The following is a 510,000-nucleotide window of genomic DNA, read 5'->3' as shown; positions in this document are numbered from 1 at the left end:
CTTCTCGATGTTTTATTTCTGCAATAATGAGGTGGAACAGCGGGTAGCAACGTGATAAAATCTAAAACATTCTGCTTCTGCTCTTTCCCAGTCTTGTTATGTGGAACATGCTTACCTCTCGGATCTATTTTGGAAAATGAGGCTGACGTAGAGTTTTCTTTCGTATATCTCAAAGTCATTTGTGAAATATCCGAGGTTTTCAATAAAAATTGTTGGCACACCTCGTGTTCTACATCATTCCACCTAATTATATACTTGTACGAACATTGTCTTCTGCTTCTTCCAGCCTCTTGTTTTCGACGTTTTATTATCTTTTATATCCTAAAGCAAAAGTAAAAACCATAAATAATTACCGAAAAAATTATTTTGTGGTACTTACGTTCTGATTCTGCGGCTATACACAGTGCACTAATAGATCGTAACGCACGTCGTTGCATCGTAAGTAGCAATTTTTGTACCACGTGACTTGCACCTTACGATGTTTTGGTGACCATGCGATGTTTTCACAACTACAAAATAGATTTGTTCACATTTTTATGTGACTTACGTTACAGCAAATTCGGTTTTTTCTCCAAGACTATGCTATTATACCTTACGATAATTTTGCTGGGAGGTGCCTGGCGGCTTGATAGATACGATTCTTCAATAAAACTGTTTTCCCTAATTTTGTCACTTACGATGTTATGGCAAAAAGGTATCGATATATATATATATATATATATATATATATAATATATATATATATATATATATATATATAATATATATATATATATATATATATATATATATATATATATATATATATATATATATATATATATATATATATATATATATATATATATATATATATATATAATATATATATATATATAATATATATATATATATATATATATATATATATATATATATATATATATATATATATATCTTCTTCTTAGCCTTCTGTCGTCCATGTTTGGACATAGGCCTCTCCCAACTCCTTCCATCGGTCTCTATCCTGAGAGACATATTTTCAATTTCTTCCGGCTATTCTTTTAATATTATCAACCCATCTCATCTGTGGTCTTCTTCTTGGTCGTTTACTTTAGTAAGGTCTCCAATGTTGTATTGTAGTATTCCAACGCTGGTCTTTTTGTCTAGCAGTGTGGCCCGCGAAGCTCCATTTAATTTTGGCAATTTTTGAAGATTTCAGATCACCCTCTATAAAGACGAAAAGTCTGGCAAACGTGTGTTATATAAAGTAAGCAATATTTTTATAATTCGCAAATTTTATTTAAAAAAGAATAAATATTCTATAACCTATAAGTTTTTTCAGTTTTCTAAGTATGTGTTGTTATAAAAATTTTAACTAAAACTTAAAATTATTACCGTATAATAACCTCATAAAAACATTTTTATAAGGTTTTACAAGTTTTAGTAGGTTATATTATATAAATTTAGACCTGGCGTGAAACATGATTTTTTAATATATAATTTAAAGACATAACTAATACTAGTTTGAAATGTTGCATAAATATAGTTTTTATATTTTTTCACTTCATTCTGCTATTTTTCTTAGTTAATTTAGGCTTATTAATTAATTTTCTATATACAGCCCCACCTGTTCATGTTCGCTTGAATAACCTCACTTTGTTTAATTATTGTCGAGTAAACAGCGCCTTTTACTTTTGCAGCAAAACTTCTTCGATATTATTCCGTTAGTATAAAAACAAGGTAATTGTAACAACAAAGACTGCTAAATGTATACTAATAATAATGGTTTGTTATGTATTGTTACAAGATATAATAAATACTCCATTATAAACCAAACATCCATTTTAAACTACATATTTTGTTTAAATAAAATTGAAATAAATGATTAGAATTTCAGTCATATAAGCTTATCGTTTCATTTTTTATTTATTATTTTTTTTCTAAATGTGGTATCCACTAGAAGTTTCAAATTTTAACTTAATTAGCAATCAAAATTCAACGGTTTGCAGTTCTTAGTTTTTTGAAAGTCCTTTAAAATGCCTAGAGTACGAAGACGCGCAAATTTCGCCTAAGATCTTAGGTCGCCGTTGACCTAAGAAAATTCGGACTTTCTTTTCGGCAAAATGCGAATGTGGTTAACAAAAATTAGGATACAGGATTATTATGTTATCGGGAATGGTATCTATCAAGAATGCTGAACACTAAGATTAAAGAGAAAGGCGGCGCCAAATTAGAGCAGGGCGTCAAGGTCGTTGCTTATGGTTGATGACTCTAACATACCGCTTTTCCATTACAATGTCTCTTACAAATCAGTAGTTTGCAAAATATAGAAAGACCAATTATTAAGATGCGAACATTTTATCATTTTTCATTTCAACCAGACTAGGTGCTACTTCTTATGCTACTACTGCTACTTTCAAAGGTGCAAAAAATGATTTGCTTGGGACCAGGAATGGAATAATATTATCTTTAGTAAGGGATCATAATTCTGTTTAAGGATGCAAAAGGTCGAGTCAAGGTCAAAAGAAGGCGTGGTAAAAGACAAAATCAACAGTTTTTTGTCAAACGGCACATCCACCGCACTGTTGGGCTTATCGTGTGATATACTATCGCTTATTGTGCAAAGTCCCCTGTAATCTTCGTTAAAGGGAACATAACAGAACTTAATTTATCTCATACCCTATCGTTATATGCTTAAAACTTCAATTTTTTAGCAGAATCATGCAAGGTAAAACATTTCGAAAGTCACCATTGACTTCTTTGTACAGCCTGGAGTCAATATTTTGCCCTAGTCCACAAGATCCGCTGATTTATTAATACTTGACTAATAAATGAATACGTATAAAAAATAATGGATCGGTGACTTTTTTATTTATAGCATCCTTCTTAAACTTTGGGAGCAATTTGGGAAGAGGTAATTAAAGCATGAAAGTAGATACCCCAGGAGGATATTGACGACTTAATCAGTCGTAATATAACTAAATCAAAAATTTATTATCGAGTGTGAGATCGATAATTTATAGACCCGAAAAACGTTCATAATATTACCTGGATTAACAGAAGGCAAAATACTGTGAGTCAAATTTCTCGGTAAAAAGTCTAGTTTCTACTGATTTTAGGTTCGATAGAGATATAACTAAACAAAATACACCGCGCTGAGAAGAAACATATAATGCTTTAAAGGATATTACCCAAATATGGAATTGGTAAGATTCCTAAGAAAAGAATTCAAGAAACTTAAAAGGTTAAGAGCACCCACTCATTTAATAAAATACGAAATAAAATTAAAGAAAGCACGCAACTCCGTTAAAAAGTCGTATTGACATCATAACTCCGAAATGTTACAAATCATCAACCAAGAAGTGGACAATATTTAAAAGAAGGAATTATTAAACTTTCGACAAGTAGAACCATTTATAATATTGAACAATCTCTAATCTCTACAAGGGGTTTGAGTTCGTCGATACCACAGAAAAAAAAACAACTAGTACATCTGGTATCGACTTTGGACAAAATCAACGACAAAAGTCAAGGAGCTATCAGATTAGAACGCATATCCATTACTCAGGTTATCGGAAATTCTGTATAGACTTGAAAAAGCTAACTTTATTTTAACTCTTAATGTAAAACAAGTTTATTTCCAAATATCCCTGGAAAAGGCAAACCACCCCGAAACAATATTTCGCGTACCCAGAAAACGGAAAAAACCACTCCATTTAGTCTGCACTCTCACGCAAATACCATCTCTTAATATATAGTTTCATATGCTCATTTAGACAATGTGGTAATTGCCTAAGAGCATTTTAATTAACTACAAGAAATATTACTAAGACTGAGAGAGGCTAGATTACAATTCAATTTCGAAAAATGTACATTTTGCCAGCCAGAGCCGAGACTCGTGGGACATATTGTTGAAACAGAAGTTTAAAATATACATAAACCTAGCGCTATAACCGAACTTGCGCACCAAAAAATTGTGCGTCAGCTCCGCCGTTTTCTAGAAATAAATTCATGGTACCGCCGATACTCAATAATAGCAGGACTACTAAACACATTTCTGAAAAAAAAAGAGTAAAATGAAAATTTACCAATAAAAAGAAAGACTCTTTTAAAGAACTTAAATTAAAACTTACATTGGTCCCAGTGGTAGCGTGCTTCGATTTTTAAAAAACGTTTTACCTGTCAACAAATAATGCTTTAAACAGTGGGCTTATTTTTGAAGACCAGAAAAAACAATATAATCTAAGGCGAAGGGACTGGCATCAGCACCTAAATCACATCATAAAAAAGAAACACCATTTACCCTCGGCTGGCGAAGCTTTTACCAGCAAGCTGGGGCTGAAATATTCTATACCCTACACAGTAACATCAGTTATATCATCGGTAATGGCAAAACTGAAACCGTTCGGTAGAGACAATCGCAAACAAGTGACGGCGCACGTCAAAGACTTAAAACCATGCGAGGGGAAAGCATCTCCGAAGAGCCCCTATCCCCATCTAAAACAAACTAAAAATTTCAGAAGAAATATGCCCACTGGAAACGCCAGAGAGGCTAAGCAGTTTTTCGGTATACCATCTTTACTAAGGAAGCGCCACGGGTCGAACAAAACATACATACCAAAAGGACCCGAAGCCATCTCCATGACGAGCCCGGGGGAGCCATGGTCTGGACAGGATTCCAACTTGGTAGAGATCGTACCAAACAAACTGGTCACAAAGGGGACAAAAAAGTTCTGTAAATGTATGCTACATTTTTCTCCCCAGAGAGATAGGGGTGTAACGAAGTCGCCATCAGTGCTTGCCAACAACACTGACTCTCTCTCTCTCTCTCTCTTTCTCTCTCTCTCTCTCTCTCTATGTGTACGCGCATTCCTACTAAGCACTACCGAAAGACCGGCAAAAATATAAAACGCCGTAAACAACCAAGACAGAACTAGTAAGAGCTTCCACCTCTACATTTCTGAGTTCTGATCAGAGGCCATCGTCCTTTTTTCCATACCTGCGATTGAGTATTAATCGTTTGCTTTCTTTCCTCGCCTGGGTTGAATATGGATCGACTGTCCGTCACACCTTTTGCCTAGGCTGAGTAATTATCAGCCGATTCCACAGTTTTTGGGTATTGACTGAAAATTGTCCTTTGTTTTACTCATCGAAACGCCACTTATTTTTCATTTACCGGCATTGACGTCGACCGCAACCATGCGAATTTATTTACGAGGATTCGTAAATTTTTATTTATTTTTATTGTACATATTGTATAGAAGTCAATTCTAGTAAAGTGTGGCCTCTAGTAGAGCTGCATGTCAAGGGGTGGATTATTAGTTGATTTTTCTGTGTAAGTTGTTTTATTCATATTGAAATTTTGATTGTTTGTGTATTTTGCCACCCTATATAATTCTACAAAATATTTTGTAATGGTATAAATGCCACACATTTGTTATTTTTCTTTTAATATATATTTTGTTTCAATTTATTTTAATTTTATTTATCTATTAATTTTACCTTTTATTTTACTATTTTTACTTTGAAAATAGTTGGCGCTTAATGCTTCAATCAAGTAAATATTCTTCATTTTATTTTAATTTTTCATTTTCAATGTTCATTTATTTTAGTTATATATCTTGTATTTGACTCCAGTCTGTTCTATGAAATGATAGAACATGTATTGATTTTTATGCCTCACTTCAGTAGACAGTGTTGTTAGTTGGCAACTCTGCTGTGTCATATCACTTCTCATCGGCACAATTCTGTACAAGTGGCATACATTTTATAAATATCATTCATCTATAAAGAGGCATGCTTAGATTTAAAATTAATTTATAATATTAAGTCTTCTCTGGGTTAAGTTAATATTTAACTAATATATGTCCTTTAAAATTTTATTTTTATACATACATACATAACCTCCTCCGCACATGTTTCTTTTAACTTTATAATTCGTGTCATATGCAGTTAGTATCTTTAATATAATTTAACTAATATATTTATTAATAATTACATTAATTTTATCATTGCTAATTTGCTACTTGTTATTTAATATTAAAATTATTTTCAATCTTCATATGATAAGAAAATATTTTAAAATATATGATGTTAACACTAGGTTAATTTTTCTAGATTTTTTTTTAAATTTTTGTCCAACTTTTTGGGTGAAGAATTCAGCAGCCCATGGTCGGCCATGAAATATTAACTTCAGTAGTTGCTATTTAGAACTCAATAGCCACCAGAAGATACAAACATGAAAGTATCAAAATTCAACTACATCAGAAATTAATTACTACATTCTGAAATCCTGTCCAGCTACTTGAAGACATCAGCTGCCATAAGTATTGTTTAAAAATCTTTTTATGTAAAGCTATAGGTAAGATTTCATTTGTTAAATTTTAATTTAATATCAAAATTTCCTTTTTGATATTGATTTATGTATAATAGATATGATTAGTTAATATCTTAGTTTATTTGTCTTAGTTAAACTCATTTTTCACATTTACTTCTAAAGTTGACTTTACATTATGCAATTTTTATGCTAAGCAAGACCTATGCAAGACAGATTATGCAGCTGTGCATGCCCACACGATATTTCCAAGCAGTATCTATGCTAGAAAAAAAATTAGAATTAATTTATATTTAAAATTAATTTTGCCAACAAAATTTATGGTTTAGAATAAAACTTAACTACATTGCGTTGTTGTAAATGTTATTTATTGAATGCAATAATTTATATTTGAATATATTTAATTCTGGACTGAAATTTCCAAGTGAAATATTTAAAGTTAATGTTTTGATATGTTTCTTCTGTTAGCAACAGTGAAAGTGGTATATCATATTCAAAAATTGCACAGAAATAGCTCTGATGTAAACAGATCAGGCTAGGCAAGAGATATGTCATGCAAGACATACTTGCACAGCATAAAACTTACATGGCCTAAATAAAAAGCTATATTAAGATAAGACGTTCTCACACTTGAAAAACTGAGCTAAACAAGGCCTAACAATTGGCTTCCAAAGAAAGTTGTGAGTTTTATTGTTCTACATCGGCTTTCAACTTTCGAAGATAGTATATTGCTATCAAAAAGAGTAACACAGATTGGACGAAAGTCAATGAAATAACAAAAAATAAACTAAAAACCACACGTAAGATAAGAAAAATATAAAAGCTGAAGCGATAGATAGGTTAAAACAAAGTTAATCAGATATGTAGCAAAATAAAAAATCTCAGACCCTCTCTCTAAGTCATCAAAATCAAAAGGGCAAGAGAACAGCCATATAAACTACCAAGGCCTTAATTTGCTAAATACCGTATATAAAAATTCTAAGGAGTTCGGCCCTGATAGCGATCAAATCTACAACGTTATTAGCTGTCCCGAAATATAGTCATTTTAAATGGTAAAAACAAATCATAATTTAATATTTTCTCAGTATCTCATATCAGTTTTTTGGACCGGCCACAGGACCGGCTCAACTTCTGATCAAGAAAATTAATAAAATGACTTTATACAGCAATAATACTACACACAACTTTGTTAAACGCAATTACTCAGATGTCGTAAATTATTTTAAACATCCCACAAAACAACAAGCAATAGTCATTTCCAGCATTGAAGGCACAAAAATCCATGATTACGTCGTAGCTGTTGGATCACTAGTGCGCCCAATTAATGTACTTTTTGCCTCAAGAATTGCTAACAATAGGATGTGCATATATCTCTCTTCAAAAACACTGTTGATGCTCTTCTTCATTCTTATAAATATATCGAAATAAATGGATGTCAAGTCGAAGTAAGAAGATTCATTTCTCCAGCCCAGAGACTTCTAATATCTAATGCATGTCCTACAATCCCGAACGAAATAATTGAACAAGAATTACAAAAACTTGGTATTCACACTGTATCTAAAATGACTTTTCTTCGAGTAGGTATGTCTGAAAGTGAGTACAGTCATGTTCTGAGCTTTAGAAGGCAATCATTCATTACACCCCTGGAAAATATGTCTATTCCTGACTCTTTTACCATAACTCATGATAATACTTCCTACCGAGTATTTCTCTTCATAGACGTATTCAGTTGCTCCAAATGTAAAACCATTGATCATCAAGAATCAGAATGCGCTAACATTTCAAACCAAACTAATTCAACTACCCTCTTAGATTCAACTCAAACCACATCAAAATTATCTAAACATCATCAACCTAATGATACCCCTTCAACTCCCCTCTCAAATTCAACTCTAACCACATCGTCATTATCTAAACCTAATGAACCTAATGATAAAATATATCAATCTACGGAAACCGACCTCATCCAAAACATATCTAAAAATAATCCAAACACTTCGTCTTCTTCTTCCAAAACATCACCAGCTGTAAATAGCATTGAAAATACTACGGAAACCGACATCATCCAAAACATATCTAAAGATAATCCAAACACGTTGTCTTCTTCTTCCAAAACAACAGCACCAGCTGTAAATAACACTGAAAATACTACGACACCAGAAACATCAACAACTTTAAATAATGCAGTCAATTCTAAACAGCTAAAAAGACATAGCATATCATCTCCTGAAATAAACGATGACAACCCAAAAACCGACTCATCCGTTTTTAATACCCCTAAACAAAATAAACCAAAAAAGAAACCCAAAACTTCTTCCAAAACCCCCCGCGAAGATGTCATTCACTCCCTAGAATCCATCAAAGACAAAATCGAAAATAGATCACCTCCATTTATACTAAATTTTAATGAAATATGTGATTTTATGGAAAATGTTTGAAACTCTCATAACCCTGAATTAACTTCTAAAGATTACTCCAATGAACCAGAGGAACTAATTCAAATCCTTAATTTTGTTTATTGTTACACCCAAAATTCTAGGTTAAGAAATAATATCACCCGACTAAAGAAAAAAATAAACCCTAACCCTTCTTCAGCTGACGAAACTGACGAATCGTCACTAGTTGAAGGATAATTAAGGGATGACTAATTCATTTATAGTGCAATGGAACATAAATGGGTTTTATACCCATTATGAACAGTTAAAACTACTAATTGGCGAGATTTCCCCTTTAATTCTTTGTCTTCAAGAAACCCACTTTAAACAAAAAAACATAAATTTAAAAAATTTTCAATGTTTTAAAAAAAATTGAATAGCTCAACAAGCTAGTGGTGGAGTAGCTATTTTCACCAGAACTGATTTGGAAGCTAAACCGATCGCGCTAAGTACTAATCTTGAAGCTGTAGCAGTCTCTATTACCTATCATAAAAAGATTAACATATATAACATTTATTTACCACACCCTAGTAATCTAGATATGCACGAATTAAATAATCTTATAGACCAAATTCCACATCCTAAATTAATTTTAGGAGATATGAACTGCCACCACCCGGCATGGGGAAGTCACAAAGCTGATAAATACGGTAACTTATTGAAAAACCTAATTGATTGTTCTGATTTATTGTTACTTAATACAGGGAATCCAACTAGATTTAATTCTTATAACGGTTTATTTTCCGCCATTGATATATCCTTATGCAGTCAATCACTCTCAACTACATTGTCATGGAACACTTTGAACTCATTATATAATAGTGACCACTTTCCAATTTCTATAACATCAGATCACATTCATCCCCTTGATTTCCCAATATATCAGTCCTGGAAATTAAAAAATGCAAATTGGGCATCCTATCAATCCTATATTAATAATAAACTTGAAAACTTCCATTTAAGCAATGATATAAACTATGATATCACCTCTTTAAATAATATTATTATAGAAGCAGCTTTAGAAAATATAGAAAAGACAAAACCCTGTAAAAGGCAACCCGTACCTTGGTGGAATAGTGAAATTGCAAAAGCACTCTCATCTTGTAAACATGCCTTTAATAAACTTAAAAAACATAATACAGACGAAAACTTACTTAATTTTAAAAAACTCAGAGCTGAATCAAGACATCTTATGAAAAAAAGCAAAAAAGATACTTGGAAAGACTACGTATCGTCCATAAATTCATCAACACCTTCACAGGTTATTTGGTCTAAAATTCGGAAACTTAAAGGTACCAACTCCTTTAGGCATATCAATGCACTAACATATAATAATGAGATCATCACCTGTAAAAAAGCTATTGGTGAAACTTTAGCCGAAGTTTACCAAGAAAATTCTAGCGACCAAAATATAACGCCGCAATTATTTCATAAGCAAAATATAGAATCATTCGAAATCGTTGATAAGGAATCTGGTGATCCATTAAATGCTACCATAACTCTTCAAGAATTAGAATACTCTATTGTAAACTCCAAAAATACATCCCCAGGACATGATGATATTCCACCAATATTCATAAAACACCTACCTTTCAGAGCAAAAATAATATTGTTAGATTTATTCAATACCTGTTTTTTAAATTATAAATTTCCAAAACTCTGGTCTCAGTCAATAACTATTCCCACTATTAAACCCAATAAGCCCAAAGATATACCCTCATCGTACCGTCCTATTTCTCTCACATGCAGCATGTGCAAAATACTGGAAAAAATTCTAAATCTCCGTCTAACATGGTATTTAGAAACAAAAGATCTCCTTACCCCATTTCAGAGTGGTTTTTGCAAGGGACGGTCTACATTAGATAATCATATTTCACTGCAAACCTCAATCAATGAAGCCTTTGCAAACAATCAGAAGTTGATTGCAATATTCTTTGACATAACCCAGGCTTTTGATAGGACATGGAAACACTCTATATTAGCAACACTTAATAATTATGTAATTCAAGGTAACATGCTTGCTTTTAAAAAAAATTCTTAAGTAATCGTTCTATACAAGTTAGAATAAATGGAATCATAAGTTCTCCAAAAATGCTAGATAATGGAATCCCTCAAGGATCCATTTTAAGTCCAACCCTATTTTTAGTGGCTTTTAATAGCATCATAAGACAAGTTAAAAGAGTGTGGGACGCCAAACCAATAGGGAAGAACAGAAGAGGAAGACCCATTAAAGAATGGAACAGTGACATCTCGCAGATACTACAGAGTAAGGGTAAGACTTGGCAGGAAGCAACACAGATGGCATCCAATAGGAAGGAATGGAGAAAGTTCGTTAAGAGCTAGAACACCTCAGAAGACTGTCAAATAGTGTAATGTAATGAATTGTATTTTAAACGGCCCAACACCGAAAGGTACAAATGGGTCTACTGATTAAGTAAAGTAAAGTAATAGCATCATAAATGTAATCAGAGCTCCTATTAAAGCTAGCATTTACGCGGATGATATTGTTATTTACACCAAATCTAATAACCTAGTTTCAGCAACAAATATATTACAACTTATGTTAAATCGACTTCAAAATTTACATAATTTACATAATCGGGCATTACAAACCGGATTCAATTTTTCTGCAGAAAAAACTCAATACGTAATTTTTAGTAAAAATAACACTCACCATACAATTAATTTAAGATTAAATGATTTACCTATAAAACAGTCAACAGAAGTAAGTTTTTTAGGCCTAACTTTCGATAAAAAATTAAATTGGAATGTGCATATTAATAAATTACAACAAGCATGCCAAAACCGGTTAAACATACTTAAAATATTATCTAATAAATTTTGGGGTGCCGACTGTAAAACATTAATTAACCTTTACAAATCACTTATTAGAAGTAAATTAGATTACGGTTGCATATCTTACGGTGCTGCAAGCAAAACTGCTTTAAAAAAACTAAACAGCATACAATCTACAGCTTTGAGATTAGCACTGGGTGTGAACAAATTCCCTTCGTTGGCTCAGTGAAGATGTTCGTTCTGTTGTAATGGAAACACCAAATAATAGTAGCAGAGTTTATTGTTGAGACGTACACTATGGGTGTAGACCCGGGATTACTTTGAGTAGAGACTGATGAAGTTGATCGTTGAAGACTGTATGTTCGTTGAGTGAATATTGATTGAATGCTTCTCTAGTCAAGAGATATTTGTTTTATATAAATTCTATTTGGGTCAATATTTTTCGCGTACCTAGCGTGATATGTGTATTTAATTTATGTAAATTGTTTAACTTTGTCAGTACTTTTTACTGATGTCCAAATTATTATTTATAATTGACCAAATGTGTATGTAACCTAATTAACTACGTGTGTGTATTTAATAACAAATAGATTCATTCGGTCTACTGGGTGATAAAATTATACTGTCCAATTTCGGATATGAATTATGAAGATTTGATATTGGACATACTGCGGAATCGGGCAATCTGGCCCAAGTGTCAATACTCAAAGTTTACATATAAGTATTACATAACATAGTAAAATTCAAACATGATAAATTATAAATAGTTTAAGAATAATCAATAATCTTCCAACCGTACCCTAGCTATCAATGTCCGACTCTATCTCTAGATTAAAATTAGGGCAATTGGATGAAAATGTGGAAAGTGGGATGTCAACTTGGGAAGTCGACCGTACATTGTTGTGCCGATTACTAACTAATACAGGTACTTCCTGTTCGTTAGTCTGAGTTTGTGGATTCCCTGAACGACATAGTCGTGCAACAGGACGGTACTTCCATAACGTGAGTATCCCAATTATTACCATTATAGTAATGATCCCGGTGGCCACAAAATAATGCCAATTAGATTCGTGAATCGATCGCCACTGCGTATGCGTCATTTCTTGTTCCAGACTCTCCTCCTCAAGTAACACATGACGTAGCTCTCCTCCTGGTATGTCAAGGTAGGTGTTTAGAGGCGTGTTAAACTTGCGGGGTGTCCTCGCCACCAGTTGGGCCACGGGAGTGATTGGCGACTTCAGGTAACTCGTCACTGCTCTGTCCACCCCACTGCTAGTGGGGAGTAATGTAATATTTTTCGTTTGGGCGATACATTTGGGTGAAAGCTTCAGGAATGTGACTCGTTCCAGTACTCTTTCGCTCCGATTTCCATCGCAAATAATGGATATGTGTATCGTGACTGGCGTGATAACTAGCCAGAGGTTGGGAGTACCCATCTTACTCCATTGAGCTGTCTGTATTGTCCTGGCTACCACTGGACATGTGCTATTCTTAGATCGCTCATAAATTTCTTCTAGTATGCAGTTTGGTTGGGTATCCATGTTTCTTATAGCCGTTGGTGAGCACGCTATCTGCGCCTTTGTCAACAGTAAGCACCTTTCTCTATCTTCCGTGGTCAATTCGAAGTAGTGCAGTGTGTTATAATCTACGACCAGTAGATTCCTTGGGGCGACAAATGTGCGCAACACCGACCCCTCAACGTTAAGTGGTATGGCCGTGACTTTGAGCATGCTGTACTTATTTTTCCCTGTCACTATGAAGTAGCCGATGACTGTTATATATCTGTCGTCATGACTGACTTCTGTTTCTATAATGGGTTGTCGTCGTATTTCGACCCCTTGAGGCAGTATCTGCCCTGCTTTCCCTATTAATTTGGTTATTTCTCCCGGTTTCACTATATCAATGAAGTGTCCGTGGTTATAGTGAAGGTTTAACATTCCCTCGTAAAATTGAGTATATTCGTTTATGAAGTCCATAACTTGTAATGCTATCGTTTGTATTCGTAACGTGCTATATTCGGTTTCTAGTTTTTGTGCTTTGTCTTCTACTTCGTTAAGTCCTTTAGATATTTCTTGTAGACCTGTGATTAGTGCTTTGTTAAACTTGTTCATTTGCTCGTTTATCCTGTTCTCTGTGTGATTGATTGATGTTATTGTTTCTAACATTATCTTCGCCTGGTGCTGTGATCCCTTTATTAGCTTCTTTTGGTTATTATCTAATGCTTCAATGTTACTGTAGGCTTCGTCATTGACTCCAAATACTGAGGTTAATATTGTTCCTAATATTCCTCTTCTTTCCCTTCCTTTTATTTCTACTGTCAGCCCCTCGTTTACTGACTCCGCCTTTCTTTGTCCTTCCTCCAATTTCTCTATTATATCCTTACAATTCACGATTTTTATCTCATGACACAGTTCTCGTACGCCTTGTATCATATTTCCTATTAGTTGGTGCTCTGTTCGAATTCTTCCTTTTTCGAGTAACACCTTTATTCGAAATGTTCCCCGGTCTATGACGACCTCTCCAAGGTCTTCTGTGAAAAATCCTGGTACCGGATTATATATTTTATACGGTTCTGCCTTTATGGGTTTTAACATCGTTAAAAACATTATAGCTACTAGTATTTTCTTCCATCTTAGTGCTGCTGCCTTTTTCGGCTTTTCCTGTTTCTCTTCTTCCAGTCGTATTAGCTTATGTATGGGTCTTTTAGTCAGTTTCCCGTTTGCCTTTCTCACTGTTACTACTCTGGTTAATCCCTCCGCTCCAGGGTGTGTTTCTGTTACCCTCGCTAATGGCCATCTGCCTGGAGGTGTATCCTCTTCTTTAATTATAACTATTTCTTCTTCTTTTATGTTAGGGTGCGCCTTATGCCATCTATTTCTCTGTTGTAATTGGTGCAGGTATTCCTGTTTCCAAATTTTCCAGAAGTCTCTTTTTATTTTCTCCACTAATCTCCACCTCGTCGGCATCTTCAAATAAGTCGTAAGCTCTTCTTCCCGATTTGGTGATATAATTTCTCTCCCTATAAGGAAGTGAGCTGGTGTCAGGGCTATTTTCCCTTCAGGGTCTTCTTCTGCCATTCTGATTTGTCTAAACATTTTTTCCAGATCCGCTGAGTATGCTACCTTATTGGATCTCCATCGTAATAGTATATTTGTCAAGTCTTGTTGTAATTTCGGCCCTGTGTGCATAATATCATTCAGGCTTACTGCCGATGAGCTTTTGCTTGATGCGTCAAACACGGCTCTTATTTTCGTTGTAGTACTGTCCTCTTTTCTCACTGGATGATGAGGTAAGTAGTACCCATCTCCCTGGTTTTCTGCTATTACCATATGACCTTGGTTTTCATAATCTTCCATGAATTGTCTGTAATTCGCTTCTAACTGTTTGTCTTTTGCAAACTTCCTTTCTAGTTGCATCAATCTGGCGAATGCTTGCTGTTTAGATTCTCCTAACTTTGCGACGTCTTCCCTAAACGGAATTTTTACTTCGTATCTCCCTTCTTCATTCCTTTTTACACATTCATTACAGTTCTTCACATTCTTGTTCTTCCACTGAGAAACTTGTATCCTGATTTACTTCTTCTAATTCCCAGAAGTTCTTTATTTGTACGTCCATTTCTTGTCTTGATATCATACAGCATACTTCTGCTTTTATATTCTCCCTTTCTCGTGCTATTCCCGAAACTATCCATCCTAGTTTGGTGTTTTGACTCAGGAGTCCATTACTTATTCTGTGCATCCCTTCTGTCAATATGTAACTGTATTCTTTTACTCCTAGTAGTAAGTCTATCTTCCCTACCTTGTAATATCTTGGATCTGCCAGTATTGCATTTTTCTCGTTATAGTCCGGTAGAATTATATCCTTTTCCGGTAAATTCCTTGTTATCTTCGGTAGTACTAGTGCTTCTATTTCCATCTCGAAGTCACTTTCGTAATGAGTTTCGATTAAAAGTTTCATACTCCAGTTGGCTGTTTTTGGCTATCCCGGATATGGTCGCCTGTATGGGCTTCCTTGTTGTTCCTAGCGTCGTCGCAGCTTGTTCCGTTATAAATGCGCATTGTGACCCTTGGTCGATTAGTGCTCTCATTATGTGTGAATCTCCTTTCGCATCTCTTATGCGTACCACAGCTGTCGCTAGTAATGCTTCACCTTCCTTATGGCTTGCACAGTTTACTGAATTCTGCCCTTTTTGCTGGTCGTTGCTATTCCTAGGCCCATTGGTATCTTGTGTATTTTCTCGCCTTCCGTTATTTTGTTCTCTGGCGTTGTATGGATTATTATTTCCTCCTCTGTACCTATCAGCTTGGTACCCGTTTCTTCTATTGTTTGAATCTCTTCCATTTCTTTCTTGTGTTTGTTCTCGTTTCGTTTCATTGGAGTTTCTTTTGTTGCTTGTGTTTCCTTTTTCATAATGCAACATATGGTGGTGGTCTCCGCCACAGTGTCTGCACCTATATTGTGAATAACATTGTTTTTCTTTTTTATGTGCTAGGCAGTTTGTACACAATCCTTTTTCTTTTATCATCCTGTTCCGGTCTCTTACCTTGAGTTCCTGAAATTCTCTGCAGTTCGGTACTCCGTGATCTCCGTTGCATATCACGCAATGTGTTCTTGGTTTCCTAAGAGATCCTCCTTGCTTCTCTTGTCTTTTTTCTGACTCCAGCAGTTCCAGTGTCTGAAATCTTCGCTGTAAGAATGTTTGTGTCGATTTGTACGTCGGTATCTCTCTACTGTCTCCAATGTGGTTTTCGTACAGCCTCCTAGTTTCATTGTCCCATTTCGTTATGATAATTCGGGCTATCAATGGGCTCCACGCTTCCGTGTCTGTTCCTAACCCTCCTATGGCTTCCAGACTTTCGTGGAAGGTGTCATGTAGTGATTTCAATGCTCTAGCAGAAGATTCCTTTACTTCCTGCGCTAGTAGCATCCTGTCTATTAATTTAAACAATATCATCCTTGGGTTCTCATACCTATCTTTTAGCATGTTCCAGGCCACTTCGTAGTTGGCCTCGGATATGTTTAAGTGTTGTATCATTCTGTTGGCTTCCCCTCTTACTTGAGTTTTTAGGTACTGCATTTTTTCTGCGTTTGATAACTGGTCGTTTTCATGTATTACTTTAGTAAACAGATCGTGGAAAGTTCTCCACGTTTCATATCTGCCTTCATACACAGGGATTTTTACCTGCGGCAATGTCATACCGTCCCTCCTCTGTGTGCTTTCTGGCCGTTGCATTCCTGGCCTTATTTTCTTTAAAACTTCCCTGACTTTCCTCTTTAGATGATTTATTCTCTCTACTTCTCCAATATCTGTAACGTCCAGTTCCTCATTTACTGCTGCTTCAATCATTAGTGTATTCACCTTTTCCATGTATTCTCTTAACTCTGACTGCAATTCTTCATCCTCCTGCAAGTCTTGTTCATTTTCTGGCCGTAATAATTCCTCGATTCTTTGTTTTCTTATCTGTATCTCCTTTACTTTCGGTGCTTTTCCTCTTTTCAGCACCCTTCCATATTCTTCCAACAGGGTTTTCCCCTCAATGTATGTCTTAAATACCTGATCATAGTATTTTGTTTCAAAATATTTTTCTTTCGTTATACCCCCTTCTAGCAGCTTTTCGTGGTTATTTAAAAATTTTGCCCAATATTCTTCTAATTTTTCCTGTCTATCCCGGATGTATTGTTGATTTTTCCGAGATTGGGAATCCTTTTTTGTATTTGAAACGAGTTTCACTATTTCTGTTCCTATTTCCGCTTGCTTAACGTATAGACTCTCCATGATTATTTTAAAAAATTTTTACATTCAGCGGTAAATATATTAGACAATACTAAATGTACGTTATGTATTAAATAAGTATACCTGTATTATAACACTTTCTTTTCTATCGGAATGTGCAATTTAGCGAAATATGAGTTTGACCTTGCCTGCTGTGCTATTCTTTGCATTGAGGTAGGTCAAGATGTAATCCACACACTCTTATAATGATATATATACATATATATATATATATTGTTATCAAAATAAATGAAATTATTTGCTACGTAATTATTTTAATTTTTCGAAATAAAATATTTAATTGTAATTAAAGCAAGCTATACGTATGAACGTTTCTTTTTTCAAATTGTCATACAAAATTACTGTTTAGTTAATTATAGTTGTGAATGACGTTTATTTTTGTTTTATCAATTCTCTGTATTATTTAAATGGTATGCATTCTAAAGTACATTATTATACGATTGATAGAGTGGAGATTGTTGTTCTAAATTGTTAAATTGTAATAAAAAAAAAAAACTTGTTAAATTGTAAGATTGTAAAAGTTGGAAGATTTTGTAATTATTCAAAAACTTACGGTTTTTTGTGTTCTTAGACGTTGAGGATCCCTCGCTTCTGGTGGGTTCTGCAATCGGTCCTGTCCTTTGGCTGCTCTGCGGCTCTAGTATGGCTCTCGGCTTTGGTACTGCTCTCGGCTCTAGTATGGCTCTCGGCTTTGGTACTGCTCTCGGCTCTAGTATGGCTCTCGGCTTTGGTACTGCTCTCGGCTCTAGTCTGGCTCTCGGCTTTGGTACTGCTCTCGGCTCTGGTACCGCTCTCGGCTCTAGTATGGCTCTCGGCTTTGGTACCGCTCTCGGCTCTAGTACCGCTCTCGGCTCTAGTATGGCTCTCGGCTTTGGTACTGCTCTCGGCTCTAGTATGGCTCTCGGCTTTGGTACTGCTCTCGGCTCTGGTACCGCTCTCGGCTCTAGTATGGCTCTCGGCTTTGGTACCGCTCTCGGCTCTAGTATGTCTCTCGGCTTTGGTATTGCTCTCGGCTCTGGTACTGCTCTCGGCTCTAGTATGGCTCTTGGCTTTGGTACTGCTCTCGTTCTCCCGGGTCTAGTGGTCTCTCTCTGCTACTGAGGGTGTTGCTGGCGTGGACTGTATAGGCTCTCTCAAACTTCCTTGAAGTATTCTGTTTCTCGATAGGACCATGAACAAATTCCCTTCGTTGGCTCAGTGAAGATGTTCGTTCTGTTGTAATGGAAACACCAAATAATAGTAGCAGAGTTTATTGTTGAGACGTACACTATGGGTGTAGACCCGGGATTACTTTGAGTAGAGACTGATGAAGTTGATCGTTGAAGACTGTATGTTCGTTGAGTGAATATTGATTGAATGCTTCTCTAGTCAAGAGATATTTGTTTTATATAAATTCTATTTGGGTCAATATTTTTCGCGTACCTAGCGTGATATGTGTATTTAATTTATGTAAATTGTTTAATTTTGTCAGTACTTTTTACTGATGTCCAAATTATTATTTATAATTGACCAAATGTGTATGTAACCTAATTAACTACGTGTGTGTATTTAATAACAAATAGATTCATTCGGTCTACTGGGTGATAAAATTATACTGTCCAATTTCGGATATGAATTATGAAGATTTGATATTGGACAGGGTGCCTTCAGAACTAGTCCTATTAGTAGCTTACAAGTTTTAGCGAGAGAACCATCTCTATATATTAGACGCCAACAATTATCCCTAAACTATATAGGGAAAATATCAGCACAGAAACAACATATAGTATTCTCCCAAATTTGTCATCCGAATATTGGTTCTACAAAACCAACTAAAAATAGTACTCCCCTTATAGAACGAATAAAATCTTCTAACTTTGATATGGATAAGCTAAATCGATCTCTACAAGTCAGTGTAAATTTTCCTCCATGGATAATCCAACCACTTACCATTGATTTAACCCTCACAAAATACCCCAAATCAACTACAAATCCGATTTTCATTAAACACTTGTACTCCGAAGTGATATCTCATTATCCCAATCATCTCAAAATTTTCAGTGATGCCTCTAAAGCTCATGACGGACATGCTGCTGCATACTACTGTAAATACACTACGCACACTATATCCATACCTACAAACTGCTGCATCCTCACAGGCGAGACCACAGCCATTTTGGAAGCCTTAATTTTCTTCAAAACGCGTAGTGAGAATAAATGTGTCATTATCACTGACTCATTAAATGCTCTATTAGGTGTAAAACAAATATACCTTACAAATCCAATATTTCGGGCTATAAAAAATGAGATAAATGTAATTCAATCAACTCGAAAAGAAGAAGCATTTATCTGGGTACCGTCGCATGTAGGAATAGCTGGAAATGAGAAAGTGGACAACCTAGCAAACACAAGTCGCACGTTAAACTCACAATACACAACCAAAACAATAAATTACCCATATTCCGATCTCAAAAACCTAATTAAAGACCACTGTATGAACATATGGCAAGACTTCTGGAAAGATTCAGGAACCAAACTATTTTTTATCCCCTTGTGAAGACCATCTTGAATAATCCATCCAATAGAAGGGATCAAGTAATAATTAATCGACTAAGAATTGGACACACTGCACTGACCCATAGATTCTTAATCAACAAAGAACCTTCTCCAACCTGCAGAAACTGTTCTCTCCCATTGTCGGTGAAGCATATTCTGATTGACTGCCAGTACCACGAAGAAACAAGAAGAAAATATGGAATCTCAGATGACATCAAAACCACTTTAACCATAAACACTGACCATGTAATAAATTATTTAAAAGATTTACGTTTATATACATTTATTTATTGTAAATAAAATGAACTTTTGTGTACGTTACTCCACTAATAACCCTTCGTGGTTGATGTGGATTATATGTTTTTTTTTCTAAATAAAAAAAGAAAAAAATTCTGAATCTGTTCTAGACTGAATCTGGAGTCTGCTTTACTAATTACATTTCTACATAAGTTTCTATTTTCAGTCATACCAATATCAATCGCCTTGACAAACATATCCTGGTTTGTTTCTAAAAATTTTTTGGAATCCTAGGTATTCAACATCATTAGCATACATTAGAAGTACCAGTGTATGCCATATATTTTCTCTGTTATCTAATTTAACACTAATGAGGAAAAAAATAATAAATATTATTAAGCTATAAAAAAGGAATAGCGCTGAACCCTCATCCAATTCCACTTTCACATAAAATTATTATTTATATATATATATATATATATATATATATATATATATATATATATATATATATAAATATATATATATATATATATATATATATATATATATATATATATATATATTTATATATATATATTTATATATATATCAGAATGACGGTATTAGATTTTTGTTTTGATACAGTGCAGCAACAACCGTTGATACGTATTTCGACCTCCTTAAGTCTCTTCAGAACGGTATAGTCACTGCTCTGAACCAAAACAAAAATCTTTCCCGTCCTAGACAATAGTTATTAAAATAACTATATACGGACGTAACTACGCCATCTAAAAACAAAAAGAGAAATCAAACGATTTCTACTTAGCGAAACCGAATTCAAATCTTAACCACTGTGTTTCCTAAAATTTGCGAAACAAACAGCTGGATGAATTACTCGGCAAGGGAATCTAAAATTGCATTCCACAAGCCGTTCATCCTAGTCAAAATTCGTAGTGAATTCAGTTTCTCGTACTTCCAACGAAGTAAATAACAAAACAGAATGACGGTATTAGATTTTTGTTTTGATACAGTGCAGCAACAACCGTTGATACGTATTTCGACCTCCTTAAGTCTCTTCAGAACGGTATAGTCACTGCTCTGAACCAAAACAAAAATCTTTCCCGTCCTAGACAATAGTTATTAAAATAACTATTCGGTTTCGCTAAGTAGAAATCGTTTGATTTCTCTTTTTGTTTTTAGATGGCGTAGTTACGTCCGTATATAGTTATTTTAATAACTATTGTCTAGGACGGGAAAGATTTTTGTTTTGGTTCAGAGCAGTGACTATACCGTTCTGAAGAGACTTAAGGAGGTCGAAATACGTATCAACGGTTGTTGCTGCACTGTATCAAAACAAAAATCTAATACCGTCATTCTGTTTTGTTATTTACTTCGTTGGAAGTACGAGAAACTGAATTCACTACGAATTTTGACTAGGATGAACGGCTTGTGGAATGCAATTTTAGATTCCCTTGCCGAGTAATTCATCCAGCTGTTTGTTTCGCAAATTTTAGGAAACACAGTGGTTAAGATTTGAATTCGGTTTCGCTAAGTAGAAATCGTTTGATTTCTCTTTTTGTTATATATATATATATATATATATATATATATATATATATATATATATATATATATATATAAATTGTTATGATGTGTTTTTTTGTTTGAATGATGAGCAATGAGTATTTTAATAATAATATAGGGTTTTTATCGCGGTTCTCAAAGAATTAGCTTGTAAGTACTTTTTTAAATTATCTTTATTATAACTATTATGAAACACACATATATATCTAACTTAGCCAATGTAAATTTAAAATAAACTATCTTTAAATTGATATTCTTATAAAACTAATTAAATTCTATAGACAATCTACAATTTAAACAAAACTATCTTCAAAATTGAAATTGTTATGACACTAACTAAATTATATTAACAAAATTTTGTACCTTTCTTTCACTGAATGCCTAAATGAACTGTTTTCTACTATATAGATTCTAATCACCACTGAATGTCTTCGTACTTCAGTTATCCTTGTTTTTTGTGAAATTACTTTTTCCAATTATCAGCTTCTACCAATTTAAGATATAGTTTTCTTCACCAGCATTTATACACCACCAACCAAACCAGCAAACAGCATTTATATTTATTCTTCTTTTCAATATACCAATATCCAATTATTATAAGTTGATTTATACTAATCTCCAACCACAATATAATTTAATTTCTTCCAATATACTTTTATAATCTTCAATAATTATTTGTGTATAATTATAAATGTGCATTAATTATATGCATAATTTTTAATCTTCATTTAACTCACTATATTAAACAATTTGACTATTTGTACCTGATTCTCTGACTCCAAATAATCTTTCATATTTCTTACTAAACTTTTCTGACTGACTTCTTGAAAATTCTGAACAATTTACTTCACTAAATGTGTCTAATAACTTTCATAATAAACTGGCCTGACTTCTGACTAAAAACTTCCAAAAACTGCTTGACTTCAGACTAAAAACTTCTAAAAACTTCCCTTCTGATTAAAAACTGCCAAAAACTGCCCTCTTGAATCCAAATCACGGGTATTTATATGTTTTTGGATTTCTAGAACCATCTCGTAAGATATCATGTTCTAATTTGTTCTATCAAATACTTGTCTGAATTTTCTGGAACAAACCATTTCGCAAACATGGCCATCTCCGGAGATCCAGAGAATTCCATTCTTTTCTATTAATAATTTTGTTTACATTTAGGCTTTTCAGATCAGAATATATAATTAAATTAGTAACTAACACTCTAATTTAATAAAATACACATTTCAAACAATATATTATATAACCCCACTTTATATTCCCTTATGATTAATTTCTATCTGTCAAATTACTCCGAGAGTATTTTTGGTTGCCTATGCACATGGCTCACTTATATATATTTACAATATTAAAATACAACTTTTTACAATTATTATATGCTAATTTCTTAAAATGCCCTCACATAAATATATTTTTATAAAATTCTCTAGTATATAACTTATTTAAAATAATCAAATACTTTTTTATATCTAATATTATGTAGTATATAACTTATAAATTATTTTCTATAAACCCCAATCGTTACAATACCCCAAAAATAATATTTAAAATAAATAATTTACTTATTATTTTTTTAAATATTAATTTTCCCATACCTTATTAAATTTAATAAATCAATTTTTTTTTTATTTAAAATGTGTTAAATACATCCCTGTTCGCTGTCTATGTCAAAACAGAGGACAACGGAGTACAGTTCGGCTATTCTATGGTCAAACTGTCATGTCAAATGGAGCAATGAATGCTATGTATATATCAGAGAATAAAATATAACCTTAATTAAAAACATAATCTATATTGTGTTATGTTTATTTATAGACAAACTCTAGGAATTATTTCCATTCAAAATAACTTTCATCAATATAAATTGGTAAGTTTTACACTTTTTATAAAGACATTTACACAATCAATTCTGTATCTAACCCCAAATTATGATTTTTAGGGTACCAAACAATTTCCATATGTACAAAATTCAACAAGTATGATGTCAAATTTATTTCCAACAAAGAATTCTATCATCTATCTATGAAATGGATCTATCAGTAAGTTTTTTTTTTTTTTAAATTCTTTTCTTTGTTTAGTTGACATATTGGGCATTGGGTAGTAATTTCTTTTGCTATACTTATGTCATTCTTTGCAAAATAATTGTCCCTAAATAGCATCCATAGCTTTCTTGAACCAATATGCATATAATTGTTATGTAAATTTTTCAATATTTTCTTTGCTAAAGTTCTAGTTATTACATATACTTCTATGCCATTTATTATTTTATAATATACCCCATCTTTCCTAAGGACTTTTTGTTTTTCACTCAAATTGATCTGATCTCTTATAATTTCTTCTTTAGAATATAATCCTGTACTTTCTACTAATTGATTTAATCCAATTTTTATTGTGCGCTGCCCTTTTTGTGGTGTATTTTCTAACCTTGATAAAGCATCTGCCACTATATTGGATTTTCCAGAAATGTATTTGATTTCAAAGCAGTATTCACTAAGTATTAGACTCCACCGATGTATTCTACTGTTTCCATATTTGTTATTTAATATAGACGTTAAAGCTTGGTGATCTGTTTCTATTGTAAATTCATTACCCAACAAATAAAATCTTAATTTTGTGACACAGTGTATTATACTTGCTAGTTCTAATTCTGAAACTGAGTAACCCTTTTCATGTGGCTTTGTGATTCTTGAAATGAATTGTATTGGGTATTCGACCCCATCATGTATTTGTAATAATACCCCTGATAATCTCTCTATTGATGCATCTGTTCTTAGTATGAATGGCTGTGTATAGTCAGGATAGTATATTTTCAAATTTGACAGAAAAATGTTTTTAATTTCTTGGAATGCTAGTTCTCTTCTCTGATCCCATCTCCATTTTACACCTTTTTTCAGTAGTTCAAGTAATGGAATTTCTTTTATACTTAGATCTGGTATCATCCTTTTATAATAATTAATTATTCCAATAAATCCTCTTAAAGTTCTTAAATTGTGTGGTGTTTTATATTCCTGAATGACTTGTGTCCGTTCTGGATCCATTTCGATTCCCTTAGTGTTAAGTTTATAACCTAGATATATGACTTCTTTTTGAAAAAATGTACATTTGTCTTGATTTATTTTTAGTCCCACTTTGTCTAATCTATTTATTATAATTTTTAGGTGTTTCTCATGATCTTCAGCCGTTTTAGAAAAAATTAAGATATCATCAATGTAGTGAATTACAAAATGTTTATATTGATCCAAAATATCATGAAGACATCTACATAGAGCACTGCAAGATGATTGAAGTCCAAATGGTACTACTTTGAATTGATATACTACTCCATCTATCTGAAATCCTGTATACTGTCTACTTTTTCTTTCTAGAGGTATTAACCAGAAACTATGCTGTAAATCGATTTTAGTGAAAAATGACATTCCTGTAATTCTTCCTAATATTCCATCTATACTCATTGGTGCTTCAAATTGCTTTTCAGTAATCTTGTTAATATTCCTTGCATCCAAACATAACCTGATTTCACCTGATCTTTTTCGTACTACTACTATGGGGTTAATAAAACGTGTGTCTGCCTTCTCAATGATCCCATCTTCTAACATATTATTAATTGTTTTGTTTACTTCTTCTCTGTATTTATATGGTATTGGGTATGATTTTGTTTTAAAATCTTTTTCTTCTTTAACTTTTATACTATGGATATAATTTTGTGCAATTCTATTTTCTTTATTGACAAGTCCCTTGTGTTGCTGCAATATGGAAATGACTATTGATTTATATTCTTCAGGGCAATTTAAAACTTTCATCATATCTTCTTCTTTACAAATCACATTATTCTTCAATATGTACTCATTATTCCTTGCTTCCAATTTTACGCACTCCGCCTCGTAGGCATCCATCTGCTTAAAATTTCCATTCCTTAAATATTCACTACCATTATTCTTTACATTCTTTTGGGACATTTCCCTATCATCAAAATACATTTCTTCTTCATAAACATCATTATTTTCTTTTAATAATATCCTATCAACTCTTTTTCCTTCTTCCACCTCATCTTTCTGCATAAATTTAATTATTTGCCCTTCCAAAGTTACCATTTTTTTTTCAAAATCTATCTTTACTTTCTTCTTTTCCAATTCATCATTTCCCATTAATATATCAACACATAAATCCTTGACAATAAATCCTTGCATATTAATTTCTTTATTAAGAATATTAATTTTAAAATTGGCTAGTTTATCAATTTCACCCAACTTCTTATTATTTGCACCAATAATTTTAATTTTTGGAATCTTTATTATATCTGATAGTTTTAATGTATTAAAAATAAAATTCTCCGAGACTAATGTACTTTCTGAACCAGTATCTATCATAATCTTAATCATTTTATTTTTGGCCAAAGCATTTATATAAATTAAATTAATAGATTCAATAATTTTATCTTCATCTAAAGAAATAAATTCAGAAGGTTTTTCATAATAGCAATGGCCTAACTTGTAATTCAGAAAGTTTACTGCACAAAATTTTGATTATTAGAATTGTCAGATTGTATCTGACCACTTGGATCTGATGTACTATGTCTTTCCCTACTATGACTTCTACTCACATTTTCCTGCCTTGTAGTACTTCGTTCCCTGTCTTCGCAGCTTCTATTCCTTCGAACACAATTTACCTGTCTGTTATAGTTAGGTCGTTCTGTATTTCTTCTATTGTTAAAATCTTGTCTATTATTATTAGTACTGTTATTAAAATGTTGTCTATTATAATTAGTATTATTATTAAAATTTTGTCTATTATAACTAGTATTATTATTAAAGTTCTGTCTATTTGGATTAGTGTTAGTATTATTAAAATTTTGTAAATTATCACCATACCTAGTATTATTGTTATATGATTGTCTATATTGTTGATTATCATTTTTATTATATTGAAAAGTATTGTTGTTTTTTCTGTTGTTATTATTACTTGTCATATTGCCTCTTTGTATTCTTTGAATAAAATTAATAAAACTATCTATTGTTTGAATATTTTGTACAGTTACGGTTTGCACAACATCAGCATCAAAATGTCTAGATACATTTAAGACTGTTTCATCCTCTCTAAGTGGTGGTTCTAAATATTTTGCAACTGTTATCAATTTCAATGCATAATCTACCAAATTTGATTTTAAATTTTGATTATACTTTCCAAAATATAGAATTTCTCTAAACTTGGCTTGCTCTAATTCACCCCAATAATAATTTAAAAATTTATTTTCAAATGTTTGAAAGTTATCTAAATCATTTTCAATACTAGCAAACCAAGTTGCTGCATTGTCATTTAATGTCATTCTAATATAATCTTTAATATCATTAATATTATTCACAAATCTTAATTTATGTTTTAAACTATTTATGTATACTCTAGGATGCAAATTTTTTATATTACCAGAGAATTTAATCCCAGTCTCATTTGTTAAATTTAAGTAAGGTCTCCCTATGTCTCTCATTTGTGAAATATCATCTATTCTCTGTTCCACATTTCTTATTTGATTACTATTTATTTGGATATTTTGTTGTATATCGTCTAATTTTTCTTCTGTGTTTCTCCTGTCTTCGTTAATTTTTACTTCTAAGTTACATTTCTGTAACTCTATTTTCTGTTCTATATCTATTTTATTATCTTGAATAATCCTCTTAACTTCTGTCCTCTCATTGTCTATCCTTTTCTTGTAGTCATTCCGTATACTTTTTATTTCATTTGCAACTTTTTTCTCTGCAGCTTCAAGTTTTTTATCCATTTGTTTTTCCATTTGTTTTACAATTTTATTATTATTATCTTCTATTTTCTTTTCTAATTTTCTATAATTCTCTTCCAATTTCTGTTCCATTTTTTTCATGTCCTCTTTGACTTCTTTTGAATTCTCTTCCATTTTTTTCGTATTCTCTTCCATTTTCTGTTCTATTTTTTTATGTCTTCTTTGACTTCTTTTGAATTCTCTTCCATTTTTTTCATATTCTCTTCCATTGTCTTGTTCATCTGCATCATTAATGACATCAAAGCTGCCATATTGACATTTTCCTCTCTTTCTGGATTCATTTCTGCAGTATCTTGTGGAACTTGAACTAAACTCTCCTCTTGTATAGGTTGTGTTTCTACTTCCACATCTTCTTCATTCTTTTTGCTTCTTGTACCTTTCTTTCCTTGAGACATTTTGAGACTTTACTTGTTCAAATATAATTAAAAATAAAACCTATAATTTTTCCTTTCTACTGATAATTAATTTAATTATATGAGAGCACTTATCTTTCCAAACTAATTCTTTTAAATAGAGAGCCACCGCGTTGGGTGCCAAATTGTTATGATGTGTTTTTTTGTTTGAATGATGAGCAATGAGTATTTTAATAATAATATAGGGTTTTTATCGCGGTTCTCAAAGAATTAGCTTGTAAGTACTTTTTTAAATTATCTTTATTATAACTATTATGAAACACACATATATATCTAACTTAGCCAATGTAAATTTAAAATAAACTATCTTTAAATTGATATTCTTATAAAACTAATTAAATTCTATAGACAATCTACAATTTAAACAAAACTATCTTCAAAATTGAAATTGTTATGACACTAACTAAATTATATTAACAAAATTTTGTACCTTTCTTTCACTGAATGCCTAAATGAACTGTTTTCTACTATATAGATTCTAATCACCACTGAATGTCTTCGTACTTCAGTTATCCTTGTTTTTTGTGAAATTACTTTTTCCAATTATCAGCTTCTACCAATTTAAGATATAGTTTTCTTCACCAGCATTTATACACCACCAACCAAACCAGCAAACAGCATTTATATTTATTCTTCTTTTCAATATACCAATATCCAATTATTATAAGTTGATTTATACTAATCTCCAACCACAATATAATTTAATTTCTTCCAATATACTTTTATAATCTTCAATAATTATTTGTGTATAATTATAAATGTGCATTAATTATATGCATAATTTTTAATCTTCATTTAACTCACTATATTAAACAATTTGACTATTTGTACCTGATTCTCTGACTCCAAATAATCTTTCATATTTCTTACTAAACTTTTCTGACTGACTTCTTGAAAATTCTGAACAATTTACTTCACTAAATGTGTCTAATAACTTTCATAATAAACTGGCCTGACTTCTGACTAAAAACTTCCAAAAACTGCTTGACTTCAGACTAAAAACTTCTAAAAACTTCCCTTCTGATTAAAAACTGCCAAAAACTGCCCTCTTGAATCCAAATCACGGGTATTTATATGTTTTTGGATTTCTAGAACCATCTCGTAAGATATCATGTTCTAATTTGTTCTATCAAATACTTGTCTGAATTTTCTGGAACAAACCATTTCGCAAACATGGCCATCTCCGGAGATCCAGAGAATTCCATTCTTTTCTATTAATAATTTTGTTTACATTTAGGCTTTTCAGATCAGAATATATAATTAAATTAGTAACTAACACTCTAATTTAATAAAATACACATTTCAAACAATATATTATATAACCCCACTTTATATTCCCTTATGATTAATTTCTATCTGTCAAATTACTCCGAGAGTATTTTTGGTTGCCTATGCACATGGCTCACTTATATATATTTACAATATTAAAATACAACTTTTTACAATTATTATATGCTAATTTCTTAAAATGCCCTCACATAAATATATTTTTATAAAATTCTCTAGTATATAACTTATTTAAAATAATCAAATACTTTTTTATATCTAATATTATGTAGTATATAACTTATAAATTATTTTCTATAAACCCCAATCGTTACAATATATATATATATATATATATATATATATATATATATATATATATATATATATATATATATATATATATATATATTTATATATATATATATATATATATATATATATATATATCCCTTTCAGGTCTGATTTCTTATTTTTTAAAATCAAGATTTTTGACTAATGTAGATCTTTTATTACTGTATATGGTACTCAACAAAAAAAATCCCCCTCGCCTCCCTTAGCGGGGAGGGTCACTGCACGATCGTGACGTTCAGGCTTAAATTACTTTAATGCACGATCGTGACGGTTTTAGACGTTCAGTGTAAAATAATACACACAAGGAAATATTTTTCGTAGAACCATGTTTTTATTGATTATTAATATTGGTAGGAACTAAAACAATAATGTATCTTAAATTTAAAAATCGGAAACCGTAAAAAAAAATAAAAAAAACGTAAAATACAAAAGCGCTAAAAAATTATTTCTACTTTGTATGATAAGCCGAAAAACAGTTTTGTTTCCTAGACAAACAAAGATAAACCCCACATTTCGTACATAAAATCTTTGATCTACTTTTACAACCTTCTATCCTGCATGCTCTTGGGCTGTCTATTTCATCGAATGACGGAAGATGGTCATATACATCATACCTTTTGACCGCGGAAGGTTGATTAGCTCGACGGAATTTAGATGTATTAGTGCATATACTATCATCTTCATCAGTATCTATTCTTCTTTTACGTTGTGGTGTGTTGATTAGACCATCTGCCACTTGCATTGGAAATTCCAGTAAATCCATTATTTTGCATTTGGGTATTCCCATTTATGTTGAATCTAATACGTACAATCGCTAAGCATTTGTCATCGACAGGTCAAAAAAATGAAGAATGACTTTTAGAGTCCATTTTTTCGTTTTTATGATGGTTCTGTTTTATTCTATGGACTGATCAAGAATATCCACTCCTCCCATATTCTTATTCTAATTTGCAATGACCTTTGGACAAGTGACGTTAGTAAATGCTGCCAGATTTTTATTGCATCGCTTTATGAGATAAGAGTCATCTCCAGATGTCCTAGTACATCTCCAGATGTACTAGGACAGATTTATTATCCATCCATTTTACAACAACACTTTCATTGCTAACAAATTGTTGGCACTCGCCACGTTTCATTTTGCTGTCTTGCTTGAAGTCCATACTTTTTCTCTCTGGAATTCGATTCATCATAATTGTGCCGGTCCCATGAAGTCCTATAGCACTTAATCTTTCAAGTAAAGGTATAGATGTGAAAAACCGGTCGAAATGTACACAACTGCCACGTGGAATAGATTTAGAGAGGTCAAGAATGACAGAAGCTCCAACACCTGGCGATCTGTCTCCTAAGTTTGTTTTAGCACCCTGGTTAACTTCGACGTCGATCATCAAACCTTTGTGTGTAGTAGCAATGAAAGCTTTTGGCCCTTGTGGACGTGATTTTGTTTTTATAACTTGTCTCAAACCACGTGGACAAGCCCCACAGAACGGAATCATTTGCTCGTCTATGGAATAAAATTCTTCTTGGCGTTCCAATCTGTCGCAAGCATTCTTGACTTGATTAAGTACAGGTTGTACCTTCCAGAGTAAATTCTGGTTTCCTGTAGGAGCCTCGTCACTGTCGACAACATGGAAAGCCATACGCAGCACTTTGAAACGATCTCTAGAAATCTGGTAGCAACTAGAACTAATCGCATTTCTGTCCGCCAGTACATGTGAATGCGTGGATCTTGAATACATCCCATAATGAAATGAATTCCAACAAATTTTTTCAACTCTGTTGCTTTGGTGTTTAGCACGTTTCCCGTTTTTTACATGTAATAATTATTGGTGCAAACTGAAGCATGTTCAAAAAACTTATCGTCAAAATAGTCCTGAAAGTAGGCCAATGGGGACTTTACTACTGCTTGTGGTCGCTGTGGATAGGAGTGTTCCTTCTGATTGAATGGTATCTGCTTCCATATTCTTCTGCGAGTATCTGGGCATTTGGTCGACTTCTCACGAGCTCTCGATGCACTTGAAGAAGATGGACCTGGAGTCGGAGGTAATTCAGGCTCATCAGCGTATATCAAAGGCAAAACCGAGTCTTCTAAATCCCCTTCGTCATCTTCCACAACTTTAATCTCGGAATCATTACCATTACCAATTAACTGAAGTACCAATTCACTCGACAGTTCCGTTCCTTGACAAAAAAAAGAACATTTTTAATTAAAAATAAAATAAACTTATTTTAAACTTTATTGTGGCTTATTTTCCACTAAAATAATAATTGCATTTTTAATTAAAAGCGAAAGAAAGAATGCTTCATTCTCACAAAGTGAGACACCGAAAGTTGAGTTTGAGTCTGAACGTCACGATCGTCCAAACAAATTTTTGGGAGCTTATAGCGTCTAATATACAGTAAATAACACTAAAAATATTTTTTGCTGAACTAAATTATTCACCATACAGAATATTGAGCAAAGAATTACAGGAAAATACTCAAAAAATAACAAATTATCAAATACTTACGCCTACCGCTCGGATCAACAAAATAGGTCGCCGTCTTTCAAGGAAGTTCCACCAACACTGAGTGATATAATTACTCACTCCTATGCGCGTAATTTATAATTTATAATTTGCTACCGTCCTGGGCCCGAAAAGTTAAGTTAAAAAAGCGCGGGAATTATTTGAAATAAAGTGCACGTTCGTGATCGGCCGTTTCGAAAGGGATATATACATAAATATGTTTTGGATGGGTTGGAGTCAATAAAAGGGGTTATTATGTAACTATTTTCTATTTTGAACTTTCAATTGTGTTTACAATTCTTTTCAAGAACTGCTAAAACATACAAGATATCTTATAAAGTGGAACTAGCAAAAAAATATTAACTCACCAAATAAAATTAGTTTGGTCAACGTCAACACACAATCTCTTCTGTATCGTTCAATACAGGTTTTATTCATTGATTTTCATAGCAAAACTGTTTTTTTTTTTTTAGAAAGTAAATCTCCAAAAAGTAACTCGGCCAAGTGAGCAAAATGTGTACATTGTCCAAATTCGTGCTTTCAATTTTCTTATTGTTATTAGCATTAAGATTTTTTTAATATCATGCGTTGTTTCTTTAAAATATATGTACCGAAATAAATTATTGACTAACTCGTAATTAAAAAAGACCTTCCACTACAACCTTACGGCAATGACTTATGGTCTTGACGGTAACCCTTAGCCTTTAGTTAAAGATTTGCTTTTATTTGTAATGAGCTGGCAGTTGAAACAAATAGACTTTAAACAAATCGGTTAGCAAACTTATTCTTGTCTCTCCTAAAGCTGTCTACACTTTCCTAGGAATATCATATGCTTCAACTAGTTTACCTACTTACATTATTATTATTATCTATTACATTCTCTGTTTACTAAACTGCCAAATTATTTTATTTATTCAATTGCTTTCTCGTCAAATACACTTCATTTGATTACAATTTTTTGACTTCGTTGCTTTATGTTTAGATATTTTATATATCTTCTTTTCATCCTACATGGTATTACTTTGGTCGTATAGGTTTTAATGCGCTTTCTTAATGTCTTCTAACGTTACTCAACACCTTAGTCGTGGCCGATGTTAAGTCAGCTAAATCGAGGGGTTTAGTTTTATGTACAATATTTTTTACATATCTCCATAAAAAGTCTTAAGACGTCAGATCAGAAGCTCGTGCTAACCATTCCATCCATCCTCGCATCTCTATCCACCGATTTGGAAATATTCGGTTGATGTACTGCCGAACATTGATTTGGTAATGGGGTTTGCTGGATCAGGATATAGGTTTTTTAAAGTTGGTATGATATTATTCTTGAGAAGTGTTAAAAATTCATTTAAATGGCCATTAATGAAAAATGGTCCTACGATATGATCTCCTACAATTCCTGCCCATACGTTAACCTTTTCATGGTATTTTGCCTGTTTTTCTCTCACTCAGTGAGGATTTTTCCTAGACCAATAGCGGCAATTCTGACGATTGGCATGCTTGTGAACTGTAAAGGTACACTTATTCGAAAACAAAACATGTTCTAATAATATTATTGTTATCTAATATTGCCATCATTTGTTCACATAAATACGTTCTCCTATCAAAGTCGTTTTCCATGAGTTCCTGAGTTAGTATGATTTTATAGGAATGCATTTTATTATAACCGATGAATGGCTTACATTAAACATTAAGGCTGTTTTTCGTGTGTTTTACATTAAGTGTGTGAGTTTTCCTTAAACCCAAACAAAATATTTAATTTGACATCATTATCTATTGCATTGGCAGCTGGTTTTTATCTGAGTAATAATATTTCATTGTGTTTAATACATTTATTTAAACATACTTTTTAACAAAGTCTCCAAGAATCAACAATATCTCAAAACCCATGTTCTAACAATCATCTTGACTAGTAGCCAATCAACGCAAGTAGTCACAACTGACAAAGAGTCTCCATACATTGTGCCTATAGCCCCGTGACCGTAATCATAACCTACTGATATGACAATCTGCCGTACATGTCTTAGCTTTTCTATCTTACTTATCCTTGATCCTTGAGATATAGGTGGTTAATTTGGAAATATTTCATAAAATAAGCGAGCAACGCACATTTGTGTTTGTGTCGTGTCTCCATAATCAATTATCTATAGAATTGTTATTTGAACCATTGTTTTCATATACAAATTTACGAAATTCAAACGACTGTCATGTTCAAACGAATATATGTCTAAATAACTGTCAAACTTAATCTGAATTTTGGGATTCTTCTCGAAAAATATTAATTTTTGGCGGTTTTCTGAAGATAATTGTAATTGTGCTAACTAATTATTAATCTTCTCGAAATTTGGTATATTTAAATTGAGTATTGGTAAATAAATAAATTTTTATTTATCCAGTCAATGTGAAATAAAAGTGAGAAGTAAAGAGAAAATGTTTCCAACAGGGAACGGACCAGGATCAAATGATTTCCAGTACCCTACAGTGATGTTTCCAATTGTAATGCAGAACAAGCCTACAAATCTAATACATCCGTATTACCAAGTAATTCAAATAAATACTCAAGATCCACCATTTTGCTCAAATCAACCAACAGTCAACCAAATGATACCTTTTGATAATTATCAACAACACTATACGAGCAACATTTGCTTTAAACTCTTACAAATTTTTACTTGTTCGTTGAATTCTACTTCTTAGTTCTGCTTTGTAGACTTGCTGTAAATGGGCATCTCCGTAACGTTTGTTTAGTCGAGTGAACAAGGTCTGGTAACATTTTTATTAACCCTCAGGAATCGATCTTAGGATATTTGCAGCATCACCTCGTAAAGCAGCAGTCAAGGAAACAGCCTTTCTTGTTATGACCAATTATTAACTGTCGCAATAGCTTCAAATTGTCTAAGGTATATGGACCAAGAAGATTTTTATCAAATGGTGGCAATTTGAATCTAATATGATGTGTCGTTTCGCCTCTAGGTGAATCTTCTTTTACTACAGGATCTAAAAGGACTGAATTAACTTGTGGTAGCACTTTCGTATTACTTATCATGCTATCTAGATGTTTGATCTTCTTTTCTACCTTATCGAATGTTCTAAAAACATTTTCTAATTTCTCGTCATTTTTTCTAGCTGCTTCTTTAATAATTCGAGACGTTTCATCAAATCTTTAATCATTCTTTCTAGAAGTTTTGTCAATCATTTGAGAGACATTTTTAAATTTCTCATTCATTTTTGTTAAAACTGTTTCTTCTGCTGATAGAAACTGGAATGTCTCCGGGGCATCTCCATTTTTATTTTGGAGGATCTTCTTGGACCTGCTGCAGTCTTCATCGCGTTCTTCTAGCTGCTCACGCAACTGTTTTACTGAAAGTTCTGCAAGCTGCATCTTTGGTCAGGCACACACCTACTTTTTAGATGATCTTTTTTTACAAAGATCACTACCGAACTACGCGAATGTTCCCGACGAACAATACTTTTCAAAAGTTTAAAAGTATTTTTCAAAAGTCACTGCTGAATTTATTTTTTAATCTCACACCGTGATACTAACTATAGCATTTTTAAATAAAACGAGTGGTTCTAAATTATATAAATATATTTATTTATAAGTTCGATAACAGCACGATCATATCTTATCAACTGGCTTAGCCAATATCGGCGCTAATTATATAGACAAGTTATTATGTACTGTACTAGAATATTCTGGAATAGTCTACCTCTATTCACTTGCATTAGCGCTTTGGTTTCATCCCGATCGATACAACCGGAAGGTTCTCGAACACAGATCATCGTCGTCTCGAGATGCAACCGTTATATGGGCTACGACGAAATAAGCAAGTTTGGTACAATATATTAATACATAATGTTATATATTAAAAGTTTGTAACAGCTTATTTTAAAAGTTAATAAAAATTTTAAGTCTATAAATACCATTGGTCATTAAGGTCATGTGGTCGATAAACCGAGCCCATTAGAAAGAAATGCAGGGATTGCTTTGCGTCAGTTTTCTCAGTCGCACTGCGAGAATGGGCCTATATTGCAAAAGTCAGTCTATTTGTATTATGTCTATGGTTTTGAATTTTAATTTCTTGTGTGGGAGTGGTTAATTATATAAAGAGGGAAGCTTTACTCGTAATCACTGGCCTATCTCAACCACGATTTTTTTCCGATGACTAGTTATTTATCCTATATATGTATATATTTTTTTAACCGTCCCGTTGTTGTATAAACTTTTATTTATCTATTATATTTTTTCCTGTACTAAATCTTCTCCTTTGTTTTCTTACTTGGTGCCACACAGTCTAATAATTACGTTAAACAGTATCTATGGAATGTGCAAAATTTTATCATTTATTATAGTAATCAGTGTGTCATTCACACATTATGTTAGCAATCATTAACATTTTTATATTACATTATCATATTTATATCATAACATTTAAAGCATCATTGAGGTAAGGAATATTGTACTGACTATTGTATATTGCATTGAGTATTCAAGAGCTATTTAAAGACGAACGGACTGAGATAGTACTAGAGCAGGAAAAGTTCGACAACAGCCTAGACATAACAGAAGATGAGGTATTAGAGGCGATAAAGCGAATAAAGAACAACAAGGCAACAGGTCCTGAAGAAATAATTGTAGACATAATACGGATAATAGAAGAACAGCAAATTGGAATATTGGTCGACTTATTCAATACAATATACAGTACAGGAATCATTCCCAGAGATTCGCTGATGTCAACATTCATAACACTACCAAAAAACCAAATGCAAAAGAATGCCAAGACTACCGAATAATAAGTGTAATGAGTCATACGCTCATAATATTTTTAAAAATTATACACTGGAGAATACACAAAAAACTTAAGCAGGACATAAGTGACACACAATTTGGATTTAGAAATGCACTGGGAACGAGGGAAACCCTGTTCGCTGTGAATGTTATTGTGCAAAGGTGCATGGATGTTAATCAGCCAGTTTATATGTATTTCTTGGATTACAACAAAGCCTTTGATAAGGTCAGTCATAACCGTCTTATCGAATTACTTGAAAAGAAAAACTTAGATATGAGAGACATCAGGATCATTAGCGCTATCTATTATAATCAGATCGCTGTAGTAAAAGAGAACAACGTCTTTTCAAATGAAATACAGATTGAGAGGGGCGTCAGGCAGGGCTGTGTCCTGCTAGTTTGTTTAATTTGTATTCAGAGGAAATAATCCAGGAAGCACTAGAAGAACTAACTATGGGAATAAAAGTAAATGGCCGACCAATAAATAATATACGGTTTGCCGACGACAATATTTTATTAGCGGAATGTCTTGAGGATCTACAACAAATGGTTGACAGAGTGGTAGAAGTCAGTGAAGAAAACGGACTGTCCCCAAACACAAAAAAGACACAATTTATGGTAATTAAAAAAGCCCAACAGCGCCAAGAAAACATAACAATACATGAAGAACAAATTAAAAGTTTAAAAATATAAAAATCTGGGTACAATAATTAACGAAAATAATAAGTACACAGAAGAGATTAAGGCTCTTAATACGACAGGCAAGAGATTCTTTCAACAAACTGAAAAAAGTACTCTGCAGCAGGGACATTTCAATATCTTTAAAGATAAGACTTCTGAGATGCTACGTGTTCTCCGTATTATTTTATGGGTTGGAGGCTTAGACTTTAAAAGAAAGATGTTTCGGACAGATTGGAAGCCTTCAAGTTATGTGCCTACAGAAGGATATTAAGAATAAGTTGGGTGTATAGAGTCACGAATGTCGAGGTGTTGAGAAGAATGCGAAAAGATAAAGAGGTAATACAATTAAAGTCAAAAAACTGCAATATCTGGGACATGCCATGAGAGGCGAGCGGTATAACTTGTTGCAATTAATAATGCAAGAAAGAATACAAAGTAGAAGGAGTCACGGAAGAAGACGCATCTCCTGGTTGAATAATTTGAGAGCTTGGTTTAACTGCACTTCTGCTGACCTCTTTAGAGCAGCGGCGTCGAAAGTGCGAATTGCCATGATGGTTGCCAACCTTCTTAGAGGAGATGGTACGTGAAGAAGAAGAATATTGTACGCTTAAATCAGGGCGAGTTGTGAATTTTGAGTGAAATTTGTCATAACTTATTTACCACCCAGCGGACAGACGAAATAAAACTACCCAAACAAAAGGGTGGCGTCTCATAAGCCAAAATAAAAAATTTCGAAAAAAAATAAAAATTAAATAAATTTTCTTAAACTATTTATTCGTTGTGTATTTCTATAATAGTAGCGTTTACTGGTTCAATATAATTAGTATATTCAAGATTTTTTAGAAATAAACATTGAAAAATTGTCAACATTTTTCGCATTTCGATTTGATTTTTAGTTTACAACGAAATAAGAAAAGGTAACCCAAAAGTAAATATTCCATCTTAAAGAAAAAAATACCATTGTAATAATTTAACAAAAAATAATGTTTAAAAAAAGTCCATACAGAAAATATCGCTAGTAAATTTCGGGCAGCGCATTTCTGCTAATTTATTAAAATAAAATGTATTGTTATTTTACCGATAAATATATAGAAAACCTCAACAGAGGGAAATAATTCAGAGCATTCTATAAGAAAGTTAACATCAACAGAAAATAAGTCATTTCAACCACAAGACAATGCAGAAGTCAGAATGGCGACCTATAAAAAACAAGGAAAGATATATTGAATAGATATGTGGAATACTTTAACCAGGCACTTAATATAGAGGTAGAAGAAGAAAACCTGGAAGACGAAAGAGATGAGGTAAGGGGAACAGTCGGGAGGGAAGAGGAACCACCAACGATTCTTGAAGTTAAAGATGCAGTTAAAAAACTAGCCAGAAACAAATTACCCGGAATAGATAATCTCCCAGCTAAACTATATGAAGAAGGTGGCCATGATACCATAATGGCATTACAGCAGCTTATAAAAGAAATATGGACACAGAAATTCCTCCCCAATGATTGGAATATTGAATTAATTTGCACCATATACAAAAAAGGAGATAATTTTGATTTGAATACTCTAACCACAGAGGAATTACGTTTCTAAATGAAGCGTATAAAATATGTTCCACAGTACTATGTCATCGTATGGCATCATATGCAGAACGGATAGTAGGAAAATACCAGGCTGGTTTCAGAGGTGGTAAATCGACAATTTATCAGATTGCAACCCTGAAACAAATTTTGGAAAAACACTTGAATCTGGTTCAATCTGGCTCTGGAAAAGTAATACGTATGCCACAAATCACAACCAATGGTTCAATATATAATAAATGAGTGCAAATCCTGGCCTATGCTGATGATATCAATATTGTTGGAAGAACGTAAAACGGTGTACGAGAGACGTATGTAGCATTAAAAGAAGCAGCTACAAAAATGGGTTTATTAATAAAAACCAACAAAACGAAATATATGAAAATAAGTACGCAACCACAAATACTGCGACCACTTGTTATAGAAAACGACGTCATCGAAGCAGTGAACAAATTTGTATACCTGGGAGCGCTCCTTAACACTGAAAATAATACTACCGCAGAGATAAACCGCAGAATTTTCACGGCCAATAGATGCTATTTTGGGCTTAACCTCCTCCTTAAATCCACAATTATAGCGCGAAATACAAAAATAAAACTCTACAAAACAATAATATGCCCAAACATATGGTTCAGAGACCTGGACCCTAACAAAAAATAATGAAAACATGTTAGGATGTTTCGAAAGAAAAGTACTAAGGCGAATTAATGGAGCAGTGAATGACAACGGAGTGGGGAGAAGACGATACAACGTCGAACTTTATAGAATGTACCAGGAACCTGATATCGTAAAACATATTAAGATAGGACGTCTGAGGTGGATAGGGCATATAATGCGGATGAAACAAAATGACCCAACTAGAAGAACTCCTTGATAGACCCATTGGTCAGAGAAGAAGAGGAAGACCTAGAACAAGGTTACTTGATAATATCGATGTAGACATGAGAAATATGCGAATACAAGCTTGGCGGAGAAAGGCGATGGATAGGGACGACTGAAGAGAAATTCTTGAGGAGGCTAGGACCCACGTAAGGTTGTAAAGCCAGAATAATGATGATGATCAAGATTACCGAGAGAATAATAAAAGGGATTGTACACACACAAGGGACATTTTTGTACTAGAATACTAGGTAGAATCAATAAAATCAACGATATGCACTCATATCTAACAGTTATTTTGTGTATAAAAACAACGGTTCGTATCCATCTTTCAACTAAACGCTAAAAATATATGATTTAACATACTGTACTAAATTTAGAGCAACTACAAAGGTAATTTTCTATGAACATTATCGTATATAAAATATGACGCATAAAAAAATTACATTCTGTTGGGTGTGAACAATTGCTGGGAAGTAGAGGAAATTTTTAATTAATGTCATATTATATATGATATATGGCGCATAAAAGTATTTAAAAAACTTACACTTCGATCGGGTGAGTCCTGTGAGGCTCATTAGCGATATATTTTGAGTTCCGCGTATAATCGTTTTCATCGTTCTTGGCGTGTGCGTGTAAAAACACTTGCAATAAGTTGTGTCATCTGTCTTTCCTTGTCTAAGCTCGATTCGTTTACCTCCTCCAGTGGCGGAGCAAAATGTAGCATGTCAAACGAAATAATAGTTATAAAAGAAAATTATAAATTATTTTTCATTAAATTTCTAATAACGGAATATACGTATAAATCGCGAAGAAGTATTTTTCTAGCTTGCAGTACAATAGGACAGGATATAACGAAAAGTACATTTTAAAAGGATTTTGAAATATACCCAAAAAAGTGTTAATTATTTAACCCACTTTAATTAAAAAATGATACAGATTTTTTAAGTTTTAAGCACTGTAGCGAATTCTGAACTGTTACAACGTACTGACCTTGATTAATTAGCTAATCAGTCAGAGTCTTTACTGGAACTGTCTTCATCATTGGAATCTTCCGCCAAATCGATGATAATCCTACTTCCATTTTCATCATATGTGACCATTTTTGCCCAGTCGTCCTGAATTAATTTTTCAGTATGGTTAACACAACTCGCCCACACTGCAGGTGTTGCCTCAGCTAATGCATCGCCCCAAACTTTTTTCACTGTTTCATCTCCACGTCCATGTTCTCCAATATGACGATCATAGTATTGTTTAGAAATGCCCCAGACCAACTCAATCGGATTATATTGACAGTGATATGGAGGCAATCTCAAAACCTGATGCCCATGTTCTTGGAGTAGCTCGTCTATAACGTACCTGGTATTTTGTGGTTTATTCTGGCGACAAAGACTCAATAGCTCTGTCTTGCCTGAATCGTCGTCAAAAATTATTTTTTTCGCTCGTAACCATTCTTGTAAGTCCGGTTTTTTCCAACTGGCATTCGGTAACTTTTGTATTAAAGAGCATGAGGCATTATCCATAATAATTAGAGATGGTTCGTCCAACATTGGTATCAGCTTTTCGGAGACCCACTTTTTAAAAGACTCTTCATCCATAGAATCATGATAGTCTGCACTCTTCGATTTCATAGAAAACAGTAATCCAGCATCTTTAACAAATCCTTGCCTACTTCCGGCATGTAAAACAACAAAGCGTTTACCTGTATTTTCGTGTCCTTTTCTGATGCTTTTCACACAGTCATCTTGCCAAGTACGTTTATATGCCCCTTTTAGGAATATCCATGTTTCATCTAAAAAAACGAACTGAAGTGGGTGGACTTAAAAAATTTCTCATATAATGCCTCAAAAAATACAGTCGTTTGGAAACAATACATGGTTTCTCACATAGCACTCGCCTACTATTTTCTAGTTTGTATGAAAACCCACAATTTTTCATAAGACGCCACAAACTTGTATCAGAACCGTCATAGAGATGCTTTTTTCTTAATTGTGTATTTAGAACTTTAATTATAACGTGCTCTCCTTTTGCTTTTATGCCATACAGTACATTTCTAATCTCTCCTTTTATAGTATCGCTGACATCATTAGTCTTTTTTTTGCACATTACGTGACTCTCCTGGTGTAGTAAGAGCTGCCCCTGTCTTGTATTCACTCTTTATTCTTGTCACTGTGCGAAGACTGATTTTCAAAGCGTCCGCTACTCGTTCATGTACCGATGATAACGAAAGCAAAGGTCCGTTGTTTTCTTTTTCTTTTTTAAAATACTCCAATAAATGAACTACACATTGTCGCATTTCTCCTGTTATCGTTTTCTCGGCATTTTTTTTATTAAATAGAACAGTTAGTTATTCACAACAAAAAATAATAAGTAAAACTGTTCGGAACAAATTCCAACAATGACTGACTAAAATCGACTAAAACAACATAAAATATCAATGGTAATTGCTACAATTATAAACCTATTAGCCAGCTCATTCAAAAACAATGCCACAAGTCATTATTGCAATGGGTATCGGAAGAAAGAGAGTTATATATATATATATATATATATATATATATATATATATATATATATATATATATATATATTTTAAAATATATATATATATATATATATATATATATATATATATATATATATATATATAATCGAACACCTCTCTACCCTAAGGTGTGAGGTAAATACAAATACTGGTTACAGTTATACATTACATCTCAAATCCAATGAAAATACAGAATTTTTTTTTTTTTATTCTGTTCTGTGCACGAATTTTGTCCATTCTTTCTTGTTTTTTGCCTTATTTTGAGCTTCTGACCATTCCATTCCCCTACTTTTCAAAATCTGCCCTACTTCGTCATCCCAGGTTTTCCGTGGTATGCCTCTGGTTTTAAACTTTTTCACTTTAGCCTTCCAGACTTGCTTAACGGGTCGGTTGTCGCTCATTCGGCACAGATGACCAAACCATTTTATTTGTTGTGTTTCAATAGCGTGTAGTACAGATTCTATGCCCAGTTCTTCTCTAACATCTTCATTTCTTATTTTGTCTACTACTACTACTAAGGATTTCCACAGTTTTCACTGTCTTCCTTCACTCAACCGTTTTCTCCAATTTTCCCTGTCATTCCAGTCTTCATCTCGCAGGGTTCTTTTCTCCATAGCCTCGTCGATTTCATCTCTGAATGACCTTCGGGGTCTTCCTCTCTTTCTTCTTCCAATTGGGCTCCATTCTGTGATTTTGTTTATCCAGCGTCCTCTGTCCGCTCTTCTGACGTGGCCGTACCAGGATAGTCTCTTCTTCTCTATATAGTCGATTATGTCTGATTGCACTCCCATTCTCCGCTTAATCTCTGCGTTTTCAATTCTGTCTCTTTTTGTAAGTCTACAGCTTCTCCTCAGGAACTCCATTTCTACTGCTCTTATTCTACCTCTATTTATCTTGTTTATTGTCCAGTTTTCGGACCCATATGTCAGGATACTTCTTGTCAGGGTATTATATATTCTCTTTTTTGTCTTTATCGTAATGTTCTTATCCCACAACACTGAGTTTAGTTGTCTTATACAGTTTCGTGTTTGTCTCAGTCTGTTGTTTATATCTTTTTCTGTTGTTCTCTGGTTCGATATTATGGTTCCTAAATACTTGAATTTATCTGTTCCATTTATTTGTCTTCCCTCGTCTATCTCTAGGTTTCTCATATCCTTGTTTTCTGTTGTTAGGTATTTGGTTTTCTCTAAGTTTATTTCCATTCCGTTGTTTTTATATTCTTCTTCTAGTTTTCTGAGCATAAAGCTGAGATCTTCTTCATCTTGTGCGATGATCTTATTTTGTCTCGTCGTGTTATTCCTTTGACTCGTCTTAGATATTTCATATCAATGGCTTTTTAATTGCTTTGTTAAAACCCAGCTCTCGCTTCCATATATCAAGATTGGTCGGAATACTGTCTTATAAACTGTCATTTTGGTTCTTCTGCTGATTTCAGGTTTACCTATGAATGCTCTACTAAGATTATGGTACACTTTTGAAGCACTACTTATTCTTTCTGTTATTTCATTCCGCATGGCACCTTCTCTGTCTATTGTAACCCCTAGGTATTTGAATGCATTTACTTGTTCTATGAGTTGTTGGTTAATTTCTATGTTCACATTTCGGTTAGTTTTCGCTATTAGCATCACCTTGGTTTTCTTAACATTAATCTTCATGTTTCTAATTGCCAGCTCATTATTCCATCTATCTATATTTTTCTGGAGGTCCCTCTTGTTGGAAGCGCATAACATGAGATCATCTGCGAATGCACACTCAGCTATACCAACCGGTCGTAGTTTACTATATCCGATATGTACTTTGTGTATACTTGCTTTTGTTTCCTTAATTATGTTGTCAATAATCAATATGAACAGTGTGGGGCTCATAATACCTCCTTGTCTTAGACCGTCGCTTATTGCAAACATCTCTGATTCCAAGTTATCCTTACGTACATAACACTTGTTATTTTGATACAGACTTTTGATAGCACCTGTTAGTTGATGGTCAATATTTCTATTTTGCAGACTTTTCCAAACTGCTTCCTGGAACACTCTGTCAAATGCTTTCTCAATATCTAGAAATGCCATATATATTTCTGTGTTCTTTATTCTAGCTTTCTCAATTATTTGTTTCAACGTAAATATATGGTCTTGCGTACTGTGTTTCTTCCTAAACCCACTTTGTACTTCATCCAGATGTGGTTCAACGATGTGTCTTAATTTTTTTTATAGGATGCTTTCATATATTTTGGAGACGATACTGAGTAGATTAATTCCTCTATAATTTTCACAAGAACTGGGGTCTCCTTTCTTAAAGATTGGTAGTATTATGCCAATTCTGCAAACTTCGGGGACTGTACATCGGTTCCAAGCCATGTTCATAATTTTGGTTAAAAATTCAACTCCCTTCGGTCCCATTGTCTTTAACATTTCAGCAGTGATTTTGTCATGACCAGCTGATTTACCTCTCTTTGTATTATTAATTGCTTCTTTGACTTCTTCTATTTGAATATCATTTTCTTGTCCATGTTCTTCTACTACTTCTATCATTACAGTTTTCTCTTTCGGTTGTCTTGGTGTTAGGAGTTCGCTGAAGTATTGTCTCCATCTTTCCATAATCTCATTTGGTCTGATAATCAGTGTGCCGTCTTTACGTTTCACCTGTTTCATCGTTGTTTCTTTACCTTTTCTTAGCGTCTTTAGTGCCTTGTAACACAATTTTTGGTTATCTGCCTTCATCTTCATTCCAAACTCATCCCAGGCTTTCTTCTTCTTCTTCAGTACCATTTCTTTCACCACCTTTCTTTGTCGTTTATATTCTTCGTAACTATTTTCTGTTTTCTTGTTTAAGTATATTTTCCATTTCTGTTTTTTATATTTTATTTGGGCTTTTAATTCATCGTCCCACCATCGTGTTTGCTTCTTATTTCTGTTTACATGGTTTATTCCACACGTTTCTTTTGCTGTCGTCACGATGGTTTCTTTAAATTGTTTCCAAGTTTCCTGTAAGTTGTCAGTACTATGTGCATTAGTTAATTTGGCTAGTTTTTCTTCTATTTTACTATTGGCCGCGACTTTTTGGTCATTTGGTCAGAAAAGAGTTAATTTATAATAAACTGGAATTTTTAAGGTGTCGAGAGTATTATTTTATGTAATGGAATTCCACACAGTAAGAGCTCAAACTATTAATTAATTAAAAACTGTTTACTTATAAAAACTATTTCATCAGCTACTTCAAACTGCACAGATCAGGGTAACATGTTAAAAAAAAGACGTCACTGCCAGCTATCTGTATTCGTAAAGAGACCGAACTTATCACCGACACAGTATCGGCCAAACGCATCGGTGTTATTGCTACAATACTGGGAGACGTGAGTGGTCTCTTCATTCCCTTCTCATCGCACTTTACCATGACGAACGTGACTCGCACAATTGAATTACGCATCTGTGTATCAGAGAGAGACGAATATTAAAAATTCCGTAGTAGCTTATTTCAGGCACACGCCAAGAACAATGAAAACCAGTTTATCTTTTTTTCATTTACAAAGAAATTCTTTTTATGAGTAGAAAAGGTATACAGTTTAAATGTTATCACAAAAAAATTACAGAGTTTGTGTTTTACTTTCATATGGTAATGCTGGAGGGTTAACGGTAAGTTCGATGTGTCTTATGTTTTTGTCTAACTTTACACTACCACCACCCAATCAACTAGTTTATTCAAACTAGTTGATTGGGTGGCTCGGAAAAAAATCAGGTCCGGTTTTAAAAATTCAATTCGTTTTGCTCATAGAAAAAATTTTAACTCTGTATAGTGTTTTTGAAAACGCATAATAGGAATTTTACAGGTTAGGCAAGTAGGCAATTAAAATAGCATAAGTATTTTTTGGCTCACACGATTACTTAATTTTTCATAAAAGAATTTTTATTATAAATTAAAAATTTGGCAAAGTGAACCGTAGATTTAAAAAATGTAACTTTTACTTAACTCGCACTGTATATTATTTAACATTGGAAGCAGACAATTTTAACGGTCATTTGTTACTTCTCATAGGGACTTCCATACGAATTGGGAGTATGTAGAGTGGCCTATAACTCACCCTGTACCGTTGTTCCGTTGCAGTTTTAATAAAATTTTCTATTACCTTTTATCTTTAATAAGTACGACAAAAAATTATTTTAATTGGTATATGTATATAACTCTATACATTTAATCAGGTAAATAGCGAATTCAACACGAACATACCAATCGACAAGACAAATTGTATTACAATAGCCAATAAGATGTAAACCAATAGGCAGCAAAAAAATTGTATATTAGATATCACAGTTAAACTATCCAGGAACTAGTCTATTAAGTGAACATAATCATGAGAAGACCTAAAAAGCCATATTAATTAAGCAGCAAGTTTGTGTTAGAATGTCCAAAAGATGTAATTTGGGAAACATAAGCAGATTATATCTACAAACTGTATATCATAAAATCCATTTTTTAGAAAAATCTTTTTAAAGGAAATTAACTTACAGAAGCTAAAGAAGAAGCGAAACGAATTTTAAGACGTTTTAATGTAACCGCTATAATAAAGGAAATACATAAGCAAGAATTGTCTTCTCTTCGTGTAGTTTAACTTGATTCTTAATTCTCAACAAGTGGAGCATTACGGCATATTCATTTAATTAAAAAAATCGACAAAATAAATTCTGATCACGATATTCAACTATGATAGCATAATATGTTAAAAAATTACCGTAGATGTTAGGTGCACATTAAGGAAGCGTTAAAAGTGCATGAATCCACTTGTCGTGATCGCCATGATTATGTTTGATAATAAATTAGTGTTATCTTGGTGGATACATCCAGTTTTATGAGAATCGAGTGTTCAGATAAAGATACTCGTATTTGGTATTAGTTGACCGGGCGAACTTCGTACCGTCTTAGAATTAAATAATATGTCTAAAAAATTAACAGAAAGAAACCGAAAAAAATACTTAAACATATGTATGGAAAAAGTTGACTTAGTTTAATGCTTTTTGATAACCAATATTTTAATTTTTTTTGTACGCTGTACGCCTTCGTGATTTTTTTATTGTCATTGCAAAGGCCAAACGCACGGAAAATTGTAAGCGTTTAAAATCAAATAGTACGTTCGTTGGAATTATCGGAACACGCGGGATCAAAACATCCACTTCTTTGTATTTTTCCCTGATGAACTTAACTCAATGATATTATTTATTAGCCTTTTCACGGTCAGTTTCGTTCCATTGCATAGTCGAGGTTGATTAATGCTACGCAGCATAATGACAACTGATCCTACTTTTAATTGTAAATTGTTAGGTGAAAGTCCAGGCAATTTCAATGAATTCAAATATTTGTAGGATAGTTGATTACATTATCCTACATTATATCTGTGTCAATTGTTTTAAACGAAAACAACTTTTCTGGAAGAAAATTTATAGTTATCGCATTTAGATAATCGACATGTATATTTTTTGCTGCCAATAATCTTCGTTAAAATTATGGTTTTTGACCTAGTGAGTTTTGTCCGGAAAACAGGCTGAATAAGCTGGACCCCGCAAATTAATAATAAATTTACTTGAGAATGTAAAATAATAATTGTAAACGCCAATTTTACGCTTCATGCATAAACAAAAATAATTGCCATTCTAAGTAAAAAAGGCTTATTGTATGAAAGAAACAGGAGAGCGGCTATGTTCTCATTGCTACTCTGTGCTATTTACTGGATGAGAAGTGACTTTCGCCTTGCGAAAATAACTGATCCAGTGATAACTTATCGACAAAAGTGTAAATAAATAAATTCGTAATATGGCTATTAAAACAAATTTATTAAAACTATAAAAAAGTTTTAATCTTTGCAGATTAGTTACAAAGTAAAGTTTTAAATACTGGGGGATCTGCAATAAAAGTCTCAATGTATATCAATTATACGCACGCACGCACGCACGCACGCACGCACGCACGCACGCACGCACACACACACACACACACACACACAAACACACACACACACACGCACACACACACACACACACACACACACACACACACACACACACACACACACATACACACACACATACGCACACACGCACGCACGCACGCACGCACGCATACACACACACACACACACGCACGCACACACACACACACGCGCACACTTGCACGCACGCACACACGCACGCACACACGCACGCACGCACGCACACACGCACACACACACGCACACACACACACACACACACACACACACACACACACACACACACACACACACACACACACACACATATATATATATATATATATATATATATATATATATATATATATATATATATATATATATATATATATATATATATATATATATATATATATATATATATATATAGTAAGTGGATAAAATATATAATATATATTATCCACTTCAATACCATTCAAGTTCAACCGTATACAATAGTTCTGATTTTATGTATAAGGAAGGATTTGTATTCTTTCTAACAAGTCAGCATTTGCTGGTCTAATTTCCCAAACGGGAACACAGTTTATAACAAGCCTTTGAACTAACGAATCGAAAAGTTGCACATGTGTCCAAGAATTCATTTTGGTTTTAGCCATTGCCAATTGCATGTTTTGCTCGTTCCGCTGTTGTATTGGCCATTGCTTTAAAAAGTGATGTTAAGGTTAAAGTAATTTCTAGGTATACAAAGTTGTTGACAACCTCAATTATTTCATTCTTATATAGAAATCTAACACCCCTACTGCCGATTTAACCGTTTTGAGTAAATGGAAGAAGTTTGGTTTTGCCTACATTTACCGTTCAACTTTCGAGTCAGAAATAATGACCAAATCATCAGCAAACAGTAGCATTAATATTTGATTTTTACTATCAATAGAGATACTTTTTGACTCTTGGCTGATAAAAAATTGCTCTATAGCCACAATAAATAAACTAAATAATAGTGGACTCAAAAGTTTTCTCTGTATGACTGGTGTTGTAATATAAAATGGTCTTGTGCAGCCGTTTGTAATTTTGATGTACATTTTAGCATTATCATATATCTTTTCAAATTAGCTTTTATTTTAGAACTATGGATAATGATCTGAGCAAATGAGAGTTTTTTCAGTCGTATTTGTACTTGTATAGCAGAAGTGAAGGTGAATTATCAATGCAACCCCTTGATCTCTTAAACCCTTACTGACACTCGAAGAGATCATTATTTTCTTCAACCCAATCTCTGATTCTATGTTCCTATGTTAACTTCAGCGTTCCTGTTTGAGTTCTAAAAAAGCTTTGCTTTTTAATAGTGCGAAAAGATATAACAGTAGCAAAAGGAAATAAACTAAATGTCCACAAGGAAACTAAATTCCTGTTAGTTTTGAGAACGATTTCCGAAGTGGAAATTGAAACGTCAATAAACGTATTTTAACCTTTAATTGTGGCTTATTCCCATTTAAATAGTAATTAAATTCCTGTAGTTGTCTGTATACCATGTATGACAAAAATTTTTATTTAAAAAATTTCCTTTATAAAAGGTATTAGGTATTTTTTATAAAGGTATCCTTTATAAAAGGTAAAACAAGTTGCTATCAACAGTTCCCCACAGACACTTCGTCTAAGGACTAGCAACCCCAGTGGAGTCCTACGTTGCTATGTGATTAATTCCTTTTATAACTTAAACATTAGTTTTTAAATATCAAAGATGTAAATTAAAGTTAATCTAACTACATTTAAAGGATTTTTACCCACATATTTAGTGTCAAACATGTAAATTTAGACAGCACTTGAAACCGCTATACTTCGGGAATATTGGATTTTAGGAAGCGTATAGCTTACAAATTTCAGAAGCACTGGAAGAGAGGTGATGCAAAATACTAAAAATATGGCTAAGCTCGCAGGAACAAATTTAAATAGCCAAAGAGACACTAAATCTCAAGTGAGGATTCGGGCTAGCTTCAATGCACTGAATCGTGGCTTTATAGATGATAGGAACTGATAGGACAAGAAACGAAATGAGACCTGTTAATATCAAACGTGATACAACTAAAGAAGGTCACTGGGAATAGATCTATGTAAAGAGGACGACAAGTAGAAAAGAAGAAGGGCGCCAACTCAACAATAGTTGAGATTTTGAAGTAACGAATGACTGGAAATAATAATACTGGAGATAATCACCTGACATACAAAATACTAAAGACTAATCTTATCTTGCTATATTATATACTGGTTAGTAGAAACTGAAATAAAACGCAAAATACCAATGATAAATATATTGATAGCAATATGTATATAGATATAGATATATTAACAATAGACATATAGTGTAAAAACTAAATAACAAAATTGTATTATATCAAAAGTGAGTTTGGTCAGTACTCCTTATATCCTCTTAAAAAAAACCACTTTAAATGTATTTCCCTCCCCTAATATATCATAATTATATAGTTTCTATTTACCCAGACCTGATTTAAAAAAAAACAAAAGCCCACTATTTATATTGATTGAAACTCTATATACTATATATATATATATATATATATATATATATATATATATATATATATATATATATATATATATATATATATATATATAAAGAAAATATGTATCTACTTGATCATATGCATATGAGAAGTGTACAGTCGTAAATAGAAAGTAACAAACAATAAATAACAGTTAAACAACTTATCTTTCACAGCACTAAAGTCCATAGGAAATTCCTCTTGGCACGTCTACACTAATTTGTTGCTGTGATGACAAATCCAATAGGGGTAAGAGGGTGGTCAAATCAGGCACAGGTCTATTGGTATATAAATATATATATATATATATATATATATATATATATATATATATATATATATATATATATATATATATATATATATATATTAGTGACTAACTAATATATATATATATATATATATATATATATATATATATATATTAGTGACTAACTAAACAGAGGAATATTCCCAAGTGAATATTCTCAAGGAAATATTCTCAAGTAACTATTCTCAAGTGACGGAATCTAAAAGTTAAGTATTAGATTTAGTTATTATATACTTTAATAAATGTAGCAGCATAGATTGACTGCACCAAAACAAAAACATCAAACATCAGGTTAGGTATTAGATATGTCAAAATTTCTGAAGCTACTTTCAATGTAGACATGACACGCGTGCGCCATGAAATGAACAGGCGCAGAATACTGAAGGCTGTTCAATATCTGTGGAACGTTTTTATATTCAACCAAAAAAAGTTAAAGAAAAAAGAAAACAAAAACCTGATGATAAGACATGGAATAAATCGGAATTTAAGTTTGACTATAGAAAAAAAATGACCTTATATTCTTTGCAAGTCAATCAAGGAAATTTTAAATTTAAATTATTTCGGAACCCAAAAATTAATCTCTAAAGAAATACTTAACTGCAATGATAAATTTAATTGTATGATAAAGAGATGATACGTGTTAAATGGTTTACTTACGTGGAGCAGCAGCACGCCGAAAAAGATCTTTTTTTTTTTATGTGGAACTCTTGTTATATTGAATATTGATTTCTTTTTTAAAAAAAAAATTACTTGATTATTATTATCTCTGGGTTATGTATTGTTTTATTCTCGCCCTAGATTGTGTTCTTTCCTCCAACTCCGTCACTTTAAACGTGAAAAAACTCACCGGCGTGTCTGCTAATACGAGTTCTGACCAAAACTGATCCCTCGATCGTAAAACTCCGATTTCCGATTTCTCTTTTCCAAAGCGATCCTCGCGCTTGTGCAGAAAAATTTCGTTTTAAAATCGATCGCGGGCGTGTCACAAGAAATTTATTTGAGGTTTTATTAATATAATTTTTAAACTGAATTAATATTATCAGTAGCGTAAACGCTACACACTGATGATGGAATAGTAATAATGAAAACATTCTGTGTTGTATCCTGATGGGGTTTTTTAATAATATACCTTTTATAAAGAAAATTTTTTAAATAAAAATAAATATAAACCGATATCAACTGTGTAACTGTTGACAAAACTGTTTTATCAATGTATCAAATATATTAATAAAACACCTTGACAACTGTTATAACACAATATAAAACAAACCAAATATAAATCGCTCCGTCCCTATCTTGGCAATTGAAAGTTGCGCAGCCAATATTGATTCGCTTTACTAAATAACCTATATATTTTACAAAAACTTACAACAAAAACGAATTTATAAATTTAATTAATTACTGTTTCGTTTCAAAACTTTATATCTCTGGACTATGTTCATAAATTTTAATAAACCGCTTACCTTTTAATTTCATTCAATGCTAAAATTTACCTAGATATTCTTTTGTCAATTCGCTAGCTAAACTACCTTCTTTGGATTTGCTCCCAAAAACGAATCTCAATCTCACGTCCCAACCAAAATTCCTATATCCTCATGGATACTCACTTCTCCTAGCCTAAGCTTCTCTCAAAGCATATTGGTAGTACTTACAAATATTAACTTCTGCACTGCTACCATTCAGTGTACATGTATTCGCCACTGCTCAGTATCTCTTTTTCAAACACTTTCGAAAACAAAATTACGTTTTTGTACACACCCAACAGTATAATCTGCATAAATTAAATGTATAAATTTTCCATTTTAGTATTTCAAACAATTGCTGAATACTGTAGCGAGATTAAATAAAACGAGCGGTTCGAATTTATATAAATATATAAGTTTACAGTTCGGTAGTCTCTTATCAACTAAACTAAACTCATAACATCGTTACATATATATACTAAAGTTACTATGTTCGAGAACATTCTGGCGTAGTCCCATCTCTAATTCTAAGAATTATGACGTATCGGAGATGGGCTATTTCATTACACTGCTCCCCTCTTAGATCTGAGCGTCCCGATCAGTAACTCCAGATGTAGGCCCAGGATGGCGAAATCTACAGAGCTCTCCAGCTCTGCATGAACATCTTCTTTGTCTTCATGAAACGGCAACTCTTCACCACCGATCTCGAGAACTCCATCTTTGACATTCAATACAGCCCCATCTGTCTGTATCGGTAGAGTAGGGAGGGCGAGTTAAGTTTCACAGCACTTAGGCCACAATTGACCCATTGTGCATCCTTCCAGGGAGCTGTCACCCTTAGCTCATTGTCCATCCTGCCAATTCTAGGAAGGTGGACAAGTCACCAGGAGACATCTCTCTTATGTGGGCAGGTGTTGGCCAGGACTCGCCGAACGCGTACTCTCGTATTAACGATAACTCTGGGCATTCACATAGGACATGCTCAACAGTTTCGTCTTCTCGTTCACACTTCCTACATAGAGGTGTGTCTGCTAGCCCCAGTGTATGGAGGTGTTTGCTTAGTTGACAATGACCAGTTAAAAAACCAACTGCCAAACGTAGGTTTTTCCTGGTCATTCCCAAGTACTTCTTAGATGTTGACTCTTCAAGGTTACTTAGTGTTACCCTGGCAAGTTTATATCCTTTCCCTTCTTCCCATCTTTTTACGGTTTGCGCATGGGAGTGACATTTGACAATTTCCGCGATTGTTGTAGTTGACCAACCAAAAAGATCCCCAGGTCCTAAGTGTCTTAGGCCTGCCGCCTTCCTAGCTAATTGGTCAGCAATGCGGTTGCCTTTATTCCTATTGTGTCCTTTAACCCACCTCAGGATGATGGTATTACCATCCGAAGCTTGGGTTAGTGACTTGTGACACTCCATTACTAAACCTGATGTGACACGTGGTCTATTCAAGGTTAGTAGCGCTTGTCTGCTATCTGTGCAGATGATTATAGTTTTACCTGCTATACCTTTTTGGGTTATCTCTTTTGCGGCTATGGAGATACCAGTCAGTTCTGTCTGAACTACGCTGACATTTTTGCCCATACCCCACTTTATTCTTAGGTTCAGTGATCTGGAGTATATCCCGCATCCTGAGCCTTCTTTCATTTTGGAGCCATCGGTGTATATGCAATAGGCATTTGCCACGTTTGTCTCCATATACTGTCCTGTTTCAATTTTGTAGGGTTTGTTGAAGACAAACTTAGGTTCAATTGAGTCGCAGCCTGCCTGTAGAAGTGGTAACGCATCCAACTCTTCTCGCCAGAAACGAGTTCTCAATTGTCCCATTCCTACATCAAGGTGTGCACCAGCTGAGCGCAGTCGCATCATTGTCACTAGCGCCATCTCTTTGACATATATATCTAGAGGCGTGATGCCAATGATCAACTCCATTGCAGCAGTTGGTGTTGTTTTCATGGCACCTGTTATATTTATGCAAGCCATCCGCTGAATATGGTTTAGTTTGTTAATCGCTGTTGCCTGTAGCACTTTTGGTACCCAAGCAATAGCTCCGTAAGTTAGCATTGGCCTAATGACAGCGGTGTAGACCCAGGCGATCACCCTGGGCGTGAGGCCCCAGGTGCGTCCGACCGTTCGTCGACATGCTCATAGGCAATATATGCTCTTTTAGCTCTACCATCTAAGTGTGAGTTCCATGTTAACTTCTTGTCAAGGGTAATACCAAGGTACTTCACCTCGTCAGAAAAATTTAGACTGTAGTTTAGAATCCTTGGGGGTATTAAGCCCGTGATTCTTCTTTTCCTGGTAAAGAGGACCATCTCAGTTTTCTTTGGATTTATAGATAGTGAGTGTTCCTTGCCCCATGTTTCTATTAGTCGGAGAGCAACTTGTGATCTCTCACATAGTGTGCTCTCAAACTTACCGCTTTGCAGGACAGCAATATCGTCTGCATAGGCTATTGTGTAGAAACTGTGTGGACAGCCCCTCGTAACCATGCCTCTAACAGAAACGTCTTCTACATTTATGCTTATTGCTCTATTAGAGAGCATACTGAATATCCATTCGCTTATGGCCAGGGGAACATTCCTGACGTTGAGCTGTTGGGTGATATTTGGGAATGTGGTTTTATCAAACGCTCACTCAATGTCTATGAATATACCTAGGGTGGATTCTTTATTATCCAGCGATCTTTCAATTCTTCCCACTACATGATGCAGTGCAGAATCGGTAGATCTTCCCGAAGTATATGCATGTTGATTTGGGTGAAGTGGGTTATGGACCAGAACTTCATCCCTTATGTACCTCTCGCATAGCCTTTCCATCGTTTTCAACAGAAAGGATGTTAGGCTAATTGGTCGGAAAGCCTTTGGTAGGGTGTAGTCCATTCTACCTGGTTTTGGTATGAAGACCACACGTACCTCTCTCCACTTCCTAGGAATATATCTCAGAACCAAAGAGGCTCTGAATATTTCCACGAGGTGCAGCAGAAGGATATCCAGTCCCCACCGTAGTAGGGCTGGATATATGCCGTCAGGCCCTGGTGATTTGAAAGGCCCATTTTACCTTTTCCTCATTAATCATTGTTCTGGCGAGATGCCAGTCGTTTGTTGACGGTATGATTGCTTCTTCCATCCGGTTTGGTGCTGTTGAGACACTAGAACCGGGAAAGTGTGTTTTCATCAGGACCTCAGCACTTTCGCGAAGGTTGGAAGTTTTATTCCCATCTTCCTTCGTTAGTATGCCGACATACCGATGTGGGTCCTTTGAGAGCGCTTTTTGTAACCTGGAAGCCTGCGGGAAATCTTCGATTTCCTCACAGAAGGTTCTCCAAGCAGCTCTTTGTCTTTGTCTGCAGACTTTTTTAAACTCTCTGAGATTTGATTGGTAAGAATCCCAATCCTTTTTGAGTTTGGTGCGTTTTGCTCTATTAAAAGCTGTTCTTGCTGTCTTCCTAAGGTGTTCCAATTCAGTGCACCACCAAGAGTTGGTTTTGCGACTTTCCTGGACCATCCTTATTGAACAGGATTTTTTATAAGCATAGCTTATTTTGTTTTGGATAGATACCGCATACCTTTCCAATTCTGTATTAGTTCCTGGAGTTGAAGCCCTTTCATTCCGCAGAGCATCTTCTAAGAGTCGGTTGTAGAGTTCTACATCCGTCCTCTTAGGGTCGCGCGATTTGATAAGGCTTTTTTCCAGACTAATATTATAGGTTAGCCAGCGGTGGTCGGACATAGAAATATCCTCCGATACCTGCCAGTTCTGAATTTTATTCGATATTTCAGCTGTTGCCAGCGTGATATCGATGACTGTTACATTACGTTGGCTACGAACATTAATAAAGGTAGGTTCGGTGCCCTTATTTAAGATATACAAATCTTTTATAGTAATATAGTTATAAAGAGACTTACCTCGAGCGTTGTTATCTCTGCTGTCCCAGCCTAAATGGTGAGACTTCGAATCGCAGCCGATAATAAGTTCTACCTTCTGACTGAGACAATGGTCTACCAGATCTTCCATTTCCCTTGTTGGTGGTAGGGTGGCTGCATCTGAGGGTAGGTAGACTGATGCTAGTATCAACTCTCTATTTTTGCCCTTTCCCCATGGGCACTTTACTTTAACCGCAGTTACGTCTGAGGTTAAAAACTGCGCCATGGGGGAGGCTTTGATTTTTCTGGGAACATATATTGCTGTTCTCGGTTGTTGATTGCTTGGTAAGCTGAAAATTTGACCGTTTAGGCTGCTAAGACCAGTTATTTTGGTCTTATTTATCCAAGGTTCTTGGATTAGTGCTATTGCATCCTCCGTTACATCCAGGCGGCGACATAGTGTTGCCGTTGCCACCTTTTTGTGTTGGAGGTTGCATTGAATAATAGTAACCTTATTTTTTTCGACATCCTGGCCCATGGCTTAGGTATCGTTTCGGCTCTTTTTAGGTGTCCATTTTCTCCTCGGTTGAGGAGGGGGCAGCCTCAGTTATTTCGGAACTTCCTCCGCAGAGTTCGTCAACCATCATCTGATGATCTTCTCCCTGCTGTGGGACCAGGGTTGTCTCAGTCTCAGCAACCGCAGTCGGTTGCCGCGTGTCTGAGGTTCCTGGTTCCGAGGAGGTGTCCTGCACTTTGCTTGTGCTTGTTTTTAGATGCAATGAGGTGAACGTGCAGCTCAGCCTCATTGCCCTTTTCCTAAGGACAACCATGTCATCGTCTCCGATTCCGAAGATAAACAGGTGTCCTTTAGGATCCTTTTTTACCTCATGGTGGAAGGTGCACCATCTCGCGACTGCCATGTCTGAATTTTGCGCCGCTAACCTCCGCAGCACTCTTTCTGGGTCATCAGAGGTGCTAATAGCATCCTCCGGGATCCATAGAGAGGCTTTGGTAAGTTTTGGGAGCTTATCCTGACTGACAACAGCCAGTGATGCTTCCTCCCACGGTTTGAGGTCAGATGTAGCCTTTTCCAGCCATGCAAGCGCCTCATCGTCATCACAGACTACTCTGATGATCTCACCTGAGTAAGTCCACGACTTGAACGTGAGTGCTTTTACCTGGCTGCTCGAGGGTGACAAGATTGTTCTGTCCAATTCCTCGATTAGGCTTTGTTTAATAAGGTTTGCCCGGTCGGCGGTGACCTTTCCATACGGGTTTAACTTATCTATAATAGCAACCTTAAGATGTCTTAAGGTAGCTTCAGCGAAGCTTTGGGAAGGCGCAGCGGTGTTTCCACCACCGCGTGACTTCTTATGCTTCCTCGGCGTGCCCTCCGTGGAGGTACTTGGGCGAAGGCGCTTCACACCGGGGGCTGTTGGTTCCTGTCCTCTTTTGGAGGTGGAACCGTTGTCAGCCTCCGATGTGGGCATCTTCACCTTTGTTTTGGGAGGGGCTGGAGAGGGATGAGCTGCTCCCGTGGGTGCTTTTCCCATCGCCTCTCTGGCCTTCTTCCTTCTTTTTGCCTCGGCGCCGCTAATTCTGTGGCGTTTTGGCCGGTTTTCCCGAGGTGGTCCTTGTCCATCCTCCGCTTGGGCCGAAGCTTGAGGTGAACATTGCTGTTCATCCTTAGCTCCGGCTTCAGGCTGAGGTGAACGTTTTGGTCCAGCCTCCGGTTTGGCCGAGATTAAAGGTGAACATTGCTGTCCATCCTTATCTGCGGCTTCAGACTGAGGTGAACGTTTTGGTCCAACCTCGGAATTTGGTTTTGGTTTTTTGTTTTTCGTGTTCATGTTGTTCCCACGAGTAGCTAGGGAAAGCTTGGTCACCCCTGGCAGAGCCCCGCATTACCAGGGGAAGGCTTTATACAGTGGGGTTTGCCTGGTTCCCCAGGGGGATCGTTCACGACCACATAAAACCCTGTGGCCATACAGCCATCGGCACGATTACCTCACACCTTAGCTTGGGTAGGCTGCTTCTTGGTCGCGAACAGTTCTTCCCTTCCTAGTCTCTCGAATACCTGGGAAAGATTCCCAGATACCCCAGAGGGCTATGTGGTGACAGGAACTGTTCTAGCGTGGTCGTTTCACACCTTTCTATACTTCCCATTCACTAGGCCTCAATACAGACCCAACTTTCCTTAGTAAATCCATCCCCAATATGAACTCGTCGGAGATATCTGCAATTAATACTCTATGTTTCACTGTGGTCTGGCCAATGGATACTGACATATTAGCCTCGCCATATGTATTAATTATCTCACCAGTTGCTGTTCTAAGCTTTACTGTTGCAGGCGATAATTTAAGATGGCCTCGTACTACTTCTGGCCGTGCAATAGTTCTCGTTGCACCTGTATCTACCAAAAACGATCTACATTTATTATTGATACGACCCTCGATGTACAAGCTATGAATTTTACCGGAGGACGTAATGTTCACAGTTAAGTAGATAGGCTACGTATATCTGGGCTCATCCCCTAATTCGCATCCCCTAAAATCGCAACCCCCGGTCGTAAGTTCCAAACGGCTTAACGTAGGATGACGTACGAGGGCTCGTTGGAAAGGGGATGAAAAATGGGGTTGAACGCTGTATGTGCCGTGCGCATCGGAGCATGCCAAAAGGTCATTACGTCATATCTTTGTTTCTATTGGTCCGATCGTGACGTATGAGGGCTCGTTGGAACGGGGAGGAGACGGGGACACAAAAAACAAAGATGGCAGCATTGCCAAATAAGCGCTAGAATGTATCTTTGTTGCTATTGGCATGATTTTGACGTATGAGGTGTCAAATGAAAGCGTTGGTGACACACAGAAGCCATGTCAACGATCAGTATGAACATTCTTCTTCTTCTTCTTCTTTTCCGTACAGTGCCTAATAGAACGTGACATTCGATGTAGATCCGATCGTGACGTACGAGGAATCGTTGGAACGGTGAGGAGACAGGGAATACTTTGACACAAAAAACAAAGATGACAGCATTGCCAAATGGGCGCTAAAACGTATCTTCGTTTCTATTGGTCCGATCGTGACGTACGAGGGCTCGTTGGAACGGGGACGAAAAATGGGGTTGAACTCAGTATGTGCCGTGCGCATCGGAGCATGCCAAAAGGGCATTATTAGGTATCTTTGTTTCTATTGGTCCGATCGTGACGTACGAGGGCTCGTTGGAACGGGGAGGAGACGGGGAATACTTTGACACAAAAACAAAGATGGCAGCATTGCCAAATGGGCGCTAGAACGTATCTTCGTTGCTATTGGCATAATTTTGACGTATGAGGTGTCAAATGAAAGCGTTAGTGACACAGAAGCCATGCCAACGATCAGTATGAACATTCTTCTTCTTCTTCTTTTCCGTACAGTGCCTAAGAGAACGTGACATCCGACGTAGAACGTGACATTCGACGCAGAACGTGAAATGTCGCGTGAAATGACGTGACATTCGACGCAGAACGTGACATTCGACGCAGGACGTGAAATGTCACGTGACATTCGACGTAGAACGTGACATTCGACGTAGAAGGTGAAATGTCATGCGATATGATGTGACATTCGACGCAGGACGTGACATTCGACGCAGGACGTGACATTCGACATAGAACGTGAAATGACGTGACATTCGATGCAGAATGTAACAGGGTGTCAAAGAGATCTTATACATAGAATTTTATTAAATCAGACATCACAATGTAACTTATAATTCAAAATCCTTTAATTTGATGGGTCATACGTTGATTTCCGCTTATCCGTTTAAAAGATATATGGTAAGGTGTCATAACGGCCGTTGTGATAACTTGGTAGAACAATAAATGCTTATTTATTGTTATTAACATTAAAACAAAACCATTGGCATAGAAAAATCTCTTATCGCAGTTTGATCTCTAGCAAACCCTAACTCGCTCAATTTTGCACCAAGTGCTCCGAATGTCTTTTCATGTATATTACGAAAATTACCGACCAAGTACGATACGATCATTATTTATGGCTAAAAACATCATAAAACGAACCAACGTCAAATTCCCAATTCTCTTGTACTAATACAAATTATATCTTTATAAAATTTATCTAGAAACTTGACATATAAAACGTGACATTCTATCTAGAACATATTCAGTAGTAATGCGTAGGAGAAATAAACATATCTTTCATTAAAATATCTTTTATTATTGAGTTACATATAGATACAAGTTATATACAACACTGAAACTTTTATATTAAAAAAAAAGACATAGACATGTACAAGTATTGTTTATTTACATTACATTAGTACCAAAAGCACTTCTTTATAATCTTCCTCCATCTTTAGTAAGCGATTGGGATATGCCAGCCAAAATCGTCCCTTTTTCACAAAACCTAGTAGTTCAAGTAGCGTTTTACTCAGGTAACCTCTATTCAAATATCGTATAAGGGTATTTCGTCGATCAGTATTTTTAATTATGTGATGTAATTTAATTTGAACGTCGTCTGTTAATGCCTCAATTTGTGTTTTTATGTGTAAAAGTCGTTCTTCTCTAAGTATTCGTTCTGCTTCCAATTTCCTTTGATCTTCATTTCGCAGGTTTGTCAATTGTTCTTTACATGTTTCACATAATATGTACCGTTCGCGTCATAAAAAACTGGTACAACTCTTATAACCAAAAATCGTGTTTTTTAAGTTGTGTACGTTGATCTTGTTACATGTGTCATTCTAATTTCTAGGGCACCGTTGCCAGTTCAACGAAAATATTATATGAAACCATCTAAAATCAGGGCTGTGCGACAGACCGCCAGTTTTGAGTGTACTAAAAACTAAAACCTCGAGCATTCTCGATGAGTCAATCACATTAAATTTGTTTAAACATGCATCCTAAAAAATTCAAATATTAATTTTGTAATTTTCCATGATCTCAATTAAGTACCCATACACTGATTTGTGTCTTATTATAATTTATGAAAATATTTCGATTCAAAAATAATGATAGATAATCAATCTAGACATAACTTTAAATTATTATAATAAAACATTACAGTCGCATATTAGATTGTAACTGTCACGTTTTGAAAAGCGTTTTTTCGCCCCGGATATTTTATAGTTTATAATACGTAGGATAAAGTATAATATTTTTTTTTCACATTTATCGTTCTTATACTCAATAATAAATTAATTTTGGTAGTTTGCCTGTTACTAAACTTATTAACACAAAATACAGTTGGTGTTCGGTAGGCAATTGAAGTATAAAATTACAGTAGACACATTCCAATGTTCCCTGTGCCAATACAGATCCTTCAAATATTTTGGATATTAACTCAACCCTATCTCTGGTTATTAAATTAATTAGATACAGTTTTTTGTTGTTAATGATAAAAATAATACCTATCTACATTACAATACAATTACAATAATACATTTTTGGACGTTTTTTTTTATTTAGATTTAGTGCAATTACGTTATCTGTGATGGCAACAACGAATTGATTCACGAACCATTGTGTCCAGTCTGAACACAGGTTTACATTGGGAAAAAAAAGTGTACCAGTTTTATATGACGGGAAGTGTACCTAGTCCTAGTATCGATCCAATCGTTCATTTCGAATATTTCTATACAACTGCAAGGTTTTATAGTTTCACTTATTGTCTCATAAGGCATTGTGTCTCCTAACCAGAGGAATAAATGTAAGAGACTTCTGAAGAGGTATCCGAAACGTTGAAAAAAAGAACTAGCATATTCCACAGTGCTATTCTCTGCACACCCAGATACAGAGAGCAACAATAAGGCATGTAAACAGACCAGCACCTTGATTTATACTAATTTCCAAAAAATTGTTAATACAGTTATTTATACAAAAATCCAAACACACACATCTTCTGACTGAAGAAGTTATTGTGTAATATTAACCGTATTTTTATAAAGCATATATTATATGGATAAAATTATGTAGTATTAATCAAAGAATTGAAATTATATACAGAAGGCAGTTTGGGCAATATTATGTTTTGTAGGTTTGTCTTGTGCTTCGGATCTCTGGTAAGAAATAGTTACATAGACTGTACTCGTAAAATATGTTTGCAAGTTAAATGGTCTCGTCCAACAGTACTTGATCCTAACCTTAAATATGATTGGCTATATGTATATGGTTTTTCCGATGACTAAACGATCTTTCTAACTATTCTTTAAAGGTGTATTTTTCGCTACTTATTATTTAACATTTTAAGTCGTAAATGTATTGCAGTTTCGCTAAAAAACTTTTTATTCTTTACAATTCTAACATAATATTTCTTAAAAACATATCTTTTAGACTTTTAATTATATACAGATACAAGTTTAGATATTAGAGTTTTTAATTGTTGTAAGATATTTTCGTTTGAACAAGGCACTTCAAATAGATTCCAATTAAATGATCTTGCTGCAATAACTTTTCTCCAAAAATTGTTAATACAGTTCATCATCATCATCATAAGTGGCTCGACAATCCGTTGTGGATCTTGGCCTGCTCACAAAGAAGTCGCCACTCCTGTCGATTCCTGGCAACTTCCCTCCATCTTCTAACCCCTAGAATCTGTAGGTCTTCTTCCACATCATCAATCCATCTCATTCGTGGTCGTCCTCTGCTTCTTGTGCCCTCTGGTTGTGAAAATGTTAATCTCTTCGTGTATTCGTGATCTGACATCCTAGCAATGTGTCCAGCCCATCTAAGTCTCTGCACTTTAACGAATTTCACAATATCTGGATCGGTGTATAACTGATACAGTTCAAAGTTGTATCTTCGACGCCATAGCCCATTTTCATTTACGGCCCCAAAAATCTTTCTAAGAATTTTTCTCTCAAAAATACCAAGAAGTCTTTTATCATTTTGAGATAAGATCCACGTTTCAGCCCCATATATCAAAACTGGTCTTATTAACCCATTAACGCCGAGAAAAAAAAATTTCTTAAAATTTTAGAAATTTACAATAATAATGACTAAAATAAGACCCTACAACATACTTTTGACCATATTTTTTTATTAGGAACAACAAGATGCTTTAAAATAGCTGTTCCCATATGGGCTCGTTAGGCGCAACCTATATTATACACAAAAAAAAATTATTTTTATAAAAATTAACTATTGATTATGAAACATTCGAAAACAATCTATACAAAGTCCAATATTGCATTTGCATCACATTGTTCGTCCCCTACTATTGCAATTGTCACCCCCACATCTTCGCCTTTTACCTTCGGGGACTGTAATAATGTAATGATGCATTCCATCATATCATATCTAATATCATTGCTAACTCGAAAATCACTCGCTGCTGCTTTCGGTGCTCGTCCAGTAGCTTTCGGTTGTACCCTGTATCTTGTTAAATACGTCTGAAATAAAGAAAAGAAACACAAGAGTACTACTGAATAGCTTCCTTCTACCTGTTTATTTACCTGGTAAATACTTCGTCTAAAATCTAGTTGACTAATTTTTCGGCCACTTTTTCTGTACAAAATCCATGCATTCTGTAATGCAGCATCAATTAGATAAGTAAATATGGGCCAGTATCATTTCTTTGATCTAATACCAATGCGATAACTACAATCAGATAAAAAATTATATTCTAAAGGCAGACAAAGAGACAAACTTACCAAGATATGTTGTCCATTTGGTCAGTTCCACCCATATTTTTATTGTATTCCGCTATAAGATTAGGCCTTGGTATGGGAAGTATTTTCTTTTCTTTTCTGTTAAACCTGTCTACTGCCTTCACTGGCTCAATACCATAACTCGTACTAGCAAGGGTGACAACATTATTGTCCATCCATCTAACATACACTATTCCCGTTTCCCTGTCTAAAATGTATGAAAAGTATCCTCTTCTTTGTTTTTCAACCTCCTTTTTTGAAGGAAGAGGGCAGTCCTTTGGCAAGCGGTTTTCCCTTATAGTGCCGGTTCCAGTATAACCATTAGCTTTTAGAGTACATAATAAATTTGGATTTGTAAACAAGTTATCGAAAAAAAAAATGTACGGAAAGTTTCCTTTTTCCTTTAGTTCCTCAATCATTTGCAGTAGAGGAGCCGTTGGTTTTCCAAAAATTGATTCATAATTAGAATTTGATCGGATTTTTTCCTTGGTATACTTCAAAATTCACCAAGTAACCATTCGGAGTATTCAACTACCAAACTTTGTATCCAAATCTTACTGGTTTGCCACGGATGAATTGTTTACATCCATGGCGACCAAAATACCGAATCATCGATTCATCGTAGGAAAGATTTGGTTCAGGTATAAAGTGTTTAAGAAAACTATCACGGCGCATGGCTTCTGATATCATAATATTTTTCATATTATCTGAGTTTTCCCAATAACTTCTTTTCGATGGCAAAACATTAATTCCACTGAGGATCAGAATACCAATAAAAACTTTTAATTCTTCTATGGTCAGATTAGGATTAGGACAATTTTGAAATAAAGCATAGTTTACTGTTTCATGTAAAATTATTTGAAGCAAATCGTCGGAGAAAAAACATTCAAATATCTCTGAACAGCTCAACGATTGGTATTTAGAGTAGTCCCCTGGTGGAAATGTACGACTACCGGTTTGCAAATCTCCTTCAACAAAATTGGTGACTGCTGGTTTGATGGCTATATTCAGTGAATAACTGTCCTTATTTGGAACATGTACATGAGTTGATGCAGATAAAATATCAATATTATCAAGGTTGAGTCCCAGTCTGTCTTTGTTCGCAAATACAATCTCAGCTGGAGCACTCAGTTGTCCTGCCGACAAATTGTCTGCTAAACCACTCTCATCTTCATCTGCAGAGTCTTCATCAGTTAAGATGTTACTATCAGGAGGCTCAATATATATATCTACGGCATTTCCTTCATCATAAGCTATATCTAGAGCTTCTTGAAGCGTAATTCCCCTAAAATAAAACACATTATTCTTAAATGGCATTAACGCCTAACGAGCCCATATGGGCACACCTATGTTTAGAGGCAAATTTTATAGCCATAATAATTTAGACAAAAACAGTTTTTACATACTAACATTCCTTCACATGTTATTGATAATATACGTATAAATGCAATTAGCTAGATAATATTTTCAGAGTTAAATAATACTTACACAAATTTGATGTCCATATTTTTCACGAATATTACTATCACATGTATTCAAATATCCAAAACAAACGAAACCTTTTACCACTGGTTCGCACAAACTCTCCTAGGTATGTATCGACATGTACTAAACTTGTCTGACCACTCAAACCGCTTCGGAGTCCCCACTACAAAAAATTCTTCACGTTTTAAAAACCTCCTTCTAACGAGCCCATATGGTACCGTTAGGCGCTAATGGGTTAAGGTCCTGTATATATTAAGCTTTAGTGCACGTTTTATATTTTTATTTTTTAAATGTCTCTGGAGGCCGTGAACAGTTCTGTTTGCTATTGCTATGAGTCTTTTTATTTCGTCGCTTGTCGCTTCGCGGGTCGCTTGTCGGGTCGCTTCGCGGCACCACCTAACCTAATAAATTAACCATCGCTCAACCGTCGCTAACTTTACTCAAGAGACGAAAAGACGCTTTACTCTCATGTTATCCATATGTAAGGTGTGACGTGTTGACTTTAAAACGTGACGTTTTTGACGTGATGCGTGACGTTTTGACGTGACGCGTGACGTCTTCATGTAAAAATGTGACGTTTATAACGTGGCATTTGACGTTTACATGAATCACGTGACATTCGACGCAGGACGTGACATTTCACGTGAAATGTCACGTGAAATGACATGAATGAAGTGATATTCGACGCAGAGACACACAGAGCCATCTGTGATACGTAGACAGAGGTACGCAGAGACATGCAGAGGCACACAGAACCATCTGTAACACGTAGACAGAGGTACGCAGAGACCATCTAACCTAATACATTTACCATCTATTTAGATGGTAAATGATTACGAAGAGTCACCAAGAGAATGGTATCATTTAATCTTAAATGAGAGTGACTTTGCTCTTCTAGTATATGCTCCTAACGTAAAATGGTATTCTATTTGTCGATGTCATTTAGTAGCAGATTGTTGTACGTTGAGTCATTTGGAATTTACAAGCTTAGTACCGTTTTTTCAATATCTTTGCGTTTTATTTTTATCTTAACATATTCGTTACCACCTCCCCGTTCCATCGATACCTTGCACGTTATTGGGTGTTGAGCCGTTTGGACGTTTCAAGCTTAGTGCCGTTTTGGCATTGTCCTTGCGTTTGCTTGTCACAGACCCTATCGATCACTATTGGTTTTTTTGATCGATAATATCGGTTTTTTGGTCTTTCGGTGGTTCTATTACACATATTTTTTGTGTTTTGTCAAAGCAGTCGATTCGGTTGATTTTTTTTTGCCAATAAAAATAACATATTATTGGATCTATCGAACGACAGGCCTTATTGGCTATTTGGCATATTTAGGTAATTGTTATTTCCTAATTTCATTTAAAACTATAGATGATAAATTTAATTGTTTTTGTGTAGTACATTACTAGTTATCGTTTTCTTACAGTCTCGTGGTTAGATCGAAAACCGCAATTCCTGAAAGAATATTGTCATAATCATCATCATCATTTGGCTCTACAACTCTATGTGAGTCTTGGCCGCGTTTACTATTTCCCTCCATTGTTGTCGGTCCTGAGTAGCTATTTCCCATTGCTGTATTCCCATTTTGCGTAGATCACTGGCTACTCCATCTCTTTCTTGGGCGACCAACTGACCTTCTGCCATCGGGCCTTTCCCAGAATGTGGCGTTCAGGAGTCTTTCGTCACTCGATCTTAGTACATAGCCCGCCCATCTTATTCGGTTTACTTTAATGTAGCGTACTATATTTTCATCTCCACAAACTGTCTGGAATTCATCATTGTGTCTTCTTCTCCATTCTCCTGTTGTCTCTTCTCTGCAAGGCCCATAGATAGTCCGCAGTATCTTTCTTTCCAGTACCAGTAATTTTGTCGTTTCCCGCTGGTTCAGAGTCCATGTCTCGCTTCCATACGTTATTGTGGGACGAATTATTATTATTTTATACACTCTTATTTTTGCTTGTATTGAGACTATTTTTGATTTAGATTAAAAGAATATTGTGTGATCCATTATTTGTTCATAATCCCAGCCTAGAAAATTCGCCAAAATAGTAAACATGTTTATGTGTTTTTTCAAGTTATCGGTTTTTTGTTATCAATGCATGGGCTGGAAGCACTTGGTTGTACAGTTTTCAAATCAGTATGTAAGTGTTCAGTCATCAAAATTAAACGTCGTATCCTTCAGAAACTATATTGTTACACACCGCTAGTATTTTGTGATATTTAACGGTACAAACGGCGTGTGACACTACAGTGACAGAGTCTGTAGCATCTGCAACATACATCCACTGTTAGTGTGTCTACTGTTTCTGTGTTATTTTCTGAGAACACTGGGGTCGATGTGTTCTGTACATAGACAATATCCAAGCTTCTGCAGCCGTAGTGTGAGTGTTTTCGCAAATAGTGTTTTGTGACTGTATTTTAAATATTTTTATTATATTTCAAAATTTTTTTTTTTCACTTTAGATTTTGCTTCTTTTCTTTGCAGGTGTTTATTTTTGACAATAATTTACATGTAGTTTTTTTATATCACCCCTGTATATTTGTTTATTTCTTTGCAGTTCTTTATTTGCGACAGCAGTTTACATAAGTTTATTGTATTTGAGCATAGTTCACAGATTTTCGTTCGGTTGTCTCATTTTTTCCAAAGAACGTCTAGTTCTACTCTAGTATTTTGGCACTGTTTTTATCTTTACCCTTAGCAGTATTTTGGTAGATATTTCTGTGTTTTTACTGTATTTCGACGACTTATGCACTAATTTCTTTTGCCGTCGGATGGTGACAAGTAATTTTTGTTTATGTATAACACCTCTTGTCCTTTTTGATGTTTTTATTGCTACAATTAGGGGAAGAGGGGGCACAGTGTTACATAAATGTTTTTATTTGATGTCATTTTGACAGGATTTCATTAAAAATAAAATTTTTAATAATTTAGAACTCGTTTGGATTTGACGCATACTATTATATAATCAACTATAGGAAAAACTTACATGACTAGTCGGTAAAAACGATTTTGTAGAGAAAATACAATTGTAACATTGTGCCCCACTAGTGGGGAACAGTGTTATATACTATGGGGTACACTGTTACACAAGGAATACTGAAGTGATTAATGAGAATTTTATATTAAATACCATTTATTTGTCGTAACTCTACATACAAATAATATAAAATTTATTTTAATACATTATAATAATTTTGAAAATCTACGGGAAACACCAGCATTTCACTTCTGCGTGCTGTCTGGCCTGAAGGTTTGGGAGTTGGTAATTTTAAAACAACTTGGGAGACATTAAATACGTAGTTTTCATTGGAGGAAATAAATGTGAACTTGGGAAATAAACGACGGATATAGGTAACTTTCACTGTAGTTTCAGTTTTGCCAATAATATGTCCTATAGACAATATTTCTATGCCTTTTGAGATACCTTCTTTAATGAGAACATAATCGCCAACGTTTATTTCTTTATTATCGTCGTAATCCATTTGGGATATCTCTTCGTCTATGACTTATAAACGATCCCATACTTGATTCACTATCAGCACAAGAGAAAGATTCTTCCGATTTCTCTGAGTCAGAAGAATCTTCCATATCTTGAAGTTTACGTGTATTTGATTGAAAAACGTTTCTTTTTACAACTTCTTTTCGCTTTCTGTCATTTTCATCTTTATTAGGCGACTCTTCGTCTTCTGACGCTGATGTCTGTTTCTGAATCCTTTTATGTAAGACAGACATTTTTGTTTTACCACATTTTTTTGACGTGTTTATTTCACCGCGTTTTCTAGTTGCGTTCTTCTCATGCCTTACGTTTAGATCAGCAATTAGTGCGTCTTTAATAGGTGTATTTGTTAATATTTGACTTTTACGTTTTCGGTTCTTTCCTCTTCCTTCTTTTCTATCTTCTGCTCGAGGAAAAGGGCGAACTTGTTCTGGAGAGACTAGCGATGACAACCATGATGAAGTTGACGGAACTTCTGAGGATATTGCCGAACATGAAGGCAGCTGAAATGATGCAGTTGCCACAGGCATTATCTCAGGTATTTGATGTGTTTTTATCTCAGCAGTTTCATTATTGACTAGCTGTGGTGCCATATCAGGCGTTTCAGTAACGACTTGTTTTATTGGTAACGTAGCTGTTTCATTTGTCATCTGCTCTACGGGAAACGGTCGGTCAGTTACTGCAGATGCTAGAAAATCGTCTTCAGAGAAGATCTGCCGATTCAATGGCCAAATTCCAGTTGACTTAAATCCACTAATAATGTTGTTTGGAATAAACGCAAGTGGATATGCTTTGCCCAAGAGTTCAGCTATTTCATAGATAGTTATTGTTTTGCCAGGATTAGTTATCATCCAATCATTGCAGGCTTTATTAAAGTGAGTTTTTAATGACTTATATAATGCTTTATCTAAAGGTTGAAGTTTTCCGCTTGTGTGTGGGGGTAAAGTTAAAAGTATAATTCCGTTAGACTTACAAAATTCCAATGAAGCAATTGTAATGTGCGACTCATGGTTATCCAAAATTAGTAGTATGGGAGATTCTGAAGATGATTTTGTAAAATGATGGAGATGTCTCAATATGTCGATGAAGACTTCTCCGTTGACCCAACCTGTTTTTACTGCTGCTCCTGCAGATCCAGGAGGTGCTCCCTTCAACATTCTGTCCTTAAAATGAACTCTGGGAAATACAAGGAAGGGCGGTACAGAATTACCTATTGCATTAATAAAACAGCATACCGTCACCAATACCCCTCTTTCACCTGAAGTTACTTGTCCAATTTGTTTTAAGCCTTTCGGACCTACTACATTTGGAGGATTGTGAACAGTGGTAAGTGCTGTCTCATCCAAATTGTAGATATTTTCTGGACTTGGACCATTGCGAAATTTTTTAAAAGCACTTACCAAATTGTCAAAAAATTCGTTAATATTTGTTTTGTTGAAACTGGTTGCACGACTCAGACTAGTCGCCTCAGGTTTTCTTATGGATAGCTGGGAGTATCGTTTCATATAACCGTACAACCAGTCTACTCCAGCCTGTTTATTTTCGTTCCATAAATTTGGATACTTAAGATTATTTTTCACAGCCAATTCATATGCAAACTGCATTACATTCTTTCTGGTTAAGCCATGGTGCATTTTACAAGCTATAATCAAATAATCTCTTAGTTGATCTTCTAGCTCTTTCGAGAAAACTTGATTTATTTCATAGTTTGGCGTAAATCTGAAATTTACTCGCTCTTCTTCAGACAAAGCTTTGTATTTATCAACATATCTTTTTAGAGTCATATGAATTATATTAGCTTGAATGGCTGCTGCCCTTACTGACCATCCGTTATTAACTACATTATGAACGGCCGTTTTCATTGTATCATGGGTAAATGAGGCTATTTTTCTGATGGATTATCTGTTACGAACCATTTTGATTCTGAAATAAAAATACAAAAGTAAATAAAACATCTTACTACTACCATATGCAATTTAGTACAAAATTAGTATTGTACATCATGCATATTTTCATTGTTTTTCTAGCAAAAAATGAAATATCACACTGTTCCCCACGCCTAAGTAGTGTAACACTGTACCCCTTCATAAGTTGTAACTCTGTGCCCCGAACGACGTTTTTACATTCAAATAATATTTTTGCCGAGTCACGAATTTTTGGGGTTATGTTAGTCCTACGAGTGTGTAGCTACAAGACGCATTTATAGTAATATATATCAATACAATGTGTAATATTTATTTACTAAGAGTTAAAACAGTTTTTAATACGTATCATTTACTTACTTTGGTGGTACAAAAACAGAAAAACACTTATATTTTCACTCAAATGTACAGTGACGGTCTACAAACACACCTACTGTTAACAAATAACGGAAAGTAACTACGACGACGACGGTACGGTTTTAAGTTCAACTTTAAGAAGATGGCGGAGAATTTAACATTGTACCCCGTGTAACACTGTGCCCCCTCTTCCCCTACATGTTAAATGCTAGATTGCTTTTTTCTATTTTTTTACATTTTGTGTGTATGTTTTTGATGTTTTTCATGTATTTTTCACGGTATTTCGTTGACTTTATGCATTATTTCTTTTTACGGCTGCTAGAAATAATTATTTTTAATAATTTATTTTATTGTTATTGTGTTTAGGCGGCTTGCCCTTTGCTTTTTTTATTAGACGGTATTTTGCCGTGAGATTGTAACCCCTCTTATTTTACATATTAGCACCTCTTCTGTTTTAAGATATGTTTGTTCGTTATATATATTTTTTTCGTTTATTTCTTTGTAGGTAATTATTTTTTAACTGTAGTTTATATAGTTTGAGTGTATTTACATCTATCGGATATGTACTCAGGTATTTGTAAACGTTTTTTGATGTTCTTTGCTATTTGTCGCTAATTGTCTGTCTCATGTCTCGTTTTTAGCATAATTCAATATGTTTTATTGTATTAACTGTATTTTATTACCTTTCCGACGGGTAGGTGTTTATTACTGTTTTGTATGTTTCCTCTTATAATTTTGATATTTTTTAATGTATTTTCATTGATCATTTCATGCTTTGATCATTATTTCCTATTAGTCGATTGGTGCTTATTACTTTTTGCGTGTCGCCTCTTATAAGTTTGATGTTTTTCAAATGTATTTTTTATTGTATGTCGACTGCTTTGATCATTAGTTCCTATCCATCGATATTACTTTATTGTATGTCGATTTTAGTTGAACATTATTTGCTAGCCCTCAGTACGTGTTTATTACTTTTTTTTAATTGTTGTACACACTAGTACCTCTTCTGTTATGTTTTATGTTATTTTTTTTGCTTCTTCTTTCTTTGTAGGGTGTTTTTTTTTACTGTAGTTTACATAGTTTATTATATTTTACCATTGTTCACGCTATACTTTGTTCATTTTTCTTTGCAGGTATTTATTTTGACAGTATTTAACATAGTTTTGTTGTATTTGAGCATATTTCACAAATTTTTGTTTGGTTGTCTCTCGTTTTTTTTTTTTCAAAGATTACGCCTGTCTGGGTATGTACTCGCTACGTTTTTACAATTCTGTGTTGTTAATTTACAGGTTCATGTCTCGTTTGCATAATTGAGTATGTATTTTAACCGTATTTTCTTTGATGTGTACTGCTTGTGAATATTATTTTCTTGGCTGTATGTGTTTATTACTTTTTGCGTGTTGCCTTTCATGATTTTTGATGTTTTTTAAAATATTTTTATTACGTGTTGCCGCTCATGATTTTCGATGTTTTTTAATGTTTGCATGTAGACTGCTTTGATTATTATTTTCTATATCCGATTAGTAGCAACAAAGATCCTATATAGTGCCGTTTTGACAATGTCTTTGTCTTTTGTTTTTTGTGTTTACGTATTAAATATCGCTCCTCTTTCAGTTAACGTAGTAATCTGACTAATAACTAATAACAGAGATTTGCTGTAGTGTAGTTTTGGCAATGTTTATGCATTTGTGTTTTGTTTTAGCATGTTCGTGACCACCCCCTTTTCTATCGATATTTGCATTTCTACCCCTTGCACGCAATTGTACGTTGAGCCGTTTAGACTTACAAGCTTAGTGTCCTTTTGACAATACCGTCATCTTTGTTTTTTTTTTTTTTTGTTAACGTATTCATTACCACCTCCCCTTTCCATAGATACTTTACATGTTGTCGTACGTTAAGTTGTTTAGATGTTTTAAGCTTAGTGTCTTTTTGACAATGTCTTTGCGTTTTATTTTTATCTTAACATATTCATTACCACCTCCCCTTTCCATCGATACCTTCCACGTTGTTGTACGTTGAGTTGTTTAGACGTTTCAAGCTTATTGCCGTTTTGGCATTGTTTTTGCGTTTGCTTTTTATCTTAACATATTTAATAACACCTACCCTTTCCATCGATACCTTGCACATTATCGTACGTTGAGTTGTTTAGACGTTTCAAGCTTAGTACCGTTGTCTTTGCGTTTGCTTTTTATCTTAACATATTCGTTCTCACCTTCCCTTTCCATCGATACCTTACACGTTGACGTACGTTAAGTTGTTTAGACGTTTCAAGCTTAGTGTCCTTTGGGCAATGTCTTTACGCTTTATTTTTATCTTAACATATTCGTTACAACCTCCCTTATCCATCAATACCTTGCACGTTGAACCGTTTGAACGTTTCAAGCTTAATGCAGTTTTGGCATTGTGTTTGCCTTTTTTTTTATTTTTACACATTCATTACCACCTACCATTTCCATCGATATCTTGCACGTTGTCTTACGTTGAGTTGTTTAGACGTTTTAAGCTTAGTGTCCTTTTAGCAATGTCTTTTCGTTTGATTTTTATCTTAACATAATCATTACCACCTCCCCTTTCCATCGATACCTTGCACGTTGTCGTATGTTGAGTTGTTTGGACGTTTCAGGCTTAGTGTCCTTTTAGCAATGTCTTTTGGTTTGATTTTTATCTTAACATAATCATTACCACCTCCCCTTTCCATCGATAAAATGGGCTATGGCGTCGAAGATACAACTTTGAACTGTATCAGTTATACACCGATCCAGATATTGTGAAATTCGTTAAAGTGCAGAGACTTAGATGGGCTGGACACATTGCTAGGATGTCAGATCACGAATACACGAAGAGGTTTTTCACAACCAGAGGGCACAAGAAGCAGAGGACGACCACGAATGAGATGGATTGATGATGTGGAAGAAGACCTACAGATTCTAGGGGTTAGAAGATGGAGGGAAGTTGCCAGGAATCGACAGGAGTGGCGACTTCTTTGTGAGCAGGCCAAGATCCACAACGGATTGTCGAGCCACTTATGATGATGATGATGAACTGTATTAACAATTTTTGGAGAAAAGTTATTGCAGCAAGATCATTTAATTGGAATCTATTTGAAGTGCCTTGTTCAAACGAAAATATCTTACAACAATTAAAAACTCTAATATCTAAACTTGTATCTGTATATAATTAAAAGTCTAAAAGATATGTTTTTAAGAAATATTATGTTAGAATTGTAAAGAATAAAAAGTTTTTTAGCGAAACTGCAATACATTTACGACTTAAAATGTTAAATAATAAGTAGCGAAAAATACACCTTTAAAGAATAGTTAGAAAGATCGTTTAGTCATCGGAAAAACCATATACATATAGCCAATCATATTTAAGGTTAGGATCAAGTACTGTTGGACGAGACCATTTAACTTGCAAACATATTTTACGAGTACAGTCTATGTAACTATTTCTTACCAGAGATCCGAAGCACAAGACAAACCTACAAAACATAATATTGCCCAAACTGCCTTCTGTATATAATTTCAATTCTTTGATTAATACTACATAATTTTATCCATATAATATATGCTTTATAAAAATACGGTTAATATTACACAATAACTTCTTCAGTCAGAAGATGTGTGTGTTCGGATTTTTGTATAAATAACTGTATTAACAATTTTTTGGAAATTAGTATAAATCAAGGTGCTGGTCTGTTTACATGCCTTATTGTTGCTCTCTGTATCTGGGTGTGCAGAGAATAGCACTCTGGAGTATGCTAGTTCTTTTTTTCAACGTTTCGGATACCTCTTCAGAAGTCTCTTACATTTATTCCTCTGGTTAGGAGACACAATGCCTTATGAGACAATAAGTGAAACTATAAAACCTTGCGGTTGTATAGAAATATTCGAAATGAACGATTGGATCGATACTAGGACTAGGTACATATTATGTGAAACATGTAAAGAACAATTGACAAACCTGCGAAATGAATATCAAAGGAGATTGGAAGCAGAACGAATACTTAGAGAAGAACGACTTTTACACATAAAAACACAAATTGAGGCATTAACAGACGACGTTCAAATTAAATTACATCACATAATTAAAAATACTGATCGACGAAATACCCTTATACGATATTTGAATAGAGGTTATCTGAGTAAAACGCTACTTGAACTACTAGGTTTTGTGAAAAAGGGACGATTTTGGCTGGCATATCCCAATCGCTTACTAAAGATGGAGGAAGATTATAAAGAAGTGCTTTTGGTACTAATGTAATGTAAATAAACAATACTTGTACATGTCTATGTCTTTTTTTTTAATATAAAAGTTTCAGTGTTGTATATAACTTGTATCTATATGTAACTCAATAATAAAAGATATTTTAATGAAAGATATGTTTATTTCTCCTACGCATTACTACTGAATATGTTCTAGATAGAATGTCACGTTTTATATGTCAAGTTTCTAGATAAATTTTATAAAGATATAATTTGTATTAGTACAAGAGAATTGGGAATTTGACGTTGGTTCGTTTTATGATGTTTTTAGCCATAAATAATGATCGTATCGCACTTGGTCGGTAATTTTCGTAATATACATGAAAAGACCTTTCTAATGGTATATTGCACGGAGCACTTGGTGCAAAATTGAGCGAGTTAGGGTTTGCTAGAGATCAAACTGCGATAAGAGATTTTTCTATGCCAATGGTTTTGTTTTAATGTTAATAACAATAAATAAGCATTTATTGTTCTACCAAGTTATCACAACGGCCGGTGTCATAACTACCAAGTTATGACACCTTACCATATATCTTTTAAACGGATAAGCGGAAATCAACGTATGATCCATCAAATTAAAGGATTTTGAATTATGAGTTACATTGTGATGTCTGATTTAATAAAATTCTATGTATAAGATCTCTTTGAAACCCTGTTACATTCTGCATCGAATGTCACGTCATTTCACGTTCTATATCGAATGTCACGTCCTGCGTCGAATGTCACGTCCTGCGTCGAATGTCACGTCATTTCGCCTGACATTTCACCTTCTACGTCGAATGTCACGTTCTACGTCGAATGTCACGTGACATTTCACGTCCTGCGTCGAATGTCACGTTCTGCGTCGAATGTCACGTCATTTCACGCGACATTTCACGTTCTGCGTCGAATGTCACGTTCTACGTCGGATGTCACGTTCTCTTAGGCACTGTACGGAAAAGAAGAAGAAGAAGAATGTTCATACTGATCGTTGACATAGCTTCTGTGTCACTAACGCTTTCATTTGACACCTCATACGTCAAAATCATGCCAATAGCAACGAAGATACGTTCTAGCGCCCATTTGGCAATGCTGCCATCTTTGTTTTTTGTGTCCCCGTCTCCTCCCCGTTCCAACGAGCCCTCATACGTCACGATCGGACCAATAGAAACAAAGATATGACGTAATGACCTTTTGGCATGCTCCGATGCGCACGGCACATACTGCGTTCAACCCCATTTTTCATCCCCTTTCCAACGAGCTCTCGTACGTCATCCTACGTTAAGCCGTTTGGAACTTACGACCGGATGTTGCGATTTTAGGGGATGCGAATTAGGGGATGAGCCCAGATATACGTAGCCTATCTACTCAGTTACTATGGGGGCTGCGTTTCTCAAGGTCGGCAGTTGCCCCTTGGTGTCGACCCGTTCTAGTTTTCCGACTGTTGTATCATCTTCTTGCAATTACGGCAAATGTGGCCTACGTCAGCACAATTCCAACATCTGGGCTCGCGTCTCTTCGGCATCGTGTTACGAACTACTTTTCGTACCATTTCTTCCAGACGTTCATCTTTTGGTTCGTCGCCTTCTTCAATGGTTCTTACTCGATGGGTCCATGAAGTTTGACTAGCACTTTCATGTTCCAAGGCTTTCTGTAAATTAGCTTCCAAGGCGTAAAGCTTTCTGTAATTCATTGTCTTTTAACCCATTGACGAAGATATCTACAGCAATTTCTTCCAACATGTTGTCTGGTGCCTCTGGATAAGCTAACCGCACTATACGACCAACATCTGCTTCAAACTCTTGCAAATTTTCACTTGCTCGTTGAATTCTACTTCTTAGTTGCGCCTTGTAGACTTGTTGTAGATGGGCATCTCCGTAACGTTTATTTAACGTTAAAGGTTTTATATTTCGTCACTTTCCTAGCTAAAAGGGTACCGTTATTTTCGATGTCGTTAGAACCTTTTACCTTCCTAGAAATACATACAGGCTGGCCTGTCATTTTTAAGTGAGGGATATCACACCTTATTTTTGTGAAGCTTGTAAATTTAGAGGAAGAACTTTACTTCTGGCAAGGCAATCTTTGAGTAAAGACGCTTGCCTATATTACCGTCTCTCTGTTGTTTTACCGTCTTTGTGATTTTTTTCTTTAAGTATGTATACACTTTTCTTTAAATGTTTCAGTTTCTTAATCTAATACCATATTCGATTAAAGATTAGTATAAACTACCTTTAATTTAATTAACTTCATTGTTAAATAGAAGTAAAGTATTTAGCTTCAATGAAGAGTGCAGCAGTCATCAAGGTTTATCGTAAGTTGTCATATTCATATTATCTTCAACTATCTGGGCGAATCTCCGTCGACTATTTCTTCTCCTGTAGCACAGCCACCTTAACTTCCAAGCCATGAAGTAAAAATGGCAACACCGCATTCTATGACGTCGGTAGTCCGATAGTCAGCTGTAAGGTCTACTAGAAAATCAAACTAATTTGAATTTTAGGAAACTGATATTTTGAAAACTTCAACTCATTAAAGAAATATTTTTAGGGAAATAAAATTAATAAAACCTTATATATACCTAATAAATATATATAAAGTTTTATTATTATTAAGGTTATATTATAAATAAAATAATCAGTAGAGTAAAATTTATTGCACTTAAAATATAGTTTCAAACAGTTAGTCTTACAATCAAATGCAGTCATCAAGTCAAGAATCACTAGAAATTTTAAATATTAAGTACTTAAGCATATAAATAACACAATTAACATTAACACAACATTTTAAAAAATTATTAAAAATACAAAAGATATAAAATTTGTTAAGTAAAAACTTACTGTATTATTATCAAAAAATTCATCCTAAGAAATCAGATACAATATAAATATGGTTCTAAATTAATCTAATAATTCTAAACTAAGAATAATTAAATAGAAAATTAAAAAATGTTTTACTATTTACTTAAACTATTGTTGAATTTTCATACTTAGGTATATGCAAGTAGCAATTTTAAATATGAATGGGTTTTTTGTCATACAGACCAAATACATATGTTTAGAGGTATACATGAAAAATGTGTTGAATGTAACATACCATTTAACAACTTGTATATCAATTTCAAATAGGTGTTTGATGGAGTAGATCGACAAAAGATGTTAAAGCAACTATCTATGTTAGGGATGCCCAATAAGTTAGTTAAACTTATACAAATGACTTTGGAGAGTTCCAAAGCTATGGTGAGAATAGATGGAGATATGACAGAGGCATTTATATTGAAAATGGAGTTGGGCAAGGTGATGCCTTATCAACAATACTTTTTAATTTAACTTTAGAAACTGTTGTTAGAAAATTGGATATAAATGTACTGTATCTAGACAATATATAAAAAAAGTTTTGTAATTTAGGTGATTTATATTTGTTATAAATCATGGGCATGAAATCGTGAAGGCATGGGAGTACCGGTACGGAACGAATACCTATATACATTAAGTTTTGCAGACGATCAAGTAGTGATTGCACAAGACCAAGACGACCTCAGCTACATGATGAAGAAACTACAAGAAGAATATACCAAGGCTGGCCTAGATATTAACCTCGCGAAAACAGAGTACCTATCTACAAGTGAAGAAGACATAGAAGATCTACAGATTGATGACAACGTAACAATCAAAGGAAAGGATAAATTCAAATACCTGGGGTTTATAATCACGAAAAAGGCAACAACAGAGGAAGAAATTACACAAAGATTAGGACAAACAAGAACAGCAATCCGACAACTTAACTCAGTATGGTGGGATAGACACCTAAATATGAAGACAAAAACGCAGATTTATAAAACATTAGTGCGAAGTATTATGACATATGGGGCTGAAAATTGGATCATAAACAAGAAAATCAGCAGTAAGATAGTAGCAACAGAGATGGAATGCCTGCGAAGATGCTGCAGAGTAACAAGAATGGATAGGAGAAGTAATGACGAAATAAAGCAAAGAACATCAATAGAAACAGACATACTAACATATATAGAACAAAAAAGACTAAAGTGGTATGGACACGTAAGAAGAACTAGCGACAGCAGATGGATAAAGAAAATAACCGAATGGAGCCCCATAGGAAGGAGGAAAAGAGGACGACCCCGAAAATCCTGGAGGAACGAAGTAGACGACGCCATGAGTAAGAGAGGACTAAACGATGGAGAATGGAACAACAGAGAGAGATGGAAACGGTTGAGCGAGGGAAGGCAGTGAATACTGTAGAATCCCTAAATATATATATATATATATATATATATATATATATATATATATATATATATATATATATATATATATATATATATATATTTATATATATATTTGTTATGTATTTTATCTTCGATTATATGAAAATCGTAATATTATCTGGTTTGGTGACTTAGAAAGAATGCCAGATAATCGAGCTGTAAATGTAATCCAGAGATAGAAGCCCTAAGAAAATAGAACAACAGGAAGGCCCCATAAAATATGGACAGACGTAGATGGGGATCTTAAAAACAAGAACATCCGGAAGTGGCGAAGGAAAGTATCTGACAGGGCAGAATGGAAGCACATTGTTAAGCAGGCCAAGACTCACAAAGGGTTGTAGCTCCATTAGACGAAGAAGAAAAGTTTTTTTGTCAAAGTTGTGGTAACTACATAAAGGCATTACTTGTACTAAAATAAGTATTTTAAAAGTGATTACAAACATACTTAGATTTATGTTATAAATGTAGATAATTTTCTTTTCTTCCGATCTTTATTATTTTCTAATGTATTTTTTTGTTTTGCACGTTTAAGTGCCTGATTATTACTATTTATATTTTTTGTGTAATTATTTAAAACAATATTACTCATTATTTTTAAAGCCTCAGAATAAACTCAAAGGGATTTTTCTCCACATACACATACTTCATCAAAATATACACAAAAACCATGTTGTAAACTCTGTAAGGTTAAAAATGTTAATATATTTTGGTGACAATTTTGTTGTAAGAATAGTGCTTCAAGTTGTGCAGAGTTGATTATAAATTCAAAAATGGCACACAAGTGGAAATAAATAAATTTTATGGCATCTTTAGCCAAACATAAACCTCCTCTCTGAAAGTAATTAAAATACTCTTCATTATTTGTGTTTCCTTTACTCTCAAATGCCAAGTCTTTACACTGCTCACAAAAATGTGTAGTTTTATTAATTTGATGAGCAACATAACCATATATATATATGATTGTGTTGGTTCATCTAATTTGTAACATTCAAGATAATTTGATTCAAGTACTTCTAATAATTTGTCTGGAACATTTATAACCACTTCATCTGAGGTGTCGTTCGATAGTAATTTTTTAAAATTATTACCATCAGCTAGACAATTTTTTAAAATATGGTGTATTCTGATTTTCTTTTCAGATTCAATTATTTGGCAAAATGAAACATTATAGTTGCATCCAGACAAATTACGGTACTGACCAAAACGTTTTTCCAAGTAGTCACTTTGAAATTTTCCTAATAAAATATAATCTATTTCACACTTCGAAAAACAATACAAAACAAGTTCTATTAATGCATTGGTACTTCTTCGAAGGGCCTTATATGTGTCCTTAGTTCTTCTTCTTCTTCGTCTAGCCATTCACGTCCACATCTGAACATAAGCCTCTTTAAGTCTTCCTTTCCATTGTTTTTTATTGTACGCTACTTGTAGCCAATTTTTCCCGGCCGTCCTTTTCAGATCATCTGTCCATCTCATAGGAGGTCTGCCTCTGGGTCTTTTGTGTTGGTATGGTCTCCAGGTTAAAATTGATCTGTGCCATTTGTTTAGATCGCTCCTAGCTACATGTCCAGCATATTCCCATTTCAACTTTAATGATTTTTGCACCACATCGGTGATTTTGGTTTTCTGTCTTATCCATGTGTTTGTTTTCTTGTCCTTAAGTGATATACCCAGCATTGCTCTTTCCATCGCGTGTTGAGTGACTCTAAGTATATTCATATTCTTTTTTGTGATTGTCCATGTTTGTGCCGCATAAGTTAATATCGGAATAATGCATGCATCAAAAACTTTAGATCTAAGATGTAATTGAATTTGTTGATTTCTGAGTATATAGTTTAGTTTACCGAATGCTGCCCAAGCTAACTTTCTTCTTCTTTTTATTTCTTCAGTTTGAATTTCCCTATTTAGTATTATTTTTTGTCCTAAGTATATATATTCTTTAACTTTTTCTATAACTTTGTCCTTAGTTAACCCAATTAAATTAGTGTCTTGATGCCAAGAATCAAGCCAAGCAACAAACTTTTGTAAAAACTTAACACTTTCTGAGTCTATAGAAAATATTGGCATGGACCAGTCATTCCTTTTCTGAAAACCTTTGAATTTATTTTTTGTATTTACAATATCCCACCAAGTTTTTATTAGTTTTAGAAAAGTATGAAGGTCTTCTGAAACACATTGCATTGCACTTATAGTAGAGTCATGAAATAAATTATAGACTAATTTAATATTTTGACGTTCCAACTTGTTTGGGTAAACTGTCTTATAATTTAATTTAAAAGCTCTTTTTGTTATTTTATTCTGCTCCAATTTAAAAAAATTTCTAATTTCTAGAAAAGAGGCCCTACGAATAGCATTGGTGTTTATATCTGGATATACAAACGTTTTTGTGACCTCATGCAAATTCAACCAATTGTTTCTTATATTTTTAAAAATGTGCACTACATCATATAACAAAACAATATTTTCACTTTCAAAATTGGGATTTTCAATAAAAATATTTTCTGAAAGCTGCTGAAACATTCTTTTGGTCGATTCGATTATTATCTGTGATAATACATAAAACTTTAAAGCCAATACCTTGAATTTGTTTGATAATTTCTAAAACATAATCTTTTAGTTCAGTGCCTTTCATGTTATTAACAGGGAGTAATTTTACAACCCCTTTGAAATTTACAAACACAGATGAAATCATGAAAATTTGAACAGTACGACTTAATTTAGTAGGGTTATTCTGGGCATAACCAGTTATTGATTGTGACTTGTATTGGAAATTTTGTTTTAAATATATTTCATCAACAAAAAGTGCAACTATCTTCTCCCTCATTGAGAGAGTTGAAGATATATGTTTTAAATAATGATTGTTACTTGTATCATTATCAGGAGAAATGAACATATTTGTTGAAATTTGCTGTAAATGTCATTTAGATGGAAGTAATAAATATTCTCTCATATGCTATAGGTGATTTGTTATAAATATCCAGTGCAAATAACATAGATTCAATGCTGTACTGTTTTCTATGTTGTGACATATTTTTTAATTGATCAAAAATTAATTTTAAAGCATCCATTTGTTTTTTGTATTCATCACAACTGTCTATAGCCCCTTGAATATTCTCAGAAGATTTTTGAATGTAATACTCAAAATTGTTATCGCTTATCTCAAAAGCAGAACTATATCGAGAAAGTAAGTTCTCTAATTGTGACCATCTTGTTAATTTACTATCTTGTAAAATCCATTTCAAATCATTACTACTTAATCTATTCTTACCTACATTGACGATTACACTAAAATTACTGCTAACTATTACACTACTTATTACACTAATATCATTGTTTAAATAGGACTAGTTAGCCAACGCAATGTATAAATTTGTTTGATTCTAATTGAGACAGTCACTAGATGTCACCACTCTTTCTGTCTCAATAGATTTTAATATACCATTGTTTGTTTGATATACATTATACTAGATGGTGCTAAGTGAAAAAGTTAAATACTAAACTAAACGTCCATTTTTGATCCACTGAATTAAATTAACCAGCGTTGCAATATTTCACTGACATAGTAGCAACAGGTTTACTTACAAATAAAAATATTACAAAAACAGACCATGAATCACAACGTATTCATTTAAAATAGAGTTATTACTATCAACTAGTAAATATCGTGGCAACTAAAATTGTACATAAACGTACTGTGGCTTCTAAATCTTCCTATATCTAAATAAGTTTAAAGAATTTAAATATTTTATTTTATTTGGAAGTGTATTACAAAAATTTGGTCCGAGGTAAGTAAAACATTTTAATTATATGTGTTTAAAACATAAAAAAACATTGTATGAGAAATGAACAAATTAGTTATTCAGAAATAAATTTTACCGGATAATACATACATTCGATAATATTTGAAAAAAGTGATTTTAAATTAAAATAATGTTACTTCCATAATAAATAAATGGTTTTTTTACAGATGGCCGGAAATATTTGTTGTTATTACAAATGTGGTTTATCACCATACAAAATTCATGGATTAAGAATGTTCAGATTTCCGACAAAAATCCTTCGGCTTGTCAAAGATGGATATTACACTCTGGTAAGTAAATAGAAACTTTTTTTATATTCTTTTATTTTACACCGTTTCCGTTACGCAATTAACTTGAAAATATGTTTATTTTTTTTTTCATTCATCATTTTTTATTATCGCCAGGGTGCACGCGTTATATTCGAGATGCATTAATTTGAATTTTACGTTTTCGTTGGTATTATAATTATGATATAATAAACTTCGGAAAAACAAATTAGTGAATAAATATCAAGTTAATAAACATAAACAAAGTATTAGATATTTAAATATGTATTTCTTTAGCTATTTTTAGTTATTGTATTGAAAAGTAGAAAATTGTAGATTCAAAAATTTCTTCCATTTGTGAGTTTCCATAATGGTATGTAATGTAACCAATAAAAATAGTGACGATTTGTTTATCGTAGAAAGCGATAATGTAAACAACTTTTTGTTGAGCTATCCCAGTTTAAAAAAAATTTATGTTTTACGTGCCACAGAAGCCAAGATATTGCAAATTTTGCAATCGCGCTTCATTTTGAAAAAGTTCAAATCTAAAAAAAAAAAACGAGCTCAAATGGTTCTCCATTCTACTTTTCCGAAACGGTATTTTACGAATACCATCATTTTAACGAGTTATAAATTTTTACTTCTTTACCGCATATGCCATATGTAAGTTGGAACGCACAATTCAGATCTTCATTTAGTGTCCCTTCAATTTTCAGCTCTTACTGTTGATAGACAATGGAAGTATTTTTTTAAAAATAAAATGCTTTGGTTTTAAATATAAAATGCTCTCTTGCCTAGTAATGGTCATAGAAGATTCTGTTTTTTTTTAGAAAGTGTGTTTTTCACCAGTTTTTCATAAGCCTCTAAATAAGTTTGTGGCATAAACGATATCAACGTTATTATAAATGTTTATAAACAGATTAAATAACCTATAAACTATTTGCTCTGATTGATATTTAGCGTACTTTAATAACTTATTCATTTACATAATTTCAAGGAGCTATGTTACATGTCTGCGCAAAAAAAGAGTTATTATAATTTATAAATAACTGCAAAAATAAGGTTTTTTTGCAACTCTTTCGGTTAATAGTTTCATGTATTTTAATTTGGATACTCTTAAAAATTACGTAACTTTTTATGATCTACAACTCTAAAAAAGCTGAAAAAATCTTAAACAGATATTTAAAGTCTCTAAAAGGTATATGAGGGGTAGCTGATGACAATTATGTAAAGACTACAGCTAATTTTGCTTTGCTTTTTTATTAAACAATCGTAAAAAGTGAACAAAGGTTATGCGCATAAAACGTTACTTATTCATGTTAGAGATATATGATTAAAATAAAAGTTATAGATCATAAAATGTTCTCTAATATTGAGATTTTTATAATTAAAATACATAAAGAATTGACCGAGATAATTTAAAAACCCTTATTTTTAAAGTAAAATTTATAAATGTTAATATAAATATAAATAATATAAATATAAATAACTTTCTTTTTTGCATAACGATATGTAATACAACTATTTAAAATTATGGCAGTTAATGAGTTTTTAAAGTGTGCTAAATATCATACAGAACGACCATACAGTTTATGAGTTATTCTGGAGTTATGGAAATTTCTGTTTTTTTTTTAATTGTGCTTTTACACCAGCTTTTCATTGAGCCTACGTACAGCCGTATGACATAAAAAATATCAAAAGTAGTAGAAGCTAAAAAGCACTTTTTCAAACTGTTTTTTTAATAAAATGTTGAAGTTTACAAATAAAGCTTCAAATAATCGATTCAAAAAACGTCAAATAACTGTCAAAGGTTAAACATCCTTTTTAAAGTTCCTCACGGATTTTAAAGATTTAAACAGTGTTAAACAGATAAAGTAATTCATCGACGAGTTAACAATACGAAGCGAAGTTCTTTAATCAAAATGTGATAAGAAAATGAGTATCAATGTTGGTTTTATATTTCAATAGTCGAATTTTATTGCGGCTATATTGGTGTAATTAAAGAAAACCAGTGAAAATCCCAAGAAATAGGTGAGATCCTTTTTTCTTTCTTTCCAGTTTGGGAGAGGGTCTATTAGGTACTCACATTTAGGTATTGTGTTACGGTCTGGGTAACCAGGACTACACATCATGAACAGCAATTAAATATTTACATTTACACAAAACAACTTCAACTCCAACCCAAAATCATATGTCGTTGCCGCAGTCTCTAGACCTCCTCCTCGTTCGTTTTCTAAAAGGGAACAAGTTATTGTCATGCACTCCATTTTGAATACGTTTTATTTAAATATATTAAAGAAATTGGTGAAATAGTTTAACAAAAAAATATTACTTTTACATCTCGCATTTCGAATAATCGAATCTGCGTTTTTCTCACTTCTACCGACATCGTTGATCAACTAATACACCGAACGTCATAATTAATTCCACCGTCATCTTTATCTGCAGGCTTCTTTCTGCGACCAAAAGAATCCTTATTTCAAATGTATCTCCTTCCATCCCGCATTCACTAATCGAGCCGTCCCTAAAAAATACGGAACATCAGATGATCAATAGGCATATATCAGGAGTTTTCCTAGGGTAACATTTGTAATCGCTGACAAGGTGAACTTTGAAGTGCAATCTTCTCTGTTAATTAACCATAAAAATACATCCTTTAAAATATTTTTATTCTCTGACAGACTATAGTGTTTTCTTTGTAAGCTTACGGGTCTTACCGTGGGGTCTGATTCCAAAGTCTCCAGTTGACCAGATCACACACTCATTGCAGCTAATGCTCCTCCCTCTTCTTCATTTTTAGCTGACTCTAAGGAGTCCTTAATCCTAAATCCTTAACTTCATCAAAAGAATTTCTATCTTCGGAAATTGAGTCCATCTCCGTTAACTACATACCCATCCTGGCTGCCATTATGGATTTATCCATCCCTCGTCGTACTAATTTAAAGCCCATGTTGGCAGTAGGACAAAAAAGGGGACACTTCAATGACAGTCCTCCTGATACTCCTACCATTCTATCTTCATCCGGTATTCTTGCTCTATTAAGTTCTTTTCCTCCTTCGGCATTTTCGATGCCACCCAAACCAGCCAAAAAATGTCCAAATCTAATCTTTGATTGGATTACTCGATGAAACCTTATTATATTTCCGCTATAGAAATGATTTACAAAGATAATCTGACTAATTTTACACTCAATTCCACGCAACTTATTACACTTCTTGAGAACTCTTTTGTATGTATCACCCCACTACAAGAAGCTTAAAAATCCTCCAACATAGATGGTATTCAAAAGGACTTATTGCAGCTCTACATAGGTACAAGGAAAAGATCACTAAAAAATCGTATCACTAGAATCTTAAAAAAGTTAAAAGAACAGCCTACCTCCGACTTACAAGAGTATATATAAGTGCATCCTCTGATAAATCTTCTGATGTCAAATCTAATCACAGCATACATGATGAATAGAATTTCTCTCTTTCTCTCGTATTTATTCATTTTTTCTGCTCTCTGAATATTTTTACTTCATCTTTTGCCAAATTTAGACACGATATTTAATTAAGTAAGAAAACTTTATGTACTTCAAATACTAGCCCAAGTCCAGTGTGGAAAAAAATTGTTAATAAAAAATAACCTTAAAATATCCAATCTCTTTTTTAATCGAAAGGTTATCCTTGACAATTAAGAGACAGCCAAGATTCTGGCAGAAAATTTAAAATAAAAGTTTTGCAACAAATCTGGACCTAACCATATATACTCTTTTCTTCCTTCGCCCTTTCATTATTCATCCTCAGTTTCACAAGATACCAATTATCCGAACTCTCGTATAAACTATTTCGAACTAAAAGCTGCACTCAAATCCTATATAAACACAAAAATTAGAGTTTTCTAGAATGATCTTGAAAAATTTCTCGAAAATTCCTTAGGCACCAACGACCCTCTAAATGAAGCCAGTAAATTTACCACTGACATACCGCTGACAATCGTTAATGAAAGATCTTGCCCTAATCTATACTAAGATAAAAGAAAGATCATTACAAAAAACAAACGAACACAAACGGGTTATGTCATGAAGACAAATCGTTTTCGGAATCCATATTCCATCATCAGGTGTACATTATTTGAGCCACTAAATATCTGGGTAAAAACCCGTTAAAAGTTATATGTTACAATTTAGTTTACATTATTTAGTCTTATATATTAGGATGTTAAAGTTACCTGTGGATATGATAACTCCACTCTCATTTATAAAAAAACTGTTTCACAAATCCAAGGCAATAAAATTAACCTTCATCGTATGAATTTAGTCATCCTTCATTCCTATATCCTAACTATTTCTCCTATCATCTTCAACAACACAGTTATCTCTGACAGTCAATTCATTTTCGACACACTCGCTAATGGGGTTGAAGACAGATTCAATAAAAGTAATATGGCTTTTACTCCCAGTTCTTTACGCGCTTAATCTTTCTCCACCATCTCGTCAACTCCACACGATGTCACGTTTATGAACGCCTTGTTTACTCTAAATAAACTAAAATTTACCTTGTTTTCATGTACAAAATCTGCTGATGATCCCGATGATATATTTTATATATTTTTAAAAAATCTCTCTAATACATCTCTCTCCAAACTTCTCGAAATTTTTATAACCTTATCTAGAACACACAAAAATTCCCAGATGTTTGACGCAATTCTATAATCATTCCAATTAAAAAACCTGACCAACCATCTATAACTCCAATATCTTTCGTCTGATTTCTCTTACTTGTATTACCTGCAAACTTCTTGAAACAATGATCAATGAAATACTCACTTGGTTCGTTAAACAGTATAATATTATTCCCGACGCTCAATCCGGCTTCCGACGTTGATAACTTTTTTATTTTTCAAACACACATTTCTTAAGCAATCTATAATTATTAACAAGTTGTCGTAGCAACTGTACTTTGAACGTTGAAGGGGCATTTTATTCAATCTCCTGAAAAGCAATCATTGACAAAATCTCCCACTATAATTTAAATGGTAATATTTTCTCATTTGTAAAAAAATATCTAATTGAAAGAATCTTTAAAGTCCTTGCCAAGGGTAAACTTTTTAATCTCTTCCTCAAAATTAAGGTGTCCCTTTAGAATCTGCATTAAGTTTAACTTTATTCATTCTTGCCATCAACGAAATTTGCCTCCCATCAAATATGTTCAATATGCTGATGACCTAATCATTTACTGCCATGTTAAATCTGTCCCAACCTCATATAAACTTATACAAAGCCAAATTAATAAAATTTTTCATAGGGATTTCCACTCCCTTACTCCAAATTTTATTTAACAATTCTCTACTTTCTGTTGTTAATTATTGTAAAATTCTCGGTTTTATGTTTGACTCCAGATTAAATTGAAAAAATCAAATCTCTGAACTTAAAATCAATTGTTTTAAAAGGTTAAACATTTTTAAAACCCTCAGTCATCTTCTATGGGGTGCCAATAAAACTACTTCTCGGTCTGAGCGCTTTTCGCTTTAGTCCTATTGAGAGTATATACCATATCACTTCTACTTTCGTATGCTGCATCAACATCCGCAAATCCATTTAATCCCGTTCATTCCCTAATTGCCACAATGCCGTCTTCTTCCACTAACAATAACCAACACCTTATCATAAAACCTCTACCTCAATTAATTTGTCCACTACTTAAAAATATTGACCTTTTTCTGACTAGTTCATTTCCTCTACCTTTACTTCCCCTCTGGGCTAAAGATCTCCTTTCAATATATACCTCACTCACTATTTTTAACAAACTTGAATCTTCTAACCTTTTTATAAAGAAAGCATTTTTAGAATTTAATTCTCTATACAGATGCTTCTAAAACTACCACTGGTATTGGTTGTGCAGTAGCCTCTAAACATGAACTTGTAAGATCATCTCGGTTACCCTTAATATGCAACGTTTGCACAGGTGAACTATATAGTATTGTGTTGGCTTTTAAATGCATCTCACATCAAAACAGACATATTGCCATTTGTTCAGATTAACTCTCATATATCCATTTAGTCAATAGAATTTTCACTGAGTACCTATTAGTTCAAAACATTCATGACATAATACCAAAATCTCTCTGCTTACGATGTAACAGTCTCTCTCATATGGCTGCCTTCTCACACCGGAATTACTGGTAATAAAACAGCAGATCATTTTGCCAAAGACCTACCAACCATGGGGTGACTGAAGTCACTCCAATTCAACTAGCGAACGAATCTCGAAATTAGTTTTTAAAAAGTTGGTAGAGCATACTTGACAAAACTTAGAACAAAAGAGCAAAACAACTTTTCATAAACTTCAATCTTTTATTGGTCATCTCTCCCTAGACTTCATAACTAGAAGAGAAGCATCGAGTATTACAAGACTACGAATCAACCATACCAAACTTACCAACTGCAAACAATTCACCAACCTGTATAAAGCACTGGACTTGAAACCTACTCTAAGGAACTAGAGAATTGTCTACCTCTTTCTCAACTGTAAATTGTATATGTTGATTATGATACTTGAAAATGTTGACTATTTCAATAATTTTGTGTTTAGAAAGTGCCAAAACTAAATCATCTACATATCTTTAAAAAAAAGGAATGAAAAAAGTGCAATTGTTGATACAATCACTGATAACATCATCCATGACATAGCTACTTAGAATGGGTGAAAGACTAGATCCCATAGGACTACCAAAAATTTGTTTCTGGTAGTCCTATGGGATCTTTTTTTTCCTATCTAAAAAATTTCTTTTTTCTTACTCTTATATATATATATATATATATATATATATATATATATATATATATATATTGAAAAAGTTGTATTTTATTAATTTTACCAAATTTACTTTAGACCTTTGATAAATTAACCCAAATGAAGCACTTTATTTATTAATATTGAACAAATTTAATATAAACAATAAAATTCGTCTGCAACTTGGGTTGCCTTTAAAAATTTACAAAAATAGGAATCGTATAAATCTTAATGTGGTTTAGAGTCGTGACAATAAAAATTTATTACAAAATGTGGAGACTCTATACAAGTACCTAAAAACTAAATAAATATTGCAACTTTATAAAGTGTTTAAATGAACTATAAAGAAAAGAAAATGAACACTTTATTCCGCTGACTTTTAACTTGCATTCAAATATAATCAAAATTTCAAATGATCCCCAAAATTATTATCCAACCTTACTTTAAAACAGTTCTGATTTATTTAAAGAAAACTAACTACTCGCAAAATAATTGGTGAAACTGGAATATCAATCCTCTCTTCGGAAGTTAAGGTACGTACTATTCTATTTTTAATTTAATGATCATTAATATTTTCAATTTTTTTAAGGCCTATCGCAGTTATGTTAATTCATGAATTTTAATTTTCTCAATTTAAATGACATTTTTGTACTCCAATAATAATTTATAAGTTAAATTGTTTCTCTTACTCTCTGGAACAAATTCTGGATATCTCTGCTGTGGAAACTGTGGAAAAACTAAAATTCTCTTTAGACGAGTTAAAAAAAACACTCCCGACCTATTCCACAATTTCAGGAACTCTCCTTTCAAAATTTCTTGTCGGCCTCGCAAAAAAATTATCATTCGTTGGTAACAGCAACCAACGTTCTTTTTTCTTTTCGTCTTCTATTTTTTTTAAACCATAAAACTGTCCTGTTCTGACACATTTGTCAATCCACATTAATTTCTCATAATCACTTTAATCACATCTAATTTGGGAATTTATAAAAAAAATGTTCAGATATAAAACTTATTCTATTACAATGCTAATACAATTTATTCTTTTCATCTCCACATCATTGTAATTTCTTATTTAACAAAACCCCTATTAATTTAGCTCCCATAGACTTGCTTGACAGTTTATTTTCTGACGTTTTCAATATTTCTATGTTTAAATATTTTTTTAAGAATTCTTCTTTTTTTGTTCTTTTTAAGGTTTAGACGATTCACCTATACACTAGGCAACTATACTATTCAGAAATTATTAACACCATACCAGGTAAGTCAAAATTAATTTATTTAACAATTTACTAATCTTTTTCTCTCTTTTATTTCAGAGTCGAACCCACATTGTGATGGCTTCATGAAATTCATGAACAACAAACTCATATAAAAATCCATTTAAGTTGTATCCTTTTTAACATATTGAAATCATTTCAACTTCCCCCCAATTTGGATTTTGTTCAGTGCTAACTATCAGCACTTACTAAATCTAAATTCTTACCGGTAAACTTAAATATTTTATTAATATTAACATAACAATAAACTGACTTTTATTAATAAGCATATCTCTTAAATATTTTTTTTTTATAATTTACTCTATGACAAATACAGAATTCTCCAAACAAAATCTACAAATCTTTCACTAATTATATCAACTTCAGAATCAAATTTCCAAGTACTTTCCCAATTTCTTTACTTCTTTTCCTGTACTATTTATTTCTTGTACTATTTTCGTAGAAATTTTTATAATTGTTCCCCTATATACTATTTCATATACTATTTCAGTATCTTTATTCATTGCCGCATTATTATTTATTCTTTTTATATCCGCATATAATATTCATTTCATCATCTCTACATATAACTCTCTATATTTCATATTTCAATATTTCTTATAATTTTATTTTTCATCTTATTTCCGCATATACTATTTATCATTATAATATTCCCTATTTCCCAATTTCTACAAAATATCGATTTGTCCATAGTGCTTTGCTCATTTATTTATACTTGTAACTCCTATAAATCTATTTGAAAATAAATCAACCTTTTTTGTTTATATAAATTCATCATTATTCTGTACATCTGTTCCTAATAAATTATTTAATTATCAAATTTATCTCAAGATATGCTTATTTATTAATTATCCTTCTATTTACAAAACTTATATCTTATAATACCAAATTCGTGTCATAATATTGCCTACCCTTGTATGTTTATTCATAATACTTATAAATTCCCTCTATATTAAATATCCCTCTAATTTTATTAGTTTCTGGATGTCTTAGTTCATAACTGTTTACCCCATGTTCAGTACTAATGACATAAGGTCCTTCAAATGGCAAAAGTAATTTTCCACAGAGATTTTCATCCCTTTTAGGCACCTGTAGTGACCTGATAAGTACCTTCTCCCCTTTTTCAAAAATAACTCTTTTCTTTCTCTTCTTATTGATTCTATTTACATAACGATTAGCATTTCTTATTAAATTTTGGTTCACCTTCTTCATTACTTCTTGAATGTCCCCTGTATCTAATAATAACTTGTATACTGAATCTTGTATGTACCCTTCAATAAACTTTAAAGTATTAGTGTTATTATTTTTATTTAATTCCCCAGTATCTCTAATAAACTCCCTTGGATGTTCATACTTTGATAAGTAGACAATATTATGCACATAGGAGCGGTCTAAACAAAATTTCACCCTTCTGCATCAACACTTGCTTCCCCCCTATTCTCCTCTGTTCTAACTACATTCACCTGTCTTCTCTCCTCATTTTTCCCCCTATTATATCTTGGATTCCCTTCTCTGTAAGCTTCCCTATTTCTCGTCTCCTGTGGATAATTTCCCTGGTTCTGTCTCCAATTATTGCCTCTGTCATTTCCTTGTCTCCAGTTATTCCCTCTATCATTGTTTGGATTCCCTTGTCTACGTTCCCAGTTATATCTTCCGATATCTCTCCTGGCATTGTTCATATTCTCTCCCCTATTTGTAAAATCCCTGCTTCTATTTTGTCTCTCAAATTCTCTTTCCCTATAATTATTCCCTCGATTCACATATCCCTGTCTATTTGCTGTGTTATTCCTATATGTCCCTTGCTCTTGTCCATTTCGATTCTGCGTTCCTACACTCCTCTCAATCCTCTGAAGATATCCTGTCAGACTTTCCATCGTCTTTATATTGTGAAGAGCTATTGTTTCCGCCATGTTATGGTTATATTGCCTGGCGATGTATAGGACAATCTCCTCTTCTCGCATAGCCGGTTCTAAGTATTGTGCTGTCTGGAATAACTGCATTGCGTACAGATTGTAGTTGGTACTTTTTTCATAATTGAATTTCCCAAAATACAACCGTTCCCTGAAACTAGCCTGTTGGTTTTCTCCCCAAAAATAGTTAATAAACTTGGCCTTAAATTCCTGCACATTATTTATGAAATTTTCATTATTGCAAAACCATAATAATGGCATGCCCACTAACATGTTTCGAATATTCAATTTCATTTCTATCGGATCCCTTACATTCTTTACCTTATTTTTGATGATATCTACAAATATTCTAGGATGTAAGTGATTCAGGTTTCCGTCAAACTTAATTCCCCCATCATTATAACTCGGCATCACAGTACTCACTCCCCTTGTTTGTCCTAGATTTGATTCCAAACGCTGAATCTCCTCACTTGCATTTTTAAATTTCTCTTTCAATTCCTCAACTTGTCCCTGTAATACTCTATCTCCCTTTTCCGCCTGATTTGCATGCCTACCAATTTCCAGTTCCAAATTCTGCAATCCCATCTTTATATTGTTTTTGATAATGGTAAGTTTTTCCTCATGATCCTGAGTTTGCCTTTTAACACTTTCTACCTCCCTAACAATCTCTTTATTCTGCTTATTAACTTCTTTGTTTATTTCCCTTGGTAAATTCTCTTGAATAGATGTTCCCAACTCTACAAATCTGCTCCCAATTTCCTGTCCTATTTCCGCTCTAATTATGGCCTTTTCTCTGGATATCTCCTCCTGTACATTCCTCTTAAAATCCTCACTTTCTCCTCTAACCTGTTCTACTTTCTCTTCTAAACCTTGGGTAATGTGTAGCATCTCTTCCCTGACTATCTTCACTTCTTCTTTGATTTCTTCCCTCATTTTAATTAACTCTCCCCTAAGTTCTCCTTTAATATTATTTTCCATTTTGTTCATATCCCCCCTAATATTGTTAATATTACTATCCATTTTGTGCATATCCCCCCTAATATTATGATCCATCTGTTGTAGCATCCGCATTATTTGCCTCATATCCATCTGTGTCATCCCTGACTCTCCAACATCTCCTTCCCTGCGTCTCTCCTCCTGCACTCTACTTTCATCCTCACTTTCATCACGTCTATCTCTCACTGTCTCATCCAACTCCTCTCTCAAACTATCTGTTAGACTTCCCTCTCTATCACCTTGTCCTGCTTCTTGTATGCATTGCTCTAAATATACTACAACTTCTTCTGACCTTCCTCTGCTTTCTTCATCTACCTGTATATCCTGTTCCTGTTCTAAAACCTGTTCTCCTTTACTCTCTTTCGGTACGACTTCTTTTCCATTTCTTAAAGTCATTCGGTCTGCCATTTTATCCTAATATCTATTTATTCTCAAATTTAACTTTAACTGCCCCAGAATCTCTGCAACACTAATCACACCAATTTATTTTTACTCTAATCTGTGTAATATTAATAAATCTGCTTAAAAACACCCTTATTTCTGTTTTCTGAGAGGCCCCACGTTGTTAGCGTCAATTGAAAAAGTTGTATTTTATTAATTTTATTTTTATTTATAATAAATGTTGTAATTTTAAAAATCTGTGGTTCGTTGTTTAATTTAATATATACCTCAGCTAGCTCAATTATGTGTTCTAAGCAATCTGTCACTGTGTGACGTCGACTCTGTAGTCTCCTGGTAGAGTTCAAAAAGAAATTAAACCAAAATTTACTTTAGACCTTTGATAAATTAACCCAAATGAAGCACTTTATTTATTAATATTGAACAAATTTAATATAAACAATAAAATTCGTCTGCAACTTGGGTTGCCTTTAAAAATTTACAAAAATAGGAATCGTATAAATCTTAATGTGGTTTAGAGTCGTGACAATAAAAATTTATTACAAAATGTGGAGACTCTATACAAGTACCTAAAAACTAAATAAATATTGCAACTTTATAAAGTGTTTAAATGAACTATAAAGAAAAGAAAATGAACACTTTATTCCGCTGACTTTTAACTTGCATTCAAATATAATCAAAATTTCAAATGATCCCCAAAATTATTATCCAACCTTACTTTAAAACAGTTCTGATTTATTTAAAGAAAACTAACTACTCGCAAAATAATTGGTGAAACTGGAATATCAATCCTCTCTTCGGAAGTTAAGGTACGTACTATTCTATTTTTAATTTAATGATCATTAATATTTTCAATTTTTTTAAGGCCTATCGCAATTATGTTAATTCATGAATTTTAATTTTCTCAATTTAAATGACATTTTTGTACTCCAATAATAATTTATAAGTTAAATTGTTTCTCTTACTCTCTGGAACAAATTCTGGATATCTCTGCTGTGGAAACTGTGGAAAAACTAAAATTCTCTTTAGACGAGTTAAAAAAAACACTCCCGACCTATTCCACAATTTCAGGAACTCTCCTTTCAAAATTTCTTGTCGGCCTCGCAAAAAAATTATCATTCGTTGCTAACAGCAACCAACGTTCTTTTTTCTTTTCGTCTTCTATTTTTTTTTTAAACCATAAAACTGTCCTGTTCTGACACATTTGTCAATCCACATTAATTTCTCATAATCACTTTAATCACATCTAATTTGGGAATTTATAAAAAAAAATATTCAGATATAAAACTTATTCTATTACAATGCTAATACAATTTATTCTTTTCATCTCCACATCATTGTAATTTCTTATTTAACAAAACCCCTATTAATTTAGCTCCCATAGACTTGCTTGACAGTTTATTTTCTGACGTTTTCAATATTTCTATGTTTAAATATTTTTTTAAGAATTCTTCTTTTTTTGTTCTTTTTAAGGTTTAGACGATTCACCTATACACTAGGCAACTATACTATTCAGAAATTATTAACACCATACCAGGTAAGTCAAAATTAATTTATTTAACAATTTACTAATCTTTTTCTCTCTTTTATTTCAGAGTCGAACCCACTTCATGAAATTCATGAACAACAAACTCATATAAAAATCCATTTAAGTTGTATCCTTTTTAACATATTGAAATCATTTCAATATATATATATATATATATATATATAAACATATATTGGCATAACTGCCAAGTTCTTTATATTTTGAATACAGAACTTAAATTGTTTTTTTACGTTATTGTGCAGAAAGTTGCTTTTTTTCAGTTGTGTTAATAATAATATTGTTGTAGGTAATGCTGCATTGAAAAGTCTGGAGCTACCCGATTTAAAAAAAATTTCTATGCAGTAAGCATTTTGTCCAAAAATATCTAAATGCAAACCAAAAAAATATAGTGAGGTAGAAGAGGAAGGTTTGTTAACGACACCACGCGTTTTTAATACGTATTCGATAGCAAAACAACCTCAACCAGTGCCAATAGTGTTTCGCACTACATACATTGCTTATTTTAGTTCATGAAAACAATGTTACAATCAATTTCTATAATTATTAATGTAAACAATTTTGTTTTGTTTTTTTACCTTGAATTATTATTTCGTTAATATTGTCTATGTGTAGATATTAGAATTTTGATAAGTGGTATATAACTATTAAAATAATCGAATTTAATTTTTGCAATATCTATCACTTTGTCATTTCAAATTATTTCATTAATAAACAGCTCAAATCGAGCGAGTTGATTGAAAAAAACATTCTCAGTTATGTAAACAGAAATACAAAAATGGTGTTTATATTATAAAATACATAAATAAATAAAATAAAGGATACTATTTATTAAAGTGTTGTTAATTATTATTCCTTTTATCCCAACACATAGATTAATTTTTCCCTAAATATGTGTTGCCTCTTGTTGTGGCATATCGATGTGTTTATTTGTTTCAACAGCATTATCAAAAAACCATACCCATAAATTTACTATATTTTCAAACGTCATTTTAAAGATTAAAAGATTGAAAATTTAATTTTCTCAAAACATACATAAAACCATAGTTTAAAAAGATTTTTTTTAAACAATGATAAAACTTAAGTCTTGACTAAAAAATAAACCTCCTCATTAGTATTCTAAGACGATAGCAATCGAGTCTATTTCAATTAAATATTCAATTAAGTCTCAAAGTATAAAAACAATTTGAAATATTTGCTCGAAATAGTCAAGTTATCTTTCACTAGACGCATACAACGATAATAACAATAAGCATTTTATTAAAGTCTTATATTTTCTTCACAATCTGGCATCCGTGTACAGGTTTGCATTAATTATGAGACAGGTAAAAATATACTCGAATAGAATCCTGCAGAGAATTAAGTTTCTGTTAATAGTTTTTTAAATTTATGACTAGAGGCCGCCACATGACGGCAGACTAAAAGTCAAACGTTTGTTCCATAAGGATTGTCTAACTAGTCCTATTTAAACAATGCTAATATTATCAAACTCATGTCATAACTGATTAATGTTTAATACATAGAAATATACACAGTCACTTGTAATTTTACTCGTCCAGTTTTTCAATGGGATATTATTGTCCAAGTCTCTTAAAAATTATTCAAATGAATCTATTAAATCATTGTCTAAGAATTCTGTTATCTCTTGTTCCCTCTTCTTATGCAAAAAGTTTCTTCTGTCTTCAGGATTCCTTCTTGCCTTAGTACGACGAACAGTTAGATATGATGGTAGTTCAGGAAATATATTAGGAACTGCATTGTCTTTTAATTTGGGAAATCGTAACTTTTCAATGCATACTTTTCCATCTTTATCTTCCCATTGTTCAGTCCGCTGAATATCATCTTCATGAAAATGTTTGGCACATACTACGGAAGATTTGGTAATTGTATAGCCTTCTCTATGAATAGAGCGTAACCAAGTATACCTTCTTTGGGGATCTTTTGGAAACGAAAACGTACTTTCTGCCTGTTTCGTTTTTAAAGTACTGGCATAATTGGTTTTACAACCAGGTACACAACAATGCCGGGGCATCTGTAACAAAAAACAAAAGTATTATTATTGTTTTCAGTTTATTTTGTAACAAAAAGCAAAAGTATTATTATCGTTTTCAGTTTATTTTGTAGGTTATATTAATACTTGCCTTTTAAATTGTCGTTAAGAATCTTCTAAAAGTTCTAAACTTAATGAAATTTCACTTATGTTAATATTTTCTAATTGATTTAAACACAATTTACAAATAAAGCATTCAAATAAAGATAATAAAACACTAAATTCAACAAACTTCACAAGCCATCTTATGAACACAACAAACGACGGTCCGACTACCACGCCTTGTTGCCAAATTTCTACTTCATGGCTTGGAAGTAAAGGTGGCTGTGCCTGTAGTTAAGGTTAACTACTGAGTTAGCATTCAATTAAGGAACATTTAATATTTTCATACGAACTTTCAATCAGCTATTAAGAATTTCTAAATTACGAACATTTAGTTCTCAGTTAATCATTAAATAACAGTGCGAGACAGATAATTATCTTAATACCAAGTGCGGGTTGGTTTAACTTTTATAATACAGAATTCTTGAAACCTTTTTGTATTCTTTAGACTTTAAATTTAATCAATTTGTTATTTGCTATAATTGTTATACATTTTTAACCCGTTATTTTGAGTTAAGCCCATAAACAGCAAAGAGAGTTTTTCTTTAATTACCTTTAGTTAAATATTTCTAAATACTATTAGGCTCTCTTCGCTGATAATTTAAACTGTGCATGATTTTATTATATTATTGTATTTCTAAAGGTATTTTCTTATTATAATACTGTTTATTGTTATATGTATACCACCATTTAATAATTGATGGTGCATTTTTTTTACATGTGTGTACATTCAGCTGCCTGTATCATAGTGGCGTTGAATATATTGTTTTGTTTTACCATTGAATTTTATTTCTCGACTCCCAATAAGTTTCCTGATATAACAATACCTCTAAATGTTTATTTATTATATTAAATAATTATTATACCTTCGACCAGAAGAAAGATCAGGCTGATTAAGTTTCGTAGGTAAGTAGGTGAAAGGAGTCCACCTAATATATTTATTATTTGTTTATAAAGTGTGTTGACCAAATTTATTTAATAATTAACTGTTGATATCTTTCCATGGATTTGGTCTCAGAACCTAAATATCTTTCCTTACCTCTTTTCTTTTCTATAGTTTCTTAATTTTCTCCTTCAACCCAAAAAGTCAAGTGGCGCGCTGTTTCTATCTTATCTTATTTTTGGTAATTTTACCCGTCTATCTTTTTGTTTATTTCTATATCCTTTCTAGTATCTCTTATCCTGTTCTACCTTTGCTTATTTCGTCCGTTGGACCCATTCCCGGTTCCAAAAGCTAGTTTCGAACCCACAACTCGCTCTCCTCCAACCATCTGACTGCCGTCCGCAGTGTCTCCATTGGTGACCTTTCTATGGTGACCATCCAAAAAAGGTTTCCGAGGTTACAGCTCGACTATTTATTTTAAATCCATTTTAAAAATATCAACTGTATTATTATAGATACCACTAATAGCTTAACTTTTTATCTGAGGCAATATTCAAGTTACCGGTTAGGTAGGTTTTTGAAATGCAAATTGTATTTCTTGTTTAAAAATTAAGTTTTTCTGATTACAATTATGTTTACAGTAAAAACCGTTTAACTTTTAACCTATATTGTTTAAGTTCACAAGCCACTATTAAACTATTTTAACTCTAAGGCTAAAATTAGTCTACGATTTCATTTCTATAAGGTTCAAGTCTGGATGATATGGCGGAAGTTTTAAAGGAATATGTCCACATTGTTTGTGTCGTTTGATGATTCCATACAATTGCGGTCTTAACATTGACGTTTCAAATGCTAATTTTTTTTTGTCAACCAAGATATCATATCCATTTTTTTAGAATTACTGATGGGTGCTTTATTAATAAGTACATTATGATATAAATCATTATCAGTAACAACTACGAATCCAACAGGAAAATTGGGGATTACTTGTCTCATGTCTTAGATCCTGACTTAAAAATCAAAAGGGTATTCTGTATGAATGCCATCTCCCCACCACCATGTACGATAACCAACCTACTTTCTTTTGAAATGTTTTTGAACAATCCTTTGCCACTGTCATCTGTCCAGCTATTTGGGGTAGTCTGTCCTGCATGTACATAGGTTTCATCAAAATATACAATTGACTTACCTTCGCTTCTGTAATATTTAATTTTGTCCAAATATTTAATGCGTAGAGCACGAATATCATTCTGTTCAATTAATAAACGTGGATTATCTTTCGTTTTCTTCCATTTAAATCCCAAATCTTTAGCAATTCTGTAGAGAGAACTCACACTTCCAGTCCACTGGTACACCTCTTCAAGCCTTTTCTGCAAAAGCTTCAATGATACCCGACAACGTTCAGTCTCATGAAAACGATGAATGGTATTTCTAATGAACTGTTTGTCATCCTCCCTCAAGCCTACCACGGTTGCTTTTCTTTTAGTAAGTGTTGTAGCTGGAAATTTTAGTGTATTATTTGACTTTGAGGTTGTTAACATACTGGCTTTTTGAATGATCCTTTATATATATATATATATATATATATATATATATATATATATATATATATATATATATATTGGTTTAGAACGTCTTTCGACGTTGTCCGATACCTAAACACCATCTCTTCCTATCTTCGCAGTCGTTTGTTGTTAAATTTCTTTCGCTCATGGACTTGTTTACGCCGTGTTGCCATTCTAATCTGGGTCTTCCTCTTTTCCGTCGACCTATCGGTTGCCATTCTATTATTTTTTTGGGGAGTCTTGATGCTGGCAGCCGTTGAACATGCCCATACCACCTTAATTGTTTCTTCTCTATATCTTGAGTTATATTTCCTTCTATTCTGTTTTATTACATCATTTCTGATTCGGTCTCGTCTGGAAATACCTAAAGATCTTCTCATTGCATTCATCTCTACTGCTTCTATTCGTTTTTTGTTCTTTTCACTAATTCTCCATGTTTCAGCGCCATAAAGAAGAGTAGTTTTAATCATGGTCTCATATATATTTTATTTTTATATATCCTTTTGATGATCCTTTAATGATCCTTTTTACTGTACGTAAAGATACTCCAGTAGCTTCCCTCATAAGTTGTTTAATATTGGTTCGATTATCTTTAAAAAACAGTATTTGCAGATATTTAAATACATTGTATTCTTTGGATTCTGGTGTCAATCTGATCTGTTCACTCGTACTACACTTAACCATCTCCATTCTACAAAATAGTTCTAATACGCGTGGTAGCACCTTTCTTGTTGAGACTCGACAACTAATTGAGACTAAATTACGAACTCGTTTGAAATCCAGTGACTAGAAATTCTCGGAAATAATTCTTATCAGTTCTTTGTATGTCCTTAACCAGTCGTTTATAAGGAGTCATTAATAATGACTTTATAATTACGGTTTTAAGGTTACTGATACTAAACTAGAAATTAATTTTCACCAAACTATATGGAGTATCAAAAAGTTTGGTATATACAAAACAATCTGTATACAATCAAACTCCATTTATTATTCAAGTGAGTAATAATTTTGTAATTAGTGCGATTTCAAATAATTTAATTTGTTTAATATTGCAACGCAACTGCATGGGTCTGGTCATAGATATTCTATTGTCAGCCCGATTAACTATTTCGTGGAAGGGCTCGCCACTCAATTTGAAATAAGCTGTTGCTTTGTAACAAAATACTGGGGTGTGTAGGAGGAGAGAGGTATAAGAAGAGTGGTCTATATATATGGGATAAAATAGATAACAATTACGTAAAGAAGTATGAAAAAAAAATATAGAACGGAATGTGGCTAGGCTAGCAATGTAGGCAAGAGAATGACCACTAGAAACTCAAGGATGGATACGGCCAATTTGCATGCCTTTTAAAGACAGTAAATCAGGAAAATATGTATGATGGATAGAAAAGAAGATATGAAAAATAAATAGATATAATGAAAATTAACCAAGAAAACAAATTGAGGGCGCCAGAAGAGGGATACTACTCTAAAAAGAGTAACGGTCACTCTTCCAGGTATCGTATACTGCTAAAATTAATTAAAGTTGATCTAATAAACAAAAATGCTGTAAATGTAAAAAGGTAAGGAAATATTAATAAAAAAAATTATATGCAAAACAAATTCAAGTTTATTAAATATAACTTCTTAGATTCTGACAATCTCTAAGTTACCAAAAGTATATGAAAATTTCACAATATAATATTTAAAAAAAAAGAATGTTGAAAACAACTATAATAAAAAGTTGAAAACTAGACAGAATAACTCTGATATAGAGTGTACAACCTACATCTAGGTTAAAAACAACCTTAAAAAAAATAATGCTAACGTTGGAAGAACGTATAGCCAAGTAAATATATCAAACTTACCTACAATATGACCAACAATATTGTTAAACAACTCTAAATACACATACAAACAAAATAATATATATAAATGGGAACAAGCCAAGTTAAACAATTGAAACGGTATATTATCCTGAAGGGATAATAACCGGAATTAATAACGCAAGATGAAATATAAAAAATTAGTTAAGTAGACAAATAATGAAATAATTACAGTTAATAATGAAATAATTAAAGTTAATAAAGAAATAAATGGTTAATACAAAAAACAATGGAAGATAATCTCTGGGTAGAATTTGAGCTCAAACTTACCGATACCTTACACCAAGGGGAGTTATATTAATTAATATATATATTTATGTTATAAAAAAAAACTAGAACTAGTGAAACAAGATATATATATATAGTTCTGAATCAAAAACCAACTGTCCTCCTACAGCTGTCTGGAAGGATACTCCCGAATGGTTTCGGTGTCCCAGCGAAGTCCTCCTTGAGGTCCGAAATTAGCACGGAGCTGGTGCTAATTGGCTCAGTTCCGATGATGACTGTCCTGCCCTACCTCTAGGTGCAGGCTGGAGAAAAAATGAGGGTGGAGTAGATAATACTCCCTGTGGCTTGTCCCAATGACCCTGATTCTAATAGAGTTGAAGTGGTACTCTCCCTCGGATGTTCTGAGGGAAATTTATAATTCCATGGTAGGTGGCTGAAAACAATTCCCCGTTACTTCTAATCTCAACATTCATAAAAAGAAATCAAAGAAGAAGTGAGGAAAGTTTCTTTCAGCATAAGAAACCGGAGCAAAAAGATAATTATGGTAGATAAAAAAACCATCCAATCGGATGTAGCGTGACCTTGCTTCACATAGAGTAAAAATATAATGGCCTTGGACAAAATACTATATTAAAATATGAAATAATGAATCTGAATAATAGGATATAGATAAAATACTCTAATGTTTATAATATAAAAAATTATTATTTACCAGATAGCTAATCAATTCCGTGCTAGAAATCTCACTTCACCTCCCGAGTTTGCGAAAACACCGTCAATTAAATCGTTATGGTATGCTTAGAATATTTAACTTCTTGAAGTGAAGGAAATTCTATGCATTAATTGGATTTTCTTTCGCTAACTGCCACTTGTACCACTCCAAACTCTCGATCAAAAGTGAATTTTAATTCACAGTTAATCAACCAAGAAGAGCCATTTTTCCACTTCCCCTAGTCTCCTGTCATCTCTTTAGTTCACAAGGGTACCAAATTAGAACAGAGTGACAACTTAAATTATTAAAAATACACACTTAATGGGCAAATGAACACTTAAAGTTAGGCAACCCATACTACATCTCTGAAATTATTTTTATATCAATACAGTATAAGTAACGACTGTTACAGCTTTTACTAAATTTTATCAACAAATCAAAAAACCTAGAAGGTCAAGAAAATCAACGTAACTTTTCTGCTATAATACAAATAAACATAATGGTTATAATAGTGACAGTAATTAGTAAATAACAAACATCCTTTTTAAGAGAGACATATTATTGTCTAATTAAAAAAATAATATTAGATTTTTTAATTACAAAACACATGGATATTGTACTCATATTTTGTTTCTACTTTGCTTATAAACTAATTGTTTTAATGTTTTTTGGAACATCCTTTTTAATACCGTATAATTTATGTATTGTAGAAAAAGTGAACCGTGGTTATTGTTTTTCTGCTATTTGCTTCTAATTAAATTTTTACAATAAGCAAAGGGCAAAAAAAGAATTACAATCTCAATCAAACTATCTATTCTGGCGTTAGATTATATTTCAAGTACGTAGACTATAATATAGGATAATAAAAATGGTTAGACATAAACAGCGATATTTCGCGAGCAATTTCCCCAACAACCTAAGCAATATTGCAAAATTGACTGTACGTGAGCAAAATAGTAAAGTTTTAAGATATCTAGGGAGATAAAATTCCTAAGTTGCCATAGAATATAACAGTGCACAGAGAATCTTCCCACTACATAATTAACGTGAGAGCTCCAAGACAAATTAGAATCCAGGTAAACACCTAACAACTTAGTGGAGTGGCTATTTACCACTGACCCATTGTCAAGTTTTACTAATGGACTCATCTGCGTAGTAGAAGGTAAAAAGGTTACCATATTGGTCTTTGATCCATTTAAGATGAGGGCATTATTTAAACAGTAATGAGTCATACTTTTTACAAGACAGTTTGCTTTTTGTACTACATGAAAAAAATTATTGGAACTGTGCAACTGTGGTATCGTCAGCAAATTGAGTGACATAACAGCCTGATTGCTGTTCCACGTTTTCTACTCGAACACTTGCATCAGAAAATTTATCTAATGGATTCCGAACCAAACATATTGAGCTATCGTTTATCAGTTGATTTAAATCATTGACGAAAATCAAAAATAAAAAAAGGCCAATAATACTTCTCTGTGGAACTCCGGAGAGGACACTTTCTTCTGAAGAAAATATTATATTCCCATTTACATTGACCTTCATTTTTTGAAACCTTTTCGATAAAAAGGTGTGGATCCACTTTAACGCAGTTCCTCTAACACCACTATGATAAAGTTTTTCCAGCAGTATTGGATGATTTACAGTTTCAAAAGCTCGTGCTAAGTCAAAAAACAAACAGATAACTTTATAACCCTTATCAAAGTTCGATAAAATATGATTGCAAAGCGTTTATAGTAGTGCATCTTGCACACTTATACCTTCACGGAAACCAAATTGAGACTTTTCTATAATGTTGTTCTTGTTAATATACGAGAGGAGACGTATATGAAATGCCTTCTCATATATTTTTGAAAACACAGATAAAAGTGATAGGCCTCGATAGTTACCAAATTTTGATTTGTCGCCTTTTTTATGTATTGGCACAACTAAAGCAGTATTTAGAATTTGAGGAAAAATCCCTTCCTGAAATGAAAGATTTACTAGAAATGTGAATTGTTTATATATGTTATGAGATACATGTGTTAACATAGAATACGGGATCTCATCCAGTCCAGCCGAGGATTTTTTTGAGATATCTTTATTTATACTTTTTATTTCTTCATCACTAACAGGATAAAGGAAAAGGGAGTGTATAGACGAAGAAAGATTCTTAGGATTATAGTCAGGTGAAGTTTGACTAATTAAATTTTTTACGGAATTCGAAAAATGTTGACTGAAAAATTCTACTATATCATGAGGCTCATCCACAGAAATTCCCAAATTATTTTTAAATTTACTTGGGTATTTAGAAGAGTTTCGATTTTTACCTCCGACAGTGTTTCGATTTATGATGCGCCAAGCCTCAGCCATACTATTCTGCGCATTTATCATTTTATTATTAAAATAAGTTTGCTTGGCTAATTTAACTTTGTATTCATAAGTTTTTTTTTAGAATGTTATACCGTATTCTGAGCTCATGACTCTGAATATTTTATAGATGTGAAAATGTCTCTAATAAAATTTCCCTCATTTATTAAATTAGAAGTCAACCAGCCCTTATTTTTAGACTGTTTAGAAAATCGTCTAGTATCCACCGTTTGCAAAGGAAATGCTTTATCGAAGAGTTCCATAATTTTTTCATTAAATATGCAAAACTTGTTATCCGAAGATAAATGTGAGTCTAGAAAGCACCAAGATTCCCTAAAGAGCAATTGATTAAAATAATTAATATTAAGAGTGCTATTAAAATCACGCGTATAAACAATATTATCTCCCGAAAAAGAAGCATTCAAGTTGTATTCAACTTTCTGTAAAAAATGATCACTCACATCGGTATATACAACACAACAAGATAAAAACTTAACATTTACATTGCAGAAAATATTATCAATCACAGTTTACGAGTCATTGTGTATTCTAGTATATTAAAAAATACATTGATTTAAACCATAAGAGGTAAAAACATTTTTTAATCTTAATGCATCTATATTGTGCACCTTTGGATCAAAATTATTATTGAAGTCACCACAGATGAAAATAATATTATTTTTGTTCAATATTTCCTCCATTTTATTTATGAAAGTTTGTGTATCTTTTGATGATCTGTAAAAACAGACAACAATTATAATGTTATTTTGATATTCCAAATCAATCAAGGCATACTCAAATATTTTATCAATCTTAGCAAGCGAACAGTTTTTAATAGTAAAAGCACAACTTACATTTACAAATATTGCGACCCCTCCCCCACCTGAGTCTGAACGATGGAAGAAATCGCTTAATACATAAGAGTCGAAGAACAAATTTAAAATTTCATGTTTATCACACCACACTTCACTAACACAAAATACTTCTGGGTAATTTAGGGACACCGTCAATTCCTCCAAATATTGAATTTTGTACTTCAAACTTCTAAAATTTAAGTGACAAACCGTCAACTTTTGAGATTGATTTATACTATTTGAAGTAAAGGCATCTTCTTCACTAAAAAACGCCGCACATATGCACCTTGGGGCCATATGCTAAGGTCCATAGCTTTCTCAAAATGTTGGTTATAAATACTCACTTTAAACGATGAATACTGGTCTGGAAACTTTGACTTCAGAGGGCTACTCATAGCCTCGGGAAAATGGTTCTGTATTAGTTTCCATAAATTTTCATTAAAAATTGATCGGTCTAGCCTATAAACATGCAAGTCCGTATATTTAGGAACACCTTTAAATTGTACACCATTTATTTTTATATCTTCATTATTTCCAATCGTGACTTTTCTCTGGGCTTTTTCCGAGAAACAATTTGCCAATAACTTTCTTTCGACTCAGGTATTATATCTTGGTTTAAACTAATATACTTATTACATTTTGAAGCCGTTTCAGCTTCTAAAATAGCACTGGAAGTTTGTTTTATAGTAATTTGAGATTTTTGAGAACCTTTGGCAACGCTGTTATGGTTTTCTGTATGAATATTTTGTAATTTGTTGCTTTGGGCAAATACTTGTTTATCCTCAGGTTTTTTATCTTCATTGATAAACATCGGATTTCTTTTTTTATTGGGATATAAAAAGTTGATTTGGTCTGTTAATACCTTTATTTGTTGATGCAGATCATTAATAATAAGGTCTTTTTGTTTAATAATATAATTAAATATTTTTATATCCACCTTATTGTCATAAGGTTAGACATATCCTCTAGTTCACAGCAAACAATGTCACTTTTATTTATGTATTTCACATGATTTAAAGATTTTGCACAACCAGGATGTTAAAAACTATTGCATTTTATACAAGTTAAAGCACTTACAACTTTTTTGAACACTTCAGACACATTTTATTTAATGCAGCATTTTCAACATGTGTGCTGTATTCCGCCATGTTGCCAAGCATAGCAACCTGTAGAAGAATATGTTCTCTGAGGATAACCTTCCAGATCAAATAAAAGTAACCAAATCAGAGAAATAAACATAAATATTAAAATTGAATGGCCGGTATTTATAAAATCATCGTACATTAATAAAATCAAAACAAAAATATCTTTGAAATTAAGATCAAAGTTATAGTAATAATGTAGTGTATGGGGACCAGACATGGATATATAATAAAAACAACTTTGAAAGAATGAGAAAGATAGTATGAGAAAAAAATGAATACATACAAAATCAAAACAACAAAAACCGTTAAATATGCTTGAAAAATAAAATAGAGATAAACTGGATATGACGAAAGATATGAAAATGAAACAAACAGATTAGATGATTAAGATCTCCTACTACAAAAATATCTAGAAGTCGACCGCAAATGAAATAAAGCTATGATATTAAGCAAACTGAAGATGTGTAAAAGACAAACAAAGAAACGGTCCATATAGTCTGGCAGATAAAATTAATGAAACTATAAATCACAAAGCACTCGTCGTAAGTGGTCAAAAGTAGCCGAAATCACGTATCTGTCATGCATTCTCGGAAATTTTGAATTAGATCATTGGCGACGCGTAAGAAAATATGTTTTCTTGCTGGTCACTTTACATTGTAACAATAGAATATTATATTTCTGCTTATAATATTAAAAATAATACGATAGATCTAGTTTGTAAAATAAGTTTTCATTCACAATAATAATGTGTAGACTGAGCGGATGTGCGGAAGTTGACTATGTACCTAAAGATATAAAATACTTAAATTAGTATATTCTTTTTATTTCAGAACAATATTCGATTATTTAGTTTGTCAATAGAAAGAGAGCGAGTAACCGCAGATGCTTGTTTGGTTTGTATGTACATAATGTCTTTTAAAAATATGCCAACACTGGTTTATTTGAAAGAAGGTATACATCGAGCCATGCATGACATGAATCATATTGTTACAAATACAATACTCCCCGCAATTAATTCTACGTATTTCGTTTAGGGCAGTAAACAGAACGAAACGTAATTATCAAGATTTGAAGTTTATGTCTGAGAAAAATGTCTCTTAAGTGTCAAATAACCGAGAAGTCTATTTAATAACGGAATTAATCAATGTCCTGACATTATGTCGAAATGTGTTTACACAGCAAATGAAGACACAATAGATTAATCAAAAACTGAATCAGCAGATTCCCTCAATTACACAACGAAACAAATACTCTAATTATATAAGCGTTATAAAAAAACTAAAAATTCCGTCAAAGGAAGAACTGGAATATAAAGTAAACGTTTAGCTTGCATGGTATGAAACAGGAATGATACCACAGCTCAACAAAATAAAAAAAAATGGTCCTTGAGAAATAACGAATTTTAAATATTTTTAATGCTCTGATTTCAAAAGCGGCTTCCTTTTCATATTAATCTTTTTTTTTTTTGGAATCGATGGAATAATTTTAACTTCGCTTGAAAAGATATACACAAAGACACCTGGAAATCACCAGACGGACTAAACAGTAAATATGATAGATCATTCTATTGTAGACTCAAGACACCAATCCAATATAATAAACGTTCGCACCAGAAGAGAAGCAAATGCGGAATGCAGAATTTTAAAAGTTTAAAAAAGACAATAAGTTCTAAACATAAACAATTTAATGTAAAAGGCCTTAAAAATATAAAGAAAAATAAAGAATATAAACAAAATATAAATATCAAACTATAAAACAGACTTAGACATGAAAAAAGAGTGGGAAGGGTGTAGAAACAATCATGAAAGAAGCAGCTGAAGAATTACTAGGCATGAAAGGTAAACAAAGAAGAACAAGACCGAATGACTGTTTTGACAAAGAATATCAGATTATAATAAAAAAAAACAAAGCTTATTATTGGTGCAACAGGAGTACAGAATGCAACAACCAAAAGAGAAATATACATAAGTATGCAAGGAAGAAAAGAAAAACCACCGCAGAAAAAAGAGAGAAACTATAAACAAAGAACTTCAAGAACTACAAGATCTAAGTAAACCAATAGAGGCAAGAAAATTTTACCAAAAACTGAGCAAAAGCAAAAAGGAATTCAAACAAAAGAAGTAAAGAGATTAGAAGGGTAATATATTGCCAGAATAGCAAGAAAAACTAAGAAGATGGAATTCCTGAATGAGACCGATAATGTTCTAGATTATATTGATATATTAGATGTTCGTTTCAATTACTCCATTTAACGTTTTTTATAAAAATATTGCTTTAATTATGTGTTTTTAATATGCCATAGGCTAAATAAAAAGTAAATTTTACGCTACTGTTACGCTTCTTGGTAAATACGTTTCTATAAAGTTCTGACAAATATGGAAGGCTAAATATTAAAATAGTTAAAGAAAACATCGTCAGCAAAATTTTTCAGAGGGTGAAAATTTAGAAAGGAATATTGTGGACTCCAAGAAAGGAATGAAAATATGTTGACCAATGATGTTGTAACTATATAGAGTGATTTGACTAAAGCATTTACGATAAGTGTTCACAGAATTCTAAAATAATTCAAACAACGTGAAGTTAACGGATACATCTGTTGAAAAATTGAAACCATACCAAAAAAACGTATTCAGCTTGAAGAGGGTATTAACTATGCTATTTGGAGAAAATTCCAATCTTCAAAAAAGTCTCGGTCAAAATAGACTACAATTTGATTACCAATATAACACGACGTATATTATTACTTATCTGAAAATAAGTAGAAACAGTATTTTTATATAAAGAAAAGATATTATTTTGTGGCGGAGACATTACCTGAAGTAAATCTACTATTTTCACGAAGCTTTCCTAAATTAAAGCTATACGGTCTCAAAGGTGTGGCAAGATTTTGAAATTAGGAACCGTCCGCAAGCCTTAATTGAAGGGTTATCATCAGCTCTAAAAACATTAGTGGAAAAAGGAAACTCATTTAAATAAACATAGGTAGTGATTCGGATTTTCTGGACAACGGCTTGTTACTCTTTGAATCCATAGGAACCAATGACTATCGTGAAGAAATAGATACCCAAAAATTTAAACGTGGGTTTTCCCAGGTTTCATTGTACTTTAAATTAAATTCTGTAGTCATTATGGACAATGCATCTTACCATAGATGATCACTCAAGCCTCAAGCCGTCACCAACAACGGTCTAGCGAAAAGCTGACATGATGAACTGGCTCTCTCAACGAAATATATCATTCGAGGACAATATATGTAATGTAGACTTATTAAATATTGCAAGGAGACATGTACATGAATACAAGGAATATATTGTCGAGAAAATGGCGTGTGACAGGAACATAATTGTTCTGCACCTCCCTCCTTATCGTTGTGAGCTGAATCCTATCAAACTTTAATAAAAAAATCCAGTAGCAAAGGAAAACTTAACTTTTAAAATGAATGATGTGAAAGGTCTGCTAGCTATTGCTATAGAAAACGTCGGGCCTGACTCATGCAAAAATGGCATTACACATACTATGCAAGAAGAAAACATAATGTGGGATCTAGACACTAAAGGGGATGTTTCCATTGGATCTTTAATTATCAATGAAACTAATCGTGATTGCAATAGTTTTTGTTCATCCAATGAGTTTTCTTCATACGATAATTAATATTTTGACCTTTTATGGATGTGGAACTACTTTATTAATATTGCCTTATATAATAGGTAAGTTAATTTTGTTTACATGTATGCCAAATTAAAATACTTATATCTTCTCTAAGACCTATATACATTACTAATTTTTAAAAGCGAAATAAGCTTCACGTAAGTATGTTTCAAATACACACAAAAACAAAAATTTGGTAAACATGTTTTTTTAGTATATATAAATTTTCAAAATACACTTAACAACGTAAACGATACGCTACTATGTGTGCAGTAAACATCCACACTAAGTGATAATCTCTCTATAACTTGCGACTTCGATTATCTACTCTCCTTTCCTCGGTCAGCGGTGTCATGTTTTATGAAAATACTAACAAGTTCGTTATCCTATGACTATTTGACTGTATGTTATAATAATTAATAATATAGAACTGGATAAATTATCTATAATCACAACCTGACAACAGTGTTGTCGTTAAAATTCAAGTATCGTTTCTCAGAATTTAGTGCCTACAATTTTAACACCTTGACTGGGGCGGTCTGCCCCCGGAGATACGTTATGGTCTATTCTGTCTGTGGGTCACGTCCCCTATGGCATGTATGTACATGTAAGTACTTCATCCCTCTAGTACACAGAAGTATAACTGTTACATATATTACATACAGAAAACTATTATAGAAGTATTAATCTACTTTCCTCTCAAACATGACATGCCGCCAACATCCGGTGTAGCCAAGTCTACTTATCAATATGATATTTTAGAAGAATCCATAAACAAGAAAATGCCCCGAATAACTGATAATATGTGATAGAGGTGTTACTTTTAATGAGGTTTCAAATTTAAGAAAAAGGAGAAACTTAAGAATTCTAGTTTTGGTTAACAGTATTCCTTGGATCATTGCCCCATATTGATATTCCTTTATGGTGTGTTATGTGGAGCCAGACTTAAATGGAGAATTAGTGATATTTTCGAGTTAGGATTTAAAAAAATATAATTGCTGCTCAGAATGTATTATTCTATCAGTTTAAAATATTTATGAAAGCTATAAAATTGTTTAAAGGTGCTGACAAAAAATCCATTTATGATACTAGAGTCAAACGTTTTTCAGATGTTAAGGATCCAGAAAACATTTTAAGAAACAGTAGACTCGGTAACTTATGCTGATAACCTTTCTATGTTGTCAATTAACAGGAACTATCCATTATGCAATAAAAAAATTTAATGAGAAAAATATAGATAAATTTCTGTCTCTAACTGATCAAAGGATCATTTTTCTTTTTAAAATTTACAGCAATAATTTATTGTTTACTCTTCAGAAATGGCTCAAGCTCTGCCATAGTACATTTCACGAATTTGCGACAATTTTGGATTATTCATGAAAGCTTTGACTTAAACGTTTCGCTGTACTAAGAAAATTGAGAGTAAACTGAAAATTCGCCCAATATATGAATTGCTGTCGAGGACAAGCAAACAGTCGATTTTAACTGATAATGTATTTTTCATTCTATTGTTCAATTCTATTGTTTTTAAATTGTAGTGGTAAGTATTTACTAATAAAATAATAACCATAATACTAAACATATTTCTTAATGAAAAAATGAATAGTAGGTATATTACATAACGAGAGTTATAAGAAGCTTATTACATGCGAGTAAAAAAGTTTCGCGCGAGCCGCGTAGCGGTGAACGCAGTAATTATACAAGCATGTAATAAGCTTACAACTCAAGTTGTGTACCATACTTTTTCTATGATTATTTTCATTTATAAAAATAAAAAGTATAACAAGTAACTCTTATTTATTTAACAAAATTCGGGAACAATTTAAATTAAACATTTATTTATAATAATTAATTGTAAAATTTTGGCAATTATTTATAACTATGCCCTTATCCGAGTTTGGCGGGTATTCAATAATACGTGGAGAATGGTGAGTACAGATAAACTGTACCGTGTGTTCTTTTTGAACATTGGTATTTTCAGTGTATGTAAAGGTCTGTAAATTACTTTCAACTGAATTTATAATTCTATTGGCTGTTGATGTCTTATTATTTATTGACTCATCGACATATCCTTCGGCCGTTGTTGAAGATTTCCATCCGCCATGTCGTTTAAGAGCTATTAAATCACCACCGGCATCTACCAAAATAGTGGCAGAAGTTCGTCTGAAACAGTGACCTGTGTACATTTTGGGATCTGGTAACTTTAAATATTCGGCTATTTGTTTAGGAACATCGCCTATTTTGTTTAATCCTACCACCTATTTCGTACATTTACCTCTTTGATAATTAAGAAAAAATTGATTTATTTGCGGATCGCTAATCTGTAGTAGAATTTCTATATATTGTTTGCAGATTTTATAGAAATTTTCGGAAATAACGAAAGATCTACATATTTTTGTGTTCGTATCAGGAATTTTAATCAATAACATGGTACTTAAATCATCAATGTCACAAATTATATATATAAATATATACATATATATATATATATATATATATATATATATATATATAAATATATATATATATATATATATATATATATATATATATATATATATATATATATATATATATATATATCACAAAAGGAATCTTTGGAGCGACTATTTACAGAAGCTCTGAATGTGATAACAATATTTCCTGTCGAAAAGGAAGCAACGCTAAAATGGCTTCGGTATGGACGCAATAGCGACATCTGATAATAAATTACGAAACTAGAAATTCGAAGATTTCCAACACGAAACCAAAATCCAGATTTTTGCTTTAATCTGTGCCTAACAAGAATTTCAAGGCAAAACAGACGTTGATCTCTCTGTATATTTGCTTATACGTATTTCATCCTAAAAGGAATCTTTAAAGCTACTATTTACAGAAGCTCTGAACGTAAAAACCATCTTTCCTGTCAAAAAGGAAGCAATAAATTGGCTTCGGTATGGACGTAATAGCGACATCTAATAATAAATCACGAAACTAAAAATCCGAAGATTTCTAATTGATCAAACCAAAATCCAGATGTTTGCTCTAATCTGTGCCTTCTGAAAATTGCAAGACAAAACATACGTTAATAAAGATGTAAATAGAAAAAGGGGGAATCTAAAATTGCATTCCACATCATATCTCCCCAACTAAGCAAAAATCCTTGGCGAATCCTTGATTTCACGTATAGTGCCTCTGTATATTCGCTTATACCTATTTCATCCTAAAAGGAATCTTTGGAGCAACTATTTACAGAAGCTCTGAACGCGAAAGCGATCTTCCTGTCGAAAAGGAAGTAACGCTAAAATGGCTTCGGTATGGACCCAATAGCGATATCTGAGAATAAATCACGAAACTAGAAATCCGATGATTACCAATTGACGAAACCAAAATCCAGATTTCTACTTTAATCTGTGCCTTCTAAGAACTGTAAGGCAAAACAGACGTTGATAAATAGAGACGACGTAAATAGTGTAACGGAGAATCTAAAATTGCATTTCACAACATATCTACTCAACTTAGCAAAAATCCTTGGCGAATTGGTTTCTAGTACTAATAAAGAGTATATCAAAATAAAAGGAAAGACAGTAAAGATTTGATTTCATGTATAGTGCCTTTGTTTATTCGCTTATAGGTATTTCATTCTAAAGGGAACCTTCGGAGCAACTAATTACAGCAGCTCTGAACGCGAAGCGATCTTCCTGTCGAAAAGGAAGCAACGCTAAAATGGCTTCATTATGAACGCAATACATCTAAGAATAAATCACGAAACTGGAAATCCGAAGATTTCTAATTGACGAAACCAAAATCCAGGTTTTTGCTTTAATCTGTGCCTTCTAAGAATTGCAAGGCAAAATAAACGTTGATAAAGATGTAAATAGAAAAACGGGGAATCTAAAATTGCATTCCACAACATATCTCCCCAACCAAGTACAAATTCTTGGCGAATTGGTTTCTCGTACTCATAAAAAGTATATCGAAATAAAAGGAAAGACAGTTATGATTTAATTTCATGTATAGTGCCTCTGCATATTCGCTTATACGTATCTCATCCTAAAGTGAATCTTCCAATCGACCATTTAAAGAAGCATTGAACGTGAAAACGGTTTTTTCTTTCGAAAAGGAAGCAATTAAATGCTTCGGTATGGACGTAGTAGGGACATCTGATAATAAATCACGAAACTAGAAATCGACAACTTTAATAGAGTAACGGGGAATCTAAAATTGTATTCCACAACATATCTCTTCAATTATAAGCAAAAATCCTTGGCGAATTGGTTTCTCGTACTCATAAAGAGTGTATCGAAATAGAAGGAAAGACAGTTAATTAGTTTATGAATCCTTTTCAAATAAAAACTTTATTTTTTGTAAAATTTATTTTTAATGGATATTATTTATAACTATAATACCTAAATATTTAAGTCATCTATATTTTTATAACCTTTTTGACTGCTAATAATAAGTAAACAGTGAAATTTTGCAAAATAAATATTTATTTTAAATTGTTTAAACAATTCACAAATTCTAATAGAATTTTTATAATCTATGCTAGGAGGTACCTTAAGTAAAAAAACATCAATTTTCGTTTATTAGAACCAGAGATATTGCTACTCTTATTTTGAATTTATAAATTCAGTTTTTGAAATAGTAAAATCGAGAAATAAAAAAGATAGTGCTGACTTAAGTTCTAAGGATTGTAGGACATTGAATTTTGTTTTAAAATTCGTGTAAAATGTCGAAATTTTTAATAAAAAATTAGCTTCCTAATATGTTGATGCATCTTAGTTATTTTAAATGTTTATATGCTCAAAATATCAGTTCTTTTTTAAACCTATTTTACAATATTTAACATAAATTATTTACTCATTAAATGCTTTAGTTTGATAAAATAAGGCTTTCTCTTCAATTTGATGCTTTTAGAATTTATACAGACCTAATGGTTTACTCATAATAACGTTGTAGATAAAAGCTTTCTGGGATAAACAATTTCAATTTTGCAATAACTGTTGAGTGGAACTTTTATAGCTGAATACACGTAATATTGTCCCTATTCCCACGCAAAATTAAAGTTTTTTGTGCACCCTTATCAGAGTTATTAAGAATTTTTTAAAAATCGACTTTTGTAACTATTTTTACAATAATTAAGCAACAATATAACAAAAATAATTTTATAAACTTTTATTTTAAAGGATTTTGTATGCCCTTTCAGTAAAATTGTGTCATTCCATATAATTTGCCGGTCTCCACCTTTAGTATTTAAAACCAAATAGCGATATTATATTGTTTATAAGTAAAAAAATACTTATTTATATTTTGCATATTTTGTTTATTACATATTATTATCACCAATTTTATCAACAGCTGTTGTTGGATACCTGTATCAAAGAGTGTCATGAAAAAGGCTTTTTATTTGCTAATTTCTCTGGTCTGTATAGAAATAATAAAAAATAAACTGCAACATGTAACTTGTTATTGTATTTATTTGAGTCATTCAGTGATATGAAAGGAAGCAGGTGACCAACAAATGAAACATAAATAGTTAACAAACTGTGTTATAAACAATTACTGACATTGGCCTAATTAATCAATATGATTTCATCGGATAAACAAACATTCTTTGTTTATCAGCTTATTTATATCAAAACCGTACCATTGTTTTTATTGGTCTTAAATTAGCTTACCGTTACTTGGTTTAAAAGAACTATTAAACTCTTTTTATCATCGTCATAAATTATGTAGGGATTTACAGACTACGTTTAACATGCCATTGAGTATTTAAATTAATAATCACAACTATGTTAATGATTTATAAAAGAAAGGAAATTGAGTGAGATAATGGTTAATTGTATTTTTAACCTTCAATGTGCATACATAAAATAATTTTATAAAAAGTATTACTAAACAGATAGTCGAAAAAAAAATTTTATTAATGCAATAGGTACTAAAAAATAAATTAATGACGTTGTAATATTTGACTGATGTAGAAATAATATTACATAAATATTCCCTTGTACCTATGTCACCTCGGGGGGACAATTAAGGGTCTAACCACCTTCTGATATCCCCGGGTGCTCTGTAGAGGGCTTCGAAGATACTGTCGAGAGCTCCTCTACTTAAGTCCATTTTCGGGTTATGGACTTGGAAAATATTTATCTTCAGTGTCTTGCCTTGAAAAAGGCAAGATATTTCTTACATGACAATTTCTTCGTCGAAATAAAACACCAAGTTAAGTTGAAACAATTCTCAGCCTCAGAGTATGGAAAATAAATGCAGGAAGCAGAGCCCCGAGAGCACTAAGCTCTGGGAGAGCCCGTGAGGGACTGCCCTGGCTGACCTGAAAATCGCCAATATTTATATGCAGTGTCCGAGCGATAAATAGGGATTTCCAGGTCAAGAGCCAATGGGAAAATTCGAGGCGGGGCGATGCGCATCGAAATGCGCACTAGTCCACAGACTATGGCATTCGATGACACCATTATCGGTCTCGAAATAGTGCTTTTGTTGTCTATTTTGTTGCAGTAAATTTCTGAAAACCGTAACTCCCTCAGATCCGCTTATTCTCGAAGCTTTTGAAGATAATACATAATTACTAGTAAGTGTCAGCTAGGCCAAATCAACGCCATATATCTATTATATTTCAGAAGGTTCCCGAAAAACCGTTGATAACTAATATTTTTAACCAAATGTAGTGTCGTGAACAAGTTCGGGTTGGAGCAGTTCAAAAACGAAAATTTGCTCTGATTTTTCTTAACTAATATTCCAATATAGTCCCATCTTTTTAAGCATACATTCTAAGCAATTGTGAGAGGTGTATTTTTATCTCTTTTTCTAACACCAAATTTTGTTGTTCTCCATCAATACTTACGTATTCGATCCACTCCATATAAAAATTTTCATCCCTTTCATTCTCTCCCTCATTATATTATTTTATTAAATTAAATTTCATTAAAATCGATTTAACAGATTTCCTAAATTAAAAAAAAACAAAAAAAATTATAAAATCTTAGTCCTGTCATTAGAGATTTGACATCTAAAAATAATACGAACAAGCTGAATTTTGCTAAGAAAACCAAAAAAGTTTACCAATTTCAACCCAAAGCTTCCTCCTAAAACACCCGCTCGTAGGGGAGTACGGAAAAAATTTATTTACCAAGAATCTGTATGACATAGAAAAAATATTTTAAATAAAAAAATGTGTCTGAGATAATTTTAAACAAAAATGTTAATTAGCACTTTTTGTGTAGAATAAATTGTTCTCTCAGAAACAACGCTTGAAGCGATCGTTGATTTTTAGTGTCAGGTAATCAATTTTAAATAAAATTTGTATCAACTAGGCCGTAAAAATTCAATATCTTTTGATAAGATTGCCTTATTGATAAAAATCAAAATGCGTTTTAAAGTTAAAAAGTGCAGCTTTCTTATAAAGTTTTTGTATATTGTCGCAAATAACGTCAGATTCTACTAATGTGTTAAACAATTAAACGTTTAGCGATTTTTACCATTCTTTACGATTCTATTAAGATCGATAAAATTTATTAAACTCATTCATCGATCACTAAATTTTCATTAGTAGAGTCTTCTTCAAAGCATATAGCTCAAAATTTCAGTTTTTAGTTTTTGTAACAAATATGAGGCATTTGAAATATACCGAAATTTAAGGCTATATGTTTTAAGGACTGGCCTCATAATAAAAATTTCATAGTGACCATTTAATGGAAGTGATCTATGTTATTGATCTCAAATGAATCTTAAAAAATGGTAAAAATTGCCAAACGTTTATTTGTTTAACATCTTTGTAGAAACTGACTTAATTTGCGACAAAAGCAGAAGTTGCGTACGAAACCTACCCCTTTTACCTTTCAAGGGCATTTTGATTTTTGTCGATACGACACTCCGATCAAAAGATATCAAAATTTTACAGTCGAGTTGATATATAAATTTCATTTAAAATTGATTTCGCGCACGTACCTAACATTGAAAATCAGCGGTGGCTTTAAGCGTTGTTTCTAAGAGAACGGTTCATTCTACACAAAAAGTGCTAATAAATGTTTTTATTTAAAATTATCTCAGCTACATTTTTTATTAAAAATTCGAAATTCAAAAAATTAAAAAACTTACAAATATTTTAGAAATTAAAAGCATAGGTAGAAATCGCATCAAGGTTTTGTTAAAGTCTTTACTGGAAGCAAATAATTTAGTAAATAATTAAGCATTAAAATTGGAAAATCTTAAGGCGTACATACCTAATCATTTGTTGGAAATCAAGGGTTTAGTACGGAACGTAGATACTCAGTAGGACGTAGATTATTTAATAAATACTATAGACTCATCTTCTAAAGGTATTAATATATATATATATATATATATATATATATATATATATATACATATATATATATATATATATATATACATATATATATATATATATATATATATATATATATATATATATATATATAGAACTAAACGTAAAGTTGTTAATGATAATAAAGTTGAATTCATAGATAAAAAGACATAATAATTATCACATTTGAAGGCAATGTTCTGCCGAATTATGTTTCTTTTAATAAGGTATTTTGTCCTGTTGAACAGTATATTGAAAAAGTACAGTGTTATAAATATCTTAGATTTGGACATGTATCCAAATAGTGTAAAAGTACACAAGAACGGTGTATTCAATGTAGTGAAATTAAAAAAAAAGATCCTAATTGTAATAGAGATGTTATATTTTGTATTCATTGTAAAAGTAGGAACCATTTATCGATATCTAATAAATGTTCATAATATGAAAAACAGAAAAAAATTAAAAATATAAAAAATATAATGGCTGAACATAACATATCTTTTGTAGAAGCTCGTAATTACTGTAAAAAATCCTTTTCAAATTTTGTAAGTAACAATTCCTTTGAATATTAACAGAATATGAAAGGGATTTTTGCTAGTTTGCCTACAACTAGTAAAAATATTCCGGTATCTAAACAAGTTTCAAACAAGCCAAATTCTGTTTTTACTCACACTGATTTAAATATTACGAAATCTTAAACGAATAAAAAAGTCAATTCACCAACTACACAGTCGTCTACTGAGAAACCAATGTTTCCTTTTGTTTTTGGATTTCATAAACCTTTACCTGTTAATCGAATTATACCAAATTATAAAAACATTGAAATTAAAAGAAATGTAACTGAAAGTCTTTCTACTTTTCTATATCAGCTTTATATCATGCTATAACACATACAGACGAGAAAATACAAAGATGGGCAGAATATATCGATGAATTGTTCGATGATGAAAGAGGAGATCTGGAGCACATAGAACTTACGTCAGAAGAAATAGGTCCATATATTACAAAAGAAGAAATATTGCACGCATTAAAAACAATGAAGAGCGGGAAAAGCCCTGGACCTTCACTTAATATACTAATACAAAGATGCCTGGACGTCAATCAAGATATATACGCATGTTTTATTGACTATAATAAAGCATTCGATAAAGAACGACATAAACATTTACTGAATGTCCTGAAATCAAAGAAGATTGACTACAACGACCTCAGGATCATATCAAATTTATACTATAAACAGCGAGCAAAAGTACGTGTTAACGAACAGCTGTCAGAAAAAATTGAAATTAGATGTGGAGTAAGACAGGGATGCGTATTGTCGCCAATTCTTTTCAATGCCAACTCCAAAGAGGTCCTAAAAAAAGCTCTTGAGGGTGAAACAGCTGGAATAAAGGTAAATGGAGTTCCCATTAACAACATTAGATATGCGGACGACACTGTGATCTTAGCCGAAAACATTGAAGATCTTCAGAGACTGGTGACCAGAATAGCAGAGTATGGAAAAGAGTATGGTCTAACAATGAATGTCAAGAAGACGAAATTTATGAGAATATCGAAAACTCAAAGAAATAACGAGAATCTTCTAATAAACGAAACCAACGTCGAACAAGTGGACAAATATGCATACCTGGGAACAATGAATAACTCCACAAATGATTACAATCAGGAGATAAAAATAAGAATAGAAAAGGCTAGAGCAAATTTCAACAAAATGAGAAGAGTTCTATGTACCAGGGATTTAAAACTGGAACTAAGAGTTAGGTTGGCGAGGTGCTATGTTTTTTCGACTTTATTTTATGGAATGGAATCTTGGACCTCGAATGCGACATCAATGAAAAAACTGGAATCATTTGAGCTGTGGGTGTACAGAAGAATTCTGAAAATATCATGGACAGAACACGTCACAAACAAAGAGGTTCTGGGAAGGATGAACAAAGAAATGGAAATTTTAAATTCAATAAAAACAAGAAAATTAGAATATCTCGGACATATTACACGTGGAGAGAAATACACCTTGCTCCAACTGATTATGCAGGGAAAGATCCAAGGAAAGAGAAGCATAGGGAGGCGTAGAATGTCATGGCTGCGCAACCTGAGAGAGTGGTACGGATGTACATCAAATGAACTTTTCAGAGCAGCCGTCTCAAAAGTCCGAATAGCTATGATGATTGCCGACCTCCGCCGCGGAGATGGCACTTGAAGAATAAGAAGAAGATATCAGTTTTTACAAAGTATACAAACTTTTGATGATATACGATCTATAGATAAACAATTAATAGTCAATAATATTGAACAGGTATTGGAGGGTACTCTGATTAATACCAAATAAAAAAATGTCTTGTCAACCTAAGTTAAAAATAATGCAGTGGAATGCTCGTTCTGCTGTCTCAAATAAAAATATCATGATGCATTATTTAGTAACTAACAAAATATACATAGATCTTATTAGTGAAACATGGTTTAAAAAAAATGTATTATATGATTTTAATGGGTATAATCTTGTTTATAATGATAGGTTGGATGGTTATGGTGGAGTTGCTATACTTATAAATAAATCAATTTGTTTTACTAAACTTAAAATTGAAAATAATAATTACAATAATAAAATACAGTTATGTGCTTTAAAAATTAAATATGGAAATAGTCAAATTAGTTTTATGTCACTATATAGAGCCCCGAAAATAAGATGCACAATAAATGATTGGATCAATATATTTTCCCAGTTACAAAAACCAATTATAATAGGAGGTGATTTTAATGCCCATGATACTATTTGGGGTTCAAGTACAAATGATGGAATCGGAATGGCAGATGATCTTGAATTTACAGTTTTAAATAATGGACAACCAACAATACTAACTCAACCTAACCAGAATTACTCAATGATTGATGTTACTTTCTGCAGTCTTGATCTTGTTAGTAAGACTGAATGGTCTATCTCTTCAGACACGCTAGGATTAAATCATTTTGTTATACAGTTGGATATGAAAAAATATTACCAAAACATAAATGGTACATCAAACAAGCTAATTGGCCTTTATATACTTCTTTAGTACAAAAGTTTTGTCACCAAAATACTGAAATTCCAAATAACACGTCAAGCAAGTAGTATAAATTATGCTGCTCACATTGCAATACAACAATATAAACCTTTTAAGCCAAAAACTCGAAACCCGCCACCATGGTGTAATTCTGAATGTGACACTATTATTAAAAACCGGCAATATTCACTCATGAATTATAAAAAAGGACGTAATTTTGGGAACTATATAAAATGTCAATCAAACATGGCAAGTACAAAAAAACAACTAAAAAGTATTGCGAAACAAAGCTGGGTCAATTGGGTTTCTTCTCTTAATAAATTAATACCATCATCAGTACTTTTTACTTAAGCTAGAAAGTTATACAGAAAATCACCAACAAAAAAATCTTTTGAAGATATTTGGATAGAAGACTTTTTGACATAATTGCTCCTCCAACAGTGATATCCATGCCTAATAAACCTAAGAAAATAGTAACCGACAAAAACCACTTTTTACTTCAACCGATTAGACAGACAGAACTAAGCTATGTTTTAAATAATCGTCCTAGCACAAGTCCTGGTTATGGCCACATTAAGTATTCCTATGCTTGATCTGCTTACTCCAATCGCTAAAGATCTTTTATTGGAAATATTTAACGAATTTATGTCTGCAGGTACGGATGAATTTAAAGAAGTTATTGTCATCCCAATTTTAAAGCCAATGAAGGATCCGAATCTGGCAAAATCATACAGACCAATTTCACTTATGTCTTGTGTTCTCAAAGTATTAGAAAGGATACTAAAAGTAAGACTTGAATGGTGGTTAAGTGAGAAAAAACTACTTCCAGATTCTCAGTTCGGTTACAGATAAGGATGTGGTACTTTGGATGCACTCGCTACCGTAGTAACTCACATTCAAAATGCATATTCTCCCAATACGTATGTTCCACTATTATGTTTGGATATTTAAGGTGCATATGACAGTGTTAATTTAGATATGCTAAAAGAAAAAATGATTCAACAATTCCAAATACCTTCCCTGCTTGCACAAAATATTGTCAATTTCTACTTAAACAGGAAAATATATATTAGGATGGAAAACAATCAACTCATTGAACCACGTTTTAATAGTTCGGGTCTTCCACAGAGGTCACTTTTTAAGTCCACTTCTATTTAATCTTTACACAGCCGATTTTCATAAAATTAGTATCGAAAAAATTTCATTTAATACAATCAGATGACTTCTGTATCTATACTGAATCTAAAAAATACAATAATGGCTTAAACACATTGGAAAGTGTTCATAAACATTGTTGTAGGTGGTTTAGAATTGGCAAACAAGTCTAACATTTATATATTCACTTGACATAACTTGTCTCAAAGAGAACAAATAATATTAAATGATAATTATTTTCCCCTCTGTAAGTCGATAAAATATTTGGTTATGATTAGACTTCGGCAAATATGCATATTGCATATTTTGCATACTGTGCATATTTTATGCAAATATTTCATATGTTGGCATATTTGTATAAAAGTTTGCATAAAGTGCATAAAAGTTCAGATTTTTATACTGTATTTGAAAATTTTTAAACATACCAATTTATTTCAATTCTTGTATAAAATTTTGTAGTCATTTTAATCAAGAAATGATCTAAGTACGTAATCTCTACAGGTACAAAACATTTACAATTTCAAAGAAGATCAATTTAAGTAGCCCTCAACATTCTTAGAAAGTCTCGGTCACTGAGGCATTCAGTTATTGGATAATCGCTAAGGGTTCGCTCATTTGCATTTTATGATCTAATCCCCAAATCTATCTACAATTTATTGTATCTTAACAGCAGGTAAACGGCTAATAGTTTTGTTCCTAATTTAGGGATTTTCCAAAATCTCCCAGTTTATTGAATTAGGTACCTAAACATTTCTAATTTGATGCTCAGATTTGTAAATCATTTTTGTTTTGATATTCAAAGCGTAAACACTCGTTGTGCGTAACAAAAAGGAAGATTGTGATTTTATAATGCCTAAAACAACCAGTGCTTCAACTTGGATTAAACCTTATAAAGAGCTGTCTATGGATATGGGAAAAATCTACTGTTCAGTCTGTGGCAAAATTGTAAGTATCTAATATTTTCTATTAAATATCTAATATTTCATACATACAGGGTGTTTCCAAATGACACTTACAACGTTTGACTGTAGATACTTCTCGAAAAATTGAACAAAACGATATAGTTAATGAGGGATCAAACTTATTTACTTTTCGAGATACAGGGTGTTAAAATTAAAACGAATTAAATTCTTTTAGTTAATAACAACAATAACTTTAAAACCAATAAACGTATTTACTTGAAATTTAGTACTCGTAGGTTGTTTTTAAATGAAAAATAGCTTCCTTTAGTGAGAAAAAATTGTCCATGGTACAATACAATGGTGTGTATTTAGAAAAATTTTTCACCTTTACTTTTTTTTATGAAGTCAGCTATTCTAAAACACAATTATTTTTATTGTAATTGAATTAACAAAAAAAAAACTTTTGTTGAATTTTAAAATAAGTTATATGATGTACTAATGGTTAGTAACAAAAACTAATTTGTGGATTAATACTGCATTTAAAACACTTAGCGAGTGTTTTTTTTTCAAACCAGTTATTTGATTAACCAAAAACACCTTGTATATTTTTATATTTTAAAGGTTGGGTTAAAATAAAGGTTTTCATTTTTATTTATAGATAGCATGTGAGAAGAAATTTCAGATAGACCAACATGTGAGAACTGCTTCACACATTGCAAAAAAAGGAAAAATAGGAGGAAAACATCAAACTTCAATGGCTAAATGTTTCCAATCTACTTTAAAAAAATTAGATGAGCAAGAAACTTTTAATGAAGACTTGTGTCGCGCATTAGTGTCTGCAAACATACCGCTTTCAAAATTAGCAAATGTAAATTTTAGTTCGTTTCTAAAAAAATATTGCAAACTTAATGTTCCAAGTGATCGGTCTCTAAGAAGAAATAATGTGAACGGGCTATACTCGTCGGTGTTAATTAATATTAAGGAAGAAATTGCAGATAATTATTTTTACATATCTGTAGACGAAACCACTGATTCCTCAGGAAAGTATATTGCTCATTTATTGATTGGTGTTCTTAAAGAAGATACCTTACCAAAATCTCATCTTATTTCATGCCAGCAACTTGAGAAAACAAATGCTTTAACAATTTCGCGTTTTATACAAGAAACATTAGCAACTTTTTTTCTTCCGACAACTATTCCTTCTAATAAATTACTGCTTATTTTATCGGATGCTGCTCCTTATATGGTGAAAGCAGGACAAAATTTAAAAATATTTTTCCCAGATTTAATACATGTTACTTGTGTAGCGCATGGATTAAACAGAGTTGCAGAGGAAATACGAAAAAAGTTTCCTCTTGTAAATACCATGATATCCAGTGTCAAAAAAGTATTTCTTAAATCTCCTATAAGAATTCAACTTTATAAAGAAATGATACCTAACATTCCTCTTCCACCACAACCTATTTTAACGCGATGGGGAACATGGTTAGAAGCAGCTAATTTTATGCAGATCATTTTGTTAAAATAAAGAACATAATTGATACGTTAACAGATGAAAGTTCCCAATCTCTTTTGGATTCTAAACAAACTTTTCAGAGTAACTTGCTTCAACAAGAACTTTCATTTATAAAATCAAATTTTAGTTTTGTTCAAAAAACAATTACTCAGTTAGAATCACCAAAACTGTCATTGTTCGAAAGTACAGCATTAATAAAAGAATTTGCGTCATGTTGTCGAAACGTTAGAGGTAATATTGGAAAAGCTATTTTAAAAAATAAAGGTTACTATATTCTTTCTGAAGTAGTCAGTGTTCTAGCTGGAAATATTTCGGAAACAATTAATTTAGAACCAAATGTTTTGGTTAGTTTGAAAAATGCTCCCGTTACATCAGTTGATGTTGAACGAAGTTTTTCCATATATAAATATATGTACTCAGACAGAAGCCACAAGTTTTTGTTAGAAAATTTTGAACACCACTTGGTCATTTATTGTTACCATAATTCTAAATAAGTTTATTTATACTTAAAAATGATGTAGTTACTTAAAATAAATGTAAATCTTAATGAATAGTAGGAAATATTTAGTTATGTACACTTTTTTTTTTAAATAAAATTGTTACTATTTTACGATTTTTTTATTTATTTGTATGCATATTTTGTAAAATATTTGCATATTTTCGGGTAAACACGTGCATATTTATGCGCATATTTTCTACATTTTTATTTGCATATTTGCCGAAGTCTAGTTATGATTTTGGATACAAAACTGACTTGGAAACTGCATGTTGATTTTATGCTTGATAGGTGTAATAAAGCACTAAACTTTCTCAAATAAATTACAAAGACTTGGTGGGGTGCTGATGTTAAAACATGTCTTCTATTTTATCGTTCTTATATCAGGTCCATTATAAATTATGACTCTGTACTTTACGGATCCGCTAGTAACAATATTTTAGGTCGTATAGATGTTTTTATAAACACACTTTTGCGGTGTTGCATGGGTGCTATGATATCTACCCCTATTGAAACACTTTATGTTGAGACAATGGAACCGCCCAGTAAATTTAGAAGAGAATATCTGTCAAAAATTTCCTTTTAAAGTTTGTTGTTACACCACTTGTTTATATAAAGATATTAGTAGTTTAAATTATTTCGACTTAACAAATAAATACTGGACTCACAAGAATTCTCCACCCCTATGCGAAGCCTTTCGAAATACTGCAAATAAAGATACTGAACTTACATTTGCAAATAAAGTGGTACATTTTAAAGATTTCTTTGAGTTACTGGATCAAGTACATATAATACAACCTATTTATCATGAGAACCCTTTAATAAGTCGTACATATGCATCTAAAAGTTCAAAGGGTACATGTTGTGACTTTTATATTCCAGATAAATTTATAGAAAAAATGTTTAAGCTGCCCACAAATTGCTCTATTTTTAGTGCCGAGGCTGCGGCCATATAGGAAGCATTAATTTATTTTAAATTGGCATCATATAGTTCAGCAGTATTATCTGATTCATTATCTGTACTTACAGCTATTCAAAAATCGCAACTACCATGTAGTACTTCTAATCCATACATTTTTTAAATTAAAAAATGCTTATTTGAAATTAATAAATACACCCAAAAAATACAATTGATGTGGATCAAAGCATATTCAGGACTTACATATAATGAACACGTAGACCAGTTAGCTAAAGATTCCGTCATTCATGGAACACTAACCAACCATCAGCCTTGCATTATAGATGCTTTTGCTTGTTCAAGAACTGAACAAATGAACAACTGTAAAGCACACTGGGAAAAGTACTGTAGTATTTCAACAATACAATATAGTTTGATACAACCAAATATTCCAAAAAAACCTTGGTATAAAAATTTCATCCTCCCTCGCAAATATATAACTACCATTACTAGACTTAGATTTGGCCATGCATGTTATCCTGCACAATTAGTTATAATGTCTTTACTAATTTATTATATTGTTCCTACTTTAATTTATTAAAAAGCACGATAATTTATATAAGTTTATTAACCACTAAAAATTACATAATTTATTTCAGGCGAACGTAACAATTAAAATCGCGGCCGCGGGTCTTCAGATATTAACTGTCCCTCCATATAAAAATGTTTTATTTATATACATAAATCGCCGTTATCTCGAAAAGTCTAAAACCTTCTTGAGTAGACTGGACGGCGAAAACGGTAAGGGCAAACTGGATTTCCCAACGACTCGCCTCGAACTTTGTTTTTATAGCAGCATGTGTCAGGTAGAAATGACCTAGAAAAGACTCGAATGAATAGCATATCAGTAATAAACATATTTACCGTTTTTGGGTCAGAATTTATCGTAACATTGCCCCCCTCTTAAAAGATGGTTCCTCCTGGAACCTTGTCGGGACTGGAACCGGAACTGTATGCTGGTATCGGCAACTGGACCCTCTTTTACAACTTCCAGTTGTATAAAAATGACAAGGGACGGTTTTCTCTCCGCACCAGTAACTATGCGGATTGCAACAGACTAACACCTGGACTTCGGTGTCTTTGAAGATCTCCTCCACCATATTTCGGATAACCCTCCAATCTAATTGGCGGCACTCCAACTTTGGCATGGCTAACTTTTGCACGTCGGACTCTAGTACTTGCTCTCTCAATTGAAGTAAGGCTTCCCATACATCTCGGTAGGTAGGTTGGTCACGGGCAGTGTCTTTTGTTACCAGGTAGAAAAGGTAACGTGATGCATCTTGGAGTTTCAAGGTTTTACCGGGAGCTGGCACGGCATTGAAGTTCTGCAACTCGACCAAACTTCCTTCGAAAGACGGATGCCAACCCTGGTGCGTCTTTGATACTGGCCGGGATGGTAAGGGCCAGCGAGTGGTCATCGGGGAGCGCGAGTAGATCTTGCTTTTCTTCAGTGGTAACACCATGTCTTGCTTTACCGGTACCTCCATAGGCACCCATGAATTCCTCAAACGTGAGGTCAGACACATCTTGGACTTGGTTTACTTCCACTTCTTCATCTACGTCGTGGTCACCTTCGAAAGACGCCAGCCGGTTATGGTGTACTACCATCGGCTTTCCCCTCGGAATCTTGCTTATTCGGTAGATGACATCGTTGATCTTCTCCATGATGAGGTATGGACCTTGCCAAAACTGCTGCAATTTGGGAGAACAACCTTTTCGTTTCTTGGGATTATACAGAAATACTTTGTCGTTCTTCTTAAAGCAACCCTTTTCGGCTTGTGTATCGTACCGTTTCTTCATTCTGTCGCTAGCGATCTGAAGGTGGGAACGGACCAACTCATGTACATCGTCCATTCTTCTTCGTAATTCGATCACATAATCTTCACCTGCTACATCTTCTCCAGGTCGACACCCAAACTCTAGATCACAAGGTAGTCGCATTTCGCGTCCGAATAGGACTCTGGCTGGTGTCTGGCCTGTTGATTCGTTAACAGCAGATCTGTAGGCCATTGTGAAGAACGGAAGATATTGGTCCCAGTCTCGCTGATGATCGGACACCATCTTTGTCAAATACTTGCCGACTGTCCTATTCATCCGTTCTACCATACCATCAGATTGCGGATGATACGCGGTAGTTCTTGTTTTCTTCATGCCTAGTCTATCACATATTCCTTGGAATAGATCGCTTTCGAAGTTCCTGCCTTGGTCACTATGTATCTCCAAAGGCACTCCAAATCGGCTGATATATTCTTGGATCAACTTATCTGCAACGGTGGCGGCCTTCTGGTCTGGAAGTGCGTAAATCTCGACCCACTTAGTAAAGTAATCCATTACTACCAACATGTACTTGCCTCCATTTTCACTTTCTGGAAATGGCCCAGCAATATCCAAAGCTATTCTTTCAAACGGGCTTCCAACATTATATTGTCTCATAGGAGCTCTCCTTTTTCGGTAAGGCCCGTTACTCGTAGCACAAATAGTACATTTCTTACACCATTCTTTTACGTCGTCGGAACTGTTCATCCAATAAAACCGTTCCCGAATTCGCTGAAGGGTTTTCTTTACACCAAAATGCCCTCCTGGTGGACTGTCGTGTAACTGACGAAATACTTCGGCTATTCTGCTCTTTGGGATCACCAACTGTCTTCTCTTCTCTGAACCGTCATCATTTTCCAGGACTCGTTTGAGCAAGCCATCTTCCATGATAAATGAGTCCTACTGGGCCCAATACGTCTTAACTACTGAGCATAGGTTTGATATTTCTTGCCAAGGTGGTCGACGGTTTTCCTTTTTCCATTTTCGAATTTTCTTTATAACTGGATCTCTTTCTTGTTCTTCTCCGATCTTAGTAGGCGCCCAGTCGTCGTTGACTATCGTTGTTCTTAGCACTGCTGCTTCCTTGGATTCCGTTTTGTTGCAGTATGAACACTCTGCTGGGCATGGCCTTCTAGAAAGAGAATCAGCGTTTCTGTGGCTAACTCCGGCCCGGTGCTCAATCTTGAAATCGTATTCTTGGAGTCGTTCAATCCATCTGGCTATCTGACCCTCTGGATTCTTAAACTGCATCAACCACTTAAGGGCGGCATGGTCGGTTCGGATTAAAAACTTCCTTCCATAGAGGTATTGATAGAAGTGCTCTACTGATTTCACTACTGCCAGAAGTTCTCTTCTCGTGACGCAATAATTCCGCTCAGGTTTTGAAAGAACTTTACTAAAATATCCGAGGACTCGTTCCTGTCCTCCTTGAATCTGGGACAGCACTCCTCCAATTTCCACATTACTTGCATCCGTATCTAAGATGAACTCTCCTTCTGGCAGTGGATACCCTAAAATTGGTGCTGTTATTAAATGCTTTTTCAACGTCTCAAAGGCATTTTGGCAGTCTGTATCTCAGCGGTAATCTCTTGCTTCCTCTGTAAATCGCGTTAATGGCTTAGCGATATCTGCAAACTTTTTAATAAACCTCCGGTAGTAAGTACATAGTCCAAGAAAACTTCTCACTTGATGTTTGTCAGTTGGTTTTGGCCATTCCTTAATGGAATCGATTTTTTCCTTATCCACGGCCACTCCTTCTTTACTGACTATATGACCCAGATAATTGACTCTACCTTGAAATAATTGGCACTTCTTGGGGTTTAGCATCAATTGGGCAGCTTTAAGTCGATTAAAAACGTTTTCTAAATTGCTCAAATGATCTTCGAATGTCTCCCCCAAGACGATTATGTCATCTAAATAGACCAGGCATGTTTTCCAAGATAACCCTCTCAACACATTTTCCATAAGCCTCTCAAATGTCGCAGGAGCATTACAGAGTCCAAATGGCATAACGTTGAATTGCCACAATCCAGATCCTGTGGTGAAGGCTGTCTTTTCTTTATCTACTGGGTCCATTTCTACCTGCCAGTATCCAGACTTCAAATCCAAAGTAGAAAACAATTTACTTCCAGCCAATGTGTTCAATGTGTCATCGATCCGAGGCAGAGGATAACTATCTTTCTTGGTAACGTTGTTCAGCAAACGGTAATCCACACAGAACCTCGTCGTTCCGTCTTTCTTCTTAACCAGGACCACCGGAGAGACCCATGGGCTTGTAGAAGGTTCTATCACCCCGTCTTTCTTCATTTCCTGAACAATCGTTTCAGCTTCCTCTCTTTTCGCCTGTGGTAATCGTCGAGCTGTTTGACGAATTGGCTTACCGTCTTTCCTCCTTTCGGTACGAAAATATCACGAAACTGCCGAAGAAATTCCCTTAATATCCTTTTCTCCATCTGATTTAGAGACTGTCCTGCAACTGCAACCATTTGGTCGAATTTGTCGTTGGAATTATCAGATGTTGTCGCCTGACGGATTATGGATGTCACAGGTACACAAGTTTCTACCTTTGTCTCTTTCTTGATGGTCACTGGGTAGTCGTTGACATTGATAAGTCTCACAGGAATTTCTTTAGCCGAAGTCACCAATTCCTTTCCAATTATGATTCCACGGCCAACCTCATCGTCGTGGTTCCAAGGCTCCATCATAACAGGTGTCCCTTCGTCTACAATTCCTTGTAGTCGCGCTACTATGATCGTTTCGCTTCTCGCAGGCACGACTATATCTTCTGTAATGGCTGCTTGCACAGTGTTGTCATTATGTGGATGAAGAAATACCTCCTCGTTGCCAACTTTGATTACCTTATTCTTAAAATCCAATTGGAATCCATGCATATTCATTACGTCCATTCCTAATATAACATCCTCTTCGATGTCAGCAACTATAACAGTATGGACGAACTTTTCTGCTCCAATTCCCAATTGTACCTGGATTTCTCCATGAATGTTGGCATTTTCACCTGTAGCGGTCCGAAGTCGCAACCTCGTTGGTAACAGTTTCTTACGGCTGTTTATAACTGTTGGACGTATAATGGTTCTGGTCGCTCCGGTATCCACCAACAACGTATGTCTTTTACCATTTATGTCTCCATCTACATATACACTATCTTCACGACATTTCAAAGAAGCTATTAGTATAAGAGGGTCTTTGGAAGAGTTTCGGGTCGGAGCTGCCCCCCTAAGGCTGCCTCGTTCTGGTTTTCCTGATGGTGAGTTTCTTGATTTTATGGTCTTCTTTTTCTTGCATGTCATGCTTTTCATCATATTAACGAGCTGGTCAAGTTTATCTTCATCTCCTTCCTCTTTTACAGTCCTAACTTTACTGTACCCTCCAGAGGCCTGCGTAGCTAACTCGTATTCGAGGGCGGCGGATAAGACATCAACCAGCGTCTTGTGACGAGCTAATCGTAGTGTTCTCTGCATTTCATGATCACGAAGACCATCAATAAACGTTTGAACGGCCAACTTTTCCATCATGTCTTCGAGAGCTGTTGGATAAGCATATCGTACTAATCTGGCAATATCTACCTCATATTCTTGAAAAGCCTCATCTTTCTTTTGTCTTCGCTTTTTAAGCTGCGACTGATATACATGCTCCAAATGTTCGTGGCCATATCGCATATTTAACCTCTTCTTCAGTTGTTCGAAATCATCCGTCTCCTCTACGGCTATGGTCTGAAGCACATCTAAGGCATCTCCTCGAAGAGCGATAGTCAGGTTTACAGCCTTTTCTTTTTCAGACCATCCATTCGCTCTTGCAGCTGATTCGAACTGTTTCATGTAGTTGTTCCATGACGATTTTCCGTCGAAAGTTGGGACTTTGACATGCACAGAACTTCCACTTCCTTCAAATTTCGGCCGTGTTTCCAACTTACATTTCGTCTCGTCTTCTTTTGTCTCTACTCTAATTGGATTCTTTCCTCTCTCTGCTGTCCCTGTTTCTTCCATCTTCCTTTCCATCTCTTTCCATATCTTTTCTTCGAAGGCCAACATATCGGCAGCAACTTGGTCTTTTACCGAAGACATTCTATCGTCGAGGGCAGACATCTCAGAAGTGACTTTAGAGATGTTAGCAGAAACTTTACTTTCTAGGGAAGAAATCTCGTTAGAAATTTTGTTTTCTAATGATGCGATGTCACCAGAAACTTTCGAAATATCGCCAGAAACTTTGTTCTCCAGTGACGCGATGTCACCAGAAACTTTCGAAATCGACGAGAGGACAGCATCTTCAAATATATAAGTCTCTGGATCTAGTCCTTCTTCTAGCAAAGCGTTCTTTATTCGTTGGACTAACTCAGCCTTTTTTCCGGTAGAAGCTAATTCTCTGTCTTCAAGATGTCTTCTTAAATTAGTCACTGTCAGCTCATAAATCGTAGCCATTTTCACAATTTATTTTATATCCCACTTCTGTCACCAATGAAATGTCTTTTATTTATTTATAATTAGTTATAATGTCTTTACTAATTTATTATATTGTTCCTACTTTAATTTATTAAAAAGCACGATAATTTATATAAGTTTATTAACCACTAAAAATTGCATAATTTATTTCAGGCGAACGTAACAATTAAAATCGCGGCCGCGGGTCTTCAGATATTAACTGTCCCTCCATATAAAAATGTTTTATTTATATACATAACGACTCGCCTCGAACTTTGTTTTTATAGCATCATGTGTCAGGTAGAAATGACCTAGAAAAGACTCGAATGAATAGCATATCAGTAATAAACATATTTACCGTTTTTGGGTCAGAATTTATCGTAACAATATATTAGATTCCGATATTTGTCAAGAATGTCAGATAAAAAGTGACTTAAATCACATATTTTTTGAATGTCAAAAGTATAAACAATCCACCAACAACCTAATTAAAAGAATGATGGACAAAAACATCCCACTTCCTGTTAATATTCTCTTTCTACTATCAATTAATAAAAAGAAAATGTTTGACTGCTTGATAATCTTTTTGTCTGATAGTAAAGTATGCCTGTAATTAGATTTGTAACCTATGTTAAGAAAGAAATTAATAAAAAAAAATTAAAAAAAGATTAAAAAAAGGAATATAAAAAAAATTTAAAAAAAATAGATAAAAAAAGGATTACAAAAAATATATTAAAAAAAAAATAAGAAAAAAAAAATAAAAATATAGTAAAATAATCACTAAGAGGATCTAAAGCTCCGAGGTGTTAAATCGGGTTTATGTCCTAACGCAGTGAAAAAAAACTATATTACATATCATAGTTGTATTTATTAACATAGTAAGTAGGTAGATATTTTTATTTGTAAGATGTATACCACATGTATACACTATGTATTTCACATGACGTTTGTCAATAACTGAATTATAATAAAGGTATAATATAGTATTTATTAACATAGTATGTACATTAGCTAAGTACGTAATAATTATATTATTATTATTATATTAATCATGTTTCACTAACGCTTTAATTATATGCATATCTAAATTCGATATATAATGTAGTAAGTTGTGATTTATTTTGTATTATTTATGTTCATTTTGTATTATTTTGTATTAATTGTTTTATTAAAATTCTTTCTGATTCGTTGTGTATCAGCAAGATGTTAGAGATCAACATGACTTTCCTTACTGGCAGCGATTCAGAATAGTCCAGTTGTAGACGCGTTGATAAATTTTCTTAGATTTTGAGGCCAAGAAATTCTTCTTCTTCCTGGTCCACTTTTTCCGTATACCTTGACCTAAATAACGAGTTGCAAGAAGCATCTTTGCTCATTTCTGATAATATAAAACAGACATTCGAATTTACGCTCTTTGACTAGATGACTAATTTCACATTCTTTTTCCATTATATGTATCACCCAGTACACATTTTAAGACCCACCTATAACATCACATCTCATAGGCCTCAAGCTTTTTTTAATCAAGTTTCAGAAAATGTCCAAGCCTCTATTTTATACAATATCTTAAAAATATATAACATTTGAGGATGTAGACTTTGGATCTGAATGGTAAGTCATAACCCCTGAAAATTGGCTAGTGGTTAATCAAAAGCTTTTTATTTAAAATTTCGCGCTTACCATTTGTTTTTTTTGTACTAAGATACAGAAAATACTTTTTAGTGACATTATTGTTTGTAAATCTTTTAAACTATCTTCAAAAACTACTTCAGCATGTCTAATAATATTTAGAGGCAATACATTTTTCTCTTGTTCTATGTATGTTCACATTATATATTAATATACTATTAATATACTCTATATACCGAGATTGCCTCCATTAATTGGACATTCACATATTGGCAGTTTGGTTATAGTAGATAATATAAATAATTCCTAGGTCTCTATCATCTAAGCTCCCTTCTTTCAGGATTGTTATGAACTTATCATGTTCATTTTCTCAAACGCCTTCCTGTAATCGACAAATCAAATATACGTTGAAGTTGACATCTTAGAAGAATATTATTATTTTACTTTTAGAAATTAATACTTTGTCATATCAATTTACTATTTTAGTTGGGACTAAGCCACAAGATTAGCTTATTCCCAACTAGAATAGAAAATTTATATGACAAATTAAATTATTATTAAGTATTAGGTTAAAAAATAATAAAAATAAAAAACCATAGATTAGTCGTTCATTTTTCTTTATTGCAATACTTATAAACTTTTTTAATTATACAGTGATCATTACACACATTTCTACTGCATATTTCACAAATTTGTTTTTGTTTTCTGTCCTTTTTTGTTGGACACATGTTACACCTTTTCCTTTTTTTATTTGGTAGAAAGAATTAGTGAATTTGCCAGTAATTTATCTGCAAGAGCAAGATCAGTGAAATTGTTATCGCAAGTCACATTCCTCTTGGATTTATAATAAGACTCAACGAGTTTCTTTACAACTTGGGATGCAAGGCCTTTGGCTACTATATTTCCTTTTTTTCCTGTATATGGTGTTCCACCTAAAGGGTAATATGTTTCTGAGTCACAGACCCACCATATTTTCATGACATACTTATCTGGCTTTGAAGGCATATACTGCTTGAAAGAACACCTACCTCGATACGGAACAAGTTGCCCATCTACGGTTATGTTTTTTCCTGGTGAATAGTATATCTGAAACTTTTGGTTGACTTGATTTCACACATCACGTATTACTGCTAATTTGTCGTTTCTTCTTCGTTCAGACCTCGTGTGCTTATCGACAAATCGAACAAATCTTAGCAAATTTTTGAATCGTTTTAACCCCATGGCAGCTTTAATTAAGAATTTGCTATTCTAGTTGGGAATAAGCTAATCTTGTGGCTTAGTCCCAACTAAAATAGTAAATTGATATGACAAAGTATTAATTTCTAAAAGTAAAATAATAATATTCTTCTAAGATGTCAACTTCAACGTATATTTGATTTGTCGATTACAGGAAGGCGTTTGAGGAAATGAACATGATAAGTTCATAACAATCCTGGAAGAAGAGATCTTAGAATGATAGAGACCTAGGAATTATTTATAATATCTCCTATAACCAAACTGCCAATAAGTGAATGTCCGATTAATGGAGGCAATCTCGGTAGATAGAGGACTGGTATTACATAGGTATTACATAGGATACATAGAACAAGAGAAAAATGTATTGCCTCTAAATATTATTAGACTGAAGTAGTTTTTGAAGATAGTTTAAAAGATTTACAAACAGTAATGTCACTAAAAGTATTTTCTGTATCTTAGTACAAAAAAAACAAACGGTAAGCACGAATTTCTAAATATTTTTAAGATATTGTATAAAATAGAGGCTTGGACATTTTCTGAAACTTGATTAAAAAAAGCTTGAGGCCTACGAGATGTGATGTTAGGTGAATCTTAAAATGTGTACTGGGTGATACATATAATGGAGAAAGAATGTGAAATTAGTCATATAGTCAAAGAGCGTAAATTCGAATGTCTGTTTTATATTATAAGAAATGAGCAGAGATGCTTCTTGCAACTCGTTATTTAGGTCAAGGTATACGGAAAAAGTGGACCAGGAAGAAGAAGAATTTCTTGGCCTCAAAACCTAAGAAAATTTATCAATGCGTCTACAACTGGACTATTCTGAATCGCTGACAGAAAGGAAAGTCATGTTGATCTCTAACATCGGTAACGGATAGACATCGTAAGAAGAAGAACAAGTCACAAGTTGCAGAATATTTAATTTCTTTACACTAATAAATCAATTTAAAACCAATTTACTACTTCCTAATTAGGTAAAATGATTTTAATTTTTTATTGGAAAATTCAGAAAAAGTAACAGTAAACAGTAAACATCAAATTTTTCTTATCAACGACAAGCAAAAAGGCTGTCTTTGTTAATGGATGGTACTAAAATACATTTAATTTATACGTACTACTAAAATATCAACTTCATTATATTAGCGATTAACAGTTTTACAATAAATATAATTATTTTAATTATAGTTTACATTTTTATTTTTATATCCGTTCATTATCAGCTATAACAATGAAGCAAATATCACCTTTGATACGTGTATATCAATTGTTATATAAACACCTGAAAATAGAAATTACGGCAATTTTGATCAAAATAAACATGTAAAGGATATTAATAACTTTATTTCAAGTACAATAGTATAAGGGGAGAAAATAATCTTCATCGGTGCGAAAATAATTTTTCTGTAAAAAAATTTTTTTTTGCATTATCTTTAAGCATTTTGCCTTAAAGAAAAGGTGTGTCGAGCTTTTAAGGAAAAGATAAAAATAAGCCGGAAGTCAACAAAAATGTTTTTAGACGTATTTGTATCGTCATTTTCAAGTAATACTGCTCTTTATTAATTTTCGCGAAACCGGAAGTGAGTATTTTCGTTTAGACGACTTTTAATAATACCTATAAGCGATAAATTGAAATCTGTCGTCAGTTCCTCTCTATCAAAGTTTTTTTAATCTAAGACTGTACAGACGGACAGACGAATGCACGGACGGATCCAATGTGTTATACTATTTATTTAACCCAAAGAAATATTCTAAGTAGGGTGATTGATAAATTTTACTAAACTGCTTGATACAGGTATGATGTACGGTATTGAATCATCCCTGCCCTTCTCAAATTCCAGGAGCTTCTTGAACCGGAAAGCTAGCACCTGTTAAGGGTCTATTGTCCAGGGTCAACTACTACATATAGTTAAAGACTAAAGAACTATACACAAGTCAAAGAGAAGACTAAATAAACTTGGAAGCCACCGCATCACGTAAAATCATCAACTAGGGTTCAGAGCTCATGCCAGAGATCACACTAAGCTAAATCCAAGACGCAATGAAAAATATGAAAAACAATAAAGAGCCAGAAGAAGATGGAGTCGTAATAGAAGCTATAAAGATAGCCGGACGTGCCCTTCTCAACCAAATAAAAATTTTTTTTAACCTTTGTCTAACAGATTGTTGCATACCGGAAACATATAATAATGCAGTAACAATTTTACTACAAAAGAAAGGAGACAAGGCGTACCTAGAAAACTATAGACAAATTAGCTTATTGAACCACATCTATAAAATGTTTACCTGAATAATTACGATAAGACTAGAAAAAAAGTTGGATTTCTACCAGCCCCGAGAACAAGCTGGCTTCCGCTCAAAATTCAGAAGAAAAGATCACCTACAAACAGTAAGAACCTTAATAGAAAAATCGATAGAATATAACAGATCATCTTCTATAAGTGCCATCTCTGCGGCGGAGGTCGGCAATCATCATAGATATTCGGAGTTTTGAGACAGCTGCTCTGAGAAGTTCATTTGATGTACATCCGTACCACTCTCTCAGGTTGCGCAGCCATGACATTCTACGCCTCCTTATGCTTCTCTTTCCTTGGATCTTTCCATGCATAATCAATTGGAGCAAGGTGTATTTCTCTCCACGTGTAATATGTCCGAGATATTCCAATTTTCTTGTTTTAATTGTATTTAAAATTTCTATTTCTTTATTCATCCTTCTCAGAACCTCTTTGTTTGTGACGTGCTCTGTCCACGATATTTTCAGACTTCTTCTATATACCCACAGCTCGAATGATTTTAGTTTTTTCATTAATGTCGCATTCAAGGTCCAAGATTCCATTCCATAAAACAAAGTCGAAAAAACATAGCACCTCGCCAACCTAACTCTTAGTTCCAATTTTAAATCCCTTGTACATGGCACTCTTCTTATTTTGTTGAAATTTGCTCTAGCCTTTTCTATTCTGATTTTGATCTCCTGAATGTAATCATTTGTGGAGTTAACCAATGTTCCCAGATATGCATATTTGTCCACTTGTTCGACGTTGGTTCCGTTTATTAGAAGATTCTCGGGTTTTCTTTGAGTTTTCGATATTCTCATAAATTTCTTCTTGACATTCATTGTTAGACCGTACTCTTTTCCATACTCCACTATTCTGGTCACCAGCCTCTGAAGATCTTCAATATTTTCGGCTAAGATCACAGTGTCGTCCGCGTATCTAATGTTGTTAATGGGAACTCCATTTACCTTTGTTCCAGCTGTTTCACCCTCAAGAGCGTTTTTCAGGATCTCTTCGGAGTACGCATTAAAATGAATTGGCGACAATACGCATCCCTGTCTCACTCCAAGTATATTATTTCATGCTGTTTATAGTATAAATTTGATATGTTCCTGAGGTCGCTGTAGTCAATCTTCTTTGATTTCAGCTCATTCATTAATTGTTTATGTCGTACTTTATCGAATGCTTTGTTAAAGTCAATAAAATATATATCTTGATTGACGTCCAGGCATCTTTGTATCAGTATATTAAGTGAAAAAAGAGCTTCACGCGTTCCTAGGCCTTTGCGAAAACCAAATTGTCCAATTTGTGATATATTTGATTATGTATGACTTTTAGTAGTAACTTCAGCACATGAGACATCAAGCTAATGGTGCGGTAATCGCTATAATAATAAATGATAATGTAAATAAAACTATTTAAATTTTGCTTAAACGTTTTGGCAAATTTTCCATTTTTAATAAGCACTTTAAACTCCATAAGGTTTGTCCAATATAATATAAACACACCAATACCTACATAGAAGAATTGTTGCACACAAACGTAGTGTACAAACCAAGAGCATTAAACACAACAGCCCTAGCCAAACATTCTCTAGAAATAGCCATTCTTTTGATTTTGAAAATGTACAGATTTTGGAAAAAGAACAAAATTACAACACAAGATGCATATTGGAGATGATTGACATAAAAAAAGATCCAAATTCCATTAATAATCTTCCCAATATGTATCATAATTTAATAAATTGAGTTGTTTTTTTTTAAATGCACTATGGCAGATATTTAAGATAAGATATCTGCCAGATGTCATCTGTCAATGTCAGATACCAATTTTTACTCCATGTTAAACTTTTTAAACAAGTGTAAACATGAAATTTAATTATAAAATGTAATGTTTAAAGTTTAATAAAGTGCTTATTGAAAATGGCAAATTTGCCGAAACGTTTAAGCAAAATTTAAATAGTTTTATCTACATCAGATCGACAAACCCAGGAAATAAAACAGTTTCTATTTAAATATTCACGGTCAGGAAATAACAAACTATATATATATATATATATATATATATATATATATATATATATATATATATATATATATATATATATATATATATATTGTATGCGTAGGTACATAAGGCATAAAATGATTAGGATATGATAATTCTACTGGTTCCATATGAAAGATGAAGACTTTTACTTTTAATATGCACCAAAAAAGTTAAAAAAATTAATTTTTATAACAAAAAATCATTTCGAAAAAATACTATTATTTTTACTATAAACATGAGTATAAGTTTTAAACTCTTACTCGCCGACGATTTTTTTTTTTTTTTTTCATATTTGAAAAGCTGATAATTTTCATATAAATTTACATAAAAATTCCGGGACGGTTCCGTTTTAAAGATAATGACTTATAGTCACAATATACAAATTTTAAGAAAGAATATACTTAAACTAAAATAAATGCCAGACCGTCTGGTAGGAAAACGAAAAACAACTTTAAAATACTGTAACTTTCTGTATCTTCGTTTCTAGTTGATTTTATTCTTTTTTTTTTATTTGTATGTACTTATGGCATACATTGCAAATATGCAATGTTTTAATAATATTATTAATTTAAAAGTTTAAAAGTTAGGCTAATTGAGCTTTGCTAAAAGTTTAAAATAACAATAACTTAGATAAAAATGATTTTTTTATTTCTTATCTTATATTATTACAAAAAAATGCCCTCTTGGTTAAACAATTTAAGTAAATTATTAGAAATTATTTAATGGATCATGCTGAAATTTTAAGGGTTTGTTAAGCACTATTATACGACCCTCTTTAAGAGTAATCACAAAATGTTGAATTAATTTTTACACAAGTTACAAAATTAAAGACTGCCTTAGTTTGCTGCTTTTGGGGCAACAATTAAATTTAAAAATTTTAAAGTATAAAAAAGTATAAATAAATACATTTTTAATGCTAAGCGAAAATTCGAAAGAATCGCATTTTTCGCAGTAACTTTTTAATAATTAAAAATAACGCCGAAATTTCTGAAGAAAACGGATAGTTTTTCTTATCACAGTTATTTTATACTACTATTGAGATGTCCTGAATACAATTAAATTTTGAGTACAAAAATTCCTGGAGTACATGAGAATAACATTAAAATAACAAAAACACATTAAAATTATTCAAATATGATAATATACTGATAAACATGCTGATAAAATAATATACATAAAGGTGAACTATTTGAGGAAAATCTATAAAGTTAGGAAGTAAAAAACAATTAGCAAAAACTCATAAACCTAATCCTGCAGCGGTGGCACCAAGTCTCTCAGACCCAAGCGTCTTATTAGACGGTATAAAAAGAGTGGGGTTTAAACTATGAACTTCGTGCTCTTGGTACCTTACTATTACTAATATTTATTTTTGCATCGACCGTTGAGCCAAGAACTTTTGCTAGATTTTTATCTTTATTGTTATAGCCTATTTGGGTTCATTAGACTTGGCGCCACCACTTAAGTAACTCAAGTGACTGTTGTTTTATTTTCGTTTCTTGTAATTTATTTTACAAGTGGTGAGTAATTTTGCTGATATTATGTATTCTATTATGTAAAAAGGTATTATTTTATATTTTGCTTGGTCAAATTTATTATTTTTAGCATAATGAGTTATGAAAAGGAGCAAAGTCGTCTACTTCAATTGCTTGAGGAAGTAGAAACTGACACAGAACAACATTTTGATGACAGTGAATCAGAGGATGAAGTAGATAACATAGAGGAACATATTTCAGATTCAGATACTGAACAATAGGGTGATGGCAATGATTGCGAAATGGATGTAATACCAGCAAAAGTTTCACGGATTGCTACTTTTATAGGCAAAGATGGAGCAGTCTGGAAAAAATACTGCCCGGTGCAAACGGTAAAAACTCTCCAATTTAATAAAGTTTTTCACTTACGGGCTGTAGAAGCATATGAAAAGAATGCCAAATCCATAATTGTTGGAATTTGTTTTTCTCCGTCGATATTAACATTATTTTTGAAAAGTACGAACAAAAATATAGATCAAATGAAAGAGATGTATAACAGAGCCCGTTCTGCTAAAAATACTAATGTAATCAAAATAAGAGCTTTACTAGGATTGCTCTATTTAGCTGGGTGTTTGAAAAGTAATTGGTTATGCACAGAAGAGTTGTGTGAGCGAAATGGCAGCGGGATTAAAATGTTTTGGTTAACCATGTCGCAGCAACGTTTTATATTTGTTAAGACATTTTAAATTTGATGATTTAGAAACTCGAGACGAAAGAAAATTGTCTGGCAACAGCGCCTTTAAGACAACTGTACAAGTTTTGTAAAAAATTGCAAAAATGCCTACACAATTACCGAGTATGGTACTATAGATGAAAAACTTGAGGCATTTCGGGAAAGACGCGGTTTTAAACAGTATATTCCTTCCAAACCTAACAAATATGGATTTAAAATCTTTGCCTTAGTTGATGCAAAAACTAGAATATTAAAACATTAAATCTAGAACAATATGTTGGTTTACAACCAGAGGGACCTTTCCTTTAAAAAATGATCCAGTTAGTATTGTCGAGAGGTTAATCGATTTAATATCGGGTACTGGAAGAAACCTTACGTGTGATAATTGGTTTACTAGCTTTTGAGCTTATTACAAAACTTCGTCGTGATCACAATCTGACAATATTCGCAATAATTGGTCGCGTTTGGCAACACCAAACATCGACCTGTTTATTCAAGTATGTTTGGATCCCAAGAAAATACTACAATAGTATCTTATGTACCCAAGAAGGGAAAAAATGTCATACTGGCCTCAAGTATGCTCAATAATGATCAAATAGACGAATCAACAAATAATCAACAGAAGCCAGAGATTATAACATTGTATAACTCAACTAAAGGTGGGATCGACACCGTTGACCATTTTTGTGCCACGTATAATGTAGCTAGAAATACCCGGAGATGACCAATGGTGATGTTTTGTTCACTTATAAATAAAGCTCGGATTTATAGGCAACAAAAATTGAAGAAAAAAGCGCCTATATAGGCAAAGATTTTTATTAAAAAAGGCAGGAATATTAACATTTAGGCAAAATATAGGCAATAAAGGAATATAACTTATTATTTATTGTACAAAGTGAATTAACGTAATATTAACTTAAGGCGGGTATATTTACACATCATAATCATAACATTAGTATAAATAAACTAGTAACTAAATAACTGTAAATGAATAATTAAACATTGTAACCACTTAAAATTATATCATTAATAGAAACAACTAAATGTTTTTCAATATTTTCGGTCTTAAAACTATGTCTTCGATCACTTAAAATTAATTTGTACATTGAAAACGAACGTTCGGCATCGACAGATGTAATTGAAGCATATTTCAGAGCGGATAATAAATCTGGCATAATTTGAAATTCCTCGGAAAATGTCCCATTCAAAACTTTAGAAACATTAGATAAAAACGAAAAACCTTCATTCTTGTCGAAAACATATTTCATTTTTTTTTAAGTAATTGACCGTTACTTCCATGTGCCGATTTAATTTTCGTCTTTAAATTATCTATTAATTTTACTGACTCACATAAATTTATCTCTTGTTTTTCTAATAAGGTAATTGTGGTAACTATTAATTTATAATTGTCATTGATATAAGCGAGTTCCTGTTTCAATTTTGGATTTTTTAATATTTTTTTTGCTTCTCGAATGGCTTCGGAAATATCATCATCAAATTCTGACATAACTAATTCTATTTCATTGCAGTATTCAAAGTAAAAAAAACTGTTTCTAGGCAGGTTCCCCACCTTGTAATTACTGGTTTAGGTGGCAAAGGGACACCGGGAAGTCTTTCTTTATATATTTGCACCCTTAACGGAGCCTTCACAAAAACTTTTTTCATAAAATTTATAAAATTATTTACCAACGGAAACAGATTTCTTATTCCTTCAGCAATTCTATTTACCCCGTGGGCTACACAAGTGCAATGAATTAAATTAGGATAAAAAATCTGTAAATTAACAGCAGCTTTTAACATATATGCCGCAGCATCTGAAAGCATTAAAACTATTTTATTCACTGGTATAGCGTTGGGAATTCAGAACATTCTATAAGAAAGTTAACATCAACAGAAAAGAATTTAAGGCAAACACAAATCAATGTAGAAGTTTAAATGGCGATCTCTTAACAACAAGAACAGACGTACTAAACCGATGGACGGAATATTTTAACCAGATACTTAATATAGAGGAAGAAGAAAACCCGGAAGACGAAAGCTGCGAGGTAAGCGGAGCAGACGAGAGGGAGGAGGATCCACCAACGATCCTGGAAGTTAAAGACGCTGTAAACAAACTAGCCAGAAACAAATCACCCGGAATAGATAATCTCCCAGCGGAATTATATAAAGAAGGTGGCCACGATATCATAATAGCCCTACAGCAGCTTATAAAAGAAATATGGATACAGAAGTCCCTTCCCAATGATTGGAATATTGGAATACTTTGCACCATACACAAAAAGGGTGATATCTTTGAATGCTCTAACTATCGAGGAATTACGCTCCTAAATGCAGCGTATAAAATATTCTCCAATATACTATGCCATCGTATGGCACCATATGCAGAGCGAATAATAGGACAATACCAGGCTGGTTTCAGAGGTGGTAAATCAACAATTCATCAGATTTCAACCCTAAGACAAATTCTAGAGAAAACACTGGAATACGGTGTAGACACGCACCACATATTTATAGACTACAAGGCAGCCTACGACTCTGTAAATAGAAGAGAATTGTTTAGAGCAATGATAGACCTAGGAGTACCAAATCAGTTGGTAAGTTTAACCAAACTAACCCTTGAAAAAGTTGAATGCAAAGTACGAATTCAGGGGGAACTCTCTGAACCTTTTAAAACAAATAACGGACTACGTCAGGGAGACCCACTCTCCTGTATACTATTCAATCTAGCTTTGGAAAAAGTAATACGTACGTCACAAATCACAACTACCGGTTCAATATATAACAAATCTGTGCAAATCTTAGCATATGCTGATGATATCAATATTGTTGGGAGAACGGAAAACGCAGCACGAGAGGCGTACGTAGCATTAAAGGAAGCGGCTACAAAAATGGGTTTAATAATAAACACCAACAAAACAAAATACATGAAAATAGGTACGCAACCACAAACACTACGGCCACTTGTTATAGAAAATGACGTCATCGAAGCAGTTAACGAATTTGTATACCTGGGAACGCTCGTCAATACTGAAAATGACACTACCGCAGAGATAAACCGCAGAATTTGCACGGCTAATAGATGCTATTTTGGGCTTAATCTCCTTTTTAAATCTACAGTTATATCAAGAAATACAAAAGTAAAACTCTACAAAACAATAATACGCCCAGTCCTAACATATGGTTCAGAAACCTGGACTTTAACAAAAAGTAATGAAAACATGTTAGGATGTTTCGAAAGAAAAATACTAAGGCGCATCTATGGAGCGGTAAATGAAAATGGTGTCTGGAGAAGACGATACAACTTCGAACTCTATAGGATATACCAGGAACCAGATATCGTAAAACACATAAAGATAGGACGTCTAAGGTGGGTAGGCCATGTTATGCGGATGGAGCAAACCGACCCAGCTAGAAAAACGCTCCTTGATAGACCTATTGGTCAAAGAAGAAGAGGAAGACCCAGAACAAGATTCCTAGATAACATCGATGAAGACATGAGAAATATGGAAATACGTGCTTGGCGGAGGAAGGCGATGGATAGGGACGACTGGAGAAAAATTCTTGGGGAGGCTAGGACCCACACAGGGTTGTAAAGCCAAAATGATGATGATAGCGTTGGGTAAAAAGAGGTTTGTTAAACTATCTTGTATAAATCGACTTATTGTTAAATTGTTTGTTGTTTCCAATTCTTTAACGGCAACTAAATAAGGTTTTCTCGCAAAGTTTTCGTTCAAAATTCCAATCATTAAATTAGCTATATACCTGCCGCATACATCTGTCGTTTCATCCACGATAATATACAAAAAAGACAGGTGTGGCAGTCCAGTGGGACTGCCGATAAAAGTTACACTTCTATACACGCATTCGCCGTTACAAATTTATTTGGGATTCAATCTGCACAATCATTACATATGTAATGCTATAGGTAAGACATAGCAGAAAGAGAAACAGAATTAATAACAACTTACTAACAATTAATAAACAACATTTGACCTGTAATAGGAGTATAGTAAATGAAGGATTGAATCAATATTTTGATGAAAATGTATATTTTTATTTTCATATATGTATGAAAGGAGTTGAATGCAAAAATTTTTGCCGTAAATTCATTGTTTATTTTGTTATTAATATAAAAATACAATACACTGCAACATAATTCAATATAATAATACAATACAAATTAAAATGCAATATTCATAAGTATCTAAAAATGACAATAATACACATAAAAAAATACACTACAATACAGTGCAGCCTAATTTAATATAATAATACAATACAAATTAAAATGCTATATTCATAAGTATTTAAAAATGACAATAATATACATAACTTTTCTACTTACGCATATGTTTAATTTACCATGTAATAATATTAATAAAAAAGTCCTCCCCGACTGGGAATCGAACCCCGGTCTCCCGCATGACAGGCGGGGATACTGACTACTATACTTCCGAGGACATGACACAAACCTATTTCAAAATTGACAGTTCTGGGTCATACAGTGATTTATTGAGATTATTATTGTGAAATACAAAAGACTAATATAATTATGAACATTTAATAAATAATACAAAACATATCACATAAATAATACTATTAATAAATATTTTATTATATATATGTATATATATAATATATATAATATTAAATATATATACAAAAGGAACATTTTTATATTCGAGAGAGGAAGAGAGAGAAAATATATCTTCTGTCTCTCTTTTACTCATTATCTTACATATGTAATGATTTTACAGATTCACTCCCATACAAATTTCCAACGTGGAGCGCGCGTATAGAAGTATAACTTCAAAAAATTGCCCTCTAACTCCCGCTTAATTTTTGAAATACATTCCACATAACATTTTTCCACAGTATGTTTTCTCAATGTACTCTCGTCCGGTAAGAATTTATCAAGATATTTTTCGAAAAAGCGTTTAAAACTAGGGTTATTAATTTTATATAGAGGAATGTTGGATGCAGTCATCATCAGTCAATTTAAATGCGTCTTCCTCCTTTTTTTTTGAACTGCTTAAACTATTCCGCAGAGATATTTGGAGTAACTTTAATTTTTCCATATTACGTTTATGAAGTGGGGTTCCACAATGCTGGTCAATAAAGTACTTTTTTCTACTTAAAATCTGAGAATTAAAAAAAATAATTAGAATTCTAAAACCGCTTTGGAATTTAGTTATGTTGTGGGACGAGAAAAAAAAAAGAGAAAAAATATAACTTCCGAAAGTTCCGAATAAGGTGCGATCCATAGTCTTAATTTAGATGTCATCTTTTCACACAAATGTCTAAAACGTGTTCTTTGCTTTTCGGTATACGCAACAAAACTAAACTAGGATATAGCAATTTGTGACTAAACTCTGATACAGTAACCGATTGTACAACTGATAATAAACTAATAAAGCTTAGGGATTTCCAAATAGTTAACCCTCAAGTCTCGATCAGGTACATTTTCCTAGAAATCTGTTATATAAACAAACCATTGATATTTTATTGTTGACCCAAAATTTTATTATAGAATGGTTTAGTAATAGAATAATATCATGGGTAGTATAATGAAATTTTAAAAAAGGCAAAAAGTGCAAAAAACAATTATAATAGGCAAAATAGGCAAAAAAGGCATTTTGCCTATAATCCGAGCTTTACTTATAAATGTGGCTGGAATAAACTTCCAAATTATATATCTGGCCAATAATTAAAAGAATAATTTGCTTCGTAGAATATACATAAAACATTTGGCCGCAGAGCTAATCGACCAGCATCTAAGGCGTCGCTCAATGGTGAAAACTATCTTTCCGGCTAAAATTTAAATATTAAAAAACGATGTAGTTTTTGGGTTAAAGACAGTAGGACTCGTTATTTTTGTCAAATGTGCAAAAAATTTATTTGTTTAACACATGCCCAGTTTCAGTGCCCTGATTGTATATTGCACCCACAAAATGTTTAAAAGTGCAACTCATAAGATCAAGTTTAACAAATAAATCTTATATTTTAAGGTTTTGTACCCTTAATAAAATAGAAGTTAATTTGCATGAACCCTTGTTTTATTTTTCACAATTCATGAACATCCATCATTTATTAATTATTTTGGAAGGTTATATTATTTATTGGGCCCAAATTACATTTTATTGTTTAAATGATATTCATAAAAAGTAAAGCTAGCTAATACACCAGTATTGTTTTGATTTTCTAATTAATAAATTATTGAATTTTGGGTCTGTCAGACTTGGCTCCACTACTAGTGTTTGATATGGGGTGCCACCAGTGCAGGGTTAAGAAGCCACATAAATTCATGACAAATTCACCAAAATATCTACTCCAGTTATGTTAAAAATCTGGATGTTAGCATAACAAGAGAGCACCTATGACAAAATAAATAAGGCTCTATCGTGTAATAAAAGATATTTTTAATATAGCTTCTCTCTAATATTGGTAAATGCGGATAAATCAATGACAAACAAATATGGATTAACAAAGAATAATGGAAAGAACTCGTACATTGAATCGAACCAAAGAATGGTATTATATATATATAAAAAAACTATTTAGACGTATGGATATTGAAGTATTGTTAATAAAAATTACAAAAAAAAACCACAAAGGTATTCAGGATCAGGAACAAGACAGCTTTTTAAAATTGGAAAATTATTGAACCAACGATAAGAATTAAAAAAATCTCGAAATAAAATTACTGGCACTAATTTAAAAATATAAGATAATTAATAATAAGAACATTTATTTGTACACCAGTAAATAGATAAAAATTCGTTTTAAACAAAAATATTGTCATACATTTTTTTTTGTTTTTTACACATATCTATTATTAACATTACAATATTATGTTTATATACAAAAAATATGACTTACCACTCACTATACAAGGACCACACTTAAAACCAGTAACAAATTTGCTAAGTTCAAAACAGATACTACAACAAATTTTATCCCGAAAAAAGTATAAAACCCCAATTGACAGAAGCAAGAACAAGAACTCACTGATATAAGTACCGGTGAGGTAGTAATAGTACCAGCCGTTCTACATCCACCCGACCAACTGGATACAATCGCGCGCTCACTAGATAGCTACGATCAAAATATCGATTGTCATTGCATAAATAATAAAAAGAGTATGATTACAACACTAAATCTATGCAATTGTTTTTATGCAGTTTGTAGACCGCCAATGTGCGTTAAGAGAAGTGGTCAGTGTTGCACCATCTAATTGTTGTAGAAGTTTTGTAGAAGAAAGTTTGTTAAATATCAGCTATTAAATACTACAGGGTAAAATATAGAATTCAAATAATAAAGTTACTATAAAGTTTATTTAAGTATTAGCTCTATTTAAAAAACTTTTTTTTTGTTAATGTGCCCTATTTATTAACGAATATTCGCAAATCTATTAATCGCTTCTTATACTGTACTTAGTATATACTACGCAAATGGGCATCAACAGTAAAGATGAACCAATTAAAATCACTGTGTAAAAGGAAAAAAACAACTCACTTCCTTCTCTGGACTTGCTAATCACAAAAGAAGAGCCAGGATATGCAACCAAAGTTTAAAGGAAACTAATCCATTCTATATATTTAAATTATCATTTAAACTACAACACAAACATCAAAAAGGGAATTACCAAATCATTATATGTTTGAGTTCAAAACAACTGCCCTAATAAAAATGCATTTCAGTGAGAGAAAAATCTGCTAACTAAGGCTTTAACAAAAAAATGATTACGTGTTGTCATTTATAAACAAGTAATTTCACAAGATTAACGAAAGCAAACATCAATAAACCGTGATTAATCCAAAAACGCAAAAAGGAATTTAAAGATGGCAACAATACCATATATAAATCAGAAAAATTAAAAAGGATAAAAAATAAGTACTACATCGTAACAACATTCAAAACATCCAATACAATCAGATCTATCCTATGTAAAATCAAACCTAACAACTTAAAATGGAGATCAAAAAACTGTATTTATAACATACTAAATGCTATAGTTTTTACATGAAAGAGACCGTAAGTATCAGCATGAAACACATGAAAACAGAAACAGAGCCAAATCACAGTATGTAAAAATGCCTGAGACAATGAACATAAAATAAAAGGAAACATGCATCAATTGTTATGAAAGAAACAGACATGAAAACACGAAAAATCAAAGAAGCATCACTCATCTTACTTAATGAAGAAAAATGTAGCAGGATCTAGTTCAATACTAAAAAACTCAGCAACGAGAATATACCAGCATTAGCAGAGTAATCGAAAGTCAGAAATGCATCATTTACAATTACCTACATAAATACACAAAAACCAAAATTTGATATTAACCCGAATGTACAACCTCACCCTCAGAATTTCAACTCATAATATGGCTATTGCCTACAAGACTGAGAAAAATTAAGTCACCTGTCAAATTAGGTGGTAATACATCTACAACACAAAATACATGAACATATATTATATAAACATATAATATACAAACACATAATACATTAACACACAAAACAATCAGACTTTAATATTATCCTGAGGATATAAACACCACCCTCAGAATTTTCAACTAGAAGTGTAGCTGTGTGCTTACAAGTTCAAGAACAAGAAAGTAACTTATCAAATTATTGTAACTGTAAGTAACAGCATACTATTTTAAAATAATTTTTTCTAGAGTAGAAACCAAAATCGAAATGAAAAAATACCAATTATAAAATGTAATTTTCATTACAATAAATTGTGGCTTAATCCCATATACGAGTAAACCTAATATTTATACCTGTAACACACTAGTTACACTTAAAATCTATATTACTTCGATTGCGTACGGTAATATGAAATAAATATAAGTTTTTACAAAACGAGATCGAACATCTGGTGATAGGTTATAGTTTGTGAGAGGCTTTTATTCTTTAAAATGCTGATCTGACATTTTCTAGTAGCGTTTTACGCTGCAATTTTCTATTAGCGCTCATACGAGCCCTGGTGAAGATCGATGAATATTTAGCAGCCAATGTTCTGAAAATTTTGTCACACTCTATTTGCTTGTTTTTACAGAAATATCAACCTAGTATTTAGATTGCGTGTTTTAGACGAATTTTTCTTTTCTCTGTATTTGTTTTTGTTTTTAGTCCGTTTCGGTCGCCTTCCTTTTTTATAGCGTTCCTTACTTCTTTCAAGTTGCAAATACTTTCTGCAGCAATATAATCTTCTTTAGCCTTTTGGTTAAGTGTCGTAAATATTATACGGATTTTAAATTTACCTTTTCCTTGCTTGTATTTTTATTCTTACTCTACAGGTTTTGATTTTGTGTTCTTCTTCTTCTGCAGTAAGTTGCCGTTCCATCGTTTTCGTGGTCTTCCTACGGATCGTCTTCTTATTGGGGAACCGTCTCTTGCCGTCGTTAATACTCTATTTGTTGTCATTCGACTTATATGATCGTTCCATTTTCCTATTCTATTTTTTACCCAGTTTTTGATATTCTCGACCTTGCATATACGTCATATATTTGTACTTCTAGCTTTATCCCAGAGTGTCTTACCATCAAGTGTTTTTATCTTTGCTATTTCTAACATCCTTTTTGTCCTTTTTGTGTCAGGTTGTGTTTCTGCCGCGTATGTCATTATTGGTCTGATGACTGTTTTGTAAATTCTATCTGTTATTTCTTGTCCGATACTTTAATTCCATGTTGTTTCATTCAGGCAGCCTGCGTCTCTGTTTGCTCTAATCACATGATCTTCTACTTCGGTTTCGAGCTTTTCGTAGCTAGATAATGTGATGCCTAGATATTTAAACTCCATCACTTGTTATATTATCTGACCTTCTAGCTCCAATTTACACCTTAGTTAATTTGCTGTTGTAACCATGCATTTTGTCTTTTTTGGGGAAATTAACATTTTAAATTTTCTGGCGGTTATATTAAATTGGTGCAGCATATGTTGTAAATCATCTTCACTTTTGTAAATCATCTTTTATTACGTCATCTGCATAGCAGATTATTTTAAGTTATTTTTCTCCCATTTGGTATTGTTTTTTAGTTTTTAGTTTTTTACTATTTTATCCATAACCAAGTTAAACAATAGATGACTCAAAAAATCTCCCTGTATTATCCCGTTGCCAGCTTTAATAGGGTAGGTTAGTTCTTCTTCTACTTTTACTTTTATTTTGTTGTTTTGATAAATATTTTCAATCCTTTTGATTGTTACTAGATGTATCTTTCTTGCGTACAGTAAGTGTATAACGTTATTTAATTTGACGTGGTCAAATTATTTCTTAAGGTCCAGGAAAAATAGAAATTTGTTGTATTCTAATGATTTCTCTTGCACTTGCGTTATTATAAATATAGCGTCGGTGCATAATCTTCCCGACCTAAAACTTTGTTGTTCTTCTGCTAGTGTTAAAATTTCACTGAATTTATTTGTTATCACTTTGGTTGTTAATTTTTTTGCTGTGCTTAATTAATTAATTCCTCTATAATTTTCCGGGTTCGATTTATCTCCCTTTTTGAATAGAGGTGTTACAATGCTTGACGTCCATTCTTGAGGAATTCTGTTTTGTTCTATTATTTTTGGGGCTAATTTTAATAGTTGTTTCGTCAGATCTAATCCTCGGTACTTTAGGAGTTCGTTCGGTATACCTTCCTTTCCTGGTGATTTTTTATTTTTTAAAGTAATGCATCCTTTTTCCATTCCCTTTCCATTTTCCATCCATTTCCTTTTTAAAGGAATGCATCCTTTACCTTTTCCTCCTTAATATATTTCCTTCGTAGTCTATCCATGTTTCCTTCTGAATGTGTTTCGGTTCGATTTTGTGTTGTTTCTCTTAATTTTTTAAATGTGTAAAATCTCGTGGCTGCGTAATCTCCATGAATGGTTTAAATGCAGTTCAATTGAACTATTCAGGCTCGTAACAAACAAAATTATAATTTAAAGAATGATTTCCAATTTCCCATAGGAGCGGAATTTGAAGAAGAAGAATGTTGCAGTTTCGCAACTGTGTATAAACATTTATTTAATATTAAGACGTTTTCTGGTAGTTTTGATTCTCCCCGTATATCAAGATTCTATGTACAAGGGTGCATCTGTGTTAAAAACTACTAATTTGCAAGACCAGCCATCTGCGAGATATCACCATAGGAGCTGCATTTCATACACAATCATAGTCGAGTTTTATCTCTCAAACCACACACATGTGTATGGGCGTTTTGGGTTAAAGGTACCGGAGGTACTTGGCATCGGTCCTTTGACCGAGAAAGTCGGTTTATGCAGAAAAGTTGCAATATGAATTTTGTGGTTCCTGGTGTACGTCGATGAAGATGTCCTTGGTAATAGCGGTTGGTGCTATGATTTATGGGGTAAAGTACAAATTATACTATTTGTTGCCAAAATTACATTGCTGCATATATCAAGTACGTTTACTTGGTATATAGATGTCATATTTGCTTGGAACTTTTTATCAGTTGTGCCGCGATCGCGATTGAACTTTTTGAGAACATTTTATTACCTTTACGTAGATTTGGTTATTTTTTATATTGTAATAATTTCATTTTTTTGTTTTGTATGTATATCACAGCTTTTAGATGAGTTTATTAATTGCATTAATTTTATTAATAATTTAATGTGTATTTTATTACCGAGTATACTTTTGAATTACCGAGTATATTTTTGAGTTTATTAATATTTGTATTACGTTATTATATATTTCATTGAATTGTTTTGGATTGCATTTTGTGTTATCTTTATCTTTATTAACAAGGTTTGTTCATTTTACCACCGATTATTTATATGTATCGATGTTTTTCTTTTACCAGTTCTGAGATTTTAGTCTTTTGAGTTATTGTCGCCTGTACACTTTTCTTATGTAAATTTATTCTTGGCTACAAAAAAATATTGATTTTAACATATTTGTCACGTCGCAATTAATTTGTAGCTCTTTATAGTTTTATTATATTTTAACGTATGTATATTTGTCTTTGGCTTTTATTAAATTGCAAATAGAGTTTTATATAGTCCTCTAGCTTTCATTTTTTTTTCTATTTTAATATACATACCTAATGCGAAAGGGGGAAACCAGCGAGTTCTGGATTGAACATAATATCTTCTCTCTCTTTCTGATGGCCCAATTGTTATATTGAGGTCATCGTATGTGCAGAACGCAACAAAGAAGATTAAAAGTTAAAAATAATATATATATATATATATATATATATATATATATATATATATATATATATATATATATATATATTAGTTTATGAGTAAATACTTTTAAATAGGTAAAAAGGAATAAGAATAAGAATAAGACTTACTCACAATCAATTTTTCTACCATCAAAGACCACTTTCGCATACTATAATTTGCTATGCATCTTCAGGCCAACAGTAAATGGTAAACTCAATGCTGAAAATATAATAAACCGTATTAGGGTTCTGTCTACTACAGAATACATAGCAATTATGCCAATAATATATCTGTGTAATTATTAAATATAAATTTAAATTGATTAAATAAAAAATTAAGTAAAAATGATTTGGTAAAATTAAAATTAAATAAATATTACTTACATTCCGATACAAGGATTATTATTAAATGTTTGAGAAAACATAGTTTGAAAATCCGTTATCGTAAACTGGGGACAGGGGATCATCGGTTGTACTGCAACTATTTAACGTATAAAGAGATAGTTCTTGAGAGGAAAAGATATTAACAACTAGACTAGGAATGTAGGTATTGTGTAAATTGTTTGTTGAAAATTGATTGTGATGTTATATTATTTAAAAGTTATTTACATTTGTTGAAGTGGTATATTTTGAAAGTTTATGTTATTTATTGAATTTATTTAATTAGAACAGATAGCACTGTGACAAGTTAAAATAATATAGATGTTCTATTTTTGATGTAAGTTTGGAAGTGCAATTACTACAACTTGTAATTATCAAGTTAATGAAGATCCAATTTTGGTCTGTATTTGGACAGAAAAGAAATTATTGTGATATCAATTTCCAAAATTAAAATTAAAAACACAACAGAACACATTCAAAGGAAAAGAGAGGCAGTTAATTTAAAAGTGGGGTACTTTGTAGCACTACATCACTGGCACAGTAACTGGCAAACAGGAATCATTGTTTGTTGTCTAATAAATTTTAAGAGGTAAAATTTAGATTGTTGATGTAGTTGTAGGTTAAAGTGGGACAGTTCTTCTTCTCTTTTATTATTACTGTAAATACGGTTAACCAATTATATGATGTGAAGTAAACATAAATAACTTTGATATAGTGAATAAATATTTAATTAGATATTGTAATCTAATTTATGAAAAATATTGGCATACTTTTCACAAAGACTAAATGAATTTAATATCACAATTAAAAAGGATTGTATCAGAAACTAAAAAGATCAGATTTACAATTTCAATCTTATAAGTCAACATTTAGTGAAGAAATAATACGCAAAATAAATATTAAATACAACAATGGAAAACCAACTGTCGGTGTGTATGAACCATCTGTAATGGTATATGTAAAAATTTTAAAATTAAAATATTTTATTGTGAGAAGGGAGAAAGAGTTTGATCCTTGTAAATATCTAAATTCTTTAAAAAGGTTCCTTATAAGCAAATGCTTTAAACAGTAAAATGTACACTGAAAAGACGTCAATAAAGAACAATAAATGCAACAAAGCTGGGGTATAGTATTAGCAGTTATAGCAGAACAGGACGTAGAAGAACAAATTCCATACGAAATTAGCCATGTAGTAAAGTCGACATCATTGTCTTTACAAAGAGTTGCTTATCACATCCGAACGACTGCGATATTTCGGGTAAGTAATGATCCGATAAGAAAGGGATTTATTTGTCAATAAACATGCTCACACCTGCTAGATTTGAACTCACCACTCAGTAAGTTATTGCTTTTACCATGTCGTCACTAAGACGTTACCAAGAGTTGTAATTTAATAAAGTTGGCATCATATGTATCAAATAATTAATATTACCTTTCCTGGGACCCCTTATTACTAATAGTGATTAGGTGTAGTGAATAATTCAATGCCTCTCATAAAGGAACTTAAAAGGAACCCTAAAAATATATGGCAATAATTTTAATCTAAAAACCAGCTAATAGCATAAACGATAGGATATTTGCCTATCACTAACTTCAAATCTGTCGATTTGACCCAAAAAAAAAGAAAAGTCTAGTCTTTGAAAAAAATATCTAAAAACCTCAGATCCACTATGAGTAAAGAATTAAGTAAAGTAAAAACGTTAAATAAAACTAGGATTATGAACACCCTGTTATACTTTCTTCTAGATTTTACAGATGAACAAATAGCAACATGAAAAAGATGTGTGGAGTGGCTGATTATATACCATCTAAGACAGTTTTGTTCAAGGAAAACTATTACCTAAATCTAGGAAATGATATACTTGATCACACCATAATAAAATAAAAACAATAGACCCAACCATAACACATGCAAATTTATTGACAATAAAAAGTATCATAAAACGAATTCACACAAACCATATTAAAGGAAACAAACCACTCGAAAACAATGTTATCAGTATAGATTAAACACGAACCTAATGGTAATAGTTAGTCGCACCTTAGATTTTTATAGAAATGTTTCTGCAAGGTTGTTTATATCCATATTTTAAATATGTACCCGCTAAAAGAGTTTGGGAAACATCCAAAAAAAATTTTATAATGAAAAATTGAAGGTTTTCACCATTTTATCTTAAATATCTCGAAAAGTATAATATAATATTAACGATAAAAATAGATAATACTAAAATTGTTTGCAATTAAATTTCCTGCCAATTTTTATTTAAACGATTATTTCTGTATCTGTATAATAAATTTATGCGATGCAGTTGTGTCTAGAAAAATGGACCATATTATTGTTATATTGTTATATAAAGCGCTAATTTTTAACTTATAATTATTGGTAGGTACTGAAACTGTTTTCTGGTGGCATGTCTAAGATAAATATGATTTGATGAAATTTGTATGAGGTTACGCCACAATTGATTGTAATGAACATTAGATTGTTAATAACGTTTGACGTCGGAACGCCGAAAATAGTTTAAAAAAAAATATTAAAAAAAATGTGCGAAAAGTATAACTAATAAATTTTTAAGTTGGGTTATGTTTTTCATAACTGACTGTGGATTTATTTGGCCTCGATCTTATAGGCAATAGCCTTCTTTTGGTTGACAAAAAATCTGAGGGTACTGTTTTCACCCTCGAAATATCAGAAATATCAGTATCTTGTAAAACAGTTTTACATTTTCTTTACTATTTTCTTTCATTTTTCTCTGTACCTGTCCCAACTTTTCTTTTTTCCTTTCTTGAATATTTCTTAAGCTTTTATTCTCTGTACTTTGTAACTTTTATGTCTTAATTGTGTTGTGTCTTGTAGGTATTCTCTTCACAGTTTCTTATTTTCTTTTATTTCGATTTTTACCTTCTTATTCCCCCATGGTGTCCGTTTCTCTTTCCTATTATTTCTTGTGGTCCTACATACTAAATTTGCTGTATTTATCTTAGCATTTCTAAATTTTTCCCATATCTCTAACATATTTTCTAACTATTCCTTATATCTGATTTTCGTTTTTTCTTACCTTAGTTTTTTCTTCTTCTTCGCGTGCCATATCAGAATTAACCGACGTTGGTGATCACCATTGCGAAGTCTTCTCTATCTTCTGTCACATGGAATAATTGGCCTGCTTGATATCTGAGTCCATTCACAAACGTCTTTTTATAACAAACCTGTTCTTCCTACACCTCTACGGCCTTCTATTTTGCCTTTGTGGACCTAAGTTTATGTATTTTAATTATTTAATTGTATTTCTTATTCTGGCCTATTCTGCTTTTTATTTCTGTTATTAGACATGCTTTGTGTGAGAAATTTCTGTACTGTTAAATGTAGTTTCCAGTGGCTAGTGATTACTGTCTATTTCATAGCTTCTTCTCGCCCTTACGTCTCTTATCCATCTCCTCTCTATTTTTTGCACTATATATATATATATATATATATATATATATATATATATATATATATATATATATATATATATATATATATATATGTATATATATTAATGTGATAGTAAAAGTCAGAGGTACGCCAAGCAATTAATTAGCTAATTAATTAATTAATTAAACTTTTTTAAATGATGCAATTATGATTTTATCACACTATTTAATTCTCTTATCTCAGGGTTATATTCGTGCTTCAATATCTATGCTTTACATATGATAGGTAAGGTCTATTTGAATACCGGAATAATAAACATATATGATACAAAATTATATATTGAAATAAAATTCACACTCAAATATTTTAAACAAAAAATATCTCATACAATTATTTTAAAAATTTTGTTCTACGTACGTGAACCTTCAAAAATTAATGTTATATACTATATAAATTAAAATTTCAAATCAAAATTTTTGTTCTATATCTCTTGATAAATATTTATATCTGTTCTGAAGCAATTAAAAAAAAACTCTGTTGATAAAGAAAAACTGACGAATGGTAAAAAAAACTATCTCTCTGATAATGAGTTGTCCAAATCCTTGTTCCTTGTATCCTACACTATCTATTCTTAGCCGTTCCCTATGTAATCAGCAATCTTACAACAAATTATTGCGAGCCTCTCGTCTTCAATGATCTCCTTCAGATGCACGTATCGTTCAAAAGATGCTCTCGATAAACTAAATCTCTCGTTCCGGCCTGAACAGTGACTCTTGGAATATATAAGTAGAAAAGTATGACTTACAATATTTTACTGGATCAGCTTCCGTCAGGATACACTTAGTCCACGAAAACTCACAAACATTTACTTTTAATGGTTACTATCACTTGGGAACCGCCAAAGAACCACGATTGTTTGCCTTGCACCCTTGGAAAACCACTCCTTATCTTTTTTCCCTCTCAAATCTAGCTAAACTCTCCTTCCTACATAAATATCCCACTTTTTTTAATCTCCTCCAATCAGGTTTCTGCTTTCAAAACTGTTAAATTCTCTTCAAATGTTTTAAATTCAATTACAAACATCATATTATTAATTTTTTTAGACTGGTTATTTCATAAGAATTGAATCTATAAGAATATAAAAATATCTTTTAAATATAAATTTTAGTTAAATTTAATTGGGAAGGTACCAATACTGGCAGGTAATCTTCTTACTTACTTCGTGGCGTTACACTCCTCCGTGTAGTCGACTTGACATGTTTTCATTCTCTGTCTTGAGCAATATTGATTTAATTCTTCACGCCATTAAAGTCTCCTATCTCACCACCGAAGTCGAAGTCCACCACGTGATCTTCTTCCAGTTGCAACTACTTCCCATACCAGCCTTAGTATTCTTTTATCAGAATGTATTTTGAGGTGTGTGTCTTGCTCACTGAAATCATTTAGACTTTATTTCTTTTATTATTTTAGCGTCTGAATATAGTTATTTAAGCTCTTTGTTAGTTTTTATCCCATATTGTCCTGCTGCTTCGTCGAGCACAGAACCAAAGATCTTCCTTAACTTTTTTTCCCAAAAACGTAGTCGCTCTAGGTTTGCCATTGTTATCGTATGCGTTTCGCTACCATATATCACTACGGGTCATATGACTGATTTTATAAGGGTTTGAAGGGTATAAAGGCATCTGTTGTCAGCTTATATCCTATCGTTTATTTCTTGCTATCCTTTATTGTCTTCATTTATTGTTGTTCCAAGATACTAGGTAATTAGATAGACATATTGCAAATCTTTACTTCTGAAATAAATAGATGTATAGCCTCTCAGCGACTTTTGTACACAAATCTGAGGTACAATTCGATACAACCAAACTAAATTATTTGGTTCAAATCCCGACTGACTATTTTGTAAAGATGTCAACTAGACTATATCAGAAGTGAAAAATTTTTTTCTGTTATTGGTTTATTTTATAAGCTTTAAATTTAAAAAATAGTTTTCTCATTGTTGGAAAGTCTCCTAAATCGTCAAAATGTTACTTGTTTGTGATCAATACATATCTCCTACGGCCATTGAAGCTGGTTTTGTGCACACTAGCTGATTTGTGTTGATGCGTCATATGTATGTAATTATAGGATGTAAAGTAAAAAATTCAGGATCGGAGAATTCCTGGATGTTGGCTTATTTTGCACCGATGTCATTTTTCATATAACAAAAGCATTACGATGAACAACATTTTACGTTTCATTTCTTAGAACTGAAAGTATGTGATGAATTTATATACGGATGAGATATAAAACTTCTAAATAGAGGAAGTAAGAGCAACAGCTTAAATTGTTAAACTAAATTTAATTACAGTTTCTTATACATTATAATTTCTCAAAACAATCATAATATGTTTTAGAAGAACATAATGTAAATAAACTAGAACAAAGATTTTAATAAATTTCGTCGTAAACTGTAGTCAAATTATAGTTAGGTACACTGAGAAACGAAGTAATCATTTTGTTAAGTAGAATCTGTTTTGTATGAATGAATATATATCAATTCTGTACTGATAATTAATTAAAAAGGTCGTAAGTCAGAAATATCGATTGGTTTTTTTTAACAAACAAATTAACGTACTAAAAGTATTTTAGTATGTTAAAAAACGGATAAAAAGTGATTTCTATTACTTTTTATCGTTTTTTTAAGGTGAATAAAAAACTTCATCACTCAAAATCTATATTTTTGACTCAAGACTTTTTTACTTATCAATACAGAATTATACTTTTGAAATTTCTATTAGTTAAGTTGCTGACTTTTTTTTGTTTCTTTTTGAGGAATTTCTTTGAATGTGAATATCTATTAACCTCTAACACCGCGATATTTTCGCTGCGCGTAAAAACTCTGCAGCTGCGGCTAGAATGACTGTATACCCCTTCGATTTCTTTCTGTGCATATGTGATCTTTGAAACTTCTGGTTGCACTTGTACTAAATTCAATTCACCAGGACATATCAAATTTATGGTAGGAAAGGGTAAACAGTTGTAATAAAACAGAATAATAATAGAAATTTATTGTAATTAATATACACGTATACCCCTTTGATTTCTCTTTCTGTGCATCTGGGGTCTCTGAAACTTGTGGTTGTACAGTACTACATTCAATTTGCCTGGATATATCACATGTGTGGTAGGGAAAGGTAAAAAGTTGTAATAAAACACAATAATAATAGAAATTTATTGTAATTAATACTAATAATAATGTTTATTTAGGAAGCTTACATTATAATATAGATTTACAAGAAACAAGGATACTGAATACTAAATAAACATGAAAAATCACTGAATAGAGCTACCATAAAAGTAGCACCCCTTGTGCGTGAGACTTCAAAAATATATTTACAAACTAACAAATATTTAACAAAAATATATAAATATAAACAGTTACATATGCGCACTTACAAAAATACATTCATTTTAATATAGCATGTGACATAAATATGTCAATAAATTCAAGAAATGTAGCTGGTAAACAAAGTCTATTTAGATATTTTTTATTTATTACTATTATCAATTAATCAGTTCTTCACAGAATTGTGTTGTTTTGTTTCCAATCCATTGTTTAGTTTCATACTTATATCTATGTTTTTTATAACCCTTAATTTGATTTAAATTCTCCGGTAAAGGAAGAATTAAATTTTAAATTTGTTAGGATTATTCTTATTAGTAAAATTTAAAATATCAAACAAATTATTAAATTTTTTAATAATTTCTATTGTTCCCAATGCATCTGATGGAAGAATACCAAGAGAAATATATTTATACATAGAACTTCCAACAGTGTTACTTAAAATCTGAGATGTTAGTTTTACTCGTATGGGAGTGTGTTAGTTTTGGTGCACACTTATAAAACTGCTTTTTATCTTCATGATAAAAAGTTAATTGATTGGTTGACTTACCTGTTAAGGAAGGACAATCATAATTGTCCTATCTTACATTTCGAACATTTGTACTAATGGTAGTGGTATTTTCTGGAGGTTGACCACAGTTTAAAGAAGAAGAAGAAAAAAGAAGATATCCAGCTTCTTGACAGGTGACTAGGCGTTTTCACTGTTTTTTTTTTCTTTTTTTTTGATGGCACAATAAATGGGTGGTTTCTAAAGGATCAATGGGGGGGAGCGTACAAATGTTCGAAATGTAAGATAGGACAATTATGATTGTCCTTCCTTAACAGGTAAGTCAACCAATCAATTAATTGTCCATCACATTACATTTCGAACATTTGTACTAATGGTAGGCTGTTGAAAGATTAGACAATATTGTGCGATATAAATAAACAAAATTATATTGTTATCCCCAAAAAATTAATATTTCACACATTTTATTTATTTATTTTTTTTTATTAGGAACTACAAAAGTGGATAACATATTACAACAATTAGGGGTAATGTTTATATTTTAAGTACATAATATGTGTACCTTTAACCAGGTACGAAAAAATAATAAGAAAATTAATGTTATGTCATAACCGTAACCTACACATATAAATACAAAATTCATAACAGAATTAAACAAAACCAAAATGTATATACAATTACATGGACTAACCAGATAATATAGTTTTTGCAAGATCTTTTGCTAAAGGTTTATTATAAAAAACATTGAATACTTGAGAATTTTCTGTCCATCCTGCCGTCTCCCTAATAGTTTCTATATTTAATCCAACCCTAGCCCCTGCTGAGGTAGATGCATGCCGAACACTATACCCTTTAAAAATATTGGTGTCTATATTACATAATTTTAAAATATCTTTTAGCCATCTACTCAATGTCTGTGTAGATGCTGCTTTATATGGTTTTTTTATAGTTATAAACATCTTGTCTTCCAATTGAGGACGAATGTTTTTAGAAATCTCTAAATACTGGCATAAAGTCGATGCTACACACAACTGTGGTTTTTCCTTAAAATAGGGAAATCTTAAAACAGGTTCAATCAGAATCTCAATCTCATCTTGATCAATGAGAATATTTTGAATTTTTATTAGGGATATGGTTTGCAACCTGTGTGCTGAAGTAAGAGCAATTAATATTACAAGTTTGTAAGTAAGTTCCTTAATGGAAAGGCTTGTGAGAGGAAATAATGTTTCTAAATAAACTAATACTGGTTGAGGGTCCCAAGTAAATTGATATTTGGGCAATGAAGGTTTGAGGTTATAATATATACCTTTGTTAAAATTTTTAAAAATGTTTTTATGATTTTCTGGAATATCTATTATCAACGCCAATGCAGCTCTGTGAATGTTTATAGAACTATAAGTGTAATCCTGATCTACTAAAAATTTAATAAAATTAATAATATTTGATAATTCATAAGCAAAAGGGTCTATATTTTTTTCTATACTATACCTCCACCACCTCTTGAAAACAGTATTATACAAATTTAGTGTTTTTGTTGTAATAGATGCAGTCATAATTGGGATGGAATCCTCAGGAATGCCTTTTCTTAAAAAGACTTGCCTGATAAACATGCGGCAGCCAGGGTAAGATGTTGGTGTCCCGGATATGGAAGGGCCTAAAAGAGTTCAAGATTAAATTTTTATCAGGTCCTAAAAGTATCTTTTTGCCTGATACCAGCTTATTAAAGGTTGGGTACCAAGGCTGACTTGGCCATTCTGGTACTACCACAATTCCTATGGCTTTGTCACATATTATTTTTTCTAAAACTCGTGGAATAATAGCAAAAGGTGGAAAAGAATAAAATTTTAATCCTTGTCAATTTAGAGTGAATGCATCAACCTTTTCCGATCCGGGATCAGGTTTCCAAGACACATACCTTGCACATTTTTTGTTAAGATATGTGGCAAACAAATCTATATCTGGAATATGAAGCTGCTCAAAAATTATATTAACACAATTATCACTTAAAGAATACTCTGTTTCTATTTTTAAAGATCTTGACTCTCAATCAGCAATAATATTTTCTTTTGTACTGATATAAGATGCAAATATTCTTAAACTTCTGTTTTCACAATATTGCCAAATTTCTCTAGAAATGCTATTTAGATTAGAGTACTGCACACTCCCCATCTTGTTAATACAAGACACCGCTGTTGTATTATCTATTCTTAACAAAATGTTACAATTCCTATATCCCTTGGAAAAGGATTTCAAGCCATTATATGCTGCCAGTAATTCAAGTGCATTTATATGTAGTTTCTGCTGTTCATAACTCCAAGAACCATGAGTTTTGTTATCATTACAGCATGCCCCCCAGGCTAAAATAGATGCATCACAAAATATTTTAAGTACATAATTTGATTCTTTTATATTTTGCTTACTAATTGGTATGTTATTTAACCACCAATTGAAATCGTTTTCCAAGTATTTAGGTATGGTCATTTTAGTGTTATAAATCTTAGTTTTAGAAAGAGCAAGCCACTTTTCTCTTTCTAAATTTTTTAAGTATAATTTACCATATTTAACTTAAGGACAAATCGCTACCAACTGACCGATTAAAGTGATTAAAGCTGCAAATGATCTTATCCTACATGTACTTTTATTTTTGATTGTCTGAATTCTATTAACAATCTTTTCTTTTTTGTCAGCAGGTGCAAAATATATCATTTCTCTGGAATCAAACGTAAAACTAAGAAAAGTTATACTTTGCATGGGTGAAAGTATGCTTTTTTCTTTATGTATAGTAAAGCCCAAGCGGGAAAACATAGAACATGTTTCAGCAATATTTTCTTTACATTCTAAATATGATTTTGAAATTAGTAAAGTGTCATCTAAAAAAATGACAGAAGTAAAACCTCTTGTTCTTAGATTATTTAGAGCTGGTTTCAAAGTCTTTGTAAATATAAAAGGCGAGATATTCAAACCGAATGGTAAGCAGTTAAAATGATACAGAATATTTTTGTACTCAAATTTTAAATATTTTTTAGAATTTTCATGAACAGGTATAGCAAAATAGGCATCTTTTAAATCTACCTTTGCCATAAAACAACCCTTGAAAATGAGCTTAAGAACTGACCTATAGTCTTCCAGCTTAAAATGTGGGACTTCTATAAAGCAGTTTAATTGTTTCAAATTCAAAACAAATCTGTGACTCCCATCCTTTTTGGGCACTAGAAAATATGAAGAAAGAAATTGCTCTTGTGTATATGAAGAGGGAGAAATAGCTCCTTTCTCAAGTAATTGTTTTATAGCTAAGTCATATGACTCATTTGAGTCTATCAAAACTTTTGGTGCTCTCTCTTGAGAGGGCGTTGTTTTAAATAAAATATTAAAACCTAGGACCCAACTTAAAACTTTGTTGTCCGCAGTAATCTTTTTCCAGTTTTCAATATAGTTAGCAAATTACCTGCTTATTTCTTATTTACCTTTAATATGACCTCTTGGTTATTCTGCTCTGGTCCTGGTACTGCTGCCTGTTCAACTGCTTGTATCTTGATGTTGGTTGCGACGGAATTGGGTACTGGCTTTGTCGAAATCTCGGTCTGTTAACAGCCAACTCTTGTTGGCTGTTGAGCTAAAATAGCAGCTTGGCGTTGAGGAGCAATCCTAGGGTAAAAATTTGATGTTTGTGGCTTCATAATAGAGCTCACCTGAAAGGCTGCTGATTTTGTGTCTTTGTTCTCTTTCAACCTTACAACCAAATTTTCTCCATATAAATATTTATCTATAGGTTGCTCATCTAATAATTTCTTAAATTTTGAATTTAATGAAGCACTGAGCAAAAACCTTCTGTTCAAGGACATCTTATAAAACACCTCTATATTGAGGTTTATGGAGTTGGCACTTGTTTCGATACTCCTATTTTCATTTAATCCCAATTCGACCTCTTTATAAAGAGCCATAACTCTTGCCGCTAAAATTGTTTGCATGGATTGCAAGTACTTATCTTCCCTAATTTTAATTTATCTTTTATTGCAGATAAGATCTCAGGATTTAACTGAGGTGGGCAAAGTCTCTCGCAGTTTGTAGCAGGTGGGAATTTTTCTATAAGCTTACCCACAATGCTTATGTCTAAGCCTTTGGAGAGAAAATGATTTAGCCTCTTTGCTATATCTGGTAACATTTCATAAGCATTAAGGTTAGTTTTTGATGGGTCCTCCCCAATTAAGTTAATCGTATCTAGAGAAATATTTTCTTTTTGGGTAGATACCTCTCTAATGAAAAAGTCTTCTACCTGCTGTTGCGGCTCCTCAATAGGTACTGCCTGTTGAAGCTCTTCACTTGCCCCCAAATCTTCGATTATGGTCAAATTGCATAGCATATCATTTTCTGTATTATTTAGCAAGGCTGGAGGGCTATGCACCTCCACAATGGTTTCTATAATATTATTTTGACCTTCAGTTTGCCTCTCCTCATCTAAAATTCAATGAATAAAAAGGACTTTAATATTTTTGACAATACCAAACAAAAAATTTAGTATTGAAGGTAAAAAAGTATGTAAACTTGTTATGGTTGTAAAGTAAAAACCAGGTAAAATGTACAAAAGTAATTAAATAAAATCTATTTCTTTTCTAAACTTTTGGGCTACTGTAAAGTACCTATGAGAAATGGGAGCAGGTCAAATAATCATAAAGATTTACTGGGCTACTAAAAAGTACCCGCTGCTCTAGTTTTTGTTAAGGCGTTAATTATTTATTCTGCCTTACTTTGGGCTACCTAAAGGCACCCTAATTGAGACAACCAATATAATATCTTTTTTCCAAAATGCGTGTAGAATGTATAACATAACCTATATTGAGGGGTCACTTTCTTCCAAATCCTCCCTTAACTTTGCCAATTTCTGTTGTAACTTTTCATATTTACGCCTCGTCCGGGATACACTATCCTTCTCTGATAACCTTTTTGGCATTTTGAACACTTTTTATAACAATATTCGGAAAACACTTGTGATCAACACCGCACAGAAAAAAACCGTGATTCGCGCCTAGTCACCTGTCAAGAAGCTGGATATCTTCTTTTTTCTTCTTCTTCTTTAAACTGTGGTCAACCTCCAGAAAATACCACTACCATTAGTACAAATGTTCGAAATGTAATGTGATGGACAATTTCTATAAATGACTAAGATGTTTTTTTGTTATCAAAATAAAAAAACATTATTAATTAAGTTATTTCTAGTGGCTTTAATTAAATGACATAAATCAAAAATATATAAACAATTTTTCGTCCATTGACATCAAATTCTGAGTTAGTTGGAGAAATCCCCAATAATTTACTCAATTTTAGAAAATTCGATCCCATATCAGTAACAACAAGACAATTCACATATAAACCTGATTGAAACAATTTAGAAATACATTCTTTTATAATAGAAAGAAGGTGATTTGTTTCAAAGGTAGTGTTCATAAAGAAATATGCTAGTTGTTGTTTCCAATTTGAATATAAGCCTCAAACCATTATCACAAGTACATTTTGTGCAATTATTGGTTCCTTTTTCCCATTTTCTTTATCATATAGACCAATAATCTAATCATGACCTCTATCAAAAAAGAAATTACTTTTAATAGACTTTTCATCAATACAAATAATACAGGGCTTGTCCTGATCTAATATTGTGTTCACTTTTAACTTTAGGGCATCAAATATTTGGTCTCTGGACCATCATCAATACAAATACTACAGGGCTTGTCCTGATCTAATATTGTGTTCACTTTTAACTTTAGGGCATCAAATATTTGGTCTCTGGAGTCTGATCTGATCGTGCTACCAGCAACTGGTTTCACAAACAGCTCTGAAATATTAAAGTAAAAACCGATAATTAACAAGTTAAAATTTTTACAAAAGTTATTATAGTGATTGTTTAAGTGCAGGAAATCATACGTGAGTAAAGAAAACTTTGATTTTGTTTGATTGAATGATAATAAACTGAATAAATTATTGTCCTAACTAACCTAACAATTTTGTTACAATAAAAAGAGCAATTATCAAAATCTGGTTGCTCGTCAACTTTTAAATAAAACAGATCCGTACTCAGCCGAATTGATGAAACCGAAAAATCGAAAACGACCAAAATGAATAGTAATAACGGCAATGTTATTATTGAGACTGAGAACTCACCAAACACTAAAAAATACTCCACAGCATTGATTCACTCACCAACAACTTTTCCTAGTAAAGATCAGGCAATTATCTTTTCTGCAATAGAGGGCCTCAAATTACAAGATTATTTATTAAAACTCGGACAAAATAGGTCCAAAAACATAATTTTTTCATCCAGAATTTCAAACAACCGTGTTTGTGTATACTTATCAAGTAAATCAGCTGTAGACAAATTTTTAAAAGAACATAATTCTATTAAGATTAATAACACAGTAATACCAGTAAGAAAGCTAGTTACCACGTCACAAAGACTTGATCTATCCAAGGTAAGTCCAACAATTCCATATAATTTATTGGAAACCGAGTTAAAAACTATTGGATTACAGCTAATGTCACCTCTTACATTCTTACTAATTGGAGCAACCGATCCAGCGTATAGTCACATACTTAGTTTTCGAAGGCAGGTGTACATATCTCCTCCAGAAGATAGTTTCCAAATTCCCGATACATTAGAAATTAATCATGATGACTTAAAATATCGCATATTTCTTACAACAGATTCATTATGCTATAAGTGCAAGCAACCAGGTCATTTTGCATCTCAATGTGCCGGCATCCAACTCCAAACTTCAACTTCTTCATATACTAGATCACAACAACAAAGTTCCTCTCTAAACAATTCCTTAGACAGCAATAATGTAAGTGAGTCTATATCAAATACTACTAACCCTGAAATGATATGTGAACAAACACGAATTACTCCTACATTTAATGAGCCCAATCCCGACATACCCGCTTCTTTTGAAGTTCAAACAACTCCGATAACTAAACCTACTACCTCCAAACGAAATTTATCTAAAATTGCAACACCTAGCCTAGAAGATACACCAGATATTACTAATTCCTCAGAACCAAAATCTTACTTTTCAACACCTGTTCCAAAAGTTCCAAAGAAAAAATTAAAGTCGAAAGACAAACCCTCATTAGAATTTCGAGAATTGCCCTAAAAGATAACCAATTTTATTGACAATCACTATCCCAAGTTTCCACTCGATAGTCAACAATTCACTGATCTGTTAGATAACACTCACGGTAGTAATGATGCATTAAGCATTGCTAAAGACTATACCCTACATATTCCATCTCTTATAGAAACGATAAATGAAATATATAGGTACCCAGACTGAAGATCGAAATATGAAAATTAAATGTACTAGACTAAGTAAAAAATTAACTAAACAACTGCTCGAACATGGTGGTTTATCTGACTTAGACAGTGATATGTCTTAAAACTAATTATTTAAATAAAAATATAATTCATGTAAAATAATATTTTACAGTGAAATTTACAGAGTTTTCACACCCGCCTACCCTTATTTCAGGTACTTATTAGGAAATATTCACCTGATATTATAAGTCTTCAAGAAACTAATTTTAAAGGCAACAATGCGTATAACTTGAAGTCATATAATGTTTACTATCAAAATAGACAGACAAATCATCCTAGTGGCGGTGTTGCGATATATGCTAAAACCGATTTACAAGTAAACAGAATCACAATTAATACAAACTTAGAGCAATTGCAGTAACAGTAACAATAGGTACTAATCAAAAAATGAACATATGTAACATTTATATTCCCCCGAGCCAAAATATCCAAGGAAATGAACTTTGACTTAATTATGCAAATTCCATCAGCAAAATTAATTCTTGGGGACTCTAACAGCCATAATCTTCTATGGGGATTCGAAAAAACAAGTAAAAATGGAAAGTTATTAACAAAAGTAATCAATAGCATGAATTTAACAACAATGAACGACGGAGCTAAAACTCGTTTTGACGCAGCTACTGGAAATTTTTCAGCTATTGACTTGTCTATTTCTGACTCATTGACGTTACTAAATCACACATGGCAAACCGTAGACGATTTATATGGAAGTGATCATTATCCAATAATAGTAACAAAAATTTCCAACCCCACAATAAAAACCAATCCTTTGCAAAAGTGGAAAATGTTTAACCAATGTTTAAATGTTTAAAATGTTGGCCAACTGAAACATGTTTAAAACAAAAATTACTGAAGAAATATCGAATATACCTATAATTGAAGAAGACATAAACTTAACTTTAAAATTGTTACTTAATCACTGAAGCTGCCACAATTGCAATGGGAAAAACAAAGTATACAACAAAAAACAAAGTTGTTCCCTGGTGGAATGAAGAGTGTAAATTGGCAATAAAACAAAGTAAAAAAGCTTTAAATACTTTCAAAAGACATAAAACCAATGAGAACTTAATAGAGCTAAAGAAAAAAAGGGCATAGGCTAAATTAATTAAAACCAGATCTAAAAAAAAGTCTTGGAAAAAATACGTTCAAAGTATTAACAGGAGTACAAACATGTCATCAGCATGGAAAAAAGTTAAGAAGATATCTGGCGTCAATACACAAAACGAAATAAAATACCTAGAACGAAATGGAAACCTAATTAATGAAAACAAAAAAATTGTAGAAAAATTAGCTGAAATATACAGACAATAATCTACAAATTAAAATTACAGCAATACTATTTTACGATATCGGGAAGAAGAAGAAGCAAATCCAAAAGAAATTATAGCCAATAACGATGATATAACTACTTCAATTAATAAAACAGAACTATTAGAAACAATCCAAATGTTAAAAGACACATCACCAGGTCCAGATGAGATACCCGCAATATTCTTAAAACAGTTACCTAACGAAGCTTTAGACTTTCTATTGAATCTTTTTAATACAATTTGGTGTAAACAAAAGTTTCCTGACTTATGGAGACAAGCTATTGTCATCCCTATACTAAAACCTAACAAACCGGCTACAGCAGCAGAATCATATAGGCCAATTATACTTACATGTTCTACTTGCAAACTGCTAGAGAAAATAATAAATAATAGACTTATGCGGCATTTGGAACATCACAATTTACTTATACCGGAACAAGCTGAATTTCGTCCTTTGAGATCTACTATAGACAATGTTTTACATTTAGAAAGTCAAATTAATGAAGCCTTCTGTAACAAACAGAAATGCATAGCTGTTTACTTTGACATCCACAAAGCATTTGACTTAGCATGGCGACACAGAATATTAACAAAGCTGCAGACTTGGGGAATTCAAGGAAACATGTTGGCATTTTTGAATAACTTTCTAAATAAACCTAAATTTTCAGTACGTAGTAATGGAGAACTTTCTAGTATTAAGGCTCAAGACAATTGAACACCACAAGGATCTGTAATTAGCCCTACACTTTTTTTAATAGCAATGAATGATGTTATAAAAAATCTCAAGAGACCTGCACAGGCTAGATTATATGCTGATGATTATGATAATGTTTATGAAAGGAAAAAATATTAACTCGATGGTCAAAATTTTAGAAGAAGAACTAAATAAAATCGAAAGTTCGCCTAATAGGAGTGGATTCTATTTTTCAGCTGACAAGACACAATATATTATTGTTTCCAAAAAGCCTATTCACACTAACATACCTGCCTTAAAATTCGGCACAAAGTTTTTAAAACGAAGTACAGAGATAAAATATTTAGGCATAACATTGTTAAGTGACATAACAATGTTTAGCCAACAAACAATGGGGTGCTGACGGAGATACATTATTACTGTTGTATAGAAGCCTAATCCGATTAAAATTGGACTACGTATGCATTGCATATTCTTCAGCGTCGAAGTCAAATTTAAAAATCTTACACATTATACACAACAATGCATTACACATAATCTATGGAACTTATAGAACAACTCCTGTTGCAAGCCTCGAGTGGGAACTTGGAGAGCCATCATTACATGAACGACGGAAATTACTTAGTCTTACTTACGCTTCAAAACAATCATCACTACAACCTGACAACCATTTTCTTACTCAGTCATCGTTATCAAATATCAATATAAGAACACATTTACCATTTCAATTAAGGATCAAAAACATTTTAAACTCTATTGAAATTTTTAACTTTCCCTCAACACATTCAGCAAACGTAAACACGCCACCTCCCTGGTTAATACCTTTGCCTACTTAAATTAAGAACTATCATTATATCATAAATCTGAAACTAATCCACAAATATTTATAAGCAATTATAATAGAATACTTTCTTCTTTCCCTGAATATATCCAAGTTTACACAGATGCATCTAAAACAACTTCTGGTGTAGGATCATCATTTGTTATAAGAGACATAATAAAAAGTTTCAAATTGCCCATAGAATCCACTGTGATAACTGGAGAATTTTATGCAATATACAGAGCTCTAATTCACATACAAACAGTCAAACCAGATAAATTCCTTATTATTACTGACTCAATCAATTCCGTCCATATACTGTCAAAAATGTACACTTGCAACCCGATTGCTAAATTAATTAAAAACAAGATGCAGCAGCTGGAAAACAAAACATTAGTCTTCGTGTGGGTACCATCACATATGGGCATTAAAGGAAACGAACTAGCTGATAAAAATGCTCGAGAAATAGCAAATTAGCCACATATAAGACCGATAATAAAATCATTAGCAGAAGATCTCAATCCGTACTTTAAACAAAAGCTAATATGTAATTGGACTAAATGTCGGGAAGAAAAATCCTCAAAGTTAAAAGAAATTAAACCAAATTTTGGACGATGGACTAACAACGTCCTTAGCCGTTTTCTTCAGGTTGTATTAACCAGACTCCTATTAGGACACAGCAAACTCACACATGAATATCTCATGAAGAAGGAACCTCAACCAAAATGTACGAGTTGTGACGTGCCGTTAACAGTGAAACACGTATTAACGGAGTGTCCCAAATATAGTGCTGAAAGACTAACTAATAAAATTCCATCAGTTATAAGAGATATTTTTAGTGAGTGTACCAGTGAAAATATTGTGAAATTTTTAAGAGACTGTAACGTATTGAACCACATATAAGTATGTTATTTATTTGTTTTTTGTAATCATTATTGTTTGCATTAAATTCATCCGCTAATAACCAATATGGTTGATGCGGCTGCCTTTAAATAAAAAAAAATATATTTGGTCATTATTCAAATCAGGTTTACCGACCAAATTTTCAGTAATTTTTGAATACTTCGTTTTGAGGACAAATACAATAGTCTTTCCATAAAAGCATAGGCTCTTGGGTCCAAAAAATATAATGTTAATGCAAATTGTTTATATTCATCAGAATACCTTCTACTTTTTGGAGGTTTAGTTTTTAAAATTGCTTGAGCTTTTACTATTTGTGCTACAGGCTTGTTTAATAACTTTTTTTTAACTCCTTTTTTTTTTGGAGGAGGTACATGCTTTTTTACATTCGCACGTAAAATTTTTATTTTTAACCTCATTTTGCATTTTCGTGGTGTACCACCAGATAACTTTGAAGAAGTTTGCGTTGCAGCTGATTGTGCATATGGAGTGAAGCATTGTGGAGTATGGGGCCTGGTAGACACTTTCTGCCTATTAACATCAACATTTGAAATATAAAAATATATTTAGTGACCAAATAAAATATGTTAATGCTTATTAGTGATTAGTTGAATGCATAATACAGTTGTAGAAGCAATAAATAAAATTACCTGTTAACAGAAACTCTTCCATCAAAGTATCAGTTATACTATGGTTATCATCAATTGGATTTTTAATGGCAACTGGCTGCACAATATCTATTTCTGTTATACCTAAAACCACAACATAAATATTACTCAGTATGTAACCATAAAATATATTATGTTCTTAATAAGGCTGATAAAAGATCATTAAATTTCACAATTCCAGATCCTGTTTATATTACGAAAAACAACAACTTATATAAGTAGATACTGATTTTTGTATGACTTTTATAATGAGGCACTACAATTGTGAATAAATAAAAAGTATCTACCTCTACCTTCCAGCCTTATGACTTTCTTTAATGGTTTGTCTGTGTGTTGTAAATATTGGCTGTGCGAGAAAATCATAGGATGTGCTTGTCCAAATAAGGTCTTCCTTTTGTTTCCTTTGGACATGTATACCGGTTCAAAATGTTTCTCGCACATTTTATAATTATTATGTAATTCAGCATGCTTAGAAAGCAGATCTTCCCTGTTTGCTGCTTTCAGCCATAATTCAGCTCTAAAAATAGTGTATTTAACTAAAATATAAACGTAACGCGTTTGAATTTCAAATTCAATTTGTTTACCTGCTACAATTACTCGGTATTGAAAAGAGACTAATTTCCTCACCAGATTTAGATGAGCACCCACGAACAACACAATAAAATCCTCCCTTTCGTGCAGTCATCACAAGTTTATTACAAATATATATATATATATATATATATATATATATATATATATATATATATATATATATATATATATATATAATATATATTAACACTCTAACACTCTTTTCAACTATTAAAAAACAAACACCAAACACTTCTCAATACGTAAACAAACTTCAGTTTTGATTTTGAGGTTGACAACTAAACTAATTAGAACATGGCGGATTCACACTTGCGCAAAAAAATTTGGATTGCGAAAAAGCCCTTCGTTTCGCTTCTTGTTGGGTTGATGTATTCTGTGATATTACACTCAACAGTCTTCCAAGTTGAACCGCTTCGAGTATCATCCTCTTCGATGCCTTCTTCAGAGCTTCCGAGGTCTTAGTCTTTCGAACCCCCAGAACCTAGTACACTGATTACTTATCAATGCGTAACTGAGTATATATATATATATATATATATATATATATATATATATATATATATATATATATATATATATATATATATATATTGTTATGATGTGTTTTTTGTTTGAATGATGAGCAATGAGTATTTTTAATAATATAATATATAGGGTTTTTATCGCGGTTCTCAAAGAATTAGCTTGTAAGTACTTTTTTAAATTATCTTTATTATAACTATTATGAAACACACATATATATCTAACCTAGCCAATGTAAATTTAAAATAAACTATCTTTAAATTGATGTCCTTATAAAACTAATTAAATTCTATAGACAATGTTAAATTTAAACAAACTATCTTCAAAATTGAAATTGTTATAACACTAACTAAATTATATTAACAAAATTTTGTACCTTTCTTTCACTGAATGCCTAAATGAACTGTTTTCCACTATATATATTCTAATCACCACTGAAAGTCTTCGTACTTCGGTTATCCTTGTTTTTGTGAAATTTCTTTTTCCAATTATCAGCTTCTACCAATTTAAGATATATTTTTCTTCACCAGCATTTATATACCACCAAGCAAACCAGCAAACAGCATTTATATTTATTCTTCTTTTCAATATACCAATATCCAATTATTATAAGTTGATTTATACTAATCTCCAACCATAACATAATTTAATTTCTTCCAATATACCTTTTTTAATTATATTAAACAATTGGACTATTTGTACTTGATTCACTGACTCCAACTAACTTTCATATTTCTTACTAAACTTTTCTGACTGACTTCTTGAAAATTCTGAACAATTTACTACACTAACTAAATGTGTCTACTAACTTTCATAATGAACTGGCCTGACTTCTGACTAAAAACTTCCATCTTGAATCCAAATCACGGGTATTTATATCTTTTTGGATATTCTAGAACCATCTGGTAAGATATCATGTTCCAATTTGTTCTATTTCTTCGATATGGATGTTCTCGAAAAAATATCTGTTCCATCCACCGACATAATCATTATTCCAGAATATTCGACCGTAAACAATGGTCACACTCTGCACTCTGGAGAATTCGTTAATGTTCCATTGATAATTTTGATGACATTTAGGCTTTTCAGATCAGAATAAACATTTAAATCATTAAATATATATAAATTAAACATTTTAAACTAACATTATTATTATAACCCCACTTATATTCGTATTATGATTAATTTCTATTGTTATTCTATTGTCTGTCAATTTTTGTATAGTTGGTTGCCTATGCACATGGCTCACTTAAACATATTTACAACATTAAAATACAACTTTTTACACTTATTATATGCTAATTTATTAAAAATGCCCTCACATAAATATATTTTTATTAAATTCTCTAGTATATAACTTATTCAAAATAAACAAATACTTTTTTATATCTAATATTATGTAGTATATAACTTATAAATTAATTTTTTTAAACAATATCATTTCAATATATATATATATATATATATATATATATATATATATATATATATATATATATATATATATTTATATATATATATATATATATAAATATATATCAGACCAAAACAAAATATATGCAGGTAAGAAAAAACGCAGAAATAAGGCAGCCACAAAATATAACAATGGGAGAATACAACATAGAGGAGGTAAAAAACTTTATATACTTGGGATCCCTAGTCACGTCTGATAATAACGTTACGGAGGAAGTGAAGAGGCGAATATTTATTGCAAATAAATGTTACCATGGCTTAATTAGACACCTAAGATCAGATAACGTCGCAAGAAAGACAAAATGCCAAATATATAAAACCCTAATAAGACCGGTACTCACATATGGCTCAGAAACCTGGACACTTACTAAAAGAGAGGAAACGTTGTTAGCCACCTTCGAAAGAAAAATCTTGCGGCACATATATAAGGGCACAAAAGAAAACGGAATATGGCGAAGACGATACAACTCTGAACTATACAAAATATACCAGGATCCGGATATTATAACATTCATCAAAATAGGACGGCTGCGTTGGATAGGACATGTAGAAAGAATGGAAGAAGGCGAAATACCAAACAAAATATTCAAACAGATGCCAGTAGGAAAAAGAACAAGAGGAAGACCGAAACTGAGATACTTAGAACAAATAGAAAATGATATAACAACCTTAAAAATAAAAAACTGGAGAAAAAAAGCACGAAATAGATCGGAATGGAGAAGAATCATAGAACAGGCCAAGACCCAAAAAGGGTTGTCGAGCCAGTGATGATGATGATATAAATATATATATATATTGATACGATTAGGGTTTATAGAAAATAATTTATAAGTTATATACTACATAATATTAGATATTTGGTTGTTTTAAATAAGTTATATACTAGAGAATTTTATAAAAATTATTTATGTGAGGGCATTTTAAGAAATTAGCATATAATAATTGTAAAAAGTTGTATTTTAGTAGTTATGATTTTGTAGATATTTTTAAGTGAGCCATGTGACTAGGCAACACACTATACCCTCCATTCCTAAGTGTCATTTTAAGAATTTTACGAATATAAGTGGGGTTATATTGTTTGAAATGTGTATTTTATTAAATTAGAGTGTTAGTTACTAATTTGAATGTTTATTCTGATCTAAAAAGCCTAAATGTCAACAAAATTATTAATAGAAAAGAATGGAATTCTCTGGATCACCGGAGATGGCCATGTTTGCGAAATGGTTTGTTCCAGAAAATTCAGACATGTATTAAATAGAACTAAATAGAACATGATATCTTACGAGATGGTTCTAGAATATCCAAAAGATATAAATACCCGTGATTTGGATTCAAGATGGCAGTTTTTAGTCAGAAGTCAAGCAGTTTATTATGAAAGTTAGTTAGTGAAGTCAATTGTTCACAGTTTTAGTAAGTCAGTCAAGCAGTTTAATAAGAAATATGAAAGTTAGTTGGAGATAGTCCAATTGTTTAATATAGTGAGTTAAAAGAAGATTAAAAATTATGCATATATTTAATGCACATTTATAATTATACACAAATAATTATTGAAGATTATAAAAGTATATTAGAAGAATATTGGATGGACATTGGAAGGAATTAAAATTATATTATGATTGGAGATTAGTATAAATCAACTTATAATAATTGGATATTGGTATATTGAAAAGAAGAATAAATATAAATGGTGTTTGCTGGTTTGCTTGGTGGTGTATAGATGCTGGTAAAAAAAAAAATATATCTTAAATTGGTAGAAGCTGATAATTGGAAAAAGTAATTTCACAAAAAACAAGGATAACTGAAGTACGAAGACATTCAGTGGTGATTAGAATCTATATAGTGGAAAACAGTTCATTTAGGCATTCAGTGAAAGAAAGGTACAAAATTTTGTTAATATAATTTAGTTAGTGTTATAACAATTTCAATTTTGAAGATAGTTTGTTTAAATTTAACATTGTCTATAGAATTTAATTAGTTTTATAAGAACATCAATTTAAAGATAGTTTATTTTAAATTTACATTGGCTAGGTTAGATATATATGTGTGTTTCATAATAGTTATAATAAAGATAATTTAAAAAAGTACTTACAAGCTAATTCTTTGAGAACCGCGATAAAAACCCTATATATATTGTTATGATATGTAAAATCGAGAAAAATATTGGTTTGTTTAAAAATATTTCAAAATTAAAAAAAACATTAAAATAATTCAGATAAGTAGGATAATATCCAACAAACATTTCGAAGAAGGAGAGTTATTAATTTCTTGAATTACCTGTACTAAACAAAATGTAAGCTTTACATCAATCATTTCTTTGTTATACTTGAGTGACCCGCATAAGTTTAAGTGAAAGCCAAAGAATTGAACGGGGTTTTTCAAAATCCATTAATGCAGTGATTAGAGACAAATAGAAGAGATTTTAGAAAGTGGTTTTTGTTAGTTTTAAGAATTATAGAAAATATTATTTGTAAATAAGTTTTAGGAAATTTATAAGTATAGGTAAAAATTTGTTTGTTATCGAAATGAAAAAATGGGGGAATTGTGACGAGTTGTGATTGGCGGAGATTGAAAAAGGCGGGATAAGTATGTAGAAAAAAGTTTAGCGAGATTGAGGAGAGAGAAAAGATATAAGCAGTTGGTTTCCAAGTCTGTAAGAGGAACGGTGATTGTTCTCTGGCGGTTCCTGAAATGTAGCAAGCAGTAGTGTTGAATGTTAGTGAGTTTTTGTGGAGTTAGTGTATTTGACAGAGGCTGAAGCAGCAAAATATTGTAAGTCATATTTCTCTACTTATATTCCAAGAGTCACTGTTCAGGCCAACGAGAGATTCAGTTTATCGTAAAGAGAAGATATTCCAAGAGTCATTTTTCACTCGGGCCAACGAGAGATTCAGTTTATCGAGAGGAGAAAGGCTATCATAATTTGAATGATTTGTGCTTTTGAAGGAGATCATTAAGGACGATATACTTGCAACAATCTGTGTAAGATTGCTCATTACATAGGGAGCGGTTGAGAGGAGATAATACAGTCTACAAGGAACAAGGATTTGGACCACTCATCATCAGAGAGAGATATTTTTGTTTTCTGCATTTTTTTCTTTTATTGATAACACAATTTCTACACGTAATTTAGAAAGGATATAAATATTTTGATTAGAAGAGTTAGAATAGTTTGGGATTTTGAGATTTCAATTAATATTGTTTGTACCCTAAATTTTGATTGTTCACGTACGGAGAACAAAATTTTGAGAATCCTTATATGAGGTTTGTTTATTGAAAACGTTTGAGTGTGAATTATTTCATTATTTTTATTTCAATATATAGTGTTAGACCATATGTGTTTTTTATTATTCCGGTAGTCTCTGGACCTTACCTTTCACATGTAATAGCATAGATATTGAAGCACGAATTTAACCCTGAGATAAAAGAATTAATAATTGTGATAAACTCATAATCATATCATTTAAATAATTTTAATTAATCAAAAAAATTAATTAGCTAATTATTGCTTGGCGCACCAAGACTTAAAATATCACAATAACTGGCTTCCAAAAACGTGGGGCTTGAAAGTATCGCAGCGTTACATTTGAAGGAAGGGAAAGAGATCTGGAATAAGTACAGGTGATCCAGAGATAAAAACATATAACATTGAGGGAATTTGAATTTGAAAGTATTTTGACAATTTTTCCAGGGAATATAAATTTGATTTATTGATTGATCGTAGTTAGTGGATATTTACTGCTATTGAATTATTTGATTTTATTTTCTTTACCAATCGTACATTTGATATTTATTTTGAATTATTTGAATTTTACTGATTGCATATTTGATATTTGTCGTGAAAATTTAATACATTTGGGGAGAAATATTATTGTGTTCTGAAACATATAGAGTGTTGTAAAATTTCACATTTGGCGGGGACAAAAACAATAACAAAAAGTAACAACATGTCTGTCACAAGGAGACAAAGTAAAATTCAGGAAAGGAAGGAGGATAACAGAGAAGATGAAACAATTTTGGAAGAAGTATCGGATAATGAAGGAAATGTGACAATAGTTGAGGAGAGAAAAGAACTATCAGGAATAGATAAAATATTACAACTAATGCAACTCCAGTCACAAAAAATGGATGAAACAAAACAAACAATAGAGAAAAACCAAAATGAAACATCAAAGAAAATGGATAAAATGGATAGAAATCAACAAGAAACATCACTAAAAATGGAAGAAAACCAACGGGAAACAAAACAAACAATGAGCAATATAGAGCAGCGTCTGGAAAACTATGAACAGGAAATTAGAGGATGTGTTGAGGGGATAAAGAAAGAACTGATACAACAAATAGAAGAGATTAATGAAATTAAAAATGATATGAAAGAACAAGAAATGAGAATTAAAGATAATTTGGAGGAATTAGAAAGCAAACTTGAAAATGTAATGAAAGATAGTAAGACGATCCAGAAAAAGGAATTAGAACAGTTAGAAGAAAAATTTGAAATGGCGCTACAAGAAGACAGGAAGGACGTAGAAAGAAGATTAAAGCAAAATGAAAAACAAATGGCAGAAATTGAACTAAGAGGGGTAGAGAGAAAAGAAGTTATCATCCATGGAACAAGCGAGGCGAAAATACAATTTGGCGGGGATATTCGGAAAACACACCCAGTACCGTTTGTTAAAAATCTGAAAACTAAATTACAACATATTAGATATTTTGACGATTGCAAAGAAACAATTAGAAACCATTTGAAAGAAGGAGCAGCGTTATGGTATGAAAGCAAGGAAGATGAGTTTGAAAATTGGACAGATTTTGAAAATAAATTTCTCAACTATTTCTGGGGGAAAAATAAACAGAGAGAAATCAACCAAGAGCTACAGAATGGAAAATATCACGAAAAAATGGGAATATCTGAAGAAAGATATGCTTTGCAGATATATAACAATTCAAAATATCTAGAATACAAATATTCTACCGAACAGCTGGTAGAAATGATCAGCAGACATTTTGAGGAAACGTTGGAAGATCACGTGATTTTGAGAAACTATCAAGATATTGATAGTTTGTGCCAATTCCTTCAATTAAAAGAAGCGAAAAGAAAAGAAATGAGAAATAGAAGACAACATGACCAATATAATGGACCGGAAAGAAGGTATTCATCAAATTATGACCAGAGAAACCGACATCCCAGATCAACAAACGAATATAGGCCGAGAAATTACAATAATTACAATAGACAACAAAATTACGATAACAGGAATGACACACAACAGAGAACATATGAAAATCACAACAGGAATAGAGATGCACAAAATCCTCCGAATAGGAATACTAACGAACAAAGGGACGATAGAAATAACCAGAGCTTCCAACAACAAAATAGAAGGGAGATGAATCATGTAGCAATAGGAAACGACAGACAAATTTCTAATTCTAATCTAATATTTTTAGATGCATTTATAAAACATAAAGCGATTAAAATTGTGATTGATTCTGGATCGGAGATATCGTTAATCAATAAAAAACTAGTAAAAGAATTAAATTTGGACAGATTTGTGTATAAGATTCCTAGGGTTGATTTAGTGGGTGCAAACAATAAAAATTTGACGACAGTAAACGAAGGCTTGGGAGTACAGATAAGAGTGGGAAACAAATTCCATATTATGAAATGTGTGGTGATTGAAGATTTAAATCATGATATGATAGAGGGAATTGATGAATTGAGGAAAAAAGATATCACCATAAATTTTTCGGAAAATAAACTGGAAATCAGAGCAGAACCAGACAACACAGGAGAAGAAAAGCAAACAGATAGGAAAACAAATTCTGGAAGGATCAATGCACAGCAAAAACGCAAAGAAATCGATATGACCGTAGAGGATAAACCGAAAGTACAAGAACAAGATCTAACAGAAAAGAAAAAGAGAAGGAAGAAAAAGAAGAAGAGTTCGAAAAGAAAGCAGGAAAATAAGATGGAGACCAGAGAAAAACAGGAAATAGAAGGTACAGAAGAATTGTTGGCAACCGACGATAAAACAGAATGGAAGCAGGAAGAAAAAGAAGGTATCATCAGAGAAATGAAAGGAATAGAAACATGGTGCTCGGAATACCAAAGGGAATTAGAGGATAAAAAGAAAACAGAAGAAAAAATGGCATTGATGGACGAGAATCCAGAATTTTGTGAAGAAGTATTATGGACAGTGAACACATGTGAACAAAAGGTGGATGAAAGAAAAATAAATTGTGGAAAAAACATGGAGAAGGAAATAGAGAAGATTTTAGGAAACCATGGAGATTTTGTTAATAAAGTAAATCAAGTGGTTAAAAATTGTGAACTTTCTTTTAAGGGAAAATACTTGGAAAAATGTAAAACGAAAATATATCCAATTCCGTATAAAGACAGGCAATATACGGGGTATTTTAACATTCACGACATTTGTCAGTATCATAAGTAGATTTTAATAACATAGTGAAATAATTTGATCCTAGAAAACTTTTGTCATTTTAAAATTTAACAAAGAGTTTTCGGCAGATCAAATGGCGGGGATTTGTTATGATATGTAAAATCGAGAAAAATATTGGTTTGTTTAAAAATATTTCAAAATTAAAAAAAACATTAAAATAATTCAGATAAGTAGGATAATATCCAACAAACATTTCGAAGAAGGAGAGTTATTAATTTCTTGAATTACCTGTACTAAACAAAATGTAAGCTTTACATCAATCATTTCTTTGTTATACTTGAGTGACCCGCATAAGTTTAAGTGAAAGCCAAAGAATTGAACGGGGTTTTTCAAAATCCATTAATGCAGTGATTAGAGACAAATAGAAGAGATTTTAGAAAGTGGTTTTTGTTAGTTTTAAGAATTATAGAAAATATTATTTGTAAATAAGTTTTAGGAAATTTATAAGTATAGGTAAAAATTTGTTTGTTATCGAAATGAAAAAATGGGGGAATTGTGACGAGTTGTGATTGGCGGAGATTGAAAAAGGCGGGATAAGTATGTAGAAAAAAGTTTAGCGAGATTGAGGAGAGAGAAAAGATATAAGCAGTTGGTTTCCAAGTCTGTAAGAGGAACGGTGATTGTTCTCTGGCGGTTCCTGAAATGTAGCAAGCAGTAGTGTTGAATGTTAGTGAGTTTTTGTGGAGTTAGTGTATCTGACAGAGGCTGAAGCAGCAAAATATTGTAAGTCATATTTCTCTACTTATATTCCAAGAGTCACTGTTCAGGCCAACGAGAGATTCAGTTTATCGTAAAGAGAAGATATTCCAAGAGTCATTTTTCACTCGGGCCAACGAGAGATTCAGTTTATCGAGAGGAGAAAGGCTATCATAATTTGAATGATTTGTGCTTTTGAAGGAGATCATTAAGGACGATATACTTGCAACAATCTGTGTAAGATTGCTCATTACATAGGGAGCGGTTGAGAGGAGATAATACAGTCTACAAGGAACAAGGATTTGGACCACTCATCATCAGAGAGATATTTTTGTTTTCTGCATTTTTTTCTTTTATTGATAACACAATTTCTACACGTAATTTAGAAAGGATATAAATATTTTGATTAGAAGAGTTAGAATAGTTTGGGATTTTGAGATTTCAATTAATATTGTTTGTACCCTAAATTTTGATTGTTCACGTACGGAGAACAAAATTTTGAGAATCCTTATATGAGGTTTGTTTATTGAAAACGTTTGAGTGTGAATTATTTCATTATTTTTATTTCAATATATAGTGTTAGACCATATGTGTTTTTTATTATTCCGGTATTCTCTGGACCTTACCTTTCACATGTAATAGCATAGATATTGAAGCACGAATTTAACCCTGAGATAAAAGAATTAATAATTGTGATAAACTCATAATCATATCATTTAAATAATTTTAATTAATCAAAAAAATTAATTAGCTAATTATTGCTTGGCGCACCAAGACTTAAAATATCACAATAATATATATTATTAAAAATACTCATTGCTCATCATTCAAACAAAAAACACATCATAACAATTTGGCGCCCAACGTGGGGCTCTCTATTTTAAAGAATTAGTTTGGGAAGATAAGTGCTCTCATATAATTAAATTAATTTTCATTAGAAAGAAAAAATTATAGATTTTAATTTTAATTATATTTGAACAAGTAAAGTCTCAAAATGTCTCAAGGAAAGAAAGGTACAAGAAGCAAAAAGAATGAAGAAGATGTGGAAGTAGAAACACAACCTATACAAGAGGAGAGTTTAGTTCAAGCTCCACAAGATACTGCAGAAATGAATCCAGAAAGAGAGGAAAATGTCAATATGGCAGCTTTGATGTCATTAATGATGCAGATGAACAAAACAATGAAAGAGAATACAAAAAAAATGGAAGAGAATTCAAAAGAAATCAAAGAAGACATAAAAAAATTGGAAGAGAATTCAAAAGAAGTCAAAGAAGACATAAAAAAATTGGAAGAGAATTCAAAACAAGTCAAAGAAGACATAAAAAAATTGGAAGAGAATTCAAAAGAAGTCAAAGAAGACATGAAAAAAATGGAACAGAAATTAGAAGAGAATTATAGAAAATTAGAAAAGAAAATAGAAGATAATAATAATAAAATTGTAAAACAAATAGAAAAACAAATGGATAAAAAACTTGAAGCTGCAGAGAAAAAAGTAGCAAATGAAATAAAAATTATACGGAATGACTACAAGAAAAGGATAGAAAATGAGAGGACAGAAGTAAAGAGGATTATTCAAGATAATAAGATAGATATAGAACAGAAAATAGAGTTACAGAAATGTAACTTAGAAGTAAAAATTAACGAAGACAGGAGAAACACAGAAGAAAAATTAGATGATATACAACAAAATATCCAAATAAATAATAATCAAATAAGAAATGTGGAACAGAGAATAGATGATATTTCACAAATGAGAGACATAGGGAGACCTTACTTAAATTTAACAAATGAGACTGGGATTAAATTCTCTGGTAATATAAAAAATTTGCATCCTAGAGTATACATAAATAGTTTAAAACATAAATTAAGATTTGTGAATAATATTAATGATATTAAAGATTATATTAGAATGACATTAAATGACAATGCAGCAACTTGGTTTGCTAGCATTGAGAATGATTTAGATAATTTTCAAACATTTGAAAATAAATTTTTAAATTATTATTGGGGTGAATTAGAGCAAGCCAAGTTTAGAGAAATTCTATATTTTGGAAAGTATAATCACAATTTAAAATCAAATATGGTAGATTATGCATTAAAACTGATAACAGTTGCAAAATATTTAGAACCACCACTTAGAGAGGATGAAACAGTCTTAAATGTATCTAGACATTTTGATGCTGATGTTGTGCAAACCGTAACTATACAAAATATTCAAACAATAGATAGTTTTATTAATTTTATTCAAAGAATACAAAGAGGCAATATGACAAGTAATAATAACAACAGAAAAAACAATAATAACTTTCAATATAATAAAAATGATAATCAACAATATAGACAATCATATAATAATTATAGATATGGTAATAATTTACAAAATTTTAATAATAATAACAGTAATTATAATAGACAACATTTTAATAACAGTACTAATAATAATAGACAAGATTTTAATAATCGAAGAAATACAGAACGACCTAACTATAACAGACAGGTAAATTGTGTACAAAGGAATAGGAGCTGCGAAGACAGGGAACGAAATAGTACAAGGCAAGAAAATGTGAGTAGAAGTCATAGTAGGGAAAGACATAGGACATCAGATCCAAGTGGTCAGATACAATCTGACAATTCTAATAATCAAAATTTTGTGCAGTAAACTTTCTGAATTACAAGTTAGGCCATTGCTATTATGAAAAACCTTCTGAATTTATTTCTTTAGATGAAGAGAAAATTATTGAATCTATTAATTTAATTTATATAAATGCTTTGGCCAAAAATAAAATGATTAAAATTATGATAGATACTGGTTCAGAAAGTACATTAGTCTCGGAGAATTTTATTTTTAATACATTAAAACTATCAGATATAATAAAGATTCCAAAAATTAAAATTATTGGTGTAAATAATAAGAAGTTGGGTGAAATTGATAAACTAGCCAATTTTAAAATTAATATTCTTAATAAAGAAATTAATATGCAAGGATTTATTGTCAAGGATTTATGTGTTGATATATTAATGGGAAATGATGAATTGGAAAAGAAGAAAGTAAAGATAGATTTTGAAGAAAAAATGGTAACTTTGGAAGGGCAAATAATTAAATTTATGCAGAAAGATGAGTTGGAAGAAGGAATAAGAGTTGATAGGATATTATTAAAAGAAAATAATGATGTTTATGAAGAAGAAATGTATTTTGATGATAGGGAAATGTCCCAAAAGAATGTAAAGAATAATTATTGTAGTGAATATTTAAGGAATGGAAATTTTAAGCAGATGGATGCCTACGAGGCGGAGTGCGTAAAATTGGAAGCAAGGAATAATGAGTACATAATGAAGAATAATTTTATTTGTAAAGAAGAAGATATGATAAAAGTTTTAAATTGCCCTGAAGAATATAAATCAATAGTCATTTCCATATTGCAGCAACACAAGGGACTTGTCAATAAAGAAAATAGAATTGCACAAAATTATATCCATAGTATAAAAGTTAAAGAAGAAAAAGATTTTAAAACAAAATCATACCCAATACCATATAAATACAGAGAAGAAGTACACAAAACAATTAATAATATGTTAGAAGATGGGATCATTGAGAAGGCAGACACACGTTTTATTAACCCCATAGTAGTAGTACGAAAAAGATCAGGTGAAATCAGGTTATGTTTGGATGCAAGGAATATTAACAAGGTTACTGAAAAGCAATTTGAAGCACCAATGAGTATAGATGGAATATTAGGAAGAATTACAGGAATGTCATTTTTCACTAAAATCGATTTACAGCATAGTTTCTGGTTAATACCTCTAGAAAGAAAAAGTAGACAGTATACAGGATTTCAGATAGATGGAGTAGTATATCAATTCAAAGTAGTACCATTTGGACTTCAATCATCTTGCAGTGCTCTATGTAGATGTCTTCATGATATTTTGGATCAATATGAACATTTTGTAATTCACTACATTGATGATATATTAATTTTTTCTAAAACGGCTGAAGATCATGAGAAACACCTAAAAACTATAATAAATAGATTAGACAAAGTTGGACTAAAAATAAATCAAGAAAAATGTACATTTTTTCAAAAAGAAGTCATATATTTAGGTTATAAACTTAACACTAAGGGAATCGAAATGGATCCAGAACGGACACAAGTCATTCAGGAATATAAAACACCACACAATTTAAGAACTTTAAGAGGATTTATTGGAATAATTAATTATTATAAAAGGATGATACCAGATCTAAGTATAAAAGAAATTCCATTACTTGAACTACTGAGAAAAGGTGTAAAATGGAGATGGGATCAGAGAAGAGAACTAGCATTCCAAGAAATTAAAAACATTTTTCTGTCAAATTTGAAAATATACTATCCTGACTACACACAGCCATTCATATTAAGAACAGATGCATCAATAGAGAGATTATCAGGGGTATTATTACAAATACATGATGGGGTCGAATACCCAATACAATTCATTTCAAGAATTACAAAGCCACATGAAAAGGGTTACTCAGTTTCAGAATTAGAACTAGCAAGTATAATACACTGTGTCACAAAATTAAGATTTTATTTGTTGGGTAATGAATTTACAATAGAAACAGATCACCAAGCTTTAACGTCTATATTGAGTAACAAATATGGAAACAGTAGAATACATCGGTGGAGTCTAATACTTAGTGAATACTGCTTTGAAATCAAATACATTTCTGGAAAATCCAATATAGTGGCAGATGCTTTATCAAGGTTAGAAAATACATCACAAAAAGGGCAGCGAACAATAAAAATTGGATTAAATCAATTAGTAGAAAGTACTGGATTATATTCTAAAGAAGAAATTATAAGAGATCAGATCAATTTGAGTGAAAAACAAAAAGTCCTTAGGAAAGATGGAGTATATTATAAAATAATAAATGACATAGAAGTATATGTAATAACTAGAACTTTAGCAAAGAAAATATTGAAAAATTTACATAACAATTATATGCATATTGGTTCAAGAAAGCTAGGGATGCTATTTAGGAACAATTATTTTGCAAAGAATGACATAAGTATAGCAAAAGAAATTACTACCCAATGCCCAATATGTCAACTAAACAAAGAAAAGAATTTCAAAAACCAGAACACATATAAATCTAATGTTGTATATGAAAAACTCAATACAGTTTCCATGGATTTTATTTCAAATTTAGTTCTCAGTCCAACAGGAAAAAAGCATATACTAGTGATAGTTGATTTATATACAAAATTTATTAAACTATATCCCTGCTCTAGAACAAATGTTAAAACATTAAAATTATATATTAATCAATTTTTCGAAGAAATAGGACCATTTAGAAATTGCATAATAGATAATGCTACATATTTTAACAACCAAAAATTTCGGACATTTTGTGAGAAAAAGGGAATCAACATTCATTTTACAAGTATCAGACATCCTCAGGCAAATCCTGCAGAAAGATATATTAAAGAAGTTATAAAATATTTAAGGATACTGTGCCAAAACCAACATGAAACTTGGCAGCAACATATACCACAAGTAGAATATTTTTTAAATAATACACATAATTTGAATACAGAGGAAGTACCAGAATATTTAATGTTTGGCCATATAGGAAACAGAAAGTGGATTAGTGAATATAATCAGGATATGTTAGAACAAGTAATGCAGAAAGTGAATAACCGAATTAGGAGGAAAGCTGAAAAATATATCAGAAGACAAAATCGAAATATAAAAAAACCAATCACATTTCAAAAAGGAGACCTAGTGTTAATTCGTTCACTTAGAAAAAGTAATGTTAAAGAAAACCGTTGTAAGAAATTACAACCAATGTTTGAAGGTCCATATACAATTGAAAATCAGAATGGACTAAATAGTTATGTGTTAATAGATGCAGAGAACAGACTAAGAGGCATATTTCATATCAACGACATTTTTCAATATCATGAAGAGATTGAATAATGATTTCTATACCTTTAACACAAATATAATAACACTAATAACTTACTGATAGATCCATTTCATAGATAGATGGTAGATTTCTTTGTTGTGAATAAATTTGACATCATACTTGTTGAATTTTGTACATATGGAAATTGTTTGGTACCCTAAAAATCATAATTTGGGGTTAGATACTATAATTGCTATAAAAATGTCTTTCTAATATAATAAAGTGGAAAAACTTACCAATTTATATTGATGAAGTTATTTTGAATGGAAATAATTCCTAGATTTTGTCTATAAATAAACAGAACACCATATCTATTATATTTTTAATTAAGGTTATATTTTATTCTCTGATATCGCATCCATTGCTCCATTTGACATGACAGTTTGACCATAGAATAGCCGAACTGTGCTCCGTTGTTCTCTGTTTTGACATAGACAGCGAACAGGGATGTATTTAACACATTTTAAATAAAAAAAAATTGATTTATTAAATTTAATAAGGTATGAGAAAATTAATATTTAAAAAAATAATAAGTAAATTATTTATTTTAAATATTATTTTGGGGTATTGATACGATTAGGGTTTATAGAAAATAATTTATAAGTTATATACTACATAATATTAGATATTTGGTTGTTTTAAATAAGTTATATACTAGAGAATTTTATAAAAATTATTTATGTGAGGGCATTTTAAGAAATTAGCATATAATAATTGTAAAAAGTTGTATTTTAGTAGTTATGATTTTGTAGATATTTTTAAGTGAGCCATGTGACTAGGCAACACACTATACCCTCCATTCCTAAGTGTCATTTTAAGAATTTTACGAATATAAGTGGGGTTATATTGTTTGAAATGTGTATTTTATTAAATTAGAGTGTTAGTTACTAATTTGAATGTTTATTCTGATCTGAAAAGCCTAAATGTCAACAAAATTATTAATAGAAAAGAATGGAATTCTCTGGATCACCGGAGATGGCCATGTTTGCGAAATGGTTTGTTCCAGAAAATTCAGACATGTATTAAATAGAACTAAATAGAACATGATATCTTACGAGATGGTTCTAGAATATCCAAAAGATATAAATACCCGTGATTTGGATTCAAGATGGCAGTTTTTAGTCAGAAGTCAAGCAGTTTATTATGAAAGTTAGTTAGTGAAGTCAATTGTTCACAGTTTTAGTAAGTCAGTCAAGCAGTTTAATAAGAAATATGAAAGTTAGTTGGAGATAGTCCAATTGTTTAATATAGTGAGTTAAAAGAAGATTAAAAATTATGCATATATTTAATGCACATTTATAATTATACACAAATAATTATTGAAGATTATAAAAGTATATTAGAAGAATATTGGATGGACATTAGAAGGAATTAAAATTATATTATGATTGGAGATTAGTATAAATCAACTTATAATAATTGGATATTGGTATATTGAAAAGAAGAATAAATATAAATGGTGTTTGCTGGTTTGCTTGGTGGTGTATAGATGCTGGTAAAAAAAAAATATATCTTAAATTGGTAGAAGCTGATAATTGGAAAAAGTAATTTCACAAAAAACAAGGATAACTGAAGTACGAAGACATTCAGTGGTGATTAGAATCTATATAGTGGAAAACAGTTCATTTAGGCATTCAGTGAAAGAAAGGTACAAAATTTTGTTAATATAATTTAGTTAGTGTTATAACAATTTCAATTTTGAAGATAGTTTGTTTAAATTTAACATTGTCTATAGAATTTAATTAGTTTTATAAGAACATCAATTTAAAGATAGTTTATTTTAAATTTACATTGGCTAGGTTAGATATATATGTGTGTTTCATAATAGTTATAATAAAGATAATTTAAAAAAGTACTTACAAGCTAATTCTTTGAGAACCGCGATAAAAACCCTATATATATATATATATATATATATTATTAAAAATACTCATTGCTCATCATTCAAACAAAAAACACATCATAACAATATATATATATATATATATATATATATATATATATATATAAAATCATGAGCGACTACATCCCATCGTTCTAATCTACTACTCTGCCAACGGAACTTATTGTCACTCTCACTCTGTTCCAGTTTCGGCCTTGTAGAGCCTGATTTTTACTTCGGGTCACGTGAAAGGCAATTTGATGATTATTTTGTACGACATATTTACTCGAAACCCCAAGTTGATCCGGCATTAGGTATATATAGCTGACTATCGTATTTTTACTAATTCCTCCAGTTCCTTCCTGTATTTCTGCACCACCAGGGCCTTTAGGGATACCTAACTATTGAAACATACATATAAAATTATCCTGGTCCATCACCAGGTCTTGCCTAGACACTACTGAGTGGGTGGCAAACAGGTGTGTGGAAGAAAATATAATTCTTTAAGTGATGAAGGGCCACAATAATGCATCACCTCCATCAAAAATAGCGATAGATTTTGATAAATTTTACATCAGAAATAAAAAGCAAAATATGATACATTGGTATTTATATTTTTACAATACATATCAAAAATATGGTCCCACACTGAATCTCATAAAAAAAATTAAAATTTTAAATTACATTAGTTTTTTTATTATTAATTTATTTTAATTTTGGATCGTTTTCATCGTTCTCATTTTTTACGTTTTCGTTTTTAGGATTTTTACTATTGGATTTGGGCTCCAATATTGTCTTAGTTTCTTTTAAACTTGTATTACTGCCTTTTTCGGAAAAACTTCGTTCTGTAATATATAATAAATGATTACACCTTTTCAATGATTCTTTGATTTAGAAATTTTGGGCGTGAATACTTTTTTTACACATAGACAGTTACGGTATAAAAGAGTAGAACGTGAATTTGACCATAAACATTATAATCCTATATAAATATGTAATACGAGAAATATAATTAAAATAAATTTGGTTTTAGATACAGAAACTGCATTTCTGGATGGAGAAACTTCTGCATGGTACATCTCAATAAAGTCAGTCACCACTATGTTGACAATACAGATTCGAACGATTAGTTAATATTAGCAGAGTTGTTTCCCGATACAGACAGTCTCCTACTAGTTAAACCAAAAAACTCTATTATAAATATGTCCCTATTTTGCACACGGACTAACTAGTGGATATGGTACACCGTATGTGAACAAACAAAATAAACAAATAACGCTCATTAATGTGTCCATAGATATCAAAAACAGTCTACACTGAGAAAATCACCAAATATATAGATCTTGAGATATAAATATACAGATATTGTCTGTATATATAGAAATTTCTGTTGTTTTTAAATCTATCTGTACGTCAGTTTTTTATGTTAAAATTGTTTTTTACAAAATACTTCTCGAGGAAGCCATTTAATAAATGGAGAAATAATAAAGTTTTAGAAAAAAAACAAAGATTTTTATTATAGAACAGATACCGGATATTTCCTACTTAATTATAATTTTTTTAAGAGGGCAAACACCGGACCAACTAAAAAAACAGTATTGATTTTCTTTGGACTTGGGACAACTCCTCTCATATTTTGTATACTTTTTATGTGCCTTTTATATATGTGATTTTTCTTTGATTGATATTAGATATATATAGCACTTACATTCTCAATGTCGCTATTTTGTTTAAGATGTTCTGTGTAGCTGTTATTAGACACATTTCTAAAAATATTCTTTTGTAGTGATTTTTTCCCTTGCCAATATTTTTACTTCATCATAGTTTGGAGTGTGATCCATCATGACTGAATGTTCACTTAATAAGCAGGCTTGTACTTTGTTCAGATTAATGTCACTCTTGTGTGATATTAATCTTCCCGACATGTTCCTGGATGTTTCTCCAATATAAACTTTTGTAGCGTGATTAAATAAAACGAGCGGTTCGAATTTATATACATATATTTATTTATAACTTTACGTGTCGTTCTGGTCTTATTGACACCAATCAATTTACAAACGTTTTGGAAAAGAGTTGACTCGAAATTTCGCCCTTGGTCGGAGTGGATCTCCAAGGGAACACCAAATCGGCTAAAGAATTCTTTAACAAGTACCTCTGCAACGGTAGCAGCTTCTTGATTTGGTATCGCATAAGCCTCAGTCCATTTCGTAAAATAATCCATGGCTACCAGGATATATTTATTTCCATCATTTGTCTCTGGAAGTGGACCTGCAATGTCGATTGCTACTCTTTCCATAGGACTACCAACATTGTACTGTCTCATGGGTGCCCTCTTTTTACCAGCTGGACCATTACTGGTTGCACACAGTTCACATTTCCGGCACCATCTTACATCATCTTTACAGTTCACCCAATAGAACCGTTCTCGAACCTTTTGCAGAGTCTTCGTGATACCAAAGTGTCCACCTGATGCACCGTCATGCAACTGACGCAATACTTCTGACACTTTACTTTTAGGTACAATTAACTGAAGCTTAGTTTCTGTACCATCATCGTTCTCAAAGGTTCTATACATAAGATCATCTTTCAGCACTAGGCAATTCCATTGGCTCCAGTAACACTTGACTTCTGGACTACATGCACTAATGTCTTGCCAAGAAGGTCTTTCACTTCGACGCCTCCAATCCAATACTCTTTTTATACATGGATCATCTGCTTGAGCGTCTTGTAGCTGTTGAGGCTGCCATTGCTCATTAATGACGGCGGTTCGTCTCACGGGGCAAAGTCGTTCTTCTAATTCAAGACAATGATTAATGGCCGTCTTGACTGAGCATTAGCATTTGAATGACTTTTTCCAGCCCTGTGTTCGATTTGTTCTAGCTTTCTGACTGTTGTATTATTTTCTTGCAATTTACGACGAATGTGACCTACGTCGTTACCATTCCAACATCTGGGTTCACGTCTCTTCGGCATCATGTCACGAACTACTTTCCGTACGATTTCCTCCAGACGTTTTTCGTTTTGTTCGTCGCTCTCTTCAGAGGTTCGTACTCGATAGCTCCGTGAAGCTTGACTAGCTGTTTCATGTTCTAAGGCAATAGCGAGCGCTTCATCTAAAACTTTCGGTCTTGCTAGTCGTAAAGCTTTCTGTAGTTCAATGTCTCTTAACCCATTGACGAAGGCATCTACAGCAATTTCTTCCAAAATGTTGTCTGGTGCCTCTGGATAGGCCAACAGCGCTATACGAGCAATATTTGCTTCAAATTCTTGCAAACTCTCACTTGCTCGTTGGATTCTACTTCTTATTTGTACTTTGTAGACTGGTTGTAGATGGGCATCTCCGTAACGTTTATCTAGTCGAGTGAACAAGGTCTGGTAACATTTTTCTTGACCCTTAGGAATTGATCTTAGGATATCCGCAGCATCACCTCGTAAAGCAGCAGTCAAGGAAACAGCTTTTTCTTGTTCTGTCCAATGATTGGCTGTCGCAATAGCTTCAAATTGTCTAAGGTATATGGACCAAGAAGACTTTCCATCAAATGGTGGCAATTTGAATCTCATATTATGTGTCGTTTCGTCTCTAGGTGATTCTTCTTTCACTACCGGATCTAAGGCTATTGTATTAACTGGTGGTAGTACTTTTGTATTAGTTATCACGGTCTCTAATTGTTTGATCTTCTCTTCTACGTCTTCTATCTTGTCGTTTACATTTTTCTGTATCTTATCGAATGTTCTTGAGACTTCTTCAAATTTCCCATTGTTTTGATTACATACTTCTTTAATTATTTGAGAAGTCTCATCGAATCTTCTAGACACATTTTCAAATTTCTCGTCATTTTGTCTAGCTATTTCTTTAATAATTTGAGACGTTTCGTTGAATCTTTCATCATTCTTTCGAGAAGATTCTTCTATCATTTGAGACGTTTCATCGAATCTTTTGGAAACAGTCTCGAATTTATCATCAGTTTTTTTAGAAGTTGTTTCTATCATTCGAGACGTTTCATCGAATCTTTTGGAAACATTCTCGAATTTTCCATCAATTATTTTAGTTAAAACGGCTTCGCCTGCTGACTGGAACTGGAATGTCTCTGGGTCTTCTCCATTCTTGTTGAGAACAGTCTTCAGTCGTTCTTGGAGTATCTTCTTGGACCCACTGCAGTCTTCATCGCGTTCTTCTAGCTGCTCACGCAACTGTTTTGCTGAAAGTTCTACTAGCAGCATCTTTGGTCAGGTACACACGTACTTTTTAAATGTTCTTTTATACAAAGATCACAACCGAACTACGCGGATGTTCCCGACGAATAATACTTTTTGTTGTAAAAAGTCTTTTTCAAAAGTCACTGTTGAATTTATAGTTTCTTTTACTCACACCGTAACACCAACTGTAGCGTGATTAAATAAAACGAGCGGTTCGAATTTATATACATATATTTATTTATAACTTTACAGTTCGGTAGTATCTTAACAACTAACTCTACTTCTAACATTGTTACCTATATATACTACAGTTACTAGGTTCGAGAATATTCTGGCGTTGTCCCACCTCTAATTCGCCTTCGTGACCGGTTATTCTCTCTCGCACTCGATACGCCGCGAAATTTCGAGAGTATTAGAGATGCAATGCAACCGTTACCTGGGCCATGCCAAAAGTATGTTCGTAACACTTTGTTACAATTATTATAGAGTAGAGTGTACAAACATTGGATCTTTCTTTAATGTTTAAGGGTGTTTTTAGTTTAGTGTGTAACGTAGTTACCATTTTTATATTTCTAGTTCCAATTTTGATATTAGATACCTCTCTAAACGGTTCTAAAAGTCTTTTCATGTATATCTTTAAAAAAGGAACATGAAACGGCACCCTACTACTGTCCTCGACGCATCAAGGAATTTGGATATCGGTTAAAATACTTGGGAATTCCAAGGTTGGCCAAATCCAAATTTCTAATTGATTCGATGCAGGGAAATTCCACTTTCGCTAAGTAAAACAAAGGATTTGTTTTACATAAAAGCAGGTAGATTTTCTCTCATCGGTCAGTCGAGCTTGCCTCTTCTACTGTAGACCTAGTCGGTGCTATTACTGTTCCAACTAAGTTATTGTTTTATTTCTGATTTTCTGTATACCTTTTTATTTTAGCATTATTGTATATTCAGACCTTTTCAGGTTAGAATAATACATTGATCTATATTTGTTCATGTACTGATTGTTTGATATTTTATTTGATTATTTTGATTGTTTATTTTTCTTGTATTTTGTATCTAAGTTGTTCTTCCGTAAGTTAAGAACACTTAGAAATATTTATCTTGCTTTTTCTATTTTATATTTTGATTTGTACTTTGTCTAAGTAGTTCTTTCCGGTAAGTCAAAGAACTCTTAGAAATATTTCTCTGAATATTTGACTTGTTATTTTAATTGTGCGTTTAAGCCGTTCTTTTCCGGTAAGTCAAAAGAACACTTAGAAATATTTTCATAATCGTTGTTGAATTATTATTTCCGATATTTTATCTAAGATATTTTCTTCCTTAAGTTAAGAAAATACTTAATACATTTGTCTCTTTCATTTTCTATTTTATGCTAAGTTGTTTCTTCCGTAAGTCAAGAAACACTTAGCAATATTTTTACATCTTTTCTGTATTTGATTTTTCGTATTTGTAAGTCGCTTCTTCCGTAAGTCAAGAAACACTTATAAGTATTTGTATTCTTATTTTTCCATATTTGATTCTCTTGTTTGTTTTCACTCTAAGTTGTTTCTTCCGTAAGTCAAGAAACACTTAGAAATATTTCCATACCTTGTTTCATATTTACATATTTCATTTATCTGTATTTCTGTCCTAAGTTGTTTCTCCCGTAAGACAAGAAACACTTAGGAATATTTCTGCACTTTTCTATTCTTTTATCTTGTGTATTTTACTTTTCATTCTAAGTTGTTTCTTCCGTAAGTCAAGAAACACTTAGAAACATTTTCTTTGCATTGTACTTTTATACCATTTTATTTTTCTTGTTTACTAAGTTATTCCTTCCGTAAGTCAAGGAATACTTAGACTATTTTACCTGTTCTGTTTTCTATTTTTGATCTGTTATTTTGTAACTGCTCCTTGGAACTGTTACCTATAACAGATACTTGTCACGGTAACCGTTATTTTATACCAGTAGAAGTATTAAACCATTTTATCAGTGACAAGTAAAGATGGTCAATACCCGGTCTAATTCCGAGGACAGGAAGAAGTCCGCAGAGCCGGCGATGGGTCCTACAGGCCCAAATGCCCCCTCTCGGCAACATGGCGCCCAACCCACTAAAACCGAATCCACGACCCCAGGACCGTCTTCAAGCCAGCCTTCCACAGCTGACTTCATCTCTGCCCTAATGCAAGCGATGACGGCCCTATCCACTACTCAAGGCACTACACCCCAGATGCCTCAACCTGAGCCACCGAAGCCTAGGATTACATATGTGAAGCCCCCTCAATTCTCAGGCCGGGACACTGAAAACCCTCTCAACTTTTTGACAAAAGCTGAAAATTTCTTAACCAAATACGATGTAGACGAGGACAACTGGATAGACTATCTCATCGACAACTCACTCCACAGCGACGCGAAGAAATGGGCCCAGAAGTTTTCACACACGGACCTGCCGTACGACACATTCCGAGACCGTCTCCTAAGGAAATACAACGACCCTGCCGTGATTTCAGCCTTGACGTCAAAACTTCATGGAGAGCATCAACGGAAGGATGAACCCACGGAGGACTTTATCAACGGTAAAGCAGCCTTATTCAGACGTCTCGCACCTTACACCCCTGAGGAGCAGAGGTGTATCACCATCGTAAATTTACTGAGACCCGACATCGCGGTCTGCCTGAGAGCGAACATCCCCAGGACCGAGGAAGACCTTCTGACAATCGCCCAGGGCATGGAATCTGACATCCGCCGGACCGGCAAACCCCAGCAGCAGCAGCAGCAACAGCAGCCGTACCGTCCCCCACGTCAGGATAACGCTCCACGACACCCTGAGGCGATAGACGAATGGAGGAACCCCTGTGGACAGTACAGGATGCCATCAATGAACCAACCACCACCTCCAACCCCACAGAACCAGGGAAACGCCAATCGGGGCGCCAACTGAACCCTGTTGTGACGATGGTGCCCCAACTGAATCCTATTCAGGTACAACCCTCGACAGCAGGCCTCCCCCAACTCTATGGAAGGATCAACGGGCAGCAAGTGAAGATTTTGATCGACACCGGTGCCTCCGGGAACTTCGTTCACCAGAGGTTGATCCAGAGACGGGACCTGCACCGAGGACCAGGACTTGTTCAGCTGGCATGCACGGGCAGCACATCCCGCACCCTAGGGACTGCTGCAGTCAATATGAACATTGACACTCTGGACACGACTGTAAACTGCATAGTTATGGAGGATTTGAACCACGACGTTGTGTTAGGGATGCCTTGGTTGGAGCAGGAAGAAGCCAATGTAGACATACCCCGAAAATGTCTACACGCTGGTACTGCCTGCCGAACCACCATCTACTGGGCGACCCCAGCAGAAAGGCAAGCCAAACCACAACAGCTGGAATTCCATCAAATCCCATCCCAACAAGCAGAGCAGTCAACCCAAGAGGACAATGAAGTATTAGACAACCGTCCACGTCAGCCGACCACTGAAGAAACCGAAACAGCGGACATCAGTACAGGCACACCTGAAGAAGAAGAAGCCTACGGCGTTCCATTACTAGAGACGATGGAGGACGTCGACGAGGAGGAAGAACCTAGCCTGACAGCAGATGACATGCCAGACGCCGAATGCCTTCTATTAATAGAGACAATGGAGCACGGCGACGAGGAGGAGGACACCGACCCCATCCTCGACGGTCCGGTCGACATACCACTCCGAGAGGAAATCCGGAGAAGTCACCGGACACACAAGAGAAAGAAACGACTTCGGAGACGCGAGCAGCAAATCTCCGAAGAAGTACCCAGGAGCGAGATTGAAGAGAATCTCCTCCAAGAGTTCACGATGATCGACGATGCTGACCATAGGACCCTGACCCCTCCGAACGGACGGGATGAGGGAACCACAGCGCAGCCGACCGCCAAAGATGAACAAGGATAAGGTCCCATTACGACACGTGGAGATATCAAGGTGAATTGAGTAGCCTTATATCTTCACGACGTCGTAGGACCTCCTCAGGGTGAATAAAGTAGCCCTGACGGAAGCAGACGAGCCACCCGGAACACCTGGACCACCTGGGCCTACTGGACCGTATACAATTAAGTTCAAATATCTTAAGTACAATATCTTAGTTTTTTTTATCTTAAGTCTTTTACATTATATTCTTTTAGGGTAAAAATTTTATTATTGTATTTTTTTTTTTATTCTTAAATTGTATTTTTCTATTGTTTTAATAAATTTTCTTAGCACCGTTAGGTCTTTCAGAGGAGGGGGGATGTCCTCGACGCATCAAGGAATTTGGATATCGGTTAAAATACTTGGGAATTCCAAGGTTGGCCAAATCCAAATTTCTAATTGATTCGATGCAGGGAAATTCCACTTTCGCTAAGTAAAACAAAGGATTTGTTTTACATAAAAGCAGGTAGATTTTCTCTCATCGGTCAGTCGAGCTTGCCTCTTCTACTGTAGACCTAGTCGGTGCTATTACTGTTCCAACTAAGTTATTGTTTTATTTCTGATTTTCTGTATACCTTTTTATTTTAGCATTATTGTATATTCAGACCTTTTCAGGTTAGAATAATACATTGATCTATATTTGTTCATGTACTGATTGTTTGATATTTTATTTGATTATTTTGATTGTTTATTTTTCTTGTATTTTGTATCTAAGTTGTTCTTCCGTAAGTTAAGAACACTTAGAAATATTTATCTTGCTTTTTCTATTTTATATTTTGATTTGTACTTTGTCTAAGTAGTTCTTTCGGTAAGTCAAAGAACTCTTAGAAATATTTCTCTGAATATTTGACTTGTTATTTTAATTGTGCGTTTAAGCCGTTCTTTTCCGGTAAGTCAAAAGAACACTTAGAAATATTTTCATAATCGTTGTTGAATTATTATTTCCGATATTTTATCTAAGATATTTTCTTCCTTAAGTTAAGAAAATACTTAATACATTTGTCTCTTTCATTTTCTATTTTATGCTAAGTTGTTTCTTCCGTAAGTCAAGAAACACTTAGCAATATTTTTACATCTTTTCTGTATTTGATTTTTCGTATTTGTAAGTCGCTTCTTCCGTAAGTCAAGAAACACTTATAAGTATTTGTATTCTTATTTTTCCATATTTGATTCTCTTGTTTGTTTTCACTCTAAGTTGTTTCTTCCGTAAGTCAAGAAACACTTAGAAATATTTCCATACCTTGTTTCATATTTACATATTTCATTTATCTGTATTTCTGTCCTAAGTTGTTTCTCCCGTAAGACAAGAAACACTTAGGAATATTTCTGCACTTTTCTATTCTTTTATCTTGTGTATTTTACTTTTCATTCTAAGTTGTTTCTTCCGTAAGTCAAGAAACACTTAGAAACATTTTCTTTGCATTGTACTTTTATACCATTTTATTTTTCTTGTTTACTAAGTTATTCCTTCCGTAAGTCAAGGAATACTTAGACTATTTTACCTGTTCTGTTTTCTATTTTTGATCTGTTATTTTGTAACTGCTCCTTGGAACTGTTACCTATAACAGATACTTGTCACGGTAACCGTTATTTTATACCAGTAGAAGTATTAAACCATTTTATCAGTGACAAGTAAAGATGGTCAATACCCGGTCTAATTCCGAGGACAGGAAGAAGTCCGCAGAGCCGGCGATGGGTCCTACAGGCCCAAATGCCCCCTCTCGGCAACACTACTACAGCTTTCAATTAAGTCATCTATATAGCAACACAGTGGCATAAAATTGGTGATATTTCGTTTCCCATGGATGTACCTTGTACTTGTTTTAAATACACCTCGTTGAAGACCAGTATATTTGAGTCAAATATGAAGGATAATATTGTTACAAATGAATTAAAATATATTGAACTGTATTGTGAGATGTGTGTCCACTGTTTTTCTATAGTATTCACGCTGAAACTAAATGAATCTTTTATATAGTAATCATAATTTGTGTTGTATGCATTTAATATTTCTGTTAGGAATTGGAATAATTTACTGTTTGGAAAATCAATAAATGCAACAATAATTGGTCTGATTGCTAAGATCGGTTTATGTATTTCGGTAGAGAGTAGAATCTTAGTGCTATTGAGTTGTAAATTCAAAGCTTTTTTGAGGGAATATGATTATATTATAATATATATATATATATATATATATATATATATATATATATATATATATATATATATATATGTTTTGTATAAAACTTAATGAGGTCGCTGGTTAAATGATATTGCTGGTTTGCTTGCTTGTGTTCTTGACGAGAGGTTGGTGTAGAGTGGCCGATCATACGAAACAAAATATGTATGTACGCGAATCCATTGGGGTGGTTCTTCTGTTCTTAGGACCTCCGTGAATACCGTAAATTAAGCTTAAAGTGGCATTTTAAACTTTCTACACAAAGAATGGGTACGTTTCCTTAAGGACTCTGAAGTGTTTGGGTTGATAAATGTTTCCCAAAAACATGTTTTCAGACAAGTGAATTCTCAGAACTTGACAATAATTAATCAGGCAATTTGAGTTCGAGAATTTAAAGGATGAACTAAAGCCATATTATACTTAGCTAATATACTATGATTGAATAAAAGATTTAAAACTAAATAAGGTCATATTCTGAATATTAAAAATAAAATATTTAAATGAGTCTTGACACTTTTCCAAACAATATATATATATATATATATATATATATATATATATATATATATATATATATATATATATATATATATATATATATATATATATATATATATATATATATATATATATATAAGTAGTTAGGTATATATATTATGATATAATCATATTCTCTAGAAATATGAATTATATTGTAAAGTATACAAGGTGAAATTGTAAAAGATTACTTATACCGGAGCTTTTTAGATTCTCAGATCGCAACCCTTTGGGTTTTTTTCCTGGAGGAATTAAATTAAATTAAATATTGCATTTGTATTTTTTTACCCACTTGTGGCATTAATAGGTGAAAATATGTTACAAAACCTATTGTTTTTTGGCGGTAAAAATTTTAAAAATAATTTAACAAATTTAAATAATTAACATCTCAAACCTACGTTCACTTGTTAGAGAAGAAGCGTTGTCTTTGCATTTTTGTCTACTTGTTGGCTCCTGTAAAATAGGTTCCGTATCGTTAACCATATTTTTAATTATTTCGTTTTGAATCATTTGCATATCTTGTAAATATTTTAAAATCGTAGCTTTTACATTTTCATCATTAATTTGGTTAATATCAAGCGTGTTGCTTCTTGTTGTCTTCATTGAAGATGCTTGGTAAGGGAATTCTGGAACTAGATAAAATATATTATTGATTAATATTTGTTGTTGTAAAATAAAGAAATGTAAAGAATACAATAAAAGTAAAAAAGCATTTAATTAGTTTTATTAAACTCTGTACTAGGGTGCTCTAAAACGTTTTAGTCCACCCAGGTAATTGTCTACTATTTTAAAATGTAAATAAAGGGGGTCATTTCACTCCATAGAGATATACTTATAACAACTGTCGAATAATCTTCAACTGCTGCTGAGTATCGTTTTTTGTCGAAACCTAGCTTCAGCAAATGACTAAAACTTTCTCTTACTGTGCTTACACTCACTCTCTGGATATTCTTCAATTCTTGTTAAAAAAAACCTATTATGTTTAGATTATCTCTTACAGCATCTACATTCTTCACCTCTGTGCTGAATATTTTTTAAAAAACATGCAGCTCTTTATTTTCTTCTATTTTTACTTCACCAAATATTTTTTTAGTAGCAGACTTTTAATTTATTCTATTCCGTCTTTTTATCCCCTAATATCCACTGCTTTAAATCAATGTAATTTATCTTTAAAATAGTTTATCTTTTTCTTAGCATTGGTTGATTTTTGATGTATTTGCTTTCAATACATTTTGCAAAGTATTAATCGTTCTTCTTTCATTCGCAAAAATTTTCTCTGGAATTTTGGATATAAAAAACCTGTTTACTGATTATTGTACTAATTTAATAATAAGTAGTAATTTACAGTGATTGTGTATTTTCTAACTTTTATAAGATAAGTGTGCTATAATCGTACAATAGCAAATATGTCTAGCAGAGATTAAGCAGATGAACTGACGAATATATGTAAAAACCTTAGTCCACCCAGAAAACAGTCCAAAGAAAGTGGTTTTTACGTTTATATTAAAGAGATAATAAATTTTTATAAAGTACAAATCCAGGAGAACGCATCAATTACTTTATAGAAGAAGCTGCTAGGAGCATCGCAAATAAAATAGGAACAATAAAACAGGAACATGAAATCGCGACAAAAAAAATGTTTAAAAAATTTAAAAATAATAGAACGCTATCTATACCGAAACATATGAAACTTAGGAAGACCAATTTATATTAAATTTGCAATTTCGCTCAACGAGAGGTGGCAAATATAGATTTCTACACAATATTATGTAAGGGAAAATAGCAGGAAAACGCAGTCCAGGACAAAGAAAGACTTCATGGTTAAGGAACGTGCATGATTGGTATGAGTTGTGATACGAACATGCTATTTAGTGTATCAGTAAATGAAATTAAGATCGCTCTGATGGTAACCAACGTTCTGAAACGACATGATACATAAAGAAGAAGAATTTTTGCGATTAAAATGATTAATTAGTTCAGAATACTTTAAATTCAATAATATTTTTTTAGTTTTCACAGAATATAAAAAAATATATATAAAAACTATCTACGTCCATAAAAAAAATAACGTAATTACAGTATGTCAAAGACAAATCAGAATTTATAATAGGAGTTCTACAAAATCCAAATAAAACCTTAGGAACACAGCCCAAGAATATCCTAACCGTCATAATATGAGACTTAAAAGATGCATGTTCAAAATTCGTAACGAACAGCGTGAAGAGTATGTAGGATTGTTTGATCTCGGGAAGCGTCGATAGGGTTGATCAATTTGACGAATTCATAACCAGAGAAAAGTTTGTAGTTACAAATACCTTTTTTAAATTAACTCCCAGAAGAATAAATACATAGAAATTGACATAATATAGCCAAACACTTCCTCTTCCTTCTCTATTTTACGCGAATCTCGTTTTTAAAATTCATCCATCTGCATTAACGCCCAGATTGTCGCTTCACCTTTTTTGGGATCGGCCTACTTCTCCCTCTCATTGGCGATTTATCTGTAGCTATTATCACCATTCTTTCTTTCATTCTACTAATTATTCATTTATTCCTTTTCCTGTTTAATACTCAACCATTAATATCGTTTACCCCCATATATTTTACGTTTTCACTGTGTTCTTTGTTTAGAAGAGTCCTTTCAGCTATGCACAAAGTACCTTTATTTCTGTTGTTTCAACAATCTTTTGGTTTTTGTTGTTTTTGGTCTAGTTTGTTTGGTGTATGTCATTATATGCCAAATAGCAGCTTTGTAGCTGCTATTATATAATAAACATATTATATATGTAATAAACATATTATATATTTAGTCTCAATGCCAATTTTTTTATTATAACATATTGTATTGATTGGACAGCCATCTATTTTTGTTGTTCGTTCTCGGTACGTATTTGCACTTTTAGTTGTTCGTTTACTTCTCTGTCGCCTTAGCCTAATAGTTCTAAGCCAGAGTATATAAACTTTATCTCTTGCTGAATAATTGATCGATTTACCAAAACTTTACACCTTACAGGGGTCTTTGATGTTGTCATACAGTTTGTTTTAGCGGCTGATATCCTAAAACATAGGGGTTAGTCATAAAAGGGTGAAAATTAAGAGTTGCATTGTTTAACGCAACATAGAAAGTGTATCCAAAAAATAAAAAACAAATGTTTGGACTGAACTATGCTTACGATTTAAATAGGGGTATGAAAAATAGAGTACGACCGATTCTCAGACCGACGAAATAAACATATAACATTTAATAAACATCAGATGAGCCGTTTTGGAGGAGTATGGCAACTAACTATGTGACAGTAATATGGCTACTGAAAATAGGGGTTAACGATAGAAGGGTTAAAATTGAGAATTGTTTGAATTGTTTAACGCCACATCATAAAAAAAATAAGAAAATTTGTCCAAAAAATAAAAAAAATGGGATGACCCTAACAACTTAGAGATATGAAAAATAGATTACAACCTATTCTTAGGCCTACAGAATACATAATATGTAAAATTTCATAAAAATCGGTCCAGCTGTATCAGAAGAGTATGGCGACTAACACTGTGACAGAAGAATATATATGTATATATAAAAAAAAATATATATATATATATATATATATATATATATACATATATATATATATATATATATATATATATATATATATATATATATATATATATATGTATATATAAAAATATATATATATATATATATATATATATATATATATATATATATAAGGGCCTGCGTAGCGCAAGCGGTAGGATGCTTGACTCGCAAGCCGGTGGTCCGGGGTTCGAATCCCACCGCCGGCAAGAACATCTAGACATTTTAAAAATGTCTATAGGCCCCAGGTCGACTCAGCCTGAATAAAAATGAGTACCTTGGGTAAAACCAGGGGTAATAATAGACGGTTGAAGCGTAGCACTGGCCATGTTACCTTCCTTGTATACCGTAGGCCCTAGATATAGCAGACTACCCTGCTATACTCCCAAAGCCGCGACAGCGGTATAAAACGGGAGACTATTACTATTATATATATATATATATATATATATATATATATATATATATATATATATATATATATATATAAATATATATATATATATATATAAATATATATATATATATATATATATATATATATGTATATATATATATATATACATATATATATATATATATATATTGTTGTGATCTGTTTTATGATGTTTTATTATTAATTAACACTTTATTTAATTTAATTTTAATTTAATTTAATTTTAATTTTAATTTTAATTTAATTAATCCAATCATTTAATTAATTGATTCACTAATTTATGCAGAGTCATACAATTCAATTACTATTAAAAATTCTCAGGGTGCCTTTTTAATTTTACTTTAATCAGTTTACTTTATATATCTCTTCTAGTGGGTTCAGTATCTCCTAGTTGCTCATAATCGGGATAGAACAGATAAAATCCTAACTTATTTACACAGAAAAGTACGCTAGCAAACTCTAGTTCAGTCACACTGTATTTTCTTTCGTGTGTTTTTGTCACCCGGGAAATAAAACAAATCGGCACTTCTTGATTGTTTTGTATTTGCGACAAAACTCCCGCAAATTTTTGTATGGATGCATCAGTTCGTAGTATGAAAGGCAAATTGTACATGGGATGATATATTTTCGTTCCTTTCGAGAATTCCTCTTTTAAAATTTGAAAAGCTTTCTCTTGTTCTTCTTTCCAACTCCATTTAACACCCTTCTATAACAATTTGATCAGAGGAATTTCCTTCTGGCTTAAATCAGGAATTAGTTTTTTAAAATAGTTGATCGTCCCGAGAAAACCTCTCAATGTTTTTAAATTCGTTGGTCTTGGGTATTCATCTATGAGTTTTACCCGGTCCTCGGCTAAACTAACTGTTTGTGTGTCCAATTTAAATCCCAAATATATCACTTCTTTTTGAAAAAATTGACATTTTTCAATATTTAGTTTTAATCCGGCCTTGTCCAATTCTCCCAAAATAATATTTATGTGTTCCAAATGACTTGATGTATCTGGTGAAAAAATGAGTAAGTCGTCGATGTAGTGCACTATGAAATCTTCATATTTATTTAAGATTGTATGGAGAGCTCTTACCAATGCTGCACACGCACTTTGTAATCCAAAAGGTACTACTTTAAATCGGTATACAATACCATCGATTGAGAAAGCGGTGTAATTTCTACATCTTTCTGCTAACGGTATTAACCAAAAACTATGTTTCAAATCAATTTTAGAAAACATGTGTGTTCCCGTAATTCTCCCAAAAATAGCTTCGATGTTGAGAGGTGATTCATATTGAGATACCGTGTGTTGATTTATATTCCGGGCATCCAAACAGAGCCTCAATTCTCCACTGCTTTTTTTCACAATCACAATGCTCAAAAAGAGGTATTAATCTTCTCAATTTTGATCTGCTCTCAGCTTCCACCTTTTTCACTAACAAACGAAAACACTGGTACTCAGATTGACTACACGAAAAACACGTCTTCTCTTCTGGTCTGCCGGTAACATAATAATCTTTTTCAATCTCCCCAGACAAACTTCTCAACTCTCTCATTCCCCATCATTCCTTTTTTAACCAATCATAAGCATTCATCTTTCCCACTTATTTTAGATTTAGAAAATTTCCAACATAATATTTAAAACAAATAAACTACTTTCACTCAAATTACTTTTCAGAAACCATTAACAATTTTGCCTTTTTCAACAGAAATAAGTTTCCAAATTCTTGTTATCTCATATCTAAATCTAATTCTTATTTACTTTCGAAAAATGCCCACCGCAAAATACAATTACAAGTTTATTCTTAAATCTATAAATTATACGGGTTCCATTGTCCTTTCACTATTCACTCAGTCTTTCAAGGAAAAACTGTTCCGTCACGGAACAATGTCTTCTATTATTCTAACTATTACAAATAAGTACAGGGTTGTATTTTAACTTATATGCCCGCGGTATATTAAAATAATAAAAAAATTCTTTATTCTATTTCTGATCGATAAACTGATCCATAACAATATATATATATATATATATATATATATATATATATATATATATATATATATATATATATATATATATATATATATATATATATATGTATATATAAAAATATATATATATATATATAAATATATATATAAAAATATATATATACACTTCTCCAAGAAATTAACGCACCACTTTGAAATATTAAAATATTTTATTAGCGTTTATAAAAATTTCCATTGTAATGTTATATTTTGCAAGCCCCTTGTATATGCTATTCGTACACTCTATATTTATTGACTGTGTTTAATCGCTATAGTTTTTTTTTGCAACAAAACAAAAGGAAGCAAAAAATGTACTAATTCTATAAATATACTAATTTCCAAGTGTTCACGAATTTTATTCGGCTACTGTTTAATTGTTGATTATTGTTAATTGTGTTTATTATGGAGCGTCAATCACGTCATTTAACCCGAGATGAATGTGCCCAAGCAGTGATACTGTCGGAAGAAGGTTGGAGCACAATTGCTTATATACTGTGGTTGGAGTTACCGAAGAATTGGTCGTCGGTTTAGTGTGTCCGACAGATCCGTCTCACGAGTGTTAGAAAGATTCCTCGAAACAGGGGATCATACTCGCAGACCAGGGCAAGGACGAAACCGGGTAACTACCCCTATTCAAGATCGGTTTTTAAGAATTTCTGCTCTTCGACAACGTTTTGTAACAGATCGAAGTTAGCTTCACACCAATTTCAAGCTTCGAGATGTACATGCTATACAAATTAGTACTGAAACTGTTCGCCAGCGACTTAGGGAATACAACTTAACACCTAGGATTGCCGCCCGAGGTCCTCTATTAACTGCAGAGCATCGAAGGGGGAGACTACATTTTGCCAGAGAACACGTTAATTGGTTAGAGGCTGACTGGAAACGAGTGCTATTTACTGATCAATCCCGATTTTGTTTGTACAATAACGATAGACGTGTTCGTGTGTTGCGACGACCCAACGAATGATATGCTCAGTGTAACTTCTCACACACCACATTTTTTGGTGGTGGATCCGTTATGGTGTGGGGTGGTATTTCTTTGACCGCACGTACGGACCTAGCGGTCATACAAAATGGAACTGTTACAGCTGAAAGGTACATATTGGAGATCCTGGAGCGACATGTAGTAGCATTTGCTCCTTATATCGGTGAAAATTGCTTACTAATGCAAGATAATGCCAGACCTCACGCTGCACAGATCGTCAGAAATTATCTAGAAGAGGTAGAAATTAACACTATGGAATGACCAGCACATAGTCCGAATTTAAATCCGATTTAAAATCTCTGGGATATCCTTGGTAGGCGATTAAGAGCGACACCGATCCAATCAAACAACTTACAGGAAGTGGAAGAGAGGCTGATCCAGATTTGGAGAGAACTAGACCAAAATGAAATACGGCAATTAATTTTAAGTATGGGCCAATGATGCGAGGCTATTATACGTAGTAGAGGTGGAAACACTCGTTATTAAGACTTTTTTCATATTTTAGTTTACTTTTCTTATCATTATTTTTTTAGAATTTTCCGTTTTATTTTTTTTTCTCCTGTACTTCAACATTTTCTGATGATTAGACAAATTGTTATAATTACTAATAAAATGTAGAATAAATCTGGTGAAGTTTTATTTTTTATTCTTTGCCTGTTTACAAATAAAATTGATTTATTGAAGTGGTGCGTTAATTTCTTGGAGAAGTGTATATATGTATATATATATATATATATATATATATATATATATATATATATATATATATATATATAAATATATATATATATATATATATATATATATATATATATATATATATATATATATATATAATATATATATATATATATATATATATATATATATATATATATATATATATATATATATATATATATTGTTTATAGTAGGTATCAGCAATCGGTCTGTAGAAAATAAAACTCAAACTAAATATTTCAAAAAATTTATTTAAAAATTCTTTATAAAAGGTATATAATTAAAACACTCAATCGGGCTACATCACAAAACATTTTCGGAATCTATATTCCATCATCAGTGTGTCTAAGTGTACATGTTTTGAGCCACTAAATATTTAGGTAAAAACCCGTTAAATGTTATTAATTTGAATTTACGTTACATTATTGGATCTTATATGTTATGATATTAAAGTTACAATTGGAATTGATAACATGGCAACGTTTGCTATCGACAAGTCCTCGTAGACACTTTGTCTCGGGACCAGCAACCTCCTGCAGAGTCTTACGATGCCATCGATGATAAAGTTCAAGGGACGAAGTATTTTACGCCAATATATGCCGATGAAGCCCATAAAAAGGGGATATAAGGTATGGGTACGTGCTAATCAGTCAGGATATGTTTTACAATTCCAAATATACACCGAAAAAGTAAACGATGTAAGGGAACAACAGCTCGGGTAAGAGTAATAAAAGATCTTACAAGAGATTTAGTTGTAAAAAATTATGAAGTTTATTTCGATAACTATTTCAATTCTGTTGCATTATAACGCGACTTGATAAAAGACAATATCTACGCATGTGGAACAACTCGAAAAGATAGAAAAGGTTTTCCAACTGAACTTAAAACAAATAAAAAAATGACAAGGGGTGATTCAAACTGGAGAATGAGTAAAGACGGCGTGCTAGCTTTGCAATGGATGAATAAAAAACCCATTCATTTTCTAAGCAATTTTCACAAACCTGAAGAAAATGTTACTGTGAAGAGGAAAGAAAAGGATGGGACATCATTAGAAATTAACTGCAAACAATTAATACAAGATTACAACAAATATATGGGCTATGTAGATAAGTCTGATATGTTAGTATCTTGCTACGAATTGGATAGAAAATCCAAAAAGTGGTGGCATAGAATTTTTTTCCATTTTGTTGACCTAATATTACAAAACTCACATATAATTTTCAAACAATCAACAACTGGTAAGAGTATGTCTTTACAAGAATTTAAAATTGCTGTGGCCACCGGATTGATTGGAACAGACCCCCAAATGCCTAAATTTGGAAGAAAAAGCATGGACAAACCAAGCACCAGTAACAGGTTCAAAAAACAAGTTCCTCTAGAAATAAGAACTGACAAAGTAGTCCATATGCCTCAGCATGGAGCCAAAGTACGTTGTACTCAGTGCAGTACCGAGGCAACTCCTCGTCGTACAAGATGGCACTGTACTACATGTTAAGTAGGTTTATGTCTATCTGAAGAAAAAAAATTGTTTTATTCCATTTCACACCAAATAAGTTTTTATAGTGTGGCCTAGTGGTTCTACATGGAACTACATTTTTTTTTACTAATTACAAAAATTTAATATAAAAAACCTTTGATTTGTCTATTTTTTGCCCTATGTCCTAAAAACAAATTATTTACCATTAAATATAAACAAAAAAAGTCCGTCTACAAAGGGTAAACATAATCCTGATTCTTTCTCATTCTTTACTTTAACTTAATCCTTAAAAATTGTCCAATATAAGACTTCACTCACTTATAAAAAGACTTTATAAGACTTAACTTTATAAAAATATAATGTATTGCGCTTACCATAACTCCCAAACAAATTGAAATCAAACAATAATTGGAGATATTTTACTTCCCATGAGGATACCAAACTTTTGAATGTAGAATTGGCCATCAAAAACAAAAAATTTAGATTCAAAAGTAAAGTTAAAAATAAAAAAAAATGAAAGAAATAAAGAATTTATTCCAACAAAATCAAATTAGGAAAATTTATAATAAAAAGATAATAATTTTACGGACAAAGCTATTTAATAATGCCTTTTTCAATAAGGTAAAACCGGGTGAGATGCCGCGGCGGGTGAGATGCCGCACCCCTCTCTAGACGAACCTTGAAATGTCATCAACGAAATGTGCCTCTACAGTACATTAGTCACTAGCAAAGCTGTATGTTGTGCGGATGTGTGGTTAGAGTTACTGAATCAGTGTATTCGAAAATTTCATTTTACTATATTGTAAGTATCTAAACATTTTATTGATTTTTACTTAAAGATCTAAAACTAAAGAAATGTAAATAATAGATAGCTGCAAGATTATTATGTATCTAGTACTTGTCCTGTAGAATAACTTCGTTAAGTTACGACAGTAATAAGCAATTTTGAAACACAAAAATAGCGTGCGGCATCTCTCCCATTGTTGTGGGGAGAGATGCCGCTAGTAAGCCTGGGTGAAATGCTGCATATCTTTTTTGAATGTTTTTGGTTAATACCAAACTATAATTATTTTAAAAAGCAGCAGCAGCTAAAAATAATTAAATTAATTTATTACACAGTTTTAAATACCATTAATATATATTATATATATTTGTTTTGTTGCAGAAAATGCCAACTAATTATAAAAGAGTATCAAATAGAGGTTCGTGGACCCAAACTAATTTGGATGCTGCCATAAATCTTATACAGAACCAAAATGTCAGTATCCGATCAGCTGCAAAGTCGACCGATGTTCCCGAAAAAACCTTAAGAAGCAGAATAACAAAAAACAATTTTTTAAAGCAAGCAATGGGTCCTGCACCATTGCTTGGTTATGACGCTGAGCGAAAATTGGTCCAACACATTAATGCATTACAAATTCGTGGATTTGCGCCTACAAGAAGAGCTGTAAGGAAAATAGCCTTTAACCTTGCTGAGGCGATGGGTATAAAGCACAACTTTAATAAAGCAAAAATGATTGCTGGTGCAGATTGGTTTAAGTCGTTTATAAGAAGGAATGGTACTCTTTCGGTTCGCAAAGCTCAAGGATTATCCAATGCTCGAGCAGAAGGCATGAACAAGAAGGAATGCAAGGAATACTTCGAGCTCTTACATGAAACGTTAACTGAACACTACCTCATCAACAAACCTGGTAGCATCTGAAACGTAGACGAATCAGGCCTACAACTAAATAATGAACCTGGCATTGTTGTGGCTAAAAAAGGCAGCGATGTACATGTCAGACAATCAACGAAAAGAGGAGAGACGGTAACAGTGGTAGCTTGCGCGAATGCTGAAGGTGCCTTTTTACCTCCTTTCTGTATTTTTAAATATATAGGTGTCAAAAAACAACAAATTTGGCAAGAATTAATGCCCGCAGGAGCGGCTATCGAAATGAGAAAGGAATCAGCCTATATTGATGAAAATATATTCATGTAGTGGTTTCGAGATCACTTTTTACCACGAAAACCACCGGACAAGTGTTTGTTACTTTTAGATGGTCATGGCTCACATACGAACTCTCACGATATTTTGACATGTGCTTCCAATAATGATGTTGTACTTCTATATCTACCAAGCCACACTACGCAATATTTACAACCACTCGACAGGTCCTTTTTTAAGCCCTTAAAGGCCCACTACAGACACGCAGCAAGCGAGTGGGGAAAAGCTAATCCTGAAAAGAAATTGGAGAGGCGTCATTTCGGAGAACTGCTTGCTCAAGCTTGGTCAAAATCTGCAACTGTGCAGACAGGTATTTCAGGATTCAGGGCATGTGGAGTCTACCCTTTTAAACCTTCAGCTATTTCCGAAGACGCATTTCTCGCAAGGACAGACTATGATTCCGCACCATCTGACCAAGAATCAAATGATGAAGACGAAATTCCTGTCCCATCAACCAGTTCTGATCCTTCTCCTGTCACTGATCCTTCCACTGTCACTGATCCTTCCGCTGTCACTGATGCAACACTTGAAGAAGCATTTGCAAACCAAGACGTAGCCACTGAGAATTTTTTAATGGGTAAAGAAGATTTGACCACACCATCGACCTCTAAAGAAGTCACTACAATCATCGTCACGCCCATAAAAGATAACTTGCCGTGTTTGCGGGGGAAGTCAACTCCGACAAAACTCCTTCTCGAGGTTTTCCCAATTCTCACACCTATTTCAAGGAAGCCATCTTTAAGAAAACAGTCAGCTCAGGTGTTAACCTCGCCAGAAGTAATAGCTGACAAAACCAAGAAACGCTTGGCTCTTGTTGAGAGAAAAAAACAGATAAAGAAAAGAAATTAACTAAAGGGAAGAAAACTGAAAATGGTAATAAAAAAAAGAATGCAAATGTAAGAAGCTATGAAAAGAAAAAAAAATATGCTCGAAAAGAAGACAGTTCTTCATCTGAGTCTGATTTTGTTTTAAGTTCAAGTGAGGACGAGTCGGTGCACGACAGTAATGTTTGTGTAGAGTGTTATGAAAATTATAACACAACAACATCTAACGCAGATTGGCTTGAGTGCATCAAGTGTGCTAGATGGATGAATGAAACCTGCACATTGTATGAAGTAAGGTGTAATATGTGTGACCGTGCAGAATTGAAAAAACAAATTAAAACTAACAAATAAATTGTAAGTGTTTTATTTTTATAAAAATTTACGTGTAGACTGTTTTTTTATGTTAATTTCCATAAGCCATCTCTCCCTACCCTTGTGCGGCATCTTACCCACCCAGGTGGGTAAGATGGCCAAAGTAAGTTTCTTTAGTTTTCCGATAATACACAAAAAACCCTTTTACACAACATTTATTAATATGGGATATACGTTGAAGTAATGATCAACGAATAACCTGAAGATTAGAATTTTTTTTTAGGTTAAACCTATGTTCATTTTTTTAATGTGAGAAGAAAGGTGCGGCATCTCACCCGGTTTTACCTTATCATATTCTATAAAATAACCTTTAAAATCCAGTTTTTACCCCGGCTATGTTATATTAATTAGATCTACATAAAAAACAGTATAATTATGTTGACTCTACTTTTGTAAAACAAATCAGTCAATATTAGATCTTTTGCAACACTCAAAATAAACTTTGAATTATATTTTTTTAAATTTACTGACTGTTTATTTGACTTATATCAAATTATGTTTTATTATGTTTAATTTTTTTATTCTATTTCAGTTTAATGCGGCTTGTGAACTATTCTAATCTCAACATTTAATACAAGAGTCTACATATTTATATGTATTACATACGTACATATATGTATTTTAATAAGTAGGCCTTTTGACCGCAACCTCACGAATCTTTGGAAGTTCGTTCCAATAGTTTTTTGGTTATTGTGGTTACACAACGCATTTGATCCCATTTGAGACTAGAAATTTTGGATAAAGCACTTTTTGAATCCACAAAGATAACCGCTTTCATGATCTCCTTCTCAATGCACACATAGATAGCCTTATATATAGCTATCATTTCAGTTGTACAGATTTGTGTGTAATTATGGAGTCTTGATGAAAATTTATAATTATTAATGCATGATATATAAATTTCAAATCCAGATTGGTTAGTTTGTGGGTCGATAGATCTATCTGTATAGATACATACATAAGTATGATTATTATATATTCCATCATATTTTGCTTAAAACATTTCATTAGATTTAATTTCGGATTTTTCACATTCTAGGCTTTTAATTGTAATAGGATATAAAAGAATTTTTGTTTCCACTTCATATATGGAATAATTTTATATCTGTATTTGCTAATGAGTAGTCTGGTACAGCTTTATTCTTCCAAAACTGGTTATTTGCATTTATAGCTTCATTTAACTTATAAACTTCTTATTACTACGTTATTTTTTTCATACATTTGTTTCAATATGTATTTATGAGCCAATATTTCTCTTTATTGGCATTTCTGCTGTCATACGATTGTCTATTTTAATCGACGACATTTGATCCCAATATAGGTTTTTAATAAGGGCCACAGTGTTATGGTCTATACCATGTTGTGTTAGGGTTTCTATGATTTCTGTGTGTTTTATTCGATCAAACGCTTTTTCGTAGTCGATAAAACAGAAAAACACGTCTTTTCGTTGATTTCGGCATTTTTGTAGTAATATCTGGAGGCCAAAGAATGCCTCCCTCGTACCAAGCCCTATACGAAATCCAAATTGATTGTCGCTCATATTTATGTCGCATTCTCTGTATTGATACGTTGATGTACAAGTTTGAGTCAAATTTTCAAAAAATAAGTTTTATCATCTCTACATAAATATTTCATCTGGACCTGAGACCTTTCGTGACTTTGCCGTATTGATTGTTTTTGTAACTTCCGATGTTAATATATCAAGTATTGTGTCTGCTACTATATTCATTTCTGGTTTTGTATTCATCTCTGGTCATCAAACAGATCTTTGATGTATTTTTCCCATATATTTCCTACATTTTCTGGACTAGATACTATTTGGTTGGTATAATCTATTAGAGTTGTTGTAGTAAATTTTTCCTTCATATTTGTGATTTTCTTAATTTTTTTGTATGCATTGAAGTAGTCATGTTCTTTTTAGTAATTCCCTCAGTTCCACACATCTGTTGTTCATCCATTCTTTTTTGGCTTTCCTGATTTTGTTTCGGATGGTTCTCTGGGTTTCTTTATATTTTACGTCACTGCGGTTTTTGTAAGATCTTCTTACGTCCATAAGTTCTAGGATTTCTTCTGTCATCCATGTATTCTTTGTTTTTCTTGTGTTGTCTTGTAGTTGTTTTTTTTTGTATAGTTGTGATTGTTGTTTTAAAGGTGTGCCAAATACTTTCCACTGATTCTTCTGTTAGCGCGGGTGCTTCACTGAATTTTGCTTTGAGTGTATGATTAAGTATTTTCTCTATCTCTGTCTGTACTGCTGGTTCTTTAAGTTTTTCAAGGCTAGGTTTCATCTTCTCTCTGTGTTTGATTTTCTTCAGTTTAATTGAGATTTTACCGATAACAGGATTGTAGTCGGAACGGATGTCCGTCCCGGAATGTGTTTTAACTACCCTGATTCCATTTCTATAACGCTTGTTAATTAATATATAATCAATCTGCTTTCTTATTATGTGGTTTTAATTATCTCCAGTTGCTTTCCATGTATATAATCTTCTTTTCGGTAATTTAAACCAGGTGTTTGTGATCATTAGATTTTCTTCTTGGCAAAATTGAACCAGTATTTCCCCTCTATCATTTATTTGGCCGACACCAATGTTTCTGACTACGTCTTCGGTCGGCCCTTCACCTACTTTGGCATTAAAATCTCACATAATAATGTTTATAACATTTTTTTTGCTATCTTAGCTGTTTGATCTCTTGGTAGAATTCTCGTATTTCTCTTTCTGGTTCTTCTCCTGTAGGAGCATATACTTAAATAAAGTTAATATGTCGAGGAGTGGTATTAATTTGTAGCATAACTACTCTATTAGATATAGGTATAAAGTTCTTTAGACATTTACTGCTTTTCTCGTCAACTATAAATGCAACTCCGTTATATTGATGAGGATCGTCATTACCAGCATAGTATATCACATGGTTATCGATGTTTATCTGTCCAGATCCAGACCACCTAACTTCACTGACTCCGAGAATGTTGACTCCTATTCTTTTCATTTTTCTCAAGATGTTATGAGATTTTCCTGTCAAAAATAGAGATTTTGCATTCCAATTGTCAATGTGTCATTTTTGTTTTCCACTTTCGGGTGGTTCCTAGCATTTAACGTGGAGATTCTTAGCACACCTTGACCATTTAAGATCTGTAACTGATAGAGCAACTGAGAAGAGAGTGCGTGGCCCTTCGCCGGAACTTGACAAGGGCGAGAATACGTTATAGCACGGAAGACGTAGAACGTGTGGATACGTCTTACCGTGCGAAGAAGAAGGAGTTGAATAGGAGGATCCGAGCCGAGAAGAAGAGGCACTGGAGGGTAAAGTGACAAGCTGGACGAGGACATCTGGGGTAAAGGGTATAAGATCGCAATGAAGCATTTCGACGCCTGTGCTCCGTATGACATGCCATTAGACCAGAAGCTGGAGATAGTCGACGAAATTTTTCCACAAGGACGGTGGCATGGTGTGCGGAGAGACGTCGAGGCTGAGTGTGGGATTTCCTTTACTTTGGATGAACTAGCTGTGGCGGTGAGTTCCCTTGAGTCTGGTTGGGCTCCCGGTCTAGATGGTGTCTCACCTGAGGCGTTTATACGTCTGGGCCGTTTGGAGCCCACGTGGCTGCTGGAGCACATGAATACTCTTCTTGCCGCGCAGTCTTTTCAAGATCCCTGGAAAATCTCGAGGCTCGTGCTCCTACCTAAATTCAAGGCTGGAAAATATCGTCCTATTTGCCTTCTTCCTTGTATCGGAAAGCTGTATAAGAAAATGCTACGTTCGCGTATCGAGGAGGTGATTGTGATGTCTGGAGGATTGTCTCTGAGACAATATGCTTTCTGCCAGGGTAAAAGTACAGTGGATGCGGTGAACCACCGCATCCACTGTACCCTTTCGGGAGTGTGAGCGTTGGGCGGATAAAAGAGAGAAGTTTGTAAGAGAGTGTAACTGCAGAATGTTTGATTCCGTGAGAGAAATGGTGGAGAAAATTATGAGAGATGAGTGGTGGTGGACACGGAATTTATCAGGGAGCTGCTCTCTTCAAAAGAACGAGAGGAGAGGCAACTCGCAACAGAATTTTAAAACAAGCAAGTAGCACCTTGGTGAGGTTCGGACTGTCGCAGGCCGAAATAAGAGTAAATGAGAGACAGACGACGCGAGAGAGATGGCAGCCTCGCTAAGGCAGGGGGTTGAACGTCCTTGGTGGTTCGTGTGAGTGTAGTTTCCTCGGTGAATGTATCGGAGAAAGAATGGGAATCGGGCGATAGCAGGGCATCAGGAGAGATGTTTGCCTTAACCGGCCCTTCCATCCTGATATCTGGTGTGACAGAGGAGAGGTTTTTAGTTGAACGCCGACCGTCTCGGAGTGGTGATGGGACGAGGTGTCAAAGGTCTAAATTCCTTGGGCATCTCGCTCTGGTACGGCTTCGCTAGGATATTAGGAACCCAACACTACCTGTGTGAGTCACAGGTGTCTGTATGCAGATTTTCCTTCTTCTCTTTAAAGATGTAAAAAAAAAGTATTACAACCGATTAAACCATAGTCTGATTGTCGCCTACAAGTATCTGATTCCAAGCCTATTGAGAAGTCATTATTCTCTAGCCTTGGAGTTAGTAATGGCATAGCTGCTGCCCTATACCATGCCCTATACCATGTCTTCAGTTGTTCTACGGGTGCTTATTTGGCGAACCTTATTCGCACCTATCCTGTATAATATACAGAACGTCCTCTGTTAGTCATATGGGACGCGCCGTGTCGGTGTTGAGGATTCCCGCCTAATCTGTCTTATGTGAAGTACTGAAGAATCCCTACTTAGTTCAGAACTCTTCCTCCACAAAAGCTGAGACCGACCGCAGCTGACCAGATCAGCTAGTTGTCCAAAATTAGTTAGCAACTGCTTACAAAAATGGTTAATGCAATAATAACTAAAATAGCATACTCCAGAAATATATCTCAACGCTAATTCGTGGAACACCTCTGGAAATGGAAACTATGTTCCAAACTAAACAGGATAAAGCCTGATATTAATAAATTGGTTATCTTTGGTTCAATTCTTGGTTTTCAATGTTAATGTTTAATTGTTAGTTGTTTCATAATTACCTTTCATATGTTATTCGAAATTCATACCTTTATTTGAAAATTCATAATTTTGAAGTGAATCAAGATGTTTATAAAAACAACACAAATCAAGCTTGCATACACAATAGTTTTGAGTGATATCCAAAAACGTTGCTTTGCACCAAGTTTCTTAATTATAGATTATAGAAACATGATTTTACTTTTTCCAGTATCATATGTATAAATCTGATTTTATTGGGAAATCTGTAGAATGTGAATTAATCTAGGACACTTGTCCTTCTGTATGTCTAAAAATTGGTAAAGTTTTAATTAAAATAAAAACTTATTTAAAATCAAAATTTGTTATTATGTTAAAGCAGTTCTTTTTATATACCTTGAAAGTATTTTCTAGATATGTTTTAACCTATCCTATTCTAACTTTTTCGTCTAAATATTATTTAATCTTTTTATGCTTACCTGTTTCTGATTTGTTTACAGCCATGTACGTGATCTTAGGTCCATAATACCTCGGTAACTCTGTTTTCTGCTCAAACAGTGGTTTTTCCTCATGTTTATTCAGCAATGTTAAAACGTCATTATTCTTTATCGAATTTAAAAAACGACGCAAATCTCTAGGTGGAATTAGAATACTGACGCATTCTTTTTTCTGGAACTCCGGCCACATTTCTGTCCGTTTGATATCACTGAATGTTTTTAATTCCTTTTCTATAGTAACTGGAACTTTTAAAACGTAAGGGGATGTTTTCGAAGATACTTTAAAATGATCATACAACTTCTTATTAAAATTTTTATTAAATTTCCACAATGTCTTATTGGTATCCATAATTTCTTCGACTTTTGCCACCAAATTCATCTGTTTATTAACATTTGGAGGTCCATTTTCAAAAATATTATTAAGTTCCTCCCTTATTACTTCTCTAAATTCGCGTTCCTTTGTTTTTTCTGAAGATTTTGAAGAATTTGTTGGCTTTTCAGATATTTCTGCTGTATCATTTAAACTAGCTTTAGGTGACTCTTTGTCGTTTTCTTTCCCTTTAGCGTTTTTTTTATTATTATCAGATTTTGTGTTGTTGTCTCTCTCAGTATTGGTCTTTTCTGAATGTTTGTTTAATGCAACGGCGTTTTCTTTAGATGAAAGATCTACTGTTTGATAGGTGGAATGTTCAGTCTGCTTTTTTGATAAATTTTTGGAGGAAGGGGCTTTTGTAGGTATTATATTTTTTGTTTTAATTTCATTAGAAGTTTTGCTTTGTTTATCTACATCTAAAAGATGTACTGGACTTAAGATGTTGTTTTGAATATTTTTGTTTTTAGTTACTTCATTTCCTGCCATATCCACAGGAAATTTTTTTAATGAGGAACTTGTGGTTGGAGCAACTGACCTAGTTCCAGTTTTACCAGTGTATTGTACAGTCTTTGCTTTTTGTAATAAATCAGACATTTTTTTTCTGAAATCTCTATACATTTTATCTCGCGATTTTTTTCGGTTATAAAGTTCTTTTTCAACTGCGGAAACTGTATAAAAATCAGAATCTTTTACTTGATTGGGATTTATTTTTAGCTTTTCCACTATTTTATCTAAGTCTTCTTTTCCGATTAGTCTCAATAACTTTAGTTTATCTAGGTCACTAATAAGCTGATTTTGAAGCAAAAATGTTATATCGTTACGCCTATTATGGTTTTTCGGTTCTCCTTTTGCCTGATTTTTCTCAGCTTTGCCTTTTTGGATATTTTTTGAACGTCCAGCAGAAAAATTTGGTGGTTTTGACAATTTGTTATATCGTCTACCGCCCCTAAAATAACTTGGTGCTTTAACTATCTTAGTTTCGCTCTTATTTAAAGATTTATTAACTTCTTTATCAAGAGCCTTCTTCTGTTTCTCAGATTTGTTAGCTTTTTTATCCACTTTTTCCTTGTGTTTGTCCTCTATTGGTTCATCAGGATCCTTGCTATACATGTTTATTGAATTTTTGTTAGCACCACTACGTTTAGATTTATCTCTGACTTTTTTAGTAAAAGTATTGCGGTTTGTATTAGAAATATTTTCTGTGACTTCGTTAGAAAGTAATGAAAAGTTTCTCATAGATTCATTATTACTATATTCATTTATACTAACCGAGGAGGTAGTATTTTTTATTTCAGAAATCTTATCGTTAGACTCTTGCTCGGATCTGTTTTGAACCTTTTTTTCCTCGTTACTTAAATGAGACTTAAAGCAGTATTCGCCATTGTTGCCATACTTCATATCTTTTTTCTTCTTTTGCGCTAGTCTATTTATATAGCTATAATCAAAGTCTGAAAAATAATTCTTACGTTGTTTGTTTAGATTTTCTAAAGATTTTGAAGATTTTTTAGATAAAATTTTTTGAGAAGATGATTTACCTATATCGTTTTTGGTGGAGATATCTAAAAATTTAACTTCACTGGTATTACTTCTAAGATCAATCATAACTAAAGTTTCAGGGTGTTTAGTTTCTTCTATCCTAGTGTCCTTTAATATATCCTCTATTGTTTCTTCGAATGATGTTTTTAAATTACAGTTAAAGTAATTTTTTGATGCAGCATTTAAGTGCAAATCAGACTGTAAGATATTATTGCACTTAAAAAAAGAAACATTAGTATCTGTTTCTGATGTATTCTTTTGACTTGCTTTTCCTGTCGGTTTCACAGATGTAGATGTTTGTAAATCTGAAAGAGGTTCCTTTTTTTCAGCTACATCTACTACAATTCTTACTAAATTGTCTTTGGAAAGTAGAATTTTGTCTTTCTTATTCGTCTTTTCATTGTTAGCTTTCTTTTCCTCTTTAGAAGAAACTTTGACAGTATTTTTATTGTTGAACTTCTTGTCAGTTTTAATTTCTTCGTTCAGATGTACCCCAGATCTAATATTTTCTATTAGACGATTAGTTTTTTTAATTTCTGTTATAGTTTTACTATTTTTTTCAGCTTCTTTAAAATGATTAAATGTAGAGTTTTGTGTAACTTGAGTTGTATCCATTTTATCAATATTATTTACCCCACTGTTATTTCTTTCATTTTTAGATTTATTACATGATTCTTTACTAACAAATTTAGTCTTGTTGGTTGTATTTTCGTTATTTATAACTACGGCTACCAAACTTCTACTTTTACTTTTAACAACTGCTTTATTTTTTTGTAATTCTACCCTATGACTCATTTTATTTAATTTATTATTCTTTATTTTTAACAAAACATTAGACTTTTTTAAACCAGATCTATTTTTTGCTACATGTTCACTAATATTACATATTTCTCTTGTGTTGAAACTTTTTTTAGTTAAACTACTATTTTCAGCTTTAGATTGATCTTTAGTATCATTGGTAGGAATTTTTTTTGTTTGTGTTTTGAATAATTTATTTCTATCATCTGGATCTCTAACAATCTCTAAGACATTGTCTTGCTTCATTTTATCATTAATATGTTGTTGGCAATGGATTCTTGTGTCACTTCCTTGTGTAGACTTAATAAAGTCTAATCTTCTTTTAATTTTAGACTTACCTGTTACGTTATTATTTGTTTTATTCGCATATCTTATATTCTCTATTTTGGATTGATCCTTACCATCACTGGATAAGGTTTTTTCTGTAGGTGTTTTTGGGGAATGTCGTTTGTTAAATGAATCTTTAATAATATTTTTCACATTTTCTTTATTCTTTTCAGGACTACAATTTTCTTCGCAGTGAATCCTTTTGATATTGATAGCAGTATCCGATTTTATATTTTCGGACTTACTATTTTTACTTACATCTTTTGCGTTCTCTTTGTTAAGTTGATTGTTATCGTCTTTAGATAAACAGGATCCTGCAAGGGTTTTAGATAATCCTATTTTATCAATTGGATTTAAAGTGATCTCTTTTATCTTATTTATATTCGTTTTATTACGTTTTTCTTCGAACTGAATATGTTTTTTATTCATAGCAGTGTCTAAGGTTTTTATATTTTTAGGCATAGATTTTCTTCCAATTTCTTTTCCTTTGGATAATTCTGGTATCAACGCTTCAGCTTTTTTAGTTTTTTGTGGACTCCTGCCATATTCAGCCATTCTCTTTAAAGGTATCTTTGTAATAACATTTTTAGATTTTTTTATGTTATCAAGAGCAGTTGGTCTTGCTTTGTCTAGTAAAACCGTGTTCTTTTCGTCATCTTCTTCCAACAAGAACATTGTCATCAAACTTGAATCTGAATGGTTTGGTTTCAAAACTGGTTTCTGGATGCTAGTTTCATGGGATTTTGTGACAACGCTAACGACATTTTCGTTCTCATTGACTTGTTTGTGATTTGTTCCTTTGTCAAGTTTAAGTTTCAGTTTCATTATTTTTCGTATAATGTGCGGTGGTAGTGGTTGGTTTTTAGACGTACTCGTATTGTTCAGCTCTGTAACATGATCTGTGGGTGGACCGTCCATTGCCTGAAATGGATTTAAATAAAAATAAAAAGCATCAAGTAAAAATTTAATTAATATTTTTCTTTAGTTGTTTTTGTCTTTATATTTATTAAATTAATTTAAAAAATTAATAAGGTTCAGAAAGTAATATAAAAAAAAAACATTTCACAGTGTTAAAGGTATAAAATAAAAAGATAAATAATAAGATTACAGAAGTGGTGCCAATCTTCAATTGAAAAATTAAAAAATGTTAAGACAGAAGAAAAGCGGGAAAAAATTTAGCACAGTCGAAACTTTTACAGGTACTGTATTAAACCCACTATTGTTTATAACGTTACCGAAAAATTTCACAACACGTATTGTTCCTATTGTTCCTATATTAGTAAGGACACGTGTCTGTGTATTAATAATTAATTTAACTAAGTGAAAATAGCTGGCTGAAAAAAGTGCACAAAAGAAAATGTCAAATTTAACAAGAAAAAAAAATATTTCGAAAGAGACGGTAAATTTAATCAAAATAATATAAATGGATTAACTACTGTATTTGATGGAAATAATCTCCCATTTTTAATTAAAAATATTTTATTTGACATTTTGATTTTCCTGGAAGCCATGAGAAAGGCAGATATAAAATTGGAAAGTTTAGCTCTCCAAAAATGCCTCTGTTTCGTTTTTGTTGCACAACCATGTATATAATTACGTATGCATATATATATATATATATATATATATATATATATATATATATATATATATATATATTAATGTGATATTAAAAGTCAGAGATGCACCAAGCAATTAATTAGCTAATTAATTAATTAATTAAACTTATTTAAATGATGCAATTATGATTTTATCACACTATTTAATTCTCTTATCTGTTATATTCGTGCTTCAATATCTATGCTTTACATATGATAGGTAATGTCTGAGGAATACCGGAATAATAAACATATATGATACAAAATTATATATTGAAATAAAATTCACACTCAAATATCAAACAAAAAATATCTCATACAATCATTATCAAAATTTTGTTCTACGTACGTGAACCTTCAAAAATTAATGTTATATACTACATAAATTAAAATTTCAAATCAAAATTGTTGCTCTATATCTCCTGATAAATATTTCTATCTTTTCTGAAGCAATTAAAAAAAAACCTTGTTGATAAAGGAAAAACTGACGAATAAAAAAAAACTATCTCTCTGATGATGAGTTGTCCAAATCCTTGTTCCTTGTAGCCTACACTATCTATTCTTAGCAGTTCCCTAGGTAATCAGCAATCTTACAACAAATTATTGAGAGCCTCTCGTCTTCAATGATCTCCTTCAGATGCACGTATCGTTCAAAAGATAAACTTCTTCTCCTCTCGATAAACTGAATCTCTCGTTCCGGCCTGAACAGTGACTCTTGGAATATATAAGTAGAAAAGTATGACTTACAATATTTTACTGGATCAGCTTCCGTCAGGATACACTTAGTCCACGAAAACTCACAAACATTCACTTCTAATGCTTACTATCATTTGGGAACCGCCAAAGAACTACGACTGTTCGCCTTGCACCCTTGGAAAACAACTGATGATCTTTTTCCCCTCTAAAATCTAGCTAAACTCTCATTCCTCCATCTCTCCCACTTTTTTTCACTCTTTGCCGATCAAAGTTCGTCATATTTATCCCCATTTAGATAACAAAGAACAACCTTAACTACAATTATAACTTTCCTAAAAACCATTAACATGCTAATCGTTTCTACAAATTCTTAAAAACTAACGGAGAATTATACATTTTAAATATTTCGATTCTATTGTCTTATTCACTGTACAAGTCCATTTGGAAAACCCGGTCGTATTGTTTACTTCACTTAAATATCCTCACGACACTCGAATATATTCTACAAAGAAAATAATTTATGCATATCTTAAATTTTGTTTACTACAGGTAATCCAAAGATAATGGACTTTTATTTCTTTGAAATATCGTTTATAGTTTACCAGTTGAAATATTTTGAATTATTATATTTTATAATTTGAAATATATTACGAGCAAACCAATATTATTTTTAATTTTTACATAGCATAAAAACTCTCAAGGATATATTGAAAATTTATTTAGATGGTCTATTTAGTAATTTTAATTTTATCTTAGGCTGATAAAATGAATCATAACAATATATATATACACCACCGTCAGTGATTTGCTGACAAAGTTGGAACAAAAAGTGACATCCTCAAGTTAGGCACGGTGCGAAAACTTGCTTGTATAGGAATCACAGGACCATTTACACATAGTTATGAAGGGTGAGATGACAATGGGATGTTATAAGCTGTGAGAAAACCTGAATAACATATTGACTAGATAAGGACCTATTAACATCATAAATAAAGTCAGGGATGTCAAATAGATGATGATTTCTCAGATATACTTCGAAAGTACCTTTCCCAGTGGACATTTACCTACGAGCGAGATAGGGCAGACTAAACACTCTATCCAAACCGAAGGGTTCTACCTGATACACAGATGGGTCTAAAACTTCGGAATTGTCAGGGTGCAGGAATATTAAATATTAGTGAAAATTTAAATATTTCTATTCCACTAGGAGAATATACTTTTGTTTTTAGGCAGAGATTTCTGCAATATTGCACTGTGCATGAGAAATGAACACAAGGACTTTCGATTTGATGCGGATCGATATATGCATATATAGCCAAGAAACCACGGGGCTATTATAAGCCCTAAGGTGGACTCTAGCTAGTGTGTAATACTACCAGAAAGTCGACAGACTGGCGGAGCATAACAGACTCGTACTGGTATAGGTTACAGGTCTCCGGATAATACACGACAACGAAAGATCTGATTCAATAACCAGAATAGCATATCCTACTAAATTATTTAGTCCAAAACCGTCCGTGGGTGTACCAAAAAGCGTACAAGCAAGAATCATGGCGCCATGGTAGACTTTTATGCACCAAGGTGAGTCTAGGCTAATTTTTGGAATGCCAAGAGAAACTTGACATACTGGCGAAACATAATAGTGTCAGATTGGTGTGGGTTCTATGTCATCGACGAAAGCGCTGATAAACTTTGCAGAATAGAAGCAGCTACAAAATACTTATGGCAAGATCTGGCCATGAAAAAATACCAAAAATTATCGTACGTGACCGGAAAAAAACTGGATCGAAGGTAACATTACTTACACACAGTGGGAAAATATATCCGGACAAAAACATGACAGAATGCATATTGGATGGACGTATAGGCAGGCAGACGTGACGGCTGAAGTAATGTGAAAAGCAAGCAAAAATCAGCTTTAAGTCATAAAAGACTTCCTTATTAAACATGCTCCAGTCAAAGGTAGTCCAAGTTGTAGCCTCTGTAGCATCACATCTAAAAGATAGCAGGCCATATATTGCATGACTGCGAGTCATTAAATCGAAGGCAGTAAACACTTTTTGAAGACTATCAGGTAATTCCAAAGACATGCAGTGCCATAGGTTTATATCAGATGGCCTTCATGGAAAAAAATGTGTTGTATGGTTTGAGTTCCACGGTCGCAGTAAAATCTGAAGATTTAATCTTTTCTCCAGTTTGCTAAGATATCAGCATATATACCCTATCCAGTACGAATTTTATTTACTGTCAACTATATTGTACGATTCGAATCAAATTCTAGAACCAGTTTATATATAAATATGTATTCTATGCTTTGTTCCTATCTATTGTGTTACCATATGTTTGTTTCAAAGTATTCTGATATTAGATACCTGGAAATTAGCTGTGACAGGTTTTCTTACTATCGCACGACAATTCAGGCTTATATAAGCCTAGAATATTAATATAAGTTGGATGTTTGGCAGAAAACCAAAGTAAACCACTATTAAGCGTGTAAGAGAAACTAGATTCCACAAAAAATATGAAAAGTAACTTTTGCAGATGAAAGACAAAACACCATTAAAGACACGCAATTAAAAAACTAAACATAGTAAAGCTGTAGTGCCTGACAAGTTTAGTGCAAAATTCCTAAAACTTATGGATGAACATGGAATAAAATGAATAACAACTATATTTGACAAAATATATGTTACTGAAAAAATCCCCCAAAAGTCAACCTTCCTAAATATACCAAAAAAATTAAATGCAAGAATATACGAAGACTACAAAACAATAAGCCCAATGAACCACCTACTTAAAACGTTTTTAAAAGGATACACAGTAGAATATACATATAAAAAATGCGAAGAACAAGTGTCATAGATACAATTTGGATTCTGCGATGCCTTATGTACACGAGAGGCTCTATTCGCAGTACAAGTGCTTATACAAAGGTGAAAAGGTATCAACAGTGACGTATGTATTTGTTTTATGGACTGAAAAAAAAGCATTTGATAGAGAAAAACATGATAAGCCCATAACTATTTTAATATTTTAACAGAAGTGGACTTAGATGATAGGCACTTGAGAATCATATATAATTTATATTACAATCAAACTACGAACATTAAAGTGGACGATCAGTTAACAAAGATAATCTCCATGGAGCTATAAGAGTGAAACATGCGTGCATTCTGTCCCCGGTGTTAATTAACATGTACTCTGAACATATCTTAATACCACAAGCACTGAAAGAACTACAGGAAGGCGATTAGTCAACGTAATGCATCTAAACAACATTAGATATGCCGACAACGCAGTAGTTTTTTCAGATAGGTTAGACGGTTTGCAAAGAAATGTCGCTCATATCAGATATAAAAAGAGAACATGGACTTGATCTCAATACGAAAAAAACAAAGTAGATTGTAATTAGCACACACACACATGAGTTCATCCCAACCCCTATGGAACATGAGTGTACCACTGCTAGACAGTGGGACCCCCATGTCCGAAGATCAGACCGGTCTCGTTCCAAAAGAGCAAGTCATTTTGGCTCGGTACCTATCTGACCCCCAGGTTTTTCCACCACCCCTCCTCTACGTCTGACATACGCAGAGGAGGCTTGAACTGTTACGTCGGGGATGAACACCCTCCGTTTTCCATGACTTGTGGTTAGGCCACCTATCTGTAGGGGTAGCTTAGTGTAGCTTTTCTCCCTATTCTTTTTACTGAGTTTACTATGGCTTTACTTTGGGCTCTGTGACCCTAAAAAAATGTGTGTCCGATCAGGGGGTCGACAGCAAACTGTCGGCCCCCTGTTCGGTTGTTGTGTGCTCGGTAACACAGTCGTCAATTTGGCAAAACAAGTTTTGGTCTCCTTGCCGACTGGGCGATCGATAGGCCTGGCCATCGAGCCCGTGCTTGTCGCACACGACCTCGATGCTCAGTTTTCGCGAGTTGCCTGTGTCAACTTAGTCCTGAAGGGCTATTCCTAAAGGGTCTTTTTCCTTAGGGGCGTGCCTGAGGGGCCTCAGCCTTGTGGCTTTACTTATTAGGATTTTGTCCTGTTTATTGATTTTACTTTATTGGCCTATACAGATTTTTGTTAGTGGGTTTTTGGGTGAAATAATAATAGGGGTAGGGGTTTTAATGGGTGGGTGGGATGTGCATTCCCAAGTGTATAATGCTCTCACACATCCCGTGTATATGTTTTTGGGTTTTTTGGTTTTGTTACTGGTTAGTGAAATAAATATAAATGAAATATTAAAAAAAAAACAAAAAAGAAAAATTTGGGGGATTGGATTGGGATTTAGGGGTTTTTTTTGGTGAGCTAAGCTCTTTTTTGTTTGTTGATTTTTTTTTTGTGTTTTTGTGGGCCAAATCTGCTAAGCCGTAGATTAGGGCTTCTCATGTGAATATCTTTCAATGAGGGTTTCCCCTGTATCCAGCCAGATGTTGTTTTGGCCGTCTATGTACTGTCCTTATATTAGGATCGTAGTTTGTCAACTCTCTTAGCGAACGGTTCGGATGGTTTCTGAGGTTTTCAAAAAGCTCATATGCATGTTCGACCATCATGTTCAGGACGCTCTTTTGCTGCGAATCCCTATATACGTACCTTAGTGGCACATATTTAGGAATTTTAAGAGCCTCTCTAATCATGTAGTTCTGTACAGTTTGGATTTTATTTCTGTTTGTTTCACATGCATGTCCCCACGCTGCTGAGGCGTATGTGAGGGTTGGCAGAATGATGGCATTTGCCATTCTTATTTTCGTTTTGAACCTCAGATTACTCTTCGTCCCTATAAGCGAGGAGAGTTGACTTTTAAGGATTTTTGCCTTTTGAACTGTTCTGTTTATGTGTTTAGTAAAGGTGAGACGTTTATCTAGCGTTACTCCGAGATATTTAGCGTCGTCTTGCCATTCGACCGGAGTATCAAAGATAGATAGTTCCCTGTTGGGGATTCCGTGCCGTCTTTTGTACATGACTGCCTGAGTTTTATCCGGGTTGACGGCAATTTTCCACGTAACACACCAAGATTGCAAATGGTCTAGTGCCGTTTGCAAGTATCTAGTGGCCAGATCAGGATTTCTGCTGCTAGCAGCTATAGCAGTGTCATCGGCGTAAAGGCTGAGCATAGTATGTTGATCACCACCAGGGGTATCTGAAGTGTATATGGTGTACAGGTAAGGCGACAGCACGGCTCCCTGTGGCACTCCAGCCTCCATGATTCCGACTTCGGATAGGGTGGGCCCTATTCGAACTCTGAATCTTCTGTTGGCTAGGTACGAGGAGAGGAGACATGTCATCGCTTCACTGTACCCCATTTCGTTCATTTTATACAGCAATCCGTCGTGCCATACTCTGTCAAAGGCTTTACTGACATCTAAGAAGGCGGTTGCTGTATATTTTCTTTCATTATACCCCTTAGTGATGTACTCTGTCAATCTTAGTATTTGCAGTTCGCAGGAGTGATTGCTCCTGAATCCGAACTGCGCTTCAGGGATTGCATCCATTGCCTCAGATTCTTCTCTTAATCTTGCCAAGATGACTCGCTCAGCACTTTTGCTTACTGATAATAGTAGGCTAATGGGTCGGTAGTTCTGTGGAAAAGTTCCGTCTTTACCCGGTTTCTCTATCATTATAACATGGGCCTCCTTCCACCTGTCAGGAAAGTGTCTTAATCTTATGATATGATTGATTATGTTCGTTAGATGAACGATTGCTTTCACTGGCAGATTTTTTAAGGCCCTGTTTGTGATGTTATCTGGGCCTGGAGCCTTCTTAGCGTTGGTCATTGGCGCTGGATCTTCATCGGGATGGTAGTTGTTTCTGCATCCTCTTTCTAGTGAATGTTTTATGACCTCCGCTTTGTCTTGTTCAGAATAAACTAGGCCGTTTTCCCTATGTAAAGTGGGTATTGGCTTTTTATCCTTTCGCAAGACTTTAAAAAGCTTCCAGAAACCTGATTTATTAGGGTCTAGCTGTTGGATGAAGTCGTCCCAGCTGTTATTTCTGTGGATTTCCAGCTGTTTTTTAACCTCCCTATTTAGTTCATTGGCAATTCTTTTTCTTCTATGTTCCTAGTCCTGTTTGCCCTTCTTCGCTGTCTGTTTTTCTCTCTTATGAGAGTTTTTAATTCGTTGCTGATGTCTCTGAATCTTCCTCTGGGTGTTGTTGAGGTTTCTTCTTTTGTGCTGGTTTCCAGCGCATTTTGTATGGTTCTTTCGAATTTCAACACATACTCTTCTAGTTGTTGATGTCAGGAACTATTCCTATTGTTTCAGAGACGATACGTTTAAAGTTGGGCCAGCTTGTCCTCTTTTTCTTGTATGGCTGCACGTAGTTTGTTTCTACGGCGCCTAGAGTTAGCACGATTAGGTTTTGGTTGGAGTCTCCTTCATTGAGTGAGATTATATCGTGTTGTTGTCCCACGTTGTGAAGAATTGCAATGTCCAAATACATAGGTAGTCTGTCCCTTCCATGGAACATGTGGGCTCCATAGGACCTGTGACAACTGTATTTATTTGGTTTTCCAGATATTCACACAAGAATCTCCCGTTTCTATTACTAGTTCTGTCAAACCAATTGGGCGATCTCGCATTTAGGTCACCAATTATGACGGTTGGTTCTTCTGTATCAAGAATGGCGTCCAGATCCTCGCCCTGGATCGGCTCATTCGGTCGGACATAAGCTGAGACAATCTTCAGCGTGTCGTTGGCCGTAATGATCCGAACTATGGTGGCTTCCATAGTGACCAGACCACCTGGTGTAGGAATTGATTGGTGTTCTATTCCTTTTTTCACCATAATGGCCGTGCCTCCAGAACGTGATCTATGGTCATTCCTGTAGACGCTGTAACCCGGAAATTTGGTTTTCACCCTTTCCGTAAGTCTTTTGTAAGGCTACAACGTCTAGATTGAGCCTATTGGTAAACTCATCCAGATCGTTAATTTTTTGTCTCAATCCGCCAGAATTCCATGATCCTATTTGTAGATCGTCCAATTGTACTGGCATTATTGGTTTGTCCCGAAACTGCTCAAGGCGCTCATAACGGTTGTTAATTTCTCAAACATTGTTGAGACATGGTTTATTTGCTCCTGGAAGGTAGCAATTAGTTTTTCATTCAGCACGTTTGTGTTTATATTTGCCTACTGTTCCACATTATTGTTCTTTTTGGCCATTTGGGCGTAACTTACGTTTTGTTTTGTGGGAATACTTTGTGTATTCCTATTTGTTGCCTGTTGTTGTTGTATTGGCTTTCTTTTAGGTACTTTTTTACACCCTCTGTAGTTTGCCGTGTGAGCCTCGTTGCAATTAGCGCACTTTGGGGGAGTGTTTCTATCCTTTTCGCAGTCTCCTGACTTGTGGTTTTCTCCACATTTTACACATTTCGAACCGCAGTGACAAGCCTTCGAACCATGGAAGAAACCCTGGCAGTTGTAGCACTGCATGATCTCTTTTTTGTTTTTATACTCGTCTTCTATGTACACTTTCATGTAACATAGGTTGTTTATGTTCTTTATTTTCTGGTCATCTGATTCTTTGATCGTGACGTAGAATATCGGCATTGGCTTTTTGTCTGTTTTCGAGATCATGCTAGTCACTCTTATGACGTCTATGTCTTGATCCTCCAATGCTTGGTGGATGGTTTCGACGTCAGTTTTGGCTCCTAAACCTCTGAGCACTACCCTTTTTGTCCTTTCCAGGTCTATAGGATACGCGATGTATTCTATATTTTTATTTTCTTTTCTTTTTAGTTCTTTGTCAAATTCTTCCAGAATTTTGACCATTTTCAGGTAGTTAACTCTATCCTTCGTTTGCATAATAATGCTTCTTCCTGATTTCGCAAATTTGTTTGAGGAACCGATACCTCTGTTTGCTGCTACTTTCAAGATTTGCTGGCTGTAATCCACAGACTTAAGGATTATAGCTGGAGGTTTAGGCTCTGCTTTTTTTGTTATTTCAGCTCTTGTACTGTTTCTGTTTCAGAAACAGTTTCCGGCTTTTCGATTTTTTTGGGCTTTGGTTTTGGTTTTGTCCCTGTTTCAGTTGACTTATTTTCTTTTGTTATTTCTGCTTGTTCGCAGTTGTTTTTTGGAGTGACTTTGTCAGTTTTTTCTACTTTTTTAGTGCTGTTGTTCTTCACTGTTTTTGTTTTTACGGTTTCGTCTGTCTTTTCGACAGGTTTATCGGCTTTTTTCGCCTTTTTTGATTTTCTGTTTTGTTGTATTTTCCAATCTGAGCTTGGTTGGTTTTCTTCTATGTCCAATATTGTCTCTATTTCAGAGTCTTTTCCCTGGTATTCCGGCTCCTCACTACGGGTGGATGTTTGCTTTTGGCTTGGCTGTTTTTTATCGTGTTTGGAGTTTATGTCGCTAGATATTTTTAGTATCTGCGTTGTTAATTCGCTATTTTGTTTGTCTTTGAAGTCAATGGTTTTTTGTAACTGATTTATCTGACCACTTAATCCCCGTATTTGGTCTCCGTAGGATGTGTGGAGATATTGTATTTCTTTTCTTAGTTGTTCTATTTCTTTTGTTAGCGTTTTAATCGACTGTGCCATTGCATTATCTTCCATTTCTTTCGATTTTTTGGTTTTTCCTTCCTCGGAGTAGATATCTCTTATAGCGTGCTGCCTTTTGTTTCTTTGCTTATTTGTAACAAACTCATCTACGGCGTCCTGAGCAGTTCCTAATTTGTCATTATGGTTAATTTTCTCTACAAAATTAAGTGCCTAAGGGGCATTTATAATTGCTTCGTGCGTTGAATTTTCTTTTAAGTTAGTCAAAGTGTTTACAATCGGAGTTAGAAATATTTCGTTATCCTGAAGGGAATTTATTTTAATGTTATAGTTATTTTCTAGTACCTGAGGGGTCTGTTTTTCATTTATACTTGTGTTAAAATTGGTTTCTATTGCCTGAGAGGCCTGTAATCCGGAATAAATTACCGTTAGCGGTTCGGTTTTATTGTGTTGTTGACGCTTTACGAAAAATTCCGTGACGTCAGGGTATTGTTGTTCGTCCGCATCTGCCTCAGATGTGGGCGCTGGACTGCAGGGGGCGGAGTCAAAAGCCGTATCATCTAAGGACACTAGCTCTGAATCCGTTGATGGATCAGGGGAAAGGGGAGGAAGGCTTTCGACCTCGTAAACGGAAGCGCTTGGTGATTGCATGTTGCAATCGACGAAAATTTTGGATTTACTATTTAAAAGACTCTGTTTTTTGTTTTTCCAATCGACCGCTGTCGATTGGATTCTGGGTGTCTCCCAGGCCCTTACACGATTGTTCACTACCCTATTAAGGCAGGGTTCCTCTTGCTGTTCTCTGAACACAGGCACAGGGGCAGTTTCTGCCAACGTTAAATGTAATTATTCAACGTTCAGTGTCATCCCTGAACGGACGCTGTGTTTAACCCGATTTTTTTCTTTAACGGTTCCTCAGAGGTCTAAGCTCCGAGAGGAGTCGGTAAAAATAACACCCCTCGGTTTAGTTATATTCTGATTTACCATTCATCTGCGTATCGATAATACACGGGACGATTTTCGCTACTTCTCGTCTGTACCTCTCTCAACGCTGGCCGTCGCGAGACCCGTACTGTTCGACTGCGATTGTAATTAGTAAGCGCGAAATATTAAATACACGGCTTATGGTTAAGCAAAAACCAATAGACCTGATAAACAGTTAAGTACATATAGCTTGGTACCAACATAAACAGCCAATGGGACCACTCAAACGGAAATAAAACAACGCATAGAAAACCCAAGATAAGCGTTCGTAAAGATGAAGTCTGTTTTCAGAATTCACGATTTACCACTTACCAAAATCTTTATTATCAGATGCTATGAATTTTCTACGTTATTATATGGAGTAGAGTCCTGGACACTTTCTAAAGCTTCTTTAAGAAAGCTCGAGGCCTTCGAGATGTGGTGTTGCATACGCATCTTAAGAATTTTATGAATAGATCGTGTCACTAATGTTAAAGTCCTAAGTAGAATCGGAAGGAATACTAGATTATTGATGCAATCAAAGAGCGCAAATTAGAATATCTTGGCCATGTAGTTAAGGGTAATAAGGTTTTTGCCGTGACACTAAAAAACTAGGGTACTAAAAGATATTTTGATGTATAATACTTCTACACACACATCCCAACCATTTCCTGCATGGGATTTATTGGTAATTTTTATTTATAAATTAGTGCAAGGAAATGCACGTCTTGGCGTTTTTATTCTATCACTAAAAAACGTAAGGTATTCAAGGATTATTCGTGTAAGTATGCAAAATGCTTTAAAACGGCGTGATATTTACCTCAAAGTTGTATCTTGTAATGCTTAACATTTATGAAAATTTCAAGATTTGTTGAATTGTTTAAATTGTATTCTATTTGTGAATCCCAAAAAGATGTTTTTTGAAATAACAGAGAAAATAACTCAAAAAAAATGCAGTTAGCATAATTTGTTTGGGTAGCAAATGAAAGAGAAAGTCTTCTTCTTTGAAAATAGTTAAAAAATTAAATAAAAAATAAATTTATTATTAAAAACCAATTTTACAAAAATATGCTCATATTTTACTTATAAGCAAATAAAATATTTTTTTTTGTTACAAAATAATTATTTTTACATATTCGGAAAGCGTATATTTTTATACACTAACAAATTCAAAAGAAAATTAAATCAATTAAAGTTAAATCGGACAAAATTAGCCAAACTTATTTAAAAATTCACAGATTGTGTGATTACTTATAACAATTATGGCATATAATTTACGTCATTTTAATTTTGAATATTTAAAGTTTATGTAAAAAACAATTGGTTCAATTTTCACTACAGGAAAGTCGTCAGTAAAGTTTCAAAAATGAAGTACAAACACTGACCTCGTGGAGGGGAAGGAAGGGAACTATTTTATTCGGACACCTTAAAAATAATATACAGTTCATCCACTGGATATTTGCACAAGTATGACATTATTCACGAATTTTTTTTTATATTACGTCTCTTTTTTACTTCTTCTTCTTCCCGTAGCACTACAACCCGGGGTGAGTTTTGGCTGACTGCACAACTTGCTTTCATCTTGAACGGTCGTCCATAATAGTTGGGTCAGTGGGTAGCCCCCACTGACCCAAAGTTGTTCTTAGATCTAACCATATATTGTCTCTCCATCGCATTCGTGGACGTCCTAAGGGACTTTGTCCTATGGCTGCTGTGGGGGGCTTCCTCCCATATTAACTTGGCAACTTGGCGGTTATCATGGCCGTGTTAGACGTTGGGATTTAATCTCTTGGACTATATCGCTCACTCTATACACCTTCTTGACCGCAACATTTGTTCTCATTCGGTATTGGTTGCTATTAATGTCGTGATAAGGGCCAAAGATTCTTCTGAGGATTTTCCTCTTAAAACATCTAAGTTTTCTTTCAGTTTCTTTGGACAGGGTCACGTTTCACACCCATACATGAGTACTGGTCTAATCACCGTTTTATATATTCTAATCTTTGATGTTCGTGTTAGGCTTTTAAATTTAATAGTATTGTGTGTGGTGTGTGGTTTTGTGATGTGTGTATTTTCTACTCCCAGAAACTAAAACGATTAACTTAGCCGCCTGTCCATACACAATACTATGCCTTTAACAAAGACAGACATAGATCGATGGTCGGTAATTGATTTATCTGCTGAAAATTGACAATAATTAAAAATTTTGTTTTGACAGAGTTTGTAGCCTTAGAGTTTGTAGTGTGTTTATAAATTATTTTCGTTTGATTTAAATATTCAATTCCTTTTCGTTTTTAAATATACATATTTTTATATATAATTATAAATAATATATTTTTTTAAATCTAAATTGACATTTAGTTGTTTCAGTATGGCTAAAACCACCTCCACGGAGTAATATGATATATTTTTAACGCTTTTATTTTTAGAGTATGCCTGGTAAACCATTGGCCTCTCAAGCTTGTGGTAAATGTGTTGGAGTATTGCAAATTAGGAATGAATGGAGGGGCTCTGGAGCCACTTTTCAGCAGGTAACATATTTAAATGTATATTCGTTTAACAAAATCATTTAAAAATTCTTTATTTAAGGGAGTCGCTGATGCATTAAAAATATCACTAGGGAAAAAGTAGAACTCGTCTGCAAAACAAGACAACTGATCCATCTTAGGGATCAAAAATGACAGTGCGGAATACAGTATATGATATGTACCAACAAAGTGAGTACAAATTTCTTCAACTTGAATTAAATATAAACCAGAAGGTATTTTTTAATCAATACTTTTTATAAATGTATGTTGTAAAAAATATTGATGAAAGTGGTTTAAGAAAATTTATGCTAAATGATTATTTCAATTTGAAATAATTTATAGTTTTATAAAAACAAAATACTAATTTCTTTGCCGTGAATTAGTGCGATTTATTCTGTACTTATCTGTGTTTTTTTTTTAGAGAAACGTGTTACTTTTCAAAGTATAAGTAATTAAGGAATAAAGAAGTTGTATTTATTGGCAAAACATTTGTTAGCATTTTGTTAAAAGAATTGGGATTTAAATACGAAAAGGACAATAATCGAAGAGCAATAATTGAGCTCACCAGTATTGCTGCTTTAAGAACCAAGGTCCTTCGTAAATATATGAAAAATATAAATAATCTGCATCCTAGAGACCTAGTTTTTTTTGCGAAACGTGAATTTATTCAAAGGAAAATAAAACAATTTCTTGGCAAGACAAAAATGTTAAAAGTGTACGTAAACCAGAAGGGTATGATGGTAAACAAACATTTTAGAATTGTTTACGCTGGTTCTTCACAAGAATCTGTTATTAAAGCAAGCAAGCATTATTTTGTTCAAAATCTAAAATAGCTGATTATCATGGGAAAATAAACAATGAAATTTTTACTAAATAGATCAGCAAATAATTAATTCCAATAATTGACGGATAATGCTCCATACCATAGTGTTCTTTTAGAAAAGCAACCTTCCACTATTTCAACTAGAATGGAAATTATTACCTGGTTGACAACAAACAAGATCAAGTATGAAGCAAAACTCACAAAACCTAAATTATTAATAATTGCGAAAATGAATGGAAAAGAAAATGTGTATATAATTGATTAAGCTACTAAGAGAACACAGCCATGAAGTGTTGAGACTACCTCTTTATCACTGCGAATTCAACGCTATTGAATTAATTTGGGCAAACTGTAAGTTGTATTACAATAAGCATATTGGTAGAGATGAACATTCTGATGTTATTATAAATATCTGAAAAGAGACAATATAACAGAGAAATTTGGTAAAAATAGGTTGGCATACTCATGAAATTAATAAACAATGTATCTAAAAAAAACTTAGGATTGGCATTAACATTCAATCAATCATAATAGACACTAGTAATATAAGCAGCTCAGATTCTGATAGTGAAATAATCTTAGATTTATGATTGTATACCATGCTTCAATAAATATTTAAAATAAATTGTTTTTTATCCAGCTCAAAAGTTTTCTATTTTTCAATTTATTATATATAGGTTATTCAATTTTGTTGTGGTAATTTTTTTATGTACATAATTTTGATTTGGTTTGATAACGTGTGTAAACTGCATCTATTTTATTGGATGTCTATGATCTTATGTTTATTAGAGTTTTAGTCATTTTGTATGAATAGTACCCGTTACCAGGCTCAAAGCCCTTCAAAATGAACATTGGACAATCCCGGATAGACTAGAAGAAAAAGACTGGTGGAAAGACACAGAATATAATATGGTAGTAGAAATTTAATTTATTTTTATAAAAACTTTGTTTGTAAAAATTGTTTTTATTATTGTATGTTTTATTTTTGAATATTTTATTATTTTTTATAACTGTATTATTATCAATGTTTATTATATATTACCATTGATTTTTATGTCAAATTATTTTTATGTGGACCTGAATATTAGTATATTGTCTACAAATGAGATCTTAATGAATTTTTTTTATTAATATAACGATTAGTGTTTACATAAAAAGCATGGAGTGGAACATTGCAATAAGCAACTGTTAGACACTGGAAAATAAATTTTAAGAAGAAAGAATTATATATATATCAGAAAAAAAGTATAAGCGAAAGCTAAATTATAAGACAAACTTAAAATTAAAATAAAACATAATCAGGAACCGACTGCTCCTGTCACAAGAAAAAATGTACACAAAGAAGTTATAAAAGTTTAGAAGCTTAGATATTATCCATTCTGGTTTTTGAAGGTTACCATAGCTGGTTTGGACAAGCATATGGATCAAAACAGGATAAAGAGTTATGAGAAATATAGAAGAAGAATTAAAAACGCATATATTATGTGTCGATTCTAATCTTTTGAGTTAATCATATCATGCTAAGGCTTGTGCATATGGATCGAAGCAGAATTTAGGATTACGATGTGCGGAAAACAGATGAATAAAGATATATAAGTGATGTATGAATATGAAATTAGATGAATAGATGACAATTAGATGAACGAGATACATAAGTGATATATAACACCTAAAGTGCCGCAATGTTTTTATTATTTTAAATATATAAATAACTTATTTTATTTATAAACTAATATTTTTTAAACAAAAAATTTTTTTTTCTGTCCGACACCATTTGTCCCCCATGGCGATAACACATGTTTTTTTCAACACGGCCGTCGGGGACATGCGTTTCCCACACATCACACATGAAGCACGCGCGTTTGACGCGTTTTCGTGTTTATACTATAAATCCTCAATTTCGAAGAGTGATTTCATCGTTTAAACGCCAACTATCCTCAAATTTAAATGTACACAGCGGCCCTCGAAAACTACCCGTTTTCTCAATTGCAATTTGCGTTTTCTCATAAGAAAATATAAAGTAGTATATTTATGTGTGCTTCCCTATAGAAGATTTGACCAGGAGTTGTCGTACAGTGTATCCAATTCTTGTTCACAAGTAGTAATTATGGTCATACAAGACCTGTATTCTTCCACGCAGCAATTATTACCGTCATAAAATTACCAAAAAACATGATTTTTTTAATAGTTAAAATAAAGCACAAAATTGTAATGAAATAAATTGTATTTATATGTTCCGTTTCGTTACATATTTAAATTTGTAAAAGTAAAGTCGATATTTTAAAACATTATTTTTCAATCGTTTGGCAACTTTGGAATTAGCGAGGAAACTCCGATTTACAATTCCGACCCAGAGATAGTCGTAAAACTCGCTTTTGTTATTTTATGGCCGAACAAGTGCCGATCAAGAAATCAACAATGGTACATTTCCATTGGCGTTTCTGAGGGTAGTGCGTGTGTTGCAGTTTGTGAGTATATTTTATGTGATAAGTTTGTAAACTTATTGTTGTCAATACTGTTTTATCAATACTGTATTGTAGTATTGATAAAACGTGTTATTGATAATACGAGTGTTAATAGTTTGTCGTTTTATAATAAATTTTTAGTTATATTCTGTGATTATTTGGTTTGAGTTTTATTGGAGTTTTGGTTTATAGTGAATTTTTAGTTATATTCTGTAATTATTTGATTTGAGTTTTATTGAAGTTTTGGTTTATATAGAATTTTTAGTTATATTCTGTGATTATTGAAATACAATGGACGAAAAACCGAGTTGATCCAAGACAAGACAGCAAAATTCTGATGTTGATTCCAAAAATGAAAAGCCGCAAAAGAGACGGAAAATGTTAACGTCCGAAGAGAAGGTAATGATACGAAACGTTTATGAAGGAATTCTCGGCAGAAAAATGGCATTAAATGTTAGCCAAGCAGTCGGCATTGGTAGCAGTTTAACAAAAGTATCCGTTAGCTGTATTTATCGTGTACTTAAAAATACATACAAAAATACATACACGAAAAATAAAAAGCAAGAAAAAGGTGAAACTAGAGGTAGGAAAAGCATTGTTTTAGATGACGAGACAAGGAATATTATACGTTGAAAAATTCATTCATTTTATTTTCGGAGTAAAATTCCAACACTGAAAAACGCAATAGAAAAAGTATGCTATGAGAAAAAAATGAAATTATTCTGTGGAGAAGAAAATATTTAGAAGAAATACGCAAAATTTGCAGCACAGGACGCAAAATATATTATTTGGATAAAACCTGTATTAACGAAGGTCATACGGTTGGAAAAGTTTGGCAAGATTTAAATGTCAAAAGTAAACGCGAAGCATTTACAGAAGGCTGGTCTACAGGAATAAAAGCTCCATCAGGAAAGGGACGGCGTTTAATCATCACCCATATAGGAAGTGACACAGAGTTCCTTGATGATGGTTTGCGTCAATTTGAGTCGAAAAAAAACAGGTGATTATCATGAAGAAATGACTTCCGAAGTATTTGAGCGCTGGTTTAAGAGAATCTTACCAAAATTGGAACCTGGGTCTGTGGTTGTTATAGACAATGTGCCATATCATAGTCGCAGACTAGAACAATTACCGACGACGGCATGGCGGAAAGGGAGAATTCAAGAATGGCTTACAGAAAAGGAGATTGCATACGAAGAATCAATGCTCAAAATTCAGCTACTTGACATTGCACGGTTAAGGAAAAGTGAATATCTTAAATATACTGTGGATGAAACTGCAAAAGATTATAGTTTCAAAGTTCTGCGTCTACCACCTTATCATTGCGAACTTAATCCCATTGAACCAATCAAGCAATCTTCCATGTAACATCAGAGAAATGGGCTAAATGTATAGGCCATATAATTAAAGAAGAACATCGTATGTGGGAACTTGACACTCATGTCGAAGTTTTATAGAGCCAATTATAATTACATCAGGTGAAGATAATGACAGCAGCACTTCATCTTCAGATTTAGACAACGAATAATATTTTGTAATAGTTTAGTAAGAACATCAGCATAAAAAAAACCAAAAACAAAAAAAAACGAGAAGAACACAGTAAGTGTGTATAGTGTTTGTGTTTAAATAGAATAGAACAATGTTTTGTTACATCAAAAATTATTTTTATTTTGTTTTTATAGAATTTAATTTTGTTTTATAGGATTTTATTTTGTTTTGTTTAATACTGTTTAAGTGTTTTGTTCATTTTATTTAATGGGACAATATGGCTCTTGGCGAACACCCATTTAAAAAAAGTAACGCGCCACAAGACATACCTCTGGGGTGGTGTGGAAACTGTCCTAAAATTTGTTTTAAAAAAATTTCATTGTGTAACTCTTTAAGGACGGGTCACGTCAAAAGACGTTTTAGCGTAACTTCCGCAATAGCCGGGTGGCACCAGTAAGCTTTCTCCAAAATTACTTGTTTTTTATAGCTTTTTGTTTGTGGCATTCTGTATTTTTATGAGACTGTAGGGAATAAGCCACAAAATATTTATTTATAGGTTTAATTTACTGACGTTTCGATCTCTATAAGAGATCGTTTTCAAATGTACAAATGATAGTAATATTTATTTTTCTGTGGCTTTTTGCTTGCCGTTCTGTATTTTTAGAAATAATGCTGGGAATAAGTAACAATATATTTATTCAAATGTTTAATTTACTGACGTTACGATCTCCATATAAAGAGATCGTTTTCAAATATACAAATGATAGATATATTTATTTTTCTATGGCTTTTTGCTTGTGACATTCCATATTTTTAGGGAGAATGTTAAAAATAAGCCACATTTAGCCTATTTACATGTTTAATTTAGTGACGTTTCGATCTCTATTTCAGAGACCGTTTTTATAGTTAAAAAAAAAGAAAATAAATAATATAAGATTATATAAATATGTAATAATAAACAAATAAAATAAATATAACTATAATTTATATCTTTGAAAACGGTCTTTGAATATAGAGATGGAAACTTCAGTAAAAACCTGCAGATAAATATATTGTGGCCTAGTTCGAACAATAATATTAAAACAATATAATATAATTAACGTTGAAATAAAAGTGAGTGTACGCCACTGAATTTTCATACGTCTTTCCCCACTTCTCCGCCTTCAAACTATGAATCACACTTCCAAATAGTGGAATTATAGTATAGACTGACTAGTTTGTGAATTTATTAGTTTTTATTTTTTGAATTTAGTAGTTTCGAGTTTAGTTTGTGAATTATGGGTGAATACGAACGTGAACATAAAAGATTGTAGATATTGTGGGACGAAGTTCTTTCTGGAGATGAACACAATTTTTCGCTAGATGTAAGCGACTACGAGCCCTCAGATAGCGAAAGTTCTGATTCTGATGATCCCGTGACGCCAAAAAAAAAGAACAAGATTAAGGTAACTGTACTCTTTACCGACCATTTCCTATCACCGACCGCAATGAATTTTTTCAGTATTAGACGCATTATGAAAAGTCCATATAACTACTAAAACTTTTAAAATATTTTTAAAATCTTACAATATTCGAGGACTACATTCACCTTATTCCAACCGCTTGGTCGGTAAAGGGTTCATTTTAAGTTTTAAAGCACCTTTTACCGACCATTTTTTAATTGTAAATAAATTTTAATTGGAGAAAATAATAAACCAACGAACACAATAAATCTTTAAAAAAACGTGGTTTTGTGCCATTTCTTGTTATAAAAGTGCAATACTTACCTTGATATATTAACAAATGCTAACACACGTGCGTAACGATTCTTATAACCTGCCTTACGGAGTCTTGCAACACTACTGAGAAATCGGTTAAAATTTGTCAATTTTGGCATTAGTCATCGGCTGGCTTATGTTTGTAATGTTGCCATATTTATTGTTTATTAAAGGAAACTGTTAAAAGTTTTATTAGTTATATGGACTTTTCATAATTATTATTCATAATATATTTTTTTTTCTTAAAGGTAATAAACCAACGATTCACTTGAGCATTTACCGACCGACTAGATTTTAATTTTCAATTAAAAGAAGTAGTATGAAAGTTGAACAAAATTGTATTTTTTGGAAAAATTATTTTCAAATAGAATAATATATTAAGTGTCATATTTCCAAAAATATGTATAGTATTGCACTTTTATAGTAAGAAATAGCACAAAACCACGTTTTTTTTTAAATTTAATGTGTTCTTTGGTTAATTCTTTTTTCCAATTAAAATTTATTTACAATTAAAGAACAGTCGGTAAAAGGTGCTTTAAAACTTAAAATCAACCTTTTACCGACCGGGCGGTCGGAATAAGGGGAATGTAGTCATTGAATATTGTAACATTTTTAATATATTATAGCACACAATTATGCATAATATATTTTTTTCTTAAAGGTAATAAACCAACGGTGCACTTGAGCAGTTACCGACCGACTAGATTTTAATTTTCAATTAAGAGAAGTAATATGAAAGTTGAATAAAAATGTATTTTTTTTAAGAATTACTTTTAAATATGATAATATATTTATTGCCATATTTCCAAAAGTCTGCTTTTAAACAAAAAACGATAATCATATTCATGGTACTTCATTGTTTTATAGGTGAATGAAATATATGAATTTTAACATATTCAAAAGTGGTCTCCTAAAATAATATTTTTTTCACGGTCGGTAATAGAGTGCAAGAAATATATATTGTGACCTATTACCGACCGAGAATATTATGAACGTTTTCTTTCCAGATTCAAGAAAAACTTTGAGCTATGTCTGAAAAACAAAAAAACTATACCACTGAAATTCTTCAGCAAGCATTGGATTCAATTCGAGATGGAATGTCGTTTGGAGAAGCATCCAGAGAATTCAAAATTACAAAAGCACTCTAGTTGATAAAATTCATAACAAATATGAACAAGGTACTACAAGTGGGGCTCACTGTGTCCTGACTGCAGCTGGAGAACAAACCGTAGTAGATTGGATTCTATATTTAGAAACTGTTGGTTTTCCTGTAACAAAAAATCAGCTGTTGGGGTGTGTTGCAGAACTAGTTCGCCATCTAGAACGAGCAAATACATTTAAAGACGGAATTTCAGGTCGTCATTGGTACGAAAATTTCTTCGCCAGGCATCCGGAGCTCTCTCATCGAGTATGCCAGAATCTAACCAAACCTCGGGCAAATATAACAGAAAAAAGTGTAAGAGGTTGGTTTGATAGAGTTTCAGAATATTTAAAAACAAATAATTTAGAGGAAGTTCTATCAGACCCAAAAAGAATTTTTAATTGCGACGAATCAGCGTTTTTTCTTTCACCAAAAGAAAAATGTGTAATCGTAAGAAAAGGTTCGAAAAAAGTTTATACCAGAGTCGCTAATGACGAGAAAGAATGCCTCACGGGACTTTTAACAGTGTCGGCAGACGGACAAGTTGTGAAACCTACTGTTCTCTTTCCCTATAAAAGAGTACCAGCCAGTATTCATTTGAAAATGCCCCTGGGCTGGGGTATTGGCCATTCTGACTTCGGGTGGATGACTGGAGAATGTTTTTATGAATTCATTACGAATGTATTCTATAAAAAATGGATTGTTGAAAAAAACGTTCCTTTACCTGTTGTGCTTTTTCTAGATGGGCATTCTTCACATTTAACGCTCCATCTAACTGAGTTCTGCAAAAGCAAAGGTATTATACTAATTGCTCTTCTGCCCAACTCTACACATCTATTGCAACCATTAGATGTTGCTATTTTTAGGCCTCTTAAACTTTCCTGGAAAAACAGGATTCATAATTGGCGTATTGAGAATAGTGGCAAAAAACTAAAACGCCAAGATTTTGCAGAGGAACTGGACAAATGTATTAGGGTTAGCGTTACCGAAGATACAGTAAGAAATGGTTTTAGAACTTGTGGATTGTTTCCATATAATCAAAATACCTTTGACTTTAGCAAACTACTTGCTCAAGTTGAGTCAAAAACGCAAGAAGAAATGGCAGGTGTTTTAAAGAAAAGTCCATTTTTAATTGAAATCGAAAAAAGAATTGACAGACAACTTCTAGAAGAATTTTATAATTGTGGCGATATTTGGAAAGGAAGTCTCTCAAACGAAGGATTGTTCTATTTCTGGAAAAAAGTTAAAAACGAAACACCGAACGTCCAACATGAAAATAATATCCATGACGTAACTCTAGAAGCAAATATGCCAGAATATAATGAGATTTCGAACATAAATTTGGATTTAGATAGTTCTATTTGGGACCAACAGCAAATCATGCTGGTACAACCTGATAGTACTTTAGTACAGGAAGCAGAATGTGAAAACTCCATTGTTTCGGAAGATACCCTGTTTCCAGTAACTGAAACAAGGGGCCCTCTTTTAGCAACAATTGAGCTTTCATTCTTGGAGAACCATAATACAATACCAGAAGAAAAAACTGTTGAAGATAACTTTTCAGAAAAGAAAAAAACTGCACCGGAGACACCCTCGAAAAATATTCCAGTAACTCAAACAAGCGGTTCTCTTTTAGCAACTATTAAGCTTCCATTCTTGGAGCAGCATAATACTACCCCAGAAGAAAACACTATTGACCACGAACCTTCAGAAAAGAAAAAATCTACACCGGAGACGCCCTCGGAAAATATTCCTCCTCTTCTTAAAAATGTTGCAACTCCTTTCAAAAAAGCTTTATTCTGGCCAGAAAAAATTATATTGAAACAAATAAAAAGGTAGTGAAAAAAATTACTCCTACAATCGCCACATCGGAAGAATTTGTAGATTACCAACGGAAAATCGATGCCGAAAACAAAAAAAAAGAAGAAAAATTATTGGAGAATAGGAAAAGAAAGATGATTTTAAAATCAAATACAAACAAAAAGAAAACATAAAATGTGGTGAAACAAGAAAAGATAACAAAAAATAAATTTAATATTTCTGAAGGAGAATATGCTGTGATTATTTATGAAGGAGTAAGTCTTGGCTTTGACGGTGCGGGATTAAGAGTGAAGACTATGATAAGAAGTGGTTCACATTGGAAATGGCCTGAGAAAGAGGATATTTTATCATATTCAGAAAATGAAATATTTTCAAAAATTAATCCTCCAAAACTCGTGAATAAAAGGGGCATCTATGCAATTCCAGAGATGGATGCAATAAAAACTATAATAATAAAAAAATAAAATTATTTCATATCAAAGTTGAATCTATTATACATGCCCAATATATTATGTAATGTAATAATATATTATTATAAATTTATATTTTTAAAAATATTAAAATCTTCAACTGAGTTTGTTTTTTCAATTAAGCCAGTAGATATGATTAATTTTAAATAAATAAGTTAATATTATGTTGTTATAATTACTTAAATAAGTAGTCCCCTAAGCAGGTCGCTGATAAGACTGAAATATCCGGTAATTAGGTGCTTGTGGTCGGTAATAGCAACAAAATCGGTCGGTGATAAGTAAATATTTTTCAGGCCGGTCGGTGAAGGGAGCAGTTTAATGAAATTGTACATAATTACTGAAACATTTAAAAAAATAATTTAACTTGTATATTATTTTTTCTATATTACTAGCTGAATCGGAAAGATTAACACTTATTTTTAAAAATTATGCAAAGAAAAATAAATATGTATTCTTCTTATTATTGAATCTGCTTATAAGGAAAACCTTAGGTGGTCGGTGAAAGGTACATTTACCTTATCTAGTTTTGATAAAAAATGTCAGCGGGTAACAAAAGTTATAAAATTTGACCAACAAGTAAACGTTTCTCCAAAATCAGAGATACAAAGTAATAATGAAGACCCCCAACCATTCACGTCTAGTTGCATAAATACGGCATCCACTAATATAGACCACATAATTGAGTCGGTAATAGCACAACATAATATGGACTGTATTAATGATGACTCTGAATCTTCGCCAATAATAAATTAAGAATGGGGCCAGGTAACAGGAAATTATTGGAAAAATATTCCTGTTACTATAAATGATTCAGGAATCAAGACAATTGTTTACAAACAATATGAACCGACTCCATATTTTTTTTACAAAATGATGATAACAGATGAAATTATTCAATTATTTGTTCGGAAACCAATATCTGTGCACATCAACAAAAAGCTAAAAATACCTCCAATCACTCCCGAGTTCAAACTTGGAAAGAAAGCACGGAGAATTAAAATGGAAGCATTTCTACGATGCCTTATGTGGATGGGATTAGTTCACCTTCCTTCCCTTTCTGCCTACTGGTCAAAAAAAAGTTTGTATCAAAATTCACTAAAACATGTTTTGTCTAGAAACCGCTTTCAAGTTTTGTTAAAAATGTGGCATTTTACGAACAACGAGCTATCTAATATGAACGACAGGCTACATAAAATCGGTCCCTTACTATCAAAGTTACAGAAAACTTTTCAAGCTTCCATAGTACCTGGTGTATATTGTGTTCTAGATGAGACACTTGTTCCTTTTAAAGGAAAGCTAAAGTTTAAGCAATATATCTCAAATAAACGATTTAAATTTGGAATTAAACATTTTAAACTGTGTTTGGAGGGGGGTTGTTTATATGACCCAAAGGTGTACTGTGGAAGAGAAACAGAGGTTTCAGAGGAGCATTCTGTTCCCTCTCAGGTTTTTCTGAACTTAACCAGAGACTTGCTAAACAACGGAAGAACCATTGTAGTGGATAATTATTACACATCAGTAGAATTGGCACATAAAATGCTAGAGAATAATGCCCATATAATTGGAACTCTTCGTAGCAACAGAAAATTAAACCCAAAAACTGTTTTGCAAGCTAAATTAAAACGTGTAGAAGTTATTGCAGAAGAAAGCAATAGCTATAGCAAAAGAAGAAATGCCCATATAATTGGAACTCTTCGTAGCAACAGAAAATTAAACCCAAAAACTGTTTTGCAAGCCAAATTAAAACGTGTAGAAGTTATTGCAGAAGAAAGCAATACTGGCGTTTTTGTAGAAAAATGGAAGGACAAGAGGGATGTCCTTATGCTAAACACAAAATTTTTACCGGAAATGGTGGTGGTCAACAGACGTTCAGGTGAATTATTGAAGCCCAAAAGTGTGTTGGAATACAACAAACATAAGGCCCATATTGATTTATCAGGTAACTTTATTATTTAAAAACATTTTTTTTTGTTACTGTAAAATTGTTTTTTGATCAGATGAAATCATATAATTCAAGATGGTATAACGTTATTGGGTTAATAATAAACTAAGTTAGTATGAATCACGCAAGCAATGGTGTTATTGTTTATTATATCTATCCAGTGAATAGTCGAAAGTATAAACATTATAATTAAACCAATATAGTAATTTAAATACGTCTATTATGAATTTATTTGACTACCTAAGACTACCTGTTGATTACCTAAAAGGCACCCCAACCTACCACCAAACCTATTTAATACCACATACTTCAAATCTTTTATCCTTGCATCTAGAATCATCTTGATCTTTCATTATGTCACTGGCTAACTAAATGTGTTGGAGGGCAAGTTCATAAATGTTGTTCATTCGAATGTTCGAATTCACGACCCAACATCAGGCAGGTAGGGGTCTGGCCTATAGTTTCATTCAGGTCCGAGCGGTAGGCCATTAGGAATAAATGAATGTGCTGGTTCCAATCTCTTTGATGTTCGGATACAACTTTGGACAGGTGTTTACCCATCGTTCGGTTCATCCTCTTGACCATTCCATATGATTAAGGATGTAGGGGTGTTATTTTGGTCTTATTGATACCAATCATTTAACAAACGTTTTGGAAGAAGGTTAACTCGAAGTTTCGCCCTTGGTCGGAGTGGATCTCCAACGAAACACCAAATCGTCTGAAGAATTTTTTAACCAGTATCACTGCAATGGTAGCAGTTTTTTGATTTGGTATCTCATAGACCTTAGTCCATTTCGTAAAATAATCCACAGCTACCTGGATATATTTATTTTCATCATCCGTCTCTGGAAATGGACCTGCAATGTCGTGTACTACGCTTTCCATAAGACTACCAACATAGTGGTTCATGGGTGCCCTCCTTTTACCAACTATACCATTACTGGTTGCACACAGTTCAAATTGTTGGCACCATATTCTTACACCATCTTTACAGTTCACCCAATAGAACTATTCTCAAGCCTTTTGCAGATTCTTTCAAACCATTAAAACCTTATATTTTTTAATAATATAATAAAAACGCCAAAAGGTACATTTTTTCACACTAATTTGTTTAGACATAAATATTACGCAGGAAATTGTTAGAATATGTTTGTATAAGTATTATACATATTTATTAGAAATTATATTAAATTTGCTTCAAAACCTCAGAAAGTGGTTTAATACGGCTACAGTTTTATTATTCCGAATAGATGCAAACAAAGTTAGGATAGCCATGCTGATCGCTAATATCCGGAACGAATAGTCAACGTAAGAAAGAAAAGACTAGCGCACTCTTTCTTTAGGTAACAGCTGAAGCTGTTTCTAAACCAATTGGATGATTCCATCAATCCATCATTTCATTATCCAAAGACACCAGATATGCTTATTATGATCATAGTACTGTAAAGTTGGGCATCGGTATATCGTTTATAATATGTTTATCCTTACAGGAGCGTAATATTCCACTACGGAATACACCAGGCTCATCGCAGAGTAGCAGCTGGAGATTTCTAAGTTGTCCCATGATACTTTTGAATTATATTATCTCTTATTTTTCATTTGGCAGAGATTTTTTTTAACTATTCTTAAAGAAGAGTTTCTCTTTAAACTTTCGTTAAAGTTTCTTCTGTTGATTCTATAGATTTATGTCTAGAATCAAGTGTTATACCGTTAGCATAACAAAATTAACGAGAACTGGTATGTGGAAGAAAAATATAGAATAAAAGAAAAATGTTGCAAGGACTAAGTGATGTGAAAGCTCATTGTTCAGTTGCCTTTTTTTACTTATTTTGTTAAAAATAACAACTTGGAATCTACTGTTATATAGCATCTGCTTGATTGGTCGAGCTGTTGTTTAGCTAGAAATTATTTCTTACACCTTGTACATAAGCTGTGGGTGAACTATAAACACTACGGATGTTTTAAGACCTGGTCACAGCTATAATTTGATCTACAGCCAGCTTGCTCCGCAGTTAGTTTCTGCAAGATTCTGCTAGAGAATAGGTTATAAATATATTTCTCCTATAAAGGTGTTATAAGTCTATAGGCACTTAAATATCTATATTAAGTGCCTAGAGAACAAAAAGCAAAAACAAAAGTGACTTATAAGCCAAGAAGGAACAAACCAAGATAACATGTAATAACTAAGTGTCTAAAAACTTGATCATCTAAAAACTAGATTATGACAAAGAATAGCCACCACCTTTTCAATATTGGTAGAAAAAGAGAGATAAAGTAAAATAAGTCATAAACTACTGTCTCGATGGTCCAGTTGTATATAAAAAGTATTTACCAAATAAAACTTACCTTAATATTTTCGATACTTAGTTCATTGGAATTTAATTTTAAAACCTTCATTAGTTGCTCAGAGATTGTTTTAGATCCATCCATTTTAATGAAACAGTTTTCATGGCTTCTATTTTTATATTTATCAAAAACTTGCTGGGATAACTTTGAATATTTTCTCGATTTTGTACTTAAGTTATCTATTTGCTCCGCTTGCTTTATTAAGTTACTGTTCTCATTTTTATTTTGGAGTTCTTTAACATACGCAATAACGGACTTAAGTCTTTCTCTTAGTATAAAATCGTTGTTTATTACGTTTTTATCTGCTTTATTTTGTTGAGCTGTATCGCTTTGACCAATATCTATATCAAATTTTAATTCATTTTTGGTACCTAGTTCTTTTGACTTTATTGGGTCGTCGTAAAGCTTGGGTTTTTCTTGATGACTTGATGGAGGAAATCTGATAGCTGGTTTGGGCTTTCTTGGATTCTTTTTATCCTTATCTTCTTTTTTATTTGAAGGAGGTGGTTCTTTTCGTATCGACGGTCTTTCCACTTTATTTCCATTTAGAATAATACTTTGACAAGTATCTATATAGGATTTCAATTGATTATTTAGATCCATCATTTTTGGTTTAATAGGATCCAGGTGTAACTTATATTTTTCACGTAAATTGGGCAGCTTCATTTTTGTAATAGGTGATAATTTTCCTGAAAAAACTTTTGCCTCATCATATTGTTTGTTGTGACTTATTTCTTTCTCCACTGATGGTCTTTTTAAAATATTGTTATTAGAGTTGAAAGTATTACAGACATCTTTATCATATTTTAAGTTTTTCTGAGGATCTAATTTATTTACCATTATTGAATGTTCATCCAACTTTCGTTTTTCACCAAAATGGGAAAACTTGATTATAATTTTAGGTTTACGTAAAATATTTTTAATGGTATCATCTTTATGACCAGATGTAGCTTGTGAGTCTGTCTTTATCGAAGGTTTTTTTGTTATATTTTCTGTCACAGTGCCAATTTGGCAAACACCTCCATCAGATATTAATGTCTTATTAGCTTCCAGCTCTTTAATTTTAATTGGATTATCCAACTTTTGTTTTTTCTGTTTATTTAATAAGGACCAATGGTCACAAGAAACTAAATCAGGAAGACTAATCTTAATACTAGGTTTAGGTATTTTTAAAACCTTTTCGGAGATATTCTCTTTTGCGATAGATTTTGGTAGTTGTTGTTTCCCCATGGAAGATATTTCTGCAGAATTTACAATGTTCGAGGCTTGTACACTATTATCTAGTATTTCGGTGTATAAATCTTTAATGCCTGGCGTACTTAGTTTAGGTTTAAATTTTGGTATTTTAAATATCATTTTACCTTTTTCTAAAATAAAATCTTTGGAGGCCAAAATCTTATTTATTTCATTATCTGTGTTTATTGTGTTTTCATCTTGTTCAGCATTTGTGTTTGGGCATAAAATGTTATGAGTATTATTGTAGATATGCTTTTCTCGATTTGAACTGTCTTTTAGCAAAGCAAGTTCCATATACGAGCTAGGCTTTTGCTTATATTTAGTACAAGTTTGTTTTTCGTTGTTAGAAAAGTCTTCTCCTCTTAGCCTGCCTCTAGAAAATGGCCTTTCGTGAAAATTTAGTTTTCTTGCATATATGGGCTTATTAATAGCTTTATTTTTTATAGGAATTGTAACAGTTTCTTCACTTATCTGTTTAACAACAAAATATGATTTTTTTTCTGCATTTTCTGCAGTATTACTGTGTTGTTTTAAGTAATCTACTTTTGCATCTTCTTTTAGAATATCATTTAGTAGAACTTTTGTCTTGTCAACGTTTTTGTAAAATATCTGATTTGTTTCAGTGTCATCTTTTCTACTGGTATTTTCGTAAAAACCGTCTTTTATAAATTCAGTTTCTTGTATGTAACCTTTTTCCCTTTGAAAATTATTTAAAAACATTACTTCTCCTTTGTTATCTTCAAGATGATAACTTGTAACCTTATTGACATCAATATATTCTTTAAGAGGCTTAAAATCATTTTCCTTTGATTTTTGGGTGTTATCAATATTAGTAGGAATTTTATTTTCTTTGAGAATTTGATGATATTTTAAATCAGAAGAATTTTTACTGTTTATTTCTATTGGTTTACGTGATCTTATGCCACTGAAATTTTTTGTGTTAATATTTTTATGTGGCAAATTGGAAGCCACATTTGTTGAAAAAGGTTTAATTTGAGCTAGTCTACACTCCTTTTTCGTAAATTCTATCTGATCTTTAAAATCTGTAAAGTGTTTAGTTGGTAATGCAATGCTCTGCTGCCTTGCATTTTCTATGACCAATTTAGTAGTATTTTTATTTTTTTCAGTGCTTCTTAACCTTGTTACCTTCTGCGAAGTGCATGCCGACTCTTTAAGGATAACATTACCTTTTATAGGTACTACAAATTTATTGTTTTCTGATTTTCGGACAGCTTGAATTACCTTTGAATCTACAACAAAAATGGTTTCGTTATTATTAAGATACAGATGATTATGGTACAGATACCAGAAACCAGAAAATGAAACCGCACCAAAAAGGAAGTAAAATTCAAGAAAATGAAGATTTTGGAGATTTAGAGATAAAGGCGTTGTTTTAATTAAATCTAATTCAGTATGTTGCTACTTAAGGTCCGTATAGAGAGGACATTTTAGGGCCAGCAACCCCAAGAGTTTTACGTTGCAATGAAGTAAATCTCTTTAAAACTTTAACATTTATTTAAAACAAATTTTTTTAAAGAACATTTAAAGAGTTTGTACCCATAGGTACATATATTTAGTGGCTTCACTCATTATACCTGGTGCCATTATACCAGCAGCACTGATGATGGAATTGTTATTCCGAAAAGGTTCTGTGAAGTAACCCAAAAGGGTTCTTTTTAAATAAATATACCTTTTAATAAAAGATTTTTTAAATAAAATGTTTGCTTATGTTTAACTTGGACGCAGAAGGCTGGATAATGACGGCGACTGGGCAAATAAAAGCTTAACATAGGTCGACTAACATAATATGATTTAGTAAAATAATTATTGTAGAGAAAATAGAGAGCATTAGAATGATAATATATTATTATCGCAAATTTGTAATCATTTGTGAACAACTAAATATGCTGTGACCACAAATAAGGATGTGTTATCATCTTTGATGATATTCCAAGGCTTTTTGTTGAATGGTCCTAACTTGGTGAAAAAATACTTATTTTTTTCCTGTTATTAAGTACCACTATTTAAAAGTCATTATTTTTAAACATAAAAGAGATTTCCCGATCACGTTATTTTATGGTGTTATCAATTGCGTTTAAAAGTTACATTGTTAAGTATACAAGGTGTGATAAAAGAAGCGGTACGATTGAATATTTCGCCCAATTGGCAACGGATCGAAAAACATTAAAAAAAAGCGTTCAATACTTTTTAAACTTTATGGAATGACACCAAACACGATCCCCCAGATCCACCCCCTGAGGGCTGAGGGTGAGGCAAGGGGCAATTTTGACATCTTGATCAGAAAACATAATCTTTTATTGCAGTTTCGGATTCTACAAAATAAACAAGCTTTATTATTTTTTAACAGCGATAGATGGCGCTGTAATCGCAGAAAAACAAATACACAGTACGAAGTCAGCACAGTATCTGCAATCTAATTGTTAGCGTACTGAATAAATTGGGGGTTTTTATTTAAGATTTCAAAGTTCCACCCACTCCACTCCCAGTGGGTATTAGTAGGGAGTCTTGCTTGATGTCATTCGATAGATTTTTAAAAGGTATTAAATATCTTAATGATGAATGAATGAATGATGAATGAATAAGGTATTAAAAACAACAAGAGCCAACATAAAAAACACTTACACAGTGGTGTGTACAAACTTAAATGTGGCGACTGCCCAAAAACTTACATTGGTCAAACTGGTACAACTTTTAATAAACGAATAGCAGAACATAAAAGACCTTTCAAAAATAGAAAAACAGATTCTACATTACGCACTTCACCTTCTAGATCATAATCATTCTTTTAATGACGAATTTAAAATTCTTCACATTCAAAAGAAAGGCCTTAAGCTATCTTTGTTAGAATCTATGGAAATCAACAAATTAAAAAACACAGATATAATTCTGAATGACCAGCTTGAGACAAACAGTTCTCCCCTCCTCAACCTATTTCATTAGAGACTATAAAGTGTAAACCCATGCCAAAAACAGATCACTTGAGAAAGGCAATCAGCCGAAACAGCTGTAGTGATAAGAATTTAAAATAAATTTTGTGGAAGTTTTCAGTGTTTTATTGTTACATAAAATGATGAATTTCCATCAAGTAACGGTCTTATCCATCAATTAATAAATATCTGTTTTTTGGTTTTTCCTTTAACAATATATTTCTCGAGATATTAGATCTTTTCAATAATTTTCTTAGAGTATCGGGATAAATCGTTTTCAATGATTATAGCGCGATGTATTAACGATTCAAAAAAATATCTTTTGCATAAAAAATTCAAATCTGTAATAAAAATGGGGATTCTCATTTAAGATTTTAAAATTGACCTCTCCCCTCCGCTCCACTTTCAGTGGATCGGTCTGGTGTTAATGTTTGCTGTCATTCGATAGATTTTTGAAAAATACTAAAAACGTGTTTACCAGTTTTTCGATCCAATTTAAATTTCGAGAAATATTCGGCCGTCCCGCTTCTTTTTGCAAATCCTATGATCCTACATGATTTGTGACAAAATACCCTTTAATAAAAAAATTAAAAGAAACTAGAAATATTCTGTCCTTCAATATGTTTTTAAGCATATTTGAAATGATCTCTTATATTTATTTTATATAATATTATATTATATTATATTATATTATATTATATTTATTTTATATATAAGCTAATTTGTTGGGGCCTGTTTTAATTGTTACTTCTAATGAAAATTAACCATAATTTTAGTTAAAACAAAATGTTTATTTTGATATTTCGATTTCCACTTAAACTGTTCTCAAAATACAAACTAAACAAATTATTTTGTTTCAGTAAAACAACAACAAAATCTGATTTAATTTTATCTACCTCTTCCATAATGCCAATTCACATATATATTATAGATTTTAAAATAGATGAATAAAATGATATTGTCAATATTTTTGGGCTGTGTATCTGAAATGATTTTTGTTTGAGGATAGTTGTGAGATATGTGACGCTGTAATTCCCAGGATCCTTGTATGAAAGGAACATCGGACACTCGTAGCTCGTCCTATTTAACTTACCTTATTATAATAACTCTTTCTCTTTCTTACTTTTTAAACGTTTTCTCATATCATCACAAATCTATTATGCACTTTAGTGTGAGCTAACGTAGCCGCCCTTATATTTGTTTGTAGCACTCTTAACACACGCGCGTTCTTTCAGACTTATATCTATCTTAACTCACTCAGTAGCCTCGCCTAAATTTGGACAACAATCGATATTAATCTATGACCTTCCTCGCTACAATTAAAGCAGTATACTGTATTGCTCTTGCACTAGGATTACTCATGACCCTCCATGCCCGGACTCTTAGCACCCTTCTCTGGATTCTCTTTCGCAATGTTTAGCTATATAACGATGTGTTTGATGTCTATAGTATCTTTTCAACTTCTTATCTGCACGAATCTTTACTATCTTTACTAAAACTTACACTGTGAGCTAGACCTTCCTGATATATTCCTTGATACCTTTAACAGTCCCCCATGTTTTATGTTTTTGGCGCCACAAACTTTTTGACTTATTCCGATATCACCCGGAATCCTCTTAACTCTAGGATCACATCTTCTTACCTAGTTAATCTAATTTTAGTATTTATTATTTGGGACATTGTCCCAATTTCTTCATTTTAATCTTGTTCTGTGAACAATTCTGGGAGCTCTTTTCCCTAAATTACCCCTCATTCCCGCATTAGCTACTGCATCTCTCATCAGGATTGCCATATCGTCTGGTTTCTTCAATATTCCACTTTTGCAAATGATTAACTTTTCATATGCTTTTATTAGCCACTCGCTCTAATATTTTGCTCTTCCTAGTTGCTTTTTGTCACATTCATTTTGTCGTCTAGCTCCTTAACCCTTCTTTTTTACTTTATTACATGATGTAAACGTACTAAACAAACTTGTTTACAATTTTTTGTTTCATTTAAAAAGTAATTTAAAAGAAATTGAAAATCTAAAACAGGTTAAAGTTCCTTTGAATACTTTTATGGCATATGTAGCTAACTATTTCGGACAGAATTATATTACAACTCAGAAGCAAGCCAATTCAAGAATAAATCTTATATTTAACATCTGCCTGTTTAAGTTATAATGTTTCTTTGTATTTTTATTGCACATGTTATAACCTTAAAATTGTATAAAAAAAAAAGAAACAAATTATTCTTTTAATATCAAAATTGTTTGGTATTAACGATCAAATAATTTTTGAACACAAACCTAAAGAATATAAAGCATACAGACGCGACATAATATGGCGAAATACTGTGCGAGGCGTACAGTATTAATTGGAGACCACCGCAGACAAGACAATAAAATTGTAAACAACAGTCAGTGTATATATACGGAGTGGACCAAAAGTCTAAAAACGCCTAATTATCTATTAGATGGATGGTCGGAGTAATACAAAACCAGGAATACATCTATTTTACAATATGAAGATTTGAAACTTGATGTTCGTAACGTTGTCAGATTTACCGTTTTTCTGATATTATCAGTTACTTTATTTTTCAAATTTAACACTTTGTACATTTTACCTTTATTGAAATCTCCTCTTCAATATCACTTTAATAGTTTACAATACTTTCGATTTTGTGTACTCAGCAACATCTTAAAAAGATAAAACAAAACCTAGAAACGCATAATCGTCTCAATATTTTTTTGATTCAAACTACGTATAACTAAACTTGAACATGTTTACTACATTGCTAAATTAGTGTCTACCTAATTAAGTGTTAAAAATGTCTTTCGTTGTTAATTTGACAGTATTCTGAACAATGCTAGTATGCGTACCTATATTAAATTTCCCCATGTTTCTTTAGAAATTAATATGGATTCATCGATAACTCTTTGCTTTAGCTTTGCAACACTTGCTGGTTTAGTATTAAAAATTCTAGTTTTCAAGTATCTCCAATAAAAATGATCTTTAGAATTTAAATCGAATGAACGAGAAGGCCATTAAATACTACCTAATCTAAAAATTCCTTGTCCGGGAAATGTCTGATCTAAATAACGCCGAGCATTTACACAAAAATGTAATGGAGCTCCGTCTTCCTGAAACTATAATTAAAATTAGTTTCAAACTTGTTTTTTAAGGCAAGTTACATTTCATTTCTAAGTAGCATTTTATAAGTATCTACACAGTGTAAATATTGCTTTGTCGGAAGAACATGTCAGTTTTATGTTTAAGTTTAATGTTTAACTGGACAAATTTTTGTAAGAAATGTATCCGAGTGTTGCTACGCCACTGATAGCAATTAACTTACACGTCTTAAAATCTACCGAGGTAAATTCTCCAGCAAATTCTCATGAAAGCCGATAATGTATTCAAAAGATATTTTTACCCACAGATTAACTTTCTCCTACCAATTCCCAAAATTTCCATGTTAGAAAGAATTCAACAGGTGGGTTTTACCTACCTCTGTATAGAAATGTCGAAGTTGTCCTCCGAAAACCGCTTGGCAATAGTCAGGCATTGAAAATCAGAATTTTAAGTAGACAGTAAAAAATTGTATCCCAGCTTAGCTGGTCGCTATTTGGTTAGAGGTTTAACTCTCGCATATTAGTTAGTGTTAGTTTTGTCTTCGATCAAATTCGACGCCATTTCTGGTTTAAGAGATTAGACTCTCGCGTATTGAGTATACCTAGTAATTGTTATATAGCTTTTAGTTAAAAGCTAAACGTTCATGAATCAAGAATAATAATATTGAAGAAAATTTCCTTAGTTGAAGTGATAATTATTAGTAACATTTTAATCGGTATCAGTGCTCGTAGTGTGTGGCGGACAGTGTATTGTGGACAGTGATCGGTGGTTTCAATAAAAGAACTTGCGCTAAAACTTTGGCTAGATATTAACTTGGTTGTGATAACATTCAATTATTAAATTACGTATTGTTTAAACTGCTTGTGTTGTTATTTCTTACGCCAGTGGGTGGTCCTTTAATTTAGAAGTCATTACATGATTTAGTACGCTCGAAATATTAGGAAGATCGCCATCCCAATTTGTTGAACAAATATCCGTTTAATTCTACCATTTAACTGAATTCTTATGTAATACATGCACGACTAAAGAATGACCTACATCATATATTTGTACAGCTCTGCGTGAGGATGTATGTGGATCTTCAACGAAACTCTGCATCAAATCTAAAGTTTTATTGTAATTTATAACAGGTTTTAGTCTACCTGTTCCAACGCCATCTTTTCCTTATCCAGTTTCCTCAAAGCGCCTTGCCATTGTTTGTACTGTCGCCTTGTGGATATTAGAAAGATTAGGGAACGTATCATTAAACAAGTTGGTTACTTCACTGTAGGATCTTTTTCTATTGCCGAATAGTAATTCGCTCTTTTTCATTAAAAACCAATTTTATTGTGGAACTTTTAAAAACACATAAAATAACTTTCAGCTTTAGTTATTAAAAATGTAACGTTATAAACGTCACATGTTTGTTATTCTTCTTTAAATAATTATTTCAATTTATATTTTGTATTTATTTTATATTTTATTTCAATATCTTTTGATTTTATTTATCTATTAACTTTATCTTTTATTTCACTATTTTTATTCTACAAATAGTTGGCGCTTAACTCTTCATTTTACTTTCTATTTACTAAATATTCTGTCGTTATTTATTTTATTTATAAAATCTTTTTCAGGGTGAGTACTTACATTTCTAGTTAATTAATTTTTTATATCTGTTTTTTTATAATTTGACCTTTTATACATATTATATAACCTCAACTCATATGCTCCTTTTCAAACCATATGCAGTTACTATCTTTAATATAATTGAACTAATTTGTTTAATAATAATTATATTCGTTGTATTCTTGCCAATTCGCTATTTTCTATTTAATATTGTAATTATTTTCAATCCTCAAATGGCAAGAAAATATTTTAACACATGCAGTTGCTGACACAAGGTTAATTTTACTAGTTTTTTGACCTTATTAATTTTTCTCTTCCACTTTTGGTGGGACATATCGAAACCACATGGTTGGAACTTCCTGAGCCTCGTTAAAGATTTTCCACAGTAGATGGTCGATCATGCAATAGTAACTACCACTACTTTCTGCAATCCCCTTTAACTATTTGAAGACAACATCAGAACACATAAGTATCATTTAAAAATCTTTTTATGTTAAGCTATAGGCAAGATTTGCTTTGTTTGATTTTGATTTAATAAGAAAATGAAAATTTTTTATTTTATATTTATATTATATATTTATTATGTACAATAAATATGATAAGTTAATATCTTGGTTTATTTGTTCCAGCCAAACTCATTTTTCAGATTTACGTCTAAGATAAAACGTTCTCATACCTGAGAGACTAAGCTAAACAAGGCCTAACAATAATTGGTCCCCGAAGAAAGTTGGGAGTTTTATCAAATTATGATAGCCTTTCTCCTCTCGATAAACTGAATCTCTCGTTGGCCCGAGTGAAAAATGACTCTTGGAATATCTTCTCTTTACGATAAACTGAATCTCTCGTTGGCCTGAACAGTGACTCTTGGAATATAAGTAGGAAAATATGACTTACAATATTTTGCTGCTTCAGCTTCTGTCAGATACACTAACTCCACAAAAACTCACTAACATTCAACACTACTGCTTGCTACTTCTTGGGAACCACCAGAGAACAATCACTGTTCGTCTTACAGACTTGGAAAACCAACTGATTATCTTTTCTCTCTCCTCAATCTCGCTAAACTTTTTCCTACATACTTATCCCACCTTTTTCAATCTCCGCCAATCAAAACTCGTCACAATTCCCCCATTTTTTCATTTCGATAACAAACAAATTTTTACCTATAATTATAAAATTTCCTAAAACTTATTTACAAATAATATTTTCTATAATTCTTAAAAACTAACAAAAACCTCTTTCTAAAATCTCTTCTATTTGTCTCTAATCACTGCATTAATGTATTTTGGAAAACCCCGTTCAATTGTCTTTGGATTTCACTTAAAATTATGCGGGTCACTCAAGTATAACAAAGAAATAATTTATGCAAAGCTTACATTTTGTTTAGTACAGGTAATCCAAGAATTTAATAACTTTCCTTCTTCGAAATGTTTGTTGGATATTATCCTACTTATCTGAATTATTTTAATGTTTTTGAACTTTGAAATATTTTTAAACAAACCAATATTTTTCTCGATTTTACATATCATAACAAATCCCCGCCATTTGATCTGCCGAAAACTCTTTGTTAAATTTTAAAAATGACAAAAGTTTTCTAGGATCAAATTATTTCACTATGTTATTAAAATCTATTCATGATATTGATAGATGTCGTGAATGTTAAAAATACCCCGTATATTTCCTGTCTCTATGTGCGCTAATTCATAACTATTTACCCCATTTTCCGTATTGACCCTATATGGACCTTCAAATATCGGCATCAATTTAGCACAAATACCATTTTGTAAATTCGACACCCTCAGTGCCTTCACTAAGACTTTATCTCCTTTCTGGAATTTGATCGGCCTTCTTCTTCGGGTTCTCTCTTGTCTTTGGAGATATTTCTCTCCACTTCGTCTCAATCTTCTTTGAATCAACTCGATCACTTCTTCGTATTGTCTGGGGGCGGTGTCTTCCCACGGTCTTGTAGGCATTGTTCCTTTCATTATATATAAAGGCGTCTCTTTGGTAACCGTATTTGGAGCACAATTCAAATAGGTCTCGATCTCAAACACTTTTCTGTCCCAATGTCGATGATGTTCTTCCGCGGAAATTCGTAGAAATTTTGTGACTTCTTGTATAAAACGCTCCGATGGGTTGCTCTGTGGATGACGGATGCTTATAAATTTTGTATCGATGCCCCTCTCTCTTAATTCCCTTTTAAAACGTTCGTTCCTAAAATATGTCGCATTGTCCAATAAAATATTGTCTGGTCTTCCCACCGTTTCTATAAAATTGTCTATCTTCCTAAGTATTTCAATTCCTTTTGTGGTTCTGCATGCGTACAATTTAACATATTTTGAGAAAATATCCACCATAACTAATATGTGTTTATTCCTTTGAGTTGTTGGTATCAAATCGCTCAACATATCAATAGCAACAATATCCAGTTTCTTCCGAGCTACGACGTTTTTTGTGACGTTTTCATTTTTAAAGTTCCTACTTTTACACTTTTGGCATGTCACACAATTTCGAGTCACCTCCTTGGCTATTGTATAGTCCTGTCGACAAATGTAGTTCTCCCTGAACATAAGCCACACCTTTCTACTTCCAATATGTCCGTTGTCACAGTGTAACTTTAAAAAAACTTCTTTTGCCATTTGCTCCGTGATTACATAGAGTTCTTTACCATCGACCCTCTTAAAATATAGGTTATTTTCTTGTTCAGCCCTTTGCTTTTCTCTTTCATTCAATTCTTCCTGATTTTCCCTGATTTTGGCCAACGAAAATAAGCCTGCTTCTTCTCTCATTATGTTCATGCCTACGTGGAGAGTTTTGTGATCCTCTTTGCGGAATTGTTCATCTCTCGTCAACGCATCAGCCAAAATATTGTCCGTTCCTTTGATATATTTAAATTCAAAATCATATTCTTGGAGTAAAAGAATGCCCCTATGAATTCTATTATTTACCAACCTATTTTTCATTATGTGTATCAACGCTGCGTGGTCCGTTTCAATGGTGAATCTTGCCCCAAGTAGGTAAAAACGTAATTTGTTTACACAAAATAACACACTGGCAAACTCTAATTCAGTAACGCTGTATTTTCTCTCATACGTTTTGGTTACACGGGAAACAAAACATATTGGCACCTCTATATCGTCTTGTATCTGTGATAACACCCCTGCAAATTTTTTTATGGAAGCATCGGTCCTGAGAATGAAAGGTTGCTCATATCTTGGGTGGTGCACTCTTACAGCTGTGGAAAACGCTCCTTTTAAATTTTTGAAAGCGATTTCTTGTTCCGTTCCCCATTTCCATCTGACATTTTTCTTAAGTAATGCTATTAGCGGTATTTCTTTTGTACTGAGGTCTGGTATCAGCTTTTTGAAATAGTTTACCATTCCTAAAAATCCCCGCAAAGTTTTTAAATTGGTTGGCCTAGGGTAGTTGTTTATGACTTCAATTCTATCTTCTGCAAGACTAATCCCTTTTGTGTCTAATTTGAATCCTAAATACAATACCTCTTTTTGGAAAAACTGACACTTTTGAATATTTAATTTTAATCCGGCTTGATCAAGTTCTTCGAGAACAGTATGAATATGTCGTAGATGGCTTGTTATATCCGGTGAGAAAATTAATAAATCATCTATGTAATGTACAACAAATTCTCCATGCCTATTTAAAATTGTGTGTAATGCGCGAACCAAAGCAGCGCATGCACTTTGTAGTCCAAATGGTACTACCCTAAATCGGTACACCACTCCGTCGATAGAAAAAGCGGTATAATTTCGACACTTTTCTGCCAAAGGTATTAACCAAAAACTGTGTTTCAAATCGATTTTGGAGAAAATGTGTGATCCTGTGATTCGTCCAAAAATGGCTTCTATGTTCAAAGGCGCTTCGTATTGCGCGATTGTGTGCGAATTAATGTTTCTTGCATCTAAACATAATCGCAAATCACCATTTGATTTTTTTACGCATACTATCGGGTTGATATATGGAGAGTCACATCTTTCGATCAGCTTGTCTTTGATCATATTTTCAATTTCCTGTCCGACGCTTTGCCTGTATTTATACGGGATTGGATATGTTTTCGATTTAAAATTTTCTAAGTTTTTAACTTTAAAAGAATGTTCATAATTTTTAGCCACTCGGCTTTCTTCATTAATGAGATCTCCATAATTTTCTAAAATCTTCTCTATTTCCTTCTCCATGTTTTCTCCACATATTATTTTTCTTTCATCCTCAGTTTGTTCACATGTGTTCACTGTCCGTATTACTTCTTCACAAAATTCTGGATTCTCGTCCATAATTGCCATTTCTTCTCTGTCCTCTTCCGTTATTTCTTCTTCTATTTTTTCTTTATCTTTAATTTCTATCTGGTATTCCGAGCACCATGTTTCGGCTCCTTCCATTTTTCTGCTTATAACTTCCTTTTTTTCCTGCTTTCTTTTCGAACTCTTCTTCTTTTTTTTTATTCTCTTTTCCTCTTCGGATTGATTTTTTTCTTGAGCTTTCGATTTATCCTCTACCGTCATATTGATTTCTTTATGTTTTTCTTGTCCATTTATCCTTTCAGAAAATTTTCTCCTATCTGTTTCCTTTTCTTCTTCTATGTTGTCTGGTTCTGCTCTGATTTCCAGTTGATTTTCCGAAAAATTGATGGTGATATGTTTTTCACTCAATTCATCAATTCCCGCTATCATATCATGATTTAGATCTTCGATCACCACACATTGCATAATATAGAATTGGTCTCCCACTCTGATCCGTACTCCTAAACCTTCGTTTACTGTCGTCAATTTTTTATTATTTGCACCCACTAAAGCAACCCTCGGAATCTTATACACAAATCTGTCCATATTTAATTCTTTTACTAGTTTTTTATTGATTAACGAAATTTCCGATCCAGAATCAATCAGAATTTTAATCGCTTTATGTTTTATAAATGCATCTAAAAAAATTAGACTGGAATTAGAATTTTGTTTTTCGTTTCCCGCCAACTGTATAAACTCTCTCGGGTGACAAAATATACCGGAGAGTTTTTTACTTTTGTTTAGTGGATGCCTTATTGAAAATCCTGTCTGGATTCATTGAATACTTCTTCTTCCTCCTTTTCTATTGCCACATGATTCATCTCTCTTCTGTTTTGTCGTTGGAATCTCTGATTATTTCTATCGTCCCTTTGTTCGTTCGTATTCCTATTCGGAGGATTTTGTGCATCTCTATTCCTGTTGTGATTTTCATTTGTTCTATTATGTGTATCATTCCGGTTATCGTAATTTTGTCGTCTATTGTAATTATTGTAATTTCTCGGCCTATATTCGTTTGTTGATCTGGGATGTCGGTTTCTCTGGTCATAATTTGATGAATACCTTCTTTCCGCTCCATTATATTGGTCATGTTGTCTTCTATTTCTCATTTCTTTTCTTTTCGCTTCTTTTAATTGAAGGAATTGGCACAAACTATCAATATCTTGATAGTTTCTCAAAATCACGTGATCTTCCAACGTTTCCTCAAAATGTCTGCTGATCATTTCTACCAGCTGTTCGGTAGAATATTTGTATTCTAGATATTTTGAATTGTTATATATCTGCAAAGCATATCTTTCTTCAGATATTCCCATTTTTTCGTGATATTTTCCATTCTGTAGCTCTTGGTTGATTTCTCTCTGTTTATTTTTCCCCCAGAAATAGTTGAGAAATTTATTTTCAAAATCTGTCCAATTTTCAAACTCATCTTCCTTGCTTTCATACCATAACGCTGCTCCTTCTTTCAAATGGTTTCTAATTGTTTCTTTGCAATCGTCAAAATATCTAATATGTAGTAATTTGGTTTTCAAATTTTTAACAAACGGTACTGGGTGTGTTTTCCGAATATCCCCGCCAAATTGTATTTTCGACTCGCTTGTTCCATGGATGATAACTTCTTTTCTCTCTACCCCTCTTAGTTCAATTTCTGCCATTTGTTTTTCATTTTGCTTTAATCTTCTTTCTATTTCCTTCCTGTCTTCTTGTAGCGCCATTTCAAATTTTTCTTCTAACTGTTCTAATTCTTTTTTCTGTACAGTCTTAATATCTTTCATTTTAGTTTCTATTTCTTCTCTCTGCATCTCTAGTTTCCTCTCTGTTTCTTCTCTGACTTTTTCTAAACAGACTTTTACCTCATTTTCATATTTGTCAAAACGCTTTTCCATTTTTCTATCATTTTCTTCTAATTTTTGTTCTATTGCTAGCCTTGTTTCCCGTTGGTTTTCTTCCATTGTCTGTTTTGTTTCTTGTTAATTTCTATCAATTTTCTTTGATGTTTTAATTTGGTTTTTCTCTATTGTTTGTGTCTGTATTTGCATCATTGCTAATAATTTTTCCAGCATCCCTGTTTCTTTTCTTTCCTCCATTATTGTAGCATTTCCTTCATTATCCGATCCTTCATCAATAATTGTTTCCTCTTCTCTGTTATCCTCCTTCCTTTCTTGCATTTTGCTTTGACTCCTAGTGGTCGACATGTTGTTTCTTTTCGTTACTGTTTTTGTCCCCGCCAAATGTGAAATTTTACAACACTCTATATGTTTCAGAACACGACAATATTTCTCCCCAAATGTATTAAATTTTCACGACAAATATCAAATATGCAATCAGTAAAATTCAAATAATTCAAAATAAATATCAAATGTACGATTGGTAAAGAAAATAAAATCAAATAATTCAATAGCAGTAAATATCCACTAACTACGATCAATCAATAAATCAAATTTATATTCCCTGGAAAAATTGTCAAAATACTTTCAAATTCAAATTCCCTCAATGTTATATGTTTTTATCTCTGGATCACCTGTACTTATTCCAGATCTCTTTCCCTTCCTTCAAATGTAAAGCTGCGATATTTTCAAGCCCCACGTTTTGGAAGCCAGTTATTGTGATATTTAAAGTCTTGGTGCGCCAAGCAATAATTAGCTAATTAATTTTTTTGATTAATTAAAATTATTTAAATGATATGATTATGACTCTATCACAATTTTTAATTCTTTTATCTCAGGGTTAAATTCGTGCTTCAATATCTATGCTATTACATGTGAAAGGTAAGGTCCAGAGAATACCGGAATAATAAAAAAACACATATGATCTAACACTATATATTGAAATAAAAATAATGAAATAATTCACACTCAAAAGTTTTCAATAAACAAATCTCATATAAGGATTCTCAAAATTTTGTTCTCCGTACGTGAACAATCAAAATTAATGGTACAAACAATATTAATTGAAAACTCAAAATCCCAAACTATTCTAACTCTCCTAATCAAAATATTTATATCCTTTCTAAATTACGTGTAAAAATTGTGTTATCAATAAAAGAAAAAAAAACTGCAGAAAACAAAAATATCTCTCTCTGATGATGAGTGGTCCAAATCCTTGTTCCTTGTAGACTGTATTATCTCCTCTCAACCGCTCCCTATGTAATCAGCAATCTTACAACAGATTGTTGCAAGTATATCGTCCTTAATGATCTCCTTCAAAAGCAACAATCATTCAAATTATGATAGCCTTTCTCCTCTCGATAAACTGAATCTCTCGTTGGCCCGAGTGAAAAATGACTCTTGGAATATCTTCTCTTTACGATAAACTGAATCTCTCGTTGGCCTGAACAGTGACTCTTGGAATATAAGTAGGAAAATATGACTTACAATATTTTGCTGCTTCAGCTTCTGTCAGATACACTAACTCCACAAAAACTCACTAACATTCAACACTACTGCTTGCTACTTCTTGGGAACCACCAGAGAACAATCACTGTTCGTCTTACAGACTTGGAAAACCAACTGATTATCTTTTCTCTCTCCTCAATCTCGCTAAACTTTTTCCTACATACTTATCCCACCTTTTTCAATCTCCGCCAATCAAAACTCGTCACAATTCCCCCATTTTTTCATTTCGATAACAAACAAATTTTTACCTATAATTATAAAATTTCCTAAAACTTATTTACAAATAATATTTTCTATAATTCTTAAAAACTAACAAAAACCTCTTTCTAAAATCTCTTCTATTTGTCTCTAATCACTGCATTAATGTATTTTGGAAAACCCCGTTCAATTGTCTTTGGATTTCACTTAAAATTATGCGGGTCACTCAAGTATAACAAAGAAATAATTTATGCAAAGCTTACATTTTGTTTAGTACAGGTAATCCAAGAATTTAATAACTTTCCTTCTTCGAAATGTTTGTTGGATATTATCCTACTTATCTGAATTATTTTAATGTTTTTGAACTTTGAAATATTTTTAAAAAAACCAATATTTTTCTCGATTTTACATATCATAACAATATATATATATATATATATATATATATATATATATATATATTGTTATGATGTGTTGTTTGTTTGAATGATGAGCAATGAGTATTTTTAATAATATAGGGTTTTTATCGCGGTTCTCAAAGAATTAGTTTGTAAGTACTTTTTTAAATTATCTTTATTATAACTATTATGAAACACACATATATATCTAACCTAGCCAATGTAAATTTAAAATAAATTATCTTTAAATTGATACTCTTATAAAACTAATTAAATTCTATAGACAATGTAAAATTTAAACAAACTATCTTCAAAATTGAAATTGTTATGACATTAACTAAATTATATTAACAAAATTTTGTACCTTTCTTTCACTGAATGCCTAAATGAACTGTTTTCCACTATATAGATTCTAATCACCACTGAATGTCTTCGTACTTCGGTTATCCTTGTTTTTGTGAAATTACTTTTTCCAATTATCAGCTTCTACCAATTTAAGATATATTTTTCTTCACCAGCATTTATAAACCACCAAGCAAACCAGCAAAACAGCATTTATATTTATTCTTCTTTTCAATATAATAATATCCAATTATTATAAGTTGATTTATACTAATCTCCAATCATAATATAATTTTAATTTCTTCCAATATCCATCCAATATTCTTTTAATATACTTTTTTAATCTTCAATAATTATTTGTGTATAATTATAAATGTGCATTAAAATATATGCATAATTTTTAATCTTCATTTAACTCACTATATTAAACAATTGGACTATTTGTAACTGAATGGACTGGACCTACTTTCTTACTAAAACTTTTCTGACTGCACTATCTTGAAAATTCTAAACAATTGACTTCACTAACTTAATGAGTCTATCTTCTACTAACTTTCATAATAAACTGGCCATCTTGAATCCAAATCACGGGTATTTATATCTTTTCAATCTTCCAGAACCATCTGGTAAGAAATCATGTTCGATTTCGTTCTATTTCTTCTATATGGATGTTCTCGAAAAAAAAATATCTGTTCGATTCACCGACATAATCATTATTCCAGAATGTTCCAACATAAACAAAGGTCAAATTCTGCATTCTGGAGAATTCGTTAATGTTCTATTGATAATTTTGTTGACATTTAGGCTTTTCAGATCAGAATAAACATTTAAATTAGTAACTAACACTCTAATTTAATAAAATACACATTTTAAACAATATATTATTATAACCCCACTTTATATTCCCAATTATTTCCTAAAATGTCACTTGGAGAGTATGTATATCTGTCTATCACTCACATGTATAGTTGGTTGCCTATGCACATGGCTCACTTAAATATATTTACAACATTAAACTACAACTTTTTACAATTATTTGGGCGTAATGATTTTCGGTCGGCATTCTCGTTCGGTCGAAGTTCTCACGTATAGGACGAAATAAACCACTTTCGCCTAAATTCCGAAAAAGATGTTTAAAGGTTTGGTGATTTGGTTGTAGCCTGTTACTGATTTCTACGTCTAATTTCCTATATATCCTATTATGGATTATTTTCAGGAACAGTTTTAGAGCATGACTCATCAAAGCTATCGTACGATATTCGCTGCATTCCCTTGTATTTGCCTTTTTTGGCAGTAGTATAAAGGTCGAACGGAGCTATTCCCTAGGTATTATTCCAGTTCTATATATTGTGTTAAATAGATCTAGGAGTATTTTAATAGATTCATCGTTCATAAGTTTGAGCAGTTCTACGGGAATTTCATCAGGACCGGGGGCCTTACCACTTTTCGCTTGTTTGATTGCATAATCTATTTCTTCTCTGATTATATCAGGCCCTGTATCATCTGTATATTCGTTTGAGATTTCTTGTCTATCTTTGTCATCAAAAAGTTGTGATATGTATTCTGTCCATCGATTCATTTTTTGTTGTAAATCTGTTATGAGTAAACCATCTGTATCTTTGATCTGTCCTGTCTGTGTTGTTCTTCTCCTTCCTGTCATTTCTTTAATCTTTTTGTGTACATTAAAAAAGTCATATTTTTGCTCCAGTTGTTCCAACTCCTGGCATTGCTCACTTAGCCATCTTTCTCTAGCTTCTCTTATTTTCTTTTTTATCAGTTTATCTGTTTCTTTGTATCTTATCGGATTATTTGTTTTGTGTACCCTTCTTTCACACATCAACTGTAGTATTTCCTCATTCATCCATTCAAATTACCGGTTGTTAATAATTGCAAAATATTAGGGCTGATATTTGATTTAAGATTAACCTGGAAACAACACATACAGGAACTTAAAGGAGTTTGCCTAAAAAGGTTAAATATAATCAAAACACTCTCACATTATCATTGGGGCGCGGAAGAAACTACGTTACTGAAAGTTTACAGATCACTTATCCGCTCCAAGCTCGACTATGGATGTTTCGTCTATATGTCTGGAACTAAATCAATCTTAAATTCACTAAATACAGTACACAACACAGCTATTCGTCTATGTCTTGGAGCATTCCGTTCTAGTCTGGCAGAAAGTCTTTACTGTGAAGCTAATGAACCTCCTCTATGGCTTAGGTGAGAAAACCTTCTTCTCTCCTATGCTGCTGCAATTTCTTCCAATCCGTCCAATCCAGTATATCATTTAATTACATCATCACACCATCCCCATAACAACTCTTCTAACTTAATTATACATCCTATACCTAGTCTTCTACAACCGTTACTAAAAGATATAAATTTGTCTGAAACCAAAACTCTACCATTCTCCAATAATCCCTATTGGACCAATATACTCCCACATCATGATATTTCCCTCACTAAGTTTAACAAGGAAGATACCAGTATTAGTACATTAAGAATTCTCTTTCTAGAACTTATAAATAAAAATAAATATAACATAGTAGTTCTTTACACTGACGCGTCAAAGACTGAAAGTTGTGTTGGATATTCTGTAACCACTGTACAACAGCCTATCGAACTCTAAAATTTCTCCTTGGTGTAGTATCCACACTGGTGGACTACTAACTATCTCACATGCTTTCAAATATGCCCAACAATATCGAAATACACACATAGCCATATGCTCTGATTCACTTTCCTCTATACACTCCATTAATGCTATATCCACCAACCATCCTATAGTCCAAGATATTCATGACACATATCAGCTTCTTGTAAACCAAAATACAATTATTACTCTGATATGGGTACCATCCCATGTTGGTATTAGTGGTAACGAAAAAGCTGATTGCCTTGCCAAAAAAGCCGTATCATCCACGGACACCATTATCGATATACAAATTTGCAACGATCTCAAAGCTAGACTGAAGAAGCTTAATCTATCCACCTGGCAGATTCACTGGAATAATGTTACTTCAGCGCTGCATGAAATTAAACGCTCAGTGAACCTTCTTACTTATCCCAGTTTATCTCGAAAAAATATGGCAATCATACGGAGATTGCGTATAGGACATACCCGTCTAACTCATCGCTACCTGATGACATTATCTCCACAACCAAAATGTCAGCACTGCAATTCGACTCTCCGAATCAGGCATATACTTATGAAATGCCCTTTTTATGCCAAAATACGCCAACAGCTCGATATCAGTACTAACTTCAAACAGGTTATAAACAGCACAGACCAAATCAACAAGGTTATCAAATTCCTCGAGGAAAGTCAACTGCTCAACAAAATATAAATGTTATATTACAAGTTTTTGTTATTTTCTCTTTATGTTAAATGTTAACTACATTATTTTGTAATTTCTATGATATTACCATGTAAATCGTAACTCGTGCTAATGACCATAGATGTCACATGCACGTTAATTTAAATAAAAAAAAATATTAGACGATCTTTTATGGAATATATTGACAAATGAATTAAAGAAAATGGTGGACATATCGAACACTTAATTTGACAAAAATTTATGTTATTTAGTTTAACTATTTCTTAATTTAGTTTGTAAACATAATGTTTTGATTATGACTTTAATTTAACATAAAACGTAAAATGTTTGTGATTGTAAAATCGTATTATTCTGTTATTTTGTCAAATCCTATTATTAATTATCCTGCTGATATATTTATTTTATTTAATATTTCGTTAACTATTAACTTTAGTTAAAGGTATTTTATACCAAAATTCAGAAGTATTAATGTTTTTGTCTATTTTTCCTTCGTTGCCTGAAGTAATTGCCTTAAATCAGAATTATGCAGCTGATTTGTAAAATGAGATTATCTCGAAAACTGTTGAGTTTTGAAGTTAGTAATAGGTTTACCTTTTTTTTTGTTAAAATATAGTATCTTTAATATTTTTTATCACAAATACAGGTAACTTAAAGAGCAAAAAAGTTAGGTGCAAATTTATGCCACAAATGTGGCATATGTGGCGTCCTCTCTTAGCTACATCAAAGTGTGCATCAAATTTTAATTTCACATATTTAAAAGTACCCAGTTGTAAATTTTTATAGATACATGTTTACAAACATGAAAGTTATAGCGAAAAATAAAATTTTAAATTTGCATTTTAACACCCTGTATCTTTTTTAATATCAACATCTTATTAAATCAATTTGGCTTAAATCGTAATATTTTAAAGTGTAGAATCTACTGTTTCTTTTTGTACAATTACTTAAGAACCACCCTGTATACAGGCTGAATAATATATATATATATATATATATATATATATATATATATATATATATATATATATATATATATATATATATATATATTATTGAGCCCTTATGAATAGAGAGAAAAAACTGCAAGATTAAAAAGGTACATACCACTTTTTAAAAGGATTGCGGAAGCAACATAGTCGTCTGAATTTGAATTTGGTTTGGTCAAATACTGATACTTCGTTTTATTTCTGCTTGCCAGAGTTTTATAATCATTTTTGTCCGGCTTTAATTCTTTTTCTTTATCGGTATCACCTTTGCTTGATTCGTCAGGTGATTTATTATAGGATATCTGTAACAGAAGGTTGACGGATAATTAGGGAATACTATAACGTTTATTATCGTTTTATTTTATTATACGTCGTATCCTCAGATCCCTTACATTTGATAACAAATTATGTTCTGATGTACATCATGCCAACTGGTTATATTACGGTCAGTATATAACCGACGGTTTCCAAAAAAAGTACATACGTAGTAATTCTACAATACTCAGAAAGTCCCTGACCCAACATATAGATGAAACCAACAAAAATAAATTCATATTCTTTAAAAAATACCGACTACAAACTTATATATAAATTTACTATTAATGTTCAGTTAAACGACGTCAGTAACTCGTACAAGCTACTTAAATTGAGTATTGGCACAAAATAATTTTCAAGTCAGAATAATATTAACTATATTTGAGTATAACGTTTTGGAAGATACGCTAATATAATCTTATTTTAGATTTACTTCAAATAAAGTTAACATACTTAAATACTGGAAATATTTGTCGAAATCTGGCACAAAACTATGGTGTATCAAGACCTGCTATTTTAATATTTATTGCTCAAGTTATAGACTACAAGCTCATGTAAAATTTTTAGGGAGTCATTTCACCCGACATGAATCACATATAAATCAATACTACAATATGTAATAACAACTATATAAACTTTGCCGGCAATCGTTACCGGTACTCAAAGCATGGGGGTTCAATTAAGGGTTGCGCCTTAGATTTCTCACCCCTGTTCCAGGCGAATTGTATGGCATGGAAAAAAAATTAATGGAGAAAAATAAAAATGGAGAAAAGTAAATGGAGAAAAGTTTTTCGAATATACAAAATTTTCCTTACTCCTGGTGGCAATATTTTTGGACAGCATTAGGTTGGAGGTAATTATTTTTATATAACCTGCCTAAGTTATAAATGTACAAATATTTTTGACCAAAAAGCCCTCTCAACCTCGTTAAGTGGTAAGTTTATCTTACCTCTAACTCACTTGTACCGAAAAAAATTGACGGCATAGTTTCTAACGTTGTTATTACATATTTTAGTACCTATTGTTTTATATGTGCTTCGTGCTATAAGTCAAATGACCCAATTATAATATCCCACTTGCAGTCTTGCAATGTAGTTTGCGAAGTATTAAAATCATTTATAAAAGAAAGTACATAAATCATTTATTCTAAATTATATTTTGTCACGAAAAGGCTTAATCAAACATTAGTTTTTTAAGCAGTATGGCAACACTTTTTCCAAAAATATTTATTTCATAAAATTTTTCACATTTGATATCTTACATATCTGATAGTGATTCTAGTAAGTATTTGAATATGCGAAACTCTTTTATCTGTGCTTTTATCACATTTTTACGGTTTGGTACAATTGTAGTCGTAGGATCCTTATTTGACTAATTATTTCTGGCGGTTCATCATCTCTGTTCGATATCTCCATTGTTATGACTGTCTAAATTAGATAAATGAAAACCAATAAAAAGTTACTTCAGTACATGATTAAATTTATCAGGGCGTCGAACAGATTTGTAAGAAGCCAGTTATATAATTTATAATGCTAAAATCAACACAACAAATCGTTATTTCTTAGAGCTATTTTTAAAAACTGAACTCACAAATGGACTGAAAATAAATATTCAATTATAGATCAAGTCGTGTACACAATTTATTCGGTAATTTTCCCAGCAGATTCAGGATTTTTGGAAATTTTACTCTTCAAGATAAAATATTTTGAATACGAATGAGCGAGTAACAAATAATATTAGAACAGGTGTGGGAAAGTGATAAATTTTATGTGAAACTAGGGTTTTATCAGCGGTCAGTGCCTTAGTACTTATTTCTCATTAGTATTGGATCAAATAACATGGAAACTATAGGGTAACATTTCCTGGTGCTTAATATATGCTGCGGTATAGTGTTAGTAGAAAATACTAAAAGGGATTTAAAACAAAAAATAAAACAGTGGAGAAAAAAAATTTAATACCTAGTAGGATAAAAATAGAGTATTTGCAATCTTCATTTGAAGATGGAGTTACCACTACAAATGAAATTATAACTTTAGATAATGAAATGATTGTAAGTAATAGTTTTTAGTACTTAGAATCGGTAATAAAGGGCAATAGGGAAATAGATGTAAAATGCACGCAAACTAGAGCTGATGTATGAAATTGAATGTTGCGCAGTTAAAAGGAAATAATTACAATGAATGAATACACATGGCGAAAATGAGAATACTTAGATAGATGAGTAAAGTAACAAAAAGAATAAAATTAAAATAACTATATTAAGGGCTTAAGGGAGTTGCATCAATTAATGCCAAATGAGAGAGCATAGATTAAGATGGTTTGGGCATCTTCAATGTCAAGACACTAATCATCCAATACAAAGAATTGATAATCTGTTAGTTTCTGGAGAAAGTAGGAGAGGAAGACGAACGAAGACCTGAGAGGAGATGCTTAAGCAGGACATGTCAATAATGGAGATCAATATTGATTTAACTCAAGATAAAAACTTACGAAAAAAGAAGTAATAAGGGAAGCCGACTTCGTATAAAAATAAAAGCAAAGATAATGATCATACTTTTGTTAGATGTAGCATAAAGTATAGCTTAAACACTATAATAAATACAATGTATAAAATTGTAAATGTAAATAAAAATGTGTCCATTATTGTAAACCACTTTTAGGTATGTGCTCATACCTCTTGCAAGTAGGCAGATAATTTTGTTTGCAACTATGGCGCTGAAACCTTCAATATCCACGGTGTCTACTAATGTTATGATGGCTTCATCTCAAGCTTGTTTATTTCTATTAACGAGCTGATTTTAGTTTCACGGACACTCATGTTACTCACAAATTTCACACTAGGATCTTCAGCTAATTTCTTAGATGTTATATTACTAACAACAATACTATTGGAGTACTAAAATTCATACGCAAAAAGAGTACTGCATTTTTATTAATTAGTACTTGATTTCTCCCCTTGACAGATCTATATAGTAATAACCATTCGACTAAAACCTCTCTTCTAAAACGAACATAAAAAACATTGCAGAATGTCTGTTTACCTGGTATTTCAGGTACTAAGTTTTATGGCTGTCTGGCGTAAGCTATAAAGAATATTCCTAGGATCCTGGCTCCTTCTCCTTTTAGTTCCATGACCGGTATTGATCGTTGGATATTATGTTGGCTACCATATTCGCTATCCCGACTGTATTGACAGCAGCTCTAAATAATGATGTAAGTCCATAAGTCCATTTTTCGTACCATTGTATTTTTCAGTCATGATGTTCCTTTTTTACCAGAACCCCGTTTAACTTTGATCATTCCCTGGCTCTTTTCTTTCTTTTCCTGGCCCCTGTCTGTTGTAATAACGACTATTGGAATGAAATAAGAAATAAAGATAGCTTCGAGTATTGGAATGACAGAGGCACACAAAGGGAGCAACCTGTCAGAGTACTTCGTAATTGTAAAGGGACTTGTAGTATCCAAGACGAGTTCATAAGGATCTGTCCTTACTTAATAATATGTTGGCAACTTGTTGGAAACATGTTTCTAATGACTTATTGATAACTTTTGTGTTAAACGATGAAGGTTTTTATTTAGATTACAAGGAGCAGGTAACATTTTTATAGCCCAGTCCATTCCAACATGTCCGGCAAAAATTATGTACATCTCGTGGCTTCCACTTGTGTAGTTTTAGCGTGAAAAGATAAAAAGAAAAAGAGGAGATTTTGGATACGCCCTACTTTACGTTCACGGAATAAATATTGTGGTAGTTATCTTTTAAATGACTTTAAAGTTGATATCTGGGTAAATTCATCACTATTAATTTGAGGATTTTTATAATCTTTGTGGCGTCAATCTCACAACACGATATTGTCTCTAAATAAATCTATTAAATGCCTAGTTTCTTCTTTTGACCACTCTATTTTTCCACAAAACTTAAAAGATATCACAAAAAATAAATCTTGTTTTGGCTCGTTTCCAGTGTATATACAAAGGAAGAATAGATTCAGAACATTAAATGTGAACGCACAGTCAACAGGTCGCAAAAACTTGTTGCAAATATCTTTTCATCTTTACCGCTCAACGAAAAGTAACAAATAGCTAGTTGGAATAACAAGCAACATGCAGATTTTAAGTATAATTTCCGCAACATGTTGAATAATACTGTTGATAATAGTGTTATGCTACAAGTGAGGACGGATCCCTTTAGATGTAGTGGTAACCGGGTTGCGTTTCTAGCATTCGAGACGAGCTTTATTATTAACTAACAACAATACTATTGGAGTAACTAAAATTCATAGGAAAAAACAGTACTGCATTTTTAGTAATTAGTACTTGATTTCTCCCCTTGACAGATCTATATAGTAATAACCATTCGACTAAAACCTCTCTTCTAAAACGAACATAAAAAACATTGCAGAATGTCTGTTTACCTGGTATTTCAGGTACTAAGTTTTATGGCTGTCTGGCGTAAGCTATAAAGAATATTGCTAGGATCCTGGCTCCTTCTCCTTTTAGTTCCATGACCGGTATTGATCGTTGGATATTATGTTGGCTACCATATTCGCTATCCCGACTGTATTGACAGCAGCTCTAAATAATGATGTAAGTCCATAAGTCCATTTTTCGTACCATTGTATTTTTCAGTCATGATGTTCCTTTTTTACCAGAACCCCGTTTAACTTTGATCATTCCCTGGCTCTTTTCTTTCTTTTCCTGGCCCCTGTCTGTTGTAATAACGACTATTGGAATGAAATAAGAAATAAAGATAGCTTCGAGTATTGGAATGACAGAGGCACGCAAAGGGAGCAACCTGTCAGAGTACTTCGTAATTGTAAATGGACTTGTAGTATCCAAGACGAGTTCATAAGGATCTGTCCTTACTTAATAATATGTTGGCAACTTGTTGGAAACATGTTTCTAATGACTTATTGATAACTTTTGTGTTAAACGATGAAGGTTTTTATTTAGATTACAAGGAGCAGGTAACATTTTTATAGCCCAGTCCATTCCAACATGTCCGGCAAAAATTATGTACATCTCGTGGCTTCCACTTGTGTAGTTTTAGCGTGAAAAGATAAAAAGAAAAAGAGAAGATTTTGGATACGCCCTACTTTACGTTCACGGAATAAATATTGTGGTAGTTATCTTTTAAATGACTTTAAAGTTGATATCTGGGTAAATTCATCACTATTAATTTGAGGATTTTTATAATCTTTGTGGCGTCAATCTCACAACACGATATTGTCTCTAAATAAATCTATTAAATGCATAGTTTCTTCTTTTGACCACTCTATTTTTCCACAAAACTTAAAAGATATCACAAAAAATAAATCTTGTTTTGGCTCGTTTCCAGTGTATATACAAAGGAAGAATAGATTCAGAACATTAAATGTGAACGCACAGTCAACAGGTCGCAAAAACTTGTTGCAAATATCTTTTCATCTTTACCGCTCAACGAAAAGTAACAAATAGCTAGTTGGAATAACAAGAAACATGCAGATTTTAAGTATAATTTCCGCAACATGTTGAATAATACTGTTATGCTACAAGTGAGGACGGATCCCTTTAGATGTAGTGGTGACCGGGTTGCGTTTCTAGCATTCGAGACGAGCTTTGGTGGATTCACAATTACAACCATCAGTAGGCCGTGGCGAGGAGTGCGGTTGAAGGATAGTTGTGCAATACAGGTACAACGGGGAAGGTATCCCACGTTATAGCTAACGTTCCATCTTCACCTGGAACTGAACTCATTGGAGCATTGCTTCTGCCAGAAAAGCACACAGGTACTAAAGATCGCCTTGTCTTATTTAGTCAAAAGTATTTCTATATTTATAATCAACCCGATAAAGTCCTCAAAGCTTCACAGAAACCTCTTGTGCAGCTCTCTACTTAATTTTTAAGCTATTTTCTTATGGATTGTCCAAGTGCCTCATCATATCTGTATTATACATGATCTTTTGTTTCTGGTTAGTAATTTTACAATTTAGTGTTTATTTGTGTTAATAAATTACATAAAAATGTTAACATTTTCTAAAAAAAGTAATAAAATTTAAATCTATTAAAAGACTTATCTGAAAATTGATTAAATCATTCTGTACCATCCGTGAATAAGTGGATAAGTCAAATTTTCGTAAAAACAAGATATCTCAATCTTGAAATAGTTCTCTTTCAATTTCGTCATGTGAATAAATGAGTAATTTTTTTTTTATTTAGCTTTACGTGTCTCGACAGCGTAGGTCACTGACACAGGTACAATTTTATTACATTAAATTACAAGAATATACAGTAACATTACAATTAATAAAGAAATACATTAAATATTGGTACAATTATTAATTATCAAATTCTAAACTACGTTTCTTCTTCTAAATATCCTGGTAAAGTTTGGTTTCATAAAGGAAATTAGTAAGGTTTTGGAATTGATCTGGCGAACTGAGAATATTTTGTAGGTTTTGACTCAAAAGATTATTTTTTCTTTCGTTGTTAAAGTGGGGACAGTCTACGAGAATATGTTTAACAGATAGATATTACCACAGTGTGTGCATGTAGGTGGATCTTGGGAAGTCATTAAATGTTTATGAGTTAGTCTTGTATGGCCGATTCTAAGTCGGCGAATTAAGATTTTGTTTTTTCGTGTCATGGAAGGAAACTCAAGATTTTTAACGCTGGGATGGATGTCACGAAGCTTGGAAGGGATTTTATTCCAGTGATCTTGCCAAGACATTTGGATGATATTTTTAAAATGCGACTGTAAATCTGTATGAAGTTGTATGTTTTCAGTCTCCATATTAGAAGACGAGGCTTGTTTTTACAATTTTACAAAGAGGTCGGCTAGTTCGTTACCTGGGATTCCTACATGAGAAGGAATCCAGATCATGGTTATGGATACTCCCATTGAGATTAAACTATCGAAAGAGTTTTGAATAGCTTGAACCAAAGGATGTACCGTGTACAAACTTTTGAGAGAATAGATAGACGCTAAAGAGTCTGTACATATTGCTACTTTTTTATATTTTGGAGATAATAAGTTTGTAGCTTGGAGAATAGAGAATAATTCAGCAGTATGTATGCAGCAGAAGAGCGGCAGATTACAAGATGTGATTAAATCGGTGTTTGAAGTTACAGCACATCCAACAGCTGTAGGACTCTTAGAAGCATCTGTGTATAAAATTTGGTCAAAGCTGTTTTTAGCAATTAATTCTTTAAAGGTTTGCCTTAGAAATTGTGGATTTGTCTGACGCTTATCATAATTAGTTAACGAGAGATTAAAATCTGCTATCGATTTATTCCAGTGAGGTTTAAGTGATATTAATATTGGAGTTGTGACTGAAAGATCGATATTATTCAGATGTGGTGAGAGATACTGTGGCATAGACTGAAGTTTAATAGGAGAAGGAGAGTTTAAAAGTTCATTACTTAATAATTTATAAGCTGGGTTTTCGGTATTAGCTGAGATTCGAGACGAATATTTTAAAAGGAGTTGCGGCGACGTAGCCAGAGGGGAAGTTCATTAGCTTCTCTGTATAAACTCTCTGCGGGGCTCGACCTAAAGGCTCCAAGGCATATTCGTAGTGCAGTGTTGTGTACAGAATCAAGAAGTTTTAAATCTGATGGGCTAGCTGACATATAAATAAAACTGCAGTAGTCTATTTTTGAACGAATAAGACATCTATAAATCTGAAGCAAGGAGTCTTCGTCTGCACCCCAATGATGATTAGACAGAGTTTTTAATAAGTTAAGATTTGTCATGCACTTAGTTTTGAGATCTTTTAAATGGCATTTCCAAGTAAGTTTACTGTCGAATGTGAGTCCTAAAATCCGCATACTCTTTACTGTAGGTAGACAAGTTAAATTTATGGTAATTTTAGGAATTATAGTACTATCTGTCCTGCGAGAAAACTTAATGATTTTTGTCTTTTCAACAGAAAAGTTAAATCCACTTACTGAAGTCCATTCAAGCAATTGGTCAGTAGCATTCTGAAGTAGTTTGCAAGTGGCAACAGTGTCTTTGCCTCGGCAGAAAATTATTAAATCATCTGCGTAGAGTGCAAACTTGACCGGAAGCTCAATTTTATTACATATATCGTTTAAAACAAGAATAAAGAGTGTAGTACTCAATACCGACCCTTGGGGAACGCCATCAGTTTGTTTGAAAGTCCTAGAGATTTTGCCATTTTCTCTTACGTTAAAGGTTCTATTTGTTAGAAATTGATTAATAAATGAAGTTATATTTCCAGATATACTGTACTCCTCGAGTTTAGATATAATAAGAGGCCTATACAGAGTATCGAATGCTTTTTCGATATCAAACGAAATAGCTATTAGGTCTTGTTTGCATTGAAAGGCGTTAATGATTGATGTTTGGAGGATTGCTAGATTGTCTGCTGTACTTCGGTGTGATCTAAAACCTGATTGTGCCAAATTTATTATTTTATATTGTTCTAGAAACCACAGGAGTCTTTTATTGATCATTTTCTCCATAAGTTTGCACATTGTACATGTTAGAGAAATTGGTCTGTAGGAATTTAGATCAGTTGAAGGTTTGCCTTGTTTTTTAACAGGAATTATTATGGATTTTTGCCACAAAGTTGGAAATTATTTTTTGGTCCATATTAAATTGTAAATTTCCAGCAGTTTAGCTAGGCTAGGCCTTGAAAGATTTTTAATAAAGATAAAAGGAATGTTATCTGAACCTGCAGCTGAATTTTTGCAACAGAACAATGTGTCTGATAATTCTTGTAATGTAAACGGTATATTTAGAGAAATTTGATCAGATTTTCTACTATCAGATAAACTGGAGTTTAGATTAGTAGACATGGGAAGCCGCCAATTTGAAGTAAGTCTATTAGTTGCTTTCTTATGAAAAGTTTCACCCAAGATGTTAACAATTTGTTGACTATAAGTGACTGTGTTGTTTTGAGTAAGTATGGCAGAAATTTTTGAATACGTTTTCTTTCCTGTCATGTGTTTAATTTTTTTCCAAATTTTGCTAGAAGGAGTATCAGTATTTATGGATGAGACGTGTTTTTTCCAAAAGTCTTTTTTGTTTTGTTTAATTACATACTTAGATTTGGCTCTCAGTTTTTTTAAGGTAATTAAATTTTCTTTAGTACTGTCTCTGCGGTATTTGTTTAATGCTGCCTTACTTTGTTGTAAAGTCAGAGAGCATCTTTCATTCCACCAAGGTGTTGGTTTACGAGACGAAGAAATTGCTATTTGTCCGATATTTGCTTCAGCAGCGGAGATTATACAGTTATTGAAAGCGCCAATATTTTCATTTGCATCTTCTGATAACTGCAGCTGATTTAATTTGCTTTCAGTATATAATCGAAAGCCATCCCAGTTGGCATTAGAAATATTCCATTTTTTAAAGGGGTCGAAATGTTTTGCAGATTTTTCAGATATTAAAATAGGATAATGATTACTGTCATAAAGATAGTCAGCTGGTTTCCATGTGAGGTTAGGATATATTTTTGGGTGGCACAAACTTAAATCTATTGAGGATAATGTACCAGTAGCAATATTAAAATGAGTTTTAGAATGATTATTCATCATACAAGTATCGGTAATATTTAATACATTTTCGACAGTCTTTCCCCGGCCGAAGGTTTTTTCAGAACCCCACAATGTATTGTGGGCATTGAAATCTCCAACAAGAAGGAAAGGTGAAGGAAGTTGGTATATGAGGTCCACTAAATCAGCTTCGGATAAATTATAATTTGGAGGAATATAAATACTACAAACTGAAATTTTGTTTGGACACCAAATGTTAACGGCGATAGCTTCTAGGTTTGTGCAAATGGGAAGATGTGTGGAGTAGAGATCATTGGATACGAATATGGATGTTCCACCGCTAGCTCTAAGATAGTCAGTTCTCAAGAAATGATATCGTACAAAACCATTTAGAAGTCTTTTGTGGTCAGATTTGAAATTTGTTTCTTGTAAACATACTATGTCGGCAGTAGTATCAACGATTAACTTTTGAAGGTGTTCAAGTCTAGGGTAAAACCCATCACAATTCCATTGAATTAGATTGAAATTTATTAAAAAGAGGATTTTTGGGAATGTTGGGAGGTATCTGAGAGATATTCCTCATCCGGAGGTTCCAGTGATGACAGGGAATTTATGCTCACTGTGTCTGCTGTGTCAGACTGAAAATCTTGTTTAAGTTTTTTTGATATTCGTGTAAATCTGTATTTTAGTGACCTATCTGTTAGAAAAGGATAAACATTATACATGTCAGAGAGTAATGATTTGATGTCATGTGTAAACTGTTGGTCTTCAGATAATAAATTGCTACTACCGTAACTATTTTCAAGAAAACTTATGAAATTGTCTACAGAAGTGGAAAAAGAGTGTGATGACTTACTAAAACAATCTTTTATTGCTTCTTTTGAGGCATCCGTGATTTTGGAACTATTAGACGAATCTTTTTTTAACTTCTTCCTAGCTTGTTTCATTGGTTTCTTGTTTGTATCTTGATAAGGAGGTGGCATTGCAGGTGAAATTTCTTCTTGTGTTTCTGACACGTTGATTACGTTGGAATCTGTTGAATTCGAAAAGGCTCTCTTCATTCCAGGGACAGGTGAGGATGGTATTTCTTCAGTTGTTGATGGATTCTCTGTAGAAACTGAAGGGACATTTGTGTTTGGGCAATTGTTAGCTATATGTCCAGATTTTTTGCATAGAAAACAGAGCATTTTATCGGTGGACAAAAATATGCGATGTGCATTACCTTCAAATAAAATGACCAATGAAGTTTGGATCTCGTAGTTATCATTCGGTGGGACTATATGGACTTGTCTACAGAAGGAAAGAATATGGTTATATTCGTCGTCTGGAATTCCTGCCCTTAGGAACGAGATGGGTGAAGCAATCTGTAGGCCATAATCTTTGAGTGCTGACTCGATAAGCTCATGTGGAATAGATGGACATATATTTGATAAAACTAGACGTTTAGCTGGTGTAACTAGTTTTCTAATATTATGGTCTACGTCTCCTACGCGAACAACAGGATTATTTGTGAGTAATAGATCCACACATTCTATATTGTTTAGGTAAATGCACAATCGGTTGTTCGAGATTCTGGAAGCGAAGCTGATGTTTTTCGGCCCAATAATATTTCCAATTGATTTGACGTAGTCAAATAATTTAAGATTGTTATCAGTTATATGGAACACTATAGCCTGCTCTTTTTTTGGGTATGTAGTTTTAGGTATAGACCTGGCAGCAGCAACATATGAAACTGGAGGGCTATTACTTTCAGTTGTATTATGGTTATTTGCCGTTGGGGAACTTATATTAGATTTCATCTCGCCCCTGTAGTCAGAAGCGATAATAGCTTGGTCGCTAATATTTGTGGGTTGTGTTTGCTATAGGCAACCTTAAATACGGCATGCCGTAAAACTGGTTGTCTATACAAACCAGGAAGTTAGCGACTATTCTGATACGCTAGTATCACAGAACAATATTTATTACAATTGACAGAACTAGTGTCTTTGTTGGTTATGTTTTCAAGATAATGTAAAGTAAATTAACTAATGTACAACTCACTTTGAGTCAGTTATAACATCATTTCACGATTCACTGTGTTCCATCAACTATATGGTTCAAATTTTAGATATAACAGTTTTGTTTATATCCGAAAATATTGACAAAATTTCGGCACTTCACACACAGAACTAAACTCGTTCAGTTCCCGTTGACCTTTAAAATGAGTAATTTAAATTTGCGAGAGTTTACTTGATAGGAGCCCGTGAATATTTGGATTTGACGATTTATTTGGTATCAGAACCGGTATATCGACTTGTCTAATATTAAAGAGTTTTAAATATTTGTTTGAAATAATGTATCTTGACTTGAACATCCGTGTACTTAATATTCAGTCAGTGAATAACTAGGTATGTAGAAATACCCACTTGGGCACGTTGCGTTTTGCTTTATTTTTCTTGGTATCTTCAATTAGGTACCTGTTTATCAACATAGCAAAATAGTAGGGGGTTTTACATTTGAATAGGGAGTAACTAGATATTCAAGACTAGTCTGTCACTTTTAGTTTTAAGTTTATACAGTTAACATGCGAGCCGGTATCTTAACGACTATTAGGTATTTGCATTTAAAAAACCTAAACAGGATACTTGTTTTAAATGTGATATTTTCGAAACAAAATTAAAAGTTCTTGAGGAAGGAGAGGAGAAAGAGAATTTGAGACAAGAGAGGGATAAACACCATCAGCTCGCAGACGATGCTTACAAGGCAAAACAGGTGGATAAGGAGGTTGCGTCTTCAGACACTAAAAAAAGAGCATACACTTTTTATACAGAACACTGTCTTTTATAAGCGACAAATGTGGACGTTTAACCTTACTGTTCACGATTTAGCAACAAATGAAGTTACATGTTTCATGTGGGACGAATCAACTACTGGAAGAGGTGACAATCAGATAGCTTCTTGTATTTACCGCCTTTTATCGGAACATAGTTTTTTAGTTTCCGTTTCCAATTAAAGTTGATGTTGCGTGTTATAAAAAAATAAAGTATAAAAAACTGTTTAATTTTTTGTCCTAGAATTTATGTATAGTAAGTACAATAAGTCGGTAACTCAATAAGAGAAATTCACAGAAATTTGGCGTGAATAAGTGGGTAAGTTTGATTTTTTTAAGCATAAGGGATATACTTACAGCTCATAATTATGTACGTCATTCGTTGCGTGATTACCCACCTATTTCTATGAAAACAAAATTAAACTTAAATTTTTTATTCTTCAAAACTATTAAAATGCTTTAAATGGCCATACTGAAAAGTTTATATTTTTGATTTATCGACTTATTCACAGATGGTACAGCATTATACGTAGTTTATTAATTTTTATGTTGTGTATTGGACAACATAGGCGCCTTAGGATTTTTTCATGTAGGTGCCCAGGCCGTAACAAAGTGTACTCACTTTTAGTTTAGTCGTTGATTTGTTTTATTTATGATTTTTTTAATTTAACTTAATATTTTTTTATTTCCCTAAGAATAATTAACTTTGTCTCTCATAATTGTATATGTTCATTTTCGTTTCATTAATGTTTTAAACTTTTATTATAGGCAATAAGTTAAAAAGAATAAGTAAAAATTAAAAATCCGTGTAAAATAAATTCATAAAAATGTTAACTTTATTCAATAATTTATTTGTAAGTATTAACCGGTGCAACTCACACCAAAAAAGTTCCGTCAATACTCGCGGTTGGTCGTTTTGACTGACTTCTGTTAGTCATATTACGTTAGTAATATTCACTAATTTTTAGCACACTACGAATATTGCTTTTAATTTGCGCGTGAACTTCCAAGAGTAAGATTCAGACAGTGACCATGATAATTAACGTATAAGATATATTTATTTTTTCCTTATTTGTTGTTTACTTTACTCTAGTAAAATATCTTCTATGATCGAAGCTCCATCGAAGCAAACAGCTTCAATGTCCTCATGGATTAATCTTTTTTAATATTTTCAGAAGAGTAATAACTTAATTAAAGGTCCCTTCCTTATTTAAGCTGTCCGTTGCAAACGTTAGCTATTAACATTTCAATTTTGATCTTGCTTACGGCACTTCTGAATAGTTCGACCGATGTGAACCCAAACCACTTCCACAGATGTTGGAGCCATGAGTATCTTCATGTGACTGGCCTCCGCCTACTGTCTATTTTTCCCTAGATAATCAATTAAAGTAGACGATACTTATCGTGTTTCAATATGTGGCCTAGATATTCAAGTTTTCTGTATTTAATTGTGCTCACGATTTCTTTTTCTTTTCCAGTTTTGTAGATTACCTCTATGTTGATGACAGGTCCAGGATATTCAAAGAATACGTCGGAATACCCAGATTTCGAATGATTCTGGTTTTGTCATGAGCGTCTCTGTCCAGACCTTGGCATCATATAGTAAGATTTAAAAAATGCAACATTTAACTAGACGTAATTTTAGAGGACGAAAAAAATCCTTGCTTATGAGGAGCTTTTTTATAATATAAATGCTGCTCTAGGTTATTCTATTCTCGCTTTAATTTCTGTGAGCCGTTTCCATGTTGCATTTACGTTGGTACTAGGTATACATAAGATTATACATAGTCAATTAATACGTTGTTTATCTGTAACTGTCGTGCAGGTTGTTGCTTTTTGCTTATCAGCACCAATTTTGTCTTCTCGGAGTTAAGACTCAGGCCGTAGTCCTAGAGTATAAGTAGATGGAGAGCGAAAACTATTTCTCTAGTTTCAAGTGCTTTCCAAAAGCCAAACTGCGATCTATCAATATTTGATTCACATGTATCATATATTCTTCTATGAATGATCTTGGTGAATCTTGGTACTACGGCACCGACGATAAATACATATGTATATGAAAGAGACGAATATCCATCGCCAATAAAAGCCACCATGAAAAACATCAATATAATAAAATGAAAAAGACAGTAAAGATTCCATTTCACGTACCAATCGTCTATGTATCTGTTTATACGTATTTCGCTTTAATAAAGCTCATCAGAACAGTTATTCATAGGCGTTCTCAACGTGAAAAATAGATCTTTCCTGTCTTAAGAAGCAACAATAAAATGGCTTCGAAACGGACGCAATAGCGACATCTGATATTAAATCCGTAAAATAGTTTCGAAACACAATTCAGATAACTGCCTTAATCTGAGCCTTCTATAAATTGCAAGGCATAGCCAGACGTTGATAAAGATGTTAATAGAGACATGGGGAATCTAAAATTTGCATTCCACGACATGTCTCCTCAACTAAGCAGAAATCGTTAGCGAATTGGTTTTTTGTACTCATACAGAGTAGATCCGAATAAAATGAAAAAGACAGTAAAGATTATAAAGATAAAAAGAATAATTGCAGTTTTCCATTCGTCAAAGATTTTATTTTATGTAACAATTTTCGGTACAAAATTTTGAATGTGTTATGGGTTGAATAAGAATCTTTCCTTCGTATTTGAACAGTTCAGTTACTATTTGATCTGTTCATCTTGTTGATAATGTTGAATCCACTTGTCTTTTTGGATATAAGTTTCTTCAAAAAATTCTTGTATTTTATTTTTCTGTTCCTCCTCATCCTATGTGCCATCTCTGTTAAGGCTGGTGATCAGTATGGTAAGGTCTTCATGAGCTTATATGAGAGCATTTTCTCCAGTTCTAGATTTCTTCTTCCTTTCTATAACATATTTTCCTTAAATGTTTTCCCCAATAAGTATTTGTAGTTGTTCGTATTCATATATCCAAGAGGTTTTTTTTTCATTTTAACGGTCTTTAACAGATTCAGATGGGTATTAAGCATTGACAACATTCCTACATTGGTTTCAACTGGATTTTAGTTTAACTTTTCGTAACATTCCTTTGTACAGCCACATTTAAAATACGCTTCTCTTGTTGATGGCGCCATGTTTGTCTATGTTTCGTAGCTAAACAGAAGCAGGGACCATATATAACATTTTAGTGCTCTCAGTCTTATTAGCATCGCCAATTTTGGGTTACAAAGTATGTTTCTCATGTTCATGAATCCCGCTCTGGCGCTTTTAAGTCGTCTCTGTATTTTTTTAAGTGGTTTACTTGGCAATTTATTTCTCAACCCAGGTTTTTTAATACCTGGGTTTACTTAACCCAATAATTAGTTTAATTAGCCCAATTTTAATATAATACTAATACTTATTTATGTATATTTTATTATATAATAAATATTTTAACTATTGCTGAAATATCAGTGACAGCCATACAATAATCGTGCAGTTACTTGAATAGAATTTCTTCTTTTGATGCCTTTAGTTTAAAATCAGTTCTAACTAGTTATTTTTATTAAAATCTAGTACAAGTTGCATGCGAAAAGAAATTTCAGATAGATCAGCATGTCAGAACTGCGTCACATTTGACAAAAAAAGACAAAACTAAATCTGGAGAAAGCTTCAATATCAAGCTTCGGTTTCTAAGTCTTTTTGGTCAACTTCAACGAAGAAGATACTTTTAATGAAGACTTGTGCCGTGCATTATTCTCTTCAAATATAATGGCTTTTAAAATTATTCAATGAAAACTTAACTTCTTACAAGAAAAAAAACTGTATATGAAATATTACAAGTGAAAGGACTCTAAAGAGGAACTCTTTAGAAACCCTAAAGAAGGAATATAGAAAAAACCAACTCTGCAACAATATCATGTTTTGTACAAGAATAAATATCAAATTTTTCTCTTTCTCTATTTATCTTTTTCTTATCTCTCTGTTCTTAGCCGTAAATTATTGCTTTTTTATCCGATGCTACACCGATGCACAAGGCAGGACAAAATTAAAAAATATTTTATACCAACTTAATACACGTTACTTGTTTGGCACATGGAATGAACAGAGTTGTGGAGGAAATTAGAAAAAAGATTCCTTTTGTACACTCCCTGATATCAAGCATAAAAAAGTATTCCTCAAACAAATCTCTTATAAGAATTCACTGTATACAGAAATGTTTGCCAATATTCCACTTCCGTCAGAACCCCTTCTAACACGATGGGGAACATGATTGGAAGCTGCATTTTTCTATTCAGACTATTTCGTAGATTTAAAAAATATAATTTACGCTTTAACGGATGAAAGTTCCCAATCTCTTCTAGATGCTAAACAAATTTTTAAAATAACGTTCTTCAGCAGCAACTTTCATTCATAAATCAAATTGTAAAAAACTATTAGGTACTTAATTAGAATCATCAAAATTGTCCTTGGTAGAAAGCAATAAAATAAATTAGAGCAGCTTTTCAAAATGTTAAAGGTGACACTGGAAAAGATATTTTTCAAAAATTTGAAACAGTAATTCTAAAAACAATAGTTATTGAGGTAGCTGACGTTCTTGTTGGTAGTTTTTGCGAAGCAATAGATTTAGAACCAAATATTTTGTGAATTTAAAATCAGCTCCCATAACTTCCGTTAACGTGAAAAGAATATTTTAAATTTACAAATTTATATATACATAGACAGAAGCCATGGGTTTTTATTGAAAATTTTTAAAAAACATTTGGTCATTTATTTTTTCCATAATTCTAATTAATTAGTACATTACAATTACTTACTTAGCTTTTTAATTTATTTTGTTTTTGTAATTTATTGTTTGCTAATTATATATTAAAATAAACATTAAGTAATATGTAAATATTTTTAAGCATTAAGTAAAATAACCATTGTTAAATATATATTTCCATTAGCTGTATGCATATTTTTTAAAAAATGCATATTTTTAAAATAAATGCATGTTAAATGCATATTTTTAGGCAAATTAGTGTATATTTATGCGCATATTTTTTACTTTTTTTGTATATTTGCCAAGTCATGAGTATATTTTGGTATAGTAATCCAATTCAGATTCACTATTTTAAGTTTGTTGTATGACCTTCACTGTGAATCAAATTTCTCTAATCAATTAAGACTGATTAAAATGAAATAATTGAAGGGGTGAGTGGATGAAGGGAGTAAGTAACAAAACTGAGTTTTTGAGAAATTTAACTTCAAAGTTTTATCGCTGGAACTTTTTGATTAATTGATTTTTTAAACCGATTTTTTTTTATTCTCGCAGGTAGGATATGTATAAATTTTATTGTAAAAACAAAAATCTCCCCGATTTTTAAAAACTTATTTGAAAAATATATATTTGTACTTACCTCTTTTATCCAAAAACTTTTTTGTTTTAGAAATTATGTCTATGCCAAAATAAAGGGGGTATGTGGACTTACCTCCTTTATCTAGGATAAATATTTGCATTTTCTTTTGAATAAGCGCTATAATCAGGAAAAAAATAACATGGATGTCAAATAAACACTTATATTTTTGGTTTTACAAAGGAATCACAAACACTGAATTTCTAAGCAGCTTTTTAATCAGTCTAAGGATATTGTACCACCTTCTTAAAATGTTTGTTGCTCTATGATGACTTCATAATACCACTTATACCTTTCTGGAATGAAGCAAAGCTGTTCTTTTAGGTTGTCTACCTTTTCTTTGCTTAAGGATTCAGTATTTTGGATATGTCTTGGAATGTTGAATTGTTCAGGTAGAAGGGATGGGAAATTTTTCTGCATGAGGATACATACCATTTTGAAAGGTGTGTAGTAATCGTAAGACTCCTTGAAAAGGTATGATCCAAAGACATCTACGCGAATCCACTTGATTCCAGTTTTGAAATTAACCTTTTCATTAAGAAGATCTTTTTTTCTATTCATTAGTTTCATGGTTTTCATAATATTTTCCGTGTCTCTAAAGTGATGTTGCATGTCTATCACCATATTTTTCTTGTTTGAAGAAACAATCGCATCACGATATTCATCAGAGATGTAAATGTAACAATAAAACACTGAAAACTTTGTTTTCAAAACTTCCACAAAATTTATTTTAAATTCTTATCACTACAGCTGTTTCGGCTAATTGCCTTTCTCAAGTGATCTGTTTTTGGCATGGGTTTACACTTTATAGTCTCTAATGAAATAAGTTGAGGAGGGGAGAACTGTTTGTCTCAAGCTGGTCATTCAGAATTATATCTGTGTTTTTTAATTTGTTGATTTCCATAGATTCTAACAAAGATAGCTTAAGGCCTTTATTTTGAATGTGCCTATGGAAATCAACAAATTAAAAAACACAGATATAATTCTGAATGACCAGCTTGAGACAAACAGTTCTCCCCTCCTCAACTTATTTCTTAGAGACTATAAAGTGTAAACCCATGCCAAAAACAGATCACTTGAGAAAGGCAATTAGCCGAAACAGCTGTAGTGATAAGAATTTAAAAAAAAATTTGTGGAAGTTTTGAAAAGAAAGTTTTCAGTGTTTTATTGTTACATAAAATGAATTTCCATCAAGTAACGGTCGAATCCATCAATTAGAGATGTAAATGTTTTGATGTTTCTTTAGTCGTTTCTCAATATGTCCAAATGCTCTATCTGAGTCTAAGTACGAGTGTCCTACCTCTGGAAACTTGTGCTCAATCGTTTTAAAGATGCTTTTGCCCACAAGATACTGAAACAGATATACGATCAAAAAATTTTTATTTTGCCCGGCACACGAGTCCGTCCACAAAATTAGATGATCTTTTCCTTTGAAGGCTGGATCCACTTCGATTGTTCGTAGAAAACAACTAAAAATTTCCGAGCTACCTCTGGAAGCTTGATTTTCCGTCCATGTGCAGAAAACAGTTTTTTCCACATTTTTGGTTATTATGTGGATTCCTAAGTTGTAAAACCACATTTGTCTAAGATAAAAGGCTTTCGAGGTACTAAGCCTAGGTAGGGGCATAGTTTGCTGTAGATCCAATGTTACATACACAGTGTTCTCTGATTTGCTAGCAAATTCTCGATCTGCTTTTTGAGATTCAAACGCTGATTTGTAATTTTCAGCGTGCTCTTCATTACTTTTGCCAGAATCGCATGTGCTACATGTATCGCTTTTGGGATAACCAAAAGACAGATTAAATTCATCATTAAAAATAATCGGTATGTAGCCTCTTTTATTTGAAATTTTTCATTTCTTCTTTAAAGTTTATGCATTCTAGGGATCGAAAGTTGCGGTGAAAGATATTTTTTGTGAATATTACAATGCCTGGAGTAGTGCGACTCTTCTGCTGGGAAACTGGAAATATGCTCAATGACGTAAGCAGCAACTTCAGCAGGGGTCTTGTTAGGTCTGACTGCGTGTTTTCCCCTTCTGTCTGGTTCAGGGGCATTTTTCCTTGATTTTATTGAAGTTTGAATCAGGTCAACCTTTTTCAAGCTGATTGCAAACAAGGAAATGAAAGCCCGTTTGCATACGGTAGTTTGCCGGCCACTACAAGTTACATTGTATTGGTAGGTGGCAGTTTTATGCTTTAAGGCTCCAGTTTTCTTTGTCATTGGTTCCCTTTTTTTAATGCTCTTAAAAAGAAGGCAGTTTTTTGCATTTACATCTAGTTTGTAGTAGGAAGAGAATATTGATTCCCTTTCTTCTACAGTTATTGACTGTCTTCTTCTTTCAGTGCCTATTCGTTCCGAATATTGGCAATCATTCTGGCTATAATTATTTTATTGACTGATGCTTTAAATAGATTCGTTGTTGTTGTGGAGAACCATTTCCTCAGGTTCTTCAACCATGATATTCTCCTTCTCCCAATTCCTCACTTTCCGAGTACTTTACCCTGTAGGATTACCTTCAGTAATCTGTATTTAGTGCTGTTTCTCATTATATGTCCGAGATATTCCAACTTTCTCCTTTTAATGGTATACATCACCTCTCTTTCTTTGCCCACTCTTCTTATTGACTGTAGCGATACACAAAACACTTGTAGCGGCAATTTTCATTGCACAAAATCCCAGAGTTAACGGTTTTAGCGGGTTTTACTTGGCCTATTTTAGAAATGTAGGTCATCCCTTAGGTCTTCCCGTAGGTTTTTATGTTCTTTGGCTATATTTGAATCAGAAAAAAATGATATCACTAATGTTGCCGTTTTATTATGGCAGCTGACGAATACATGAAGGAGGTATGTCACAATTTTTATTCTCTTTGGTATGGATGAAGGAAGTAAGTACTTTATCTTGTTACTTACCTCCTTCATTCACTAGATATTTAAAGTAGTATGGTCAATTACCTCCTTCATACGCTGGCTATCTCAGTTATTTTAAATCATAGAAGGCTGGGGATAAGCGGAAAATTTAATTTAGCACTTACCACCTTCATACATGCGGATAACTCATTTTCTTAAAAAATGTCACTTACTCCCTTCATCCACTCACCCCTTCAATTATATCTTACATTTGTTCAATTCCTTTTTTAAAATTACGTACCGATATTATTACCTGGCCTAAAAGAATAAGGTGATTTTTATTTACTTAAAGAATAGATGACTAAAATACTAGTTCTTGTAATGAATCACCAACTTTTTTCACTTTATCGACGTTATCAGTTAAAGTTTCACTTTAAGTTTAAGCAGAAAATAAGGAACAATTTAGTTACAGCTTACCCACCGGCGGGGTAATATAAAATGTGTTCGAGTTCGGTAAATGTGCTTAGTTAATACGCTAAATATCTTTTTCCATTGTAATTCTTTCTTAGTCTATTTTCTATTAATATTTAATAAGTTTAGTATATATGTTAATAACTGTTTATGTTAAATTTATAGTTCTGGCACTTCTGTTTTTTAAATTTGTTTCTAAACTGGTATTCATAAATATTTTGCTGTTTTAAAGATTATTTTTCTATAATTTGTTCAGTAAGGGTTATTTATTTAGGAGTGTATACGTTTTAAAGATTATTTTTCTATAATTTGTTCAGTAAGGGTTATTTATTTAGGGGTGTATACGGAAGCTTCTAAACGTAGACAGACATATCGAATTTGCACTTGGTTATGGTGATCCAGATGAGTAGTATTCTTTAGACGAATTGGTAAGTTTGAAAAAAAATATATCAACATTATTTTGTTGTGATTTTTTGCTTATGCATGAGTAGATTATATTTATGTATGACTCATTGCTATAACTCATGCTGTCATCTAAATGTTACTTACATTATTTTCCTTTTGTACATATTCGGTCCTTTACACTAAAAACGTTAAAAAGTCAAGAAGTCCAAAGACAAACTCAGATTTTATACCCTAGACAAGAAAAAAAACGCTATATATATATATATATATATATATATATATATATATATATATATATATATATATATATATATATATATATATATATATATATATATAAGAAAAAGTAGTCCAAAGTTTTTTGACTAGTTTGGAAAAAATATATGTAAATACTTTTTTCTTTTTGGGTGTGGTAGTCAATAAAACAGAGCTTTGCTAAGGCGTACTATTTATTCTGAATCCAAGCTTTCGGTGGTTTTTTGCCACCTTTATCAAGGTCTTCAAAGAAAATTACTATGTTGTAACAATTTGAATGGTGCCAAAAAAGGCTATAAAAAACTATAAAAAACTTACCCGAATGTAAGATTCGTGGCATAAACAACAACGTTAAATAACATGATAATACTGAAGTTGCAACCAAACTTAAAAATGTTACTGTTAAAAAAACACTTTAAAAATTACTAATACGTTAAAAGTTAAAAACAAAATGAAGGACGACATGTTAAAACAGTTGTCGTTGCAGGCTTGATTTCAGTCACATTTCACGAGCAGAAAGAGAAAGTGGGTGGACAATTATTATTTAAATAATTAGGAGAAAATATAATATACAATACAATTTATTTTCAAAGTTGTTTTTTGTATTTTCTCCTAACTATTTAAACAATAATTGTCCACCCACTTTCTCTTTCTGCTCGTGAAATGTGACTGAAATCAAGCCTGCAACGACGACTGTTTTAACATGTCGTCCTTCATTTTGTTTTTAACTTTTAACGTATTAGTAATTTTTAAAGTGTTTTGTTAACAGTAACATTTTTAAGTTTAGTTGCAACTTCAGTATTATCATGTTATTTAACGTTGTTGTTTATTCCACGAATCTTACATTCGGGTAAGTTTTTTATAGTTTTTTATAGCCTTTTTTGGCACCATTCAAATTGTTACAACATAGTAATTTTCTTTGTAGACCTTGATAAAGGTGGCAAAAAACCACCGAAAGCTTGGATTCAGAATAAATAGTACGCCTTAGCAAAGCTCTGTTTTATTGACTACCACACCCAAAAAGAAAAAAGTATTTACATATATATATATATATATATATATATATATATATATATATATATATATATATATGAAGGTTCTTAAATGTATAGGTATAAGGGGTCTTCTTCTTCTTTGTGTGCCGTGCTTATTTTAAAGGGTTGGCTTTCGTCGTATTAACAAGCTGATGAAGTGTTTCTAGATCGGAGGCTAGATAAAACAATTCCTCGAACGTTCGACCTGTCAATTGTTTAATGTTACGCAGCCAGGACAGTTGCTTTATTTCGTTTTCCTTCGATTTTATCCTGGATGATTAACCGGAGTAAGCAATATTTAGGTCCTCTCATTATATGGCCGAAATATTGGACCTTTCTTATTTTGGTAATGTTGATCGATTCCCGCTCTTTGTGCATAGTATCTAGCACACGTTTGTTAGATATGTGTGCTGTCCACGGGATTCTGAGCATGCGACGGTAACACCACAACTCGAACACTTCTAGTTTACTAAGATTTTTTATTTTTGTTGTAAAGGATTTACAACCATAGAATAAGGGAAAGCTGATGTAAAATCCGTGATGACTTACAGCTGATTAGGCTTTTTGTTTTAATCTTAAAAAGCGAAAAAAATATTTTTTGTCTTTAAAACGTTTCTTACACATTCTAGAGAAAAATAGTTCAAATAAAAATTGTAGATCATAAAAAGTTCTTTATTTTGAGTATTTCTAAATTAAAACACATAATTAATTCACCGAGATAATTACAAAAAACCCTTATTTTTGTAGTAATTTATAAATTTTAATCTGTGTTTTTTGCATAACGACATGAAATATAACTACTTAAAATTGTGGGAGTTAATGAGTAAGTAAAATGTGCCAAATTTTACCGACCAAACAGTTTATAAGTTATTTGTTTATCCTGGAGAGCGATTATTTACACAACTGTTCTTACACAAACAGTCAGTCTAGAGGAATTTTGTAAATTGAAATCGCTTCTTTGAGGTTTATTTTTAAGGTATATTAAAAGAAAACTTTCAACATTTTATTAATTTTTTTATTAAAAAACGTTTGAAAAGGGGCTTACCCTTTAGCTTCTAAACATTTATAATAACTTTGTTATTTTGTATGTCATACTGTTTTAAGTAGTCAATGAAAAGCTGATGAAAAAACAGACTTTCCCAAAAAACAGAACTTTAAATGACCAATAACATGAAGCAAATCGAGATATTGCAGCGGTCAGTTCTCCACTCCACTATTCCGTGGCGGTATTTTACATTTTACAAGTACCATTATTTTAAATTTAACGATTTATGTTACATATATTACAAAACTTTGAAAAAAAATCAATGATTTCACGTAAAAATCTTATATAGATATTTGAATTTCTTAAAATGTATATGAAGGGTAGCTAATCAGAAATCCGCAAGAGACGTATAGCTGATTGTGCTTTGTTTTTGTAACAATCTTAAAAAGTGAAAACAATATTGTTTCCCTATAAAACGTTTCTTATATATTTTAGAGTAAAATGGTTCTAATAAAAGTTGTATATCTTACAAAGTTTTGTAATTTTGAGAGTATTCAAATTAAAATGCATAATCAATTGACCGAGATAATTGCAAAAAACCGATATTTTTTGCAGTAATTTATAAATGTAAATCACTTTATTTTTTGCATAACGACTCATGTAATATAGCTACTTAAAATTATATCAATAAATAAGTTATTAAATTATGCTTAATTTCAACCAGATCGACCAAATAGTTTATAAATTTACTTATACAATTTGTTTTATTAGAAAAGGGAATTGGCGGTTTTATGCTCAGACTTCTTTTTATGTCCATGGATTTGCTTGAAATTTTAAAAGTAGGTAGAAAATAGCTCGAATATCAAAATCTACCATATGCTAATATGTGCTTTTTCTCTGGGGCTGGAAAAAGTTTATATAAAAAAAAAGTCGCTAGAATATTGAATTTAAAGACAAAAATGTTCCTTAAAGATTTGTTTTTTATTAATACCATTGTTTAAATAGAACTAGTTAGCCAACGCAATGTATAAATTTGTTTGATTCTAATTGAGACAGTCACTAGATGTCACCACTCTTTCTGTCTCAATAGATTTTAATATACCATTGTTTGTTTGATATACGTTATACTAGATGGTGCTATGTGAAAAAGTTAAAGACTAAACTTAACGTCCATTTTTGATCCATTGAATTAAATTCACCAGCGTTGCAATATTTCACTGACATAGTAGCAACAGGTTTATTTACAAATAAACATGTAAAAAAACAGACCTTTAATAACTTAAGATATTCATTTAAAATAGAGTTATTACTATCAACTAGTAAATATCGTGTCAACTAAAATTGTACATAAACGTACTGTGGCTTCTAAATCTTCCTATATCTAAATAAGTTTAAAGAATTTAAATATTTTATTTTATTTGGAAGTGTATTACAAAAATTTGGTCCGAGGTAAGTAAAACATTTTAATTCTGTGTGTTTAAAACAAAAAACATTTGTATGAGAAATGAACAAATTAGGTATTTAGAAATAAATTTTAGCGGATAATACATACATTCGATAATATTTGAAAAAAGTGATTTTAAATTAAAATAATGTTACTTCCATAATAAATAAATCGTTTTTTACAGATGGCTGGAAATATTTGTTGTTATTACAAATGTGGTTTATCATCATACAAAATTCATGGCTTAAGAATGTTCAGATTTCCGACAAAAAATCTTTCGGCTTGTCAAACATGGATATTACACTCTGGTAAGTAAATAGAAACTTTTTTATATTCTTTTATTTTACACCGTTTCCGTTTCGTAATTAACTTAAAAAAATGTTTATTTTTTTTTTTCATTCATCATTTGAATTTTACGTTTTCGTTGGTATTATAATTATGATATAATAAACTTCGGAAAAACAAATTAGTGAATAAATATCAAGTTAATAAACATAAACAAAATATTAGATATTTAAATATGTATTTCTTTAGCTACCTATTTTTAGTTATTGTACTGAAAAGTAGAAATAAGTTCATCTTATCGGAGAACTAATTTATACACCAGTCCATCTGTAAAAAAATCATTGATTACACGTAAAAATCTTATAAAGATATTTGAAGGTTCTAAAAGATATACAAGTGTTAGTTAATAATAAATCTGTGAAGACATACAGGTATTTTGGTTTGTTTTTGTTTAAACAATTTTAAAAAGTGAGAGGTCATTCTTTTGCTTATAAAACGTTTTTTATCCAGTTTAGAGAAAAATAGTTAAAATAAAAATTGTAGATCTCAAAAAGTTCTTCCTTTTGTGAGTTTCTAAATTAAAATATATAAAGAATTCACCAAAATAGTTGCAAAAAACCCTTGATTTTGCAGAAATTTATAAAGTTTAATAACTTTGTTTTTGCATAATGGTATGTAATGTAACTAATAAAAATAGTGACGATTTGTTTATCATGGAAAGCGATTATTTAAACAACTTTTTGTTGAGCTACCCCAGTTAAAAAAAAAAATTATGTTTTACGTGCTACAGCAGCCAAGATATTGCAAATTTTACAAGCGCGATTTATTTTAAAAAAGTTCAAATCTAAAAAAAAAAACGGAGCTCAGTTGGTTCTCCATTCTACTTTTCCGAAGAGGTATTTTACGATTACCATCATTTTAACGGGTTATAAATTTTTACTTCTTTACCGCATATGCCATCTGTAAGCTGGATCGCACAATTCAGATCTTTATTTAGAGTCCCTTCAATTTTCATCTTTTACTGTTAATAGACAATGGAAGTATGATTTTAAGAATAAAATGCTTTGGTTTTAAATATAAAATGCTCTCTTGGCTCGTAATGGTCATAGAAGATTCTTTTCTTTTAGGAAGTGTGTTTTTCATCAGTTTTTCATTAGCCTCTATATAAGTTTGTGGCATAAACGATATCAAAGATATAAATGTTTATAAACAGATTAAATAACCTATAAACTATTTGCTCTGATTGACATTTAGCGCACTGTAATAACTTATTAATTTCCATAATTTCAAGGAGCTATGTTATATGTTTTTGCACAAAAAAGAGTTATTTTAATTTATAAATAACTGCAAAAATAAGGTTTTTTGCAACTATTTCGATTAATAGTTTCTTGTATTTTAATTTAGATACTCTCAAAAGTTACATTACTTTTTATGATCTACAACTCTAAAAAAGCTGAAAAAATCTTAAACAGATATTTAAAGTCTCTAAAAGGTATATGAGGGGTAGCTGATGACAATTATGTGAAGACTTTAGCTAATTTTGCTTTGCTTTAAACAATCGTAAAAAGTGAAAAAAGTTTGCGCATAAAACGTTAAAATAAAAGTTATAGATCATAAAATGTTCTCTAATATTGATATTTTTATAATTAAAATACATAAAGAATTGACCGAGATAATTTAAAAACCCTTATTTTTAAAGTATAATTTATAAATGTTAATAACTTTCTTTTTGCATAACGATATGTAATACAACTATTTAAAATTATGGCAGTTAATGAGTTTTTAAAGTGTGCTAAATGTCATACAGAACGACCATACAGTTTATGAGTTATTCAATTTGTTTATCCAGGGGACCGATTATTTAAACAACTGTACTTGTCCAAACAGTCACTCTAGGGATATTTTGTAAACAGCAATCGATTTTTTATGGCTTCGTTTTAAATTATTTAAAAAAAAACATCAAGAATATAATAAATTTGTTTTTAAAAATCAGTTTGAAGAGTAACAAATTTTTAGCATAAAAAATTTCTAATAACTTTGACTTTTTTATGTCATACACTTGTATGTAGGCTCAATATAAAGCTAATAAAAAAAACATTAAAAAAAACCAAAACCTTCTATGGCCCAGAGAAAATCAAATAGCATTTTTTTTTCTTGTTTAAGAAATTGCAAATATTTTCATTGTTTATTAACATTAAGAGCTGAAAATTGAACATTGTAAAAGAATATCTAATTTTTATAATTTGATTTATCAATAGCATACACAGTGAAAAAGTAAATTAGTTTTAAAACATTAAAATAATGGTACTCGTAAAATATCGCCACAGAAAAATGCAAGGGAGATCTGTCCGCTGCAATATCTCAGCTTGTTTCTTGTTAGTGGTTATAGAAAGTTCTGTTTTTTTTTAAATTGTGCTTTTACGCCAGCTTTTCATTGAGCCTACGTACAGCCGTATGACATGAAAAATATTAAAAGTAGTATAAATGTTTAGAAGCTAAAAAGCACTTTTGCAAACCGTTTTTTTAATAATAAGTTTAATAAAATGGTGAAGTTTATAAATAAAGCTTCAAATAATCGATTCAAAAAACATCAAATAACTGTCAAAGGTTAAACACCCTTGTTAAAGTTCCTAATGGATTTTAAAGATTTAAACAGTGTTAAACAGATGAATTAATTCATCGATGAGTTAACAATACGAAGCGAAGTTCTTTAATCACAATGTGATAAGAAGACGAGTATCAAATTTGGTTTTATATTTCAATAGTCGAATTTAATTGTGGCTATATTGGTTTAATTAAAAAAAACCAGAGAAAATCCCAAGAAATAGGTGAGATCCTTTTTTTCTTTCTTTCCAGTTTGGGAGAGGGTCCTTTAGGTACTCACGTTTAGGTATTGTGTTACGGTCTGGGTAACCAGAACTACACATCATGAACAGTAATTAAATATTTACATTTACACAAAACAACTCCAGTTTCAACCCAAAATCATATGTCGTTGGCGCAGTCTCTAGACCTCCTTCCCGTTCGTTTTCTAAAAGGGGTAAGTTATTGTCATGCACTCCATTTTGAATACTGTTTTATTTGAATATATTAAAGAAATTGGTAAAATAGTTTATCCAAAAAATATTACTTTTAAATCTCGCATTTCGAATAATCGAATCTACATTTTCCTCACTTCTACTGACATCGTTGATCAACTAATACACCGAACGTCATAATTAATTTCACCGTCATCTTTATCGGCAGGCTTCTTTCTGCGACCAAAAGAATCCTTATTTCAAATGTATCTCCTTCCATCCCGCATTCACTAATCGAACAGTCCCTAAGAAATACGGAACATCAGATGATCAATAGGCATATATCATGAGTTTTCTGCTCTTTGTATATTTTTACTTCATCTTTTGCCAAATTTAGACACGATATTTAATTAAGTAAGAAAACTTTATGTACTTCAAATACTAGCCCAAGTCTAGTTTAAAAAAAAAATTGTTAATAAAAAATAACCTTAAAATATCCAATCCCTTTTTTAATCAAAAGGTTATACTTGATAAAATAAAAATTTTGGAACAAATCTGGACCTAACCATATATACTCTTTTCTTCCTTCACCCTTTCCTTATTCATCCTTAGTTTCACAAGATACCAATTATCCGAACTCTTTTATAAACTATTTCGAACTAAAAGCTGCACTCAAATCCTATAAATTTACAAAAATTAGGGTTTTCTAGAATTATCTTGAAAAATTTCTCGAAAAGTCCTTAGGCACCAACGACCCTCTAAATGAAGCCAGTAAATTTACCACTGACATACCGCTGACAATCGTTAACGAAAGATCTTGCCCTAATCTATACTAATATAAAAGAAAAATCATTACAAAAAAAAATTTTTGTTAAAATCCATTATAAAAGGTATATAAATTAAAAAACCCAAATGGGCTATGTCATGAAGACAAAAGGTTTTTGGAATATATATTCCATCATCGGTATCTAGGTGAACATCTTTTGAGCCGCTAAATATCTGGGTAAAAACCCGTTAAAAGTTATATGTTGCAATTTAGTTTACATTATTTAGTCTTATATATTAGGATGTTAAAGCTACCAGTGGATATAATAACATGGCAAATGTTATCATATCCACTGGTAACTCAACCCTGGTGAGGTCCCAACCTCATATAAACTTATACAAAGTGTAGTAAATCTACTTCAAGATAGATCTAACGAACTAGGATTATCACTCACTGAGAACAAAACCAAATTAGTAAAATTTTCCAGAAGAATTTTCACTCCCTTAACCAAAATTTTATTTAACAATTCTCTACTTTCTGCTGTTAATTAATGTAAAATTCTCGGTTTTATGTTTGACTCCAGATTAAATTGAAAGAGTCAAATCTCTGAACTTAAAATCAATTGTTTTAAAAGTTTGTTTGTTTGTTTTAAAACCCTCAGTCATCTTCAATGGGGTGCCGATAAAACTTCTTCTAGGTCTGAGCGCTTTTCGCTTTAGTCCTATTGAGAGTGTATACCGTGAATCTAATGAACTTTCTCCTACCCTAAGACGATAATCACTTCTACTTTCGTATGCTGCATCAACATCCGCAAATCCATTTAATCCCGTTCATTCCCTAATTGCCACAATGGCGTCTTCTTCCACTAACAATAACCAACACCTTATCATAAAACCTATACCTCAATTAATTTGTCCACTACTTAAAAATATTGACCTTTTTCAGACTAGTTCATTTCCTCTAACTTTACTTCCCCTCTGGGCTAAAGATCTCCCTTCAATATATACCTCACTCACCATTTTTAACAAACTTGAATCTTCTAACCTTCTTGAAAAGAAAGCATTTTTAGAATTTAATTTTCTATACAGATGCTTCTAAAACTACCACTGGTATTGGTATTTCGATTTCCGAAGTGGAAATTGAAACGTCAATAAACGTATTTTAACCTTTAATTGTGGCTTATTCCCATTTAAATAGTAATTAATTTCTTTTTTTTTCTATCTAAAAATTTTTTTTCTTACTCTTATATAATATATATATATATATATATATATATATATATATATATATATATATATATATATATGTATATATATTTATATATATATATATTTATATATATATATATATATATATATATATATATATATATATATATATAGATATAAACATATATTGGCATAACTGCCAAGTTATCTATATCTTAAATACAGAACTTATTTTTTAATTTATTGTGCAGAAAGTTGCTTTTTTTCAGTTGTGTTAATAATAATATTGTTGTAGGTAATGCTGCATTGGAAAGTCTGGAGCTACCCGATTAAAAAAAAATCTATGCAGTAAGCATTTTGACCAAAAATATCTAAATGCAAAATATTTACCCAGTACTGCTATACCAAAAAAATATAGTGAGGTAGAAGAGGAAGGTTCGTTAACGACACCACGCGTTTTTCATACGTATTCAATAGAAAAACAACCATCAACCAGTGCCAATACTGTTTCGCACAGTGATAATTCTGAACTTGACGATTTTGTTGATGAGCTTTTTAGATATGCCGTTATCACCATTGGTCAAGAAAAAAAGATTTCATAATTATCACGCACTTTAAAGGAGATTACATGCATCTCGAATACGGATTAATCTTCTTAAAACTCGCATAACAGCACTAAAAAAAGAGACTGGTTAAGATTAGGACAAAATCTGTACAAACTGCACGAAAGCCACAAACTCAGTTTTCTGCTGCAGTTTTTCTTGAACACTTTGCTATCATAACGTTTGTTGGACTTGATACCATTGTAGTTAAACATCGATCTAATATTTTTAAACTAGTATTGCTGGTTCATACATAGATCCAACTCATACATTGCTTATTTTAGTTCATGCAAACAATGTTACAATCGATTTCTATAACTATTAATGTAAACAATTTTGTTTTGTTTTTTTACCTTGAATTATTATTTTGTCAATATTGTCTATGGTGTAGATATTAGAATTTTCATAAGTGTTATCTAACTATTAAAATAACGCGAATTTAATTTTTGCATAAACAGTCATATCGGGCGAGTTGATTGAAAAAAACATTCTCATTTATGTAAACAGAAATACAAAAATGGTGTGTATATTATAAAATACATAAATAAATAAAATAAAGGGTACTATTTATTAAAGTTTTGTTAATTATTATTCCTTTTATCCGAACACATAGATTAATTTGTCCCTAAATATGTGTTGCCTCTTGTTGTGGCATATCGATCTGTTTATTTGTTTCAAAACCATTATCAAAAAACCATACCCATAAATTTACTATATTTTCAAACGTCATTTTAAAGATTAAAAGATTGAAAATTTAATTTTCTCAAAACATACATAAAACCATTGTTTAAAAAGATTTTTTTTAAACAATGATAAAACTCAAGCCTTGACTAAAAAATAAACCTCCGCATGAGTGTTCTAAGACGATAGCAGTCGAGTCTATTTCAATTAAATATTTAATCCTTTTCTAACAAATCATATAACCAAATTAAATATCTGGTAAACTAATGAAAATTAAAAAAAGGCAGCATTTAACTGCTTCATTTAAATAGATTACTAACCGGTTTAGATTTATCAAGTCTCAAAGTAGAAAAACAATTTGAAATATTCGCTCGAAATAGTCAAGTTATGTTTCACAAAACGCATACAACGATAATAACAATAAGCATTTTATTAAAATCTTATATTTTCTTCACAATCTGGCACCCGTGTACAGGTTTGCATAAGTTACCAGACAGGTAAAAATATACTCGAATAGAATCCTGCTGAGAATTAAGTTTCTGTTAATAGTTTTTTAAATTTATGACTAGAGGCCGCCATATGACGGCAGAATAAAAATCAAACGTTTGTTCCATAAGGATTGTCTAACTAGTCCTATTTAAACAATGTTAATACCATAAACTTAATATTAACAAAGTTATGGCTGTTCGAAAGAAGAATTTTAGGCATCGAATACAAAAATCCAAACATATGATATTAAATAACCGGAAAACGGTAAGTTTTTCATGGAAAACTTATAAAAAAATTTTTAAATATCTTGCCAGAATGATTTCCAATCTCCGATAGGAGCGGAACTTAAAGAAGAAGAAGAATAACTCATTCACTTTCACAATTTTTAGTAGTTATATTACATATATTATAAATTACTGCAAAAATATGGGTATTTTGCAACTATCTTGGTAAATATTTTATTTATTTTAATTTAGAAATTCGCATATTGAACTTTTTAAGGCTACAATTTTTTTTTACCAGTTTCTTTAAAATGCATAAGAAACGTTTTATAGGTAAAAAATTAATGTTTTCGAAATTTTTATGATTAATAATTAAAATTTAAAAGAAACCAAGTAATATCAGCTTTTTTAGGCAAAGTAATATCAGCAAGATTTTTACCTGAAATCTAACCAAGTAACCAAGTAATATTAGCAAGATTTTTATGTGATATCAAAAATTTTTTCACAGACCGACTGGTGTGATAATCTTAAGTCAAAAATTTGATTATTTTAATATTAATTGGTATATTTTGAAGGGTACACCGAAAACTAGAGGAGACATAAAAACAGTAGTAAAGATGACATGACTTCTTTTTTTCGTTAAAGTAACGATTTCCAAGTCAAATTATTAATAGCTCCCCACATTAGATAGATATAGGGTTATTATTGAAAAATGTCGAAAACTAGATTTTCTTCTTCAGATTCTCTTTATTAAAATAACTTTCAAGCAACTTTCTTAGAACTTTTACTATATATATTATGAGGGGTTCAGTGGTGTCCAAAAAGTTTTTAGTGGGTTTCATTAAGGAAATATAATATCAACTTTTGTTTTTTTATATGACCGTATATATTTTAATATTTTTCGTTTACATTTTTAATTATCTTTCATCTAATTAAACATATTGCATATTTATTTTCAGTCGTTAGAGCTACTCTGCAATTAAACTGTTAATTTGACGTCACGTTAAAGACAGAAACAAAACACTCAGTAAGACATTTTAATGTTTTATTATGCAGATACTAATCCTTCACAGCTTTAATTTAGAAATAAGATCATAAACTAAAGAAATAGGAATAACAAATTTACTAACAACAAAAACTACCTAACAACCAGAGTTCATTTTAGAAAAATATTAACATTATAATAAACCTATAACAACAATAATTAACAACGTAACAACTAGAATAAATTTGACAAAAATATAAAAATTATAATAAATCCTCCCCGGATTGTCGTAATAATAAATAGTTAGACAACTTTTTCTGGCAGATCTTACACAATTGAGTGTATACACTGGCTTTATTTTCCTAAATGCTTGAGTAATGATTTGTAGTAATTATTTCTTAGTGTTAAAGTCAGTTTTATAAATACTGTTATTTTTCTAAATCCACAAATTAAATAATCAGCAGAATTTAGTTCTGGTGAACGAGAGAGCGACCTAACAGGACAATAAGTTCCAATCCACCGATTATGAAGAAATTTTTCATTTAAATAATTTACAAGGAATTCAGCATTATGGGCAGGTGCTCCATCTTATTGGAACCAAAATGTATTGCGCTAAGCGAAATGTTCCTCATCATCATCATAAGTGGCTCGATAATCCGTTGTGGATCTTGGCCTGCTCACAAAGAAGTCACCACTCCTGTCGATTCCTGGCAACTTCCCTCCATCTTCTAACCCTTAGAATCTGTAGGTCTTCTTCCACATCATCAATCCATCTCATTCGTGGTCGTCCTCTGCTTCTTATGCCCTCTGGTTTTGAAAATGTTAATCTCTTCGTGTATTCGTGATCTGACAACGTAGCAATGTGTCCAGCCCAAGTCTTTGCACTTTAACGAATTTCACAATATGTGGATCGGTGTATAACTGATATAGTTCATAGTTGTATTTTCGATGCCATAGCCCATTTTCATTTACGGCCCCAAAAATCTTTCTAAGAATTTTTCTCTGAAAAATACCAAGAAGTTTTTTATCATTTTGAGATAAGGTCAAAAGCCACATATATCAAAACCGGTCTTAAGGTCCTGTATATATTAAGCTTTACTGCACGTTTTATATTTTTATTTTTTAAATGTTTCTGGAGACCGTGAAGAGTTTTGTTTGCTATTGCTATTCGTCTTTTTATTTCGTCGCTTGTCGTGTTGGTTGCGTTTTCAAGCGATCCAAGATATGTAAATTGTTTGACTTGCTCAAAGGTATGGTTGTTAATATGAATTCTTTTTTGGATATTTCGGGGGTTTTTAGAAACCAACATATATTTGGTTTTTTCCTCGTTTACCACAAGTCCTAATTCACTTACTGCGTCCGCAAGCCTTGTAAAACACTGCACCTTGTCTCTCATACTTTTGCCTACTATAACTATATCGTCAGCGAATGCGAGAATTTGCGTCGATCTATTAAAAATAGTTCCATTCATTCTAATATTTAATTGTGTGATTGCCTTTTCCAAGGCAATATTAAAGAGCAGACGTAGAGACGATTTGTAGTATTTCTTCGTTTCATTTTTATCGAATAAACTTTGTATCCCACTGAGAGTGTTCTGTTCGTATTCCCTCTTCTTACGTCGATGGATACGTTTTTCCTCTCTTTTAAGCTGTCTATACTCTTATTTTTTCCTCCGTGTACAACCTGCATCAATGGTTTTTTGATATGCTGCGTTCTTTCTATTTGTGGCCATTTCCAACTCATGATCAAACCAATGCTTTCTTTTTTCTGACTTGGTTTTGCCCAATATTTCAACGAATTTCTGTCATTCAAATATTCCTCATTTCATCAAAAATGTCATTTAAATTCGTTTTTAAGATATCTATATTTCCGGCAGCAGTTAAGAAACTAATTTATTATTCTTTACAAAACCATTACCGTTAAAGCCAAATCTTCCTTGCCTCCTAATCCCCTGAACCAAGTGAGGATGTGAAACATTGTGTCAGATAAAATTCCACATTGGATACGCAAGCTTCATCGCCAAATATTACCTACATTACTTTACATTTTCCTGTATACTCCAGTCGTCAGAGTCGAAAATGCCACTGAACCTCCAAAAATCATACGACCAAGCTGAATTTTGCCTAGCATAATAATTTTGGAACCCCAAAAAGATGCAAAAAAGTTTACCACTTTTACCCCCGGGCTTCCCCCTAAAACCACCCTAACAGGGGGGTAAAAATGCAAAAAAAATCAATTTACCAAGAATCTGTACACCGTAGAAAAAATGTTAGCTAGGATAATAAAAATAAAAAATGTATCTAAGATAATTTTAAATAAAAACGTTAATATGCATTTTTTGTGTAGAATGAACTGTTCTCTTAGAAACAACGATTGAAGTAACCGTCGATTTTGCATATCAGTTACGCGCGCCAAATCAATGTTCAATAAAATTTGTATCAATTCGACGGTAAAAATTCGATATCTTTTAATTAAAGTGACCTATCGACAAAAATGAAGATGCATTTTAAAGGTAAAGAGTTCAGTTTTAAGTTTTCGTATACAGTTTTTGTGTTTCGTCGCAAATAAACTTAGATTTTATACAGGTGTTAAATTAATAAACGTGGCGCGATGTTTGCCATTTTTTATGATTCTCACGAGATCAATACAATCTATCCCTTTCATTGACTGGTCACTATAAAGTTTTGATTACTAGAGTCTAATCTCTAAAACCTATAGCATGAAATTTTAGTTTTAAGTTTTGGCAACAAATGTGAGGCATTTGAAATATGCTTAAAAAACTTTGGATTTAAACTTTCATACAACAAACGATTTAAAACATTTTAAACTTTTTTTTTAATTACACTAGTACGTTTTTCACAAGAACAAAACTTCTGCAATAAACTACACTCAAAAACCGTCTTCCTTAATGCATTTCCCGTGACGTGTGATCTTTTTTAATATAAAACATTAAATTCTGCATTTTTTATTCATATTTCAAATGCTTCATATTTGTTACCTAACTCAACATTGAAATTTCATGTTATAGATTTTAAAGATTTATCTCTAAAAATGGAAATTTTACTACAACAGATCAATGAAAGTGATTAATTTTATTGATTTCACACGAATCGTAAAAAATGGCAAAAATCGCCCCACGTTAAAATTTATTTAACACCTTTATAAAAACTGAGTTTATTCTCTGCAAAAAACACAAAAACTGCATACGAAAGCTGCACTCCTTACCTTTAAAATGAATCTTAATTTTTGTCGATAGCAAATTTGGATCAAAAGATGTCGAATTTTTACCGTCGTGATGATACAAATTTTATTGAACATTGATTTCGCGTAAGTAACTGACATGCAAAATCGACGGTCGCTTTAAGAGTTTCTAAGAGAACGGTTAATTCTACACAAAAATTGCTTATAAACATTTTTGTTTAAAATTATGTCAGCTACATTTTTTATTTGAAACATATTTCCACGGTGTACAGATTCTTGATAAATCGATTTTTTTGTGTGTTTTACCCCGCTGCGAGAGAGAAGGCCTTGAAATTATGCGTATCGTGAAAATCAGAAAGATGATATACTTAGGGCATGTGATGCGCAATGAGAAGTATCAACAAATTCAACTAATTTTACAAGGCAAGATAGAAGGCAAAAGATCTTAAGGGCGCAGAAGGACATCGTGGTTGAAGAAAATCTGACAGTGGGCAGGAATGACTACCATACATCTATTTAGTGCAGCTGTCAACAAAGTTGTATAGACCAACGTGATTGCCAACATCCACAGAGGATAGGCACCAAAAGAAGAAGAAGTGGTGGTACGAGACATTGATACTGTAATGAATAAAGCTTTTTAAAAATTCTCTTGTCTGGTTTCCATTGTTCTGAATATTATTGCAATAGCATTATTTTGCCATTAAATATAGGTATACCAAATGCATATTTTATTTTTCATAATTTTACTTTCAAGTTTATTTTATTTTTAATAAATAAAACTGTTAGGGATTAGTATCCTCATTAAGTTCTTTTAAAGTGATGTCAACTATAAACATTTTATTTGCACAGTACCTTCAACGACTGAAAGTAGATATGTAATATGTCATATCATATAAAAGAGAGCTAAAAATGTAAACGAAAAATGTCAAAATATATTGGGTGTTCCATTTATAAAAAAAATCATAAATTGGTATTATATTTCCTTAGTGATACCTCTTAAAAAAATTTCACGCCACTGAACCATTCCATAATATATCTATCAAACGTTCCAATAAAGTTAATGGAAATTTTTCTTAAGAAAGAAGATCTATAAGCCTGTCGTTTTCGACCTTTTTTAATAGTCGCCCTGTATCTCGTTAATGTGGGGAGCTATTAATGATTTGATTAGACAATTGTTACTTTAACAAAAAAAAAGTCATGATATATGAACTACTTTTTTCTAACTCCTCTAGTTTTTGTTCTACCCTGCAATATCCATACCAATTTGGGACACTCTGTACATAGGTCTCATTAACACGTATTATGTTGGTCTTTGTTACATTTCTCCATTGATCTCTGCCAATTGTTTTACTACTACTAGTTACAGTACTTATGGGCATTTATGGATCATTTCTCGTTAATGGATCGTTCTGATTTGTTCCTGTACAGTCTTGTATTCATTCACATTTTTATTTTTGTATAATAATCTTTTTTTGCCTGTTAGTTGCAGTATCCCGTTTGTCTACCATGGACAGTTTTGCCGAATTTAGGTTTACTCAGGGACTCCTTAATTGGGATAATTAGTGTTTCTAAATACTTCCATTTTTCACTAGATTCTATATTTTGTAATGAGCAATTTTTTGCTGAACTGTTCTTTTATTTTTTAGTTGGTGTTTCATTTATCATTTAGTGCGTTATAAAAAATGAATCTTTTTTGTTGGGCTTTTATTTCCTTTAAACGGACTACAAATTTTATATTTGCTAGATTATGATATGATGTCACTCTGGTCTCATCTGGTCCTGGATATATTTTCGCCAATCTAATGAAATACGGTCTATCTTATTGGTAAGAATGTAGTCTATCTCGTTTCTGATAATATTCTCTTTTTTCTCTCGAAATAACCAATAACATCTTGGTATTTTTATGGCTATATCTATATTCTTGATACTATCCAGTGCTTTTTAAATATCATTATACAACTCCTTTATTTGACTTTCATCTTGTCTACATTGTGGGGGTATACCTAAATAATATTAAGAGTTACATATGTTGTTTGAGCTGATATTATTAGTAGTCAATCCGATATAGTACTAAAACGGATTAGAGTTTGACAGAAACTATTATCAACCACTATTGCTGCACTACTATAATGATTCATTCGTGTCTTCATTTTTTGATTAATCTTTGATTTCGATTTCGCCAGATCCAGACCATCTGGTCTCACCTAGTGCCATTATTTAAACATTCAGTCACCTCATCGGGTGCTTTGTAGATCTTCCCTGGTTTATATACAGGGTGTCCAGAAACTCTCCTGACAACTGAAGACCAAAGATTCCTCAGATAATTTTAAGACAATTTAACCCAATTCACCTAGTCCGAAAATGTTTTCTAAGGGAGCTACAGCTCTTTGAAGATGGCGCCTTGTAATTAGTTTTTGTTGAATACTTCCAGAACTTTTCCATTTAGAAAAACGAAAACTGGTACAATTATTTAACCTCCAGAGTTGAACTGATTTCAACAATTGCAAAGTTCAAGTACCGATCATAGGCGTTCGTTTTGGGTAGGTCAACGTTTAGTTTAACGCATAACTTTTTTGTCTCTACCTTTTAAGCATTTGTGATACTAGGTTATTAAATTTTCAGGTATTCTATTATTAAAAGCTACTCTTACTCTCGATAGGATACACCGTCTTTTACAGAAATTGATTAGAAAATTTTTCGTTTTTTCGTCATGAAGGTTAAATTAATATTTTTTGTACTAGTTGGCCATGGCCCTATTAACAGAATTATAACCTACGTTTCCATTGTCAAATTGTGATCAGTTCGCGAAGTTTACCTTTTAGTTGTTTACTTTGTGGCATTCAAATTTAACAATTTTAATTCAACAAAAATGGTTTTTACTAATGAGGAATACGCTGATATGTTTTAGATTACTGCGAAATAAGGTGTAACGCTCGAGCAGCACAACGTAGATAAGTACCCTGAAAAATTTCCCAATCGTAATTTCACTCACTCAACATTTACAACTCTTCATCAACGATTAAGAAAAACAGGTTCAGTGGTCTCAATAAATAATGAAACATGATGATATATCAGCAGCACATGAAGATGTTATTTTAATGGAAGTTAAGGAAAATCCAGAAATTAGCGTTTGAAGACTATCTGCCATGTATCCCACAATTTCAAAATCTTCCGTTTTAAATATCTTAGACAAAGAAAATTTATATCCTTTGTATTTTACAATGCACTGATACTGTACAAGCACTTCTACACGGAGATTTTTCTGTTTGTGAAGAATTCGCTAGATGGTTACAAAATGAGAAAAATCAAAATAAAGAATTTTTTCAGATACATTTTGTTTTGCGACAAAGATGCATTCACAAAAAAAGAAATTTTTAATGTGCATAATGCACAATATTATTCGCCCGTTGGTGATAATCCTCACATTGTTTAAGACTTTAAGCATCAGCATAGGTTTAGCATAAACGTCTGGATAGAAGTAGTTAACGATTATCTACTTGGGCCTGCTCGTTTAAATGCTGCTAATGACTTACATTTCCTGCAAAATTTTTAACCTAATTCATTGGATGATGTGCCTTTAAATATTTGGCAAAACTTATGGTTTCTACATGACGGCTGTCCGGCCCACTTTAGCAGGAATGTACGAGACTTTCTGATAATGACTACGAAGACCACTGGACTGGAAAGACTGTCCAGTTGCTTGGCCAGTAAGGTCGCGTATTTTAATCGTTGCGATTATTGTGTTTATTCCATTCTGATACAAAATCGTGCACAACTCTGGCTAAGGATACAAGATGCTTGCAACGAATTTAGAAATAACTTTGGAACTTTGGAATGCAAGAATTTGGCGTTCTCCAAGTAAAAGGGCAAATTTATGTATAGAGACTTATGGTCATCAACATCGAGCATCTTTTACAACTATCTACTTTTGATACTTGTTCTTTTGTGTTAGTTTTGTTTAGGTACTTATTAATTTAACTTTCATGACGGAGAAACGAAAAATCTTCAAATCGATTTTTCTATAAAACAGTATATCCTATCGACTTAAAGTATGTAGGTGTACCTTTTAGTACTAGAATACCTGAAAATTTATTAATCTAGTATCACAAATGCTTAAAAGGTAAAGACAAAAAAGTTATGCGTTAAAATAACTGTTGATCTACCCAAAACGGACGCCTATGACCGGTACTAGAAATTCGCATTGATAAAATCGATTAAACACCGGATGACAAATAATCTTACCGGTTTTCGTTTTTATAACTACATATAAGCATTATGGAGGTATTAAAAAAAAACTAATTACTAGGCGTCATCTTCAAAAAGCTCTAGCTCCCTTATGAAGCAATTTCGGACTAGGGAAATTGGGTTAAATTGTCATAAAATTGTCCGGTCTTCGTTTGTCACGAGAGTTTCTGGACACCCTGTATATATATTACATTCCAAGTACCCATCCGTCCGTAATGCGTTTATATTCTTGAGCATGTAACGGGTATTTTGCGTAGTACCGATCTGGGGGGTTACAATGAGAATTGTTTCCCCCGCTGAATATGTGTGTTAGATATGTATGATCAGTAGATTCTAAATATTTAAAGGAATATCTATATAAAGTTCTTTGATGTACTGGTTTCTCCTTGCCTTCTATATCTTCATACCAATAACCATATATTTTTAGTTCATCCTCTTTCAAGGTTGATTTCTCAACCCCAGGGAAAACCAGTGACATACCAACTCATCCCACCGAAGCCGTTTATAGAGAAAATAGGAAATTGCTTATACTGGCAATCACTCGGTCTTTCCATATTTCCGTATCTCTCTAAAAGCTTAAGAAGAAAATATTGATACTCTTAGGTATTTATCGATAGTGCTTATTTTGTTGACTATAAGTATTCATGTATTTCTTCTTTTATCCATATTTAAACCGCTCATCTTCCTCTTTTATATTCACACGGTCGTTAAGTGCCCAGACTTTTTAACTAAAATAAAAAACTAAAGTAAAGACTCCTGGTAAATCGATGTTTTCTCCTCTATAGCTAGGTTTTAGAGTAAGCCCGGCGGTAGGAGTGGCAAACTTTTTGCATCTTTTTCTGGTGTTCCAACATTCATATTCTTAGCAAAATTCACTTGTTCGAATGATAAGGTTCACTGACATTTTCGTCTTTAACGACTGGAGTATTTATGTTACTTAGTTGAACGATTCATTTTTATTAAAAAGTAATATTTATTTGTTTTTTATTACAGTACAAATTGTACAAGTTCGTCGGTAAGTAGGGAATAAGCTAAGGGTGTAATAATATTAACTTTTTCTCTAACCTTTTTATTTATCTTTTTATTTATATACTGTTAAAATGCGGGAACTTTTAAATACATTCAGGTAGGTATGCACCAATTGGTGTTTACTCCAAAATTAGTTAACAAATCAGTCAACTTTTCTCCATTACAGTATGCATCGGTTGATGCTTACTGTCAAAAGAATTTCAGTTAATATGGTTTTCGCGTTTCGTTAATTTTTTTGCTTTAAAATTTTGTTTTTACCTACAAAAATCGAATTGGGTGTTTCTTCAGAGTTCAGTTTACGACTGGTACAGCATTTCAACCAAATGCTCTGCATTAGGGTGAGTATTTATACTTGAAGCCTACAAGGCGCAATTCTTTCGTTTCAATAAACACGAAAAAAAAAGTCAAATAAATGCTGGTTATCGGTCATATTCTCACACAAGCTGCGCTTCAGACAAATGGCCCATACTAGCCTTCGGGTAGGTCAAAAGACTAAATCGCGAAACCTGAGCATCGAGGTCACGTACGACAAACGTGAGCTCGATGGCCAGACCCTTCGGTTGCTCAGTCGGCGAGGAGAATAAAATTTATTTTGCCAATTCGGTGGCTTAGTGACCGAGCACACACACATTTCGGATAAGGAGACACCGACTTAAGTCTGTGACTCGCTGTCCGGAACACACACTTTTTGAGGACACAAGTTCCAAGTCAAGTATTCAATTAACTTCAGTAATTTATAGGGAAAAAAGGTCTTAAAGCTACCTTTAAAATCAGGTGACTTAATGACACAAAGTAAAACAGAGGATGTCCTATTACCCAGGGCATCCAAAGTAACGTTCAGTACAAAGCCTCCTTATTCGTTATATCCTGCGATGGGGAGGGGTGGTGGCAGAGCTGGGGGGTCAGATAGGTACCACTCCATTAGGGAGTGTAACCAGTTTGATCTTCGGACATGTGGGTCCTACTGTTTCATTGGAATACACATGTCTCTCGGAGCTGGGTTGTACGTGTGTGTGTTTGTGTGTGTCGCTCTTTTTTGAGTAAAAAATCGTTTTTCCTGACTAAATGTATATCTATAATCAACAAAAAATTAAAAAAAAATCTATGTCAGGTGAAACTGTTTATATAGAAAAAAAATTCATATTTATCAGACCTTTACATCATGTAATTAGGAAAAATTCTGTCCCTATGAAAATCTATTAAACAGTTATTGTTTTTATTCAAACAGAAGTTTAAATTACCTTTTAAACACTGGATGAACGAAAATGATTTGCAACTGGGTCTTTTGCATCTTTGACGTGTTTCATTATAAACGGGTCGATGATCAAATCCATCTTGGTGGGCATCTTTAGGTGATATAAAAGAAGTAGACACAGATTTTTTTCTTTTTTTATTGAATACCCTTCTTAAGATCGCTTGGTCATCTTGTTTTATTTGAGTTTAAAGATACTTATTGCCTTCACAAGTTTTTGTAACTTTCTTGAAAACGTTCGGGAGTTTATTATGGTCATATCAATCAAATCGTAAAAAATCTGTAAATACCATTTATGGATTTTGCTTTTTTAATTTGATTTCCTAAAGCGCAATTTGATTTGATATCTCTCTATCAACCCATATAGGAAATCGAAGCCTCCTATGTGTCTATTATACTTTTTCACTAAATTAGGGCACTCTATTTCAATTGGTTCCTTTTCTTCTCAGTTAAAGCGATTCACCTGCGCTAAAGGTAATTTTTATTTGAAGTAAGATACAAGCGTCACTATTTTATAGTTTTTCAACATTTCTGATGGAATTTCTACCTTATCAATATCGGCCACATATTCTTGAGAAACGCATCAATCGCTCTTCATCATAGGCAGTTTACAGAATTAAATGTTGCACAAGATAAGTAACAAGAGGAATTAAGGTATAGTAACTGTCCAAAAAAATTTAAAATCCAAATTACTTAATCTGATTCTGCATAATGCAACAAATAGTTTGTGTCCTATTTTTGAGATTTCGCAGGATGATTTTATTTTAAATACTGTCTATCTTTAGTTGAAAATAACTATTCATAAACATAAAGGTACACTTGTGATGAAACAGATTGTAATCTTTCATTAAACACATCGATAATTTGTCGTAATGTGTGTAATCTGTCATTATCAGTGTGATATCTTGGTTTTATTTCTGAATTTTTATTAAAATGCAGGTAACTTCAGATATTTACAAACTTATTGTAACTTATAACATTACTTATTTTCAACTTAATTAATTTATTATGAATATAAAAAAGTTAATATACGAAATAAACGAAAAGACATGGATTTCTAAAAAATAAAATAAACAAAGAAAATAAATATAGAAGAACAATAAAAAGTACATGGAAAGATTAGAACAGATAAAACCGATTGAGGAAAAAAAGTGTGTAACGGGATTTAATTAAACATAAGATCTAAGTAATTCAGTTTAAAATTTAAAATCCTTTTAATAACAACTACACTATTATTGCTAAACGCAATTGTGTATTTATGACATTGAAAATATCATTGTAACGAGGACGCACGCTGACCTAGTGAAATTTGCAATGTAATCAAAAGCTGTTCGGCAGTTTTTCTGGATGTTGCTGAGGCTGTCGATAAAGTCTGGCATGAATACAAACTGGACTTACTTTTGCTTAAAGAACATAGTCAATTACTAAAACCGTATATAAGTGAAATATTCTTTAGAATAAAATATAAAGTTGTTACTCTAACTTAAGAACACTAAGTGCTGGAGTATCCCAAGGTAGTGTTTTATTTCCATTGCTGTATCTGCTGTAGACCTACAATATACCAATATAAAATAAATAAAATAAAACACAAATAGTATTAAATGACACTACTATAACATATGCCAATACAGCAAAATATCTGGGCATGAATCTAAATGTCAGGCTAAAATGGAAAAACACATTCAAAAGAAAAAAATAGAATTGAACATCAAATACAGAAAACTGTACCGGCTCTGCGGAAACAAATCTGAGCTATCAATACATATACATATACATACAATACGCTCATGATATATAAAAAAAGTAGTGAAGCTGGTAGGGAACTGAAGCACATTGTAAATGTTCCCTGGTACATAAGAAGTAGGAATCTACACAGAGACCTAGATGTGGAAATGGTCGCAGATATTAAAGTATTTGCAAAAGAAAATGAAAACAAAATTTATAACCATGCAAACGTAGAGGCTATTCTACTCATGGATTAGTCTTCACTAGTCTTCTTACTATTCTAGTTTCTATTTCTGTTCTATTTAGAAACTAGAATACTAGTTTCGAGTTAGTGTAAAATATTTTTAGTGCAAATAGTTTATCCCTAAAAGTTATGTGCGTTTTAAGTGCTATGTTTAAGCCGTTTAAAACAAGTGAGTAATACCATTGGGGAGAACTTAGCAAACATTCGTTTTAAGAAAAATACGTTTACGGAAAAAATTTGCTCGTCAGTCTAATCTTTTGTGACTAGTTGTAAAAAATGTATTAATTGTAAAGACTTTAATGGATTCACATATTAACTTTTACCACTCGACTGCAGATTTTTAATATACTTCAAACGATCATTATAATATAACACATTTTTATAACAATTTTATAACTATTAACAATAGAAATTCGTTTCTTGAAGGAAATCTAGTACATTCTTAACAAGTTCTAATTCGCTAAGGATCACATTTGTAAGACCTTCCAAAATTTTTTTTTGTTCTTGCTTGTACTCGATACACTGTATAAGAATATGTCTAACGGTTAATGATTCACTATACTTTTCACAGACCGGTGATTTCTCCGAAACCATCAGGTGTCCATGTGTTAGCCTTATGAGATCAATTCTTAGCCTGCGAATGATTAATTTGTCTCTTCTACTTAAGTAAGGTAGCTAAAAGGTTTCGATAGTAGATTGTATTTTGTGTAATTTCGAGGTTGAATTCGTCCACTATTTTGCCTAGATACATATATCGGGTTGTTTTGATTTGAAGGCACTCTAGTAAAGTATGTCAGAAGAAGTTGTTGCTTGCAACGCGAAAGTGGAAGTTCACCTATTTCACATCGAAGACTTTCAACGGGACTGGATCTGTAAGCTCCGAGACATATTCTTAATGCGGTATTCTGAATAATGTCAAGAGTCCTGAAATAAGTCTTTGATGCTGACATTTATACAAAGCAACCATTATACAGTCGAGAGCGAATGAGAGAACTGTATATCTTTTTTAAACCTTAAATGCCCAATCGGGGTCACTATGGGACCCCAGACATACATTTTTGGCTATAATATCTTTATTTGAAACATTTGGCAACCGCGCAATCAGGTATTTGTGTGGACGTGTCTCCTACGTTTTCTGTTAGTATACCACGAACATTCGTGAGGTGCAGTGGTCTGTAAGAGAGATTTAGATAAGTGGGGTCTCGCTGTGACCCCGATTGGGCATTTAGAGGCACCAGAATATTTTTATTATTTTTAACATTTTTCGTCAGTTTACATTGAAAAATGGACCGTAAGAGAATGAAAATGACAATAAGCGACCAAGAACATGAAAAAATTATCCGAAATATAGAAGAAGGGATATCAGACTCCGATTTCGACTATGAGATTACCGACGAATCAGATAGCGAAGAGCAAGATGTTTTTGAGGAAAATGTTTCGGAAACTAAGGACAATTTAGAAGTCAACAGTGACGAGGAATCAGATGCAGAACCTACCGAAGTGGACGATAATATTAGTGAGGTTAGTGGTCCAACATATACATCCAAATCTGGAATGCAGTGGAATAGCCTACCTTTCGTGAGATCCAAGAGGCAACAAAAAAATATTATAAATGTACATCCAGGCTTAACAAACTATAGTAAAAATTCCAACACGTTTTTAGACTATTTCAATTTATTTTTGACCGAAGAGATGAAGAATGTCATATGCCTTCATACTAATGAAGAAGCTGTTAGGCTTATCAAGAGTCGAACGAAAAACATCCGAATAACAAAAAAGAGTGGACGGTACTTACCAACAATGAACTGGATAGCTTTTTAGGAGCACTTATCAAAGCTGGTGCTTTAAGGTGTGGGAAAGAATCGACACGAGAGATATGGTCTACAGACACCTCAATACGCCGGTCATTTTTTACAGCCGCATTCGCTAGGAACCGATTTGAAGAATTATCGAGTTTCTTGAGGTTTGATGACAAAGTGACCAGGGTGGAGCGGAAGGAACAGGATAAGTTAGCGGCGATACGAGTAATTTGGGACATGTTCGTCTCTAACTGTGACAAAGCCTTTGAACCATACGAACATATAACCGTTGACGAACAGTTAGTGAGTTTTAGAGAAAAGTGTCCTTTTAGACAATATATAAAATCAAAACCTTGCCGCTATGGGATAAAAATTTGGGCTGCCGCGGATGTTAAAACATCTTATTTATCAAAACTTCAGGTGTACCTTGGAAAACTACCAGGTGGTAGAATAGAGAAAAATCAGGGATTTCGTGTTGTGAAAGATCTGGTGGAACCATATCATGGCAGTTGGAGAGGAATTACAACTGACAACTTTTTTACCAGTGTTCCTCTTGCTCAATATCTTTTATCTAAAAACCTTACTTTACTTGGGACCGTCCGCAAAAATAAACCTGATACACCACCACAACTAAGTTTGACAAAAAGACCTGCGGAGTCGTCAATATTTGCTTTTACTAAAGAATTAGCTATGGTTTCGTACATACCTAAAATACACAGGATGGTACATCTTCTTTCAAGTCAACACGATAGTGATATAATTTGTCAAGACTCTCAAAACAAACCCTTGATGATTTTAGACTATAATAATACCAAGGGTGGTGTTGATAATGCCGACGAACTGATTAGGGAATATTCCTGTAAAAGAAGAACTGCTCGTTGGCCATTCAGGCTCTTTATGAATATTATAGACATATGTGCACTAAATGCCTATATTTTATACATTGAAAAAAATCCTGATTGGAAGAAAAATAATTTTTCACGAAGACGTATTTTCCTGTTACAATTAGGGGCTGAGCTTGCTCGAAACAACATGAAAAAAAGAGCGAAATATATAAAACATAAAGCCTATGTAAAATCTGCTCTAAAAGATTGTGGCATACCAATGGTAAACCCAACTACCGAAGTTGCAACTCAATCCGTCCATTCAGCTAAGAAACGTGCTCGTTGTTACCAGTGTCCGCGAAACTGTGACAGAAAAGTGAATACCGTTTGCTCTTTTTGCAAAAAATTTATATGCCAGGTGCACAGAAAAGAAGAAAAAACTATTGTATGTAAAAATTGCAACTAAAAGTTATATGCTTATATTATTATTTAATTTTAATTTTGTTCGAATTGAAAATAATTTGTTTCTAGAAAAGCCGTTAATTTTGTATGAAAAATAAATAAAAATTATTCAAATATGCTTAAAATTATTTTTAACCGTGTTTTCCTTTTAGTCAGTGCTAAATGACGTTACTAAATTGAAAATTTTAGTGGGGTCCCTAGGAGACCCCACATGGGCATTTATGGTTATTTTCATATCACGGGCATTTAAGGGTTAAGATATCTTCATCAGCTCCCCAGTGATGGTTTGCTAGATATTTTAATAGATTTAATTCAGTTAAGCAATTACCTTTGACTTTTGTATTCTGTGGTTTTTGCGTTAGTCGACTATTAAAAATTAAACCTAGTATCTTGTGTTCATTAGCTACTGCGAATGAACACAAGATACTAGGTTAGGTTAGGTTAGGTTAGGTTAGGTGTAAGCGGGATCATTTAACGTAATTTGAGGTAACAATATGCTACGGGTTCTTCGACTGAATTTGAGTGCCTCTGATTTGTCAGCAGGGATTTTAATACCAAAACTTATAGACCAAAAAGGTAGTTCATTTACTGCCTTTTGAATTAAGTTGTAGTTGTAAACTTTACTTTGCTTGGTAATTTTACTGCGGCAATATAATATCAGATTGTCACCATATTAGTTGTACTTCACTGGGTTGTGAGTATTATTGCAAATATCATTATTATCATATTATAAATAAAGTGGAGCTTAGAACTGATCCTTGGGGTACTCCGTTTTCTTGAACGTAGATTGAGGAAGCTTTTCCATTAACTAATACTTTGAAGCGGCGACCAGAGAGAAACTGTTCGATAAAAAAATAATGTATTTCCTGTAAAATTGTATTCTTTTAATTTGGTCAATACAGTAGAACGTAATAGTGTGTGGAAGGTCAAAAGGCTTTCAATGTCAAATGATGCTATTAAATCTTGCTTGTTTTGAAAGACAGTTGTGATCTCTGGTTGTAACATTACTAAGTTGACAGTGGTGCTTCGGGATAGACGGAATACGGATTGAGCTGAATTCAAAATTTTGTATTTGTCTAGACACCACATTAGTCTTCTGTTCATTAGTTTTTCTAACATCTTTAAGGTGCATGTTAGTGAAATAGGACGGATTATTCGGAGATTTGTAATGTTTCTTGATTGTTATAACGACAGATTCCCTACATAATATTGAAAATTTCTTATGGGTCCATATTATGTTGTGGGTACAGTATAAGAAGTTTGTACAGTGTAAGAATCGTGCATGTGTCTGACTAGAAATATATAATGATATTGTGTATTTTTTGCGAGCCTGTAGCCAGCAGAGACTAGATATTGAACCTGATGTTGAAACTTTGGACAATCAAAAAAGATGTGATTAAGATCACCCAGGATACCGAAATGTTTGCAATTATCGTCTTCAATCACATTTATTTTGATTATGAGTTAAAGTGGAAACGTAGTTCTTCCATGAGTGTTTTTAACTTTGTTTTAAGATATACCTCGCTTTGCCTTAGTTTTTTTTATAACAAATAAGGTTTTCGTCACTTCTATTTTGGCGGTACTTATGAAGAGCATTTTATATTTTTTTACAGCAGTTGTGCAACGTTCATTCCACCAAGGTATTAATTTTCTTGTAGTTATTATATTTTTTCCTGTGTAAATTTCAGCGGCAGAGAATTTAATGCATTTGTTACAATTATGTGCATCCATTATTTATATTTTCAGAGAAGAAAATTTGTTTAATTTGGCGATCTACTTCAGTTCTGATCCTTGCCCAGTCAGCATTAAAAATCTTCGATTTTAATGCCGTTCCTTATGATTTTTCTTCGTTATTTATTTTTGGGGATGGAAAAAATGGATACTAACATATAAATCATCTACAACGTTCCATGTTAAAGAAGCATATATTTTGGAATCGCATAGACTTAGGTCAATCGCTAAGAAACTTCCTGTTAAAATATTAAAATGCGTATTGGAATCATTGTTTAGAAAACAAGTGTCGGTAATTTTTGGTACGTTTTCTACAACTTTTTCTCCGTACATGGTTTGTGAACTCCATGCAATATTGTGGGCATTAAAGTCTCCCACAATTAAAAATGGTGCTGGATGTTGAAAAATTAAGTCTACCGTTTACCTTCAGTACGATCGTAACTCGATGGGCTATATCTACTGCAGATAATCATTCTTTTAGGGCACCATAAGGTCAATGCGATTGCTTCTAGGTTTGTAACTAAAGATAAATGTGTTGAATAGACGTCTTTTTTGACAAAAATTGAGGTTTCCCCACTTGCTCTAAGGCATTCTGTTTTTACGTTGTGATATCCTTCATAACCCCTAAAAACAATATTATGATTTTGTTTAAAATGGGTTGCTTGTAGGCATATGATATTTGAATTGGTGTCGCTAATAAGTTTTTGGATTCTTTTTAAGCGGCAAAATAATCCGTCACAATTCCATTGAATAAGTGTGAAAGTTGTTAGTGATTTGAGTTTTCAGAATGTTGTAAATGTTCGGTTGTGTCATCATCATCAGAAGTATCAAGAGATGTTTTTGATACTGGGTTATCTGTATCGTCTAAGTTTAAAGGTAATTCCTGTTTGATCTTCTTTAATATTCTTGTGAACCTATTTTTTAGTGATTTGGTGGTTAGGTGTGGATAAATAGCATACATGTCAGATAAAAGTGAATTGATGTCAGAAGTAATTTGCTGCACTTGTATTGTTAGGTTACTACTTGACGAGGTGTTATAAAGAAAGGCTATGAGATTATCTGATGGAATTGAGAAGCTTTGCAGATGAGTGCATCTGATATTTTAGATTAATCTGTGAAATCCAGTTTTGACTTCTTCATGCTTTTATGCTTTTTTATGCTTTTTATGCATTTTATGCATTTTTTTATTGAGTCTTTAGGAGGAGGCATCAATGACAAGGGGATATGACTATATTCATCTCCTTCAATTCTAGCTTTTAAAGAAGAGACAGTAGAAGTGATTTTTAAACAAAGATCGTTTAAAGCATTTTCTACGAAATCGTGGGGAATTAAAGAGACAGACATTCGAAATTATAATACGTTTTGCTGGAGTAACTAATCTCCCAATAGGTAGGTCTAGAGCGTTTACTGTAATAGTGGGATTGTTGGTAATAAGCTAGTCAACAAGTTTAACTTTGCTTAGATATATGCAGATCCGGTTGTTCGAGATATGCAAATATTATATTTTTAGGGCCAACAATATCACAAATAGATTTTACGTATTCGAATAATTTTAAGTTTTCTTCTGAGTGATAAATAATTGCTTGCTTCTTTTTAGGGAAGGAAGGCTTGGGTCTAGATTTTATGGCAGTAACTTAAGATGTGGGTGTTAAAGATTCCGTGTTACTGGATGTAGGCATTAATGTGGTATTGACTGTAGATTTCTTATTCATAATTATATTGCTATTGTAGTCAAAAGCAACTGGGTAACAAAGATTAATGTTCATATTTCTCCTAGAATGTACGCAAATAACAAACTCATATTGTAAAATGTGTTGTCTATATTGGTTTGCCATAAGCCTAGAACTTTTGGCAGAATTAATTGCTTTCTTATCTATAGGTTGCAAAAAACTAGATGCAGCAATGAAGAAAATATCACCAACCTGTACAAAAATATTTGTTTATCACTATTCGTAATTAAATACTAATAAAAGTGGTATTTAAAATAATAAATTGCAAAAAATCCAGACTAATTTACAGAGCGATACGTACACGTTCACTCTTTATAGGTCAGTCTATCTATAACACATTTAAATAAGCAACAATATTTTATATTTGAGTTATACTTTTGATATGTTGCAAAATTTTATCTCGAGAGTGTAAGACTCGCATAAAATAAGAAATACATACCTTTCTTTCTTGCGATATTTGCTTACGATTTCTACCATTTCCTTTTGCTAAATGAAGTGTTTCTTTTTTCTTCTTTTTCTCAAGCTTATTATCAGTTCTACGGTTGACATGTATTTCACCAAATGTTATTTTTTGTTTAACGTTTGTGATGGGATACTTAATCTCGAACGGCTTCTTTAGGTTACGGCATGCAGACTTCTTCGCCTTTTTAGTTTTTTGTTGCACTTGAGGAAGTTGCTTGGGTTGGATTATTTGCTTTTTTCTTGGTCGCTGTTTTTGGGACCCGGTCTTATTTCTTTCGTGTAAAAATTCTTCGACTTTTATCGGAGACAACTGTAGATTTATACAGCTGTAATTATTAGTCACTCGCTTTTTCTTGCGTTCTGTGTTTGAATATTGGTTCGTACATTCCATGGCCTAAAATAAATAAAAGTCATAATATTAACCTTCTTAACAATAGCCTAAATTTCCATATATATATATATATATATATATATATATATATATATATATATATATATACACTCAAAAAGTCCTAGCAAAAGGGTTTGAACTACTTTGTTATCCCAACACCCATGACAATTAATTTTTCGATAATGCTTAAATAACAAAAGAAGGCATCACTAGAATTTTCCGAAACTCAAAGCCTCATTCTTCAAACATTAGTTTAAATAGTCTTAAACAATATCTCATATATATAAACATATTATATTTTTTATAAATTTAATACATATAAAATAATGTCTAAATATTGGTCTGCAGCTATTTTCTTGTGGCATCCTAATACAATTTACCAGTTTTATTAGGGACCACATTATAAGCCACAACGAAAATGTAAGATATGTTTACATGAAAATATCAAATTTAAAAGAGAATTTCTTGACATGCGTGGATTATATTGTTAGGTGATTTTCGTCAGAATTTTTGGCGGCACGTAAAGGCGCTCCATTGCTCCAATACTAACAAGCGAGTGTTTACGCACCGCAAAAACAATGATTATTAAATAATTGCCCATAAGGAATATATATATATATATATATATATATATATATATATATATATATACATATATATATATATATATATATATATATATATATATATATATATATATATATATATATATATATATATATATATATATATTATATTGATTTATAGTATCAGCAATCGGTCTGTAGGAAATGTTCTGTCTCAATATTTCGTCACAATTTTGTGACTTCTTCAGGAGAAAACTGTAAATTTATTAGAATAATTAATTATTATATGTCAACAAATTGAATATTTTAATTCTTTTAAAAAAACAATTTTAATTCTCTTTAACATATCTAAATACATGACATTTTTGTTTGATTTTTATTTAGGAGTTATGGTAACCGCAATATTTTATAGAGTGAATTCCCATTGTACAATTTTTAGTGAATAAGTTAAAATAAACAATTATTATGACAGTATTATCCATAGTATGAAGTGGAAAGATGAAATTAATAGTAGAGAATTAAGAAAGAATCAGGAACATGGTAAATTGATCTATAAAATGTAATTGATGGTATGTAGTCAGTTATTGTAATACTGATATTTAGGAATAGAATAAAATTATAGGTAGAGTTACTAGAGAATTACTGAGTTTATTTTTAAAGGTTAAGATCTATCATATCATATATTGTTTAGTATGTTGCAGTAGATATTACTTAAATGGTTGGTGTCTGTCTTATAATTGATAGATCCAGGAGTTTTATTAATATGTAGGGGAGACCGGGGAGAGTTCGGACACAGGGAGACATCGGACACATTTGAATTTCGCACATTTTTGAAGATGCACTGTTGTCATTTGGTAAACACAACCTTATTTGTACATAATTATAGGTTATGTATTGACAGCTGTGATTTCGGTCGTAGTCACAGAGTTATCTATTGTGAAGTGTTTTGTCGAGTTTTGTTCTAAAAATATCGGTGCAATCCAGAAGATATATTTTAAAATACATAGACTTACCACGTATAAAACTTTGGTGCTGTAATCTACTATACTTATTTCATTAATTTGCGTTTATGTTGTTGCAATATTTAGGTAAGTTTTTTTATAAACCCATTGTATTACCAATGTTTGCATTAGGGGAGAGTTCGGACACAGTGTCCGAACTCTCCCCTGTGTGTCCGAAGTCTCCCCTGATCTGTAGTTATTCTATTTTTCTCTTACAGCTCATAATGCCCCGTACATATACAAGGGTAACAGAACGACAATTTTCTGCAGACACTATGAAAAATGCCACATCAGAGGTGCTTGACGGCAAATTGAGCATTCGGAATAGCGCCAAAACCTACGGCGTTCCTAAATCTAGTCTTCTAGATTACATAAAGAAAGCTAGAGCTGTGGGTATAGACAACGTAACATTCTCTCCAAATTTCAAGCAATCTCAAGTGTTTACCGATATAATGGAAAAAATGCTTGAAAAATATTTATTAGATTGTTCTTCCATGTTTCATGGACTAACGCCTAAAGCTGCAAGACGTTTAGCTTTTGAATTTGCCAAGAAAAACCATGTTAAAATGCCTACTACATGGAGCGAAAATGAAGAAGCTGGAACAGACTGGTTTTCAGGTTTCATGAAACGTCATCCTGTACTATCTATTAGAACACCTGAAGCCACTAGTCTCGCTAGAATGACGAGTTTTAACAAAGTTACTGTTGAGACGTTTCAAAATAAATTAGAAGAAGTTTTACGTCGTCATTCTTTTGGATCTTCAGCGATTTTCAATTTAGATGAAGTGAGTCAATTAACAATTTTGTTTAGTTATTTTGATAATTAATATCACTTATTTTTTAGACTGGGGTTACTACAGTTCAGCGTGTACCTAAAATAATTGGAAGAAAAGGTCAACATCAAATAGGGCAGGTGACCTCACGTGAACGTGGAGAATTAGTTACACAAGTGGGCATAATTTCTGCTGATGGAAAAGCATTGCCTCCTATATGGGTATTCCCACGGCAACGTTTTGATGAAAACCGCATGATGAAAGGGGTTCCTCAAGTTGCTTTAGGATTAGTATCTCCTTCAGGATGGATGACAAGTGATAATTTTTTGAAAGTACTTAAACATGTTGTCAAAAATACACTCTGCTCTGATACTAATAAAATTTTACTAATCATGGATAACCACGAGTCCCATCTCTCAGTGGAGGGACTTGATTACTGCAAAGAAAATGGAATTACTGTTTTGACACTACCACCTCATACTTCTAATAAGTTACAACCTTTGGACCGAACAGTGTTTGGTCCTTTCAAAAAGTTTTTTAATGATGGTGCTAATTCCTGGATGTTGTCTAATCCTGGTCAGACACTTTCTATATATGACTTGCCTGCTATTTGTTCTTCTGCTTGGGACAGAGCTGCCAATCCAGTTAATATTAAAAGTGGTTTCAAGTGTACAGGTATTTGGCCTTTTGACAGGAATATATTCGGAGAAGAAGAGTTCTTATCTTCTTACGTGACAGATAGACCAATGCCTACTACAGAACCGGAACTCGGAAAAAGAGATTTTGATAGCTTGTCCAAACCGGGGCCAAGCAAAGTTTTAGTTTCTCCGAGTCACTCAACTTCTCCAAACATCATTTCTCCAGAAATGGTTAGACCGTTTCCCAAGGCGCCAGAACGTAAAACATCAAATAGAGGGAGGCCTAAGGGCAAATGTATCATTGCCACGGATACTCCAGAAAAAGACGAAATTGCCAACAGGAAACTAAAACGATCTGTTACAAGGAAAGTAAATCCTAAAAAAAGACAGAAAGTCACTAAAAAAATTGTTGAAACATCTTCTTCTTCTTCCTCTGAAGACATAATGAGCAATGAAAAATCCTCTGACTTCATAGAGCAAGATGACGAAGTGGATACAGAAGAAACAAATATTGCAAATGGTCAGTTTATAATTGCCAGAGTTTATGGAAAAACACCAGCTACATTTCGGCACTATGTTGCAGAAATTCAGGAAAAACAGATAAAAGGATACGACGTAAAATTTTATAAAAAACATGCCACTTCTAATCGGTTTATCTCCACTGAAGAAGATGCTTTTGTTATATTTGAAGACATAAAATGTATTTTACCGAAGCCCTTGAAAGATACACGTCAAAGATATGAAAATATGATCTATTTTAATACAGATTTAGAAGATTATTCATTGCATTAATTTTTTAATATCTAAACATGTCTATTTTTTTAAAATACATTTTTATAAGTAACATATGTTGTACTGTCCGAAGTCTCCCAGTACTGTCCGAAGTCTCCCAGTTCCTAGTCCGAAGTCTCCCCGTTTCTGGGGAGACTTCGGACAAATGACCCCCTGCAATATTTTTTTATTTTTGTTGTTAATTTATTGATTTGATATATTCTGCTCTTGATTGGTTATGCCTGAACCTTGGAAGCTTAAGTTAACTACTTTAAAAGGTAAATATATCAATACACTTTTCTAATAAAAATTAATTTTTAAAAATGGTCCGAACTCTCCCCGGTCTCCCCTACCATTTCAAGGAAAAGTCGATTTTTATGATTATCAACTTGTTCCAAGATTTTTACATTATTAAAGTCAAAGTTATGTCCTGTCTTCAAGTGGTGGTCCACTAAGGCACAAGAGTTTTTTCGTATGTTACAGTCACTTTTGTGTTGAGTGACACGTTGTTTAAGCCACTGTTGACTTTGACCAATATAACAACTTTGACATTGACTGCAATTTATTCTGTAAATTATATTACTCATTAATGAATTTGGAGTTTCAACTTTTATTTTTGAGAATAACCTTGAATTTAGAAGTGGATTGTATTTAATTAATTTAATGTTCGGAAATGTTTTGAAAAGTGGGACAATTTGGTTTGATAAATTTTGTATGTAAGGTATTTTTTTATATGAGTATTTTTAATATATGTTTTGGGTAGCCATTGTTTAAAAATATTTCAAAAAGTTTCTTTAAATTGACATCTAGGAAACTCCGATCACAGATTGTCGTTACACGATTTTTCATAGATACTGTATATACTTTATTCTATATATAGATATATATATATATATATACATATATATATATATATATATATATATATATATATATATATAAATATATATATATATATATATATATATATATATATATATATATATATATTGAGATGATTGGTGTTTAAAAAATTAATTTATGGGTTGTATGCTAGATGCTATTAGATATTAAAAGTATTTGGTTATTTTAATAAGTTATATACTAGAAAATTTTATAAAAATTATTTATGTGAGGGCATTTTTAAGAAATTAGCATATAAAAAGTATTTTTTTTATGATTATAATGTTGTAAATATATTTAAGTGAGCCATGTGCATAGGCAACCAACTATACAGTAAGTGACAGACAGAAATTAATAATTATTACGAATATAAAGTGGGGTTATAATGATATGTTGTTTAAAATGTGTAGTTTATTAAATTAGAATGTTAAGTTACTGATTAAAGTGTATATTCTGATCTGAAAAACCTAAATGTCAACAAAATTCTCGATAGAAAAGTAAGGAATTCTCTAGATCACCGGAGATGGCTTTGTTTGCGAAATGGACTGTTCCAGAAAATTCAGACATGTAGGAGATGGAACAAAATCGAACATGATTTCTTGCTAGGTAATTCTGGAACATGGAAAAAGATATAAATACCCGGTGATTTGGATTCAAGGCATCAGTTATGAGTTACAGTTACTATGAGTCCAGTTTAGTATGAAAGTTAATTAGAGTTAGCATGAAATAGAAGTCACATCAAATATAGTCAGACAGAAGGTCCAATTGTTCAATATAGTGAGTTAAATGAAGATTAAGAAACAGTATAAAAAAAATATTATTGAAGATTAAAAATTATGTAATGTATAAATGGTGATTGGATAATGCAAGAAGTATTAATTGAAAATTAAAATTATATAATATATTTGGTGATTGGATATTGGTATACTGAAAAGAAGAATAAATATAAATGCTGTTTGCTGGTTTGCTTGGTGGTTTATAAATGCTTAAGAAGAAATATATTTTAAATTGGTGGAAGCTGATAATTGGAAAAAGTAATTTCACAAAAACAAGGATAACCGAAGCACGAAGACATTGAGTGGTGATTAGAATCTATATAGTGGAAAACAGTTCATTTAGGCATTCAGTGACAGAAAGGTACAAAATTTTGTTAATATAATTTAGTTAGTGTCATAACAATTTCAATTTTGAAGATAGTTTGTTTAAATTTTACATTTTCTATAGAATTTGATTAGTTTCATAAGAATTTCAATTTAAAGATAGTTTATTTTAAATTTACATTGGCTAGGTTAGATATATATATATATATATATATATGTGTGTTTCATAATAGATATAATAAAGATAATTTAAAAAAGTACTTACAAACTAATTCTTTGAGAACCGCGATAAAAACCCTATATATTATATTATTAAAAATACTCATTGCTCATCATTCACAAATAATACATCATAACAATATATATATATATATATATATATATATATATATATATATATATATATATATATATATATATATATATATATATAGAATAAAAATATATAATATATATATATATATATATATATATATATATATATATATATATATATAAATATATAAAGGTAGGTCATAAATAGTACAAATGTGCACATAAAAAAAGTTACAGCCCTTTGAAGTTACAAAATGAAAGTCGATTTTTTCCAATATATCGGAAACTATTAGAGATTTTATATTGAAAATGGACATGTGGCTTTCTTATGGAAGGAATATCTTTACAAAAAATTTACGTTACTTTTTTCTGTAAAATTCATGCAAGTGGAAATATTTGGGCTTCATATCTTGTATTTAAATTGTTTGGTTTTTTTTACTTCTATTGCTTATATCGAATGTTAGTTATAATCGTTGTTTCATTTAAGTTTATTTTATGTCCTTTGTTTATGACATGTTGTGCTAGGAATTACGTCTTCTTTTGATAGCGTTTCGATGTTTTTCCCCTCTAACCTGTATTCTTCTATTGGTCTCTTCGATGTACTATATGTCGCAGACCTCACAAGAGATCGTGTATACTTCTTGATTTTCCAATGCAATATTTGTTTTAGCGCATTGTAATATAGTTAAGTACAAAATTAAATTTTCTATCAAAATTTTACCTTTTAGAGTAGAAAATAATTTTTTTGGGCTAAAATATATTCAAAAAACAAAGAAAAAAAAACACGAAAACACGCGATTTTTCTTTTTTGTCCCATAACTTATATGTGGGCATGGGTATAGGCGTTGCTTTATAAAAAAAAACTTCTATCCTTCCTCTTTAAAGAAGATAGGATTCACAGTATCCGAGATACAATTTTTCAAATTTCGCCACTCACACCTTTTTGGGCCATTTTCCCTATTTTTCCACAAACATTGCAAACTAAATTTTTTCTACCACATATAATTCTATATTGAATCGAAAAAAAAATTATTAGCTTAAAAATAGTCTACTATTGTGGAAGGATCTAGAATTGATTTTAATCAAGATATGCTTCTTCAAAGTATACTATTTTTAACGATTTTTGGGGGAGGGGGTATGGAAAACATCGATTTACAAAAAATCTATACGCCATAAAAAAATGTTAAATTAGAAATATAGCTGAGATAACTTTAAACAAAAATATAATTAGCACTTTTTGAGAGAACCTGAGATGCCAGAAAAGTGCTAATAAACATTTTTGTTCAAAATTATCTGTTACATTTCTTGTTTTAAACATTTTTTTCTACAGCATATAGATTCTTGGTAAATCGATTCAGCTTGTTAAGTCACTGTAAATTCTAAAGACTTCCACTAAACGTAATTTTGAAGAGGAAGGGTATAAAAGTTTTAGAAAAGATTTTTTCTGTAAAGCAATGACTATACATATACACCGTGTAAAAATTTATAAGGCAAAAAAGAAAAATCGAGTGTGTTCCTGTTTTTTTTTTGCTTCGTTTTTTTAATATATTTTTGTCAAAAAAAAATATTTTTTTACTTTAAAAGGTGAAATTTTGATAGGAAATTTTATTTTGAACAACTTTTCTATACATATACACCAAAGAAAACTGCCCGAAAAATTCCCAAGTGCACCCTATTTTATATGGACTAATTCACGCCTTTCTCAAAAATACATCCCTTTAAATTGTAGCGCTATGCAGTTTTTTCATATTTGAGCCACAGTATAGATAACAACCAGTATTCTCACTCTACCGCGGTACCTTTGATCTTTTTAGACAAAATTCGGTGACCTTGACGCCATATTGTTTGGACGAAAACCGTGGACTGGCCCTGCACATATGGACGCGACAGAGCCGACTTTGATTTATTTAACAAAATTGATTTTAATTTCAACCAATTTCAAAACTCTTCTTGCTACTCTTTCATTCTTCGAGAAATTAAAAAAAAAAACCTAAAATTGTTTCTTTCTCTGCGTTGTATTTATGATTTTGTTTTCTAACGTTTCACAACTATTTGTTACAGAACTGTCTTATACACTATCAAAAAAAAAATCAAATGGAGTGTTATGCAACAGTTTTTAATAAATATGCTAGTTTTAAAGCTGTATGATTATAAAGTAGAATAAAATGCAAAGTTTCATTTCAAAATTCAAATACAGAGTTTGAAATCAGTTAATATATTTTAATTATATCTCACTAAAAACACAAGAGGATGTGAACAAAACTCCTAAATATGTATATTGATTAGTGATTGATCTTACCTGTTCATTGTAATAGACTATTTTGACTTGTTATTTCGATATAAACGATTAAATAATGTGTTATTGATGTTTCCAAATAATCATTTTATTATTTTTTCTTTTAGTTTTATTTTCATATTTTTGAGTATTGAAATTTCTCTTATTGAATTTTAACAAATAGTACAAACGTACACGGCTAAATAATGTTGTACAATATTTGAGTGGACTTTGTTCAAAAGGTGACTAAAAGTTGAGTCCAGAGAAAATGGCGTCGCTGTCTGCGCGAGTAAAATTGCGCGAACTTTCGCGCCAAAGCGGAGTGGGAATACTGGTTGTTGTCTATACTGTGTTTGAGCGTTCATTGACCATATGAAATAATAAAACTCCTTTAACCTTCTAGTTCCTTTAGCCCTATTCTTTTTAACATAATCAATAACTTAAAAGATGAATAGAAAATTTTGGAATTTTGATGCTTTTCTTGAGAGAAATAGTAAACTGTAACTACATTTTCACATTTGTTTTATGGTACAAAATAAAGGTAAATGCAAAAAATACAAGAAAAACAACAATTAAACGAAAACGTGCAAGGAAAAATAATCTTTAAAATTCATTACCACAAAAAAGACGAAACAAACAAAAACTAGGTCAAAGATAATAATAAAGAACAGAAAAATATATTTCGTGGTCAATCTCAGGGTCATACTATGGTCATACTACGGCCCTAGCAACAAATATAAAACAATATAAACAATGTAAGAACAAAAAGTAATTTAACATGTTATACTAAATTTACCTGTCTGTATATATCCGTAACTCTTACATAAGGAGGAATTTGTTTTGTAGTTTTTTTGTTTATCTGGTAAAAGCCGGAAGTGAAGACATCCTTTGACGACGTATCGTGTAATTTTCTTAATTGCGGAGCAGTTTTTGGTTTTTCAAAAAAAATAGATCTTTTTATTGGATGGTAGTTATAGTTTCTGGTCCAAACTGCTGGAAAAGTTCTTCCTATAAACACGTTTATATATATTTATATATATATATATATATATATATATATATATATATATATATATATATATATATATATATATATATATATATATATATATAAATACGTTCGAATTATTGGGTAAAGTGGTCTGTAATAAAAATCTTTTTTCTAAATTACTCAATATTTCGCCATTTATTTAAAAGCTTCCTCAGGAGTAAACTAAAACAATTTGAACATTACAAAAAATGGCGTACAAATACATTTTAAAACACTCACAGAATTTAAAAGATTTCGCAAATAAAAACTGACATTGAAGTATTTGAAATATTGAATGTCAAGATTAAATTGTCTTAAGCACGTTCGTTACAGCTATACGATAAAAAATTAAAATTATTTCAAATGTGAAAATAAAAATAACAATAAAAGAAAAGTTAGAAGAATAATATTTCTTTGATGAATTATTAAGTTTAGTTGTTATTTAGATGAATGTTGGCTATTTTGAATATTTATAAATTTTGTTCAATATGTTACAATATATGTTACTTAACTGTCCAGTGTCCGTTTTATAATTTAAAGTGTTTTTTATTAATAAACATTAACAAAAATAAAAACACTTTAAATTATAAAACGGACACTGGACAGTTAAGTAACATATATTGTAACATATTGAACACAATTTATAGATATTCAAAATAGCCAACATTCATCTTAATAACAACTAACCTTAATAATTCATCAAAGAAATATTATTCTTCTAACTTTTCTTTTATCGTTATTTTTATTTTTACATTTGAAATAATTTTAATTTTTTATCGTATAGCTGTAACGAACGTGCTTAAGACAATTTAATCTTGACATTCAATATTTCAAATACTTCAATGTCAGTTTTTATTTGCGAAATCTTTTAAATTCTGTGAGTGTTTTAAAATGTATTTGTACGCCATTTTTTGTAATGTTCAAATTGTTTTAGTTTACTCCTGAGCAAGCTTTTAAATAAATGGCGAAATATTGAGTAATTTAGAAAAAAGAAAGATTTTTATTACAGACCACTTTACCCGATAATTCGAACGTATTTATAAATTATTTTTTGGTCGAAATAACCACTTCCAATTATATATATATATATATATATATATATATATATATATATATATATATATATATATATATATATATATATACACACTTCTCAACAATTGAAGTGGATAATATGAAAATGTGTATTTTATTTTTTGTTCGTAAGGTCAAATAGAAAAATGGAGTGATATAAATAAAGATTTATTTTTACTTCGTACTTTCATACACATGACGCGAAAGAAAGGAATTCTTTAAGAAAAAAAAAATGGAAAATAAACAAAAATTGTAAAGTTAACAACCTAAAATTTCTATTCCTGCTCAATTTCTAATATCCCGAAAAGAAAAATTAATAGTGTGTAGGTCGACCTCTGTGTCGCCTTAGTGCTCTAACTTTATTTGGAAGACCTCTTATTAAATTATTGATGAACTGCTGTGGTATGTTTCCAAATCGCGCGTAGTGTATTGGCCAACTGATCTAAGGTTTGGGGTGGTTGAAGGAGCCTGTTTTTTTGCCTAGACATTTCGGCCCAAACATGTTCCATGCAATTCATATCAGGTGAACACGGTGGCCACTCCATTCTTGTAATGACATGAGCTTCTATACACTCGTTGACAATTCTCGCACGGTGAGGGCGAGCATTATCATCAATCAGAACAAATTGTTCGCCTATTGCACCAAAAAATGGAACAACTATTGGTACTATGACTCTGTCTCGATATCGTGTAGCAGTCATTGTCTCATTAATTAAGACAACTAAATCCGTGCGACCATCAAAACATATGCCTCCCCACACGCAAACAGATCCACCTCCAAAAAGAGTGGTTGGGACTCTTAGATTTTCATTGTAACGCTGTCCTCTTTCCCTCCACATCAATATTCGGCCATCATTCGTATACAAACGAAATCTGGACTCGTCAGTAAAGATACAATTCCTCTAATTTTCGAAATTCCACTGATAGTGTTCCATCGCCCAACGATATTTGCATGCACGCTGCTCCCTAGTTAGTCGTGGATGGGTAGCGCGCCGTCTAGCCCTTAAATTGGATCCAACTGTCTTCTGACAGTTTGACTGGAAATCGCTCGTCCAGTAGCATGCTTGAAGATACTGTTAATTCTGGAAGCCGTGAATGTTGGGTTTCTTCTTGCCGTCAGAACTACAAGACGGTCTTGCCGACGAGTTGTAGATCGTTCTCTTTCTCCTCCATGCCTTTATATTGTAGATCCAGTTGCTACATACCGATTTCATGCACGACTTATCACACTTTGCGACACATTTAGCCTCATAACAACCTCTTGTTGACTTATGGCTTGTTGAATCCAACGAACTAATTGCTCGAGCTGCACTAGTTCTCAACGTCTTTGCGGCATAATGTTTTTGTGATAAATAGATTTCTTGACTTGTTGACAACTGATAAAGCCAATACAAGCACTTTTATACGAATGATAATATTCATATTTGGAACATGTCTCTCTTTGTACGAGATAAGGGCGGATAGGAATAGGGAGAAAAAACCACATGCAAAAAATATTGGCAATAAAGATAGCATATAGAGTATAGTACAGGTAATTATTTTAAAAATAGTTTTATAATTTTAGGAATTTTAAAATTATCGACTTCAATAATTGTTGAGTAGCATATATTATAAATGTCAATATATATATATATATATATATATATATATATATATATATATATATATATATATATATATATATAAGCTTAATTTTCAAAGAACAGAAGTATAAAAGAAGAAGAATAAAATGTTTATAAATTTACCTTTATTTAGTATAGTATGCCCACGTTGTTTCAAATTAAAGCAAAGAAAAAATTACCAGCCTATTTCTCACCCCTATATAAAATCAACAAGTTGTTGCTTTTCAATGTGCAACGACTCTTTATCCTTCCACCACTCAATCAAGAAATGACATTTCGTTTAACTCCGACAAACAAGGCGGTAATTTCAAAAATGTTAACATACCAGGATACTACTACTAGTAATATGAGTTAACACAATATATTAAGTATGCCTACAAGTATGCTTAGTGTATATGGATGACATAATTATCTACTCACCCACTATTCATGATCACATGTCACGACTAACAGAAGTTTTTAAAAGGCTACGAAAATCAAATTTAAAAATACAGCCAGACAAGTGCGAATTTTTAAGAAAAGAAGTGGCATATTTGGGCCACCTTGTAACAGAAAATGATGTAAAAACAAATCCAGTTAAAATATCTTGCATCAAAAACTTCCCGGAACCAAAGAACACCAAAGAAATAAAATCATTCTTAGGCTTGGCCGGTTACTACAGAAGATTTATTCCAAATTTTGCCAAAATTTCTAAACCACTTACGAAACTACTTCAGAAAGACGTACCTTTTATTTTTAATTCTGATTGCAAAGAAGCCTTTAACGAACTCAAAAATATTTTAACTTCAGATCCAATACTTATATATCCCAATTTTGAGGAACCATTTTAACTAACAACTGACGCTAGTGCATTCGCGATTGGAGCCGTTCTATCGCAAGGCCCTATTGGAAAAGATTTACCCATAGCTTATGCCTCCAGAACATTATGCGGTGCCGAAACAAAATATTTGACTATAGAGAGAGAACTATTAGCTATCGTATGGGCAGTCAAACATTTTAGACCATATCTTTTTGGCCGAAAATTCACCCTTATTACCGATCATCGACCCCTTACATGGCTTTTCTCGATAAAAGATCCCGGAAGCCGATTAGCGCGTTGGCGCCTAAAACTCGAAGAATGCAATTATAAAATAGAACATCGCGCAGGAAAAATAAACAGAAATGCAGACGCCCTCTCAAGGATAAAGATTAACCATTTCAAGAATTTTGCAAACTTTCAATCAAAAATCTCATTACATGCATCGAATGAAGATGACACGGAAACTCAAGAAAACGAAGACGAAGAAAATATAGAAAAAATGTCTTCTACAGAACTAAGTCAATAATCGATTATTCTAAAATTGAAACATCGAATACGGACTTATTAGACAAATCCAACAAAAATATTGTTACATTTTTTTGGCAAAATAAACTTGAAGAACTCCACGAGAAAATAATGAATGACATATTCGAAGAAAACATGGAATATAGTAACCGAAGAATTAATATTGTACACAGCAAAACGGTAAAAGATCAAAAATATTTTATTATACCATTACCGTTTGATCCCGAACGAGTAATATCACACTTGTTTCTTGTACCTACTTTTTGCAAATAAAGATCAATTCGATGAATCAAAAATATATTGTGTCAAAAATAATCTCAAACTATCTATCCTAGAGATATTTTCTTATATTTTTGCTGACAAAGAATTAAAATTAAGAATCTGTCAAAATATAATTAAAACAGCCAGCGAAGACGAAATCCCTCAAATTTTAGATCATTACCATTGTGGTAAAAACAATTTACATCGAGGAATAAACGAAACTGTCAGAAGAATAAAGCAGAAATACAACTGGAAGAATTTAACAAAAGATGTAGAGAAATTTGTAAAAGCATGTGAAATTTGCCAAAAAGTTAAGATTTGCAGGAAAAACTTAAGTGGACCACTAGTCATAACAGAAACTCCAAAAACACCATTCGAAAGAATAAATATGGATATATTCGAATACCCTACTAGGAACTACGCTTTAACTATTCGTGACGAATTGACAAAATTCACGCAAGCCTATCCTTTGGAAGACAAAAAGGCAGTAACAGTAGTCAAGACACTCCTATTCTTTTTTCAACACTATGGAACACCACTAAGAATTCATTGTGACTGCGGTCGAGAATTCGAGAATGCTATAATCAAAGATCTATGCGAATTATACGACATTAAACTAACATTTTCTAGTGTTAACCATCCACAATCTAATGGATCTATACAAAGGTTTTATGCTACACTCTCAGAAATGATTAGAGCAAATCAAGCCGAGAACACAAACGATCATCCCTTCACTATACTTCCTTATGCAATAATATGCTATAACAACACAAAAAATAAGACCCACGGTTTCATACCATATGAACTTATATTTGGGCATACTGCAGGCCGACCACCAGAAACTCTATACAATCAAAAAACACTAATAAGTAAATTAATATATTCGAGACCTGAATAATCGCATGGAATATTTTTACAAAGTAGCCAGAGCAAAAACAGAAATACAGAAAGAAAAGGCGAAAGTAAGATTTGACGAGATATTTCAGAACGAAGACCTGATTTTAAAATTGGTGATAAAGTTTACGTAAAAGAATCCCAAATTAAATCAAAATCGGATAATATTTTTAATGGACCTTTCGAAATTCAAGAAGTTTTTACAAATTCCGCAATTATCCTTAACCCCAAAACCAACCAAACCTCGAAAGTAAATTTTGACAGGCCATATTTTGAATAATTTTCCTTTACAGATTCTATGGACTCCTTTCTATCGTCCAATCCCAAATTCTCCTCACTCCAATAATTATTAACACAATTGGAATATTTTTTCATGAAAATGGAACTATACGAACATCTAACGACAAATGGACTTTACTTGTTTACAAACAATTATTCCCTATCAAAACTACAATATCCAACAATGACAGAATTTTGGAAAACCTATTAGAAAAATTTATTAACGTGGATACACCGAGAAAACTTGCCTTTCAAGCCGAAGTACAGACATATATTAGTCTGCTAAAACAAATCTCAAACTCCGTTGATTTAAAATATAAAGAAATAACCTCTGACACAGTAACTTATAATAAACGCCTAAAACGCGGTTTAGTAAATGGTATTGGCACAATCTGGAAATTTATTACTGGAAATTTAGACGCCTCTGATGGCGAATACTTTAATAAATGTATAAATACGATAAATTCCGATGAAACTCAAATTGAAAATCTCCTAAAAAATCAAATATCTGTTACCACTTCAGTTATAAGAACTTGCAACACTACAATTCAAAAATTGCAAATAGACGAAGAAACTTTTAACAAAGACTTAAAAACTATCGAGACTACACTTCTGGACATTAATAATGACATTTCCTTTTACCAAGCACAATTACAAATACTCGATTTATGTGAGTCCTTAATGTAAAGCTACGTATTTTTAGAAAATTATTTAAATGATATACTAAATTCTATCACATTCTCTCGCCTGCAAATTCTACATAGTTCTATTATTTCGCCCATAGACTTAATGGACGCATTAAAAGAAATCTCACAGTCATTTCAAAATAACGTATTGCCTCTACCCACTTACATGTCAAATATAGCTCAGTATATTGACATAATAAAACTGCAAGCTTATCAGCTTGATTCAAAAATTGTTTTCGTTCTCGAAATTCCGTTAGTTGATCCCGAAATATTCACCTTGTATCAATTATATTCAATACCAATATTAGATAATCAAACTGGTTTTCATCATATACTTTCAACTGTTCATAAATACATAGCGCGAGATGATGATTCAATTTCATATGTCTTACCCATGGACACCGAAAAATGCAAACAAATCAGTCAAAACCAAAGAATGTGTACAGACATTCTTCCGTATCCGATAGACACAGATGCTGTATGTGAAGCCCAGCTTTTGAAACCTCTCAGCAACTTACCAAAGCTTGACAGATGTCCATGCTCTTGGCACAAGGTTACAATGTACAAGAAATTGACCGAAATTTATGGTTACTAACCATTCCTGATCCATTACCAGTAACAATGACATTAATAATGACATCTCCTTTTACCAAGCACAATTACAAATACTAGATTTATGTGAGTCCTTAATGGAAAGCTACGTATTTTTAGAAAATTATTTAAATGATATACTAAATTCTATCACATTCTCTCGCCTGCAAATTCTACATAGTTCTATTATTTCGCCCATAGACTTAATGGACGCATTAAAAGAAATCTCACAGTCATTTCAATCTTAAGAATCATAATCATAAGAATCTTAACTTAGTTAAGATTCTTGGCAACGAACGCAATCTTGTGATTAGTGTTAATAGCATGTTGAGCAAGAGCACAAGTATGCCTAGATAAGTTAATATCACTACGGTGTGTCGTAAGACGTCATCGTAGTGATCTCTATCCATGAGTACAGTGGCATTCCCTTTGTCACTGGTAAGAACTAGAAGATTAGTGTGGGTTTTTAAAAATAATTTTTGATGAAATAGTTTAATAAAATTTTTAAATTAATTGGATTCATAGAATTCTCATTAATTTCTCAGTTCCGAATTATTATGAACCTTGGACTGTTGGAAGTTGAATTAAATCTGCACCTGTGACTGGCTAGCCAGCCATAACTTAGACACTTTTTTGTTCTTTTTCTCCGAGCTATTCCCTGAAAAGTGGTGTTCTTAAACATCTTTTTCGTTCATTTAATGGTTCGTACAGACAAGGTTTTCGCCTACTTTTTTATATTTTTTAAACTTTCCGCCATATTGCATTGGCGGTTGGTAACTCGCCTTGTTGTGTGTCATGTTTTACCTTCAAGGACACTGTTTTTTTACATGATAGCTATGTGGATCTGAAATTTGCTTCCATTTGCCAGGTATCTCCTGTTAGCATTGAAAGCTTTTGTAGTAACTTCATTACACCTTTTATAATATTACTAATAAACTCTTAATCTTTTCAATAATGTTACCTAAAGTAAAAATTAAATTAAATTAATATCAAATTGTTGGAAGTGTGATCTTATGATCTTGTTAGTTCTCGGCAAATACTTATTTTTTACATACTTTTTTAAATTACATGTACAATAACCACATAGTCTTTTGCTGTGCTATGTTTGAATCAAATTCTAAACTGTATCTAGTTTCAATTTATTGTTTATACAACTAATTATTGATGTCTATTATCTTAATAGCCTCTTAATAGTCTTTTTAAATGCGAGAAAAGCGAAATGTGGGAAGACGAAGAATATCCTGGCTTAAGAACTTAAGGGAATGGTTTGAATGCAGTAGTGCAGAACTTTTCAGAGCGGCAATCAACAGAGTCCGCATAGCCATGATGATTTCCAACCTTCGATAGAAGATGGAACTTAAAGAAGAACTTCTTTACATTTTACACCATTGACTGCTACATACTATGGATGTTTGGTTTTTCATATTGTGCTTTTTAGATGAACTGATGATGCTTTCTGATTAGAGAGCGAAACGTCTTCAATAAATAGATGAAGTAGCCAACTTCTTTGTTTTTTTTCTCAACCTTTTGACCTAAAAACCCACCACTCTTCGAGTAATCCTTATAAAGGATTATATATATATATATATATATATATATATATATATATATATATATATATATATATATATATATGGTGTAGCGGGTAGGTACTCCTCCACAATCCCAGTGGAGGATAGACTTACTTCAGGGATGCGACCCTGCCCTACGCGAGCCTTGATTGTCTCTCAACTCTTATGGAGAGAAATCATGTACTAACCCCATTCCTACCCAATACCTACTATCCTACCAATTTCCCAAACCAACTCAATGGTAACTGGCAAAAGCCATTGTACGACAACACTTGCCCCTTACCAACCCGACCTGAGGCAGCGTGGTAAGGTATGCCTCACGACCCCTTATGAATAAAGGAAATAGAAAGTCGCAGCGCTCATTCTCCGTAGGCCCAACTGACCCCGAGAATGGGTAGTTCTCGGGAACCAGTCAGGAGGGCAGAGGGTACTAAGAATCTGCGGAGTCTAAACCACTACCCAGCCAGAACAACAACACTATACGTAGCGACTTATAACTGCAGGTCGTTAGCGAACCAGGCAAGACTCATAGAGTTAGAAAATGAAGCAGTCAATATTAAATGGGACGTCATCGGAATAAGCGAAGTAAGACGGAAGGACGAAGAGTTAATAGAACTTGAATCGGGCAACATCCTCTATCACAAAGAAATAGAAAATGGACGAACAAGTGGAGTGGGGTTCCTAATTAATAAGAAATGGAAGGATAGGATAGTCGACATAGCAAGCACCTCAGACAGAGTAGCTAGTCTAAGACTATCCAGAAGATACACCATCCAAATTGTGCAAGTATATGCACCAACCATATCCCACTCCGATGAGGAAATAGAGGAATTCTACAATGAAATAACTGAGGTGCTTAACAAGAACAAAAGCCAATTTAAGTATCTAGTCGGGGACTTTAATGCCAAAGTGGGTAAACAATCAAATTAAGAACAATGTGTCGGCAACTTTGGCATTAGAGAAAGAAATGAAAGGGGAGAGAGACTGGTTTAATACGCACATTACCAGAACCTCTCAATCGCCAATACCTATTTCAAGAAGAACCTCAATAGGAAATGGACATGGGTAGCTCCAAATGCAACTACCAAGAACGAAATAGATTTCATCCTAACTAATAAGCTGAAAACCATAAAGGATGTAAGTGTGCTCAACAAATTCCGAACAGGTAGTGATCACAGACTAATTAGGTTTCGGGTCGTTCTAAACACTAAACTAGAAAGAATGAAATTACTCCAGAAACCAACTGCAGGGGTAAATATCACTAACCTAAGCAACAACTCGGAACGCTATCAAAATTTAATTCAAGAAAAATTACAAGACCCAACGAATAACACACACTTAATGGAAACAATGTTAAATTGCGCCAAAGAAGTTGGAGGATTACAAGCACACAACAGCAATAGAAAACTTTCAGATGAAACAACAGCTCTCCTGAAACAACAAAGAGAAATGAAAATCAACTCCAATATTAATAGAATTGAATATACCGAACTGTGCAAAGCAATACGGAAAAAGATCGCAGAAGATATAAAAACCTACAATGAACGACTTGTACAAAATACAATCGAGAACCGTAAAAGCTATAGGAAAACCAAGAGTAAGTTGGCAATCGGTAGAAAGTAAATATTATCATTGGGAAACAACAACGAAAGGATCACAAATGGGAATGAAATAATAGCACATGTAACCGAATTCTACGAGGGTCTATATAAAGCTCCGGAAGTACAAGAAATAGGCGAAGAAGAAATTGCGGTTCAAGAAGATGTACCAGATGTTCTTGTGGATGAGGTAGAGGCAGCTCTTAAGAGCATGAAGAACGGCAAGGCAGCCGGTAATGACGGTGTTACAGCCGACCTTCTAAAGATTGCTGGTAAAACAACTTGGAAAATCCTGACAAAAATATACACAGACTGCTTAAAATCGAGACATATTCCGAAAAAGTGGAATTCAGCCAACATAATCCTCATTCACAAGAAAGGTAGCAAGGAAGACATTAGAAATTATAGACCGATCAGCTTGCTGCCTGTGATATACAAGGTATTCACCAAAATCATTAACAACAGAATACAGAACACACTTGACGCTGCACAACCCCGAGAGCAAGCAGGCTTGAGAAGTGGCTTCAGCATAATGGATCATATTCAAACATTAAGAAAAGTAATGAGCAGAACAAAAGAATATGATCTACCACTGGCGCTAGCATTCATAGACTTCGAGAAGACATTTGACTCCGTATACCCAAGAGCAGTCATAGAAGCTCTTGTCGACCAAGGAGTAGATAAACCATATGTCGAAACGCTAGCAAATATATACAAAGAGGCCACAGCTAGAGTAAGCATATATGAAAATACCCCAGATTTTCCCAACATCATATCCCCTAAGCTCTTCACTGCAACCTTAGAACATATCTTCCGGAAATTAGACTGGAACAACCAAGGTCTATGTATAGATGGAGAATACCTAAACCATCTTAGATTCGCTGATGACATCATTCTAATTGCTAGAAGTCCTGAAGAATTACAACTACAAATTAATGACCTTAATACAGCCAGCAATGAGGTAGGCCTAAAAATGAACCTAGCAAAGACCAAAATAATGTGCAGTGATCTGATCGCCAACGTGGAAATAAAAATTAATGAAACCTCGCTAGAAGTAGTAGACGAATACATATATCTGGAACAGCTCATACTTAAATCGGGATCACTACTTCCGGAAATCAACAGACGAATAAAACAAGCGTGATCAGCATTCGGACGAAATTCCATAGTCTTCAAGTCCAAAATGCCACTATACCTCAAGAAGAGAGTATTTGATCAATGCATATTACCCGTCTTGACATATGGATGTGAAACTTGGATATTAAAGAGAGAAATAACGTCGAAACTCCAAGTAACTCAAAGAGCAATGGAAAGATGTATGCTAGGAATAACAAAGAGGGATCGTAAAAGAATTTAATGGATACGGAGGCAAACCCAGATGACTGATGTAATCCAAAGAATAAAATCCCTGAAATGGCAATGGGCAGGACATATAACAAGAAGAACAGACAACAGATGGACCACTAGAACAACTATGTGGTACCCCAGGAACGCTAAGAGACCAAAGAGGCGCCCGAATCTCAGATGGGATTATGATATAAGAAAATTAACAGGAACAACGTGGTCTCGAATAGCACAAGATAGAAAAATATGGGCGCAAATGAGCGCAAATTATAAGAACAACGAATAACTAAGACATCGTCGAATAATAATAAGAACATAGAATAACATTGAAATAATATAAACCACCAACAAGAAAAGCTTATTCATTACGTCAGTCTCATTACTTAAGGAATGTTATATCAAAACTGAGCAAATTATTAGATCACAAGTTGTTAAAGAAGTAGAAAATATCTGTATTACTACTGACCTTTGGACATATGGAGTAACTGAGAGTTACATCGCATTAACAGGACAATATTTAACCGAAAATTTAGAATTTAAAACGATTTTATTAGGCTGCTGCCATTTTTCTGGAAACCATAATTCAGAAAACATCGCTTTTGAAATTAGTGAAATATTATCAGTGGGGTCTAAAACGAAAAGTAAATTTTGCAGTAACTGATAATGCCTCAAATATGGTCAAAACTATTAAAGATGTTTTGGAATGAAAACATTTAAATTGTTTTGCTCATACGTTAAATTTATTGGTGGAGGACGCACTTGAATGCTGTCGTGTACAAGTAGATAAAATAAAAAGTCTTTTTTCGACAATTCGGCAAAAACACATTTCAAAAAAAGTACCTTATCTTCAGAAAGGCTTATAAGGTATCAATTACAACATAACAAAGTTTCCAAACGGCCAATCCAAGACGTGGAAACTAGGTAGAACTTCACCTATTACATGTTAAAAAGAATGACCGAATTAAAAGAGGCAATCCGTTCCACATTGGTATTAGTTAATACAGACTTAGACTTAGACCAAATCTAAATAATGAAGACTGGATTATGTGTTCTCAACTTTCCCAAATTTTACGGCCTTTTAAAGAAATAACAAGTACAATGAGTGGCCAAAAATACTTGAAGGGTAGTTCAGTGATTGTTATGGTACGCTGCCTGCAAGAATCTTGCAATAAAATTTTAGCAAACGTTAACCTTACATCCATAGTGTCCGACGTAGTACAATTACTAATATCGGGTTTAGCAAAAAGATTTAGAGGGATAGAACAGAGTGGCACATTGTCATTATGTACATTTATGGATTCACGATTTAAAGTGCAGGGATTTTCTGATAAAAATATAGATAAAAAAACAAAAGAAAGAGTTAAGAAACTGGTTATTTCTATAAAAAAAGAAAAAGAAGATTGTACTATTGAAAATCAACCAGTACAAGAAAAAGAAACCGATAAAGATGACTTAAGTCCATGGTGTAATTAATTGGACATGACTCATCTAAACGTACACCTGTATCGAGAGTCCATTACAATGGTGGAAAAACTATCGCCATGTATATCCTAACTTAACCACTATATTCATAAAGTATTTTAAATGTGAACACATGTTCAAAATCAAATCAAAATCAAACGTTAGAGAGCAGTGCAAAATTCAATATATTGTAAGATGGGGAAGGCAGCGTAAAAGGATGTGGTACAGTGATGTAAGACGAATGGATGAGAATAGACTCCCAAAAATTGCCCTAGAAAATAACCCGCCCGGTTCAAGACCTCCAGGAAGACCAGTTAAAAGATGGAGGGATAGTTGGCAATGTACCTCCCAGGAAATTAACCAGAGGCAGCTTCAGAAGTAAATAGATCAAAAGATCTCCAAGAAGTAGAAGAAGAGAAGAAGAGTTTATTTTTCAAGTTATAATAAATGTATCCTTCAGTAGTTTCTTTCACTTCAATAAATATACACATAAACGATAATAGTCATTATGTTTATTTATGTAGGTATTCTCTTACTTGAAACTACTGTTAAACAATATAGTTACTTGTTTACAAAATCGGTTTTAAGAGCTGTAGGCGCAAAATTTCAGGCCAATGCTTTTTAAATGCATTCATTTTTTCGAATCCTGAGAAAACTAACAAATATTTTCGAAAAATTTAAACGCAGAATGAAAGATTACATTGTTACCGAGAGCCGAAAGTCCCTTAGAATAAACAAGAAGTTTTTTTGAATGAGATATTTGAAATTCAAAATCACACTAAATTTTCTCTATTTTTCACCCCTGTAACTTATTAAAATAAACATTATGGAAGTTTTCAGGCAATTTCGGCCCTCGGTAATAATGTATTCTTTCATTCTGCGTTTAAATTTTCCAAAAATATGTATTAGTTTTCTCAGGATTCGAAAAAAAAAGAATGCATTTAAAAAGCATTGACCCATATCTACTCGTTCTCGTTACCTGTGTCCCTACTTTGATTCGAGGCTTTGACCACGCGACACGAGATGTTGCCAAATAATTCTGTATGAAGTTTGTGGCGTTATATGCAGTTTATTATTTTTATTAGAAATAAGGTACAATCTGACTTTAAAATAAGCTTATTTTGATGTTTAGATTTTTAATTCGGAAATCGTACTTAAAATACGAATCATTAATAAATTTTATTTATATAAAACGATTTCGGAAGTGGAAATCAAATTGTTATACATATTACACTTATTGTAAAGTAAAATTGTGGCATATTCCCAATAAAAAATAGTAAGCTGCCATTTAAATCCATTTCGCCCAAATTTTGTTATCTTAGAACATTGTTCAAATGCTAAAAAGACAACAGGTCAAATAAAACCAATAAGCTTGGCAACATTGAATTTCCCCTTTTCTATTATTTCCACTCATGTATTTTCGGCGATATTTAAAGGGCGGACCTAATATACCTCTCTTTTTAAACATGTGTTTCTCACTCCATCTCACGTAAGGTCAATACCGACCATAAACTTTTACCTACACTGTATAGTCCTTTTCTAGACATGCGTGTCAGTTATTAAGAACCTTCTGCTATAGAAAAGATATTGCCAGTAATCGTTTTTTGAATTACTACTCGTGCCATCCCACGAGGTTCAAACCTAACATACTCCAATGTATTAGTTTGAGAGTTCACAGATTGACACATGCTCTTCACAGAATGGATTTCCTCCTAATGTAAAAAGATATTCAGTTACAAAACTCATATCCTCTACGTCTCATTAACAAATATTTGTTTACTGTTTCATACCGGAGACATTCACCAACTTTAGCTGATGCTGGAGAATCAGATGTTTTATTATTACATACAAATAGTCCATCCGTAGCTATCTCTCAGAGTTCTTTCACAACATCTAACATTTATTGCTTTTTACCTTTTTTTCCACAATTTACTTACAACATTTCGAAACTTCTCCGGATTGTGTCTGTAAAGATTGAGATAGAGAATGTTAGGTCCATAGAAAAGTTATTCTTCAACACTAAGGCTCCCTTATCTAAACAAGATAAAACTAATGTAGTCTATAGGGTCCTTTGTCGTGATTGTGAATTGTCGTATATTGGACAAACTGGTCGTTCCTTAAAAGGACGCCTTATTTTTAATCGAAGGATATCAATTGTTTTAAACACACGTGTGCCTTATCCACACACGTTTTGTCAACAAACCACCAGACTGATTTTGAGAGTACAGAAATTTTAGAAACTAATAATAATTATTTCAAAAGAACGTTCCTTGAGATGTGTCACATACTCAATCAGCCTTCAACTATAAACAGACGTAATGATATTGACCATCTCAGTAAAATTTATCATTCATTCATTTTACACAACAAATAACTGTCAGGTTTTTCTTTATTCTGGGAATTTGTTTTTGTAAGTTGGTGGCCCACTTTTTTCGTTCCATTACTTTTGCTTCATATTTGTTAGGGTTTAAAGAATACCGTAGATCATCCTGTCTTTAGCAGCCAGCTTGGTTTTATTATCTCAACTGTCATTTGTTTTTGGGATAGTCGCCTTAAGATTGCCTAGGATCATCTGTTAAGTCACATTTAACTATTAAAAAGTTTTTACATCTGAGAATAGTTTCATCGCCTTATGCCAGACAGCATGTAATACCTTCTTATTATTTGGATGAGTTTAATATCTAAATTGCCAAACTTTGTGTGTCACATTCTTCAACTGTAGTGATTTCGAAAAATCACTAGTTTGATTACATCAATTTACTTTAACGTATAGTACTCATATGTAACATATAGTTACATATGAGATATCGTAGGGCACTATGTATAAAAATAGTTTAACTAAAAGACAAATTTTGATTTATTTACTTAAAGAAGGCCTCTGGCTGAGTACAAAATAAACAACTGATCTAATCTTAACTGCGACATAGAAAATGAAACTGAATTGCGACCAATATATTCAGAGAGAAAAAATAAACAAGGCGACTACCAAAACGGCACTACACAGTATCTTCATTATTAATAAACGTATAGCAACATACGAGATATCCTAGGCCACTATAGATAAAAATATATTAACTACAAAATAAATTTTGATTTATTGACTTAAATAAGGCCTCTGGCTGAATACAACTGATCGAATAGTAACATGCCGCATAGCAAATGAAGGAAGAGGATATAACGAATATATGCAGATACAAAAAACAAACAAGGCGACTATCAAAAGGGCACTACACAGTACCTTCATTATTAATTAACGTATAGCAACATACAATTTATCATAGGGCACTCTGGATAAAAATAGATTTACTATAAGAAAAGTTTTGATTTATTGTTTTAAAAAAAGCCTCTGGCTGTATACTAAATAAACAACTACTCGAATCATAACATGGCAAAAAAACAAACAAGGCACCTATTTAAGGAGCCCTACACATTATTAATGAATGTATAACGACATAGAAGATATCATATGGCACTATGGATAAGAATAAATTTATCATTAGACATATTTTGATTTATTGACTTACAGAAGGCTTCAGGCTGAGGACAAAATAAACAACTGATCGAATCCTAACATGCAACATAGCGAATAAAAGGGAAAAATATAACGAATATATTTAGATAGAAAAAACAAACAGAGACTACCAAAACGGCACTACACATAGTCTGCGTTATTATTGACCGTATAGCGACATATTACATGACACTTTGGATGACAATAGCCATATTTGTTTTATATATAAAGCATAATGTAAATATAAAGTAAATTTGCTTTATTGACCTGAAAAGGGCGTCTGACTAATTACAAAATAAACAATTAGCCTAATACTAGCATATGACATACCCCATCACACGACGTGAGACATATAGTACATATAATGTATATAACGTGCCATTATTATTGTTATATATATATTAGGTAAGAAGCTCAAATTAAATCGAAACGCAACCATTTTCGTATATTTATCGTCCTTACTCGACGCAATGAGTACAAGAAAGATGGTAATTTATATGGGTAAATTGTTGATGCATAGTGGAATATAAATATTCCCAGCATCGCTCTTAATGGCTTGATTAAGCGTGAGTATACAATTTACTTTAATTGCTATCGACACATTTAACTTCATCTTTCATCACTAGATGTCTCTAGTAGCATACTCTGGTAATTGTTTTTTCTATAATTGCCAGAGTAGTCGGTGCGTTTTGGTTTAGTTTGAGTTTTCTTACAAGCTCTCTCTGATGACGGGAAGACCCAGAAACACGTGTCAGGGAGTGGTAAGAAGCTCAAATTAAATCGAAACGCAACCATTTTCGTATATTTATCGTCCTTACTCGACGCAATGAGTACAAAAAAGATGGTAATTTATATGGGTAAATTGTTGATGCATAGTGGAATATAAATATTCCCAGCTTCGCTCTTAATGGCTTGATTAAGCGTGAGTATACAATTTACTTTAATTGCTATCGACACATTTAACTCCATCTTTCATCACTAGATGTCTCTAGTAGCATACTCTGGTAATTGTTTTTTCTATAATTGCCAGAGTAGTCGGTGCGTTTTGGTTTAGTTTGAGTTTTCTTACAAGCTCTCTCTGATGACGGGAAGACCCAGAAACACGTGTCAGTGAGTGGTAAAAAGCTCAAATTAAATCGAAACGCAACCATTTTCATATATTTATCGTCCTTACTCGACGCAATGAGTACAAGAAAGATGGTAATTTATATGGGTAAATTGTTGATGCATAGTGGAATATAAATATTCCCAGCATCGCTCTTAATGGCTTGATTAAGCGTGAGTATACAATTTACTTTAATTGCTATCGACACATTTAACTTCATCTTTCATCACTAGATGTCTCTAGTAGCATACTCTGGTAATTGTTTTTTCTATAATTGCCAGAGTAGTCGGTGCGTTTTGGTTTAGTTTGAGTTTTCTTACAAGCTCTCTCTGATGACGGGAAGACCCAGAAACACGTGTCAGGGAGTGGTAAGAAGCTCAAATTAAATCGAAACGCAACCATTTTCGTATATATATATATATATATATATATATATATATTATATATAAATATATATATATATATATATATATATATATATATATATATATATATATATATATATATATATATATATATATATATATGTTCGGAAAGATTTCCGCGGTTAGTACAATTAAACCTAGAGCCAAGACCAATATTATTATAAAAATTAATATTAAACTCACCAGTCTTCCGGGTTGAACCGCGTCGATATCCATTTTGCCGAGCTTTCGACATCCTCTCTGATGTCTTCCTCAGAGCTTCCGAGGTCTCAGTCTCCCGACTTCTAGTTCACTCACTAGTTCACTACTACGACTGGGACCAGGGGACGGTTCATTTATACCGTCGATGGTGACGTGGCCTAGGTGGGGGTTAGGGTGGGGATTGGCGCGAGAGTTGGCGCGAACATTTCCGACAGTGGGATTTTGATTCGAAGATGGAGGGGGCGATATTTTGTTTATGAGAGGTCTCCATGTAGAAGGTAACCGTATGGCGTCATCTCTTTTATTAAGGCAATTTGGTCTTTTTTCTATTTCTATGGCTTCTCGGATAATTCTTGGTTTATAAAAGCGGATGGGGGCTATGGTTCTGGAGTTTTCGAAATCAATTTTGTGGCCTGTATGAAGATGGTGTTGACCGAGAGCTGAAATTGAATCGGAATTGCGAACAGAAATGGAATGTTCATAAATCCTATTTTGAATTCTACGATTTGTTTGGCCTATATAGGATCGGGGACAGTCTGCACAAGGAATTTCATAAACTCCGTGCTGTTCGTTTGGAATATTGTCTTTGATTGATCGAACAAGAGATGAAAGTTTTTGTTGGGTGCAAGTAGATCCGCTGAGCTTTCTTGTTTAAAACAAGCCCTCATCCAAAATGGCTACCGCGAAAATCACATCAATAGGAGCATCCACAGACATCAATCTCCCACTCAATCTCAATCCAAAGACTCAGACCCTTATCATACGAAAGCGTTTCTTCCTTACATCAAAGGTGTCACTGACAAAATCGACAAAATTCTTAAACCAAGAGGAATAAAAACAATATTTACCCCCCAACAAAAACTTTCATCTCTTGTTCGATCAATCAAAGACAATATTCCAAACGAACAGCACGGAGTTTATGAAATTCCTTGTGCAGACTGTCCCCGATCCTATATAGGCCAAACAAATCGTAGAATTCAAAATAGGATTTATGAACATTCCATTTCTGTTCGCAATTCCGATTCAATTTCAGCTCTCGGTCAACACCATCTTCATACAGGTCACAAAATTGATTTCGAAAACTCCAGAACCATAGCCCCCATCCGCTTTTATAAACCAAGAATTATCCGAGAAGCCATAGAAATAGAAAAAAGACCAAATTGCCTTAATAAAAGAGATGACGCCATACGGTTACCTTCTACATGGAGACCTCTCATAAACAAAATATCGCCCCCTCCATCTTCGAATCAAAATCCCACTGTCGGAAATGTTCGCGCCAACTCTCGCGCCAATCCCCACCCTAACCCCCACCTAGGCCACGTCACCATCGACGGTATAAATGAACCGTCCCCTGGTCCCAGTCGTAGTAGTGAACTAGTGAGTGAACTAGAAGTGACTAGTGAGTGTAGTAGTGTCTGGGGGCTCGGGAGACTGAGACCTCGGAAGCCCTGAGGAAGACATCAGAGAGGATGTCGAAAGCTCGGCAAAATGGATATCGACGCGGTTCAACCCGGAAGACTGGTGAGTTTAATATTAATTTTTATAATAATATTGGTCTTGGCTCTAGATTTAATATATATATATATATATATATATATATATATATATATATATATATATATATATATATATATATATATATATATATATATATATAATATATATATATATATATATATATATATATATATATATATAATATATATATATATATATATATATATAAATATAATTTTATTGTATAGTAATGCTACTACAGATAAAATCTACGCATTGAAATCTTAATATTACCCACTCTGTGCACCTATCGCAGACAAAGAATAGGAAAGTAGTACTAAAACAAAGTCTAAAGGATTAAAATTGTAAAAGGGAATCTGAATTATAAAATTAGACAAAACACAGTAGAAAACTACACAATAATTAAGAACTCGTAATTATACAGTAGTTCCTAGCTCAAGTTTTCCAAAGTCTACAGAAAAAAATGGATAAAACTAAATAGACCAGGTGATTACTAAACTGAGGCTCTAAATTAATTAATTAATAGGGCCCTCTGAAAACTTTATGTAGGACAGACTGATCGGGGCACTCTCTTAACGCCACAACGGCACATCCCAATGGCATGGGGAACATGCATATAGATGTGCAAGACAGGTACGAATAATATCTAGCCAAATAATTATCCACGAGTCAACTACGAATATGAATTTAGGCAGCAGTAATGTCATTACTGTTTCGAGGCTGGTGTAAAGATCTCTAGCGGATTAAACATCAGACACTCACGAAAGACAATCACTGGACATAATGCTGCGATACGGAAAACAAGGAGAAACTAGACATTAATCCTTTTCAGGACAACCATTGACGACGAACGAGAAACACGTAGCTTCAAGTCTATCGGAGACCTTAGATGATCAAAGAATTTAAGGAAGCTCCACGATGAAAGTTAGAAACCATACGAAAGTGAACATGTTCAAAATCATTAATATTTGAATATGGAAAATTATGAGTAGAGTTAGAAAAATAGAAGTGCGATGAACTCAAGAGCTGAGAGACTCGATATAAAAATCAAGCAATTCTATTTAGATCTGTAAACGCTAGAATTCTTTATGAATCAAAATAAAATCACAAGTGGTAGAATATCACGCAGGATAAATAAAATAACTCGGGACGTATATGTATAATTCTGCCACCAAAAAAATTAGAAATCTTAAATATATGGTTTAAATTACCCTCCAGACGCCTCTATACTTGAAAATCCTCCGATTACTTACAGAACTATTTAGTGTGACGCAAAAACTATATTTATACTAGTCGAAAAGCGATATGCAAATGCCTTCGAGAAAAGCATTAGGACTAAATACGCATAAACCCATATGCTAAAGTGCATACATTATGGTGTAAACACATTAAATAAAATCAAAGAAAATATCAACCAGAAATAATGAGAAGAAAAAAATGAAATCGACAGCTTATGAGGTGAAACTTAAGATGCCTTAAAAACCACAGAGGATCAACATCTGAAAACAATGGGCAAAACGGTGAAAAAAGAGTGGATGACCAACGAAATTTTCGAATTAATATATCAAGGGAGCACATATAAAAAAAGAAATCAAACAGAATACACAAAGTAAATAATAAAATATAAAATCAAATAAGGCAAAGAGGCATAAATAAAAAAATGTATTGAAGTAGCTAGTAAGCTACAAAACAAACGTGATCTATTTAACATGTGCAAGAAAATAAGCAAAGCAATAAAGGAAACACTAATAATATCGCATAACACAACTATGACAACACGACAAGTTAATAATAATTAATCAAGCAAAAGAACAAGGAGTCTACACCAATTATATAGAGACTATTGTCTGACTAAGTGACAATAACACGATCCAGTAAGAAAACGTGAACCTAACCCATATATAAAAAGAAATCGAAACTGACAAAGCACCACGACCAGAGAGAATATACTCAGAAATTTAAAAACTTTTAAATACACATAATATTTATAGACGTACTAGAACAGCTTTTCAACAAAATATATCAAGCAGAACTACCAAAAGAGTGGCTAAAATCAATTTTAATCCTTAACCAATATCTAAAAATCATACTGAAAATGCGATAAGCATGGAACATTGTTTTAGGCTAGGTAGTGGGACCAAAGAATTGTTGTTTAGTCTATCTGTTCTCCTACAAATAGCAGAGATCGGAGGAAGGAAATGTATATTTGCCTTGTGGATTGCGCAAAAGCTTTTAACTGTGACCACCATTCTGGGCTAATGGAAATTCTAGATGCAAAACGACTAGCTTACAACTACATACAAACTTTATTTTATCTATATAGGCACCAAGTGGCGTCACTGCGACTGGAAATTGGCCTAACAACGAAAACGCCCATTACCTGTGATTAAACAGGACTCAATTCAAGTACACTACTGAGAACGACACAAAATATCCCTTGAGAGAGACAGCTCTTAAAGATGAAAAATAGTAATGCATAATGTTAATAAATGTATATCATAGGGTAGATTCAGCTTCAAACTATAACTAGTGAGTATTCCTGAGGGTAATAAGTATAGAAAATATAAACAAAATACCCATTACCCATATGAATCCATTAAAGAACTGTAACATCATTAAAACATCTAAAAAATCACTAAATAAAAGAAAAGATTGGAAAAGATACAACAGAACACATCCAGTGACTTGTTCTGTCTTTTCGTGTCATGAGTCTCCTGTACGCCGTTATCTCTACCGCCTAGCTCTAGACTGGTGCAAAATAGAGGACGATCGACTGTACAACACCGTGTAAGACCCTCCTCCTTTCGGATTTGGGTCGCCCAATGTTGGGCATCACCCTCGCCAACGCAGCCGCACTATTCGCAGCCTTTCAGGCCACCTACTGCAAGTGCTCCCCCCATTTTGCATTCTGGTGCAATGTCACTCCTAGCTACTTTACGTGTTTTTTGGGTGTTAGACATGCTCCCGCACATTATAATTCAACACTTTGCCTATTCCTTTTCCCCTTCAGAATGATGGCTTCGGTTTTCTCTGCCGCAAGTTTCAGTCCGTGCTGCGTCTCCATTTCTTTACGACGCGACCTGCGTACCCAACCAGGTATTTGAGATTTGGCTCATCTCGAGCCGCTATCAGTACAGCGAGGTCATCAGCGAATGCGAAGGGGGTTGTACCCTCTCCGTATTCACAGTTCATAACCCCGTTATATGCCAGGTTTCACAGATCCCTGGGGAGTGGCAAAACGGTCACAGAGCTCTATTAGGCCGAATTATTATTATATTTATTATATACATATACATATTTTTTAGATTTGACCTCGTGTGACTTCTTTTTGTTTCCAAATTTGAAAAATGCACTCGCCGGGCAGAAATTTAAGTCGAAACAGGAGGTCATCGACGCCACGGAAGTCTATTTTGCCAACCTCGAGAAAACGTATTTTTCAGACGGGTTAAAGAAGTTGTAGCATCGCCAAGTCAAGTATATTGAGCTAAAAATAGACTATGTTGAGGAATAAATCGCCACTGTTCCAAAAATTTTCGTTTTTATTTTATAGGCTAAGTACTTATTAGACCTAGTACACTACAATTGACCACCCTTAAAGGTTAGAACAATAAAATTTGGGTTAGCTCGCCATGCAAGGTCAAATGACAACCCGACTGCACTAAGCAGAGAAAAACAAAAAAAGATCACAACGATTGAAAATGGAAACAATTATAAGATGCTAAAGACATCCAGAAGAAAAAGAATTTTACACGAAAAATATGATTAAAATGTTGCATATATAGTTAGTATGTTGTATATTATTAAGTTGAATCTTGGACGTTGAATTGAAATTTACTTAGAGGACTAAACTCCTATGAAATGTGTAAGTGATGACACTTTGAAGTGTTAAGAAAGATAAAGAAATTAGAATAAGTTGAAAGGACAATAAACCGAATAACGTAATAGGTATAAATAAGATTTACCTGACTTTACTTCGTAAGCAAATTCATTCGGTTGCTCTTCAACATTCACGTCAGCTTCCACTTCAGATTTAACACTGGTTTCTGACATAGATCTCTTACGAACGGTACATGATTTTTTTTGTGTCTTTGACACCTTTCTATAAATAGTGGTGAAATTGGAAGTGGCACTATGAGATTTGGAGATATGGCGTGATAAAAACTTATACATTCTATTGTAATATAAACTTAAATTTTGAAAAGTGATAATTTATGATGTGATATTTGACAGATTGACACAATGATTGTCTTTTGGAAATATTTGCTTTACATCCTTAGAAATCTAGTTACTGAGAATTTTATCAGCTCCTTTTTGTGTAACAATTTTTTTGTACATTTGGCCAATTTAAAGGTTTCTTTGCGTTTTACAAGTAAACCCCCTTATATTTAATAAATTTTATGCAGTATCAGGATATGAGAACTCACATACCTTTTATTTAGTTAAAATTCCTCTGAAGTCTTGTAATTATTCCTACCAATACTAATATTTAAAAGGTACCAACAAGCCAGACCATAACACTGGATAAATTATGGCTCCTAAGCACAACCATTAAGTTCTTTTTCGCAGTATTAAGGAACATACTAACAAGGATTTAAATAGGACAGATCTTCAACTGACGCCTTGTTTACAATAAAAAATATTGAAGAAAAATGAATAGAATGCAACATACCTGTATACACGTGTTTCGTAGATTTAACCAAGGCTCTCTACAGGGTGCGACGACGTAATAGATATTTTTAAAGTGAACGCTCCAGTGTCATAAAAACAGTAAATAGCTCAATTTTAAATAATACCTTAAAAATAAAGGCAGAAACACAAACAAGAGAAAGAAACGCACAAAGGAATCGGTAACGTACAGTCTCGGTAATTTTTTTTAAATTTATTAATGGATAAAGTAATAAAATAATGGAAGTGCACTCATGGAATAAAAATGAATAAGGAACAGACAGCATGGTCTGCTTTGCAGATTACATAATAATTTTAGTGAAAACTAAAGATGTTCTACCAAGGGACATGCGCCAGTCAAATAACACTTGCATACAATGTGGCTGTTTCGTTGAAATTTAAGCTACAAACTCTGTAACAGAGAGCCGAAAACAGATCCTGTATGACTCCGAGGCATGCGACAAACACATTTTGGAGACTACCAAGTGACTCCAAAATTATATGATGTTACGAGCGTAACCAGGGGCATTTTAGGGGTTCAAACTCTCCCTCCCCCAAAAAGTTAAGATATTAACATTTTTAAAGTTAAAAGACAACACCCTTTTTCAGTCGATAAGATATTGTCTTCTGACAGACAAAGAGACAGCAACAGGAAAACCGAAAGAAACTAATTCTAAAAGGAATATTTTTTTGCGGCAAACAATGTATACATTTAAGAGGTAAAACTGATTCTAGGCGGATCTACATTACAACTTCAGTATGATATTAAGCTACATTTTTTGCAATTCTCATTGATGAGAAGACGGATATTTCGCATAATGACAGCAAGTCTTGCTATGCTTGCGATATGTTGACTTAAAAGATGTTAAACAAGATAAATTGATTAGATGCTCTGAGATTATATTTCATTTGTTGACGTGACAGGATCAAGTCTTGCAAATCTTATTATTACAGTTCTGAAAAAGCATGGACATGAACGTTCTTATATTGTTAATTAAAGCTACGATAGGGCTGCAGCTATGAGTGGGTATTTGCACGGTGTCCGGGCGTATATTTGTCAAGAATGTCCTCTTGCTTCCTCTGAACATGGTAGTGCACGGTCTCTCAACTTTGCTATTGCTGACTTATGTTTACAAGTAGTTGTGTGAAATTGCATCGGGATCGTGCAGTCTGTTGGTTCCTACTTCAGACATTCGGTACAACGCACTGCCGTTCTGAAGGGAAAAATTTGGGATTTGTTACAGGCTGATCAAGCATAAAGCCATTATAAGATTAAATGAAATTTATTCAGCAATTGTGCATGCTCTCGAAGAACTCAAATCTACTCACAATAAAGAAACTTCGCAACAGGCCCTCCAAATGCTTACCAAACTTCGATCTTTGAATGTTGTTATGTGTCTAGTGATTATTTAAAAGTCATGAGCAATACATTGTCGCGATCAAAGCAACTGCAGGCAATTAACACAGACCTCATAACAGCATTCAGCTACATGGATGATTTTATTACTCTTTTAAGACATAAAGAGTATCTCCATCTCTATGAAGAAGCAAAGGTGTGCCTTGAAAAAAATGGTGGTATATTGCTTATGCCACGTATCGTCGGCCCATTTCTCGACCATACAACTCAACAATTGATTGAGAGGTTTACAAAATACCGTAAAGAATTTTGGGCACTATCTGTGCAGTCAAATTATGGTTTACCGTCAAATTTTGCGACCGGTTGTGAAAATGAAGAGGCATTTTGTATTTATTCGGTAGTGCTGCCCAAAACAAGTACATCTATCTTCAAGGCAGAAGTTGAAGTGTGGAAAGCAGCCATGACTCTCGCCTCTAATTGCAACCGAAATAGTAACTATTTCGACCGAAAAGTATACTTAGATACCTAGACACTTAAGACTTAAAAACCACTTGCATAACACAACGACAGAAAACAGACTAAACGGGATGTCATGAACATTCACTATGGAATAGAAAATAATGCGAATGAAGTAGTGAATATATTTACAAAGAAAAACAGAACATTAGTTCTATAAAGCTTACCTATATATAACAAAACCCTATTTTTATTTAACCTACTGCTCAAAAAAGGACTCGACCAATTTCTTCCAGGAGCTTTTTTCTATATCTTATCTATTATCTCATCTCATAAATTTCATTAAATAAATTGCAAGCTGAGAAATTATTTATTTATTTACGTATATCTTACAATTAAAAACATACAATCATTGTAAATATAACTATAACTAGGTAAGTTACATAGTATATATGAAATTCAGAAAATTACACTGTTATGCACCGGTCGTTATGCAGCCAATTAGTTTATTGTACATCTTTCATCTATTCATGATACCCATTCCAAAATTCTGGAACCGTGTAACAACTAGTACAGGTTTAGTGGATGCCTACCAAATGGTTTTGAAATAACTTTGTAGCCGCCGCCAAGTTAACTGGCAGTCATGCAATATATGGTTAACTGTTAATGTCCCAGAGTCTTTAGCTATATAAAACAACTTCATGTTGTATGCAAATATCCCGTGACTGGCGTATGTCCAGTAAGGAAGCCTGTTATAACTATAAGCTGATTCCTGCTTGTTTTTTGCTGTACTTCAAGCCTTTTGGCGCGAAGGACATCCAGTCTACATTTTATCTTGAGCTTGACCAGGATGTGTATTGTATTCATTGTATTGTATTGTATGTGTACACTTGCAGTGTATTCTCTTATTACCTTTAATATATACCAGTCTGACAATGCTAGTCTCCCCAGTGCCCATATCCTACCTACCCCTGTTTTCTTTATATACCTATAAAATCAATTCTCAAACGAATACAAAGGTATAATCTATTGTACAAGAAATCTCAGGATACCCGGCGCCACCTTTTAAATAAGTCTTAAATTATAATACACTATACGCATGAACATTTTTGAGGCATGACTTTTGTCTTTTAGAAGAGTTCATGTTCCAACGAAATTGTTAAAATGTTCACCAAGTGTAGCATTTTCTCCTTTAGTTTTATTGCATTTTGTTTCGTTTGTGACTCTAAGGACCTTTAGGATGATTAATCTGTCCCCCTGTTGAATCAGCTGGCTACCATATACGTTTTTATTTATCAGAGTCCAAGTAAATTGCATTGTTCTCGTTTTCGATTAAGAACATGTTTCTGAATTTCTATTGAGCTGTGGTCTCTTTAATATTTACAATAGTTTTTTTGGCAAAGAGTTGTCTTTGTAGTTTGTTTACCTCCTCACATTTGCTTTTCATTCATTGCTCTTTTGTCATTTTTTTGTTGATCTACTTATTCAGTCATACATTCCCTGATGTATCATATTTTTCATTTGACATCTCTAGCACAGTATATCGATGGCGTAGAGTGAAACCCTCGTATGTCAAAAATTGCAAATTTTACAGGAAACAGTTAAAACTTTTTTTTGGTTTAGAATATTGAAAAATTTAAATATTTTATTGGATAGTATGTTTAAAGGGCAATACTTTTTTAGGTTACACATTATTTTTTTAAGAAATCATTACTATGGAGTAGTACCGTGACTTACGTGATTTTCACGCAACGTGAGTTAGTATTTATACGAGTATTTTATGCATTATAAAATAAGCAATATAATATTAAGCGTAAACTTTTATTAACAGTTTTTAAAAAAATAAGTTCACAATGCATTATATCTAAAACTGATTATCTTTTATGATAAAACAAACAAATGATAAATTCTTAAACCAAACAAAATTAAGAAAAAGTTTATTGTTAGTGTGGTAGCCCGTCATAAAATGAATGAATATCTTTTGGAATGACCATATTTAATTCTTGAAGATGATTGAATTTCTGTATTTTAATAGAATTCCTTTTGGTGTATAATTTCATAAAGTTGTTTATGGCTTCCGGTTTTTTAATGCGCATGGGTAAATTCTCGTAAGGATCTGAGAATTTTTTCTTCACTTGCATCGTACCTTCAGGATGGTATTGTATTGCACACAAATCCACTACAACAGAATTTCCAACACGGTTATCAGGACGTATTGAGTTTACATAAGGGATATCTTTGAAATTTTTAAGAAAAAGTCGTATTCCAAGTACCGTAATTTAGGGTGACTTTGGCTCATTTTGGGAAAAAGATATTTTAGTATAGTGCATATGTACAATATATTATCATGTAAATTTCATTATACCACACCATCAGTACCATATTAACTTTAGGAAAATTTTAATGAATCACAGTAATACTGGTTATAATAAAAAAATAATGCCATTTTACGTAAGATTTCTTGACTGTAAAAATTGGTTGGTAACCAATAATACTTCCAAGAGTAAGATTAATTGCATAGTTGCACATTGAATATTTGTGAATTCTTACCCGCCTGGCGTCAGTATTTCATTTAATTTCAGTCTAAACGTAGATGCTAATACGGTCGGTTGTTATTTGCTAAGTGGTACAGAATTTAACGGTTTTCGGGTGACTTTGGCCCAGTTTGTTGAATGTTGGATTTTGGTCATTCGTTGGTTCTATATTTAAATTAAAGTAAGTAAATGCTGATTTTTAATTTGAATTTAGCCTTGTAACAACTGCAGAGTTTGTTAACTGTATAGAACTAACGACTTTTTTTTAGATACCCTCAAATTACAAACGTGTTGCTGATAGTAGAAATTATGGAAATTACACGGCAGACACAGTAGAAAGAGCTCTAGAAGCTATCAGAAATGGAGTCCTATCTCAAAGAAAAGCTGCAATAGAATTCGGAGTGCCAGTAAGTACTTTAAAACTTGGTGAAAGAAGTTTGTGGCAATGGCCCGAAGTCCCCGTAAGAAAATCCTACCACCTGGGTAATATTGATTTCACAGAGCCATTGGAACTTGGACATAACCGATATTTCTTTCCAGATTTAAAAACAAGCTTGTAAATTGTTATATTGTTCATTTTTTGTTTAAAAATTATGTTCTTTGTAAACCTAGGGTCCTATGTAGAGTTTCATTTTAGTTTTGGTTTTTTTTTTGTTTGAAATTTAAATAAATATTTTTTTAACTAATAAAATGTTTATTTATTATTCATTTTGTAGGGTGACTTAAGCCCAAACACTAATAATCACAGAGAATTAATGTAAAATGTAGCTTGAGACAAAGTCACCCGACACCAGCGGGTGACTTTGCACACCACATTTTTTTGCTGGAATCACTTCAGGATGTGCCCAATATCGATAATCATGATATGCGCCAGTCGCAAACCCTGTGCTAAATTTTTTATTTATCAAAATCTGAAAAAAATTGAAAATTTCTCATTTTTTGCTCCTATTTTCGTTTATAATTCGGAAAATATTGATCCTAGAGAAAAAATTATATCAAGTTAAAAGTTTCGTTATTCAATTTTACACAATATTTCGTTAGCTAGAAATTGAAAATTTAATGTTTATTGTTGAAAAAATAGCAATAATTGGAAAAAAAAGTACAAAAAAATGAAGTTAATCCTTTAAATGTTTTCGACTTTCTAAACTTGACTTACAAGCTCCATATTCCGCCTAGAAAAACTTTTTAATATGTTTAAAACGTGTGCTAAATCTTGTTAAGATCGGTCAGATAGGTATTGCATAATAATTTTGCAACCCAGCCTACTGAAAAAAAATCGCAAATTTTCAAATTTATAGTAGGCCCTAAATGAGGCCCACCGATAGTTGCAAATTTTTTGCTTCCATAAAGTCCTCGTAGACACACTGTCTCAGGACTTGCAACTTCAACGTGGAGTCATATGTCGCCATGTTACCTAATCCAACGGTAACTTTAACATCCTAAGTATTTATAAGATATAATGTCGAACAAATGTAACTAATTATTTGTTAACGGGTTTTTACCCATATATTTAGTGGCTACATTCATGTACTCCTAGACACCGATGATGGAATGATGTATTCCGAAAATGTTTTGTCTAACACAGCCCGTTTGGGTTTTTAAATATATACCTTTTACAAAGGATTTTAATTAATTTTTTAATAATTAATCCTGTTTTTACTAACGCCAGAGGCAATCCATTAGATAAAATTGCATTGCGGTTTTGGTATGTGCAACCATCGCTGAAGAAAATTACTTTTTTTACTATAGTTCTGTCAATATTATGGATAATGAAATCATACAAAATACTGCAAAATTCGTCAACATTAAGGCCTCCGTGTGTCTCGTCCCACAAAAATCAAAATCTGTCATGATTTTCTAGATTATAAATAGTTTGGTTGTGTACCAGAAGTTTCGTCTTGTAATACAGTGCCGACGCTTTTAAAAAAGGACTAAGTAGTACGGTTTGTAGGTCAATCGTAAACACCACTACAGATGGATCTTGATTTTCTTTGTCCTTGTCTTTCTCCTTTCTCACCTCATCTTTACGCTCAATGTGCCTATTATAAAAAATCTCAGTAATATTTTTTATTCTGTAGCCACAGCACATATCGCACTGGTCATTTTTTGATCGGAATAAAGATAAATTCATTTCATCAAAAATTTGCCAGAATACAAATTTAGATACTGAATGCTGTTGTTCATTATTTACACCAAGGAAGTTTAAGTATTCTGTATACAATTTATATTTTGATTGCCGCATAGGTTCTAAATATAATTTGGCGGTATCTTTTCTACAGTAATGTGCTTCCAGTTTTGGTAAACTATCAAGAAAATCATAAACTTTTTGTCTATTGGTGTTCTCGTTAGTTTTGATGACAGGATTTATTGTTGTGCTAATTTTATCTTTAATACCGACCCAAGCATGTACGGTCCAACGTCTGATGTATGTAAAAACATTTTTTTACAAACGTGAAAGGTGGTGCCTACATCTTTTAAATGGTACTAAAAGGAACTGAAAAACTAGTGCTTTTATAAAACACTTTTTTCCAGTCATTTTCCAGTAAGTAGTAAAAATATTCTGCCTTAAATTATCACTTACACAACTGCACTTAAAGAATGCAGAAATTGTGTGGTTACATTGAGGTTTCAGTGGTCTTGAAGCCCTGGGTACATCAAAAATAATTTTTCCTTGTTCTGTTTTTCGTCCAAAATATTCTTCTCCCTTATTTCTTTGTTTCTCCGAAGTCCAGTTGTCTTTACTTGCTCGTCCTCTTTTTACTCGTTTTACCTTCGTATTAGTCATTATTGGTAAAGGTGCTTCATTTGGTAAATTTTGTCTTTCTGCATCAGGTTCAGACTCCGATTCTGTCTCTTCTTCTGGGTTGAATAGTGGATCAGCATCAGAGTCGTCATTATCTTCCAACAACTCCATTGGTAAAGCCCTACATATACCCGTACAGGGTATATTATCTCTTTCACCATGTACATCTTCTGACGATTCATTTTGTGCTAAAGCTAGCTGCACTATAGATTTTCCCCTAGCCTAGATGACCTGAAATTAAATAATGTAACGTTGTATTATAATACGGAACATCATCGAAGTGGATGCATGAAATACTCGTATGTCAAACACTAATCATTCGTTGGATATAACATTCATTATGGAATAATAGGTTCATACGTGGTTTTCAGAGAGTTTAACAAAAAACATTTTTTATACCAAAACTATTTTATCAAGAGACTAAATAATATAAAATTATGAAACAAGTGTCATGCATTTACTAGTTTTTAATTAGATAAACAAAAAACTTACATTATATAAACCGATGTTCAAAGATTTACACAAAACAATTACCACGTCGTTACATACAAGGTTTTCGTTTTATTTAAATTTTACAAAATGGTTACGTGGTTTACATTCACGTCACTAGATGTCACCGCTCTGAAGATAGAGAAACCATCTTTATTCCACTAATAACTTACGAGGTATGCATTGGAATAATATAATAATTTTATTTATACAAAAATTGAGATACGAGGGTTTCACTCTACGCCATCGATATTGCTTTATAAAGAATTATTAAGCAATATACTGTGTCTTTAGTATGAGTTTCATATTTGTTTTCTCATCAATGTTTTCGTTTTGTGACTTTTTCCTATTTCGTTTTTTTCTCCTGCTCCTATTACTTCTTTATATAATCGTGACTCTATAGTGTTAATTTGTGTTATTCTTTCTATAAGGAGATCAACACGTCTTGTGTACTGCTCTGTTTGTTTCAGGTGTTGTGTTTAGACCTTTTTATCTTAATTTCGGTTTTTTAGAGTTTCTTTAGATTTATTCTTATTTTGATGGCTAGTGGAGCTAATATTACAATTAGGTTTGCGCTTAGAACAAATTATTTCTAAATACTGAGCTAAGGTCTACTTGGTTTCCTAAGGTGTGATTTTTCTGGGAGGGTATCTAGGTATAGAATCGTCGATTAAATAGCCTAAACCATGAGTGTACAAGACTCATGTCTTTTATCATTTCTACTGCCCAATTCATACTATCTATCCCATCTATTCTCCTATCTCCTTTTACCAAACTTCGAGTTTTTCTCTCATATAAATGTTAATTTCATTATATTGCTATTGCCTTTTGGCTTTTTCAACATTCAAATAAAATTCTTCAAAGATCTGCTTCTGTACTTTCAGATTGTGGCCCATATTCTTGTTAATGTCAGATTAATGTCACACATTTAAATTTAATCGAGATAATTACTATATCAAAACTTGATTTTGTAATCAAATATTTAATTAAAACCAAATAGCTTACATTTTGAGGTTATGTTGACTGGTTTATTTTATTCAATTTTATTGTTTTGCGTATTAATCTAAAATAAACCATAATTGAACTCTTTCTGATGTTAATTTCATGTTTTTATTTACAAATCGATAATAATAATAATAATAAGCAATTTTTAATAATTTTGACAGCTGCGACGTATTTGCTTGTAATTAAATATTTGATTACAATCAAGTTTTGATTACCGTTCGAACAACCGGACCCTATAGTCGTCAAAATAAGCACCTTTATAAATTGTGAATCTGTAAATTAAAATAATCTTTACTTATATTAGTCATCAGCTTATATTTGCAAATATTTCATCGAAATAAATTTCCTCTATCGGTGGTAATGACAATATCTTTTATCCATCTTACCTTCTTCCCAGTATATTCCATTTCATTTGTGCCATTTCCGCTTCTGAGGTAGTCAGTTTACCTGCCTTACTTATATGATGTTTTACATTCCATTTTGCTATTTTCACTCTCCTCTTTATGCAATTGATCAATAACTATTAATTAATCTGTCTTTGAAATGCCTTCTACATATCATCCATATCTTGGAGGCTTTCCCCTATCCGCCGCCTGAGGAGACGCCTAATGTGGGACCAGCTTATCCCATATGGGCACTGTTTTTTACGGTATTTAATTCCTGCTGGCACTTTTCGGGTGAAAATTAAAAATAAAAATTCATTCACTACTTGCAAGTAAAAATGAATAGAAACATGATCATTTAAGTGTGAAGCATAGTGCACTATCAGATTAGGTACCGCCATTTCTTATAGAATCTAAATAGTTAACTAAGAATAAGATATAAGAAGTATAATAAAGGGACTATTGGACACGATTCACCAAATACATGAAATACGAGCTGTAGGTATGTATGTTTAGAAAATCATCAGAAGTAGAAAAATCTATTAATGGTTATAAAATACCAAGAAAAATAAAAAATAGGATAGTTTTATTTTATATTGGGGATATATATATATATATATATATATATATATATATATATATATATATATATATATATAAATATATATATATATATATATATATATATAAATATATATATATATAAATATATGTATATATATAAATATATATATATATATATATATATATAAATATATATAAATATATATAAATATATATATATATATAAATATATATATATATATATATATAAATATATATATATATATATATATAAATATATATATATATATATATATATATATATATATATAAATATATATATATATATATATATATATATATATATATATATAAATATATATATATATATAAATATATATACCTATATATATATATATATATATATATATATATATATATATATTATATATATAATAGAAAGAAAGACAGTATTATACCTACAGAACGAGACGACATCCCAAATGAACTCCTAATCTACGATCGAGAAACGATAATTGAAAACATAGAGGTACTTTTTCAGGAAACTTTAAATAGCAAGCATGTACTAGACCAATGGAGGACCAACATTACTATACTTGTAAACGATAAAGGAAATAGGAAAAAGCCTGTCAATGATCGTATCGTCACTTTGCTCAACACAACTCTAAATGCCAACAAGCATATTTGCCAATACGATTAATGAAAAATACTTATAAGTATTTTAGCTTAGAAGAGCAAGAATGTCTTACACAAAATATATAAACAATAGGCAGATATGCACAGTAAAATAAATTAGTAAGAAAGCATTGGAATGTAAAAAAACCTTTTAATGAAAAGCTCATGGCTCAGCAAAAGTCTTGTTTGTAAAAATCATTGCCTAAGTGAAAATATGTGTTGCCAGTGCATAATGTTAATAACTCCATTATAGGTGATACATACAGAAAGGTATTATTATTGTACAGGATATTCAAAAAATGAAGGGACTAATATTATCCATGCTTGCAAAATATACCAAATTATACAAGGTGATTAATAGTTACGTGGTAAAGCAAGAAATCAATTTTTTAAATGGCACCCTGTATATTTTCTCATATATTGACAATATGAAGTTTCACACTACTATACAGGGTATGATCATTTCTATTTCGATGTCTCTATGAATAGAAAGTAATAGAAATCACTGACGAATATTCGTATATAGGGTGAACTGGAAAATAAAGATTTTCTCATATTTTTTAAATGTACAACCCTATATTTTATTTTTTTCAAAATATTTTATTTATGATACTCTTTAATTATTATGAAGCATTCCCTATACCTTCTACCAAACTCATTACTTTCAAAGATATTTTTAGTTTTCTTCAGATTTCGGGAATGACTTTAATTTTTGTAAGTAGAAATTCTCTTGTGTAATAATATAACAAAATTATTTTTATTCAATAGATAACTAATACAAAATATAAACCATAACAATATTCAATTAATGAAATAATTAATGTGATATTAAGGAAAAACGTCTAAATTAAATGTTTCAAATACACCTTCAACGTCTATGCAGGTTTGTAACTGATATTAAAATGACCGAGCCACATTTCTTAACATTTTTAAGTCAATATTATTAAAAACTTCTATTATTCTATTTTTCATATCATCTGGCGTTGTTGGAGGCTTCTAGTACATAAGATTTTTTGTATAGCCCCATATGAAAAAATCAATTTTTGACAATTCCGGTGATCATGGTATACCAAACTATTGGCCCTCCTCTGCCTATCCACCTCGCTGGAAAGTTATTATTTAGATGACTGTGAATAAGAGAAGTGTTATGAACCGCACCGTCGTGCAAAAACCACATTTTTTGTCGAATATTAAGTGGAATATTTTACAGTAGTAATGGCAAATGCTTATTCAGATAATCCAGATATCCACCATTCCCACGGCCGTCAAAAAAATATGGTCCAATCACATAGTCCGCAACAATACCACCACAAACATTTATAGACCACCTAGTTTAACTATGACTTATTAAATTGGGGATTGCTTAATGCATAGTAATGAAAATTATGCTGATTCACTGTTCCATTTTTGTGGAATGTAGCCTCATCTCGAAAAAGCACATAATCGAAAAAAATCGGTCGCTATGCACTTGCTGCTGAGACTATTAAAAAAAACTAATCTACGATGATAGTCATCGACAGTCAATTCTTGATGTAACTGTATGCGGTAGGGATGTGTTTTATGATTACGGAGGATTTTTGCCGCCGAATTTGGATTCATGACATGAAATTGTCGTGAAATTTCACGAGTGCTGATGTGGGGATCCTCAGTAGTAGCTAACAGTACATCTTATTCGTTTTCTTCAGTTATAACAGTTTTGGTTCTCTTATACTAATACACACATGATAATTTAATAATTATATAGGTCTTAGATTTAATTTTTACGTAATTACGCTTAAATAAATAATTAAAATCTTATTTTGGTGCACCTCAGAAATGAGAATACTTAGAACCTCAGAAATGAGAGCCTTGAAATCAATTGCTGGGTAAACATTAAGAAACAGAATACCAAATAACCAAATAAGAATTCTCTGTAAGATACAGTATAACGTACGATAGGAAAGACAGTGGAGATGGATGGAACCAGCATTTCACACGAATAGCAAGAGATTTCACACCGACAACCGCTAAATAACCAGTAAGACCATTTAAAAGATGGCACCATACCTGGCAGTCAACATCACAAATACAAGTATAGCTTTAACATCGAACAGCTAACAAGAACAAGCCTAGGACCTAATATAAGAAAAAGAAAAAATGTTTTATGTCCACTGATTTTCAGTGAGAGTATTGCGATCAACAAAAAAAAATACATTTACGATGAAAAGTACGATATTATAGTCGGCACGTAATTTCGTTGGAAAATTTATAGAAACAAGAGCGAGTAAAATACTAGCCAAATGGCAACAATGTTAGAGTGACCAGTACTTTACTGAACAGTAGCGTAGATATCTAATTTTAAAATAAATAGAAGCTTTTTATTTTTATTTAATTTTATTGACCAAAAAGTTTCATTTTCTATAAAGTTTAAATAAAAAATATCGGTGTTGTTAACTTCTGTGATATATCTAGGGAGTAATAACACTAATCGACTCGACTGAACAGAACTTATTGTAAAATAATAATACCTATAAAAAATTGTTAATAAAACTATTTATCACATACAATGAAACAATTTTTTTATGTACAAGTATTTTAGTATACAAACGTTTTATTAACACAACTGCTCATAAGTTTAGTACCTCAATAATTTAAAAATGGGTAAGAGGTATAAAACTTTTATGAATATCTTTTTTTATATATCTAGCAGGTATTTTATAATAACCTAACCTGTACTTTGACTATTTTAAATTAAATACTTTGTATGTTTCTGTTCTATCATGAAGTGTGTTTGTACCCTATTTTCAAAGATATATAAGCAAAACGAGAATATCTACAATTACAATAAAAATAAAGGTTTCAACTAACACCTAGTTCGAAGTAAGTACTTGCTAATCTACTCAGAATCACTGTTATCACTAGTATCTTCTAAATTTATAGTTAATTTGATTAATGCTGGTAAATATTTAACATAGTCATTTTCCACTGCGATTAACTGGATAATTAACTAATTAACTGGAGAACAGTAGACGAAAATTTAGGATCCACGTTTCTTCTTCTTTTATTTCCTTCAAGTTGAGTCCATATTAACTCTATTGGGTTCAATTTACAATAGTAAGGAAGAAGTCTAAGCACGGTATGCCCATTTCTGCGAGTACAGTTATCAACAACATATTCCTTTTGGTACTGTCTACTATAAACAACCTCCAATTTGTAATTTGTTTCAAGTAATATTTGGAATTATCTCATTAATCTTGAATGATATGATGCGTTGTTCATGACAATCACACTATATTTACAAGGTAATCTCGGAAGAAGAGATTTTTCAAACCATGATTCAAAAATTAAACTTTCCATATCCTCATGATAATCTAGAGACGCTTCTTTAATTTTTTTTTTGCAGATATTATTAATACATCATCTATCCATCTATTTTCTCCACCGCAGTGTAAAGTTATAATTCTCTGTCCTGTCATGAGTATCACACCAAGTCTCATCTAAATAAACAACATTTCGTTTCATTTTTTAATACTCAGTTATCTGTCTGATAGAATTGTTTCTTAAAGAAATAATTATTCCAGTACTTTCCATTAGTGTCTGGCGCTTATCCATAGTTTTTACTTAAAATAATGGGTTTTAAGAAATCATCGAAGTGTTGTTGCTGAATATGAGAGAATGTCCTTTCGAACCAGTTCACTTCGAAAGATTTCAATAGTTGAAAAAATATTAGCCGCATCCATTTTGTATATTGTTCTGATTATAGGTTCCTTTAGGTGCGGTTCTATTTGTCTGAATTTGCACAATCCTTTCTCTTCTGTCTAGAAGAAGATGTTTCTCCTATAATCTTGTAGCAGGTTGCTTTGGGCACCCTGATGTTTCTGCAATTGCCTCTGATTTAGACAATTCAGAACACAATCCTTCATAAACATGTTTCAGCATATATTTGGGATCATCAGAGAGGTATTGAAAATGTGGCTTACATTTTACTACACAGCTTTGTAAATATTCCAATTGATTAGAGGGTTCCACTGGCTCTTCAGCTGCAGAATTATTATCACACCACGGGTGCCACATTTTAAAAGTATCTTCGTAAAATTATAAAGTTTACTGTTGTTTTACATTTTTTACGTACTCCCGTTCTTGTGAGTTTTATAAAAACTAAATTTTGTTTTTTTTCTTCAAAAAAATATTTAACGTTTACATCCATGATTCCTGAGTTGAACTTTTTTTATACTTCATTTCCATCATATTGATAGCTGAAAATTCTTTGTAAGTTATTCTGTGTAATTTTTTCTATGGTTGTAAGCATATCGATTTACTTTTAGATAAACTGATGATGTGTATGGATTTATATATGACACCTTTTTAATAAAGGACTGAGTAACAAGATCTCTTTGTTTTCTTCTCGAATTTTGTGACTGATATCCCTCCCATAAGCAGATATTCTTGTGAACTACATTTTGTATTTTAATTGACGGTCGTACTTCTTTTTTGATATGTATGTAAATATATACATATATATATATATATATATATATATATATATATATATATATATATATATATATATATATATATATATATAATAAAAATTGCAACTGAGAATGTGAAAACGGTACCGAAGTTGTACACAAAGACAAAGGATCCTTTCACAATACAGGAGTCGAATGTTGTTTATTCTATACCGAGTGCCAATTGTAAAAACGTGTATATCGGAGAATCATCTCGCTGGACGCCAAAAAGGCGCCGCAACTGAGGCGAGCATTTTGCGACGCCTTCTGCCTTCAGCAACAAAACTACCCTCCAATCTTCCTACGGCTACCCAATCCCAATTATTCTAACCTCGTCCATCCAAAAAAAAAAACTTATAACTCAACACATCTCACATGGAGTAGCCGACATGTTTACCCTACCTATTACCCTTTCCCTCATACGTCCCGTTCCATTTCCCACGCAACAGTGGAGGCAGCAGTTATGTGTAAACTCCAAGTAGCCTGTTCACACAGACTGCTACTGCGTCCGGAGGCAACCGTGACAAAAGCCTAGAGGAGTAAACCTCAATAAAAGATCCCCATTATCACGGTGGAAGGCATCGTGCTAAAGATATGAGAGATGTGAGGGTTAGAGCATCATAAACGATCCCTTCGGGATACCTGGCGACCTCCCGAAGTAATCCAGCCTTAACGCGGTAAGGGCGCACTGCCGCGTTGGACGAATAGCACGTCCCGACTCGTGGGAATTCATATGAATCCAAATCAAACAAAAAATGTGAAGATGAAAGACGAAGACGACCCAATGCAAACGAATAAGGACAACGCTACAGATAAAAACGTGAATGGGAAAGAACAGACGCAAGACAGCAAAGTAGACGAAGAAGAGCAGAGAAAATTTGAATGGGAACTATTCAATTGGCATAGCAAGCAGCCAAAAATGAACAGGTCGGGTGCCCAAAAACACTCGATACTAGTAGGGGAAGAGATTCTAGGAGAAACAAATAGGGAAGAAGAAGAAAAAGAGGAGGAAGACAAAGGAGATGAAGGTTCCTCCGCAGAAATAGTAGAGAATGTGAAGGCAGAATCCGAAAGAAAAAAAGAAAGCCAAGGGGAAGCAGGATGGCAGGACATAGAAGAGAGCATCCTGGCAACTTTCTTGTTCGATGAGGAGGAAAGAATTGAAATGCAACAAGTAAAAAAAAGGAAGGGGGATAGTTTGGAGATTAACGAGAAATTTAAGAAGGAGAAATTAGAGGAGAGTAAGAAATACTCCGAAGAAACGGACAAAAAAAGGGTCCAGAGGAAGATAAGGGAGATGCTCGATATCCTGAACATGGATGGATCCATAGAAGAAGAAAGGATTAGAATGAAGAAGCTATTGGGGGAAATAAACACGATCCAAAATAAAACCAGCCAAATCCAAGTGTCACAAGAGGAGCAAGAAGAGGAAAAATGCGAGCAATGTCAATTAAAGATAGAACAGGAAAGGCAGAGGAAGGAGACAGAAAAAATAATTGAAGTCCTAAACAAAGGAGGAGACTCAAATGCCTTTAGCCAAATCTATAAAAAGAAATGGGAAGAAAAGGTCTTTGAAAAAACGAAGTGGGAACAGGGGGGCCTACAAGAAACCGTAGAAAAAAAGGAATGTCTAATAATAACGAAAAAAGAAGTAAAAGAGGGGGGGATAGAAAGTGTAATAAGAACTTATAGGGAAGAAGTCTTTGAACTCATAGAGGGATGCAAAGAGGGGAGCATAGAGTACATCGAGAATGCTAAGAGAAGCTCTATGGCTAGGCAAAAAAACCAGTGGTACACATACGTTACAAAAATAAAAAGACACGGGATGCATGAGATGGCTGAGAAGGCCATAAAGCAGATAAAAGAAAGGGAGAAGCAACCGGAAACGGTTAAAGTAATCGTCAACAACGAGATTAACAAAGACGACGTGCGGAAGTCACTCGAATTCGTGGGTCGGGGGGAGAATATTACTTGGGAAATTATAGTAAGAGGAAAGGAAATGTATAAAGGGGTGAGAAATGAACAAGAAGAAGCCCTTTTAATTAAAACGGGAGGAAAAAAGTATACGGAAGTGTTAAAAGAAATGAATCAAAAGATAGATATCGGAAAAATTGGAATAAAAGTGGACAGACTAAAAAAAACCGAAGGTGGAGACATCCTCGTAAAATTAAAAGGGAAGGGAGCCGCAGAGAAATTGAAAAAAGAAATGGATACGAGGATGTCTGGTATGAACATGGCCATACGTAAAAAGGAAATCCATTTTACAATAACGGGGTTGGACCCTGGTGTAACAGAGGAGAGGCTACATAGCGCCTTAAAGGCATACACAGGTATCCCCAAAGACGAAGTGGACATAAAAACGCTAAGGACCAGTAGGTACGGGGAACAGGTGGCTACTATAGCCGTACGCCCAACAAAAGCCGCAGAATTGAGGAAATATAGCTCAATCATTATAGGCTGGGTGTCATGCCCGATCATGGAAAAATACACGCCCGTAAGATGTTACAAATGTCTCTTATACGGGCACAATACTTATGAGTGCAAGGGTGAAAGCAGGGTAGCATGCTGCTACAACTGCTTTAACAGCGGTCACACGGCGGTGCAGTGTAGCGGCACTGCTTACTGCCTTACATGTAAAGAGGAAGGGCATCGCATGGATCGCATGGCATGTCCAGCCTATAGGGCGTGGGTATACGGCAGGGGAGGGGAAGGGAGCCCCTCTAAACATTCGTAAAAAAAACGAAAAAAGAAAACGAAGAGGCGAGAGGTGGACTCCTGGAGAACGAGGGTGGGCCCATATACAGTCCACCAGTGAAACAGGAGACCATCTCTGACAGGATTTCGTTTAAAACAGCTAAGAGCAAGAATAGATTTTATCCATTTTTGTTTATTTGTATTTATAATAATCTATTTTTACTCATTTATTTTTATTTAACGAAATATTTTATTTACATTTTTTATTTAATGAACTATTTTATTTATACTTCTATAAATTGTATTTATTTATTTTATTTATCTATTTTATCTATATTTATTTATTTATTTATTTTAGTTCGTAGGTATTTTAATTTATTGACGAGACGTGAACCCGACGCAGTAACGATCTCAGGTAACTGAACCAAAACGGACCTCAAGGATCAACCTGGTATACGAATATTGCAGGTGAACGTGGGCAGAGCGCGCCGGGCGCACGACCTTGTGCACGCAAAAGCCTGCAAGCTAGAAACAGACCTGCTCATCGTTCCAGAACCAAACAAGAAGATTACTTCAGGCGGTGGTTGGGTCCAGGGTGGCGAAAAAAACGTGGCGGTGCTCATTAGAAACAGGGATGTGGGAGTGCGGAGCATCGTCAGGGGGGGAACTATATCCTCATTAGGTTGAGGGATTTCTGCCTCCTGGCATGTTACATATCCGCCAACATCCCTATGTTGAGGTACAAAGCCATCGTAGACGAAATAATGAGCGCCGCCACAAATGAAAATGAAATTTTGATCGCCGGGGACATAAACGCGAAATCCATGTTATGGGGTTCCCCCATTAACGACAAAAAGGGGGAACTCTGGAACGAATGGATAGCCCAGGCTGGCCTCCAAGTATTAAACAACGATAAACCAACCTTCGTGAGAGGGGCCAGCCAAACACACATTGATGTCACGATCGCGAGTGAAGGGCTATCCAGAAGAGTACACGGGTGGGATGTCCTCGACGATCAATTATTCACCTACCACCGTTATATAAAATACAACATAAAGGTAAAAGGGGGAGTAAGGCGGCCGATAGGTCACACGGAAATCTATTTTAATAAAACCACGTACCTATCGGAGGTCAGAAATATCAATGAGGACGAGATTTCTGACCTTGGTCAACTGAGAAGAGCACTAGAAAATGCTGCAAAGTTGGCCACCGTGAAGAGGAAAGGAAAATAAAAAATCCCCCTACTGGTGGACGGATGAGATAGAAGGTCTACGGGAGAGATGCCTCAGAGCTCGAAGAAATTACACGAAAAGCCAGGGCAACCTCGAGCTTAAAGAAATATACAAAGATCTAAAGAGAACCCTAAATAAAAAAATAAGAGAGGAAAAAAAAGAAAAGTGGCAGACCCTGATAAAAGCATTGGAAGAGGATATATGGGGCGACGCATATAAAATTACCATGAAGTTTTCCAACAATGGTAGAGGAGTTCACAGAAGAGGAAATACGAACCGCTGGCCAGGAAATGAAGACAGGGAAAGCTCCCGGCCCCGACGGGCTGCCACCAGAGGCAATTAAAATTGTAGCAACTGAGAAACCAGGTTTGATCAGAAGAATATGTAACGACCTACTGCAGAAACAAGAGTTTCCCAGGGACTTAAAGGAAGCGAACCTAGTTCTAGTCCTAAAGCCTGGGAAACCCCCCGATTCAGCATCCTCTTATCGGCCAATATGCCTCCTGGACTGCCTTGGTAAGTTCTATGAAAGACTTATCAAGAAGAGGCTGGAAGGCGTGTTGGAAGATATGAGAGTGTTATCAAATCAACAGTATGGGTTTCGTAAAGGTAGATCGACAATCAATGCCGCGACCTGGATAAGGGACGCGGCAAAAACAAGCAAGAAAAGATGGGTGGTTCTTGTTTTATTGGACATAAAAAATGCATTTAATTCAGCAAATTGGGGCCTTATAGTAGACAAAATCGTCGAATGGGCCCCAGAATATATGTCCAATATAATAAAGGACTACCTATCTGACAGAACCGTATGCATATCGAAAAAAAAGAAGAAAGAGATGACCGCGGGAGTACCCCAGGGGTCAGTCCTGGGACCTTTACTATGGAATATATTATATAACGGAGTACTAGAAGTAAACAAGGAGAGTGGAGTGAGAGCGATTGCATACGCGGACGATCTAGCTTTACTAGTCGAAGACGATACGAATTGGGGAATAATAGGAAAAGTAAATAGAGCAATACGAAAGACCGCGGCCTGGATAGAAAGAAATGACCTAAAACTAGCAGTAGAGAAGACGGAAGCCATAATCTTGAGGGGACCGAGAAAAAGAAATGATATTTTATTTAAATACAAAGGCTCCGCAATAAGACCCCAGAAGACGGTGAAATACATAGGTATAATATTTGGCGACGGGATTACATTCGGACAACACGTACAAGAAGTATGTCGGAAGGCAGAAAAAAGGACCTCCACGCTAAATAAACTGATGCCAAATATAGGGGGTCCGGGATCTCAGAAAAGGACAGTGATGCTGCAATCAATCCTGTCCATAGTATTGTACGGGGCCCCGGTGTGGCACGAGGTCCTCCGAATGACAAAGTACAAAGACATGCTTCTTAGGGCTCAGAGAAAACCTCTGATCAGGGTGTGCAGCGCGTACAGAACCGTATCAACCATAGCCTTACAGGTGGTGGCTGGTTCTGTACTGGTGCATATTCTGGCCGGAGAAAGAGTCCGAATGTACCGAAGGGGTAATGGGGCAATAGGTTCAGGACCACAGGAAAGGACGAGAAGTCTACAGACGTGGCAGAGGGAATGGACAGCCGAAGTCGGAAAGGCGGCGTGGACGAGATCCCTGATTCGGGATGTGGTGAGGTGGTACGAATGCCGGCATCGGCGCGTTAACTACTACTTCACACAGTTCTTGACGGGACATGGATCGTTTAGGAAATTTACCCACCGTATAGGGAAGACCGCGGACGATCTATGTCCCGAGTGTGGAGTGGTGGACGACGCGCAGCATGTTGTGTTCGAGTGCCCTGTATATCATGCAGGGCGTACCGAGCTACAGCTGGGTCTTGGATCCCCTCTAGGCGAGCCTCACGAGTTAATCGATAAAGCTGTCGATAGCAAGAGAGACTTCGACCTGGTCATTGCTTTTGTTACCAAGACAATCAAACACAAAGAGGAAAAAGAGAGGCGTCTGCAAGCGGGATGACCGATCGTCACTATTTATTTTTTAACGTGTTTGTGTCATGTACGTCAAGGCAGTCAGCGGGGGAGGACCCTTTACATCCAAACTATGTTGACTACCCTTATTTTATTTTATATATTTTGTTTTATCTATTTATTTATTTATTTACCAATTTTATTTATACAACATTTTACCGTTTTTACTATAATTTTATTTAACTGTGGTGTATGTCTTAAGAGACATTCAGTAAGGGAAGGACTTTTACATCCGACTCAGACTGAGTGCCTCTTGTGTTTCTTGTTTTGTTTCTGTTTTGATTTATGTTTTCCTTGTTCTACCCGTGTCCATCCTGGGGCAGTTAGCAGGGGAGGACCTTTTACATCCAACCTATGCCGACTGCCTCCGTGTTTTAAATCTTGAGTTTTGAATGAATGTGTGTATTGAATGAATGAATTGATGAAAATAAGAATGTTTGGCGTTACTCGTAATTACCAACTGGTTCTGTCTCGCTAGTTCCATCATGGAGGGACGGCAGCACGGTCGCCCGACCCGCAAATGAGTTGCGCCGGACGGTCACTTCACCGACCAGTCTGCCGCGAGGCTTTTGCGGAGGGGGGAGGATAGGAGGCCGCCAAACCAATGGAATGCACGCAGAAAGTGCCAGAGGGAATTAGGAGTAAGGTCGGCCGGCAGGTCAGACATGCACGCGAAGTGCGGTTCCAGACCCGTCGGCTGGAGGAAGAGGGGGTGAGTTTAGTCGGTAGGCGGCCTCGCCACGCGGTGAAGCGTGCCGGGCTGAATCCGACACACCTAGGACACCTTCCCAGACGGTCTTTTTTGAAGATTCTCACCTCCCAAAAAAAAATATTTGGAATTATCTCATTAATCTTGAATGATATTATGCGTTGTCCATGACAATCACACTATATTTACAAGGTAATCTCGGAAGAAGAGATTTTTCAAACCATGATTCAAAAATTAAACTTTCCATATCCTCATGATAATCTAGAGACGCTTCTTTAATTTTTTTTTGCAGATATTATTAATACATCATCTATCCATCTATTTTCTCCACCGCAGTGTAAAGTTATAATTCTCTGTCCTGTCATGAGTATCACACCAAGTCTCATCTAAATAAACAACATTTCGTTTCATTTTTTAATACTCAGTTATCTGTCTGATAGAATTGTTTCTTAAAGAAATAATTATTCCAGTACTTTCCATTAGTGTCTGGCGCTTATCCATAGTTTTTACTTAAAATAATGGGTTTTAAGAAATCATCGAAGTGTTGTTGCTGAATATGAGAGAATGTCCTTTCGAATCAGTTCACTTCGAAAGATTTCAATAGTTGAAAAAATATTAGCCGCATCCATTTTGTATATTGTTCTGATTATAGGTTCCTTTAGGTGCGGTTCTATTTGTCTGAATTTGCACAATCCTTTCTCTTCTGTCTAGAAGAAGATGTTTCTCCTATAATCTTGTAGCAGGTTGCTTTGGGCACCCTGATGTTTCAGTGCTGATGTGGGGATCCTCAGTAGTAGCTAACAGTACATCTTATTCGTTTTCTTCAGTTATAACAGTTTTGGTTCTCTTATACTAATACACACATGATAATTTAATAATTATATAGGTCTTAGATTTAATTTTTACGTAATTACGCTTAAATAAATAATTAAAATCTTATTTTGGTGCACCTCAGAAATGAGAATACTTAGAACCTCAGAAATAAGAGCCTTGAAATCAATTGCTGGGTAAACATTAAGAGACAGAATACCAAATAACCAAATAAGAATTCTCTGTAAAATACAGTATAACGTACGGTAGGAAAGACAGTGGAGATGGATGGAACCAGCATTTCACACGAATAGCAAGAGATTTTACACCGACAACCGCTAAACAACCAGTAAGACCATTTAAAAGATGGCACCATACCTGGCAGTCAACATCACAAATACAAGTATAGCTTTAACATCGAACAAGAACAAGAACAAGCCTAGGACCTAATATAAGAAAAAGAAAAAATGTTTTATGTCCACTGATTTTCAGTGAGAGTATTGCGATCAACAAAAAAAATACATTTACGATGAAAAGTACGATATTATAGTCGGCACGTAATTTCGTTGGAAAATTTATAGAGACATAACAAGAGCGAGTAAAATACTAGCCAAATGGCAACAATGTTAGAGTGACCAGTACTTTACTGAACAGTAGCGTAGATATCTAATTTTAAAATAAATAGAAGCTTTTTATTTTTATTTAATTTTATTGACCAAAAAGTTTCATTTTCTATAAAGTTTAAATAAAAAATATCGGTGTTGTTAACTTCTGTGATATATCTAGGGAGTAATAACACTAATCGACTCGACTGAACAGAACTTATTGTAAAATAATAATACCTATAAAAAATTGTTAATAAAACTATTTATCACATACAATGAAACAAATTTTTTATGTACAAGTATTTTAGTATACAAACGTTTTATTAACACAACTGCTCATAAGTTTAGTACCTCAATAATTTAAAAATCGGTAAGAGGTATAAAACTTTTATGAATATCTTTTTTTATATATCTAGCAGGTATTTTATAATAACCTAACCTGTACTTTGACTATTTTAAATTAAATACTTTGTATGTTTCTGTTCTATCATGAAGTGTGTTTGTACCCTATTTTCAAAGATATATAAGCAAAACGAGAATATCTACAATTACAATAAAAATAAAGGTTTCAACTAACACCTAGTTCGAAGTAAGTACTTGCTAATCTACTCAGAATCACTGTTATCACTAGTATCTTCTAAATTTATAGTTAATTTGATTAATGCTGGTAAATATTTAACATAGTCATTTTCCACTGCGATTAACTGGATAATTAACTAATTAACTGGAGAACAGTAGACGAAAATTTAGGAACGTTTCTTTTTCTTTTATTTCCTTCAAGTTGAGTCCATATTAACTCTATTGGGTTCAATTTACAATAGTAAGGAAGAAGTCTAAGCACGGTATGCCCATTTCTGCGAGTACAGTTATCAACAACATATTCCTTTTGGTACTGTCTACTATAAACAACCTCCAATTTGTAATTTGTTTCAAGTAATATTTGGAATTATCTCATTAATCTTGAATGATATGATGCGTTGTCCATGACAATCACACTATATTTACAAGGTAATCTCGGAAGAAGAGATTTTTCAAACCATGATTCAAAAATTTAACTTTCCATATCCTCATGATAATCTAGAGACGCTTCTTTAATTTTTTTTTTGCAGATATTATTAATACATCATCTATCCATCTATTTTCTCCACCGCAGTGTAAAGTTATAATTCTCTGTCCTGTCATGAGTATCACACCAAGTCTCATCTAAATAAACAACATTTCGTTTCATTTTTTAATACTCAGTTATCTGTCTGATAGAATTGTTTCTTAAAGAAATAATTATTCCAGTACTTTCCATTAGTGTCTGGCGCTTATCCATAGTTTTTACTTAAAATAATGGGTTTTAAGAAATCATCGAAGTGTTGTTGCTGAATATGAGAGAATGTCCTTTCGAACCAGTTCACTTCGAAAGATTTCAATAGTTGAAAAAATATTAGCCGCATCCATTTTGTATATTGTTCTGATTATAGGTTCCTTTAGGTGCGGTTCTATTTGTCTGAATTTGCACAATCCTTTCTCTTCTGTCTAGAAGAAGATGTTTCTCCTATAATCTTGTAGCAGGTTGCTTTGGGCACCCTGATGTTTCTGCAATTGCCTCTGATTTAGACAATTCAGAACACAATCCTTCATAAACATGTTTCAGCATATATTTGGGATCATCAGAGAGGTATTGAAAATGTGGCTTACATTTTACTACACAGCTTTGTAAATATTCCAATTGATTAGAGGGTTCCACTGGCTCTTCAGCTGCAGAATTATTATCACACCACGGGTGCCACATTTTAAAAGTATCTTCGTAAAATTATAAAGTTTACTGTTGTTTTACATTTTTTACGTACTCCCGTTCTTTGTGAGTTTTATAAAAACTAAATTTTGTTTTTTTTTCTTCAAAAAAATATTTAACGTTTACATCCATGATTCCTGAGTTGAACTTTTTTTATACTTCATTTCCATCATATTGATAGCTGAAAATTCTTTGTAAGTTATTCTGTGTAATTTTTTCTATGGTTGTAAGCATATCGATTTACTTTTAGATAAACTGATGATGTGTATGGATTTATATATGACACCTTTTTAATAAAGGACTGAGTAACAAGATCTCTTTGTTTTCTTCTCGAATTTTGTGACTGATATCCCTCCCATAAGCAGATATTCTTGTGAACTACATTTTGTATTTTAATTGACGGTCGTACTTCTTTTTTGATATGTATGTAAATATATACATTTATATATATATATATATATATATATATATATATATATATATATAGATATATATATATATATATAGATATATATATATATATATATATATATATATATATATATATATATATATATATATATATATATATATAAATAATAAAAATTGCAACTGAGAATGTGAAAACGGTACCGAAGTTGTACACAAAGACAAAGGATCCTTTCACAATACAGGAGTCGAATGTTGTTTATTCTATACCGAGTGCCAATTGTAAAAACGTGTATATCGGAGAATCATCTCGTAATTTTCACAATAGAGTAATATCACATCGCAGCGACATAAAAACCAAAAAGATAAACGCATGTGCGCTCACAGAACATGCATTAACTTTAAAACATGAATTTAATTTCGAAGATTCCTGTATTTTGGCAAAGGAAAAAAACCATTCAAAACGTGTTTTCTTGGAAATGTGTTTCATAAAATCTAATACGTCTTGTATAAGTAAAAAGTCAGACATAGATAAATTGAGCAATTTTTATTGTTACTTACTGACAAAACAGCAAAAATAAAATAAAAATTTACTTTTACATATACACACCATAATACACCTGCATAAAAAACATGTTGCATACTATCAAGACAGGTTTAATATACTATTTTCATTAATATAATAGCAAGAACTCCTAATTACCTTTTAATCACACTATTTTTGTTTTTTTTTTCTGTCCTCTATGGATCAGTCAAAACACACCATTAAAAGATGTCACTAACAAAATTTTAACTTTCCAACTAAATTTTAAAATGTATTTTGTCCATTATTTTACATGTTATATTTTATATGTGTGTTTTTAATGTTGAGTGTCGTAGCTTCACACAAATAATCTCAACGACTAGTAAGTTGTAATGACAATTTGAGATATGTTGTAAATATTTACACTTTCTTCTAATTACAGTGTGTTGAAGAAGGAATAAAAGAATTCCGAAAGCTCGACCAAAAGTCAAAAGAGTGTTTCTATAACATCCCGGCCAAACCTACTGACTGCAGCCCTAATAAACTCTGTTGTTTGTATATATATATATATATATATATATATATATATATATATATATATATATAGTGTGGAAACTACTTATGGAATAAAATTGTGTGTCCTTATTTTAGAAAATAATAAAAAACGTTGAGACACCTTAACTTTTAAATTTAAATGTGCGCTTTTAAAACATAAATTTGAATGTGCAGGGTGATCCACGCAAGTCTGGCAAAGTCCATAATCTGTATTTTAAATGAAACACCCTGTATATTTTTATGTTTTTAAAAGCTCCTTAACAACCTGAACTCAACGAACTATATCATGTAGGGCCTATTATAATTAATACAAGGTGAAAAGTATAATTTTCTTCAAGACAATTAATTCATAGAATACCCGAGGTAATTGATTGGATTACATTAAAATAAATGCTCAAAATGTTCTCCACCTTGTTGTTGGCAATAACACAGTCCCTTATAAAACTCGTCCTGAACTTTTTTTAAAGTTTGAGGTGAAATATTCCGTATTTCTGTAGTTATCCTTTCTTTGAGGTCTTCAATACTAGTTGGTTGTATGCAAATACTTTGTTCTTGAGATAACCCCACAGAAAAAATCCAAAGGCGTAAGATTTGGCTACCTAGCTGGCCATTCAATAGTACCCCTTCGTCCAATCGATTTATTGAAGATTTCATTTAAGTAATTTCTCACCATTAAAGCATAATGGGGTGTTGCACCGCCTTGCTGGAACCAGACAGTTTCATGCGATAGGGTCGGATTTATTGGATTGGGATATAAGTTAGCCAACTAAGCAAGAACATAGTCTCTTAGCATGCTTAAATATTTTTCCAGTGTCAAATATAGGACCAATAATACGATCTCCTATAATACCTGCACAAACATTCAACGTTTGAGGATACTGAGTGTGTGTCTCACGCATCCAATGAGGATTCTCCGCTGACCAATATTTACAGTTTTGTCGGTTTACCTCTCCGTTCAATGTAAATGTTGAGTCATCAGAAAAAAGAATTGTACCAAGAGCTATTTCATTTGTGTTAATTTTATCCATCATTCTCTCGCAGAAACCCATTCTACGATCTGGATCGTCTTCTGTTAGCTCCTGCACAAAAGTCAATTTATATGGATGAAGTTTTTCTTCATGGAGACACCTTAGCACAGTTGTGTAACTCACAATATTTTGACGTGCAATTTGATGTGAACTTGACGTTGGATTCTCTGCAACACTTAACAAAATATCCATTGTCACCTCATCTTCAATGAAGTTCGGTTTTCTTTTTAATGGTTTGACATGTCCAAGTTCTCTGAATTGTGCATAAATTTTAGATACAATACCTTGTGCAGTCACACTATTATCCTAATACGCTGATCAGCTTAAGTCACTAACTTCCTAATGTCCTAATCAGCTTAAGATGGAATACTGGTAGTTCTGTTATGACATTGTGAAGTCACACTCAACCTTTAATACGGTGATTGGCTTGGGTCACTAATTGCCTTATATGGTCACGAGTAGTTCGGTGATGACACAAAAACACAGCGGAACGAGAGATAATAATTTGGTGTGATTTTTAATTATGACCATGGTGAACGAGTGAGTTAATTTAATAAAATAGCTATATTTACCTAAATACGTGTTTTATCTATTTTAATAGACGACACTATTTTAATAGACGGTATGAGAAGTGTGTTAAAGAACCTACGGTAGAATTTAGTGAACTGTTTTTAATGTTAAGTGATTGAAAGTGTCCAAAATGCCGAAAAGGAAAAAGTCCAAGCGAAATAGTAGTTCCAGTAGTGAAACCACAACAATTTCGTCTACCGATTCTTCGCCGAGAAGGGAGTCAAGGTATACGAAAACGAAAAGAACACGTAAGTCAAGAAAAAGATCTAAACATTCAAAAATAAATAGAACCTATACGCCTTCGCCTTTGCCTCAAATTAGAGAAAATGCCACAAAAATAAATTCACCATCTGCATCTTATAATTGTACGAATAGAAACATTGAATCCGTCAGTTTTATTCCTGAATTTGATCCACTAATTGGAGAAATAGATCGATGGATTGAAATAATAGAGCACAATGCTAAGACGTATAGTTGGTCTGATAACTACATTATATTTCAAGCGATTTCTAAGCTTAGAGGTACCGCTAAAACATGGTACGCTAGTTTTATTGAAAATGAAGTTGCATGGTCTCAATTTTCTTGGGCAGAATGGAGATCAGTGTTAGAAAATACTTTTCAAAGTACACGAAATACTTATGATCTTTTTATGTTATCTTTTTATGTTATTTAGCAAAAATTAATAAACTTAAAGTAAATTTTTCCGAGTCAGATAAGATTTCTTTAATAATTGGTGCTATTGGAGACGAACATATTAAATCTGCTATTGAAGTTGCTCAAATCAAAGATGTCAATTTATTGGCAGTTTATTTAAGAAATAAGCTTTATCACAAAAGTCCAGAAATATTGCCTGATTTAACAAATCCAATTGTTTTTTCTAAATCAAAATTTGTACATAATAACAAATTTAACAAGAATAAACCTTGTATGTGCTGTGGAATTTAGGGTCATTTAAAAAAACATTGTCACCACAGAATCCAAATATGCAGGTTTTGTAAAATTAAAGGTCATATTGAACAAAACTGTTTTAAAAAGAACAAAGAATGTCAAGAGACAAAAGTAAATAAAGCGAACAAAAATTTAGAAAAAAATAAATCTGTTAAACAAATACAGTTTGATTCTTCAGAAAATAAATTTAATAAAATTATTTTCTTAAATGAGCACAGCCATACTGCATTCATTGATTTTGGCAGCGATTGTTCGCTAATTTCAAAAGAATTGGCAGATAAGTTTAAATTAGAAATAAAATCATTAACTAAAGATGTAAAACTTTCTGGATTTTTGGGAAATTCTTTATCAGTTGAATATTATGTATTTGCTAAAATAAAAATCGATTTTGTAGAATTAAATATTATGTTGTATGTCATGGATAAAGATTGGGTTAATGACCTTCTAATAGGAAGAAATTTTACAGAAGATGTAAATATTATGTATTATAGGATAGATAATAGTTTAACATTTAAATATAAGAAAGACTTAGATAAAGAAATAAGTACAGGAAATATATCTAAACACGAGAAAATGATGTTGGAAAATATTTTGCTAAATCACGAGGACTGTTTTTATACAAATTTGAAAGCTCTAAAAAAAATCGCATTCTGTTGTTATGAGAATCGATATTACAAGTTCAGATGTAGTTAAGTTTCGTCCCTACAGAACACCTGCAGCTGACAAAGAAATTTTACAAGAAACAATACAAGAATTATTGGATGCAAATATTATTCGAAAGAGTAATTCATCGTTCGCAAGCCCTTCTTTTCTTATTGATAAAAAAGATGGTCAAAAACGTCTGGTGGTAGATTATAGGCATTTAAATAAAATTTCAAAAAAGATACCTCCAACAATGCCGATAATTGAAGATAATTGACAGCTTATATAATTATAAATATTTTACGTCCTTGGACTTGGCAGCAGGATATCATCAAATTCCTATGGCAGATAACTCAATCAAATACACAGCATTCGTTACGAGTCAAGGACATTATGAGTATTTACGCTGTCCCTTTGGGTTATCTAATGCACCGACTGTATTTCAAGAAATGATGAACGAAATATTTGAACAGTTTAAAAAAAACAATATTACTCCGTATTTGGATGATATCTTAATTCCCTCAAAAAGTATTGAGGAAGGCCTGGAACTATTAAATAAAGTATTGCAAGTATTAGAAGATTATGGTCTAACTGTAAAGATGTCAAAATCAAAATTTTTAATGACAAAAATTACCTACTTGGGATATGAAATTTCATTTAATAAAATTTCACCAAGTAAACATAAGATTGAGTCAGTAAAAAAATTTCCTTTGCCAAATAATCAGCATCAATTAAGGCAATTTCTTGGATTGATATCATTTTTCCGAAAGTTCATACCAAATTTTGCAAGACGCACTGCAAAATTGACGCAATTACTAAAAAAAGATGTAAATTGGACATGGACAGAAGAAGAAACAAAAATTGTTAAAGAAATGAAGAAAGTTATAGTCTCAGAACCAATTTTAACAATATTCAATCCGAAACATGACATAATAGTTTACACGGATGCAAGTAGAGAAGGATTTGGAGGCATAATAACACAAATTGTTGATGGTCGTGAAAAGTCAATTGCCTATTTTAGCAAGCAAACCACAAAAGAAGAAAAGAAATATCATTCTTTTCATTATTTTGAACTAGAGCTTTTGGCTATTGTCAAAACCTTAGAAAGGTATAGATATTATTTAGCAGGAAGATATTTTACTGTAATAACAAACTGCAATTCCGTTAAAAATGCATTAGTAAAACAAACAATAATCCCAAGAATAGCAAGATGGGTTTTGTGTTTACAACATTTTTGTTTTGAAATAAAACATAAATCAGGAGTACAACTACAACATGTAGATGCCTTAAGTAGGAACTTTGAAAGAACTGAAGCAGAGGAAAGTCTTGAAATTAAAGTGATGCTCATCCAAGAAGACGACTATCTAAGAGAAGCACAGGATACAGATACGGAAATAAAAAAAATTAAAGATATTCTTTTGTCAGGAGATCAGGAAAATCATAAGGATACTTTCAAGAAATATGATTTAAGAGGAAACAAAGTTTATAAAATAACAGAATATGGTAAAAGATGGTATGTGCCTAAAAATTGTCGTTGGCAAATTGTCAAAATGAATCATGACAATATTGGACATTTTGCGTTGGATAAAACAATTGAAAGAATAAAAGAACGGTATTGGTTTCCACGAATGCGAAGATTTATTAAGAAATACATTGCGGCTTGTCTTGCCTGTTTATACCATAAACAACCGGGAGGAAAAAAGCCTGGCTATCTACATTCCATTCCAAAATATGCTAGACCGTTTCATACACTCCATGCCGATCATTTAGGGCCATTTGTGTTAACGAAATCTCAAAATAAATACGTCTTGGTTTTGATTAATGCCTTTTCTAAATTTGTGTTTGTTGAAGCTGTCCCAGATACATCAAGTAAACATGTTATTCGTGCTTTAGAAGAAATTTTTAAAATATTTGGTAACACCAAACGAATGATATCAGATGCAGGATCAGCTTTTGTTTCAAAAGAATTTTTGAATTATATGGCAGAGAGAGGAATTAGAGTGTTTACAACTGCAGTAGGAATGGCAAGAGGCAACGGCCAAGTAGAAAGGGCAAATAAAACATTACTGGATACCATGGCCACAATGGGTGCAAAGTTTGAGTCCGATATGTGGGATAAGAATTTAAAAAACATTCAACAAGGAATAAACGGGACAAAACACCGAATAACTAAATCTTCTCGCAGTGAAGTGTTTTTCGGGTACAAATTAAGAGTTGATGGAGACAAATACATAGATGATAATGATATGGACATTATTGATGTAACGTCATTGAGAAAGGATGTAGCTAAACGATTAGAAGAAAACAGAATCAAACAGAATAACGAATTTAATAAAAAAAGATGCTCTCCAGTGAAATATGCTGTTGGTGACCTGGTATTGACAAAAGTTACAAGTTTTCCAGCAAACAATGAAAGTAAGAAGCTTTTAGAAAAGTATAGAGGGCCATTCAGGATTATTGAGGTTCTACCAAATGATAGATATCGTGTAAAAGAAGATGTACATTCATCAAGAACAAGGCGTCCTTATGAAGGAGTTGTTGGTGGAGAAAACATCAAGAGATTTAAGATTCAAAGATCTTAAAATTATTCAGGTTAGTTACATGATAGTGTAGTCATTTTGTAGAATGACATAAAGATATTCTATTGTTTAAAAGGAATTTGTTTGAATAGCTGGAACTAAAAAAAAATATATTTTAATTGTCATTCTGAAAAATGACAACAAAGTGTTTTAATGATCTGAATGGGTTTATTTGAGTAGTTCTGACTATTTGAAGCAAATTTATTTTATTCGTCATTCTGAAAAATGACAAATAAATGTTTTAATGTTCTGAATGGATTTTCAGTTCGTCATTCTGAAAAATGACAAATAAATGTTTTAATGTTCTGAATGGATTTTCAGTTCGTCATTCTAAAAAAATGACAAATAAATGTTCTAATGTTCTGAATGGATTTTCAGTTCGTCATTCTGAAAAATGACAAATAAATGTTTTAATGTTCTGAATGGATTTTCAGTTCGTCATTCTAAAAAAATGACAAATAAATGTTCTAATGTTCTGAATGGATTTTCAGTTCGTCATTCTGAAAAATGACAAATAAATGTTCTAATGTTCTGAATGGATTTTCAGTTCGTCATTCTGAAAAATGACAAATAAATGTTCTAATGTTCTGAATGGATTTTGAGTTCGTCATTCTGAAAAATGACAAATAAATGTTTTAATGTTCTGAATGGATATTCAGTTCACCATTCTGCAGAATGACACCCAAATATTTTAATGTCTTGAATGAGTTTGTTTGAATAGCCGTAGCTATTCGAAACAAATTTATTCACATTGTCATTCTGAAAAATGACAGTCATATGTTTTAATGTTTAAAAATGAGCTTGTATGGATAGTGGTAGCTGTCTGAAAGGAATTGATTTAGACTATGTCATTCTGCAGAATGATGGAGCCTTCCTATAAATTGGCATTCTTAATAATAACGAACATATTATTTTTTTTTAATAGGTGTTGTACGATCGAGGACGATCGTGACGTCAGGATGGTCGAATGCAGTCACACTATTATCCTAATACGCTGATCAGCTTAAGTCACTAACTTCCTAATGTCCTAATCAGCTTAAGATGGAATACTGGTAGTTCTGTTATGACATTGTGAAGTCACACTCAACTTCTAATACGGTGATTGGCTTGGGTCACTAATTGCCTTATATGGTCACGAGTAGTTCGGTGATGACACAAAAACACAGCGGAACGAGAGATAATAATTTGGTGTGATTTTTAATTATGACCATGGTGAACGAGTGAGTTAATTTAATAAAATAGCTATATTTACCTAAATACGTGTTTTATCTATTTTAATAGACGACACTATTTTAATAGACGATACTTGTGCAATATTAGGCAACTGAGGATACCTCTGATTAAATAAGTTTGCTACTTCAACTTGACTTCTACAATCCTCCCCGTAACCGATCATCATTAAAATCTCAATTCGGTGGGTCTCAGTTAAATATTTCATATTTATTTCTGCAAGAAATTAGCTTTTAATTAGAAATTTATTATTTTAATGTAAAATGTCAACACACCAACAACTGATTGATAACAATCCGCATTATTTACCGATTTAGTTTAATTAGCAGACTATCTAGACAGTTTTTACCTATTCATGACAAAAAATGTTAACACGGTTACTAAACAGACATTTTCCCCAATATACTGACACTTAGAGTAGAAGTGTATTGTCTGTATTTAGCTAATTTAAAATAATACCATAACACATGATAAATTATTAATTTCAAAATTTCACCTTGTATTATTCATTATAGACCCTACATGATATGGTTCGTTGAAATCAGGTTGTTAAGAATCTTTTACAAACATAAAAATATACAGGGTGTTTCATTAAAAGTAAGGATATGGACTATGCCAGACTTGCGTGGATCACCCTGCACATTTAAATTTATGTTTAAAAAGCGCACATTTAAATTTAAAAGTTACCGTGTCCCACAGTTTTTTATTATTTTATATAATAAGGACACAAACAATTTTATTCCATAAGTGGTTTCCACACTGTATATATAATTCTGAAAGAAGAAATTTTTCAAACTATGATTCACAAATTGAACCCTCCATATCTTCATGATAATCTAGATTAACGTCTTTAATCTTTTTTGCAGATACTAATAATACATCGTCGATGCATCCATTTTCTACACCGCAGTGTAACATTATAATTCTGCCCTTTATTGGGCGGTACTGAATTAGAACACTTTTTGTTATTATTCGTTTAACTTTTTTTCACGGTGTCATGAGTATCATACCAGGTCTCATCCAAATAAACAGTATTTCGTTTAAAAGTTTAAAATAAAATAAAATATTATACCTACCTACCCAAGTGTAAACCACTGGACGGTCGAAACGAAATTTTTTCGGATAAACTACTTTATGGTGGACTGCCAGGCAAATATTGTTATCTTACCCAAAGAATGCATAAGTTTGCCGATACAAGATAACGCATTGTGATTTGTCATAATAGCGATATCCGATGTTTTCATTGGCTCTTGGTCCACGTGGACTGATCAACAATTCGATGATAACTTGGTGACTGCCCATATTTTCAAACATAATACCAGGCACATCTGAATGTAAATATCGATGAGAATATTAAAAGTTTGTATTATTATACATCTCAGTCATTGATAATTTTGCAGTTAATAACTACTCCTGGTAGAGTACTTTTATTTTAATTTTTATTGCCTGCTTTTATTACAGATAAATATATTTTTACACAGTCTCACCGAAATAAGAGGTGACTTTAATTATTTTTAGTGCTAATCATAGTAGCATTGGTGAATAATCTTATTAGAGGTGCAGGTTTATATTATTCCTTTGCTAAGTTCGGCCAAATAGGGGAGTTTCTTTAGTATCAAAGTAAAAAAAAAACACTAAAACTGTATTGAAATATTTTTAATTTCACTTATTTTATAAATGGTACAAAACCTGTATCACAGGACAAAAATTCTGAAGCACATACCTAATAATATTAAAAATCTTAGTTTTAAATATGATTTAAAAACCACTTGGGCTTCCAGTCTGTTAAGATGGTACAAATAATTATTATTAGAGCTCTTTTAGGAATATATTATATCGTCAACGAACTTTCAGGAATCGATTTGTACAAAAACTTTAACTTTTTACAGTACATTCTGAAAACAAAATAAAATAGAGGCTTTTATTTAATACTATATAACTTTATAAATTCAGTGTCAAAAATTAACATAACTCACCAATATTTCAATTGCTCATTGATTTATTACAAAAAAAAATAATAAAAATTATTCTGGATAAACAAAAATAACTGTGTAAATGATAAGTACACTAACTTTATTTGTTTCAAAGCCAGTTCAAAAGTTATGCTAGCTAGAAAGTAAATGTAGAACAATAAAATATATATGTAGAACAATAAAACTGGTAGGTACTCCTTTATCATTAAATGTTTTTACATCCTGAGACTGACGCTGTACATCATTGTACGTAACAATAGAGCAACGAAAGGTAAACTTTTACATGGAATTTGGAAAAACCGCTACTTAAATTTATAATTTATTGAAATGGTAGTAAATGGGTATCGCGCACACGTATGTTTTAGTGGTGTAAGACCGCAACAATATTCCTATTGGCACTTTCAACAACAACCGTCGAAGCATTGATGAGTGTTTTTTGCAAATACACACACTTGAAAAATGAAAAATAGAAAGGATGCAGAGATACACGGGATACTTTCTTTCACTAACGACTCCTCCACCCTTTTAAGATTTGCTGGTAGAGATAAGAAATTCCAGACTCATGGAAAACGGCGGAGGTTATCTTTTTACTCAAAAAGAGCAATAAAAGTGAATGCAGAACTTATAAACGCGTTAGTTTATTTAATAGTTAATATAAAATCTACGCGAAGATTCTAAACAACAGACTAAGTATGTAAATTATAATTTCTTAATTATATATACAGATGAATTCCACAATTTTTATTCATAATTTATACAAAGTTTATAACAATTAGTTTGTATAAAATATATTTGTAATGTTTTTGAGAAGTGATTGTAGTTATAATAAGCATCATTCAAGAAAAATTAACACCTATAGATTTGACTTTCACATAAAGAATTAATTTTTTGTAAAATTTCTTGTTAAAGGATATTATTTAATAGTTTAATTTATAAATATTTAAATTGCTTATCATAACCTTTTCTACTACTAATATTAAGAAAAAAGTAAAATTTGCAAAATAAATATTTCAAATTGTTTAAAGAAATCCCTCGGTTAAATAAACAATTCACAAATTAACTAAATGCATTTTTATGATCTATGCCATGAGGTACACCAACTATTAAAAAAATAAAAAAACATCAATTTTAGTTGATTAGAACCGGAGATATTGCGACTTTTATAAATTTGAATTTATGAATTTAGTTTTGAAATAATAAAATCGATTCACTTTTAAACCCTTTATCCTTGGCGCAACACGCACGGCTCATTAATCCTTTTTAAATGTTTTTGTCTAAACTTGAACTCTTAATCTTTAAAATGGTCCCTTTTAAATTGCTTATTGTTTGTAAACAAAGCCGCAGTAAATTTTTGAAAAAAAGGGCTAGCTGGGGTTTTAAGTTTTAAATCACAGTACTCTTGTAAATTGTTAATTGTTAAATGATTTAATTTGATAAAATAAGCCTTTGTCTTCAATTTGTTGCTTTCAGAATTCATGAAGACCAAATAGTTTACGAATAATAACGCTGTAATAAAATTGTAATTGCAATTTGAAAGCTGAATATTTGTGATATTGTCCTTATTCTCTATTATAGTTTTCTGTGCATTTTTAGAAAAGTTTTTAGTAATTTTCAAAACATAGATTTTTGAAGCTTTTTTGTAATAATTAAGCAACAAATTAACAAAAATTACTTTACAAGCCTCGTTTTAACGGATTTTCTATGATTTTTCAGTAAGATTGTGTCACTTTTCCATATAATTGAGGGTCTTTACCCTTAGTATTTAAAATCAACTAGCGATATTACATTGTTTATAAGTAGAAAATTACGTTTAATCTTTTACATATTTTGTTTATTACATATTGTTATCACCAAACTTATCAAAAACAGTTGTTAGATACCTGTATCAACGAGTATTATGGGCAAATCGTTAGTTCGCTGGACTAATAACTAATATGGCTCCAGAACTTATTGACTGAATTGTTAATTTAAAATTTCTTTAGCTGAATACACGAATAACATTTTAAGAGAAAACGCAAATATAGTTATATTATTATTAGAATATTAGTAAAACATTACTTTCATAGTGTTTTGGTAATATGCAAATACCAACTAAATTTTTGATATGGCAACACCACATTCGCCGTAAATCCCATTTATAACCTATCCAATCTCTTTCTGGAAAGTTTTCTAAAATTTTCTACGTTTGCACACAGAAACCACGATCTCTCACTTGCTATGCTCAAAGTTTCTCAAAACAAATGTCTCTCACTATTAGGGACAACCCTAGATAAATCTTCACCTTCTTAGTTATGAACAATCTTTGGGGTCACCATTCTTGACCAGATTTGCCAACTCGACTGCACTGTATCCTAAAAGTTGCTTCAAATCACACACAAACTTATACACGAATCGTTTGCCATGCACCTTAGATATCATATCACCGTCGTAGTAGTACCTTAAAGCTCTTGAGAGTTTTTCATAATTCATCTTTGGTTTGTTTTTCCTGTCTCCCCACAGAGTAGCTACGACTTCGGGGTGATTCAGCCTGAACTCTCCTTCTTTACCTAAAAACGTTATATCGATCATTTAAGAATTGAAGATTGGACATTAATAAAGTCAGCTAAATGGAACACTGTATATAATAATGAATGAATCTGTAACGTGGGGCACACACAAGTTTTAGTAACTAGTACTGGAAGTAGTAGCGAAAGCATTTACGTATACGGTTACAATTATGCAAATCGATTTGATGATCAAAAGAAACAAGATATGCAAAAGATTCTATAGTATTTGAAAAAAAAACAAAACAATGTTACATTAATGGTACACTGTTTCCAAAGCTACAGACTGTTTTTTTTCTGACGTTTCACGTCAAAACATTATTAAAAGTGGTACGGCTAACGGTTACGTTCGCTACCCTATCGCCGTTAATAAATAGAAACGTAAGCAACAGTCAATTTTATTCCAAGGTCTATAAAACCCAAGAAACAATGTACCATTAAAAAAACCGGTCGTGAAAGCCTACACACTTTGATAAAAGTGATTTGTTTGAATAAAAAAAATGGTCTCGTTAAAAATTATGTTACAAAAGATAAAGGACAAAGACAATAGAAGAATGAAAATAAGAAAAAGCTGCGTTAATCACACACACACACACACACACACACACACACACCCACACGCACACGCACACGCACACGCACACGCACACACAACACACAACACACAACACACAACACCCAACACACAACACCCAACACCCAACACCCAACACCCAACACCCAACACCCAACACCCAACACCCAACACCCAACACCCAACACCCAACACGCACACACCACGCACACGCACACGCACACACCACGCACACACACACACCACGCACACGCACACACCACGCACACGCACACACCACGCACACGCACACACACACACCACGCACACGCACACGCACACACCACGCACACGCACACGCACACACCACGCACACGCACACGCACACACCACGCACACGCACACGCACACGCACACGCACACACACACACCACGCACACGCACACACACACACCACGCACACGCACACACACACACCACGCACACGCACACGCACACACCACGCACACACCACGCACACGCACACACCACGCACACGCACACACGCACACACGCACACACCACACACCACACACGCACACACCACACGCACACCACACACACACACCACACACACACAAAATGAAATACTAAATACAATGATAGAATAATGAGAGAAAAATGTTAATACAAAACAGAATATCTAAACGGCTCTCAGGGAAAACATGGGACACGCCAAGAAAAATAACAGATAAATGAGAATGAATGAAATATATAGCCATAGAAAGAAAAAAAATAAAGGGTGGATACAAATAGAAGAGCAGTAAAAAGAATTAAAAAAAAAACATAGACATAGATAGAATATCACAATCATCACAGCTTTGGTAACTATATAGTCTTGATAGTCAAAACAAAGAGAGAAAACGGGGATAAAGTAAAAGGAGAAAAGAAAAAAAGGTATACTAAGAAATAAAAAATAAGGAAAAATAAGGGCAATGAGAAAATGGATAGAAGAGTAAGTAAGAAAATCAAAAACTGGATAAGACTAGGAAAAGTAAAAAGACAGTAACGGCAAGGAGGAGAAAAGCATGGCAGTAGAAGAAAAAAATATTAGGTAGTAGATACGTAGGCAACAGTTTTTAGTGGAAGGACAAAAACGATAAGTATGGGGAGAAGAAGGGTCAGGGGATGTAGAAGGAGGAAAGAAGAAAAACCAGTGTAAGCAGATAAAAAAGAATGGGAATTAATTATTTGGAAAATATTAGGTAGTGGAGGAGACAGAAGAAAGGGGAAGAACGGCGAGAATAAGGAAAATTTCTAGAAGGAAAACGAAAATAAAGTAAAGGAAAAAAAACAACAGACACTGAGCTAAGTAAATTGTACAAAAGAATATAAATAGAATCATATACAAACCTATCCATTGTATAACATTCTTATGCTGCCTATCAGTCAGTAATTCCAGAAGAAATTGCCACAGTTGTATTTGACCATTACTACTATTTTTATTATTTAAAGTTATTGTTGGATCAAAGTACCTAATGTTTGTCGAGTAATTCAGAATTTTCAAATCTTTTCTTCCAGTCTAAAACATAAGTTAATTAAAAAATATTCTAAATGAAATTATTTGTAATCAATACCTTATTTACTTTTACGATTTTCGGAAGGATTCTTTTTGGCGGATCTTCCTTTTTTGTTGCTAAAAAACCAGATGTGATTTCAATAAAGCAACAAAAAATCAATGGAATAATTATATTTATATACTATAAAATTGTAAATAACTAAAGAAACACCTCGCATATTGGATTTTTATGCAGTCATCCCTTTTTGACAATGAGTATTATCAAAATGATTTTCGTAGTATCTACTGGTGCATTATACACGACTGAATATATATATATATATATATATATATATATATATATATATATATATATATATATATATATATATATATATATATATTGTTATGATGTGTTTTTTGTTTGAATGATGAGCAATGAGTATTTTTAATAATATAATATATAGGGTTTTTATCGCGGTTCTCAAAGAATTAGCTTGTAAGTACTTTTTTAAATTATCTTTATTATAACTATTATGAAACACACATATATATCTAACCTAGCCAATGTAAATTTAAAATAAACTATCTTTAAATTGATATTCTTATAAAACTAATTAAATTCTATAGACAATGTAAAATTTAAACAAACTATCTTCAAAATTGAAATTGTTATAACACTAACTAAATTATATTAACAAAATTTTGTACCTTTCTTTCACTGAATGCCTAAATGAACTGTTTTCCACTATATATATTCTAATCACCACTGAATGTCTTCGTACTTCGGTTATCCTTGTTTTTGTGAAATTTCTTTTTCCAATTATCAGCTTCTACCAATTTAAGATATATTTTTCTTCACCAGCATTTATATACCACCAAGCAAACCAGCAAACAGCATTTATATTTATTCTTCTTTTCAATATACCAATATCCAATTATTATAAGTTGATTTATACTAATCTCCAACCATAATATAATTTAATTTCTTCCAATATACTTTTTTTAATCTTCAATAATTATTTGTGTATAATTATAAAGGTGCATTAAATTATATGCATAATTTTTAATCTTCATTTAACTCACTATATTAAACTATTGGACTATTTGTACTTGATTCACTGACTCCAACTAACTTTCATAATAAACTGGCCTGACTTCTGACTAAAAACTGCCATCTTGAATCCAAATCACGGGTATTTATATCTTTTTGGATATTCTAGAACTATCTGGTAAGATATCATGTTCCAATTTCGTTCTAGTTCTTCGATATGGATGTTCTCGAAAAAATATCTGTTCCATCCACCCACATAATCATTATTCCAGAATGTTCGACCGTAAACAATGGTCACACTCTTCACTCTGGAGAATTCGTTAATGTTCCATTGATAATTTTGTTGACATTTAGGCTTTTCAGATCAGAATAAACATTCAAATTAGTAACTAACACTCTAATTTAATAAAATACACATTTCAAACAATATATTATTATAACCCCACTTTATATTCGTAAATATTCTTAATTTCTATCTGTCACTTCGAGAGTATTTTTGGTTGCCTATGCACATGGCTCACTTAAATATATTTACAACATTAAAATACAACTTTTTACAATTATTATATGATAATTTCTTAAAAATACCCTCACATAAATAATTTTTATTAAATTCTCTAGTATATAACTTATTTAAAACAACCAAATATCTAATATTATGTAGTATATAACTTATAAATTATTTTCTATAAACCCTAATCGTATCAATATATATATATATATATATACAGTGTAGGTAAAAGTTTATGGTCGGTATGGTAAAATTTAACAGGATATCTAACGCAGATATAAAATCATATTTTCAGCGAACAGACAAAGATAACAATCATATTTCCCCTTGGTCTCCCCTCCATATTTCTTATTGCTGCCCATTGCTCAGTAGTAAGACGATTAGTTCCGATTAGTTTCGATTAGTTCCGATTAGTTCCGATCAGAGATATTTTACATATCTCTGGTTCCGATCCTAAGAAACTAGAGGTGGGTCATTGACATTTTTATCGGAACCGTTTTTCGTAAACTGTAACTAGTTGATTGTTTATCAGTAGTTTCAAAAGGGCGAGTACAACATATTGGCTATTATATTGAAAGAAACTAACGAAGGATATATTTATTATAACTTAAAAAATAAATTTAACAATACAAATAGTACTTACATTTACATGACACATTATTAAATCACGAATCGTCTAAATTGACATTTAAAAACATACGTTTTTTCACTTTTCTTGTTGTTTTTTCTTTTGTTTAAAATTAAACCAGATTTTGAACATGTGTTCACAATGAACAGATTTTGTTACAATACTACAATATTTTATGAATATAGTGGTTAAGTTAGGATATACATGGCGATGGTTTTTCCACCACTGTAATGGACAGTTCCAATCACCGTTCGAAATTTTTTGTGGTTAATATCATCAGACAAATACATGTCGACTTCTTTTATATCTCTAGATACAGGTGTATGTTTAGATGAGTCATGTCTAATAAATTCATCAAAAATACACCATGGACTTAAGTCATCTTTATCAGTTTCTTTTTCTTGTACTGGTTGATTTTCACTAGTACAATCTTCTTTTTCTTTTTTTTATAGAAGTAACCAGCTTCTTAACTCTTTCTTTTGTTTTTTATAACTAGGTATTCTGATTAATGAATGAGTTTCGATTTACGATTGATCTGCATTTTCGATTTCAAATCTTTATTGATAGTTCGTCAAAGGATTTATTTATTGTAAATATTCAATTATGAATTATTTTTCTTAGTCAAAATTATTGACCTAGTATAAGAATAATAATTTTATTTTCAAAAAATGCGCATTTGTAGAAGATGAATATTGCAATGATTGAAACTTCTCCTGACGCATTTCTGTCCGTTTCGACTACTTCTACTACAAGTACTGACATACTGCCACCGCCACCCAAGCGTCAAAAGGTGACGGATACTTCCATTAATAAAAATATTAGTTTAGAACAAAAGAAACAAATAGATATGGATTTAATAAACCTATGCAAAGACTCGTTTCATCCGTTTTCCATAGTTGAAGAAGGAGCTTTTAAAAAGTTTGCAGGGTGGATTCCTGGATATAAACCACCAACAATAAAAGCTTATTCATTACGTCAGTCTCATTACTTCAGGAATGTTATACCAAAACTAAGCAAATTATTAGATCACAAGTTGTTAAAGAAGTAGAAAATATCTGTATTACTACTGACCTTTGGACATATGGAGTAACTGAGAGTTACATCGCATTAACAGGACAATATTTAACCGAAAATTTAGAATTTAAAACGATTTTATTAGGCTGCTGCCATTTTTCTGGAAACCATAATTCAGAAAAGATCGCTTTTGAAATTAGTGAAATTATTTCACTAATTTCAAATTTCAGTTTCTAAAAAAACACATTTCAAAAAAAGTACCTTATCTTTAGAAAGGCTTTTAAAGTATCACTTACAACATAACAAAGTTCCCAAACGGCCAATCCAAGACGTGGAAACTAGGTAGAACTTCACCTATTACATGTTAAAAAGAATGACCGAGTTGGAAGAGGCAATCCGTTCCACTTTTGTATTAGTTAATACAGACTTAGACTTGGACCAAATCTAAATAATGAAGACTGGATTATTTGTTCACAATTTTCCCAAATTTTACGGCCTTTTAAAGAAATAACAAGTACAATGAGTGGCAAAAAATACTTGAAGGGTAGTTCAGTGTTCAAGAATATTGCAATAAAATTTTAGCAAACGGTAACCTTACATCCATAGTATCCGACGTAGTACAATTACTAATATCGGGTTTAGCAAAAAGTATTGTAAATGTGAACACATGTTCAAAATCTGGTTTAATTTTAAATAAAAGAAGAACACGGTTAACAAGAAATAAAGTAGAAAAACTTACGTTTTTGAATGTCAATTTAGACGATTCGCGATTTAATAATAACGTGTAATGTAAATGTAAGTACGATTTACTATTTGTATTGTTTAGTTTATTTTTCAAGTTATAATAAATATATCCTTTATTAGTTTCTTTCACTTCAATAAATAAACACATAAACGATAATAGCCATTACGTTTGTTTATGTAGGTACTCTCTTACTTGAAACTACTGTTAAACAATCATAGTTATTGTTTAAGAAAATCGGTTTAGTCGCGTTGAGAGCGTAGGCGCAAAATTTCAGGCCAATGCTTTTTAAATGTATTCATTTTTTTCGAATCCTGAGAAAACTAACAAATATTTTTGGAAAATTTAAACGCAGAATGAAAGGTACCCTTATTGCCGAGGGCCGAAATAAACAAAAAGTTTTTTTGAATGAGATACTTAAAATTCAAAATCACACTAAATTTTCTCTTTTTTCGCCCCTGTAACTTATTAAAATAAACATTATAGAAGTTTTCAGAGACTTTCGACCCTCGGTAATAATGTATTCTTTCATTCTGCGTTTAAATTTTTCAAAAATATTTATTAGTTTTCTCAGGATTCGAAAAAAAAAAGAATGCCCACCTCTACTCGTTAGTTACCTGTGTTCCTACTTTGATTCGGTGCTTTGACTACGCGACATGAGACGTTGCCAAATAATTTCGTATAAGGGTTTATTTATTGTGGAGTTATATGCATTTTATTATTTTTATTGGAAATAAGGCACAATGTGACTTTAAAATATGCTTATTTTGATGTTTAGATTTTTAATTCGGAAATTGTACTTAAAATACGAAACATTAATAAATTTTATTTACATAAAACGATTTCCGAAGTGGAAATCAAAATGTTAAATTAAACTTATTGTAAAGAAAAATTGTGGCAAATTTAAAATAAAAAACAGTAAGCTGTCATTTAAATCAATTCGCCCAAATTTGATTATCTAAGAATGTTGTTAAAAGGCTAAAAAGACAACAGGTCAAATAAAACCAATAAGTTTGGCAACGTTGAACTTCTCCTCTTTTCTTAGTTCCACTAATGCTATTTCGACGATATAATGGGCTGACTAATATACCTCTCTCTTTTTAAATAGGTGTTTCTCACTCCATCTCACATAAGGTCCATACCGACCATAAACTTTTACCTACACTGTATATATATATATATATATATATATATATATATATATATATATATATATACACCAGTAAAAGATGACAACAAAATTTTTACTATTTTTAACTAAATTTTAACATGTTTCATTAACATCCCGGCCAATTTTCTGACTGCAACCCTAATAAACTGTGTTGTTTGTTTATATTGACAGTCACTAATATCCAGTAATTCTTATATATATATATATATATATATATATATATATATATATATATATATATATATATATATATATATATATATATATATATATATATACTATTTTGTCTCAGACCGGTAGAAATCTATCAAATAGTATTATTTCCCACAAGAGTGATTGTAAACCATATTGTGGTTTGGCAGAGCATGTAATTGACAAAGATCATATTATGGATTTTGATAAAATTAAAATTTTGTGTAATGAAGGTAATAAATTCAAAAGGACCTTTTTAGAAATTGTGTGTATTAGCAAGAGTGATAATTTAAACAAAAGATCAGAAATTCTCAATCTAAGTAAAATTTATAATTACATTATTTCTTTATAATTCATTCAGAAAACCACCAAAACATCAAATTTGTATTTTTATTTTCCATATACTCGTTACATGTTTTAGGGTATCTGTGAATAATAAATACATTTTTTTTTCGTATTAAAAAAAATTTTAAAAAAAATTTATGTTGGCAATATAATTGTCAAAAAATAATTAAACTACAAACTAACTTTCTCCCGAAGTTGGCATTCATGATAATAAGGGTTACTTGTACTTTTTTATTGGTTGTTATTCTAATTTATTTTATTTGGTAAGTTACTACTTTTTTACAATTATTCGTTCCATCTCATCAGATTTAGCTAGATTAATTATTGTAACCACAATTTAAAGCTCGATTAATAAAAAATTGTTCTCTAAAAGCACCTTTTTATTGACTCCAATCCATGCAAACATAGTTTTATTTACATATATACACTCACCGACAGGAAAAACGGACTCGCTCATAATTTCTCGACGAAAATGCCCTGAAATTTTTAGGTTTTTGAAGCGAAGCTTCTATACTGGCGTTGTATTAATTTTTTCTCTATAGTAAAATGCTGAGGCAAGCGTCACGGAACTAGCGCCACAAGTTGGCGTCGAACTAGAGCCACAAGATAGCGTTGTTACGGATAGCTTCATAAAATAGCGGTTCTTCAATTTACTACTCTCGATCAATTCATTTCCAGCCATCATATATTTATTCTAAGCAGGTTTAAATTAAAAACTGCATCAAAAATAACAGAATACAGACATTAAATGAGAAGTAAACAATTAAAAGAATATTTGTCAATAAAAGATCGATTCGCAACGATTGTCAAAATTCAAGTCATAAATGTCAGCTTATACAAATTTCGTTCCCCTAAATTTTTTTTTTACCTCACGACAAACAATTTTCCTTGCTGCTTTTCAAATTTCAGTATTTTTGTTTTTCTCCATTTTTGGCTTTAGTAGACAGTCAAAGTTACCCTTTATTTCAAATTTTGTTATTTGCACCTTAATTGTTTAACCTTTAAAAATTAAAATTAAAGTATCTAATAACTTTATAAGATACATCCACCGATTCGATGTTTATGGATGTAGAGAAACCACTTTTTAATAATTCTTACTGGGCATAATGACATTACTAATCTAGAGATAAGATACACATCAGATGAACACACGGAAATATATAAAACATCACAAAAACTTACCTACAAGCTTCATTTTTCTTAACAATTCAATATGCGTCCAGAAGATGTCTCCAGGATCGCTTGGAACGATTTTTTGAAAGTCTTCGATAGTAAGAGCAACCAATTGCTTGCCGTCCATTAACCAGTCGCTCAATTTTATATTGGTCAGATTAAACTGTCGTACAGCCCATTGTACCCAATGTCTAACATGAAGAGCAGTCCTAAAAACAATGGAATATGTACATAATTAAGTGTGGGAACGTATGCAGTTAAGTATGTAATGCAGTTTTTTTTTCCGGAAATGTTTATTTACTGAGATACAGACGATAAAAGTTTAAAAATTACCAAAAATTACCAATTGTAAATCGTACAGAATATTGATTGCATATATTCAAAAAATAACCATAATGATTGAGAACTCCTACCAAACATTATACGAGTCAAAACCACCACCGTAAAGACGAAAATATACCATGCAGATATACCAGAAAGAAATAAGAAACGCAATGAACACTATGTGACATAAAGAAACTTCAGGTGAAGACGGAATTGTATTAGAATGAACATAGAAATTAATGTAATCCTAAATGCCTTAAGCAACAATAGAGTTGACGACCGATATACAAAAATCATTAAGTATATTGTACCGAACATGCTTATTTCAATGTAGCCCATATAACGGTTGCATCTCGAGACGACGATAATCTGTGTTCGAGAACCTTCTGGATTTGTCGACCGGGATGAAGTTCGAGGCGCTAATGCAAGCAAATAGAGGTGGACTATTCCAGAATATTCTAGTAAATTATAACTTGTATATACAAGTAGCGCTGATATTAGCTAAGTTTAGTTATTAAGATACTATCGTACTGTAAACTTATAAATAAATATATTTACATAAATTAGAACCGCTCGTTTTATTTAAAAACGCTACAATATATATGACAATGCAACATCGCAAGTAAAAACGTGTAAAACTTTGTAACGTGTCAAAAGGACAATTGTTTTATTTTGTCTAATTTTCATTATTTAACTAAAAAAACACCCGTACATAATTTTAATTTCTGTAGAACTTACCAAGAAATTATTTTAGGCCGAAATAATTCCAATAAAAATACTGTAATGTTTACCTCTATATAAGAAAACCGTTAGGTTCCCTTTTGAAAGTTACCGATGTAGTACTTCAAGTACCGATCGGTTCGGTTGAAACTTTATTACCGTTTGTGTGGTTGTTTTCATAAACGCTGTTAATCCAGTCAGGATATTTTTTTGTTTGCAAATATAATGCTGCCGGTTTGTTTGGCCTGTTAGACCCGTTATGAATAATCCTTACGTTTCCGTCTGATTTAGACCATACGCAAAATAACTGTACCCCTCTTTAAATATTTTTACCTATAAAAAGGAATATTTTTTATTTTCCACTGGGCAGTTTAAGTGTGTAGTTGAAGTTCGACAAGTGTTGTGTCTCCAGACCCCTGATAAAGGGTAAGCTATTATTTTGATAACTGTATTTCTTCATCATCATCATCATCTTTGGCTCGACAATCCTCTGTGGATCCTGGCCTGCTCTAAGATTTGTCGCCATTCTGTGAGGTTTCTGGCTGCCATCTTCTGATCTCTAGTATCCCTAAGTCGGTCTCAACTCCATCTAACCACCTAATTCGCGGTCGGCCTCTGCTTCTTCTTCCTATAGGTGTTCCTGTCGTTAGCAATCATGTTGTCAGGATATTTCTTCATATTTTTATCTTTTCCTTTTCTTCGCTTATTTTTACATTGCTATTTTCTCATTTAATTAGAGTCCGAAGTTAATGTCGGTCCAAGTATGGTCCAATATATATTCCGAGACTGATCCAAACGTAATATCAAGTATAATCCAATATCAACCCAATGTTAGTCTAAGTAAATCTACGTAGTGGAAGTCTATCTCACATTTTGCCATGATTAGCAATCGAGTTTCCTTTCAGCTGAATATGGAGCTACCCGTGTATCCAGGAATTGACTGTACAAAAGGTCAACGTTCAGCCGATTCATTTCCAGCTTAAAGATTGTGAGTAATGTTCCCCTATATTATATACATATAGCATTTTTCATAGAAAAATGCGTGCACGTCACAATTTATATAAAGTGACGTCACTTATATTTAAAATTTCCAGAACGTCAACTTGAAGTTAAAATTTTCCTAACACTGCTAATAATACGAAACCCATACGGATCTGCTCGATCTTTCATAGGCGTCAACATGGGATAATAATTAGAAAAATGTAATCATCATTATATTGGCAATTTTAGAATTATATTGATTAAATAAGCAAAAACATTTGTTATTAGTAATAAAATAAATTTTATGAAATAAGTCTTTAAGTCTAATATTTCACAAAATAATAATTTTAATTAAATAGATTAGACAATTGTTCGCAACTGATACAGGAATACTTCAAATTTTATTGACAGTTCAGCGTGTGGCAGAAGTGTATAAAGTGTTGCTGCTTTTGTAGAGTAAGAATTTTGTTTGTTTTGATTTCTTGCACAATTTAATCATAATATAATATATATTAATAAATAGTATTTATAAATACATATTACATTTAGATTAATAGCTTTAAAAACTAATTATTGTTGTGTATTGATTGTGCTATGCCAAAAAAAATAAATAGACTGTAGAAAGCTGATAAGCTTTCATATAAGATAGATTATTTTAAACAAGAAATAATGACGGGACGTCTTTACTATTAAAGCCCTAAAAGAGGTAAGTTTAAAATTTAGAATTTATAATTTTGTATTAAAATGTTTTCTAATGGATTTTAGTGTGTTGCAGTAGTCTTAAAACTAAGTGTATTTACTGTTAATATAATAGTTTGACAAATAGTTGACATTTTAAAAATTCCTCACTTACTAACTATTCTGATGTTTTGGCAACGCTGTGTGGGGTTCTGACGTCTTAAATCTTGAATGACGTGCACGCATTTATATATATATATATATATATATATATATATATATATATATATATATATATATATATATATATATATATATATATATATATATATATATATATGCTAAGTACTATTACAAGGATTAATATTAAACTCAACAGTCTTCCGGGTTGAACCGCGTCGATTATCATTGCGTTGAGCATTCGACATCCTCTTTGATGTCTTCTTGAGAGCTTCCGAGGTGTCAGTCTCCCGAGCCCTCAGACACTACTATACTGATCACTAGCCAATGCATTACTGCTACTGGGAAAAGAGGACGATTAATTTATACCATCGATGGTAACGTGTTTTGGGTGGAGGTTGGCGTGGGGATTAGCGTGGGGAATGGCGCGAACATTTCTGATAGTAGGATTTTGATTGGCAGGTGGAGCGGACAATATTTTCTTTATGAGAAGGGTATATGTCGAAGCTAACCGTATGCCATCATCGCTTTCATTGAGACAATTTGGCCTTTTTTCAATTTCTATGGCTTCTCGGATAATTCTTGGTTTATAGAAGCGGATGGGGCTATGGCTCTAACTATTTCATTTGCTAGGATATTTATCTACGTTATTAATTGATATATTTGTCTATTTTATTTGATCGTTGTTCGATTCTGCATTTCTCACCTCTGTGAGCAAACCCGGCCATAATCTACCAGTACTAAGCAACGGGGGCTTCGAGCCTATTGTGTACCGGTGTTCTAAGATTAATTCTTCATAATCTAGATCAGTAGGAATGGTACAAAACAGAAGAAAAACAGAAAAGATAAAACTACAAAGAGAGGTTAGACAAGGAGATTCTACCTCACGCAAGCTATTTACTTTAGCTCTTTGAACTTTAGAGTGGACAAATAAAGAAGCGACGATAGACGGCAAAAATCTTTTCTAGACGGAAGAATTCCAGGAAATGCTCTTAAATGTAAATACAAAATTAAGACGAATATATATATATATATATATATATATATATATATATATATATATATATATATATATATATATATATACAAAAAATCGAACTAGCCAAGCTTAACCTAAAGGCTGATTTAAATAGAAGATGATCCTTAGCATAGGCAAGATTTAAATTATAGGCAAGTACAGACAGTATTTAAATCAAACTTATTGTTAAGGCAAAAAAAATCGATAAAGAATGCAAGTTCTCGGCTGGAGGCGTAAAATATGGATCTAGATAAAAAGAGTAAAAAGGACTGAAGAAGTGATTTTAAGGAATATTAAAAATAATATGGAGTTTGAAAATTAAAGAGTACAACGGATGAAAATCGATTTAAAGCGTTTGTCGTAAATCTCTCAGTAAAGAGATATTTCATTATGATCCGTCCTTTTGGCCTAGTGGTGTAGAAATAAGTCGTTCGTACTAATGTAAGAAAGTATTTCAGAAAAAAAAGTTACACAAAAAAATTCAAAACCTGAATTGTCATACATTACAACAAATCACCAAATTTTGCAATGAATTGGAAATTACATAAATAGAATAAAGGAATTCGTAAAAGATTTTCCTAGTTATGTATTTTTTGTGTAACTGAACACTGGCAAACATATGATCAACTTCAAAACTATGGGATCAATGGATGTTTCTTAGCTGAAGCAGCATGTGGAACTAAATAATCATGGAGATGGCATTTGTCGTCTAGCATGTTAGGGTCTTTCAAGATATGTTTCATGAAATTTTTAGTTGCTATCACCTGGCTTGAATTGCTACTGTAGTTCTTTCTGTTTCTGGTTGTAGTTCTCCTTTTGTTAATCCTGTGAATCAGTATAATTTATTAATATGTGATTGTTGTATTATATTCTAATATCACCATGTAGTTTTGACGCCACTTTGTTGTTTTATCTGTCGTGTGTGCTTCTTCACTGTTGTTATCTGGTTATTCTGGTGCTTCTTCTTAGCTGAGATTAAGTGGTGTTATATTAATGTCAGACTAGTTATGTGGAGTGAGCTGCCTTGTTTATTGTGGAAGTATTGTCTAAGTTGTTGATTTGCTTTTTATGTAGCTATGTAATATGTATGAGCCCTCTCTCTCCTTGTGTGCGTGGAAGTGTCATGCGTTGGATGCATGATTTGCGGCAGTGGTTCTATTCAGTTCTTCAGTTTCCGTATTCGACCATTTTATATCGCCAAATGAGTCACTGCGTATGTGTTTGTTGCTTTTACTATGTGTTTAGACTTAAGTTTGCTTTTAAGTATATATGTGATTCTTGTCTTGCATTTTTGTGTTATTTGTTGCTTAATGTTTTTATGTTGCAGTTTTGTATTTTGATAATACCCTAGATATTTGTATGTTTCTTGTTCTTGTAGTGATGTGATGAACTCCTCACTCATGTCTTTATTTCTTCGTTCTCTTCCCATTTGCCTTTTATCATTTTAATCATTTTACATTGGTCTATTCCCAAACTCCATGTTGATGTCTACACTGTAGTCTTCTGTTATTTTGATTAAGGAAGATTGAGAAGTTGTTTGATTTGAGTATGTGCTGAGGCATGTAATTTAATACCGTCCATGTAGAGTAAGTGGCTGATGGTATGTAGTATTCTTATTCTGTGTTTTATTGCGTTTTGTGTTGTTAAGTGTTTGTGAAAGTGAGTTTCGACACACGCAGAACCATAGCGCACTCAGCGAATATCCTAGGAATATTCCCCTGCTTATGTGTATTTCTGTTTCTAGTTGTTGTGTAGGTTCGGTGTATAGATGTGTTTTTATTCTCCACGAGTTCATGACGTGTGTTAAGAAATGTATTAGTGTATCGGAGATTTTGTATATGACTCGTCGTAGCCAGCTATGTGGGACAGAGTCGAATGCAGCATGTGTAGAGATTAGTTTGCTGTTTTTCTGTTTACTTCAATATTGTACGGTCTATTATAAGTTGTTCTTTATATCCTTGACTGTGCTTGCGACGGCCTTTCTGTTCTTCTGTCATGATGTTGTATTGGGTGAAATTCAATTTCTTTGGGTAATAAGTGATGTTATTATTTTGTATAATATCGGTAGACAGGTGATAGGTCTGTAATTGGCAGGATTTTTTATTTTTTTTATGTTATGTTTTAGTTTTATGTAAGTTTTACCTTCTGTAAGAAATATTATTATTATTTATTAACTAAAAAAACATTGATGTTTTCGTATATCTTTTTAACTATTCAATAGAGGGCTGATACCCAAAGACGGCTTCTCTCAACTTTCCAAAGATACTGTAAAAAGACTGTAATGAATATCGGACTATTATGTTTAATAGCCAAGTACTGAAAAGTTTCCTAAAAGTTACTCTTACTAATATATATATATATATATATATATATATATATATATATATATATATATATATATATATATATATATATATATATATAGAAAATTGGCAGAAAAATAAACGATTCAAAAGAAATAAATGAGTCAGTGAAATAAAGTATTCTTGAGAGACGTAACACAGATATTAAATATCTAAAAATTATATTACGTTTTTATAAACCACACAGCAACGGTTAGAGCCGAAGGCGAATTGATAGTGACAAGAAAAATACTTAAACGAGTTCAACAAAGATGCTTACTTTCAGCACTCTTAGTATTGATGTTTATTGGACGACATAGCCTACGAAAAATGGATAGGCAAAATGACACCATAGAATAGATGAAAGAGGCCAAGAGAAAATTAACAGATGAGAAGAGCAATAGCGAATTGCAAGGGAACTGCAGATAAATGAATGCATCTTTCTTGCCTGGAAGCAGTCAGTTCTACAACCGGTGGTACTACAGCCACCTGGCTTATTGTACATCTTCCACTAATTATTACACAAAACAAAAATCTAAAACCGTCATTATGTTTTATTACTTTACTCCGTTTGGAGTACCAGAAACTGAATTCACTACGAATTTTGACCATGATGAACGGCATGTGGAATGCAATTTTAGATTCCTTTGCCGAGTAATTTATCAAGCTGTTTGCTTTGCAAGTTTTAGAAAGCACAGTGGGAGAAATTTGAATTCGGTTTCGCTAGGTAGAAATCGTTTGATTTCTCTTTTTGTTTTTAGATGGCGTAGTTACGTCCGTATATAGTTATTTTGATAACTATTGTCTAGGACGGAAAAGATTTTTGTTTTGGGTTCAGAGTAGTGGCTATACCGCTCTGAGGAGACCTAAAGAGGTCGAAATACGTATAAGCGGCTGTCGCTGCCCTGTATCAAAACAAAAATCTAATACCGTCATTATGTTTTATTACTTTACTCCGTTTGGAGTATCAGAAACTGAATTCGCTACGAATTTTGACCATGATGAACGGCATGTGGAATGCAATTTTAGATTCCCTTGCCGAGTAATTTATCAAGCTGTTTGCTTTGCAAGTTTTAGAAAGCACAGTGGGAGAAATTTGAATTCGGTTTCGCTAGGTAGAAATCGTTTGATTTCTCTTTTTGTTTTTAGATGGCGTAGTTACGTCCGTATATAGTTATTTTGATAACTATTGTCTAGGACGGAAAAGATTTTTGTTTTGGGTTCAGAGTAGTGGCTATACCGCTCTGAGGAGACCTAAAGAGGTCGAAATACGTATCAGCGGCTGTCGCTGCCCTGTATCAAAACAAAAATCTAATACCGTCATTATGTTTTATTACTTTAGTCCGTTTGGAGTACCAGAAACTGAATTCACTACTAATTTTGACCATGATGAACGGCATGTGGAATGCAATTTTAGATTCCCTTGCCGAATAATTTATCAAGCTGTTTGCTTTGCAAGTTTTAGAAAGCAGTGGGAAAAATTTGAATTCGGTTTCGCTAGGTAGAAATCGTTTGATTTCTCTTTTTGTTTTTAGATGGCGTAGTTCCTTCCGTGATAACTATTGTCTAGGACGGGAAAGATTTTTGTTTTGGTTCAGAGTAGTGGCTATACCGCTCTGAGGAGACCTAAAGAGGTCGAAATAGTATAAGTGGCTGTCGCTGCCCTGTATCAAAACAAAAATCTAATACCGTCATTATGTTTTATTACTTTACTCCGTTTGGAGTATCAGAAACTGAATTCACTACGAATTTTGACCATGATGAACGGCATGTGGAATGCAATTTTAGATTCCTTTGCCGAGTAATTTATCAAGCTGTTTGCTTTGCAAGTTTTAGAAAGCACAGTGGGAGAAATTTGAATTCGGTTTCGCTAGGTAGAAATCGTTTGATTTCTCTTTTTGTTTTTAGATGGCGTAGTTACGTCCGTATATAGTTATTTTGATAACTATTGTCTAGGACGGAAAAGATTTTTGTTTTGGGTTCAGAGTAGTGGCTATACCGCTCTGAGGAGACCTAAAGAGGTCGAAATACGTATAAGCGGCTGTCGCTGCCCTGTATCAAAACAAAAATCTAATACCGTCATTATGTTTTATTACTTTACTCCGTTTGGAGTATCAGAAACTGAATTCGCTACGAATTTTGACCATGATGAACGGCATGTGGAATGCAATTTTAGATTCCCTTGCCGAGTAATTTATCAAGCTGTTTGCTTTGCAAGTTTTAGAAAGCACAGTGGGAGAAATTTGAATTCGGTTTCGCTAGGTAGAAATCGTTTGATTTCTCTTTTTGTTTTTAGATGGCGTAGTTACGTCCGTGATAACTATTGTCTAGGACGGGAAAGATTTTTGTTTTGGTTCAGAGTAGTGGCTATACCGCTCTGAGGAGACCTAAAGAGGTCGAAATACGTATAAGTGGCTGTCGCTGCCCTGTATCAAAACAAAAACTAATACCGTCATTATGTTTTATTACTTTACTCCGTTTGGAGTATCAGAAACTGAATTCACTACGAATTTTGACCATGATGAACGGCATGTGGAATGCAATTTTAGATTCCCTTGCCGAGTAATTTATCAAGCTGTTTGCTTTGCAAGTTTTTGGAAGCACAGTGGGAAAAATTTGAATTCGGTTTCGCTAGGTAGAAATCGTTTGATTTCTCTTTTTATTACACAATTAACTATTTTTGAGAGATGTGCGGGGATAATAACTTCCTTCCCCACCCAGTCTGCAAAGTTTTTAAACAATTTTTCCATTTCGACTATTGGATATAACATTGAGTGTATAACACTTTTTAGTGGTAATCAACAGCAGCAAATGGTAAAACATACTCTTGGAATATAGAAATGAGATCAACCGTGATCACAAGCGAACTAGTGAAAAAGGGATGATTCGTAACTAATGACAAGGAAAAACTAAGAAAGTTGTGAGAAAATTCGTCAGATAAAATTAAGCATGCGTCTCTTACAACCTTCTTTGCAACAATGATTATTTTCAATTTAATTCTTATTAAATGTGGTAATTATCTAAAACAGGTATAATAAGAAATTAACTTTTACCATTCCATAGGATCCGATGGAATTTTCAATCTCTCTTGTTCCTTTTTGTAATTTCCATCAACTTGCCACTGAACTATAAATTTTGGTTTTGTTGTGGCCTCTGTAGATTTTGGTTCTTCTTTGTCATATTTGGGAGATTCTATTTCTTTAACTTCTTCATTGTCCTCTATAACGTAATTATTACATAATTCATAACATAAGAGTTGATATTAAGAGCATTAAAAATTTAAAAACAAATTAATATTAGACATTAAAAACTTAAATAAGTGTATAACATTAGAATTAAAATTGGACACGACTGCTTGTACTGATAGGCAAGCGGTTTAGCCCTAAAAAGGTGCTTTTTTAGGGCTAAACGGAATATACCGACTAATTTTTTGCATTTCTACCGCACCAAACCTTTTTTTTTTTTCGATACTATATATCTGTTCAAGTTCAAATGTATGTTTTTTTAATTGTTCCAAGTAGGCCGGAAATTGTTATTAACAAATATCTTATAACGAAAAAATAATTTCCCGAATCGCTTCGAGTAGTATTTTTTTGGGCGTATCTCATCGAAATAAATACTGTTTCTCTCTTGATAATTTTTCTAAAAATGCTTTCTTTTCAAGTTATTAAAAGCTTTATAATCTTTAAACCTTCAAGTACAAGTAAGAATATCTTGATAGCCAAAGATAAATGGTTTCTATCTTGCTGAAAACATGGAACCAAATATTTCGAATATGCGTTTCGAGCAGTCTTCCGCTAAGGGTGTATGATTGCGGCAATACAGGTACGTATAAATTTTTGGTTAAATTTAAAATATTAATTAAATACAACATATTACTTACAATTTATTTCGAAAAAATAAATATTACTTACAACTACTTACAAAATATTACTTATAAATTATTTAGAAAAGAAGAGATATTTCTAATTCTTTTTAAAAAGGCGTATTATAATTAAAACAATTAAAATTAATTTTTTGCAAAGGCACAATGGTGTAAATTTTCTTTTAATATACTATTATTTAATGTTTTATTACACTAAAACCTATTTATCAAGATATAATTTACTTTTCATTGAAAAATATAATAAAATAAAAATATAATATTAATTGCACATCGTTTTCATTGTCAATAATTTCAAAATTTTTGTCAACAGCAGCAGGATTTCCATCTACAAAGCTAATTTCATTGTCTTTAATAGAGTCGCCTTTAAAATTATCTGGTGTACATGCACAATGCACATACTGTGCCGCATTCTAAATTATAGGAAATATAATTACAATTTTTCGTAGAACATTTTCCGGTACATGAACAGAAATACTTTTGTAACATATCTAAACTAGTTTCGCCTTCAAAATCATTAAAATCGAAACAATTATTTTCCATTGTCCAATCATAGGTTAATGGATCAAGAGATGAAATAATACCGTTTTTTTTTTACTTGAATCCATTAATTTATTTGGCACTTTGCTCTTAAATAATGTAATAATCCTGGTTTCGAAGGTGGTAATTTTTCAATCGATGCCAAGTCCTTGGTCTAAAGATAGTAGTAGTCAAATTGGTTAATTTTTCATGGTCAATTGAACATCAGTAAATTTCTGCAAAGCTTTATAGACCTTCTTTTTTCCAATAGCTTAAAACGCACTTGTGGTATCACACACGATATTATAACCCTCACTCAATAACGAGTTAAAACAAGTCTGTAAAAAAGTCGAAACGATTCGAGCGCCTTTATCGACGCAACCGTACACGCTTAACGATAGACTGCTCGAAATATTCGAAATATTTAGTTCCATGTTTTCAGCAAGATATAATTCCATTTATCCTTGTTAAAATATTCTTACTTATACTTAAAGCTTACAGATTGGAAAGCTTTTTATACAATTGTAATTCATTTAGTAGATTTTTAGAAAAAAAACACTCCCAAATATCACTAATTAAAGCATTTTTTCAACTAAAAATTGCAAATAACTTGAAAAGGAAGCATTTTTCGAAAAATTACCAAGAGACAAAAAGTATTTATTTCGATGAGATACGCTTAAAAATCTTTTCAAATCGATTTGGGAAATTGTTTTTTGTTATAAGTTATTTGTCAATAACAACTTCCGACCCTCTTAAAAAAATTTTAAAATATATATTTGAACTTAAAAAATATATAAAATCGCATAAAAAGGTTTGGTGTGGTAGAAACGAAAACAAAATTAATCGGTTTATGCTGTACTTATAGGGGTCGATCAGCTAGTCATCAATAGTTACTTCCTAGGAAATCATATAAGCTATATAATATATGAAGCTATAGGATAAAATTAGTGAAAAAGTATTTGAAATAGGCTCTCGCTATGAATATTAAAAAACCCAAATATCTATGAGTGGAACAAACAGCATCAGACTATTAGAAGACCGTATAATAAAAAACTATAATACATATAAGTACCTTGGAAGCTTAATAGCACATGTAAATGCTAGTAGGGAAGAGAAACAAAATAGGATATATATATTGTTACGTAAAAATATGAGTCATAGTTTTAACCTGTAAACATGTTTTTATTCACATGCCTATGTTTTAGATTTTACGAGAAGCGTCTATTTACCTGAATGGACCTTCCAGAACAAGGTCGAACCGATGCGGGAAATCCAGTTTGCCCTTACCGTCGCCGTCCGGTCTACTCAAGAAGGTTTTAGACTTTTCGAGTCTAACGGTACTGAGTATATAACAGGACATTTTATTTGGAAGAAGTCAGTTAATAAAGAAGATTCGCGCCAGCGATAAATGTCACGTTCGCCTTTCAATAAATTATGTATTTTTAGTGATAAATAAATTAATATAACAGAATGACGGTATTAGATTTTTGTTTTGATAAAGTGCAGCAACAACCGTTGATACGTATTTCGACCTCCTTAAGTCTCTTCAGAACGGTATAGCCACTGCTCTAGAGCAGTGGCTATACCGTTCTGAAGAGACTTAAGGAGGTCGAAATACGTATCAACGGTTGTTGCTGCACTTTATCAAAACAAAAATCTAATACCGTCATTCTGTTTTGTTATTTACTTCGTTGGAAGTACGAGAAACTGAATTCACTACGAATTTTGACTAGGATGAACGGCTTGTGGGATGCAATTTTAGATTCCCTTGCCGAGTAATTCATCCAGCTGTTTGTTTCGCAAATTTTAGGAAACACAGTGGTTAAGATTTGAATTCGGTTTCGCTAAGTAGAAATCGTTTGATTTCTCTTTTTGTTTTAAATTAATATAAGTTATTGTGCTTTTTAATAAATTAAGATAAGAACCTTTTGATAAAGACATTATAAATTAAAGACATAACAATTAATAAATTCACAACATTGGTGTCGGAACAGTGGAATACTTAAGATAAATTTGAATATAAAATAAATTGTCAAAATGACGACGATTTATGAGCTCACAGTGACGAATTTAAGAAGACATCTCGAAGACAGAGAATTAGCTTCTACCGGAAAAAAGGCTGAGTTAGTCCAACGACTAAAGAACGCTTTGCTAGAAGAAGGACTAGATCCAGAGACTTATATATTTGAAGATGCTGTCCTCTCGTCGATTTTTTCGAAAGTTTCTGGTGACATCGCATCATTAGAGAACAAAGTTTCTGGCGATATTTTGAAAGTTTCCGGCGACATCGCATCATTAGAGAACAAAGTTTCCGGTGACATCGCATCATTGGAGAACAAAGTTTCTGGCGATATTTCGAAAGTTTCCGGCGACATCGCCTCATTAGAAAACAAAGTTTCTAACGAGATTTCTTCTCTGGAAAGTAAAGTTTCTGCTAACATCTCTAAAGTAACTTCTGAGATGTCTGCCCTCGACGATAGAATGTCTTCGCTAAAAAACCAAGTTGCTGCCGATATGTCGGCCTTCGAAGAAAAGATTAAAGAGATAGAAAGGAAGATGGAGGAAACCGGGACAGCAGAGAGAGGAACCAATCCAATTACAGTGGAGACAAAAGAAGACGAGACGAAATGTAAGTTGGAAACACGACCGAAATTTGAAGGAAGTGGAGGTTCTGTCCATGTGAAAGTCCCAACTTTCGACGGAAAATCATCATGGAACAACTACATGAAACAGTTCGAATCAGCCGCAAGAGCAAATGGATGGTCTGAAAAAGAAAAGGCTGTAAACCTGACTATCGCTCTTCGAGGAGATGCCTTAGATGTGCTTCAGACCATAGCCGTAGAGGAGACCGATGATTTCGAACAACTGAAGAAGAGGTTAAATATGCGATATGGCCACGAACATTTGGAGCATGTATATCAGTCACAGCTTAAAAATCGTAGACAGAAGAAAGATGAGGCTCTTCAAGAATATGAGGTAGATATTGCCAGATTAGTACGATATGCTTATCCAACAGCTCCCGAAGACATGATGGAAAAATTGGCCGTTCAAACGTTTATTGATGGTCTTCGTGATCATGAAATGCAGAGAACACTGCGATTAGCTCGTCACAAAACGCTGGTTGATGTCTTATCCGCCGCCCTCGAATACGAGTCAGCTACGCAGGTCTCTGGCGGGTACAGTAAAGTTGGAACTGTAAAAGAGGAAGGAGATGAAGATAAACTTGACCAGCTCGTTAATATGATAAAAAGCATGACATACAAGAAAACGAAGACCATCAGATGCTGGAATTGTGGCGAAATAGGACACGTACGAAGCTCCTGTAAGCACCCTAGGTACGACGCAAATCAAGAAACTCACCATCAGGAAAACTAGAACGGGTCAGCCTTAGGGGGGCAGCTTCTACCCAGAACTTTTCCAAAGACCCTCTCATACTAATAGCTTCTTTGAAATGTCGTGAAGATAGTGTATATGTAGATGGAGACATAAATGGTAAAAAGCATTCGTTGTTGGTGGATACCGGAGCGACCAGAACCATTATACGCCCGACAGTTATAAACAGCCGAAAGAAACTGTTACCAACGAGGTTGCGACTTCGGACCGCTACAGGTGAAAATGCTAACATTCATGGAGAAACCCAGGTACAATTGGGAATTGGAGCAGAAAAGTTCGTCCATACTGTTATAGTTGCTGACATCGAAGAGGATGTTATATTAGGAATGGACGTAATAAATATGCATGGATTCCAATTGGATTTTAAGAATAAGGTAATCAAAGTTGGCAACGAGGAGGTATTTCTCCATCCACATAATGACAACACTGTGCAAGCAGCCATTACAGAAGATACAGTCGTGCCTGCGAGAAGCGAAACGATCATAGTAGCGCAGCTACAGGGATTTGTGGACGAAGGGAGACCTGTTATGATGGAGCCTTGGAACCACGACGATGAGGTTGGCCGTGGAATCATAATTGGAAAGGAATTGGTGACTTTGGCTAAGGAAATTCCTGTGAGACTTATCAATGTCAACGACTACCCAGTGACCATAAAGAAAGAGACAAAAGTAGGAACTTGTGTACCTGTGACATCCATAATCCGTCAGGCGACAACATCTGATAATTCCAACGACAAATTCGACCAAATGGTTGCAGTTGCAGGACAGTCTCTAAATCAGATGGAAAAAAGGAAATTAAGGGAATTTATTCGGCAGTGTCGTGATATTTTCGTACCGAAAGGAGGAAAGACGGGAACAACTACCGTTGTTAAGCATAAAATTGATACTGGTAATGCTAAGTAGATTTGAAGTCTGGATACTGGCAGGTAGAAATGGACCCAGTAGATAAAGAAAAGACAGCCTTCACCACAGGATCTGGATTGTGGCAATTCAACGTTATGCCATTTGGACTCTGTAATGCTCCTGCGACATTTGAGAGGCTTATGGAAAATGTGTTGAGAGGGTTATCTTGGAAAACATGCCTGGTTTATTTGGATGACATAATCGTCTTGGGGGAGACATTCGAAGATCATTTGAGGAATTTAGAAAACGTTTTTAATCGACTTAAAGCTGCCCAATTGATGCTAAACCCCAAGAAGTACCAGCTATTTCAAGGTAAAGTCAATTATCTGGGTCATATAGTCAGTAAAGAAGGAGTGGCCGTGGATAAGGGAAAAATCGATTCCATTAAGGAATGGCCAAAACCAACTGACAAACATCAAGTGAGAAGTTTTCTTGGACTATGTACTTACTACCGGAGGTTTATTAAGAAGTTTGCAGATATCGCTAAGCCATTAACGCGGCTTACGGAGGAAGCAAGAGATTACCGCTGGGATATAGACTGCCAAAATGCCTTTGAAACGTTGAAAAAGCATTAAATAACAGCACCAATTTTAGGGTATCCACTGCCAGAAGGAGAGTTCATCTTAGATACGGATGCAAGTAATGTGGGAATTGGAGGAGTACTGTCTCAGATTCAAGGAGGACAGGAACGAGTCCTCTGATATTTTAGTAAAGTTCTTTCAAAACCTGAACGGAATTATTGCGTCACGAGAAGAGAACTTCTGGCAGTAGTGAAATCAGTAGAGCACTTCTATCAATACCTCTATGGCAGAAAGTTTCTAATCCGAACCGACCATGCCGCCCTTAAGTGGTTGATGCAGTTTAAGAATCCAGAGGGTCAGATAGCCAGGTGGATCGAACGACTCCAAGAATACGATTTTAAGATTGAGCACCGGGCCGGAGTTAGCCATAGAAACGCTGATTCTCTTTCCAGAAGGCCATGCCCAGCAGAGTGTTCCCACTGCAACAAAACGGAATCCAAGGAAGCAGCAGTGCTAAGAACGACGATTGTCAACGACGACTGGACGCCTACTAAGATCGGAGAAGAACAAGAAAGAGATCCAGTTATAAAGAAAATTCGAAAATGGAAAGAGGAAAACCGTCGACCACCTTGGCAAGAAATATCAAACCTATGCTCAGTAGTTAAGACGTATTGGGCCCAGTGGGACTCATTTATCATGGAAGATGGCTTGCTTAAACGAGTCCTGGAAAATGATGACGGTTCAGAGAAGAGAAGACAGTTGGTGATCCCAAAGAGCAGAATAGCCGAAGTACTTCGTCAGTTACACGACAGTCCATCGGGAGGGCATTTTGGTGTAAAGAAAACCCTTCAGCGAATTCGGGAACGGTTTTATTGGATGAACAGTTCCGACGACGTAAAAGACTGGTGTAAGAAATGTACTATTTGTGCTACGAGTAACGGGCCTTACCGAAAAAGGAGAGCTCCTATGAGACAATATAATGTTGGAAGCCCGTTTGAAAGAATAGCTTTGGATATCGCTGGGCCATTTCCAGAAAGTGAAAATGGAGGCAAGTACATGTTGGTAGTAATGGATTACTTTACTAAGTGGGTCGAGATTTACGCACTTCCAGACCAGAAGGCCGCCACCGTTGCAGATAAGTTGATCCAAGAATATATCAGCCGATTTGGAGTGCCTTTGGAGATACATAGTGACCAAGGCAGGAACTTCGAAAGCGATCTATTCCAAGGAATATGTGATAGACTAGGCATGAAGAAAACAAGAACTACAGCATATCATCCGCAATCTGATGGTATGGTAGAACGGATGAATAGGACAGTTGGCAAATATTTGACAAAGATGGTGTCCGATCATCAGCGAGACGGACCAATACCTTCCGTTCTTCACAATGGCCTACAGATCTGCTGTTAACGAATCAACAGGCCAGACACCAGCCAAAGTCCTATTCGGACGCGAAATGCGACTACCCTGTGATCTAGAGTTTGGGTGTCGACCTGGAGAAGATGTAGCAGGTGAAGATTATGTGATCGAATTACGGAGAAGAATGGACAATGTACATGAGTTGGTCCGTTCCCACCTTCAGATCGCTAGCGACCGAATGAAGAAACGGTACGATACACAAGCCGAAAAGGGTTGCTTTAAGAAGAACGACAAAGTCTGGCTGTATAATCCCAAGAAGCGAAAAGGTTGTTCTCCCAAATTGCAGCAGTTTTGGGAAGGTCCATACCTCGTCATGGAGAAAATCAACGATGTCATCTACCGAATAAGCAAGATTCCGAGGGGAAAGCCGATGATAGTACACCATAACCGGCTGGCGTCTTTCGAAGGTGACCACGACGTAGATGAAGAAGTGGAAGTAAACCAAGTCCAAGATGTGTCTGACCTCACGTTTGAGGAATTCATGGGTGCCTATGGAGGTACCGGTAAAGCGAGACATGGTGTTACCACTGAAGAAAAGCAAGATCTACTCGCGCTCCCCGATGACTACTCGCTGGCCCTTACCATCCCGGCCAGTATCCAAGACGCACCAGGGTTGGCATCCGTCTTTCGAAGGAAGTTTGGTCGAGTTGCAGAACTTCAATGCCAGGTGCCAGCTCCCGGTAAAACCTTGAAACTACAAGATGCATCACGTTACCTTTTCTACCTGGTAACAAAAGACACTGCCCGTGACCAACCTACCTACCGAGATGTATGGGAAGCCTTACTTCAACTGAGAGAGCACGTACTAGAGTCCGACGTGCAAAAGTTAGCCATGCCAAAGTTGGAGTGCCGCCAATTAGATTGGAGGGTTATCCGAAATATGGTGGAGGAGATCTTTAAAGACACCGAAGTCCAGGTGTTAGTCTGTTGCAATCCGCATAGTTACTGGTGCGGAGAGAAAACCGTCCCTTGTCATTTTTATACAACTGGAAGTTGTAAAAGAGGGTCCAGTTGCCGATACCAGCATACCGCTCCAGTTCTAGTCCCGACAAGGTTCCAGGAGGAACCATCTTTTGAGAGGGGGGCAATGTTACGTAAAAATATGAGTCATAGTTTTAACCTGTAAACATGTTTTTATTCACATGCCTATGTTTTAGATTTTACGAGAAGCGTCTATTTACCTGAATGGACCTTCCAGAACAAGGTCGAACCGATGCGGGAAATCCAGTTTGCCCTTACCGTCGCCGTCCGGTCTACTCAAGAAGGTTTTAGACTTTTCGAGTCTAACGGTACTGAGTATATAACAGGACATTTTATTTGGAAGAAGTCAGTTAATAAAGAAGATTCGCGCCCGCGATAAATGTCACGTTCGCCTTTTAATAAATTATGTATTTTTAGTGATAAATAAATTAATATAAGTTATTGTGCTTTTTAATAAATTAAGATAAGAACCTTTTGATAAAGACATTATAAATTAAAGACATAACAATTAATAAATTCACAACAATATATATATATATATATATATATATATATATATATATATATATATATATATATATATATATATATATATATATATATATATATATATATATATATATATATATATATATATATATATATATATATATATATATATATATATATATATATATATATATATATATATATATATATCTATGAAAATAGAAAAGCCACCAAATATATACGTCGCAAGAGCACAATTCGTCAGACGTTCCGTGTATGAATCGGTATTATTAGAGTCTTATAACGCGTTATTTCTGCATAACTTTCCGTCGTCAGAGACTCAGGTAAATACAGATTCAAACACAGTGTGGCGTACAAAACCGAATCTATATAAAAAAAATTACAAAATGTACCAAATATAAATCAGACGTACACCCGGAAAGAAAAGTACTATACGGTGACAGTCTGGGAATGGCTCGCGGCTAGACAAAACAGTGGAGATGGTCGTGCGGTCCACAAAACAAAAAAATCCGAAGTTATATCAGGGGCGCCAGGTAAATTGGCCCTCAGCCTTCCCTACGTTACTATTCAATAAACCACCAACTTACCAATAGGTTTACTACTAAAATACTAAGTAACAGTATACAACCTGAATAAATAAAAAAAAATAAATGAAATTGTCAGATTAGAATTTAGTCAATTTTAATAAATAGATTCCCAAGATAGTTGAAAATAAATACATATTACAATATTATTTAACTTTACCATAGGCTTAAAAAAAATAATATAAAAATGCGGCTTCTACTTGCCTAACAAAAATTCATAAGTTGTTATTTCTATTTAACAGAACAAAATGAAAGGTAAGACGTATAAAAAGTACCGGACGCTAAGGGGTGTGCGGTTCAATACCAACCAAAAAAAAATAATTACCGCAAATAGGACACCACGTGAGCTCAAGTGCGTGCGCAGAAAATAATATAAAAAAATAAATCTCAAATATATAACCCCCCCCCTTAGACGCAGTTTACAAAATTAAAATAGGTATGTGTAAATATTTAATTAATAAAATAAACCGCAAATAATCTTTAAAAAAAAAAACTGTAAAGTATTTGTAAATATGAAAATAAAAACTAACAGCAAATAATCTTTAAAAAAAACTATTGTATTCCGTAAAAAAATTAGACGGTGCTTAAATCTTCCGTTGAAAATTAATTATCGATCCATCCCTCGAATTTTCATATACTTCACCGCGTGGAATTCCAGTTACAGTTCAGCGTGTCTTCAATCCAAAATCCCATACGATTGTCGCTGTACATAGACTTGTGTGACATTGTTGAAAAGTTGAAAATTACAGCCAGACGGAAAAATACGAAGAAGAAGAAGCAGAAAAAAACAAACAAACCAACCCTGAAGCAAGAAAACATTAATTACCATCTGTGTCTAAAATAATTATTTGGAAATAAATATATTGATTTTAACACTTTGTTTATCTGCCTTTTGGCGATAATGGAGTAATACAAAAAAAAAACTTGTCTCCGAACTTGAATGTATGAAAACTGATAAAAATGTGAATAGCTTTTTAGAGATGGGATAAAAAAATAACTACAACTTTTTAATTAATTAAAAACGAAATGTTCTAACACTCACCCTTCTTAGCCAGATTAGGGGTTTGAAATATCCCAAATTGGACCGAAGCGTAGTCGGCTATTTGGACTCGTGATTAAGGCTAATTTCTTGATCTAAATACGACTCCCGATATTCACGTGTACTGTAGATCCGCTTTTTTTAGCAAAGTTGTGGATATTCCAAAAAAACCCTTCCACGAAGGCAGCAAATCCCCTTGAATATCCACACGGTTCGGACTAGTCCAGATCCCACATGGAACAGCAGCAAAAGCAAAAAACAAAATGCCGTTTTTAATCTAGCCCAACCTTTCAGTAACACCGTCAAACCTAGAATCCCTTTCTTTCCGTCGTCTTTCCGAACACTTGACAACTTGACACACGGAGGTCACCGAATAATACCGAGATTCAAAAATTTCAATTTTATGATCCCAATTCTTCCAAGATAACTCTAGAAAGAACGATCTAAATTAGTTTCTTCACATAAAAGAGGACGTGTTCCCTTAACTTCAGCACAATTTGCCAGACATTACCCCTATTTGAAAATTACTAATTTTATTTTTGCCACCTTGCTTATAATATATTATAGGCAACCGCTCTTACACGTCCTGAATTATTTAAATTTTGATAAAATAGAGGTGGGACTTTCTACTTTAAATTTGGAACGTAACAACACCTCCCTTTCCCAGAGGAAAATTTACGAGGAAAAACTAGACGAAGAAAATTTTCCCTCGCGCTAGCGACGCACTACCTAAACTCCGAGCGAAGTCCACAACACAATCATCATCCACACCGTCTTCACCATGCGCAAGTACTTGGACAACGAAAGACATACCAATCTCAAACCACACGCACAAAGCAACAACTTACTTACAACACTTACTCCACTTCCACACAACAGTCATCTCTCATCGTATGAGATCAAGTAGAATAGTTTCAAATTCCAACGTCAATCTGACAACACTGATTTGGTCGGTTACTGGATGTTGCCCTTATTCGCGACCTCCCAGCTCTGGGGCATCGCTAGTACTTCACTATACCTCGCATAACATGAGTCCATAAGAAACTCTCCACCATTCCACTCTTACTGATACTGCGAGAAACATTTACCGAAACAGTAGTGTAATTCCAATTGTTCATTAAAATAAAAATGAGATAGGTCTTCCAGAATTTAAATCCGTATACAACGAAATTTAGTGAATCATCCAAAAGCTAAGCTATTATCCAACAAGATTCACCAAAACATAATTATGTGGCTTCGAAAAAATCCCAATTAAATAGAATGGCTTACTAACATCAAAACAAATCCCAACGCCATATCACCGAAGACAACATATTTCTGACCAAACCTAAGTGACATTCAATTCCATAAATCAAAAGAAATTAAGGCTACCGCAACCCTACGACTTCGTATTGGCTACCTAACACAAAAAAAAACGAATCGGTTGACCATCCAAATACATCCTAAGAACCGATCATAGCCAACACTCAGTCATCCTTCACGGACACAACAAAAAAAAATAAATACAACCAATTTCAGAAGACTAACTAAATTTACTTAGACTAGACAAAACTTTTGCTAGTCCGTTCTACTCCGAACTAAATCCTATCGGGATCACCAGTCGGGTTACTAATCCTTAAATCCTTAATATTCCAAATACCTTGATCCTTGCCATTTTCATCCTCTAAACTATATGTCCAGGGGGAAACTTTCTTCTTCACGAAGTAGGGTCCTATCCATCTAGGAGCTAACTTTTTCGTGAAATATTTAGCGGCATCTGACAACACAAAATTTCTCCGCCATACTGACTGATGGGGCTGAAATTCCTCTGGACGTCTCCGTAGATTATAGGTCTTCTCACACTTAGCCGAAGCTTTATCTAAACGTTTTCTAACATCAACAAATAATTCCTGGAGTCCACGCGATCGATTATATCCCATTTTAGCTACTTCGTCCTCCGGGTCTCCGAGTTTGTCCTTTCGGGAAAAATCTCGTCCATCCACTACCATCTTCCGACCGAAATTTATGAAGTAGGGATCTTGACCAGTCGACTCGTGGTATGCAGTGCGCGTAGCACATGCTAGTTTGGCCAAATTTTCATCCCACTTCCTATGGTTGTCAGCTATATAAGTTGCCATCATTGTTTTAAGGGTTCGGTTATAGCGTTCAGATGTATTGCACTGTGGATGATACAACGCATTATAACGAACTGAGACACCATAGGTTTCCATCATTTTCTTGAAAATACCCGAAGTATACTGGACACCATTATCACATAGTAACAGACGTGGAACTCCAAATACGAGAAAAACTTCTTCTTCTATTTTCTTAACGACATGCACGGCTTTTGAGGATCGCAACGGAAATACCAAAGAAAATTTACTAAACACATCCATTACCACTAAGATAAACTTATAGCCTTGAGTTGATCTTGGGAAAGGTCCCATAAGATCGGTTGCTACTATCTCCCATGGTTGAGTAGCTTTAGGTTGAGGAGTCATAAAGCCTTTGGGCTTACCTTGTTCCACCTTATGCATGGCACACAGTGAGCAACGTCCAACGTAACGAGACACATCACTCCGCAGTTTCGGCCAAAAATACTTCTCGTTAATACGCTTATAAGTTTTCAGGATCCCCATATGACCTGCTAAAGGACTATCATGACACAACTTCAGCACTTCCAATCGTTGACCCTTAGGAACGACTTCCTTCCAATTGTCCACTTCCTCGACCAAAAATCCATGACTGGGACGGATGTATTTATAAAGTTTGCCACCAGACATTCTCCACTGAGGATACTTCAAGGGATTAGACTCGATTTTTCTACAAAGTTTATCATACCAACTATCACCACTAGGAAGCGGTACAACCTCTTCAACCATATCAAGCACGGGAACTGACCGAGATAACAAATCGGGGACAACATGTTCTTTTCCTTTCCGATGCACAATCTTAAAGTCATATTGTTGCAATCTTACCGCCCATCGAGCTAATCTTCCAGTAGGATCCTTCAAATTTTGAAGCCATACGAGGGATGCGTGATCAGTCACGACCGTAAACGGAACACCCTCCAAATAAGGACGCAGTTTTTCGACTGCCCATAACACAGCTAAACATTCCCGTTCCGTCGTGGAAAAATTCCTTTCTTGACGCGTTAGTGATCTGCTCAGGAAACAAATTACTTCGTCACCATCCGGGCCTGGCTGCAATAACACGGCGCCCACTCCATATCCTGAGGCATCACATTGGACAACAAAAGGCAAATTGTAGTCAGGACAATTAAGTATCGGAGCAGAAACTAGACATTCTTTTATTTTCTGAAAAGATTCTTCACAACTCGGGGTCCAATTGAATTTTCTTCCTTTCTTCAATATCGCTGTAATTGGAGCTAGTAGTGTCGCAAAGGAAGGAATAAATCTTCGATACCAGGAAAATGTGCCTATGATGCTACGAACTTCCTTGACGGATGTGGGTGTTGGGATACGTAGCATAGCCTTGACCTTATCACCATCAACATGTAGTCCATTCCTATCAACCACATGACCCAAATACTTTAGTTCCGGTCTACAAAATTGACATTTATCCCAGCTAACGGTTAACTTAGCTTCTCTCAAGCGTCTAAAGACTTCCTCTAAGATCCTTACATGTTCGTCAATAGACTTTGTCACGATGACCACGTCATCCAAGTAAGTAAAAACATAGGGTTCCAACTCCGGACCGAGGACACGATCTATCAACCTCTGCCATGTAGCCGGGGCATTATGTAATCCAAAAGGCATTCTGCAAAACTGAAAAAGACCTCGACCAGGAACTAACCTAAAAGCAGTATAAGGCCTGGAAGCCTTAGCAACAGATACCTGCCAATACGCCGACTTAATGTCTATGGTGGAAAGATAATGCGCGTTCTTCAATTTATTTAAAATATTAGAGATGTACGGTAATGGGTAGCCATCCCTCTCTGTTACGGCATTAAGCTTTCGATAGTCTACGTAGAACCTCCATTTTGGTTCTTCACCTTCTGGAACCTTTTTCTTCACCAAGAGAATCGGGGACGACCAAGCACTATTCGATCGCTCCACTACTCCTTTCGCCAACATATCTTCTAGCTCTTTATCAATATGGCTTTGGATTACTGGGGATACAGGATAGTAACGTTGTTTTATGGGTGCAGATTTACAAACAATCACATGCTCAGTGACATCAGTACAACCAAGAGAAGTGCCCATTAGTTCCCGACTTCTATTAATAACTTCCTCCAATTGCGACTTCTCTGCATCGGTCAAAATAGTTTGACCTCGGAGATGATCCACTGAACCTACCATTGCTGGAGCGTCCGAAAAATACCATTCGTTATGCCTCAAATCTGGAACGATACCCATAACACGCCAAAAATCAGATCCTAAAATCAGAATGTGCGGTACGTCCAAAATAACTAATACTGGCAAGACACGCAAGCGATCCCTAACCATGAAAGGTACTAAACATTCCCCCAACGATTCACACATCTGACCATTCGCCACTCTACAAACGGTTTTCTTCGAAGTATCCAACTCTAAACCCAAGTTTTGTAAAAATTTCCAACCAGTTCTTCCTACAATGGTCTTTGAAGCACCAGAATCCAATAATCCCAAAATTTCCTTTCCTAAGACTTTAACTTTCAAATATGGACGTTCATCTCCTTCGGAATGATGTAAAATAAAGTCTAAAATAGGACGTAGGTTGGTCGAGTCAACGTCGGCAACACCTCTTCGACCAGTTAGGTGCGCTTCCTTCCGTTTCCCGAATTACACGAAGGACAAGTTCTGACTGTAAACCCTTCTTTCTTACACTTAAAACAGTGAACAGCCTCCTTCTTCATTAGACACCCTACTGCCTTATGGCCTGACTGATTACAACGATAACAGATTAAAGTCTTAAACTTTCCTCTAGCCGACTCCGATTCGGATGAAGCAACAGGACCCTCACTAACACTACTAAAACTTTCAGCATCCACACTGATATAAGCTAGGTCCTTTTCCAAAGTATTCATTTTCCTACTATTCGGTTCAACATAGTTCCTAATACAATCACGTCTTTCCTCCATACTGCGACATAGAACACGAAGTTCCTCCAAGGTAGCTGGCAAAGGATCACGTAATCTATCTTGATAGAACGGATGCAAATTCCTAATAACTATAGACAATTTAACTTCCTCTGGAACATGACAACGCAAGCGATTAAAGTAACTATTCATTATTGCCAAGTAAACTCCAATAGTCTCAGACGAATGCTGAGTTCTCCTCCGAAGCTCTTCAAAAAGCGCTTCCCCATGGTGAGCTGACAGGTACTCCCTACGAAACTCTTCAACTAATTCAGCCCAACTCCCTACACGTAGACGAACATCTTTATAAAACTGATAGGCTTTATCCGAAAATAAATCTATACCTGATTCCAAAAGTATACTATCTGGTACATGACGAGCGAGACTCAATTCATTCACCATCTCAAAAAATGCAGAAATAGACATACCCCTAGCAGAACCTGAAAACTTTTCTATTCCCCATTTATGAGGAAGTATCATCCCAGAAGAAAAACTAGAGACAGACCCTGAAAGAACATTATTACCAGCTTGTGACATCGCTCCAGGAGAAGAAGCATGAACTTGTCCTACCCCTGCCTGAAAAGACTGATTTAAAACCGAAATCACATCGAGCGCTACTGGTACCGAACCAGATCCGATTGGATGCTGCTTATCATGTAAATCCTGTGACAACTTCAAAATCTCAGCAAGAAAGTCTGACTTAACAACCTGGGCTGCGTCTGCATCATCACCTGTTGGCAATACCATAAGATCAATTCTCCCCAAGACATGGTTAATCTGTGTCCGCAATCTCAAGGACTCAGCACAAGTAGGAGTTCCGGCAAACTTTCCAACAGCCGTATTCAGCTCCGCAAGTTTAGTCTCAATTGCAGTTTTATCCTGTGAAAAGGTGAATGGGTGCTCAGGATATCTAAAGCTTTCATTTGCTGCCTCACGACTAAGTGCATCAGACAGACTAGACCTCATAGACTCAACAGTGCCAGTAGACACTCCACGAATTTTGAGTTCATATTCCAGTTCCTCTTTCCTTAAGTAGTTGGGTACAAGTTTTCGCACCATCTTGCCAAAGTTCAAAATTTAAAAAAATGTATCAACCGAAAGGAGCAAATATTCAAACAAAATCAAGATATAAGTAAAAATATTAACACACAGGTACAGTTTACTTTATTAATGGGAGCAAACCAAAGGCAAAATAAAAGTAATAGTCGCTTTATTCAATCTATAAAATTTCACAAAAGATTTTCAAAATTTCATTGTTTCAGAACAAATTACAAGTCACAACATAATCTCAAAAAAAGATTTTACATTCCCTAACATAAGTAAGTTAAACCACAATGTAGAATTTCGAAGTCCAACTTCTCAAAAAAATAAATTTGAACTCCAACTGAAATAGAAATATTTCAAAGTCCTAATATATCCATAATTCTTCTAAGTTCCACAACACCACTTCAAAGTATCTTCTTTTAAGTTCCATTTTTGGCTTCTTCCAACTTCACGTCACACAAAAAAAAACTAGTAAGCACTTCTTGGCATACACTTCCACTAAACACGAAGTTCTAAGACTACTACTAAGTGCAAAACCAGTGGTAAAGTAAATAAATCAAAGTTAGTCAATTAAAGCCCAAACACGTTAGGTTAACTAATTAAAAGGAATCTACACAAGGGGTTGACAAAAAAAGGTTAATTAATTAAGGGCCCCACGTTGGGAGCCAAAATATGTGGCGTACAAAACCGAATCTATATAAAAAAAAATTACAAAATGTACCAAATATAAATCAGACGTACACCCGGAAAGAAAAGTACTATACGGTGACAGTCTGGGAATGGCTCGCGGCTAGACAAAACAGTGGAGATGGTCGTGCGGTCCACAAAACAAAAAAATCCGAAGTTATATCAGGGGCGCCAGGTAAATTGGCCCACAGCCTTCCCTACGTTACTATTCAATAAACCACCAACTTACCAATAGGTTTACTACTAAAATACTAAGTAACAGTATACAACCTGAATAAAAAAAAAAAATAAATGAAATTGTCAGATTAGAATTTAGTCAATTTTAATAAATAGATTCCCAAGATAGTTGAAAATAAATACATATTACAATATTATTTAACTTTACCATAGGCTTAAAAAAAATAATATAAAAATGCGGCTTCTACTTGCCTAACAAAAATTCATAAGTTATTTCTATTTAACAGAACAAAATGAAAGGTAAGACGTATAAAAAGTACCGGACGCTAAGGGGTGTGCGGTTCAATACCAACCAAAAAAAAATAATTACCACAAATAGGACACCACGTGAGCTCAAGTGCGTGCGCAGAAAATAATATAAAAAAATAAATCTCAAATATATAACCCCCCCTTAGACGCAGTTTACAAAATTAAAATAGGTATGTGTAAATATTTAATTAATAAAATAAACCGCAAATAATCTTTAAAAAAAAAACTGTAAAGTATTTGTAAATATGAAAATAAAAACTAACAGCAAATAATCTTTAAAAAAAACTATTGTATTCCGTAAACAAATTAGACGGTGCTTAAATCTTCCGTTGAAAATTAATTATCGATCCATCCCTCGAATTTTCATATACTTCACCGCGTGGAATTCCAGTTACAGTTCAGCGTGTCTTCAATCCAAAATCCCATACGATTGTCGCTGTACATAGACTTGTGTGACAATGTTGAAAAGTTGAAAATTACAGCCAGACGGAAAAATACGAAGAAGAAGAAGCAGAAAAAAACAAACAAACCAACCCTGAAGCAAGAAAACATTAATTACCATCTGTGTCTAAAATAATTATTTGGAAATAAATATATTGATTTTAACACTTTGTTTATCTGCCTTTTGGCGATAATGGAGCAATACAAAAAAAAACTTGTCTCCGAACTTGAATGTATGAAAACTGATAAAAATGTGAATAGCTTTTTAGAGATGGGATAAAAAAATAACTACAACTTTTTAATTAATTAAAAACGAAATGTTCTAACACTCACCCTTCTTAGCCAGATTAGGGGTTTGAAATATCCCAAATTGGACCGAAGCGTAGTCGGCTATTTGGACTCGTGATTAAGGCTAATTTCTTGATCTAAATACGACTCCCGGTATTCACGTGTACTGTAGATCCGCTTTTTTTAGCGAAATTGTGGATATTCCAAAAAAACCCTTCCACGAAGGCAGCAAATCCCCTTGAATATCCACACGGTTCGGACTAGTCCAGATCCCACATGGAACAGCAGCAAAAGCAAAAAACAAAATGCCGTTTTTAATCTAGCCCAACCTTTCAGTAACACCGTCAAACCTAGAATCCCTTTCTTTCCGTCGTCTTTCCGAACACTTGACAACTTGACACACGGAGGTCACCGAATAATACCGAGATTCAAAAATTTCAATTTTATAATCCCAATTCTTCCAAGATAACTCTAGAAAGAACGATCTAAATTAGTTTCTTCACAAAATAGAGGACGTGTTCCCTTAACTTCAGCACAATTTGCCAGACATTACCCCTATTTGAAAATTACTAATTTTATTTTCGCCACCTTGCTTATAATATATTATAGGCAACCGCTCTTACACGTCCTGAATTATTTAAATTTTGATAAAATAGAGGTGGGACTTTCTACTTTAAATTTGGAACGTAACAACAGAATCGCTAGCAAATGTCTCTTTATTTCTCACTTGTAGTAGTAGCTGCAAACGGCGCCATCTACTGTTGCCACGACCTAAATACGATTTAATAAAATCGTTTTCTATCCTTTTGAGCTGTTCGAAAATTGGCGTTCTGAGATTGATGTTAAAAAAATGCCTATGATGTTAAAATAACTGGTTGTTTAAACGATAAACTAACTTCAATAAACAACACATTAGATCTAAAATATATTTTACATGTAGTGACTTAGTGGGTATGTCCTATGTTTTAATATTATTTTAATTGTGACGTCTACTTGTTAGTAACAAATTTTTACATGCTTGGTAAGTCAAAAGTTTAACTTTTAAATCGTATTATGTCTATCATAAAATGTTTTTTAGTCAATATTACTTCTTGAAAAAGGCATGGATTTCCTGCCGAAACGTCGAAAAAATATATGAAAATGCCTTAGTATCAAATCAAATTTTTTTATGAACCTAAGCCCAAGAAAATCCACTAAAAAAATATATATTATGGTTCGCTAAACTCAAACTATATATATATATATATATATATATATATATATATATATATATATATATATATATATATATATATATATATATATATATATATAATACACATTATATACATATATATACATATATATATATATATATATATATATATATATAAATATATATATATATATATATATATATATATATATATATATATATATATATATATATATATATCCAGTGATGAGTGCCTTAAGAACCGGCAAAATAACGCAAAAGATAGAAAACATAATACGTTGTGAAATAAAAAGAGATGAAAGTAGTAGAGGTGGGAAATTATCGATAGAAACCTCTAATTTACATTACATTACATTAGGACTATCGATAGTTTCCCACCTTTAGACGTTAGCTTATGAGCTAGTTGACTTCAGTCATAATATTACAAGTATGACGTCGAACATTAACATTTTTTAAATTTCGCATAAAGTAAAAACTGATTAGAGGCAATAAAGCAAATGTAAGTAAACAGTTTAATTAGTAGTAATTTGATAAATACAGAATAACAAGCTATGATAATTCTGTACTGAGAAGAGTGTATGTGACGTCTCAAATCACAGTTTATTATTGATCAATACTTTAATTTTGGATAAAAACATACTCGTACTTGAAGTGTTTTTACTTACATTACGTGATACGTATTAGTATGACTGAAGTCAACCAGCTCATAAGCTAACGTCTAAAGGTGGGAAACTTTCGATAGATCTAATGGAATGTAACGTAAATTATAGGTTTATATCGATAATTTCTCACCTCTACTACTTGCATCTCTTTTTATTTCACAACGTATTATGTTTTCTATCTTTTGCGTTATTTTGCCGGTTCTTAAGGCACTCATCCCTGTATATGGCGCAAGAGCACAATTCGTCAAACGCTCCGTGTATGAATTGGTATCATTAGAGTCTTATAACGCATTATTTCTGCATAACCTTGTGTCGTCAGAGACAAGGTAGATACAAATTCCAACATAGAACGGCCAGAGAATGTCTCTGCTTATTTCCCACCTGTAGTGGTAGCTGCAAAACGTGCAAAAGGATTGCACACTTTTGCCGAAATGTAAACTTTGCAATTTTCTAACAGCTCAAAAGGATAGAAAACGATTTTATTAAATAGTATTTCGTTTGTGGCCATCAAAATAGATGGCTCCTTTTGCAGCTATCATCACAGGTGGCAAGTAAACAGATACATTCGCTTGCAGTTCTGTGTTTGAATTTGTATCTACTCGAGTCTTTGTGATGACGCAAAGTTTTACAGAAATAACGAGTTATAAAACCAATGATACCGATTCATACACGGAGCGTTTGACAACAATAATTGTGCTCTTTTGCCTTTTCTATTCATCAAAGCGATAGCAGGCTTTTGTTGAGATGTAAACTTTAGTTAAGAATTTGGGAGATAGAAGAAGATAAAATTCTTAAATCAAAAGGAATAAAGACAATATTTACCGAACAACAAAAACTTTCATCTCTTCGCTTCACCCGTCAATCAAAATCCTACTGTCAGAAATGTTCGCGCCAACCACCGCACTAATCCCCTCGCTGGCCCCACGCCTACCACCACCCAAGCTACGTCCCCATCGTCGGTATAAATGACCCGTCCTCTATTCCCAGCACCAGTAATGAGTTAATTAGTGATCATTGTCTGGAGGCTCTGGAGACTGAGACCTCGGAAGTCCTGAAGAAGACATCGAAGAGGATGTCGAATGCTTAGCGCAATTATAATCGTATTAATCTTATATATACATATATTAAACCTAGAGCTAAGATTACTAGTAGATTAGTTACTAAAATTACTAGTACTAATCACGACCATCGAGTCAGAAATACTTATTTAGGGTTGCCTTCCATCTTTCATACCGTTTTTGTTGTTACGTTAGTTTGTTATTATTTACTCGCATTAACCGTTCTTTTGATAACATTCTAAACTTTTTTTAACATTATTACATCATTCTGGAGACTCCCCAATCCACGCTTTCTAACTTTTCAGCAGGGTACATGTTTGACAATCATGGATCACAATGGGTCGTATTAGTGTTTTATACAATTGCATCTTCGAATTCTATCGTAGTATTTTAGTATTTTTCTGTGTAAAGGCCAAAACGTTCAGAAGGTTAGAAAAAAGTTTAGAATGTTAAAAAAAGATAAGGTTAATTGAGAGTAAATAATAACAAACTAACGTAACAACAAAAAAGGTAGGTATGAAAGATGGAAGGCAACTCTAAATAAGTATTTCTGAAACGCTGGTCGTGATTAGTACGGTGCTGCAAAGTTATAATAGGAAAAAGTTAGTACTAGGAAAAAAAGAAGTTACAATGGAAGCCCTCGAAACGGATTACCTCAGGCCTCATGCCATGTTTCAAGAATTCAGAGAATTACAAATGAAAAATAAGGAGTTGTACAAATTTTACAGAAACTGTACATCAGAGACTTGAAGACACCTGTACTGTGAACATGTAATTAGATTCTGAGAGAAAGAAGGAAAAAAGGAAGACCATCATCGTCATAGAAGGAAGCAGACATGGTTTAAAATAATAAATATCCCAATATAGAAAATTAAATACTAACCAATATGAACATAGTCCTCGGCAGGTTTTAAAACGTCTATGATATTGATCCTTTTCAGATTTGTCTGGATTTGTACATTGACTTGTACCAATCCTTCTCCTTGAACACATTGCTCGACTAAATTTTTGTTATCATCCAGCTAAAATCATTATTACTTTAACAAATACTTATATATTATATTAAATCATTTATAAAATAAATTATTATGAAAAGAAATTATAGTAAAGTAATTATAAATTTAAAAATAGTTTGTACTAATTTAATCAACATTATTTATTTAGCATTTAGAAGAAACATAATTACGGACGAGATGAGGAAAACGATTTTTGCTCTTAACCCTTTAGGGCCCAGGATTAAACTACTATGCATGTCAGAGAATCCCAAGGATATTTTTCTTACCATCAGACCCACTGACGCATATGTACGGTGGGTATAAAAAATTTGCTAATAAAACTTGGTGAAGTAACAAAAAAAAGAGTTATTTCAAAAAGTATTAATTAAAATATTTGCTTCGTATGGTAGAGTTCAAAACATCGAGTTACACACAGATCAATATCACACTTTGTACAAATATATCTGGATTCACTTATTTTTTCGTACCTCACATACTCATATATAGTAAAAGTCCACTATTTGGAAGAGTAATTTCATCGTTTAAAGGAATTGAATTGTATTCAATTAGCTGTATTTATCATGTGCCTAAAAATACATCGGAAAATAAAAAGCAAGTAAAACGTAAAACTAGAGGTAGAAAAAACATTATTTTGGATGACGAGACAAGACATTTTATTTTCGGAGTAAAATTCCAACACTGAAAAAATTTCTCAAGGGCTCGAAAACAATTACTTTTTACCCAAGATATCTCGTAGAATATTAATCAGAGCTATGCGCGAAATGAACTTTCGATATGTAAAAACAGAAAAAGTGTGTTATTAGAAGAAGAAAAAAAGAAATTATTGTGTGGAGAAGAAAATATTTTAAAGAAATACGAAAGCTTCGCAGCATTGAACGGAAAACATATTATTTGGATGAAACCTGGATTAACGAAGGTCATACAGTTGGAAATGATTAGCAAGATTTAAATGTCAAAGGTAAACGCGAAGCATTTATAGAAGGCTGCTTTACCGGATTAAAAGCTTCATCAGAAAAGGGACGACGTTTAATTATTATCCATATAGGAATTGATACAGGGTTCCTTGTTGATGGTTTGCGTCAATATTAGTCAAGAAAAACAGGAGATTATCATTAAGAAATGACTTCCGAAGTATTTGAGCGCTGGTTTAAGAGAATCTTAACAAAATTAGAACCTGGTCAGGTCACGTCAATAGATGTTGTAGCGTAACTTCCGCGACAGCCGGGTAGCATCAATAAGCTTTCTGCAAATGTATTGCTTGCTTTTTGTGACAATAAAACACTAAAAATTTTGTTTTCGAAACTTCCACAAAATTTATTATAAAATCTTATCACTACAGCTGTTTCGGCAGAGTACCTTTCTCAAGTGATCTATTTTTGGTATGCATTTACACATTATAGTCTTTACCCAAATAGGTTGAGGAGGGGAGAACTGTTTGTCTCAAGTTGGTTAAAGACTATAGTGGTTTCGTTAAAGACTATAAAGTGTAAATGCATACCAAAAATAGATCACTTGTGAAAGGCACTATGCCGAAACAGCTGTAGTGATAAGATTTTATAATAAATTTTGTGGGAGTTTTGAAAACAAAGTTTTCAGTGTTTTATTGTTACATAAAATGAATTTCCATCAAGTAACGGTCGAATCCATCAATTATAGCTTTTTGCATATGACATTCTGTATTTTTAGGGGAATGTAGGGAATAAGCCTCAAAATATATTCAAATGTTTAATTTACTGACGTTTAGATCTCTATAAAGAGACCGTTTTCAAATATATAAATGATAGATATATTTATTTTTTATAGCTTTTTGCTTGTGGAATTCTGTATTTTTAGGGAGAATTTTAAAAATAAGCCACAATATATCCATGGTTAATTTACTGACGTTTCGATCTCTATTCCACAGACCGTTTAAGTTAAAAAAAAAAGAAAATAAATAATATAAGATTATATAAATAATATTATATAAATATATAATAATAAACAAATAAAATAAATGTAACTATCGTGTATATCTTTAAAAACGGTCTTTGGATATAGAGATCGAAACGTCAGTAAAAACTTGTAAATAAATTTATATTGTGGTCTATTTCGAACAAATAATATTTAAAAAATATAATATAATTAACATTGAAATAAAAGTGAGTGTACGCCACTGGATTGTCGTACGTCTTTCCCCACTTCTCTGCCTTCAAACGATGAAATCATTCTTCCAAATAGTGGAATTATTGTATAGGAACCACATATTTTTATTTGGATATATTTATTTGGATATATTGAAAAGTATGTAATATTTTTAAAAAATATTACATATTATCGTTATTTTATAATTTTTATTATCTCTCACTATATGCATATTTTCCAAAATCTATGTAGATCTCTCAGTAACGATACTCAACTGGACAAAAAAATAATATTGTACATATATATTGTAAAATATACTATACTTTCTGGTCTCTAATATTATTTAGTTGATACTAAAAATAGAAACTTACAATTTGTACATCCTGTAATGAAAAAGCATATCCTTGAAGGCTAATGCCTAATCTGTTTTCTATAAGCTTTTTAAGTTTTGATAAGGGTTCCCTTATATCCATATGCTGCATTATATAATCAGAATGTGGACACGGCTCTATATTTAAAAAATCGGAATCTAAATCATTCATAAGTTTCTCTTCAAATTCCGAAACACCATCCAATGAGTTCATTATTCCTAAGAATTAAAAAACAATTAATTTAATTTATAGAAGGTTAACCGAAATCTTTATACGAGGATAGATTGATATTAAACTAGCCTTGGATAGATGGCGCTACTTGATACCGAATTGGTTTCGGTGTTGACATTTGCCATTCATGATATAACGTCTGTCAAAATTTTAAGTTTTAAAAACAATTAGTTTGGTTTTTACAGCCGTCAAAAGCAAGAAAATTTTGTGTTTTCGGAGAAATGGAAAAAGTCGAGTATCGTTCGGTGATTAAGTTCCTCCACAAAAAGGGTAAAACGAATGTGCAAATCAAAGCCGACCTGGACGAAGTTTATGGTGAGGTTGCACCTTCGTTAGCAACAGTAAAATTTTGGAAAGCTGAATTTTGTCCGTGGTCGTAGGAGTGTTTTTGATGATGAGCGTCCCGGGAAGCAAAATGAAGTCACCACGCTGGAAATGATCAACAAAGTCCATGACATGATTATGGAAGATCGTCGAATTAAGCTCCGCGAGTTAATAGAGGTCCTAAACATTTCCTACGAATACGTACACAACATCATTCACCATCATTTGGACGTGAAAAAGCTATCCGCGCGATGGGTGCCGCGTTTGCTTACAATCGATCAAATGCAAAAACGTGTGAAGGATTTTTTTCGCTTATTTATCACCGTTGATGAAACCTGGGTGCATTATTACACACCGGAAACCAAAGAACAGTCGAAACAGTGGCGCAAACGCAGCGAAGGACCGCCGAAGAAGCGGCAAAGTGATGGCGACTGTTTTCTGGGATGCGAAGGGCATCATCCACATCGACTACTTGGAAAAAAAAATCGGTTGCCTGTAAAGTCGGTTTTACGGGCGAAGATTTTACGTGACAACGTCTTTTTCTCTGTAGAATATTTATTGATATGAATATTATTAAATTGCACAATAGGAACAAGGAATTGAATGAAAATAAGAATTGCACCGCGCATCCAGGTCTACCGCCTCTGGATCCTATCAGTGAACGTTTGGTCTCACCGCGCCTTCCATTTATGCAAGTGCGTCGACTGCGTCATGATTTCTCTTATGGAATTATAGCAATTCTAGCAACGCGCCTAATTCTCTAGTGCTGCGCGCGCAGCGGACCGATCATGTTTGAGTGGGAGAGAGACACAAGGCATTCGCCGGTCCGGCGGGCCTCTCTCTCGTTCGGTGACTCATCGTAACAGACGTGAGCGGGCGTTACACTTTTTCATGAGTGACTCCGAGCCACAACCTAATTTAAGACGTTGTCACGTCAAAAGAAAAAAAATAAATGGTGAGTACTACGCAGCATTAGTGGATCGATTCGATGCCGAATTGCGTCGAAGACGCCCCGGTTTGGAACGCAAAAAAGTGCTCTTTCACCAAGACAATGCACCGGCTCACCGATCGGCCGTCGTCATGGCAAAATTACACGAATTAGGCTATGAATTAGTTGAACACCACCGTATTGCCCAGATATTGCCGCCAGCGATTTTTTCCTGTTTCCAAACCTAAAAAAATGGCTGGGAGGACGCCGTTTCGCAACAAATGATGAAGTCGTCGCTGAAACTTCGGCCTATTTTGAAGAGCTCTAGCAAAAGTACTATTCGGATGGGATAAAAAAATTGGAATATTGTCTTACTAAGTGTATCGAGGTAAAAGGGGACTATGTTGAGAAATAAATCGATTTAATTCCAAAAAACTTGATTTTTCTATCAAAGGCTAGTTTTATATCAATCCACCCTCGTAATCAAGCACATTTTGATTATTTTTGTAAATGTTTTTATATATTACTTAAAATTAAAAAAGAAAGAATGCTCCCCTATTAGATCCAGATCAGCTAGATGTATAAATAAACAAGAGGGACATAGGTACATGGAATGTAAGACGCGTGTACGAGACAGGAAAATTTCATGACACTTTAAAAAAATGAGGTGGCTAGATATATATAGTCATTGAATAAGTGAAGTGAGATGGCCAAGTTTTGGCAAAGTAACTATATATGATTATATTGTATACTAAAAGGTAAAAAGAAAATAAAACATAAATGGGGTGGCAATATTTGCGATGAAGGATACGCACAAAGCTTTAGTCCTATTCTCAGATAAGATATTAATCATACAATTGCAAGAAATACAATAAATGTGAATATATTGCAAGTCTGTGCACTCACATAAGACTATGATGAAAAAAAAAATGTATGCATCCATACAAGACTATCATGAAAAATATATTGAAACATTCTATAATCGTTTAGAAAGAAAGAAAAAAAAAGTTTTTGCATCTACAAATAAACACGAGCTAAATATTTTCATGGAAAATTTTATTGCGAAGATTGGCGAAGGAAAACAGCGAGATATAATAAGAAAATATAGTCTGGGGATACGAAACGAAAGAGAATTGTTAAATTTTTTGATTATATCTTACAACTCCTAAATACACCAAATAATAATTACAATATTTCTTTATAGAAAAATAATTTTATATTCTCTGGACTCTAGTTTAGTATTTCTCAAACAGAAATAAAGGCGTTTTGGATATTCTGGTTGCTGGTTGAGTCCAGGAATCATCTCACTTGAATTTTGAAGATTTATATTTACTTGATATTATGGTCAAAGACTTTTAACACTACCATAAGTAACATGTACCTTTTTATACTGAGACATATCAGATTTGATAGCAAAAACAAAATCAATATGATATCAAGTGATAAGTTAGCACCCATTCGTGATATTCATCATCAGTAGCTTGACAACCCTTTTCCGTGATATTATTAAGTGTTTAATGAGTATGTAATGAGTATGTGCGCCGAACTTTATTCACCCAATAGAAGTTGCAATTTTCGTCAATACATTTTGTCCAAATCTAATAAGTATGGAATCCAATTATTTGCGGTGGTGGATGCCAGAAAATTACACAAATTAAAGATAAGTCTACTACTAGTACACCAGTTCAAAATAAGACATTCAGCAGAAGGTGTCATTAGATTAATTTCACCAATACATAAAACTAGTCATAGTATTACTGGTAACTAGTATATCAGTATTAGACTTGTAAATAATCTATTAGTCAATCATATATTTACACTTGTGAGGATGTTGCAAAAAAATAGAGCGATTCCTCAAAATTTCAACTCAATAAAATATACACTGTTAAAAACAACATTTTCGGTTTTACTAAAACAATTATATTGATGTTATACGCCCCAAGAAAATCAAAATCACTTTACTATTTTAATACTAATTTCAAGTTTACATAAAGACGCAGCTGTCCATGCCAGCTCTGGAGTCTCAGAAACTAGAACTGTTGACATTTTAAATAATGACAAAAGGTAGGAATGAGTGACTGGCTATATGCTATATATAATGTTGGTAGAATAGCACAACGATGATCTGTGACTCTTTTTTATATATTTTTAATGTTTAAGCTATAAATCCTCTTGTGTTTTGTTTCAATTCATTACATAAAATTCAAGTATTTAAATAGTAACCCAATATTTTTAGTATACTTGACTCAATTTAATATGATGTGTTTATAATTAACAGATGGATTCTAGTAAGGTTTCTATTATGTTTCTTAATTTGTATGTCTCTAGGCTGGGTTAGTTTATCTGGATTTATGTGCCCTTGGGGCCACTTGGTAATAACACTAAGATTTTTTCGTAGCACCTTTCAGGCTACCTATGGTCACATGTAATTTACCATTTACAGAACACCAGAATGAAAATATTAAAACAGTTGGTAGTACATCTGAAATTGTTTTAAAGATAATTGATTTAATATCTAAATATAACTCTTTTAAAAACCCATTTATAACATGATCATTAGCAAAGTAAAGTAAAACCTAAAACCCAAAATAAAATGATCACTTTTGCTTCAAATAACTACTATTGAGGCGTTTGACTTTTTAAAATAAAAAATGTAAAAGTCAAGGATATGACGGAGCTGATGTGATGGGAGATCAATGCTCTAATCCAGAATCAAATAAAAATTAGAAAAGGGCGAGTACTTACATTGTGCATTCTGCCTCATATAACTAAACTTAACAAAATGTTGGTGGTGTGTGGACCAAACTATATGAGCTAAGGAACCCAATTGCCACTTGTGTCTATGATATAATTATTATGGTAGAAAGTGCTTAACTTAAATAATATCATTAGTGATAATGATTACATGTGAAAATTTTGCAGAATTTCCAGAAGTGACCATGATACTATGACTAGAAAAAAAAACAGATTGGAGGTGGAGTGGTTATTTTTGTTAGTAATAAAATGAAATCAAATAGTATCCAACTAACAAAAAAAAAGAGTAGAGCAGAAATTTGTATTGTGCAAATTAAATAATACGCAATGTATAGTTGGTTTAAGTATATACCACCACAGTCATTAGCAAATACTTAACGTTCTTAAATAGTCTGTGTGAAATTTTCTGATGGCCTTAAATTCTGTAAACCAATTAATTGTTTAGCAGACCAGACTCTCCTGAAGCTGATTTAGATTGTTTATTAGAGTGGTGTGCACATCTATATTATAGCACCATCCTACCCACGGCTTCGTCACTAGTTAACATTTTATATTTCATCCCATAGAACCTTTTATGGTATTAGCAATCCTTTGGGTGGCTATTCAGTCTGAGTAAATAATATGGATATTTTTAGCATTTTTTTAGTTTTTTATTAAGACTGCTTATTTTTCAATTTAACATTAAAGTATTAGTGATTATTAATTAAGTTCCTTATATTTTATTTACATGAAAGTATTAGTTGGATAAAATATTTATTTTTGTACTAAACCTAAGTATTTGTTGTGGTTTAGTCTATTAATGGGGTTTTCCCAAATAAATAAACTAAAGTTAGTGTAAACTTAGTAACTTAATGATTCTATTAATAATGATCACAGAAATGATTGTCTTTTATGACTTTTTTTTCCTTACATGACACATCAACCACGCAGGGTTATTAGCGTGTATGGATTGTGATTAGAACTTAACAATAGAATATTAACCATAGCAGTACATAAATAGAAATAAACCTAAATCTATACAAAGTAAAATATTAAATTTTTGATAACAGCTTGCAGTGTTTGAGAAAGGCAAAAATATTTTTAGTATCACTGTCTTTTCCAAGAGCACTATTTAATGTTGATGGTATGTTATACATTATGTGTTGCACATCATACTTGGGGCACTGCAATAAACAATGTTTTACCGTTAAGACACTTTTACACATGTCACACACAGGTTTATCAGCACGTTTTAGTAGGTAGTCGTGTGTTAACCGAGTATGACCAATCCGGAGGCGAGTGAAGGTTACTTGTTATCTTCTAATGTTCAATTTTGGGAATTTTTATGATTAATATCAACTTTGTACAGCTTAGTTGGGAAGTTCTTCCATGTATCCTGCCATATTGAATTAATCTTTTCTTTAAAGAATGCTTTCAGGTCGGTGTGAAGATATTTCGTATTCTCTTCTGCATTTGGGTTCGTAGGTGCATTTTTTGCTATTTAGTCTACAACCTCATTTCCTTCGATTCCAGTATGTGACGGTACCCATATAAAATTAACTTTAATGTTCATATTTTCTGCATGTTTTAGTTCCTTTTTAATGAGAAGAAGTAGTGGATGATTGCAGTAGAGTTGGTTTAATGCCATTATTGAGCTGAGAGAATCTGTAATAATGATATTTCTCTTTTTATTTTTGTTCACTATCAGAACTAGTGCTTTTAGTATCGCATACAATTCAGCTGAGAACGTTGTTGTATATGATGGTAATTTGTAAGCTTCTGTATAATCTGATGAGTAGATTGCTGCCCCAGTTTCGTCTTCGTTTTTGGGGGCATCTGTGTAAACTTTGAAACAGCTACCACATTTGCTTAATATTTTAAGAAATTCTTGATTCATTTGACTTACAGGTGTTTCTGATTTGTTTAGGTGCAATAAGCTGGTGTCAGTAGAGGGAAGTCAAATTGTCGAAGGAGGAGGGGTTTGAATTGAGGAGATATCGTAGGTGTCTGGAAAATGGATACCTATTGTTAACAAGTAGGTATGTAGGCGGTAATAGAAAGGGTGATCAGTTCGATTTGAATCTTTTATGACTTGATAAATAAAATATATGTTTTTAAATGAAAAACTTTGGAGGTGGCGTGGTTTAAGGGAAACATTTATGAAGTCATATATGTATTTAGTAAGACTCATAAAAGATTATGTACCTAACCCATCTCAATAAAATCTCACTTTATATATGTTTTATGTTACTTGATAAATATTATTTTTATTTTTTTTTAAGAGTTTTCATGTTTTCTCACATGTTTGCATTGTATTGTATTGATACTACTTAGTGGTTTAAAGTAAAGTTTTGCAGAGAATCAATCTAACATCTAAAATGCTCCGTAATGAAAATAAATCTCTTGATGAGACAACATTCCTTCTCAAAATGAGCTTAATAGATTTAAAAAAATCCAAGAAATAAATTTGAAGTTGTTAAGGAAGCTTAAACACTTGCCAAGGAATTGAATGTGTTCTGCAGAAGCATATGTTTAATTATTGATCAAATTTCCAGACAGTTTATAGCATAAAAAAAGATTAAGAATCATTGCATCTGTTTAACACTAAAGTATCTCAACAGAAAGATAATAAATTGATCATTACAGCCAGAAACAAAGCTGATTTTTCACATGCTCAAGAGACCCAAATAGGGTGCTTTAGAAATATTTCTTTAAATAAAATATGAAAAAGGCATACCAAATTTAAAGAATTAATAAAATTTCTAATGGTGGAAAACATTACTCTCTCCAGCAGCCTTCCTGATGACTGTACAGTCAAGATGATATTTTTGACTCTTCTAGTTAGATCAGCATCAGCTGAAAGGATTATTATTATTGTTAACTTAACACTTTATGGGTGGATACATATATGTGAAATGAATAGTGCCTCCACACATGTATGCCATGTTTGCCGCACAAATAGCGGCACAACAAGATCTGGTGATAGAAGCACACACATTCAAAGGGGTCTCGGAGTTTATATATCTTGGAACACAACTAAATAACAGCAACCTAGTAGGCATAGAAATTAAGGGAAGAATATACCTGGCGAATTAGCAGAAAAACCAAGATACTAATATATGAAACTCTTATTAAACCTGTCCTGACATACGCGTCAGAGACATGGACTATGGTAAAAAGCGACGAAGAACTGTTAGGCCGCTTTAAAAGAAGAATACTTAGGCACATATACGGAGGAGTACAAGAAAGCGGGATATGGTGCAGGCACTACAATTTTGAGTTGTATCAATAGTATGAAAAATGCAACATCGTCAGGTCGATTCAAATTAATAGACTAAGGTGGCAATGACACCTTGAAAGAATGGATACTGGAGACCCCCAAGGAGAGATATTATATCAAGAGCCAGTAGAAACCAGGAAGAGGGGCAGACCAAGATCTAGATTTAAAACTTAAGTCGAAGATGACTTGATGAATCTAGGGGTCAGAAATTAGAAAACCAGGGCGAAAGATAGGGCGGAATGGAGACTGATTCTTGAACAGGCCAAGACCCACACAGGGTTGGTTCAGAGTACAAATCTTGGTTCATACATCCACACTGAACATGTTAAAGAGGATTAAAGAACATATTTAAACATAATGGGGTTTTCTTGAGTACACAAATTATACCTAAATCATTTAAATACTGAACTGTTTCCTGATTTCAATCACTTTATAAAAACAAATATTTAAAAAACACATAAGTAATCATAATCAAACAGCTATATGAGAATTAAAAAGTAAATACCTTCATTAATTAAACTAATATACCATATTACCAACGTACCCAATTGTGTTGGATCTTCCAAAGCAGATATATTATTATGTTCACTGTTGCTTGTATCATTGCTGTCACCTTCACTAATAATACCTTGAGAATCCAAGTTAAGGGTGCATACAGATGTTTCTGGATCATAGTACTCTGTCATGTTGCCTTCATCATCTAAGATGTACCTTAAAAAAAGTCAATGTTTGAAAATTTTTTGTACACATTCCTTTTTACCATCGAATATTTATTGGAAATAAAACCCACGTATGTAATGTTATTGTTAGTTAGTAATTGTACAATGGTCTTAATAAATGCTGGGATAATACATCTGGTACTACCAAAGATGTAGTTTTGTACAAAATGTACTTACTTTTTATCTGGCTCTGATTGAGACCTACAAATCTTCTGTCCGAAGTCATTTAGACTTAAAATAAATGTTTGAGATTTATTTTTATCCATATTTGAGTCACAGTTATTCAAAATTATCAGTAATATTCGGTTGAGTAACCCTCTTATTATATTCTTGTTGCATATAAAACCAAAGAATATAGACGCTATCAATAGAAGAATTGTTCACTGTTATTTTTGAAAGTTAGCAAAAAGGGACATAGATCATGGTACAATGAATACACAAGGTAAACTCCATTCGCTTAGCTCGGACAAATTTTGACAGATTCATTGTCGGAAACCTACAACACAACAATTCCTACTTCTCAGTATTAATAGCTCAAGTATCCTGCTATTACAGACTTCTTTCTTTAAAAAAAGAAGAATTATTCTAAATAGTCGAAGTGTATACTAAACCCATCAAATTTTGGGTAGTATATATTTAAAAAATATATATTTAGTTGTTATAATTTAACATAACTATTTATTATATGGTGCAGATAAATAAATATTGATTGTCGGAAATTTGCAAAGTTCTATTTTATTTACTATTTAGTTTGTTTACTATTAATATTGGCTATGAGTACGGGTGCTTGGTTGTATAGTAATTTCCAGCCACTTTTAGTCTGTCAAAAAGTAACTAACTTCGCAAAAAAATAATTACTAAATTCACTAGACAGTTCGGACTGGGATTAGCGAACCGAGTTTATGATACATAATGTTCCAAAATCGGTTCGCTTTCGCGCATGACGTAGTCAAGATCGCTTATTCCCGCAACATTTGAATGTAGTTGTATAAGAAAGACTTTTAATTTTAAGTTTTTTTATATAATTTGGCTAATTTAATTATAGTAATTATAAAGAGATGATAAAATTATGTTATTATAATATTTATCCTTTATAAAACATAGATATCCTTTATAAGACAAGTTTTAATTATCATTTATTACACGTAGGTACAGGTTATTTAACTTATACTCCAGAGTTCGATATTTCAGATGTTTAAAAAAATACAGAAAAGTGGTAATGGAGGTACACAAAATTTGTACGTATATATACCTACTGAACTAAACACAAAATCAAAATAAATAATGACAAAGTCAACTTTATTTATATCGAATGAGCTAGCTGGCCATCGAATATGAGTGTAGTGAGGGCACACAATATTGCACAACCTTTAAAATGACATTTTGGTAATATTCACACATAAATTTATCTTGGTATTGTTTATAATAATGATAACATTGTATATTTTAATAATGATAACATGATTTAACAAAGAAAAATATGTTATTTTGGAAGATGCTAAATTGATTTCCTCCGAAACAGTTCTTATTGCAAATTGCATAGCAGGCTGAGGCTAATTTCTTACTTAACAAATCGATATGAAAAAACCATTTAAGGTTTCATGACTAATAATTAATAAAAATAAAGATTTAGACTTACGTCGTTGACCTAGAAGTAGTAAGAAGCTGCTCAACATACTTTTTGGACTCTCTGTATTCGCCTCCTTGTACGCGTTTCTTTTGGTTGGTTAAAAGGGTAGCCGATGTTGATTTAGGCAAATAAAGACTAGGTACTGCCTCAGGTTTGAGTTTTAGACCCTTTTTAGAAACGTAATTTAAAAGTTCCTGTTGTAGATTTCTTTGGTAATCTTCAGTTTTAAAATGTGTATAACAAATTCTTGCAGTATTACAATTAAAATTATCCTATCTACAACAAGATATAATCCACAGTTTTCTGGTCACGCTATCTTTAGGAAATGTATGAAACCTAAAGATTTTATCTTCATTGTCACTATTGCAACAAGCAATTGCACAGCGTACTTTGAAAAAGGTACAAAACCAGATATACAATGGCAAATAAAAACTTTCAGTTTTACAAAAAAATACTATACAGTATAAATAAATAGTAACTAAACACCATTTGTATAAAGACACATATATAAGCATATATCTAAATTATTTTAGTCAGTATTGAGATACTTTAAACTATATTTATTATCTCATAACTTGCAATTTGCAATAGTCACCATTGATAACCGATATTATTGTTGAACTTTTGTTTTTATACAAACTTTCTGTTTTGCCGGTGTAAGGTCGTCTGAAGTCGATATTTATTGTGTTTTGCGTTTGAACTAATTCGTGTCTTATTTTCATATTATTATATTGTTTGATAAGTAAATTTTACATATAATAATCGGTAGGTTATAGTAATGTGTATATTTTTTATTTTACTAAATTTCATTATAACTCATCTAAAATACCATATTGAATTGTAAAACAGATTTTTCTCTATTGTACTCTATTTTGTTTTTATTTCAGTAAAACTGCTTGGAAGTGAGTGACAGTGAATCAGAATAAGCAAATCTACTACTATTTACCTATTCACAGTATTTCCTCTGCAGAAAATTTTTAAATTTCAAGGGATTTGCATACAAAAAGAGTACTTATACTATTAGTATATGTATGAAAACAAAAATAAATATTTTGCCTGAATCTCTAGGAGAAGTAAAGGTTTTACGCTACTGAAAATATATTTTTTATTCAATTATAACCAAAACAAAACATTTAAAAAAAATTAGATCACTTTTTAACCATAATTTTAAAATTAATGTGTACGTTAAGCTGTAATAATGGGTTCGAGGTGGTTCAGGCGATCTTAACTACGTCACACTCCTGGGCCAGCTGTCAAATGTCATGCGCAATATCATACCTTGTGTATTCATTGTATCATGGACATAGATAAAGAAAAGTGGATCGAGTGCTCGAGTGGAACGCACGTGTTGCACGTGGTACCACCAGAGAACAACCGAACACAGGTGTGTGTTCGGTTTCGGTTTAGTCTTTAGTGTTGGAGAAAAAGTAACTATTCGTTACAAAGTATTCGTTACTTTAAAGTAACCGAAGTAACGAATACATATCCTCAAACCAAATCGTTACTTTGATTACTTTATGTACCGATTACCGACTTACTACCGATACCGAAATAACATATGAATAACGAGTAGTATCACAGCCACCTAAAGCTTACAAGCCGTGAAATAAAAATGGCAACGCCGCATCAGCTGTTAGAAGTAGTCCGACTGTAAAGAGCCCAACAAAATAATAAATAAAAGGGGAACATCATAATATTCGCTATAAAGTTAGAATTAAGTAAAAAAATCGTACAAAATAGTCTGATAAGGTACATATATATCACATCTATTAAAACTGCAAAAGATTGAATACAATGAGGTGTAATATTAATAGAATTTAAAAGTAATACAAGTGCATTCAGCTTACATTATTTACATAATTTATGTTAAAAAAAAAAGAAAATAATCTTTTAATATTTTTGTAAACAACTTGCAGTTTATTGAATTCTAGTATCCCTTGAGCGAATATTATATTTATTAAGAGTGGCTTAAAAAAATGTTATTGAAATTCCAGGTATTTATTTTTTAAACTTTTAGTTAGTTTCTTTGTCATAATTTCATTATTCTTGTTTTTTTGTGAAGTTATTTAACAAAGTATTGGAGAAAATCACACAAATTTTAAAATATAGTTCTCTAACAGCTGTTCCACAAACATCTGTTTATGTCCTTCACATAAACAGATACAAGTAATTCCTTCCTAATGTTAATGTTTGAAATAACTTTTATACACTCATCACTGCACTAATTGTCAATATTTAATAAATAAAAACAAATCCTTTCTTCTACAACTTTTATTTGCCAGTTTTTTAACTCAACCCCCTCACTAACACTTTGTAAAAATTTCTTGAAATCCACGATAAGGTCTTTGTTTTGAGTTCTTTTATATTATTTTCTTCCCGGAGACTTATTTCTGCTCGTCTAGTTTCAGGATTTTTTCTTGTTGGTGGTTTTGGGTTAGATAAATATGACGGTTGGTTTTCAAAAATTCTTGGTATCGCATTCTCTTTCAACTTGGGAAAAACCAAATTTCGTTGAAGAACCGTACCATTTTTATCAATGAATGACTCACTTTCAATAATATCCGTTGCATCAAAATGTTTTTTACATACTACCGAACTGGAAGTTACTGTGAAATCTTCACGGTTAATAGATCTAACCCACTGAGTACGAAGGTGATCGTTTTTGGGAAAAGAGAATGTACTTTGGGCCTTTTCATACTTTAAAGTAGTTGCATAATTTGATTTGCAATTTGGTACACTGCAGTGTCTCGGCATCTGTAATTAAAAAAATATGTTAGAATATCATATTACTACTCCCTGTACCAATAAATTAACATCGACTTGGGGTTTGTAATTACTAAAGCAGTGTCTGAATTTGTGAATTTAACAGTTTGTACGTATTATTTGTCTGAATAATATATATCTAAATGCTTCATACAATTATTACAATATACGTAAAAAATACATACCTTTTTTTTAATCGAATAATTTACCAATAATACAAGAAATACAAACAAAATTAGCATAATCTCTCCAAGTAAACACAGGGCTATCGGACCACTCAGAGTTGCCAGATGCAATTTTCTAAATCCCCCACTTAGGAACTGAAATTCCCCCAAATTTAAGCTCAAATCCCCCAAACTTAAAATTTTGTCGCATAATTACAATTTTTATAAATTTGAAAAGACTGTAGACTAGAACAGACTGTACTATAATTTTTTATACTATTTATACTAAAAAAATGAATTAGAATAATTTTTCATACTAAAAAAATGAGAACAATTTTATTACTTCACGATTTATAAAAACTGATGTCACCAGTGATGTCACTTGTATTTAAAAATGAAAATTAAATTTAAAAAACAAAATTAGAAAATCGGACGCCATTGATTATGTGTAGAATTGGGACGACTAGGCTCTGAATCCCATTTGTTCTTTTATTAACTCAATAATTCCCAAATTTCTTAGCCTTCCGTTTTGGCTATATTCTGCATCCGACGTAACTTTAATCCACTGCCGATATATGGAAGTAAAAAAAAAAATATAATATATATTATATTATAAGTATTTAATATAAATAAATAGATACAAAACAAGAGTTAAAAAATAATCTTGTTGAAAACAATTTAAGCCGCTTGTATGCGTCGTATAAAGATGTAAAATGGAATACTTAAAGAAAAACAACACTTTTTTTATTACTTATTAACATTAGTCAACACCGCAACTGTCAAATAAGTGTTACCAATTAATGCCAAACTATCACCTTCCTTCGATTACAGTTACAGTGTGTTCCGAATAAATAATGTTCTTCATAAAAACGCTTTATAATGCATTTATACAAATTAAATGAAACATATTATTGTGTATTTCTTTAAGTTAACATTAGTAGAAATCTTTAAATATTATTTCTACGCGTATATAATAAAATATATCTAGTGGCTGTAATATCAGTGTACTCGGCAAAGTGATTCTAAAAAGGAACACACCTACCGCCTAAATATTTCGTGTTGGTAACCTCACGGCATAGGCCCATATTTATAGTCGATGCTCAAGTATCGGTCGATGCTTGAGGTCGACCTTGAATGAAATTTGTGTTCTATAAACCGTTCTCAAGTACGAAATCGAGCTTGAGTACGCAGAAATGACAGCTCGTACTCAAGCATCGGATCGACCTGCCTTGAGCACGGGATCCTAACCTAACTTTTGTTGTTTATATTTGTTAAATTTGTTTTCCGATTCGCTTCCAATATATTTTTTTTGTTTTTCTCATTACAATAAAAAATGTATGACGAAGTTGAAGAATTTTTAGAGTTTATTGATCATATTGAAGAAGGAAATCAGCCGGAACGTATACCAAAACGATATATTCGTGATATGGAAAATCCCATGGAGTTTTACCGCGATGTTTCGTCAACGGTATCGTTTCAACAAAGATACCGTTGCAGATACCATTCTGCCTCTGGTATTTGAAGGTCTACGAAAAGCAGACAATCGTGGTTTACCAATACCTCCAATATTACAATTGTTAATTTGTTTAAGATTTTATGCTACATCTAATTTTCAGGTTGTATCTGGTGATTTGCGGGGTATTAGTCAATCGACAATAAGCAACACCATTAAAAAGGTATCAATATTAATAGCTCAACGTTTAAATGATTTTGTAGGGTTTCCCCATACTGGACAAGGATTTAGGAGGAATATAACAAGTTTTTATGAGGTTGCCTATTTTCCAAATGTTTCTGGGTGTATTGATTGCACCCACATCAAGATATCTAATCCAGGTGGTAATAATGGGGAAGTATTTCGTAATAGAAAAGGCTTTTTTTCATTAAATGTGCAGGTATAGATTGATCTTTCTTATCCAGGCCCTCATTATATAAATAAATTGCAGGTTGTTTCAGGTCCTAGAAGAGAGATTATGGATATTGTTGTTCGACATCCCGGATCAAGTCATGACAGCTTGATATTTGATCGAAGTGCATTACGAGTTAGAATGGAAAGAGGTGAAATTCCAGGATTATTAATAGGTGACAGTGGATATGCATGCAGACACTATCTACTTACTCCAGTATTATAAGAACAAGAAATGTTGTTGAAAGGCTATTTGGAACCTGGAAAAGACGGTTTCCTTGTCTTCAACGAGGTCTACAAACTAAATTAAATACATCTCTTGCAATAATATGTGCTACAGCAGTACTTTATAATATAGGTTTACAAGAAAATAATAATGATGATGATGATTTTGTAGAAAATATTGATGTGCCAGTAAATAGAAATGTTAATGATGTGGAACGAGGTTTAAATTTTAGGAGACATTTTATTCACCAATATTTTGCATAAGAATTAAAATACATTATTGAATACTTATCTTATTATAGGTAGATATATGTTAGCATCATCATTAGCTTGATAACACTTTTTATTCATGATTTGTTCTTTTAATTTTTAAAATTTCAATATTTAATTGTATTCCTTATATCTAACCTTTGTTCAATTGGCATTTGTTTGTTTAGTTTGAGAATACATTATTGAATACTTGCATTATGTTAGCTGTAGTATGTTTTATCTTATTTCTCAAAATATCAGCATCATTATAATTAGCTTGATTACACTTCTTGTTCATGATTTGTTCTTCCAATTTTTTATTTTTAAAATTTCAATAGTTTATTTCATTGCTTCCTTATACACAAGCTTTTTTCAATTGGCATTTGTTTGTTTAGTTTGATAATACATTATTGAATACTTGTATTATGTTAGATGTAGTATGTTTTATCTTATTTCTCAAAATGTCAGAATGATTATCATTTAAAATTTCAATATTTTATTTTATTTCTTTCTTATATCTAATCTTTGTTCAGTTCAATTCAAAGTTGTTTATTTTAAGAATACATTATTGAATACTTATATTATGTTAAATATAGTATGTTTTTGTCTTATTTATAAAAATGTATTTTTTTATGTTTTAATTTAAAATAAATGAGGGGTTTTTCACTCACTATGCTCAGACAACTTAAGCAAGTATGTCTTTACTGAGTACAAGGAGTTTCCCTCCTTTTAATTAAGTGTTTATTCCTTTCATAAAACCTTTCCTTACCAAATAAAAATTATACAAATTTAGAATATTAATATTCTTTATTTAAAAAATTATACAGTTATAATTAAATACAATATAAAATAGATTATTTTATTTTATTTTATAGCTTCATCAGGAGTAAACTGTAAAACAATTAGAACATTACAAAAAAATGATGTAATTATATATATATATATATATATATATATATATATATATATATATATATATATATATATATATATATATATATATATATATATATATGTATATATACATGTATATATACATGTATATATTGCAGTGGCAGCAATTTACTAAAAATTATGCAAACTCAGTATTTTAATAATTTTCAGTAAACAACATAAAAATATGATCTATGTAGCAATCAATACTTAAAAAAACTGAAAGAGAAACATACATAATCTAAAAACAAAAGACTATACAACAAATAAAAAGGTAAAACCATATCTTACCAGCTGAAATTAAAATAATTAAGAACCTTAAATCTACATTAAATACTATCTAGAAATAAAATAAACAGGAAGGAGAATAGAAAGAAAATAACCATGATTTTACAACACAAAGTATATTTTTTTTTAAATTTTTTTTCGTCTTTATAGAGGGGGGGTCTGAAATCTTCAAAAGACATCTCAGTCCAGGACGCCGCCTGACTGACCTTAGTGCAGGATTCATTCTTCGTAGTCCCAGCGATAGTTCCCGAGGTACTTTAAAACGCCCTCTCGTCGCTGATTCTACGTCAAATGCCTACCTGCTAAAACAGACCCTCCTCTGACATTCAGTGCTCCGAAAGTGAAAAGGCCACTGTAAGACTGAGTTAACACTATCTTCAGTTGGGAATAAGCCACAATGTTTATTTATATGTTATAGTTACTGATGTTTTGATGTCTATGACCAGATATTGTTACCAAAAATACAAAATTGTGATTTATTTTCTGAAAATAAATCACAATTTTGTATCTATGATAACAGCCCTCTGGTCATATAGATTGAAAAAAATCAGTAAATAAAATATGTAAATAAATATATTGTGGCTTATTCCTAACATTCTCTCTAAAAATGCAGAGTACCCAACAAAGGAAAAAGATCTTCTAGCGCCTGAAAATATACAATTAATTATAGCCAAATTCTAGTAACAAGTCAAACATGATAAAATCTATAATTACCCTTTTTTATAGTCTATTAACTTCAATGAAGCTAATTCAACTTCATCAGTAGCTCTCTGCCTCTCCTTCTCAGCTGCTTCTCTTAAGGCTTTTGCCCTCAGCATATCTTCTTCCAAAATCTTCATTTTCATCCTGTGAATCTCGTCTTGCTGTCTGATGGTATCCCTCATTTTCTTGGACCGTTGTTTATTTTCAGACAATATTTGTGGTATAGCACCCAGTGCCCTACTAGAAGTAGGAGTGTTTGCTAAAATTGATATTATTGTTAAGTACATATGGCTTTAACTACATTTAAAACACTTACCACTTTGAAGCACATCATCATCATCCTCTTCTGTATGAACAGCAGGTGTCACACTACAAGTATTACCTGAAACTATTATTAAGTGTACAGGAAGACTGCTCAAAATTATTACATCATACTTACATAACAAGTCCATTTCTTTGAACTCTGTAGTGGGAAAGAAGTGAGGGGGGTCAGAGGCTACTGATGGTCCTGCTATTGAGCTTCCTAGCTGGTTGAACTGTTTTTGGCCTACAATTATACTATGAGTAAAGCACAGTTACAAATTTAGTACATTTACCTTTTTCAAAGACTGCTGTGCTATCAAAAGAACAGTCGATGCTGACGTCTATATTGGGAACAGCCTCTTCTATTAACTCCAGCACTGCATCACACTCTGGCTTTATCGGGGGACCACCACCTGTAGCTAACATGCTGTGACGCAGTGCTGTTGTTTCTTTGCGTTTCCTATGATAAAAAAAATTATTGGTCAATACTTAAGCATTTGCTTAAACTAATAAAAGTATTCTACCTTTGTTTTAGGTTGTTCCACAATTTTCTAAGCTGGTCGCTGGTCCTGATGTTGTTGACCTCAGGCTGGCAGTTATAATTTCTTGTTATTAACTCCCAAGCCATCTTTTTCTCCATTGTCGAAGCACCGTCTGTCCTTTTATTCTCTACCACACCGTTTTCAGTTACCAGCTGGATTAGGAGAACTTTTTCCTTTGTTGAGTAAGGTGCATATTTCATGCCATTTCCACTCATCTAAAATTTAGATAACCAATTTATTTAGCGTACGGCTTATACAGACAATATAATTATAATGATTGTAACGCATTACACACATATAAATATATCCAAAAACAAATATACATGTAAGCATATATTGAACATCTAAAATTATGCCTCAGACACAGTAACAAAATGGAAATTAATTCTCTAGAATAAATATTTTTTATAATATATTACATACCTTAAAATAGTTAATCCAATATTAATTTCAAACGCAAAATATTAATACCAAATACAAAATTTCAGTAAGTAAGTATACTATACTATAATCCAACTTTGCGCGGGCTAAAGCATAAACTAAATTTGGCGCTAAAAGTTTAGTCACAATTATGATAAAATTGACAGAATCTTCTTTTTATTCGATATTTATTCGAAACTTACTTTTACTGTACTAATTTTTCGTGCTTGAGATCAACCTTGTACGAGAATACCCGAAGTATCGTTTATAGAACACAACAAATACTTGAGCATGACTTTGACGTAAGTTCGACTTGGCGGAGCACATGCTCAAGCACGGGCTTGAGTACCGACTATAAATACGGGGCATAGTATCACGGGCTATGACGCGGTTGAGTAAAAGTCTGCAAAATCAAACCGCTACCGATACGCTACTTCCGGAGCGGCCTGTCAAATTTGGTAGCGTAAAAATGTATCGCTACCTCCATCCAACATGTTGAGAGAAATGTCATTCATGACATTTCTGTACTAAAATTGAGGGTTAATAACCGGTTTTCTGTGCTCAAACGTTGTTGTGATAACATCTATTGCAGAAAAACTCAAGGTATTTATAGATAATAAGGCTATTACTAATAATCCTTTGTTTGTAACCCGATCCTACCGCATACATACTTAATAGTAATAAAATACACGGCACGGTTCCTCCAGCCGAAAATGGAGACCACTAACACTAACCTCGATCCTGATAAACCTCCTGACCCCCCGCCTGATTTAAGTGGAAAAAAAATTAATAACCAATATAATATATATGATTCCGGTCCTTTCGAAGTATATGTACAGGGAAAAGACAAAAATATAGGGAATTTTCACATCTTAAGTATCGCTAAAACAATATTTAACCTAAACCTACAGCAAATTATTAAATTTAACCGTAAAGGGAAAAACCGGTTAGGTGTTGTTTTTAAAGATTTTAAATCGGCAAATAAGTAAGGGTATAATAAGGAACATATGTAAAGAAATATCTGAAGTAGAAATTAAAAATGCAATCGAAACAAAATTAGTATCCTGTAAAGTAATTGACATAAAAAGACTAAATAGGAGAATTATCGAAGAGGGAAAAGAACAAAACTATCTACCAACAACCACCATATGCGTAACATTTACAGGAAAAGCACTGCCCAGGGAGGTGCTGGTGTATGGATTACCCATGAAGGTTATTCCATATGTCAGCCCAGTCCTAATGTGTGGAAACTGCCTGTTATATGGTCACAGTAATAATCAATGCAGAGGGAACCCAAAGTGCCAGAACTGTGGGAAAAACCAACACGGGGAAGCCTCGAATTGCGAAACATACTGCATACACTGTAAAAATCATGATCATATCTCTAAAGATAAAAAATGTAAAGAATTCCAACGGCAAAAAGAAATAAAAGCCCTAATGTCTTTCTCTAACATCTCATATTATGAAGCAAACATGCAAATACCAAAAAATGAAAACAGGGAATACTCTTTGAACGAAGAGAATTTTCCTGTCTTGCATACAGAATCCAAGCCTAATAATATAATAGATATCACAGAAAGAAGAATAGAAGCCATAAAGAATGACACAAGTATACCAAAATATAACCAAATCGTCAAATCTCAACCCACCAAAAGAAGGAAACCAAACATGACAGAATATGACAAAAAACAACATAGTGCTCAATTAATTAATCCGGAGGGAAGATTAAACTGGGCAACAAATTCTCAATCAATGCCATCAACATCAAAAGCTTACAGTGCAAATAAGGAAACTGAACATGGAATCTCCCATGCAATGTCATTACTACCACCACAACATAAAGAGATGGTACGATCTTTTGTAAACAACTTGCTAAGAAACTTATACCCTAACTCATCTAATGTATCACAATATAAAACAATTCAAAGCAGCTCAACAAATAACATAACCTATGAGTTAATGGAAGATGGGACAGTATCCGATGCTTCAGAATACTAAGCCCAAAATAAAAATAACAAATAAAGCTTTCACTCCTTTGACTATAATACAATGGAATATGAGATCATATAATGCTAATGTGGATAACTTAAAAATAATTATCAAAGAATACAATCCTGACATATTATTGCTAAATGAAACATGGTTAAATAATAACCATATAATCAGATGCAAGGGCTATCAAGTAATTAGAGATGATAGAGATGATTCATATGGTGGTATAGCCATCCTTATAAGGAATGAAGTAGAATTTTATGAAATATCTGTATGTAATAAATTTAATAACAACTCTCAACTGCAAGCAATCTTCCTATCTAAATTTCAAATTAACCTACTTAATGCCTATGTCCTTAATGCAAATACCATATCTAAACAAAAATGGATAAAACTGATCCAGGAAATCAACAAACCAGTAATAATAATGGGAGACCTGAACGCCAAGCATGAGGCTTGGGGTAGCCCTTGTAATAATTCCAATGGGAGAAACATCTTCCAAACGTTAGATGAGCTGGAACTAGTTTTTTTAAATGATGGTTCATATACCAGAATAGCACCACCTCCAAAAAGATCATCAGCTGTGGATCTAACAATAACATCTAAGAATATTGCTACCAGATCATCATGGCAAATAATTCCTGACCTAGGATTTAGTGATCACCTACCCACAATGTGCAAAATTGGTGTCCAAAACATTACCATCCACATGCCACCAAGGAATAACAGAAACTTCAAAAAAGCTAATTGGAACCAATATACCTCAGTATTAGAGTCATCATTTACATCATTTCCAGGGGAGAACTACCGATCATTTGCAGATCTAATAAATGAAGCTGCACAGTTGTCCATCCCATTGTACAAATCAAATGTTAATAAACAGTATCATATCCCATGGTGGGACGAATCTTGCGCTGAAGTCATTAAAGACAGAATTAAGGCAACAAAGCAATTCCAATCAACACCCAACTTACAAAATTATTTAATAGTAAAAAACAAATGTGCTATAGCTAGAAGATTCCTTAAAGAAAAAAGAAAGAATAATTTTAGGAAATTTGCAGAAGGCCTTAATAGAAACTCACCAATCAAGACAATATGGGATAAAGTTAGGAAAATAGCTGGATATGGTAATAGCCCAATTAACTCCCTTCCTGATCCTAATATGACACAAGAGATACTGAATTCCTTGGCTCCTCCCAGTATACAGTTATATCAACAAAGTATACAAACTAGCAATACAAGTTCCCCTTTTACCTTTAATGAATACAAATTCATAATCAATTCTAAAAAGGAATCTGCTACGGGACTTGACTTAATTTCATACTCTATGATTAGAAATCTACCTCATTCAGGATCATTACTATTATTACAAATTTTTAACAAATGCTTAAATACAGGGACCATTCCGATTGAATGGAAACAGTCATTAATAATTCCAATCCTAAAACCTATGAAAGATAAACTCACTGCAACTAACTATAGACCCATTGCCCTCACCTCTTGTGTAGGTAAAGTTTTAGAATCAATGATCAAAAATAGGTTGGAATGGCGTATAGAAAATAAGGGAATCCTCAGACCATTGCAGCTAGGTTTTAGAAGGGGTAAAGGATGTTTAGAATGTCTATCCTTTTTGACATCTGAAATCCAAAAATCATTTAGTAATAATGAATGTACAATAGGAATATTCTTGGATATCCATTCAGCATATGATAATGTTAATATTGACAAACTGTACTCTACATTAATACATTTGGATATACCACATGATTTAGCTAACCTCATATATGACTTTTTAAGATGCAGAGAACTGTTTGTCAAAGATAACTCTGGGTTAGTACATGGCCCAAATACCACTAGCACTGGACTCACACAAGGATCACCATTAAGTCCAATGCTATTTAACATATATACCTACTCAATACACAAAGTGTTCCCCAAAAATGCTAAAGTCATACAGTATGCTGACGATTTTGTAATTCTAGTCAAGGGAGTGAATGTTAAAAATATGATATCAAAATTAAACAAATATTTAGTCAATCTTGAGGCCTGGCTGGACAATCATAATTTGAACATCTCTGTGGGCAAATCTAAAGCTATCTTATTTACAAGGGGTAATACCAAAATAATGCCTGGAAATATCAGTTATAAGAGTCAACATATAGAGTGGGTAGATAAAATTAAATACCTAGGAATGGTTTTACAGAAGAACCTTAAATGAAAGGCACACATTAACCAGCTGGAAGTCAAAATAGGTAAAGCACTGAATGTAATGCGTGCCTTGTGTGGAACATGGTGGGGCAGTGACCCAAAAATATTAAAACTGATCCATGAAGCACTTATCCTAAGTCATTTAAACTATGGGGGTCAATTCCTATCTACGTGCCCTAAATATATATTGAAGAAACTAGATCAGATGCACTACCAAAGTATTCGGATTATCACAGGATGCATGAAGTCAACTCCAATCCAAGCCTTGTTATCAGAGTCTGGAGAACTGCCATTAAAATACAGAAGAGAATGGCTCACCACAAAATTTTTGCTAAAAAACCTAAGCATTAAAAACAACCCTGTCATTCAATCAATCATTGAATTAGAAGCACTTTGTAATATGGACAATAAATACTGGAGAAATAAGGAAAAACCCATATTGATAGCAACTATCAGAAAAATCCAACCTTATTTGCAGAACCTATATTCCAGTAAACTTCTTCCTTGCCATGAATATGACTTGGAACTACAACTTCAACCATTAGGAATTCTGAATGAAAATATTACAAAAAATGAATTCAATCTTATGAATTTTGTGAACTTAGTCAAAAAATTCCATTCATACAAAAAATTCTTTACAGATGGCTCAACGGACACAATGGGAAATGCGGGATTTGGTGTTTTTTCCCCAGATATAAACTATTCATTTTCATCTAAACTACCCAATCATACCCAAATATGTACAGCAGAGGTTACTGCGATCAATCATGCAGTCCAAATTATACGGGAACAAAATATCACAGAAGCCATTATCTTTTCTGACTCCAAAAGTGCACTACAAAAAATTAAAAAAACAGGGTTTTCTAAAGACACAGAACATATATCGTATTTAACGAAAACAGGAATTATCCTAGCAAGGAACAATAATATCAAAATCTTACTAGCATGGATCCCAGGACACACTGGTATCACTGGAAACTACAAGGCCGACCAACTTGCCAATATAGGTCGTTCCCTGAATATTCCCATGAATATCAAGCTAGAGTTTTCAAATTTTACACCCTACTTGAAAAGAGAGATTTGGTCTAATTGGGCAGCTGAATGGTACGAAGGATATGGCACAAGTAATTCATTCTATGCCAAAATTAATAAACGAATCCACACACTACCATGGTTCAATAAATTCGCATATATCAGTAGGAGACATTTAACTACAATCATCCGTATGAGAACGGGCCATTGCTCATCCCCTCTTCATCTATTTAGAATTGGAGTCAAAGTTGATCCTTATTGCGAATGTGGCCAAGTGGGAGGCTTAAACCATATTTTATTAGAATGTCACTTAAATCAAAACCCACACTTTGACTTGTATGCCGAATTAGCTAAAACTAAACTTCCCACCCCCATAAATATTTGTACAATTCTCACAAATATTAATGAAAATACAATAAGCACCTTATGCAACTTTATTTCTACCTTTAATATTAAATTATAAACTATGATATTCCTTCTTTCAGTCCTGGGTGCTTCTACCTTATCCGTTGGTAGCATTTCTGGTGTGTGCAAAGCTTGGACGCTACCCCCGAGCGAGAAAAGTTTATACCTTTGTTGTGTTGTATTACTAATATTTTAGCCTGTGAAGAAAAAAAAAACCAGCACAAGTATACATGTAGAATAACCTAAAACAAACAAAGGAAGAATATAAGTGTAGGTAGACACTGATTGCTGAAGCAAGACAAAAAGTGTCTACCCTCGAAGTAAACTGGGTAAATTGTCTAGAACATAGCCCAAAAAAAGAATAAGAAGAAGAAGAAGAAAATTGAGGGTTAGGTGTTTGTTTGTTTTGTTTTTACGTTTTTACTTCCAGCCGCAAACCATACGTTTGTGCTTTCAGCCATATATTACTTTATTATATGGACATATCCATTGAATTTATTTAACTTGTTTAGAGGTATTTCTTGATTGGATTTCTAATTCCTTTCCAGCTGTTTCCTAATAACAAAAAGGTGATCCATTATTTATCTTTACAATTTAATGACTGTTTGGTTCCATTCCTTCATGTTTTGTTCATACTTTCTTTTCACTTCATATATTAGCTATTAAAAATGTTTACGTCGAAATTGATCATTACTTATAGTTAATGTTATCTAAAAAGAAAACTCTGAAAACTTTTGTTTTCTACATCTCTATAACTTTTATTATAATTTCTTCCCACTACAGCTATTTCAGCATTTTGTCTTTCTCAATTGACAAGCCGCGAGAATCAAATATCGAATACACACGCATTTGTAACGCTCACACATCACAAATTATGAAAGCTCTGAGAAGCAATTGTGGTCTCTCATATCAAAGTATCATTAATGCAGTTTAAACATAGTCGGCTGTAAGCAACAGAAACTATATTTGGCCTCTGAAATATGTGAACCAATGTTTGATTCTCACAGCCTGAAAAGTGGGTTACTGATAAAAACTACTTAAGTCAACTATTATATATTTATTTTTTAACGAAAACTATTATTTAAATACATTGTTATTTTAATAAGAAATTAACAAAAACTTTATATATTAAAAAAATATTGTTTTCATTACACTATTTAGTTTCTCTTGTTTTTTTTTTTTAACTCATTTTCACAGTATAAAGAATTGCACAGAGTACACAGTGAAATCAACAAACACCTACGGGCTAACAGTTGGAAATAAATAATATTCATTTAGAGCAAAATTGTATTTTTCTGTAAAATGGCCTATATTGTGGAAATGGACATATAATTGTAATAAACGATATTACATTGATAAACACGGTCGCATGAATCATATGGACTTGTTTTTGTGTGAATCGGCATGTGATGCACACTGCTGTAATATACGATATCAGTCAACAAGGCTGCATGAATCATATAGTGATTCTCACCTCTAACTAACACAAATTAAGGTTTTTTTTTAAAGAAATGTGTAGATATATACTTAGATTTTAATTTTGTGTGTATATAGAGTTAAAAAGATATACAGCCAGAAGGGTCCTTTTTTTTCACTATGGTGCAGTGTGAGGGTTCATAAATTTCTTAATTTAAGGATTTGAAATTGTTCACTAAACGAATTATTATGATATAAAAGGTGAAGTGTGCATGTAGACTCTGTTTTTTGTTGTTGAAAGCTCTTTTGTGTTCTGGTATACATTTGTTTAAGGTTCTACGGGTTTAACAGATGTAATATTGTATGTTGGGTTTTTGATTAAGTTTGTTATACCCCACTGTATAAATGTTTTTTTATGTTGGCTCTGGTGCTTATTATATTTGCTTAAGTAATTGTTTGTTCTGAAAGCTGGTGTTATTCCTCTCTGTTTCTGGTTTTTTAGTTCTGTTGTTATCATGCCTATAGATGTAATTATTGTTTCAATTCGTTGATGGTTTTATTACTTACATATCAAAGTCTTTCTTTCAGGCACTATATAGCTTTCCTTATTTAGATGATAATTGTGTGTAATGTTTAATCTAATTGTCAACTATCTAATATGTTGTTTCCAAGTAAGTGAAAATTTACTATATATTTACTGACGATTTAAAATGCTTTAAAATAAACAAATGCCAGGCCGAAGTCTGCAAAAGGATATTGATCGCCTCTAAGTGGAGCACACAAAATGGTATTTGGATGCGTCAAAATGTCATAGTTTTCATTTGCACCTTCCTCATCCCCCAATAATATTCGAATATAGTAAACCATACTACAATTTAACCATTTAACTACAACCAATTTAACCATATATTCTACTTTTGAAACCAAGGATCTAGGTGTGAACCTTGACTCTAACTATAAATCACACATTTCCACAACATTACAGAAATCTATGAAGCTACTTGGATTTGTGAAGAGAACCATCAAAGATTTTTCTTACATCTCTGCTATTTGATCTCCTTCTCCATGGTTAGATCCCTTTTCATTTACTGGTCTACAGTTTTGTCCCCCTATTACATTGCATCTAAACTGAAACTTAAGACTGTCCAATTTTCTGTCATGCCATTGTATGGATGCATGTATACTGTGAATATGTTGCATTAGAATGTATACTGAACTTCTCTTGAGGTATATAGAAATCAAAGAGACTTAATAGTTCTATTTAAAATTATCAACAGCCTGTGCACCTGCTTCAAACTCCTCTCCAAAATATTTGTTTATTATTCTCCAATATTGCAACTAGGTATGTGCAGACTTTTTATATTCTTTTCATAGATTCAATTACTCTTATAACAGCTTTACTCCCAGAACTCTTCTATTGGCTAACTCTTCAAAGAAGCTCCAAATTTTTAATCTATCAGTTTTCCCCTTCAAAAGTGATAATTCTGATCCAACTTTGTAATACTTTGGACTTCAGCTTTTGTATTGTGTTTAGTGTTACATTATCTGCATGCATTAGATAACTTAATACCATTATACCTTGTGACTTTTTCTGAATTGATTTGTTATCTTATTTTGTGACTCTATATGTTATTTTTTTTTGTAATCATACTATTCATATATTCTTCTTCCAAATCAGTTTATTGTATTAACTACATTTATAGCACTGTAAATAAAACTTGTAAAATGTTGTAAATAAAATGATATATTTTTAGTAGCTTTTGTTTTATTAAAATTAATTATTTTACAGAGGAAAGTGTGTTTATAAGCCAAATAAGAAAAGTTTGTAAATATAACATAAATATTAATGAACCAAAATATATACAAGTATCATCATTCTATTTGTCTTTTCGCCACATTAATAGATGTTCCACTTTTTATCTAAAGGACTTGTAGGGTATTGAATTGAAATGGGTATAACTCCTAAATTTCCTAGTTTCTGAGTAATTACCTAAAATATTTATATGTAGTTTTCAAAGAACTAATAATCTTTACCAAAACCTACTTCATCACATTCCCTACTCATGCGAAAATGCTTTACAAAAAGATCTCCCATATATTATTGGTGAATGGTTTCCTCATAAAAATTTTGATTAGGAGGCACTTGAGCTCTCAACATTATTTAGCTCTAATTCTTCATTTTGTGTCAACTGATCCACAACATTTCCAATTAGCTGGATATTATTTTCCTCGTCCGCAAGTTCTTCCACTAATACTCTAATTATGTCATTCCTTTCTATATTCCTATTAGAGAGATATCGCAAGTGCATTTTTATCGCACGCTAATAGCGGAATACGCTATTTTGACATGTACGCAAGCGCATAGTGAATGTTACGTTAATAACGGATAAGGGCTTCCGCTATTTGGGTCGAAATAAGGGGTGGTAATTAGAGAGATATCGCAAGTGCATTTTTATCGCACGCTAATAGCGGAATACGCTATTTTGACATGTACGCAAGCGCATAGTGAATGTTACGTTAATAACGGATAAGGGCTTCCGCTATTTGGGTCGAAATAAGGGGTGGTAATTACGTTAAACGATAATTTGACATTTCGCATAAAACATAAAAATATTTGATAGAATACAAATTTAGAAACTTAAAACTGTGACTGTGGATTATCTTGTTTAGCAATCTAACCTTATCTATGTTGTTTGGTTTGTTTTGAGAAACACGTGTGTTTTTATTTTGTTTAGACAAGTTTTATACTTTTTGTGCTTAGGATATTAGTTATTTATAAGTTATTAATTATTATATATACGTTAAGATATTTTATATTATTTTCTAACGTTTCTTTTTTAAATATCTGGTAAGTAAAAGTAAAACACACTATTAGTTTGTGCATTATTTTAAATGGGTTAGGTAATTTGTTACCTATTTAGAGGTAATAATAAAATATTTACGTTTTTACAGAAGATGAACAAAAGAATCAGGTTTAACTCCGACGATGATCTGGCTTTATTGAGGCAAGTAGTAAGTCAGAATGTTTTGCAACAACCAGAACAATGGGAGGCACTGAGAGAAAATATGACTGTACTAACAAAGAAAGAATTCTCAGTCAGAACGCTAAGAGACCATTTAAAACATTTAATGGAAATTTGGAAAAAGAAGGATGCTGTAAATAGAGTCAGGTAAATATTTTCACATAAAACAAATCTAATTTGTCTTCATTCCTACGTAAACATTTTCAGATCAGGAGTTGAAGAGATTTTTTCGGAAAGAGATAATCTACTTCAAGAGATTTGGGACATTGCTAGAAGCAGAAAAATTACTCCAACTAAATTAAAAAGAAACAAAACAAAACAGGAGCAACAATCCTCAGAAATCGGTGTTGCTCTAAGGGACCTTGCAGCAAAATATTATGCCAAAGATGAGTTAGACATGTCTATTGATAATGAAGAAAATGTCATCAGTGATCATGACTACACTTGTGGTAATGTTGATACTTCCATACTTACTTTTATTAAAAAAATATGGAATTCATAAAATCATGGTAAATGTGATTGGTTACTATTAATCATAACATTTTTTTTTCAAAATACTCCTTTGTACACAGAATTTTATTTTGTATGTATTACTGTTATTTTAGTTGCATCAACTTCTCGAGAAACTCCTGAAGTGGTATATGGGCAAACACCAGATGAAGGAACTGTTAATGAGGGTCCCATCAAAACACTCAATGATGGAACTGCTGAAGAAGGTCCCAGCAGCAGGAAACAAATAGCAGGTTAATTCTAACTTATCATAAATATTATTCTGACAGTTTAATACTTCCTCTGTGAATGTTTTCTAATTGTTCCAATAAAAACTACGACATAACTGTATTATAATTAACACAAAATGTAATATAATTGTTTAGGCTATATTTTGTTTTAAAGAAATTTATTTATTTTATTCAGGGCCAATCCGTAAACGAAAAAATCAAAGTGCAGGTCTTCGTAGAAGTGGCTTAACTTTCATTCAAGAAAGAAGTAAGAGAGAGCACAACATTAGAGTACGGGAGCTGCAATTAGAGGAAAATAAATTGCAGTTAGAAAAAAGGAAGGTTGAAGTTCAAGAGCGGCAAATAACATTAGAAGAAAAAAAAATAGAACAACAGCTACAAATTGAAAAAGCCAGATTTGAATTGGAAGTTTCTGACCGCAATAGCCTGCGAGAGACAATCTCAGCCCAGAGGGAATTAATTCAATCACTACAATCACAATTAAAAGAGTTTTTAAAACAGATTTAATGGTAGATTAAGGCAATTAACTAATGTATTTAAAAAGGAAAATATATAAGTAGAATAAATTATTTAGTATAAGTGATGATTACTTAATATTTTCCCATTTAAGAAATGAATGTAAACAAGTCTCCTCCTAGTGATGATGCCGTTTTGTAAACGGCATCATCACTTTACTTATATGTAAAAAATTACTTCTGATAGATCAAGGGAATTATTATTAATAAATTAAAACAAGTAAATTATTGTTATTGTATAAACTTCAATTCTAAATTTATCATATTAATATTAATTAAATATCATATTAATGAAACTTCAACTAGAGCTTTAAATATGTTGGGATTTATTCTCAGAAATTGTAATCAGTTTTCATCAAATACATTGTAAATTTACTTTTATGTAGTTTTTTCTGAAAATGCTATTTTTTATATTGTAGTGTATTTACATTATTTGGATTATGTAAATTATTTATTTTGTTAATATGTGGTTTTTAATTTTTTTCTAGCATTTCATTGTTTATTGAAGTTGAAATATTTAAATAACTAATTCAATTTTTGTTACATACTTGTAAAAATGGTAAATCTGTAAATAAATGTTTTGTCATGACAATTCTGGTATATTGTATATTTAATTTTATGTATTTTTTCTGAAAGTGCTGTTTTTTTACATTATAATGTATTTACATTATTTGGATTATGTAAATTATTTATTTTGTTAATATCTGTTTTTAATTTTTTTCTACCATTTCATTGTTTATTAAGGTTGAAATATTTAAATAGGTAAATTTTACTAGAAATAAAACTAATTCAATTTTTGTTATGTTTATTTTTTCTTAAATTCCTAAATATTCTTCTACAGTGGGTGACACTGTATTAAAAAAATCTCCTGTTTCACTGCCATACAAACAAGTATGAATATTTGTAAATAGAACTGCTACCTTATATATACTTTCTACATCTTGTAGCAAAAGTTTTAAATTTTTTTTGTAGTCCACAAATGCAAATAATGCAGCTACTTTTTGAAAACCCCACTCGACAGATGTTCTTAATACTTTCATTGATGCATTAAATTGCTGTTCATGGGGTAGTAGATTTGGTCTAGCTCCATAAGGGCACATAAGAAGCTCCCTAATACCATAGGCCTGATCGCCAAATATAACAAACCGTTGGTTTCCATAAACTGCTGCTGCTTGTAATTGATTGTATATTCCACTTTCCCGAAATATACCTGCATCATGGCGTCGGCCAGGGTATGCTCCTAGCAGACTCACTATTATTCCATCTGGACATATAATGGATTGATATTTAACACAATGCAGTCGTTTATGTCCAGAATAATAATTCTGTTGGTCTACTGATGGGCGGCATATTGGTCGAATAGTACCATCGATAAATCCCCAACAGTTTGGTAAACCTCCACCATTATTTCTTACTGCCTAAAATACAGTATTCAAATAATAAACAAATACTTATATTTAACACTAATACACATCACACTTTTAAATTGAACTTACAATTTACTAATGTTTGTATGTGGAGAATGATTACCGGATTGGAAATTAAAACGTCAATAAACATCACATTTTTGACAAAACAAGTTAAGACACTATCTTTAAGTTACCAAAATTATGGAATAAATTTATAATTGTGTAATAACATTACCTGGGAATAATACTCCATTTTTTCAATATTAAGCCAAGCATGGTTTCCTAAATCATTTAAAAGGTGGCCCCAAGTGTTTATAATAAAATCTATCATGTAATTTATTATATGGGATAAAGACTGCGGGGATAGACCAAATAAAATTTGTATATCCTTTAGACGATTAGGGTAAATTAACCTTCTTAAAAGGATACAGAGAGCAGTTAAACCTAAAAATAATAAACTTTAAATCATTTGATACAACTACATTTGGTATACTTTGTTTACCTGCTACTTTATTCCTATTGGCAGTTCGAATTTCATTTGGAATTCTTAACAAATTAACCAATAATCTAATGTTATCGGAGCTAAACCGAAAGAAATCTTTACATTGACTATTGGTTAAATCATTAAAATTAAAGTGCACGTCTACCTGCTCAATATCTTCTCCTTGTAGCAAATTAACAAGAATTAAGTCTTCAATTTCGTTATCATCAGCACCAGCTATTATTGCTGCATCAATTTCCAAATCCATTATTCAATAAAAAAAAAAACAGTTAAGTACAAGTAGTTATATTCGAGTATGGCTATGTCTAACATAGACTACACTATAATGCACAGCCTAGGTTTGGCGTGATTGGTTGGTGGGTGGGTCCCAATTTAAAAATTGGCGGGTTTCATGTTTTTTAAAATGACAATTGAGGTATTGTGACACAGTATATCGCTAAAAAATTTATTAGCAGAGTAGCAATCTACTGTGGTATTGGTACAAAGCGGATGATATTCACATTTTAGGATTAAGCTGGCTATTATAGTTTTATTAGAAATGTAATTATTTTTTCTTTTGAGATTATGTAGGTAAAATTAATTTCTGACTTGTGTTTTTTTATTTTGATATGCTAGTGATGCTTTTTTATTAGATATATAGATATTGTTTTAATTTTTTTTGATTAGGTAATTTTTTTATTAAGATTTAGAGGTTCTTCTTATTATTTTTATTTCTAGAACATTCATTAACATTATTATTCTCGTTAGCTTTCTCTATGTGGGATCGGCTTCTCTAATTATTTTCCTGTAAACTTTTCTGTTCTCTTCCAGGGACTAAGTACCTCTCCGCTTTTTCTCTGAGATTATGGTTTTTCAAAAACATGCAATTTCTGTTCATCCCCTTTTTTACTGCCCTACATTCAGTACCATACATCATAGCTGGTCTAAAAGCAGTCCTATACAATTACCGTTTAGTTTTCTTCGTACCTTTTTTATCACACATCATTCAATTTGCCTCTTTCCTTTATCTTTAATTGAAGTATGATAAATAAAACGGTAATACCGATCCTAAAAGCCGAAAATTATCATCTTTTGTGAGTTCTTGTCTATTCAAGCCAACTACTCTATCTGGAATTGAAATATCATATTTAAAAGAATATTCTAAATATTTTGTTTGTATCCAACTTAATTTTAATCATTTTTCATTAAGGACTTGTCTCCGCTACTCTATACCAAGGAGGTTCAGTTGTTATCTAATCCAGCACAAATGAGAATAAATATGGGCGAAACCCGGATGAAGCCCTATTTTCACACAAAATTGGCCAGTTTCACCTACAATTGTATAGTTCTAACACTATAATAGTTATTCTAACTATATATAGTAGTTCTAACACTATTATAGTTGTTACTTGCTCATACTCCACTCACACATTCAGCTGGCACTCCTTTCCTACTAAATCTCTGCCACAGTAGGTTTCTGATAACTTCATCATGTGCTTTCTCAAGATTAATAATACTATTCGCAAGTCTATCTCTTTCACTCTAAATTGTTAAATTAGCTGTTTTATAATAAAAATTGCTGATGTAGACCTGCCTCCTTGCATAAATCCAAATTGACATTTATCCATTTTCATTTTTTTAGAACACTGAATTATATTAGATTTCACCACAAATGTAGGATAATAAAAAGATATATATTGTGAATCGAGTACTATGAAAAATTGTCATTGTTAACAAAATGAAGCAGAGGTTTACTGGAAATAACTATTGCAAACCAAATAAAACACTAAACAGCTATGTTTAAAATGTCTTTATTCTTTATTAAAAATCTGGGAAATCAAAGGAGGGGGGGCCGTTATTGATGCAATGGCGAAGGAAAACCCCTCTAAACCTCGCCTAGGGCTCAGTACATCCCGATTTAAAAATGCAATTCTAATATAAAAGCATACAAATATAACATCATTATAACATCATTACTTAACACAGCTTTAAAATTCAGGCCTAAACTAAGCATTTATACATATATTTTATGAAATTTTACTACATATATTACTAATTGTCGCTGGATTTGACCCTCGGGAATGAGGGAAGGTGGTCCAGTCGCACTATCCATAGCTATGTTGGACCGGAGCATATAGGGATCACGGTCCGTGGACATAAAGGTTATATATGAACCCTAGCTAGCGGGAAAAATACCTTTATTAAAATACAATAAAATGTTTATTACAAGTAAGAATCTGCAATAAAAGTTGATTAGTATTATAACTAAGAATCTGCAAAGAAAGGGGTTAGATATCTTAATACTAAGAATCTGAAAATAAAGTGTTAATTAGTCTTAGAACTAAGAATCTGTAAAAGAAGGTCGTTAGTTATAACATCTAAGACTAATTAATGCAAAAGGCAATTTGCAATAGGTAAATAAGCCTATAAAGTGAGCTACAAGAATGGTTCAAATTTAATTTTTAATCAGTTTCTTTTTTTATTGGAAGGAAAATATTCCTGCTTTTCCATTTTTCGCTTCTTTGTAATACCCTTAGGGGTTTCCTGAAATTCTTTCTTCACCTTACGTCTTGCTTCTTGAACGTCTCTCATAAATTTGTCATGTAATTGTGTATAAGTTTCATCATCTAAGTCATGTAAGCTGTCTATGACATTTTTGAAGTTTTCATTTTGAAGACATCGTCTGGTGTTTTCCTGGATCACATTTGTCTGTTCTACCTTCCCTCTGACAAACTCATTAATTTCCTCTTGATGCCTTGATTTGATAATTGAAGTTTCTGCCAAACACCTTGCAGCATCATCTAAAACAGAGTTAGTTCCCTCGCGCTCCTCGTGCATTCTTACCAAGTGCACATGCTTACACAAGATATTCCTCACCACATATTCAGCACACTCACACTGATAGCGATGAATACAAATTTTACATACTCTACAATACAATGTCTTACATTCATTTTCACATACTTGCCTTATATTTACATTATATAATTTATTAGGATCTCTAAATGACTTTCCCTGAAATTGACCATATACCTTCTCATTTTTCTTAACCTCCACTTTGTTTTTCATCGTTTCTGCCATTTTGTGTGCTTTTGCTATAACCCTATCTTGATAATTGTTCGCATTTGGTCTTTCGATGTCTATAATCCTCTTCCACATTTTAATGTCAACTAGATCATCTATTGTGTCCAATAACTTTTCAATTGTTACCCCAGCACTTCTCCTAAGGTGGTTGGTCTTCAATAGGTTGTTGAAAGATTCTATCGCCATGTTTGTATTGATTCCTGAATTTTTTCTGTAACAATGAGCCCACATTTTGATTCTCTCTCTCTTCATTCTTAAAGTAATTCCTACAAAAAAAAATAGACTTAAGGATGACTTAAAATGTATGATTTCATATACTTATTTACCATGCCAGATAATTAAAAAAATCTATCTCATTTGCCTCTTGTAATTTGATTATATATCTATTGCATAACTCCATAAATCTATCTTCATCCGTTTCATTAATAATTCTTTTCATCTCAGTTTTCATCTGTTTCTTCAAAATTGGATCTTTTATTTTCTTCTTCCCTTGAATGTTCCAATTTTTCACAACGTGCCATGTACATAAAAGCCTCTTTGGTTGGTTGCCCATAATCTTCACCCATGCATTATAATATTTTTTATCGTCATCACTCATAAAATGTTCTGCATGAATTCCAGTTTGCATTCTATTCTTGAGAGCACCTAAAAGTTTTTAAAAATTATTTTTACTTACCAGTCATAAATTGTCACTACTCATATAATACATACCTAAAAAAACTTCTTGAACTACTTGGTCCAATCGGTTTGACAGTAAGAATGCAACTGGAAATCCTGTATTCCTGTCATCTTTAATAAGCACCACTGTTAAATCCATTCCCCTCTTGTTCGTGCCATGTGTACCATCCATACAAATTATGCTATGGAATTCTCTTAATTTATCTTCCATTACAGAATTCATGAATCCTAAGGCAAAATCTTCTTTTTTAAGTACATCATGTTGTTCTCCTAATAAAAATAAAAAATTTATAGTTTAGAGATAATTAAAGATAATAAATTAATGGTAAGAGACTGAAATTTTATTGTATTTTTTAACAGGTAATCATTAGTCCTATTTTTTTTTGTTGTGTTGACTTCTTATTTAACATATCATATTTATCAAAAACTGGAAGAGCAAAGTGTGAAATAGATCAGAATGGAGAAGTATTCTTTAACAGACTAAGACCCAAAAATGGTTGTCTAGTAAAATAAAAAACTAGTAAGTTTGCCCAATAAATCAGCACCTCCATTACAAAATTAGTTTTAATGTAAAAAACCAATGACTACAATCTTACGAGATATATTATTTAAAAATGTATATTGTTGATTCTGCTAAGAGTAAGGTTTGTTACATGAGTCAAGTGATAACAATTCACACAAGTCAAATTGGAATTGGATTAATTATAATTGTAGTAGGCATAAAAAAATGATAGGTCTTTACCTTCCTTCTTGAATAAGAAAGCATAATTCTTGTTGTTAGCATTCCATTCCTGAACCTTTAAAGCCGTTGCTACCATATCATTTTGATCTCGTTTCTTATATGTATTATACTTCCTGGACAAATTTGAGAGATCTTTACTTGTTAATAGGGCAAGTCTTTCTAGTTTTGGTGTTTCCAATTTTCTTGAATCTTCTAAAATTCTGCTGGATGGCACCCCAGATATTAACTTCTCTACAATCATTTTTTCTTCTGCTTTTGCCAGATGCATGGTTCTTAATTCCTCTTTATGTCCAGCATGTGTTTTCCAATAACTGACTGAAACTTGTCCTTGATCTCTCAGTTTGCAAATCAGCCTGGAGGGACACACTCCTTTAATTTTAATTCATCCACCAGATTTCTCTGTTCTAATTTTATAGTTGGGCTTATATCCTAAATATAGATTAGTATAAGTTTTAAATATTACAAGTAACAGAGTATTGTACCTACCTTTAATGTTACTTCTGTTACACTCATAGTATAATGTCTTCTGTTCATTTCTATTAACAATTCTATTCATTGTATAACTTGTCTCAAATTTCTGCATGTCTTTCCATGTCTCATATTCTTGTAAACTAGAAAATTCAAAAGTTATTAATTCAATACTCACCTGGTGGTTCCCTTTAAGATGTTTTCGTAAGTTCTCATGGCTTTTGAAATTAGTTTCTTGTTCACATAAGGGACAAATAATGTGATTAATTTTCTTAATCGACATATCTATGTTATGTATTCCTTTGATATGACGATTTCGTAATTCCACATTTTTAAATATTTTGCTGCAAAGATGGCAGGCTCCTGAGTTAATTTCACAGCTTGTTGAAGTAGATGGATAGACAGAATCCATAATTGCTTGCTAAAACAAAGTCTTAGGTAATTAAATATGGTGTTCTAACGAACAGATTTTTAAAACAATTTAACAGATTTTTAAAAATAAATGAGAAAAATTTAAATTGAAATGTTCTGTGTGGTTGCTTATTGGCAAATTGGTATAAAACCGCCTAATCACAGATGTTTAAGCGCCAAACAGAGAGATACATAACCTGAAAAATTCAAAATCCGATGAAGATGCTGACCAATCCACAGCTCTTATGCTGTGACCAATCACGCCAAACTTAGGATGTGCATTATAGTGTAGTCTGACTAACATTAATTTCTAGGTTACAGTTAATGCCAAACGTCGGTTGTCATAATAACGTTAAGTCTTATCGTACCCCCCAGAACAATTTGCGCGATAACTCTCTTGATACCTGTGTTTCAACAGACCGTTATCCGTTATTTACGTCTCAATACGGTATTAACGTTTGACGTTGCGATATCTCTCTATTATATGAATGTGACGTAAAGTTAAATAATATTTAAAAGTCAAGCTAAATTGGCAATCTACTGACAAACGTAAACAAAGAACAAAAATATTTAATTTTTAGAATAGGGAGTTTTTGTGCAAGCAAATACGTATACGTAACGTATCTTTTTGACATATAAGCATGCGCATTAATGATTGAACTAACGTATCTAGATACGTATTACCTAACGTAACGGGCTGATACGTACGTTCATACGCATCCCTATCGAGCCGAAAATTATCGAATGCACAAGGGGATCTTACCCGAACCCGATTACCAAAATCACAGAGTACTAAGTTATGTTGTGATTAGTATTCTGTGCCAAAATAGAAAATAGGCAAAATCCTGGCAAAATATCAACATCCACTTTTCACCAGTTCATGTGGCACGTGTTTTTTTTCACATTTGTGGTTAATTGTAATTATATTTGTTTTGATTAATAATGGAATGTAGTAGGAAACGACTTCACGTCAGCAATGAAGATGATTTGTTCTTGTTGAAGGAAGTCGTAGGTCAGAACCCTTATGAGCATCCAGAAAGGTGGAGTTTGATTCAAATGAATATGCTCCAAATAACTGGGAAACATGCAAGCCTACGAGCTATAAAAGATCGTGTCAAGAACTTAGTTACTAAGTTTAACCAGAGGGATCAGAAACTTCAAATTAAGTAAGTATATATTTTGTTTGACTCTTTGGATAATTTAAGTAATTATTCTTTGTTATTGGAACTTCATATTTTATTTTTAAAATTTAGCTTATTATCTATTATAAAAATAAAACAAACAAATCTTGTATTTAAGAAATATAGAGATAACCACAATCATTTTACTAGATAATGACTTAATTTCAGTAAAATTTTCAAATAAATGTGGAGAAAACTATTTAAATTATGATGTACAATAATGTACCTTCACAATTAAAAGGTATAAACAAAATAAAAAAATTCAAAACTAAGATAAAAGCACATTTTTATATTTAAATAAAATCAATTAAAACAATACAATATCATCATTTTTATTTATGTTTTTTAAATATAATTAATTGTATATTGTGTAAACATTGTTGTATTTTTTAATGTACTCTTGTATAAACATTTAAATAAACAAAATTAAATACAAGCACTGAAGTTGTCCTTGTTTTTATAGATCAGGAGTTGAAGAAGAAATTTCAGAAATGGATGATCTATTAAACCATATAGTTGGATTGTCAAGGGAATTTGCACTTTCACCCTCTGTCAAGGGTAAAAGTCAGACAAACAGCCACCAACAAGGAATAACAACAAGAGAAAACGCATTAATAAATATATTTAATGACACATCTACAATTGATGGTAAGTTAGAGACTGTCTATAAATTAAACAAAGTTGTTTTAAACATTTTTTATATTACAGTTAATGAGGAAATAATTGATTGTGAGGCTCCAATAAATAATGAGGAGCCGGGAACAAGTCGGATGCTGAAAATTGAAGATACACCAGGGAAAAAAAGGAGTATTTTAAGTATGTTATTTTTCATATTCACTAGTTGAAATATGTCTTCATAAATTTATTTGTAGCTCCCACAAGAAAACAACGAAATGTTGGTTTAAAGCAATCCACACTAGAATATTTACAAAAGAAAAATGATCGGTGGTATGAAATCCGGAGTAGGGAACTAGCACTCCAAGAGAGGGAGAAAACTTTGCAAGAACAACAATTTAAATTAGAAAAATGGGAAAGAGAAAAACGTATTGAAATGGAAGAGAAAAAAATGAACGTTCAACTAGATTTATTTAGTAACCAGCAAAAATTACTAGAGGCAATACTAAATAAATCTAGTTTTAATTTATAAAAAATATTTTTTTAATAATTAAAAAGGTCATACTAAAAAATATTTATTACTTTCATTATTTATACCCAAATATTCTTCCTATGATGAATCTATGCCAAAATGTGATTGTATTTCCCTACCATAAAGATATTTCTGACAATTTGTTAATAACACTCCTACACTATAAATCTTTCCTATTCCTTCATGGGTCTTCGCAGTTCACAGGCTGTGAACGCCCAAGGCTTGGTTGGCAATTCCACTCCAGACTCTTCTATTCATTGTGTTAGTTTCCCAGTGTCCTATCTTAAATTCTTTTAAATTGTCTTCTACTCTATCCATTTTTTCTAGGCCTCCCCTTTCCATTTTTTTCCTGTTTTGTTTCTATTTGTTCAGGAAATCTTTTTACATGCCCCAGCTTTCTTATTCTTTGGGCTTTAATTTGAGCTATTTTTTCTAACTCATGTCTGGTTTTTTTTATTCTGTATATTTTGAGAAACATTTTTGTTCTGATACCTCTGGCATTAGTAGTTCTTATTTAGTGTTCATAGTTTGCACTAATAAAGCATAACTGGTGTCATGGTAGTTCTGTAGAGCCTTTCTTTTGTTTTTCTTGATAGTATCTTGGATTTTAATTCTGTCAATGTTTTCTCTGCTTTCTATATTTTTATTGTTTATGTTCACTCCTAGATAAATTAAATTATCTTTGTTCTCAAATTTGGAAATTTTTTTGTTCAGCACTGCTACTAATTTCAAGGTTTTCTACTGCTTCTTTGCCATTTCTCATCACCATGTAGTTTTTTCTTCATTTATTTCTAAACCATATCTCTTTATGGTATTTATGAATTTTATTATTACCTCTTTACCTTTTTCTTTGTTCTCGTTACTGTAGCCAAATCGTCAGCATATGTCAAGAACTAATGTCTTAAATGGTATATTGTTCATTTTCTATGAATTTTACTATCTCTTAGTACATTTTCCAATACTATGTTATAGAGAGTAGTTGACAGAGGGTCCACCTGTCTTACAACTTTCTTCATTTCAATTACTTCTGATGTTTGGCTATTTACTCCTATTTTTATCTTGTGAATCCTTATTTTCCACAACTAGTTCTTTTATATGTCTTTAGTTGATTTTCAATTTTTGTTATATATTTTTCTTTCATTTCTTTGACTTTGAGGTTTGTCTTATCATAGGTAAGATCTTTTATACAATGTTTTTTCTACTTTAGGAATACTGAACATTACTGTGGCCTTTACGAACTAGTGATCACTTCTCACAATTGGCACTTCAAGTGAGGAAAAAAATGTTACAGGGGCAATAATTTCGATTGAGAAATGGGAAAGAGGATGGAGGAAAAAGATGCAAGTGCAGCTAGATTTGTTTAGTAACCAAAAAAAAAATTAATTGAGGCAATTTTAAATAAATCTGGTTTTAATTTATAAAAAATATTTTGTTTAATTATTCAAAAATACATATTGACAATACATACTTTAATTATTTGCACCTAAATACTCTTCCAAGGATGGAGGATCTATGCCAAAATATGATGGTATTTCTCCACCATAAAGACATGTGTGACAATTTGATAATAGCACTCCTATACTATACATCTTCCCTATTTCTTGAAGAAGAATTTTCTGGTTTTTCTTAAAATCTAGAAATGCAAAGTTCTGTATCACTTTACCAAAACCCCATTCTACTGCTACACGAAGCCCCCTCATGGATGTGTTAAACTGCTGCCTCTGCTGATTTCCTCTAATTTCATGTTCAGTATATGGTCTGAGTAACAACTCTCTCAAACCATATGCCTGATCTCCATATAAACAAAACCGATGGTTTGGAAATGTGACATTTTGCTCCAGTTCTTCATATAATCCAGATTCTCTAAGGATACCTGCATCATGCCGCCTGCCTTCAAATGCACCTTTTAAACTAATAATAATTCCATCTGGACAGAGGACAGATTGAAACTTAAGGCAATGGAGCCTTTTATGTCCAGAGTAATAAAGTTGTTGGTTAATGCTAGGTCTGCAAATTGGTCTGACTGTACCATCTATAAACCCCCAACAATTATCAAGTGGACATCCCATGTTTCTTATAGCCTAAAAGTTAATTACATTAAAAACTTCCATTGTTTACAAGAACGTTTTTATACTAACATGAGAATATTCACTTAATTTTTCATAATTTAAATGTGGAACATTCCCTAAATCCACTAATATGTGACCTTTATTTTCGGAAATTATGTTTAATGTGTATGTACACACTTGTGATAAAATAGATCCGGAAAATCCAAAAAGAGGCTCTAGATCTGAAAGTCTGTTAGGGTACGTAAATCGTCGCAACAGCATACATAATCCATCGATTCCTAAAACAAATTACACTGATTTGACTCATCACTTAAAAAATTGTGTAGAGACTGCAGCAGTATAACTTACCTGATACAGACGTGACATTTTCAATTTGAAAAATATCTGGTAAATCGAGAGCCCTAGCAAGTCTCGGTATATCATTTTTGGCAAAGCGAAAAAGATTTTTACATTCTATATCAGACATGTTATTTAAACTGAAGCGGCCATATAGAATTGCTCTATTTCCTAATTGCTCTTCATCGTGCAAGATGTGGAGAAGAAGCGCATCTTCGAAGTCTTCGTCTTCTTCATCATCAATAAAGGCACCTACATTTAATATCGCGTCCATATCCAAAATTAAAAATTGTTCAAAAAAATATTTGTTAATATCCAACTGGAGTATTCTGTGATCGTAATAAGTGACAAGGACAAGACTGACACTATAGACTGCTGACGCTGTCAACTTATTAGTTTATCACTAATTCGATGAGGGCAACACCATCGTTACGTTACGTGCAGAACAAAAACTCTCAATTTAACGTTCATCTTCTTCGATACGTTAGATCTTTACGTATAGGGAGATACGTTACGTTAGGTAGTTACAAAAACTCCCTATTATGTCAAAAAATGTCTGATACGACAATCAAATATATTCGTACAAAAAATTTCGTATTTCGTGTCATCGGATATCGGATCTGTGAAAATCCAGTTTACACCTCTTGTTTTAATTTTTCATTCTGTTTACTGTTTTTTTTCAGCGTTATTTTTTGTGTGCGTAGGCCTTAGTACTTAGATATCAATTTGTTTGAATTTTATCAAAATGGATATTAAACATTACACTGGATTTAAGTCTATATCACATGATATCCCATATCAACCAGTTCCACCAAAAAAGGGGAAAGATTTAGTTGATGCTGGGCATGTACGCAATGTTTCGAAATATAATAGCTGCATCCAGGCCTCAGGTACATAACTAGGGCTCATTTCTGCATCAGATTTTCTTCCTCCAAGAAAGTGATCACTGCAAATTAAATGATGACTTTTTGGAGTCCATAATGATCCATCCTCGCTACAAAATCAATTATTTTTTTATTTTACACCATAGAAATATTATGTTGTTTGTATTATAGGTTATTTACTTACTTTTTCTTATTGATAGCAATAATCCACTTTTCTCTTTGAACTGTTTTATGCTTGGCAACAGGAAATGAATAAAATTTACAATCACTGTTATACCCAGTATTTTTACATGTATCAATACAACAGCAGCTGCTATATCTTTTTTTTTTTTGAAAAATCCATATTCGCCATTAATTAAAAATTTACAAGTTAAATGCAGAAAACTGCCACTAACAGCGCTGGTGAAAACTGTCATATCCCCTCTACTCATCGGCTCACAGCGAATAGGCAAAGAATATAGACGCTTATAGAAGAGCAGTTCAAATGGGCGATTTGGTTACGGTTTATACTTTAAAAGAGGGTGGCTGCATAAACTCACAGCGTGGTGCCGTGGCCGTCGGCTTAAAACTATCATGAAAATTTCATAATGAAATATGTAGTTAGGGGGAAGTGGGAAAGGAGTACGAACGGGTAACTTTGCATCTACGCCTAAACAAATTTCGATGCCATTGATTTGCAAACTGTCTTTTTTTTGTTTTTTCACAATAAAATCTTTATTTTCAATATATTAAATTTTTAACTTTAAAACTTAAAAATGTATGATATTTACAATATTCAAAGTATTTATTTTTTTAATTGTATAACTTTGAATTAAAAATTGGTTTGTTCCAACACAACGAAAAACCGTCACATAACTTTTGAAGTTATACTTCTATACGCGCGCTTCACGTTGGAAATTTGTATGGGAGTGAATCTGTGAAATCATTACATATGTAAGATAATGAGTAAGAGAGAGACAGAAGATCTATTTTCTGTCTCTTCCTCTCTCGAATATAAAAATGTTCCTTTTGTATATATAATTTAATATTATATATATATATATATATATATATATATATATATATATATATATATATATATATATATATATATATATGTAAAGATATATATACACATAATATTATACATATAATAAAATATTTATTAATATTATTATTTATGTGATGTTTTGTATTATTTATTAAATGTTCATAATTATATTATTCTTTTGTATTTCAAAATAATAATCTCAATAAATCACTATGTATGATCCAGAACTGTCAATTTTGAAATACATTTGTGTCATGTCCTCGGTAGATTAGTAGTAGTATCCCCGCCTGTCACGCGGGAGACCGGGGTTCGATTCCCAATCGAGGAGGACTTTTTTATTAATATTATTACATTATTGTCATTTTTAAATACTTATGGGTATTGCATTTTAATTTGTATTGTATTATTATATATGGAATTATATTGCACTGTATTGTAGTGTATTTTTTTATGTATATTATTGTCATTTTTAAATACTTATGAATATTGCAGTTTAATTTGTATTGTATTATTATATTAATAACAAAATAAACAATGAATTTTACTGCAGAGTATGTGTAAAAAAATTTTGCATTCAACTCCTTTCATACATATATGAAAAATATACATTTTCATCAAAATATTGATTCAATCCTTCATTGTTAGTAAGTTGTTATTAATTCTGTTTCTCTTTCTGCTATGCCTTACCTATAGAATTGCATATGTAATGATTGTGCAGATTGACTTCCAAATAAATTTGTAAGGGCGAATGTGTCTATAGAAGTGTAACTTCCACCGGCAGTCCCACTGGACTGCCACACCCGTTTTTTTATTATACTGTTTTCTGCCCAGAAATTAACGAAACATTTTTAAAAAATTTCAATTTAAAATAAAGTATTCAATGAAACTTTTTACTAAGTTATGAAATTTTCCATTTCGCCAAAACTTCCAAACTTCCATTTCATCCATAATTTTTTAATAACAACAAAAAGCATTCCTGATTTATTTTTGAAATAAGAAAATAAACTTTAACTGTACCTTTTAATGAATAGTACCTATATGTGAAAGATTTTACGCTGTATGGGTACTATTTAATCTTGTTTTAAAATAACAACATTAAATAATTTTCACAATGAATGAAATATTCGTGAAATTATTACAATATAGCCTTAAACTGATTTATACTTAAGATTTGTACATATTTCAATTAAAAATTTGAATCATAATATTTTTTAAAATATCTAAAGTTGCATTTATTGCCCCACTCTTTCATATTTTAGAAGCAATGGTAGAGCCACAGTTGACATGACCGCTCCTTAGTGGTACCACGTGCAACACGTGCGTTCCACTCGTCCCACTTTTCTTTATCTATGTCCCACTTTTTGCTACCTTTCAAAAATAACTGAACAATTCTTCTATAAGCGTCTATATTCTTTGGTATAGACGTGGGTAGAAAGATATTATTTGTTTTAGTTAAAAGTGGTGTTAGATCAAGGAATATCGTATTTATAATTAGAATATTGAAATATCATATTTGGGATTAGAATATTAATTGTTTAGTTAAGGCGTGGTATAAGGATATTTGTTTTTTTTTAAGTTAAGTTAGAAGTTATTGTTACATTAGGAAATTTCATTTACTACAGCTGTTTAATATCCAGGTATGTAATATAAGCGTCTATCTTCTTTGGTAATATGATTCTAATAATATATAATCAAATATTAAATTACCCTAGTTCGGTTTGGGTTCTTGGATATATTTAAGTGTCCTACCCTGACTTAAAACTGCTGAGCCATCTGGGTTGTTTTGTTCTAATACAGTTTTGTGTCCTAGTCCAAAACTTTGCAACAATCATAGGTAAAACTTGATAGTTCCAGTTCCGAAATATAAAAACTCGTTTAAAAATATTTACTTGAGTAATTGTATCCCACATTAAGTTATAGCTTTAAATGTTTTAGGAAAACATGGGGCCATGGAACAAAAATGTGCCATAATGGGATGCGAAGATAGGAATTCACCACGGCACAGGTTTCCGTTGCCTAACAAATTTCCTGATCGTTTTAAAATGTGGTTAGAGACCACTGGTAACTCGACTTTGATGACGAAAGACAAACAATTGATTTATAGATCGGAAAGAATCTGTGATGTACATTTTGCAGACCATCACAGAGGGCCTAATAGAACACTTACAGTGTTTGCAATACCCACAAAATGTTGTCCTATAATATCATCATCACCTGTTGAAATACTTACTACTTCTGGTCAAAGTAAAGATGTTAACTTTCCTTCAACATCAGCCAAAGACCATACATATTCGATTCCAACTACAGTTTGCCAAAGTGCAGAGATTCATTTACCGTCAACATCATCTGCAGTGACTTACGAAACACCAAGCACTTGCTTACAAGGGATCACAAGGAAAAAAAATGTAAGTAATATTTAGATGTTAATAGTTACAGAAACTAATTGGTAGTGACCATCTTGGTAACACTGGTAACTAGAAATGTGTGATTGTGAGAGGTTTTATTTTCTAAATATTGTTTATTGAAATCTATGGTCTTTATTTAGTTAAATTACAACACATTTTCATCAATATACTTAAATGTGTTTTATTAATAAACTATTATGGAATGGAATAATGATATATATCCTGCAAAAGTATGTCATAACACAGAATAATATTAAGTACCTACTAAAAGTATAACACAGAATAAAATTAAGTACCTACTAAAAGTTTTTTAATTTTATCTTTTGGTTTATATTAAACATTGAAGAAAAAAACAAAAATTTGCTGCACAAGTGTGTATGGTGAGCATATTGAAGAAGAGGTACAATTTTTATTTTTTGGTAGTTGACATTGAAGTATATTTGTAATAAGTCTATTTGGGTTAGGCATTTTGTCTTTAAAATTTTAAAATGATTTCTGGTGATGCTGTAAGTGTGAAACAAAGTACAAAATTTACAATAATCTGTAAAGACTTATTCATATTTTAGAGAATATTTGCGTGGCTTTTTGGACAAATATAATTCAGAAAAAACCGACCACAGGTGGGATTTGAACCTAAGGATTACCAGGTTCAAATCCGTAGTGGTCAGTTTTTTCTAAATTATCTAAAAAATTATCGAAACAAGAAACCTATGTTGTACTTATTTATATTAGTAATAAAAACATTTTGTTTCAGTTTCATTTACTTTGCTCAAAGAGTTGGGAGTAAACAAAACAAAAAATCTCACAGTTAGGGAAGCAGCCTTATACAATAGAGCGAAAAAAATTAGTAACAGTTTTTCTATGTATAAAAGAAGAAATCAAAGTAAAAAAGGTTTCACTATGGAAGAGACTATTAATAACATGACCAAAGACCTGGATCCCCATGTAGCAAATTTTTTAAAGTTGCAAATAAAAGCCTCAAAATTTAAACCAAAAGGGCGACGGTACAATTTGGAAGAGAAAGTTCTTGGATTGATTTTGCAGAGACAAAGTCCCAAGAGCTACAAGTTATTTGGGAAATTATTTGCAACTCCATCCAAAAACACTTTGAATCATATGCTCAATCGTATTCCAATTGATGCAGGAATTAATGAAACTATTTTTAGAAACTTAAAACAGAATGTAGCCAAATTGAGTAAACGAGATAAAGTATGTATTTTAATGTTCGATGAAATGGCTTTACAACCACACTTGGACCTAAATGCCAAAAATAGAGAATTTGATGGATTTGTAGATTGTGGTGATGAAAGAAATAACAAATTTGCTGATCATGCCCAAGTTTTTATGATAAAAGGTGGGTATATGTTTGTAAAATAAAGAGAGTTTATTATTATTATAAACTGTTCAAATTTTGATTGTTATATACAGTCAGACATATTCATATGTTATGATATCAAGAATTGTAACTTTGCATACAAATTCAATATATTTTAAGTTATATCTATTAAATACTACAAATACATTTTTTATGGGTTAATAGGGATTATGGGTGTCTTATATGTCAGATCTTAAAGGATGAATAAATCTTTTATTATTATTATTATTATAGTTACATCATTTGTTATAGGTATTACAAAAAAATGGAAACAGCCAGTTGCCTACACATTCTCACAAGGAACCACTACTACAATTGATTTAGTTAGGCAAATCAAGGGAATTATAGTAGAGTGTGAAAAAGCTGCTCTTACAGTAGTTGCCACTGTGTCTGATCAAGGATCTACAAATGTAGGAGCCATAAATTATTTAGTAAAATATAATGCCTCCCAAGAGAATACATTAAAAAAAATAAAATTGTATGAAATAAATGGTCACCCAATAGTGCACATATATGATCCTCCACATTTACTAAAAGGCATTAGGAACAATCTTATGACCAAAAAATTGTTTTGGAAAAAAAATAACAATCTTGTAATAGGCGATTGGGCTGACATTGTAATGACCTATGAAATAGATAATGATATCGGAAGATTTAGAGCACTGAACAAAATTCATAAGGGGCACGTTTATGCCAAATACATGAAAAAGATGAAAGTTTCTCATGCCGCTCAAGTTTTCAGCCATACGATGGCATCAATTATGAATCTCTTTTTACGAAAAGGTAAGTTTTACACAGTATACAAGAACAACTAAGTACTAACTTCACATTTATTACTGATTGTGCTGCTTTTAAAAGTATTTAAAAATACTTAATTTTCAGTACTTCACATATTGTTACATACTTTCACTTAAATAGTAAAATTTTAACACAATTTATTTATTTGGATCAATATAAAGTTTAGTTGCCAATGGGTTTTTTCCATCTGATTCAACACATCCAATTGAACTACTTTAACTTGAAAATGTAACTTTAAACAGTCACAATTAAATTTTTTATTAGACGCAGACCATTAAACTGATATTTTCAAGCAGACATAGTTCCATAGGATTTGTTTAATGGGATGGAAATGGCGCATTGAAAATATACTCTATAACTAATAGAAAGGTCCGCACGAGGAAGTTTTATGGAAAAATAACATTACCTTATAAAATGTGGTAGATATTTATAAGGTAATGTTATTTTCCAACATAACTTCCTATTTTGCAGACCCTGGCTAATGTAATTATTTTACAAAATAAATTTTGTTGCATATTGAAAACCATTACTTTTTATTGTGACATGGGAAATAAAACAAACATCATTTTTTAGGTGTATCTTCAAATGATGGCAAATTAGTGCTACAGAGAAATTCTCTCGGAACTGTTTCTGTACTACAGTTTTTTGATTCCCTTTTTGATAGTGTTAATGGACACACATTGTATCCAAGTGCAGGGAAAAAACTGAAATGTGCTGTCAAAGAAGGAAGTGGGCATATCAATTTTTGGAATACGGCCAAGCAGCATCTCAGTAAGATGCATTTTTTAAATAAAAAAAACCAACTTGTTAGGGTACCTTCCCTACATAACTGGGAGGTGACAATTAATGGACTGGAACATCTAAGCCACTATCTGAGAGTAAAGCACGAAATTTCCTTTTATAGACCAAGAGATGTTAATCAGGACCCCCTGGAAAATTTCTTTGGGCAAGTTCGACAGCACGGAGGGAGGAATGTTAACCCTACCGTGCAAAATTTTAAAAACCATTTTAAAACATTGTTGGTCAACAATATGGTTAACCGGCATTCATTGTCTTCCAATTGTGAAAGGGATGGATCAACAGCGGAGTCTTTGATCAATGGTGTGAGACATTTAGTAACACAGGGTGTGGAAGAGGAATGTAATGAAGAAAACCTCAATATTACCGAATTTGAGTTTTTGGTTTTCACCTACCATGAATCTAATTACTTGGATAAGTTCTGAAGCTATTTTCTTGTGGCATTTTAAATTAATTACTATTTAACTGGGAATAAGCCACAATTAAAGGTTAAAATACGTTTATTGACGTTTCAATTTCCACTTCGGAAATCGTTCTCAAAATACAAACATTAGTAAATTAAACAAATTTTGTTTTTGTTACTTAGTGAAAAATTCTTCTAATAATTTAATTTTATCTGACTCATCTATATTGACAATTCAGACATACATTATACATTTTAAAGTAGACGACTTTAAAATGATATTGCCAATATTGTTGAGTTGCGTTCCTGGGACGACTTTACTTATAAGATAGTTCATTCGATTACATGAAATCAACTTTAACTTGAGAATATCCGTCAGAAAAGATCATAACATGTAATTCGTCTTTAAAAAGACAAATACATGCCATGATGACTGTAAAATTCTCCTGTTAGTGATTCCATAGTAAATTATGAGGGAAAAACCAGGAAAAAAACCTCATAATACTATCCCGACATGGTAAGTATTTGATCTTGCATTTATTTTACCTTCAATAAATACCAAATTCCGATTTTATATGTTTGTTATTTAAAAAATATAAATGATGTATTCTCCATATGTTACTGACTTACCAATACTGGTATTTTCTTTTTAATAACTTCCTCTTTCAATATGGGTTCTTCTTTATCGTTTATATCATTTAGGAATGTGTCCAACAACTCTGATCCATGAGGCCATATTGAGAATACATCATCTACATATCTCCACCATACTGAGGGTTTTAAATTTTGTTTAGAAATAATATTTGTTTCAAAATCTTCCATAAATATATCAGCTAATAATGGAGATAAACTAGAGCCCATTGCTAGTCCAAAACTTTGTTTATAGAATTCATTATTTAGTTGAAAATATGTATTATCAGTACATACTGTTATTAACTCCATTATAGCTGATATATTTAGTCTTGTTCTAGTTGCCAATGTATCATCACTCTCTAATTTTGTCTTGACTATATTTAAAGTCTTATCTAATGGCACATTCGTAAATAAACTATTTATGTCAAAACTTACTAAAGTATTATTTGAATTAAATTCAATATTTGATAATTTATTTAAAAAATGTTGTGTATTTTTTATAAATGTGTCATTTTTATTTGCAATTGGTTTTAAAATATTTAATAAAAATTTTTGATAGTTCACTACAAGGAGAATTCATGGTACTACAAATATTGAAAGAGGAAGTTATTAAAAAGAAAATACCAGTATTGGTAAGTCAGTAACATATGGAGAATACATCATTTATATTTTTTAAATAACAAACATATAAAATCGGAATTTGGTATTTATTGAAGGTAAAATAAATGCAAGATCAAATACTTACCATGTCAGGATAGTATTATGAGGTTTTTTTCCTGGTTTTTCCCTCATAATTTACTATGGAATCACTAACAGGAGAATTTTACTGTCATCATGGCATGTATTTGTATTTTTAAAGACGAATTACATGTTATGATCTTTTCTGACGGATATTCTCAAGTTAAAGTTGATTTCATGTAATCGAATGAACTATCTTATAAGTAAAGTCGTCCCAGGAACGCAACTCAACAATATTGGCAATATCATTTTAAAGTCGTCTACTTTAAAATGTATAATGTATGTCTGAATTGTCAATATAGATGAGTCAGATAAAATTAAATTATTAGAAGAATTTTTCACTAAGTAACAAAAACAAAATTTGTTTAATTTACTAATGTTTGTATTTTGAGAACGATTTCCGAAGTGGAAATTGAAACGTCAATAAACGTATTTTAACCTTTAATTGTGGCTTATTCCCAGTTAAATAGTAATTTACTTGGATAAGGCTGCATTAGGACATGTGTGTGGTTTTTTGATAAAAAAGTTTAAGAATACTTTGTCAGATTGTACCATTTGCCGTTATAATTTTATTGCAAAGGAAAAACTGCCTATATGGCATGATATAACAAGTATAAAAGAGTATGAAGGGTCTTCTGATAAATTAATGTACTGCTCTGAAAAGTTTATAACGGGCCTTAGTCAAATTCAGACAATTATAAAGGAAATTTTACCTACATTTTGTTATAAAAAAAATTTAATTTCCATGATACAAGTTTTCATTAAAAAACAAGTGCAATTTAAGTTTGAGAGTTGTGAACACTTGCAAACATTACTAAATGCACTCATTGATAAATTTATTTCATTTCTTGCCTTTAATTGGGCTGAAGGGATAAATAAAGTTTTGAGTGGAAAGGGCGAATCCAATGTAGACCCAATATATCGTAATGCAATGAAATATTACAGTGATAGGGTAAAAAGAAAAAATATTACTTAATAAAAAAACATTGCGTGTTTTATTTCATACCTGAGTCCTTATGTATAAGTGGAACAAAATCGTTTTTATTTTTGAATATTTATATCAAAGCGCATTTCAAACAATTTGCCTTTAGTCTGTTGTTTCACAGATCAAAACCAACTACAGATAGATTAACGGCATGGACAATTGTACATGCCTTTCAATATTTTAATACCTACATTAAAATTTGGTTAGGTACTCTTTTTTTTCACCGAAGAATACCTCTTAGAGATATTCTTTGAGAAGATAAGCGAAGTGCAAAATACACGACGACAAGAGATCAATTTAGATTTGCTTTACAGATTCTGAAACTAAACAGTTTTAGAGTGGGTTTTGCAGTATAAGGTCCGCTTGCCATTATGCTAATTTCAGTACTGAATTTAGCACTAAAAATATTAGTTAGTTGCTCGAGTCGATTTAGTATGAAAAATGTATGTTTGTGTTTGCAACTATCTTAATTTTAATTAGCCTGTAAGCATGCGCTCTACCAATTTTGTATTGACAGTCTAACCTACCTAAAGTTTGTTTTGGTTGTATAATTAGAGTAAAAAAACAAACAGGTAAATAATGATGGTAAAAAAGAAGCTAAAATTATGTGCAGCAGCTGTATTTAATTGTAATAATGATGCTAGCAATTAAGAAAAAAAATCATACACTTCTTAAAAAAAGCGCATATGGAGAAAAAAATGGATCGAGAGAAGAGGGTTGGGCAAAGGAATATTAAATATGTTGAATGAAGAATTATTAGTAGAAGACCCTTTGACATATAAAAACTTTTTACGAATGAATAATACTGTGTTTATAAAATTATTAGGACTAGTTGAGAATAAGATAAAAAAACAGGATACGCAATTTAGAGAAAGTATTTCAGCAAGATGCAGGTTTGTATAGTATTGTATTTAGATAGATGTATAAATTTGATGCCTCGTTTTTTGTTTAGGTTGGAAACTACATTAAGATTTTTAGCAACTGGGCAAACCTTTAGATCATTAATGTATTCAACTCGTATACATGAAAGTAGCATTTCTAGGTTTGTACCTGAAGTTTGTGAAGCTATATATACCAGTCTAAAGGAAATATATTTGAAGGTAAATATGTATGAGATAAAATTATGAAAACTAACTAACATTATTTTTAGACCCCAACATCTTCTAGAGAGTGGTTAAATGTTGCTAAAGGGTTTCAAGAAATGTGGCAGTTTCCCAACTGTATTGGTGCTTTGGATGGAAAACATGTAATGTTTAAACCTCCGATATCTGCTGGTTCATATTATTACAATTATAAAGGGAATCACTCAATAGTTCTATTAGCCATGTGTGATTCAGCTTATAAATTCACTTACTATAATGTAGGAATAAATGGCCGCATAAGTGATGGTGGTGTTTTCCGAGAAAGTAATCTGTGTGGAGCACTAGAAAATAACTCTTTAAATTTACCCCCAAATCAGGCTTTACCCAGTCGTACATCAAAAATTCCATTTGTATTAATTGCAGATGATGCATTTCCGTTAACCAGTCGAATTATGAAACCTTATCCTAATAGGGGATTGTCAGAATCTGAAAAAATATTTAATTATCGACTCTCTAGAGCCCGTCGAATGATTGAAAGCTCATTTGGAATCTTAGCTAACAGATTTAGAGTATTGCTTAATCCAATAAATTTAAATGCAGATAAAGTAGAAAAAATAATATTGGCTTGCTTAGCGTTGCATAATTTATTAGTTTCAGAAAATTTTAAAACATATATAGAACAAGATGAATCACAGGTTGTGTTTTCAAATAGATTAAGTAATCAAGCAGGTAATCGTTCGACAGCTAGAGCTCATAATATAAGAAATGAATTTAAAGAGTATTTCAACAGTGACAGTGGTTCAGTTGACTGGCAAAATGCTGCCATACAGAGATGTAACATGTAAAAAATGTATATTATTATTAATAAATGAGTAACTTGAAATTTAAATAAAACGAAACATACATAATTATGAATTTTTATTTTTTAAAATTTTTTTTTCTGGCATCCCAAATAATGTTTGTTATTTTTTCTTGAGTCTTTAATAGTGTCTCTTCATCAGACACCAAAAACTCTAATTGACTCTCTACAAATTCTGCAAATATTTTTAAATTTGATTTTGCAGGAAGAGTCTCCACAGGTTTTGGTTGCTCTTCATTGGCCAGAGCATTTGTTAAAGATGACAAAACATCAGCCGCTTTATTCAAAAAAATCCCCTCATCGTCAGGTTTATTTCTTTTTTTTTAGCCTCTTTCTAATAATATCTCCTCCAGAGGTGGAATTGTCTCTTAATGAAGGGGTAGGCACATTCTGTGATGCAGAAGGACTCTGTAAAATCAACCATATCAATAAATGATTAATATGTTAATAAATAAATAAGAAGTTATTTATATTTGTATTCATATTTTGACAAGCTTCCGATTTAGAAGTTAAAACGTTAGTAAAAAAAGACTTTTCAGCTTATGTGATTTTAATTCCCAATAAATTTTTTGACACTATTATCTCCTCAAACTAAAATTCTTCATAATTATTTTCCAATTAAAAAATTTCAAAAAAAAAATTGATAAAAGTTTATACTCACAATACAATAATCATGAAAATTTTCATTTTCAATCCCCTCATCGTCAGGTTTATTTCTTTTTTTTTAGACTCTTTCTAATAATATCTCCTCCAGAGGGGGTGCTGTCTCTTAACGAAGGGGTAGGCAGATTCTGTGATGTAGAAGGACTCTGTAAAATCAACCATATCAATAAATGATTAATATGATAATAAATAAATAAGTTATTTGTATTGATATTTTGACAAGCTTCTGATTTAGAAGTTAAAACATTAGTAAAAAAAGACTTTTCAGCTTATGTGATTTTAATTCCCAATAAATTTTTTGACACTATTATCTCCTCAAACTAAAATTCCTCATAATTATTTTCCAATTAAAAAATTTCAAGAAAATTGATAAATATACTCACAATACAATAATCATAATTTTGAAAATTTTCAATCTCCTCTTCCTGATTCTGACTACTTATCAAATGTATTTCATTTTCTTGAACATAATCCATGGTAGCATTTTCATTGGCTGGTAGGATTGTTAAAGCCGAAAGGCTGTCCTGTGAGCACCTAGGTATGCAATGCTCCGCTACGAATAATATTTTTTCGTAATACCATAGCGTAGGTTTGTCAATCTAATAAAATAAAATAATTATAGAGCAACTATTAGGCTTTATAAAAAACATTACTTATGCTACTTTTTTGATGTCTATTTGTTTGTGTACGCGACTTATCGTAATGGTTTCAGTGTTAACAAAATTCTAATCAAATTAGCCCAACAAATAGACATAAAAAGCCATAATGTAATAGAAATATTACTTACATCATCGCTACCAGCTCCGCTTTTTATAGATGATAAATATCTTCTATGCTGTTGTAAAAAGTTAGTTCTTAAATTGTTAAACTTGGCTTTTATCTCTGCCACACTTACATCTACACCGAGTTTATACAATTCCGCCTTTATTTCTTCCAAAGCTTTTACTCTCGCATTCCTATTTTTATACAATGAATGCTTTGGCACATATAAACAAGGATTTGCTTTATATAGTTCGATTAAATTTTCTATTTGCTTCTGACTCCACATATTTAAAAACAAAGCATAAACATAGAAACATACGTATAACATAACCTCAGTTTAAGTTCTTCTTCTTCTTCTTCTTCTTTTTTTGGGCTATGTTCTAGACAATTTACCCAGTTTACTTCGAGGGTAGACACTTTTTGTCTTGCTTCAGCAATCAGTGTCTACCTACACTTATATTCTTCCTTTGTTTGTTTAAGGTTATTCTACATGTATACTTGTGCTGGTTTTTTTTTCTTCACAGGCTAAAATATTAGTAATATAACACAACAAAGGTATAAACTTTTCTCGCTCGGGGGTAGCGTCCAAGCTTTGCACACACCAGAAATGCTACTTTATAATTTAATATTAAAGGTAGAAATAAAGTTGCATAAGGTGTTGATTGTATTTTCATTAATATTTGTGAGAATTGTACAAATATTTATGGGGGTGGGAAGTTTAGTTTTAGCTAATTCGGCATAAAAGTCAAAGTGTGGGTTTTGATTTAAGTGACATTCTAATAAAATATGGTTTAAGCCTCCCACTTGGCCACATTCGCAATAAGGATCATCTTTGACTCCAATTCTGAATAGATGAAGAGGGGATGAGCAATGGCCCGTTCTCATACGGATGATTGTAGTTAAATGTCTCCTACTGATATATGCGAATTTATTGAACCATGGTAGTGTGTGGATTCGTTTATTAATTTTGGCATAGAATGAATTGCTTGTGCCATATCCTTCGTACCATTCAGCTGCCCAATTAGACCAAATCTCTCTTTTCAAGTTGGGTGTGAAATTTGAAAACTCTAGCTTGATATTCATGGGAATATTCAGGGAACGACCTATATTGGCAAGTTGGTCGGCCTTGTAGTTTCCAGTGATACCAGTGTGTCCTGGGATCCATGCTAGTAAGATTTTGATACTATTGTTCTTTGCTAGGATAATTCCTCTTTTCGTTAAATACGATATATGTTCTGTATCTTTAGAAAACCCTGTTTTTTTAATTTTTTGTAGTGCACTTTTGGAGTCAGAAAAGATAATGGCTTCTGTGATATTTTGTTCCCGTATAATTTGGACTGCATGATTGATCGCAGTAACCTCTGCTGTACATATTTGGGTATGATTGGGTAGTTTAGATGAAAATGAATAGTTTATATCTGGGGAAAAAACACCAAATCCCGCATTTCCCATTGTGTCCGTTGAGCCATCTGTAAAGAATTTTTTGTATGAATGGAATTTTTTAACTAAGTTCACAAAATTCATAAGATTGAATTCATTTTTTGTAATATTTTCATTCAGAATTCCTAATGGTTGAAGTTGTAGTTCCAAGTCATATTCATGGCAAGGAAGAAGTTTACTGGAATATAGGTTCTGCAAATAAGGTTGGATTTTTCTGATAGTTGCTATCAATATGGGTTTTTCCTTATTTCTCCAGTATTTATTGTCCATATTACAAAGTGCTTCTAATTCAATGATTGATTGAATGACAGGGTTGTTTTTAATGCTTAGGTTTTTTAGCAAAAATTTTGTGGTGAGCCATTCTCTTCTGTATTTTAATGGCAGTTCTCCAGACTCTGATAACAAGGCTTGGATTGGAGTTGACTTCATGCATCCTGTGATAATCCGAATACTTTGGTAGTGCATATGATCTAGTTTCTTCAATATATATTTAGGGCACGTAGATAGGAATTGACCCCCATAGTTTAAATGACTTAGGATAAGTGCTTCATGGATCAGTTTTAATATTTTTGGGTCACTGCCCCACCATGTTCCACACAAGGCACGCATTACATTCAGTGCTTTACCTATTTTGACTTCCAGCTGGTTAATGTGTGCTTTCCATTTAAGGTTCTTCTGTAAAACCATTCCTAGGTATTTAATTTTATCTACCCACTCTATATGCTGACTCTTATAACTGATATTTCCAGGCATTATTTTGGTATTACCCCTTGTAAACAAGATAGCTTTAGATTTGCCCACAGAGATGTTCAAATTATGATTGTCCAGCCAGGCTTCAAGATTGACTAAATATTTGTTTAATTTTGATATCATATTTTTAACATTCACTCCCTTGATTAGAATTACAAAATCGTCAGCATACTGTATGACTTTAGCATTTTTGGGGAACACTTCGTGTATTGAGTAGGTATATATGTTAAATAGCATTGGACTTAATGGTGATCCTTGTGTGAGTCCAGTGCTAGTGGTATTTGGGCCCTGTACTAACCCTGAGTTATCTTTGACAAACAGTTCTCTGCATTTTAAAAAGTCATATATGAGGTTAGCTAAATCATGTGGTATATCCAAATGTATTAATGTAGAGTACAGTTTGTCAATATTAACATTATCATATGCTGAATGGATATCCAAGAATATTCCTATTGTACATTCATTATTACTAAATGATTTTTGGATTTCAGATGTCAAAAAGGATAGACATTCTAAACATCCTTTACCCCTTCTAAAACCTAGCTGCAATGGTCTGAGGATTCCCTTATTTTCTATACGCCATTCCAACCTATTTTTGATCATTGATTCTAAAACTTTACCTACACAAGAGGTGAGGGCAATAGGCCTATAGTTAGTTGCAATGAGTTTATCTTTCATAGGTTTTAGGATTGGAATTATTAATGACTGTTTCCATTCAATCGGAATGGTCCCTGTACTTAAGCATTTGTTAAAAATTTGTAATAATAGTAATGATCCTGAATGAGGTAGATTTCTAATCATAGAGTATGAAATTAAGTCAAGTCCCGTAGCAGATTCCTTTTTAGAATTGATTATGAATTTGTATTCATTAAAGGTAAAAGGGGAACTTGTATTGCTAGTTTGTATACTTTGTTGATGTAAATGTATACTGGGAGGAGCCAAGGAATTCAGTATCTCTTGTGCCATATTAGGATCAGGAAGGGAGTTAATTGGGCTATTACCATATCCAGCTATTTTCCTAACTTTATCCCATATTGTCTTGATTGGCGAGTTTCTATTAAGACCTTCTGCAAATTTCCTAAAATTATTCTTTCTTTTTTCTTTAAGGAATCTTCTAGCTATAGCACATTTGTTTTTTACTATTAAATAATTTTGTAAGTTGGGTGTTGATTGGAATTGCTTTGTTGCCTTAATTCTGTCTTTAATGACTTCAGCGCAAGATTCGTCCCACCATGGGATATGATACTGTTTATTAACATTTGATTTGTACAATGGGATGGACAACTGTGCAGCTTCATTTATTAGATCTGCAAATGATCGGTAGTTCTCCCCTGGAAATGATGTAAATGATGACTCTAATACTGAGGTATATTGGTTCCAATTAGCTTTTTTGAAGTTTCTGTTATTCCTTGGTGGCATGTGGATGGTAATGTTTTGGACACCAATTTTGCACATTGTGGGTAGGTGATCACTAAATCCTAGGTCAGGAATTATTTGCCATGATGATCTGGTAGCAATATTCTTAGATGTTATTGTTAGATCCACAGCTGATGATCTTTTTGGAGGTGGTGCTATTCTGGTATATGAACCATCATTTAAAAAAACTAGTTCCAGCTCATCTAATGTTTGGAAGATGTTTCTCCCATTGGAATTATTACAAGGGCTACCCCAAGCCTCATGCTTGGCGTTCAGGTCTCCCATTATTATTACTGGTTTGTTGATTTCCTGGATCAGTTTTATCCATTTTTGTTTAGATATGGTATTTGCATTAGGGAAATAGGCATTAAGTAGGTTAATTTGGAATTTAGGTAGGAAGATTGCTTGCAGTTGAGAGTTGTTATTAAATTTATTACATACAGATATTTCATAAAATTCTACTTCATTCCTAATAAGGATGGCTATACCACCATATGAATCATCTCTATCATCTCTAATTACTTGATAGCCCTTGCATCTGATTATATGGTTATTATTTAACCATGTTTCATTTAGCAATAATATGTCAGGATTGTATTCTTTGATAATTATTTTTAAGTTATCCACATTAGCATTATATGATCTCATATTCCATTGTATTATAGTCAAAGGAGTGAAAGCTTTATTTTTTATTTTTATTTTGGGCTTAGTATTCTGAAGCATCAGATACTGTCCCATCTTCCATTAACTCATAGGTTATGTTATTTGTTGAGCTGCTTTTAATTGTTTTATATTGTGATACATTAGATGAGTTAGGGTATAAGTTTCTTAGCAAGTTGTTTACAAAAGATAGTACCATCTCTTTATGTTGTGGTGGTAGTAATGACATTGCATGGGAGATTCCATGTTCAGTTTCCTTATTTGCACTGTATCCTTTTGATGTTGATGGCATTGATTGAGAATTTGTTGCCCAGTTCAATCTTCCCTCCGGATTAATTAATTGAGCACTATGTTGTTTTTTGTCATATCCTGTCATGTTTGGTTTCCTTCTTTTGGTGGGTTGAGATTTGACGATTTGGTTATATTTTGGTATACTTGTGTCATTCTTTATGGCTTCTATTCTTCTTTCTGTGATATCTATTATATTATTAGGCTTGGATTCTGTATGCAAGACAGGAAAATTCTCTTTGTTCAAAGAGTATTCCCTGTTTTCATTTTTCGGTATTTGCATGTTTGCTTCATAATATGAGCTGTTAGAGAAAGACATTAGGGCTTTTATTTCTTTTTGCCTTTGGAATTCTTTACATTTTTTATCTTTAGAGATATGATCATGATTTTTACAGTGTATGCAGTATGTTTCACAATTCGAGGCTTCCCCGTGTTGGTTTTTCCCACAGTTCTGGCACTTTGGGTTCCCTCTACATTGATTATTACTGTGACCATATAACAGGCAGTTTCCACACATTAGGACTGGGCTGACATATGGAATAACCCTCATGGGTAATCCATACACAAGCACCTCCCTGGGCAGTGCTTTTCCTGTAAATGTTACGCATATGGTGGTTGTTGGTACATAGTTTTGTTCTTTTCCCTCTTCGATAATTCTCCTATTTAGTCTTTTTATGTCAATTACTTTACAGGATACTAATTTTGTTTCGATTGCATTTTTAATTTCTACTTCAGATATTTCTTTACATATGTTCCTTATTATACCCTTACATGTGACATTGTGATTTGGGATAAAGACATCATATTGTAAACTTTCCCATCTCTTATCATTCACAAATAGATTTGCCGATTTAAAATCTTTAAAAACAACACCTAACCGGTTTTTCCCTTTACGGTTAAATTTAATAATTTGCTGTAGGTTTAGGTTAAATATTGTTTTAGCAATACTTAAGATGTGAAAATTCCCTATATTTTTGTCTTTTCCCTGTACATATACTTCGAAAGGACCGGAATCATATATATTATATTGGTTATTAATTTTTTTTCCACTTAAATCAGGCGGGGGGTCAGGAGGTTTATCAGGATCGAGGTTAGTGTTAGTGGTCTCCATTTTCGGCTGGAGGAACCGTGTCGTGTATTTTATTACTATTAAGTATGTATGCGGTAGGATCGGGTAACAAACAAAGGATTATTAGTAATAGCCTTATTATCTATATATATCAAAGGAGAAACTTTGAAATGCGTCTATACACTTTGACAGTTGTTTGACGTTTTCTCAGTTTAAGTTAATATTGGATCATTTTTAGTACAAGAAAATGGACAGTGGAAGTGTGACGTCACAACTGTCAATTACTTTCCAAACAAAAGTTGAAATGTCCAATCTCAAGACTTTTTAATTTCTATAATGTTAACATTTTGCTTCCTCTGCTGCTTTTTCTTTTAAGTAGTGTTTTTTACGATAATACCATCATAATTCAGTGTTCTATTTATATGAAATATAGTTTAAAAGTTTAAATTAAAGACATTCTAACCTTACTTTATTGATACATGCATTTTATTGCTATTTTTATAAAACAACATGCTTTATTATTTACACAACCTTGTAAAATTGTTGTAGTAACTATTAGAATACTTAGATATTGCAAAAAGCGGAAAGACTCTGTAAAAAAAATGAAAAAATAACGAAAAATACAAATTATCCACACTAAACAAGGTTTGTTTGGAAAGTGAAACTGACATATGTCAATAAAATTTACGTCATCACTTCCACGGTCCATTAGAACATGTTCTAATTTTTAGTACTGAATCGGCGCGCGCACCTATTTTGTAGATACAATATTTTTAGTGCTAAATTCAGTACTGAATTTAGCATAATGGCAAGCGGACCTAAGAGACGATTTTTGTTTTATATGCTCTTTGTGAAATTTTAATTTCTGTATGAGCCACTCTAGTAAACTGATTAGTTTCAGTAGTTTCAGAGTCTGTAAAGCAAATCTAAATCGATCTCTTGTCGTCGTGTATTTTGCACTTCGACTGTTCGACTATCTTCTTTTACATGGCGTTGTCGGCCTACAGGCACGTTTGATTCGCGAGAATCATTTAAATGTTGGTGATTTGGTTTCCGTATTTTGTCTGTCTGCATAGTTCGTCTGAAGAGCGATAGATTCCGAAACGGCTGTAACGAAATGGCAGATGGACAAAATATAAATCAAACTACCAATATGCCTTTATCTAAAGACTATCTAGTTTTTGCTTTTGCTTACAAATTTTAAAACCGGTTTCTATGATTCCTACTCTCATAGCATATTAATTTAATATTGTGTATTAATTACTAAATGTTTTGAGTTTGATTAAATGAAAATTATTGGTCTAATCTAATGTCTCTAAAAACTTTCAGAACTAATTTGTCACATTTATTCTAATATATAAACAGGATTAGAGTTCTCTCTGTTGATCTATTCTTGAGCATTATTAGCTTTAGTATTAGTAAATATAAAGACAATAAATCAGGTATACTATGAATAATCGTTTAGAGGCGTAAGTTGGTTGAATACCCTATATATGAAATGAACGTTAGGACGAAATTCAAAATTTCCCGCGCTTTATAGCAATTCAATTTTCGCGCGTTTACAATACTACCAACTACACAAGGCGTTTGTCAATTAGCAAGCTCACCAACACGATAAAAATATTGATTAGTACCAGAACACTCCAACGTGGCGCTGATTATCACAACATTTTTTGTACAGAAGTAGGTTATCTATGTCCAAGGTTAGTAGATGTTAAGTAGGTTGTCTCGTAACTATGTGGGCGAAGTGAGGGGAAGGCAGAATGCTTACGTCACTCATACGACAAAGTCAAATTTGACAGTTGTCTGCACGTCTGAGTTTAAGTTCACGTTTGTTGTTGTCTCTATTCTATAGTATCATTAGTTCGTTTATTTGTTTAGTTGTTGTTTAGTTTTTATTTTTAAGTATAGGTATAAGGACAATATTATTTATAGAGACTTATTATTTAGTTATTTGTGTACATAAACACTTGTGAAGTGTGTTTTCGTAGCCGTGATATAAAGGTTTGTCATAACAATTATATGTAGTTTTGTACGTTATAATAATGATATATTTTTTAGATGAGATAAGTATATATAGTTTGAAGATTTGTGCTTGAAGGACTAATCATTTTTTGTATTTTAATCTAATAATAAATTATTTATATTACCTATTGGTTTTTTTTTGCCTACCACTAGATATGATAAAAATGCTGTAAATTCCAGGAAAAAAATAATAAGTAAGTTCCTACATATTTAGTATTTTTGCTTTTGAACTTTTTCTACTGTTTTTTTGGGTTTTTGTGCGAAATAAACTGTTATCTCCATTTAAAACACACAATATTATCACTATAATCAATTCTATTTTTTGTCATCAGACTATTGATTTTAGAAAAAAAAATTGATATAATTACTAATATTAGAACCACTTAACATCCCTATACCCAAGAAAATCCCAAAATATATTGCAAAACCTAAGTTTTTGAACCTTATATTAGCATTGAAGCTTATGGCAATTTTAAAAGTGTCGTATGGGTGACGTATTCCCGCCTTTAAAAAGCGAGCATTTGATTGGTCTATAGTTACGAGACAACCTACTTAAATATCTACTAACCTTGATCTATGTCACTATTTTTGTTTTGGTATTAAACTCCATTCGCTTAGCTCGGACAAATTTTGACAGATTCATTGTCGGAAACCTACAACACAACAATTCCTACTTCTCAGTATTAATAGCTCAAGTATCCTGCTATTACAGACTTCTTTCTTTAAAAAAAGAAGAATTATTCTAAATAGTCGAAGTGTATACTAAACCCATCAAATTTTGGGTAGTATATATTTAAAAAATATATATTTAGTTGTTATAATTTAACATAACTATTTATTATATGGTGCAGATAAATAAATATTGATTGTCGGAAATTTGCAAAGTTCTATTTTATTTACTATTTAGTTTGTTTACTATTAATATTGGCTATGAGTACGGGTGCTTGGTTGTATAGTAATTTCCAGCCACTTTTAGTCTGTCAAAAAGTAACTAACTTCGCAAAAAAATAATTACTAAATTCACTAGACAGTTCGGACTGGGATTAGCGAACCGAGTTTATCAAAGAATATGCGTCTACAGTCCATCTAATTTACTTACTGTTGCAAGTCATTATCATTGGTCAGGTTGCAGGTCACAATGGGGAACTTGCATAAAAATTAAATTCCAGAAATATTACTGATAAACGTTATTTATTACTGTTAAGAGAACCCCAGTTTACAAAAAAACTCATATTTTATTATTATGAAATAAATATAAGCAATTAAAAACTGGAGAATTTAAATGATTCTTTCAACGGGCGGAATCTGTTGTGACGTCATACCGCTCGTTGGTCATCCCTATAAACGGGTAAAAACGATAAGTATTGCAACTGCAACGGTATTGGGTATTGCCTAATCTTCTTCTTACCAATGGATGGAAAACTTGAAGCCTTCGAGATGTGGCTATACAGGCGAATTCTAAGGATATCATGGACAGACAAGATAACCAACGAGACCGTATTACGAAGAGTGGGCAAAGAAAGAGAGGTGATGTATACCATTAAAAGGAGAAAGTTGGAATATCTCGGACATATAATGAGAAACAGCACTAAATACAGATTACTGAAGGTAATCCTACAGGGTAAAGTATTCGGAAAGCGAGGAATTGGGAGAAGGAGAATATCATGGTTGAAGAACCTGAGGAAATGGTTCTCCACAACAACAACGAATCTATTTAAAGCATCAGTCAATAAAATAATTATAGCCAGAATGATTGCCAATATTCGGAACGAATAGGCACTGAAAGAAGAAGAAGATGGATGGGATGGGTATGGACAGTGGAAGTGTGACGTCACAACTGTCAATTACTTTCCAAACAAAAGTTGAAATGTCCAATCTCAAGACTTTTTAATTTCTATAAAGTTAATATTTTGCTTCCTCTGCTGCTTTTTCTTTTAAGTATAGTGTTTTTACGATAATACCATCATAATTCAGTGTTCCATTTTTATGAAATATAGTTTAAAAGTTTAAATTAAAGACATTCTAACCTTACTTTATTGATACATGCATTTTATTGCTATTTTTATAAAACAGCATGCTTTATTATTTACACAACCTTGTAAAATTGTTGTAGTAACTATTAGAATACTTAGATATTGCAAAAAGCGGAAAGATTCTGTAAAAAAATGAAAAAATAACGAAAAATACAAATTATCCACACTAAACAAGGTTTGTTTGGAAAGTGAAACTGACAGATGTCAATAAAATCGCATTTTATGCACATGACAATGGATTTGATAACGTACCATTGTATCAAACAATATAGACGCTTATAAGCGTCTATATTCTTTGATTGTATTATAGCCTGTTTTAATACTGTTAAAGGTTTTAAGTGTGTGTAAAATAATTTTTTTAAAATGACTGACGCTGGGTTTTTAAAGGGACAGTCTGACAATTTACCCTTAGTGGATATATTTATGGTGGAGACTTACATTAAAAACAGCGAAAGTTTTTCTCTTGCTGAAGTTCGAGGTGTTAAAACTAACAGGTAGGATATAAACCATACTTAATAGTTTTACGTATAATATAAATCGATAAAAGTATTTTTCATACAAGTTAAAACTTATTAAAGTTACGAGGAAAGAAAGAGAATGCAAAATTTTGACGCCTGTCAAAATTTTCGATGTACTGTATATGTAATCATTTTTTCGATACCTGAGAAAACTAATAAGTATTTTTGAAAAATTTAAACGCAGAATGAAAGAATACTTTATTATCGAGGGCCGAAAGTCCCTTAGAATGAATCAAAAGTTTCTTTTTAATGAGATATTTGAAATTAAAAATCACACTAAATTTTTTCTTTATTAAAATATTATTTATTATTATTAACTTATTAAAATAAACATTATAGAAGTTTTCAGGGACTCTCGGCACTCGGTAATAACGTAATCTTTCATTCTGCGTTTAAATTTTTCAAAAATACTTATTAATTTTCTCAGGATTAGAAAAAAATGAATGCATGTAAAACACATTTGTGCGAAATTTTGTGCCTACGCCCTTAAAGTATAATCATTATAATACGTTATGTGAATAATATATGGATAATGTGAATAATATGAAGTGTAAATGACAATATATTTTTAGTTACTTGAAATGAAAATATTAGGCACAAAAATATTTACATCTACTTACATAGGTACCTAGTTGTTAAATATTTCTACTTATTTACAGATCCGCTAGGCCTTCTTATGGGGACTCTGCTGTTGGATGGGTGCAAGTTCGAAGAGATAAAAATGTATGCACAGTTAAAGCTAAAGTGACACCTGAACACAATGTGAGGAAAACACAATATGCTGTAACTTGCAATATTGATGAGGAATATTCAGTGCCATGACTGTGCTGCCTCTTCAGGTAAATATTTTTAAAATGATAAAAAATGTACTAGGTAAATATCAGATTAGTTTTAGTCATGCATAGGTATATTGAGATTCTAGGATTGTAAGACTAAAAAAATGTTTTATATGTCTTTGATGCTATTTAAAAACTGTTTATGTTTATGGAATGTCTTCTTTACATGCCATCTCCGCGATTAAGGTTGGCCATCATCATTGCCTATTCTAACTTTTGGCACTATACAGCCCAAAAGAGTTCATTTGAGCTGCATCCAATCCATTCTTTGAGATTTCTCAGCCAGGACAATTTTTTTCTACCTATGCTGCGTCTTCCTTGAATTTTTCCCCACATTATTAATTTTAGGAGTTCGTATCTATCACCACCTGCTGTTATAAGTATGACCCAAGTATTGCAGTTTTCTTATTTTGGTGGAATCCAGTATCTCCCTGCTTGATCTCTATTTTTCTTAGTGCTTCTTCATAGGTTATTCTGTCTATCCAGGAAATTCTTCAATATGTCCACATTTTAAATGCTTCCAATCTAATTGTAATATGGAACGTAAAGGATAGCAAATACATACTATGAAATGATATTAACTTTGGGTATAATTTATAAGTATAGCATTTACTTTGTTTTAGGTGGGTATAAGCATTCCATAGCACTCTTGATGTGGCTTCACAGAAGGAGTGAAGAACCTTCTCCAACTGAAGTTGCTTGTTACTGGGCAGAGTAAACTTTCCAAAGTTGGAACTTCAGTTAAATACCTAACTTTGAAGGATTTTGGAGCACA

The 510,000-nt window shown here is 32.6% G+C and overlaps 6 protein-coding genes and 2 long non-coding RNA genes across 16 annotated transcripts in view; 3 read left to right on the top strand and 5 right to left on the bottom strand.

Annotated features, from left to right (window-relative positions):
- Positions 1-194,281: 194,281 nt before the first annotated feature.
- LOC140436937 (uncharacterized) lies at positions 194,282-452,224 on the bottom strand. 7 transcript variants are annotated; one of them, XM_072526098.1, is made up of 13 exons: positions 451,494-452,224; positions 451,103-451,308; positions 443,102-443,319; positions 440,477-440,615; positions 417,955-418,120; positions 408,668-408,867; positions 337,779-337,990; positions 328,248-328,664; positions 276,023-276,206; positions 254,057-256,542; positions 222,466-226,438; positions 204,928-205,161; positions 194,282-194,533 (listed from the first exon to the last, which is right to left on the bottom strand). In XM_072526098.1, the coding sequence occupies exons 1-13, from the start codon at positions 451,580-451,582 to the stop codon at positions 194,394-194,396; spliced, it is 8,664 nt and encodes a 2,887-aa protein (XP_072382199.1). In that variant the 5' UTR covers positions 451,583-452,224; the 3' UTR covers positions 194,282-194,393. The 7 variants fall into 7 exon arrangements, with proteins under 7 accessions (XP_072382199.1, XP_072382200.1, XP_072382201.1 ...); XM_072526099.1 differs by having other exon boundaries at positions 451,142-451,308; XM_072526100.1 differs by lacking the exon at positions 204,928-205,161.
- A 7,370-nt stretch (positions 452,225-459,594) lies between these two features.
- LOC140435658 (uncharacterized) lies at positions 459,595-461,481 on the bottom strand. Of its 2 annotated transcripts, none has more exons than XM_072524379.1 (6): positions 461,442-461,481; positions 461,001-461,233; positions 460,770-460,936; positions 460,490-460,720; positions 460,186-460,432; positions 459,595-460,117 (listed from the first exon to the last, which is right to left on the bottom strand). In XM_072524379.1, the coding sequence occupies exons 2-6, from the start codon at positions 461,231-461,233 to the stop codon at positions 460,111-460,113; spliced, it is 885 nt and encodes a 294-aa protein (XP_072380480.1). In that variant the 5' UTR covers positions 461,442-461,481; the 3' UTR covers positions 459,595-460,110. The 2 variants fall into 2 exon arrangements, with proteins under 2 accessions (XP_072380480.1, XP_072380481.1); XM_072524380.1 differs by lacking the exon at positions 461,442-461,481 and having other exon boundaries at positions 460,490-460,561; positions 460,613-460,720; positions 461,001-461,431.
- Positions 461,482-461,845: 364 nt separating this feature from the next.
- LOC140436936 (uncharacterized) lies at positions 461,846-470,247 on the top strand. The gene is made up of 2 exons (XR_011950335.1): positions 461,846-462,041; positions 467,156-470,247. It is a non-coding gene; the product is annotated as an uncharacterized lncRNA (long non-coding RNA).
- Positions 470,248-470,778: 531 nt separating this feature from the next.
- Positions 470,779-482,699, top strand: LOC140435911 (uncharacterized). The gene is made up of 8 exons (XM_072524623.1): positions 470,779-471,661; positions 471,722-471,963; positions 472,120-472,257; positions 472,430-472,760; positions 480,996-481,208; positions 481,687-481,871; positions 481,932-482,039; positions 482,096-482,699. The coding sequence occupies exons 1-8, from the start codon at positions 471,447-471,449 to the stop codon at positions 482,368-482,370; spliced, it is 1,707 nt and encodes a 568-aa protein (XP_072380724.1). The 5' UTR covers positions 470,779-471,446; the 3' UTR covers positions 482,371-482,699.
- LOC140436934 (uncharacterized) lies at positions 477,372-479,551 on the bottom strand. Its single transcript, XM_072526096.1, has 4 exons — positions 479,164-479,551; positions 478,455-478,691; positions 478,070-478,388; positions 477,372-478,009 (listed from the first exon to the last, which is right to left on the bottom strand). Exons 1-4 carry the CDS (start codon positions 479,429-479,431, stop codon positions 477,883-477,885), a joined length of 951 nt encoding a protein of 316 aa, XP_072382197.1. The 5' UTR covers positions 479,432-479,551; the 3' UTR covers positions 477,372-477,882.
- Positions 482,700-483,778: 1,079 nt separating the features above from the next.
- On the bottom strand, positions 483,779-485,322 carry LOC140435657 (uncharacterized). The gene is made up of 3 exons (XM_072524378.1): positions 484,788-485,322; positions 484,509-484,717; positions 483,779-484,451 (listed from the first exon to the last, which is right to left on the bottom strand). Exons 1-3 carry the CDS (start codon positions 485,047-485,049, stop codon positions 483,840-483,842), a joined length of 1,083 nt encoding a protein of 360 aa, XP_072380479.1. The 5' UTR covers positions 485,050-485,322; the 3' UTR covers positions 483,779-483,839.
- An 11,573-nt stretch (positions 485,323-496,895) lies between these two features.
- On the bottom strand, positions 496,896-498,527 carry LOC140436935 (uncharacterized). Its single transcript, XM_072526097.1, has 4 exons — positions 498,216-498,527; positions 497,812-498,027; positions 497,427-497,574; positions 496,896-497,173 (listed from the first exon to the last, which is right to left on the bottom strand). The coding sequence occupies exons 1-3, from the start codon at positions 498,516-498,518 to the stop codon at positions 497,476-497,478; spliced, it is 618 nt and encodes a 205-aa protein (XP_072382198.1). The 5' UTR covers positions 498,519-498,527; the 3' UTR covers positions 496,896-497,173; positions 497,427-497,475.
- Positions 498,528-507,552: 9,025 nt separating this feature from the next.
- LOC140436931 (uncharacterized) overlaps positions 507,553-510,000 on the top strand; it is a 3,332-nt gene continuing 884 nt past the window's right edge. The window contains exons 1-4 of one of the 2 annotated variants that reach the window (XR_011950334.1): positions 507,553-507,776; positions 508,203-508,365; positions 509,049-509,228; positions 509,849-510,000. The exon at positions 509,849-510,000 is cut by the window's right edge and continues 884 nt beyond it. This is a non-coding gene — a long non-coding RNA (uncharacterized lncRNA). Of the gene's footprint in view, positions 508,366-509,048; positions 509,229-509,848 lie in introns of both variants that reach the window. The other variant, XR_011950333.1, reaches the window with a different exon arrangement.

The sequence above is a fragment of the Diabrotica undecimpunctata genome, chromosome 3, assembly GCF_040954645.1.
Source record: "Diabrotica undecimpunctata isolate CICGRU chromosome 3, icDiaUnde3, whole genome shotgun sequence".
In the NCBI taxonomy this organism is placed as follows: Eukaryota; Metazoa; Arthropoda; class Insecta; order Coleoptera; family Chrysomelidae; genus Diabrotica; species Diabrotica undecimpunctata.
This window is presented reverse-complemented; position numbering and strand designations above follow the sequence as displayed.

Coding starts and splice junctions, on each gene's coding strand:
- LOC140436937 (XM_072526098.1), bottom strand. CDS start 451,582: ATGGATAAAAATAAATCTCAAACATTTATTTTAAGTCTAAATGACTTC. Junction 408,868..417,954: donor CCATCGGATCCTATGGAATG/GTAAAAGTTAAT, acceptor CATTGTTTTTAG/GACTGCTCTTCATGTTAGAC. Junction 194,534..204,927: donor TTCTTCTCTAACAAGTGAAC/GTAGGTTTGAGA, acceptor TATATATTACAG/AACGAAGTTTTTCCGAAAAA.
- LOC140435658 (XM_072524379.1), bottom strand. CDS start 461,233: ATGAGTGGAAATGGCATGAAATATGCACCTTACTCAACAAAGGAAAAA. Junction 460,937..461,000: donor TGGAACAACCTAAAACAAAG/GTAGAATACTTT, acceptor TTTTTATCATAG/GAAACGCAAAGAAACAACAG. Junction 460,721..460,769: donor CACAGCAGTCTTTGAAAAAG/GTAAATGTACTA, acceptor GTATAATTGTAG/GCCAAAAACAGTTCAACCAG.
- LOC140435911 (XM_072524623.1), top strand. CDS start 471,447: ATGAACAAAAGAATCAGGTTTAACTCCGACGATGATCTGGCTTTATTG. Junction 481,872..481,931: donor TGACACATCTACAATTGATG/GTAAGTTAGAGA, acceptor TTTATATTACAG/TTAATGAGGAAATAATTGAT. Junction 482,040..482,095: donor GAAAAAAAGGAGTATTTTAA/GTATGTTATTTT, acceptor ATTTATTTGTAG/CTCCCACAAGAAAACAACGA.
- LOC140436934 (XM_072526096.1), bottom strand. CDS start 479,431: ATGCATCTGGCAAAAGCAGAAGAAAAAATGATTGTAGAGAAGTTAATA. Junction 478,692..479,163: donor TTTCTTATTCAAGAAGGAAG/GTAAAGACCTAT, acceptor TATTTTTATTAG/GAGAACAACATGATGTACTT. Junction 478,010..478,069: donor TTTTTTAATTATCTGGCATG/GTAAATAAGTAT, acceptor TTTTTTTTGTAG/GAATTACTTTAAGAATGAAG.
- LOC140435657 (XM_072524378.1), bottom strand. CDS start 485,049: ATGGACGCGATATTAAATGTAGGTGCCTTTATTGATGATGAAGAAGAC. Junction 484,718..484,787: donor AAATGTCACGTCTGTATCAG/GTAAGTTATACT, acceptor AATTTGTTTTAG/GAATCGATGGATTATGTATG. Junction 484,452..484,508: donor AATTAAGTGAATATTCTCAT/GTTAGTATAAAA, acceptor ATTAACTTTTAG/GCTATAAGAAACATGGGATG.
- LOC140436935 (XM_072526097.1), bottom strand. CDS start 498,518: ATGTTATACGTATGTTTCTATGTTTATGCTTTGTTTTTAAATATGTGG. Junction 498,028..498,215: donor GCGGAGCTGGTAGCGATGAT/GTAAGTAATATT, acceptor TTATTTTATTAG/ATTGACAAACCTACGCTATG. Junction 497,575..497,811: donor AAAATTATGATTATTGTATT/GTGAGTATATTT, acceptor TTGATTTTACAG/AGTCCTTCTACATCACAGAA.